Below are 474,701 nucleotides of genomic sequence, written 5' to 3' on the forward strand. Positions count from 1 at the left end.
TGAAGTCGCGGGCACAGCTATTACTTTATAAAGTAACATTTGTACACTATTATAACTAACAATACATAGTCTGAAATAATATACTACATCACAGAATTAATGCACTTAACTGGTTAAGTAGGTATGAGGTATCATAAATTATATCGAATACCTACCTACCTAATAAAAATACCAATGTCACTTAGTCGCACCCAATAGAAATACTACCAATGTTTGATATAAGAAAAAAACTGTTAATTAAAACAGTAATATAGGCATCAAATCATCATCGTTTTACAAATATACTCATGGGCTAGCTATCACCAAGCTTTATCTGTATCATCTTGAATAATTATTAATGGAAAGCTAAAAATAGACTCGGTTTAGTCTAGTCTATAACTTAAACATGAATTCATAACAATACGTACATAATAGCGGACGTGGATAAAGGCTTAGTTTCGATTCTGATGCTTCGATCATAATTATTAATACGGCTATAATATTATCGGTTCTACTATATTATAATCTATAATAATATTATAAAGCTGAAGAGTTTGTTTGTTTGTTTGAACGCGCTAAATCAACTATATTACAAGATTCGCCAGCGTGAAACTTTCAGTTCCGAAGCATCGCACCGCAGCCTTTAGAGGTGGATTCACTTAACGGGCCACTAAGTGCTGGAACGATCTCCCTCCACCTCTGTCTAAATTAACGTCAGTCAGTAGTTTTCGTTTTAAGTATCGAAACTACCTTCTAAGTTCTACGAATCAGCCTTAGTACCCGCGTTGTAGTGTCTGTCACCATATTTCTGATAATATTGTAAGTATAGTAAGTATTATAGTTAATATGTATTTATTTGTATTTTTAATTTCCTGTCCTATTGAATGCTATATAGTTCTCACTTATTTATATGTTTACGTTTATTTTTATTTTTGTTTCTTATATACCTACGCACCGACCCACCCACACACACCCACTCATACACACACTCACACTCACACACACACACATACACACTCACACACTCACTCACTCACGCACACACATCACACAGGCTGTAACTCCGACTGTCAATAGGGGTTTCTGAAAATCAGTGTTGCTAGTTGACTCAAGTCACTGCAGCTTTATACTGAGAAGCCCTTTTTGACAACAGACGTTGCCGCACAGTACTTGTCTAATTTTTAGGTTGTAAGTTTTTGATTGTGTAATAGGTACTTATATTGTTTTAGTTTTTAAGTTTGTTTTTTTTTTCACCATGTTTTTGTTCTTACTTTTTTTTCTGTTTCTGTGCGGCTTGTATACTTTGTTGTCAATAAATGTTTCATTCATTCATTCATTCATTCTAATCTCGGGAACTACTGGTCCGATTTGAAAAATTCTTTCGGTGCTAGCCCATTTATCGAGGAAGGTTATAGGCTATATATCTTCACGCTACGACCAACAGGAGAGGAGCCACGGGGGTGAAACCGCGCAGAGCAGCTATTCTCTAATAATCCCATAAGCAATGTACATTTTTTCGGTTCGTCACTTTTCCACAGTCAAAATAGTAGTCAAATTACTCCCTGTAGTGTAGGTAGGTATCTTTATTCCTATATATAAGCTTATGGATTTACAAAAACCAATAATTAAAAATTTGATTATGATGTATGTAGTGGAAGAAATAAAAAGCAGCAATATTTCTCAACTATTTAATATTTATAAATTCATGGCAAATAAAACGGACCTTTCATCGGGCAATATAATATACATCTAGCATAATAACATAAATTAAATTCAATATTTACATAACTCATATTTAAAACTTATAGGTACAAAAATACATGATTAAACTGCTGAAATATATAAAGGTACAAGTCCGAGACGGGCCGCAGACCGCAACCGCAGGCGACACTGTGGCTACCGGCTGCGGTTACCGCAATGCTGCCTGCGGTCGCTATTCCAACTGCGGCTGCATGCCGTGGCTGCACAATGCACAGAACGCAAAAGTCATAAGAATTCACCAATTAAAATATAAATAAACAAATAGTTGCCATGGCAATAATTGGCATTTGCATACTGCAGTCTGCGGTCGCTGCGCGCCGCGGCCGCACGTTGCGCGTTGCGTCTGCAGGCAGCAGTGTTGCCGCGCGCGCGAATCAATTTCATAGATGTTCATAGGAACAAGTGGTGTCGCTTGCAGTTTGCGGTTGCAGTTTGCGGTCTGCGGCCCGTCTCGGACTTGTACCTTTAAGCAGGGAAAAAATAATTATATCGATTAGCAAGTTCCAAAAATGTATACCATATTCTTAAATAAAAAACCAAGTATACAAGTATTGGAATACAATAAAATTATGTTTTACTCTTATACTCCTAGTCTTCAGAGATAAAATCATCCAGTCAGTAATTATATTGCTCGCAGGAACATGGTCGTTCACAATAAAACATATCTATCATAATTCTATTCATTATAATGTATAATCTACTATATACAGAAATAAAAATTTATCGAAATACGGCAACACTACTAACATACAATAATTGATTTTAACACTTTCCCTTGATTAGATTCTATCTTGAGCCAATTTATACACTATATATGTACTCTATTTGGTAACTATGGCGAGTTGATCCAATATTTATTCGTTGTCACAAAGTTCCGTTTTTACATACTTCAATTTAAATACATAGATGAAGTTAATTCCATAATTGACTTTATCCCTTTTACATAATTCGAGACAATTTTAAAAAGCCCTTTCACAACACCATTGAACCATTTTCCATTCTAACAGGCGCTCCAAACTGAAGTTACAGAAATATATAGATATTTAGAGAAGCTCAACAATCAAATTAACACCATATATACTTCGAAATAAGGCTCGAATTAATTCTCATACTACACTTGCTAAGAAACATTGTTGTATGCATTGCCTGTTTTAACTTATAATTTATTGAAACATCATGTAATATAATATATATGTTCACACATCAATAAACTATAAAAAATAAGGCCTTTCCATTTTAGCACCGCGCCACAATTCAGTCTCTAACTCTTACGATTTATTCTAATCACAATAATCCTGCCAGTATTCAATCGATTAAAATATATAAAATATAAAAACCAACGAAATCACTTCTAGATATCTGCATTTTAACCACAAAAACAGACGGTCAAAGTAGCCATAGAAAATAAACTTATATTATAATCATCTTGATCGGGAAATCTTCTTGAAAAATATATAAAATTTATCCAAAAATGCAGTTATTGCACTTACTTTCAAGTAGATAAGTAAAATATTTAACACAATTATGATCGTACGTAAATACTTATTCAAATATACATTCTCCAACATAAAAAGTAAAAAAATTGCAGCATACTAAAAATCAATATAATAACACAATATTAAAAATTACTTACATATTTAAAAAATACCTTAAAAATTATCTCTTCACTATAACAAACGATACTTTAATATCATCTTTGGTTCAAAACTTGGACATCGTATAACCATTCTGAAACTATTTACATAAAAAAAACTTGATTTAAAACAAGTTTGTTACATAAACTGTATTTTATATTACCTGTTTTATATAACAACTGTATCGTGGTCCATATTACGAAAGAGTTTAAGAATGATTAGACTAGCAATAAAACCTCTTACATTATCCTTAAAATTAAAACTTTAACTTACAATTGACATTAAAACTTCCATCGATCGGCAAGTAAACGTATAATAAAATTACGATATTAATCATCCACTATATTTATAAATTATTTTTAAACTATCGCCTTACAAGTTGAGGTAATTGTAACAGACTCGGGTCGTCTGATTGCACTAAACAAGAATCAAATAATATCTTACTGATATCTTAAGCAAATGCGTAGAGGAACAACAAAACTTCACACTTCGTACTTTTCCATTCGTGGCGCAACTATGAGTTTCTCACTAAATTCGAAAGACACATATTAGATTATAACATTAACACGTTTTATACATCTATTTCATATGTCACGTGATTACCAAAATAATTTCGGAAACTAAAAATAGAAGTTTTGTAAAGCTATGGTCAATATAAATATTTATTTTATATATATTGATGTTTTAGTGTCCCACATCACCGCTAGAGGCGTTGCACTAAGCATAAAAAAGCTATTTTCTAACGAATTTATGTGAAAAACTCATGTCATTTTCACATTACAATCAACAATAATATTAATGTCTTAAACAAAGTAGACATACGTCAATCTAAAAGTGACCATTTTTAGTTCGTTCAGTCAGGAACTTTAAGCACCCGTCGCGTCCAAAAATCGTTGTCACCGGATTATATTTCTTTTTGTTTTCTACATACAATCTATCTGAAAACTTTTAAAGATAAACACGATATAAGTCCAACTAGCTAATTAGAAAGAACTTACTGTTTAATAGAAATTCAAATTGAATTCAAATTCAAATTCAAATTCAATAGAGATAGATGGAATATAGAATTTCGATTGCTAAGTATTTAATTAATATATGCACCTCGTACTTAATAAACACGTCAGACATAACATTTAATGTGATTAAAATTTAAGATAAGCATATCTATCGTCAATTACTTTACTTGAGCTCGTCATGAATTTTAAAAACATTTGAGCATAAGAAAGTTCTGGACTTCTTTACACAAAATATGGTACATTAACTTTGAAGCGTTGTTTTATAAACACTTATAAAAATGTAAAACTGAGCATCTTCCAAAACATTTTCTTTACAGATTTAATTAGGCCAAAAAATAGTAAACGAAGCCCTCATAATTAAAATACTAAGTAGCAAAAAAATCTGTTACATATTGCACATAGCGTCGAATATTGTTGTACTATATTTTGAGATTACCAATGTTTATGAAGTTGACCCTGATTAATCTATAATTATATTAAATAGATTTATTGGCAAATTCTTGTTATAATTCATTTGTATTCATCCATGAATCGCTTGCACATGTGCACGAGGTCTATAAACTTAGGTCTCATGTTGGGATCCAACGCCCAGCAGTCTTTCATTAGGTGCCTGAAAATCTCTGAAGGACAGCCGTCTGGTATCTGAAAGCTGCAATAGAAAAGGAGATATGATATTGATGAACAAAACGTTTTATATTATGTATTTATTTTTAAATAGAGGCGCTATGAAGCGAAATAACAGTTACATAAACTATAGAAAAAAGGCGTACGATGGATGAGATCCAAAATATATAAGCTTATTTTCTTTCAACTTGCGGGTTCATACGCACTATGCGGGTAGCCGCGTTGCGGGTAGCCGTCCGGCTGACCGCAAGCACAATTATGTACGTAATATTCATTTCTATGCGCACTGCGATGCGGCTACCCGCAGACCGCTCCGGTTGCTCGGAGAGCTGCGGCCCGAGTGACGGCCAGCCGGACGGTTGCTATACGCACTGTGCGGTTCAGTCTGCGGCTGCCCTCCATTGAGTGAGTGTGTGCACGTGGTTGCAAAATGCTTGCTCTCATCTCGTGTTTGCAAATAAGGATGCACCCAGTACTTCTTTCTTTGCTTTTCTTCTATACGTAACGTGTGTAAATGTAGTAAATAGCTGAAACTTCTTCCATTTCCATCTTTGAAATGGATCGACATGACCGCAAATCGCAACGGTTCTTCAACCGCACTATGCGGGTAGCCGCATTGCGGGTAGCCGTCCGGCTGGCCGCATTCGCAACCGCATCCTGCGGTCAGCCGGACGGCTACCCGCAATGCGGCTACCCGCATAGTGCGTATGAACCCTAAAGATTGTTTCGAGTAACGACAACGAATGCATGACAAGCTGCTGTAGCGACGTTGCCGCTCCGCGTACTAAAGTTTTCATTGTTTCAACGCATGCAAGTATTTGCTTGTGCGCGTGATGTGCGTAATACGGGAACAATAAGTCTGAGCTGTCACATTCTACATGCTATAGCTGTAATCTATACTAATATTATAAAGCTAAAGAGTTTGTTTGTTTGTTTGAACGCGCTAATCTCGAGAACTACTGGTCCGATTTGAAAAAATCTTTTAGTGTTAGATAGTTCATTTATCGAGCAAGGCATGTAGCCTCATCACGCTATGACCTACAGGAGTGGAGCCACGGAACTGAAACCGCGCGGAGCAGCTTATAGTAAAACTGTTCTTGTGTTCAATTTCCAGGCATATTTTTCAATGTCCGCGACCACACTCGCTGTATAGCTTCGAAACGTCGATATAAATAACATAATATTAAGCATACATAGGGATCTAGGGACAGAGAAAGCGAGTTTGTTATAGTATGCAGTGATTTACCAAGAAGCCCGTTCGCGAGGGTGCTCGACGTCGAACTTGGGCACCTCGAGCTTGGCGCGCGTGAGTATCTCCCAGGCGGTGACGCCGAACGACCACACGTCGCTCTTCGTCGAGAAGTGCCACGGCTCCACCGCAGACTCCGGCGCGTACCTGACCGGTGCACATGCAGTGTTAAGCCTTGTATCCACTTGAGCATGCTCAGGCGAATGAGCGGCTCATTTGGCCGAGCCGCTCAAGTGGAGACGCCTGAGCGTGTTCGGGCCGCGCGTGCTCAGGCGTCTCCACTTGCAGCATGCTCAAGTGGATACAAGGCTTTAGTTATCTAGCGTTTTTAAGCTATTGCATAGCTTCTATTAGTATATATTATATAGTTCGACGACGCGGTTGGCGCAGTGGTAAAGTAACTGCCTACTGAGCCGACGGTCCCGGGTTCGATCCCCGGTCAGGGCAAATATTTGTGTGATGAACTCAATTATTTGTTCTTGGGTCTGGGTGTTATTATCTATATATGTATTTATTAAATATTATATTTATCGTCGCCTAGTACCCACAACACAAGCCTTAATTGAGCTTACTGTGGGACTAGGTCGATTTGTGTAATAATGTCCTATAATATTTATTTATTTATTTATTCTATCGCGGGCCTTGAGCGCGGGGACCGAATCGAGAAATTCCGTAACGAAAAAACCTTACGCTCCCCACTCCGACGGACTCGGAGATGTGGCTTGAAGGCATGCTATGCAATAGCTTTACCGCGGCAGTCCCCGAGTGCCACACGTCTTTTTTTTATTAAACTATCATTATTTGTTAATTGTATAACCATTTTCTTCTTCACATTTCTCCCTACGGGGTCACGGGAAGAGAATAAATGATTTAAAAGCCTTTGGGTGTTTACCATGATGTCTCAAAACAGTATTAATTCCAATGTGTGAATAAGATGACGCTAAACGGGTACACGGGTATTACTTTACTGTTTTAAAACATCGTAATTGCCCCAGCTCCTTATTATGTCAAAATCAAAATGCTTATTGCAGATATGAATTGTTTGCAGCCATGTTATGAAAACTACAAGAGATTCTGATTATTTCATACACTATCTGTATCCCATATTGTAATTCGTTATCCAATAATAAGTGTTGATATCGGTTCAGTAAATATATTTTCTAGTTAAAGAAACATAAAAATAAACATACCAATTAATAGGCAGCAATCGTTCAGTCTTAATTCTATACGCGTTCTCTTCTTTGGGAATGATCCTCGCGAGACCAAAGTCGGAAATCTTGACGTGATATTTGTTAACAACCAGAATATTTCTCGTCGCCAAGTCCCTGTGTACTACATTCTTGGCGGAAACGTGGTCCATACCCTGTGAATAAAAATTAATTTATTACTTATGTGCATTATTCGTTAAATATCGAAGGATAGATAGCCCAAAATACCAGAAAGAATATAAATATTTATCATTGTCCCTACGCAATATGCGTACAAACTACACGTCGAAGATTGTACTGATTTATCAATTTTGTTATTATTTGGCAAAATTCATATGTAATTGAAAGTAAAACGTACATAATTAATTACAAGTTCCAGAAATTACAACACACACGGTTAAAATTCCTCGAGAAGCACGCCTACTTATAATACTTACAGTGGCTATATCCTTGCAGTACTTGAGCAGGTGTGATAACCTGAGCTTATCACCTTGAAACTTCAGATAATAATTAAGGGAGCCTTCTTCCAAGTACTCCATAACTATGAGCACATCTGACCCATGGTCCCAGGAATAGCCAAGGATCTCCACTATATTAATGTGTTGTAGCGACTGTGCAAAGAAAACATAAATATAAAAAACTAAATGGTACCGGACCTTTGATATATTTTATACTTGCTACAGTATTTTATGGCATAATAATTTAAAGCAAGAATGATTTGATTTTACATGGTTAAATATATCACTTTTATTTAGAGGTGAAAAGCATGAAGTATCTTAACTGCTTTCAACAATGAAATGCAACGACGAAATAATTATTAAAACTACATAGATTCATTATAACTTCCTACCTTCATAATTTCGAGTTCATTCTTAAAGTCTTCATACAAACTGCCATTTCTTTCTGACTCTTGACGGGTAAGCTTCTTAACTGCCACTTCCTTTCTTTGAGATTCTTGGTTGTCGCGCTCCATCCAACCTTTGAATACGTGGCCGTAGTTACCCTAAAGCATTTTGCGGATGAGTTATAAAATATAAGTATAAGGTTGGACGTAAATCAATAGTGAAAGAAGAAAAAAAGAAGTAAAAGAAGTAGAATCGCACAAAGCCCGAGCGCTAGTGCGACTGGAAAATCTCCGCAAATTGCCGCAGTATTTGAATCCTCACATCTATATTCTGTAAGGATTACAATAATTATTGTATTCACGCTACCATTCCTCTTGGCGAGCATAAACAGGTAAAACTTGACCTGTATCTCCATAAACCATAGTGCGACCGGCAAACCTACGCACACTGCTACGACATTTCATCCTTTGGAACTACATATATTATATACAATAAGAACTATAATAATAACTACTCACGCTGCCGATCTTCTTGGTAAGCGTTACGAGATATGTCTTCCCCTGTGACACTATAGACTCTATAAGTCTTGGTGCAGCACAGAACTCATCAGCCTCTAGCGCTAGTGCAGCGGGTAAGCCCCCGCACACACTGCCGCGGCATTGTAACCTTTATATCTATACGCTATAAGGACTATAATTGTACTCACGCTGCCGATCTTCTTGGTAAGCGTTACGAGATACGTCTTCCCCTGTGACACTATAGACTCCATAAGTCTTGGTGCAGCACAGAACTCATCAGCCTCTAGCGCTAGTGCAGCGGGTAAGCCCCCGCACACACTATCGCGGAATTTAAACCTTTATATCTATACACTATACGGACTATAATTGTACTCACGCTGCCGATCTTCTTGGTAAGCGTGACGAGATACGTCTTCCCCTGTGACACTATAGACTCCATAAGTCTTGGCGCAGCACAGAACTCATCAGCCTCTATCGCTAACGCAGCGGGTAAGCCCCCGCACACACTGCCGCGGCATTTTAACCTTTATATCTATACGCTATAAGGACTATAATTGTACTCACGCTGCCGATCTTCTTGGTAAGCGTTACGAGATACGTCTTCCCCTGTGACACTATAGACTCCATAAGTCTTGGCGCAGCACAGAACTCATCAGCCTCTATCGCTAACGCAGCGGGTAAGCCCCCGCACACACTGCCGCGGCATTTTAACCTTTATATCTATACGCTATAAGGACTATAATTGTACTCACGCTGCCGATATTCTTGGTAATCGTGACGAGATACGTCTTCCCCTGTGACACTATAGACTCCATAAGTCTTGGCGCAGCACAGAACTCATCAGCCTCTATCGCTAACGCAGCGGGTAAGCCCCCGCACACACTGCCGCGGCATTGTAACCTTTATATCTATACGCTATAAGGACTATAATTGTACTCACGCTGCCGATCTTCTTGGTAAGCGTTACGAGATACGTCTTCCCCTGTGACACTATAGACTCCATAAGTCTTGGTGCAGCACAGAACTCATCAGCCTCTAGCGCTAGTGCAGCGGGTAAGCCCCCGCACACACTATCGCGGAATTTAAACCTTTATATCTATACACTATACGGACTATAATTGTACTCACGCTGCCGATCTTCTTGGTAAGCGTGACGAGATACGTCTTCCCCTGTGACACTATAGACTCCATAAGTCTTGGCGCAGCACAGAACTCATCAGCCTCTATCGCTAACGCAGCGGGTAAGCCCCCGCACACACTGCCGCGGCATTTTAACCTTTATATCTATACGCTATAAGGACTATAATTGTACTCACGCTGCCGATCTTCTTGGTAAGCGTTACGAGATACGTCTTCCCCTGTGACACTATAGACTCCATAAGTCTTGGCGCAGCACAGAACTCATCAGCCTCTATCGCTAACGCAGCGGGTAAGCCCCCGCACACACTGCCGCGGCATTTTAACCTTTATATCTATACGCTATAAGGACTATAATTGTACTCACGCTGCCGATCTTCTTGGTAAGCGTTACGAGATACGTCTTCCCCTGTGACACTATAGACTCCATAAGTCTTGGTGCAGCACAGAACTCATCAGCTTCTAGCGCTAACGCAGCGGGTAAGCCCCCGCACACACTGCCGCGGCTACTGCGGCCCATTGACTGCGTTTCGTGACGTAATGCGTATGCGAGCGCGTTCTCGAATGAATTTGAACTTTTGTTGTCGGCGAACTGTATAGTGTCATGATTGACAATTAATATTAAAAAAGTATTCGTTTTAAACTGCAAAATTACTTTCAACATTCACGAGTTGCTTTTTAAAGCAATGATGAAAGGGCGAGGAAATTAAATAATTAAAGAGTATTCATTAATGACAAGGAATTTCAATAAAAAAAAATGTTATGTCAATTTCATATGAAATGGCTCAATCACAGAACAGTAAAAACTAATAGAAGTGTGATGTGGGCGTGGCCCACGTGTCACTAGTAAGGTAAGATCACCTAACTTGCTCTCAGTTGTGCGCAGAAAAATATTCGAGTCGGGTGTCAGCTGTCAAACCTTTTTTCCATATTTATTCATTAATAAGGACGTGTTGTTTTGTATTAAATGATAGCAGACACAATAATATCAGCAATGGAGGCATTTCATACCATCGATAAGTCTTATTTTAATTTATTTTAAATATATTTTATGTTATAACTTCGCTTGTCGTAATTTGTCAAAAATTTATAAAAATATTAAGTCAAAATGAACCTTAATCCATAAGAAATTAGTACTAATATAGATTGAACAGCAAACAAGACTTTCTGGAATATTATTGAAATAAACATAAAGTAAACAAACGAATGTCGGATTAGTGATGCATGTGGCGCATATCGACAGTATCGATACTTTAGAAAAGACAAACATTTTAAATATTAAATTTTATTCTATTTTTCCTTAGCTTTCATTTGTCCTATTTATTTATAGATTTTCGAAAGAGGCTAATTTAAAAGAGAAATGGATAAATGCAACGTGACGAGTTAACTGGATGCCGTACAGCACTAAGCAGTCTAACAAAGGCCACCGATACATCAAACCTACGGCAGTTCCAAGATTTAAAATAATGCATAATTTCTGTTTGTATTTTGTAAATATAGATTTATACTATTCTATTCCGTTTTTTATTAAAATATAATAATATGAAAAGACGTACTTAGTAGTAATAAACATACTCCAAAATGTGACACATTATACTATACTCATATAATAGAAAGCAAAAAAAATGCACAAAAAAATATTTATTTGTGAATTATCGATAACAAGGCTGACATCCCTTAGAGCATAGCATCAAGTTAATGTCATTAATGTAGAGTGATACAAATTTCAACCTTATCTTTTATGTGTTGAGGTTCAAAGTTATATGTATCGAAAACTAACGCCCTCTGTTGTGGAGTAGCTGAATGTTTTCGAATTTGGAATTTCTGAGCAAAGAGAAACAAAACAGCTAATATGCCTAGAGATGTTATATTAAAATAAACCGTAACAGGGTGCGTTAGGGTACATATTGAAATGCTGAATTTATAACCTAAGTCAGTTTTTACTCAAATTAAGCTGTCCAATCAAAGGCATAGTTTACTTGTAGTGTACTGTATAACTATCGATTTAAATGTGTGGGTTTGGCGACACTGGTTTTCATACTAATTATGACATTATAGCACTTCTATTAGTTTTTACTGTTCTGTGGGCTCAATAATAGTAAGTCTTTTTGAACATTTATGCTACTTTTTTCTATAATTAAAATTTGCAATGTGAGGCATTGAAAAGAGAGCAAAGTCGTTATTGTACCAATAAATTGATAAAATTAAACTTACCGGGTTATCATATTGATCTGACATAGTTCCGTTCATAGAATGTACGCTACTGTCGACTGATATCAAAGACTTATTGCTTCCCGCGTCACTTAGCTCACTCGGTATGAACCTATCACCTGCAAACATAAATTACTTTAAGTTTCTGGAGCAAAATAAAATATTTCATAGAATTTGTACATAATATATTTTTTCCTGTGTTTATTAAGTTTCAAATAATTATATAGATAAATAAATTCTTACTTGAAACGGTATCCGCATGTTCCAAATGATCAAGTGAAATCTTTGGCTCCTCATACTCATGTATAGGTACATATTCTGAAATTAACAATTAAAAGTCAAAGTCAAAGTTTTATACAAAAGATAATTACCGTAGAATGCAAAAATAATCTGGCAATCAAATGCACTATATTAGTGAAGGAATTCGAACTATTATCATATATTGAGAATTTTACGCTTCACCTGGCCAACAATTTAAAACTAACCACCGCTTAAATTAAATTAAGAAAAAACACATTACCTCGATGCAACATATGGTTCATATCTCGCATGATTTCTTGCGGTCTCAGTGGTTCTGTCTGCCAACACTGCCGCATGAGAGCCCACACTTCACTAGGACATCGAGCCGGTCGTAGTAATCTATCGCCCATCTCGTAACTCTATCACAATTCATTATTACATTATTAAGAAGATATTATAATTAGAGGTACGAATGTGTAAGCTTAAAAATTGGAATGAAATACGATTTATTCCAGCATAATTCATATATTTCGAGAAGAATAATAAAGGTGATTGATAAGCCGAATTGTTAAAAAAACAGACTACAAAATGATATAAACTTATAGTATGTGATTGTGTATATGGAAAGGATTCGGAGCCAATTTTGCAGCTTCCTTTGGTATTTTGATGCCAGAGCGAATACATACAATGAGGCTACATTATAGATAATAGAAAACAGAGAATTTGTAATAACATAAATACCCTTGCAGTAAGTACGGGATTCGTCTCAGTCGGCGATTGTCCATACGAAAACACTTCCCATAGAGTCGTAGCAAATGCCCAAATATCACCAATTACTGATCGCTTCGCTAGACTCATGTCTGGGAAGAACTCTACTGGAATCCAGTGAACACTAAAATACATATAAATATGATTTACTTCACATAGTTTTCTTATTTCTATGGTAATGTGAGGTGCATAAAATTTTAATAAAGTGCGTTATTAATAATTTTGGCATAAAAAAACATTATGAAGTAGAGTCACAAACTACGAAGAATATCGTCCATTAACTGGTATAACCTATCTCTATCACTCCTTTGTAAATATTATGCATATCTTTTGCAAGGGACCAATGTCATTCCTATTTACTATGACAGAGTTTCAATAAAATACAGAGTATGTTAAACCAGAGACTAAGATATTTAAATATTAAATTTAACTTACTCTTGAGGCGTATACTGCCGTAACGTGGGTCCAGAGAGCTTTACAATAATCCTATCAGCCTGGTGAGAAGCGAGCAACAATCGCCTACAACGGATATCTCCATGCACCACTCCGGCTTCTGACAAATCCCATAGAGCTCGAGCTAGCCCAGCCGCTACTTTCTTAAGATGTAAGGGCTTCACTCTCTCTTCGTTTTCTCTGTTAAAATACATGATAATATTATATTTATTACTTAGGTTTGATTTCGATTTTAATAGGACTTTTTATCAGTACTCATATTTATGGAAAGAATATAAAAATAGTTTACGACTCAAGAATGTGTATATTCTCAGAAAACACTTAAGAATCTGTCAAACCATAAGAGGAATAATATTAACGAATGAAACAGTAGGTAATTGAAAAATGATTACCTTAAATAAACATCAAAAGGTCCATATGGTAGATATTCTAGTACGAGAGCCGTTGGCGAACTGAGCGTAACACCATATAACCGTACTATGGAACTTGATTGAACGCACGCCCATTTACTCGCTAATTCTATGAAATCCTGAAATCAAACACAATATTAGAAACGTTTTCTATCTCTTTCTCTTCTTAAAAGAAGGAAACTATATACATTTTTTTTTCTTAATATAATACCTTTAAATAATCATTCGCTCTTTCCCTCTGTAAAGTTTTAAACGCGACTAGAAGTTTCTTGGTTTCATCGAGCCTCCATAACGCCTTGTATGTGGCGGTTATATTTTCTGAACCCATTTTTTCTGATCCTGTAATATAAGATAATTATTACAGACCATAAAATATAAGAATTATAAGAAAATATAGAACTTTTATATACACATATAATTATATTTTTTTAACATACCTGTGTATAGTAAAATATCTTTATTAGGTAGACATCGGGGACTTTTGTTGTCTTTAAGAATATCTTGTAACTCAGCTTGATCGATCCTAACGCCCTTTTTGACAGGCTCGCCACAAAGAAGTAATTGTGACTTATCTGTAATGCAAAAAAATTGTATCATACCTCTAAATGAGAGCAAAATTAAAGACGAGATGTCATTTTAAAATTACATCGCCGTATGTGGGGTTGTGTGTGTTTAAGGGGGGGCTGGTGGGGTCCATAAAAAAAATTGATATTTTTTTTCATATTTAGACGTAACTTCTGCTTTTAAAATTACTTTCAGGGGTTTCAAACGAAGTCAGTGAGACCTTCAGTATCCACAAATTCAGGCAACGAATTTCTAAATTCAACCCGAAGTCATTTTGCAAGAACAAGTGAATAGAGCTAAATAAAATGATATCTCCCAAATTGATAATGCATGCTCATTATCGAATTACACTTAGATAATCATGTAAAATATTTATCACTATCTTATCTCTCATCATTTTTTAACAATTTAAAAAACGGAATCTTCCTTTTATTCTAAAGATGATCATTGATGATATCATAAAAATAAAATCTACAAAATTATAGTTTTTACTCACCATATTCAGAAGGTGGTATACATTCGTTTAAAAATATCCTGCCCTCAGGGTTCTGATGGCAGCCGACTAGTCTTTCGATGCTAAAGTACTTTTCTTTGTTAAACACATAACCATCACCTTTAAATTCCAACAAATATGTTTCAGTTGTGCTGCAAAATTAATAAAGGAATTAAAAAATATAGTGTTTGTAAAAAGAGTTGGATTTGGCTTCTGTATGTCGCCTTTTTTTTTCATTTTCATTTTTCATTTTTTTCATAAAAAGCATATTTATAAATTTAATTAGAACTAAAGTACAAACAATATGTTCCCTTAAATTTGATGAACATTAAAAGTAAGTTATCTACATAAATAATACACGACAAACAAATCAAATACAAAACTGCAACAAACATACCTATTTTTAGTACAGACGTCCAAATAATACACATTGTAGTCATCTTGACATTGCCGTAATATATAACAACCATGTTTTTTTCCACGTTTTTCCTCCAATTTGCGGTATGAAAATGCACCACTGAAACAAAAACAACAATGAAAGGACTGATTGTGTATTAATGTGATTCAATGTATGAGATACATACACACAAAAATTGAGAACAAAATTAGCATGTATTATGCTAATACTTACCCAACTGGCCCGTGGCATTTTATCCTATGCAATTCTTTCAGGGACGGTGTTTCGTCATCTTTGGAAAGATTGAATGTCCATTTCACCATCAACCTGAGTATATAAAATATTATAAGCTATTTTTTTTTCATACACAAGTACACTGGGAAATTTATTTCTAATTTAGAAAATATTGATATAATTATTAAGTTATTTTATCTAAAATAACTGACCTCGTTTATATATATAGTTAACAATTAACTGCTATTAATTTTATGCAAATTTTGCAATTAAAATTTTGGGATTATTTAAGAACCTACTACTGCCCTGACAATACATAATTATATTATTTTTAAGATTGAATGAAAATTTATTCTTATATTGTTTTATAATGAAACGGGTAAACCACAATCATGCTTTATTATGATTACAAATTGATCCTTGAATAAACATAATGTCATTATAGCTGCATTCAATGTTAATAGATGATTATCTGACCTCATGCAGCTTATAAATTATAAGTTATATTCTAAATGTATTATTAATAGTTTAATTATTTACAACTGTGTAACAATACAAATAATTATACAAAGAATATTATGATACTATAAAAACTTATTAATTTCAAACATGCTAGAAAATCTTATTTATACTAAAAAAAGCCCATTTAAAAACGCATGTCTATATAATATACCTGTAATAACCATCACAAACAGATATAAATGAGGTAAGTTGTTCTTCAGACTTGAATTTCAAAAAGAGTGGAGTCCCTCTTCTCGATACTTCCAAAGAATTGTCGCCATTCCTTGTCAAATATATTAATTCCTCAATAGTACAAGCATGAAACCACTGCAAAATAAATAAGTTTATAACTTTACATTAATTTAACAAATACATATACATATTTAATTATCATTAACATAAAAACATGACAATCTCATTTCCTCTATTTTTGTTTTTTTGTCAATGTTGCCCTATTTCAAAAATGTATAGGCCTCGATTCCACTTCAATAAGTTGTCTTATAATAATATTCAACATTTTTTAACTTGTATCCAAAAGCCGAAATCAGGTATCATAATATAATCAGTCTTTCCCTTACATCTCGTTTCAATGTGTTATATATTCGTATACCAGGCTGGTGCGGGTGAAATGGCGCCACCACGACCTTAACTGGTATACTCTCCGCACCATTCTGCCACATTGTGTCCTTGTATTCTTCCGCGAGATAGTTAGGAGCGAGGCCATATAATTGTTGCAGGTACAGATTCTTCACATAGCTGAAAAATTTATCGCAGGAATGTAAACTACGACTTGCTGTATTAATTAAGTAGAATGATAATAGTAATTGTTGTCATATCATACATCTTAATGAGCAACCTTTGCAACACTTTTTATTTATATTTATTTATTTATAGACTAATATTATTTTAAATGTTTCTCGATTTATTAAAAATAAATTATGTTTTTTTTTTTCAGTTATATTGAATGAAATGTAGAAAAAAAGTGTAAGCACAGGCACATTATTTCTATATTGCAACTGAATTAATCATAAATTAAAAAAATAAGTGAAGGCTTTACGTACTTAACATTATGGCCTGCTGAACATAATTGAGGCAGGCAATCATAGGCATGCTTCTTAGGAAATGGCCCATGTCTTCTCACTATCACTTTTGGTATATACTTCTTGTAATTTCTAACAACATCATTTAATTGTAATTTTTCTTCTAATATGGCACGCATCCTTGAAATAAACAATGTGTCTTTAAATGTGTATAAAAATAAGATATCTTAAAAAAAATAGATCAACACATGTACTTTATAAATATCATCTCACTTTAATTAACTCATTAAGTCAATAATAAAACAAACACACATAAATAACATAGCCATCTTAATTGTGATATCTAAATTGCACCATAATTGTAGCCCATTGTCTTACACTTGGACCAATTATTGTTATGCACAATTACTTGTATATCACAGTGTCATTTACTTAGACAACCATATAATTAATTACAAGATTATGTTATGTAACCTGTAAGGTTATTGTATGTACATCCATACTAATATTATAAATGCGAAAGTAACTCTGTCTGTCTGTCTGTTACTCAATCACGCCTAAACTACTGAACCAATTTGCATGAAATTTGGTATGGAGATATTTTGATACCCGAGAATGGACATAGGCTACCTTTTATTGCTAAATATGTACCACGGGCGAAGCAGGGGCGGACCACTAGTAAACAATAAGACATGTCTAATTTTTGACAATTGCTTCAAAATATTTCCATATAACTTGAAATACAAATAAGATAACTACTAGTTAAAAAAAAATAACCAAAAATGTTGTGTGGTTTTATGAAACCACGGTAAAAGTGAAACTTTTTTTCACACTATAGACATTTAACTAAAAATTATCGTATTTGTACGATAATTATCGTACGTATCGTGCGTCACGCGACATGCGCTACACAGACCAAAAAGTTTGAGACGATGTAATAAAAGTTTCACTTTAAAAACATGCTTAAACTCCTTAAACTCATGAAATTATTGTATTGTCACCATTCCTTGACACAAAGTGGGAACTAAATTGTTTAATGACGGTCAAAATCAACTCTAAATGAGTTGATTACTTACAAACATACAGATGAAGCTAATAAAATTGTGTTTAATATAAGATGGTATATAAATCAATGAAGAAATTTTCAGAATTACCATTTATTTATTTAAAACCAAAAGTAAAGTAAGCTACTTCTTCACCAAGTACTACAAGATATATTTGGTTTCTCTTTTCATGTATCAATCTGTTTTTATACTTTGTGATCAATAGTTTGTTTAATATGAAATGAGAATTTTGTTTGAAGCATAGTGGCTACCAGACTAATAGTTTTATTTTCATTATTTTAATAGACAAAAAGTTATAAAGTCTGCTTTCAGTTGCGAAAGCTATCTTGATTTTCCACATTCCACACAGAAATATTAATATATACACCTATCCATACTTTGTACTGATAATTATATTCACTCATATAGTCAAGTGATTGACTACTACTTACATATCAGCAATGCCCAGTCCAAGAAGTTCCTGTTTATGCTCAGGATATTTTATTTCAGGGATTCTATTCTCGTTTACATCATTTCTTGCTTGTTGAAAATAGTAGTCATATGTAGTCATGTCAAGAGTTATCAACAGACTCAGCTGAGGTACCTATCAGACAGAAATAAAGGATCAAGAAATCAGTAATCACAAATATGTCAAAACCAAAATCATATTCAAGGTTCTATGACAAAGTAATAAGTATGTTTCAATTATTCATGATCAATATCATCAGGCTTACTTTTAAAGGTATTTAACAATAATAATATCAAATGTATACATTAACTAGTATGGTCCCATGGACATAGCATTGATGTTAGGAGTAATAGATATAGGTATAAGTGACATGAATAATTTAAATGTGATAAACAGAAAATTAAATCATATATTGTATTTTAATAGAGTAACAGCAAATATTATCATTACATTTACCTTGAACCTTATTCTGAGTTCATAATCTCTTGAACTGGAGAGAACTTTGCTGTTATCTTTGAGGAAATAGTCTGTTCCTTTGATTCGTAAAGCAAATAGTGTACGCGTCAGTGGAGGAATGTTATATTTCTTGCACATAAGTATACACAATTCTTCAGCAGTCAATGTACTAGAACATGGAACTACATTCGGCAAAGGATCTATTACCACGGCTACTTTAACTGTCTCATGTGCAGCCATGGTTTATTTTGTAAACTTGAACCACAAAAAATTAGACGCTAACAATGATAAGATTCGATAGAAATTAACGCATATAAAATGTAGTAGACATATTTATCCGAGTCTCGATCATATTGTCTTAGGATCGCATCAAGTTATGCACAATAAATAAATCAATGAAATAACTAAAATGTTTATTTATAAACCAACTAAGGTCACCACTTGCCACTGCCACTCTATATTACTATACCTATACTATACTCTTTGCACTGCCAGTTGCCAGTTGCCACTATGTTTGTTTAGGGTTGTAGTCAAAAACTAATAGACAAACTATTGAATCGATAATAATTGATATTGTATACTGTCGTTTTTTAATTGATAAATTAAAATTGTATTCTAGTTATAACTTTAAAAATAAATTTTATCTTAAAAGTAACTGCTATAGGTTTTTATGTAATTCTATCGAAAGATTGATTCGAATAGTATTTAAGCATCTTTAGTTTGTCGTTTAAATTTAAAACAAGGCGCGTAAAATCCAATGGAAATGTGTTTAATAAATAATATTTTTATTTAGAATAATGTTATTTAGAAATAATGAATAAAAGCTTGATATCCAAAAGACTTGTATTTGATACAATTATAGTTTACATAAAAAAAACAATAACAAAGTGTCATGTCTTTGTCTTTGCTCTTTGTCCACAATTTTGCATTTGCAACGCTCGCGCCAACTGCCAAAAAGCAGTAATTTTACTTATCGTCGCCATTCTCCTTTTCTCAGGAAATTGTTGTAGTTTTTTTTAGTTTTAGGTATATAATTTCAAATTTAAGGTAAGGATAGAACAATGTTACGGCATGATTGATAGGATTGAACCTATTTAAAATGATTTTTTTGTCTTCCGCACGTGTGGCTTCCAAAGCCGGTACCTACTCTACCATTAAACAATTTGGAATTCTGGTGGATAATTCAAAAATACGTTTTATTGATAACCATACAAATCTGTTCATACGCTATTTATAAAATTAAATAGGTAAAGTTAAATAATTGCAATAATTTCAAATTTGTGGGTAGAGTTAAAATGTTGAATGTGCACAAAGGACCTACCTACCTACCTCTAATTTTTAATTTTTAACAAATTGGTTTAGTTTCAGATCATGGATGACGAATGGGACGATGCTTGTGATGTTGTAAGTATAAATATACACTTATTTTATGATATGTCATTAAATCAAAAATCTTATTGGACTTGTGCAAGTTAAAATCAAATTAAAAAACATATAGTGGCAAGTGAACACATAAATTTCTTAATTTTACTAGGTTGTGCCGCCTCCACCAACACGACAATACACAAAGTCTTATGATGATGTTGACGAAGGTCACAGCTTGTCGCAGGGAAGAGGTTTTACATCATTTATAGAAGATGAAGTAAACGGTAAATTCTTAGAGTCCATACAATTAATGTCTTCATATCAATATAATTTTTATAGTTATATATACATATACATACCTATTTGATAACAAATTTATTATCATCAGTACATAAATAATTAATTATTAGTTACCACACTATGTTATATCATTTTATTTAAAATTATGTACTTTGCCTGCTATTTTATTATTATGAATACATGACAAGCTTTTATAGAAAGTTATGAGTTTGTTCTTCGCTATGTTTGCAAGAATAACAGCTTGGTTTTAGCAACAGGATTAAAAAAATTAGAAGTTAAAGACTCCCAAATTTATATTTGTTTAAAAAATGATTAATTAGCTACTCTCTTAATATTATAGTTGTGTCCTTACAAAAGATGTTAAATGTATACTAATAAGAAACTTATTTTTTAAAGATTTTGACAAAGGCAGCAATGGTTTTGGTGAGCGACGAGGCCGTGGAGGCCGAGGTGGCGGCAGAGGGCGCGGGGGACGCGGAGGTCGGGGTGGCTTCAGGGAACGGGGAGACTATGAATCAAATGGTGAGTCATTGTATTAACAGCTTTCCAACAACGGCTTCACCAGCTTTGTTTAAAATATAAAAGAAATTATACTTCAGATTGAACCAATCTGTTAAAAAAAATACACAGAAAGATTAAACTCCATTGCATAGTTTTAAAGATGAGAGAGATGATGAAGAGAAGAGGTGGTGGGTAGCGATTTTGTTTTATACTTTGTATAAATAACACATTTACATATTCTTGCCTTTTGGTTAGCATCCAAGACAACATTTTTATTGAAATTGCATGGCAAATAGTGAGTGTAATGTTAATAAAATATGCATGATTATTATTTGCACAAAGAGATGAATGTAGTGCAGCAATACCACATGAACATAATGAAGTTGATTTTGCAACCTCATACATTTCAATCAAGTCTTGTAACATGATAAGATAACATAAACAATAATACAGATACAGTCTAAATATGGACTCATTTCTTGGTAGTACAGAAAGGCTTTACAGCTTTTTAGTGTTAAATCAATATGTGCACTTTTACTGAACCTTTCTACATTATAGTGAGTTTTCTTTATAAATAATAATTTTTTATAGAGTTTACACTGTAATCCACATGCATTTATAAATTATGTATTTAAATTTAAATGAGCACTTATTATATTTCTCATTTTGATAAGATCACTACTGACTCAATCAATCAATCAAATCAAGTACTTACTCAATCAGTATCTTAAAAAAATTCTAGCCAGCCAATATTATGCTTGTTATAATGTTTTGTGTATTAGTTTTATTTCTATTATAACAAAATCTCTCATACTTAATAAAAAATAATACAAAATTATGTATATAAAGTCCTTGTGTTTTGTATTGTAATATTTGAAGCACTTTTAATATAAATAGTTTCAAATTAACATTCATTGCAATGTAGAAAATTTTAATGTGTTGTGCTTGAAGTGTTTCAAGATGACAGGGTCCATAAATTACTCTTAAGTGAGTGTTGTTTGTTTAGAATTTATGGCACTTCACATGTTGTGCCTTAAAGAGCTTTTTTTATAAACAAATAAAGGAAGATCATGGGCTCAACTTTTTGTTACCAAAAATGGTTGTGTTTTTCATGCATACTGCATTAATGGGTAATTAATAATTAAAAGACCAAAGCAGTTATTTACTGCTTTTTTACTTGTATGAAAATCCTTCTGACAGAATTAATTTTTAACTAAAACATGTTACTTTCACTAAACATATAATTATTGATTCAAGTAGATAATAACAGTATATCTATAGTGTTATGACCAATTATTCATGTTCAGAACGCGTCAATAGTCGCGTGTTCGTTAATTTTTATTTTAAATTTTAAAATTTTCGTCACTCAATGAACATAATATTATATATATTTATATATATAGTATAATACCTATACAATACATATATCGGAATTATACAATGTATGTACATAATATTCTTTTTTTAAAAGTGCCCATACAAAGACAAGGCAGCTAATAATAAAATATCTTCATGTAAACACTTGCTGCTAAACAATAACAAATTGAAATATATGCTCAAATTACAAAGTGATATTTGATTACATTCAAAGAAACATACCTCCATGAATTTAGTGTTTTGTGTAACAAATTTTCAATATTTTAAACTTAATGTGTCTTAACTCAAACAGAAATAGAAGCAATTCTTTAATAACACCAAAAAAAAATACATAAATTTTCGTAACAAGTACAATTCTAAAACATAATAATATGTACATACAAACATAGCTATAGGTACCTATAATATGTTGACAGTATTCTTAGTGAACCTTCAATAAAATAAAGGTAGATAAATAAAATTACTGAATTAAGCTTTTTTTTTTTTTGTAAAATAGGTGATTACAACGATAGAGGCGATGGCGACAGAGGGGATCGCGAGGAACGCGGTGAGCGTGGGCGCGGTCGGGGCAGAGGCCGCGGGGGCGGAGGCCGAGGTGGTGGCCGTGGTAGTGGGGATGAAGCACCCGAAGGTGAAGAGGAGAAGAAAGCGCCAGTGACTTACGTGCCCCCAGAGCCGACGGAGAACGAGCAGGAGATCTTTGGCAGCACCATCAGCTCGGGCATAAACTTTGACAAGTTCGACTGTATTGCTGTTAAGGTACACACTTTCAACTTTCTAAACAAATTTGAAGTATTCAATAAAAAAGCAATGCCCTTCAATTTATTAAAAATCATGTCAATGCAATTTTTCTATACTTTTTGTTATGTTCAATGGGCGATTATGGTTGATTGATATTGAAAAAATTTTGATTGTTTGCGTTTCCTGGATTGCAAACATTTTATGCAAAATAAAACTGATTGCATTTCATAAATAAATAATGTTTGTTTGATACATAGGTAACTGGCGAAAACCCCCCAAGGCCTATTGATAGCTTTGAGACTGCCAACTTGAGGAAATATGTACTGGACAACATCCTCAAGTCGGGATACAGAAAGCCGACGCCAATTCAAAAGCACGCCATTCCTATTATCATGGATGGCAGAGATTTGATGGGATGTGCCCAAACTGGTTCTGGAAAAACGGTAATAAACTCATTTAATCATTTTATATTCATACTAGCGGTCCGCCCCGGCTTCGCCCGTGGTACATGTTTACGTTTTCTCTACATAAGATCCATCCTCGTACTTCAAGAAATATAATAAAAAAAGAATTATCGAAATCGGTTCAGCCGTTCTCGAGTTATGCGTTTACCAATACATTTTGCTATTCATTTTTATATAATATTCATATAACAAAGAAGCATGCTTCTTCAACTGGCACAAGAAAGCAAAAAAGTGGGACTATCGATTAACTATGAAAAAACCAAAATCATAGCAAATAGAGCGCGAACCCCAATTAAAATAGAAGATAAGTTAATCGAATATGTCAATTCTTATATTTATTTAGGTCAAATAATAGCTTTCAGCGACCAAATGGAACATGAAATTGAGAGACGGGTTGCCCATTCTTGGAAGAGATACTGGTCGCTGAAAGAAATATTTAAAAATACACAATACAATATCACAATCAAAAGAAGACTATTCAATACCTGCATTTTGCCAATACTCACCTATGGTTGCCAAACTTGGGCTAAAACAAAAAAACATGACACAAAATTGGTAACATGCCAACGAGCTATGGAGAGGAGCATACTAGGTTATACAAAAAAACATAGAAAAAGAGCTTTAGATATAAGAAAAATAACAAAAATAGAAGATGTTGTAAAAAAGACAAGGATTCTTAAATGGAGGTGGGTAGGGCATATGCTCAGAGAAAAGGGAAACCGATGGACAAGGGTCATTACTGAATGGACTCCCAGAGCAGATGCTAAAAGGAAAAGAGGAAGACAAAGAAAAAGGTGGTCCGATGAGATAAGGAGAGTGGCGGGGCCGCTATGGCTACGGAAGGCGAAAGAACGTGGCGAGTGGAAGAAGTTGGAAGAGGCCTTTGTGTCACAAGGACACGCCAGCACCCACATATAAATTTAATTTTAGTTTTAAGTAAAAATGTAACCTGTAATATTGGCAATAAAGGCTATAAATAAATAAAATTCATATAACAAAATTTATTAAAGATTCAATGTTTGAAGACTAAAATAATTCATGTATGTTTTGTTTTTCAGGCTGCTTTCCTGCTTCCCATTATAAACACATTGCTACAAGATAACCGTGAATTAGTTGTTGGAGAAGACAGATGTGCTCAACCACAGGTAATAAAACCTGATTTATATAAATATATCATTTTGATCTCTTTAATTAATACTGAGTTGTATATTTTTCTGTAAAACTTTACACAACAATTTTCGTTGAAAGTTTATAATGATGAACTAATTCTTGTCTGTGCAGGTTATAATAGTATCGCCAACACGAGAACTTACACTGCAAATATTCAATGAAGCTAGAAAGTTCTCATATGGGTCCATTATAAAAGTAGCCGTCGCATATGGTGGTACAGCAGTCCGCCATCAAGGTGACCAAATCTCTGTAAGTATTTGTGGTTATTTTTTTGTGTCTTTGAAATGTCAAATTTATATTCGATGTTTATAGTCTGTGTATGTGTGTGTGTGTGTGTAATTTTAAAATATTTTAATGTATTAATATGGAAAAATTGATGTACAAATTTAGCTGTACTATAGGTGTATACTGAAAACACATGTTCTTTTATATTATTTTTCAGTAGTATCTTATCCAAACCTTCTAATACATAGGTCATGAACTACTATGTTATCAAGTCGTCAATCCTCAATATTATAAACATTATTATTTAATAAACGATATATTAGATACAGCATGCTTCATTTTGGTATGAATTTAACCTTTTCCCCATTTCTTGTCACGACAGAAAGGCTGTCACATCCTAGTAGCGACGCCGGGCCGTTTACACGACTTCGTCGATCGCAACCGCATCTCCTTTGAGAGCGTTCGTTTCGTGGTGCTTGATGAAGCTGATCGTATGTTGGATATGGGTTTCATTCCGTCCATAGAGAAAATGATGGATCATGCCACTATGGTGCCTAGTGTGAGTAATTTTTTAATGTATAAGAAAAGATTTTATTCTTCTCCTCATAATACCTATAATTGTCTTCAAAATACTTGTATTATTTAGCGAAAATATATTTTTTCGTTTTTGGCATACTTTTAAAGCTATATGAAATTGGCAAAAGTCGCAAATTTAAATGTAAATTTTGATGCACCAAATCTGATGTAAACCAATATATTATAGTCCAAGATCCCAGAGCCGTAAGGGCGGCCGTACACGGACCGCTCGAGCAGTTAACGGCTGAGCGACGTACACGGACGGCTCGAGCGGTCGGTCGTTGACGGCTCGAGCCGTCGGTTCTTGACTGCTCGAGCCGTCGGTTCTTGACTGCTCGAGCCGTCGCTACCAACCGCTCGAGCCGTTGGTTTTTTGACTAGTCGCGTCATTGATTTTCAGGGGGAGAGGAAGCCGTCGACGGCTCTAGCGCAGTCAACGGCTCGAGCAGTCAGTGTATGCCTCACGACCGCTCGCGAGCCGTCAACGGCACGATGGAATTTCGTCATGCAGTTGACGGCTTGAAGCGGTCGCGACGGCTCGAGCCGTCACGTGTACGGCGGTGAATGAATGCCTATAGTTCACCGCGCGGTCGCGGCTTCAAGCGGTCGGTCTCAACTGCTTGAAGCGGTCCGTGTACGGTGTACGGCCGCCCTAAGACACATTATTCTAAATGTGAACAAATTCTATTTTAATGATTGAAAATGTTACATCCTTATAATTTTTATGTTTGTTCTTACCATAATAAAGTCATCACACAAACTTTAACAATACCTACATTGTATCTTAGAATATCAATGAACGAAGGTACATTTGCAGGATAAACGCCAAACTCTCATGTTCTCGGCGACATTCCCGGAAGACATACAACACTTGGCGGGGCGTTTCCTCAACAATTACCTGTTCGTGGCGGTCGGTGTAGTCGGCGGTGCTAGTACAGATGTCGAACAGATATTCCATCAAGTTGCTAAATACGAGAAACAGACTATGCTTAAGAAACTCGTGGAAGATAATGGTAAGATTAGTCATTTATCCTAGTATGGAATGGTTTCTTTATACACATGGATAGTTTGATTTAGGTGTGAGGATTTGAATGTATCAACACGATTATTTGTATTATGTCTTTAATTATTAAAGTATAGAATAAAGTAAATAATCTCATAAAAATGTGACTTTCGGATCCATTTTACATACAACTTTGGGTATATAAGTGCTCTCTTATATCATATACAGAAATCTCATTTATTTTTCTCCTTATTTTACCTATTGACAAAAGTATCAACATACAACAGTTAAAATCACACATTACTTTCAGATGGCAAGCGTATACTAGTGTTCGTAGAAACGAAACGCACGGCGGACTTCATCGCGTCACTAATGTCGGAACAACAGATGCTGACGTCATCGATTCACGGTGACCGCATGCAAAAGGAGCGGGAAGAGGCGTTGTACAACTTTAAGAGCGGCCGCCATTGTATATTGGTGGCTACCGCTGTTGCTGCTAGGGGATTGGGTAAAGTTATAAAAACTTATAGATGGCAAATGAAAATCTACTATATAAAAATAAGTCGGGTTTTCCTTCCTGACGCTATAACTCCAGAACGCACCAACCGATTTCCGAGGTTTTGCATTCGTTGGAAAGGTCTCAGGCTCCGTGAGGTTTATAGCAAAGAAAAGGTGTCTCTGGTGGCGAAACGGAGTTCGCCCGGTTTGCTAGTTTGTTTATATAGAATAGATGTTGTGTAGGACCTAGCTTACTGTATTGACTAATGTAGGAAAAACATGGTGATTTCGAAATTATCTTGATAACTTGAAAGTAGTATTGACAAATGTTTTGTTCCTTTTTTCCAATCCATATTTACTTGTAAAACAACAGATTAGGTACTCATTATCATTAAAAAATTTGCTAATATGCGCATACTTCTATGTGAAATACTTAATTAAAACCAAAAATTCATTAGAACTGCACACAGTTAATACCACACTTTGTCTCATTATTATTTGTCAACTTAATTTGTATTACTATGTTAAAGTAACATTCACTAAACAGTTTCCATTTATCCCCAACAGATATTAAGAACGTGGATATAGTTGTAAACTATGACCTACCAAAGAGCATCGACGAGTATGTGCATCGCATTGGCCGTACGGGACGTGTTGGTAACCGCGGCAAGGCTGTATCATTCTTTGATGCTGAGAAGGTAATTTATTATTTTACTAGCTGTGCCGCGCGGTTTCACCCGCGTGGCTCCGCTCCTGTTGGTCTTAACGTGATAATATTATAGCCTATATTACTCGTGGATAATGTAGCTTTCGAATGGTGAAAGAATTTTTTAAATCGGTCCAGTATGTTGTTAGTGAGCCTATGCATTACAATGAAACAAATAAACAAATTTTTCCTCTTTATAATATTAGTGTAGATTATTTAGAATTTAGATCAATACAATAACAGATAGATAATTATTCAACATATTGTATTGAATATTAAATGAGATGTGTACATATTTCTTGTACATACAACATAATGTAGTTTTAGAACAAAACACATTTTTGTCTAGCCTCAAGTAAAGAAGGTATCTTTGGAAAATATATTTTTTTATATTGTATTGCCAGTAAAAATCATTATCGTTGAATGAAATATAAGTATGAGACTTGGTAGCGACATTTTTTTGTACCTACTTGATTAACTTGATTTAATAATGAAAGAAACAAAGAACAAAAAAAAAATAAAAATTTAATAACACTATCGTGCACACAGGACGCGGCGCTCGTAGCAGACCTGTCAAAGATTCTGCGGCAAGCTGAACAACCGGTGCCCGATTTCCTGCAAGGCGGCGGCCCTGCCACCTACAAGAGCAATAAATACGGCGGCAGCGATATCCGAGTGAGTACACTAGTGTATATTTGTTGAAAACGCAATGAAATGTTCATAATTATTAAATTAGTATGACTCTGTATCTAAATCTGTTGTCAGTGGTGACCGTGACATATGTGTCTATAACATATTATAAAGTCAAATTAAACAAATAGTTACAGATACTTAAAAATGATTAGATTGAAGCATACATGTAGAATATACATATTCTATTAAACTATTGACAACAATGAACAAAAAACTTATAAGCACAATTTTGAATCAATCAAACAAATTACAAACAGTTTTCTTTTCTTAAATTGCACAAACTATAAAACTTAAAGAATAATGTAATATGTAACTGATAAATTATTATCTCATATAATATCCGCTTATAAGTCGTCATATGTAGGCGACATAATACATTTTATTACAAAGTTATCACTTTTTAATGTACTATTTGTTTTCAATGCAAACAATAGAGATCAACGGCCGATAATGAGGTACAAATATGTTTAAAATGATGTGAAAACTCCCATTCAAAGTTTATTTTCCCCTTTAATTTCTAATTTTTAATCATAATATCAATGTAGCCTTTTTTAAATCTAATGTTTGCTTTATATCTATGACAGATAGATATGATAGGCATGCTTGATTTTGATTTGATTATTGATTGCGTTGTTTTTTTATTTCGGGACTATTTTTGTATTATTATCTAGTGCATACTTTTATGAGTGTTTGTATTTTGCATGTCTTTAGAAGTGATATTCTTAATCATTTCCACTTAATATATTGTGATTTATGATTAAGATTTTTTTAATAAAACCATTTTTAATATAATTAGAATAGAAATTACTCAAAATTAAATCTTAATATATATAAATCTCGTGTCACAATGTTTGTCCTCAATGGACTCCTAAACCACTTAACCGATTATAATAAAATTCGCACACCATATGCAGTTCGATCCAACTTGAGAGATAGGATAGTTTAAATCTCAAATCGTTTTAGAGAAAGCGGGCGAAGCCGCGGGAGGTAAGCTTGTTCATATATAAAAATTGCATACAACACAACATGCAACAAAGCGTATAGAGCTTACGATTAACAGGCTTTAGACGTGAGTCATTTTATATTTTATTAATCGGTAAAATTAGAAGGACTTCTTAATCATAAACCTAATGCAGCATATTTATTTTATCTATTAAAATTAGTATGCATTATGCAAAAAGTTGCCATAATTGAATTATAAATGAGCTGAGGTTATGTTTATCAAAATTATCATTATAATAATCTGCATATTGTACACATCACAAAACCAGTCGGTAAATTAAAACATCGTGACTAAACCATGGCATGTCCATGAACCAAAAAGTATGACGGCATGTGATATTTGCGAACTCACACTAGTGTATTATGTACAAAACGGTCATTGTATATTATCCCTACTTTGAGAAAAATATGGGTTTATTAGCTTTCCGCCAACGATTACACCAGCATAGCGTAGTAAAGGAAATTCCTTAGAAATTAGTATTGGCGCGGTAAGAAGTAGACTGTATAGGCATTTAACCTCCTATAGTCTATCTCCAGATACAATAATCGTATCATTTAATAGGCCATCCACACGTCTGCCGAACAACGTGACAAACAACGAGCACATAGGGACGGCGCTATACAGAGAAGCGAGAAGGAAATAAGTACATCTCTTTTCTTCGTATAGTGCTGTCCCCAATGATATTTTATGTATAGATACGTTATATACTCACAATATATCCAAAAAAAATGCTTCATATGCAGTGTCAGGCACACACAAATACAAGTTTCATTTTACTTAATTTATTACATTGACAGACTGTATAAGAGAGATGGCTATAATAAAATGATATAAACAAAAAAGACAAAGATAGTTTGTCGCTTCCGCGCAGGTGTAAGCAAAAGTCATAAGAATTCACCAATTAAATATAAATAAACAAATAGTTGCCATGGCAATTGGCATAGACTAACGACACAGAAGGTTCAATGTTATAGATGTTTCGTTTCCTGCACACGTAAACAAATGTGACAATTTCATTTACTATTTAATTATTATTATGAAGTTTTATTAAAATGAAAAAAACTTTTTTGGAGATATAACTGTATTAAGCATTTATTACTAGCTGTGGTGTTCGTTTTCGGTCATCATCATTTCACCCGATAAACACCCACTGCTGAGCATAGTCCTCCTTATAGAACTCCATACGGACCGATCTTACGCTATTCGTTTCAAGGCAGTTCCCGGAACCCGTACAAGGTCATCACTCCAACTTGTAGGATATAATAATAGTGGTGCCTAGATGAAAAAAAGTATGAAATAAAAGAAAGGATGAAGTATAAGCCTTTTTTATCTAAAACACAAATAAAATTTATGTTCAATAGCTATTTACAGAAAAGCAAATAGCATTTTTCGTCAGTAGCGATAATCTTTTCTTTAATTTATACGTATATTCAACATCATTTTTGCAAACAAACATTTTTGCCATCACGATTTCATTGTATATAATAAATAGATATATTTGTTAATTACATGCACTGTGTGGATTTAAATATAAAAATAATCAAGTATTTACCCAAATCGAAATTAATAAAATAACCGTTCTATTTTCAATAATCGTATCTACATGATAATCTTTGAACACAGTGTGCGCTAGCTTTGTCACACTAGTGATTGAAGCAATGTTTTATCCCTTTCATTATTTCAATACAAGTGTCAAGCAAGTGTCATTCATTAATAATTGCAAATTGTTATTTTTGCTCTAAAATTATAATATTTTAATACATTTACCTGTGATATGATATCCCTCTATCTTTCTATATTTTATTATCGTAATTTGTGCACTTTCTGAACACACAAGAAGGCATTATTGATAATTTTAACGTTTATATCAGCATGTGCGTTCGCTGTCACAAGTCACAATCTGACTGATTCCACTGGTCCCAATTAGGACCAATTCACGGTTTACGTTTTGGTGCGTTGGTAACGTATCTACCTCTTGTTTCTATATATAATATCATTGGCTGTCCCTATGTGTTCGTTGTTTGTCACGTTGTTCGGCAGACGTGTGGATGGCCTATTACGTGAAAGAAACATCAAAACCACAATAAAAACACACACCTATGTCATGACTAAAGATAATTATGACATTCTGATTTGTAATAATTGTTTCCAGAACTTCAACAACGTGAGCGCGCCCGTAGAGACTGGTCAGGAACCAGACGAGGAGTGGTAATGGACGGCGCGTTATTGTTACACTATATACAGTGATTTTATCTGTGCAACGTGTGGTGCATGTACAAATGTGGTGCTTGAGCTACAAATTTGTCTAATTGTGAACATTCTACTCGATATTACTCAAGACTGTTACTGTGACAAGTATTCTTAGTTATAAGCTAATCGTTAAGTTAAAACCACCAACATCAAACTGCACAAGTCCATCGATTGTGATACACACCATATGTTGTACTTATTAGCATAGAAGACCTTTTTTTTTCTCGTTTTTGTTTATTTTTTACGTTTGTTAGGAGTGATTTTAAGTTTCCATTATAGGCATTAAAACTAATTGTTAAAATTACCAGAGCATGGCGATTATTGTATCTGTGATGTGTTGAAATTGCTCATTTTGAATTTATTGATATTTCAAAAATGTCATCATTGTGTTTGTTGCCGTGAATCTCATAGACACGCAAATAAAATACCTGCTTTTAATGTCCCGCAGCGAACTATTAGTGATTTGAAGCTGTTTTATTTTAAAAATATATATTTAGATTATCATTAAGCGTACGTAAACTTATCCTAACATCCTTAGAGTACAATGGGCCACACTTTCGCTTGTTAGCGATTTCTTCCATACAACCCACATATTTGTACAAATATAAACAAAATCATAGGTTTTATATAATATAGACTGTGATGATTACTATAAGTAGATTTGTCAAACGCCTAAAAGTTTGATTGACTTAGAAGACCCCAGTGTGTCTACATTAAAATAAAAACAAAATATAACATGCTTATATCGTCTTTTCGCATGTGCGCGTAACTTGATAATAATTATAGTAACAGTAAGAATATATTTTATAGTGATTACACTTCTTCTTTATAAGCGTACAAACCCAACCCACTATACAATATTGCACTAAGATATATTTTTAATTATTCATCTTTCACCATATGTACAAAGAATCGCGTAAAAATATTTTGTAATAAAATTTAAAATAAATAGGTTAACTAGTAATACATCAAGTTACTCACACATGCATGCACCTGGAAATGTCAAAAGTATAAGCCACGTCAATGGCAGGTATTACCTATGTAAAAGTCAGACCCTTTTCTGTTAGTACAAAATATTATATATGTGTACTTGTTATTACCAATAATTGACTAAGACACAAGTAAATACATATAATTAATAAGATATAGATTTAAGATATTTTTCTGTTTTGAGAGAATACTTTAATAAAAGTATGAATTATGAATTTTGTTTTTTATTAATTGTTATGCTAGAATCTAGATCCACCCAATTTCTATGACCCATAAATGAAAGGCGTTAGTTTATTTATAACAGTTTTATTGTAAAATAAATTATATCTATCACAGCGCAATAATAAGTACCTACAAAAATACTACATACTCAGTTCCTAAATAACGTTATACATTTATATTATTAATCTGAAGTTCCATTCAAGTCATCAGGTACATAACATTCGTCGAGACATACCTACTCCCGCTCCCTAAATTTTATGTGAATTTGCATTAATATTCTGAAACAGGCACACATTCAATCAAAATGAAACTTTAGTATATGATTTATTGGGTCTTTTTCTTTCGATGTACAAGACAGTTACGTAATTGTAACATTTTCGCTCGATACATTTTTTATTCAAAAATTATGCCTTTTTTAAGGATTATTACCTACATTTTTTTAAAGATTTACTTGGACTTTATGTCTAAAATAAATGTTACCAGTAAGAAAATAGAGTTAAGTAACTGGTCTCAGTGCCAGAAATGAGATATGTAATAGAAAAATAATATTACATAAAGTCAATTAAAAATAATCACTTGAATAAAATTAATTTACAATATCAATTGTTTGTTATAACACTAACTTTTCGTTTGTAATGCTTATTTATTTATTAGTCTACATCTCTCCTCAACACCTATGATATCGGTAGGACGAACTCGTCACTAAATATAATTTAGTTCTAGAGGTGCAATTCTCTATTGTCATAATTGCCGCTTGGTTAGGCATCTGTAAGAAATAATAATGAATATGAGTGATAATAAATTGGTAAAAAACAATAATTGTAGTTGTTGAGAATTGGTATAAAAGCATTCAATTTAGCATTAAACACCACAGTTAAACACTATACCTGGAGAATCGCAGTTGTTGTACGTAATTCGTGTCGCTCGCCAATGGAAGTATTGAACAAACCTAAAAAAAATAATAATTAATCATTTACAAAAAATAATCTTTCAATATCTTGAAATGAATCGGTCCAAAAGATAAAATGAAACTACATTTTATCTTTTTTTTAATTTAGTCTTAGACTTACCTTATTTTAATAAGAAAGGGAGGATTTCGTAAATGTTATAATTTTTTGGAACGCCAATAATACATTCATTTTGATAATAATGTTTTAAGTGACCTTAAAGTCAGCGTTCGATCTAAATCCATAATTATTTTAACTTAGATTAAGTATAATAGATTTTTATCAAAAATAAATATAACTTACCCTAACATGATGATACTTGCTGTCACAAAAACAATACTCAAAATGTATATAGCTCCAGGTAGCGTGGCCACAGTCATAGCATACACTGTATTGTATACTAATGGTACAGCTAACGGAGCAAAACTCTCAAAAGCGCATATTAATGCGAATATTTTCGCCACATCTGCTCTTGGAAACGTTTTGCTTATAAAAGATCTCAACAGCACACTTGATAGCCCTTTGAATATTGAAATCAAGGAACCTAAAACAAGGTATATTAAATAAATTAAGCTGTCGGAAACTAAAATGTATCCCCCTACCATACCCTCAAACTTCCTTACTTACCCAAGTACATAAACAACCAGTCGAAGGCTAGAATTTTCAAGATGTACTCAATTATGCAAGTCAATAAACCAAATATGGTGAAGCTAATATCGCCCAGTCGTAGTAACTTTTGTACAACCATTACTCCGAGAAATCCTCCCACAAAAGAAATGGATGTACTGACGGCTGAATATATCGTGTAGTCTTGCAAGGACCATTGCAATTGTTGCCTGGTGAACAGATATTCCAATGGCATTATCCCATACATAATGGACATCAGAAGAAACTGCGCCATCGCTATTAATATAATTTGCATCCTCCCGTTGTTTGGTCGTCGTTTGAAAGATTCTCTGAACATATCCTTAACATGTAAAAGATCTAACACCCTGGTGAATCCACCCTAAAACATTCACTTATTTAAACTCCAGGTAGCTGGAAGAAGTATCGGCTCAGCATGTAACATACGAAAATGAAATCAAGTTTATAGAAGTAGTGAATTATGTTCTGGAACACAAATTCAATTGGTTATGTTACTATTTCTAGATACAAAAAATTAAATAAAAATCTTATGATTTTACCTGTATTGAACCATTTAATGACTCCTTAATAAAAAATTTTGTAAATCCATAAGCGAATACATTCAACAAAGCTGCTAATAACAGGAGATACACATTTCCGATGGACAATATCAAGTAAGAACTTAATAATGATCCAATTACTGAACCCGATGTTGTCGCGGCGTCAATCATAGTCATTCTGAAAATTCATTTTGCAATAAGTAAAAAACCTGATATTAATGGAATGTTATTTCTAGACATCGGATTATATGCATTTGCATGTTTGCATATGCAAATGCATATAACTCTCTAATTACGCCGTTAGTGCATATTTTAGCCTTTTTCCTCCAATCGTGCATATTTCGTTAAGTAGCGGGAGTTTTAATTGGTTGACAAACCTTTATTAGCCAATCAGAACGCTCAGCGAGTAAACAAACACTACTTTGGCATGGTAAAATGGCAAAAAATTACGAAATGGGCTCCATTTAAGTAAATTTTGAGCCATTGAAAATAGGGCTAGATTACCCTTTTGGGGCTAAAAACTTAAAACACGGGTTGAATTCCAAAAAAGGCCTAGATTTACCCCGAAAGGTGGCAACACTGGGCTCGCGGGTGAAAAACGTCACAAATTTGCGCTCGAAAATTTGCTAAAAAAGCTTAATTGTATATTGCCACAAAAACTATACTTAATTTTAAGAAAACTTCACTGTTTTTTTATTTTGTATTGTGCATATTTTAGGCATATCGGCCGTTTTTAGTGCATATTTCGGCCTTTTTTAGTGCATATTTGCATGCATATTTTGGCATTTTGTTAGTGCATATAATCCGATGTCTAGTTATTTCATTCCATTCCGTAAGATTAGTTCTATCAATTCAATACATACTTTAATATTATAAATGCGAAAGTAGCTCTGTCTGTCTGTCTGTTACTCAATCACGCCTTAGCTAATGAACCAATTTGCATGAAATTTGGTAAGTATAGAGATATTTTGATACCCGAGAAAGGACATAGGATAGGTTTTATCCCAGAAATCCCACGGGAACGGGAACTATGCGGGTTTTTCTTTGACTGCGCGGTCGATGCCGCGGATGGAAAGCTAATTATTAATATTATGAATTATGAAAGCAATAACAAGTGTTTAACTAAGTACCTTAGCGATGTGTTTTCCTTAGAAGTTATATCGCTAACATAACAATACACTCCCGTAAGCAATACTCTGAAACCACCAGTAATGGAAAATGGTATTATTGTGACAATGTACCACCAAGGTCCCAGATTATCCAATAAACCGTATAGAACGAGTAGCATACTCGTTATTGATGAACCTAAAATAAAGAAGATCCTTAAATTGATTATACCTACATATATATTAATCTCTTACTTCATTCGGGAGTCACAGAGCAAGTAATATAACGGGAGTATTTAAACATTGGCGATGTCATTTGACATGTTTAATTAATGCGTCCTATAAACATTAATCCATACTAATATTATAAATGCGAAAGTAACTCTGTCTGTCTGTCTGTCTGTTACTCAATCACGCCTAAACTATTGAACCAATTTGCATGAAATTTGGTATGGAGATATTTTGATACCCGAGAAAGGCTACCTTTTATTGCGAAATATGTACCACGGGCGAAGCCGGGGCGGACCACTAGTATTCTCTATAAAAAATGTAATCAGGCGCGGATCCAAGAGGGGGGGGGGCACGACCTCCCCTTCCCCCACCATGACCACTAATTTAATATTAACTTTTTAAATTAACAAAGTAATATTATTCAACTTGTGGTTTTTATTAACTTTTGAAACATAAAAGTAATATAGAAAATCAATTATTACACGTAAGAGAATATAACAAAAGATTAGACGAAAATTTTTGTACGGTCGATCAGGGGTCGGGATTTAAGGACAAAAAATAGACTTTCTCCATTTTCGAAAAAAACTATAACTGCGGAATAAACTTTTAATGGTAAAGATGTAGGTACCTAGATACCTAATTAAAATATTTTTTACAACTTTTGCTGCATGCATTTTTCTCACAAAACCTCAAATATCGACATATATCCCAGTTCGTGGATCAGTTAGATATCAGGTCAATAAATGGTAAATAACGATAGAAAATACAGTAAAATAATTAGGACAAAAAAACGGCCCTGTGCAAGTCGGACTCGCGCACCGAGGGCTCCGAACAAACCTATTTTTTTATTATGTTGTAACTTTGTAAGTATTCTATCTGTGCTTTAAGAACTTGCTTTTAACCAAATTTCAAGACTCTGTGTTGAAGGGATTAGGGACCTCGTAGCCAGACGTGTAGGTTTTGATTCCCTTGCAAGCAATTTCGAGTTTCAGAATATGCGGTTTAGATTGCTACTTCTTCTACCGCCCCTGTATGTAATTATTTAAATTGTATAACTAAGTAAACCTATTTATAATAATTTACACGTGCAAAGGCAAACATGAACGAGATCATTTATTATGAAGAAATTGCTGATAATGATTCAAATGTTGGATACTAAATTGCTATAATGCGTTTGCCAACTTTTCGTTTACTTTTGCTTATGAAAAAACTACATTGTACATTGTGCGTGAGTATGTCGTATTTTCATAGGTAGGTACCTACCTAAAATAGTCCAAGCAATTAACGGTTTCCTTCCATACGTATCCGACCAGGCGCCAAGGAAAAATGATAGAAATGCAGGAACAACTGCTTCTAAAATCATCTTCACTGTGATTAAGAGTGTAGCGTATTTTTGGACCTCGGCCTCAAGGTGGCTTGTCTCGTTGTTTTTTATAGGGGATAGATATGGTCTGCATTCTGCCTCTGTGTAGTTGAGAGCGTGTACACATGTGCGGTAAAGAAATATATTACTTAATGCAGCATCTGTAATTATACAAAATTGATGGTGAAGCAATTGCATAGGTAGTTAAGTAGGTACTTAATTTTAAAAAAATATTCATATTTTCCTCATTTTTTCCGCTAGGTATGGTAGATATTATGTGTTTAGTCTTATCTATCGATCTATGGATTAATAAGGTCCAATATTCATTAGCAAAAGATAATTGCCGTTTACTATAAACACACAATAAGTACAACTGCAAATGTCACGAACATATTTTAAAATTATAAAAATAAATAAAAAAATGTAGGTATATTACTGGTAAGTGCAGTAGCCACTATGTACAGAAACAAAGGCAATTCAATAGTATTGCTTATAGATCTCTTCGCTGTTTTCACATTCACTTCCACAGTTCTTTCATCTTGACCCGGCATTTTAGCACCTCTACTCTTAACTTTCAATAAAAATTAACGTTGATTTATAAATTTCAATGCTTTTATGCTAATCGAATATATTATATATCTAATCGAATTACTCACGGGGGAAATTTGAAAATAAAAAACCCTATTTCTTTGATTATATACATAGCATCCACAGTCCACACTGTATCAGCGATAAGTTTTATCGTACAATGAGTAATAGTACAGGCCCCAATTAAAATAAAATTCATTACCGTGGGACTAACGGCTAACCTCCTCCGCCATACGGACTACTGATATCCACTTAAGGCTCCCTAAATTTATGTGAATTTGCATCTGCTACTTTCCTGCGTGTATGTGTGTGTACTCAAGTTAAAGTACGATAGACGCTGGTCATAGGAAGTTAAAACCATACATTTATGATCTGAGTAAATAAGATGGTACAAAAAATGTTTCTGAACTCTTTCAATTCTATCGGGACGGACTTGGTAACTAGGGCTCCAGACAGCTCAACAACGTACGAGGGTGCTATAAATTAAAATGGTAAGTTGAGGTTGTTTCAGAAATCTCATTTGTCTCGTGACGAAGCCGGATATTTGTGAAGCTTTTTTGAGAATATGATCATAATGGATTCTAAAACTTAGAACTATCCATGATCACGCCTAGGTCACGGATAAAGCTCACTTCCGTGAGTAGTAAATTATTTATAAGGTATAAGTAACAGGTGTCCTAATTTTCTTTCTAGAAAATGTAATGTGATAGCCTTTGTGAAAGCATTTATTAATATTTAAGCACATGTGATTATATTTTGTACACCTGCATTTTTGTATATTATGTAAGTCTCATTGAAGTATGTCAACGTCTGTTTTTATAAATGCTCGGTCTCGTTCTATAAACTTTTAAATCTTCAGCGTGCATTCTATAGTTGGATTGTACTACACGCGGGAGGTCGTTGATAAAGATTAGAAAGAAGAGAGGACCAAGATGGCCTTGCGATATTCCCGATGGAATAGTATACATTTTCATAAGGATCCGTGTATCCCCATATGTAAGAGCTTATCTAATAGAAGATCATGATTTACTAAGACGAACGCCTTTCCGAAATCGGTGTACACGGCATGAACCTCGAGATTCTTATCAAGTGCTTCAGCTATATCAAATATCAGATACATAACCTATAAGGTCTGTGTTTGTTGATTTACGGGGCAGAAACCCGTGCTGGTTTTGATCAATTTTACATTTAATGTGGGCCAAAAGTTTAGTATTTGCTATGTCTTCTAGAACTTTTCCAGGTGTACTTAGAATCGAGACAGGTTGGTACTGGGTAATCTCGTTTAATGAGCCTGCTTTGTGAATCGGAGTTAAGTGTGCGAGTTTCCACGTAGATGATAAGAAGCCTAACTTTAATGATTCGTTAAAGATTGGAGTACCTAAGTGGTAGGTACATATAGGCTTTTTTTATAGAATATCGGTGGTATGCCTTTATTGGCATCTAAAAGTTTAAAGCGATTTAACAGTTCTTTTTCTGGCCCAGTCATTTAAGGTTAAATTAGGTAAGAATCTCGGAATTCGAGATACCCAGATGTAAGTCTGTAAATACTTGATTATTCAGATATTACCAACGTGCTAAAAGGGGCGACACCAATGTCTGTATCTGCATCACGCAAAGTTTTGGATAAAGTCGTTGAATTCGATGAATAAAAATTTACTGATTGAAAAAAATCTGAGAAAGTCTAAGTTAACTACCGTATTATTAAAAACCATTACATGTGGTAAACTTGTGCAGTTGCTCATTTTATCTTTAAAGAATTTTCAAAAATGTTTAGGACGATGACGTAAATGATCAGCCGCGTGATTTTTAAACTCTGAGTAGCAGTGGCCTAGCATGTCCTTACATCGCCTTCGAAGTAAATCAAACTGGAGCTTGTCTCTGAGATTACAATATTTTATCAGCTTTCCGCCCGTGATTACATCAGCAAAGCGTAATGAAAGGAAATTCCCATTAGAATTATTAGTTTCGGCACGGTAAAAAGTAGACTGTATAATAGGCACTACGTCATAACTATCTCCAGACTCCAGACACAAAAGCATAAACACACGTCGCATATATGATATAAGTAAGGGTAATTATAATATTCTGATTTGTAATAATTGTTTCCAGAACTTCAACAACGTAAACGTGCCCGTAGAGACTGCCCAGACGAGGAGTGGTAGGTAATCAAATGGACGGCGCGTTATCTCGCGTTATTGACACTATACATTCTGTGATACAGTGATTTTATCTGTGCAACGTGTGGTGCTTGTACAAATGTGGTGCTTGAGCTACAAATTTGTCTAATAATTTGTCAACATTTCTACATTTCTTGTAGTTAATAATTATTCTTTTTTCTGTTCTCATCCCGCCAATTAGTGATTATTTTGCTTGTTTACCTTTTACCGTGGTTGCCTGGAAGAGATCACTATTAAGTGATAAGGCCGCCAAAATTGTTGTAGGTACTCTGTTCTATGTGTCAGTAGTTATAAAGTTTCTTAACTGTACAACTATTAAAGGGTTAAATAAATAAATAAATAATAAAATAAACATTCTACTCGGTATTACCTACTCAAGACTGTTACTGTGACCAGATTCTTTTATAACCACCAAGATCAAAGGGCGAAGCCGGGGCGGACCTCTAGTTACCTATATAGAGATTAGAGCTGCTATTACATAGGTACCCTTTTAGTTTTGTTTTTAAAGGTGAATTTTTCGATGAAATGATTAAGTATATTTACACAGGTTAGCAGTAGGGAAATTGAAAATGAAGAAGAGCATAATGAAAGTTTCTATGTATCTACAATGTCATAAATAAAGATAATCCCTTATTCTGATTGTTTTATTTTTAATTTTTTGTAATAATTGTAATAATATTGTGGAATGATCTGTACTGTAAATACTTTTGAACTGAGATTTTAGTGATTAGATTTCTACGATTTAAATATGTGTTTGAAAACCATATTTGGTATTTTATACAATACTAGCGGCCCGCCCCAGCTTCGCCCGTGGTACATATTTACGTTTTTCGGGATAAAATATAGCCTATACGGATTCGGAAGAATCCCTCTAAGTAATCAATCATCAATACATATAATAAAATTCTAGAAAAGTCGTGTCTGTACAATCAAAATATATTAAAAAAAATTAGCAGGTGCTATTATTAAATCGATCCCAAACCCAAAACTGTAGTTAAAAAATTTTTTGTCTGTTTGTCTGTTTGTCGGTTTGTCTGTTTGTCTGTATGTTCGTGCACGCTAATCTCAGAAACGGCTTATCCGATTAAGATGCGGTTTTCACTAATATATTGTGGTAATCTTCATTTAACATTTAGTGTTTATTTCATGTCAATCGGTTCGTAAATAAAAAAGTTATGACCATTTAAGTATTCACGGCGAACATTTGCTAAGGCATTCTATACACTGTACGATAAAACGTAAGTTATCTGTTACAATTATTATTCATGTAAATGTCCAAGTGATCATATCGAAAGTGCCCAAGGGTGGGGGGGGGGTTGGTCAAATTAGAATTATTCTTACTTCTAGGTAAATTTTATACATAAAATGTCCTTTAAATTATGTCGTATTATATTTTTAACCCCCGACGCATTGACCGCTATGTGTGTCTGTGTGTGTGTGTCTGTTTGTGCCACCGTAGCTCGCTAACAGGTAATCCGAATTAGATGCGGTTTTTTTAGTTAGGCAGCATATTTTCCGACGCTGGTTCTTTGATAAAGTGTATCAAAATCGGTTCATCCATTTATTATACCTAGGTATATTATTATAGGGGTAAATGTGGGAATGAAAAAAACGAAAGTTGTCAAATATAAGTACCTAAGTGATATATTAAATGAAAGTGAACGACCTATCAGTAACAAATCGGTTCATCCATTTATTTAATACTAGATTTCCGCCCGCGGCTTCGCCCGCGTTTGCAAAGGAAAACCCGCATAGTTCCCGTTCCCGTGGGATTTCCGGGATAAAAACTATCCTATGTGTTAATCCAAGTTACCCTCTATATGTGTGCTAAATTTCATTGTAATCGGTTCAGTAGTTTTTACGTGAAAGAGTAACAAACATCCATACATCCACACATCCATACATCCATACATCCATACAAACTTTCTCCTTTATAATATAATTTTTAATTTTAATTTTTAATTTTAATTTTTAATTTGAATTTTTAATATAGGTATAAAAGTGGTAATAAAAAAATGAATTTGTCAAAAATATACTCAAGTGACATATCATATGAAAGGGCATGACGTGTAAAGTTTAATTAGACACGTTTTATCAAAATCGGTTCATCCATTTATTATACCTTTTTATGGGTAAGAGTGGGAATGAAAAAAAACGAATGTTGTCAAATATACCCAAGTGACATATCAAATAAAAGTGCATAACGGGTGAAGTACACTTAGTTATATTTTTATCCAATTCGGTTTATCCATTTATTAGATTACAGCGGTAAAAGTGGGAATGAATAATGTGGTCAAATAATATACTCAAGCGGCATATCAAAATATGAAAGGGCAACGTGTGAATTACAATTAGTCATATTTTATCGAAATCGGTTCATCCGTTTATTACATTTAGGGCTTTTTAGGGGTGACAGTGGGGATAAATAAACCAAATGGAGCATCAAACTGCAGGATATGACGTGTACAATGTACATATAGGTACAATTAGATATGGTTTACATCAAAATCGGTTCTGCCATTTACTAGGGATGGAAAGGGAAGGGTTGAAAGTCTGTGAAAGAAGAGGGGATATGGGAGCGAGAGGATAGCCACACCCTGGAAATTTTGAACTCTACTCAAAGCTACATACTACATAGGCCTGGCCCTTGGCAATATTTTTTCCTAAGTATACCACTTCTTTTGCCACTGTGGTCCATTACAATTTGTGCACGGTTACGGCCCAACTTAAAAGATGTCAAGGAGCAACAAACTTATAGATATCAATATGATGTAGGAATGTAATATGGAGGTAGAGGTAGGTCTCGCTCACTTGAAAATATTACATGAAAATAAGAAACCGAAAGGAATAAATAATTATTTTACAAACTTCCCGACGATCTTTAAAATTAAGTACCATATATGTATTTTGATAATGAGGTATATTATGATGATGTTGGCATGGCAGCCCCGATGACTTTGTTTTTTTTTTATAAATATTTAAAATGGTATTTATTTTTAAAAATCTTCGGGAAGTTTGTGAAATTATTTATTCCTTTTTCTATGTATGCACTTTTCTTCGTAGCGCTGTTTTTTTTTATTTAATTTTTATTGCACGGTCTAAACGGTTTAGTTACTACCTACAGGCGTGAGACAGGATTCAGGAAAGATCTGATTTGGATTTTGTGCTGGATTTGATAAAAACTGAGTATCGATTAAGCTGATCAGTTGCTGCACGATACATAGTTAAAAACATCCATACAAGGAAGGAAGGAAAAGAAATTTGCTCCCCTCCCCCCTGGTGCCTAAAAATAATATGACATAATTTAAAAGAAATTTTACGTAGAAAATTAATAAGGCATTTTTTTGTATTGTTTAGCTCAGTTTAGTAATAAATTTTACTTACAGTTCTTTTAATTATTTATGGTAGTCTGTGTTTACTCAATAATTTAAGATAAGTAGTAACTACTATGCAGTCACTATTCCACGCGGACGAAGTCGCGGGCACAGCTAGTGGTAAAATAAATTTTGAAATCGGTCCAGTAGTTTTTGAGCCTATTCAATACAAACATACAAAGGTTTTCTCATTATAATATTAGTATAGATAAACCTTGTGTTATTTTAACCATATTTTCTAATTTCTACCATTACACCAGCTTCAGTAAAGTACTACAAAATTTTCCAACAAAGATATATTCGCAATCGTGGGGTTATCCTCGCTATTTACATACAAGATAGGTATTATCGAAACAAAATCGTTACTAACAAATCAATATTAATCTTTTTTAGCATAAAACACGTAATTTTACTAAATTAGGTATGCATGAAGAAAATGCATTTGACCACTCTATTGCTCTTTATACATATCGTCTTCGGAAGCTCCAGGAATATGACAGTTGCCGAACAGTGACGAAGATTTCTATGTGCATTATTACTTTTGGAGTAAGTACTGTATGTATGTGTAGATTATCAACTTATCCTAACAAGAGTACCTACAATGGGCCACACTTTCGCTTGTTAGCGATTTCTTCCATACAACCCACACATTTGTACAAAATATATAAACAAAATCATAGGTTTTATATAATACTAGAGGTCCGCCCCGGCTTCGCCCGTGGTACATATTTCGCAATAAAAGGTAGCCTATGTCCTTTCTTGGGTATCAAAATATCCCCATACCAAATTTCATGCAAACTGGTTCAGTAGTTTAGGCGTGATTGAGTAACAGACAGACTTTCGCATTTATAGGTAATACTAGCTTCCGCCCGCGACTCCGTCCGCGCGGATGTCGGTCTTCGCGTGGATGGTTATTTCTCCATTTTGAGTAGGTACCTCTGTCAATAACATCTTATAAATATCTATTGGACCCAATTCCCAAATACGGCTAGGCCTATAATAATACGCAACGTGTGTTCGCGGTTCTACGGAACAACGTCTATGGATAAAACTGAAAAATTAAGATTAATTTTTTTCTACTTATTTTTCCAGGATAAAAAGTATCCTATTTTACGCCCAGGATAATAAGGTATAATTATACCAAGTTTCATCGAAATCGAACCGCTAGTTTTCACGTGATGCCTTCACATACAGACAGACAGACAGAAAGACAAAAATTTTTTTAATCACATATTTGGGTTTGGTATCGATCCAGTAACACCCCCTGCTATTTATTTTTTCAATATTTTCAATGTACAGAATTGACCCTTCTACAGATTTATTATATGTATAGATTAGTATGGATAGGTACCTAGACTGTGACGGAAGATACGGACGTGTGCGGTGTGACGTGTGACGGAAGAGACGGACTATAATATAAGTAAAATAAAAACAAAATATAACATTTTTAAAACGTCTTTTCGCATGTGCGCGTAACTTGATAATAATTATAGTAACAGTAAGAATATAGTTTATAGTGATTACACTTCTTCTTTATAAGCGTACAAACCCAACCCACTTATACAATATTGCACTAAGATATATTTTTCACTATTCATCTTTCACCGTACAAAAAATCGCGTAAAAATATTTTGTAAGTAAGTACTAGCTTTCCAACCGCAGCTGCAGCTGCAGCTTCGCCCGCGCAGTCAAAGTTAAAAAAACCCGCATAGTTCCCCTTCCCGTGGGATTTCCGGGATAAAACCTATCCTATTTCCCGGGATAAAAAGTAGCCTATGTCCTTTCTCGGGTATCAAAATATCTCTATACCAAATTTCATGCAAATTGGTTCAGTAGCTATGGCGTGATTGAGTAGTTATACTTTCGCATTTATAATATTATTAAGTTTAGTATGGATTAAAATTTAAAATACATAAATAAACTAGCTTACCGCCCGCGGCTACGGCCTTCGCCCACTTTCTCTATTAAACGATTTGAGATTTAAACTATCCTATCTCTCAAGTTGGATCGAACTGCACATGGTGAGCGAATTTTATTATAATCGGTTAAGTGGTTTAGGAGTCCATTGAGGACAAACATTGTGACACGATATTTATAAATATTAAAATTAACTATTAAAGGTGGGTTCCCACGGCCTGATTGCTTCACAGACCTCGGCAGGCGACAAGCGCCTGTCACCATCCGTCGCGATCTGAACTGAGCGTTCCACGGCATGTGTGCGTCTGGCGAGGCCTGTGGACGGTTATTATTATTCCTACTAATACCTCTCTCATCTGTGGGTCATTACAAGATGTTAAGTGATACAGAGCGCATGGCTGCGTGTGCAGCCACCTTGACTAGTAATACTTACATCAAGTTACTCACACATGCATGCACCTGAAAAGTGAAAATGTCAAAGTATAAGCCTCTTCAACGGCAGGTATTAGTTATTACCTATACTTTTAGACATTGTTTATTATAATTATGTTTTCAACAACTTCACAGAAATTCAGCTTGTTGCATTCATGTTATTACCTACCAATAATTGACTGGCCGTTCCCAATAGGTATTCAAACTACGGTTATAGATATCAGCTATCTCCGATAGCTAGTAAGGTTCTATCTATCGTAAGATAGAAAAGATATTGGGAACGGCCATTACTGGCTATTATTGGGACGCCAAAGCAAAAGATAGATAGCATTTACTATCTTTAGTATGTCAAACCGAAGATAGATACGATATTGGGACCGGCCAGTATATAGGTATCTATTATTGATGTTTTTTTTTATTTTTATGCTAGATAATTTCTATGACCCATAAATGAAAGGCTTTAGTTTATTTATAACAGTTTTATTGTAAAATTAAATTATATCTATCAGTTATCACAGCGCAAGTAAGTAATGTACCTACAAAATACTACACATTTCCTAAATAACGTTATCCATTTAGTTATATCTACATTTATATTATCAATCTGAAGTTCCATTTAAGTTATCAGGTAAGTACATAACATTCGTCGAGACATACCTACTTATCAAATAGTAGCCCTTAATAAAAAGAGTGATAAATTCTTGATATATAATAGAAAAATAATATTACATAAAGTCAATTAAAAATAATCACTTGAATAAAATTAATTTACAATAGGTATCAATTGTTTGTTATAACACTAACTTTTCGTTTGTAATGCTTATTTATTTATTAGTCTACATCTCTCCTCAACACCTATGATATCGGTACGAACTCGTCACTAAATTTAATTTAGTTCTAGAGGTGCAATTCTCTATTGTCATAATTGCCGCTTGGTTAGGCATCTGTAAGAAATAATAATGAATATGAGTGATATAATAAATTAGTAAAAAACAATAATTCTTTTGAGAATTGGTATAAAAACATTCAATTTAGCATTAAACACTATACCTGGAGAATCGAACGTGTTGTACGTAATTCGTGTCGCTCGCCAATGGAAGTATTGAACGAACCTGAAATTTTTTTTATGTGAATATTTAAAAAAAATAAATAAATAAAGAGTTAGTATTTCAAAATCTTAAAATTAATCGGACCAAATATATATATCAAGTTAATAGTTTTAAAGATTTTATTGTGAATTATTTAAATGGATTCTAGTTCAATATGACTTGGTAATATATATATATCTTACAATTTTTTGGAACGCCAATAATGCAGTTATTTTAATAATAAAGTTTTAAGTGGCCTTAAATCTATTGATCGATCGTCGATCTAAATCCACACTTAATTGTTTCAACTTAGATTATAATAGATTTTATCAAAATTAATAATAAATATACTTAACTTACCCTAACATGATGGTACTTGCTGTCACAAGAACTATACTCAAAATGTATATAGCTCCAGGTAGCGTGGCCACAGTCATAGCATACACTGTATTGTATACTAATGGTACAGCTAACGGAGCAAAACTCTCAAAAGCGCATATTAATGCGAATATTTTCGCCACATCTTCTCTTGGAAGCGTTTTGCTTATAAAAGATGTCAACAGCGCACCTGATAGCCCTTTGAATATTGAAATAAAGGAACCTTAAACAAGAATATATTAAATAAATTAAGCTGTCTGAAACTAAAACGTATCCCCCTATCGCACCGTCAAACTTCCTTAACTTGGGTTTGGTATCGATCCAGTAACACCCCCTGCTATTTATTTTTTCAATATTTTCAATGTACAGAATTGACCCTTCTACAGATTTATATATTACTAGCTGCTCCGCGCGGTTTCACCCCCGTGGCTCCACCCCTGTTGGTCGTAGCGTGATGATATATAGCCTATAACCTTCCTCGATAAATGGGCTATCTAACACCGAAAGAATTTTTCAAATCGGACCAGTAGTTCCCGAGATTAGCGCGTTCAAACAAACAAACAAACAAACTCTTCAGCTTTATAATATTAGTATAGATATGTATAGATAATGCGTTTGCCAATCCATAACTTTTCATTTACTTAAATACTAAATTTGCTTATGCGAAGACTACATTGTGCGTGGGCGTGTCGCATTTTCATATAGGTAGTTACCTACCTAAAATGGCCCAAGCAATTAACGGTTTCCGTCCATACGTATCCGACCAGGCGCCAAGGAAAAATGACAGAAATGCAGGAACAACTGCTTCTAAAATCATCTTCACTGTGTTTACGATTGTAGTATATTTTTGGACCTCGGTCTCAAGGTGGCTTGTCTCGTTGTTTTTTATAGGAGATAGATATGGTCTGCATTCTGCCTCTGTGTAGTTGAGAGCGTGTACACATGTGCGGTAAAGTAATATATTACTTACTGCAGCACCTGTAATTATATAAAATTGATGGTGAATCAATTACATAGGTAGGTAGGTACTTAATTTTAAAAAAATATGCACATTTTCCTCATTTTTTCCGCTAGGTATGGTAGTTATTATGTGTTTAGTCTTAGAACCTATAACAGTTTATTCTCTTTATCAAATAAAGCTGTTTTCAAGTCATTATAAGTACATTCGGAACTTAAGAATATTTAGATTATACCTACCTACAAATTAACTACCTACTTACTTAACTTGATACACTATTTCCCGAAAATAATTTTCTTTGATTATTTATCTACACTTGAATAAAGGAATATGAATAGGTACAAGAACTCTTTCCTACTTAGTATATTTTATCGTAGATCAAGGGTAATAATAATTTGTTATTTCTAAAAATACTTAATATTTACAATATTTTAGCCGCACTCAGATCTATCTCAAAATCTACCCAAGAACACATAGATCATAGAAATTGTCTATCGATAAGAGATTATCTCTATCGATTTAATAAGGTCCAATATTCATTAGCAAAAGGTAATTGCCGTTCACTCACTGAGCTGACAATTCACAGAAAGATAAAAAAAGGCATTTTTAAAGAAACACACATGTACAACAAATGTCATGAATAAATTATTTTAAAATTATAAAAATAAATAAAAAATGTAGGTATATTACTGGTGAGAGAAGTAGCCACTATGTACAGAAACAACGACAATTCAATAGTGTTGCTTATAGATCTCTTCGCTGTATTCACTGTGGTATTCACATTCACTTCCACAGTTATATCTTCTTGACCCGGCATTTTAGCACTTCTTCTCTTAACTTTCAATAAAAATAAACGTTTTTTCTAAATTTCAATACTTTTATATCCAATAGAATTACTCACAGGGGAAAAACAAAACACTTCTACATCTTTTGATGATATACGTCGCATTCACACTGTATCAGCGATAAGTTTTATCGTACAATGAGTAACAGCTTGGTAACAGCCATCCATACTAAAAGCTGTGCCCATGACTCACTTGTCTATCTAATACATTATTAGGTACCTACAATGTTATGACGCGGGCAGCGGAACAATAATTTTCAACGCCATCTCGTGTTCGATAACTACATAATTCATAAATAAAACATAAATCTTTTGTTTGATCCACGGGTATTCATTGCAATGAAACATGCTAGGGTTGAGTACGGGACGGGCTCCCGTGGAGTGGTTATATTTTTTGCTTGGTTTACGCGCACTTTTTTGAACCTAACTATCAATTTGTTTGTTATATTCAAATATTCCACGGCGTGAGCCCTACTCCTAAGTCCTATCCGACTCACTACTGTGCATACTTAGCCTCTTAGGTATTGAACATTAATTTCCTATTTGATTTGATCGGCCAAAATCGTGCTAAATAAATAACATTGCAAAATTAAGGACCAAGAAATAATACGAACAAAATAAGCATAAAGTTGATTTATTATCACTATTATAATTTAAGTCTTACCTTAACAGTATTACTATTCAGATTATAGTTCAGTAGGTACCTTTGAAATGATATTGATATAGTAGTAAGGGTCTTCAAAATTTTTTACAAATTCATTATCTAAGTAGCCTGTAGCCCCATTCATTTGGTAGGTAAGTAGGTACAATAATAAAAATTACTTATATAATATACCTATTCATCCGTAAAAATAATTTAAAAAGTAACGTCGTTGGTAAAATAAATTGTAATTTCTAAATTCTCAGTACCAAATAGCACCGTTTGGTGTTTAGGCACACTACCTACGTCCTGTACCCTAATGGATTGTTATCAAGTCAAAACGCCAGCAAAACCTATTATGGAATAAGAATTGAGTAGGAGAATATAATACCTACCTACACGTCATATAATAGATATTGTCTGCTTAGAATAATAACGCAAAATACGTAGACGTCATAACTACGAATGCTTGTAATTAATTTAACTTTTAAATGATGTAAGTATTACGCAGGGTAGCAGTATCTACTTATATGTACTAACTAAGATTACGTATGGTATTAATACTTTATGACTTTATGAGTCTGTGGGCGGATGCTAGAGTACGGGTTTGTAATAGCTTATTGGTTTTTCTTTTTATAAAAATCTCTTCAATAAAAATACTTATGCCTTGCTACGTGATACGTCCTTTAAATAATCTTTGTCTATATGAAATGATAACACTATCCATACTTACTAATATTATAAATGCGAAAGTAACTCTGTCTGTCTGTCTGTTACTCAATCACGCCTTACTATTGAACCAATTTTCATGAATTTTGATATGGAGATATTTTGATACCCGAGAAAGGACATAGGCTACTTTTTATCCCGGGAAAATAACGCAGTTTTTCTTTGAGTGCGCGGGCGAAGCCGCGGGCGGAAACCCAGTTAATAAATAAATTTACAGTTGGTAATAAAAACTGCGTTTCAAGCTGTTACTCAATGTTATTTGCAAATGTTTCATATTAAAACGATTATCAATAATCAAATGTATGTATTCTTTGAAACTTTTTTAGCGCGTTGAGAGTAAAATTCGGTGTAAGGTGACGATTTTGGTATCTTTGAATCTTGCCAAAGAAATTTCAATTCTGACACTTGTGCTCGCCCCCCTTTTTTTAGATAGATAACTATAGACTAGAGATGTCCTCCAAAAATAATTAACTTAAATACATACTATATTCAGAAGTGTTGATAGGTACTAGTATAGATATACTATATCTGTAGTAGTAGTAGATAACAATTTAATCAGACTATAAAAATAAAACAAAGCATAATGTTTGCATATTTTATTGTGTATAAACTTATAATTACGTATCACAAAATGATTGAGTAAAAAAATTACAAAAAGCACCATTTTTATGTTAGTTTCTAAAAATATATAAGTACTTTATTTTCAGTAATAAGGCGTCCATTCATGTGGGCGATATGTAAGAACTTACCTATGTTATTATTTTCTATATTGTTATTCTTAATTGAACAACAATTAGGCGGCAAATGAAAAATATGGCATGGATTTCGGCTAACATGGATTTCTTTTCTTTTATTGTCCTATTACAAGAGACTAAATCAATCATAATTCATTCTTGGTCTAGATACTTCGTGACTGGTTTATAGAATTAGCACTGGTTTATAAATAATACAAAGACAATAGGTTTATCAGTCATTCACCCTTAGGTAATTACATATAGCTAAATATAGATATATAAAATATTCTAGGTACCTAGATTACAGACGTAAATCATTAAAAAAAACACATTTTATATTGTAGGGAAATAAGATTAACAAAATGTGATCATAATATAGGTAAGTAACTACATACATAAATAAAATAAAAATTCATGAATTTAAAATTCATTTACAATAAGTATCTTTATAATTTGTGATGTCATAGAGCCTAGCTACGTCTTTCTGCAGGTCAAGTTTATTGAGCATGAGCTAGAAAGTCGTAGTGAAACCTCTTAAATAGTAGGTACTACGTTATACGTCATTTTACTATTCTTAAATGAATGTAAATTAATTTTCATTCAAGGTTTTAGTCTTATTAGTTAAGCAGTACTTTGCTACGCACAAACGTTATTTTGAGACAAGTTTAACTTTTCCTATATCACAGAAAATAAACAACAATGATTGCATTAAACACAAAATAAAGTTTTTTTCTTGAAAGTAAATTCAAGAAGTAAATTATAAACTGAGAGATCATCACTATGTATTATCATTTGTGATTCTGGTTTAGGGGTAGCTGTAGTTAAAAATATACATTTAATTATGGTTAACCTACATGACAAATTCATAATTCATCACATTCACAGTGTTTTTACTTTTAATGTATACAAAAATAATGATAATTTTTTATTTATTATGTATCACGAAAATGCCAAGATTATAATATTATTAATAATGTGATATGTACTTCAATATCGCGAATGAGAATCACTTGGCGACAAAATTCCTCACTCGCTCGTCAAATTCTGATAAGCAACAGTGCTCGTCTTCCATCTGAAGTATTGCACAAACCTGTAAATAAATCATTTATGTATTAGTTATATAACATATAATTTTCAAATTTCTTTGACAGTGCATAACGCGTGGATTTTAAAACAGATTCAGATTTTCCCAAGATTTTGGTTATCAATTGTTTCGGAACGCATACAAAAATGAATTCAATAACTGTTTCATCCTTTGAATGCAATGAAACAAACGAACCTACTGTTTTCAATAAATATTATATCATTCAATTAGCAATGCTGATTTCTTCTATATATAGTCTAATTCGCGGTGTCAAGGTCAATACCACCTATCTGGAAAATGCTCATTTTAAGAGCCAAGGTAGTCTTGTTACTTGTTGGATATTATCTATATGTCTCGTGATTTTATAGTTTAACTCATGAGAAGATAAATGACTCATATACTATCAGTGATAGACAACCCAAAGACTGATCAGAATTCTGTTTTCTCCAATTTGTATTTTTATGCTATTAAATTGTGGTAAGTACTAAATTGGTTGCGTTTATAAACAATTTTCATGTCTCTCTGCATTACAAACCGATTCAATATCTTTTATGTTCGTTTGCAGCATAATTTTATTGTAATGATAAGTTCTGGTTAATAATATGCCTACATACTACACTTCATAGTTTTATTTCCATCCGGTCTGTTGTTACGATATTTTATCTCTAGGCAATATGCAGTTGCATTATGGATACAAATTACAATTAGGATGGAAATATGTAGGTTATTTGTATTGTAGATTATAAATCTGTAAACTTAATTTTGAAATGAATCGTGGACAAGTGATGACAAGTCTTGTTTATTGGCAAAACAGATATAAAGCAGGTAAAAATTACAATTTTTGGATAAAGCACTTAGTTTAAAATTTTGTATCAATGGGGTCACTCATACCGATAACTGATATATTTTTCGACATAATATATTCGATGTAAAACTATTTAAAACAATTAAATTATGTATATTTGTATTTACTTAAAACTTAAAAGCCTTGCTTTTCATCTTTAATTCATAAAAAATATTCTACTAACTTAACTAGTTAGTTGGGTAAATATTTTATTTGTTATGTTAAATAGATAGACTTAGGTATTTTTTATTGATAATAACGAAAGAGTGCAATATTTTTGTTTCGCCATAAGTTTATGAATACGCAATTAGTGTACATCTCAAAAAACTTTTTATCTTTCATAGTAGACTGATATATTATTATGGAGATATTCCCCGCTAATAAGAAGCTCAAATACCAACATGACAAAACATAAATTTGTGATTTAGTGAAGTGTGTGAAGTCTGAGATATCATCAATCATCATCAATACATATAATAAAATTCTAGAAAAGTCGTGTCTGTACAATCAAAATATATAAAAAAAAATTAGCAGGTGCTATTATTAAATCGATCCCAAACCCAAAACTGTAGTTAAAAAAATTTTTGTCTGTTTGTCTGTTTGTCTGTATGTTCGTGCACGCTAATCTCAGAAACGGCTTATCCGATAAGATGCGGTTTTCACTAATATATTGTGGTAATCTTCATTTAACATTTAGTGTTTATTTCATGTCAATCGGTTCGTAAATAAAAAAGTTATGACCATTTAAGTATTCACGGCGAACATTTGCTAAGGCATTCTATACACTGTACGATAAAACGTAAGTTATCTGTTACAATTATTATTCCTGTAAATGTCCAAGTGATCATATCGAAAGTGCCCAAGGGTGGGGGGGGGGTTGGTCAAATTAGAATTATTCTTACTTCTAGGTAAATTTTATACATAAAATGTCCTTTAAATTATGTCGTATTATATTTTTAACCCCCGACGCAAAAAGATGGGTGATAAGTGTTTGACCGCTTTGTGTGTCTGTGTGTGTGTGTCTGTTTGTGCCACCGTAGCTCGCTAACAGGTAATCCGAATTAGATGCGGTTTTTTTAGTTAGGCAGCATATTTTCCGACGCTGGTTCTTAGATAAAGTGTATCAAAATCGGTTCATCCATTTATTATACCTAGGTATATTATTATAGGGAAAAATGTGGGAATTAAAAAAACGAAAGTTGTCAAATATAAGTACCTAAGTGATATATTAAATGAAAGTGAACGACCTATCAGTAACAAATCGGTTCATCCATTTATTTAATAAAGGTATAAAAGTGGTAATAAAAAAATGAATTTGTCAAAAATATACTCAAGTGACATATCATATGAAAGGGCATGACGTGTAAAGTTTAATTAGACATGTTTTATCAAAATCGGTTCATCCATTTATTATACCTTTTTATGGGTAAAAGTGGGAATGAAAAAAAACGAATGTTGTCAAATATACCCAAGTGACATATCAAATAAAAGTGCATAACGGGTGAAGTACACTTAGTTATATTTTTATCCAATTCGGTTTATCCATTTATTAGATTACAGCGGTAAAAGTGGGAATGAATAATGTGGTCAAATAATATACTCAAGCGGCATATCAAAATATTAAAGGGCAACGTGTGAATTACAATTAGTCATATTTTATCGAAATCGGTTCATCCGTTTATTACATTTAGGGCTTTTTAGGGGTGACAGTGGGGATAAATAAACCAAATGGAGCATCATACTACAGGATATGACGTGTACATATAGGTACAATTAGATATGGTTTACATCAAAATCGGTTCTGCCGTTTACTAGGGATGGAAAGGGAAGGGTTGAAAGTCTGTGAAAGAAGAGGGGATATGGGAGCGAGAGGATAGCCACACCCTGGAAATTTTGAACTCTACTCAAAGCTACATAGGCCTGGCCCTTGGCAATATGTTGTCCTAAGTATACCACTTCTTTTGCCACTGTGGTCCATTACAATTTGTGCACGGTTACGGCCCAACTTAAAAGATGTCAAGGAGCAACAAACTTATAGATATCAATATGATGTACGAATGTAATATGGAGGTAGAGGTAGGTCTCGCTCAATTGAAAATATTACATGAAAATAAGAAACCGAAAGGAATAAATAATTATTTTACAAACTTCCCGACGATCTTTAAAATTAAGTAGGTACCATATATTTTGATAATGAGGTTATATTATGACTATGTTGGCATGGCAGCCCCGACGACTTTGTTTTTTTTTATAAATATTTAAAATGGTATTTATTTTTAAAAATCTTCGGGAAGTTTGTGAAATTATTTATTCCTTTTTCTATGCACTTTTCTTCGTAGCGCTGTTTTTTTTTTTAATTTAATTTTTTTTGCACGGTCTAAACGGTTTAGTTACTACAGGCGTGAGACAGGATTCAGGAAAGATCTGATTTGGATTTTGTGCTGGATTTGATAAAAACTGAGTGTCGATTAAGAGTGGGCATAAAGGCAGAGAATTTCTAAAGTTATGGGCCCCGCCCTAGCGCGCCATGCCGCGCGCAATCTTTCTTCCATCATACACTCCGCACCCGGCTCATCGTACTTACGTAAAGTTCATCGGACGCTAAATTAAACACAATATTCTTCGCTCGTTCTACGCGTATTTTCGGTAGTTAGTATATTAATGAAATAATTATATAAAACAGTGAAGTTGAAATCATGGCAAATTATGTAATATGATAATTTATTATTATTTTTATTTATAATTATTGATGATAATCTATACGTATACTTATAATAAAACAGTAAAAAAGTGTAAGTATGTATGCAATATATTCAAAAAAACAATATTAGGGAAACAGTATAGAGCACGAATCCGTAAAAAAATTCTGCCTGTGTGTTTATGTCTGTTTGTTTGTATGATTTGAATGAATGTTATATTGTTGTGTTTATATTATATTTATTATATACTAGCTTTCCGCCCGCGGCATCGCCCGCGCAGTCAAAGAAAAACCCGCATAATTCCCGTTCCCGTGGGATTTCCGGGATAAAACCTATCCTATGTCCTTTCTCGGGTATCAAAATATCTCTATACCAAATTACATGCAAATTGGTTCAGTAGGAGTGATTGAGTAACAGACAGACAGACAGAGTTACTTTCACATTTACAATATTAGTATAATATTAGTACAAGGTAAATTAGCTTGGAGAAATATTTGCATATCTAGTGGTGTGTATGTCGTGGTCATATTGTAGATTTGCTCATTTCATGAAATGGCCAACATAGTTTGGTCAGATCGTTAAATCGTCAACGTTTCACGATTTGGTCATCGACATTTGGCCAGAACGTATAAAATATAGGTTAGGTTAGACTTTAATAAACAACGCACGAGCCGAGCGAGCAAAGCGAGCGTGCCGCGGCAGCGGCCGGCGAGTGCCAGAAGCGAATCGCTTTAACAAAAATGGTCGAATTTCGTGAAATGGCCATCCACGTTTGGCCAGATCGACGATCTGGCCAAATGTGGATGACCAAATCGTGAAACGTTGGCAATTTAACGATCTGGCCAAACTAAATTGGCCATTTCATGAAATGAGCAAATCTACGATATGGCCACGACATGTATATTACTCAGATCTTAGAGCGCGTTTCCACTATAACGTTCAGGCCTATAGAAAAATGTTTCGATATCCTAACATTACTATTTAATGTTATACTTATTCCTAGCAACACTCTGATTTTTGTTTTCAATAAAAACAAGTTTTTATTTGAAAGAAAATGGTTTTGACTTTATAAAAAAAAAATAATTATCATTCAATTTCACGTTCTTGAGCAAACGACAAGACGACTACCGTGAAACAATAAAATATCGAGTCCATAATAATTTGTTTCGTTATTAATATTTGACCATAATAATTACGAAACAAAACAAATAAATAAATCGTCACTTGATAGTTGAAAGTGGAAACACGCACAAAACCAGAATTTGCATTCGCGAGTGTATTCATACTTAGGGTTGCCAAACAGTATTCTACTGTTTTTCACTAAATTATACTTTTTACTGTTTAACAAAAAAAAGTACTTATACAAAAGACTGTTTTCAGCATCAAAGTGCAGACACATTATTATGTGTTACATTTAGACGCTCACAATTTTTTTTATTTAGTCAGAGGGCACACACTACAATAAATAATGTTTGTTTTGCTAAAATACTGTTTAATAATCTTCATAGACCTGAATAATGAATTATGAATATACGTACTTTATTTCTTGTAAAAAAAGTTGGCAACCCTATTCATAGTGTTTGTCTACACTAATGTACACTAATATTATAAAGAGGAAAACTTTGTTTGTTTGTTTGTTTGATTGTAATGAATAGGCTCATAAACTACTAGACCGATTTTAAAAATTCTTTCACCATTCGAAAGCTACATTATCCACGAGTAACATAGGCTAGGTTTTATCCCGGAAATCCCACGGGAACGGGAACTATGCGGGTTTTTCTTTGAAAACGCGGGCGAAGCCGCAGGCGGAAAGCTAGTGAATGATATGTATTTTATTTGTAACTAGCGGTCCGCCCCGGCTTCGCCCGTACATATTTACGTTTTCTCTACATGAGAACCATCCTTGTACTTCAAGGGATACAATAAAAAAAGAATTGAAAAAACACGTGATAACGTGACAACGCGAAACACGAAATTTTATTGACACTAATTTTACGATAGATTTCAAATAATGAGCAGGTAGGTATAACTTTATAATTTACTAGAGGTCCGCCCCGGCTTCGCCCGTGGTACATATTTCGCAATAAAAGGTAGCCTATGTCCTTTCTCGGGTATCAAAATATCTCCATACCAAATTTCATGCAAATTGGTTCAGTAGTTTAGGCGTGATTGAGTAACAGACAGACAGACAGAGTTACTTTCGCATTTATAATATAAGTATGGATTATAATAATTATTTATGGGAGTTCACTCATCACTGCACCAGTGATTAGTAATACAGATTGTGAATATATTATATTATATATACCTACTATTCACAACCTATTTACGTTATTTACTGGAACAACCATAGGAATCTACAAATAGGTAGTAGGTAATCATAGTAGTAATGGTAATAAGTAATAATATAATAATTCATAAAAAAATATACCATAAATCTTTCTTGATTTTATTGATGTAACACTATGAATGAAATATTTGTATCCATATAATATACACCTATATATATGTTTGTATACCTAAGATCGTCGCGTCAATACTCAGCCCACGGAAACGAATTTATGCATAAATTCGTGTGAGTGTGATTAGATATTACATATTTATGTAATATCTAAACTCACCTGCATAAAGTTTCTGAAATGAATCGAAAGTCGTAATAATAATAATAATAACGGCGTAGGGATGTGACGACCCCATCGCCCACGGTTGGAATATCTATTGTCTACGTGACAGTAGATATTCCACCCGTGCAGTCAGTCAACCCGCAGGACACCTTGTGGCGGGGTGTCGGGGAGTAGCGACCCCGCGGGAACCGAGCGCTCCCGGGGGAGGCCCCTGTCTTCATCTCCGGCTTGCCTTCACCGGCCGGTCGGAGTGAAGCCTGACGAGGACAGGACCCCCACCTCTGGCTTGCCTTAACCGGCCGGCCAGAGTGGAGTCGCGAGAGCTTTTAGCTCGAAGGGTGGATGCGAAGTGTAAGTGGCGAGTGGGCACGTGATGCTGGACCCTCAGGGAGCGCGTGATCGTAGTTTAAAGTCCAAGGACGCCTCTCCACCCTTAGCTGCTCACAATATGTTGCCCCCTTGTCGCACTATTGCAGCGACTTATTTCGGGGGCCCATACAGTGAGAGGGCGAGTCACCACCTGCCAACATATTTTTACTTTCTTTTAGTAGAAAGGCAGGTGCCATAGTTTCCAATAGTCCCCAAATACCGGCCCATTTAACATCCCACTCCATAGCCCAGTTTATTTTGTTTTTCCATATCTCGAAATAGTCCTACATCGGCCGCAGACTGCCTAGGACTGTATCTCTATAGTGCAGTCATGGGCAGGCTGCGGCTGGTGTCCCACAACACAGTAAAGTTCTCTAAAGGGCCTCTGCGTGTTGGATCCGTGTCCCCACGTAAGCCTTCCAAAGGACCGGGTACCTTCCTTATGATGGTACCCGAGTATTATGGAATGAGATACACATAATAATAATAATAAATTATAAATAATAAATTTCTTTATTTGCATAATGTGTGTACAAAGATATTACTTATACTTAGGTAGAATCAACACATTAGCCATAAATGGCGTGCAAATTCCGCAACATTATTTTATATAAAAAGTACATTATTTCATTGTCACATGATAAAATTTACACATTTTATATTATATTCATAAACTAGCTTCCGCCCGCGACTCCGTCCGCGCGGATGTCGGTCTTCGCGTGGATGGTTTATTTCTCCATTTTGAGTAACTCTGACAATGACATCTTATAAATATCTATTGGACCCAAATACGGCTAGGCCTATAATAATACGCAACGTGTGTTCGCGGTTCTACAGAACAACGTCTATGGATAAAACTGAAAAATTAAGATTATTTTTTTTTCTACGTATTTTTCCAGGATAAAAAGTATCCTATTTTACGACCAGGATAATAAGGTATAATTATACCAAGTTTCATCGAAATCGAACCGTTAGTTTTCACGTGATGCCTTCACATACAGACAGACAGACAGACAGACAGACAGACAAACAGACAGACAGACAAAAAATTTTTTAATCACATATTTGGGTTTGGTATCGATCCAGTAACACCCCCTGGTATTTATTTTTTCAATATTTTCAATGTACAGAATTGACCCTTCTACAGATTTATTATATGTATAGATAAAATTAAACCTAATATGTTACAAATTTAAATATTCAGATACATTATAGAAATTTTTGTTATTTAGCCACTCATATAGTTTTGTCTTAAAAGGACCGATATTTAACATTTTTATAGTTTCGGGAAGTTTATTAAATATACGAATACACATAGCATGACAATTTTTGGTATACAAAGTGGTCCTGGGTGTTTTATTGTAAACAAGTCTATCTGGATGACGGTGGTCGTGGCTGTATATTTCTTGGGCTGTGTTAAAGAGATATTTATGTCTTTTTACAAAAATACAAACTTCGTAAATATATAAGCACGGCAAAGTTAACAACTTGAGTTTAATAAATAGCGGTTTACACGATTCGTACGGACCTACGCCACAAATCGCGCGTATACATTTTTTTTGTGAGATGAACGCTTTTCTGATGTTTACGCCATTACCCCAGATTATAAGACCGTATCTCAAGATAGATATTACATGAGCGTGATAAGTCGATAGAGTGGTTCTTAAATCCGTAATTTTTCGTAGGCGTCTCAGGGCATATACAAATTTATTAACTTTACTACATACCTTATTAATGTGTGATGACCATTTAAGTTCATTGTCTAAAACTATACCTAAAAACATTACCCTCCTTCTTTGGCAGTCGGGTAAAAATGAAGTTTCACTTTTTTCTTCCATTATAACATCATCATATTCTATTTTTAAATTATTGCGCAGAGGAGTTGAAAATGTCATGTAGTTAGATTTAGTAAGATTGATTTTAAGATTATTTGTGCTAAGCCATTTTATCATTTTGTCCAGATTATTTATAATGTCGTTGTTAAAATTCATAATGTTGTAGAGGGGTTGTGAACTCAAAGACGATACTGATCGTAATCATTTTATTTTGCACACAATATCCGTATTTATACAAAAATCGACCAAAAACAAAACCAATCAGAATTCTAATGTTGAAATTGAAATTTAGAATGCGCTCTGATTATGAAAAAGAATGCGCCGGCCTGTACACAATATGATATATATAAACTCTATGCATGTCTCCCATAGTGTCCCCCCTCAAGCGAAGCGAACATTTTTCTTGACGACGCGTCCACTTCTTGTAGTGTAGGAACGTGCCTTGTCCGTGTTGTAGTCTGTAGCAGGAACTGACGACGTAGCACTCGTAGATGTAGGTGTAGATGCTACTGCTGTGCTTGCCATACCTTCAACCTCTTCGTTTAATATGTATGCAGGCTTGAGTCTGTCAATTGATACTACTGTAGTCCGAAGTGGTAACTGTATTTGGTAGTACTTGTCGTAGCGCTTCAGTACTTCATAAGGGCCGTCATACGGCGGAGTGAGTGGTGCTCGAACTGTATCGTTCCGTATGAATACATGAGTACACGTAGACAAATCCTTGTAAATAAATGTTGCTCGATTTGCGGGGGATCGTTTAGTCGGTGTGAGTATAGCCATAGTTTCTGTCAGGCGTTTCACGTAGTCAGCGTCTTCAATTCCCGTCCGTGTAGGCACGAAGAAATCGGAGGGCATGCGCAGTGTAGTGCCGTAGGTCATCATAGCTGGACTCAAGTTGTTATCTTCTCTTATAGTTGTGCGTAAACCCAGCAGTACTGTCGGTAGTTCGTCTGTCCATTGACAAGTACTGCCGCGAGCTATGAGCGCGGCTTTCATAGTGCGATGCCATCGTTCGATTTGCCCATTTGCTTGAGGGTGAAATGCCGTCGTGCGTATTCTTGTAACCCCAAATCTTTTCATGAGTGCCTTAAATAAAGCAGATTCAAATTGTCGACCTTGATCGGTAGATATGCGTAGCGGACAGCCGAAGCGTGCAATCCAGTTCTCGTACAATGCTTTCGCGACGACTTCGGCAGTTATTTCTTGAATTGGAACTGCTTCAGGCCATTTTGTAAGACGATCAATGATGGTAACACAGTATCGGTAATCTCTTGAGAGTCGTAGTGGACCGACTATATCTATGTGTATGTGTTCGAAGCGTTGCGAAGGCGGGAACTCTGCTAATGGAGTGACGACGTGCCGGTGAACTTTTGCTCGTTGACAGCTGATACAAGACTTGGCCCATAACGTAGCGTCTTTATTCATAGCTGGCCAGAAAAACTTCGATGTTATTAGCTTCCGAGTAGCTCTAATACCAGGGTGGCATAGTCCGTGTTGAGCGTTAAATGCCATATAACGGTATGCCTTCGGTAGAAAGGGACGGGGCGATGCGCTTGATAGCTCGCACGTGATTGGTCGATCGAGTCCGGGTAGCGTGACTTCACCAAATGTTAAATTTGTTTGAGTTTTTAATTTTCTGAGCTCTTCGTCGTTACTTTGGTCGATGACTAACTGCTTGTAGTCGATTACATTAGGGCATTGGATCTCTTCGATGCGTGACAACGCGTCGGCGACTGTGTTCTCTTCTCCTTTGATATACTTGATACTCGAACAGAATTGACTTATGTAATGCAATTGGCGTTCGCGCCGTGGAGTATCGCTACCGCTTGCAGGTCTTGTTAGTGCGAAGGTGAGAGGCTTGTGGTCTGTATACAGAGTGACTTCGCATCCTTCAATTAATCTTCTAAAGCGTTTAACAGCCGCGTACATCGCTAATAATTCGCGATCATACACGCTGTAGCGACATTGCGTAGCACTCATTGCTTTAGAGAAAAAGGCTAGCGGTTTCCATCGGTTCTCAATCTTTTGTTGAAGTACAGCGCCGAGACTATGATCCGAGGCGTCAGTCATGATGGCAAGGGAACAGCCAGGAATGGGAAAACATAATGTTGTCGCTTCTGTGATGCTTTGACGGCACTTCTCAAAAGCTTCAATTGCTGCAGTAGTCCATTCGATAGGCGTTTTGTCGTTCTTCTTTTTATTATGTAGATACTTGTTTAATTCATTTTGTAGATGAGCTTGGTTCGGTAGGCAGTCTCTGTAAAAGTTCAACATTCCTAGGAAACGACGCAGTTCTATAATGGTCTTCGGTTGAGGATACTTGGATATTGTTTCTATTCGCTCTTGTGTAGGTTTAATGCCACTCGACGAGACTTCATAGCCCAGAAAATTGATCTTTTCTACTCCAAATATGCATTTTTCGATGCTCAATGTAACTCCGTAGTCGTCGAGGCGTTTCAGAACTTGATGTAGAAGCTTTTTATGCTGTTCTTCATCTTGTGAGTATAATAATATGTCGTCGACGAAACAAAAACAGTCATCAATGCCTCTAAGAACTTGATGCATGAATCTTTGGAATGTTTGACTGGCGTTGCGAAGTCCAAAGGCCACCAACTGTAGAGGGGTTGTGAACTCAAAGACGATACTGATCGTAATCATTTTATTTTGCACACAATATCCGTATTTATACAAAAATCGACCAAAAACAAAACCAATCAGAATTCTAATGTTGAAATTGAAATTTAGAATGCGCTCTGATTATGAAAAAGAATGCGCCGGCCTGTACACAATATGATATATATAAACTCTATGCATGTCTCCCATAGTGTCAAAGATTTTAATGTCAGATTCAAAAATTATCGATATGTCATCTGCGTATAGAATTATTTTACGATTTGTTATGTCTATAATGTCATTAATATAAAACAAAAATAAAATAGGCCCCAGGACACTTCCTTGAGGTACACCACACTGGTTAAATATATATTCTGATTGGTATTTTTCTTTCTCATTAGTCTTATTAGTCCGAGTAATAATAACACTTTGTTTTCTATCTTTTAGATATGATCGGAACCAATCTAACACAATCCCCCGAATTCCATATGCCTCTAATTTTTTTAATAATAATTCATGAGACACTCTATCGAACGCTTTTGACATGTCAAAGTATAATACAGTAGTCAATATTTTTGCGTCGATGTTTTGAAGAATTGAATGTGTTAAGGAATAAATTGCATCATTGGTAGATTTGTTTTTTTGAAAGGCGAATTGTTCATCTTTAATTATATGGAACTTATCGCTAAACTCTCTCAAGCGCAAAGACATACATTTCTCAAAAATTTTGGATATGATAGGTATAAGAGTAATGGGTCTATAGTTTTCTATGTTATTTTTATCTCCTTTCTTAAACAAGGGGGTAATAATAGATATTTTTAGTTCTTCAGGAAAAGAACCACAAGAAAAGGACAAATTAATTAAATGTGTCAGTACGGGTACCAATTCTGCTTGACATTGTTTAATAACTTTGGTACACACCTCGTCATATCCCTCTGCGGTGGTATTATTTAATGACATAATTTGTGTATAAACTTCCGTTTCAGACATTGGTCTCAGGTACATAGAGAAGGGGTTATTAGTAATATTGATTTGATTATGGTAGTTTTGATTTTGATTAACGCTACCAATATTATTGAAGTATTCATTGAAAGAATTAGCTATTTGAGATGGGTCTGTGATTGTTTGAGTATTTAGTGTAAGTGAATCAATTTCGGTATATCTGTTCTGAGAATTTAGCTCGTGTTTGATTATTTGCCAAGTTGATTTACACTTATTTTTACTTTTATTCAAATAATTAATATTGCAGTTTTTTTGTGCCTTATATATACAGCTACGCAATATTTTCGAGTATTTTAAATAAATAGATTTATTTAGATCCGATTTTATTTGGTAATAACGGTACCTTAAATTTCGTTTAGTGTTGCAACTAACTTTTAATCCCTTTGTTATCCACTTATTGCTGCTATTTCTTAATTTAATTTTGATCAACGGAAAACATAATTTATAGAAGAGGCAAAATGTGTCATAGAAGTTTTTGAATGCTACTTCAATATTTCGTTCCTTAAATATATCGAAAAATGTTAAATCTTGGAGATAATTTTTAAATTTAATAATGTACTCTTCACTGTAATCTCTTTTGTAAATTATTACAGCCTTTTTATTAGGTTTAGGTTTTATATCAGATATTTTGAATGTTATAAGTTGTGCTGTGTCATGGTCTGAGAGGTGTAAACGTAGTAATTCGGCTCTGACTCCATCTATATTGCTTAGTATTTGATCCAAACAAGATTGAACGCGAGTTGGACCGTCGATGTGAAATTTAAGATTATACGTTTTGGCTAAGTCTCTAAAATCATCCGAATATTTATTTTGTTTGAGTAGATCAATATTGAAGTCACCTGTAATAATAATTCTTTTCTTAAAATATTTTTCACATAATTTATGTAATAGTAAATTTAATTGGTCAAGGAAAAAGTTCACTTCTGAGTCAGGTGTCCGGTAAATGCAAACAACTATAATGTCGTATCCCATAACTTCTACTCCGCAGCATTCGAACTTTTTTTCAAATGCGTAGGTGGTGAGATCTATGTTTTTAAACAACAAATCATTTCTAAGAAGTATACAGACTCCGCCCCTTGGTTTTAATCTACTGAAACTCGATGTCAAATAGTAGTTTCTTAAATTAAGATAATGTTCCTGATCTCTAATTAAAAAAAAAATAAAAAAAAAAAAAATATATATATATATATATTATAATATAATTATTATTATGTTTCTCATTTCCATAATACTCGGGTACCACCAGAAGGACGGTACCCGGATCTTTGGAAGGCTTACGTGGGGACACGGATCCAACACGCAGAGGCCCTTTCGAGAATTTTAATGTGTTGTGGGACACCAGCCGCAGCCTGCCCATGACTGCACTATAGAGATACAGCCCTAGGCAGTCCGCGGCCGATGTAGGACTATTGCAGGTTATGGAAATTTAATAATTGGGCTATGGATTGGGATGCTAAATGGGCTGGTATTGGGGACTATGGGAGACTATGGCACCTGCCTTTCTACTAAAAGAAAGTAAAAATATGTTGGCAGGTGGTGACTCGCCCTCTCACTGTATGGGCCCCCGAAATAAGTCGCTGCAATAGTGCGACAAGGGGGCAACATATTGTGAGCAGCTAAGGGTGGAGAGGCGTCCCTGGACTTTAAACTACGATCACGCGCTCCCTGAGGGTCCAGCATCACGTGCCCACTCGCCACTTACGCTTCGCATCCACCCTTCGAGCTAAAAGCTCTCGCGACTCCACTCTGGCCGGCCGGTTAAGGCAAGCCAGAGGTGGGGGTCCTGTCCTCGTCAGGCTTCACTCCGACCGGCCGGTGAAGGCAAGCCGGAGATGAAGACAGGGGCCTCCCCCGGGAGCACTCGGTTCCCGCGGGGTCGCTACTCCCCGACACCCCGCCACAAGGTGTCCTGCGGGTTGACTGATTGCACGGGTGGAATATCTATTGTCACATAGAAAATAGATATTCCAACCGTGGGCGATGGGGTCGTCACATCCCTACGCCTTAATTATTATTATGTGTATCTCATTCCATAATACTCGGGTACCATCATAAGGAAGGTACCCGGTCCTTTGGAAGGCTTACGTGGGGACACGGATCCAACACGCAGAGGCCCTTTAGAGAACTTTACTGTGTTGTGGGACACCAGCCGCAGCCTGCCCATGACTGCACTATAGAGATACAGTCCTAGGCAGTCCGCGGCCGATGTAGGACTATTTCGAGATATGGAAAACAAAATAAACTGGGCTATGGAGAGGGATGTTAAATGGGCCGGTATTTGGGGACTATTGGAAACTATGGCACCTGCCTTTCTACTAAAAGAAAGTAAAAATATGTTGGCAGGTGGTGACTCGCCCTCTCACTGTATGGGCCCCCGAAATAAGCCGCTGCAATAGTGCGACAAGGGGGCAACATATTGTGAGCAGCTAAGGGTGGAGAGGCGTCCCTGGACTTTAAACGACGATCACGCGCTCCCTGAGGGTCCAGCATCACGTGCCCACTCGCCACTTACGCTTCGCATCCACCCTTCGAGCTAAAAGCTCTCGCGACTCCACTCTGGCCGGCCGGTTAAGGCAAGCCAGAGGTGGGGGTCCCGTCCTCGTCAGGCTTCACTCCGACCGGCCGGTGAAGGCAAGCCGGAGATGAAGACAGGGGCCTCCCCCGGGAGCACTCGGTTCCCGCGGGGTCGCTACTCCCCGACACCCCGCCACAAGGTGTCCTGCGGGTGACTGATTGCACGGGTGGAATATCTATTATCACGTAAACAATAGATATCCCAACCGTGGGCGATGGGGTCGTCACATCCCTACGCCCTTATTATTATTATTATTATAATATAATATAATACGTATTTTTTATTAATACATATTAATAAATAATAATTTATTATTTATTATAAATAACTAATAATTATTTATTAATAATACGATTACAATACTATATTAACTTATCTTCGAAAATTAGTTAGATATCATTTAAATATGAATCTCTTTTAGTTCTCGTTTCTGAAGTTTCAATGTTCTTTTGTTGTGTACCATTTTCAAAAAAACAATATTGAAACAATATTATTAAAAAATCGGCGCGCGGCACAGCAATTTGAGCATGGTCTACTCGTCTCAACGGAGCGATAGCGTCTGATGCATCGACCACACAACCACTAGACGCCTTATGTTAGCTTGTATGCATTAAGTTCAATCTGTCAACAACTTGAGGTATGGTGAAGTGGGGCGCTGCATTCTCATTGGCTAATTCAAGGTCACCAAATGTCCTAGAGATGAGACATAGTAAATTTGTATACAAATACTTTATCGATATATTTTGTATTCACATACTTTATCGATATAGGTATTTTGTACATATACACGTACTTTATCATTGGAAATTGAATACGATGTTAATACATATTAATGAAAACCAGTCCAGCGTGAGTCGGACTCGCGACACTGAGGGTTCCGTACAAACAGGCTAAAGAAAAACAAATCTGCAAAAAATCGGTCACCAATCTAAATTATGACCTTTGCTTAACGTCGATTTTCATTTTTAGTGATATAGTATTCATATTATTTTATTACAAAAACTTAACATTTTATATTATAATATAACTATATTATGCAACGTCATTCATGTCATTAATTTTGAAAACAACTAGTATAAAATCGCGAACCTAAATAGTTTTCGATAATTATTATCGATAAAATTTACAATCACAACTGGTATGTCACTAGTTACACGTGCCACACCATAGAGGAAAAGGGATGCGTAATCAGGTGCATACGAAAGAAAGAGATGCAAATATAATCGACGCGCTTTGTCACTTGACCAGTACCAGCGTAAAAAGAACTCCGATAAAATATTGTTCGTAATAGATAATATTTAAATTATACGCAAACAAACTACTTAAATATGAAAAGTAATCCCGTCCTTCTGCAAACTTGAGGTTTTACTCGTTTTACTACACTATTTAATACTACAAGGAGCCATTGTTTCTTTTTTTTAAAGGTTTTTTTCGGACGTGTTAACAGATCACGGAACTGGTCGCAACTGATAGTTGCGTTTCATATGGCTGCGGTTATAAGTCCTATTAGACACATGCGTTGACAGAAACAGTTCGTCTGTTATTAGGCGTCTAGTGGTTGTGTGGTCGATGGTCTGATGTATGAAATAGAATTATGTTTTTAGCTCCCGGAACGTGCGATGCAAGATGATTTCTTGCGTAATTAAAAATATAGTAAGCGCCAAAAGTGTTTTATCGTGATTAAACCAAAACTATAAGTAATTACAAAAAAGTGGTCGGACAAAGTTCTCACAAATGTTTCAATATAATTGTTTATGAAAAAAAGAACATAATAGGCATTACCATGTCAAGTAAAAAACGTAAAAGTGTGAAATTTAGAGGTAACTTCGTGAATTTTTTCTATCGAGTCAATTTCAATATTTTATGTTTTCGATCTGACAGTATAATTGAAAATATCATCAAGTTTATTACATATATTTTATTTTTTATATTTGGTCTTGAATATTACACGTATCAACTAAATGTTGATTGGTGATTTGACTTTATTCGCGTTCTTAAGCTGATCAGTTGCTGCACGATACAAGAAAGGAAGGAAAAGAAATTTGCTCCCCTCCCCCCTGGTGCCTAAAAATAATATGACATAATTTAAAAGAAATTTTACGTAGAAAATTAATAAGGCATTTTTTTTGTATTGTTTAGCTCAGTTTAGTAATAAATTTTACTTACAGTTCTTTTAATTATTTATGGTAGTCTGTGTTTACTCAATAATTTAAGATAAGTAGTAACTACTATGCAGTCACTATTCCACGCGGACGAAGTCGCGGGCACAGCTAGTAAATAATACGATTAAACAAATTGAAACTATGTATACCTTGTTGAAACAAGATACCAATTTTTTTATTAATAAATTCAGTCCGAAAAATTACGGAAGTAGGTACCTAGCTAATTTAGGTACCTCTTTATTATTGTTTCATGGACATTGGTTACTTAAGATGTTAAAAAACTACTTTATATCCTTTTGCATCCTTATTGCATTTTGCCGTTATTTATAGAAAAGTCAATGTTCGCACTTCGTCATTTGGCAAGGTTTTGTGAAATCCAAAAATAACTCTACAATCGAAAGAACTTCTTTGTATCGACAAAAAATCATTTTCTACATAATTTTAATAATAATTCTACTCATATGGTTAATGATAACATGATTTCTTATAGCAGTTATATTTCCAAGGTGGGAAAGTGATAGCGATAGACGACCTATACAGCGCTGTCATTTTTCCACATTAGAAATAATATTAAAGACATAATGGTACGAGGATCACTCAAAACTCTTCCATGTTTCACATCTGTTTAACTGGTGAATACTTCTAACTTTATTGACTGAGATCTCTGGAAGATTTCGTTTGACAGTAGAAGTCTACAGAAAAAGTATATTGTTAATTTAAGCTATTAGTACCTAATTAGAATTTATAAAAAAAAAACTTACCCGAGGAACGTCACACATATCCCTGTAATCCCAGCGCAAAGTAAATAGAAAGCTCCAGGGAACGTCGATATTGTATATGCGTATAAAGAATTATAAATGACAGGCGAGATCAGAGGCGCTATTCCTTCTATAGCGCACATCAGAGCAAATACTTTGGCTATATCTTGTGGCGGCAGGATTTTGGTTATCAGAGACCGAATTAGTGGAGAAGATAGATCTCTGAATAGGGATACTCCCGCAGCTGAAACAAATTAAGCTCTTAGATTTCTGTATAATATAGGCACATAGATGAATCGTAAATTAAACTTTGGATATATTATGCATCATTCTATCATTGATGCATACAAACATTTATGCCTATAGTGCTCAATCCTTAGGTACATGATATTTTAAATGCGAAAGTGTGTTTGATTGTTTGTTTGTATTTTTTTATAACGCAATGGTTTACGATTATGATATGCCATAGCATAGACACAAAAATTATCATACATATATGATAATTTTTGTGTCTGGAAAGGGCCTGAAAAATCTAAGTTTCGTTGTCCACGCAGGCAAGACCGAGGGCGGAAAGCTAGTGTTACAGAGTTACGCTTAATGGCATCTACACAAATATATTACATATATAAATATGGCATTGTGTTCGTGAATTTGATCCCTCCTGTAAAGTGATAGGGTCCCACGGCGGAAAGCCAATTTCTTAGCGAGGAAGACCTTGAGTGAGACCCTAGGTAGTGAATAAGGAAGGAGGGCGGCTCCTTCCTTATTCACTACCTACACTCTACAAAATATCGACTATTTTTATCTAAGAACTTTGTTTTATGTTATATTTTATCTCTAAACAAATATACATAGTATACATTCTCGTGTCACAATGTTAGTTACCATACCTACTCCTCCGAAAAGGCTGGAGCGATTGTCATTAAATTTTGTAGATCTGAGAATCAGTCAACATCTATTTTTGATGATAAGAGTAAGATAGAACAACGTTTGTCGGGACAGGCTCTAGTATAAATATAATTATCTATTGTTATCAAAACAGAAACTGATAATAACCATTTGTTCAGCGTTTTGTTAGTTTAACGATTAATCGTTATGAATATATTGAATTATATTATCTTATGTTACATAATATTAATGTTTAAACTTTAAACATAATGCAAGTAACTGACCTACAGTAGTACACCAATATTTTATAAATATGCAAAACAACTAATCGCAAACAATTGGTGTTTTACGTTATTTTCGCTGTTTTGATCAGTAGGTACGTAGGTAGGTACTTCAATTATTACAAGTTAGGTCCATAAGGACCTACATAATGACGAACATGATAAGAATAAATAACCAAAAATATCAGTAGGTACACTATTCATAGTAAGTTATTAATAAAAAAATATAACTAACTAACTAACTAAACAATTTATAATTAACAGATTAATAAGAAATTTTATTTGTCTGAGCAATACATCTACAACTTGTTTTACTATCTACCTATAAAAAAAATCTACTACTTTTTCGTTTTGATTTCACCTTTTCAAATTGAACTTTAGTATATTTATAAACACATTAAATCAGAAGTAACAGGTGGATTGCAGTTACAAAAAGCGGTACTCAATACCCATGACATTTAATTTTGAAAATTTACATGCATTTGACTTAAATTCAATCTTGTCGATGTAATAAATAAAATGTTAAATAGAAAATAAAATCTTTAAGTACCTAGTTAGGTAACCTCGTTAAAACATGAACAAGAGATTATTAATAAATAATTTTTTTTGTTTCATTTATCAATTCCTGATTAGTTATCTACTTAAGTTCTTATCATTCCATCCTTTGTTATTTACCACTGATTTTATGAAAGTAAACTCAAAGAGCTATAAAAATATCTCTATTTCTAATGCAGGTGAAATGTTTGTCTTTTGCATTATAGAAATTTACAAGTTTACAAGTTTATCGAACTTAAGAGGTAGCGTGCACGAGCAACTTTGTCTCCGCAACTATTTGTCTCACTGTAGCGACGCAACTCCCCATACAATTGATGGGAGAGACAAAATAGTTGCGGAGACAAAGTTGCTCGTGCGCGCCGGCTCTTACAAGCATTAGACAAGATTTCAAAGGAATTAGAACTCTAACGTCATAAAATACATAGGTACTTCACTGAACTTAGTTCTCCGTGAAAAGAGATCGGATTAAAATATAAAGACAATTATTGTTATTTAACCACATGTAACTTCTAGATATTTTTAGCTCGACTTAACAAGATATTAATAGCAATACACAGCACACCCGCAAGCATCTTTAAATAAGTGCATTTTACGGAAGTTGACTTGGTTCAAGGATTATTTTATTTACTAGATTTAACTTAATGAAACCGGTTAAACAAGTTTATTTAAAAGGGCTTCAATAATTATTTTTTAGAGCGAGCTCGTATTCATTTTGACTTTCAAAATTTCGTGGTCAATGTCAAAAAGCAAAAAGTAATATGAGATTTATGGGATACATGATACTTATTATGACTTAAATTTTTAATATCTTTTTTGGAATAATAAAATCTCGCAATTAAAGAAGTTCTATTTTAGAAAAGGACATCCTGTAATTATTGTAATCTCATAAATACGGATATTATCTATTTTCTTCATGTTTTAAAATAAAGATACAACTTTTTATATCTACTTCTGCATTTACTAGGGTAGAGAAGTGAGAAGTGAACTGTAGGGCGTATAACATATATTGCAAATCTAGTTTGCGTTGGAATTTTAGAAACACCTTTCTACAGAAACATAGAACTAGTTGAGAAACATTCAAGTTTCCAGCCCTTGGTTTCACAACTGATTTATATGTGCAACTGTTTATATTATTAAAACTACTGCAGCTGAACGAGCATTTGGAGAGTTAAGTAACAATTTGTAAAATTGTCCAGTAAAAGTCAATGATCAATCGATATTCAAAACATAACATGTTTGAGATAATAAGCTGACTTCATTAGCAATATTTAATGAAACCTGTTCACAATGTGCATATTTTAAGGATAATAATACCGGTTATATTAGTAAAAATTTCTTACCCAAATACATATGCCAGGACGTGACAGCGAACGCCTTGATCGCATATTCGACGCCAGACGACAAAAAGGCAATTATGGATAGCACCAAATCCGAAACTTTGAATATTCTCTGTACTAGCATGACACCAATGAACGAACCGAAGAAAGCTATCGTAGTATGAGCAGCTGAATACACTGTATACTGCTGTATTGCCCAGTGTAATTGCTTCCTAGTATACATGTACCCTATACTCAACGTCCCATACATAATGAATATGGATAAACTGTTAGCTACTGTGAGCAATAGTATTTGAGCTCTTCCATAATTTGGACGCCTTTTGAAACATTCAGCTATCATTTCCTTGATGAGTTTGAAGTCCAATACCGATTTAATTCCACCCTAAAAACAAGTAATATTTCAGTAATGTTGTTAATTTATATCAATAACATTACTTTATTATTAAGTGGTAATGGGTGAAGGAAAATATCGTAAGAAAATCGACATGTCGAAGAATCAAACAGTTCGACGACGTGTGACATCTGCCAACCATGGCCAACCACTTGGCCAGTGTGGTGAATTAAGGCCTGATCCTTATGTACTAACCGGGGCCGTATTATGACCTCTTATATCCAGACAGTTTACGCCGTGAATTGAACTGACTGGCAAATTCTTATTATGCCGATATAGTATGCTTATCGCAACAACCAGCCATGTCAATTGAGATCATAATATGAATTTGCCAGTCAGTTCAACTCACGGCGTAAACTGTTTGGAAATATGAGGTCATAATACGGCCCTTGTGGGTAGGCTTGCCAGGTGTCCGGCTTTAGCCGGACATGTTAGGCTTTTTGCAGTCGCGTCCGGCCAAATATGTACGTGTTTGGCCTGTCCGGCTTTTGTCAGGCTTTTTGTCAGAGTGGCGATTCGTACGACGATGGGCGGACGAGCGCCCGACCCGAACGGACAAGGGCGAGCGTAGAGCAAACTATCTTCCGGCCGGCAAATATAACTAGATTTTGTTATTTTTAGGGTTCCGTAGCCAAAATGGCAAAAACGGAACCCTTATAGTTTCGTCATGTCCGTCTGTCCGTCTGTCCGTCTGTCCGTCTGTCACAGCCGATTTACTCGGAAACTATAAGTACTACAGTGATGAAATTTGATGGGAATATGTGTTGTATGAACCGCTACAAAAATATGACACTAAATAGTAAAAAAAAGAATTGGGGGTGGGGCCCCCCATACATGTAACTGAGGGATGAAATTTTTTTTTTCGATGTACATACCCGTGTGGGGTATCAATGGAAAGGTCTTTTAAAATGATATAAAGTTTTCTAAAAAACATTTTTCTTAAAGTGAACGGTTTTTGAGATATCAGCTCTCAAAGTCGTAAAAAGTATGTCCCCCCCCCTCTATTTTTATAACTACGGGGTATAAAATTCTAAAAAAAATAGAGGTGATGCATGCTAATTAACTCTTTCAACGATTTTTGGTTTGATCAAAGTATCTCTTATAGTTTTTGAGATAGGTTGATTTAACTGTAATTTATTATATTTGCTGCTACGGAACCCTTTGTGCGCGAGCCCGACTCGCACTTGGCCGGTTTTATTTAAAGATTTTAAATTGTTCTATAAATACCTACTATAAAGTAAATTCTTACCTAGCCGTAAAATTAATATTATCTTTTTGTTACTTTCCAGAAGAATGATTATTTTTATTTGTTTTATTATATTTTTTAGTTTATAGTATTAAGAATGCCAAAAGAGAGCTATATTCATTTGTTTTTTAGTTTTAATAATATTTAATTATCTACAAAAGACTGATGATCCATTTGTAAGTAAAACTGTAATAGTGTAACTTAATAAACATTTCAAATTCGTAAACGAGTTTTTTTATTATAAATATTATGTCCATCTTTTAATAAATATCGAATATCCTCACTTTTCACCAAGTATAAATACTTTTTTCAACAGCCCAGCTGTAAAAACATTATGTTTGGCAATAAAAAAAACATGTCCGGCTTTTAGGCTAAAATGTCCGGCCTTATATAGTGCGCAGTCCGGCCTTTGCATTTTATGGCCTGGCAACCCTACTTGTGGGAACATAATACTATTTATGTAAGATGATGAATTAAAAGCGCTTCTAAAAGATATTCCTATTTATTTAGTGTACCTATATATTTTTGTGTTATAAATTACCTTCGTTACACCAGGTAAAGACTCCTCCAAACAGCAATTTGTGAACACATAAGCGATTACGCATAGTGATGTGGTTATCAACAATAAATAGACATTCCCAACCACTCTCAGTAAGTAAGAACTTGCCAGGGAGCCTATAACACTGCCAACTGATAAAGATGCCTCTACTATTGTCATCCTAAAAAACATATAAAATATTATAACTTGAGACACATACCTATCTGCTTTAAATAAGGATATCATGCAATGATTCAGCAATTTTATAGAATTTTGGACTTGTAAACATTCAAGGTAAAATCTACTGGACTACTGATGTTTCTATTTTCCAATCTTAATGTTTTTAGATTAAATTGTGATGAGGAATATATATTATAATCTTGAATATTTTATGTCACTGTAGTATTGAAAAATACCTAAAGTATTTATTTTTAAGATACCTATCAAATTGAAATAATTGTGACCTTACAAAATGATACCTCTTTATTGCATTTAATTAAAATTCATTGAAAAACAAAAACCTTGGCCTTATAAATAAACATTATAGTACAAGGGAGAACAAAGAATAATATCTTAATGATTCTTCATGATGACAAATAAATTACATTTGTATAAATGTAATGCTAATTGTAGTTACCGCTATCATTACAAGCATGTCTTATTGTTTTTACTGTACAAACAGTAATTCTTTTTTAAAACTAAATGAAAAAATTGATATATACACATATTTATGAATTTGCTTAATTCTTTCTTTTCCTGTGTTCAAATGTGTTATGCTTTTTTTGAAGTGAAACTTCTTTATCGGGGTTGAAAAAAATTTAGTGTAACGTTTTTTCGTTACCTACGCGTGACATTTTTCCGTTGCGCGCCATCTTTTTCTTATCCCTACCACGCTTTATTCGACGTATTTCTGTAAAGTTGAATACAGTAAATTATTTTTTGAAAAATAAGGTCATAAAGAAGTTTCACTTCTTACGTGTGTACACTAATACACGAACACATTTTTTTTTAATTACCTTAGAGATCGTGTTTCTTTCGTCGTTATGTCGCTTAAGTAACAAAATGCACCAGTAAATAATGCTGTGAAGCCTCCTGTTATTGACATTGGTATGACTGTCAATATAAACCACCAAGGTCCTAAGTTCTCCATCATACTATAAATTACAGTAAGGCCTAAACTGATTGACAATCCTAAAAATCATCCAAAAACATTATATTTTAGCTAGACTGTTATACATATAAATTAGCAAGTATAAAAATAGACTTTATCTGTGTTATTTGTATTGTGTATTGAATGTAATATAAATGTTATTCACATGATATTAATGTGTATAGGTTATAATATAATCTAATCACTTATGAAAAGCAATTGTAAAATTGTATTAATACAACAAAAGCCTGATAATTCAACTGTTGATCTATATAGTATACATAATGACATCAATTGGAATATTTACACTAAAAATTTTAGCGATATATTATAAATTTTATAGGTGTTGTTTTGAAATATCTAAATATTATCTAGACTTTAGACTATCTAGAGGTATACATTAAACTATAATCTTACCAAATAAAGGCCAAACAATGAGAGGCTTGCGTCCATGTTTATCAGACCAAACACCAAGAAACAAAGAGAGTACTGCAGGAGCCAACGATTCAAGTATTGTCCTAACTGTGGCCACAAATGCTGCATACTTTTGCACCTGCTCCTCTAATTCCTGGGATCCGTTATTCCTTGCAGGTGACAAAAATACCTGACACTCTTCCGTTGTATGGTTCAATGAATGAACACATGTACGGTACAGTAGAATATTACTTATTGCTGCACCTACAAAATAGATTTAATCGGGATGAAGAACTTTTTAAATTTTTTGAATGAATTTTGTTCTGGGAAGCTAATCATCAAAATATTTTATAATTCACATCAGGACTATAAATATTCTGGGAAACGCCAGAATATGTTTTTTGTACTCTAAAATTATGTTTGTTCTATTTAATTCAGTAATAAAAAGCAAGCTTAATAAATCAAGAGTTAAATGGATTTGTTTAAAAGATAATTAGTGATAATAAATAATAATATAAATTATTATAATGCAATAATTTATTGAAAGTATTAAGTATTTAAATTTTAAAGACAAAGATTAGGTACCTATGTAAACAAAGATAAAACAAAAAAACTTACCTGAGAGCGATACTGATAGAATCGTAAAAAATAATGGAAATTCCATTGTGACCCTGTATGGTCTGGTAGTAACTTCATTTGAATCATTATTAATATCCGGATTAGATTCCGAAACATATTCATTCTCTTGGGTCATTTTAGAAAACTTTTATGTGATATTATATATAGAAATCTAATAATTTACAAATATTAGATGAATTTGTAATAACATTGAGAGCACTGGTGTGGTAAAGGATCACAATTTTATAATTATGCACATAATATATTAAACACGAATCATAATTTACATTTGGTGCGGCACAATTTACTATGTACGGTGTGCGAACTACCATCACGCATTTCAATGTGCATTGTGCCGTGTGCGATAGCAATTTTCCGTCATTGTTATTGTTGTGTTTACCTGACATTTTCTAATTCAGGCATCTGTCAGTCCTACTGAATCTACAGGAATCTACCTTCTTGGAATCTACTAATATTTTGACGTTCTGGGCCTCGTTCTTAAATATCAATTTTATATGAAACAAAAAACTATTGGGTAGCGCAAATTTGACCAGTGCAAACTTAGCACCCCATCTATGGAATTTTGGGTCGAAAATGACCTTGATCGTTAGGTCCCCGTTAGGTCCTTTAAGGTCCCACAATTTTTTCGTTAGGTCCCCTTTAGTTTTTTTTTTAATAATTTTTTAAATTTTAGGTATAAAAAAATGCAACTTTAGCACCCCATCCATAGAATTTTGGGTCAAAAATGACCTTAATCGATAGGTCTCCGTTAGGTACTATAAGGTCCCACAATTTTTTCGTTAGGTCCCCTTTAGTTTTTTTTTTAATAATTTTTTTTTAATTTTAGGTATAAAAAAGTTACACTTTAGCACCCCATCCATAGCAAAATTGGCAAATTTTATCAAAATCGTATTCTTTACCGTTAGGTCCGTATAGGCTCATCATTGAAATTGTTGAATTATTTATTTTATTAAAATTATAAAATAATAAAAACCTGCGCATGCGCCTTAGAGCATTAAGGCATGCGCACATCATACATAAACTGCGCAAAATTTAAAATCGTATCGTTTCATTTATTAAATAAATCTATTGTTCTGAGAGTGCTTATTTATTAAAAACCTACTTTTCAACCTAGACTTAAAATAACTATTAGTGTATTAGTGTCAATCTATGGTGTATATATATTTTTTGTAGCGGCCACAGGGCCACACTATCTGGAATGTCATCGCGGCGTTTCTGCGTAGGGTCAATCATCATAATTATGGTAACTTAGGTTATAGTTGGAAATAAAGTTTTGATACTTTAATTTATTATTACGAGCTTTGTTTTTTTGAGAGATTAACAACCTCTTCATCTATATAATATTATATATATGTAATCTGGTACTGTTATCTGATACAGATAAAAAAAGAACAGCTAGTGAAAGTAAGAAAAAACATAATAAAATACAATTAAATTTTGTTTAATCAATATAATCATATTAAATCTAAAAGCCGCGTTCAGCCGCGTTCAGCCGCGAATAAAGAATAAGAATCACTATCATTATCTCTGACATCATTAACTCTTCCATGTCTGCAGTTATTCCATCTTGTTTTTTTTGTACTGCTCTTCAACATGAATAACATGGTTTGGTCAAAGAATAAATCTCGTCGAGATACTGATTTTGTGTCTTTAAACATTTTGAACGGACCAGATCGTTCAATTTTATATTGTTGCTTGAATAGTTTTTAACTTGATTACTGGTATCATCCATGCAAAATAATAATATTAAACAAATCATACCTACTTATAATAATGTGCAATGCAATCAAGATGAAAAGCATCAAAATATCAAGTCACACTTAACAATGCATTGAGATATTTCTCGTAAACACTCTTGTTTTTCCTTGAAAACTACATCTCTTTCAAATTGTTTCATTTTAAATTTATTAATCATAGTTTAAAGTTCTCGTCATGTTTTCAACTCAGTTTTCAAAAATATTTTTTTTAATTTTTTTTTTAGAAATCACTAAAATCCTAAGCTAAAATCGCCAAATAAATTTTCGAAATAAAAAGCCAGTTTCATCTTTCGGACGTGACTAGTATAGATTTATTTATTGAATTAAATTTAATAAATGAAACGATACCAATTTAAATTTCGCATTGTTTATGTATGATGTGCGCATGCCTTAATGCTCTAAGGCGCATGCGCAGGTTTTTATTATTTTATAATTTTAATAAAATAAATAATTCAACAATTTCAATGATGAGCCTATACGGACCTAACGGTAAAGAATACGATTTTGATAAAATTTGCCAATTTTGCTATGGATGGGGTGCTAAAGTGTAACTTTTTTATACCTAAAATTAAAAAAAAAAATTATTAAAAAAAAAAACTAAAGGGGACCTAACGAAAAAATTGTGGGACCTTATAGGACCTAACGGAGACCTATCGATTAAGGTCATTTTTGACCCAAAATTTTATGGATGGGGTGCTAAAGTTGCATTTTTTTATACCTAAAATTTAAAAAATTATTAAAAAAAAAACTAAAGGGGATCTAACGATCAAGGTCATTTTCGACCCAAAATTCCATAGATGGGGTGCTAAGTTTGCACTGGTGCAAATTTGTAGGATTATTTAATATTAAAATAATGGAAGTAATATTTTTTTCATGCATTTCTCAACATTGTGTGTTTACTCTTACGTAGTATGTGAATGACCTTAATCGATAGTTCTCCGTTAGGTCCTTTAAGGTCCCAAAATTTTTTTGTTAGGTCCCCTTTAGTTTTTATATAAATAATTTTTAAAATTTTGGGTAGAAAAAAAGCACACTTTTTTTAGCACCTCATCGATCGTACGTATTAACAATTGCACGTATTACTTTGACAGACACAATTCGTTAAATAAATATAACTATGTAAATTTTCAAATGATTGCGTTGATTGTTTTGATTGGGAGTGTGTTCTCACCTTTATAGCAATGCCTACGCCTAGAAATTTTTTGAAAATTCAAATTGTCTATGGTGATTTGTAATTGGTAAATCGCGAAGAGGACGGTGTCGGTCGGTGAGCTTTTTGGTTGAACATTGAACAAAAAATAACGTTTCCACGCATTGCTCAAATTATTGATGATAATTAAATATACAAGAAATTAGGAAATTATCAAATACAGGTAAGTGTCCTATATTATTTTTAAAAATTTAAGTTTTAAACAGTCTACTAGTCGAAGTTTCAGTAGAATATAATTTTGATGAGTCGTCTCCTGTCACATTACATCCGCCGTAAGATAAAATGATGCCAATTCTGAAAAATATGCATTGTATAACTTAATTCGTAAGATAAAGAAGTAAAAACATTCCTAAACACTAACTTAATTTATTTATATTGAGATCCTTCTAAATAAAAGCTTGTTGAGATCTAACTGACGACCTATTTTTAGATTGACTTTCTTTTTTGTGGGTAACTATTAGCCGGTCTCGTAAAGATATTGTTTTTTATACCGTTAACGCTGAATTTATATGGCTTTATTTTTATTTTAGACAAGAATATAACATATAACTCACGATGGCAGTGAATGTGTACTCTACCAATGTCACTTCGGAAAATCTATCACGACATGATATGTTAGCGTGGGTGAACGATGCACTACAGTCAAATTTCGCCAAAATTGAAGAATTATGTACAGGAGCTGCATATTGTCAATTTATGGACATGTTGTTCCCTGGTAGTGTACCAATGAAGCGTATTAAATTTAAGACAAACTTGGAACATGAATATATACAGAACTTCAAAATTTTACAGGCTGCATTTAAAAAAATGTCTGTGGACAAGGTAAGGATTTATAATCAAATATAGTATGAGTAAACAAAGTTCAATAATTGTTGCTCTGTAATGTAGAGAGTTTATTTTCTAATCTTTGTATTAAAAAAATCATTGTTTAATTCCATTTTTTTATTATTATTTTTTTTATTTTATATTAAATCTGATGTGAAGAAAAGTTCTGGCTGATTATACCTGATAAAAATAAAAATATCTTAAAGATTAGTATTCCATGCTTCATTTCTTTGTAATAATGATTGTTAAAGATTGAATGAGTCATAAATCAAACTACAAACTGGTGACTTTGAATTGAGTTTCAATGCTTTTACTTAATTATTATTTTTTAATTATAATTAAATGATAACAACAATGAAAAATCTTTCTGGAATTACCTAGTATGGATTTAAAATTTTATGGTGTGAAATGTATGAAATCCAATAGTGATGAATTTCATTTAAAGTTGTAATAATTGCATTTATAACATAATGACCTTAGTGCTCAAACTGGGTCACTTTATATTTCTTATGAGGAGTTCTAGGATATTAAGATTTCCCAATACATCAAATTTTATAGGTAATACCTGTGGACAAGCTGATAAAGGGGAGGTTTCAAGACAATTTTGAGTTTTTACAGTGGTTTAAAAAATTTTTTGATGCTAATTATGATGGAAGGGAATATGATGCATTCGAGGCCCGAGGCTGCATTACAATTGGATCAGGAGCCTGCGACAGTGGCGTACCGCTGTGTAGCGCTGCGCCCCCGCCGCGCGCTCGCCGGGCCGCTCCCCTACACCATTCCGGCAGTATGCATCCCCAACAACATTCTCAATTTATCACAATGACTCAAGATTATTGACCACTTATATTTACACACTGCGAGTCGTTATCATTGTTTTGTGCTCGTTTTCCTCGAACGTAAATGTCGGTGGTCAATAACGCCACATCATGTCATATCCCCCACTCATTCCACGGCCGGCGGGCACCCTCGATGTCGATACCTTTTATTTTACTTTCCATTTTTTTGTAGATAGTACCTATTGACAGACTGGTGAAGGGTCGATTCCAAGATAACTTTGAGTTCTTGCAATGGTTCAAGAAATTTTATGACGCAAACTACAGCGGCGTGCCGTATGATGCGATGGCGCAGCGCGAGGGCCTGCCCATGGGCCACGGCTCGGCGGGCGGGGTGCCCCGCTCAGCGCCCACCGTTAAGAAACCGGCCGCGCCCGTCGCTAAAGTCGCCGCTAGACCCCAAACCAGTACATTTCTTTTCTTTATTACTTTCAGTTTTACGATTGTGTTGCTATCGAGTTTATGTATTTATTGGTTATTATTATTATTTATGTACTGAAGAACCATTGCTTGATTTTGTATTGGGTGTCGAAGTATGTCTTCTATATGAACATATTATTTGAGTAATTTGTGTACATCCATGTTATATCGACATTGTCCGAATCCCGATCCTAACATTATAAGTAACATTTTCTCCTACTCACATCATTCATTTTACATCATTTTTATAGTGTTAAAAGTTAATAGATGTATGTATTTATAATGAGATAATTTATAGTATGTTAGGATAAAGTATTATGCTTTTTATATTAAAAAATAGTGCAAAACTAACAAGCTTCTATATTAATTGGCAATTATATTTTTATTGATACATATAAAATGTTTTATAATATATGCTAATGTTAGAATATTTTTTGTATTTATATCTTAGCATGTAAAATAATATTGGATTAACTCCTAAATACAGTAATAACATGGAAAATTTTGTGTATTGAATTAATTTAAATAATGAAATACATATTTAACAATTAATTTATTTATGTATGAATACTTCAAGTTTTACTAAAATAGTATAATATTTTTGACAGTTGGGAAAGCTAACAGCACAGTGAGATCTCCACCAGTTAATTTAAGATTGAATCAAAATGCGAAAGGAGATTCTAAGATTATTGAAGAGCTTAACCTTCAGGTAAGACATACTTACATTGCTGTGTTATTATGTCATGTTATAATCTTGATATATGGATTAAACTTATCTTTATGTACTACTACTTATCTATCTTATTTCTTAATATCTTGGAATAAAAATCATTGTATTTAATGGCTTCTGTTTACTTTTCTAGAAAGTATCGATTATAAAGCAAAATACAAAATTAAATAATAGGTAATTTGTGAATGTAGTCTATGGAATGATATTTCTTCCCAGATTAATGAATTGAAAGCAACCGTCGAAGGACTCGAGAAAGAGCGAGATTTCTATTTTGGTAAATTGCGGGACATAGAGGTTATCTGTCAGGAAATGGAAGAACAACACAATGGTCCGATCATCCAAAAGATTTTGGATATCTTATATGCAACTGAGGTATGTAATAACTAGTCATAAAAATAATTTTACAAAAGTTTATCTATATTTTTTTGTATGTAAATCCACGTTTGTAACAAGTTGTTCAAAAGACAGATTACTACTCTCATTGTGTTAGTCATCATAATATCTCAAAAAATGATCAAAGAGACACTTATCTTGACACCAATTCGAGATATTAAATTATTTTACTAGATTGTATACTCGTATTATCATAACTGGGTTTTATTATTTCATTTTTTTTAATTGAAAATTTGTTTCACCTGATTGATTCTTAAATGTATATGCATTATAAAATTACTATATTGGTAATGTGTTTAAATAAACTTACTAATAACTAATAAGTAATAAAACATTTCATAGGACGGATTCGCGCCCCCAGAGGACGTGGACGGTGACAACCCCCACCCCCCGGAGGAGGAAGAGTATTGAGACGTGACGCGTATCATAGTGCTCTTTGTATATTATCTCGAAATTATATCGCTTCAATCATCGACAGCATCGAGTGCTTGGTATTTCACAGCCATTGTATTTTAACCACTGTAAGGCCCTTCGCACACGGATCATGACATACTAAATATATTTCATAGCAATATTGATCAATTGTGTAATTCTAATACTTACTCAGCGACATAGATGTATAGAGCTCGATCAATGTGAATCCTTTTTTAGAATATTGCACGTAAAATATAGTTTTTGATGACAGATTTATAACTTTTTGATAAGGGATTATGTCTCTGAATCCTGTAATTGATTATACAACCTAATGTGTAAATGTGTATTGAGTTACGCAACTAACAAAGATGAGAAATATCCATTTTCTTAAAAAAGTTATAAGTGAAGACAAATGTAGATCTGTTCATATCCTGTGCGAGGGAACTAATTATATAATGTTATTTAAAGTAAATATGTATAGGAAGTCAGTGGCCCGAAAATGGCTTGCGAAGGTTCCTAAATTATATATACTTACACAAATCTCTACCTACAATTATATCTTTAGGTTCATTTTGAAATATTTATTAATGTATAATATTATGTGGCTGTGTCATACTTGAGTGCGGTACATTTATCATATCGGAGCATAATTTCTCGACTGATTTCTTTTAATCCCGTATGTTTTACCATTTGCCTTTTCTCGTAATATGTTTGGACTTAGATGGTTGTTATATGTGCAATGGTGCAAAAAGGAGTGTTCTATGTAATGTCTTGACTGGTTATCATTTTTGGGCCACTGGTGGCTGTTTAAACGTGCATTTAATAGGTTGTTATGATATGGAAGAGATTTAATGTTAATTGTTATAAGATCAGTTTGGCTGACGAATTATTGGTCCACAAGTAATAATTTTAATTTTTTGAAGTAAATTTCGGTGAAATTTTGGTAATAATTTGTTTGACATTATGTGTATGGGACTTGGGCGCGTCATTTTGATTATTTTTTTTTTATTAAATAAATTATTACTTTTATAACTTTATATAATTAATTATTAAACATAAAACTAATTTCTATGTCTATGTCTCCAATTGAATCTATTGATAAACCGAAAAGTTTTTATAAGTAATGGTATGCTTAAACCCATACACATCTTGACATAAGTTGTATTATTTTGAAAAAAAGTGATTTATCTAGATCTGATTTCTTGTGTAAACGACGATCACGATAAACGTTCGGAATGAGTATTAATTTTGAAATTATGAAATAAATATCGAGAATAGCGTTGAACAATAACGTTATGTAGGGCCTTATTATGTGACCACACATAGGATAATCAATTGTGAGACTTTACATTTTATTTGCACTTAGACTAACAATAGTAATACTTTATTTAATAAACAGGACACAGGACACTACATTTTAAGTTAGTTTCTTAGCTATGGAAACTATTAGATACATACTAACGACATGTCGGCGAAAACGTATTCGCTAAATAAACTGAATAGATTAATTTAAATATATACAACGTAATATATGCAAATTGCCTTACTGCAGATATTAAGCCACTGGATTTTAAATTGTAAAAATCTTATAAATAAAATAACTTCATTTAATATAATTTGTTTTATTTATTTATTCTACGTTATTTTTAACTAGCTGCGCTTCGCGGTTTCACCCGCGTGGCTCCGCTCCAGTTTTAGCGTAATGATATATAGCCTATAGCCTTCCTCGATAAATAGGCTATCAAACACCGAAAGAATTTTTCAAATCAGACCAGTAGTTCCTGAGATTAGAGCGTACAAACAAACTCTTCAGCTTTATAATATTAGTATGGATTAATCACACTTGGTCAGTTAACTGTACGCAGAGCACTGAATGATACAAAGTGACGGTCGATCAATGCGTATCGTCACTCGTCAGGGCCGATGGTACGCACTGACGGTCGGTGAAGCTCTGTAACCGGCCTTAGATATTAATGGCCAAAATGGGATCCTAAAACACGATAACTAGTTTCACATGTGAAATTTAGACTATATATATTCAGAATTGAAAGGCCACTTGGTCAACATAGCTATTTGTCGTAAAATGCAATGTAACGGTACCCGTATGATATTATAATAACGGTTAGATTTCGTTATGGTATTATTTAATACTATCTCCAAACAAAGGAAAAATCATGAATACTTAATAAATAATATTATAAAATTCTCTGTAGAAAATGGTTAACCGGTGGTGGTAAATACAATACCTATTAAATACCTATGTTTTTTACACCTACTTAGGTAAACGGATACCTTATACTTTATATTCTAAACGTTTCATGGAAAACGAGATTATAATGATATTATATACCTACGTATTACGTAGGCAGTGTTGGGTTCGAACTTCGATAAAACTAAAAATGGTCAAATGTGTCGACCAGTGGCACGATTTACGATCGATCACATGATTTCTAATAAACCTAGACCTACCATACTCGATCAATGTGCTTGTTAGTGCATATACGTAAGTTATTTAATAGATTTATGTATATTCTTAGAGTAAGTATGTACTTAAAATATACTTCCCAATATACAATACTATAAAGACAAAAAATTTTGTCTGCTCCAAATTAGCTCCTACACTATAGAAACCACGCGACTTTGAAAATATTTTCACGTGCAGTACACAAGACAGTATTCTAATGGCTATATACATATAAAAAATATTATTTTTTAGATGTGGTTCATAGCAATTTCCAAGTGCCCGGTTTTGATAAAATTTCAGTTGACTTGGTTTAGGTTTGCCATTTGGTTTATAAATAAAAGAAAAGTTCTTTTTAATTATTTAATATATTACAATTACATTATTTATAATTCCTTGCATTATAATAATTAAAGTGACAGTATTAACTTATGGTACGGGAGCTACCAACGTTAAAAAAAGTCATTTTAGTATAGTTGGGTTTTTGATATGCTGTTTCTCTTGCTATTTCGGTTACAGTCCGGGCTGTCTGGCTGGCGGTAGTGGTTGCGTTTATTAGTGCGCATTTTATCTGCACAGGAAGTTAAACTTAACTTTAGTCATTTTTTAACGCATAATTTTTAATCTTTTGCCTTTAGATAGATCCATCAGACATAATTTTTTTATTGCAAGACGTTTTATTCGTTGTTAAATGGGTGCCATACGCAATTTTTTATTTAAAATAATTAAAATGTCATCGAAATAAGTAAAATTAAGTACATCAACATGAGTCCGCTTAAAAGATAAGTAACTAATAACTTTATTACTTATATTCTATTATCCTTTTTTAATACTTATATTAAATAATTAGTACCTAAACTAATATTTTTAATAGATGCTTTCATATTTATTACACTTTTGGGTATTCATATGAATTGGATGATATATATGTATTTGGTTTTTATCAAGTTAACATTTAACGTCCTATTTGAGGTTCGTTGGGAAAAGGAGGCACCATGGTAGATTGTTGAAAAAAAATTGTAAATAGTAAAATGAATATTATATATAGTATAAGTAACACAGTGATTACTTATCCTTCACGGGGACTCATGTTGATGGAATTTCACTTATTTCGATGATATTTTAATTATTTTGAAATAAAAATTGCGTCTGGCACCTATTTAACAACGAAAAAAACGTCTTGCAATAAAAAATGTATGTCTAATGGATCTACCTAAAGGCAAAAGATTAAAAATTACGCGTTAAAAAATGACTTTAAATTAAGGATATTTTCCTGTGCAGATAAGATGCGCACTAATAAACGCAACCACTGCGGCCAGCCAGACAGCCCGGACTGTAACCGAAATAGCAAGAGGAACAGCATATCAAAGAACCAACTATACTAAAATGCTCACTTGTCAACGTTGCTACCTCCTAGAATATTATAAAAGAATGGTTTAATTAAATCTAAACACATAATTTACTATTTAAAAAGAATAATATAACAAATTAAATGTACCCACATAATTTGTGCATATAAGATTTTACTTATTAGGTATTTCACTGGAAATATCCAAAATCCATTTGAAAAGTATAAAATAATAAACTCTATTTCGGTCCTGCCTCTTAATCTAAAATCATGATGCTATTTAAATATAAAAGAAGGTCAAGCACACAAATACTATGTCACATATTTACACTATTTAAAGAGTCACTGCATATTTCCTATAAACTTACTGACATGTTTTTACTCCAACTTCTCGTTATTATTGGTTCAATATTTTCTTTCGAATTTTCTAGCCTTTTCATTGATCTTAAACTTCTACCAGAAATGTTAATACTACTGCCCGAATCATGCGTGGTATTTAAGACTGATTGTAATTCTTTGCTTCTTCTTGTTTGTATAGTTGTTTTTGGCACACATTTGGTGTCTTTTGGAGTGCATTTTTTGTTTGCTTTTGGTTTGACAGTCTTTGTTGGTTTAGCTGTATTTTTTTGTTTCATTTTTTTCGTTTGGGTATTACTGTCATTTGATACATCATCACTACAGAAACAATCTTGAAGCTTCTTTGAGTTACGTGTAGATCTTGTATTAAGAACACTTTCATTGGGTTTTGTTGTATCTTTTTTTGTTTGTCTTGCTGTCTTTTTATTTGTTGCAGCCTTAGGTTTTGCAGGTTCCATTTCTTTAGGCATATCTACTTTTTGGGGGCTAGCTGAAGGTTTCTTTACCTCATTTAGTATTGTTTTATTGTTTATTTTATTTTTTAAGCCTCTTACTGTTATCATGCTACCCTTAGCTTTTCTCTTTTCAGGTTGCAAGATAGTTACATTGGGTGTTTCTTTCAATGGTTCTTTCACTGCAAAGAAAATATTTATATTATCACATTGTGAGTTGATTGTGAAAAAAAAGGGTTTACTGTTCATTTTAAATTAGATATTTATCTGAAAAATTTAGATGAATTTCAAAAAGACATTTAATTGAGGAAGACGGAAGGAGGAGATTTCTGGGACATTCGGATTGCTATCAATTCACCACTGTTATTATGGTATTTGAATATTGCAGTGCTCTTTAGATTAATTTTCATTCACATTTTGTTAACAATCTATACATTTAAATAAAAATTTAAATAAAAAAAAAAATATTGTTTCCATTTTATATCCATACTAATATTATAAATTAGAAAGTAACTCTGTCTGTCTGTCTGTTACTCAATCACACCTTAACTACTAAACCAATTTGCATAAAATTTGGTATAGTGATATTTTGATACCCGAGAAAGGACATAGGCTATTTTTTACGCCGGGACATAGTGTTTTTCTTTAACTGAACGGGCGAAGCCGCGGGCGGAAATCTAGTATGATGAAACATGATTTGCAATCATACCTTGATTGATGGTAGTTTTTTTGTTTCCAGGCTGGTGTACTGTGACTCTCTATGTCACTCTCCATATCAGTTTCCCAAAATGATTTAACTGAATTCAACACTGCCCCTTTATTTATAGCTGAAATAAAAATAATAGTGTTTTAATTAAATACCACAATATAATATAATATAGTAACTCAAGCCGTGTAATTGTATTATCATGAATTCATGTGCCATTAAGAATTAATTTCATTTCTTTGAAACCAAAAACAATATTAAATATTACTCACTTTTTATATTAGTAGATGATGATTCTGTTGTACCATTAACGTTATGCTTACAAGCATTAGGCTTTATTACATTTTGCAGAACAACCTTACAATCTCCTATTGCAGTTTTGATAGCTTTAGTTTCTTGTTTTTTCTTGGTATCACCTTTCTTCTTAATAGTATTATGTAAATTGAATATTTCTTCATCTGTATATGTATCGCTACCATCAGCACTGTTACATTGAGACACAACAGAGGCCACATCCCAATTATCATCTGGTACTTTGTTACTTTTATTTGTCCTCTTATTACTTGCAGTAGTTAAATTCATTTGATCGGCTGGTACAATTTTGTGTATCAGATCCAAAACATTATTTTCATCATCTACAACATCTCTACTGAGACACGATTGGGATGTTACTAATTTCCTTGTTTTATTCTTCTCTTTACATACATTTGATTTCGTCTGAGGACTTGGTGCAGCTAAATCGCTATTGAGGTTTTTATTCTCAAGGAGGTCTAATTTTTGTGTTAAAAGTTTCCGTTTTATAAAGCTGGGTTTCATTGAAACATCGCTGCTGTTTTGAGAAATTACTGTTTGGTTGTTATTATCTGAATCTAAATCTTGTAAATTTTTGGTATGGCTGTCAGAGTCTTGGTTCATTTTCTGAGTAAGTTGTTGTGATGATTTAGAAATAAGTACTTCAGTAACATTATGCTTTTGGGTCTTATTTGATTTACGGACCGGCATAGATGGTTTCTTAAACATAAAATCATTATCATCAAAATCGGAATGCTGGTTATCATTTCGTTTATCAGATTGTACAAAATTATTATCAATTTTACTCCTTTTTCTTTCTGAAATACTTTCTTCCTCATCCAGCAGCCTTTTCTTTTGTAAGTCTAAATTTGAATTTCCATTCGCCCTAACAGATTTTTCAGGAAATATTTGTTCATCATCACTATGTGATTATTGCACATTTATATTTTTTACAAGCACACAAATACTATGTCACATATTTACACTATTTAAAGAGTCACTGCATATTTCCTATAAACTCACTGACATGTTTTTACTCCCACTTCTCGTTATTATTGGTTCAATATTTTCTTTCGAATTTTCTAGCCTTTTCATTGATCTTGAACTTCTACCAGAAATGTTAATACTACTGCCCGAATCATGCGTGGTATTTAAGACTGATTGTAATTCTTTGCTTCTTCTTGTTTGTATAGTTGTTTTTGGCACACATTTGGTGTCTTTTGGAGTGCTTTTTTTGTTTGCTTTTGGTTTGACAGTCTTTGTTGGTTTAGCTGTATTTTTTTGTTTCATTTTTTTCGTTTGGGTATTACTGTCATTTGATACATCATCACTACAGAAATAATCTTGAAGCTTCTTTGAGTTACGTGTAGATCTTGTATTAAGAACACTTTCATTGGGTTTTGTTGTAGCTTTTTTTGTTTGTCTTGCTGTCTTTTTATTTGTTGCAGCCTTAGGTTTTGCAGGTTCCATTTCTTTAGGCATATCTACTTTTTGGGGGCTAGCTGAAGGTTTCTTTACCTCATTTAGTATTGTTTTATTGTTTATTTTATTTTTTAAGCCTCTTACTGTTATCATGCTACCCTTAGCTTTTCTCTTTTCAGGTTGCAAGATAGTTACATTGGGTGTTTCTTTCAATGGTTCTTTCACTGCAAAGAAAATATTTATATTATCACATTGTGAGTTGATTGTGAAAAAAAAGGGTTTACTGTTCATTTTAAATTAGATATTTATCTGAAAAATTTAGATGAATTTCAAAAAGACATTTAATTGAGGAAGACGGAAGGAGGAGATTTCTGGGACATTCGGATTGCTATCAATTCACCACTGTCATTATGGTATTTGAATATTGCAGTGCTCTTTAGATTAATTTTCATTCACATTTTGTTAACAATCTATACATTTAAATAAAAATTTAAATAAAAAAAAAAAATATTGTTTCCATTTTATATCCATACTAATATTATAAATTAGAAAGTAACTCTGTCTGTCTGTCTGTCTGTCTGTTACTCAATCACACCTTAACTACTAAACCAATTTGCATAAAATTTGGTATAGTGATATTTTGATACCCGAGAAAGGACATAGGCTATTTTTTACGCCGGGACATAGTGTTTTTCTTTAACTGAACGGGCGAAGCCGCGGGCGGAAAACTAGTATTATATAAAATGATTTGCAATCATACCTTGATTGATGGTAGTTTTTTGTTTCCAGGCTGGTGTACTGTGACTCTCTATGTCACTCTTCATATCAGTTTCCCAAAATGATTTAACTGAATTCAACACTGCCCCTTTATTTATAGCTGAAATAAAAATAATAGTGTTTTAATTAAATACCACATAATATAATATAGTAACTCAAGCCGTGTAATTGTATTATCATGAATTCATGTGCAATTAAGAATTAATTTCATTTCTTTGAAACCAAAAACAATATTAAATATTACTCACTTTTTATATTAGTAGATGATGATTCTGTTGTACCATTAACGTTATGCTTACAAGCATTAGGCTTTATTACATTTTGCAGAACAACCTTACAATCTCCTATTGCAGTTTTGATAGCTTTAGTTTCTTGTTTTTTCTTGGTATCACCTTTCTTCTTAATAGTATTATGTACATTGAATATTTCTTCATCTGTATATGTATCGCTACCATCAGCACTGTTACATTGAGACACAACAGAGGCCACATCCCAATTATCATCTGGTACTTTGTTACTTTTATTCGTCCTCTTATTACTTGCAGTAGTTAAATTCATTTGATCGGCTGGTACAATTTTGTGTATCAGATCCAAAACATTATTTTCATCATCTACAACATCTCTACTGAGACACGATTGGGATGTTACTAATTTCCTTGTTTTATTCTTCTCTTTACATACATTTGATTTCGTCTGAGGACTTGGTGCAGCTAAATCGCTATTTAGGTTTTTATTCTCAAGGAGGTCTAATTTTTGTGTGAAAAGTTTCCGTTTTATAAAGCTGGGTTTCATTGAAACATCGCTGCTGTTTTGAGAATTTACTGTTTGGTTGTTATTATCTGAATCTAAATCTTGTAAATTTTTGGTATGGCTGTCAGAGTCTTGGTTCATTTTCTGAGTAAGTTGTTGTGATGATTTAGAAATAAGTACTTCAGTAACATTATGCTTTTGGGTCTTATTTGATTTACGGACCGGCATAGATGGTTTCTTAAACATAAAATCATTATCATCAAAATCGGAATGCTGGTTATCATTTCGTTTATCAGATTGTACAAAATTATTATCAATTTTACTCCTTTTTCTTTCTGAAATACTTTCTTCCTCATCCAGCAGCCTTTTCTTTTGTAAGTCTAAATTTGAATTTCCATTCGCCCTAACAGATTTTTCAGGAAATATTTGTTCATCATCACTATGTGATTGCACATTTATATTTTTTACAAGCACACAAATACTATGTCACATATTTACACTATTTAAAGAGTCACTTCATATTTCCTATAAACTCACTGACATGTTTTTACTCCCACTTCTCGTTATTATTGGTTCAATATTTTCTTTCGAATTTTCTAGCCTTTTCATTGATCTTGAACTTCTACCAGAAATGTTAATACTACTGCCCGAATCATGCGTGGTATTTAAGACTGATTGTAATTCTTTGCTTCTTCTTGTTTGTATAGTTGTTTTTGGCACACATTTGGTGTCTTTTGGAGTGCTTTTTTTGTTTGCTTTTGGTTTGACAGTCTTTGTTGGTTTAGCTGTATTTTTTTGTTTCATTTTTTTCGTTTGGGTATTACTGTCATTTGATACATCATCACTACAGAAACAATCTTGAAGCTTCTTTGAGTTACGTGTAGATCTTGTATTAAGAACACTTTCATTGGGTTTTGTTGTAGCTTTTTTTGTTTGTCTTGCTGTCTTTTTATTTGTTGCAGCCTTAGGTTTTGCAGGTTCCATTTCTTTAGGCATATCTACTTTTTGGGGGCTAGCTGAAGGTTTCTTTACCTCATTTAGTATTGTTTTATTGTTTATTTTATTTTTTAAGCCTCTTACTGTTATCATGCTACCCTTAGCTTTTCTCTTTTCAGGTTGCAAGATAGTTACATTAGGTGTTTCTTTCAATGGTTCTTTCACTGCAAAGAAAATATTTATATTATCACATTGTGAGTTGATTGTGAAAAAAAAGGGTTTACTGTTCATTTTAAATTAGATATTTATCTGAAAAATTTAGATGAATTTCAAAAAGACATTTAATTGAGGAAGACGGAAGGAGGAGATTTCTGGGACATTCGGATTGCTATCAATTCACCACTGTTATTATGGTATTTGAATATTGCAGTGCTCTTTAGATTAATTTTCATTCACATTTTGTTAACAATCTATACATTTAAATAAAAATTTAAATAAAAAAAAAATATTGTTTCCATTTTATATCCATACTAATATTATAAATTAGAAAGTAACTCTGTCTGTCTGTCTGTCTGTTACTCAATCACACCTTAACTACTAAACCAATTTGCATAAAATTTGGTATAGTGATATTTTGATACCCGAGAAAGGACATAGGCTATTTTTTACGCCGGGACATAGTGTTTTTCTTTAACTGAACGGGCGAAGCCGCGGGCGGAAAACTAGTATTATATAAAATGATTTGCAATCATACCTTGATTGATGGTAGTTTTTTGTTTCCAGGCTGGTGTACTGTGACTCTCTATGTCACTCTCCATATCAGTTTCCCAAAATGATTTAACTGAATTCAACACTGCCCCTTTATTTATAGCTGAAATAAAAATAATAGTGTTTTAATTAAATACCACATAATATAATATAGTAACTCAAGCCGTGTAATTGTATTATCATGAATTCATGTGCAATTAAGAATTAATTTCATTTCTTTGAAACCAAAAACAATATTAAATATTACTCACTTTTTATATTAGTAGATGATGATTCTGTTGTACCATTAACGTTATGCTTACAAGCATTAGGCTTTATTACATTTTGCAGAACAACCTTACAATCTCCTATTGCAGTTTTGATAGCTTTAGTTTCTTGTTTTTTCTTGGTATCACCTTTCTTCTTAATAGTATTATGTACATTGAATATTTCTTCATCTGTATATGTATCGCTACCATCAGCACTGTTACATTGAGACACAACAGAGGCCACATCCCAATTATCATCTGGTACTTTGTTACTTTTATTCGTCCTCTTATTACTTGCAGTAGTTAAATTCATTTGATCGGCTGGTACAATTTTGTGTATCAGATCCAAAACATTATTTTCATCATCTACAACATCTCTACTGAGACACGATTGGGATGTTACTAATTTCCTTGTTTTATTCTTCTCTTTACATACATTTGATTTCGTCTGAGGACTTGGTGCAGCTAAATCGCTATTTAGGTTTTTATTCTCAAGGAGGTCTAATTTTTGTGTGAAAAGTTTCCGTTTTATAAAGCTGGGTTTCATTGAAACATCGCTGCTGTTTTGAGAATTTACTGTTTGGTTGTTATTATCTGAATCTAAATCTTGTAAATTTTTGGTATGGCTGTCAGAGTCTTGGTTCATTTTCTGAGTAAGTTGTTGTGATGATTTAGAAATAAGTACTTCAGTAACATTATGCTTTTGGGTCTTATTTGATTTACGGACCGGCATAGATGGTTTCTTAAACATAAAATCATTATCATCAAAATCGGAATGCTGGTTATCATTTCGTTTATCAGATTGTACAAAATTATTATCAATTTTACTCCTTTTTCTTTCTGAAATACTTTCTTCCTCATCCAGCAGCCTTTTCTTTTGTAAGTCTAAATTTGAATTTCCATTCGCCCTAACAGATTTTTCAGGAAATATTTGTTCATCATCACTATGTGATTGCACATTTATATTTTTTACAAGCACACAAATACTATGTCACATATTTACACTATTTAAAGAGTCACTTCATATTTCCTATAAACTCACTGACATGTTTTTACTCCCACTTCTCGTTATTATTGGTTCAATATTTTCTTTCGAATTTTCTAGCCTTTTCATTGATCTTGAACTTCTACCAGAAATGTTAATACTACTGCCCGAATCATGCGTGGTATTTAAGACTGATTGTAATTCTTTGCTTCTTCTTGTTTGTATAGTTGTTTTTGGCACACATTTGGTGTCTTTTGGAGTGCTTTTTTTGTTTGCTTTTGGTTTGACAGTCTTTGTTGGTTTAGCTGTATTTTTTTGTTTCATTTTTTTCGTTTGGGTATTACTGTCATTTGATACATCATCACTACAGAAACAATCTTGAAGCTTCTTTGAGTTACGTGTAGATCTTGTATTAAGAACACTTTCATTGGGTTTTGTTGTATCTTTTTTTGTTTGTCTTGCTGTCTTTTTATTTGTTGCAGCCTTAGGTTTTGCAGGTTCCATTTCTTTAGGCATATCTACTTTTTGGGGGCTAGCTGAAGGTTTCTTTACCTCATTTAGTATTGTTTTATTGTTTATTTTATTTTTTAAGCCTCTTACTGTTATCATGCTACCCTTAGCTTTTCTCTTTTCAGGTTGCAAGATAGTTACATTAGGTGTTTCTTTCAATGGTTCTTTCACTGCAAAGAAAATATTTATATTATCACATTGTGAGTTGATTGTGAAAAAAAAGGGTTTACTGTTCATTTTAAATTAGATATTTATCTGAAAAATTTAGATGAATTTCAAAAAGACATTTAATTGAGGAAGACGGAAGGAGGAGATTTCTGGGACATTCGGATTGCTATCAATTCACCACTGTTATTATGGTATTTGAATATTGCAGTGCTCTTTAGATTAATTTTCATTCACATTTTGTTAACAATCTATACATTTAAATAAAAATTTAAATAAAAAAAAAATATTGTTTCCATTTTATATCCATACTAATATTATAAATTAGAAAGTAACTCTGTCTGTCTGTCTGTCTGTTACTCAATCACACCTTAACTACTAAACCAATTTGCATAAAATTTGGTATAGTGATATTTTGATACCCGAGAAAGGACATAGGCTATTTTTTACGCCGGGACATAGTGTTTTTCTTTAACTGAACGGGCGAAGCCGCGGGCGGAAAACTAGTATTATATAAAATGATTTGCAATCATACCTTGATTGATGGTAGTTTTTTGTTTCCAGGCTGGTGTACTGTGACTCTCTATGTCACTCTCCATATCAGTTTCCCAAAATGATTTAACTGAATTCAACACTGCCCCTTTATTTATAGCTGAAATAAAAATAATAGTGTTTTAATTAAATACCACATAATATAATATAGTAACTCAAGCCGTGTAATTGTATTATCATGAATTCATGTGCAATTAAGAATTAATTTCATTTCTTTGAAACCAAAAACAATATTAAATATTACTCACTTTTTATATTAGTAGATGATGATTCTGTTGTACCATTAACGTTATGCTTACAAGCATTAGGCTTTATTACATTTTGCAGAACAACCTTACAATCTCCTATTGCAGTTTTGATAGCTTTAGTTTCTTGTTTTTTCTTGGTATCACCTTTCTTCTTAATAGTATTATGTACATTGAATATTTCTTCATCTGTATATGTATCGCTACCATCAGCACTGTTACATTGAGACACAACAGAGGCCACATCCCAATTATCATCTGGTACTTTGTTACTTTTATTCGTCCTCTTATTACTTGCAGTAGTTAAATTCATTTGATCGGCTGGTACAATTTTGTGTATCAGATCCAAAACATTATTTTCATCATCTACAACATCTCTACTGAGACACGATTGGGATGTTACTAATTTCCTTGTTTTATTCTTCTCTTTACATACATTTGATTTCGTCTGAGGACTTGGTGCAGCTAAATCGCTATTTAGGTTTTTATTCTCAAGGAGGTCTAATTTTTGTGTGAAAAGTTTCCGTTTTATAAAGCTGGGTTTCATTGAAACATCGCTGCTGTTTTGAGAATTTACTGTTTGGTTGTTATTATCTGAATCTAAATCTTGTAAATTTTTGGTATGGCTGTCAGAGTCTTGGTTCATTTTCTGAGTAAGTTGTTGTGATGATTTAGAAATAAGTACTTCAGTAACATTATGCTTTTGGGTCTTATTTGATTTACGGACCGGCATAGATGGTTTCTTAAACATAAAATCATTATCATCAAAATCGGAATGCTGGTTATCATTTCGTTTATCAGATTGTACAAAATTATTATCAATTTTACTCCTTTTTCTTTCTGAAATACTTTCTTCCTCATCCAGCAGCCTTTTCTTTTGTAAGTCTAAATTTGAATTTCCATTCGCCCTAACAGATTTTTCAGGAAATATTTGTTCATCATCACTATGTGATTGCACATTTATATTTTTTACAAGCACACAAATACTATGTCACATATTTACACTATTTAAAGAGTCACTTCATATTTCCTATAAACTCACTGACATGTTTTTACTCCCACTTCTCGTTATTATTGGTTCAATATTTTCTTTCGAATTTTCTAGCCTTTTCATTGATCTTGAACTTCTACCAGAAATGTTAATACTACTGCCCGAATCATGCGTGGTATTTAAGACTGATTGTAATTCTTTGCTTCTTCTTGTTTGTATAGTTGTTTTTGGCACACATTTGGTGTCTTTTGGAGTGCTTTTTTTGTTTGCTTTTGGTTTGACAGTCTTTGTTGGTTTAGCTGTATTTTTTTGTTTCATTTTTTTCGTTTGGGTATTACTGTCATTTGATACATCATCACTACAGAAACAATCTTGAAGCTTCTTTGAGTTACGTGTAGATCTTGTATTAAGAACACTTTCATTGGGTTTTGTTGTATCTTTTTTTGTTTGTCTTGCTGTCTTTTTATTTGTTGCAGCCTTAGGTTTTGCAGGTTCCATTTCTTTAGGCATATCTACTTTTTGGGGGCTAGCTGAAGGTTTCTTTACCTCATTTAGTATTGTTTTATTGTTTATTTTATTTTTTAAGCCTCTTACTGTTATCATGCTACCCTTAGCTTTTCTCTTTTCAGGTTGCAAGATAGTTACATTAGGTGTTTCTTTCAATGGTTCTTTCACTGCAAAGAAAATATTTATATTATCACATTGTGAGTTGATTGTGAAAAAAAAGGGTTTACTGTTCATTTTAAATTAGATATTTATCTGAAAAATTTAGATGAATTTCAAAAAGACATTTAATTGAGGAAGACGGAAGGAGGAGATTTCTGGGACATTCGGATTGCTATCAATTCACCACTGTTATTATGGTATTTGAATATTGCAGTGCTCTTTAGATTAATTTTCATTCACATTTTGTTAACAATCTATACATTTAAATAAAAATTTAAATAAAAAAAAAATATTGTTTCCATTTTATATCCATACTAATATTATAAATTAGAAAGTAACTCTGTCTGTCTGTCTGTCTGTTACTCAATCACACCTTAACTACTAAACCAATTTGCATAAAATTTGGTATAGTGATATTTTGATACCCGAGAAAGGACATAGGCTATTTTTTACGCCGGGACATAGTGTTTTTCTTTAACTGAACGGGCGAAGCCGCGGGCGGAAAACTAGTATTATATAAAATGATTTGCAATCATACCTTGATTGATGGTAGTTTTTTGTTTCCAGGCTGGTGTACTGTGACTCTCTATGTCACTCTCCATATCAGTTTCCCAAAATGATTTAACTGAATTCAACACTGCCCCTTTATTTATAGCTGAAATAAAAATAATAGTGTTTTAATTAAATACCACATAATATAATATAGTAACTCAAGCCGTGTAATTGTATTATCATGAATTCATGTGCAATTAAGAATTAATTTCATTTCTTTGAAACCAAAAACAATATTAAATATTACTCACTTTTTATATTAGTAGATGATGATTCTGTTGTACCATTAACGTTATGCTTACAAGCATTAGGCTTTATTACATTTTGCAGAACAACCTTACAATCTCTTATTGCAGTTTTGATAGCTTTAGTTTCTTGTTTTTTCTTGGTATCACCTTTCTTCTTAATAGTATTATGTACATTGAATATTTCTTCATCTGTATATGTATCGCTACCATCAGCACTGTTACATTGAGACACAACAGAGGCCACATCCCAATTATCATCTGGTACTTTGTTACTTTTATTCGTCCTCTTATTACTTGCAGTAGTTAAATTCATTTGATCGGCTGGTACAATTTTGTGTATCAGATCCAAAACATTATTTTCATCATCTACAACATCTCTACTGAGACACGATTGGGATGTTACTAATTTCCTTGTTTTATTCTTCTCTTTACATACATTTGATTTCGTCTGAGGACTTGGTGCAGCTAAATCGCTATTGAGGTTTTTATTCTCAAGGAGGTCTAATTTTTGTGTGAAAAGTTTCCGTTTTATAAAGCTGGGTTTCATTGAAACATCGCTGCTGTTTTGAGAAATTACTGTTTGGTTGTTATTATCTGAATCTAAATCTTGTAAATTTTTGGTATGGCTGTCAGAGTCTTGGTTCATTTTCTGAGTAAGTTGTTGTGATGATTTAGAAATAAGTACTTCAGTAACATTATGCTTTTGGGTCTTATTTGATTTACGGACCGGCATAGATGGTTTCTTAAACATAAAATCATTATCATCAAAATCGGAATGCTGGTTATCATTTCGTTTATCAGATTGTACAAAATTATTATCAATTTTACTCCTTTTTCTTTCTGAAATACTTTCTTCCTCATCCAGCAGCCTTTTCTTTTGTAAGTCTAAATTTGAATTTCCATTCGCCCTAACAGATTTTTCAGGAAATATTTGTTCATCATCACTATGTGATTGCACATTTATATTTTTTACAAGCACACAAATACTATGTCACATATTTACACTATTTAAAGAGTCACTGCATATTTCCTATAAACTTACTGACATGTTTTTACTCCAACTTCTCGTTATTATTGGTTCAATATTTTCTTTCGAATTTTCTAGCCTTTTCATTGATCTTAAACTTCTACCAGAAATGTTAATACTACTGCCCGAATCATGCGTGGTATTTAAGACTGATTGTAATTCTTTGCTTCTTCTTGTTTGTATAGTTGTTTTTGGCACACATTTGGTGTCTTTTGGAGTGCATTTTTTGTTTGCTTTTGGTTTGACAGTCTTTGTTGGTTTAGCTGTATTTTTTTGTTTCATTTTTTTCGTTTGGGTATTACTGTCATTTGATACATCATCACTACAGAAACAATCTTGAAGCTTCTTTGAGTTACGTGTAGATCTTGTATTAAGAACACTTTCATTGGGTTTTGTTGTAGCTTTTTTTGTTTGTCTTGCTGTCTTTTTATTTGTTGCAGCCTTAGGTTTTGCAGGTTCCATTTCTTTAGGCATATCTACTTTTTGGGGGCTAGCTGAAGGTTTCTTTACCTCATTTAGTATTGTTTTATTGTTTATTTTATTTTTTAAGCCTCTTACTGTTATCATGCTACCCTTAGCTTTTCTCTTTTCAGGTTGCAAGATAGTTACATTAGGTGTTTCTTTCAATGGTTCTTTCACTGCAAAGAAAATATTTATATTATCACATTGTGAGTTGATTGTGAAAAAAAAGGGTTTACTGTTCATTTTAAATTAGATATTTATCTGAAAAATTTAGATGAATTTCAAAAAGACATTTAATTGAGGAAGACGGAAGGAGGAGATTTCTGGGACATTCGGATTGCTATCAATTCACCACTGTTATTATGGTATTTGAATATTGCAGTGCTCTTTAGATTAATTTTCATTCACATTTTGTTAACAATCTATACATTTAAATAAAAATTTAAATAAAAAAAAAATATTGTTTCCATTTTATATCCATACTAATATTATAAATTAGAAAGTAACTCTGTCTGTCTGTCTGTCTGTCTGTTACTCAATCACACCTTAACTACTAAACCAATTTGCATAAAATTTGGTATAGTGATATTTTGATACCCGAGAAAGGACATAGGCTATTTTTTACGCCGGGACATAGTGTTTTTCTTTAACTGAACGGGCGAAGCCGCGGGCGGAAAACTAGTATTATATAAAATGATTTGCAATCATACCTTGATTGATGGTAGTTTTTTGTTTCCAGGCTGGTGTACTGTGACTCTCTATGTCACTCTCCATATCAGTTTCCCAAAATGATTTAACTGAATTCAACACTGCCCTTTTATTTATAGCTGAAATAAAAATAATAGTGTTTTAATTAAATACCACATAATATAATATAGTAACTCAAGCCGTGTAATTGTATTATCATGAATTCATGTGCAATTAAGAATTAATTTCATTTCTTTGAAACCAAAAACAATATTAAATATTACTCACTTTTTATATTAGTAGATGATGATTCTGTTGTACCATTAACGTTATGCTTACAAGCATTAGGCTTTATTACATTTTGCAGAACAACCTTACAATCTCCTATTGCAGTTTTGATAGCTTTAGTTTCTTGTTTTTTCTTGGTATCACCTTTCTTCTTAATAGTATTATGTAAATTGAATATTTCTTCATCTGTATATGTATCGCTACCATCAGCACTGTTACATTGAGACACAACAGAGGCCACATCCCAATTATCATCTGGTACTTTGTTACTTTTATTTGTCCTCTTATTACTTGCAGTAGTTAAATTCATTTGATCGGCTGGTACAATTTTGTGTATCAGATCCAAAACATTATTTTCATCATCTACAACATCTCTACTGAGACACGATTGGGATGTTACTAATTTCCTTGTTTTATTCTTCTCTTTACATACATTTGATTTCGTCTGAGGACTTGGTGCAGCTAAATCGCTATTGAGGTTTTTATTCTCAAGGAGGTCTAATTTTTGTGTTAAAAGTTTCCGTTTTATAAAGCTGGGTTTCATTGAAACATCGCTGCTGTTTTGAGAAATTACTGTTTGGTTGTTATTATCTGAATCTAAATCTTGTAAATTTTTGGTATGGCTGTCAGAGTCTTGGTTCATTTTCTGAGTAAGTTGTTGTGATGATTTAGAAATAAGTACTTCAGTAACATTATGCTTTTGGGTCTTATTTGATTTACGGACCGGCATAGATGGTTTCTTAAACATAAAATCATTATCATCAAAATCGGAATGCTGGTTATCATTTCGTTTATCAGATTGTACAAAATTATTATCAATTTTACTCCTTTTTCTTTCTGAAATACTTTCTTCCTCATCCAGCAGCCTTTTCTTTTGTAAGTCTAAATTTGAATTTCCATTCGCCCTAACAGATTTTTCAGGAAATATTTGTTCATCATCACTATGTGATTGCACATTTATATTTTTTACAAGCACACAAATACTATGTCACATATTTACACTATTTAAAGAGTCACTGCATATTTCCTATAAACTCACTGACATGTTTTTACTCCCACTTCTCGTTATTATTGGTTCAATATTTTCTTTCGAATTTTCTAGCCTTTTCATTGATCTTGAACTTCTACCAGAAATGTTAATACTACTGCCCGAATCATGCGTGGTATTTAAGACTGATTGTAATTCTTTGCTTCTTCTTGTTTGTATAGTTGTTTTTGGCACACATTTGGTGTCTTTTGGAGTGCTTTTTTTGTTTGCTTTTGGTTTGACAGTCTTTGTTGGTTTAGCTGTATTTTTTTGTTTCATTTTTTTCGTTTGGGTATTACTGTCATTTGATACATCATCACTACAGAAACAATCTTGAAGCTTCTTTGAGTTACGTGTAGATCTTGTATTAAGAACACTTTCATTGGGTTTTGTTGTAGCTTTTTTTGTTTGTCTTGCTGTCTTTTTATTTGTTGCAGCCTTAGGTTTTGCAGGTTCCATTTCTTTAGGCATATCTACTTTTTGGGGGCTAGCTGAAGGTTTCTTTACCTCATTTAGTATTGTTTTATTGTTTATTTTATTTTTTAAGCCTCTTACTGTTATCATGCTACCCTTAGCTTTTCTCTTTTCAGGTTGCAAGATAGTTACATTAGGTGTTTCTTTCAATGGTTCTTTCACTGCAAAGAAAATATTTATATTATCACATTGTGAGTTGATTGTGAAAAAAAAGGGTTTACTGTTCATTTTAAATTAGATATTTATCTGAAAAATTTAGATGAATTTCAAAAAGACATTTAATTGAGGAAGACGGAAGGAGGAGATTTCTGGGACATTCGGATTGCTATCAATTCACCACTGTTATTATGGTATTTGAATATTGCAGTGCTCTTTAGATTAATTTTCATTCACATTTTGTTAACAATCTATACATTTAAATAAAAATTTAAATAAAAAAAAAATATTGTTTCCATTTTATATCCATACTAATATTATAAATTAGAAAGTAACTCTGTCTGTCTGTCTGTCTGTTACTCAATCACACCTTAACTACTAAACCAATTTGCATAAAATTTGGTATAGTGATATTTTGATACCCGAGAAAGGACATAGGCTATTTTTTACGCCGGGACATTGTGTTTTTCTTTAACTGAACGGGCGAAGCCGCGGGCGGAAAACTAGTATTATATAAAATGATTTGCAATCATACCTTGATTGATGGTAGTTTTTTGTTTCCAGGCTGGTGTACTGTGACTCTCTATGTCACTCTCCATATCAGTTTCCCAAAATGATTTAACTGAATTCAACACTGCCCCTTTATTTATAGCTGAAATAAAAATAATAGTGTTTTAATTAAATACCACATAATATAATATAGTAACTCAAGCCGTGTAATTGTATTATCATGAATTCATGTGCAATTAAGAATTAATTTCATTTCTTTGAAACCAAAAACAATATTAAATATTACTCACTTTTTATATTAGTAGATGATGATTCTGTTGTACCATTAACGTTATGCTTACAAGCATTAGGCTTTATTACATTTTGCAGAACAACCTTACAATCTCCTATTGCAGTTTTGATAGCTTTAGTTTCTTGTTTTTTCTTGGTATCACCTTTCTTCTTAATAGTATTATGTACATTGAATATTTCTTCATCTGTATATGTATCGCTACCATCAGCACTGTTACATTGAGACACAACAGAGGCCACATCCCAATTATCATCTGGTACTTTGTTACTTTTATTCGTCCTCTTATTACTTGCAGTAGTTAAATTCATTTGATCGGCTGGTACAATTTTGTGTATCAGATCCAAAACATTATTTTCATCATCTACAACATCTCTACTGAGACACGATTGGGATGTTACTAATTTCCTTGTTTTATTCTTCTCTTTACATACATTTGATTTCGTCTGAGGACTTGGTGCAGCTAAATCGCTATTTAGGTTTTTATTCTCAAGGAGGTCTAATTTTTGTGTGAAAAGTTTCCGTTTTATAAAGCTGGGTTTCATTGAAACATCGCTGCTGTTTTGAGAATTTACTGTTTGGTTGTTATTATCTGAATCTAAATCTTGTAAATTTTTGGTATGGCTGTCAGAGTCTTGGTTCATTTTCTGAGTAAGTTGTTGTGATGATTTAGAAATAAGTACTTCAGTAACATTATGCTTTTGGGTCTTATTTGATTTACGGACCGGCATAGATGGTTTCTTAAACATAAAATCATTATCATCAAAATCGGAATGCTGGTTATCATTTCGTTTATCAGATTGTACAAAATTATTATCAATTTTACTCCTTTTTCTTTCTGAAATACTTTCTTCCTCATCCAGCAGCCTTTTCTTTTGTAAGTCTAAATTTGAATTTCCATTCGCCCTAACAGATTTTTCAGGAAATATTTGTTCATCATCACTATGTGATTGCACATTTATATTTTTTACAAGCACACAAATACTATGTCACATATTTACACTATTTAAAGAGTCACTTCATATTTCCTATAAACTCACTGACATGTTTTTACTCCCACTTCTCGTTATTATTGGTTCAATATTTTCTTTCGAATTTTCTAGCCTTTTCATTGATCTTGAACTTCTACCAGAAATGTTAATACTACTGCCCGAATCATGCGTGGTATTTAAGACTGATTGTAATTCTTTGCTTCTTCTTGTTTGTATAGTTGTTTTTGGCACACATTTGGTGTCTTTTGGAGTGCTTTTTTTGTTTGACAGTCTTTGTTGGTTTAGCTGTATTTTTTTGTTTCATTTTTTTCGTTTGGGTATTACTGTCATTTGATACATCATCACTACAGAAATAATCTTGAAGCTTCTTTGAGTTACGTGTAGATCTTGTATTAAGAACACTTTCATTGGGTTTTGTTGTAGCTTTTTTTGTTTGTCTTGCTGTCTTTTTATTTGTTGCAGCCTTAGGTTTTGCAGGTTCCATTTCTTTAGGCATATCTACTTTTTGGGGGCTAGCTGAAGGTTTCTTTACCTCATTTAGTATTGTTTTATTGTTTATTTTATTTTTTAAGCCTCTTACTGTTATCATGCTACCCTTAGCTTTTCTCTTTTCAGGTTGCAAGATAGTTACATTAGGTGTTTCTTTCAATGGTTCTTTCACTGCAAAGAAAATATTTATATTATCACATTGTGAGTTGATTGTGAAAAAAAAGGGTTTACTGTTCATTTTAAATTAGATATTTATCTGAAAAATTTAGATGAATTTCAAAAAGACATTTAATTGAGGAAGACGGAAGGAGGAGATTTCTGGGACATTCGGATTGCTATCAATTCACCACTGTTATTATGGTATTTGAATATTGCAGTGCTCTTTAGATTAATTTTCATTCACATTTTGTTAACAATCTATACATTTAAATAAAAATTTAAATAAAAAAAAAATATTGTTTCCATTTTATATCCATACTAATATTATAAATTAGAAAGTAACTCTGTCTGTCTGTCTGTCTGTTACTCAATCACACCTTAACTACTAAACCAATTTGCATAAAATTTGGTATAGTGATATTTTGATACCCGAGAAAGGACATAGGCTATTTTTTACGCCGGGACATAGTGTTTTTCTTTAACTGAACGGGCGAAGCCGCGGGCGGAAAACTAGTATTATATAAAATGATTTGCAATCATACCTTGATTGATGGTAGTTTTTTGTTTCCAGGCTGGTGTACTGTGACTCTCTATGTCACTCTCCATATCAGTTTCCCAAAATGATTTAACTGAATTCAACACTGCCCCTTTATTTATAGCTGAAATAAAAATAATAGTGTTTTAATTAAATACCACATAATATAATATAGTAACTCAAGCCGTGTAATTGTATTATCATGAATTCATGTGCAATTAAGAATTAATTTCATTTCTTTGAAACCAAAAACAATATTAAATATTACTCACTTTTTATATTAGTAGATGATGATTCTGTTGTACCATTAACGTTATGCTTACAAGCATTAGGCTTTATTACATTTTGCAGAACAACCTTACAATCTCCTATTGCAGTTTTGATAGCTTTAGTTTCTTGTTTTTTCTTGGTATCACCTTTCTTCTTAATAGTATTATGTACATTGAATATTTCTTCATCTGTATATGTATCGCTACCATCAGCACTGTTACATTGAGACACAACAGAGGCCACATCCCAATTATCATCTGGTACTTTGTTACTTTTATTCGTCCTCTTATTACTTGCAGTAGTTAAATTCATTTGATCGGCTGGTACAATTTTGTGTATCAGATCCAAAACATTATTTTCATCATCTACAACATCTCTACTGAGACACGATTGGGATGTTACTAATTTCCTTGTTTTATTCTTCTCTTTACATACATTTGATTTCGTCTGAGGACTTGGTGCAGCTAAATCGCTATTTAGGTTTTTATTCTCAAGGAGGTCTAATTTTTGTGTGAAAAGTTTCCGTTTTATAAAGCTGGGTTTCATTGAAACATCGCTGCTGTTTTGAGAAATTACTGTTTGGTTGTTATTATCTGAATCTAAATCTTGTAAATTTTTGGTATGGCTGTCAGAGTCTTGGTTCATTTTCTGAGTAAGTTGTTGTGATGATTTAGAAATAAGTACTTCAGTAACATTATGCTTTTGGGTCTTATTTGATTTACGGACCGGCATAGATGGTTTCTTAAACATAAAATCATTATCATCAAAATCGGAATGCTGGTTATCATTTCGTTTATCAGATTGTACAAAATTATTATCAATTTTACTCCTTTTTCTTTCTGAAATACTTTCTTCCTCATCCAGCAGCCTTTTCTTTTGTAAGTCTAAATTTGAATTTCCATTCGCCCTAACAGATTTTTCAGGAAATATTTGTTCATCATCACTATGTGATTGCACATTTATATTTTTTACAAGCACACAAATACTATGTCACATATTTACACTCTTTAAAGAGTCACTTCATATTTCCTATAAACTCACTGACATGTTTTTACTCCCACTTCTCGTTATTATTGGTTCAATATTTTCTTTCGAATTTTCTAGCCTTTTCATTGATCTTGAACTTCTACCAGAAATGTTAATACTACTGCCCGAATCATGCGTGGTATTTAAGACTGATTGTAATTCTTTGCTTCTTCTTGTTTGTATAGTTGTTTTTGGCACACATTTGGTGTCTTTTGGAGTGCTTTTTTTGTTTGACAGTCTTTGTTGGTTTAGCTGTATTTTTTTGTTTCATTTTTTTCGTTTGGGTATTACTGTCATTTGATACATCATCACTACAGAAATAATCTTGAAGCTTCTTTGAGTTACGTGTAGATCTTGTATTAAGAACACTTTCATTGGGTTTTGTTGTAGCTTTTTTTGTTTGTCTTGCTGTCTTTTTATTTGTTGCAGCCTTAGGTTTTGCAGGTTCCATTTCTTTAGGCATATCTACTTTTTGGGGGCTAGCTGAAGGTTTCTTTACCTCATTTAGTATTGTTTTATTGTTTATTTTATTTTTTAAGCCTCTTACTGTTATCATGCTACCCTTAGCTTTTCTCTTTTCAGGTTGCAAGATAGTTACATTGGGTGTTTCTTTCAATGGTTCGTTCACTGCAAAGAAAATCTTTATATTATCACATTGTGAGTTGATTGTGAAAAAAAAGGGTTTACTGTTCATTTTAAATTAGATATTTATCTGAAAAATTTAGATGAATTTCAAAAAGACATTTAATTGAGGAAGACGGAAGGAGGAGATTTCTGGGACATTCGGATTGCTATCAATTCACCACTGTTATTATGGTATTTGAATATTGCAGTGCTCTTTAGATTAATTTTCATTCACATTTTGTTAACAATCTATACATTTAAATAAAAATTTAAATAAAAAAAAAATATTGTTTCCATTTTATATCCATACTAATATTATAAATTAGAAAGTAACTCTGTCTGTCTGTCTGTCTGTCTGTTACTCAATCACACCTTAACTACTAAACCAATTTGCATAAAATTTGGTATAGTGATATTTTGATACCCGAGAAAGGACATAGGCTATTTTTTACGCCGGGACATAGTGTTTTTCTTTAACTGAACGGGCGAAGCCGCGGGCGGAAAACTAGTATTATATAAAATGATTTGCAATCATACCTTGATTGATGGTAGTTTTTTGTTTCCAGGCTGGTGTACTGTGACTCTCTATGTCACTCTCCATATCAGTTTCCCAAAATGATTTAACTGAATTCAACACTGCCCCTTTATTTATAGCTGAAATAAAAATAATAGTGTTTTAATTAAATACCACATAATATAATATAGTAACTCAAGCCGTGTAATTGTATTATCATGAATTCATGTGCAATTAAGAATTAATTTCATTTCTTTGAAACCAAAAACAATATTAAATATTACTCACTTTTTATATTAGTAGATGATGATTCTGTTGTACCATTAACGTTATGCTTACAAGCATTAGGCTTTATTACATTTTGCAGAACAACCTTACAATCTCCTATTGCAGTTTTGATAGCTTTAGTTTCTTGTTTTTTCTTGGTATCACCTTTCTTCTTAATAGTATTATGTACATTGAATATTTCTTCATCTGTATATGTATCGCTACCATCAGCACTGTTACATTGAGACACAACAGAGGCCACATCCCAATTATCATCTGGTACTTTGTTACTTTTATTCGTCCTCTTATTACTTGCAGTAGTTAAATTCATTTGATCGGCTGGTACAATTTTGTGTATCAGATCCAAAACATTATTTTCATCATCTACAACATCTCTACTGAGACACGATTGGGATGTTACTAATTTCCTTGTTTTATTCTTCTCTTTACATACATTTGATTTCGTCTGAGGACTTGGTGCAGCTAAATCGCTATTTAGGTTTTTATTCTCAAGGAGGTCTAATTTTTGTGTGAAAAGTTTCCGTTTTATAAAGCTGGGTTTCATTGAAACATCGCTGCTGTTTTGAGAAATTACTGTTTGGTTGTTATTATCTGAATCTAAATCTTGTAAATTTTTGGTATGGCTGTCAGAGTCTTGGTTCATTTTCTGAGTAAGTTGTTGTGATGATTTAGAAATAAGTACTTCAGTAACATTATGCTTTTGGGTCTTATTTGATTTACGGACCGGCATAGATGGTTTCTTAAACATAAAATCATTATCATCAAAATCGGAATGCTGGTTATCATTTCGTTTATCAGATTGTACAAAATTATTATCAATTTTACTCCTTTTTCTTTCTGAAATACTTTCTTCCTCATCCAGCAGCCTTTTCTTTTGTAAGTCTAAATTTGAATTTCCATTCGCCCTAACAGATTTTTCAGGAAATATTTGTTCATCATCACTATGTGATTGCACATTTATATTTTTTACAAGCACACAAATACTATGTCACATATTTACACTATTTAAAGAGTCACTGCATATTTCCTATAAACTCACTGACATGTTTTTACTCCCACTTCTCGTTATTATTGGTTCAATATTTTCTTTCGAATTTTCTAGCCTTTTCATTGATCTTGAACTTCTACCAGAAATGTTAATACTACTGCCCGAATCATGCGTGGTATTTAAGACTGATTGTAATTCTTTGCTTCTTCTTGTTTGTATAGTTGTTTTTGGCACACATTTGGTGTCTTTTGGAGTGCTTTTTTTGTTTGCTTTTGGTTTGACAGTCTTTGTTGGTTTAGCTGTATTTTTTTGTTTCATTTTTTTCGTTTGGGTATTACTGTCATTTGATACATCATCACTACAGAAATAATCTTGAAGCTTCTTTGAGTTACGTGTAGATCTTGTATTAAGAACACTTTCATTGGGTTTTGTTGTAGCTTTTTTTGTTTGTCTTGCTGTCTTTTTATTTGTTGCAGCCTTAGGTTTTGCAGGTTCCATTTCTTTAGGCATATCTACTTTTTGGGGGCTAGCTGAAGGTTTCTTTACCTCATTTAGTATTGTTTTATTGTTTATTTTATTTTTTAAGCCTCTTACTGTTATCATGCTACCCTTAGCTTTTCTCTTTTCAGGTTGCAAGATAGTTACATTGGGTGTTTCTTTCAATGGTTCTTTCACTGCAAAGAAAATATTTATATTATCACATTGTGAGTTGATTGTGAAAAAAAAGGGTTTACTGTTCATTTTAAATTAGATATTTATCTGAAAAATTTAGATGAATTTCAAAAAGACATTTAATTGAGGAAGACGGAAGGAGGAGATTTCTGGGACATTCGGATTGCTATCAATTCACCACTGTTATTATGGTATTTGAATATTGCAGTGCTCTTTAGATTAATTTTCATTCACATTTTGTTAACAATCTATACATTTAAATAAAAATTTAAATAAAAAAAAAAATATTGTTTCCATTTTATATCCATACTAATATTATAAATTAGAAAGTAACTCTGTCTGTCTGTCTGTCTGTCTGTTACTCAATCACACCTTAACTACTAAACCAATTTGCATAAAATTTGGTATAGTGATATTTTGATACCCGAGAAAGGACATAGGCTATTTTTTACGCCGGGACATAGTGTTTTTCTTTAACTGAACGGGCGAAGCCGCGGGCGGAAAACTAGTATTATATAAAATGATTTGCAATCATACCTTGATTGATGGTAGTTTTTTGTTTCCAGGCTGGTGTACTGTGACTCTCTATGTCACTCTCCATATCAGTTTCCCAAAATGATTTAACTGAATTCAACACTGCCCCTTTATTTATAGCTGAAATAAAAATAATAGTGTTTTAATTAAATACCACATAATATAATATAGTAACTCAAGCCGTGTAATTGTATTATCATGAATTCATGTGCAATTAAGAATTAATTTCATTTCTTTGAAACCAAAAACAATATTAAATATTACTCACTTTTTATATTAGTAGATGATGATTCTGTTGTACCATTAACGTTATGCTTACAAGCATTAGGCTTTATTACATTTTGCAGAACAACCTTACAATCTCTTATTGCAGTTTTGATAGCTTTAGTTTCTTGTTTTTTCTTGGTATCACCTTTCTTCTTAATAGTATTATGTACATTGAATATTTCTTCATCTGTATATGTATCGCTACCATCAGCACTGTTACATTGAGACACAACAGAGGCCACATCCCAATTATCATCTGGTACTTTGTTACTTTTATTCGTCCTCTTATTACTTGCAGTAGTTAAATTCATTTGATCGGCTGGTACAATTTTGTGTATCAGATCCAAAACATTATTTTCATCATCTACAACATCTCTACTGAGACACGATTGGGATGTTACTAATTTCCTTGTTTTATTCTTCTCTTTACATACATTTGATTTCGTCTGAGGACTTGGTGCAGCTAAATCGCTATTGAGGTTTTTATTCTCAAGGAGGTCTAATTTTTGTGTGAAAAGTTTCCGTTTTATAAAGCTGGGTTTCATTGAAACATCGCTGCTGTTTTGAGAAATTACTGTTTGGTTGTTATTATCTGAATCTAAATCTTGTAAATTTTTGGTATGGCTGTCAGAGTCTTGGTTCATTTTCTGAGTAAGTTGTTGTGATGATTTAGAAATAAGTACTTCAGTAACATTATGCTTTTGGGTCTTATTTGATTTACGGACCGGCATAGATGGTTTCTTAAACATAAAATCATTATCATCAAAATCGGAATGCTGGTTATCATTTCGTTTATCAGATTGTACAAAATTATTATCAATTTTACTCCTTTTTCTTTCTGAAATACTTTCTTCCTCATCCAGCAGCCTTTTCTTTTGTAAGTCTAAATTTGAATTTCCATTCGCCCTAACAGATTTTTCAGGAAATATTTGTTCATCATCACTATGTGATTGCACATTTATATTTTTTACAAGCACACAAATACTATGTCACATATTTACACTATTTAAAGAGTCACTGCATATTTCCTATAAACTCACTGACATGTTTTTACTCCAACTTCTCGTTATTATTGGTTCAATATTTTCTTTCGAATTTTCTAGCCTTTTCATTGATCTTAAACTTCTACCAGAAATGTTAATACTACTGCCCGAATCATGCGTGGTATTTAAGACTGATTGTAATTCTTTGCTTCTTCTTGTTTGTATAGTTGTTTTTGGCACACATTTGGTGTCTTTTGGAGTGCATTTTTTGTTTGCTTTTGGTTTGACAGTCTTTGTTGGTTTAGCTGTATTTTTTTGTTTCATTTTTTTCGTTTGGGTATTACTGTCATTTGATACATCATCACTACAGAAACAATCTTGAAGCTTCTTTGAGTTACGTGTAGATCTTGTATTAAGAACACTTTCATTGGGTTTTGTTGTAGCTTTTTTTGTTTGTGTTGCTGTCTTTTTATTTGTTGCAGCCTTAGGTTTTGCAGGTTCCATTTCTTTAGGCATATCTACTTTTTGGGGGCTAGCTGAAGGTTTCTTTACCTCATTTAGTATTGTTTTATTGTTTATTTTATTTTTTAAGCCTCTTACTGTTATCATGCTACCCTTAGCTTTTCTCTTTTCAGGTTGCAAGATAGTTACATTGGGTGTTTCTTTCAATGGTTCTTTCACTGCAAAGAAAATATTTATATTATCACATTGTGAGTTGATTGTGAAAAAAAAGGGTTTACTGTTCATTTTAAATTAGATATTTATCTGAAAAATTTAGATGAATTTCAAAAAGACATTTAATTGAGGAAGACGGAAGGAGGAGATTTCTGGGACATTCGGATTGCTATCAATTCACCACTGTTATTATGGTATTTGAATATTGCAGTGCTCTTTAGATTAATTTTCATTCACATTTTGTTAACAATCTATACATTTAAATAAAAATTTAAATAAAAAAAAAAATATTGTTTCCATTTTATATCCATACTAATATTATAAATTAGAAAGTAACTCTGTCTGTCTGTCTGTCTGTCTGTTACTCAATCACACCTTAACTACTAAACCAATTTGCATAAAATTTGGTATAGTGATATTTTGATACCCGAGAAAGGACATAGGCTATTTTTTACGCCGGGACATAGTGTTTTTCTTTAACTGAACGGGCGAAGCCGCGGGCGGAAAACTAGTATTATATAAAATGATTTGCAATCATACCTTGATTGATGGTAGTTTTTTGTTTCCAGGCTGGTGTACTGTGACTCTCTATGTCACTCTCCATATCAGTTTCCCAAAATGATTTAACTGAATTCAACACTGCCCCTTTATTTATAGCTGAAATAAAAATAATAGTGTTTTAATTAAATACCACATAATATAATATAGTAACTCAAGCCGTGTAATTGTATTATCATGAATTCATGTGCAATTAAGAATTAATTTCATTTCTTTGAAACCAAAAACAATATTAAATATTACTCACTTTTTATATTAGTAGATGATGATTCTGTTGTACCATTAACGTTATGCTTACAAGCATTAGGCTTTATTACATTTTGCAGAACAACCTTACAATCTCCTATTGCAGTTTTGATAGCTTTAGTTTCTTGTTTTTTCTTGGTATCACATTTCTTCTTAATAGTATTATGTACATTGAATATTTCTTCATCTGTATATGTATCGCTACCATCAGCACTGTTACATTGAGACACAACAGAGGCCACATCCCAATTATCATCTGGTACTTTGTTACTTTTATTCGTCCTCTTATTACTTGCAGTAGTTAAATTCATTTGATCGGCTGGTACAATTTTGTGTATCAGATCCAAAACATTATTTTCATCATCTACAACATCTCTACTGAGACACGATTGGGATGTTACTAATTTCCTTGTTTTATTCTTCTCTTTACATACATTTGATTTCGTCTGAGGACTTGGTGCAGCTAAATCGCTATTTAGGTTTTTATTCTCAAGGAGGTCTAATTTTTGTGTGAAAAGTTTCCGTTTTATAAAGCTGGGTTTCATTGAAACATCGCTGCTGTTTTGAGAAATTACTGTTTGGTTGTTATTATCTGAATCTAAATCTTGTAAATTTTTGGTATGGCTGTCAGAGTCTTGGTTCATTTTCTGAGTAAGTTGTTGTGATGATTTAGAAATAAGTACTTCAGTAACATTATGCTTTTGGGTCTTATTTGATTTACGGACCGGCATAGATGGTTTCTTAAACATAAAATCATTATCATCAAAATCGGAATGCTGGTTATCATTTCGTTTATCAGATTGTACAAAATTATTATCAATTTTACTCCTTTTTCTTTCTGAAATACTTTCTTCCTCATCCAGCAGCCTTTTCTTTTGTAAGTCTAAATTTGAATTTCCATTCGCCCTAACAGATTTTTCAGGAAATATTTGTTCATCATCACTATGTGATTGCACATTTATATTTTTTACAAGCACACAAATACTATGTCACATATTTACACTATTTAAAGAGTCACTGCATATTTCCTATAAACTTACTGACATGTTTTTACTCCAACTTCTCGTTATTATTGGTTCAATATTTTCTTTCGAATTTTCTAGCCTTTTCATTGATCTTAAACTTCTACCAGAAATGTTAATACTACTGCCCGAATCATGCGTGGTATTTAAGACTGATTGTAATTCTTTGCTTCTTCTTGTTTGTATAGTTGTTTTTGGCACACATTTGGTGTCTTTTGGAGTGCATTTTTTGTTTGCTTTTGGTTTGACAGTCTTTGTTGGTTTAGCTGTATTTTTTTGTTTCATTTTTTTCGTTTGGGTATTACTGTCATTTGATACATCATCACTACAGAAACAATCTTGAAGCTTCTTTGAGTTACGTGTAGATCTTGTATTAAGAACACTTTCATTGGGTTTTGTTGTAGCTTTTTTTGTTTGTGTTGCTGTCTTTTTATTTGTTGCAGCCTTAGGTTTTGCAGGTTCCATTTCTTTAGGCATATCTACTTTTTGGGGGCTAGCTGAAGGTTTCTTTACCTCATTTAGTATTGTTTTATTGTTTATTTTATTTTTTAAGCCTCTTACTGTTATCATGCTACCCTTAGCTTTTCTCTTTTCAGGTTGCAAGATAGTTACATTGGGTGTTTCTTTCAATGGTTCTTTCACTGCAAAGAAAATATTTATATTATCACATTGTGAGTTGATTGTGAAAAAAAAGGGTTTACTGTTCATTTTAAATTAGATATTTATCTGAAAAATTTAGATGAATTTCAAAAAGACATTTAATTGAGGAAGACGGAAGGAGGAGATTTCTGGGACATTCGGATTGCTATCAATTCACCACTGTTATTATGGTATTTGAATATTGCAGTGCTCTTTAGATTAATTTTCATTCACATTTTGTTAACAATCTATACATTTAAATAAAAATTTAAATAAAAAAAAAATATTGTTTCCATTTTATATCCATACTAATATTATAAATTAGAAAGTAACTCTGTCTGTCTGTCTGTCTGTTACTCAATCACACCTTAACTACTAAACCAATTTGCATAAAATTTGGTATAGTGATATTTTGATACCCGAGAAAGGACATAGGCTATTTTTTACGCCGGGACATAGTGTTTTTCTTTAACTGAACGGGCGAAGCCGCGGGCGGAAAACTAGTATTATATAAAATGATTTGCAATCATACCTTGATTGATGGTAGTTTTTTGTTTCCAGGCTGGTGTACTGTGACTCTCTATGTCACTCTCCATATCAGTTTCCCAAAATGATTTAACTGAATTCAACACTGCCCCTTTATTTATAGCTGAAATAAAAATAATAGTGTTTTAATTAAATACCACATAATATAATATAGTAACTCAAGCCGTGTAATTGTATTATCATGAATTCATGTGCAATTAAGAATTAATTTCATTTCTTTGAAACCAAAAACAATATTAAATATTACTCACTTTTTATATTAGTAGATGATGATTCTGTTGTACCATTAACGTTATGCTTACAAGCATTAGGCTTTATTACATTTTGCAGAACAACCTTACAATCTCTTATTGCAGTTTTGATAGCTTTAGTTTCTTGTTTTTTCTTGGTATCACCTTTCTTCTTAATAGTATTATGTACATTGAATATTTCTTCATCTGTATATGTATCGCTACCATCAGCACTGTTACATTGAGACACAACAGAGGCCACATCCCAATTATCATCTGGTACTTTGTTACTTTTATTCGTCCTCTTATTACTTGCAGTAGTTAAATTCATTTGATCGGCTGGTACAATTTTGTGTATCAGATCCAAAACATTATTTTCATCATCTACAACATCTCTACTGAGACACGATTGGGATGTTACTAATTTCCTTGTTTTATTCTTCTCTTTACATACATTTGATTTCGTCTGAGGACTTGGTGCAGCTAAATCGCTATTGAGGTTTTTATTCTCAAGGAGGTCTAATTTTTGTGTGAAAAGTTTCCGTTTTATAAAGCTGGGTTTCATTGAAACATCGCTGCTGTTTTGAGAAATTACTGTTTGGTTGTTATTATCTGAATCTAAATCTTGTAAATTTTTGGTATGGCTGTCAGAGTCTTGGTTCATTTTCTGAGTAAGTTGTTGTGATGATTTAGAAATAAGTACTTCAGTAACATTATGCTTTTGGGTCTTATTTGATTTACGGACCGGCATAGATGGTTTCTTAAACATAAAATCATTATCATCAAAATCGGAATGCTGGTTATCATTTCGTTTATCAGATTGTACAAAATTATTATCAATTTTACTCCTTTTTCTTTCTGAAATACTTTCTTCCTCATCCAGCAGCCTTTTCTTTTGTAAGTCTAAATTTGAATTTCCATTCGCCCTAACAGATTTTTCAGGAAATATTTGTTCATCATCACTATGTGATTGCACATTTATATTTTTTACAAGCACACAAATACTATGTCACATATTTACACTATTTAAAGAGTCACTGCATATTTCCTATAAACTTACTGACATGTTTTTACTCCAACTTCTCGTTATTATTGGTTCAATATTTTCTTTCGAATTTTCTAGCCTTTTCATTGATCTTAAACTTCTACCAGAAATGTTAATACTACTGCCCGAATCATGCGTGGTATTTAAGACTGATTGTAATTCTTTGCTTCTTCTTGTTTGTATAGTTGTTTTTGGCACACATTTGGTGTCTTTTGGAGTGCATTTTTTGTTTGCTTTTGGTTTGACAGTCTTTGTTGGTTTAGCTGTATTTTTTTGTTTCATTTTTTTCGTTTGGGTATTACTGTCATTTGATACATCATCACTACAGAAACAATCTTGAAGCTTCTTTGAGTTACGTGTAGATCTTGTATTAAGAACACTTTCATTGGGTTTTGTTGTAGCTTTTTTTGTTTGTGTTGCTGTCTTTTTATTTGTTGCAGCCTTAGGTTTTGCAGGTTCCATTTCTTTAGGCATATCTACTTTTTGGGGGCTAGCTGAAGGTTTCTTTACCTCATTTAGTATTGTTTTATTGTTTATTTTATTTTTTAAGCCTCTTACTGTTATCATGCTACCCTTAGCTTTTCTCTTTTCAGGTTGCAAGATAGTTACATTAGGTGTTTCTTTCAATGGTTCTTTCACTGCAAAGAAAATATTTATATTATCACATTGTGAGTTGATTGTGAAAAAAAAGGGTTTACTGTTCATTTTAAATTAGATATTTATCTGAAAAATTTAGATGAATTTCAAAAAGACATTTAATTGAGGAAGACGGAAGGAGGAGATTTCTGGGACATTCGGATTGCTATCAATTCACCACTGTTATTATGGTATTTGAATATTGCAGTGCTCTTTAGATTAATTTTCATTCACATTTTGTTAACAATCTATACATTTAAATAAAAATTTAAATAAAAAAAAAATATTGTTTCCATTTTATATCCATACTAATATTATAAATTAGAAAGTAACTCTGTCTGTCTGTCTGTCTGTTACTCAATCACACCTTAACTACTAAACCAATTTGCATAAAATTTGGTATAGTGATATTTTGATACCCGAGAAAGGACATAGGCTATTTTTTACGCCGGGACATAGTGTTTTTCTTTAACTGAACGGGCGAAGCCGCGGGCGGAAAACTAGTATTATATAAAATGATTTGCAATCATACCTTGATTGATGGTAGTTTTTTGTTTCCAGGCTGGTGTACTGTGACTCTCTATGTCACTCTCCATATCAGTTTCCCAAAATGATTTAACTGAATTCAACACTGCCCCTTTATTTATAGCTGAAATAAAAATAATAGTGTTTTAATTAAATACCACATAATATAATATAGTAACTCAAGCCGTGTAATTGTATTATCATGAATTCATGTGCAATTAAGAATTAATTTCATTTCTTTGAAACCAAAAACAATATTAAATATTACTCACTTTTTATATTAGTAGATGATGATTCTGTTGTACCATTAACGTTATGCTTACAAGCATTAGGCTTTATTACATTTTGCAGAACAACCTTACAATCTCTTATTGCAGTTTTGATAGCTTTAGTTTCTTGTTTTTTCTTGGTATCACCTTTCTTCTTAATAGTATTATGTACATTGAATATTTCTTCATCTGTATATGTATCGCTACCATCAGCACTGTTACATTGAGACACAACAGAGGCCACATCCCAATTATCATCTGGTACTTTGTTACTTTTATTTGTCCTCTTATTACTTGCAGTAGTTAAATTCATTTGATCGGCTGGTACAATTTTGTGTATCAGATCCAAAACATTATTTTCATCATCTACAACATCTCTACTGAGACACGATTGGGATGTTACTAATTTCCTTGTTTTATTCTTCTCTTTACATACATTTGATTTCGTCTGAGGACTTGGTGCAGCTAAATCGCTATTGAGGTTTTTATTCTCAAGGAGGTCTAATTTTTGTGTGAAAAGTTTCCGTTTTATAAAGCTGGGTTTCATTGAAACATCGCTGCTGTTTTGAGAAATTACTGTTTGGTTGTTATTATCTGAATCTAAATCTTGTAAATTTTTGGTATGGCTGTCAGAGTCTTGGTTCATTTTCTGAGTAAGTTGTTGTGATGATTTAGAAATAAGTACTTCAGTAACATTATGCTTTTGGGTCTTATTTGATTTACGGACCGGCATAGATGGTTTCTTAAACATAAAATCATTATCATCAAAATCGGAATGCTGGTTATCATTTCGTTTATCAGATTGTACAAAATTATTATCAATTTTACTCCTTTTTCTTTCTGAAATACTTTCTTCCTCATCCAGCAGCCTTTTCTTTTGTAAGTCTAAATTTGAATTTCCATTCGCCCTAACAGATTTTTCAGGAAATATTTGTTCATCATCACTATGTGATTGCACATTTATATTTTTTACAAGCACACAAATACTATGTCACATATTTACACTATTTAAAGAGTCACTGCATATTTCCTATAAACTCACTGACATGTTTTTACTCCAACTTCTCGTTATTATTGGTTCAATATTTTCTTTCGAATTTTCTAGCCTTTTCATTGATCTTAAACTTCTACCAGAAATGTTAATACTACTGCCCGAATCATGCGTGGTATTTAAGACTGATTGTAATTCTTTGCTTCTTCTTGTTTGTATAGTTGTTTTTGGCACACATTTGGTGTCTTTTGGAGTGCATTTTTTGTTTGCTTTTGGTTTGACAGTCTTTGTTGGTTTAGCTGTATTTTTTTGTTTCATTTTTTTCGTTTGGGTATTACTGTCATTTGATACATCATCACTACAGAAACAATCTTGAAGCTTCTTTGAGTTACGTGTAGATCTTGTATTAAGAACACTTTCATTGGGTTTTGTTGTAGCTTTTTTTGTTTGTGTTGCTGTCTTTTTATTTGTTGCAGCCTTAGGTTTTGCAGGTTCCATTTCTTTAGGCATATCTACTTTTTGGGGGCTAGCTGAAGGTTTCTTTACCTCATTTAGTATTGTTTTATTGTTTATTTTATTTTTTAAGCCTCTTACTGTTATCATGCTACCCTTAGCTTTTCTCTTTTCAGGTTGCAAGATAGTTACATTGGGTGTTTCTTTCAATGGTTCTTTCACTGCAAAGAAAATATTTATATTATCACATTGTGAGTTGATTGTGAAAAAAAAGGGTTTACTGTTCATTTTAAATTAGATATTTATCTGAAAAATTTAGATGAATTTCAAAAAGACATTTAATTGAGGAAGACGGAAGGAGGAGATTTCTGGGACATTCGGATTGCTATCAATTCACCACTGTTATTATGGTATTTGAATATTGCAGTGCTCTTTAGATTAATTTTCATTCACATTTTGTTAACAATCTATACATTTAAATAAAAATTTAAATAAAAAAAAAAATATTGTTTCCATTTTATATCCATACTAATATTATAAATTAGAAAGTAACTCTGTCTGTCTGTCTGTCTGTCTGTTACTCAATCACACCTTAACTACTAAACCAATTTGCATAAAATTTGGTATAGTGATATTTTGATACCCGAGAAAGGACATAGGCTATTTTTTACGCCGGGACATAGTGTTTTTCTTTAACTGAACGGGCGAAGCCGCGGGCGGAAAACTAGTATTATATAAAATGATTTGCAATCATACCTTGATTGATGGTAGTTTTTTGTTTCCAGGCTGGTGTACTGTGACTCTCTATGTCACTCTCCATATCAGTTTCCCAAAATGATTTAACTGAATTCAACACTGCCCCTTGATTTATAGCTGAAATAAAAATAATAGTGTTTTAATTAAATACCACATAATATAATATAGTAACTCAAGCCGTGTAATTGTATTATCATGAATTCATGTGCAATTAAGAATTAATTTCATTTCTTTGAAACCAAAAACAATATTAAATATTACTCACTTTTTATATTAGTAGATGATGATTCTGTTGTACCATTAACGTTATGCTTACAAGCATTAGGCTTTATTACATTTTGCAGAACTACCTTACAATCTCCTATTGCAGTTTTGATAGCTTTAGTTTCTTGTTTTTTCTTGGTATCACCTTTCTTCTTAATAGTATTATGTACATTGAATATTTCTTCATCTGTATATGTATCGCTACCATCAGCACTGTTACATTGAGACACAACAGAGGCCACATCCCAATTATCATCTGGTACTTTGTTACTTTTATTCGTCCTCTTATTACTTGCAGTAGTTAAATTCATTTGATCGGCTGGTACAATTTTGTGTATCAGATCCAAAACATTATTTTCATCATCTACAACATCTCTACTGAGACACGATTGGGATGTTACTAATTTCCTTGTTTTATTCTTCTCTTTACATACATTTGATTTCGTCTGAGGACTTGGTGCAGCTAAATCGCTATTGAGGTTTTTATTCTCAAGGAGGTCTAATTTTTGTGTGAAAAGTTTCCGTTTTATAAAGCTGGGTTTCATTGAAACATCGCTGCTGTTTTGAGAAATTACTGTTTGGTTGTTATTATCTGAATCTAAATCTTGTAAATTTTTGGTATGGCTGTCAGAGTCTTGGTTCATTTTCTGAGTAAGTTGTTGTGATGATTTAGAAATAAGTACTTCAGTAACATTATGCTTTTGGGTCTTATTTGATTTACGGACCGGCATAGATGGTTTCTTAAACATAAAATCATTATCATCAAAATCGGAATGCTGGTTATCATTTCGTTTATCAGATTGTACAAAATTATTATCAATTTTACTCCTTTTTCTTTCTGAAATACTTTCTTCCTCATCCAGCAGCCTTTTCTTTTGTAAGTCTAAATTTGAATTTCCATTCGCCCTAACAGATTTTTCAGGAAATATTTGTTCATCATCACTATGTGATTGCACATTTATATTTTTTACAAGCACACAAATACTATGTCACATATTTACACTATTTAAAGAGTCACTGCATATTTCCTATAAACTTACTGACATGTTTTTACTCCAACTTCTCGTTATTATTGGTTCAATATTTTCTTTCGAATTTTCTAGCCTTTTCATTGATCTTAAACTTCTACCAGAAATGTTAATACTACTGCCCGAATCATGCGTGGTATTTAAGACTGATTGTAATTCTTTGCTTCTTCTTGTTTGTATAGTTGTTTTTGGCACACATTTGGTGTCTTTTGGAGTGCATTTTTTGTTTGCTTTTGGTTTGACAGTCTTTGTTGGTTTAGCTGTATTTTTTTGTTTCATTTTTTTCGTTTGGGTATTACTGTCATTTGATACATCATCACTACAGAAACAATCTTGAAGCTTCTTTGAGTTACGTGTAGATCTTGTATTAAGAACACTTTCATTGGGTTTTGTTGTAGCTTTTTTTGTTTGTGTTGCTGTCTTTTTATTTGTTGCAGCCTTAGGTTTTGCAGGTTCCATTTCTTTAGGCATATCTACTTTTTGGGGGCTAGCTGAAGGTTTCTTTACCTCATTTAGTATTGTTTTATTGTTTATTTTATTTTTTAAGCCTCTTACTGTTATCATGCTACCCTTAGCTTTTCTCTTTTCAGGTTGCAAGATAGTTACATTGGGTGTTTCTTTCAATGGTTCTTTCACTGCAAAGAAAATATTTATATTATCACATTGTGAGTTGATTGTGAAAAAAAAGGGTTTACTGTTCATTTTAAATTAGATATTTATCTGAAAAATTTAGATGAATTTCAAAAAGACATTTAATTGAGGAAGACGGAAGGAGGAGATTTCTGGGACATTCGGATTGCTATCAATTCACCACTGTTATTATGGTATTTGAATATTTCAGTGCTCTTTAGATTAATTTTCATTCACATTTTGTTAACAATCTATACATTTAAATAAAAATTTAAATAAAAAAAAAATATTGTTTCCATTTTATATCCATACTAATATTATAAATTAGAAAGTAACTCTGTCTGTCTGTCTGTCTGTCTGTTACTCAATCACACCTTAACTACTAAACCAATTTGCATAAAATTTGGTATAGTGATATTTTGATACCCGAGAAAGGACATAGGCTATTTTTTACGCCGGGACATAGTGTTTTTCTTTAACTGAACGGGCGAAGCCGCGGGCGGAAATCTAGTATTATATAACATGATTTGCAATCATACCTTGATTGATGGTAGTTTTTTTGTTTCCAGGCTGGTGTACTGTGACTCTCTATGTCACTCTCCATATCAGTTTCCCAAAATGATTTAACTGAATTCAACACTGCCCCTTTATTTATAGCTGAAATAAAAATAATAGTGTTTTAATTAAATACCACATAATATAATATAGTAACTCAAGCCGTGTAATTGTATTATCATGAATTCATGTGCAATTAAGAATTAATTTCATTTCTTTGAAACCAAAAACAATATTAAATATTACTCACTTTTTATATTAGTAGATGATGATTCTGTTGTACCATTAACGTTATGCTTACAAGCATTAGGCTTTATTACATTTTGCAGAACAACCTTACAATCTCTTATTGCAGTTTTGATAGCTTTAGTTTCTTGTTTTTTCTTGGTATCACCTTTCTTCTTAATAGTATTATGTACATTGAATATTTCTTCATCTGTATATGTATCGCTACCATCAGCACTGTTACATTGAGACACAACAGAGGCCACATCCCAATTATCATCTGGTACTTTGTTACTTTTATTCGTCCTCTTATTACTTGCAGTAGTTAAATTCATTTGATCGGCTGGTACAATTTTGTGTATCAGATCCAAAACATTATTTTCATCATCTACAACATCTCTACTGAGACACGATTGGGATGTTACTAATTTCCTTGTTTTATTCTTCTCTTTACATACATTTGATTTCGTCTGAGGACTTGGTGCAGCTAAATCGCTATTGAGGTTTTTATTCTCAAGGAGGTCTAATTTTTGTGTGAAAAGTTTCCGTTTTATAAAGCTGGGTTTCATTGAAACATCGCTGCTGTTTTGAGAAATTACTGTTTGGTTGTTATTATCTGAATCTAAATCTTGTAAATTTTTGGTATGGCTGTCAGAGTCTTGGTTCATTTTCTGAGTAAGTTGTTGTGATGATTTAGAAATAAGTACTTCAGTAACATTATGCTTTTGGGTCTTATTTGATTTACGGACCGGCATAGATGGTTTCTTAAACATAAAATCATTATCATCAAAATCGGAATGCTGGTTATCATTTCGTTTATCAGATTGTACAAAATTATTATCAATTTTACTCCTTTTTCTTTCTGAAATACTTTCTTCCTCATCCAGCAGCCTTTTCTTTTGTAAGTCTAAATTTGAATTTCCATTCGCCCTAACAGATTTTTCAGGAAATATTTGTTCATCATCACTATGTGATTGCACATTTATATTTTTTACAAGCACACAAATACTATGTCACATATTTACACTATTTAAAGAGTCACTTCATATTTCCTATAAACTCACTGACATGTTTTTACTCCCACTTCTCGTTATTATTGGTTCAATATTTTCTTTCGAATTTTCTAGCCTTTTCATTGATCTTGAACTTCTACCAGAAATGTTAATACTACTGCCCGAATCATGCGTGGTATTTAAGACTGATTGTAATTCTTTGCTTCTTCTTGTTTGTATAGTTGTTTTTGGCACACATTTGGTGTCTTTTGGAGTGCTTTTTTTGTTTGACAGTCTTTGTTGGTTTAGCTGTATTTTTTTGTTTCATTTTTTTCGTTTGGGTATTACTGTCATTTGATACATCATCACTACAGAAACAATCTTGAAGCTTCTTTGAGTTACGTGTAGATCTTGTATTAAGAACACTTTCATTGGGTTTTGTTGTAGCTTTTTTTGTTTGTCTTGCTGTCTTTTTATTTGTTGCAGCCTTAGGTTTTGCAGGTTCCATTTCTTTAGGCATATCTACTTTTTGGGGGCTAGCTGAAGGTTTCTTTACCTCATTTAGTATTGTTTTATTGTTTATTTTATTTTTTAAGCCTCTTACTGTTATCATGCTACCCTTAGCTTTTCTCTTTTCAGGTTGCAAGATAGTTACATTGGGTGTTTCTTTCAATGGTTCTTTCACTGCAAAGAAAATATTTATATTATCACATTGTGAGTTGATTGTGAAAAAAAAGGGTTTACTGTTCATTTTAAATTAGATATTTATCTGAAAAATTTAGATGAATTTCAAAAAGACATTTAATTGAGGAAGACGGAAGGAGGAGATTTCTGGGACATTCGGATTGCTATCAATTCACCACTGTTATTATGGTATTTGAATATTGCAGTGCTCTTTAGATTAATTTTCATTCACATTTTGTTAACAATCTATACATTTAAATAAAAATTTAAATAAAAAAAAAATATTGTTTCCATTTTATATCCATACTAATATTATAAATTAGAAAGTAACTCTGTCTGTCTGTCTATCTGTTACTCAATCACACCTTAACTACTAAACCAATTTGCATAAAATTTGGTATAGTGATATTTTGATACCCGAGAAAGGACATAGGCTATTTTTTACGCCGGGACATAGTGTTTTTCTTTAACTGAACGGGCGAAGCCGCGGGCGGAAAACTAGTATTATATAAAATGATTTGCAATCATACCTTGATTGATGGTAGTTTTTTGTTTCCAGGCTGGTGTACTGTGACTCTCTATGTCACTCTCCATATCAGTTTCCCAAAATGATTTAACTGAATTCAACACTGCCCCTTGATTTATAGCTGAAATAAAAATAATAGTGTTTTAATTAAATACCACATAATATAATATAGTAACTCAAGCCGTGTAATTGTATTATCATGAATTCATGTGCAATTAAGAATTAATTTCATTTCTTTGAAACCAAAAACAATATTAAATATTACTCACTTTTTATATTAGTAGATGATGATTCTGTTGTACCATTAACGTTATGCTTACAAGCATTAGGCTTTATTACATTTTGCAGAACAACCTTACAATCTCCTATTGCAGTTTTGATAGCTTTAGTTTCTTGTTTTTTCTTGGTATCACCTTTCTTCTTAATAGTATTATGTACATTGAATATTTCTTCATCTGTATATGTATCGCTACCATCAGCACTGTTACATTGAGACACAACAGAGGCCACATCCCAATTATCATCTGGTACTTTGTTACTTTTATTCGTCCTCTTATTACTTGCAGTAGTTAAATTCATTTGATCGGCTGGTACAATTTTGTGTATCAGATCCAAAACATTATTTTCATCATCTACAACATCTCTACTGAGACACGATTGGGATGTTACTAATTTCCTTGTTTTATTCTTCTCTTTACATACATTTGATTTCGTCTGAGGACTTGGTGCAGCTAAATCGCTATTTAGGTTTTTATTCTCAAGGAGGTCTAATTTTTGTGTGAAAAGTTTCCGTTTTATAAAGCTGGGTTTCATTGAAACATCGCTGCTGTTTTGAGAAATTACTGTTTGGTTGTTATTATCTGAATCTAAATCTTGTAAATTTTTGGTATGGCTGTCAGAGTCTTGGTTCATTTTCTGAGTAAGTTGTTGTGATGATTTAGAAATAAGTACTTCAGTAACATTATGCTTTTGGGTCTTATTTGATTTACGGACCGGCATAGATGGTTTCTTAAACATAAAATCATTATCATCAAAATCGGAATGCTGGTTATCATTTCGTTTATCAGATTGTACAAAATTATTATCAATTTTACTCCTTTTTCTTTCTGAAATACTTTCTTCCTCATCCAGCAGCCTTTTCTTTTGTAAGTCTAAATTTGAATTTCCATTCGCCCTAACAGATTTTTCAGGAAATATTTGTTCATCATCACTATGTGATTGCACATTTATATTTTTTACAAGCACACAAATACTATGTCACATATTTACACTATTTAAAGAGTCACTTCATATTTCCTATAAACTCACTGACATGTTTTTACTCCCACTTCTCGTTATTATTGGTTCAATATTTTCTTTCGAATTTTCTAGCCTTTTCATTGATCTTGAACTTCTACCAGAAATGTTAATACTACTGCCCGAATCATGCGTGGTATTTAAGACTGATTGTAATTCTTTGCTTCTTCTTGTTTGTATAGTTGTTTTTGGCACACATTTGGTGTCTTTTGGAGTGCTTTTTTTGTCTTTGTTGGTTTAGCTGTATTTTTTTGTTTCATTTTTTTCGTTTGGGTATTACTGTCATTTGATACATCATCACTACAGAAACAATCTTGAAGCTTCTTTGAGTTACGTGTAGACCTTGTATTAAGAACACTTTCATTGGGTTTTGTTGTAGCTTTTTTTGTTTGTCTTGCTGTCTTTTTATTTGTTGCAGCCTTAGGTTTTGCAGGCTCCATTTCTTTAGGCATATCTACTTTTTGGGGGCTAGCTGAAGGTTTCTTTACCTCATTTAGTATTGTTTTATTGTTTATTTTATTTTTTAAGCCTCTTACTGTTATCATGCTACCCTTAGCTTTTCTCTTTTCAGGTTGCAAGATAGTTACATTAGGTGTTTCTTTCAATGGTTCTTTCACTGCAAAGAAAATATTTATATTATCACATTGTGAGTTGATTGTGAAAAAAAAGGGTTTACTGTTCATTTTAAATTAGATATTTATCTGAAAAATTTAGATGAATTTCAAAAAGACATTTAATTGAGGAAGACGGAAGGAGGAGATTTCTGGGACATTCGGATTGCTATCAATTCACCACTGTTATTATGGTATTTGAATATTGCAGTGCTCTTTAGATTAATTTTCATTCACATTTTGTTAACAATCTATACATTTAAATAAAAATTTAAATAAAAAAAAAATATTGTTTCCATTTTATATCCATACTAATATTATAAATTAGAAAGTAACTCTGTCTGTCTGTCTATCTGTTACTCAATCACACCTTAACTACTAAACCAATTTGCATAAAATTTGGTATAGTGATATTTTGATACCCGAGAAAGGACATAGGCTATTTTTTACGCCGGGACATAGTGTTTTTCTTTAACTGAACGGGCGAAGCCGCGGGCGGAAAACTAGTATTATATAAAATGATTTGCAATCATACCTTGATTGATGGTAGTTTTTTGTTTCCAGGCTGGTGTACTGTGACTCTCTATGTCACTCTCCATATCAGTTTCCCAAAATGATTTAACTGAATTCAACACTGCCCCTTTATTTATAGCTGAAATAAAAATAATAGTGTTTTAATTAAATACCACATAATATAATATAGTAACTCAAGCCGTGTAATTGTATTATCATGAATTCATGTGCAATTAAGAATTAATTTCATTTCTTTGAAACCAAAAACAATATTAAATATTATAAATTTATAAAGGATAGAAAAAATTCGATCACGAGGCGGGACTTGAACCCGCATCCTTCGCGCCATTCCGGGGCGGATGCCTAACCAACTCAGCCACTCGTGACCCGCCTGAGCAATCGAATTTATTCTATCCTTTCAGTTTTATGTGTCTTAAGGGACACACCGCGCGCCATCTATTGAGATGATTTAACAACCATTTCAACCAATATGAAGCACTTTTCAGTGAATACAATATTGTAACGATGGAACACGACCTTTTCTTGAATTTATATTTTTTGGTTTTTATGGCATTCAAAATGCTTTATAAGAATTTTTTCTATCCTTTATAAATTTATATTTATAAAGCATTTTGAATGCCATAAAAACCAAAAAATATAAATTCAATATTAAATATTACTCACTTTTTATATTAGTAGATGATGATTCTGTTGTACCATTAACGTTATGCTTACAAGCATTAGGCTTTATTACATTTTGCAGAACAACCTTACAATCTCCTATTGCAGTTTTGATAGCTTTAGTTTCTTGTTTTTTCTTGGTATCACCTTTCTTCTTAATAGTATTATGTAAATTGAATATTTCTTCATCTGTATATGTATCGCTACCATCAGCACTGTTACATTGAGACACAACAGAGGCCACATCCCAATTATCATCTGGTACTTTGTTACTTTTATTCGTCCTCTTATTACTTGCAGTAGTTAAATTCATTTGATCGGCTGGTACAATTTTGTGTATCAGATCCAAAACATTATTTTCATCATCTACAACATCTCTACTGAGACACGATTGGGATGTTACTAATTTCCTTGTTTTATTCTTCTCTTTACATACATTTGATTTCGTCTGAGGACTTGGTGCAGCTAAATCGCTATTTAGGTTTTTATTCTCAAGGAGGTCTAATTTTTGTGTGAAAAGTTTCCGTTTTATAAAGCTGGGTTTCATTGAAACATCGCTGCTGTTTTGAGAAATTACTGTTTGGTTGTTATTATCTGAATCTAAATCTTGTAAATTTTTGGTATGGCTGTCAGAGTCTTGGTTCATTTTCTGAGTAAGTTGTTGTGATGATTTAGAAATAAGTACTTCAGTAACATTATGCTTTTGGGTCTTATTTGATTTACGGACCGGCATAGATGGTTTCTTAAACATAAAATCATTATCATCAAAATCGGAATGCTGGTTATCATTTCGTTTATCAGATTGTACAAAATTATTATCAATTTTACTCCTTTTTCTTTCTGAAATACTTTCTTCCTCATCCAGCAGCCTTTTCTTTTGTAAGTCTAAATTTGAATTTCCATTCGCCCTAACAGATTTTTCAGGAAATATTTGTTCATCATCACTATGTGATTGCACATTTATATTTTTTACAAGCACACAAATACTATGTCACATATTTACACTATTTAAAGAGTCACTGCATATTTCCTATAAACTTACTGACATGTTTTTACTCCAACTTCTCGTTATTATTGGTTCAATATTTTCTTTCGAATTTTCTAGCCTTTTCATTGATCTTAAACTTCTACCAGAAATGTTAATACTACTGCCCGAATCATGCGTGGTATTTAAGACTGATTGTAATTCTTTGCTTCTTCTTGTTTGTATAGTTGTTTTTGGCACACATTTGGTGTCTTTTGGAGTGCATTTTTTGTTTGCTTTTGGTTTGACAGTCTTTGTTGGTTTAGCTGTATTTTTTTGTTTCATTTTTTTCGTTTGGGTATTACTGTCATTTGATACATCATCACTACAGAAACAATCTTGAAGCTTCTTTGAGTTACGTGTAGATCTTGTATTAAGAACACTTTCATTGGGTTTTGTTGTAGCTTTTTTTGTTTGTGTTGCTGTCTTTTTATTTGTTGCAGCCTTAGGTTTTGCAGGTTCCATTTCTTTAGGCATATCTACTTTTTGGGGGCTAGCTGAAGGTTTCTTTACCTCATTTAGTATTGTTTTATTGTTTATTTTATTTTTTAAGCCTCTTACTGTTATCATGCTACCCTTAGCTTTTCTCTTTTCAGGTTGCAAGATAGTTACATTGGGTGTTTCTTTCAATGGTTCTTTCACTGCAAAGAAAATATTTATATTATCACATTGTGAGTTGATTGTGAAAAAAAAGGGTTTACTGTTCATTTTAAATTAGATATTTATCTGAAAAATTTAGATGAATTTCAAAAAGACATTTAATTGAGGAAGACGGAAGGAGGAGATTTCTGGGACATTCGGATTGCTATCAATTCACCACTGTTATTATGGTATTTGAATATTGCAGTGCTCTTTAGATTAATTTTCATTCACATTTTGTTAACAATCTATACATTTAAATAAAAATTTAAATAAAAAAAAAATATTGTTTCCATTTTATATCCATACTAATATTATAAATTAGAAAGTAACTCTGTCTGTCTGTCTGTCTGTTACTCAATCACACCTTAACTACTAAACCAATTTGCATAAAATTTGGTATAGTGATATTTTGATACCCGAGAAAGGACATAGGCTATTTTTTACGCCGGGACATTGTGTTTTTCTTTAACTGAACGGGCGAAGCCGCGGGCGGAAAACTAGTATTATATAAAATGATTTGCAATCATACCTTGATTGATGGTAGTTTTTTGTTTCCAGGCTGGTGTACTGTGACTCTCTATGTCACTCTCCATATCAGTTTCCCAAAATGATTTAACTGAATTCAACACTGCCCCTTTATTTATAGCTGAAATAAAAATAATAGTGTTTTAATTAAATACCACATAATATAATATAGTAACTCAAGCCGTGTAATTGTATTATCATGAATTCATGTGCAATTAAGAATTAATTTCATTTCTTTGAAACCAAAAACAATATTAAATATTACTCACTTTTTATATTAGTAGATGATGATTCTGTTGTACCATTAACATTATGCTTACAAGCATTAGGCTTTATTACATTTTGCAGAACAACCTTACAATCTCCTATTGCAGTTTTGATAGCTTTAGTTTCTTGTTTTTTCTTGGTATCACCTTTCTTCTTAATAGTATTATGTACATTGAATATTTCTTCATCTGTATATGTATCGCTACCATCAGCACTGTTACATTGAGACACAACAGAGGCCACATCCCAATTATCATCTGGTACTTTGTTACTTTTATTCGTCCTCTTATTACTTGCAGTAGTTAAATTCATTTGATCGGCTGGTACAATTTTGTGTATCAGATCCAAAACATTATTTTCATCATCTACAACATCTCTACTGAGACACGATTGGGATGTTACTAATTTCCTTGTTTTATTCTTCTCTTTACATACATTTGATTTCGTCTGAGGACTTGGTGCAGCTAAATCGCTATTTAGGTTTTTATTCTCAAGGAGGTCTAATTTTTGTGTGAAAAGTTTCCGTTTTATAAAGCTGGGTTTCATTGAAACATCGCTGCTGTTTTGAGAATTTACTGTTTGGTTGTTATTATCTGAATCTAAATCTTGTAAATTTTTGGTATGGCTGTCAGAGTCTTGGTTCATTTTCTGAGTAAGTTGTTGTGATGATTTAGAAATAAGTACTTCAGTAACATTATGCTTTTGGGTCTTATTTGATTTACGGACCGGCATAGATGGTTTCTTAAACATAAAATCATTATCATCAAAATCGGAATGCTGGTTATCATTTCGTTTATCAGATTGTACAAAATTATTATCAATTTTACTCCTTTTTCTTTCTGAAATACTTTCTTCCTCATCCAGCAGCCTTTTCTTTTGTAAGTCTAAATTTGAATTTCCATTCGCCCTAACAGATTTTTCAGGAAATATTTGTTCATCATCACTATGTGATTGCACATTTATATTTTTTACAAGCACACAAATACTATGTCACATATTTACACTATTTAAAGAGTCACTTCATATTTCCTATAAACTCACTGACATGTTTTTACTCCCACTTCTCGTTATTATTGGTTCAATATTTTCTTTCGAATTTTCTAGCCTTTTCATTGATCTTGAACTTCTACCAGAAATGTTAATACTACTGCCCGAATCATGCGTGGTATTTAAGACTGATTGTAATTCTTTGCTTCTTCTTGTTTGTATAGTTGTTTTTGGCACACATTTGGTGTCTTTTGGAGTGCTTTTTTTGTTTGACAGTCTTTGTTGGTTTAGCTGTATTTTTTTGTTTCATTTTTTTCGTTTGGGTATTACTGTCATTTGATACATCATCACTACAGAAACAATCTTGAAGCTTCTTTGAGTTACGTGTAGATCTTGTATTAAGAACACTTTCATTGGGTTTTGTTGTAGCTTTTTTTGTTTGTCTTGCTGTCTTTTTATTTGTTGCAGCCTTAGGTTTTGCAGGTTCCATTTCTTTAGGCATATCTACTTTTTGGGGGCTAGCTGAAGGTTTCTTTACCTCATTTAGTATTGTTTTATTGTTTATTTTATTTTTTAAGCCTCTTACTGTTATCATGCTACCCTTAGCTTTTCTCTTTTCAGGTTGCAAGATAGTTACATTAGGTGTTTCTTTCAATGGTTCTTTCACTGCAAAGAAAATATTTATATTATCACATTGTGAGTTGATTGTGAAAAAAAAGGGTTTACTGTTCATTTTAAATTAGATATTTATCTGAAAAATTTAGATGAATTTCAAAAAGACATTTAATTGAGGAAGACGGAAGGAGGAGATTTCTGGGACATTCGGATTGCTATCAATTCACCACTGTTATTATGGTATTTGAATATTGCAGTGCTCTTTAGATTAATTTTCATTCACATTTTGTTAACAATCTATACATTTAAATAAAAATTTAAATAAAAAAAAAATATTGTTTCCATTTTATATCCATACTAATATTATAAATTAGAAAGTAACTCTGTCTGTCTGTCTATCTGTTACTCAATCACACCTTAACTACTAAACCAATTTGCATAAAATTTGGTATAGTGATATTTTGATACCCGAGAAAGGACATAGGCTATTTTTTACGCCGGGACATAGTGTTTTTCTTTAACTGAACGGGCGAAGCCGCGGGCGGAAAACTAGTATTATATAAAATGATTTGCAATCATACCTTGATTGATGGTAGTTTTTTGTTTCCAGGCTGGTGTACTGTGACTCTCTATGTCACTCTCCATATCAGTTTCCCAAAATGATTTAACTGAATTCAACACTGCCCCTTGATTTATAGCTGAAATAAAAATAATAGTGTTTTAATTAAATACCACATAATATAATATAGTAACTCAAGCCGTGTAATTGTATTATCATGAATTCATGTGCAATTAAGAATTAATTTCATTTCTTTGAAACCAAAAACAATATTAAATATTACTCACTTTTTATATTAGTAGATGATGATTCTGTTGTACCATTAACGTTATGCTTACAAGCATTAGGCTTTATTACATTTTGCAGAACAACCTTACAATCTCCTATTGCAGTTTTGATAGCTTTAGTTTCTTGTTTTTTCTTGGTATCACCTTTCTTCTTAATAGTATTATGTACATTGAATATTTCTTCATCTGTATATGTATCGCTACCATCAGCACTGTTACATTGAGACACAACAGAGGCCACATCCCAATTATCATCTGGTACTTTGTTACTTTTATTCGTCCTCTTATTACTTGCAGTAGTTAAATTCATTTGATCGGCTGGTACAATTTTGTGTATCAGATCCAAAACATTATTTTCATCATCTACAACATCTCTACTGAGACACGATTGGGATGTTACTAATTTCCTTGTTTTATTCTTCTCTTTACATACATTTGATTTCGTCTGAGGACTTGGTGCAGCTAAATCGCTATTTAGGTTTTTATTCTCAAGGAGGTCTAATTTTTGTGTGAAAAGTTTCCGTTTTATAAAGCTGGGTTTCATTGAAACATCGCTGCTGTTTTGAGAAATTACTGTTTGGTTGTTATTATCTGAATCTAAATCTTGTAAATTTTTGGTATGGCTGTCAGAGTCTTGGTTCATTTTCTGAGTAAGTTGTTGTGATGATTTAGAAATAAGTACTTCAGTAACATTATGCTTTTGGGTCTTATTTGATTTACGGACCGGCATAGATGGTTTCTTAAACATAAAATCATTATCATCAAAATCGGAATGCTGGTTATCATTTCGTTTATCAGATTGTACAAAATTATTATCAATTTTACTCCTTTTTCTTTCTGAAATACTTTCTTCCTCATCCAGCAGCCTTTTCTTTTGTAAGTCTAAATTTGAATTTCCATTCGCCCTAACAGATTTTTCAGGAAATATTTGTTCATCATCACTATGTGATTGCACATTTATATTTTTTACAAGCACACAAATACTATGTCACATATTTACACTATTTAAAGAGTCACTTCATATTTCCTATAAACTCACTGACATGTTTTTACTCCCACTTCTCGTTATTATTGGTTCAATATTTTCTTTCGAATTTTCTAGCCTTTTCATTGATCTTGAACTTCTACCAGAAATGTTAATACTACTGCCCGAATCATGCGTGGTATTTAAGACTGATTGTAATTCTTTGCTTCTTCTTGTTTGTATAGTTGTTTTTGGCACACATTTGGTGTCTTTTGGAGTGCTTTTTTTGTCTTTGTTGGTTTAGCTGTATTTTTTTGTTTCATTTTTTTCGTTTGGGTATTACTGTCATTTGATACATCATCACTACAGAAACAATCTTGAAGCTTCTTTGAGTTACGTGTAGATCTTGTATTAAGAACACTTTCATTGGGTTTTGTTGTAGCTTTTTTTGTTTGTCTTGCTGTCTTTTTATTTGTTGCAGCCTTAGGTTTTGCAGGCTCCATTTCTTTAGGCATATCTACTTTTTGGGGGCTAGCTGAAGGTTTCTTTACCTCATTTAGTATTGTTTTATTGTTTATTTTATTTTTTAAGCCTCTTACTGTTATCATGCTACCCTTAGCTTTTCTCTTTTCAGGTTGCAAGATAGTTACATTAGGTGTTTCTTTCAATGGTTCTTTCACTGCAAAGAAAATATTTATATTATCACATTGTGAGTTGATTGTGAAAAAAAAGGGTTTACTGTTCATTTTAAATTAGATATTTATCTGAAAAATTTAGATGAATTTCAAAAAGACATTTAATTGAGGAAGACGGAAGGAGGAGATTTCTGGGACATTCGGATTGCTATCAATTCACCACTGTTATTATGGTATTTGAATATTGCAGTGCTCTTTAGATTAATTTTCATTCACATTTTGTTAACAATCTATACATTTAAATAAAAATTTAAATAAAAAAAAAATATTGTTTCCATTTTATATCCATACTAATATTATAAATTAGAAAGTAACTCTGTCTGTCTGTCTGTCTGTTACTCAATCACACCTTAACTACTAAACCAATTTGCATAAAATTTGGTATAGTGATATTTTGATACCCGAGAAAGGACATAGGCTATTTTTTACGCCGGGACATTGTGTTTTTCTTTAACTGAACGGGCGAAGCCGCGGGCGGAAAACTAGTATTATATAAAATGATTTGCAATCATACCTTGATTGATGGTTGTTTTTTGTTTCCAGGCTGGTGTACTGTGACTATCTATGTCACTCTCCATATCAGTTTCCCAAAATGATTTAACTGAATTCAACACTGCCCCTTTATTTATAGCTGAAATAAAAATAATAGTGTTTTAATTAAATACCACATAATATAATATAGTAACTCAAGCCGTGTAATTGTATTATCATGAATTCATGTGCAATTAAGAATTAATTTCATTTCTTTGAAACCAAAAACAATATTAAATATTACTCACTTTTTATATTAGTAGATGATGATTCTGTTGTACCATTAACGTTATGCTTACAAGCATTAGGCTTTATTACATTTTGCAGAACAACCTTACAATCTCCTATTGCAGTTTTGATAGCTTTAGTTTCTTGTTTTTTCTTGGTATCACCTTTCTTCTTAATAGTATTATGTAAATTGAATATTTCTTCATCTGTATATGTATCGCTACCATCAGCACTGTTACATTGAGACACAACAGAGGCCACATCCCAATTATCATCTGGTACTTTGTTACTTTTATTCGTCCTCTTATTACTTGCAGTAGTTAAATTCATTTGATCGGCTGGTACAATTTTGTGTATCAGATCCAAAACATTATTTTCATCATCTACAACATCTCTACTGAGACACGATTGGGATGTTACTAATTTCCTTGTTTTATTCTTCTCTTTACATACATTTGATTTCGTCTGAGGACTTGGTGCAGCTAAATCGCTATTTAGGTTTTTATTCTCAAGGAGGTCTAATTTTTGTGTGAAAAGTTTCCGTTTTATAAAGCTGGGTTTCATTGAAACATCGCTGCTGTTTTGAGAAATTACTGTTTGGTTGTTATTATCTGAATCTAAATCTTGTAAATTTTTGGTATGGCTGTCAGAGTCTTGGTTCATTTTCTGAGTAAGTTGTTGTGATGATTTAGAAATAAGTACTTCAGTAACATTATGCTTTTGGGTCTTATTTGATTTACGGACCGGCATAGATGGTTTCTTAAACATAAAATCATTATCATCAAAATCGGAATGCTGGTTATCATTTCGTTTATCAGATTGTACAAAATTATTATCAATTTTACTCCTTTTTCTTTCTGAAATACTTTCTTCCTCATCCAGCAGCCTTTTCTTTTGTAAGTCTAAATTTGAATTTCCATTCGCCCTAACAGATTTTTCAGGAAATATTTGTTCATCATCACTATGTGATTGCACATTTATATTTTTTACAAGCACACAAATACTATGTCACATATTTACACTATTTAAAGAGTCACTGCATATTTCCTATAAACTTACTGACATGTTTTTACTCCAACTTCTCGTTATTATTGGTTCAATATTTTCTTTCGAATTTTCTAGCCTTTTCATTGATCTTAAACTTCTACCAGAAATGTTAATACTACTGCCCGAATCATGCGTGGTATTTAAGACTGATTGTAATTCTTTGCTTCTTCTTGTTTGTATAGTTGTTTTTGGCACACATTTGGTGTCTTTTGGAGTGCATTTTTTGTTTGCTTTTGGTTTGACAGTCTTTGTTGGTTTAGCTGTATTTTTTTGTTTCATTTTTTTCGTTTGGGTATTACTGTCATTTGATACATCATCACTACAGAAACAATCTTGAAGCTTCTTTGAGTTACGTGTAGATCTTGTATTAAGAACACTTTCATTGGGTTTTGTTGTAGCTTTTTTTGTTTGTGTTGCTGTCTTTTTATTTGTTGCAGCCTTAGGTTTTGCAGGTTCCATTTCTTTAGGCATATCTACTTTTTGGGGGCTAGCTGAAGGTTTCTTTACCTCATTTAGTATTGTTTTATTGTTTATTTTATTTTTTAAGCCTCTTACTGTTATCATGCTACCCTTAGCTTTTCTCTTTTCAGGTTGCAAGATAGTTACATTGGGTGTTTCTTTCAATGGTTCTTTCACTGCAAAGAAAATATTTATATTATCACATTGTGAGTTGATTGTGAAAAAAAAGGGTTTACTGTTCATTTTAAATTAGATATTTATCTGAAAAATTTAGATGAATTTCAAAAAGACATTTAATTGAGGAAGACGGAAGGAGGAGATTTCTGGGACATTCGGATTGCTATCAATTCACCACTGTTATTATGGTATTTGAATATTGCAGTGCTCTTTAGATTAATTTTCATTCACATTTTGTTAACAATCTATACATTTAAATAAAAATTTAAATAAAAAAAAAATATTGTTTCCATTTTATATCCATACTAATATTATAAATTAGAAAGTAACTCTGTCTGTCTGTCTGTCTGTTACTCAATCACACCTTAACTACTAAACCAATTTGCATAAAATTTGGTATAGTGATATTTTGATACCCGAGAAAGGACATAGGCTATTTTTTACGCCGGGACATTGTGTTTTTCTTTAACTGAACGGGCGAAGCCGCGGGCGGAAAACTAGTATTATATAAAATGATTTGCAATCATACCTTGATTGATGGTAGTTTTTTGTTTCCAGGCTGGTGTACTGTGACTCTCTATGTCACTCTCCATATCAGTTTCCCAAAATGATTTAACTGAATTCAACACTGCCCCTTTATTTATAGCTGAAATAAAAATAATAGTGTTTTAATTAAATACCACATAATATAATATAGTAACTCAAGCCGTGTAATTGTATTATCATGAATTCATGTGCAATTAAGAATTAATTTCATTTCTTTGAAACCAAAAACAATATTAAATATTACTCACTTTTTATATTAGTAGATGATGATTCTGTTGTACCATTAACATTATGCTTACAAGCATTAGGCTTTATTACATTTTGCAGAACAACCTTACAATCTCCTATTGCAGTTTTGATAGCTTTAGTTTCTTGTTTTTTCTTGGTATCACCTTTCTTCTTAATAGTATTATGTAAATTGAATATTTCTTCATCTGTATATGTATCGCTACCATCAGCACTGTTACATTGAGACACAACAGAGGCCACATCCCAATTATCATCTGGTACTTTGTTACTTTTATTCGTCCTCTTATTACTTGCAGTAGTTAAATTCATTTGATCGGCTGGTACAATTTTGTGTATCAGATCCAAAACATTATTTTCATCATCTACAACATCTCTACTGAGACACGATTGGGATGTTACTAATTTCCTTGTTTTATTCTTCTCTTTACATACATTTGATTTCGTCTGAGGACTTGGTGCAGCTAAATCGCTATTTAGGTTTTTATTCTCAAGGAGGTCTAATTTTTGTGTGAAAAGTTTCCGTTTTATAAAGCTGGGTTTCATTGAAACATCGCTGCTGTTTTGAGAAATTACTGTTTGGTTGTTATTATCTGAATCTAAATCTTGTAAATTTTTGGTATGGCTGTCAGAGTCTTGGTTCATTTTCTGAGTAAGTTGTTGTGATGATTTAGAAATAAGTACTTCAGTAACATTATGCTTTTGGGTCTTATTTGATTTACGGACCGGCATAGATGGTTTCTTAAACATAAAATCATTATCATCAAAATCGGAATGCTGGTTATCATTTCGTTTATCAGATTGTACAAAATTATTATCAATTTTACTCCTTTTTCTTTCTGAAATACTTTCTTCCTCATCCATCAGCCTTTTCTTTTGTAAGTCTAAATTTGAATTTCCATTCGCCCTAACAGATTTTTCAGGAAATATTTGTTCATCATCACTATGTGATTGCACATTTATATTTTGTGTTTGCTTGTACATAATTTGTTCTGTTGTTTTTGGCAGTATAGTACCATTCTTTGATTTGTCTATTGTAACATTTGGTTTTGATTTATTAAACCTCTGAGAAGGTAAAAGAAATCCTGTTGTAAATCTATCTTTCAGTGTCATAGTTCCATTTGGATTATCAAGCCCTTTTTGCATCTCTATAGAATTTTCTATGTGACTTGGCTTCTTATTAACAGGTTTTGGATAAACAGGAAAGACATTCCTCAATGTGTTTTGTTTAATATTATCTGTACAATCATTATATATGTCAGTTTCTTTTAATGATGTCCGTAGCAAAGACTCATCAATTCTATTTAATTGTTGTATAGGAAATGCATTTCTATAAGACACGCTAGTTTTAACAGATCGACCATCATCACTGCTAAGTGATGAATCACTTCCCTGTTCTCCCGAATCATATCCAGATTTTCTTCTTACACCTCTGAGAAATAATTTCAAATTTCTTCGTTTTTCAATTCTTTTCCTTACTTTATTTCTCATTAATTTTTGGTAAGCATCTTTAATAATTCTTAATTCATGGTTATTAAATTTCATGTATTTAAATGCATTTGCAATATCCACAGCACTAACACTTGTAGTTGTATCTAAAAATATGAAAATGAATTAATGTTACAAAATGTAGGTACATAAATTGAATTTTATAATAAATATATTGTTATGTTGAATATAATGTGTTTACCTATACTTCTAACGGAAAGTGGTGATCCACTTCTTCCATTAATAAGGGACCTCTGTGAACTCATAGCTCGCGGATAATATGAGTTATGAAAATTTCGTGGTCCTAAATCGCTTCTCATGGACATTGGTGAAGTTTCTCTTCCATGGTACAAACTTCGTTGATCATATTGTGGATTGCCAAAACGGTGGCGGTGGGTATTCCCGCCCATATTTAACGTAGAAGTTAAAACGTTACTCCGAAAACTTAATCCTGTCATATTACTTTTGTTTATACCAGGCCCTCGCGCACTAATAGTCTGAAAATTATATGCAAATACATAAAACATTTGAAATTTTACATTTAACTGGACACTTTCTCAATTCATATTTACATTAAATGAATACTTACTGTGTTTCCATTCTGAAATGTAATAACATTGTTTGGGAATATATTATCATCTTCGCTGTCGGACATTTTTAGGAGTCAATAATAATTTATATACAAGTCACTGTAAATCTAGGTCACTCTTTAAAACAAAATTGTTTGTACAAAACCAAAAGTAATGCCTTAGCATCAAATTATTCATTTAAAACACTTTCAAGACAAGAGCGTCTATTTTCATGCTATTTTAATTCAAAATCAGACTTAACGGAATTTTTTTTTTTTTTTTTTTTTTCTGTTATGGCAAGAAGATAACCATTTGCCAGTGTCAAGTTAAAGGTAGGGAAACCATACACGGGAAAATATATAGGACGATAGCAAGGTGATCAAAAGAGTTTAGGAAAAAAATAATAATACTTACATTATATTAATACATATTTACATAAATTAAATAGATTATATGGAAATTAATGAACATTACAATTTGATATTATTGCTACATATAAAATTAGATATATTACTTAGATATTTTTTAGGGTACATAAATAGATAGGACATACGAGTAGGAAGAGGAACATTTGAGGATATTAAGGAATCAAAAAAGGAAGAATGGTCGTATAGAGAGCAAGAGAAAAATATGTGGTCTATATTTCCCTCGTCCTCTCCACACTCGCAAACTTCAGTATTTAACACACCAATTCTGGCTAAATGACTAGGAATACACATATGTCCAATTCTCATGCGACTTATTGAAGATATAACCAATTTATTTGCTTCAACACCAACAAACCAAGGCTTTATTGGAATTGTCGGTTGGATTCTATAAAAATTCCTTCCCTTACATTGCCCAGTATCTGCCCAGACTGTATTCCACGTTTCAAAGAGATATCGCTTCGGTAATGTTAGCAGATCATGAGAATAGTTCATGTATGGAAACATATCTCCACACTGCACCGCATCCTTGGCCAAGCTATCAGCCCTATCATTTCCTTGGATTCCACGATGGCTCGGGATCCAAGCAAAAGTTACCAAGTAACCTAGATTAATGCATTCATATAACTTATTTTTGATTTGAAAAATAACAGGGTAAAATGGTTTATTGTAAAAAGAATATTTATCTAAGCATTGCAGAGAACTCATTGAATCAGAAAAAATTACAGATTTAGGTAGCTTCATTAATTTAATATATTCTAATGCTTTTAGGAGCCCAAAGCACTCTCCAGTAAAGACTGAAGACTCCGGCGGTAGCTTAATCTTTTGTGTAATCTTATATTGAACGTGAAATATACCAACTCCAACACAACTATCAGTTGATGATTTAGACGCATCAGTAAAAATATGATGCCAATTACGCCACTCCTTATCAACATTAAATCTAAAGTTTACATTTGAATCTATATTATCATGCTTACTGATTCCTATATTGTACTTTATAATTGGTTTGATCAAAAGGCTCTGGTAGTTATAACCAAAAAGCGGTAAAACTGGGGACTGAAAAATATTGGTTGACATTGAAATGAATTTACGGTAACTTACAATTAAGCAAGGTATAGATTTATTTTTCCAGAATGAAGACGTACGTATTCGATCGTTTAACATTTTTAACTTGTTTATTAATGGATGGTTGGTGAATTGTACTATACGGAACAAAAATCTATCAGATAAATATTGCCTTCTGATCGTCAGTGGAGGATCTCCACATTCAACCTGAAGGGCGTTTATGGGACTCGATTTCATAGCACCTAAAACAATCCGGAGGGCTTTAGCTTGAATTTTATCCAACTTGTGAAGAGCAGTTATATTTCCACTTTCTAATAAAAACATTCCGTAGTCTAGGATACTACGAAGCAAGGCATTATATACCAATTTCATACAAGAAGGATGTGCACCCCACCAAACCCCAGAAAGACATCGTAACATATTTAAAATATTTTCACATTTTGTACAAATGTAGTCGATGTGAAAAGTACCTGTCATTTTACTATCTAAGATAATACCTAAAAATTTTGCATGATTTTGAATTGGAATTTGTTTATTATTATAAGTGACACAAACCCTAGGAACTATTCGTTTTTTTGTAAACACTACCGCAACGCTCTTATCAATAGAAATATCCAAACCATTTTGATCCATCCATCGATTAAGATCAGCAAGACCATTATTTAACAAAATACTGGCCGTCTCTAATTTTGAATCAACAGTGTACAATACCAAATCATCAGCATATTGAAGGACATTGACATAACTACTAAATACATTTTCTAGGTCATAACTATAAACATTATATAGAATAGGACTTAGAACTGACCCTTGTGGAAGACCTTTACTGATAGTACGGACAATACTAACTGTGTCGTCAACATTACAAACCACATGTCTTTCTTTTAATATATTTATAATGAAATTAACCAATAAAGCAGGGATGTTCATTTTATAAAGTTTATTCTGGAGTATTGAGATGACTACATTGTCATATGCCGAACGAATGTCTAGAAACGCGGCAATAACTTGTTGATCATTTGAAAAAGCTAAATTTATATCCGTAGTTAGGATGCTGATGTTGTCAATAGCACTTTTCGACTTACGAAAGCCGAATTGCGTCTTTGAAAGGATTTTGTTGTGTTCTAGGAACCACTCCAAACGGTTTTTTATTAAATGTTCTGAAATTTTGGTTAATACAGACGACAAAGCAACGGGTCTGTATGAAGACACTGCAGTTGGAGATTTATTTGGTTTTAAAATTGGAATGATTTCTTGAGATTTCCAAGACAGCGGAACATTCCCAGAAATCATGATGGAATTAATAAGATCAAGATAATAGTTTAAGCAATTTTCAGAAAGATGTGATATAAAAGAATACGGAATTCCATCCAACCCAGGAGCAGAATCTTTAACAGATGATAAAATACCTTTAAGTTCATCAAGTGTAAACAGTGAAGCTAATAGTGAGCCATAATTATGGTCCATAGGGCAGATTATAGGAGGCTTTAATTGAATAAACTCTCTTGCTGTAGACGGGGCTAAATTATCCATAAAATTACTCGCTAATTCCTTTGATATTATTGATGTCTGTTCTTTGAAAGCTGATCGGAAGCGTCTAATATTTTTCCATACTTCTCTGGAGCATGTTTCGGGTGCTAAAGATGAGCAAAAAGATTTCCAACCTTCTCGTTTCTTCTTTTTAAGCAGTAATCTGGTGGAATTGATAGCTTGAGAAAGAAATTCATAATTTATTTCGGACATGTCATTGGCATATATTTTTTCAATGCGCTTTCTTTCTTTAACAGCATTACTACATATTCTTCATCCCACCAAGGAGGACTTGGAATTTTCGAAGGATGCATAGATTTGTGGGGTAAAGTTTTATCAGCTGCATCAATCAAGATCTTGGCTAAATGTACAGAACAAGACTCTTCATTGCTTGCATTAATCTCAGGCAACTCTTTAACTTGGCGATCAACCTCTTCTTTAAACTTATGCCAGTCTGCATTATGGAGCTTATACCTCAAACGAGGCTTTATGCTTGTATTATGTATTTTGTTTCCTATAGGAACGGTTATTAATAGGGGAAAATGATCACTACCAAATGAAGTTGCTAGAGGACACCAAGAAATATATGATGCTAATCCTGGAGAGCAAAGAGAGAGATCTACCGCACTAAAAATTTCATTCGCTCGTGTACGTCTTGTTCGCTCACCTGTATTGAGCATGCATAAATTATACTTGTCAAAGATATTTAAAAGTTGTACGCCGCTACTATTCGTAATACTACTTCCCCAGTATTGATGATGGGCATTAAAATCACCCAGTATCAACAAAGGGGTAGAAATAGAGCTAATTAAATTTTGTATATAGGTAAACGTAGAAGCAGTGCTATATGATATATAAATTGAAATGATAGAGAGACTATTTTTTAGATTAATTCCAACATTATTTAAATATTTATTATTGTGAGCTGGTAATATTAATCGTTTAAATTGTATAGACTTTTTGATGAGTATGGCAGCACCACCATACCCATCAATTCTGTCATCACGAACACAAACATAACCTGGAATTCTAAAATTGAGATTTGGTTTTAGCCAAGTCTCATTAAGAGCGATTATAATAGGATCATGCTTATTTATAATATGAATTAAATCCGATTTCTTAGGAATTATGCTCCTGCAGTTCCACTGTATTATTTTGGAATCCATTATTATTACATATGCTATCAATTAACTTATACAAAGTGGCAACGTTGGACGGTTTTAATGTTTAATTTTTTAATAAAGTGTTTATCAAAGAAGTTATAATATCCATAATCTGAGATGTTTCGGTTTCATTATGGACCACTTGATATCCGCAGCCATTTTCAGGCGTAGGAATCTGAGCTTGTCTAATAATATCATTATGAGCAACTTTATCATAACCCTTTATAGACTTAGGAGGCAATTTAGGTTTTAAATGAAAAGTTTTTTTGTACGAAGAATTTGTATTATTAACACTTATTCTGTTTGGGGTTGAATTAGAAGAGGGTGCCATCAATACCTCGCCATATGATTTTGTAATTTGTGGGTAAAATTTACTTGCCTCACCATAAGAAATATTTTTTTGAGCCATACATATTTTGATATCTTTTTTGCCGTTTATACTCAGGACAGATTTTGTTAGAAGCATAATGGAAACCAGAACATAATAAACATGACGCACAGTCTTCTTCAACCGTACAAGAGTCGCCTGTGTGGTCTTGACCACATTTGTAACACCTAGGTTTCGAACGACAAATATTTTTAGTGTGACCATATCTACAACATTTATAACATTGGATGGTAGGGAAAATATATAAATTTACTGGCAAAGAGTTATAACAAACATAGACACGCTCAGGAAGAACTTGTCCATCAAATGTTATAACAACTGATTGTGTAGGTTTCCAAGATATAGTACCATTAATATTAACCTTATAATTTATCCTTCGGACCTTAATTATTTTACCACAACCTACTGGGGTGGACACATATTCTTTTACTTCCTCGGGGGACCACTCGGATGGAATGCCTTTAACAATACCAATTCTGGTAATATTGAATGATGGAATTTTTGCACTAAGATTATAACTACTCAAATTTTTATTTTTGATGAACTCATTAGCATCCTGCGCTGTTGTGAATGCAACAATGCAACGGTTTCTGCCTATTTTTTTAATGCTACCAGATACAATGTTTTTTATGTTATTGTTCTTTAAAAACCTTCCAAAAGTAATGGGATGCAGAGTAGAGCCATCGCCGGGTGATGTTTCAGTTCTCTGTACATGAACAATATAAGGGAAGGAATCTGAAGGTACATATTCACACCGACTATCTTGTAAAGCAACAGAGTCATGTAATTTAGTATTATCATTAGGTCTATTTAGTTTATCACCAACATCAATATTTTCAGTGATCATTGATTCATTTGAATCTTTTGCATGCTTTCTATAGCGACGTTTCTTTGGAGTACTCTCCAAATTCAGATCTAGGCATGTATTTGTAACATTTGGGATAGTAATGTAACTAGCTACCTCAGGACCGGGGGTAACCAGTCCTGGGGGAATAGGATCCGGAGGATCGTTCATAGAACAATCAGACCGAACCTTACCTCACGAAATTTAACTTTTTACATACTATAAATTAAATATATACAAAAACTTACCTAAATAAACACTAACTATACACAATTAATAAAATATATACAATTATAAACAATATATACAAAACCAAACTCCACTGATCATATAAAAATTAATTATTTTAACAGCCAAGAAAAATTACACCCGCTTCATTCGAAGTTTCCCGCGCTTTTCTAATGACAGTGTTCTTAACGGAATTCGTACCTATGATTCGTACCAATGTACCATAAACAAGCATACACATTATATTCTATGACAGCTGTCAATGCTTAATGCCATGTGCATTCTATTCAAGACACAGAGGAGACGCTGAATTGGCCTATTCAAGTATCGACAATGACGAGTTTACGACTTGAAATCATATCATAAAATATTATTACTTCAATAATATTTCACAGTCCCTTTTCCTTTGAACAAAAATAAAAAACAATATATGTAATATCATGATTTTACTATAATTTAAGGTTATTTCGTGGTGTGAAGGTTTTCCTTGGTTAAAGTACATATTCTCATAAAAGTTCAAAATATTCAATTGAAATCATGCTATAAATCATCTCATAAATAAATATAAAAGTTCCTTGATTAGTAAGATTAACAGAAGAAAACTAACTTAGAAGAGGCTCAATAAACATATTTTATAAGTCAATTTGAACCTTGATTTGAACTGAGAATTCCACAGACTAATTCTGATCAAATTTTGTTATATTATGCTCTCGAAATCTGTGCTAACTACCTGCTATACTAAAGAATGTAATTAATAGTTTATTTCTGTGGTATATTCATAAAGATTTCAAATTGACGAGACAGCTGGCTATTTTTTTCTCATATTATCTCACAGAACAGTAAAAACAAATAGAAGTGTGATGTGGGGGTGGCCCACGTGTCACTAGTAAGATACATGTCCGTATATACATAGTAGTCTTTGGTAAGATAATTAAGATCACCTTACTTGGTCTCAGTTGTGCGCAGAAAAATATTCGAGTCGGTTGCCAGCTGTCAAACCTTTTTTCCATATTAATTATTCATTAATTAGGGCGTGTTGTTCGGTATTAGAGTGGAAAAATGATAGCAGGCGAAATAATATCAGCAATGGAGGCATTTCATACCATCGGTAACACAGAACTATATCGAGATAGAAGGAAAGAGTGTATGTACCTCGCGTGGCGAAAAGACGATTAATCATCGTCTTTGCTCGCCACGATGCTCAGTCCGCTCTCGACCGCTCTCAGTGTGTGACGTACTAATGCAAACAGAAAATGACCCCATGCTCGATAATTAACTGTGCAAACACCACCAAAAAAGTTAAAGGTGTCAATAAAAATATTTCCTTTCACCTGTAAGTACTTTTTGCCCTAAAATATCTATTATTACTTATAAAACAATTTATTTTTGTGCTCCGTATTAATTTAATATAAATGGTTACGGAATGATGCAACTTTTCCATTACGGTTTTAATTTTACACGCCAGACTGGACATGCATTGAAAACCAGCAATGAAAATAAAACATTCCAAACTGTCGAAACGCGGTAAAGGTTGATTTCTCATTTTTCTGTCAAAAATAAGCTTATAGAGTTGTACTCCACGATTTTCAATGCCGATTTCTTAGTCGATTCAAATCGATGCCTATTGAAAACAGAAAAATGATAATTAATTTTTAATCCTATAATATTATTGTTAGGTATATCGATGGTTTAAAATATATTTACTATATTATACTTAGTGCAAATTTGTTTCAGTTTTCCGAAATATTCTCTTGTGAAAAAATAAATGGATTGAAGCAACGGGTCGTAAAACTGGTTTCCTACGAAACACAGGCTGATTTGTTCCATACATTTTCACGAAGATTCGTTTACTGGCCCATCAAAGTTTCGGCGAATAATGTTAAGTGGTTGAGGAGTTCCTTCCGTCTCCATCATTAGCTCAGCACCATGATACTAGAATTTTATATTGTCACCTGACTTGCACATGTATGCAAACTTTCAGCTCAATAAGTTGATTAAAACTACTTTAATATTCAATTACAAGATTTGATACATACATACATTCATATACACATGCATACTAATGAAGTTTAAGTTAATAAAAAGCTTGTAAAAATTAACATACATTTTTATTCTCATTATTCTGTCAAGGTCAAAATCGATTCCCAATTCAATTCTATAAAATGTTTTAACTGCCTACTTAGTTTCTATTTAATTATTTTGACGTTGTGAACATCACTAAAAGACTCGCGTGACGTCAAAATACCTACGCAAAATGTTACACGGTCGGTTCTCATATTAATCGACGAACTATTTCCTTCTATCTCGATATAGTTCTGTGATCGGTAAGTCTTATTTTAATTTATTTTAAATATATTTTGTTATAACTTCGCTTGTCGTAATTTGTCAAAAATTTATAAAAATATTAAGTCAAAATGAACCTTAATCCATAAGAAATTAGTACTTATATAGATTGAACAGCAAACAAGACTTTCTGGAATATTATTGCAATAAACAAACGAATGTCGGTTTAGTGATGGTTGTAGGGCATATCGACAGTATCGATACTTTAGAAAAGACAAACATTATAAACTTTAAATTTTATTTTATTTTTCCTTAGCTTTCATTTATCTAATTTATTTATAGATTTCCCAAAGAGGCTAATTTAAAAGAGAAATGGATAAATGCAACGTGACGAGTTAACTGGATGCCGAACAGCACTAAGAAGTCTAACAAAGGCCGCCGATACATCAAACCTACGGCAGTTCCAAGATTTAAAATAATGAATATTTTCTGTTTGTATTTTGTAAATATAGATTTATACTATTCTATTCCGTTTTTTATTTAAAGAAAGAAAGAGAAAAAAGAAAAGAAACATTTATTTATCAAGGACAGCACAACACACACACATAAAACATAAAATTAATAACATAAAAAAAAGCAAAACAATTTTATTGAAGATTTTATTGAAGTGTGTCATACGATCCTGACAAAAAGGAGACAGCTCAGCATATGCTGCAACGTTCAGGAACGTTGCCAGCGCTGTTTTTCAGTGCCCCCCTTTATTATGAAGGCTTCGAGTTGGGACGAAAGGAGTAATAATATGAAAAATAATAATATAGGCGTAGGGATGTGACGACCCCATCGCCCCCGGTTGGCATATCTACAATAGATATCCCAACCGTGCAGTCAGTCACCCCGCAGGGCACCTTGTGGCGAGGTGTTGGGGAGTAGCGACCCCGCGGGAACCGAGCGCTCCCGGGGGAGGTCCCTGTCCTCACCTCTGGGCTGTCCCGGTGGCAGTTCGGAGTGAACAATGACGAGGTTCAGGATCCCCCACCTCTGGCTTGCCTTTGTTGGCCGTCCAGAGTGGAGCCGCTAGAGCTATATGCTCGGGGGTGGAAGTGTCTAATGGCGTAATAGCGGGGAAACCCGCTCCGGGCCCGCGGGCTCGCGATGGTGAAACCGGTGCCGCACCTCTCTACACCCCCAGCCGTTCAGCTGATGTTGCCCCCTTGTTGCCATTATCGGTAACCTTTTTGGGAGCCCATCGACCGAACTGGCGAGTCACCGTCTGCCATAATTTTCAATTTTTAATATTGAAAAGGCAGACGTCCATAGCCCCCATAGACCCAATATACCAGTCCATCTAACACCCCCTTCCATAACCCAGTTTTATTCATTTCCATTTTTCTGCAATAGTCCTACATTGGCCGCGGACTGCCCAGGGCTGTATCTCTATAGTGCAGCCATGGGCAGGCTGCGGCTGGTGTCCCACAACACATTAAATTCTCTAAAGGGCCTCTGCGTGTTGGACCTGTGTCCCCACGTAAGCCTTCCAAAGGACCGGGTATCATCCTTACGGCGATACCCGTGTATTATGGAGAGAAACATAATAATATGAAAAGACATACTTATTATTAATAAACATACTCCAAAATGTGGCACATTGTACTATACTCATATAATAGAAAGAAAAAAAATGCACAAAAAATATTTATTTGTGAATTATCGATAACAAGGCTGACATCCCTTAGAGCATAGCATCAGATTAATATCAAGTTAATGTCATTAATGTAGAGTGACACAAATTTCAACCTTATTTCTATGTGTTGAGGTTCAAAGTTATATGTATCGAAAACTAACGCCCTCTGTTGTGGAGTAGCTGAATGTTTTTCGAATTTGGAATTTCGGAGCAAAGAGAAACAAAACAGCTAATATGCCTAGGGATGTTATATTAAAATAAACCGTAACAGGTTGCGTTAGGGTACATATTGAAATGCTGAATTTATAACCTAAGTCAGTTTTTACTCAAATTAAGCTGTCCAATCAAAGGCATAGTTTACTTGTAGTGTACTACATAACTATCGGTTTAAATGTGTGGGTTTGGCGACACTGGTTTTCATACTAATTATGACATTATAGCACTTCTATTTGTTTTTACTGTTCTGTGTATTATCTAATGTATTTTCCACAGGGTATTTTCACAGATAGTTTTCCAATTACAGAGCATAATGCGACTCAGTGGCGCATCAAATGCACCAGCAGGTTGCGCTAAGTTCAGTGTTGAAAAAAAAAATTAGCAATATCCTCATCAATGTGTAAATAAAGTGGTATGCACTAAGGGTATGCATAATAATTGGTTGAAAACTATTTACGGTTATTTTAAGTAATTTGGATTTTGATTATTTCATTAACATTTTTTTCAGTGTTTGTACCTTCATCCATACTTATATTTATTTTTTTAACACAATTTGACATTGATTATCCCTTATTAAAACGCTGGGAGCTATACTTCCCACGTCTCAGATTGAAGTAAATCGTGTTTTATTTTTATATGCTTAAACCTAATGCAGTGTAATATTTATCTACGCAATCTTAACATTTCAGACGTATTTCAGAGAACTTTTTTCATGGAAACACTTTTCAGAGAATTATTACATGTCATGGAAAACACACGTCAAAGTCAGGTGACGTGATTTTGCCACCGAAAACGACCGTTACTTTTTAGTTTTTTGTGTAGTGCTGAAAAAAAATTAGATAAGTAGATTTGAGTTTTAGCTATGTAAACTAGACTATATTACGGTTGCGTGAAACGTAAAAATATGCCCAGAATCTTTCGTTTATACCTTGGTAGAGTCGATTGAACTTAAGTCTATAAGTGGGAAGATATCATCCCAGTGTTCTTCACTGCACACGACATTTGGAAATTCTATATATAAAATCCGTGTGTCTAAATAATATTTTTTAGTTGGTTTAAGCAACTTATTTATTATTATTCATTATTTCCTGATCAGATAATTAGACATCTTAACTCAATACATTAGTATTTACCTATTGCTTTTATTTTGTTTTAGAAAAATGCCTTGTTTATGTTGAAGTCAATCATTTTTCAATACCCGAATTCTTCCCTTAGTAAAAGAAACTTGCATTGATGAGTATAAATATGATCTATATAATTTTTTACGATAATATTTAATTCACAAGTGGAGTCAGGGCAACTAGCTAGTGTTTGAAAATATTGGTGTCATACTAGGACACTGGGAGACTGGGAGCTATAGTTCCCACCTTTCCAACCTTTTTACAAGAGAGAACAGATGACGGGATATATACTTCCCACCAAAAAAAGGTTACTTCTCCCCCACTAACCCCTCTTTTGTGTGCATTTTTGAAATCTATGACCCAAAATTACCCAGGAACGTATCTTACTTTTTTGTTAACTCCTCCACAGGCTCGCGTTTGAATAAGGGTTATTTCGAAAAAACTACAATGAAACGATAGCTTTAAATTTTTTTCCAACATTTAATAATATTACCGATAAATCGATGTGATTCAACGATAAGCATTATGCCGCAATGCGCTCTATTGCTGTAATTGGAAGGGATAGTGTATTTTCCTCAGTATTTTCTAGATTTCAATATTTTATAGCGGCAATAATTATATATTATGTCAAGATTCAATTGACACTTGACATTATTGTCATTATTCACTAATCTACATTCTACACCAAAATCTCATGCCTTTTTTATTTGGATTTTTTGTGATAGGTTAAGATTTCAAAGTTATACAAATTAAATAGTCATGCTTTATTAAATGAAAGGTATTTACCGCGCATGCACACAAAATGACTTCAATAACTCGTTTATTTGTGGGCAATCTTCCGGAAAATGCAAATGAAAAACTTATACTGAATGCATTTTCTTCTTACGGAGATGTAACTAACATTGATATCAAGTGTAAGCCTGATCCAGAGAGTGATAAAAAACGATTTGCTTTCGTTACTCTTTCCACATCTGAAAATTATATTGAGTCATGTAAGTCCTTTGATATTAAGTATTGAGTAAAAATAAGAAATAGAATAAAAATTAACAAATAAAATTGTTCCCCAGGCTTAAAGCATTTTTCTAATGAAGATTTTCTTGGTAATAGACTATATGTGACAAGAGCTCGGGAAAGTTTTTTAGAAAGGTTACAAAGGGAAAGAGAACAAGCACAGGGAATTAAAAAGCCCTCTGCAGAGGTTGGTATATGATTAAAATTTAATGTTCACTTGTTCTTATACATTTACAAGAATAAATGTACACATCTGTATTATCATGATTATTGCATGTATATATTTATTTTTGTCAAAAGCTCTTGTTTGTGAATTACATATTTTTTTTTAAATAGTAAAATCCACTTGAATTAAAAATACCTGTGATTCAGTTTATGAATTAAATTGTATTATTTCAGCCTGCTCAAAATGATTTTAGCACAAGAAATGATCATGTCTTTGATCAAAACAGAAAAAATAAAAGAAAATTTTTAAATGATGATGATTTGCATAGTAATGATATAGTACATTTGCAAAGTAATAAAATAACAAAAACTGATAATTATGAAAAAAATATTAAGCAGACACCACAGATAAATAACGTAAATAATATAACAGATAAACCTGGAGATAAAAAGCAGGAGTCAGAAAAGAAAAGGTTAGAATCTATGAAAAGAAAAAGACAAGAATTTAAGGAAAAGAAATTGATCATTAAAACCGGTCTTACAGGAATTGTAAGTATAGACTATAGAGTATACACTGTTTCTATATATTTTAGTTACGCATATTGTAATTTTCTTTTACTTTCTATCGAGTATAAGAAGCAAATTTTTCTTACTTATATGGTACCTACACACAACAACAAAAAATAATACAATGTTACTATTCTATCATAGAGTTGATTGAGTTTCCTTGCCTTTCGTATTTTTATTCACATTGACCATTTTAAATTTTAATAAAGCATTTATACATAGGAGTTAAAGATAATAATTAAAATTCTATACAGGATAAAGTATCAAACAAAAAGATAATATTTACTGACACGGGAGAAGAAAATATTTCTGTAAATGGATCATCTAGTATAAGTAATGGACTCGAAAACAGAAATAACTTGTTTGACGATGAGGATAGTGATGATGGTATCAATTTTAATATAAAGGAACAATTTGAGGGCAAAAAAGGACAAAAGGTAATATATTTTGTATAACTTTTAAATTTCATCTTTAGACCATTACCATTGACTATTAACCTGATGTCTCTACAACTACGACATTGGGGCCTTCAAGAAAAGAGCTTATTTGTCCATTAAAGGCCGGCAAAGCACCTGTAGCACTCCTTGTGTTACAAGTGTCTATGGGCGGTGGTGACAACTTAACATCAGGTGGCCCACCTGCTCCTTTGCTTGCTCTGACATAAAAAAAAACCCCAATATATTGTATAAATGCTTGTAACAGTTTTATATGCATTACTTACGTTAATGGGTTTTACAGGTACTTGATTTACAATCCAGATATAAATCGGACAAACGGTTTGTACTAGATGAAAGATTTGCAGATGAATCAGATGAAGGTGATGCCGTAGCAAGTGAGAAACAACTTGAAGAAGATGAAACTGTTGAGTTAGAACGGGCTGACGAAAAGAGCAAACAAGTAAAAATATTACAAGATGTCTTGGGTGTTGCTATTCGATCTAACCACACGAAACCACAAGACTCTTCTAGTAAAACAAAGTGAGATAAAGCTAAAAAAATTATTGATAAAAAGATTTTTTGTTTTTTATTTTTTTTTCTAATGTTAAATTTATTATTCTAGGGCAAAGCTTGGGATGTTACGATTTGATCCCTTACAACCTGATCATGCAAAGTTCTTAGCACCAGTAGAACCAAAAGAAGAAGTTTCAAAGAAATCTAAAAAGAAGAAATCCAAAGACAAGGAAGAAATACCAGAATATCAACCAGTGGTGGAAGTGGAGAAGGTTGAAGTGTCGAAGGAACAGTTTTACGAAGTCAGCGATGTTTTAAAGGAAGCTATTGCACAACCAACATCATTTAGTTTACGTAGCTTGTTCTCTAAAAGGGAACCTACTGAAGAAGGTAAATACTAAATATTTCTTGCAAATCACAGGAAATTATATTACCAAGTTTTATTTACTTGTTCATATTGTTTTTGTCATTATATTATGTTTTGAAAAATAGTAATTTTTATGTGTATGACTTTATTTTGATAATTTGTACCATTTTTTTAGAAACACCAAATGACACAGAAGAAAGCATACCATTAGTGAAAACTAAAGATAAAAAAGTAAAACATCCCTTGGATCCTGGTGAAAAAAATCCCTTTGTGTATGATTCTTCGGAATCTGAAGATGAAGGTGAACCACTTCATAAAGATACACTTATAACAGAGAAAGTTGAACCAAAGGCTGTTTGGAGGGAAAATTTATTTTTGTCCCTGTCCTTTGATAACAGATTGAAAGGTAAAATTATTAGAATATTATTCTTCAGTAGTAAATGTAAAGCTTTATAGAGACTGTATTCATTAAGTATCCATAGTCTATAATCCCGTAACTTATCAAAATAATGTTACCTCAAGGTATCATCAGTACCAAAGTATAGTTATTATATTTTCTGTTTTAATTTCTAATAGTTATAATACCTGTCTGTGGACACAACAACTGCATTCAATGTTAGAAATTTAATTTTTAATATTTAACTTTTTCAGAGGGTTTAGAATTCTTTAACCAGCCTTTAGAAGGCGAAATCCCGAAAGAAAGGCGGCAATTGAAATCAGTTATGAAAAAGCGACTGTACAATAAAGAGCGTAAAAACAAGATGTTCCAGAAAAAGATTGGTGGGCGAAAGAAGACTATGAAAAAAAGTTATAATAAGAAAAGCTGATCTTGTAATATATTTGAAATAAAACAGTTGAATTCATTCTGTATTTTATTTATTAACTACAATTTCATAACCGGCATTACAAGTAATCTTAACGCCTCTTCCATGTAGGCTTCTTCCTAGCACCAGGCTGTCCAGGCTTCTTACGTTCCCTTCTTCTGTGATCCCTCGTAAGCAAACCTGCCACTTGCATTGATTCAAGCATTGGTTGATCAACAAAACTACGTAGACCCCATGCTATTCCCCAACGAATTGCACCAGCTTGGCCAGATGGTCCACCTCCTTCAATATTACATTCAACATCGACTCGATTTTCCATTCCAGTAAAAATTAATGGAAATATAACTTGTTCTCTACTTTGAGTATCTTCAAAGTAGGTGATATCTTTTCCATTGATAGTTATTTTGCCTGTACCTGGTGATCGAATGGTTACATCACCTCTAGCCTTTTTTCTCAAACATTCATAGGTGGTAATAAAAGAACGACCCTCTTCATCAAAACTAGGTTTAGGAATTTCCAGTGCAAATTTCTGAGTAGACAATGGTTTTCTAAATTTTTCAATAAAATCTATACATTTGTAGGCATATGGTAGTGATACAAGTCGTTCCATGACCAATTTGAAATTGTCATATTCCAAGTCAGTAATTTTCTCCACCAACATTACTTCTAATTGATCTTTAGTAACCCAAAGACTTGTAGCTAAGTCCAGTTTAGAATTTTGGTCAGGAACAGCTTTTTTTCTTATAACTTTATCTTCAAACTTGTTAAGGTTTTCAATATGCTCAGCAGCATCATACAATAATTTGAAAAAATTAGGCTTTCCTGTGTAAAACAGAAAGTGATGAGGTCTACCAGCTTCATCAAATTCCGCGGCTTTTCGGGCTGGAAATACTTCTTCAGGTGGTTTCATCAAAGGACGAGCAGCAGGATCGTATATGCCACTTGGGAATAAGTATTCAATGGCTCTGTCAACATCTTTCTGTGTAAATGTCTCTGGGTCTTCTCCCATCATATTAGCGAGATGTCTTTTACCAATTTTGTATTCGACTTCCTGTTTTTTCATAAATTCATCATGTTCTCTAGCCCGTTCTAAGTAGGCCTTCATAGCTTTGCTGATAGTTCTTTTTCTACTTAATGTTTCCCAATCCGTAAATTTACTGAAAATATCATCTGCATTTGTTGTCGCTTTACTACTGTAATTTCGTACATGTTTATAGATCGAGTTGGATAAAATTGGATAAGAACACTTTGTAACAGGTATAACCTGCTTAATGGTTAACTTTATAACATTGGACATCTTGTAGTCTATAAATTAATTAGACGGACATAATTATCCACGTAAAATACAATTATGTTCTCACTTAACAGATAATAAGTATTAATTTATTACAATTCAAATACAAATGTGCAAGGAAGCCTTTAATCCTAATCACAAAAATATCATCGACTTCATTTGTCATAAAATGTCATCATGACTTTGACTTAGGTACCTACTAAAAGTATCCCGATTCACGATTGCCGATTCACCTGTGGGCTGTGACACAGAACTATGGCTGTGAGCTAGGTACAGGCTGTGGACCTGTGGTCCCATAGTATCCGCCAGGGGCTACCATCGGCTTACATCTTTGATCTAAGCCTTAGATTCCTACATGGAAAGATAGGATCACATTTTCGGTTAAAATTAGAGATAAATTTTCTGATAGTATCTATTTCTGTTATAACCGTAAAATATCCCATGAACGTAATTGTACAATTGTACCTTTTATTTATAAACAAACCGAAATTTGGTGAATAAGGATGTCCTAAAAACAATACAATGCCATTTCATTAATAAAGTCACCAGTTGCAAGCAGTGGAAAAAAGTTCATGGGATTAGCAAGGGGTTAGCGCCTTTAATAATTATTATACTATATTATATCAAACATACGAACTCTTCAGTTTTATATTCTTAGTATTGATAACAATAACATAAAAATTCATAAACCAATTTCGTTAAAAGCCATTCGCAAGTTATGCGCGTAATTTATAATATAAGTAAACAGTCTTCATCATGTCATCAGTAGTGAACAATTTTGAGATTGAATGGCGTTTATTTCTTCAGAAACCCCCATAGAAGTGGGCGTGGCTGTTTACACAAAGAGGAATAGTTAAACTTAAGAGCATTTCGCATTGACGAACGCGTGCGGCCGGCGTTAATCGTTGTTTAGTTGTACCATAGTTAAAAACATGAGATAATAAACTTATGTAGGGAAGCTATAGAATTTATTCTGCAAAGTAGGTAGAGAATATTATGTACGTCACACAATGTGCGTTGGGGACTTGTTGAAAAAATTATGATTAGAAATTTAAAAAAAAAATGTATATATTTCAAGCTGTTCATTTATTACACATACAGAAATAAAGTTAGAAATTAATTACATATTTATTTTAAAACATTGTGCTCAATGCAAATGCACGGTAGTTAAAAATACATTTTAAAATTCTATCTAAGATCATTAATTATTGTATATTAATAATCTCACGATTTTATTATGTTACAAGAAAATTTTTAATATAGTAAAATCATTAAATGAGAGTTTAAATATACATATATATGTATTATACTATTATTCAGTTCAATAAAGAAACGAATCTTCGATGGCGGCCAAAGCTGACTTTGACAGATGGTAGGATCAGCAAAAAAGAAAATAAAAATAACGTAAATTGATAATTATTTTATTAATTATTTCAAATTGTTTGTTGACAAACTTTTTTGTTATTGTATTTGTGTATTTATATGAATTATCATATTTACGTATAAATAATGTAATAAAATCCCCATAATACTTGTAATAAGCCCATAAAACTAAACAACTTTTCCCAAAGAACATATTTTGTCAAATTCCAATAAAACATTATTTACTTTCGCAAATGCATAATTGTCATTGTAAATTTATGATAAAAACTATTATAGGGAAAATCAAATACATTTCAGTGATTTTATTTTTCCCTTATTTTTTTGCATACCGTACGGCCGTGTGTGAGCGAGAGGGAATGATAAGCGCCGCCATTGAAGATTCGTTTCTTAAAAGAACTGACTAATACCTATATACACAATTGAAAATCTACATAGCATAAATCAACAGAGAAGCAATACTGTTAATACAATGATGTTTGTGTAAAAAAACGCAATAGAAATATATAAATGAAAATATAAAATAAGTGAGAAATAAACAAAACAGTTACATTATTATCCTTCTATACAATACAAATATTATGGTAAACATTAATTTTAGCTCATCAAAAATAAACAGGATGTCACATTGTCGCGTCGGTGTACTAAACACAAAAGGACTTAAACATTGCATACGCTGAGTACGTAAGAAATATTCATATAGGTAATTCTAGACGCATTTTTTACTATCCATTAGGTGAATTCTAAACTCTTATGTGTACATGCCTAACTGGCATCGTTTTATTTTTTACGTAATCGTCGTGTGCAAAATTATTAGCGTTTGAAATATTCGGAAAATATAGTCTTTTCTAATTACTTAACAATAATTTTCTATATCTTCAGTTTGGGAATTTTTAGTTATATGCATTTGAGAGTCAATAAAATAAATGTTTAACACCAAATACGGTCGATATACATTAGTTATGTTTAGGGCTGATTTTTCAATCCTTGGTTAAAACTTATCATCAAATAACAAATTAAACTACCATATAAGAAATGTATTCCAATTGCCAGTATTTGACAGTTTACAGGTGACATTTTAATATTATTTTGTAATACTTTATTGGACGGGTAAGTTTTATCCAAGGATTGAAAAATCGGCCCACAAGCGAACAAACAATACAAATTATAGCAATTTATACAGAAGTAAAAAATATAAACTAAGTAACTATATCCATTGGAAAAATAATGTGATACATATGAAATATAATAATTTATAATAAAGAAAATATACATCGTCCCGTCATAATTTTTATTTATCCACAACAGTAAAGAAGAATAGGTACTATAAATTATTACTGATGGAATGATACAAAGGTCATGACTTATTTTTATATATTTATTTTTCACTAAACGATGATAAATGCTATACACCATAGACTAGGAGTTACGATTTGTTTCACTTAAATTAGCTGTTTTAGTCTAAATATTGTGTCGCAACTGAAATTAGGAGTTTGGAAACGTTTTTATTTGAGATATTGTAATTAAATATGAGATCATTACAAACATCAAACGTCGGCTTTATAAATTATAGCATTAGCACTTTGATAGCAAACAAAAAAGTAACAGTTTTGAAGGCATTGTCCATGTGATTTAAATTAAAATTTAAAAGCAATAATGCATATTAATTTTCACTAACATTATTGCTTTCTCTCAGAGAATTGATTACGAAAGACAATAAAAGTAGACTTCAACTAGTAGTCGATAAAACTTATAAATTTTAAAATGGATAACTTAAGTGATACAAGTCGACAAAACGCGGGTGTCACACAGCAAACCCGGTGCTTATAGTCACACTAACTTACAAATTATGTCTAAACAATATTGATGTGTTACGTAGGGTCATCCGATATTAGTGCTTCTGATTGCTCGTCCAAATCCGATATATTTCGTATCGTCCTGTAAAACAGATTTAGTTGAATATTTGAAATTCTACATTTCATATTGAGGTTTTTAAGTACCATTTTATTAACGCACTTTAATAACTTCTGTGTCGACTAGTGATAAGAGTCAAGAGTAAGCAAAGATGACTGTGGTTACAGCGCACAAGGGCTTTAGCTACCTTTTTTTATGTGTCAGCGCTGCCGATTTGAATTGCGGGTCGCCGGCGCAGGATATTTTGTGTGAACCAGTTAGTTGCTTGCCAGTGCACATTAAGCCGATGGGCGCGCGGTTGACTGCCGATGTTCTGAAGGTGCGTATGGATAGCGCGTTCCTATGTTACGCGTAGTGGAGAAACACTGTCCACGCGTACATTGGATACGCGTACAGCTCCTGTACGGACCGCCGCGAACCTGTACGCGAGGTCAATCGATCCAAAACGCTCCGCGAGCCCCTGCAGTCATTGCGTGTTTTTTTTGCCGTCCAAATACAGCGTAGCCGGCTGCGTGAGTTCTCTTTGACGCGCGACCAAAAACCGACTGACGATCGGCTCGCGCGGTACGCGTACACCAAGAGTGAACGCGTAGCTGCAGGTATGAAGTAGGCGTTCCGGATACGCGTAAATCGAGTACGCGTACCAGGGTACGCGCAATCCGTACGCACCTTCAGGCTGGTTGCAGAGCTTGACCGACCATCAGTGCGTACCGTCGGTCCTGACGATACGCATCAACAATTGTATGAATATGACACTAATGCGCATGACAATACGCGTGCGTATGGTCGGTCTAGCTATGAATGGTTTTATGAATTTCCATACATATGACGAGCGCGACTGACGTACGCACTGATGGTCGGTCAAGCTCTGCAACCAGCCTCACGATGCAGCCGCTTCGCGTGCCACACAATGCCCTACACTACTCACGCGAACCCGTCGGCGGCCCGCAGGCGCACGTTGAGCCAGCCGGCGGGCGCGGGCACGTCGGCGAGGTCGAGCGCGCCGGCCGCCCAGCCCGCGGCGGCCAGCGCTGCGGCGGCCGCGTGCCACGCGCTGGGCCCCGCGCGCCACGCCTCCACGCACGCCGCCAGCGGCACCGCGCTCGCGAGCACGCCGGTCGCCGTCTGCGATGACGTCAGAGATCTGCCCCTGAACGAGAATGTGTCAATGTAAATAAAAAATTTAATAGCATCGCTTTCTGTAACATATCATTATTGTTGATTATCATCAGTACATAGTATAAAACAAAGTCGCTTTCTCTGTCCCTATGTCCCTTTGTATGCTTAAATCTTTAAAACTACGCAACTGATTTTGATGCGGTTTTTTTATTAAGGTGAATGTTCCGACCCGTCCCTCCATACATTTTTGCACACGACTAAACACTTAACACAGACACTCTTTCTTTAAAACTAATCATTTTATCACTTCTATACAATGAAATGTGTCCGCGATCGACCTTTTTAATCAATAAATTACATTATTTACTTAGAAAAACAACAGTGAAATACCGGCAAAATTCCCGTCCGTTTAGTGTTGCCCAAATTCAGTCTTGGTCTTGCAGTCTTGGTCTTGCGTCTTGCGTTTTTGCAAGACCAAGACCAAGAACAAGACCGCGTATTTTTAGCAAGACCAAGACCAAGACTGACCGTGCAAGACTTGAGCAAGAACAAGACATAGCCTGCAAGACTCTTGCGTCTTGCAGCTAGGACTTAGCGCTATTTCACTGAGTAGTTAGGTGTAACAGTTCGGTGTATAACTAGGTAGGTACGCTTAGGAATTCTATGAGACGCAAAAAACTGTATCAAAGAATATGAAAAACTGGACCTATGCGCATTACTAGTTATTTATTAATCTGCGTGATCTTTACTATGGCTATGATAATTCAAGCTCACAATGTTCCAATTTTAGTTCCAACGTTTTTCTAAGATTTAAAGTAAACTTTAATAAATAGTAATAGACTAATAGGTAATTGCAAGACTTGCAAGACTTGCAAGACTCTTGCTGCAAGACCAAGACTGGGAGCGCAAGACCAAGACCAAGACCAAGACCAGGTGTATTGGCGCAAGACCAAGACCAAGACCAGATGTATTGGCGCAAGACCAAGACCAAGACTGGCTAAGTCTCGTCTTGTTCTTGCATTTGGGCAACACTACGTCCGATTAGGGCCCTTCTGGCCTCCTCCACTCAAGCGACAGCTCAAGCCGAGGTTCGTGGTCCCCGTCAAGGGGGGACGCCCTTGTGCATGTCGCTACCAGGGTGAACCTTCAGTTCACCCCCGCGTCCGCGTTAAAATGTAGAAGCCCTTCTGGCTAACATTGAGAGACACCACACAAAAAAAAAAAAAAAACCGACACAATTCGACACTTCTACAGTAGTGTGCGTGACTTTTGACAAGCAAACACTGACCTCTATAACTATACCAAGCAAACTAAAGGCGATGTTTAAACATTGACGCGCTAGATGTCGTTTGTCGTGTGCGCTCGTTATCATAAAATTCTAATAAATCAAAGTTCTAACTGCATTGAGTAATTTCATTTCCAATCTTTCAAAAAAATAATAATAAAATAAAACTATTGACCTTACAAATCTGTGTGTTTTTTTTTTGTAAACAATTTTATTACTCATTATTGTTGTGTGGCAACTCGTAGCGTGGTCAGGTCTGTATTGTACACTGTGTACACTGAAGGTCAATGGCAAGGTCAAAGGTATTGTAGGTACTTTTGTTCGGCTCTTTCGTCGTCGGCTTGTAAAATTACATTCTTGATTTCATTGTCACGCGCTATGATTTGCGCGCGGAATTTCTTGTGTTGTGAATTTATTTTTGTATGCTGTGCATTTTAATTGATTCAAATTGCAATAATTCTCTAGTAAGCATTTGAGACTACATTGTAATTTATCGTAGATTTAGTAATTAATTATTCTAATAACGCAATTATATTTTCGGTGCGATTAAAAACAACAAATTTTCTGAAATATCCACATTGCTAATCACATCAATCATACACATGTACCTATGACGAAAGTGATTAGTATAAATAAATAAATAAATCATTTAATTGCACCATTATATGTTACAAAAATATAATGACCCAGGCTCCTAATATTGTATTGTGGCTAACATTGACTCATCTCTGAAACCAGCGATAAATCAGTGTATCAACATTACGATATATTATACAATTATTATAAATCGGTAAACTACCAAAGTAGTCACAAACTTGCAAATATTGGCAAAATATGCTTTTCCGAATTTTCAGACAGACATACAATATTATTAGATTGTTTTATCAAGGTAGGTATACCTACCTACTTTACTATAATATATATTAGTTATTACTTGCTCAGTGGTATACCTACTCTCTACTCGTACTCCGTTCACGTCGCGCGTCGTCGAAAACTTATGGTGCGTTCGGAAACAAACATAATTCAGTTACTTACAATCCTTTTTTTTGTTCCGTAATCGCATAATCTAATACGATTTTTTTTATTCGTCGGCCATTTATACCAGGTACATAAAGATAACATTGAAATATAAAGGTAAGTAAATTTTACTGTAATATTTTATTTTTCTAGATCTTATTTCAGAACGCAACTCAATCATAAAGGATTCTGACTAGATATTTAGGTATCTTTCTTCAATTCACTTGCGAATTGCGATCTTTCAATACATGGTTGTGACATAAGATATTATTACATTTTATTCAAATACTGAGTTCTTCTTCATTTGTTTTTCATTTGTTTTCAGATTTAGATTACGTCTAAAATGTCTGTTCGAACAAGCCAGGCGTCGTACAGGCAACACGAATATTCGGGGTCGCGCAAATCTTTGAAACGAGTTCGAAGTGCAATGAAGAGATATTATGGTGAAGGGAGGTAAGTGAACCTGCTTATTACAACTAATTCTGTTTCTGGCTTCTTCGTAAACACGGCCAAGTTTGGATGTAGGTAGGGAGTTCGCGCTATTTCACGATGACACGAGGTATCTATTTATTTACCTACCTACATTTTCTGCATGCAAAAGATTCATTCATATATTGTATTACAGCCGTGTGAAAGTTTGGCGTACTGAAGAAACGAAGAAGAAGCCAGTGAATGAAGAAATCGTCATAGATAACTCTATAATGTATGTATCAATTATGCATGGTTTATTGTTGCTCATAAAAGGAACACTACATGTATAATTCCCGCAAATTGCTAATGCGCCTGGCCGCCATTTTGATGACGGGTCGGAGTGTAGCCTTGGGGGCGCTAGGGATCTGGACTTAGTCGAAATTTATAATTTTTTTTTAGTCTATATAATACCTATTTTTATGGTTTTATCGGCAAGAATAGCCTAAAATAAACCCTTTTTATTCTTTGTATTTTTTCTCTAAGGTTGATAGTTTTCGAGATAATCGAGTTATAATATACTCATTTACAATGGGATCTGGACTTAGTCGAAATTTAGAAATTTTTTTTTAGTCTATATAATACCTATTTTTTATGGTTTTATCGGCAAGAATAGCCTAATAATAAACCCTTTTTATTCTTTGTATTTTTTCTCTAAGGTTGATAGTTTTCGAGATAATCGAGTTATAATATACTCATTTACAGTGGGATCTGGACTTAGTCGAAATTTATAAATTTTTTTTAGTCTATATAATACCTATTTTTATGGTTTTATCGGCAAGAATAGCCTAAAATAAACCCTTTTTATTCTTTGTATTTTTTCTCTAAGGTTGATAGTTTTCGAGATAATCGAGTTATAATATACTCATTTACAAAGGGATCTGGACTTAGTCGAAATTTAGAAATTTTTTTTAGTCTATATATTACCTATTTTTTATGGTTTTATCGGCAAGAATAGCCTAAAATAAACCCTTTTTATTCTTTGTATTCTTTCTCTAAGGTTGATAGTTTTCGAGAAACTTACTTAAAAAGATCTGAATAAAAAATATTATATTTAGATATAATAAATTATATTATTATTCCAGTGAAAAATGCTCCTGCAACATCAATTGAAAATTCAAGCAAAGAATAGAAGGCGATTTTTATTTTGAGCAAATTTGGAGATTGATGGTACTACCATTTTGAAGTGAATGCCAAACAGTATTTGTCAAAAAGTAACAAATATATTTAGTATGTTTTCTTTGCAGCACCAGTGTAGCAGTGGTTTCAAGACAGGAAGTTTCAAGGCAGAGAGTGAAATCACAAGTCAAACTATTTTTGTTCTAATTGTATTTTGGTTGTAGTTTGTATAGAATCTACATAACCACTGTATATTTCTTTTTATTTTGTATTTACTGTAAAACCAGAAGGTGAAAAAAATACTTCATTAGGCATACATGCTTACTAGCAAAAAGCAAAATCATATTATGTTACTATGTTTCAGTAAAAGCTTTTGAGTGCGTCGAAATCGGAAATATGTTTTCACCTTCCTTCTTATTATCACATAATAAATAGTGTTTTAGATTTGTTGTTGTATCTTGTTTATGAGTGTTGGTTATGAAATGTTACTGAAATAATTTACTTATCATTAGTGTTATTAGTTTTGAGTGAATAGGCATGGATCGGTATATTCTTCTTCAAATACATGTTTTGATAAAAAAAACAATAGTGTCATGTAATAAAATAAAACTGCTTTTTATTGTAATCAATTTTGACATTATTTATTTCCCAAAATTACAATAAAATAGTTTACTTACCCCAACAAATATAACTTTTATTTTTATAACAATCCTACTTCCTACTAATGCGAAAGTTTGTGAGGGTGTGTATGTGTGTGTTTCACGCAAATACTACTGAACCGATTACAATGAAATTGAGCACACATATAGAACGTAACTTGGACACATTGAATAGGTTTTATCCCGGAAATCCCACGGGAACGGGAACTATGCGGTTTTTTTTAAATGCGGGCGGAAAGCTAATCGTTCATAATATAAACCGTAGCAGGTGGCGTTTTTAAGTTTGGTCTACCCATACAGAAAAATGGAAAACTTGTTTTAGATTCACGCCACCTAGAGTTAAATCTTTATCATTTTTGTATACGTCTGTGTTTCACGATTCACGCCACCTAGAGTTAAATCTTTATCATTTTTGTATACGTCTGTGTTTCACGATTCACGCCATCTAGAGTTAAATCTTTATCATTTTTGTATACGTCTGTGTGTGTAAACGACCCTGTATGCAATGACAGATGTTATAACGCAATTTTTTACCGAATTGGGTGGATTTTAAGGCAATGATATGACATATTTCAATAAAATATAATATTCAGTCCGCCCTGACTATTCCTACGACTTAAAGGTTTTCCAATTACGCAAAAACTCAAATAAACTAGAAATGTAGAATTCAGCGCCATCTAGCGGGACATTGGCTGGGAACAGACCGTAGCATCCACCTTAAATAAAGTGATTTAGGAAGGTTTTAGTTTATAATTTTTTAGGTTTTAGACAAAGCGGGCGAAGCCGCAGGCGATAAGCTACTTATGAATAAATAAAGAAATACGTAAGTATTTAGTATTAGTAGTTTAGTAGTAAGTATTTTTTTATTTTCATCAATTGAGAATCCTAAATTAATTTTTACATAAAGGGAACATATTATTAAGTGACAACAACTTACCAAAGCCATAAAGACTCCATAAGAAGGGGACTCAAGGCGGCATCTAGGAGTAACCAGCTCCATAATTTTGGAGATGGAAGCTCAGCTTTTTCAACTCCAGCTATCGCTAATACGCCTCCGAATGTCCATATTAGGCACCCACACGTGCATCCAACTATACCTAAAATAATGATAACATCTATATATTAATAAAATAATCGAATATGTTGAAAACGTTCAAAACCTCCCTTAGTCAAAATGAAAACGGACTTTTCATTGCCATTGTTAAAAATAGTAATAATTTTTCGCACGGATAATCCAAGGCAATCTATAATTACTCGTTCTATACTCAAGATCTCTACATCATTGCATTAATAAAATATCAGTTTGTATTTTGAAATTACCAACGAGCAAAAAGGAGTTAATCCCGTCCCCTTTTCTTAGCTCTCGTCGGAACATTAGCAGGTGCACTGCGTAGCACAAGGCGGAACCCAACGCCGCCAATACCGCCAACCAATTACTCTGGTGGCTCTCTGATACACCTAGAACTACCTGAAATAGGATGTTTTCATAAATAACAAAAAAAAGACGTGTGGCACTCGGGGACTGCCGCGGTAAAGCTATTGCATAGAATGCCTTCAAGCCACGCCTCCGAGCCCGTCGGAGTGGGGAGCGTGAGGTTTTTCGTTACGGAATTTCCTGATTCGGTCCCCGCGCTCAAGGCCCGCGATAGAAGCTATGCAATAGCTTAAGGGCCCATGGACCGAAATTCATGTTTCTAAATCATGTTATTTTCAGAGAAATCATCATATTTAAAATCCTAAAAAAATATATAGTACAGATAAACGTTTGATCTAGTGGAATTTTTGGATAGAAACACAATATTAAATATTTAACTCGATAAAAAAAAATCAGAAGTAGCATCGATTTTGAAAGCATTTTCAGTTTTATGCGAATTAGGGAAACGCTATTTTTATGAAAATTTTACATTTCATTTACTAATCAGGTTTTACAGTGAAATTTTTGGATAGATTTATAATTTAGCCCCTATTTTTTTTTCTATAAAATATAATACGTAATATGCGACTCGCGCGCACCACGCCAGTGCCGCCAAAGTCCAACCGGACGCCATCGAGGGAGGACCTGTGCTAGTTTTGCTCCCGACCACGTTGTAGTCGCCGCTCGTATAATTAGAACCGAGCGGCAAGTAGGTACAACGGCGAGCACGCCACAATATAAATAAATCAGTAGTTTGATTTTATTACCTATCCTAGGATTGTAGGTGTAAATAAATTAACTTCTTATTCTATACTATTAAACGAGCAATATTTGAATATTTATATATTTGTTTGTAAATACAGTGTGGAAATTTTCGATGGGCCCTGGGTGAAAGTACCAGAAATACTAGGAGATAGCAAATTTTGCTGAAAGGAAACATTCCTTTATTTTTAAAAAGAAATAGAACTGCATTCAAAGATTTTCAAAAATTCATTTTCTTCGACCGGGAATCGAAAGAACTAAAAATGTAAAAAAATAAAATTTTCTATTTTATTCTTCAAATCAACACAAGTTTCATATTACAATAATTATTTGTAAATTTAAAATTATGTTTTAAAAATTACCTTGCCTGAGATCCTCTTTTTTATAGGAATAGCGATTAGCGGCAAAGTTTTGAAGTACTAGTAGGAAGACTATTATGATGTTGGTTGATCTGTATGAGTATGACAAATATTATTTTTATGAAACAACAATCCAAGATGGCGCCGACGAAAATTTGACTTTTTTTCGTGATGGGTGTCATTTTTATGGTTTTTGGGGTAGCTATTAACGAATATGAGGTCAAAACTATAATCCAAGATGGCGCCGACGAAAATTTTACATCTTTTCGTCATGGATGTCATTTTCATGGTTTTTGGGGTAGCTATTAACCAATATGAGGTCAAAACTAAAATCCAAGATGGCGTCGACGAAAAATTTGACTTATTTTCGTGATGGGTGTCATTTTCATGGTTTTTGGGGTAGCTATTAACGAATATGAGGTCAAAACTATAATCCAAGATGGCGCCGACGAAAATTTTACATCTTTTCGTCATGGGTGTCATTTTCATGGTTTTTGGGGTAGCTATTAGCGAATATGAGGTCAAAACTATAATCCAAGATGGCGCCGACGAAAATTTTACATCTTTTCGTCATGGGTGTCATTTTCATGGTTTTTGGGGTAGCTATTAGCGAATATGAGGTCAAAACTATAATCCAAGATGGCGCCGACGAAAATTTTACATATTTTCGTCATGGGTGTCATTTTCATGGTTATTGGGGTACCTATTAACCAATATGAGGTCAAAACTAAAATCCAAGATGGCGCGGACGAAAACTTTACATCTTTTCGTCACGGGTGTCATTTTCATTGTTTTTGGGGTAGCTATTAACCAAAATGAGGTCAAAACTAAAATCCAAGATGGTGCTGACGAAAATTTTATATATTTTCGGCATGGGTGTCATTTTCAAGGTTTCTGAGACAGCTATTAACAAATCCCCAATATAACCGTCGATAATTTGGTATATTTTTCTTACAACCGTTTACATATTTTTCGAGCAGAATTCAAATTCTGTGGAACTGTACACAGATAATAGCCTTTTGAAGTGAAACTTCTTTAGACGCATTGAGAGTAAAATTTCAAGATCGCGTTATGGTAATACTGTCACGTTATGGAGCAAGGCTTGGTGATTTTGGTATCTATAAATCTCGCCAAAGAAGTTTCACTTCTGACACGTTATCTCGGCACACACGCTCTTTATTATTTTATTCTCTTCGTTTTAATGTTTTAGATGAACTTTATTTTAAAAAAAGTTTAGCGAATATTAACATGATTGCCACAGAGTTACGTTTTATTATATATTATATAATTACATTTCTAAATATGCATTTCAATGTTCTTTAAAATTGTTTTTAGAAAGACTGTCTACAAAACTGTAGTTGTAAACGTTTTTGTTATTTTATTTAAGTTTACTTTAAAGGAGTAAGAAAAATATACCAAATTATCGACGGTAACATTGGGGATTTGTAAATAGCTGTCTCAAAAACCTTGAAAATGACACTCATGTCGTAAAGATGTAAAATTTTCGTCGACACCATCTTGGATTTTTGTTTTGACCTCATATTGATAAATAGCTACCCCAAAAACCATGAAAAAGACACCCATCACGAAAAGATGTCAAATTTTCGTCAGCGCCATCTTGGATTTTGATTTTGACCTCATATTGGTTAATAGCTACCCCAAAAACCATGAAAATGACACCCGTGACGAAATGATGTCAAATTTTCGTCGGCGCCATTTTGGATTTTAGATTTGACCTCTTATTGATTAATAGTTACTCCAACTCTTTGAAAATGACACCCATGACGAAAACATTTCAAATTTTCGTCGGCGCCATCTTGGATTTTAGTTTTGACCTCATATTGGTTAATCGCTACCCCAAAAACCACCCACATTTGCTACTTAGGAAAAGTTCAGATTTAAAGATATCATAGGTAATTTGACGAATATAATTTATTTCATTCCGACCGTTTCTCGGAATAACATACATTTACTAAGAAGGGTTTAATATATTGCCGGTAACATAATATTATGATGTATGATAATAATTCATAATTCATAAAAAAGTATTTTATACATTTCTTAAAAAGCTTCGATATTGTATACAATAATACAAATCATTAATTGATTATTATTCAAATTGTTGTAAAATAGTCACACTTTTTTAAGTTGGTTGAATACACTAACATACTTATTACATACTTAAATATTCAATTATTATTTTGCCTTTTTTATTTGTTTTACTTTTAATTATTATTACCAATATTTTTAGAAGAAAATAAATTAATGTATCCAGAAAGAGAGTTTCATTTTAAACTTTAAATGTATTTATAAAATAGACCAATAAACCAGAAGCGTTCTTTATGTTTATGTTGATTCTACAATAAAAATGTTCGATTCCATGATATTTTTATTTCTAAGAGCAAATATTTTTACGAGAAATTAACAATAAATTATCTTTTATATTGTCCTTTCAGAAAAATTTGCTATCCCTAGTATTTCAAGAACTTTCCTTTCAGGGCACATCGAAAATTTCTACACTGTATATATACAAACAAATATATAAATATGCAAATATTGCTCGTTTAAACCCTCGTCTGTCGGAACACAGATCTGTGCCAAAAATTTTGTACCCGTAGTCTGTCGGGGCACAGATCTGTGCCAAATCACCGCAGGTTGGAAATTGGCTCATTGTAACGCAAATATAGTTCAAATCTGCTTATACGACTATTTAGTTGATAGCTTATGAATTACTGAATATTTAAAGTCCATCCAATAATAATTTGACCGATAAATATTCGAAATATAACAGTAATTATGTCATACTTTAGTCGAGTAACTTTTAACTTTTAAAGTTTTACAAAATGTAAAATTTTGCGGAAAGTTGAAAAACGGTAATTATTTATTGGTCTTTTTATTATTATTGACTATATAACCTAATGTTTATGTGCCGAAATAATGAAAATTACCAACAATTATACCATAAATAATGGTTTCAAATATGTATCTATCACTTAACTGTACGTTGCTTAGTTTTTGACCCCTGGTAAATCATATTTTTTTTTACATATTGTATTTGTTCTTTACATCATTTTACGATAAATTTTATGAAGATTTTAATGATATAATTCAAAATTTGATACTGTGTTCCATTTTAGAGATATTTCGTTTTCAAATCAAAACCGACAATAATTTCCCCGTAAAATCCGCATACAGGATGTTCACAAATTCAACGTCACTATTTTTTAAATTTCGTCTTCAATTAAATTTTTCATTTTCATACAAAATAAAATGTACATGATAATATGTTTTGTTTATATTGAAAGGTATCGTTTTTGTGGTATTTATAATTGTCCTCAGGTTAAAAACGATATACATAATCAATAATTAATCAACTACAAAAATTATAGTCCGTAACCTGCTTACGAAAAAATTCTAGAGACACATTTTCTTTCTTAATTCTTTTAGTTTTAGTATATTATGGTTAAAAGTGTATATATGCTGGAAAAATAGTAAAAAAACCTACAAACAACAATGAACAAGGGAACAATGGTTTTCACTATGACCTATATATAGGACAAAGTGATACTATGTAATTTGTGTAGGACAAACTCAAAAAGAAATTTAACATTTTAATTGTACAACATATTCTTACCTTCATACAAATACAACATATTATTATTTATTGGGGAACCTTAAGTTTCAGAAAAAATAAAAAGCCGGCCAAGTGCGAGTCGGACTCGCGCACCGAGGGCTTCGTACAAACTTATTTTTTTTATTATGCTGTAGGTATCTTTTAAATTGTAAATCTGAGTTTTAAATGTGAATATCAAGTTAATACACGTAGGCGTTCATATTAGTTGAAAGTTGAAATTATTAAGTACTTTTTTTATTTGTAAATGGCAATTAAAAAATCATGTTCTTTGCAATTATTCTTATATCTGTTTTTATAAAACATTGCTTTTTACCAAATTTAAAGATTTTATGTACTTGGGAAGTACCCTGTCGGTTTTGATTGCCTTGCAAATGTCAAAATTTGCTAAAAATTGCAGTATTAACGGCTGCATCCCAAAGGGTTTGGTTTTTAAGGGTCCAGAACCCTAATAAGATTACGTCTGTCCATCCCATCTGCCCATCTATCTGTCTGTCTGTCAAGACCCATTTTATAAGGAGCGCGTAATGTGACATTTAACTGAAATTTATATTGATTACTTGAGTCGATTGAAGCTGCGAAAAAATCAAACTTATAAACCAACGCAATCAAAAGATACAGCCGTTTATGCTGCAAATTTTCGCAAATTTCGACATTAGCAAGCGAATCGACACCTACAGGGTACTTCCCGTGTACGTAGAGTTTTGAAATTGGGGTAAAATAAGCTCTTATAGCGCAGATTGAGGAATAATTTCGAAAATCATAAAATTTTAGAGTTACAACATAATAAAAAATTGGTTTGTTCGGAGCCCTCGGTGTGCGAGTTTTTTATTCTTATGTACTATATGTAGTACATTCGTAGGCAGAACGTTATAGATGTAGATCGCTGTCTGAAGACGATTATTTTTTTTGCATTCGTGACTTTAAATAGCCTTGGAACATTACAGATTTAATAAAACGAATTAAATGCATCATTTGCAGTACGCCTGAAAATATAAATCTATCCTCTCATTTTGTAAACGACTAGCGATAACAATTATTGTATTTTTGGTGTCAAAACTGCTTCTATTACCCAGAAGAAGAATGCAATTTTTTTATTTGAAGATATCACATTGCTGTCTAAAACTACATAATCAATAATTACTTATTTGTTAGGTAACCCTAAATAAACTTCCACCTTGATATTTTAATTTTCATTTGAAGATAAAAATATCAAAGTAACTATTTGATAGGATTACCTTTTTCCGATTCGTAAGCATTTGAGTATCAATAAAAGAGAATTCAAATGGAACAACGATCCTTGTGGCAATGGAAGACAATACACTCCAAGGCTTACTTTAACAATAGGACGTAACAGTATTTGAAATCAAGAAAATATAACTCTGTATACTTTGTCAAATGAACAGATAATAATACTTACACGATCAGTGTCTGGGAATTTGCAGCTTTTAATTCCTGATACCAGGATTCTTCATGAAATTCTACACATTACGTTTTATTTTATTCCAATCAAAATATTTTTAAGTTCCATGCCGTTTGTGTACTACGGACTTAGTAGTTAGGACTAAACTACTGAACCGATTTTAATACAATTTTACCGATTAGTTTATATCTTAATTACAATATGCTTGGAAATACTGCATGTATTGAAGTAAAATAAAAACTAGATTGGATAGCTTTCATCACTTTCCTGATCAAATTCAAGTGGAACCTCGTGGTAATAAATCGTCGTCTCAAGGCGGTCGTTGTGTTCGATATATTACAAGAAATAATGAACAAGTTCGTTCTGTTCGACGTTATTTGTGCTAAGTTGCAAATATTCCTATTAATTGGCCAATGTTGGCGTCAACATCACACATTACAACCACATGAGTATATAAATAGTACAGACACAAAGCTTCATAACAATTTTTTATAGTGCTATCAGTTAAATAAAATTTATTTAAGTACTTACCTATTATTTCAATCCGTTAGATGATTGATATTTTTTTAAGAATCTCTGTACTATTTATTTACTCATAAGCTAATTTAGCCCAAGGACAAAATTATTTGAGTAACGCGTGGCTAAGTTATATATGCATAAATAGGATTGGGAGCGTTAATTTAATTAAGGCATAACGTTCATTTTTTTAATAAAACAATAATATGATACGATTCTTTCTTCTATACAACTAGGGACATAATATAATGATTTTCATTTAGTATGTTTTCTGATTCCTATTATTTGTTGATTTTTAGAATGATAAGTATAACATAGATGTATGATATCATTTATATGTAATTGTTTATTTAGTCTGAATCTTTAAGTTTATTGATTTTTATCCTTTACATAAGCTGTATTTTATAAAAAAATGTTTCAAACTCAAATTTCCGTAAATTTTTGATTTATAAATTAAATGTAACGGTTTATAATTAAGTTATGGTATAATTAAATGTAGATTTCACATTTGTACAGCTTAGACATTTTTCTGAATGGATACAGTGCCTTTCGATTTGTAGTTGGACAACATTTCATATTATACGATTACTAGCTTCCGCCCGCGACTCCGTCCGCACGGAAAAAATTAAGATTTTTTTCTACGTATTTTTCCGGGATAAAAAGTATCCTATTTTACGCCCAGGATAATAAGGTATAATTATACCAAGTTTCATCGAAACCGAAACCTTAGTTTTCACGTGATGCCTTCACATACAGACAGACAGACAGACAATAATTTTTTTAATCACATATTTGGGCTTGGTATCGATCCAGTAACACCCCCTGCTATTAATATTTTCAATATTTTCAATGTACAGAATTGACCCTTCTACAGATTTATTATATGTATAGATAATAATTAAGAGCATGAAAGAAAAAAAAGCATTTCTTCATAATGCTATTGTTACCACAAAAAATATTTTCTTAAATGCAAATTTAAGAGAAAATAAATTAGACATGTGGAGACGTTATACATACAGACGTTAGAACAAAGCCCACTATAAGAATAACGTCATTTAGGAATAAGACGATTTTTAAACATTAATAAAAACCTAAATATTTCCAAAAAGTAAAAATTACTGTTAGTTTATATCTAGTTTTGATTAAAATAAAAATAAAAACAAGTAGCAAAAATTTTTGAAATGTTGTAATTTTGGAGCACCCTGTAAAGTCTGTATTTGTATGAACATGATTGGGGATCGCGCCCGCTTATGTTCATGCGTAAACGATGATATTCATACTCAAGTTTCTCGAATTTTTATAAAATAAACCTATGTTTTTGTTATATTCACTCAAAAGATTGTCTATTCTAGTATGAAAATACAAAAATAAAAATCTAAAATACCTTGATATTATTTTTTTATGAGTATTTTTCTTTACAATGTAACATTTATTCAAAATGTGTGGGAAAAAATGCTTCTAATAAGTAAAATAAGCATGCCAGGGAGTAAGTAAGGTAACTAATATAAAGTTTGGTTATCTAGTTAGCATCAAAATTTACAAGAGTCTCACAGGTTAAAGTTTATATCACAAATTTTAATATCGAAAAAAATCGGCAAATCAGCGCCGAAAGCTCGAATTTGCCCGACAGACAGCACCTTTTTGAGGCGGCGCGCCGCGACAGCTGAGGGGTTAATGGTATAGGATAAGTAGTAAATTTATTTATTAACAACATTCCTACGATAGCAAATAAAATCGAACTACTGATTTATTTATACTGTGGCGTAATCGCCCGCCTTCATAGGTCACCGGAGTTCATGTCGCGCCGGCTCCTGCGCAACGCGGGCGCGAGAAGTCTCAGTGCCTAAAATGCCTAAACTTTCTCTATAAGGGCCCCTTAAAAAGTGCTGCTTTTAGTCATTGCCATTCGCTATTTCTCTAGTGCATGACTATAGTCTATTCCTTCATCTCATCTCTACCTAATTACAGCCTATCATTAATTTTATATCTACCTATATCAGATTGTTCTACACAATAAATTTCGTTTCTAATAATAAATATTTAATCGCAATACGTGGAAGTGAGAGTCGCTAGAATGACAAAAAGATAGAAGTCGATAATTTCTTTACAAAAACACATAGGTATTTAAATTTACTATTATAAGTTTATCAATTAATTTTACTTACAAGTCCACTCGCAGTAAGTAAAACAGCCACACATTTGGAGAAGTTAAATCTATCCGTGGGTACTTGTGCGAAAAGCGCGCCGAGCGTGAGGGCGAATGCGCTCGTTGTCGACGTGTATATTGTTGCTGAACAACTCGACGTGTGCAGTAAGCTCAAACGGTAAAGGTAGTTTGATATGAACCACTGAAATAAGAAAGTATGGAGATTAAATAAAATATTTGCATGATTAAATATAGTTTGAGATTTGAATAGTTTGGAAAATCCAAAAGTGCACGCCTCATAATCTCATCCTTTACAATAAAATTGATTATTTATAAAGAGTACCTACACTATAAATATAAAAAAGAAATAAAATAAAACAGTTGGAAAAGTAAAGAAAGCGGTACCGTAATAATTGAGCTATTTTTCTTGTGGCCCCACCTAGATGTGAAACTGCGCAGGTTTAAGGGACTGACTACCAACTTATTTTTTTAAACCTTGGCTTATAGTATAAAGAATCGAGTTTATAATGGTGAATTTTGAGTACACTATAAATATAAAAAAATAAAATAAAATAAAGAATATATATAGATATAATAAAATTATGGAGAACAGTCGATATTTTTTTTTTGTTTATTTAATAACAATTAAACCACATCGAATCAGACCCTGAAAAATGAAAGGGTTCTATTCCTGAGCATACTCAAGCGTAAGAGAAAAAAAAAGACTCGATTAGTAAAGTATTTCGGTCGCTATCGTGTTAACAAGAAAATCCTCCGCACATACAGACACACGGACGTCCAAGACAGAACTTTTTTAAACTGTTTTTTAACTAGTTTAAATAACAAAAATGACATCAAAAATATCATGAATGTTAAAAATAGTGTTTTTTCTTAATATGTGTGTGTATGTATTATCTTACAAGTGCAATGTATGATACATAAAGACATTTTAAGTTTGAAAAATCAGATGTTTTGCGCGAAGTGACAGTAGTACACCTCAACGCTTCGCTTATGAGGCGTGCAAAATTGTAATCACGTAAAATGTTATCAGTGTTGTATTTCTATATCATATACATTATACAATTAAAAATTGTTTTGTATAATAGACAATGAATTGTAAAATCAATTTACAGTTTTTATACTTCATCAGATTGCCTTCTGAATGTATTCCAATATAATATGTATTACTCAATAAGCAATTAGATATTTTTAGAAACACAGTCTAGGTTAAAATTGCTGTTTCCTTGCCAGGTTACATACGGCTGAAACCATTCACTTTATTTTTATTCGTAACTAGCTTCCGCCCGCGACTCCGTCCGCGCGGATGTCGGTCTTCGCGTGGATGGTTTATTTCTCCATTTTGAGTAACTCTGACAATGATATCTTATAAATATCTATTGGACCCAAATACGGCTAAAGTTTGGCTAACGAAAGATGAGACTGGCTTTTTATTTCGAAAATTTATATGGCAACACTTATAAAGTTATAATTACATAATTGTCAATAAAACCTGAGTTGTTGATGTGTCAAAGTGAAAATTATTTCCGCAATTTTAGTGATTTCTAATTGAAAACGAGACGAAAACATTGAAAAGCGACTTAAAAAAGGTTCTTTTTACTATGACTAGTAAATTTGAAAAGAAACAAGTTGAAAGAGATGTAGTTTTCAAGGAAAAACAAGAGTGTTTACGTGAAATATCTCAATGCATTGTTAAGTGTGACTTTGATATTTTGATACTATTCATTTTGATTGCATTGTTTAATATTTATTATTTTGCAGGTAACATGGATGATACCAATAGTCCAGTTATAAACTATTCAAGCAACAATAAAAAAAATTGAATGATCTGTTTCGTTCAAAATGTTTAAAGACACAAAATCAGTATCTTGACGAGATTTCTTCTATGACCGGACCATGTTATTCGTGTTGAAGATAGTATAAAAAACGAGATGGAATAACTGCAGAAATGGAAGAGTACATAATAAGAGTCAGAGATAATGATAGTGATTCTTACTATTCACTCACGGTTGAATTTTTAGATTTAATATGATTATATTGATTAAACAAACTTTAATTGTATTTTTATTGTGTTTTTTCTTGCTTTCATTCGGTGTTCTTTTTTGTCTGTCTGTATCACTTAACTACTATATTACTGTATAAATCAATATTAAAAAGATGAAGAGTTTGTTGTTTTTTTTTGCTCGTAAGAGAAAATAATAAATAAAAGTATTAAAACTATATTTCCAACTATAACCTAAGTTGCCATATGTTGATTTTTTGAATTTGCCGCCTTTTGCCTGTCTCATCTTTCGTTAGCCAGACAATAGGCGTATAATAATACACAACGTGTGTTCGCGGTTTTACAGAACGTCTATGGACGTCTATGGATAAAACTGAAAAATTAAGATTAATTTTTTTCTACGTATTTTTTCAGGATAAAAAGTATCCTATTTTACGCCCAGGATAATAAGGTATAATTATACCAAGTTTCATCGAAATCGAACCGTTAGTTTTCACGTGATGCCTGAACATACAGACAGACAGACAGACAGACAAAAACTTTTTTAAACACATATTTGGGTTTGGTATCGATCCAGTAACACCCCCTGGTATTTATTTTTTCAATATTTTCAATGTACAGAATTGACCCTTCTACAGATTTATTATATGTAAATAGATATAGGGGGCTGTCCATTAATCACGTGAGGCTCGAAAGGGGGGGAGGGGTCCATCAAAACATCACAAGGGGGAGGGGGGGGGGTAAAGTAATATATCACGTACGTATTTATTTTTCGACAAGCGCGCGATACTCAACCGAAAAGCGGCGTTACATGTATTTATTTTTAGTCAAACGCGTACAACTTTTTCGCATATCTTTCATTATTTTTATGTCATTCAACAAGTGACAACTGCGTTAAAAACAACCGACTTCAAACTTGCACTTGCAAAATTGACAAATACAGACAAAAATGCTCATAAAATAAAAACTACTGAGCCTATCCGAATAAAATTTTTATGGGACCAATTCGACATCATCCCGCATCGAACAAAAAAAGAATCACGTAAATCGGTTCAGAAACCTCCGAGTAATCGGTGTACATAGATAAAAAAAAACATACCGGCCGAATTGATAACCTCCTCCTTTTTTTGAAGTCGGTTAAAAACAAACTGCAATCTTTCTGTCTACCTCTGAACGTTTATCATAGTAGTCTTTAATTTACTATAATAAAATTAGATGATACTTATACCAGTTTAGAAAATTGATTCTTTGCAGGTACGAAAAAATACACGTGATATAGGGGGGAGGGGGGAGGGGTAGTCTTAAACCTCACCACGTATCACCAAGGGGGAGGGGGATCAAAAAATACCAAAAAAACAATACGTGATTAATGGATGGCCCCTAGTTTAACGTTTAAAACAACATAAACTCACAGGTATCGTAAACACAAGAGCTAATCGTATATGCCGCCTGGTGGCAGCTGCAGCCGCTCGCCGTTGCGCGTATTCTGTGGCGCGAATGGAAGCGGACCACGAGAGACGCGCCAATAGAGCCTCGCCCGCCATCGCCGCTGACATGACGCGGACCTGGCGAACGTTCCAGAATGTTCTAGAAATTCTTTCATGAATTTAAATCGTTATGCTTAATAGTGAACTTTGTCATGTTTTTGTAATATTATTATAAACTAGCTTTCCACCCGTGGCATAGCCCGCGCAGTCAAAGAAAAACCCGCATAGTTTACATTCCCGTGGGATTTCCGGGATAAAACCTATCCTATGTCCTTTCTCGGGTATCAAAATATCTCTATACCAAATTTCATGCAAATTGGTTCAGTAGTTAAGGCGTGATTGAGTAACAGACAGACAGAGTTACATTCGCATTTATAATATTAATTTAATAATAAGTATGGATTTTGATACTTAAATCAGTTTCTAAAAGTGTACTTTGGGACTTATATAATATATAATTATTATTATCTTCTTCATCGTTTATAAGTAAATAGAAGAAATAGTAATTATTCAGAGTGCTAGTGGTATATTGTGTTCAAGGAAGGAAAACGGCGATTTTTATTATCGATAACGACATAAGTTAATCGTAATTTAGCAGGTGTAAGTAGTATATTCCTTTACCTAAATAACATTTCTATGTACTATTAATCAATAGATTAAACATATTACATACTAATCGATTACACGAAAATTCAATTAACAAATACGATTTTTAAATACCTTCAGTCATTGAGAGGATAGTTATTTAGTTAATGATAAGATAAGATGATATGTTTCCGCTGTATAATCATGTTTTTCTGTGCATGTTATTTAAACTATGTTTATTTTTTATTGCACGTAAGTTACATACTGATTCATGGGCGTAGCTAGCCATGGGCTCAAAGTGGGGCAACAATAAAAAATATTATGTAACTAGCAACTGTATGTACCAAGTATGTACCCAAAGTTATATCCAGGTCTTCAAATGCCGGCGGCCGTACCGCCGGCATTCGCGAAGGCATTCGCGAAGGCATTTGCGATGGCATTCGCGAAGGCATTGGCGAAGGCATTCGCGAAGGCATTTGCGAAGGCATTCGCGAAGGCATTTGCGAAGGCATTTGCGAAGGCATTCGCGATGGCATTCGCAAAGGCATTTGCGAAGGCATTGGCGAAGTCATTCGCGAAGGCATTTGCGAAGGCATTCGCGAAGGCATTTGCGAAGGCATTCGCGAATGCATTTTTTCTAGTGTAGGCACTAGAAAAAAAAAGTGTAAAGTAAAAACTAAAAAGTATCAGTGAGTTGTAGAACGTGTAACACAACAAAAGTGAAATCGGATAAGTTAGTGGGGTAACTAATTGGGGTACTATACTCATTTTTCTTACAGTTCATGTAACATAGAAGCCTCAGCTATTTTCTTTTTTCGTGTGTAATTCGTTATTCGAATTATTCTTATTCAAAACACCTTATTGTTCACCTACCACACCACGAAATAGATCCAAAAATCTTCAGCCGTTTAGTCGCTGGGCGTATGACACTTGTTAGTTGTTAGTCAGTCAATTTAGAGGTAAATAATACTAATTATAAAGGTCGCATTTTCTGTGTCGCCTGTCGACTTTCGAGAATCGAGTGTGAAATTTCTTACGGATATTAAGCTTAGTAGTTAGTAGGTACTTCGATTTTTAATAGATTTGGTTAGGTATCTACCTACCTTCCAGGTCAAAGCTAGAGTGGGGCAAGCGCCCCACCCTGCCCCACCGTGGCTACGCCCATGTACTGATTATATTTATATGATTATAAAATCATTCCAGAATTATTGTACTCTTGACTTTCTCTTATTTATTGTCAAATTATTATTAGTATACACAATACATATAGATATAATGCAATATACTTAATTGATTAAGATTACTTTTTCTGTGTATAATAACATTACCTTCATACATTTAAAGCCACTATGCGTCAATGAGCGATTCTATCTAGTGCTTTGTGAGCACTCGATTGTACATTTTATCCGCTAGGATCAACGGTCGATTACCTTTGATGAGGGGAGGAATCCATATTATCGTAATGAAGACAGGTGCAACAATTTTTAATTTCCTCAATGAGTATTAAATAGCAAATAGTAAAAGTTAGAATGAGAATGAGAAAGATATTATTTCAAACAAACCTTTATAATTGTTTGGATCATTAAAATTACTTTCATGTAAATAAAGACCAATTGGACCTTACTAATATTATAAATGCAAAATATGTCCGTCTCTCTGTTAGCCTTAAAACCTTAAGTGGTGAATCAATTTAAATTACATTACGTATTAAGATATCTCTGGATCTTTTTCACACAAATTCTAACTTGAAAACCGAAATAGGGGATGGAAAATAGTAACATCTACAGTGCGGCAACATGAAATTCACCTAAGAATAGCCGCAAATTCAAACCGGGTATACAAAGTATCTATTAGTAATATCATATTCCTATTAGATTTTGTTTTATGCATATAATGCTGTAAATTATGCATATTATGTCTTGTAAAACAATATACTTATATTTTTTAGCTAAAAGCAGAAACTGCCGGCAATTAATTTAATGACACAGAAATAATATTAAATGAAATAGGATTTATTTTTATATTACTCATACTTCGGAAAAATTGATGTTTAGAGCAGTTCCTATAACAATATTGACAAAAATAAACATGAAGTTGTGCGTAGGTTGAGAGAAAAATAGTTATAAATAAAACAATGATATTATATTACCTCTGCAACTTTGTTAAAGCGTACAGCTCTTGGAGTTGCATCATCACTGTCTGTTGTTTCTCCCGGCCTTACTGGCACAAATGTAGAGTCACCCTGTATAAATAAACAAAAAAAAAGTAATACAAACTCAATAGGAAATATATTGAAAATTAACATAATATGAAGTTTGTTTTATGGCAGTAAAAAGGGAGGTAAAATTGTATGAAACTTAATCAGTTAAGTTAAATATGGGAAATATTGTTTAACACCCCGTGAGGTGGAAAGAGTCAGTTTGTGCATGAATATGCATTTAATCAGATTTTCATTTTGATAAGACAATTTTATTTAGATGACAATACTACACAGACTGACCATTTCAATAAGTTTTTCACAACAGATAGCAATAACAATATATTTATTTGTTTAGGTAACAGCACAGCATACAAAAAATAAATCAAATTAAAAAATAATAATACTCACTAAACTATTTGTTGCCTCATTATAGTAATTTTCATCATCTGTCTCAGTAGTTGGTTCCACAAGTTGCTGTTAAAATGAAAATACTTTTAAACTGCATATAATATAATTAAAAACCATTTTGTACCTACTTTAATTAAGTAGCATTTATATATATAAGACTATTATATATATAATAATTATTTATATATATAAGACTAGCGGTCCGCCCCGGCTTCGCCCGTGGTACCCACATGTTTAAACTATCCTATCTCTCAAGTTGGATCGAACTGCACATGGTGTGCGAATTTTATTATAATCGGTTAAGTGGTTTAGGAGTCCATTGAGGACAAACATTGTGACACGAGATTTATATATATAAGATAAAAAGATTTTTTCTATTCTTATATGAAAGGAAATACTCAAAGGGAAACAAGATACTAAAAATATTATTAGTTATGACTTATGGGTTATAACTCAAAGATAGGTAAGTATATACTATATAACATTATAACATATAATTTAGAACAACAAGCATTGGGATTAGATGACTTGAATAACAATTCTAGGAAAAGTTTAATAACAAAGAAGTTAGAAAGTGCTTACATTTTATCTTATTATTGTTCAAGTAAATTATAATATTATTGTATAAAAATCAACTATTTCATTGAAAAGAAATAATTTCCTTGAATAACTTATAAGGAAATATTCTTATTATCTCAAGGTAGGTTACAATTAAAATTATTTTTATAACTATACTTACAGTGTAATCAGCAGGCTGGCACGGATCCTTTGTAGGTGGTGTAAAGCATAATACTAAAAGGTATATAAACAATAATGAGCTTCGTATATACGTCACAAGGAATGGTCTCTCTAATTTCTTCTCTGTGTAAATATACTAGAAAAAAATACAGTTATATTAATAAATACACTATGCAGATATTAGGATTATCACAAACTTAAAGCTATGTTACCTTTGTGAGCTCTGAAGACACAACCCATAAAATAGCAACAAGGAATAAAATAAATATACCAAACGCATATTTTCTTCTACTAAAATCTTGTGCCTCATTTTTGCTATTTTTATTATTCGTCAACACGCGATAGTAGTTATGACATAGAGTCAACATTAAGATAAATTAAAAGAGTTAGAAATAGGTAAACAGTGGAAATATAATCGAAATACTGATCGGTTTATGAAAAACCTATAAAATTTATCAAAGAATAACTAGTATAGCTTTTGATCATTATTTGTGTCTCTATGAAAGTATATCACAGTTATTTTCCTAACAAACACTTCGCTTATAACACTTGACTTTTATTATTTCTATTAACTTAGATATTCACGGCTATCGTCGCGAATATTTAGCATTTAGCAATTAAATATTACCAAACAGAATTTCTATGAAACCATTTAACTGTCACTGTCAAAATATTTCCCTAATCCATCGACTGTCAATCACAAATATAAAAAAAATATAGTTCGAACTTCGAGGATAGCATTCACGCTAAGACACGAAATTCGTACTACGACTATTCAGCATCACGATACAAAAAATGTAGGTGACATAAAGGTATATAAATGGATAACAATATATCGTCATTTTCTCGTTCTTCCTGTATTTATATGACATTTATATTTTTTACACGTTTCTTTTCCTAGTAATCGATGTAGTCTAAAATTTTTAGGTTAATCCACAGGGTTAATCTTAAATTAAATATTCATATTTAAAGAGCGTGAATGGTGTAGTTAACACAGTAAACACAAATCATGCTTAAATAATTATTTATTTTGACTGCAACCACAAGCTGTGCGTGTGAGTGTGACTGTGACATAACATTTTACTTACTCTGTGGAGTAAGAATTGTGCCCTTGTGCCCAAGATTGTGCCCCAATCGCTAGTGTCAACTGTCATAATTTATAACCTAGAAAAATAAACAAGGAATCCAATAAAAATATCCTTTTAAAATTATTTTTTTACTATGGAAGCTATAAAGCTTGTTAGTAAATATTTGAATACTTCTGCGGGTTCACTGTGTTATAATACAGACAAGGTAATATATGTGATAACTGATAAATCAATGGCTCTGCTTTGCTATGTTACTCTTATACTTCAAATAATAAAAATAAATATTTATTATGTACATACCCTTTAGGTTTTAACAACAGTTATTGACAAGGAGAATGTGGAGGGATTCGTTAGTATAATATTACGATTGATATCAAAAAGTGGCATAAAAATGAGCCAGGAACAAATGCTACTAAGTTATCAGTGGCTAGAGCACATAGCAATGTATGCAAACCAAGCAAATTTGAATCCGGCATTTGCGAAAAATTTTCTTCAAGTGAGTTATGTATTAGTTGTACCCATGTAGTATTAAACTAGAAATGATTGTTTAAATTATTGTACCGTAAGACTTAAAACTATTGTTGTAGTGCTCATATTATAATTATTGTAAAGATAAAATATTAAAGAGTTGAAACCATTTTCATAGCGAAAGGTTTTAAATTTTAGGGTATGAATAGAGCATTACAGAAGAAGAGCTACCTCACTGGAAATCTTTTGACGGTGATTGATATAGCTGCATTTTATGTGGTTTACTCGCTAGTTGTAAGTATAGAGGATTATAAACAAAAAACCCTCTTTAAATTCCATATGACATTAAGTCCTTTTAAAGTGAAACTTTTATTACATCGTCTCAAACTTTTTGGCCTGTGTAGCGCATGTCGCGTGACGCACGATACGTACGATAATTATCGTACAAATACGATAATTTTTTGTTAAATGTCTATAGTGTGAAAAAAGTTTCACTTTTACCGTGGTTTCATAAAACCACACAACATTTTTTTTAAAGTATTTATAACCACAGCACTTAGTTAATAAGTCCATTGTAAAGTAGATGTTTGAATATTGTAACAAACTGTAGCCTTGTAATACATGCAAACTTTTAAATGTACAATGTAAATTCATTTTTCTTATTTTTTATATAATTTTACCCATAAGACTATTTAAATCTTTCTTTCTTTATTTTAATTAAATCTTAATTTCCATGCAATGTTTTTAAGGCTCAAATGTTGAAAAATTAAAAACACAATTTTTTTATTTTTCTAAACATTTTTACAGGAGCGGTTGACTGTACAAGAACAAGAATCACTTCTACACTTATGTAGGTGGTGTAAGAATATACAAGCACAACCAAGAGTGTGTGCAAGCCGAGCCCCTTTACCACTTAACACTTTGACGCTATCAATACTTGCACCTGCCGTGCATTAATACTATGTTTTATTGCTTATTATGATTGTAGTGCATACAATTTATTGCTGCAATAAAGTTTTACCAAATGGATCTCGTGACGAAATTTTTTAATGCTGTTGTTTTATTCTTTGTACTAGATTTGTTTTATGTAAGTTTTATTATTTAATATTATAACTGAGTCCTTTTTAACATTGATATATATAATTTGTAGTGTAAATATTCTGTTAGGTTGTACAAATTGACTGATTTTTATGAGGGATAACAATTGTTTTCTTTGTAGATACTGTTTTTAACAATTTTCAGCCTGAGAAATAAAAATAAAGCCAGTCCCACATATAAGAAGAATGAATATTTAATCCCATCATTTTTTTTTGTTAATTTTATTTCAGGCAGTAAATTCAAGGCCACCTTGGCATAAAATACCATTACCAAAACAGTTGTTACCACATGAATTGAAAAATGCAAGTTTAGACGGACCTATAGTGTACCATCCTCAGCCCTTTTCTTATCCAGGATATCCTATTATACTATACCTTTAAGTCTAAATATCAACTGTAGTTGCCTCAAGTACAGAATAATAACTAATAGCTAGCTATCTCAAGTAAGAAATATACATCACAAAGTCACATATGCATATGGAAGGATGTGGTAAGAGAAAGCAGCATAATTTTTATTGCTGTCAACTTTTGTAGACTTCTTTTTTATTAAATGAAATTATTTATCTAATAAAATATACAATTTTACCTGTCAAAATTCCCTAAAATTACATACGATACTCTATTACCTCATAACTTTTTGAAAAATTTATGTTGAAATTCATTGATTGCTAAAAACCTCGGCAGTGATTCTATAGCCGAATATTATAATAATACCATTAAAATGAAATAAACAGATTTATATGTTTAAAATATGTCTGATTTTTAGAAGTTGTATGTTAAGCTACAAAAAAGCCAAATTCGGCACACTGAAAATGATCTCCTAATGTTTTTATAATAGCAAATTTGCCGCATGCCACGTTACTTCTTTTCTACAGAATGTTCACTGTTCATCACATCTACACATATTCCAAGTTCCAACTTGAAAAAAAAAACATTTTATGAGCAATTGATTAACAGGATGGGTTTTTCACAATAGGTACTCTGAAGTATTTATTATGATCAATGAAAACACTAACAATAGGTACTATGTATGTCGGATAATAATAATTTATTTTGCCCCCCCAACATTAATTACTAGCTAATATTATTACTACGTTGATACATTTACATTTTCATTAGCTTTTTAAAGAAAGGCTAGCAAAAACTCCTCACATAGATATTGCTTTATGTTTTTGATGATTTTTGATATATTGATTGGTTGTTTTTGGATGCAATGAATGATTGACGATCTGTAAGACGTAGCATCAAACATCGGTCTAATTTGTTAGAGTAAGAACATCCATTTTCTTCAGATTCTGTAAAAAAATAAAAAAATAACAATTATTATCATAATGCACTTTTAGCCTAGTTCATTTTTGTGTTTAAAAGTATTACCTAAATGACTGCCTGCCACTTGCCAGTCGACATAGGTACTAGCTATAACATGACCTTAGGAAGATTGTTAATTCTAGTTCTAAGTATGATAATTTAAAATTTATTACCTTTGGAGTAAAACCTTTTGTTCCCACTACCTACATTTGTATCGGTAAATAACATTGTCAGTTAACAATTGTACTTTATAGTTTATAAAGCTTGCACACCTATAAGACTATTATGACGAAATCTACTATGTTACAACTTACAAGTTACAACTAACAACGAAAGGTAAACTATTTAGTAATCTGTGACATAGAAACAAAAGTTACAGGTAAGTACATCAAACAACAGCACTTAGAAGTAACAGCGATACTTTTGTCATAGGAAATGTATCTAAATAGGTATGTACATAGTATTGTGAAGTTGTATAGGATTTCAGGTAGGTATTATTAGTTAATTGCAACAATGCAATTGAATAAAAAAACTAGGTCAAAACGAAGACCTAGTTACTGTTTGTTCCTTTGTTCGTTGCCTGATACCAAAGTAATATCGGGGTGCGTTTTTTAGAGCAAGTAATATCTATTTATGAAGAAAAACATGTACATTTATTCTGAATACTTTATCCGTAATCCGTAACCTTCATCTTGAAACAATCAGAACTTTAGGAGATAAATTATTAATAATTAAATATTAGCATTTCAAGACTTGTAAAGTTTGTAGTGGTATAAATCCATACTAATATTATAAATGCGAAAGTAACTCTGTCTGTCTGTCTGTTACTCAATCACGCCTAAACTACTGAACCAATTTGCTTGAAATTTGGTATGGAGATATTTTGATATCCGAGAAAGGAAATAGGCTACCTTTTATTGCGAAATATGTACCACGGGCGAAGCCGGGGCGGACCGCTAGTTACATTATAAAGGTGAATTTTTAAATTGATGAAAATAATTTAAATCTAGTACAAATGGTACATACCAGTTTGCAACTCTTGAAAACAAGAGCGTAGTTGATCTCTCAGCAGGGTGCGCGATTGTTGTGAATTTACTGAAGTCTGTATTTTGTTCCACAATTCCGCTTCTCTGGGTATACCTTTGGAGTCGACCTGTCAATATTTTTATATTTTTTCCCCTTTGATTAAATATAGGTATATATAATAAGTTGGTAAGTTATTTTGAATAGACAATATTTCCAATTTATACTTACAGTTTGTAAGTTGGCGAACACGCATTGACTCAGGCACTAGAAGATAAAAATATTTACTTTGTAATGAAATCGAAAATAACAATTAAGTGTCAATATAGTATCAGGTAATATAAAGTAGCTAACATAATATTATTTCCTTAAATGAATATAAATTGTTGACAAACCATAAATAGCATTTGCGGTTTCTCATACCTACAGGTAAAGTAATTGCGTACCTACTACGAGTGGATTCTTGACTCTCATCACTTATCATTTGACAAATGAATCATGGTCAACATCAAAACATAGGTACCTACTTATTTTTATGATGCTTTTTATTCGAAAACTAATTGAATAACGACGCACTCATATCACAGTATTTGCTCTTTGTTAAAGCCTGGATTGTTATTATTAAAATTAAAATTTTGTTAGGTACGTATATTTATAAGTACCTATATAGGTAAGGGGCAGATGCACTTTTAATTTAGTTAACTGATCGATTTTGGCAAGTAGGTGTGATCACCGGGCAAATCCTTTCTGTGTTCGAAATTTTTTAGTCACCTGGATTTGAACCATGGTCCAATCAGTTCTGCGATCATACGTTTACCTCTAAACCCTGATGCTGTTTACTTATTTATTTATGTACCAATAAATAGTAATTATTATTAACAGTAGGTATAGAGATACTTATTGAATTGTCAATAATATAATAATTAATACAGTACAGGTTATGTACCTGCAACTTTTTGTTTGAAAATTCTGTGCGCTTAGTCATGAAGAGCTTAGTTTATAGTAGGAAAGGAATTTTCGCATTATATTTAAATTGGTAAATATGTACCTGATCAGAGTCATCTGTACCTAGAAAAGATTCGCTACGTTTATTTCTGTACGAACGAATATCGTTGCTGCTGTTATAGTTCTTGCCGAGTGCTGGACGTGGGATAGTCTTGATAAGCTTTTCACCTTTATCCCCAGCTCCGTATCCCAAATAATCATAATCCGTTCCATTTAAAACATGTATCTGATTTCGTTCAGTTGTATTACGACGTTCGTGGTCGTAAATATTTGATTCTTGTTTCATGTTACTATCGATTCGAGGGTACGACTCGTTGTTGCTTCGACGACTCCTCTTACCGTATTTATTATTTTTAAATCTCTCTGTATTGATGGAGCAAGAACGTATAGCTTCCTCTATATCCTCTTCCATGAGGTGGATGTTGCCCTCCCCAGTACATGATACAAGCGCTGTTAGTAATGGAACTAGAATAATCAATCTGTACATAGTAACTGATGTAGTGGGTCAAAATTGTGGGATTATAAGAGCTGTAGAGCGGAAATAACTCAATTATATGTGACAAATGATTGGCGTGAATAATGATAGTACAAGAGGTTTTGTTGCATTTTGACTACAATAGATATCCTGACAGAAACTTGTGTCTCGTATAAGCTTTATTATAGGTTATTCAATGCTTAAAGGAATATACAGGGTTACTTGTAAAACACCAGCAACCTCGCAGGACAAGATAGCTAACATCATAAGTAACAACATTTGTTCTACAACTATTGGCATAACGCAATAAATTATTTTTAAATGATTTTTTAAGCTAATACTGTACTCTCCTAACATTTGTAAGTCTATGTTCTATTCATTATCGAAAGGACGACGCGACGCCCGCGCACGCTTCTTCCCCCTCTCGTTCGCTTCTTGTTTACGTAATTTTTGGGATGCGCGTAGAGTTTATAATATTCAAACGGAAAAATAATGGATATTTATTTTTGTATGAAAATAAAATCTAACAAATTATCAAAAGTCGTAGAACAAATGTTGTTACTTATGATGTTAGCTATCTAGTCCTGCGAGGTTGCTGGTGTTTTACAAGTAACCCTGTATATAATAAATATTTGAAAAACTGAACGTTAATACAATAATAAGTGGATCATTATACTTATATGTGATTTATTAAATTGATCGATCAATCTGTCTTTAGTATTATGAGAAGAATGAATGATGACTATTATAACATTATCTTAATAAGTGTTTGTATTTATGCTAATATTTATGACATGATGTGTGTAGGCGAATATTAATAATCGTAGACGTTTAGATTTATTATGTTTAATTTAAAGTAAAATTTAATGCTAGTTAGCTCTTATTTTATTGATTTTTCGAAGGTTGTAAAAAAAATACAGAAACATTAGTGTACCTATATATATATTTTTTATATATTTCTCTATTACATTTATATTAATATGAGTTCCTATATTATCTGTAATAGAGATGCAATATGCTGGATTTCCCACACGTATAGATAAGTTAATGTTCGATTACTTATTACTTCACAAACCACAAGAGTTCAAAAAACTATTAACATCGCGGTTATTCTGATTTTATTGTATCAATTTTTTACTACCATCCAAGATGACTCTTATACCTAATTCTTATTTCTTACAACATTAATTTCACATTTGAGGCGTCAGTTCTTACAAATAATTATAATTGTGCCAATTTTATATTATATTTTATGCAAGGAAGGTAACATTCTACTAATATAATTATAAATGCGAAAGTTTGTGAGGATGTGTGTGTGTGTTTGTTACTCTTTCACGCAAATTCTACTGAACAGATTACAATGAAATTTAGCACACATATAGAGGGTAACTTGGATTAAAACGTAGGATATGTTTTATCCCGGAAATCCCACGGGAACGGGGACTGTGCGGGTTTTCTTTTGAAAACGCGGGCGAAGCCGCGGGCGGAAATCTAGTATTATATACATTTACGGATCTGGTGTTGAAAATAAAAATCAGTTTTAGTTAGATATTTTAATAAAGTTCTCATCGCAAAATCTATTTGTATTATAACTATGTGCCATAAATGATTAAACTAATTAAAATTATCTTCAGCGCATATTACGAAAAGGTATAAGAATTACAGTTAGGTTGTTTTCATTTCCCCTTTCCATAGTGACCCCACTTGCCGTTACCCCAGCCGCTCCAAACAGGACTGTTATTGGTACCAAATACTCTCACACTGTTGCCTCCATACGATCCGTAGTCGCTGCCAGCATAATATGGTTTTCCGAAGACATTTCTAGTACTAGGTATACTAGCGTAGCTACTGCCAATCACGCCTGTGCCTCCCAAACCTCCATAAGTACCAGTTAGGTGAAATTGTACGGGAATACTTTGTAGACCATAATTTGCTCCAAATCGTGGCCAAAATGTCTCTGCACTTTCCATAGACTCTTTTTCTAACGTAGTCGATGTATCCACTGGAAAAATGCAAAATTGATTAGTATATTATAAACTAGCTTACCGCCCGCGGCTTCGCCCGTTTTGTCTAAAATATAATAAATTATGTATATACTAAAAACCTTCCTATTGAATAACTCTATCTATTAAACATGCGTATGCGTAGTTTTAAAGATTTAAGCATACAAAGGGACATAGGGACAGAGAAAGCGACTTCGTATTATACATGTACCTAGTGACTTACAACAAGTAGTTGAGGTGTGATTGAAGTGAGTTTTCTATAGACCGCTGTCCAATACTAGTGCAACTCAAAACTTTGAAGGTACCTAATTAAGGTATGATAATATTAGGTATATAATTAGGTACTTGTAACAAAGTTTTGTTAGCATCCTAAGTATGTTGATTTGTAAACAATCTTCAAATATGTATGCCTATTTAATTAATAAAATGACGAACAATAAAAAAAGGTGACAGGTGTATTTTACGTGATTTCATACTTGTGTTACTGATTGACATTTCGATACGGATACGTATCAATTACAGTACCTACTAGTACTGTAATGGATGCGTATATAACATAACATTGTAGAGTTACTTCATCAAGGCATCGAATATGAAACTTACATTCGTTAATAGCGTCAGGGTTTCCAATAGGGTTTCGTTTGGGATCTTGCTTCGGTATTTGCGACCATAATATTCCCGGTATATCGCCCGTAATAGGTGTGAGAGGAGGGCTTGGAGCGAGGTATAGAGCTGGATCAAGCACTGTGCTCTCTGCTGGTCTTAAGCTGCTGCAGAACCACCACATGAACATCTGAAATAAATGATAATATAGTAATAAATGTACCTTTTACTCAATTGTGTGGCTGTCATTACCTTACAAAAATCTGTAATTGTACGGTTAATAAGGTTTTCTTTTTGCGTCACCGATGCTATATTTTTTTAGATAAATCAATGAACTCGCATGAATCTAATGTGTATTTTATTATGACGAAGTGAATAGTAGTCCAAAAATAAATATACGTATCAAAATTATGGAAAAAAATCACATAAGTATATGTCGTATCCTACCTACGCAAATTTCAATTTTCTATTTCATTGTTTTTGTGTTTTGAATTTTCAACATAACCCTACTGTGTTCCGTCGAGCCGCTTTAATGATGGGGCCACGGGTATTGATTAGAATTCTTCCTTACCTAACAATATGTTTTCATCCGTGGAGTACAATTCTACTATGAACTGGCGGATTTACATAATGTAACTATCTAGTGCTAAGTGTATAAATTAATGCCATTTTACAAACTACAATGTGTATCGCCACTACAAGAGATAATTAAGTGAAAAAGACGTTGTAGCCCGGTCAATTTAAACAAAAAAATGAGGGTACTACTACATAAAGTCCCAACAGGCTGAATTTCTGTGAAGTTGTTGAAAACATAATTATTAACAATGTCTAAAAGTTCCCCATCATTCCACTGTAAGCTAAAAATTTTATTCACGGTCAAAGGTCAAAAAAATGAGTTTTTCGCGATTTTCAGCAAAACAGTAAGTTTTATCATAAAGTACTTCAGGCAAAGATTGTAGATCATAAAATTGTCTATAAAAATGTATCAATACTTTTTTTCTTACGAGCCACCGTTTCTGAGATATAACGATTCAAAAAGTTATAAAAGTTGTTTTCAACAACTTCACAGAAATTCAGCCTGTTGGGACTTTATGTAGCACCGAATGTTTAAATTGACCGGGCTATTGAGTCTAATCGCAAATATTATTATATCTTCAAGATAAAAAATGCTGTTAGCAAAACTCAACCAGTTGGTAAATCGGCGCTTATTCTAACAGCAAATCACAACGTCTGTTGACTGAGAAAGTTCATTATTAACTACCTAGATGCAAATTGTAAATATTCTCAATATTATAACTACATACTTTATGTTATTTATTTCACTAGTTCCTATCTTATATTAATTTTAAAAGTGTACCTAAAAATAAATCACTAGATATTGTATGTGTTTGTTGTTAGGTACTTTACCTAGTAGAGATTAAAAAAAACGTTTTATATTTACCTACTGGCAAAGACATGTTAAAATGCCTATCAACTCAGGGATAAATAACAACGCAATTCTAAAAATACAAGTAGGAAATCTAGGTTCAAGTTTGCGATGAGTTAACAAGTTATAATATTATCATCACAACCGTATCCTTAAAACATAATTAATGTAATAATTGCATGTTATTTGCAGTTATCGACTATATTATATACATAACACTCATCAATCGTTCTTTATAATTATAATTTTATTCAAAGGACTTATGATGCATAAACACAAATTAAAAGTTAATACAATATTATTAATAGTCTAATTGTTTGTCAGATAGTGAGATAGGATTGTGTTTTTCTCATGAAGGATTTTGTATTTAATTTGAGTGATAAAAACCAATTAACAATTTATATAAAAAAAGTAATTAGTATTAAAAAATGCGTAATATAAACATTAACAATTATTATTTTATATTTGAAGACAAAATAATTATTAAATATATTCTTAACTACGTATGAATTAAAAAGGTACTCAATTTAAATAATTATTGTAAACCATAAAAAAATTACTGTAGAAATAAAAGTTAACTTACAAACATTTTTATAAGACGATATTAACAAACTTAGCAGGAAACGAAAAAATGCACTTTTCTGTGAGGAAGTAAAAATTCAACTGAGTTTCGAAATGGGACACGGCACAGACCTTTCTCTGGATTAGAAATTTTATGAGTTTAGGTTCAAGGACGGCGGTGAAAGTTTCCCTTTTTTAAAGCTTGAAACGTTTTAAAGCTACGTCTGTAATTTCTATTAGATTAACACACTAGACAGATATACTTTCATTAGTATAAAGTATTTTTATTATTCGATTAATATCAGCTATCGAAGCTATTACGGTGTATTTAGATCAAACGAACATAGAGCTAGAGCATTGCTAGAGCAAGAGCATTCTTTCGCGATATTTTAGAGTAAACGAAAACTCGTATTTATGTTGTTCAGTATTAGAACATTGCATAGAATATTTTCGAACACACTAAGAACTTCTCCTGTTTACACTAAAAGGATTCGGCATACTTGGGTTAGAATGAGCATTCGCTGTTTGATGTAAATGCACAGTTATAAGAAAACAGTAAAAATTCATACTATTTTCATACTGCGTAAAATGTATTAAAAAAAATAAAAGCTAATTACTAAGCTGTCTTGTTACCCTTATAAAATTATTATTAATTTGTCTTTGCGTCAAATAACTGTAAAAATCGTTGGTAGAGAAATTGTAGAGCCTACGATGAATTTTTATAAAATGAAATTACAATAAATACAAGTACATAATAATATTTTCTAGTTATTTTTTTCTTTACAATATTGCTATGGCATTGAACCTGTTGAACCTGTTTGGAAGCGTTGAAAATTTCATAAAATACAATAATTTCCATACATCTGTCCAAAAGCTTATAATATTGAAGATACTTAGAATTTGATTTATTTAAGTTTCTTAGAATTTCATTACGTATATCTAGTTATCTATATACCGAAAAGTACTTACTTTAGTAGTCGCAAAAAACAAGCCAAGTCATCTAACATTTCATCACTTACGTTTAAATTGTGTAATGTGTGTAACGTACAAGTAGAATAATGGGAAAACGTTTTGTTTCTGCGTGTGTTAAACATTTTCTAATTGAACATTGTGTACAGCGGAGTATTTCTTAGGTAGGTAGTAGTAGGTAGGTAAGTTTAAGCAGGTATATGCAATTTAACGACTGCGTCGCTAGATGCAGGTTTTTCATAATATACTTACACATAATATCAAATGAAATAAATAAACAAAATAAAATACATAAACGTAAAAAATCGGTTGTATTTAAGTAAAGCTTCATAGATATCTACAATATTAAATTTAAATGAAATTCAACAAGTTTTGAATCAAAATCACATGAAAAGGCTTTTGCTTCGGATACTCAACAGAGGTAACTAAGTAACTACTGTACTTTTATTTTTGTTTTTCTTTAATTGATTGTATTATTCAGATATTCAGTTACGAAATTCGAGTGAATTTCATATTTTGCCTCTGTAGCTTTTTTGGGGCATAATAGTACCTATATACACGAAATTATGAAATATCTATAATATCGTTGCAATATGAGATAATAGAAAAGTGTCTGTAGTAGAGAATAAAATAAAACAGTAGAGAAATAAAAGTATTTTTATTATTATTTACTGCATGTAAATTGAAGATCCTAAATTAAAGCGCGAGGTTCATTTTATGTAATTAATAATGTCAAATGTGAAAAATTGTATGTAATTATAAACACGTCCTTGTCAGGGGCAGCTATGTATCTTATACCACAAAAAAGATAAATAAAACAAGGTCGTTTTAAATGTATCCTCCTATCCTAAAGATCACTTGCAGAACACGTAGAAATGTTGGGATATACCAAGGTTAAGTGGGTTCATCGGATGTTTCCTCAAAGAAATCTCAAATATAAACTAGTTTAAGTGTAATTCCGAGACCTGTTCTGATTGCTTTTGTGTTGACATTATGTTGTTGACACAGCTAAATTTGCGTTGTTTTAAATGGTATTTTTGATTTTACAATGAGTCATTATTCACACAGTTAAGTATCCGTCCATGGTAAGGCCATGACACCTACTACCTAGCTGCGAGGATGCGATGAAATGACGAAAAATTATTTTATTTGTGAAATTATCCTCACACTCAACTATCAATAATAATTTTAAGGCATCGTTTATTTGGGAGAAACTTTTGTGATACATCATTTGTGCACAGAAAACGTCTCGAATTGGTTAAGGTGTGGGTAAGTATCATTATTATTGACAACGAATGCTTAAAAACATGCTTTGAAGTTTTTGAAAAGTATCATCACGATTGATTGATTACATACATTTTTATAGTTTAGGTATTATAAAACTTCTATGTAATTTTCTATGGGTTTTTATTAAAAAGACATATCAGAATGTACTTATAGATAAGCTTTTGTCTTTAATATTTTAGTATCCAAATGGCCATATCGCTTTACTTGTAGTGGTCGCTTAACTTTTTGAAATAACAGATAAATATTTATATTCCTTTAAAGGAAACCATAAAATAATGTACGTCAGTACTGTTATATATTATTAAGCCTTTGATTAAAAAATATATCATAAATAATATGAATTATGAACAATAATAATTGTGACTAATCATCTGTGATATTATAAGCTGTATATTTTAAATACTTACTTAAAAATCCGGTTGTATATAAGTAAAGCTTCATAGATATCTACAATATAATATTCAGTTAAATTGAAATTCAATCAAGTTTTAAATCAAAATTGACATGAAAAGGCTTTTGCTTCGGATACTCAATAGAGGAATTGTTTTTCTTTATAGGTACTATGGTATATTATAAAGCTGAAGAGTTTGTTTGTGTGTTTGAACGCGCTAATCTCAGCAACTACTGGTCCGATTTGAAAAACTTTTTCGGTGTTAGGTAGCCCATTTATCGAGGAAGGCTAGGCTATATTATATCATCACGCTAAGATCAACAAAAGCGGAGCAATGCGGGGAAATCGCGGGGCAGCCAGTTACATATAAGGTTAGCAGTGCAAGGCGCAACGAGAGAATCATGACGAATTAATTTTATAATATAAGTACAGCTATCGAAGAATGTATGTACAATAAACATACAATTTTTCGCAATGAGAAACGATAATATATAAAGTTTTATTATTATGTGTATATTATATCCTTGTGTGAAATGAACGAGTTCTATTATATTTAAGTATATTATTAAAGGCGTGGGTGAATATGAATACAGGAAATATAGTATCAAGATTAAAATGAACTGGTTTTATTATTTAAACCGAAAATGTAAATACCATAAAGGATCTAACTATTTAACGTTTGTTTGTAATATTTGCCAAAGTTATGATGTTTAAATTTAGCAACGCTGATTTTTCATACGAAGAAATGGAATGTGGATTGTGGGTATTTATATTATAATTATCCAATACACAATAATGTACTAGAGTTGTTTTTGATATGAACTTCGGTCAATATAATAATTTTTAACCATAGTTATTTTAATGGCTATTGATAGAATTATTAATTCATTAAAGAAATCGGTAATTACATTCAAGATTTTTTTATCGTACAAAATTAATATATGATTAAAATTAAACAAAGGGCAGCTTGATTGCTGTCTGATATCTCTGCCAGGCAACCTTAACGTTAAATAGGCAAGTACACAATTTTTAAAACATACTATTTAGGTATAATATGTATTTATGTACATCACAAATTTTAATTATCTGCCTATATATTAACCGTTGTTTTGCTTATAAATTGAGGTTAAAGACTTGTCGTAGAATTTTTATTTAAACCTAGGTTTACATATATGTATTATAAGGTACCTGTTAATGGAAGCTGACTCATAGCAACTATGTCATGGATGCATCCTTATCACACAAAATCATATGGGTATTATTTACTAGGTACACTTTGTGTAATATGAAAAGTAAAAATATATCTGTAAAAAAATATGAATATTGCACATTTTGTTGTCACTTTGTGCATCCTAGCTGCAGTAGGTGGTAAATATACCGGCCGAATTGATAACCTCGTATTTTTTTGAAGTCGGTTAAAAATATCCAAAACCAATAGAAATAAGTTTGAAAAGTAAGACAAAAGAATTGGAAAATGTGTGAATTTTGTACCTAGTTTCTTATAAATTACATATTGCGACTATAAATTTTCAGTCAATTTTGATCGATGTGAAAACTGTGGTAGGTAACACAGATTTTATTAATGTTTTAATCATTTTAATTGCATTTTATAATAATTTTAATAGGAGATAAGACGATGCTTTTAGTATTCGAATAGATTTTGCATGTGAATTTTGATGAATTTATATGTTATAAGTAATTTGAATATGTTGAATAATTGAGTAGCTTTATCCATTTTAAAACAGAAGGAAAAACAACATTTAAACTAGTTTTTTTTTTATAGGTAGATAAGTGGTCCACCAACATTCAGGAATGTAAAAAAATATAATAAGGAAAGATGTAAGATAAGTAGGTACCAAGATAAGTACGTTAAAATGTATTAATAAAATGCAAATTAAATTATTAACATAATAACAATTACGTTATATTTTGTGTTATTTAACAATTTATCTCATGTAGAGACACGCAACGGTGCAATAAAACAATGGATATTTTAAACGATATTTATTGTATATTCACATCACAGATCTAAGTAATACGTAAAGTTAAGGAAGGTACATTGGTGTGTGTTTAGCGTCCCCAGCCGTAGCCGCCGTGGCCGAAGCCCCTGCCGCCCCAGCCGCCGCCGTAGCCTCCTCCGTGTCCCCAGCCACCTCCATGTCCATAACCGCCTCCGTAGCCTCCGTAACCTCCATATCCTCCGTAACCTCCGTATCCTCCGTAACCGCCCCTCCAGCCGCCGCCGCCCCAATGCGACTCCTGGGGCTCTAACACCTCATCGGCGGCTTGAGCCTTAGCCTGGGATGGGCTTGGCAACGCAGATGCGTATGCCAGGCAAACGCACACCAGCAGAGCGATAGACAGAATCTGAAAAATAAAGAGTTAATTCAAAATAATTTCAAAATGAGGATAGTAAGATACTGTTTTTTTTGTTTCGGTTTTTAATTGGACATATTATTTTTATCTTAAGTCTCACGGTTCACAAAATTTATCTGATAAAATAAAAATAAAATTAAATATATAATTAAAAGTTTAATTCAACATTTTCGTACACTTCGTATATTACAATTTTACACTGTTTGCAAAATAATGATTAGTTGTAAAATAATATAAAATATTGGGTGGCTACTCACTGTTTTCATCTTGGCGAGTATCCGAGAATATGTTTGAGGTCCGATCTGCCGACCTATTTATACAACTTCGAACACACCTCCTCTTGTATAAGTTTGTGACTAATCTGCCAGGTAAATAACCCACAACTGGTATACATATATGACGTATATAATATACGCGTAATATGTGAGTTTTACTCATCTTATAATTTTAAAAAGATTGATGTTCATTAATGTCATTTATTATTTATGATATCAGTCATATATTTCCTAGTAAAGTGACATGCAGTTTGCAAATTCAAAATGCAAAATGCACGCCTAAGTAAATATTCCGTAATTATTGGGTTTCAGGTATTTGCCCTTATGTTTTGTGCTTACTTATATCCAAATTGACGTTTGATTTCAATTCACCAAATTAGTACCTACTAGGTAAGTACTTCGCTTGTAAATTAAATAAGTAAAAAATATACTATCTAATGAACATAATGTATCATATTATAGCCTCTATAATATATTTGGGCATCACGTTTTGATATTTAAAAATCCGGTTAAAAGACCGTAAGGTCTCGTTTTGAATATGTATTTACGTATATGTTATTTTAGATTTAAAAGCCCGTTACGTTATTATTATTTTAAATTCTCTTTATTTTTTAATCGACGACGTGACGTTCAAATACGTGTTCTTTTATTACCGACTAACCTACTTTTATATTGATAGGTACCTAAAAATTTTTTATGAAGCACTTCAAAATACTATCTCTAAAACAGTACTCTTTCTAAAATATCTCTAAAACATTTAGCGAGTATTTCAGGTTTAAATGGATTGTTGTGGGATTGCCCTTATAATCAACAAAACATACAAAATTAAAACGAATGAAGATCAAAATAAATAACGTGCTGCGTAAATATTTTCTCTATGCGAAATATTGAAAATATTGTTAAATTATAACAATACTAGCTTTCCGCCCGCGGCTTCACCTGCGTTTTCAAAGAAAAACCCGCATAGTTCCCGTTCCCGTGGGATTTCCGGGATAAAACCTACCCTATGTGTTAATCCAAGTTACCCTTTATATGTGTGCTAATGTAATCGGTTCAGTAGTATTTGCGTGAAAGAGTAACAAACACACACACATCCTCACAAACTTTCGCATTTATAGGTAATATTAGTAGGATTTTCAATATTTCGATATTTACAGTATTGAAAAAACTAAAGTGTGACTTGTATTATTTTAACTAAACGTTTTACTGCAGTAATAAAAAGTATTTATCGTAAATTAATCAAAAACAATAAAATAAATGTACGTTGCTCTTCTCCATTGAGTATATGATTAGGGATTAAAATATGGTTCGTTAGATTTGTAATTAAGATTCAGAACATAAATATTTTTTATTTATGATCTGTATCTCCTGGCTAAAAACTCTGGTTTTGTACCTCATGGTACCTCTTTTAAAACTGTTGCTCTTATAGGAACTTGTAATTCTAATCTTGCTATATAAATCGAATAATGGAAGAATATAAAAGACATCTAAAAAAAAATCTATCTGAAAACTGCACAAGAGCGAACTTTACTTCATATGCTTAGACTTTTAATTTTTTGTAAGTTCAATGGGAGGAGGTATGTTTTATGTTTTTGGATTTGTAAGCTTAGAACTTTCGCTTGGTGAATCAATTTTGAGGATTCATTTTTTATTTGAAAGTAAATGCTTTTGGGTCAGTTCCATTAAAATTGTTTGGCGGTGCTGACCATTTGAAGTTTTGATAAAAAAAATATTTTCATAATTATTAATTATTATTTCCTGAAAGGTACATACAGTAGACGATATTTTGTGCAGGTAATCTTTAAATTAAAATATCTGCCACTTTGCGAAAACTTTGTTAAATTATGTTATTATCTAGTCAGGAACATTTCCGAATTGCGTTTTATTAAAAATTTTCAAACTGGTTATTTTTGCGATTGAGGCATCAATTATAATATTTTATTTTTATAAATACATTTAAATAGATTAAAGTTAATTAGTCAAAACGAGGTGATCATTATCCTTATGTATAATGTATTCTATGTAGATACATTTTTTACCTTACTTGCTGATAAAACAGAATATGTGCGAATTTTTTAACAATTTAAGTATGAATGTTAAATTAGTTATAAATTAGTTTATTTTCCAGTGCTGTCTAATGTTTTATTTTATGTTATTTAAATATAGTTTTTGAAAATGAATATTTTGAAATTTGCAAATAAAATTTTGGTTTGTATGTTTGTGTAACTCCGGATTTTTTAATATGGAAACTGGGCATTCTCATGTCTTCTCATCGCTTCAGTGGTTCGACTAAACGTATAATGGGTCCTCTTCACAATGGCCAGCGTTGGCCCAACAAATTACGGCGATTATGAATAAGCATTAAGTATCTATAATTTATAATGACGGCCGATCATAAACATGGCCCTCTTCACTGTCGTGTTTGCCTCCACTCCCCAACGCTGCTCATTGTGAAGAGGGATCATTAAAACAGTTTGTTCAAATTGTGTTTGAATCGTTCAGTGCAAATCCATCCATATTTTAATTTCAAAATTTGAGCAAACCTTTTTTTTGCCTTTGTATGCCATTTGCCAGTGTATGCCAGTGTCAAGTAAAAATACTTTGGTTTATTTGTTCCAATTTATTTCAGAATTTCTATTTTTTAATATTATCCTACATTCTAAATCCTATGTTACTCGGTAAAAATGAAGCTTTCTGATCGTAAAATAATTTTTAAATTGGTCAAGTAGTTTTAAAGGTTCTGTAGAGAACAAATTAAACTGGTAGAGATTTGAGATCTTCTCGTTCGCTGTAAGCTTATATGAGTAACAAAATCTAACTATTTTTTTACACATTTTGTCACAGTTTGAAAAAGTTTTCATTACCATTTTATATAAATCAACATAATAAGTTGCAAATCATGATGACAATTAAAAGACGGACTTGACGGTGTTCGCATGTTGCTTGATAAGGACTAAGGGCGTATTCAGAAAGAAAGCTTGAAACTTATAAGCGCTTATCGGCGAATGTCAATGCTCAAACCAGCTTGTCAAAACCAGCATTGACAAGCTTGTCAAAACCAGCATTGACAAGCACCGATAAGCGCTTATAAGTTTCAAGCTTTCTTTCTGAATACACCCTAAGGCAAGATGTATGCCAGGAATTACGTTAGAGGAAAGTTTTAATCACATTTCAAATACTGCTTTCTTTGCATTCTAAAATGTGTTTCTGAGATAACTATACAATATAATGGTAGTTAATAAGTACCGCTGTGGATAGTTAGAAAGTTTCAAATTTTTATGCTAGACGCACTAATTTTTGAATTACCTGGTAATTGCTGTTTAGGTTGAATTAAGCATTTAAGAAAACTTCCAATTCATGTAACTTAGTTTCAGTGTTATTTTTTTATAAAGAGAAAGAGAGCAAGAGATTTTACTCAACCATAACTCATTTTTTTATTTGCTTTAAAATTCAGAATTTACTGTTTGTAATTAAGTGATAAATTAATTAAGTCACATTTTAACTGTTCAGCCATGCTTAATATTTTCTCAATTATAATACGACAATTATTTTTTGTCAAATCCTTCATATTCATTCGAAGTTTTTAATTTACTTCGCCTGTATCCTTATACCGTGGGTAATTTAAGATAATGTCTAATACAAATACTAATCAATGATAAAAATAAACGTAAATGCCAACTTCTATATTTTTTTTTCATAAAGTTATTTATACTACGCAGTTCGTGTGAGTAGACCAAATATGAAGATTTATTGTAACAATTACGTCGGTATTTAACTTAAAAAAATGTAAAACATGATTTACTATGTTGGTGTGCGTTGTAATTAAGTATAATAATATACTATAAAGCAGTTTGATATCTCGAAATCTTCAAGGTAAACAGAGAAACTTGAGGAAGATTTGCATATCACTATCGGGTTGAATTTAAAGGCGATTTTGCTTGAGTATAGTAGATGCATTGTTTTATTTTAATACTAGCTTCCGCCCGCGACTCCGTCCGCGCGGAAAAATTAAGATTTATTTTTTTCTACGTATTTTTCCGGGATAAAAAGTATCCTATTTTATGCCCAGGATAATAAGGTATAATTATACCAAGTTTCATCAAAATCGAACCGTTAGTTTTTACGTGATGCCTGAACATACAGACAGACAAAAATTTTTTTAATCACATATTTGGGTTTAGTATCGATCCAGTAACACCCCCTGCTATTTATTTTTTCAATATTCTCAATGTACAGAATTGACCATTCTACAGATTTATTATATGTATAGATAAAGAGATTATACTATGGTGAGTTAAGTTGTTATTAGAAAATGTAGCAGAATTGTCGTGAATTGGTCAAATTTGGTGAAAATTTAACAATATAGTACTGTCAGTGTTATAGAGTGAAAAAAGTGTTTTTTTATAAGTTTTACTTTGTTTCTTTATGATCGATTGAATCAAAAAATCAATGATAAAAAAAAACTGATAGGTTCCGTTAGGACTCTCATTATTTATTGATTTGATTTGGGAATAATATAATATACATTGGTAGAGTGGGTAGAGTATCGTTTATTTGAACAAGGTCTAATAAATGTTTTTCTGATTCTGGTGGTTTTCTCTAATAATAAATAAATATAATTATTTCTTTTTTTGTTGGCATTTGATTCATCTCGAATATTCTTCGGATTTAAAGTCGTAATATAAATATTCTCGATATCTACCTAGAAACGAAACAAATATAACGCTTTGAGAATCAAAAAGTAACAAAAAATACACATTTTTAAGAATAGAGTAATTTTCTTACTACTCAAACATAAAATACTCAGTGTCGTAGTCTATAAATTTTAATTAAATGGGTAATAAAATCGTCATATGTCTAAGTGTGACTCACAGATTATGGCTGTGGATAATATTCTCAAGATGACCTCGAAATAAGAACAAGAAGAGAAGACAATTATTATAATAATTTGTCACCAAATACTGCACGCTACGAGTTAAATTTTAAACATGAATGTTATTAGGTACATTGAGATTTTCATAAGTTAGATAGGTATTTACGATTGCATTGCAAGCTTCTATAAAACGAATAAAGTATGCAAGAAATGTTACATTTTATTGTGATTATTATGCGTAGCGGGTAAAATACTTTGCAAACAATAGGTATACATAGACTCTCGCCGAGAGTCTCTCGGGTCACTGTAGCTGCACAAGTTAAACACAGGCACACATAATTATAGCAAACGGCCGGGGGGAATCCCGAACATTATCCAAAGCTTTTAAACTCTTATAGAAAATGGAAGATAATATCTACATTCTACACAATTCACAGTGCGTGTACGTAGGGCATTGACCAACTCCTTATTTCTATAATTGCTCTAGCTCATAGCGAGACAGCAAGTTCTTCGAGAGGAGAATTTAGAGCATAATTATAAAATGTTGAACTGGAACTATACAGAACACTTATAATCTTTTTACATTTAAGTACTTATATCCTTTTAAATAATATAAAAAAAATTCTTTATTCTTTAAGACACGTAGGTACATCAAACATACATTACTTAGGTGGCTAGTGCTTAATACAAATACAGAAAATAAAATCATTGGTTCACGCACTAGGTAATGCCTGTCCTGCGGGACCAATTTTTTTTAAATTTTATCGAAATAAGTAGTTAAAATAGCTACTTCGCGGTTTTGTTTTATATTGGAAAAAATAACCACATTTCTTTTACTTGGTACCTATCAAAAGTTTTTTCTTCACAAAAAAGCTATAAATGGTTAAAGCAATATTGAACAATAATCACGCCTTATAGCACTCAGGAGGTCATTGTACCTTGGCGTTTTTTGGGTAATAAGTATGAACAGGATAAATAAACCACCATTTTAGCTTGATGTGGAATTGATTTTGATTTATAGATTTCTGATTCGAAATCAATCTAATATTTTTTTATGCGAAGTAAGGTTTACATATTTTTTTTGTTTTTATGGCATTCAAATGCTTTATAAATATAAATTTATAAAGGATAGAAAAAATTCGATCACGAGGCGGGACTTGAACCCGCATCCTTCGCGCCATTCCGGGGCGGATGCCTAACCAACTCAGCCACTCGTGACCCGCCTGAGCAATCGAATTTATTCTATCCTTTCAGTTTTATGTGTCTTAAGGGACACACCGCGCGCCATCTATTGAGATGATTCAACAACCATTTCAACCAATATGAAGCACTTTTCAGTGAATACAATATTGTAACGATGGAACACGACCTTTTCTTGAATTTATATTTTTTTTGTTTTTATGGCATTCAAATGCTTTATAAATATAAATTTATAAAGGATAGAAAAAATTCGATCACGAGGCGGGACTTGAACCCGCATCCTTCGCGCCATTCCGGGGCGGATGCCTAACCAACTCAGCCACTCGTGACCCGCCTGAGCAATCGAATTTATTCTATCCTTTCAGTTTTATGTGTCTTAAGGGACACACCGCGCGCCATCTATTGAGATGATTCAACAACCATTTCAACCAATATGAAGCACTTTTCAGTGAATACAATATTGTAACGATGGAACACGACCTTTTCTTGAATTTATATTTTTTTTGTTTTTATGGCATTCAAATGCTTTATAAATATAAATTTATAAAGGATAGAAAAAATTCGATCACGAGGCGGGACTTGAACCCGCATCCTTCGCGCCATTCCGGGGCGGATGCCTAACCAACTCAGCCACTCGTGACCCGCCTGAGCAATCGAATTTATTCTATCCTTTCAGTTTTATGTGTCTTAAGGGACACACCGCGCGCCATCTATTGAGATGATTCAACAACCATTTCAACCAATATGAAGCACTTTTCAGTGAATACAATATTGTAACGATGGAACACGACCTTTTCTTGAATTTATATTTTTTTTGTTTTTATGGCACTCAAATTCACGAGTGGCTGAGTTGGTTAGGCATCCGCCCCGGAATGGCGCGAAGGATGCGGGTTCAAGTCCCGCCTCGTGATCGAATTTTTTCTATCCTTTATAAATTTATATAAGGTTTACATAATTACAATTTTAAGTACATATTATTATAAAATGTTTTATTTTGAAATACATTACAGATACAGGAATAATAATAACACGCCCTGAGAAAACGCCATTGTAATTACAACAACACAACAGTACACCTACACAAAAAGCATTGTTCATATTTATAGGTATTTAACGATAGAGGCTGCTCATCAACATCAATGTAATACCTAAAATGATTATTATTTTTTTTCCCTGGCAGTGTAACAAAATATTCTGTCAATCTTGTCCACACAGATTTTTTTTAGCTGGTTCTTATTGTCCTGATCTACTTTTTTTTGAGTTGTTAAATCGTTTGACGTGGTGTCGATTGCATTTATATCAGTTGTTATTATTGTTGATTCAACTGTATCACGTTTTGTTCTCACTTCAATATCATCGATGTTTTCTAGGGTGATAGGGTTCTCAACAGCTGTAGGGCTACCAGCAGGTGCTTTTCCAATAGTCGTTGTTTTCTTATTGTCATTTAACTCTTTCTTGGACGTTTTAGGTGGAGATGATCTAAGTTTTGGAAAATCTGTTTTATCAGGTATATCTTCGTTAGCCGGAGGACGTCGGGGAGGATTAAACGGGCCCTCTAAATAACCGCATTCTAATCTATTGTTACGTATACGACAACCGTTCCCCATATCCTTAATTTCTTCGATTTCTGGTTCACCTTTGTTCTTGTTGTATCCACAAATCTTCCTATCATTAATGTATTTACATTGTGTAAGATCATAATCGTATCCTTGACATGTTTTTTTAGGTACTTCTTCAGTAGGTTTATCATTACTACGTAGAGCTGGAGCTGTTAGCCAATCATCAGATGTATTTTCTGTTGGATTGTCCTCAGATTTGAATGAATTTTGACTTTCATATACCAATGGATCATAAAGTACTGGACCTATTTTAGGGGCACACAAGATACTAACAATCATGTTAATAACTGTTATCAGTCTCTACAACAAATTTAGCTTAATTTAGTATATAGATATAATTAATGCTTTATAATAAAAGAGCTAAGTATGAAATAGCAAATTATTGAATTATGTTAATTGATGAAATGAAAATCATTGTATTATTTAAAAAAATTCGGAATGTATCGCGATGGAAATATTTATCTTGTCTTTGCCCTTACCGGCGTCAATTTAGACATTTTTTCCACTCATGCACTTGAATTTCATTAATCATGTGGTAAAAAGCAGCCATAAATCCTTTCTTTATGTTTAGGTAATCAAAATAAGTACACTCGCGTAAAAAATGCAGCATACCTAAATGTAAATTATTACTTGTCATCTTCGTTATTTCTTTATTCTTGCTGATAATAAATTTGGAAATACCAAAGTGAATGTTTATTTATCTTTTCAATGTTTTGTTACGGAGATAAATTACGTTCAAAGCAATGAAAAGGTTGGTATAGTGCAGTACATAGTTACCTAAAAATTAGAATTAGCTAGGCCTTGCAACTAATTTCCCTGTAACAAAGGAGTTTTTTTTCCTTGGGCAAACCTTATTTCATAACCACGAATGACAATCCCTAATAAAAGTCAAATATTTCAAGTGATAAAAGATCTTTGTAGCATTCAAGAGCTTCTTGCATTCAAGAGTAGCACAAGTAGTAGCACTTTAGCTACTATTAGGTATTCTGTGGTAGCACTATATTTATGTTTCATGACACCGTCAAATATTGTTCCCTGACATATCACTATACTGTGATAGTTATTTATAAACATCACTATGAATTTGCTATGAATTATTGTAAATGAACACTTGATTTAATTTTAACAATGTGTAAACGATTAAGAAGAAAATTGTTAGGAGCCGCCTTTAAGGATCAATAAATAAAATTGTTCATTAATGATATCACATTTTTGTGAGGTGTATATTGTAAACAACATATAAACATAAATGCTAAATAAAAATGCAACTTGCATGAAAAACATAAAAAATTACAAACAAGTTAAAACTAAGGTACTGCTTGTCTCATAACCACCAAGAAATTGATGACAGGAATCCAAAGGAAGAAAAAGGGTCAAAGGAAAACAAAAAAGAAGAAACTAACGTGGTGCCAAAGATGCAGGCGCAGGATTTGCAAATGGATTTATAGAAGGTTCAAACGATGCTTTAAGAAACAAATTTTCGGTGTTCCTGATCCACAACTAGAAGATTACGAAGTTGCGGGTATTAATTTGGGTGACGTTAGAGATAAATTCACTAAAACCAAAGACACGAAATCCATTAAATCGGAAACGAAATCCACGAAAAATATTTCTGTGAAGAAACCTTCAGTAATAACTATTTATAGAAATAGAAAGAAGTCAACAGCAAGTGTACCATTCAAAGAAAAGCTTATTAACGAATTCGATAATGTGTCCTTGATAAAACCGAATATCAGCAAATTAAAGTCTTACGTTGATGATTTAAAAGAAAGAAACTTATACATTGGCTTATCCAAAGATTCATTGCTTAATTTAAATAAAAGCAAAAGAGAATATTTTAGTAAAAAAGCAGAGGAATATGAAAAGAAACATGGATACAATTCGTACATAGATCTCAAATTACTTGAAAATTTGAATAAGAGTGAACTTATGAAAAGACTTTCAGTTACTTCATCAAAACATGATGTAGTAAGGGATATGCTTAGTGACTACAAAAAGAAAAAGTTTTCAATAACTGGATTGTTCAGTAAATCGAAAGTTGACATAAACAAATTAGATAAAAGAGATATTCAAAAATTGCTGCAAGAATATAAAAATCAAAAGAAACGTTACTCCTACGTAAAGCAATCAAAAATTAAGCAATTCAAATCAGATTTAAGGGCGAAGATTGCTCAAATTGATTGACAAACACATAACTACATTAAATATTTTATTTATAAAAAAATGATAAAAAGCAAATTTGTACCCAACAGTACAATAATTGATTTAATTTTAATTAAAAACTTGTATTTCTTTGATTCGTGATAAGAGCAATGTTCACACGATCAAGTGCATTCAAATACATAATGGTAAAATAAATTGCATTTTTTTATATTATCGGCCAATTAAGAAAGCAAATTCAATTTTCAGCTATTAACTAAAGTAATTGAAGTATTGAGTTGCACATGCCACGACCATCATCTTGAACCCGTAACGATTCCCGATGCACATTTAAAATTTAAAGACGAAGATATTACAGATACAACAATTAAAGTGCGACACAGAAAAAGATGTTGTCCCTATAATTTCGATGGCAAATTTTGCAGAGTTATCGGTGATAGGGTGCTATGTGGATACAACATAAATGTGGGAACACCTCGAAGCGTTGACAAGGTGGTGAATTTACAAAATGGATGTATAATCCGTGGCGGACGCTTAGAGTGTGGTTATTTAGAGCCCCCTTATACCAATTCAAGGAGACCACCAGGTTCGGACTATGTGGGTGCTGTTTATGATAACAATGATGCCAATTATGTAGCCGAAAACGAAGTTAAGCCTGTGAATGAGGTGAAAGAAGAAAAACAAAAATTATCCTTGAAAAAAACGACGCCAACTTATCGAGGCTCTACTCGGTGTATAGAAATAAAGGATCGAATAGTTTGTCGCAAAGTTTAACATCTACTTGGTAATTGTTTAATTCAAACAATACCTATGAAATAAAAATATCATATCTGTTGGAATTATAGTTTGCAACATTTATTTATCAGGTGCAATAAAATATCCTGTGCTATTATTACATAATATACCTATATTTATTTCTCTATCTTGAGAAAGAAAAAAGTTAAAGTTTCTCTATATTTTTTTTCTCTATCTATACAAAGCAAAGAGTAAATATTATTACTCCTATGGTTCATTATTGTTGATTACTCAGAAGAAAAGTTTGCGTCGCTAATATAACGAAATTATGAATATTTATAATATCAAATAAAATTATATTTATTAACCGACTTCAAAAAAAAGAAGGAGGTTATCAATTCGGCCGGTATATTTTTTTTTGTTTATATTATTTGGTTTGTTATGGGTTAGCGTTGTAACCCGTTTTACATATTAGCTTTTCTCTAGTTAGACATAATTACAACTACATGCCTTTGTTAGGACTAGAAGGGAAATTAAAACATAAATCGAATCGTAGATATAGTAAAAACGCAATCTATAAAGAATGGGTTCATGTATGTTAATTTAAATTTCCTTGAATTAGGAGTAGTTAAACATAGTTTTTTTTTAATAAACTTCTTAGCATCACTTTTTTATTGTAAGTCTTTCAGTACAAAACTATATCTGAGAAGGTAGGTTTAAGAAAACAAACATTTTCAATTGATATTAGCCTCTTTAGCCTTTCTTTTTTTATTACACTAATATAAATCTAAATATAAATATTTTTGGCATTATTTACTAATATTAAATCTAAACTTGTAAGATAGAAAATGGTAGTTCATACATCAATGACCTACTGACACTAATAACGATGTTTACTATAATTTGTTTTTGTTGGCGCAAGTGTAGGTACAATAATTTTCTTTACATAGGAATTAATGATATTTAGAAACACACAGGGTCCGTGGATAAAATGCATCATGGTATGAAATATCATCGTAAACTTTCAAGATATTGATTAACATGGTATTACAAGACCACGACTATCTCTATCTATATTTTCTTCTTGGCTCATAATATTGGCATAGTTTCCTTAATAGTTAGCTGTCCTTTATTTTCTATCAACTAAATAGTCCAATGCGTCTATCCCGCCCTCTAAACTGGGAGGTCCATCATCAGCTAGAAGACTAAATATCTCCTTCATGATCCTTGAATCTGCATCATCTTTTGGGTAAAGGTAGTCCAGAATGCGAGTTATGGACTCCGAAAAGCCTCTTTGCTGAGATTCCTCTCCTCCTAACATCCTTTGAACAAAAACATTCAAAATATTTCCCGAACTTGTTGCGAAGATTGTAAAGAGCACGAACAGAATTATGAATCTGGATTTCATTTTTCTGAAAATGAAAGAACATAATGAATAAATGAGTATGTATTATGTAGGTATACATTACATATTAACTATATCTAAACTCGGTTATTCTGGTCGTTGATGTAATTTGATTGTAGAAAGTAGATTCTGGTTTAAATTAAGAAACAAGATTTTTATCTTTAATGCGTCTACAAGTTATATAATAACACACAAAATATTCTTGTGTGATTTCCATAAAATTATAGGTCTATGTAGGTAATCGTGTTTAATTTGTATTGTATATGAAATGATTTAATTGAATTTCTATATTATTTAATACGTATATTATGTAGGTAACATAAAAATCCTTGTTTTAAGTAACATTTCTATCAACTTGTTACAAGTGAAAAGTAACTGGATATACTTGAGGTAAAAAACATAGTACCTATCTATCTGATAAATTCTAAAATCTGCTCCAATATGCAATTCATATCTATAAATAAGCTAACCTAACTGACTGCTACTTACATTCACTATTAATTACAATAAAACAAATTATTTCCATATCAATAGCCGATTAACGAACTCATGAAAAATATATATTCCTTAATGTCTTATAAATAAATAAAAAATATAATATACTTACTTTAAATTTAGTCCGCAGTCCGCACTATCACTTATAAATTTACTTCACTTGCGTGCATATTAAATACAACAGTTTGGCCATTCACATATTCACGATAATTGTAAAGAAGTGCTTGTATCCTTAATTCGCGACTGCAATAAGACATGCGACTACTCGAGTGCCGGACACCACCCCACTCTCCTACACAGTCCAAGTAATGAATTATGCAACTAAAGCAAACGCTCTTTCTTTCCATGATTATATTTTAATTATTGATTGTTATAACTGTGAAGGCAACGGTAGTTAATGATCTTGAATTCACGCAGGAAAATTATTTGATCCTAACCTTTCCTTCGTTTTTTTTTTAAATTTCCGTTCAGGTAATAATACCTTCCAAATGTGAGCGACACTTTTAATTGGAAGCACAAAATTTAATTCTCTTTTTAATTAATGAAATCTCAAATTTAAAGCATATTACTCCGTTTACCGTTGCCCAGACTATTTTCCAATTTTTAAGGAAATATATTATAAGAGTATTTCATTTTCGTTGTGCCCATTTAGAAGTACTACATAGAAGGCTTTCTTTTTACCTAAATAAATTTGTTTGATATATATTTTACAAGTTTCACTCTGTGTACACAACGGTTTTTAATATTCCAAGCGTGATTGCCGAACCAGTCATTTCACTTTCGTATAGGTATATTTTCTCTATGTATTCGTTGGCTTGTTACGAAATAAATGAAGCAATTATATCAATTAATGATTAAAACAAAAATAAATAGGTTTTATATTTTCTTACAATTTTCAATGAAAGTTAAAAAGCATTATTATATCTTAATATAGGTTGCAATCATTGAATACCTACAATCCAGAGTGGTAAATCTACACATGCAACTATTAGTGTTTTGTTATTAGATAAAAAATGTTCCATTGAATAAGAAGACATTGAATGCTGTAAACTATAATAAAGAATGCATGCTTTTAATATTAATGATTAAATTACATGTGGGTGGCTCACATAAAGTATGTAGGCGTATGTTATATTAAAATTTTTAGATCTAAAACCTGGAAAAGGTTATTGATCATTGTCATTTGCAAGGTAGGTGCTATTTGCGTGTTGTCGAGGACTGTTTATAATTAGAGTTAATCACGAAATAATGAGAAGGCACAGGGAGAAATTTTATTATTTAAACCAGCTGAATAGATCACTATCATTCATAGTTCACAACGTATCGGAATAAGGAGATCGTTAATAATGATTCAGCTTTTTAAAGTAAATACTTATAGATTTTTATATTTTTATACAATTCATTTAAATTAAGTAAAATATTATAATAATTTTGATAATTCATTGCATCATTCTTGTTTCAGGTTGTAGTGTTCTTCTTGGTTGTTTATCAGTGCCGCCTAGTCAACAGCAAAAAATATTTTAAGATACTGACACTTGAAAAGGAACCTGGACATGAACATGAAGTACTTCTGTACCATTATAAACCGATATCGTTTATCAAGGAAACAATAACACCTTTTGGGACATTTAGCTATAAACATTCAGTTGAGAAAAGAGATTTACACAAACGCAAAACAAGAGAAATTGAAGATTTAATAGAGATGCCAAATGTTGCCATCAAGGAGGAGTTAAAGCCTATTTTAGAAGAAAAAGTTGCTTTTTCAAGTATACCTACGGATATAATATTAACTCGTATGGAATTTTATAAAGGAAAGCCATTACTACACACCATTTCGATGCCTGCAAGCCTTGAACACGAGTTGCAAAATGATCAACACATAGAAGCATCTTTAATTGAAACTGAAGGCATAAATGAGAAGGCCATACCTGAGCCTGTGCCTTTGAGTACCCCAGAGCATTCCTCTGACATACCAGATAAAAGTAATGAGTTAATACGGGATCAAAATAGTGTGGCGACAAATATTGATTTAAACACCGAAGTTGAGAAAATTAGTTCAAAAACTGAAGAAAAGTCTAAATTTGAAAATTTAAAATCAACTAAAGATGAAAATGAAATAACTCTTGACGAGAAAACTGACAATACAAACACAGGAGACACAAAAGTAGATGATAAAGAAAGTTCTCAAGTGGAAGAAATCAGTCCCAAAGCAGAAATAAAGTCAGATTCAGAAGTAAAAAAAAATTTAGAAGAAAATCAAGACAAAGAAATATCTCCAGAAACCAATTTAGAAATAAAGGGAAAGTCAGAAGATTTAAAATTAAATACAGAAAATAATGAAGAAGAAAATTCAAAAGTAGATGATATCAGTTCATTAACAGATGTGAAACCAGAAGATGCAAAAGTATCTGAAGAACATCACGAAGTTGAGAAAGAAGCTGCTGAAGAAATGTCGCTAAATGAACATTCTGATTCAGGGATTATAGATAACAGAGACATAGAAACGGAAGCGACACAGGATATTAACAAAAATATAGTATTAGTTGCCCCTATTAAATCAGAAGACCTTAGTTCAAAGTCCACCGAAGAAGTTGCACATACCGTAAAACCTGTAGAAATTCCACCTCTTCCAGTCAGCCCCTTACCAGTACCGGTATATATTCCTTTCTATACAGAAATAAGAAACCCACAACCAATTATTGAGCCTGTGGTAAATATACCACCGGAAACTCCCGCAGAAGTGCATGAAGTAGTAAGTGTTGTTCCACCTGTAGTGGTAATAACGGAAAAAAAAGTTATATTGCCCCCACCACCGCCGCCGCCTGTTCAAACTATCGAAACTGTGATTGAAACTGAAGAAAGGCCAAGTTTGTTTTCGAGAGGATCACGTTTTATGCTCAATTTTAGTTCCCGTATTCTAAAAAAATTATTACGGTTCGTATCAAGTGCCCGTACTCGACTACATCTAGATCCAGCTGATGAATAATAAATTGTAAAGTTAGTTTTAAAATATGTTATGTAATCATTAGTTATTTATTAAATTATGAATAGTTATATTTATTCAAGTAAAATATTATTGCATATATGTGTGTTGTTTACAAAACTTTCACCTCAAAATGAAGTTTTTAAATATAAAAAGTTAATTATTTATTTTATTAAGCATGTATCTTGTATAAGATTATATTCTGTATACACTTTATATCCATGAAAGACGTCTACTTCAAAGAAAGGTGATTTATTTAAAGATTTTTAAAAATACACAGATCAGTTTCCGTGACATACCTAAATATGTTTTTATCACTTTTATTATGTATAATATTATCTAGAATTGATAGATTCTTGCAACGAGTATTTTGGTACAGACTACAGAATATTTGTAACTAATTGGACTTTTATTTTCACACGGCTATTTTATAAAAAACTAGCAAACCGGGCGAACTCCGTTTCGCCACCATAGACACCTTTACTTTGCTATAGACCTCACGGAGAACCGAGACCTTTCCAACGAATGCAAAAACGTGGAAATCGGTTCGTGCATTCTGGAGTTAAGGCGTCAGGAAGGAAAACCCGAATTATTTTTATAGTAGATATCAGGTTAATTAAAATAAATTTAGTTTGACTACTTACTTAGTCTTGTCAATCGAATGACGCTAGTACTAATATTGTTTATGGTATATATCATTTAAACAACACAATTGATATAAATATCTTTTATTGCAAAATATTAAAAAATATAACTTGTTCAAGAAACATTAACGTTGGTGAGGAATACTAGTTGAGTTAAAAATTAATATCCGCCAGATTTGTGGCCATATCCACCGGACCCATGACTGCCACCGGAACCACCACGGCCGCTGCCTCCACTGCCACTTCCTGAGCCTCCTGAACCGTAGCTCCCTCCACCTCCAGAACCACCTTGGCTTCCGCTTGACCCTCCTTGGCTTCCGCTTGACCCTCCTTGGCTCCCGCTCGACCCTCCTTGGTTCCCGCTAGAACTACCACCCTGACTCCCTCCGGATCCTCCCTGGCTCCCGCTAGAACCACTAGATCCTCCATAGCCACCTTGGCTTCCTCCGGATCCGCCTTGGCTACCACCAGATCCGCTTGATCCTCCATAGCCACCTTGGCTTCCACCAGAACTCCCTTGAGAACCACCAGATCCTCCTTGGCTACCTCCAGAGCCGCTTGAACCTCCTTGCGAACCACCAGAGCCACTAGAACCTTCAGAACCACCAGAATTACCACCGGAACTTGATCCACCAAGACCGCCTTCAGAACCGCCAGAACCTCCTTGGCTTCCAGAACCACCACCGCTGCTTAAACCACCTTGGGAGCCAGATCCAGATCCTCCTCCAAGGCCAAGACCGCCGCCTGAGCCGCGGCTCTTTCCAGCCGCCCCAGAGTCACTAGAACTTCCAAGTGATCCTGCCTTACTGCTGCCAAACGCTTTAGAGCTGCTACTACTACTATCCTTGTAACCATGAACTATGCTTGCTGCAAGAACAGCACATAATAGAATGGCCACCCCGTAACCCTGAAAAATAAATTCAATTATAAGTATTTTGATTCTGTGTTTTTTGAAACATTTATTAAATAGTACACAAAACATGTTTTTTTTTTTACAAAAATAAAAGCTCTATCGTTTACCTTTAATAAAGCCATGGTTGTAGAAGACTGCAGTGCAAATATAATATTCGTTGCAAAGAGCATGATCTTATATAGTTGTAGTAATATATTCTATAATGTAGCTCTGCATTCAATTATACTCTGAAATATTCTATGAATGTCTAATAAGTCCATAAATACCACCCTAGTTCTATGGAATAATTAGTGTTGAATTGCACATTACTTCTGTTTTAATGTGTAACTGGAAATGTATCGATGATTGATTGGTACTTACAAGCTGCACGGGATTATATCTTTATTTCCATAGTGACTAAAATTTTGCTTATTGATTTAAATATGATACTATATAATATATTATGCTAAAGTATAAAGCGCGTCACACACGGTGACAATGAACCGAAATTTTGTGGGTCATTTGTAACAGGATGGCGGTTCTACAGGGGTCTTTGTACGCAATGACAAAAAGAAAATTGATGGTCAGAACGCTGATACCGGATACCTTAAGATACTATAACGTTTTATATTAGAGTATCTTAACATAAAATATTATAGTGTCTTCACCGTGTGTGACGCGCTTAACTATCTTTAAATTGCTAGTGGAGTTATGTAGGTCCATGCGGGACGTGGTGAAGATGACTTTCATGTGATTAAAAATAAAACCTATAGTCCGACCTATAGTAGACTTTTCACTGTCACGATATCGCTATCTATGCGGGTGAAACCGCAGGGCATTGCTAGTTATTCAATAAATATGAATAGCAATAAATGTTTGGTGTTACTATTTCTTGTCTTGTTTATATAAATTCTCTTCATTTTTTTTCATTGAGAAACTTAATCGGGATCAGAATTTATATCGGCCATTTTGGAATTAGAAGGATTTTAGAGGTATAAGAACGTGGTATATGCATCTTACTTTCACTTAGGTATAATATTATTATATTAAGTAAATATATTCTTACTTGACAGGTACGTTCCACGTACGAAGTGATTCAGGAAATAATTATCATGTAAACCTGTTTGTGATTAATATTTGAGAAAATTATAAGTTATTTATTTATTTAATTAGGCAGTCCATAATTCATTTTCCTAAGCGTTTGAAATCCTTTTGCTATTATAAAAATGTTTTGACTTTGCAATAATGCTAAAATTGCACACATCTCGTATGTGGAATGATAATAATAATAATTGGTAATATTTACTGACGTATTTATCTTTCATTTTAATTACCCTCGTAAACATACATGTTGTTATTATATCATATAAACACATTATGTATTTTGATGTGTTATTATGTATTCTGTTACTAATGCCAGTAATTATGTGTTATATTTTTTTTATAAATTACAAGTATATGTAGTTAAATTGCATAAATTATAAGTAATTAAAGGACGGTGTTTTAAAAAGAACGAAGGTAATGTTTATTTATAAGGCTATTTCTGAGTTATCGTGTCTTATAGGAAAACTCCTTAAACGATTATAAAATATTTATTGTCAGTGACTTAATTGCAAACGTATAATTTAATTAACGGTTCCTCGTAAACAACGTCTTTTATAAAACATGGGTACATGTCAACTACTCATAATTATAATGATTTTTATTTCTATTACCAACCTACCCTAAAACATAGCACTTCAATTTCCTAAAGTAATTAATTTCCAATTAACATAGATTTACAGCTGTTTAAACATTTTGATATTTATTTTAAGAAATTAAGTAACAAAGAAGAATATGTTGCTCTATATTTAAGTTCGTATTAAGTTCGTTTTTTAAGTAACGCTCTCAATAAACATGATATGTACCTCAAGGTAATTAAAAAAGTAGGGTAGTGTTGTGCCATGGCGAATTATTAATGAGGGAAAGCACGCCATATACATATTTTACCTTTGCTCGCTGTTTTAACCTTAGTTATGTGAGCAATATAATATTTTAATATCGATATTGATTTTGTTGTTATAATAGTTGTGATAAACTTATATTTAATTATTTATTTATGCAACTAAACTTATTTTAGACTCGTGTTAGAATCGTCAAAATACATTGAAATAATTATTAAGCATTGGTTCGAGACTACCGCTTCAGAGAGGAACTTCCTATTTGCTTGTTTTAAATTATACTCATGACTATTATCGCAGCTATTATTTAGATACGAGAATTTTGTACAGAGATAAATATTTTATTAAAAATAAAATTATTTTATATCTATAATAAAGCATAAGGCAAGCAAACAGGTTTTAATGACACCTAAAAATCCTAGAAAACATTGTATTGTTCAAAGCAATTATAGGTTTTCATAAAGACGAAGGGCGAAGATAATTTTCCAATGGTTAGGTAAGTGTGTTCCGCTCAGTAATAGAGGATTCCTCAGGTTTATACTTATATAATATAATAAAAATTGCAGCAAACATAAAAAAAATGAAAAAGAAAAGTGGTTATAATTTTTACTTTGTACAATGTACGTCATGGCGGCTCTTCCAATCAGTACTTAATGACCGTAAATAAAACGAATATAAGATTAATGTGACGTTTATTCATATTTCGTGGTGAGTTTAGGGAAAGTTAAAAGTAACAGATATTTATAGCCTTTTGAATTCTTTGTGCCGAGTTAAAAAGAAGTTGATATCGTGTGTATCGTATCGGTTTTTAACCGACTTCAAAAAAAAGGAGGAGGTTATCAATTCGGCCGGTATATTTTTTTTTTTTTTTTTTTATGTATGTACACCGATTTCTCCGAGGTTTCTGAACCGATTAACGTGATTCTTTTTTTGTTCGATGCGGGATGGTGTCGAATTGGTCCCATAAAAATTTTATTCGGATAGGCCCAGTAGTTTTTATTTTATGAGCATTTTTGTCTGTAGGTATTTGTAAATTTTGCAAGTGCAAGTTTGAAGTCGGTTGTTTTTAACGCAGTTATCACTTGTTATTAATTTTATCATATAAATCTCGACCATTCCAACTACGAAACCCTTTGTGAGTTTTGATGTAGGAATCCTTGATCATTGTAACTTCTTATTCATTCTTATCTTTATCTTAATTTTTAATAAATTTCCATAAACTATAATTATATGGATTTAAAATACTATAATATACTTATATATACTGTATAATATACTTGCTTGGAAATACTTGAATTGATTGTAAAAATGCAGAAGTTTAGAAACAAAGACGTTCAAAAATTATCAAATTAATTATTTTTTGGTAACATTAGTTAAGCCTTCTTAACATATGTATACTTGAAGGGAATTCTAAACATATTTCATCTGGTAATTCCCAACAATGATAACTATAATTGAAAAATTTTCAGTAGCTCTTTAAATAGTCGTCTGTAGTCCGGATATGAATCCATTTACCAGGTAAACGCCACGAGTGATAGATAAGAAAATGTTTTCCATACTGGTCTTGCTTGTTTTGTTATCCAAATGCAATTGTTCAGAAGAATATTATAGCAAGGAAACACAAAATGATAAAGAGCCCTGGCGCTCTACAATGGACTCATATTGGGACAAGATTAAACCGACCAAATCGAAAGAGTCCGACGATAAGCTGTTCATTCATAATTATTATGGACGTCCATATTATACAGGATTATATACCCTACCATACTATATTTTTGGTGATTATTCAAATTACTATCATCGGCCCTATTATGGATACTCGGATATAAACTACTTTATGAAGAAACAAAATAAAGAGAAGACTTATGTTCCATCTTATAAACCATAGTGTGTTGGTTGTATTTTGTGTTATAAAATATTATATAATCGAAAGGAGAATATTTTATAAATGATGTCTGTGTACTTTGGATATTCTGATGTTACTTTTCCTTAGCTATAAAATCTTCTTCCCTTCTTGGTCTTGATCTAAGTGTCAATGCTTATGACAAAATATATTTTATTTTTGAAATGCTGCGTTACAATAAATACGTACCTACTGTTTTATATTATATTCATGGGCAAGCTTCATGATGACTGTTATAAAATGACATGTTTTGAATACAATGAATCGCATTTTAGTATGTTTAAATATTAAAGTATATGTTAAAATAATATCTTATCTTTAATGAAATGTTTTATCGACCTTAGCATGTATCAGCATCAGCCTATCAAATAACAAATTAAACGAGGTACATAGTCCTTCTTCATAATAATATCCAATATGTTGAATTTCCAACTGTAATACTGATGAATATTTAAGCTACTAATAATTAATAGAGACCGAGTTGCTGTTTACCCATTAAGAAGAATTTAAAAATTCAATAAAACAAAAATTAGTCATAAGTTAAAATCAAATTTTATTCATTATAATTGGATAAAGGATTGGATTTGTAAAAAAACATTTTTTATTGTTTCTGCACATTATTTCACGAAAGTTTAAGCTTATGAAACAGATTCTCCCTTCTTGAAATAGTTGGTCATGACGATGATTATGTCGCTGGGGTTCTTGGTGAACTTGGTGAAGTATTGGCTGAAGTTGTTATAAATGTTATCACCACCTGATGAGCTGCTTTCAGAACTTGCCCAGTCAATAAGGCCTCTTTCCACTCTTGGTGCTCCTTGCGCCTGGATGATGCAGACAACCAGGACAATAGCAAGAACGATGACCTGCAAGCCAAAAGAAAGGATGAGATTCAAATATTTCATATATACAATAATAATAAGTATATAAGCTTTTGAATTGTGCTACTTATAAGTTAACAATGTTTCAAAAGTCGTTATAATATACTTACCTTTGAAGAAACCATTTTGTTTGAATTCAGTGGAACTGATGATGAGAGTCAAATGTTGTAGACTATTTATAGGTAAAAGTTCTAGTATAGCTAGATTTTATGACTGGGGAATTTAGCATATAATCAGACGTATAAACTTTTTTATTGGTACAAATGTTCTAATGAAAATAGCAGAATGCGATTATCTAACAATTAAACGCTAAGTCAAGGATTAGCACTATTTGATAACAGTTAAAAAACTATAAAATTCTCTTGATGTACATAAATGTGAAATGGTTAGAAAATAATTCTAAATATGTAGTTAATATATTGTACAGTTTAAACAGAAAGAACATAACATTTTATATAAAATTTAACATTTTATATAAACTGGAAACATAAAATATTAATTAATCCTTGATTCGTCATATATTGTAGCCTATCTCCATTTTTATTTTGCTCTATAATATTGTATCTAGTCTATTTTAAATACCTTCAATATGTAATTTCAATTTGCATTGAAATGAAATGAAATGAAATGAAATGAAATGAAATGAAATGAAATGAAATGAAATGAAATGAAATGAAATGAAATGAAAATACGTTTATTATGGATACATACCAAAAATTTACCATTGATCTATAATAGTTAGAAAAAAAAAAATATTTTCTTACTATCATAGATATTTTACGTACAAATGTAGTAAGAGCAGTGATATGAATAACATCCTGTGATTGTACTTTTAAGTTAGAGAGTTTTAAAATATAATTACTTTTGAAAAGGAAAAGTTGTCGTGTCAGATCTTCTCTGTGATATTTTAAACGTTAGTCTTCAGTATAACAGTACCTGGATAACCTTTTAACACAGTGTTTTAGCTTTCGGTATTTAACGGAGAAAACTATATTTAAAAAAAATGACTTCTATTTAAATTTGTCGCCTCTCAAACACCATTCTTCCAGAAAATGTTTGAGTTTAGCTAAATAGATCAGATTACCTGATCCGTGCATACTAGTAGGTACTTATTTAGACATCACACATTAGTACAGAAAAACTGAAAATGAAAATGCGTTATATCCCGAACAATTCCGAACATAAAAGTTATTTAGAGAAAAATAATTCTGTCTGTATGTTGCGCTCAAACTACAAAATGGTTTCAAATAGAAGTAACTTGGCATTCATTGGGTTCATAATTTCAAATAGGATAAATATGAAAGTAAAAATGTGGACTGACTGTAATTCTATAACTCGCAGTCCGCTTTTATTTATCCTTTTATATTAAAAAAGAGAAACTTCAAAATATTCACGAGGATCCATTTCGTAGTAGATCAACAGCTGATAACTCTCATTATACAAGTACTTCTATTCATAAAAAATATCAAGCAATCTCTTCGGGGTATTTTTAGGTCAAGTGGTCAAGTACTAAAAAATATAAATTAGGACATATATACTGTGTTGAAACTACCTCCTCTGCCTCAAATAGTCTCAAGACAAATACTTTCGTTTTATTGAAATGCATATTTTAATACCACTAGCAAAAAATGACTAATGTAGGAATCGAGGCCTCGCATGACGGTTAACTTGCGATAAATTTCATTTTTTTCCCTCTCCACAGATTATCAAGTTGCATCATAGTAATTGTAGTCATTCAAATAAAAGATCAATCATGATCTGTACGTACTTGGTACGTACAATGTAGGTATATGCCACTGTAAGTTGACAGAATCTCTATTGGGATCGGGAAGGCCATAGACAAAAAAAGAAGAAGAATTTCAATCATAATATCTGCGACTATATTTTACGTTATATTATGTTAAGAACAACGTATCGAGTTTTGTATTTTCCACTCCTATCATTTATGGAGGAATTTTTAAAAACCACGAAATGCTATTTGCTTGCCTTTTATTAATAGGAGATACAACTGGTAAAATATTTTGAAAATGAGTTGGCAATTGAATTGTCTATTGGAAATACTTTAAACTTTCTATTAACTAAAAAAAAACGTTTTTAAGAAAACCGTAACCGTACAAATAGTGATGAAAATATTAAATAATAATACTCAACAATAGTTTCGGTTACTATACTGTTAAGATTTTATATAGACAAGTCTGATTGTCCAGAGATATACAAAAAAATAGATTGTGTTACTTTTAAGGGTAGATGGAGTCACGATGGAGTTCAGTATTTATAAGGAGTGAGATGGAACGACCTGTTAGATTTTAATTTTGTATAAATTAAAAGCATAGTTTTATTTTACTAAAACTTTTTAGACAGTTTTAACACATAACGCTGAATTAATTTAAGATCTACTTAGAGCTAGATAAATAAAACAACATAATATGTATTTTCATGATTCAAAACATTTATTCATGGATAAATTAAGACTTCTGAGCTTGCTGCTGGTTCATGTTCTTTACCATGTTGGCGAATATTGTGACGAAGTCATTAGGATTTTTAGGCATTGTTCCAAACATCTGGCTGATGTTGTTGATGAAAGAATCAGTACCAGAGGCTGCGTTAGCGTTGTTGGTTGTAGATCCTCCCGCAGGCTTGTCTTCAGCTTGTCTGGACACTCGTATAGTTGATGCAAAGGTGGCTTGCATCACGCATAGACAGACAGCAAAGATGATAATGACCTAGGAAGAATAATATTAAGAGAAATTTACAAAAATTAATAAGAACCACTTCTTCTCAGATAACAATCTTACAACTGAGATAATTTTGTTTAAAGAATAGAAATATTCGATCACGAGGCGGGATTCAAGCCCGCGTCTATCGACTAGGCGAAAATTAATATTACCTAGTCATTTATTTGAGCATGCCATGAAAAAAATAATAACAACATAATTATTAATTGAACAGAAAGCGAATCATTTTGATAGAGTAACAAAATGAAGTGCCTAAACTAGCTAAATAACCTGAAATCCCTCATGATTAAAAAAATTAGGAAAAAAAGTAAAAATATCTGTCACCTTAGAAACCATGTTGAAGAGAAATGTGTTTATTCTTTTTTCGAAAAGGTACAGTTTATATACCTTAAAAGAATCTTTGAAGATTGCAATTCGCATGTAAATAATGCATTTGCACATTTTACTTGCATTGCACTTCCTTTGCAATACAATAAAATACATTGGAGCATGGTAGTTAGCAATTTCCTTTACACATACATATATTAGGGACCTTTATTTTTAACATTTAATTTTGCTGAAAGGTTTGTTGTTTTTTTTTTTAAATTAGCTTACGATAAAAAATGTTTTTTTTTAATATGTATACATCTCTCATCATTTCTATGAAATATCGAAATATAGCTTGCGCGTAATTAATATCTTTATAATCTGACCAAATTAAAATATATTAGGTATGTCTTTCCGATGTGTTTTCAAATTGCAAATTAAAACTAAAAAAAGGAAATATTTTTTTTTAAACGTTGAATAAAAACATGTTACTTGACGAGGCACTGAATTATTTTAAGAGTAAACTTGGCGAGCTTTTTGTTATAACTAGGGGTCAGCCCCAGCTTCACCCCTGGTACATGCTGTTTACGTTTTCTCTCCTTATGAACCAACCTCATACTTCAAGGAATGTTATAAAAAAAGAATTAACGAAATCGGTTCAGCCGTTCTCGAGTTATGCGCTTACCAACACATTTTGCGCTTCATTTTTATATTATAGAGATATAATACAGGTAATATTATTATAATTAAAAACAAGTTCAGTATAATCAATATTTTTAATAATTAATACAAAAAAAATATTTCTTGAGTTCATATTAAGTCAGGTGTTTGGTTTTTAATGTATATAAATAGGCATGAAATTTCTAACCAGATACAGAATCTCCTTTCTTTAAGTAGTTGGTAATGACGATGATAATGTCGCTGGGGTTCTTGTTGAACTTGGTGAAGAATTGGCTGAAGTTGTTCATGATATTGTCACCTGAACCTCCTGAAGCGACTGATGAGGCAGCGCCAGCACCACGAACGTGTCTTCCTTGCACCTGGATGAGGCAGGCGACCAGGACTAGAGCAAGAACGATGACCTGGAAGGATTCAAATTTTTGAAATGTGGTAGAGAGAGAGTGTAATAGATTACGATAAAGTAAAATGACTAATAATAAAAAAGAGCGTGTGTACCGAGCACACGTGTCAGAGGTGAAGACTTCTTTGGCAAGATTCAAAGATACAAAAATCGTCGCTTTACTCCATGACGTGACGATATTGCTCTCAACGTGCCTGAAAATGTTTCACTTCAAAAGACAAACTTGTTAAATCTTATAATAAGATTATAAGAATGATTTCAAATATACCTTTGTAGAAACCATTTTGTTTGAGGTTATCAGAACTAATGATGAAAATTCCACCTGTTTTAGACTATTTATAGGTAAAAGTTTTATAGATAGACTTTACGACTCGGGAATTTTACATGTCATCGAACAAATAAACTTTTTTATTAGTACTAATCTTGTAATAAAAACAACAGAATGTGATTATCTAACAATTAAACACTAATTTACTTACCACTACCTTACTCAGCCTGTGCAAAAGATAGATTTATCTGTTTTATATAAGGTTTTACGTAATTAATAGAACGAACATCTTGACATCCTCTATCTTTCGGGGCTAGAATTAAGTAATTAAAGACGGTTCAATGAATTTCAAATGCGTTTTACTATTATATAAAACTTATTTGGCAAATTCGAAATATCGGCATATTTGAACATGTAAGAATGTGGAAATAACAAAATGTAAGTATTTTTGTACATTTTTCAAAATTTCATAGCTCTATGGTTGTAGAGTGATGTTATGCAGACTGTAGTCTATAGCTTTCCTTAGTATTTGGACAATCCCTATTCAGTTTTTTGAGATTAGTGCGAACCAATATAAAAGTTGATATGATAAAACATATAGTCCAAAGCATAAAACTTATTGAGAAAAAGTATTTAGTTTTGTTAGCGCTAGTAAAACTTTACACTGATAAGAAAACTAATTACTTTTAAAATAGTCTAATCTCTAACTCATCGGAAGTGTCTAGTACTAGACATAAAAGCTATGATAAAGTTTTTGTAGACTATATATATGTACTGTTGAATGTGTAACATTTAGTTTCTTGAAAACAGCAATCTATTCACAATGGTTTCCAAGGTAATATTTTAAACTTGATTTAATTTTATCGATCTATTTCTATGTAGTATGTAAATATTATCAAGCAATGCTGCTATAATAACTTAAAAAGATTTTATGTAGGCAACTTAAATGAGTAAAGCTGGCTAAGTATTAAAAACGATTTTTGTTCGATAGATTTACGGTACTAACTAAACAAGTTCTTCAAATATTCTGAATTTTTTAAATATTTTATGGGCTCTATATTATATACGATTTGGCCAAATTTGGAAGACCAAATCGAGAAACATTGACGATTTAACGATCTGATCAAACTATGTTGGCCATTTCATGAAATGCGACCATTTCGTGAAATGATCAATCATTTCATGAAATGAGCAAATCTACGATATGGCCACGACATATACATTTACATTTATTTTCGAGTCTCAACAACGGGCTTAATATACTGAAAGGGATTTGGTCTACAAACTGCAATCAGTTCTAGAATAAAATTAGTGCAAGCTTATGTTATACTGATATTAATTTAAATTTTTGTTATGTAGATTATCATGACAATCGTCTTCGCCGCCTGCATGCTTCATGTGCTCAGCATGCCGGTCGAGGAAGAGGGTATGGATACACCAATTGTGCTCATCAATTTTGATCCAGAAGATGCCGGAACAGATAATATTCCAAATATTGGAAATATTCCCAAAAAACCGGAAGATCTCTTGATAATATTTACTAACTTGTACAATAAGATGAAGCCCTCGAAGCCTTAATTTTGAATAGTTTAATAATAAATGTGTCATTATTGAAATTGTATGTGGTTTTTCTTTACAAAATATAAACTGTTTTGACGTAATTGTTGGCTTGGTAGCCTAAATACTAAGGATACAAAATTATAACTATTATGAAATTCATAAATGTTCCTATTTACATTTGCAAAACTTTTACATTTTAAATTAATTTTTGATTTACTTGTTACCCACAATTACTGAGTGTAAAGAAATAACAATTCATAATTTCATTTAGATATTTAATCAACACATTCTTACCATAAAACATATTTATACAATTAAAAAATCAAATGAAATTTAATTTGAAAACAGCAAAATTTTCTTGAATTAGGTATTACAATATATCAGTAATAATCGGGGAGGGTAGCGCGAGATCTCTCAACGAACGGTCGCGTTTGCACTAAGTTGTCTTAAATTTAATGTATTATATTTAATTTAAGTGTTTAAAGTCTATTTTCCTAGGCTAAAATGCCTAACGATTGTAGTTGCCGTGTGGTAATAAGTGAACTCTTATGCTATATTCAGTGTAAGATTGATGTAATTGACGAAGTCAGTTTGCTTCAAATTTGTGAGGGCCAGTTTACCGAAGAAGAAATTGACAGTGCAAGGGCGATTTTAACAGATAACTCGCTCACCCGTCGTGGAGTACGAAAAGGTGACAACAAAAATAAAAGAAACCTGCAAGATATTGTAAAAATCCTCAAAGAAACTGATCCAGCGACTCTGCCTGTTTTCGTTGCCCGCAACATTAATAGACTTCCACCCGTAACATTTGATCACGTGGATGTAACCAGCCTCCTAAAGGACATAGTCCTCCTAAAAAAGGAGATCATTCACATCAAAAGTGATTGTGCGAAACAATCGGACGTCGATTCACTACGTAAAGAGATAAATCAACACATTGAACGCTCGAAACTTCCAACTACCAACGTGAGCGGGGAGCGGCCTGAGGGGGACGAGGTGCATCACTTGCCGGTGGCGCAGGCGCAGCGCGCCGCGGCCGCCGCTGCCGTGCCCGCTCCACTCAGTCAGATAAGGAGTGCTACGAGTAACGACGTGTGTATGACTAGGAAGCGTTTAGCGGGACGAACAGCTGATTCGTTACGCGCGCCTAACTGTGTAACTAATAAGCAAGAGGGTTTAATAAAGGAAAGCTCTGATAGGGATTTTGTACCGGTCACATATAAAAAGAAAAAAAACAGGAACAGGGAGGGTCGTGCTGTAGTTCAGGAACAAGATTCTATTATCCAAGCCGCACCGAGAACCTTCTGTTTGTACGTTTCTCGCTTAGATATATCGTCAACTAACGATAAGCTCGCAGACTACATCAAATCAAAAGGTGAAAGCGCGGTGTCTATTGAACGTATTGAACCGTATAAAGAAACCTCTTTTGCTTCCTTTAAGGTAACAATTTTGTCTCATAAAAAGAATACGTTTTTAAATTCCGACTTTTGGCCGATTGGCATTGTATTTAGACCTTATTGGCTTAAGAATAATAGTACATAATTAGAATATAATTTTAAAGCTATATAAAACGTTATTCAAATCAAAATGAAATTTGTTAGTTTCAATTGTCAATCACTTAAAAGGAGCATTGATCAAGTAAGATCATTATGCGATGAATATGATGTAATAGCGTTACAAGAAACCTGGCTACTGCCCCACGAGCTTCCTTTGTTATCTAACATACATCCTGATTTTTCAGCGCACGGTACCTCCGCAGTAGATACGTCTGCGGGGATTTTAATCGGTAGACCTTATGGGGGCGTAGCCTTGCTTTGGAGAGCCTCTCTGTTTTATAATGTTGATGTTTTTACATGTAATGACTCACGAGTATGCGCCATTAAGTTTCAACATAATGGTTACTGTCATATGTATTTTTCGGTTTATATGCCTCAAAATAATATTGTAAATTTGCCTTATTTTACTGATATTTTAGGCTCAATACATAGTTTAATTGAAAGTAACTCTGTTAATGTGGCTGTTGTATTGGGAGATTACAATGCGAATTTAAATACTTTATTTAACAATGAATTAATTGATTTTTGTGCTGATCACAATCTTATATGTGCAGATATGTGTTTTCTAAAGAATTTGGATAATGTTTTTACTTATGTTAGTTACTCACACGGTTCATGTAGTTGGCTTGATCATTGCATCGTCACCCCGCTCGCGTGGACGGCTTTAACTAATGTTTACATAATTAAAGATGTATTTTGGTCGGATCACAGGCCCTTAGTACTAGAATTAGACTTCGATATAATTGCTGTAAAGAGGTGCTCTGTTCTCGCGAACGGGTCTTTGAACCGAGTTGTTTGGGGTAGGAGAAGCAGTTACGAGGTTGAGACCTATAGATCATTATGTAATAAGTATTTGTCTGCTCTTGACTGGAATCGTTTGCGTTCGCTCGCTAGGTGTAATCCATGTTCGTGTCATGTGCATAAGGATAGTTTGGAACTTATTTACAATGAATTCGTAATGTCGTTGCAATCGGCCGCTGTGGAGGCGCGTTCTCGACACAGGTATAAGGGGAATAAAGGGTGTCCTAAGAAAACACCTGGATGGAATCAATTTGTAAAATCGGCTCATGATGATGCTAGACGCTGTTTGATGAATTGATTTGAGGCTGGATCTCCTCATTCTGGTGCGCTTTATGATAGCATGAAAAAGAGTAGGTCGGTTTTTAAGGGACGGTTAAAATGGTGCCAGAACAATAAAGAAAAGATATTACTAGATAAAATAAGTAGTACTTGTAGAGAAAAACAGTTTTGTAAGTTCTGGGAGCAAGCGGGTAAATTAACGAATACTAAGATTGGAACACCATTTTCAATTGATGGTGAATCAGATAAACAAAAAATTACGGATATTTTTAAAAGTAAATTTATGCTTGGTTCTACTAGTCACACGCTTCTCAATGCGAATAGAAATAGCAATAGTATTGACGATTCCTTTTCTTATTTATCGGACCTATCTTCTATTCATATAGATGAAAAAACAGTTTACGACACGCTTAGAAAAATGCATTTGGGTAAATCTTGTGGTCATGATCACATTGCCGTAGAACATTTACGTTTCGGTGGTCCTTGGGTGGTAGTCTTTTTATCAGTTTTCATAAACGCTTGTATAAAACACGCATATTTGCCTTCTGCTTTAACAAAATGTGTTGTAACGCCCGTGATTAAAAGTAAAACTATGAGCGCAATGTCGAGTTCGAATTATAGGCCCATTTCTATCGCGACAACTTGCGCTAAACTAGTAGATTCGATTGTTCTAAATATTATTTCTAAATACATTTCGATAAACGATGCTCAATTTGGATTTAAAAAGCAAAGTTCAACTGATTTAGCTATTTACTCCTTGAAACAGACTGTAAATTACTACGTTACGCGACGGACTAAGGTTTATGCTTGTTTTTTGGACCTTAGTCGTGCTTTCGATCGTGTAAATTATGATATCCTATGGAGGAAGCTGGAAGAAGCGCGGGTGCCACCTGCTATCATTGGCTTGCTTAAAACGTGGTACACTACACAAAAAAATGTCGTTCGCTGGGGAAACTCTTGCTCAGATGAGTTTGTACTGTCATGTGGGCTTAGACAGGGAGGTCTGACCTCTCCTCTCTTATTTAATATGTATGTTAATCAGTTGATCGAGGAGCTCAGCCAGACCGGTGTCGGCTGCTACATCGATGGTATTTGTATGAATAACCTCAGCTATGCTGATGACGTGGTCTTGCTGAGCCCCTCGGTTGGCGCGCTCCGTAAGCTCCTCACCATCTGTGAAAATTATGCAGAAAGGCATCACCTTGTCTATAACGTAGATAAATCGGTTGCTATGCTTTTTGGCGCAACCTCTAGGGATATCCACCTGCCTGTTTATCTGTATAATCAGCCGCTCAAATTTGTTAATTCTTTCCGCTACCTGGGACATATAGTTTCGTTTGATCTGACAGATGACCTCGATATAGACAGAGAGAGGCGTTCTCTGGCTGCGCGTGCTAACATGATCGGTAGAAAATTTAATAAGTGCGAAAGAGATGCAAAAATATTACTGTTCAAAGCTTATTGCACCGCTCTATATACTCCACAACTGTGGACAAGGTATAAAAAAGAAAATTATCGAATTTTTAGGGTACAATACAATGATTCGTTCCGAATTTTATTCAAACTACCGCGTTGGTGTAGCGCGTCTAGCATGTTCGCGGAAGCCCGCGTGCCGGTTCTCGATGCATTGATCAGGCATCGGGTTGCTAGATTTAGGAATATTCTTTTTACTTCTAGTAACTCGATTATAAATGCTTTAACGAATTTTGGTAGCAGCATCTTGGCATTTTATGCCCGACTTCTGCGTTAATATTATGATTTTTAAATTGATTCTTTTTTGTATTATTTCAATAACTGTGTAATGTAATGTAACTCTTGTATTTTATTTTTGTCTAACGGATCTTAGTCGTCCATTAATGTACATAATAATTCAATAAAGGATATTTTATTTTATTTATTTTTATTTATTTATTTAAATCAACTCCTCCTAGGAGGTTTTACATCAATATCTGCGATTATTTGTCCAATATTGTTGACTGCAGAATCGGTTGCGGAAACAGCATTAGATGAAGTATTAGGACCAAGGTTACTCGAATCTCCCGGCTCGTTATTGTTTGATTGAGATCCATTAGGGTAATTTCCTCCACTGGTATTTCTTTTAGATCTTATAGATATCCCCGCATATGCAATTGAGATGCAACAGATGAGAACGAACAATCGGGTCATCTAGAAATAATAAAAATGATAGTTACACATGAGCTATCTATACTATAATATTATAAAGCTGAAGAGTTTGTTTGTTTGTTTGAATGCGCTAATCTCAGGAACTACTGGTCCTATTTGAAAAATTATTTCGGTTTTGGATAGCCCATTTATCGAGGAAGGCTATAGGCTATCTATCATCACGCTAAGACCAATAGGAGCGGAGCACTGCGGGTAAAACAGCTAATCTAGAACAATAATAGATGTAAAATAAAAAATTACACCACTACCGATAAAAATATAATGAAGTGTCTATTTATCTCACTAGGACCTCTGATTGACAGAAACGTGAAAGCAACTGTAAAGACAAAATTGGTGTTCGTAAGTAGAGACAATTTTAACACTAAAAAACTTATGCAAAATACTTCATAATTATATTAAATACCTATCAAGAATGTAACAAAAGAAAATAAATAAAAATGAAAATTAATAAGACTCACGTTGGGTGACATTTTGAAAGTGATATTAGGGTATCCGTATCACAAGAAGAGAATACTTAGGCAATTGAAACGAAAGACATCTTAAGGCTTTATATAGCTTGCAAGAATTATCATTACTAATAAATAAACTGAATAATATTCAATATACTTTATTTGATAAACAGATAAATATACCTGTATGTGATATTTTATCACTTGCTGTAGGTATACGATGACAGAAGGGTTTAAAAAATTGTGTCTTATTTATTTATACAGTCATTTTGTATTTTATATAATGTTAAACAGTTTGATTTGCACATGTTTTAAGTAGATAAGTACTCTTTGTACAATCTATGCTCAAGCTCTTATCTGTTATCAATTCAATTTATGGTAAAAATAATAAATATATTAAATGAAAAACAATATTCTTGAATTCTAATTTAATCTGTTGCATAATATAACAAAATAACATAGAGTTAGCTTGTGGAAGGCTTGTGGTATGTCAATATCGATTTAAGACATATTCAATTGCTGGGGTACATTTTTAAACAAATTAGAAAATGCCGACATAAATTCTGTGGGATTGGTAGGCATGGTTCCAAAGATTTGGCCGATGTTGCTCATGAAAGAATCGGATCCAGCGACCGCGTTGGTTGACTGTCCAGCATTATCCCCTTTTGACTCTTCGTCTCTGCGAAGACGGCCGCAGCTCGCACTGCCAATCTGTGCTACGATCAAAGTAGCTACGGTGATGAGAATGACCTGGAATATTAACGTTTAGATTTCATTAACCTTATAAGTTATTAGCCTATAGTTACGTTAGTAATATTAAGTACCTACGTATGGTAGTCTGCAGTTAATAGTTGAATGTCTATTTGCGAAGCTATTCACGTGAATACGTATTATATTATATTTTTAACTTTTTTTAAATTTTGTATTAATCGCAACATAAGATATCTATTGGAAAACACTTCTAAGAACTAGTTGGGAACAGTGTCCATTTTTTACGTTTAGTTGTCAGCACAAATAGATTCAAAGGATAATAATTTAAGTGCAAGACCTTGCTCTATTTTGCCTTAATAGGAAAATGTACGTTTGATAGCGTTGTTTACAAGCGTGTATACAAAGTATTTTTTACTTATTCCTTTGTACCTACGTGGTCTAGCTCTATATTATTTGAACTAGAAATGCGCGTAAAAATGTTTTTACTAAGGTTTTTAAATAGTGTGTTACTTACCTTGGTAGACATTGTTGATTTTCTGTTAGTACTGAGGAGTGTGATGGGTACTACAATATATACGGATTGCATATCTCATTTACAATAAACAGAACATTAGTAGAGCATATAAAGGAAAACAAAATTATTTAAAAATACCACTGAATGTGAGTATACAAAGTTATCAAGTCAATTACTTGACAAGATATCCTGTTTATTTTGGTGTCATTTGAATTTTTATCAATTAAGTCACTACAATAATAAGTAGGTTCAATAAAATTATAAGAATAATTCGTTTTTTTTACTTTTAAATCAGATCGTTACTATGTACGTAGTATATATCTGTCAACTGTGTCGTTACCCTTTTTTTGATACCTAATGCCTGTGATGATAATACTTATAAAATATTAGGATCTAGGCGGCAGCTAAGTACAATCTTAAATGAAACGTATAATATCATGGAATGAATACAAGGAGCAAAGTCTTTGATTCAATTTTTAATAAAATTGTTCAGACGACGACGATAATATTGATTATCAAGATAGAGTCCAAAATGTTCGTATTAAAAAAATGCATAAAACAATATATTAAAAACAACGACAACTACTCATATTTTATATTTTCATGGTTATTGTATGTTTCGAGTTTCGATCACAAAGCAAACCATTTGTATAACTGAATATAGTACAATCTACTAACTTCTGTGAACCTTTATTATTACGCTATCTTTGATTTTTATAATTAATGTAACATACATAGTTTAAATTTTAGACCAAACCCAAAATCATAATAAAGACGTAAGTATTTAAAACAAACGTAAAAGTATGTAAGGAATAAAACGAAAGTATTATTTCCTAATCAAAATTTGTATAATTCACCGTGTGATTGAAACAGCAATGATTTCATTTTACTGTTCAGAGATAGTGGTTTTAGAGGAGGTATGAAGAAACTTCTCGTGATTGTTTTATTATTGGCAAGTAATACATAATTTTTTAACTATTTATATCTACCTATAGATAGACTTTATTTACGCATACATTATCGTTTCACGTAAATAAAATAAAGACTCTCACTATTTAATCTATAATATAAAAATGAATCGCAAAATGTGTTGGTAAGCGCATAACTCGAGAACAACTGAACCGATTTCGTTAATTCTTTTTTAACGTAAGTAAACGTAAAAATGTATCACGGGCGAAGCCGGGGCGGACCACTAGTTCTTAATATATATAAATCTCGTGTCACAATGTTTGTCCTCAATGGAAGCCTAAAACACTAAACCGATTATAATAAAATTCGCACACCATGTGCAGTTCGATCCAACTTGAGAGATAGGATAGTTTAAATCTCGAATCGTTTTAGAGAAAGTGGGCGAAGTCGCGGGCGTTAAGCTAGTTCTTTAATAAATACGCTCCGTAAAATATAGTAGATACAGAGTCTAGACTTTTAACAAATATCGTAAAAATATGAAATCAGATCGACCCTCATCTTTACCGGATCTTATCATTACCTTCACCATCATTCATGTTTACTGAAGAGTACTAAAAAAGTTATGAATTTTTTTTAGGCAATAATGTCTGATGTTATAAACAGTAAAGCAGTGACGTCAAAGCCGAACAAAATATCAGTTACGAAGAAGAAGCCCACCAAAATACAAGTGAATATCCCCGTAAACCAATTAAACAAAATATGGAAAGATATAAAGAAATTTTTTGGCAAAACCTTTGGATGAACTTATTTGAACTTCAAACATTAATCATATAAATAGCACGTTTTTATTTATTAATAAAGAATGTTTTTTTATTAATTAGGTATAATACCTGAACGATTTTTTTAAATATCAATGCATTTATATAATATTCAAACCAAAAAATAACTTTTTTTTAAATACTACAACCGGCAAAGGCAAGAGAATAAATAAGGGAATAATGTAATAATAGGTAACTAAGAGGATTTGATGCTTAGATTTGATATTACGTAAAAATAATTGAGGTTATATAATTGTAATCTATTATTTCAGAACTTATAAATTGTCATACAAGATTACTTTTCAAATGCATTTTTTATGATAAGCTGTAAAACTATTTTTGCATCGCAACACGCTTATCTACCGTGTAGGTATGACGCTATTCACAAAAGTATAATAATATTTTCTTAAATAAATTTTCCATCGAATACAGATCGTTCTTTAATATGTTGATTACTTTTTTATTGTTATCATTGTTGAAGCAGTCTCATAAGTGTCACCTCCGGTAGGTACAGATTATTCAATTTAAAATTCCTGGGGATGGACATCTAGAAATTCTTATAAGGAAAATGTTATTTATGATTTCAGGGATATCTTCTTATGGTTTATAAATATTACATTTAGACTTGCCACAATTTAAGCAGGTGATATTTGTATTTCATTAATTACATAATTACATAATATTATATAGATATAAATGTTCCTGGAGAATATCTTCCTTGAATCTCTTCGCGCGCTATTTAAAAAAATACCTTGAGCTGCCAGAAAATGTAAGTTTATATTATATTACCAAAATAAATATCTACATAGTCCAGTAAAATGACGACGATTAATAAAACAATCGAGTTTATATTAAGATTTATATAGAACTATTGCTACTATGTACATAGTTACTGTTTGTCATTCAATACATTGGTTTCGCCTTCTGTGCTAACCGCGGCTTGTTGAATGAAACGTGAATAAGGTAATCGATATTGATGGAAATTATATTGTTAATTTTATTATAAATACACTAGGTTATTATATGTAAAGTATTATTATTATTATTTACCTAGTGCAGTACATGCCTTCGATAACCTATTAAAATCATCGGTTTAGAAACTAAAAAACTTATTTGATGTTTAAACCCTTCAAGCAGTGATGGAAAATATTATTGTCATGCAACCCCCATCTCATGTCTCAAAATATAAAGTTCAAAGACAAATATGAAGCACTTAGCCAGCATATTTTTTTCTTTCAAGTGGGGAAATCTAGCCTAAGATACCCACGGCTCCCGGGGAAGGAGCCGTGGCTTATGTCGAATTCCTACCGACTAAAACCCCACCGCGCACCAACGCGCTGCTTTAGACGGGATGCGGGAAAACTATTGCAATCTTCCATTTGGCCAGCATATGCTAATGCTTATGGGCTGATGATGACTTATTATAAAACAAAATAATAAAATTATCTATTTTCGAATGTTATAAATGTATAAATGACGAGCTTGAGTTTGACAAGGAACCAGTTATTATTACTATATACATATTGGACAATGAATAGTGAAATTCGCATTTATAACTGGTTTCTAATTTAGCTTTATGAACTATAGGACCTTCATGTCTTAGGTGACCAGTCTAGTCCTGACTTTACGTTATTAGAACATTATATCGCATTACGTTGATTTATCAGCACGACCGCTTCAAGAATTAAGATTTTAATGATAGCATACTTATTCTCTTGTGTTCCTGAAAACCTACATATATACCTTGGAGCTTTTTAAACGTTATGTAACGTAATAAAATTAGACTATAGACGGATAAAAAAAATCTTTATGCCAATAGATGAACTGCCACAAACAAAATATGTTAGAGATATCGAAGCGATAACCTAGAAATCTCGTATACATGGTACCTAAGCATGGTACATTGTAAGATTTGGGGCTAGGCTGTTTTAGTATCCATAAAATAATTAAATTATCATTCTGACCGAATTTTTTGTTCATATTTTTGTTTACTTGCATTGCTCAGTATGTTTCCATTTATATGTTTACAAAAATCGTAAAAAAATTCCAAAGATATATGTAGTTATATTATAATGTTTCATTTCGCACATCCCTTGACCTCATGATATTTGGTTGATACTATGATTACAACCACACACGTGCGTAGCCAAAGTAAATTTAAACCTTCCTGTTCATTCTTAACCCAGTGGGAGTCAGATCTCTGGATAGTAAACATCCTTTGTAATTCTACATTTCTGAACATCAAAACATTTATCCAGCAACATGAATTCGCAAGTTGCAATCTTCCTATGCCTTGTAAGTACCATTTTATGTAAATATAGACAATTTTGGTTTCGGTGTTAAATATAATTGGCGTTATATTTAGTGTATTCGATTATATGTAGGTATGTGTGTCCCCGATACCGTATTTCCCAATTCTACTATTTCTCAATGTGTAGCTTGCAACTGACCAAGAAATAATATAGAAGGCAAAGCTATAAGATGTAAAAAGTAAAACAAAAACGATTTTACAAATACATACAATCGTATTAAACTTTACTGTAGTGAGTGTTTCTTAATCTATATACATACATATATATTATATAATAAAATCGTAGGAAAGTCAAAAATGTTCATTGAATATTTTTTGAAAATACTTGGGTTGTGATCCACAATCGATGTCGAATCCTATATTCTAGGAGGTAGCAACGTTGACAAGTGAGCATTTTAGTATAGTTGGTTCTTTGATATGCTGTTCCTCTTGCTATTTCGGTTACAGTCCGGGCTGTCTGGCTGGCCGCAGTGGTTGCGTTTATTAGTGCGCATCTTATCTGCACAGGAAAATATCCTTAATTTAAAGTCATTTTTTAACGCGTAATTTTTAATCGTTTGCCTTTAGATAGATCCATTAGACATACATTTTTTATTGCAAGACGTTTTTTTCGTTGTTAAATAGGTGCCAGACGCAATTTTTATTTCAAAATAATTAAAATATCATCGAAATAAGTGAAATTCCATCAACATGAGTCCCAGTGAAGGATAAGTAATCACTGTGTTACTTATACTATATATAATATTCATTTTACTATTTACAGTTTTTTTGCAACAATCTACCATATCGCCTCCTTTTCCCAACGAACCTCAAATAGGACGTTAATGTAAACTTGATAAAAACCAAATATCATCAAGAAATTAAAGACTTTTTAACGGATTTTAAACGCGATTTATTCATTGTATTATTTTCCCAAGTCTTTAATTTCAAAATGTATAATACTCGCGTAAAATCAAACACTAGAAAATACAAATATCATCAAATTCATATTTATACCCAAAAGTGTAATAAATATGAAACCATCTATTAAAAATATTAGTTTACTAATTATTCAATATAAGTATTAAAAAAGGATAATATAATATAAATAATAAAGTTATTACTTACCTTTTAAGCGGACTCATGTTGATGTAATTTCACTTATTTCGATGACATTTTAGTTATTTTGAAATAAAAATTGCGTATGGCACCTATTTTACAACGAAAAAAACGTCTTGCAATAAAAAAATTATGTCTGATGGATCTATCTAAAGGCAAAAGATTAAAAATTACGCGTTAAAAAATGACTTTAAATTAAGGATATTTTCCTGTGCAGATAAGATGCGCACTAATAAACGCAACCACTGCGGCCAGCCAGACAGCCCGGACTCTAACCGAAATAGCAAGAGACACAGTATATCAAAAACCCAACTATACTAAAATGACTTTTTTTTAAACGTTGCTAGCTCCCGTACTACTAAATAAAGTTTTTAGAATTTTTGTCAGCTTGTCTGTATGTATGTTCGGGCTAATCTCAAAAAGTACTGCATGGATTTACATCAAATTTGGTACAGAGATAGCTTGAGACCTGAGGATGAACATATAATAGGTTTTATCCCGAAAATTCCACGGGAACGGGAACTATGCGGGTTTTTTGTCTTGACTACGCGGGCGAAACGAAGTAAAATAATTGTTGTGCTGCACTGTATGGTATAAATTGTTATTTAGGTGAATATGGTATAGTTTTTGTACGTGGGCATTCTGTCTATGTGTAAAGAATAATTCAAACCTCTTAGTTAATATTTTGTATAGTCGGTAAAAAGATAGAGAAATAAAAGTCGGTAAAATTATAGAGAAAGAAAGGTCGGTAAAAATAACCTATGAGTAGGTTTTTGAGTTTGATTTTTTACCTTTTAATAGTAAATTAACACGAAATAAATAACAATACCTACAGTTATTTACCTATAGGAATAGACCATGCTAAACAAATATCCTATATTCTATGTAACATTTTCCCCGCAGTTTGAATCAAATAGGTATGTTACTTGTTTCTTTCATTGAATACTTTTGACGTAACAACGTCTTATAATTCGATAGAGCCGGCTGCACGCCCGAAAAAACATGACTCATGCGGCGTTACCTCGCTCTGAGGCGTTCCAGTGAAAGCGAGAGCGCGGAATGAGCGACAAAGAAGGACAATCGTTGTCACGTTCAACTATCGTCAGTAAACCGACTTTACAGACAACCAATTTTTTTTATTCGACTTTGCATCATTGTTTGCTTTCAGATCATCGCATTTGCGTCAGCTCTGCCCTCAGAGCAAGAACATCGTGTCAAACGTGATGTAATGGATGGCGTGAAGAACGCCTGGGACGGAGCGGTCCAGAGCGCTGGCGAAGCCAGTGATGCTGTCGTCAACGCGGTCAAACCCACTGAGAAGAGCGTAGTCGACAAAGTAGCTGACGGAGTTAAAGACTTGGGTCAATAATGTCCGTTTAATTAACCTTGCAGACAAGTGACTATATTCAATTGTCTTTAAATTTTTGTCTTGTGTTTCTAATAGCGAGATTATAAATTTATGTATAAAATCGATGTTATTTACTTGTAAAATTTTAAAACAGTAAATCAAAATAAAATTATGTATATGAGAAAACAATGAAGTTTTGTGCTGAGCTCTACCTTGAAATTTGAACTTTGTTATTCCTATTTTTATACATTTAAATATTATGCATGTCATTGGGAGTGTAATCCATACTAATATTATAAATGCGAAAGTAACTCTGTCTGTCTGTCTGTTACTCAATCACGCCTTAACTACTGAACCAATTTGCATGAAATTTGGTATAGAGATATTTTGATACCCAAGAAAGAACATAGGCTACTTTTTATTGCGAAATATGTACCACGGGCGAAGCCGGGGTGGACCGCTAGTCTAAACATCTAAACTTAAATAATAAATCTGTAGAAGGGTCAATTCTGTACATTGAAAATATTGAAAAAATAAATAGCAGGGGGTGTTACTGGATCGATACCAAACCCAATGTGTTTAAAAAAATTTGTCTGTCTGTCTGTCTGTCTGTATATGCTGACATCACGTGAAAAGTAACGGTTCGATTTCGATGAAACTTGGTACAATTATACCTTATTATCCTGGGCATAAAATTAATTACATAATCTATACATATAATAAATCTGTAGAAGGGTCAATTCTGTACATTGAAAATATTGAAAAAATAAATAGCAGGGGGTGTTCCTGGATCGGTACCAAACCCAAATATTTGATTAAAAAATTTTTTGTCTGTCTGTCTGTCTGTCCGTCTGTCTGTCTGTCTGTCTGTCTGTATGTGAAGGCATCACGTGAAAACTAACGGTTAGATTTCGATGAAACTTGGTATAATTATACCTTATTATCCTGGGCATAAAATAGGATACTTTTTATCCCGGAAAAATACTTAGAAAAAAAATTAATCTTAATTTTTCCGCGCGGACGGAGTCGCGGGCGGAAGCTAGTATTAAATAATATAAAAATGAATCCCAAAATGTGTTGGTAAGCGCATAACTTGAGAACGGCTTAACCGATTTCGTTAATTCTTTTTTTATTATATTCCTTGAAGTTCGAGGATGGTTCTTATGTAGAGAAAACGCGAATATGTACCACGGGCGAAGCCGGGGCGGACCGCTAGTATTAAATAAATATAGAAATGTTCCTGGAGAATATCTTCCTTGAATCTCTATCTTCAGAAGTACCTTAACCAGAAAAATGTAAGTTTATATTAAAATGTTTTATATTACCAAAATAAATATCTACATAGTTCAGTAAAATGACGACGATTAATAGAACAATCGAGTTTATATTACGGTTTATATAGAACTATTGCTACTATGTACATAGTTACTGTTTGTCATTCAATACATTGGTTTCGCCTTCTGTGCTAAGCGCGGCTTGTTGAATGAATAAGGTAATCGATATTGTTGGAAATTATATTGTGAATGATCAATATGTATAATATAATGTACGACGTAAAGTATTATTCTTATTTACCTAGTGCAGTAGGTATATGATGATCTTAAAATCATCGGTGAAGAAACTTAAAAAATTATTTGATCTTTAAATGCTTCAAGCAGTGACGGAAAATTTTGTCATAGAACAACCATCTCATGTCCTAAAATATAAAGATCAATGACAAATATGAAGCACATGGCTAGCGTGTCACAAGCGTATGCTAGGTAACCGTTATGGGCTGATGATGACTTATTATCAAAAAAAAAATATTATAATTTTCTATTTACGAATGTTAAAATAGAATAAATGACGAATTTAAGAGTTTGACAAGGAACTAGTTATTATTACTACATACATATTGGACTGAAGAGTGAAATTCGCATTTATAACCGGTTCCTAATCTAGCTTTGTGAACTATAGGACCTTCATGTCTTAGGTGACCAGTCTAGTCTAACCTGACTATACGTTATTAGAACATTAGGTATATCGCATTACGTTGATTTATCAGCACGATTGCCTCAAGAATTAAGAATTTAATGGTAGCGTTCTTATTCTCTTGTGTTCCTGAAAACGATACCTTGGAGCTTTTTAAACGTCATGTCTATACATATAATAAATCTGTAGAAGGGTCAATTCTGTACATTGAAAATATTGAAAAAATAAATAGCAGGGGGTGTTACTGGATCGATACCAAACCCAAATATGTGATAAAAAAAATTTTTGTCTGTCTGTCTGTCTGTCTGTCTGTCTGTCTGTCTGTCTGTCTGTCTGTATGTGAAGGCATCACGTGAAAACTAGCGGTTCGATTTCAATGAAACTTGGTATAATTATACCTTATTATCCTGGGCGTAAAATAGGATACTTTTTATCCTGGAAAAATACGTAGAAAAAAATTAATCTTAATTTTTCAGTTTTATCCATAGACGTTGTTCCGTAGAACCGCGAACACACGTTGCGTATTATTATAGGCCTAGCCGTATTTGGGAATTGGGTCCAATAGATATTTATAAGATGTTATTGACAGAGGTACTCAAAATGGAGAAATAACCATCCACGCGAAGACCGACATCCGCGCGGACGGAGTCGCGGGCGGAAGCTAGTTACTTAATAAAATTAATAATATGAAGTAAATCGCCTAGTTGCCTAGAGGACATATAGATAAAAAAATCTTTAATTCTGATAGATGAACTGCCACATACAACTGTAGGTTAGAGATATCGAAGCGATAATTAAGAAATCTCGTATGAATGGTACAAATGCAATGCAATGCGTTGAAATTTTAAGATTTGGGGCTCGGCTGTTTCAGTACTGATAAGTAAAAGAATTAAATTATTATGCTAGCGGAATTTTTTGGTTCATATTTTTGTTTATTTGCATTGCTCAGTATGTTTCCATTTATATGTTTACAATTAATATCTTTAAAAAATTCCAAAGATATAGTTATATAATGTTTCATTTTGCACATCCCTTGACCTCATGATATTTGGTTGATGCAATGATTACAACCACACACGTGCGTAGCCAAAGTAAATTTAAACCTTCCTGTTCATTCTTAACCCAGTGGGAGTCAGATCTCTGGATAGTAAACATCCTTTGTAATACATACTACATTTCTGAACATCAAAACATTTATCCAGCATCATGAATTCGCAAGTCGCAATCTTCCTATGCCTTGTAAGTACCATTTTATGTAAATATCTATAGACAATTTTGGTTTCGGTGTTAAATAGAATTGACGTTATATTTAGTGTATGCGTTTATACGTAAGTATGTGTGTCCCCGAAACTGTAAGTATTTTCCAATTCTACTACATATTTCTCAATGTGTAGCTTGTAGCTGACCGAGAAATAATATCAAAAGCAAAGCTACAAGATGTGAAGAAGAAACAAAAATGATTATAAGTACAAATACATATCATCGTATTAAATTATACTGTAGTGAGTGTTTCATAATCTATACATATAATAAATCTGTAGAAGGGTCAATTTTGTACATTGAAAATATTGAAAAAATAAATACCCGGGGGGTGTTACTGGATCGATACCAAACCCAAATATGTGATTAAAAAATTTTTTGTCTGTCTGTCTGTCTGTCTGTCTGTCTGTCTGTATGTGAAGGCATCACGTGAAAACTAGCGGTTCGATTTCCATGAAACTTGTTATAATTATACCTTATTATCCTGGGCGTAAAATAGGATACTTTTTATCCTGGAAAAATACGTAGAACAAAATTAATCTTAATTTTTCAGTTTTATCCATAGACGTTGTTTCGTAGAACCGCGAACACACGTTGCGTATTATTATAGGCCTAACCGTATTTGGGAATTGGGTCCAATAGATATTTATAAGATGTTATTGTCAGAGGTCTCAAAATGGAGAAATAAACCATCCACGCGGACGGAGTCGCGGGCGGAAGCTAGTTAGTAATATGCGGGCAGTTAATAATTGGTAATGTACCTAAGTCGGTCATTTATCCCTTTTCCAATAGATAAAGTCGGAAGTTTGGAGAATTATCTTTATTAGAATATTTGTATTTATTATATTAATTGTCATTGAAATTATGTTAAACTAGCTTTGCCCTGCGGTTTTACCCGCAGTGCTCCGCTTCTTTTGGTCTTAGCGTGATGATAATATATAGCCTATAGCTTTCCTCGATAAATAGGCTTTCTGACTGAAATAATTTTTCAAATCGGACCAGTAGATCTTGAGATTAACGCGTTCAAACAAACAAACAAACCATCTCTTCACCTTTATAATATTAGTTTAGATAAATAATTGCTGTACTTCACTGTAAGGTGATATATATTGTTATTTATGTGAATATTGTATAGTTTTTTGTGTAAGGAATAATTCAAACCTCTTAGTAAATATTTTCTAAAGTCGGTAAAAAGATAGAGAAAGAAAAGACGGAAAAATAATTTTGAGTTGGTTTTTTTAGTATGTTTTTTTACCTTTTAATAGTACTTAACACGATATAAATAAACACTACACACAGTTATTTATAGGAATATACCGTGCTAAATAAATATTATATCCTACTAATATGATAAACGGGAAAGTTTGTGAGGATGGATGTAGATAGGTATGTGTTTGTGTATGTTTGTTAATCTTTCACGCAAATACTACTGGACGATTACAATGAAATGTAGCACATATATTGAGGGTAAATTAAATTAACACATAGGATAGGTTTTATCGCGGAAATCCCACGGGAACGGGAACTATGCGAGTTTTTCTATGAAAACGTGGGCGAAGCCGCGGGCGAAAAGCTAGTCCTTTGTAATGACATATAACATTTACCCGCAGTTTGAATCAAATATGTTACTTATTTCTTTCATTGATAATTTTTTATTGGACTTTGCATCTTTATAATATTTGCTTTCAGATCAAAGCTCTACATACATTTACATTACGTCACACCCCGGACACTCCATACAAAATTATAGTTTTGACAGTCACACTGTAGAGACTGCAAATGTGTGTGTAAACTCTTTATGGTTGGCACATTTGTGACTAGCGTAAAAAAAAATTCGCGTTTTTCTGATGAAATACATCCGTAAACAGCACAATATCTAACCATTTTCTACGAAAAACGATAATCACAAATCCAAAATAATAAAATTGCTTTAAGTCAATTTGATTAATGTTGTCAATCTTCGTTGCGTTTCGTCTAGAGACGTCGTTGGTATCGTCCTTGCGGGGAAATGGGTACCATAACATGTCTGATCGTGCGGGGTGAGGTAAGTGTTTAATTTTGGCGGGAGGCGGAGAGTGTCCGTTCTGTAGCGTTTAGCTACTATTATGTATTCTGTGATTACGTTTCAGTTTTGCAAGAATAGTGACAATAATAGGTAACAATCACTGCCAATAAAAGGTTTGACTATGCCAGCAACTGGTATTTTACGTTTTTCTTTTAAAGGTTCAATATATTAAATAAAGCGATTTAATTTAAAATTGACAAGTACTTTATAATATTCTCCATAGATTAGAATACCAGTACCTATAAATGTTTTTTTCTTAATTAAAACATAATTGTACATGCAAATTTCACTGGTTTTGTGAAGTAGATGCTTAAAGTGCCAATAATTGGGTGGTTTACCCCTATTATGACATGTTAACATTTTCCCCGCAGTTTGAATCAAATAGGTATGTTACTTGTTTCTTTCATTGAATATTTTTTTATTCGACTTTGCATCATTGTTTGCTTTCAGATCATCGCATTTGCGTCAGCTCTGCCCTCAGAGCAAGAACATCGTGTCAAACGTGATGTAATGGATAGCGTGAAGAACGCCTGGGACGGAGCGGTCCAGAGCGCTGGCGAAGCCAGTGATGCTGTCGTCAACGTCTTCAAACCCACTGAGAAGAGCGTAATCGACAAAGTTGCTGACGGAATTAAAGACTTGGGTCAATAATGTCCGTTTAATTAACCTTGCAGACAAGTGACTAGATTCAATTGTCTTTAAATTTTTGTCTTGTGTTCCTAATAGCGAGATATAAATTTATGTATAAAATCTGTATTATATATTTGTAACATTTTAAAACAGTAAATCAAAATAAAATTATGTATATGAGATAATTAGAAATTTTTGTGCTGAACTCTACCTTGAAATTTGAACTTTTGACATTTCTCTAGAACGTCATTCCTATTTTAATACATTTAAATATTCAATGCATGCCATTGGGAGTGTAATGGAAAATAAAATAATAAATTATTACAATGCATTACATCATTTAATGGAAAAAATCTTAACATACATCGGAATAACAAAGTGAGATATAAGGTAAATACGACAACAATGTAAACCTTGCTTATTGTAATTCAACAATACTGGTTACACAACAAACAGCTTCAAACGTCACTGTGGTACGGTACGTCTGGGTCGAGATCGAATTCAACGCATTTACGAGTCTCAGTTCCAGGAGAGTTCTCGTTTAATATATCAATCAGTTTATCAGTCTTTGGTTCGATTTTCGACACCGGTCCTTCAGGGTAATCCGGTCTTTTTTGATAGGTATAGTCCTCTTTATGTCTCTTTCGAGGCAGAATAAATATTCCCGCCGTGACCTCTTTAGTTTTGGTTTCTTGTTCCTGCTCTTGCGCTATTTCTATATTTTTCTGCCATATATCCGATATGTCGTATTGGAAACGTTCAGACTTATGTCTCTCTTTACAGAACATGCAATACGCAATAAATATTATCACGATAATGGCCTGAAAATAATGTCAATGTTAATGGTGTCGTAAGATTATAATTTATGGCGTACTAGAAATGACTCACCAGAACCAAGGCGGTTATGAAGCCTGCGAGAAAAGTGGACATTTTTATTTAGCGTTTAGTAGAACACGAGTGTTGCATACGAGAATGAAACAGCTGCTGGCGAGCGCTGTGCCATCGTTGGACTCAATTAAAGCCAGTTGTAACTCTTTTAGTGTGTTACGTCATTGGATTGATTGAGGTCTCATCGGTACAATGGGACCTAATTGAATTTATTGCTGATTTACTGATAATGTAGTTTTTATAAAACGGCAATACAGTCACAGTTAAGATAAAACGTAGAAATAAAACACGCTATCGCACGGTGGACAATGAGAACTGCGGTAACTAATCGACACTTTTCCTGCTCCTCATTAGTCATTATAATATTTCATAACAATGCAAAAAAATAAGTCAGCTTGATTTGCGATATTCCTTCCCAAGAAACCTAAGTAGGTACTATGTAGTAAATAATTACATATTACACTGATCACAATCATTGTAAACACGTAACTGAGTAGGTAATTTTTAAATTAAGTTTAGAGACAACGGGAGTATTGTGTGTGCACAAAATTATTGACAGCTTCTGTTAGTAAAGTGGAATAGTTCCACTGGCTTCGCTTCATACTCATGGTTTTTACTAAACGTGTGTCTGGCCCAGCAAATTCATTGTCCATGCGTAATCTGATCAACTACTTAATTAAGGCATTTGAGGAATAAAATATATATGAACTTACTATAAATCTTAACGTATAAAATACAGTGTTTGGATAACAAATAAAAAAATTAATCTATTTTCGAATCTGAGAACGCAGCCAGTCACATAAAGAAAGTAAAATCTACTTAGGTACTTAATCAAATCTTTTTAATATATATAAATCTCGTGTCACAATGTTTGTCCTCAATGGACTCCTAAAACACTTAACCGATTATAATAAAATTCACACACCATGTGCAGTTTGATCCAACTTGAGAGATAGGATAGGTTTTATCCCGGAAATCCCACGGGAAAGGGAACTATGCGGGGTCTTCTATGAAAACGCGGGCGAAGCCGCGGGCGGAAAGCTAGTAATTTTATAAGATATTCTTATTTTTGTTGTTTTCCTTTTAATTACCTACTCATTTAATATTATCTTACTCAAAGGCAACAAGTTCTATCATTTTTGGAGGGCATTTGTGGAATTGTAATAATGCATTGTAATTGTATTGGTATGTTTTGAACACAGGTTTTAAAATACTTAACATATAACATTAAATTTGTTAATTTTTCAATAAATCGTGTAGCAAAATACACTGTAATATAATTTTATATTCTTTTAACAGGCGCAAAACAAATCTAATGACTATATTGTTTCTACAGCAAATGATTGAAAATATAGAAAGTAAATTAATTAAAGTGGCAAATGGGAAGTTAAGTCGCTTTTTTATGCAAAAACTATTGAAATTATATCTTGGTTCAGTCTTATTTATAGTCTAGCTGTCGGCTGTCCCAGCAAACGTTATTCTGCCTTACTCTTATTACTAAGGGGTATGAAAAATAAATGTTGGCCGATTCTCAGGCCTACCCAATAATTTTATGAGAATTGGTTCAGCCGTTTCGGAGGAGTATGGTAACTAACATTGTGACACGAGTATTTTATATATAGAAAGAAGAAGCTAAACCTAATACTGATTGTGTGATGAGTCTGACGTCTGCACCAAGTCAGTGAACGGCAAGAGCTAAAGTAAAAATATTTTTTGCATGTATGGAATAGTAGGTATAATTAAAGGAATAAGTATAAATTTGGTTGAACATATCTAAATACTGTTTCCGATGAAGATAACCAATATAGAGTACCTATATCACTTTATTAAGCACCTCTACAAAACTGGTAAGTAATTGGCGATCACACAAAATGAACAAAATCTTTACGCCTGCATCTCCCTTGCATGCAGATCCCTTGATCTGAGTGAATTGCCTCTTCTTGTAAATAATATTTAAAATGATGTCTAGGGACTTTTTTTATAATCTGCCTCCTTTAGATAAGAACACAAAATAACTAAATTATGCTCTGAAAATTATAAATAATAAATATTTTTAGGGTATATATTATATAGATCGATGTAACAAAAACAATTATTTAATTTTTATAATTTTATTTCTTTTACAATTTGATGATTGATTCCATCATAAAAAAGAAACTTATAAAAATTTCACCCTATTATCACGCTATTTTGAAGATCTTGCCCAACTATCTGAAAAAAAAATATATCATCGTAATAACTATTAAAAGTAACAGTGGTAACAGTAAACATAAAGGCACAGTTTCTATTGTTTTTGAAAATATTTTACTCATATCGATTTTGTAATGTTTAAAGTTTAGACTATGCATAAATAAAAATACTTACGTAAGTAACTTTAATGTTGATTTTATTGTTCATACTTTTTATTTCCAAATCAGAGTATTAAATGAATATTATCAATGACAATATCTACTATTATAGGTAATAATATCTTTTATTATTGGTAAGATTCGAAACTTTACATGGGTTATGAATTTGAAAAAAACCCTATATTTTGTCAACTATTTTATAATTAAATAATAAGTACTCACCTTGCGACGGAGGAGTAGCCACTTGTACTTAAGAAAAAAATTAACTTAATCAATGTTCAAGGTGATCAATCAAAATATTAACTACTTATATTTGAATTGTGTTTGTTCATAGAGACTTTTTTATATTTATTGTTCACTTATGCATTTGTATACATTTAAGGTTTTTGAACCATCACAGCACAAAGACGATTATTTTGAATGTTAAACTAAACAAATCTTTCTGATAGAGTGCATCGTAATGATGATGATGATGAAATAAACTAAGTTGGATAATTTCATTTTATAAAAGATTAAGTAGGTTATAGGTAGGTAGTAGGTACCTATTTATGTTATAAAATTTTTATATAAAAAAGAAAAACTTACTTGAATCATCGTTGTCAACCACGCTCACTGAAATAAAAAAAATATGTTGTACAACAAAGTTTAACTGTTTGTTGGAAATATTGACGTTATTTTAATATGTTAATTTTGTTGCCGATATTTAGGTATACTTGGAATTCCACGGAATTCCAGCGGCGCCGCGGGCATCCGCGCGACTCGTTCGAGCTTCTCATGCGACAATAAGTATTATAGTAATGAAAATAAAGTTAAAATTCATATGACACGGAAACTGCGCTCCGCTTCGCCGCGCTTCGCCGATCTTTTGGTGTGAGTTGACCCTTACTATAATTTACATACCTACATAATTATATTATATCCAATTTATGACTGGACAACAAAGATTTAAAATTCAATTGACATATTTGTTTGTAAATAGCTTTATTTTAATTGATTTAATTGCCCATCAGATTTCCAATTAAATAATAGGTGCATTATTCATATCAAAAATTTACTTATGTTTAGCCAAGTGTAGTTATAACTAGATAGTTAATACATATAATTAATTATGAACATACCACCATTGCCGTTGTCTACCACCTTTACTGAAAAAAAAACAAAACATTTATTTTTAAATTGTACGCATGCATTAAAAAAAATTATGTTATCCAATATTTATATGAAATGAAAGAAAAAGGTAAGTAGTATTAGATAAATTATCTTTTAATAATTAATCTGTTTTTTATATATGTAAATAAGTATTTAATTATCGATTTTAATAAATGACAAAAATTTATGTAATATTTAAAAATACATTTCATACCTCCGTGACCAACTCCGTCACTTACAAGCACTGAAAAATAACAAATACATTATTAAAACAAAAAAAAATACTACTATTGTATTAAATAATGTGTAATTAACATACTATACTATTATAAAATACTATTGTATAATAGTAGGAATTAATATTATGGTAAATACTGAATACGATGGAAGTTGTATGATGTGAATTCAAATTTTTAAACAAATATATTATAATATACTCTATATTATAATATATTTGTTTATAAACAATTTTTATTTATATCATACAACTTCCATCGTATTCTGTATTTCAATGGTTTTTTAGACTTTCATTAAGCAATTATTGTGTAAAATAATATTAGAAACAATTTTTTAAGAACAAATTGATAATATAAATACCTTCACCGCCATCATTTGCTAGAAAAGAAAAAACACGATTAGTATATTGTACAGTACTTACTATATTATCTGTACACACTATACAATAAGTTAGATGCATAAAAAAGTAACAATTTAAAATGTGATTGTGGGGATTTAAATTATATTTTTTTAATATCAAGACCTGATTAAAATAAGTAAGGGCTACTTTGAGATAAATTAATTAATAATAAAAAATAGCTAGGTAACCGTAACGAGTTTCAGTGTACTGTCAGCTAACGCGTGATTTCGTTTCAGACGGGAGGCGATTTTCCGGCTCCTATCTGGTAGAAATTGCAGAATAAAAAGTGTAGTCTATATAATTTTCTGTGTACTATGAATCTTGTGAAGTATTTCATATATTTATAGATTAATAATAATTATAACGAATACTTACGTCTAGGTGCGGGTCGTGTCAAAGCACTCCCAATAAGGGCAACCAAAAACAGTGTGATCTGAAAAGGTTCGAGAAAAATGTAGGTAATCGAATATGTATTAACAAGGACGAATATAATTCTATTGACAAATCGTTCTTGTTCAAACAGTTAGGTGACTCCACTCACAGTACTATGTTAAGTGTCTAAGTGTGAGCAAATACCTAGTTGACAAGAAAACATACAGCTCTATGATCGTCATATTTAATCGAAAACGGATATCCCAACTTTATTCTTATACCACACATATGCAAATATTTTGTAAATCATAAAGTATTTAAAAATTTTGAGCTCATATAAAAGTTTGTGACCACACCCAATTCTAATTACTAAACTAGCTTACTAAAAAGCATGCAATTTTCTAATATAAGAATTAATTTGTGCCTATGTTATACGAAAAAAATTTGTCTTAAAAACGGTAAAAAATGAATACGTACAAGTAATTTGGACATTGTGTATTGTATTTCCTGCAAGCGAGACGACAATGATATAAACGAATAATCAATGTATGCTATTTTGGAGTTAACAAATAAGTCAGTGTTAAGATAACCTTTAGCACTTTTGTGACAAAAATGTTTAGAAATAATATTAACATTCATGAAAATATTATATACGTATGGGTATTCATTACCATCAGTTCTTCTATTAAGCTTTTTAAATTAATATCTATACATATAATAAATCTGTAGAAGGGTCAATTCTGTACATTGAAAATATTGAAAAAATAAATAGCAGGGGGTGTTACTGGATCGATACCAAACCCAAATATGTGATTAAAAAAATTTTTGTCTGTCTGTCTGTCTGTCTGTCTGTATGTGAAGGCATCACGTGAAAACTAGCGGTTCGATTTCGATGAAACTTGGTATAATTATACCTTATTATCCAGGGCGTAAAATAGGATACTTTTTATCCTGGAGAAATACGTAGAAAAAAATTAATCTTAATTTTTCAGTTTTATCCATAGACGTTGTTCCGTAGAACCGCGAACACACGTTGCGTATTATTACAGGCCTAGCCGTATTTGGGAATTGGGTCCAATAGATATTTATAAGATATTATTGACAGAGGTACTCAAAATGGAGAAATAACCATCCACGCGAAGACCGACATCCGCGCGGACGGAGTCGCGGGCGGAAGCTAGTATGTAATAAATTCAGGAACCTTTGTTTTTGATCGGTAAGCTAAATGAGGGTAAAAACATATATTTAGCGTTACTATTAACATCTTAAAGTAAAATAGTTATTATATTATTAAATAATAAATTTATACTTCTTAATGTTTATAGGTACGTGGACAACGAAACGGCACGAGCTAGTTCATTTCTTGGAAGAAGTCCAAACACAACATTTTATCTCCCATTATCGTATAAAGAGAGTGTATTGACTCGAAATTGGTCAACGCATACCGCATAAAAAACTGAATCCTAGTTCTATTATATTAACGACTAGCTGCGCCCCGTGGCGTTACCTGCATTGCTCCTCTCCTGTTGGTCTTAGCGTCATGATATATAGCCTATAATAGCCTTCCTTGAAAAATGAGCTATCTAACACCGAAATAATTTTTCAGTAGTTCCTGAGATTAGCGCGTTCAAACAAACAAATAAACAAACAAACTCTTCAGCTTCAGTAGTATAGAATATAGATCTACTCGTAGTTGATTATTCAGCCCTTATGGCTGCTGTACACGGGTAGAGCAAACGGTAGAGTGAACTACCATACTACTCTACTAGTTGACAGTACTCTGCCAGTTTTAGTGGAAATTTTAGTACTCTACTCTACCAATGTACTTACCAATGTAAGTAGGATAATTAGTATTCTACTGCACTACTCTACCCGTGTACAGCGGCCATTATTGGCCGCCGTAGTAACTCTTTAATTCTATAGAGTAATAGGTATGTGCTATAGTTTAGATTGCGATAAACATAGGCTTTTGAATTGATTATAAAAACAAATCAAATAGAGAATACTTTATGCGTCGATCACATCCTTTTAAACGTGATTAAATTTCCTACTAGGAATGTAAATCCCCGTTCTTTGTCTTTTGTGACGGATGAAAAGTTGTTGTTTTATCGCATAGGCCATAGGGAACAAGATGCATGGAATATAAATGTCATTATTATTGAAATTTGTTTCGTTATAAAAATATTTTGGGTGTAAATAATCCATGTATTGAGGAAATTATTTTAAAATTCGTTTTGTATCTAAATAGGTATTATTTGGACAAAGGTTTAAAACGGTAGAGTCTTCTCGATTTATATTTGCTTCGTACATAGGTATAAAAAGTAATCGAACACTGTCCAAGGTGAATATGTGTTATAATATGTTAGACGTTAGTTAGTTACAGGTAACAACGAAAGTGAAATGGAAAGCATTGCATTATTTCATATGTTGCTACTAGCTTTCCGCCCGCGGCTTCGCCCGCGTTTTCAAAGAAAAACCCGCATAGTTCCAGTTCCCGAGGGATTTCCGGGATAAAACCTATCCTATCTCTCAAGTTGGATCGAACTGCACATGGTGTGCGACTTTTATTATAATCGGTTAAGTAGTTTAGGAGTCCATTGAGGACAAACATTGTGACATGAGATTTATATATATTAAAAGAAGATTTGCTCTACTTTTAGTTTTGTTAAAAATCGAATGCGATTAGGTGTCAAGGGTTTTTTTATTGAAACAATTCTTAGAGAAGGGCAAGATACCGTATACAAAAAAACTTAAATAATAGCGATCATCCATTCATATTAATTATATTTGCCGATTTTATTTATCACACGCTTAGATTACAAAATCACACGTTAAAATGAATCAATTTTTACTCGTAATTTTTTATTTGTCTGTTTCTATTGACGTAACAGTCAGTGGAATCGATTTCAAAATAAAAAATATCTTGATAGTCTAGATTTCAGACGCAATATGTAAATAACGACTATAGTAGAGCCATTTTAATAGGCAACATTTGACAGTTCAACAAAATTCAACAACGTAACCTAGTAACGACGACATAGAATAATATGATATTTCGTTTTGTTAGAACTGCACATTTGCTTAACTTTTTTCAATTACAATTACATATTTATAATAATAATGACCGATACAAGTAATTTTAAGATTTCATTTTACTGATAAACCATTTTAAACATAATAAACAATTTCTGAATTGAAGAACTGACGTCGCTACAATTTTGTGTCAATAAACCTTTTTTCTTTTTAAATACTAGAGACGTTACTCTAAAAATCGAAATCTGACATCTAGAATCGAATGCATTGATTACTTGTGAATAAAAATCATCATAAATTAATAAATTCGATTGACAAATGTTTCAAATCCGTATCGATTAATACACTTCAATCGATGTTTTTAAGCAGGTTACCTCTCTTCGAAGATAAAATTGATAGACGTCAAATGTTGCCTATTAAATTGGCTCGACTATAAGTTAAAAACGTGGGGATATTTCGAATAACATAAATTAAAATTTTATATCAGCATTGACTACGTCACAAATGTTTGGTAAATAAGTTGCTTGTGCAACGGTTCACGCGTCTGGATAATCCAGCCAATATTATTGAATGGAAAAATTTGAATACTATGTTATAAATATTTTTGTTGCTATTTCCGACATCAAAGTAATGTCTTATGGTATTTGTACATATGAAGTTATAATTATTAAAACAAGTAGTTGTTGCTTGAGTTGTTGTATTGTAGATACGTTATGTCGGACTGAAAAAAGGGTTCAAAGTTCATTCTACAGATGTTGCTGTTAAGAAAAGATTTCTTCGAATTCACATTACATATTTTGAAAATGCATTAACTATTATGTAAATTATTAAGGAAGGCTTTTCAGTTTTTTTTTATATTATTTTAGTAAGTAGGTACCTATATCAAAAAGAAGCAAAATTGTATTTTCTAGAACATATGTAAGAAAATACTACTTATAAGAGGAGTGTTTAGTATTTAGTATGTGAATATTAAAACTTTTGAATCCGTCAGTTCTACTCGTAGTTAACATCCATATCAAATGACACAACTTTTTTACGAATATTATTTATTTAGTTCAAATTTAACGGATGCTAGGTAAAAGAAATCGATACATACTCTACAATTTAAGTAGTCTATTCTTCAGGTTTCTGGAAGTATGGATTCAAAACTATTCTTAACCAGTAAACTGTAAACGTAAAGTTTATACTACAATAGTAATATGAATAAGGAAAATGGCTTATTAGGACCTTTGCAATTTTACCGCTATATTTCTGCAGGGTGAAGGCTAGGTTAGCAAAATTAGGCAATATTTTCAAGCGAGGTTGTTTAATAACTTCTCTGTTTATAGTAAAGCATAAACTTCACAAATAAACAAAAAATTATGTAATATTTAAAAATACATTTCATACCTCCGTGACCAACTCCGTCACTTACAAGCACTGAAAAATAACAATACATTATTAAAACAAAAAAAATACTACTATTGTATTAAAAAAAATAAACAACAACAAATAAACAAACAAACTCTTCAGCTTCATAATATTACGAGTAGTATAGATCTACTCGTAGTTGATTATTCAGCCCTTATGGCTGCTGTACACGGGTAGAGCAAACGGTAGAGTGAACTACCATACTACTCTACTAGTTCACAGTACTCTGCCAGTTTTAGTGGAAATTTTAGTACTCTACTCTACCAATGGTATCTACATTAGTATAGTAAGTAGGATAATTAGTATTCTACTGCACTACTCTACCCGTGTACAGCGGCCATTATTGGCCGCCGTAGTAACTCTTTAATTCTATAGAGTAATAGGTATGTGCTATAGTTAAGACTTTAGATTGCGATAAACATAGGCTTTTGAATTGATTATAAAAACAAATCAAACAGTGAATACTTTATGCGTCGATCACATCCTTTCAGACGTGATTAAATTTCCTACTAGGAATGTAAATCCCCATTCTTTGTCTTTTGTGACGGATGAAAAGTTGTTGTTTTATCGCATAGGCCATAGGGAACAAGATGCATGGAATATAAATGTCATTATTATTGAAATTTGTTTCGTTATAAAAATATTTTGGGTGTAAATAATTTATATCAATCCATGTATTGAGGAAATTATTTTAAAATTCATTTTGTATCTAAGTAGGTATTATTTGGATAAATGTTTAAAACGGTAGAGTCTTCTCGATTTATATTTGCTTCGTACATAGGTATAAAAAGTAATCGAACACTGTCCAAGGTGAATATGTGTTATAATATTTTAGACGTTAGTTAGTTACAGATAACAACGAAAGTGAAATGGAAAGCATTGCATTATTTCATATGTTGCTATTTGCTCTACTTTTAGTTTTGTTAAAAATCGAATGCGATTAGGTGTCAAGGGTTTTTTTATTGAAACAATTCTTAGAGAAGGGCAAGATACCGTATACAAAAAAACTTAAGTAATAGCGATCATCCATTCATATTAATTATATTTGCCGATTTTATTTATCACACGTTAAAATGAATCAATTTTTACTCGTAATTTTTTATTTGTCTGCTTCTATTGACGTAACAGTCAGTGGAATCGATTTCAAAATAAAAAATATCTTGATAATCTAGATTTCAGACGCAATATGTAAATAACGACTAAGTTAAAAACGTGGGGATATTTCGAATAACATAAATTAAAATTTTATATCAGCATTGACTACGTCACAAATGTTTGATAAATAAGTTGCTTGAGCAACGGTTCACGCGTCTGGATAATCCAGCCAATATTATTGAATGGAAAAATTTGAATACTATGTTATAAATATTTTTGTTGCTATTTCCGACATCAAAGTAATGTCTTATGGTATTTGTACATATGAATTTATAATTAAAACAAGTAGTTGTTGCTTGAGTTGTTGTATTGTACGTTATGTCAGACTGAAAAAAGGGTTCAAAGTTCATTCTACAGATGTTGCTGTTAAGAAAAGATTTCTTCGAATTCACATTACATATTTTGAAAATGCATTAACTATTATGTAAATTATTAAGGAAGGCTTTTCAGTTTTTTTTTATATTATTTTAGTAAGTAGGTACCTATATCAAAAAGAAGCAAAATTGTATTTTCTAGAACATATGTAAGAAAATACTACTTATAAGAGGAGTGTTTAGTATTTAGTATGTGAATATTAAAACTTTTGAATCCGTCAGTTCTACTCGTAGTTAACATCCATATCAAATGACACAACTTTTTTACGAATATTATTTATTTAGTTCAAATTTAACGGATGCTAGGTAAAAGAAATCGATACATACTCTACAATTTAAGTAGTCTATTCTTCAGGTTTCTGGAAGTTTGGATTCAAAACTATTCTTAACCAGTAAACTGTAAACGTAAAGTTTATACTACAATAGTAATATGAATAAGGAAAATGGCTTATTAGGACCTTTGCAATTTTACCGCTATATTTCTGCAGGGTGAAGGCTAGGTTAGCAAAATTAGGCAATATTTTCAAGCGAGGTTGTTTAATAACTTCTCTGTTTATAGTAAAGCATAAACTTCACGGTATCATTCAACTGATCAGCAATAAGGTATATTATTTATGATTTTTATTTTATTACGTCTTTTCAAGATTCCTAATATGTAATGTGCCTGAAAACTTTCTCAGATCGTTAAAATAATTTTACAAATTCACTCCTAGAATTTTATTCAATTAAATGAAATTTAAAGAAATCTGTACTAAGTATGTAGTTATTGTAATGACCTTCATAAATGTTTAAAATGTTAAAATAGATGAAAGTTGACTAAAGACTATTCTCCACAACACAGGGAATCCTAGTGTGGAGTTAAGTGTATGGTGTTATTTTATGTATACTTTAGTACCTAACAAAAAATATTTTTTTTTATTTCGTATTTTTTGTATTTTTGTGCAACAATTCCAATCCCTTCCAATTTTGAACGTAATGTAGTGTTTCGATAAATCTTTATTTGACTGTATTGTTAATAGATTCTCGACCCTTCCACCTTTACTTTATAATAAAATTATTTAAAAAGAACATCGTGACACTTTTGTTATTGACTTCCAGTTACGAAAAATTCAGTGAATAATTTTTTGTTCGTTTAAAAATAAAAAGATTTATGCACCTGCACAAAAATAAGATAATTTTGTGTAACTTGAATAATAAGTTTATTTTTGTACCTATATATCTATAGATATCTAAATCTAATCCCCGGTCAAAACTTAAAATTAAATCTTAAAACATATAGTATCGATTTTCATTCTGTTTTCGACGATGGATAGCTTTAATCTGCTAGGTATTTTTTTCTTTTAACTTTGTCCATTTACAAAAATCATATCCTAAAATCGCTCCGTTGCGACGTGAATGAATGACAATCCAACAAACAATAATCACGCACATTTCTAATAATAGTTAGGATTCTCGATATTAATTTAGCATGAAAAATACTACACTACTACATGAGGATATGGATGGATATGGAAGTAGGTAGAATAGTATTTTTTTCAAATTATGTTTCATGGAATATTTTATATTCAATTAACGATTGTGATGCGTAACTTTTTAATCATAAATGTACTTATAGTTAACTATTTTTATAGCGGGTGTCTTACTACTAACAAGTGGGTGGGTTTTTTGTCACATAGGATAGATTATTCGATCACTGTAATTAATAAACGCACTTGTTAAATTTCACAGTTTTTATGACGCATATACCCTTAAGGATATAAGGTATCTCTTGGTGCAAAACTTATAACGAATTACAAACACTATAAAGAGAATAATATGAAAGGATTAATAAAATGGTAGGAATATTTGTTTGTTCTACATATATGTACATTTTATTACATTTTATTATTGAAAGATTTTACCAGTTTATGGGAAGCAAAAAATATTGGCGTAAATAGAAGTCACATGTTTTTTTTTTATGTTTTTATGGAATATATCATTAATGCACAACATTGATCATGTAAAATCAAATATAGAATGACGACGTCTATAGAAAATATGTAAATATTTGAATATCACTTACCGTAGTCTCGTTAACCATACATACCTATGCAATCTGGCATAACAAGAGACTAGGTACTGTTGCGATTATGTTCTGCTTTATCGCATTCTTTCTTAAAAATAATACCTACTATTGTATTATTTTTATAACAGTTATATACAAACCAAGGTACATTTGACTCAAGTAGTCCATTGGTTTATTTTTTTCTACATTGATTATTATAAAATATCTAGTATTTACATGTAAGTTTAACAACCGGAAATCCCATTTCTAGTGTAATCTACAAATTATTCAAAAAAGAGAGGAATTTTATCAAAGATCAGAAAATAGACTATCTATTAAATATCGATTATAAAATAATTAAGAGAATGAATTAGTCATTCATTGTTATTTTGTTGGAAAAATACTAAAATACTTCATTTTACTAAAAATGTCATAGATGATAATATAAACCATATTTTTTTTCTTATCTCGAACTTTAATTTATTGATATAAAAACCTATACCTAAAAAATTTCTATGAGTTTTTCTTTCAAATGAAGAACAATTATATAATCCTTTAACATAAACTCTATAATATTATGTTAGTACCGGGTTGAACTTCGTCAAAAAGTTCCCTAGATGTTATACCGGGTTACAAAAAATATTTCATATTTATCCAAACATTGGAATAATATAACTGTATTTTTAGAATAGTATTTCTACGATCAATTAATTGCAAGCGTAAAATGTTTTGGCCAAACATTATAAAATGTCATGTATTTTTTTTATAACAATACGTCAGCAATTCCTCGCTGTTGGCTCGTCTTTTCCACTCAATTTGCTGATCAAGATATAAGGTCGTTTCTGTAGAACCATATATAAGATTGCTTGCTAATAACTCAGCGCAGTACTGGACTGACAGGGAAACAAGCTAGTTACGTAAGTAATAAATAAATTCAAATAATATTTGGTTGCACATTTGTTGGCCTTTGTCGTGTGTTTATTTTTGTCATTAAGATTCAGTTATTACTTATAACTGAAATTCAGGAAATTATGAGATATTCTTGTAGCTAATATTATTAACGTTTGTTGTTATGTTACTGGGTTCAAAGTTTTACTTTCATTTATTTCAAAATTAAAATCTATAAAAACATTTTTATGATAAAATTTAAGTAATATACGGTGCACTTATTCATTCCTACTTATTATTTTTCAGAATGAAGACAATTTTGGTTTTGACAGCTCTAGTGGCAGTGGTAGTGTCCCTCCCCGCTGACACGTATAACCCAGAATACGACAACTTCAACGCTCAGGAATTGGTAGAAAACCTCCGCCTTCTGAAGAATTATGGAAAATGTTTCTTGGACGCTGGCCCTTGCACCCCTGAGGGAAATGACTTCAAAAGTAAGTTTGCTTCATATAAAAGTAATTCATTTTTTGAAAAAAATTGTCCCTGTTTAATTAAATAAATGAAAGCATTGATATATTGATATATGTAACATTAGTGTTTAATTAATTTAATTTATTAAAGTATTCAATGCAATTTATAAATTGTACAGACTAGAAAATTTTCGTTCATATCTCTGCTCTTATAGCATAATATTGTAGCACTTTAATATTATAATTTTATTTTCACAGAGGTAATACCAGAAGCTTTGAGAACCTCATGCGCGAAATGCACACCGAAACAACGTGAATTGGTTCGTACTGTGGTACGCGGATTCCAAACCAAGTTACCTGACATGTGGCAACAGCTTGTCAACAAGGAAGACCCCAAGGGCCAATACACCCAAGCCTTCAAAGAATTCCTGGAAGCCTCCAACTAAACGATACAACGTTAACTATGTTTAAGTTATAACATCACAATTAAATTTACGAATATTATTAAATTCCAAAAGTGGTTAGAGGATTTTTATCCTAACGTCATCGCAGTATTGCATGAGTATTGTGTTAATTTATTTTAGGCGACGCATTTTATTTGCTTATATGTTTAAATATTTAAATAAATTTTGTTAAAAATTTTATTGTTTTAATATAAACTTTAAAAAGATCTCCCGAAAATCCCCTTTCAAATCTCAATATCTATACATTTCGATAATCGATAGGAGAAGATAATATAAAACATGAAAAATATCACACTGCAGTATAAAATACATAATAGTATAGAATTAATTATTTTAAATTTTAGAGACATTCATATAATACGTACTTTTTTTTAATAAGTTTTATCGTCGTTAGTACCTAATAACTGTTTTATTGTATACTAGCTTCCGCCCGCGACTCCGTCCGCGCGGATGTCGGTCTTCGCGTGGATGGTTAATTTCTCCATTTTGAGTACCTAACTCTGACAATGACATCTTATAAATATCTATTGGACCCAAATACGGCTAGGCTTATAATAATACGCAACATGTGTTCGCGGTTCTACAGAACAACGTCTATGGATAAAACTGAAAAATTAAGATAAATTTTTTCTACGTATTTTTCCAGGATAAAAAGTATCCTATTTTACGCCCAGGATAATCTAATATATAAAAATCAATGCCACTTTTCGTTGTAATTCCATAACTCAAGAACGGCTGAACCGATTTCGATAATTCTTTTTTTATTATATTCCTTGAAGTACGAGGATGGTTCTTATGTAGAGAAAACGTTAATATGTACCACGGGCGAAGCCGGGGCGGACCGCTAGTAAGGTATAATTATACCAAGTTTCATCGAAATCGAACCGTTAGTTTTCACGTGATGCCTTCACATACAGACAGACAGACAGACAGACAGACAGACAGACAGACAAAAATTTTTTTAATCACATATTTGGGTTTGGTATCGATCCAGTAACACCCCCTGGTATTTATTTTTTCAATATTTTCAATGTACAGAATTGACCCTTCTACAGATTTATTATAATATGTATAGATTATGAAACACTCACTACAGTATAATTTAATACGATGATATGTATTTGTACTTATAATCATTTTTGTTTCTTCTTCACATCTTGTAGCTTTGCTTTTGATATTATTTCGCGGTCAGCTACAAGCTACACATTGAGAAATATGTAGTAGAATTGGAAAATACTTACAGTTTCGGGGACACACATACTTACGTATAAACGCATACATGCATTTATTATATGTATAGATTTAGAAACTAACTATTATCTTGATATCAGAATAGGACTAATTTTTTTTTTTTTTATTTATTTATTTATTTATTTATTTATTTTTTTTCTTTATTTCAGGCAACAAATGTAGTTACAGTTAAAGGTCTTAATATAACTTAAAAACTACGGCCCATATGAACTTAAAACTACTTAAATACTAAATTAATACACGCTATGCCTTCGGCGTGTGACGCGATTCCGGGGGGCCGGGTATCCGTCCGCGGAAGCGGCGAAACACAACTCCCTGCGGCCAAAACCCTTCGTCCATGTAGACGCTCAGCTTGGCGGTCGGTACTCTCACCACGAAGGAGTTGAAGCTCACTTTATGGCGAGACTCCAGACGTTCCACTCGCAGACTCAAACCTGTCTTCGCATGCAAGTACTCGACAACATCTTCAGTCTTGGTACAGTAGTGCACACGAGACACATAGAGCGGCGTCGTCGGCACCTCTGCGCGCATCCGCAAGTTTGGATCTTTCGCTGCGGTGCCGCACTTGTTCTGACGATTCAACTTCTTCTTCTTCTGGACTTTTGTGAAGCCATCCTCGTCAACGTCCTTCGTTTTTGAAGGTAAACTTTTCCGCACGGGTGCGTTTACTCCTTTTGATGATTTTGGGGTCGCAGTCATTTTTGAGGCTGCGGCGGCGTAGTCACATTGAGGAGCAGCTGGCAACGTGACATGCGATGTCTTCTCCGGGGGAGAGGTAACGGGAGCGGGGCGCGGGGCATCACTCGGGTCATCGGCGGTCGGCGACACATCAACATCAGCAGTTAAAATGCCGACGCATGCATTTTGAGCTCCGCGACGTGCATTCACATATGACGGCACGGGTGACCTACATATTGCATGCGCATCGCGATATGACGCTAACTCGACTCGTAAATCGGAGATGGTCTTCTCTGAAGCCTCCAACTTGGTGTGTACCTCGGCCAGACTCGCCTTAAGGAATGTGATGTCCTTAAGGAGCCTCGTAACATCGACGTGGTCAAATCCCACCGGAGGAAGTTTATGCAACTCCTTTGCGACGAAATCGGGCACGTCATCGGGATCAGTCACCTTCAATAGGCTGATGATATCCTGTATGCATTTTTCACCCCCGTTCCTGCGGCGGGACGGCATCGTGGCAATCTTGTCCAGCGTTTGGTAGAGTAGCACCTTGCCACTGCTAATTTCCTCCTCCTTAAAGTTAGTTTTGCAGATTTGCATGATGCTAACCTCGTCCATGGTATCGATGGCATTTTGAATGAACGCCAACAGCTCATTTACAATGAGTGTTTTACAACTCATTATAAAAAGTTCATGCAGCGGCAAAGCCGCGCGTGACGCGAATTGTTATTCCTTACTGTGCTAGCACTAATCACGTCCGATTCCGAACGCGTCTAGCGCACCACTGATTTACGAATCAGTCGGTGATAAAAGGATATTTCATGTTTATAATAACAAAATATTAAGCATGGAATATAATATTATGCTTATTATATTGACAATGCTAGTAGGTATATTAGTATGCAATAGGTAATTATTTAATAACTTTATTCTTAAATATTTTTATGTTTCTTAAATGAATTTACAACTATAGCTTATAATTAAATGTCATAAGTTTTCGTAATAGGTACGTGATTTAACTGAGCGTTATAGCATGTTGGAAAGTAAATAAACAACTACCTCACAAATATGCAAGTGTACACTATATGTTATGAATTCCTAAAACTCTTATGTACGTGATGCCTCTAGTTTGCACAAAACTGACCACAGAACGTGACATCATCTATAAACTTAATCAAAATGACAATGTTGGTAATTGTTATTTTATAGCGATATAATCGGATAATCGCATTAACTCTAAGCTATTTAAATTAATTATGTGCATAAATTTAAGTTGACAGGGACTAATGCGAGTCCTGACTTTATAGAGAAAGGTTATGTAGCTATTATAAAGAAATAGGTACGTACTATACTCCTCTTTCTTAGATAGCGATGATAATAATACCTACGCCCAATAATTATATCATCAATCAAAAAGTCCCTTAACTAGCTAATTAATTAGCAATGATAATTTCATAGTAATATTGCTTGACCAACCAACGCCGAAATAATGATTCATTATTTCTGTTATAACTACATAGTATAAAACCACAGATCACATAGATCTCTATGTATAAAACAAAGTCGCTTTCTCTGTCCCTATGTCCCTTTGTATGCTTAAATCTTTAAAACTACGCAACGGATTTTGATGCGGTTTTTTTAATAGATAGAGTGATCCAAGAGGAAGGTTTTAGTATATAATTTATTAGGTAAGCTAGTAATTTATATTTCAAATTCAATATGTGTGATCAATAAACGAAGCAAATTTATTATAACGAGATAACTTGTTGATAGTTTAGGAGGATTTATTTAATAATTATGATTGTCCTTAATCTTTGTGATTGCATGTGCACACATTGCGAAACGCGCCATTAACTCATTATACTTATTTTAAAGGTCTAGAAATAAAAAAATGTATTTGGTATTTTTTAATATAATTCGGGCTGTTCAAGTGTTATACTTAGAGAATGAGTTAGCGTCAAGTTTAGATATAAAAAAGGAGACTTGAATAAATATTGAATATTGATAGCGTATTGCACTGTTATAAAAGCGTTATTATTTTCATTTATTAGCCGCTTATTTACTAGAAGCCTACTGGGAGTAGGCATTTCATGTGAGTATAGATCAGTTTATTATCCTACTAGCTTTCCGCCAGCGTCAGCGGTATCGCCTGCGTTGTCAAAGTAAAACCCGCTTAGTTCCCGTTTCCTTGGGTTTTCGCGGATAAAACCTATCCTATCAAGCTATATCTGTACCAAATTTGAAGTTAATCCATGCAGTACTTTTCGAGTTTAGACCGGAAATATATAGAGACAAACAGACAAAAAATTCAAAAAAATAATAAATATATTTTTGGCTTCTACATCGATTTTGGACGCCCTAAGTAGTCTTAAACAGTTTTTACTCCCCTATGATTTTATTATATTATGTATAGACGTTCCAAAAAATATCTGCGCTAGCGCTAGCAATTTGCAATATTTTACTTAATGTACATACCTTGAACGTGGTCATTACCAGATTAACATTTGCCGCTTAGTTTATGTATAATATGTTCATGTGTTTAATGAAATGTAAAAATACAACGCATTTGTATCTCGAACACGTATTATAAACACGGTACGATTAAACCCTGAAGTATGTTTAGCGAAGGCACTTGCTTCCTTGTTGCCTGGGTACATATAGGTTTATACAACATGACAGTTGGAACTTAGGAAAAAAAGGAACCTAAATAGGAAGCCTAATACTCGGTGGTTTGCATAAAATTGTACTTGGTACTTTTAATTTAGCATTATTATTCGAGTTTATATTATTAATCATTTTTTCTTTTTCACCCCGATTGTATCTATAGTTGTGTAAAAGCTTTTTCCTGTTTTTTTTAACCTGTCGTGTTCTCTTCTTTAGATCATTCCTATGTTATTATTTCTATGGATGATCTCTCTTGATATTTTAAAGCTGCCCAATCTACTTTTTAACCGACTTCAAAAAAAAGGAGGAGGTTATCAATTCGGCCGGTATATTTTTTTATTTTATTTTATGTATGTACAGTGTACACCGATTACTCCGAGGTTTCTGAACCGATTTACGTGATTCTTTTTTTGTTCGATGCGGGATGGTGTCGAATTGGTCCCATAAAAATTTTATTCGGATAGGCCCATAGGCCCACAATAGTTTTTATTTTATGAGCATTTTTGTCTGTAGGTATTTGTAAATTTTGCAAGTGCAAGTTTGAAGTCGGTTGTTTTTAACGCAGTTATCACTTGTTTGATATTTGTTAACGTAATTGCTATATTGTGTGACAACGAAAATACGAAGACAAATGTTCAATCGCAATTTTTCACTATGGGATTTATAATATTTACTTCACTTTCACACAATTCCTTTATTTTTATTTTTCCTTTATATAAAATAGATTTAAATTTAGGGTAATAGATGTGTTTTTGCTTTTGCAAACATTGGAATAAACAGGTCTGCTACTATTAAACACACGTAATAATTTAAATAATTAAAGTAATTGATATATATATATATATATATATATATATATATATATATATATATATAGGTAATAATTAAGCTCGTAATTGTTTTAGGACTGATATATAAACGCAAAATATTACTCTTTTGCATCGTCGATTCACAAACAATTGGTAAGAAATATAACGATATTTTTAATAAAATTAAATCTAATTTTGCTATTAAATATATGTAGCTAAGTAATTGTATTTATAATAAGCTATAATATATTTTAAGCTCAAAAAATATAATATTACTTATCATACAAATTTTAAAATAACATAAAATACATACCTATATTAATACTATGTAGCTTTTTTTTGAATTGAGTTTTATTTTCAGGAACAGCGTAAAAATGAAGTACCTTATATTGATAGCCGTTTTGGTTGTCTTCGTATCTACAGATGAAGTGTACTATCATACAGCTGGTGATCAGATTGACGTGGATAAAGTGATGAACAACCCAGTGGAGCTGCAGGCTTTCATCGACTGCTTCCTTGATAGAAACCCATGTACTCCAATCTCTCAAAGCTATAAGGGTTCGTACATATTCTTTGTCATGATTTAAAGTGAATTATTGTGATAACGCAGCATAAATAAAGTTTTTTATACTTAGTAGAGACGTAAGTCCAAACAAACTCTATGGTATCAGATTTTAAACGTCGCAATGATCTTTTTTTTCAAGCTCAGTTCCATGTATCATGTATTAAGATTGTATTGTTTCACGTATTACCTATTTAAAATAGGTAAATATGAATAGGTTTCATTGATGTATTCGACAGATAAACAGTGAAACGAGTATGCATTTTAAATTTTTGCTATTTATTTTTTATCTGTATTTATTGTCAATATTTAATTACCAACAGATAATCTAGAAGATGCGGTTAAAACAGCCTGTTTAAAATGTACTACAGTGCAGAAGAAAAATTTCCTGAAATTTATTGTAGGAGTTCAAAAAACGGTGCCTCAAGAAATGGAAGCATTTAAAAGCAAATACGACCCAAAAGGAATTTACTTCAGTCCGCTTTTGAAAGCATTATCGGAAGTTGAATAATTGTTAATAAACAACGATTTGTTCAATAAAATATAAATGTTTTTTTTTTTCAAAACTATTGTATTTTATATATTTTGTTTAATGTATTATGAAACTAAGTTTCTAAACCTGAGAATTGCTGCATTATTTTCAACAGGAGATTAATTTTTACACGAGTGGGGGTGCGTATATCCATCACAATTCACAAACATGGACGTTTTATGTATTAAATTAATGAATGAAATCTGAAGTTTTACCAGTATAATATCCTGAAATTTACCCATATGAATTTATAAAAACGGGCTAACTTTTAGGAGTTTTTAGAATAACCTAGTCCTAATCATTGTTTACCATTAGAATTTAGTTGTAAACTTTCATATGGTGCATAATATTTTGCTGAGCGCACAGTTTTAATAAAGATAGAGCTGTGCCCCACGGTTTTATCCGCATTGCTCCGCTACTATTGGTCTTTACATAATGATATATAGCATAAAATATTATGACCCGACCTGTTAGTAATATTCGTGCAAAATTTGAAGTAAATCCATGCAGAACTTTTTGAGTTTAGCCTGGACATACCAAACAAACCTTTTTGTAATGATTCAGAACTGATCGAACTTTTTTCCACGCAGAGGTGGTAAATCTTAGGATTTACAGTATTTTTTGGGCTATTCTATTCCTGGTTTATAAGACCACTCTACATAGTCGCAATCGAACACATTTATAAATAGTTACTAATATTGGAGACTTTAGACTGTAGGTATGTTTTTGGATAGAAAAATAGTAATACAATATCAATCAATTTAGTCAAATGAAGGAATCAAAAATATAATTATCTTAAGTGACAATTTTATAACAATAGCCATTAAAATCCACTTTGATTGTATAACGCATTACCAAGAATGATATAAAGAAGTATATAAGGGCTATGGCTTATCCGAAATCCGTATAGTTTCAATTCAGGCTAACATTTGGTAAGTTAACAATTTTTTTTCTATACAATCTTATTGTTTTATAATAAATATTTACTATTAAGACTTTATAACGTAATTTTTATAAATCCTAAGTAGGCAGCTCTATAACAGCAGATATATTATTTTGGAACAACTGATTGACACACATTTACAGTTACAGAAACTTAAAAATGAAAGTCCTCATAGTTCTTTCGGCTATGGTCGCATTGAGCATGGGTATTGCCTTCTACAAAACTGGCAATGATCATTTGAACATAGATAAGTTGATGAAGGACCCGGTTATTGTTAAGGGCTATATGGACTGCTATTTGGGTCGCGCTCCCTGCTCCCCTCTCGCACAGAGCTACAAAAGTAAGTACACCGTCTATATTTTTAAAGATGTTGTGTTAGTGTCAACACTTGTAACTCAAGAGCAGAATTTGCAAAGAGATATATATGCTAGTATCATATATATCTCTTCCACTCGCGGCATCGCCCGCGCAGTTAAAGAAAAACCCGCATAGTTCCCGTTCCCGTGGGATTTCCGGGATAAAACCTATCCTATGTCCTTTCTCGGGTACAAAATATCTCAATACCGAATTTCATGCAAATTGGTTCAGTAGTTAAGGCGTGATTGAGTAACAGACAGACAGACAGTGTTACTTTCGCATTTATTTTTCGGATTTCTTGTCTGTTACCATTTATATAACTTATTTTTCCAATATCGGAAGACGGAAGGAAAAAGTCGATCAACATGGAATAAGGTTTTTTATTATTTTTGTTGGTACGTGTAGTGTAAACCTTATGAAATAAAGTTAATGTTTCTGATTGATTACGCTTGTATTTGTTTTTACTTGTATTTAATGTATTTAATTTGCTTGTATAATTTACATATAATAATTGTGAATTTTACAGACATCTTAGCAGATTCTTTGAGGACGTCATGCAAGAGATGCAGCAGCCTCCAAAAACATCTCTGGAGCAGATTCTTGTGGAACCTAAGAACTAGATACCCTAAGTATTATAGCTTGTTCCAGAAGAAATACGATCCCAGCAACCACTACATACCTGCTCTTCAGAAGATTATTGGCTCTTACTAAACATTGTAAGCATGAACAATTTTGACAAAATAAATTTTTAGATATAAATTTTCCTTTTTAATTTCTACAACCATACTCTTCCATAGATTATAATATATTAGTATAGAGTTATAATGAATGTAGCTATTTCAAACTTGATAATATTTGAATTTTTGGGATCAGAATGTTACTTTTTTTGGTAAAGGTGGTAACTTCACGTGTGAATATTATAATATGACAAAGCTTGTCTGATCATTTATTTCCTGCAAATTTATAATGTGATAATGAAAAGGATAATGTAATGAATAATGTCCCTTTGATTAATGTTAATTATAGTTTGCTGCAGGGTAAAAGTACGGAATAAAATTTCTTGTTAAGTTTAAGGCAATTGATCTTTAAATTTTTAATTTCACCTGTTTAAAGCCATAATAGAAAATAATTACTGGATTCTCTTTTAATTTCGATAGATAGAGTCTTTGATCCATTTTTTCCATTTCGTAATGATATTATTGCAGGGTGTTCCTGGAATGTGCTTGAACATTATGTTTTTTTTTTTCACTTAACTTGAATTAATAACTGGTTACTGGTCGATATAAATATAAAAATGAATCAATATTTACTACCACTATTAACTTGAGAGTGAAAAAAAAACACATTATAAATTATTAAAGTTATTTGGTATATAAATATTGTGATAATATCAATAGAATTTTTTTATCAAAACGAAAAATTATCCTTCTATTGCGAATTTATGAGTATCTATAGGTAAAATCACTAATCTTTAATGGGTACCATAGCAATCATTGACGTTGCATGTAATACGAAACACACTGTATATGTGCACTTGTACAGTTTTCTATATTATTGGGAAACTACACAAATTACTTAGAATGCCAACTGCACTTTGAGGACACCAACGTAGAAGCAACGTAGTCATGGATGGTTCGGATTCAATCAATTTTGAAATGGAAAATTCTTTTTACAACAACTACTCCGGTATATTATTTATTTTATAGCTATTTTATTCACTTAAAGTTAATTTTATATCTACTGGTTTTGGAATGGCTGCATCGATTTATGTTTTGTTGAAGATGATGCTGAAATAAATTTATTTTATAATATATTTCAGAGGATGAGAGAAAGTATACAAGCTTTAAAGAAACTTATCGGTATACGGCTTTTGCAATGGCGGCATCTCTTTCATATCCTAATCCTAAGTACTTTAAAAGACGCATCTTTATCTTTTGTGGGTCTCTTTATAATATATCCATTATTAAATTTCTTTAAGAATTTATATTATAATGATTTGATTGTATTTTAGGTTTAATTATTTTATCGGTTTTACCTATCTGTGCGCTTGCGTTTTACGATACTTATCGATATTGTATTGACTTCGATATAAATAACATAATTCAACAAACTAATTTAATTGGACCATTTCTTGCTATTTATTTTAAGGTGATGGTATTTAGTTTCCTAATTGACTATTCTTTAATGTGAATTTTTGTTTATTATTAACTAAAATTTTCAGGTAATATGTCAAAACTATAAGGAAGAATTGGCTCTACAAATAATAAACGAAATAGACCGGGATTATGCTTTATATAACAATTTGCCTGCGTCTTATCAACAGATAATTGATTTGAGCATTAGAAATAGTTTAGTATACAGCGAACGGGGATGGGTAATAACAGTACTATCTGTTGTATTAATTTTTCCTATAATGGCCGGGATAAAAACTGCATACAGTTATTTATTTACATCTGAGCCCCAAAGGTTTATGATACATGATATTCGAACTCCGTATGGCAGTTCTGAAGATAGATTCAAAAGTCCGTATTACGAAATAATGTTTGCCTATATGTTATACGCTGCTTCAACATATATATTCAGCTTTATTGGTTATGATGGTTTCTTTGGGTTATCCGTTAATCATGCATGTTTGAAAATGAAAATTTACTGCAAAATGTTCGAAGATGCTCTGAAGTCGAAAGATAATATTTATGCAAATATTAGGCAAGTCATTGCCGAACAGAATAGACTTTTCAGGTAATTTCCACTCGCCCAATTTCATATCTATAATAACATATATTAGTAATAACTAATAAGTATTATAGTCAATCCGTTATTTGTTTTAGATTGGTGAATTTGATACAAGACACGTTTAATATTTGGTTGGGTTTGATTCTGGTTGCTACTATGATACAACTTTGCAACTGCATGTACACTCTCACCACTGTAACTAAACATTGTATTATTTATTCCAAGTACCTACATGTAATATTATTATTGTCAAAATCTAATCTTTCTTGAATGTTTTAGGGTGGTGGGTTTGATTTGAAGTATATAATATTTGTAATAGGATCAGTCATTCATATATTTTTACCATGCCTTTATTCAGCTAAATTGAAGGAAACGGTAATTCATTAATTACATATTCACATAACAACATAATAGCCACAGCCAATGAGCCAGACCTGGCATACATAATATGTATTTTATTAGTATAATTCACTATGCTTTTGCTGCATTTCTGTGGAATGTTATTTCATCATTTCATAAAGTCATTCCCATTGTGAAATCTATGGATTTTGAGCTTATTGTATTATACTTTAGTAGAGTAATACTTCAATTTATTTATGTACACTTAATAATAGGTAATTATTATAATCTCATATATTGATTTTTAGTCTTTAGAAACGGCAACATTGATATATTGTGCTGGCTGGGAAGATATATACGAAACAAAAATACGCAAAGTAGTGCAGATTATGATCGCCAGATCACAGGTAATTTCTGTTACGTTATTATTTTATTAACAGATTATTATTGGAGTTAGATACACATGACTTAAATTTCTTTAAATGTATGATAGGTAGTCACTCCGGCTTGTTAATAAATTAAATACACAATGTGATAAAAAGTGGTTTAAATTATTATAGATATATTATCTATTAATAATTAGCCCATTATAAGCGGATTTGTAATTGTAATTATAACAAACAAAAATTAAATCATCTTTCATCATATCGTAATTTATACCAACCCCACTTTTTTGCTGTATGCTTTAATTCAGTAAAGTGTGATTTTCAGCGACCATTGGAGATCGTAGCCTTCAATATAAAGATATTTGATATGGATCTATTTGTTTCGGTAAGTAGGTACCTATAATGGAATTTTATTACAAAGTTTTTTGCCCCTTTTTATTAAAATTTCTAAAAATACGAACGATATCTATGCGTATACATTCTATACGTTATCGATTGTAATTATGAATGATTATAATATAGTCATATTTATTTCAACAATTTAACAAGAACTTTTCTATATTTCAGATTTTACAAACATCGTACTCAGTTTATACATTGTTGCGGTCATAATTTTTTCATAAAGATAAACTTTTTGTTTAATTTTTTTTCATGATGTAGTATGTAGAGCGAAAAGCTTTGATTTTGATTAATAAATACTTAAATAAATATGATATAAAATATATTAAATAAATAGTTTTCACTTAGTATACTCTCCTACAAAAGTCTTTTAAAGTAGGTAAAACTACGTAATTTTAGATTTGAATAAATTCAAACTCTATTTTCTCCATAAAATGGACAGAAAAACGAACCCGGATCCTATTCCTATATGTAGATAAGTTAAAATTAGCATAGATCTGCAATTTTTGCTAATTTACACAATAATTAATAATATAGACTTTACATTGTGGTAGGTTATGAATCATTATATTATAGTATGTATATCCTTCTAATTAAATAGTTGCTCATATAATATGTATTTTGAGTCAAACTTAGAATTCAGTTTGGTCATTCAGTTTTCTCAACAGGTTCAAGATATTCGCTTTTTTGTAAAATATTTAACAAATTTTACTAAAATTAGGAACGTTATTTTTGAGGTATGTATTTTGTAAACATATTTATCTTGTTAATTTTTCATAACTCAAAGAGATGGGAGTGGTATTACGTAGGTATTAAATATAATATATTATTTTACAAATGAATATCTATAACTAAATATTATCGCGCTAAAGAGAATTAATTGATATAAAATTATTATATTTTTTGCTCTTCGGATATTAAAGAGACAATATCATGTTTTCTGTTTTCTAATGCTGTTGCGGTTTTTAATTGTTAATAGGCTATACGTACCTAAGATTTACTTTTACGAATAGATAGGGTATTACCATTGTCTAGTATAATAATAATTAGAACTCTGTTGATTATAAATTAAAATATAAGCAAATAATTAGATTTCATTCATTGATTTCATAGATTGAGATACAAAATTTGTGGGGCCAATATTTTTGCCGTAGGCAATATTTTAATCTAAAACTCGATTTAATATTTTTCAATTGCGATCGAATTTTCCAGTTATATAACTGTATCTAATAGGTATATATAGTATACAACTATTTCCTATAGATATACTAACTAGTTACCATACGAATAATTGCACTTATCTTTACAGTTTATTACTTTATCACTAAGTATGTGTCCGGTAATAAAATAAATTACTCAGGTTTTAAACAAAAGTATTTACATGAACTTATTATTAGCTTTTTTATTTAAAAAGCATTATTTTAATATTATATACTTAGGTATCATCCTTAGAGCAATCAATCATCTAAAGTCCATTTTCATGCTTTTTGGTTTGTTGGGTCTCCAGTTTGGTTCAAGTTACGAATTATATAATTTACATGTAGTCTTATTTTTTACGTTTGTTACGTAGGTGTGGAGAATTTGTGATTGTAAAAATTTTTAATTTCATATTTGTATTCCGTAGGTCATTTCTACCATTTTTAGATCATTGAGCAGGTACGGCTTGACCATTTTGTTGGTGTTTATTTTTTAATCAGAGTTTTATGAGGCTATTTATCAATCATAATGTGATAGGATCCATCCAATTTATAGCAAGTAATTGGTGCTAAACGTTTGCATAGGAATTACTTTTAATTTTCTTGAGTATATGTGTGTGTCTACTCAAATGTAATATAAAAAGGATCGCAAATATGTCCCGATATCCAGTGTTTATACTTGTGGTGTCATAGACGTAAGTAATTTACCATTGATAAAAATAACTATTTTGATTGAAATAAAAAATATACCGGCCGAATTGATAACCTCCTCTTTATTTTTGAAGTCGGTTAAAAATAGAACGAATTGAAATTCTTGACTAGTTCTTATTTTATATAGAGCTAGTAGGTGCTTATAGTTCCCCCTATTGGAAAAATATTATATGGTTTGTAATCAAAACCGAATTTAAAAAAAAAAGTAAAAAGCTAACATTGAAAACTTTTTTTCGACGAAAATATAAGTAGGTATCGCTGTGAGAAACTATAGGTACCTACTCGTATAAAAAATTTGACTGAAACATGAATGTACTTTTTTGCCTAATTTATTTCCCCGATTTTATTTTATTGTTTTTTTTTTCTTAGTTTGAAATGAAGACCATAATACTTCTGTGTACTCTTTTTGGCGCTTCGATGGCCCAGCAAATAGAATATTATAGAACAGCCAATGACTATTTGGACATGAACGCCGTGGTTGAAGATCCGAAGAAACTACAGGAATTCGTCGACTGCTTCTTGGAAAGACAACCTTGTGATGAGGTGCCGGCTAGCTATTTGGGTGCGTCAATTTCATACTCTGTGATTTCATGCAATCTAATGCAACTGGATAAGAATATTACTAGTTTAAAATGTAACCAGAAAATTGATAGAAAGTTTAACTCATGATATATTATTATGCATTCTATTGTGAGTTGGATGCCTACGACTGAAAGTGATGTGATAAATATTGTTGTAATCTAAGGTGTTCAAAAATATATTAGTGTTTCCATATTAAGAAATAATATCTGTAAAAATAATACCTCATTAAAATAATGTTAGTCTTTCTTCCAGCCATAATTCCCGATTCTTTAGAAACGGCGTGCGTAAAATGTAACCCAGCTCAAAAACATTTGGCTAACACCTTCTTGACTGGCTTACGCAAGAAAATGCCCACGGAATATGATAACTTCGTCAAGAAGTTTGATCCTGAAGGAAAATACATGGACACCTTTTTGGAAATTGTTAAAGGATATTAAGGGACTTCGAATGATTGATTTACAGCAACTATAGACTCTAGAGATAAATATTTATCTAATAAAAATATTAAACATTATACTGGTGTTTGATTAAATCAATTTCTAAATATAATCGGTACATACTTATGAATTCGATACTTAAAAATGTGTAACCCGATCTTAAAATTAGTTGCGAGAAAATTTGTTAAATTAGCGGAAATAAATCTTATAGTTTTGAAAATCGCTACAGTTATTCCTTGGCATGTCCAGATGATCGTATCAAAAGTCCTCAAGGGTGGTGTGGGGGGTGAGCTGCTAATCAGCAAGCTGATGAGTAGCTGCACGATAAATCGCCAAAAAAACATCCACACAAGGAAGGAAGGAAAAGGAATTTGAATTAAATTATAATATAATAACTTCACCATATTTGTTTCACCTTAACCTTTAAAGGCTTAACATGTTCGTCAATTATTCTCTATTAAATCTAACAATTTTTATTGTATGCACTCTGCAACTGAAATATTATTAAAGTCAATTGATTAATAGACATTTTGTTAGATCCTGCATTGATAAAAAGTCATATTTTGCTAGTAAGCATTACTTGAAAATGAAGTTGAATGATGATGTTTAATTTTTTGATTCACAGTTTTTATAAGACTTTTTATTAATTATAACTTGATGGGATCGATTGGATTAATAGATGTTTGTATAGGAATCATTTTGAATATTCCTGAGTATGTGTGCGTGTCTGAATACCTATAAAAAGGATCGTGGTAATGTCTCGATATCTAGTGCTTATACTGGTGCTGTCCAAGAACAAAGTAAGTAGCCTTTGAACCAAAATTAACACCTTATTCGTTATTGTCATTGCATCATTGAATTTTTAAATTTATTGTTATTTTTTAAGTTTATAATAATTTCTACATACAATTTTAAGGTAAAAATGAAGACCTTAGTACTTGCGTGTGCTCTTATAGCCGCTACAGCTTTAGCTGAAGAAGATAAGTACAAAACAGTCACCGACCAGATCAACATGGAGGCCGTGGTCGAAGATCCGAAGAAAATGCAGGAAGTCATGGACTGTTTGTTGGATGTACAACCTTGCTCGAAGCTGCATGCTGACTTTTTAGGTAAGTGTATGATGTCACACTGTAAAGAGTATACTGTCTTAAAGCCGTCTGTTATGATGACCCGGTAGCGCATTTGTTAAATATCTTGTCTACTTCACTAGGTGTGGGCATAGACTATATTATATGTACTTTATAATGAGGATGTGATCCTCGTCATTGGAATAAGTGATGAAATTACGTTTTTTTTCTATTACTTAAACTACAATGTTAATATGCAAATACCGAATTCATGCATCTGCAAATCCCTCCGCGAAACGGCTCGGTCAATATGCATCCGTCTGATGATTGTATGAAAATTATTGTTTGTATTATTCCAGCTTTGGTTCCCGAAGTTATTAAAACAGCATGCGCAAAATGTGATTCGACTCAAAAACATTCGGCAAACATCTTCCTGAACGCTTTGCGTACCAAGATGCCCAAAGAATATGATAGCTTCGTCAAGAAATTTGATCCTGAAGGAAAATACTTGGATACCCTTTTGGAAAATGTTAAAGGCCATTGACTGACGTGATATGATTGATTTGTAAAAACTGTTTCAAATTCAACCAGATGTTTTATCTAATAAAAAATAGTCCATAAAATATTAGCGTGTTTAATTTCAGCCTTGTTCGGATTATCCGTTTATAAACTATGTAACTTGTAACTATGTAAGTGCCTGTAAATTTAACACGTATGAAGAAAGCTTTTGTAACCATTCGGAATAAGATAGATAATTTTTAAATAGATCTTCTATAACTCGAAATAAACTGTACTTACATATTTTATTATCTATATTTCCCCTTATCCTATCGGGATGTGAAATAACTCTGTTCAAGTCAACGGAGTAGTCCGCTCTCCGTGAAGAGTCATTTTAAAAGCAAAATAAAAAAAATATTTATTTTAGTAAGATATATTAGTGAACCATAATGGACTTAAATATTAGTATCTTCACATTAATAATTGCTGCTAATTCGTTTATAATTTCCCTAATTAACATTGCATAATATATATTTATAATTAAGTGTTTGTCATCCAATATAAGGAGGAACGTGTTTGTTTGTTAGACACTATACATGATTATAGTTAACAGGTGAGTTACTTTTATATTTTTTTTAAATAGTACATACTCCCTACAGTATTTTATGAATGTTTCTTTAGTTTATCTTTTGTCCTTTATCCACATTTTAACGAGTAAAATAAAACAGATTCCTTAGCCCTTAAGCAATCTAAAAAAAATACATGATATATTATTGCCTATAATAAATACTAACTGAAACCAGGAATTGGTCGGAATTTAACTAATTGTAACTGCGATTATTTTTATCCTCATAATTTCATTCAGAGAATCATACCTTTATTTACTATTTTTGCAGATATATCAAAATGAAATCCCTGGTAGTTCTATGTGTTTTGGTGGGCGCTTCGTATGCCGTGGACACTTCATTCTACAAAACAGCAGACGACGATCTGGATATGGTGAGCTTGATGAAGGATCATAAACGAGCTGAGGCGTATCTTGATTGCTTCCTGGGAAAGAAGCCGTGTGACGCGATCGCAGCTAGCTACTTGCGTAAGTACATAGGTAATTCCTTTTCTTGAATTCGTGAATAGAAACAATACAAATTCAAGTGTACTAGTATTATATTCTAATATCTATTATGGATAGCATTTAGCAATGATTACAGAGTTGAGATGCTTTTTTATACAATGTCTTGTAGCCTTCTGTTTCGACATTTATTGATAAACAAGATATGTTTAAAGAAGCAGTTGAAGATCGCCTATTTTACTTTATTATCTTATTAAACAAATAAAACAATTTTACATGTATTTTACAGTAATCATACCAGATTCGATCCGTACAAGTTGCAAGAGATGTAATCCAAAGCAAAAGCATTTGGCCAATACGTTCCTTAGCGGTCTTCGCGTATTGATGCCTGCTCAATATGAAGAATTTGTCAAGAAATTCGATCCTAAGGGCATATACATGGACAAATTATTGGCACAAATTAAAGGATATTAGTTTTGCATTTATGCTTTAAATACTTTGTTTTGTTTTAATAAACGAATCTGTTGAAAAGTAATGTGGTTTTAATTCAGTTTTAATAATTAACCTCTTCTGTAAGAATAACTAAGCATGTTCTCGTAGAAGCTATAGTCTAAATACACCTTAAAACTGTTTTCTAGAAATCATTTATTTTACGACAAAACATGCTTCCTTATTATCGTCTTGTTCCACTCTTAGTAACTTTTAATCTTCGGTGTATTTTCTGCGCAGATGCAAAAATTAGTATGTAAACACATTGCCAATTGCAAAATGACCATCGTCAATTTCTAACATTACAAAAAATTGCTATTTCTTACATCGTCCCAGAGGAATCACACTAAAACACATCTAGTGCCTAGTTAATTCCTTTAGCAAATAATATGTAGAACAACAAATTCGTCGATAACGTACCTACATCAATAATTCTAGTTCAACATGTAAAGTATGCATTTTTTGAAGTATTTTAATTTTTAAGATAATGTCGGTAGCCTACGTGTAACGTAGATTTGGGATACGGCAGAATAAACAGAAGGACGAATTTGTTTTATACCAGATAATGCATTATATTATGAAAGTCTACATGTACCTACCTAATCTCATTGCGATTAAATTTTATTTATTTCAATTTTAAATCAATAAATATTATGTTCTATAATACAGAAACTTGGCCAAGTTCAATAACATTGTTAGTTATAAAGTCAAAGAAGCAATTATCTTCTAATATATAAAAATCAATGCCACTTTTCGTTGTAATTCCATAACTCGAGAACGGCTGAACCGATTTCGATAATTCTTTTTTTATTATATTCCTTGAAGTACGAGGATGGTTCTTATGTAGAGAAAACGTTAATATGTACCACGGGCGAAGCCGGGGCGGACCGCTAGTATAATATAAAAATGAATCCCAAAATGTGTTGGTAAGCGCATAACTTGAGAACGGCTTAACCGATTTCGTTAATTCTTTTTTATAATATTCATTGAAGTTCGAGGATGGTTCTTATGTAGAGAAAACGTGAATATGTACCACGGGCGAAGCCGGGGCGGACCGCTGAATTTGATTATTATTAGTTTTTTTCCTAATTTAATTACATAACTTATACGTTTTTCAAATCAATCTTTACTTAGGTACCATGTCTAATCAAAACAATCCGTTAGGAAGAATCATTCGGATAACAAAATATTATTGATTAATTTTAATGTGATCTGTACATTTTATCAAATTATTTGTTTCTAAAATCTATATACTTAGACATATTTTACATTTGACCTCTGCAAATAAATTCGAGCTAGATACGAACTCGCTTTCGAATAACAATTGTTATGCAAACGACTTATTCAAGTGTTGATTATTATCTAAACAAAATAGGTAACTTCGATAAAAGATAACAAGGGACTTTTGTGTCATGTAAGTGTAAATTATGTTTCTTCAAGTCGACAGTATATTCAATAATATGCAATGAATCGACGTTTCAATGTGTTGGTGTTTAGTTTGAAGTTCCACGTTAGCCCCGCGTAATTTCATCTTTTGTCAAAAGGAATATCTTTCATCTTAGATTACCTTTTATTTTGTAATTTAGTCTTTCATATTTAGCAACTTTTCAAATCATGCCCCGGTCGTCTCTTCCTTGACAAAACTAAAAGACAAAGAATTATACAATTCAATGTACTTAAAGCTTCAAAATATTTGTTAATATTAAACAGTGGTAGAGAATCATAATTAGCGATAGTTATTCATCATTATAACTAGGTAGGTACACAATACAATCAGTAATAAACAAATTTCAAATTTCAAACTTCTAAAATTCGTAAACATTTATAAAATATTGATGTTTATTAAATAAATATAAATACATAAAGATTCTACAACCCGATTTATATTTCTTTAAAGCTTTTAGTGGAGGTACTGCAGTACATTTATAGAACAAATTTTTTGTAGTATGTGCGAGATAAACGACAAAATCTAAATTTTCAAAGCATCAATATTTCTCAGAAGTTAAAAATAGATGTCTCCGCAGATGAAGCGTGATTTTGTTAAAATTGCAATCACGTTCACCATATATGCGAAAAATATTTTAAAAGTATCGAAAGAGAATCTTCAATAGGAATAATAAACCACGATTGAATATAGATTTGTAGATTACAGTAATGGTTTTAAGCTAAGTAGGGCCCAACAGTTTTAATATATTTTTTAGTACTGCATTAATGTGGCCTCCGTATAATTTGGGGCCCGACAACACGGGATACATTTAGTGAATACGTGCCTGTTTGATTAACATCAACCTTGTCTGTACCCTGGGAAATATATATAAACACAGGTTTGCAAGCTCATGAAAACATTTATTTTGCATTTTTGATTTTGATCAGACTTACCTGAGTGGTAAGTAACTTTTATATTTTTTATCGAGATTTCGATTAACATAATTTGTTAAAGTTGAAGTTTTACTAGGTACCTAGGGTTAAATATCTTTTTATACGTCTGGGAAATAATCTAACAAAATATACCAAGATTAAAACATTGGTTGTTTGAAGAACGTTAGAAAAGTTCCTAATTCGACTGTGTGTATTATTTGTGTTGGACATTGTACATCTAAATTATCTAGTGTCAATAAAGGGGTACATTAGAGATTGATTGCTCCTGTTTCACTCAGTGTATTTCTAGAGTTGCTATTGATAACTGCTTTATTTTAGATAAACATGTTCAAGTACATCGTACTCTTTGCTTCGGTGGCCATGCTGGTCTCCAGTGAGACTTACAGCACTGAGAACGATGACATCGACATTGAGGGTCTGGTGAACGATGTGAACAATCTCAGAGCATTCATCAACTGTTTCAACGATAAGGGAGAGTGTAACGAGGCTGCTGCTGACTTTAAAAGTAAGTACAATTTGTATAAGGCATGAAATTAAATGCAATTTATAAACTAGTTTTAAGATCAATGTTGAAGTCTACTTAAAGCGAATCAGGTTGCATTTAGGTGAATCGAAATTGGTACCCGGTTATTTGAACGATAATATTTTTTATGAGAATTTAAATCAGTTATTATTAAGCTAGAGTATTTTTACTAAACAACTTATTTGTATAAAGGTCCATCATGTGAAAATTAAATGTGTTATTGCCATCAATAGGAAAGTTAATGAATTTATATAAATGTACCATTTTTCCAAACCAGCAGTAAAAATCATACAAGTCGTAATACCGTTTGTTACTAAAGTTTGTAAAAATATGTTTCATTATTTTCATAGGAATCAAGTCATAAAAATATCGTTACATTGTCTTATTGTCGAAATTTTTTGAGATATCAGCGTTTGTTTAAATATTTTAAGTGTAATTGGCTCAAGTATCATAGCTTGCATTGTTTACACACGTATAGGTCAGGGAAGGTTCAAACAAAAGCAAGATAACCTTGAAAATTATAAATATTTAACATTAAGGCGTTGCTAACCTGATGTACCTACCTATATAACGAATATTGTATAATATGATTACATTTTTGATGCTATTTTATAAAACAATCTATCGTGGATTACCTAGCGTGACAAAATAATTCATTACGGGAAAAAAACATTCACATTTCATACTATTATTTCTACTAATTAATTTTACATTTTAATTATACCTACATTTTAATTTTGCTTGTTTGTTTTTCATTTATAATCGCTAGCTTAACGTTATTATTAATTTAATCTCTCGATAATCTCGATCTCGTTCAATTAATAATATTAGATATTCACAGAAGTACGACGCCTTTTACTTTTAGAAAATGCTTTAAATATTAAAGTGGGAAAATTTTAGAAATACCTGACGGTTGAGTATGGCAAAGAACTACATTACATTATTTACATTTGAATTCATGCAATATTTTTTAGAAGGAGATTTGATTTATAATCTCGTAAATAGTATGCATATATACTTGCGTACTATCTTCGTTCGTATGGAATTTAGAATGGTGCGATTTCTAATTATATTCTCTTTGTTTTTGCCTTTATAAGTTGCATATCTATACAAATAAGTAAATTAAGATCTATTTCTATATCTTACCTTACAAAAATGCATCAAAATTGTTCTACCGCTTAAGAGTTTAAAATTAACATACATACTCAAAAACATACAAAGTCTTCGTGTTTTATAATATAAGAAGAGAATATAAAAGAAATTTAAACATTCCGGAAAAAATCTTTATATAATCAGGCATACGCGCTCTTTAACAAAATATTTCATAAACAAATAACGTAAATTGAATAAACAGACTTAAATTATACGACATATTAACCAGTATTTCTCAATTTGCAGAGGACCTCGGAGACGCATTCCAAACATCATGTTCGAAATGTACGGAAGCCCAAAAGCACATCTTCAAGAGATTCCTTGAGGAGGGCAAAGTGAAACTGCCCGAGGAATTCGCATACTTCCTCCAGAAATACGACTCAGAGGGCAAATACATTCAGCCTTTGGAACAGGCTATCGCCAAGTTTTAGACGACTATACGATTCATAGATGATAAAATAACTGTTTTTCTTTGCTCTGAGAATTATTAGATTCACCTGTGATTTTTAATAAAGTGCGATAATACCATAGTTATGTTTTTTTAACCGTTCATACCTGTTCAATGTTCACGATGTGTCCGATTGTTGTAGATGTCGTAATTCTTTCTTTATATTCTTCTTTGTATCATTATTTTCTACCGCCAATTAGGTTTCTTTTCTGCATTAGAAATATTTTTATAAACAAAATCAGCTTAGATGTTAGGTTACCAGATACACAAAAAATTTAAATGTTTATAGTTTAAACAGTTTACATATTAATATGTAATAGGTACATTTTATATTATTAATTTCCACAAACAAATATTTTAACTTTATTGATATTTGTCTATTCCAATATACTCAAAGTATAGTTGTTATCCTTGTAGGTACTAACTACTAAGTAGGTACACATGTGTGCTCGCAATACAAATATTTAATTTATGTAATAAAAGTTGTTAATGGTTGTAAAATCAATATTTACTCGATTATTAGAAGAATCAGGGCCAAAGATATGTTGATAATGTCTCTGATAGCTTATTGGAAATATTTCCTATCGTTTTAACTGATAGATAAACTAATTATCCAGAAAGCTTGAAACCAGCCATTGATCTACTTGAAACAGTTTAATATAAATAAATGAGAAAATGTTTGTAAATTTAACATTATACATACGTTAATAATTTAGTAGGTACCTAGTTAACTATTCTACACGCAGTAGGGTAAATCCACTTGATAAAAATATTCGTGACTTTTTGACCAAATATAAATAACGTTTTTGCTTGAAGAATACAAATGAAGCACGTTTTATAAAATGTGAAGTCAAATTCAATTAATTATGCATTTATTCGACTACTTACTTACTTATTTTTCAACATTTTTGGCATGAACAAGAGAGATCCGAATTCTATCTACATGTTTTACTTAGAAAAAGCAGAGAAGAGTAAAATGTGGTCAGATTTACCTTGTGAATCGTGGTAAAAGTGCGATTGCAAAAATCCACAAATTTACTGCTCGCATGCTCATTGCTCCTTTTCATCTGGTTTCTTTACCGCAAGTTTTGTCTTGATAACATTCAGCAATTTATTTTCAGGCATTTGTGAGAGCAAAATATGGAAGTTTACGGTAAACTATAATAATAACTACTCTACTCACAATGAAAAATTAAAATAAACCTGACATAAACACAAAAGAAAAATCTATTTGAAAAAAAAAATACCGCATTTGGCGCGTTCTTTTAAAATTCGAATGCGTTGATTCATAGTTGATAGCTTGAGAACCAGCTCGCTTTATTTATAACACAGATAATATTATAATGCTATAAGTACTTATTTATATTTAAAAAAAATGTTACTGGTAATTTTATGAATTTCAATTACATAAAATGCATAATATTTTTTTAAAAGTGATTTAAGGCGCGGAATAGAGTAAAACCCAGCTCTAGCCGTTTTTTGTACTGTTTTCTGGAGCTATCTCCTTCTTATCCAAAAGATATATCAACTAAATAAAAATACATTAAATTTCTACATATTCTTGGCTCAAAAATGGCAAAAGTATTTTTTTATTTTATTGACTTAAAGTGTTATTAATCTCCTCCCAAAGAAATCCCAGAAATTAGAAATAATTATGTATACCGTGTATCTCCTCTTAAACTAATGATTCTTTTGATTTGGTATTTACACTATTGGATAGGCAATTTAATTACGAAAATAATGGTAAGAATTTTTTTTGGATAGGACCTAAACTAGATTTTATAAACATTTTATTCAAAATTTTGGGCGTATTCGCAACTATATCTCTTGCGCTTGTATGGGAGATTCAGTCGGCCGCTAGGTCTCGAGGGTGAAGCTTGTGTCGTTTGTCGCCGTGAGCGTCACATGACAATCACGTGACCCATGTTTATTCGAATCTACGAATATCAAACAATGAGCGAGGAATAGACGCTACTACTATTAATTATTTATAGTGAGATTTTAGAAATCATCAATAATATAATAACTGGTCAATGTTATTATAATATATTATTATATAATTATGATATTTAGTTTTTAAAACATTCAAATGCTTTATAAATATAATTTTTTTAATAATCGAAAATATTTTATAAAAATTAAATTTAAATTATTATAAATTTATTAATTTATGCAATAAATCACATTTTACTTTTTAAATTTTTAGTGAGGTATTAGGATTAGACAAACAACATTTTAAGTTTTAAGTATACTACTTTTTGTCATGGGTGTCATTTTCATGGTTTTTGCGGTAGCTATTACCCAATATGAGGTCAAAACTAAAATCCAAGATGGCGCCGAAAAATTTTACATCTTTTTGTCATGGGTGTCATTTTCATGGTTTTTGGGGTACCTATTAACCAATATAAGGTCAAAATTAAAATTCAAGATGGCGCTGACGAAAACTTTACATCTTTTTGTCATGGGTGTCATTTTCATGGTTTTCGGGGTAGGTATAAACCAATATGAGGTCAAAACTAAAATTCAAGATGGCGCCGACGAAAATTTTACATCTCTTTGTCATGGGTGTCATTTTCATGGTTTTTGGGGTACCTATTAACCAATATGAGGTCAAAACTAAAATCCAAGATGGCGCCTAGAAAAATTTTACATCTTTTTGTCATGGGTGTCATTTTCATGGTTTTTGGGGTAGGTTTTAACCAATATGAGGTCAAAATTAAAATTCAAGATGGCGCCGACGAAAATTTTACATCTTTTTGTCCTGGTTGTCATTTTCATGGTATTCGGGGTAGGTATAAACCAATATGAGGTCAAAACTAAAATTCAAGATAGCGCCGACGAAAATTTTACATCTTTTTGTCATGGGTGTCATTTTCATGGTTTTTGGGTTAGCTATTAACCAATATGAGGTCAAAACTAAAATCCAAGATGTCGCCGACCAAAATTTTACATCTTTTTGCTATGGGTGTCATTTTCATGGTTTTTGGGGTACCTATTAACTAATATGAGGTCAAAACTAAAATCCAAGATAGCGCCGACGAAAATTTTACATCTCTTTGTCATGGGTGTCATTTTCATGGTTTTTGGGGTACCTATTAACCAATATGAGGTCAAAACTAAAATCCAAGATGGCGCCGAGAAAAATTTTACATCTTTTTGTCATGGGTGTCATTTTCATGGTTTTCGGGGTAGGTATAAACCAATATGAGGTCAAAACTAAAATTCAAGATGGCGCCGACGAAAATTTTACATCTTTTTGTCATGGGTGTCATTTTCATGGTTTTTGGGTTAGCTATTAACCAATATGAGGTCAAAACTAAAATCCAAGATGTCGCCGACCAAAATTTTAATTCTTTTTGCTATGGGTGTCATTTTCATTGTTTTTGTGGTAGCTTTTAAGAGGTCAAATCTAAAATACAACCAGGCGCTGACAAAATTTTGTAATTTTTTCGAAATGGATGTCATTTATGTGGTTTTTCTTACAATCGTTTATATATTAATCGAGCAGAATTCAAATTATGTGGTTAAGGTGTAGCTTTTTGATGTGAAAGTTCTATAGGCGCGTTGAGAGTAAAATTTCAAGGTCGCGTCATGGTAATACCGTCACGTCATGGAGTAAGGCGGCTATTTTCGTATCTATGAATCTTACCAAAGAAGTTTTACTTCTGACATGTGTTCTCGGCTCACGCGCTCTTTTTTATTTTATTCTCTTCGTTTTAGTATATTAGATGAACTCTATTTTAAACAAAGTTGAGCGAATACAGTGAAAAAGCGAATATCTGTCGGAATATTGACACAGATTTGCGTTTTAAATTACATTTTTAAATATGTATTTCAATAATAAATGCTCTTTAAAATTGATTTCTCCCGTAATATATAGGATTCGACTATATAGCAAATTTGAGTATAATTTACGCCGTGGCTCAAATAATATCACAAAATTCGCTTTCGTGATAGATCTTGTTTTTGATACATAAAACAAGGCCTTGGAAGCGAAATTTTCTCCTTTAAAGTAAACTAAAACAAATTAACAAATACAAGCTATATAGTCGAATTCTTGAAAATGACACCCATTACAAAAAGATGTAAAATTTTAGTCGGCGCCATCTTGAATTTTAGTTTTGACCTCATATTGGTTAATAGGTACCCCAAAAACCATGAAAATGACACCCATGACAAAAAGATGTAAAATTTTAGTCGGCGCCATCTTGAATTTTAATTTTGACCTCATATTGGTTAATAGGTACCCCAAAAACCATGAAAATGACACCCATGACAAAAAGATGTAAAATTTTTCTCGGCGCCATCTTGAATTTTAATTTTGACCTCATATTGGTTAATAGCTACCCCAAAAACCAAGAAAATGAGACCCATGACAAAAAGATGTAAAATTTTCGTCGGCGCCATCTTGAATTTTAGTTTTGACCTCATATTGGTTTATACCTACCCCGAATACCATGAAAATGACACCCATGACAAAAAGATGTAAAATTTTAGTCGGCGCCATCTTGAATTTTAATTTTGACCTCATATTGGTTAATAGGTACCCCAAAAACCATGAAAATGACACCCATGACAAAAAGATGTAAAATTTTTCTCGGCACCATCTTGAATTTTAATTTTGACCTCATATTGGTTAAAACCTACCCCGAAAACCATGAAAATGACACCCATGACAAAAAGATTTAAATTATCGTCGGCGCAATCTTGAATTTTAGTTTTGACCTCGTATTGGTTAAAACCTACCCCAATAACCATGAAAATGACACCCACGACAAAAAGATGTAAATTATCGTCGGCGCAATCTTGAATTTTAATTTTGACCTCATATTGGTTAATGGTACCCCAAAAACCATGAAAATGACACCAATGACAAAAAGATGTAAAATTTTTCTCGGCGCCATCTTGTAGGTAAGTAATTTGACGAATATAATAATATTTATTTCATTCCGACCGTTTCTCGGAATAACATACATTTTCTAAGAATTGTATACAATGCCGGATTTAATACATTGCCGGTAACATAATATGTATGAAAATTCTTAAAAAAGTATTTTATGCGTTTCTTAAAAAGCTTCGATATTGCATACAATTCCTAGGGGTTTTATAAAACACTCACACTTTTTTTAAGTTGGTTGAATATACTAACATACTTTACGCTATCGCACTAGACTATTAAAGGTTTATGTATTTGTGTATAAAAGTTGGTGTATTTAAGGTTTTGTTTACATTCATGTATATTTATTTCAACTAGAAGTCCTTCAAACTATTTGGCGACAGTTTTTGTAGAACATTTGAATGGGATTGTGTATCTAGTTTTAAAGAAATATAAAAATATCACCGAATGATGATCATTACAGAGTACCATCAATTTTGATTCATTTTAAAAATTTAATATAAAATTCATCCATATGACTATAATTTAACTCTGAATTGGTAAAGACCAAAATTATGTGTATGCACCATTATAATTTTTTTATATAAAAAAATATTTTAATTGTATGCGATGTCTGTTACTTCTGAGCTCTGTGAATTTTACTTGTATTTGAAACAGTTCACGCGGATGCGCGTTAGGTGGCGCAAGAATTATTTGCGAAGTATTGTAGAAGCGGCGGATAGCTGTGGTTCGGGAAAGAAGTGTGAATGCTCAAGGTCACTCGCTCAGGGAACGACCTTAATTCATTACTACAATTACTACACAAACAACCTCGTGTTCAAAGAATAGATAAATCTCTAAATGGTGAACAGACCGTGACCAGGAATAAATGTGTATATAATGGCTAGTCATGTAATTGCCATAATATTAATTATAATGATAGCCACGGCCTAATTTTGTTTACGGTTAATTTAATTTAAAAAAAATACTCAAAATATAGGTATTTAATAAATAAACGATTGGCTTGTAATTATAAAATGTTCACAATTTTAAGAATGATTTGAGCTTGGTTTTGAGCATATGAGTTAAAAGTACAATAATTACTCTTATCTTGTGATTAAAGTGTCATTCCTTTTTGTAAAAGCTTTATAATTATTACGTAGAACGTAGGTATATACGTCTTACCGTATACTTCATTTACCGTGCAGGCAATCAAATTGTGGAATGCTTTGCCTCTTCATATAAAGAATGCACAATCCTTATCGAGTTTTAAAGCATTGGTGCGTGATTATCATTTCTCTCGCTGTACTTAATATAAATTATTTATATTATATGTATTCGAATATTATACTATTATTACGTAACATATTCTTATTTGATTGTGAATATATTATATTGTATCTATTATATATTATATGGATATATCTTTACGCAGGTAATTTATTTAGTCTTATATTTATTTGATATTTCTTTTATAAATATATATTTATGCTCTACCCTTCACCTTTCCTCTAATTTAATTTCTCCTCGTACGTCCGGTTGTCTGGAAGATATCGCTGCATAGCGATAAGACCGCCAATTGTTGTAATGTATCCTTAGATTAAGTCTTTTTGTAATGATTCTAAGAGCAATAAAGTATTAATAAATAAATAAATAAATAAATATATAGACATACTAGTGGTCCGCCCCGGCTTCGCCCGTGGTACATATTTCGCAATAAAAGGTAGCCTATGTCCTTCCTTTCTCGGGTATCAAAATATCTCCATTCCAAATTTCATGAAAATTGGGTCAGTAGTTTAGGCGTGATTGAGTAACAGACAGACAGACAGAGTTACTTTCGCATTTATAATATTAATAAGAATTGAAGAGTTTTCATAACTTTTACAAACAAAACTTAAAAACATTCAATAACAATTATTACCGTATTACCTCAGTGCTTAAAAATATAAATTTCTTAGCAGGCCTAAAAATAGTACATAAAAGATCCGTACTTACATTATGTATAAAATCTGAAATTATTTATCGATAACACGTAAAACACGCGATTCAGTATCTGTTTCTAATTTGTTAGTTCCTTTTTAAAAGAAAATAGGTATATCGCGCATTACATTGTACCTAACAAACAAATATTATTGATTCTTAATCGCGTTTTTAGCTAGGTAACTGATCAATATGTGAGCATTAGGTATTTGTTTCAAGGATTACTTGTTATAAATTATGATCAAAACATTTTTTTTGTTCTTTTTTAATATTATAAGTAAAGCTTCTTAAAAACTAAAAAAATAGGTTACCTACCCACCATTTTAGATGGCTTTTGTCGTACAATGTAAATTTTGCATCCGTTCATTTGACATCTGCTGACATATAAAATGATTTTCCGTCTACACATGACACCTAAGTAATTATATTGGCCTTGGATTCTGGGTCGAGATACTAAGTAAACTGAAGTAAACTGACTGATTGTAAAATATATATTTTTTTTGTGTGGTGTCTCTCAATGTTAGCCAGAAGGGCTTCTACATTTTAACGCGGACGCGGGGGTGAACTGAAGGTTCACCCTGGTAGCGACATGCACAAGGGCGTCCCCCCTTGACGGGGATCTCGAACCTCGGCTTGGGCTGTCGCTTGAGTGGAGGAGGCCAGAAGGTCCCTAATCGGACGGGATTGTAAAATATAGTCCTCGAAGTTTTCAATGTAATTTTAATCGACATGAAAAAGACGGAGTTACTCAATTCGATTGCATCCTTTTTCATATGGTCCCATTTATTTTTTATTCGTTGACGATGAAAGAAAAGAAATTGGACTAAGAATACCTATACATCAGAAATATCATTACGTATATACTTCAGTCGCTTGCAAATAACCTACACTAACATTTTACACAAAACATGCGAAATAAAGTATTTGGAAACAAAGGGTTAAACCGCCTTTCAAAAATTAAGGCGAAGTCCGTTTAAATTTTTTTTAAATTGTTTATTGTGCGTTGTTTTTAAGTTTTAAAATCAAACATATGTTTTTTTCCACGTAATAAATTAATTAACAGAATATATTATTCAAGTTTAAAATAGACGTCATTCGAAGGTCATACGTGATTTGAATTCGATGTCCTTACCATGATTTTGTATATTTAAATTGAAAAAAATTTATCCACTTTTATGTATCCATAGAAATTCAATATGTATCCATAGAGAAAAAATAATGAAAAGGGATAGAAAATCTGAAAATGAGAGCATTAAATACCTACTCGTATATGACGAACCACCTTAAAAAAATATTATTTATATAGGTATAAAATCGATAGTATACAACAATATCTGAGAAAATGGTATATTAAAACTTTTATTCAAAATAGCTGTCTCGCATAGTGTGTAATTGCTATTTCCATGAAACTATGTACAGGCAATGGTATAATTATGTTTTACTTCTTACTTAGCTCACTTGTTATGGACGAAATTATAATAATTAATAACAAACAAATATAACCAATAACGATTGATATTATTAGCTAGTTGACGCCCTTGAGTGTGCTACAAAACAAACAAAAAATATTATGGAAGTTTAATTCATGATGTGTTTTATATAGAATCGATATATATTTATTCTACAGACACAATAAACAAAAATAAAGATAGGTCAGTTTTAAAAGGGCTGCTGGCTCTACGGGCTGGCTATTGATAAGTATTCCTCGTAAAATTCAATATGTGGTCATATAGTATACTCGATAGACATGCTAATTAATTATTTTAGCACATCCAAAGTGATAAAAATCACTCGCTCAAACAAATGGCAGCCAAAATCATTAGTCAGAAATAAAATTAAAGTTCTCTTGTATTTAGTGAAGAATGTTATTGACCGTACTGCTGCTGTAAGTCGTTAATTAACGGCTGAGAGGCGATGACAACAAATGAAAAATAATTTTCTAGTTCTAAGTGTAAGATCGGCTTGTTCACGATGTTCACCAACAAAGACACCAACAAGAGATTTGTCAAAAAAACATTCGAATACTTCGAGAAATATTGAAGAATGGCTGAATTTTATTGAAATAGACGAATAATTGTATTCTTCGTGATCAGAATTTGGGATATTTTATAAGAGCCTTACCTATCTACGGATTGACGGATTTTACAGAAATCATAAACGATAACATCGTTGCAGGTGTTTAAGTTAGCAATTAGCACACTTTTTTGTCTAGAAAAGATTGTCTAATAAATTAGTATTGACGTGCAAACATGCATTATTACTTTTATGTTAAAATGGAGGGTATATTTTCAGTAAATGTGGATTTAAATTATTTTTAACTTTTCCTTTTAAAATCAACTATGAAATCGGCTACGCACTTTAAACCGTTAACTATAAAATATAGCTTCCTACTTCCTAGTAGTTCGATATTATCCTTCTCTTACACATTTCAAAGGCATACACATTATAAAGGTCGGAGTTTGTTAGAATTTTTAATTGTTTGTTTGATGACAGAGTACAAGTATATATTCCCATATTGCTCAATCCATACTAATATTATAAATGCGAAAGTAACTCTGTCTGTCTGTTACTCAATCACGCCTAAACTACTGAACCAATTTGCATGAAATTTGGTATGGAGATATTTTGATACCCGAGAAAGCACATAGGCTACCTTTTATTGCGAAATATGTACCACGGGCGAAGCCGGGGCGGACCACTAGTATTTAATAAACTAACATATTTTTAATAATATTATTGACATTAATGCACCTTAATGTATTATAATAACACTTTGTTAAGGGTATCAATCAGCCTTTGACTTATAGGTAAGGTGAAAGGCTTTGACTAGATAGTCGTTATATGCATATTTCATATGAAGGTAAGGATGCAGAACAGGCCATAGATGTGAATCCAAAAGGTCGAGAAAAATAATTAAGACCTTTGTACATTTCAGTTAAAAAAAACAAAATTTTATCATCCCTAATGACCCACATATTAAATAATTTGAGGCAGTTGAGGAATAGATATCTAAATTAAAATATATTCTTATTTTATTTTATGAATAAAATCACGGCCTCAGAATGTTCTATATGTCATGCAGCAAACATGTACCACATTGTACAATAATATTGTAGTCTTCCTTAAAATTGACTTCGGGGAATTCTCATTGCTCAACAGCTTCCTGGCAATATTCAACTGCGTGTCCAAAGTCGACGGAGTTTCGGCAACAACGCAGTTCTAAATGATCTTGCCAGTCATGTTTCCAACGGCCATAAGGCACTGGCCAAAAGGTGCAGAATCGGTTGTACACCCACCACAACACTAGACCCACGTGTCACCGAAGGTGGTGGTTTTAACGTAGTCAATATAAAGCACTGTCGCTTTCTGAGACGTCTAGTTGTTTTGGTCCCTTAAACAGAGTAAAAGGTGGGTGAACGAACCGGTGCCAAGTGCCAATTATAACGTGATTTGTGTTATGCAATACAGCTCTTGTAACCCAGTGTAACCAATGAATTGTAAAATTTCAGCACTTATCTCAGATTATTGCAATTGTTACGTAAATTGATGTCACACTTCAGTTAAAACTTATTTTAAACAAACTTTTCAAATAGTCGCTAAGCGTTAGATTTTTATTCAATATAATATATTATATGATATATATGATAAATACGTGATTTAAATTCTGAACACGATTAAGTAACCCTACATGGCACTCAGTGCTGAGTAACTTCACTATGAATTGTGAAGGTTTTATTATTTAATATTCGGTACAATACTAAGAGCCCTTTGTATTCGGACACTAGTAATCAGATAGACTGATTGTAAACGCGTGTTTTCCTTGTGCATCTTCCTTAAATTTATTTCACTTCCTTGCAATAATACCAGTACGTCACTTTTCAGACAGAGCAAAATGAGGACCTTCGTAATTCTGGCTTGTTTGGTCTTGTCGGTATGTGCTGTTGAAAAATACAGTTCAAAATATGATAACTTCGACGTGGAAACATTAATTTCAAACGACAGGCTGTTAAAATCATACATCAACTGCTTCTTAGATAAGGGCAGATGTACTGCAGAGGGAGCAGACTTTAAGAGTGAGTACAATAATTCTAATGATTTAACTTTACGATGCTTACCATATTTATAATTGGATTTTTAATTTATTAGTGCTCTATCATTCTATGCAGATTGAAAATTTGTGGGATAAATCTTTTTCTGGGTCATAAATAAAATGATCATACAATGCCTTTTTATATTTGTCTATATTAAAAGTGATTTGTGATTGGTCTATTATTGAAATGAACTTAGTTTGTGTTGAGTTTGAAGAATAAAACTATAAAACATGCCAGTGACCCAGATAAACCTAAATCATAAGTTATTTGAATTAATTAGTCAGGCATGTATTTCAAGACAAATGATTAATTAACATTAAAATCTTAAGGTATCTCAAATATTATAATTTCCGAAATTATTATTGAACAACTTTTAATTTAATTAATAAAAATGTGAACAATTACGTAAAAAAAACACATACACATTTAAATCATAAATATTAACTATAATTATAAGCAAATTAAAAGTAAATATTTATCTGTAATCAAATGGTCAGAAGTAGGCGTCCTCGGACCATGCAATATTTTGTTATGTACTTAATCTTGCAAGACTGATCATGTGTCATTGCCCACTCACCACGCTATGTGCAGTGAGTACTAATCATCTACATACATATTTAACCAACGTCTTTTAGGGACGAGTTGCGTTTAAATGCACTTTACATAAAAGGTCGAGGTTTTGGACTCAAGGATAATTTGGTGTTAACCTTGGCTTACTAATATTATGGACAACTTATTTAAATTTCGTAAAATTGTTATTATGCTTAAATAGAAATTAAATCTGTTATAAGTTATTTATGATAAATATAATACGCACCCGTGAGTGAGCTTTATAAACTTGTGTTGATAATTTAAGAAATAATATGTAATATTAAATACTCGCGTTGATATTTTGCTTACATCATACCGGTTGTTTACAGTTTTGTGAAGGGATGATATGATAGGGATATGAGCTGGTTGCTGAAGTTGAAACATATAATATGTATATAAAAGATTTCTGTTAATAACCTCTTAATATTAAGATCAATATTTTTTCAGAATACCTCCCAGATGCAATTGAGACTACTTGCGCTAAATGCAGTGAAAAACAGAAGGTAAACATAAGGAAAGTAATCAAAGCCATCCAACAGAAACACGCCAAGCAATGGACCGAGCTCGTCGAAAAGAACGACCCATCAGGCAAACATCGTGAAGCTTTCGATAAATTCATCCAAGCCAGTTAAAAAACTCATAGCAATAGCATATAAATTACGTTAAGAATTAGCTATAGATACTCATCAATTTCCAAAATGTGATACTCCAGAAAGAGACCAGACAGGCCTGCATTTTTGTTAAATAAGATCAATTGGATTGAATGTTATTTATTTAAGCGGTGTAGACTGATATTGTAATAAATTGTTACGATTATATTTGTGTTTTTTTTTTGCCGTATCTGACTGTTCGTCAAGCAGTTATAATACAACAAGAAATGGTTAATTTTCCACAGTCATGACATCTACACATTAAACAAAACCACTCTTTGTTCCTTAAAGTGTTTTTCATGTTACGTCTGCATCGTGAGTTTTTCCTTAACCATTTCTATGAATTTACTCACTATAATAAAAAGTAAATATCACCTGAGAAATTGTGGAAATAAGTTGATTAGTTTTGCAGTAATCTTACTAAGTTTTAAGCGGATTTACTTACGATTTACATCTTTGTTCATAAAAATTATGTCAACCTCATTAAATCCATGGATGAAAGAACCAGTATTTATTGTTTACTTGACAGAGATGACATGATTGTTTAACTCAAACTCGCACATTAACTTATTTAACTTGACATCTTTTAAGTGTATAATATCACGGTTTATCTTTCCTCATCTTGTTGTGATGATTGTTGATGACATCATTTCTTATTCCATCTTAATATTATTTAGTTAATTTCAAATGTAGATAAAACAAAACTCTTTATGTATATAAATATAAATGATTCTTGTAACTGGGGGGCTACTATGATGTCTTAAAGCAGTGTGGAGAAACGACAGTCACAGGTCGTCTAGCGCAATCAGTTACCATATTGGAAATAATACTGCTTTAGGATATCATGGTAGCCCATATTCCATCGATATGATCGGAATATTTCTCCCTCAGAACAATGACAATACGTGATAGGTTTGTCGTAAATCTGCGATCGATTGATCCGGATTGAGAGCGTATATTGAGTAAGCTTGTGGTAGTTGCATGTGTGTTTGTGTGTCAGCCGGGGCCGGTTGCGCCAGCCACTGCACCGTGACGTAATCAGCATCAGTTGTATAATGCTTGCGTATAGTTTGCTGTGCGCAATCATTTCAACGTCTATGCTTGATTATCCATATTTCTTTGCAGATATTTAGATTTGGGGTTTCATTGGGATTTGATAAACCAGTATGTAACATTTGAATGATTCATTGCCATTATCTCGATGCTCGCACGTCGCAACTTAAATATCCTTACTCGTCTGTGATATTTAAGGTCAAGGAATAAGTTAAGTGAAGTTATGAAAAAATTAATAATTCTGGTTCCAGTGACATAAGTGGCTTCTGGCAACTCTAGATAAATTCTTTATTGAGTTTAATTATTATTATTAGCTTGGTTTTATTCCTACTGCTCAGTCCACGCTGACAAATTGCGTGATTGTAAATATCGTGCACTTTTTTACCTTTAATTCATCACTGATTGTAGTAGTGGTGATGTAATTAATTTGCAATAACAAATTATAATTTCATAAACACCTAATATCACACTTACTAATTCATTTAATAGGTGTCACATTTCCGCTTGAATTTAAGAATATACAGGTTGTCCCGTAAGTAGTGGACCAACAGGTTTTAAGGGGTAGAGATACTTATTATCTAACAAAAATACTAAAATTTACTGTCCTAGACCATACTTTTTTTACACCAGCTTTGTATAAACTTCAGTCCGTAAACTTTAAAACGTAAAAATATTACCTATTTTTTGGTCTAATTTTCTTTTTGTTGTTAATTATGCTTAAGTATCATTTTAATTAGGAAGACTTATGTATTCTTAACAACCTTGAACAATAAAATAAAAAACAGAAATGGTAAAAGTTTATATTTAGCTTATGTGGATGATATTTTATTACACATTTTGAAAATAAAGCACAAATCAAAAACTTTATGGTCTAGGACAATAAATTTTAGTATTTTTGTTACATGGGCGTAGAGAGACTTATTATCTACTCTCCATAACCCTTTGGTCCACTACTTATGTTACGGGACACCATGTATAAAAAAGTTTGGCTTTTATCAAATAGGCTTATATTGAATTTGATTAATACAGAAGATAGGTTAAAATTAACAAAAATTATAATATATTTTGCTAACATGTTTATTCTATTTTAATAAATTAACTAACTATTGTAATGCTCCACCGTTTCTTGTCAATTTAAAAATGCGTTGTCTCCGTTTATCATCCCTAAACATTTACATTTGCGTTTTAATGTCCTGTCAAAAATGCTGTAAAAGTTTTTTCATATTCGTGATTAGGATCATATTTGGCTTGAAGCGCCACGGCCATTTCTGGTTTCTTATCATGTACTGTTTTGACCAGTTTCCTCATTTTTTCCTTTTGATCATCGGTACATTTTGCACAACCTTCTTTGATCACCTCTGGTAGAATACCTGTAACATTGCATCAATCGTGTCATAAAAAAAATTATTAGTCGCAGGACAGTAAACAATTTCGGCGTTTATCAAGGGCTCGTCATTTTACAAACGCTCTTTGTAATATGCCGAAAACTTACTTATAATTACGAACCTAACCTAACCAAGCTTATGAAGTTATTCGTGGTAATATTAAATCAGTACAAGATTAATTTCTTCTCTTTTATATTATTTTCAATTAGTCATACAAGTTTTATTGCGGCTTTAAATTTTTTACAATAATTGTGTAGCATTTATAAAAAACTTCTGTTGTTGTTGGCAACTGTTTGCTAATCAAAAGCTCTATAGCAAAAAAAATATTGAGATAAACTGACGGGGAGTAGGTATGCCATTACAAGGAAGTTACTACTGAATTCAAAGTTTTAGTCTAAATTAATATAATAAAAGTATTGTATTTGGCTGATTTATTACGATTTAAATCAAAAACTGTTCGACAGATAGGCGATTTTTTTAATCCCGAATAAACCCGGTTTGCTAATTACTAATTAAACAACTGTAAATTGAAACATTACCTTTATAGTCTTCAGCGTATTTCGCGGTACATGGTCCTTTGTCCACAAAGCAGTTGAGATAGCTCATAAACAGCTCATCATCAGCTATAACACTGTCGACGTCAATTTCACTGTATTTTTCATCGTATCCAAGTATCGCCGTTGAAAATAGGAGTACAAGGGAAAGAGCCGCAAATGCCATTTTTACTAAAAAATCAATGGATTAATTTTCATTAATTGGAAAATTTCATTAATTGCAGAAATTAGTATCTGCAATCTGCATTAAGAATTGTTATTTTCTTTTATTATAATATTATGCATGATACATAACACAGGTTCGGCGTTGCAACATTATTATATTAAAATATATATGTTTGCTTCATATTATAATTACATTTAAGGAATGAAAAAATAATAACCTACCTCAATAAAAAAAATTCAATTCACAACTCAGTACTTTAAGCGAAGTGATGCAATCCTATAGAGTTCAGAAAATTTATAGAGTAAACAACGGAAACATGCAATTATCTTCCACAATATGGGTTATTAGCAAAATTTTTAAAACAATTATTAACTCATTTTTGTATTATATATGCAGGTGTCATTATTTTAAACAATCTAAAATTATTTTAAATCCCCTCCTCTTCCGTGCTTAGACACGGAAAAGCACTATTATAATTTTTATCAAAATCACGATAATAATATTAGAATTATATAATGCCAAATGGATTTTCAATTGCTGTTTTATAACGAGAGAAAATTATGTGAATAAATATATCGTCCTTCAGTGTAGTATGATTGAGGGGAAATACATTTTATTCTTACGTTTCTCTCTATACTGCTAGAATATCATATTACTGGAACTCTTATAATTCAATTTTTTTTACAAATGTAGTAAACATGCGAAAGAGAATTTTAATGTGCTTTTTATATTGATGATTTAGTTCATGCAATGATTATTGCCAAAATATTATAGCCTAATCAGCTGAATGACTGAAATTTGAAAGGAAAACATGGACTCGTCTTATCTACGTAAGTATTCAAAACTTGGGTTTTTATAAAAATTGTTGTTTGGTCATATTATAGTAGAGTAGCTGCTCCGCGCGGTTTCACCCCCGTGGCTCCACTCCTGTTGGTCGTAGCGTGATGATCTATAGCCTTCCTCGAAAAATAGGCTATCTAACACCGAAAGAATTTTTCAAATCGGACCAGTATATAATATTAGTATAGATAGGTACTTAACTTAAACAATTTTTTTTTGTGTAAATTGTTGAAGTTTAAACGTTTAAGAAAAGATTCGTGAATGTAGAATCCCAATTATGCGTGAGTCAAAGTTCTCAGAATGTTTTATTATTTTATATTTATGTATGTTATATAATAAAAAATTAAAATAAAATAATATTTATTAGCAAATTTTACATATTCAGTTCACAATTTTGCTCTGCCTTCTGAACTAGGTTATTACCTGTGTCTCAGAAAACAGTGCCTTCCCTTATGAGTTCATACAAGTATTATTAAATACGTAAACAGAATATTATATAAGGACAAGTACTGTAAAATTAATATTCAGAAAACATAAAAAAGAATGTAATAACAAAAGAAAATAATATTACCTGCTCTATTATTGTACATGATATTATGTAGTTTTATTGAAGTTAAACAATTGACATTATAATAATCGATTAATATGCAAAAGAGAATTTAATTAATTTATTCCATTATTACTAGTTGCATCACACTGTAGTACTCGCGGTGATCAATTTTAAAACAATAATTGTATTCGAAGTAAAAGGTCATTTTTATGGGGTACCTATTTTTATCCAGTCCATGACATAAAATTCGTTTTTATCGCATTATTGGTAGCATCAATTCAAAATTTCATAATCATTGAAATAATTACTATATTAAATATATTTTTAACCGACTTCAAAAAAAAGGAGGAGGTTATCAATTCGGCCGGTATGTTTTTTTTTTATTTTATGTATGTACACCGATTACTCCGAGGTTTCTGAACCGATTTACGTGATTCTTTTTTTGTTCGATGCGGGATTGTGTCGAATTGGTCCCATAAAATTTGGATTAGAATTTGGATATTTGGATAGGCCCAGTAGTTTTTATTTTATGAGCATTTTTGTCTGTATTTGTAAATGTTGCAAGTGCAAGTTTGAAGTCGGTTGTTTTTAACGCAGTTATCACTTGTTATAATCAAGTTTATTATTAAAGTAGTAAAATTAAAAATAGTTTGGAAAATCCAAAAGTGCACGCCTCATAATCTCATCCTTTACAATAAAATTGATTATTTATAAAGAGTACGTGACTATAAATATAAAAATGAAATAAAATAAAACATTTGGAAAAGTAAAGAAAGCGGTACCGTAATAATTGAGCTATTTTTCTTGTGGCCCCACCTAGATGTGAAACTGCGCAGGTTTAAGGGACTGACTACCAACTTATTTTTTTAAACCTTGGCTTATAGTATAAAGAATCGAGTTTATAATGGTGAATTTTGAGTACACTATAAAAAAAAAAAAAAGTCGATATTTTTTTTGTTTATTTAATAACAATTAAACCACATCGAATCAGACCCTGAAAAATGAAAGGGTTCTATTCCTGAGCATACTCAAGCGTAAGAGAAAAAAAAAGACTCGATTAGTAAAGTATTTCGGTCGCTATCGTGTTAACAAGAAAAAGGATCCGCACATACAGACACACGGACGTCCAAGACAGAACTTTTTTAAACTGTTTTTTAACTAGTTTAAATAACAAAAATGACATCAAAAATATCATGAACGTTAAAAATAGTGTTTTTTCTTAATATGTGTGTGTATGTATATCTTACAAGTGCAATGTATGATACATAAAGACATTTTAAGTTTGAAAAATCAGATGTTTTGCGCGAAGTGACAGTAGTACCCACCTCAACGCTTCGCTTATGAGGCGTGCAATAGTGCCTGTAAGTCCTATTAACGTTATCTCGAAGGAGTTGAACTTGTTCCAGTGCTCATTAGATGTTTTAGATTTCTTGCTTCTACCACAGAACATTAATAGTAGCTAACGCTACCTCTCCTTCTCCTTCTTAAGAGACTAGTAGATGATCAGTATTTTCACTCATCCGACCGTGACGAATTTTCTTTTCTACACATACTATTGTTGAAGTATTTGACACAGAGGGAGTGAAAGACGTTATTTTTTCACTCCCTCTGTCTCTGTGTCAATGTACTTTCCGAGTATGTTTCAATACTGAATTGCTATTTAATTCACATTTTGAAAAATTCCTCTTAATATAGTATTTACCTATCGATTCGAAGTTGAACTTGCCAAGGATCCTTGGGGCATAATTAGCCAAAATAATCAGTACCAAATATTATAATCCTTTGGACGAAGTTCAAAGGTGGATTTTATACTGTGACAACGGGGAAATTAAAACGCAACATTGTAATTACAGTTATCTGCGTAATTATTTACCCACACAACTAGATCTTTGAAAAGACTATAAACAAAGAATATCCTAGAGATAAATGCTAATTAATTAACCATTGTAACATCGCTTACGTAATAAGGGATGTATAAAGGATGGTCGATGTAAGATGTGGTTCTTAGAGATGTTAACAAGTTGAGATAACAACGACAATTCATTGTTTGTATCTATTCGCAATTATAAGCGATTTCAATAGTTTGTTGTGTTATTATTTTATTAAAACGAACTGTAGGTATACAATAACTTATAAAACATTGTACTTATTAAGTTATTAATGCTATTCAAGATTTAGGGCCGATTTTTCAATCCTTGGTTAAATCTTATTCGTCGAATATCGTATTAAACAACCATTTCAAAAATGTGTTATTTGCCTGTTTTTTTTACATTTTACAGTTGGCATCTATATATTTTTGTGTAATACTTTATTGGACGGATAAGAATTAACCAAGGATTAAAAAATCGGCACTTATAGAATAAAATTTATTCTATAAGTGCCGATTTATATTTATAAAGCATTTGAATGCCATAAAAACCAAAAAATATAAATTCAAAATTTATTCTACTGATAAACAATACCTGATGGTCTTTTCTAAAATTACCTGAAAAATTAATCTTCGTGATAGTTAGGATAGTAGTAATAACGATTGTTCGGATATTTATTTTATAATTTTAAATGTTATATTTTTTCCAGCTATTCAATATGACAAAAATCACAATTTTATTGATCGCCTGTGTCGTTGCTTTGGTGTTAGCAGAAAATGAAATAAGTGACATACAAGATTTAGATTTAGCAAAGCTCCTACAGAATGAGCGTGAGAGAAAAGATGTATTTGCTTGTCTTATGGAGCAGGCGCCTTGTGGAAAATACCAAAAGTTCAAAGGTAAGAATAAATTAGTAATTTTGTGTTTCATATGTTCTTTTTTATAAGTGAGTCTATTATTATTTATTTTATTCAAAACTAGCTGCTCGCCCCGAGCTGTGCCTGAATAGAATTTCTTATATTTTAACTATAATTATAGGTACTAATCTAGGCTTGCCAAAAATCATTAAAACCCTTCAGTTTATGTAGAAATAGAAGAGTAAAAATAGTAGTAAGCTTAAAAAGTTTTGTCAATATGTTATATGCTGTTCCTCGATAACTATAGTGGTCATTATTTTACTAGGAACTAATAAAATGTAGGTACTTTTTTCGCGTCCTCCATATTATTGTGTAAAAAATTACTTATTAATAATAATGAAGTATCTTGCAAGGAAAAATTATATTTCAAAATCAATAACTTTTTTCTTTTAATTTGAATTAACTTTTAGTTTTTTATTCGTACCCCTTGTAACAAGAATCTTTTTTATTACTTTAAATACCTTTTAAAATGTTTATTTCAGACTCAATAACTCAGAAGATAAAAACAAAGTGCAAGGATTGTACTCCAGCAGAAAACGAAAGATATAATATGTTTTCGCAGCTGCTCTCCATCACATATCCCGACAAATTGAACGCTTTGCGAGCTAAATATCGGCCTTAAATAAAGTAATTATTCTTGAACAATTTTGTTAATTCAAAAGATCTCACTATTTTTAATTAAAGTTAACGAAATACAAACAATTTGGCTTTCAAGAAAAAAGCCGTATGTGACTAAAAAAGGCCGACAATGCATTTGCTACAATGTCACAATCGATAGCATATATTATTTTTTGTAACTAAATTATTTTTTGTGCCTTATCAAGACGTTAAACAAGAGTAAGAAAACAAGAAGTTTTAAATGCCTTTTAGAATTTGAGAGCAATAACAACGTAGTGAACAATTGCGCGTATTAAGTGTAATATTATAGAAAATAATTCGAGTGACGTGATTTATTCCATAGCCAATATTATGTTTCCCACGCATCAATTTCTTTTTAATACACCTACAAAATTTAGTGTGCACTTTCCTCTGTAGAGACAGATTTCCGAACTGGTGGTAAATTTTCTATATCATGATCATTTTATAGGGCTTAAAATAAAGGAAGAACTTGAAATACGAATACCTTGTACTGTTTTTGTTTTTGAATATTGAAATTCAATTTTTTACATGGACTTTCATATTTAGATGAGCGATATATGTCACATTTTTTCACATAGAAAAGATTCAATGCCCAGTAAGATTTTTTAATAGAACATAATTATTGTAATCCATACCATTGTGACTACAATGTGGATTTTTAATAGACAATTCAAGGCCAGGTTAAAGGTTTCATGTCTTTAAATACTCTTAATATAAGGAAAAAACCTATTTTGAAATATATATTGTATGAACATGAAACTTTTAACGAATTTACTATCTAAACAAAAATAAAACAACTATTGTCAAAGGATTAACTTTTTTAAATCAGAAATTTAATAGAACCAGTCCCTTCTCGTTCTTTTTGTGACAGTGACCATTTTTAAACTGCAAAGAATACAAAAATTTGATAATTTACGACAAGGGTCTTTACGACTCTGGAAGATTTTTTAGGATGTCAAATTACCCAAGTTTCTTCAACAAACCTGTTTCAAAATAAACAACCATGCACACTCTGGATTACAAACTCTTAAGTTTCTGTTAGAGGGATGAAAAAAAAATTTAATTTATTGTTTTTTTTTTCAATATAAATAAGTAAATTCATAGTCATTAAATTATATCAATCATAGTAGTTATATATAAAAAAATTTAATATAATATATATATGTATCTTTTTTATTTTTTATATTACAATTTGAAGATGGTTAGATATATAGATAATACTAAACGGAATGTATTGCAATCTATTTAAGTAGAACAGAATAATTACAGAAATATCTACTATGTCAATGTCAGATTTATTTTCTATTTCACTGGAGAACGTTGACTTACTTTAAGTTCACGGCAGGAGTAACAGGCGACGTGTCTGCAATATTTACCTCTCTACTTTATATCCAAATCCTGTATCCATATACCTGTCCCTATATAATAATAATATAGAGATACATAATATAATCCAAATAATTATTCATTTATAACAATAATTATCTCCCTAATTATTTAACTGTTATTGTAAGCCTGCTAATCAAAGATATCAATAACAAAATATAACAAGCATTGTCTACTTTTGCTTTTAATATTATGACAATATAAAAGATAAATACTATTATTGCTCTACATAATTATGTAAAAACTATTGTACACTTCATGTTCTGGTATTAAATTATAACAAAATACGTATAAATGCATCAAAAAATAGATCCATGAAGAACGGGATCAATTTCTCAAACAACTCGTTTAACTTTACTCCGAAATGGGCATAAAAACGGCGCTGCATTTGATTAGTCAGCCTCTCATTCCGCTTTCTTTGATTCCGGGCATGTCATGTTTTGTATGCGGCCCGTTACATCGACCTCTTGGAGACTGGTTTAGAGAAATGTAAAATGTTTACACCCCACTGTTGGCGCCGAGATACAACCATAACCATTTGGAACGCCGAACCTTGAGGACTCCACTTTCACACTTTCTTCGGTGAGTAATTATATTGCTTAGAAAGTCACGGACCACTTACAATGTTACCGCTAAGTTCAATATCGTCAGTGTCAGTCAATAGTTCTTTAGGTGCGTTTTGAGCAATACTTAGTGTTTTTTCCCGTAATTCATTGAATAATGATGTGATTTATGTTCATTGTTTACGTATTCAATAGGTTTGTGTTTTGTATTACAAGTGTTTATAATATTATATTCCAATTGTTTTTACCGTATTACCGTATAAGGTTCGATTTATTGATTTATTTATAAACTTTGTAGATTGTATAGGTATAAAATACACAATCATTGCGACAAAACTTTCCCGAGAAACACTTTATCAAGACTCTATTTAAAATACAGCATCAAAATCCGTTGTGTAGTTTTAAAGATTTAATCCTACATAGGGATACAGCGACAGAGAAAACGACTTTGTATTACATTATATGTAGTATCACTATAGTGATAGTATAATAACATAAAAAATATACTTTAAAATGATTTTGATATATCTTCCAGGTCATCATGAGAACCTGGCTGCTAGTCGTGTGCGTGCTGACGGTGGTGGCCTCCTGCTACTCACAACAACAACAACTTTACAACCGCTATGATAATTTCAATGCTGACTCCATCATTCAAAACGAGAGGATTCTCCTCGCCTATTACAAGTGTGTCATGGAAAAGGGACCGTGCACTAAGGACGGCAAGAATTTTAAGCGTATGTATCTTTGAAATGTTTTTATTTTATTTAGTTGGCGGAAGTTATATGAGATACTATAAAAATTATGTTTTGCCATACTCTATGATCGTGAAAGTCGTATTAGAACCGATGTTCAGCTATTTTATATAAAAATCCTAAGTAAAAATCAAAGTCAAGCAATTAATGGACATATTTAATAACATGTAAACAACGTAATTATAACTTACAGTGTTTTTGTAGTTACAGCTGAATATAGTTTAAATGTATAGTTAAATAAGACCAATTTATAACAGGTAATTATTAAGTCCATAAGTAATAATGTCTCTGGGATCCAATATTACGTATGCGATAGAATGTATGGGACATAATACTTTAACATGAATATCACTGATCAATGTAACGGGCCTTATCATTAACTACTTCATTGTTCGTTTAGGAATAATTACTTATATGTATACCTTTCGATTAAGTAAATAACCAAGTGGAATTTTAAAATTAAATAAAATTAATATTACATTCTCTTCTTCAAGATTTTGATTTTGATTCAAAATTATTAAATCAATAATTGATAATTTAAACAAAAATTATATTAAAATACACAAAAATTGAATAAATCATAATTACATTTTATCTTAATTTCAGGTGTCTTGCCCGAAACTCTGCAAACAGCTTGTGGAAGGTGTTCTCCAAAACAAAAGTCTGTCGTGAGAAAAATGCTTTTAGGCATAAGATCGAAAAGTGAAGTCAGATTCACTGAACTTCTGGACAAATACGACCCCACCGCACTCAACAGAGATGCACTTTATAATTTCTTAGTGACTGGTAATTAATAAGCGAAGAACCAATTAAACCGTTTGCTCTGTTTTGATTTATTGTTAATTAATAATAAACTATCAATTATTAAAGTATTCATAGATCGCAATAAACAATTCTTGAAACAGAGCATAAATAGGCATTCTGCCTCGCATAGAACCTGTAATAGTAGGTAATAGTATTAAGTTATAAATAAATACTTGATAGCTAAACTGTGTTTTTCCATCATACCTACATTGTTGAACAAGATCAGATCAAGATCATTGCGGTTAATCATCGATTTATTTGCGTAAACCACAATGAATAAATAGTTAACAAGGACGATTGCAGCGGACTGTTATATACATAATTGACGCAACATGTTTGCATTACTGAGAATTTACTTGAATATAAAAAGCTTCCTACCTAGCATATATAAAACACATCTAATCATATATAGCGCCCATTAGAATTCTAGAATTCGTTAGAAGCGATACCATTAATCTAAGATGATGAAGGTTATTGCAATTCTTTGTTTGTTTATGTTTGCAAATGCTGAAGACCAATATGGCTCAATCGATGCTGACATCAATCTCTCCGAAGTGTTGAGCAATGATCGATTATTAGCATCGTATGGAAAGTGTTTAGTTAATAAAGGACCGTGCACTCCTGAAGTTAAAAAACTAAAGGGTAAGTAAAAGTCTATTTTAAAAACTATTCTAATACTTTATATAATATTCTAAATTAAAATAATAAATTATGATAAAAATGTTAGTTATTAAAGCTAAGTTTATAAACTTAAACAAGCCATCCAACTTTATAAATAATAAATCTACACAAAACTTAATGTTTAACATTAAAGTAACATAACTTAAAAATCACGTTTGCACTTCATTATAGACTAGACTATAAGAGATTCCTTTAATTATTCCTTTCTTTTATTTTTCACTTTTATTAGTGTATTCTCTGAGTGCCCGACGAAAAGTTTCATAGCTAACCCAACCTGAGGAATGATACTCTTTGGCCTTGTTCCAAACAGCATTAAACAAATCGTCAGTAAATATTTCACCAGCTTTTTCAAAAACTTGCCTTACTACTTTAGGGTCTCGTTTAGCATACATATGTATGACTTATTCCCATTACTGTGAATATGCTTGGGTTCAAACACGATTTGGCATCCGACTCTTCGGGAAGATAGGATCGATCTGCTTTGCAGCAACCTTCAGGCGTTACTGGGAAATCTTTGTCAAAATAGTTTCCTGATGGAACTCCCGCCATTAAACTAAAATTTGGTTGTATAATATCTTTTATCATTTCGCTATATGTCGTGCGAAAATCGAGACATTCTTCAGGAATACCTGTTATTTTGGGTAAGTCTGGAGTTGGTTCTCTGTAATTCAGTAAACCTATGAAGGACTTATACTTTATTTGAGAACTCTTCATCATATTCCAAATTGATAAAAGGGGCTCTATGAGGTCTGGATTGAAACGTATATATTTCAATTTGCATTCCTCATATAGAATGTTTTTTGGCAACCATCCGGTCTTAGATATATCTAAATATCTCAAATGTAATGTAAATTTTGGAAAAAATTTTCCATCAAAACGTTTTGACATGCATTTACGTAACGTGTTCAAATGCTCTAAACATTTTAAAATCAATTTTTTGTCAGGATTCACTTCACATGTTGTTAGACATTCCGGTACTCCGATGTCATCTAAAACTTCAACTTTACCAAAGGAAAATCCCTTCGGCACGCAATTAATGTTGTTATTAGGTGAAAGTGACAATCCAAGCAGTGAATTATTTTTTTCTAAGAAATCTGCATGTTTTGAACAAATTGGATGCTTCAAATTCAAACCTAGGGTAATACGATCATCAGTTAAACAACATTGTACTTGTCTACTTGAAGCGTCTACATTAGTTGGCTGGCCAAAAGTTTTATTAGGATTAAATGAACAATAATTTCGAGTAGTTCGATAACCACATTCTTTGGTTACAGGGGTTTGCCCACTTACAGGTTTCTTAGGGAAAGCTACATCATAAGCATTTGAAGAAGAGGGATACTTTTTGCCCATAGTTGTCGTATAAATATTGAGCCCCTCTGGCAAATTATTTGTCGAGTCTGGTACTTTTCCGACTTGTCTTTTCCAATATGAGCTATAAATTGTATCTTTGAAGTCACTCACTAACGTTTGGAATTTCGTTTTCATTGGTGGATTAATGAGTTCTGCTCCTTCAGTAAAAAATCCAGCATTTCTCATATCACGTTTTTCTTTACGTTTTGTAATTCGCATGTGGGCAAAGGTTGAATCAGGGTAAATTGTGTCACTCAATAAAGCATCAACTTGATCTTGAAGTGAGTAACAGGGAAGAATGTTTTTAACAGAATTCTGATCTAGGCAAGGCAGCCCAGCAGCGCAAATATTCGAATCACGCTCTATAAACATACCCATGTTGCCTTTGCCTCCAGTTGTACCCGCTTTTGAGTACCGCAACATTTTAAAATATGGATTAACTTCTAAAAAATATTTCTGTATATTTTGTTTATTCACAATGTCATCTAAAATGTCAATATTGATATAATTTTTTTTGCAATCGTTTGCGTCAATCTAAGGTTGATCTAAGGTCAATCGGTGGTCAATCTAGACTGTACCAATAAAATTTCAATATAAATCAAAACATAATAAATAAACGCTTATATAATACAACAATTTTAATAAAAATATACCATAGATATACACATTTTAAGTTCGTCTTATGAATCCTTATGAATCGTACGAATTACTATAGCATTTAAGAGTCAAAGCCTTATTAAAAAATTATAAATAATAATTAATTTTATTTTAATACATAATATATAACGCAACTAATTTTTTTTCTATGTTTCAGATAAGATTCCCGAGGTTTTAGAAACTCAATGTGCAAAATGTACTGACAAGCAAAAGAACATGGGTAAAACCTTAGTTAAGGAAATTAAAGCAAAACATCCAAACATTTGGTCAGACTTGGTTTCGTTTTATGACCCACAAGGAAAATACCAGAAATCATTTGAAGAATTTCTTAAAGATTAAAAAATAAAATAACCATAATAATTTATAAAATTACCGCGTGATTATAACGCTATCAAAATTTAATATGTATTATTATTGATATAACCAAATTAAACATTTTATTTTCATATGTAGTTGTTTCTTTATTAACATCAATTTTCCTTTGCATTATCCTTTTCAGTTATTATTTTCAAAGCACGATTGAATGTTTCATAACAAACCCAACCCTCCGAGTGGTACTTTTTAGCTTCCTCCCAAATTTCATTAAATCTTTCATCTGTAAATGATTCGCCTGCTGCTTCGAAAACTCGTTTAATTATTTTAGGGTCTCTCTTACCATATAAATCTCTATGATTGACATGAAATAATGTTAATACGCTAGGACATAAACAAGACTTCATATCAGATTCATGCGGTAGACAAGTCCTAGCAGCTCGACAACAACCTTCGGGTGTTATTGGATAGTCTAAATCTAAATATCTTCCAGAAGGTAAACCAGCCATTCTACTTTTGTCTTCGTCTTGGCCAGGTTTTACCATTTCCGTATAGGTTGTGTTATAATCAAGACAGTCATCTGGCACATCTGGTATTTTTGGAATTTCTGGTGAAGGTTCTCGATAATTTATTACACGTACAAATGTTTTGTATTCAATATTTGATCCATCAAAAGCTTGCCACATGGAGAGCAAGGGTTCGATTAATGATGAATCGAAACGAATAAGTCTTGACGCACACAGGTTATAAACAATGTTTTTTGGTAACCAGCCAGTTTTTTCTTTGTCATAGTATTTAAGATTCAAGTAGAATCCTCTGAAAAAAGTAGGAAGAAATCGTGATGACAAACATTTTCTCAATGAATTTAGATGACCTAAGCACTTTTTGAAAAAATAACGTTCTGGATTTAATTCACAACTGGCCAAACATTCCGGTAAATTATCAGGAGGTTTCAATTTACCAAATGCATAGCCTTTGGGCACATTTTCAATATTATTATTTGGCGCTAATACAGCTCCGATTCGAGGTTGATTTTGTTCTTGAAAATTTGATTGTATAGTATTAACTATAGTACGCGCTCCATTGCCGACAACAATTCTGTCATCCGATAAACAGCATCTGGCATACGTACCCCGTTTGTCCACAAAGGTTCTATGACCGTATGTCAGGTCTTCCTTGTACGGTGGTTCACAGTATGTGCGTTTTAACTGCGCACCTGGCTTATAAGAAGCTGGCGTTTTGTCGGGAAGTGGGTTCTTTGGCATGACAACATCATATAATCTTCCATGAAATGCAGTTTTTTTGCCAAATGTAGTGCCATAAACATCCATACCCTCTGGTAACATAGGAACGGAATCGTGAGTTTGTCCAAGTGGCTTCTTCCAATAAGAAGCAAATGAAGTATCTTTAAAGTCATCAACAAGTGTTCGGAATTTAGATTTTATTGGTGGGTTGATAATTTGTGCTACGTTACCAAAAGGGCCTGCAAAACGCATATCTAAAGGAATTGGTTTACGCAGTGGTGGTAACGGTTTAGGAGCTTTAGGTGGCATAATAGCATCACTCATAAGAGAATCTACTTCATCTTTTAATAAGTAATGTTGTAAGGAGTCAGATACTTTATCGTCTGGCTGAGCAGAAGGTAATCCAGCAGCACAAATCCTTGGATCTCTTTCTATAAACATACCTAAATTACCCTTGCCCCCAGAAGTAGATCTTTGGCAATCAACCGGCATGGTTATTAATATAAAATTATAAAACTAATAATTCGTATAAAAACAAACATATTGTATAACAGATATCAAGGTTATTATAAGACATTGCTATTTATTTGTTTACTATGTCATTGGTCATTGTGCATTTAAAAAGTTTTTATTGAGAATTTTAAAAACTTTTAATTATAAAATAAAATTAATCGACATAGGAAACGTAATTTGCTTTACTCTTTGCATTTATTTGTACGCAAAATATATGTTAAGTAGACAATAATTCTAAAACCTACCCAACATGCACACAAAATTTCATAAAAGTTAGTCCAGCCTTTCCGGATGATGATTTACACCGCGACGTGTAAATAGTGTTAGAATTTAATCCATACTAATATTATAAATGCGAAAGTAACTCTGTCTGTCTGTCACTCAATCACGCCTTAACTACTGAACCAATTTTTATGAAATTTGGTATGGAGATATTTTGATACCCGAGAAAGGACATGGCTACTTTTTATCCCGGGAAAATGACGCAATCCCGGAAATCCCACGGGAACGGGAACTATGCGGGTTTTTCTTTGACTGGGCGGGCGAAGCCGTGGGCGGAAATCTAGTAAAATATATTTCAACATTTTAACATTTTTAGCTGTTTGGTTGGAAAAAATTTTAGATGAAGTATTGCAGCTGGTTGAATAAACAGAAGATATTTGCTGAGCTTTTATGCGTGTAGTTGAAGGAAGTTACCATATTAAAATACATTATTGAATTATTTATATGCTGTTAGTATTGCGAACATAATAAATCATTATTAAGCTTGCTCGTTTATCTATTCCATCTGTAATTGCCTTATATTAATACATCGAGTATTTTGTTTTGATTCATGATTTTATTTCAACATAGAAATGCATGTTTGATATGAATTTACGTAGTTTATTATTTATTTAATATTTATATAGTGTTGTTGTTGTATCACGAGCTCTACAACCGAAGGCTCCAAAATGATAAACAAATTTTCACTACAACTAGTATCTGCACGATGCAGAGCAATATATCGGAATTCCTTATTATTTGGAAAACTTAAATAATTGAAAGATTGCTGTGAAGGTAGAGCCGCAACATCTTAATTATTATACTTATTGTAAATAAATACCAACAAAAATTGTGCCTGTTCATATTCAATTGAGCACATTTCCTTTCCTACACAGTTCTTAGCAAAATAATAGTTACTTGATTACTGTCTTCGTCTAATAACAGTGACATACAGTTTATAAATACGAATGAAGCAAACCATATATTGTAGTTATTTCGTTGTCTTGGCTTAATCAAACAGGTAATTATTTTATCACATTTTAATTTAAAACCAGTCTAGTAGTCCAGAAATATGTATGATATCCCTTTTCTGTACATTGTGCCATTATACATTTTAACTATAGAACTGCTGAAGGATTTTGGGTTTGATATATTTGTTTATGCCTATCTAAAAATTAAGTTGTCATAAATTAAAAAAGAAAAGATATTGAGTTAAATTTTCTTAGTTGTTCTGACTCATAAGAGATTACAAGAAACACAATATTTTCACACATATTGCAGCCTATAGTTAGAGTTGAGTGAATAGGGAAGTTACAAAAAATAACTAATCTCTCCCACTTTAACGTTATCAATTATTTTCAGCAATGGATGAATGTTATTTTTATTTGATCCTACTTCTATCTTCAACATTAGTGCTAGCAGACTTCTATAGTCCTAGATATGATGACTTCGATATTCAACCTTTGTTAGAAAATGATCGGATATTGATAGGCTACACGAAGTGTTTCCTTGATCAGGGGCCATGTACACCGGAGGCGAAAGATTTTAAGAGTAAGTTATGTTTTATATGCATTTCTGCTTTTTGTTCTTGATTCAAGCTATTAATCAACTATACGTAGTGAAATTGAAACCTTCTCATTCATTGAATTTGATTATTTGATGACTAGAATAAATAGGTGTTTAAAAACAACTCAGTTACGTTGTCTAGGATAGCCAACATACCTATTGGTTTCTAATAATTTCTCTTTAAGTTATATTATTTTGCAACACGAATTACCCAAATCTAAATTTATATTTAACTATGTGAAAGACAATACTTACGAATCGTTTTAAAAATTATTTTATGTTTTAATTTGAATGTAATAATAAACAATTATTTTTCAGAAGCTATACCTGAATCTTTAGAGACATCTTGTGGAAAATGTTCACCAAAACAGAGGAAATTAATCAGAACAGTGATAAGAGCTATAAGTGAAAGTCACCCCGATATCTGGGAACAACTCGTGCACAAATATGACAAAGACAAAAAATATAGAGATACTTTTAATAAATTTATTGAATCAAACGACTAATACAAATAATTTTTATTTGAATAAAAATATCAATATACAAACATTATACAAATTGTAAACTCACTTGCTATCGATTTTCTATTCATTCGATGAGCTTCCAGTTATTTTACAGAATATTATTAATTCTCATTAATTACTAGCGGTCCGCCCCGGCTTCGCCCGTGGTACATATTAACGTTTTCTCTACATAAGAACCATCCTCGTACTTCAAGGAATATAATAAAAAAAGAATTATCGAAATCGGTTCAGCCGTTCTCGAGTTATGGAATTACAACGAAAAGTGGCATTGATTTTTATATATTAGATACCTATCTATCACTTGGAAAAGTATGAATAATTAAATAATGTTTCATATACCTAGTAAATTATAATGGGATATTTTGATTTCATCTCCAATCAGTTAATAGTGCGATAGATTCCGAATCTATTAGAATCGAATCTATCTAATAATTAGATAGAGTTTTAAGTTTAACTACTCTTTTTAAAAATAAAAGCTATTTTAAATTTAAACACATAAGAGTAATAAAACACTTAGTAAGTAACAAAAGGAATATTTTTATTAAAATACTTTATTTGAAGAACATTTTACAATTTTGAACACACGTTTTTACCCAAATTTTAATTTTAACGTGGACACAAAATTTTATATATTTAACTCTTCTTAGCAGCATCAAGTTTGTCCTTGTATCTTTCTTGGTAGATGTTGTCAGGGTCATATTTAGTGGCCAATTCCTTCCACAATTCTGGTCGCTTATTAACTAAGTGTTTGATGACTTTGTCTGCGTTGGTCTTCTGTTTCGCAGTACACTTGTTACATTCATGTTCTAGGGCGTCAGGTAAGGTTTCCTTCAGTGTTTTTGCGTCGGGTGGACACCGGCTTCTGTCCATGAGACATTCCACATAGCCTTTTAAGAGCCGTTCTGATTGTAATACCTCATCTACGTTTATGTTGTCATATTTGTCGGTGTATGTGGATTTGGACCACACCACGGCCGCCATACATAACACGAGTAGTGCTGTGAGTTTCATTGTAAACCTGGAAGAAATTAATTAATAGTTGATTATTATTAATTTGGTAATATGATTATTTTGGAACATTGTGAAAGTTTAACTCTTCTTCTTCTCTCAAATCTTTAAAATTAGGTATATAGTAATTAAAATCTAAAAGGGAATAAAATATGCTTGTTTAAAAAATAAAGTAAAAATAAAAGATTACAAGTATATCATACGTGTGGATATAATATTTTCTTAAAAAATAACATTATTTTGCGGTCAGCAGATATTTCATTATATCCCAAAGAAAATTCAATCCCAATTGTTATTCTGTATTCAAAACATTTAACCACTAGTTTCCATTTACAGGTTATTTGTTAAAAGGAAAAAAGAGAATATAGTTTAAAAAACATACTTCTATTCACGATTAAGATTTTATCCTATGTTGTAATATGGTTGTAATAGATATTTTAACAATAGCTAGGTTTATATCAGCTTATATAAAACAATGATTTAATCACTTCCATTATCCATTGTTTGTTGTGGAAATAATTATCATCTTTCAGGCTTAACAATATATTGAAAATAGTTACCTAACTTTTTTTTTTGCAAACGTCATAGAATTTTTATAAGTATTAATAGTATTTTTCCTGTATATCTGTAGATCTGGAGATCTTTGATATTTATGTATTTCCTATTTATATTAACAGCTAAATTAAAGATTGTGCGATTTGAATAAAAAAATCTTAGATTAAAAAAAATAAACTAAACTGACTTAACAGAAAAGATATGTCAAAATTTTGCGAATTTCCTAAATTACTATATCATGAAACTACTTACTTACTAAAGACGCACAAGCTTACGATTAAAACCACTTCTAGAATGGAAATGATTTGTTATTCTACGCCATTTAATCTACACATTTGTAATAAACCTACGGAAATTTTAATAAAATCCGTTCATGACTTTTTGTTGAAAAAAGAAACATCTGCAGGATCATTATGACTTCCTCAATGATTCAACAGTACAGTTTTTATTGAAATAATTCACAATAATTTTATTGCTGAAAGTTCTACTAATTGTTTAAATTTTGCTTTACGTAAAATTAAATGATTTCTTATTTATTCATTCAAAGTAATATTATAATCCAAAGAAGATATCTTAATTCTATTTATTGTCTTGTATTTTAATATAAATATAATTATTCAAATACCTAATGAATTATAATAACAATTACGAACTATCGCACATTTTATGATTAGTTTAATTCGCTCTTCTTTAAATTAAAAAAAGGTAGGTTAATGGCTAAATGCATTAGCCCAATAAGTAATGATAATAATTAAAAATTTAAATTAGGATGTATTTTTACATAATACAAATAAAATTATAAAATTTTTGTTATAAAAAAATAATAATCTAATTACAGATATTAAAAAATAACGAAACGAAGTAAAAATCAGTAAATCTTTCCTAACGAAGTAGCCTAATTGTAATTAAATTTAATAATTTATTTATTTAATTAATTAATTAATATTTATTAAGAAAATGTGCATTAAACTTACCGTTAGATATCCTAAAGTGATGCCTGTGCAGTCACAACTGTGAGGATATCACGACCACCTAGGACATTTATACATTTATACTTGTGTTCATTCTTGCAATTAAAAATGCATTGCGTTGTTGATATTACAATCAAAGACGTAATTTATTCATAAAATATTAGACAATAGCAAATATGATCGGAAAATCGCCGTCGTACACAAAGAAAATTCTCATGGGTTTCGTAACTGAAATAAAAAAAAAATACGTTAGATGCATACAAAACTATTGGATATAATATGATAATCTTTATCGATTTTTTCGAATGAATACAGGATATATTCATTATAATAACACTATTTCATAGTAACTTTAAAATCCTACATGTAAAAATAAATAAGTAAATGTGTGCGAAATTTTTGATTTTATGTAGTAGATTACAAAAATAACTGCGTTAAAAACAACCGACTTCAAAAACACTAAAAAGGTTTGATGTCGTGTGGCTGGCACCGACTTCAAACCTATTTAACAATTCAATCATAATATGTAGGTATAAATATCAAATCCAATTTATTTTTTACTTTTGCGTTTTTGAAGTCGGTACTTTTTAGTGAATTTTTCAACACGAATCAAACTCGATAAAGTCAATATAATATTACTGAGTTCCTATGGCCACCTTCCGATTCCATCATCAAATCAGCTCCATGTCATGATAATGTTTTATAGCTATCCAATTTACATACGTATACGAAATTTCAGCTCAATCGGTTACCGGGAAGTGAATCAAAGTTACTTGCAACATTTACAAATACAGACAAAAATGCTCATAAAATAAAAACTACTGGGCCTATCCGAATAAAATTTTTATGGGACCAATTCGACACCATCCCGCATCGAACAAAAAAAGAATCACGTAAATCGGTTCAGAAACCTCGGAGTAATCGGTGTACATACATAAAAAAAACATACCGGCCGAATTGATAACCTCCTCCTTTTTTTTTGAAGTCGGTTAAATAATCCTTTGTTTTTGAAGTCGGTTAAATAATGGGGATAATTTATGGACTTATACTAGTTTTTTTTAAATAAATACACAATTTTTTACCGAAAAAATTACTTCGAATCCGTCTATTTTTTTTGTAGTCAATAATTTTTAGTAAAAATGTTAATTAACCTGTTAAAATAACTCAAGCTTTTGGAAATAATAAACAGAATCCAAATCGACCCATAAACTTCGGAGATGCGTCAAAAATAGAAAGCAAGTCTACAAAAAATTAAAAAATGAATAACATGAAAAATATTATAAATAGACCCCCATTTTGAAGTTTATTTTCGATATTTCTTCATGACTATTCAGAATATTACGGGCATTGTATAGGATTCGTACGTAAATCGTATAGGTATTCTAAATTGGCTATTAATTATAGGTACCTACATACAGCATTAATTGAACATTTGATTGAATTTAGTATTTAATCTAAATTATACACAGAAAAAAAATGTCAGAAATAAATACAGATAGAGCTTCTTGTGAACGTGCAAAATTATTCATTTTGGTAAGGCTACAAATTAAATAAAATTTATTTACCTCTCTATTGTACCTAATCCTTTTGATAATTGAATATATCAGGCACGAATAAAATCCAAATGTAAATAATTTAGCTTTTTGCGGTAAGAAAATGCGTCATACGTTTGAAAATTTTAAAATACATATATACAAAAAGTGGAATTAACATTAATTCACAAACTAATATATTATTATGTAGGTACATACATACAGATGTATAAAACTGATGTTCGTTATTGCGTGCGCGCGGAAGTTTTTATGCTCTAGTTACACACGCCATTATAAAAAGCGCCTTTTTCAATGACTTCTTATTCTATCTAGGTATACCTAAGGATAACTAAATATACTTAGGTTTATATAATTTCTAACAAAACGCTGGCTCATGGCTTCAAAAAATTGAGGTTTATATGAAAAAATCCCAACTTTAGATATCAAACAATTTTGTATTAATAAAACTTAAACGCTAACCTAACTGCTACTTTTGGAACTAACGAAAAATATATTTATATAAATATCGAAAACAAAAAAAACTGGATATATTATCATAAAAAGGAACAGTTTTATGCTAATCCAAATTAAGCAATAGTAACTTGCGTTACAATATTGCAATAATTATGATAAAAAAATCTAGATATGTAAATAGGTACTAGGACATGCAATTGCAATTAAAATTACTCAGGTCCTAGCCTGCTACCCCGTGACCTTAGAACTTGTTTCTAACTATGAGTCAGTATTGAACATTTGAATAGCTTGTCATGAGGTCAATACTTGTAGACATTAATCTTCAATTATACTTGTTTACACTAAAGGACTTTCAACAAACTTAAAATGATTCAATAACTAGGCTACTTGATAATTCTTTTAAGGTTATGGATGTGAAATTTGAATGTGTGGAAAAGGATTATTAATCCGTGACGAAATATATTCAGATATACCACAAACCAATCTACAAGAATAGAGCTAGCTAGCTTATATATGTATAGTAAAAATATTTAGTAAGGTCCTTTTCTTTAACCTCCAATCCTTTCCTTTGTTCCCTCGTCAAACATTTCCAGATCCCATACCTTTTATATAGGCGGTGGTAGCGCTTTTCATCATGGGTCTTTTGCCGACAATGAAAAATAATAATAAAAAAAGCCGCTGGTCATCGTCTGCGTTGCCTAATTTTTAAATGAACTTTGGAAAGGGATTAATATCGGGAATAAATAAATCTCGGGAACTACTGGACCGATTAGAAAAATTTTTTCGGTGTTAGATAGCCCATTTATCGAGGAAGGTTAACATTTATCGCTATATTTCATCACGCTACGGGCAACAGGAGTGGAGCCACGGGGGTGAAACCGCGCGGAACAGCTAGTAATAAATAATCGGTACGGTCTGGAAAGCGGAAGACATAGTAATATCAGTATTATATTGTCTGTTATGTGGTAGCATTTTAATAAATAAGTATAATATAATGAATAATTTACACTGATCTTCTATGACCCTACTAAGGACCGGGTCCTTGTTGTCACGATCCATGTGTAGAGTTTTTCAGGGAGAGAGCTTCAATTAGAATAATTATTCCACATTTAGATATACGAAGATAGAAAATTTATTTAAAACAGCATAATATTAAAATTTCCTATAATAGTTTAACTTACAAATAGTCTCAGACACGGAAAGTCATAGGGATATTACCAGAAATGGGTCTTTTTTTTTGTTAAATCTATGTGAAAATGTCAATATTTATCCACTCTGTCATTATAAGCTAAAAACCATACTCCTAAATTGGCTTCTGTCCCTCTCGTATGATGAAACTGAACTAATTATTAAAACCACCATCTAAACTTCTACATTTCTCACTCAACCTCACAAACTCACATAATCTCACTCTCGCATACTCACACACATAACATTCTCACACTCTCTCACAAACACATACCTGCACAATTTTGTCTTTTTAAATTTGTATAAATCGTCTTACTTACTTTTATCATTACTTTGTGTTTCTGTTTTAGAGATATGAATGTTAAAATTTGATTTGTGGAACTACTAATGTATGGAGGCGGGCGTTGGCACCTGTGCCGCAGCTTTTAAGCTTTTATGGGTGCCATCGTGCATAAAGTTTTTGTAATGTGTTGTTGTGTTCCAAATAAACAATTTTGATTTTTGATTTTTTTTGAAATCGGAAATGTGAGTTGGATAATGGATATGCATTATGCCGTATGCGTCTCAGAATCGAAAACATTGAATATTTCGGATTTCATTTCGACAAAATGCAATTTTCGGTTCGGAACCGATTATAAAGTGTTCCAAAATTTCATCAATCATTCAAAGTGCAGAATTTGATATGTGTTCGCACTGTGATATATTTTTTTCTCAAATCCAGCAAAAGAGCAGGCGACTCACCTTCTGCAAGGTTGTTGCCGCCCATGAGCGTTCGCAGTGTCAGGGACTCTACAAGCTTTTTGCTGGTTTTTGATAGTACTATTATGAAAAAAACCTATATTAAATCAAATAAATAGATCATTATAATAGGTTATTATTTGGTAAGTATCATTTTTATTAAATATATTTAAATAAATTTAAAATATATACAAAGCGGTTTATAAATACTATTTATGCCAATTCAATACGCCTGCTTTTTATTAAGAGTTAACTCGATAGATGTAGAACTGGCCTGTCATAATTCTACAGGAAAAAATAATTTCCTTTGTTAAAAAATTTAATAAAAGTAGGCATAACCCCTATAAAAATAACTATCATATCTGCAAATTCGCATAACTACCTAAAAGTGTAACAAATATGAAATAACCCACTAAAAACATTTCTTTGAACTTTCAACTTTCCTAAAATAAGGAATGTCTGTCCGTCGTGGGCTCTTGATCTATTAGATTTACTAAAAAAATTACATTTCTATTTTATACAGATGTATGAAAAAAGGTCAATCCACGTCATTCAATTCATACAGCGAGACGTCATTAGTCATTACCTTGACTATGGGAGAACAATATAATATTATCTTCAACTAAATATGTTTACAACAAATATCATATTCAATGGTCTAGTGAACATTACTAAAACAAAGTTTGAATAGATCTGATATACCTACTAGTACGTTACAAAAAATCAGTTATTGTAGTTAAGATATATGCCTTAATTAACTTCAGGATTTTCCCTCGATCTTTTATACAAAAAAATAAAAATAGAACGGAAGTCTAGAAAACATGCGTCATGATTTAATAGTGTTTTGTCTCCATTTTTGCGTCATTATGGTCGAGAACCATAAATAGTAATTACCTACTGCTTGAACTCGTATTACGAGTTCGTCTAACCACGTTTTGGCGACGGCGTCATTACGATTCTGATTGCTAATGTATAGGGGCACATAAAAAATGAGATTTGGCCTTTACTGTAAACTGTCCCATGACCACAAACGTATAAAAAAATTATATATGCCACTTAAAGCTTAATGCATCGTATTAAAACGGTCATTAACGTAATATAGATTGTTGAAATAACAATAGTAATCGATAACGTGAGCACATAAATTTATTTAATCATTTAATTATCTATTGATGAATTAGAATAATTTTATGAAATCACTATTCTGAACCTGGTTGGCAATATCTCAACGAAACATCTCGATTATTCAGCCCCATCTTAAATAATGAAATCTCTAAAAAGCACCTAATCTTATCCTTATAAGCTACTGTTTCAATAAACATTTTTAAAAGATAAAAAATTGTCACTGACCGCCTGACCCTGACCTACGACAATTTTGTCACAACACTAAGAGCTAACTAGATGTTGGATTGTTGGCTAGACCATGTCATCAAATAAACCGCATGCTGCATATTGTAAAGGCATAGAAATTTGATTTCCTTTTGATTGTTTTCTAAGTATCACGATTAGATGCTATAGGTAACCACATTGATTGAATAGTTGTCCTTGATAAAGGAGTCGCGGTATATTGTTTTTTTTCTATAAATTGTAAGTTATTATATATTTACAGTTATGTTAGAATAATTAATATTACAAATAATTTATTTTTAATTATTTTTATACATATAAAAAAACAAAAACATTAAACGTCTGCTTTAAATCTACAATTCTTGTAACACGTATTATTTCTAATAAAAACTTATTTTTGGCCACAATTATCAGACTTTTTTATATCTTATATATATGTTGTACATATACTTATATAAAAAATAGTGAGAAACAAGTTTAGCACATATCAACGTATGCTCACGACATAATATAACGATGTTACATTTTTTGCAGGAGGAATTTGCCTTTCGTCATATTTCAGAAGGACAAATCGTATAGTAAATACGTTTTTTTTTTACGGAAGGCCTCCTCAGTACTTTCTTACGATGTACCAGATACTTCATTTGGCAACAACTTGGATGGGAGGAACTCATTAATATTTTTCTGCCTATAAATTAACACCAGATAAGGTTATATTTCCTATCTGAGAGGTTGTTTATCATTCCGTACCACAGATCGCACGACACTTGACTCGACAACAAGCTTATATGCTCACGTGTGTACCATTTCCATCCGATGCAATCTTTACTGACTATTTAAATTAATTAATAACAATTAATGTACATCTTAAATAGAAACAAATGTTTATCCATGAATATACGTAACAGAATAAATAGCTGGAAAAAAACAAAGGCTCACACGACCTTTAAGCATCGGTGGCAACTAGATCTTATTAAGCGCTACACACTACATCGAAGGCCAATACGCCCATTATATTGTCCACTTGCATTTATTTTGCATTGGATACTATTAATTACAGAGCCTCTTTGAAGAACAATGGATTAGTAATCTGTTCCTCGTGTTATTAAAAAGGTATGCTCCTTTTTAGGTTGGACCCTGTACATATGCTTCGGATGTACATTGTACATAGTTTGTAATGTACGAAACATAAGCAAGAGTTGTGCCCCTTGGCTGCCTTTGGTTAATTATTTGGAGATACTTTTCTGTGACTTTTACAGTAAGTTACATATTAATAATAATTGTTCTTGTGAAGCTGCATTATGTATCAATATCCCAGTCATTACTTTCTTCGATTGCTAGATAAAATATTTTTTTATAAATAAGTTTAACAAATACCAAACTTATAAGATTTGATAGTTTTTAATAATTTTGTAATTTAAAAATAAATCATGATCATTAAAATATAAACGGGTTGAACCCTCGTGTCGGGTCTCGTGCAAAAATCCGATGTCTACGAGTAAAATATCTTTGTCACAGTATCAATAAAATCAGCAGCAATCAGCCAGTATTCAATCTATTTTTAATACACGAGATTTAGACGTTTCAATTATAACAGCACTTGATTGCAGTATCACTATCACTATAGTATAAAACAAAGTCGCTTTCTCTATCCCTATGTCCCTATGTCCGTTTGTTTGCTTAAATCTTTAAAACTATGCAAGGGATTTTGATGTGTCAAAAAATGAATGTATTTTTTAATTAGCGGGAGTTTCGGATGTTCGTATAAATTAGATCACTAATTAACCTCACTGAAATTACGAATAACATTTTATCGTAATTTTTTTTAATCAAAAACCTCAGTGTAAAATTAATTATTCTAGCAATTACATGGCCAATGGAATTTTTACACTATGAGGTAATTCCCACTTGTCATACGTTTGAAAATAAAGGTCTTTCATTAAATATAATGGGAAAACTTGTGAATTTTACGCATGGATTTAATTAAATTGTTTACTGGTCTTGTTTGGTAAACAACGAGTTTATTTTGTCATGGTTATAGAACAATTTTTTGTACCACTATATTTTATTATTTTCTCGCTCCTGTTATTGTAAAAAGTCCTACGTGAAGTGTCAAATAGAGCTTTTAAATTAAAGTTAAATATAAGACAAAATATCGGTGTATTTGCATGAAATTGGGCATGTAGATAGATCATATGACCCGTAGGCGTCCGGTAAGAAAAGATTTTCGAAAATTCATACCCTAGCTTTGCCCTGCGGTTTCAGTCAGTTATCTATATATATAAAACTCAAAGGTGACTGATATAGTGATCTATCAACGCACAGCCCAAACCACTGGACGTATCGGGCTGAAATTTGGCATGCAGATAGATGTATTGGGCATGTAGATAGATCTTATGACACGTAGGCGTCCGGTAAGAAAAGATTTTCGAAAATTCATACCCTAGCTTTGCCCTGCGGTTTCAGTCAGTAATCTATATATTATATAAAACTCAAAGGTGACTGATATAGTGATCTATCAACGCACAGCCCAAACCACTGGACGTATCGGGCTGAAATTTGGCATGCAGGTAGGTATCCCCTAAGAAAGGATTTGGATCAATTCTACCCCCAAGGGGATTAAATAAGGGATGAAAGTTTGTATGAAACTATGTCAATTTTATACCGATCGGGCTTAGAGTAAGTAAGGATTTTGTAAAATTCCACCTCTAAGGGGATAAAATATGTGATTAAAGTTTTGTAGTTTTGTAGGCCCTAAGTTTTTACATACGCTAAAAAAATGTACCAAAGCCGCATAAAATATACCTAATTAATATTAATACTTCTTAACGCGAGCGAAGCCGCGGGTAAAAGCTAGTATATTTATAAAATTGCCGTTTTAGGTACGTTTAAGAAAATAAGTACTGTGTATTATATTTTTATCTAATTTTGATTCAAAACATCTCCTTGTTATGTATTTGATCTTTCGATCACTATATTTCATTACGAAACCCTCAGCACGAAATGTTTTGGTTAAAACATCGATTAATTTTATAAGATATTTAAAAAATGTACTTTATATCCTTTTTATATCATACCTATAATCCTGTCACACACTATTTATATATTAGGATACTGCATCATATGTTGTACAATCTAGAAGGAATCAGCTAAATGGAGCCTTTAAATAGGTTTTTAATTCAGGGAGATTTTTAATTTTTGGATGTAGGTAAGGGCTTCTTTTTTACATCGGTGAAACATCTCATTTCAATGAGAATTTTATTTATGCCGCGGGTGCAGTCGCGGGTGGAAAGCTAGTATAATATAATATGTTATATACATTCTATTCTTAAGTAGTCAAATTGTAACCTTTCTAGATATAGCTAGGTCATTGTATATATTTTAATTATATTGAATTATCGTATGTAATTAATACACGGTAGTTCCTTTTATAATTAAAATTAAATTTTACAGTTTTTTATGGTTAGGAAAATACGTTGAAAACAGAAATATTCAGGATAATTTTCACCCAGTCATGTATAGATGACCGCCTCCTTGGTACAGTGGTTGACGCGTGAGCGTAGTACCGAGGTGTCCTGGGTTCGATTCCCGGTGGAGACGAAGAAAAAAAAATGTCTCGGTCTGGTAGGACACAGAAGGTCGATCACCTACTTGTCCCTAAAGAAAAATCGATCAGTGAAACAGATATATGCATATAATGCATCTGCCCCTTACCCCACTACGGGGACATGGGACTTCACTTTCACATGTATAGATAGTAATAGATAGCAGTAATCCATATCAAATTGAATTTATAATAACATGCTGTTTAATTACGCTAATAATAGGTTTACGTTGAAATGTGATCTATAAGATCAAAGGTTACGGTTCAAGCGACAATTTATTATAATATATAAAGCTACACTACCACTCACTGACTGACTCACTGACATCGGGTTTCTCGGAAACTACGTGGAAAGTTGGGGGGATTTTGACGTGGACGTGTAGAGGTGCTCCCAGTGACCACCGGAAAAATATAGCGAACTCCAACACCCTGGACAAGAGGGTGGACCCCTGGAGGTGCGCAAAAACGGTGATACCTGGAGGGGGGGTGTCTGAACAAAAAATGCTCGGAACTGGTGGCGATTACCAGGGGTGGTGGAAAAATGGGGATTTTCGCGAAAACAAGATGGCCGCCGTACTTTGCCAAAATCGCCGTTTATGAATCCTTACGTCTCAAATTTGGCACACGTGCTCTGTTCGAGCCGGCGAATCGATCGGTGCCCCGTTCGAGTGGCTCCGGGCCCCCGTTTCCGACTTTCATACATTGGAAAATCCAACGGCCCGCGGAAACGGTGCGAGTTGGGTGGGGGGTGTCGGAACTAAAAATGATCACCACCCTGGGACGCTACCAGGGAGCCATAGTGGGACGCTCGATTTTGGAATTTTTCCATTTTTGGCGCAAACATAAAAACGTAAATTTAGACGAGGTGGTGCAATGGAGAAATACACCAATGACGCATTCGTACTCGCCCAGCTCCCAGGATATCCAGAAAAATCCGAAATCTTAAACTTTCCCACATTTCGCGAAGACGGTCAACGGCCCGCGCAAACGGTAGCAGCTACATCTGGGGTGCTCAAACTAAACTTGTAGTAGACCTCGAGCAATTACCACAGATAGTGAAAAAAATTCAAAATGGCGGAAAAAATGGCCGCCGCCATACAAATGCTAAAATGGCCATCGCTGGTCCGATCGGGCTGAAACTTGGCACAGGGGCTTTAATCGAGCCGCACATTAAGTTGGCATACTCATAATTGAATTATCACTGCTGGTTTCCGAGTTTCATACAACGCAAAATTCGACAGCTCTCTGAAACGGCGCAAGATAGGTGGGGGGTGTAGAACTAAAAAATGATCAGAAAGATGGGGCGCTACCAGGGCAATCGAGAAATTTCAAATTGGACGCCATATTTTTTTTCAAAAATGGCCGATTTTTCGAGGCAAGATGGTGGCGCCGGTTACTTCACTATCGGTTTGAAAATTGACTTCTGTGCTCTAATCGGCCAGATTTACAAAACTGCATACTCAGAATCTCACTTCGACCGCTGGTTTCCATTTTCCATACATCACGAAATTCAACGGTTCTCTGAATCGGTGACAGGTAGGTCGGGGTCGCCGAAGTAAAAAATACTTCAAAACTTGGTCCGCTTCCAGACATATAAATTTTTTTGTTAAAAAGCGAAATTTTTTTTTTCGAAAATTTTGTATGGAAATTTCCATAGTAGGAAGGGTGATTGAATAGCAACGGCAAAGGACGGCGCCGCGGGCTGCTTGCTCTCTCGCTCTCGAAGGTCGACAGCCTCCCGGAGTAATAAATATTTATTAACTTTTGAACTACCGCATGAGCCAAGCGAGCGAAGCGAGCGAATCACGGCAGCGGCTGGCGTAAATATTTAAATAGGTAGCGAGGAGCGAAGCGACGAGCGTGTTAGGTTAACTTTTGAACTACTGCACTAGCCAAGCGAGCGAAGCGAGCAAGTCACGTCAGCGGCCGGCGTAAAAATTCAAAGAAGTAGCGAGGAGCGAAGCGACGAGCGAATTAGGTTAACTTTTGAACTACTGCACTAGCCAAGCGAGCGAAGCGAGCAAGTCAAAATATTGAAAGAAAGAGCGAGGAGCGAAGCGACGAGCGAGTTAGGTTAACTCTTGAACAGTTTATTATGAAAAGTCACTGCCCGCTATCGATAAGACGTTTCAAAAATTTTACCAATATTTGAATAAGTAATTTATAAGCAGTTTAGGTAGCGAGGAGCGAAGCGACGAGCGTGTAAGGTTAACTTTTGAACTACCACACGAGCCATGCGAGCGAAGCGAGCGAGTCACGGCAGCGGCCGGCCTAAATATTCAAATAGGTAGCGAGGAGCGAAGCGACGAGCGTGTTAGGTTAACTTTTGAACTACTTATCGCACGAGCCAAGCGAGCGAAGCGAGCGAGTCGCGGCAGCGGCCGGCCAAAATATTCAAATAGGTAGCGAGGAGCGAAGCGACGAGCGTGTTAGGTTAACTCTTGAACAGTTTATTATGAAAAGTCACTGCCCGCTATCGATAAGACGTTTCAAAAATTTAATAACATTTGAATAAGTAATTTATAAGCAGTTTCGACTGACTGTAGAATCGCTGTTAGCAGATGTTACAAATGGAAAGGAAATTCGAATGCATTTTCAAATGACTGAAGATTTCTGCCCTGGGATGAGCCGCGAGCTGCTTGCAGCTCGCGCACCACGCACCCTCGAAGGTGGACAGCCCCCCGGAATAGAAAATATTTGAATGGGGAATTTATAAGCATTACCGACTGACTGTAGAATCGCTGTTAGGAGATGTAACAAATGGATAGGAAATTCGAATGCATTTTCAAATGACTGAAGATTTCTGCCCTGGTATGCTTCGCGGGCTGCTTGCAGCCCGCGCACTACGCTCCCTCGAAAGTGGACAGCCTCCCGGAGTGGAAAATACTTGAATGGGGAATTTATAAGCATTAACGACTTACTGTAGAATCGCTGTTAGCAGATGTAACAAATGGACAGAAATTTGAATATACTTTCAAATGACTGCCCTATTGTTTCAACCCAGGGGCAAAAGGGGCTCGCGGGCTGCTTGCAGCCCGCGCACAACGCACCAGCTAGTCTTATTAATAACGATAAAACATTACATTAAGTATGCATTTTTACTGGAAGTGTCGATCTTTAATTTATTTTTTTATTAGATACGGATAAACCAGAAAGGTACCGACTGTAAACATATTTATTTAGAGCTTTCTTTTAATGCTAAGTGTTTAAAAGCGCAAGTAGAGACCGTATCAGCTTTAACTGGGAATTTTTATTTTTATTAAAAGTACCAAATGCAGATTAAAATATGAAATGACCTAGAAAATATTTGACATGTTTTACTTTCAACATACAGATATACACGCAAATATAGACAATATTAATATAACTTAGTAGGCAGAGGAATATATAACATATTCCTCGGAGATGCCTTTACTGCGGTCTGCACCTCGATGCAATCTTCAATTTTTGCTCCAGTTATCTATAACGAAATAGAGAACATACCTATAAGCTCTATTTACAAAGATAAACTCAAACTCAAACTCAAACATTTATTTATTCAATTAGACTTCTTCAAGAAGCACTTTTGAATCGTCAATACATATTTTTAACATTTACCACCGATTCGGAAAGAGTTAGGTATCTATGGAGAAGAATCGGCAAGAAACTCCATAGTTGCTCTTTTAAATCCTTTCAGTATTACAATTTAATTTTACAAAATATGTTAGTAACTGTACGTATATATTATCATAATATTATGCCAAAGAACTGTCCTGTGGTTTTACATAATTTTTAAATTTAGCACTACTAAACTCTTTAATACTATGAGGAATTCTGTTGTTAAAAAGTATACCTTGGCCCATAAATGAATTTTTAACTTTAGCTAACCGGTAAAATGGCATTTCAATTTTATTTCTGTTCCTTGTGCCATAACGGTGTCTATCTCCTACTCTTGTGTGTAAGTCTGCGTTTTTGTGTACATATAAAATATTATTAAATATATACTGTGATGGTACAGTGATATTATACACTATACAATTACTATTATAATTTGCACATAATTGTACAACCTAAAAAATTTTACGAAAGGGCTAACGCTATGGGTAATATTTTAAGAACAGAGCTTTATTGTGAAACTTTACAATATTTGTGTCATCATTTAAATTTTTATTCAACGTACAGTATACTAAGCCAAAGCCTCCCATGGTAACTCTTAGAATTAACATTCTTTTCGTTTATTACGTTGCTACCGCAAAAGATATCTTTGCTATTTTTCCGTAAGAATGTTTTAAACGTAGCAAATGTACGATTTTCACACGACTGCTTGTTTAATAAATATTAGGTAGTTAATGATTGGTATCAGATTCTGAACGTCAAAATTTTCCAAAACCACCTACGTCAGTATGAGAATTTCAAGGCTATAATCAAAACAAAACAAAGTAATTGTTACGGCTTGTTTGTAAACTTGCATAATAATTTATGTGCCTATCCTACTAAAAAATGTGAGTTCAACTCGAATTTAAAAAAAGAAACAATTATATAACCTTGATTATACCTATATGTTAATATACATTAAAAGGAGATTTATATAATATAACTTTTTAGTTTTTAGTCTGTGTTTTTAGTACTTACGTAAATCGACCCATATTATCAGTTTAATATTATAATTTTTAAGGAGCATGTACATTGTACTATGTTGAGCTTCCGTAAAAACTTAAATCTGCTGAAAACGCGTTTTCATCTAGATTTCAGGCCAAATATATTTAGTTCCTGAAGAAAAGGAAACATTTATTTCAGATTTTTAAACAAAATTATTTACGAAAGAACAATGCATAGCGTGCAAAAAAATTGTGGTTATTTGTGCAATAGAAAGTTTCACGAGTGCTTAAAAATAAATTATGTAAAATAATGTGAAAGGTCAAAATGTAACCTGAAAGATGGTAGTTAAATTTCATACAAACATGTACACTTTAATGGTTTATATAATAATTTGTAAAGACAACAGACTCAAAGAAAGGTCCTATTTGTTCTGAGAAAACAAATACCCAAAACTTTCTTTTTTATGTAGATTCTCCTGAGCCGGAGAGACAAATTTAAAATTGTTATCAATCAACTCCTTTTATAATTATATTATGACGTTATCTATGCGTAAGTATCACTACATAGTATAAAACAAAGTCGCTTTCTCTGTCCCTATGTCCCTATGTATGCTTAATTCTTTAAAACTACGCAACGGATTTTAATGCAGTTTTTTTTTAATAAATATAATGATTCAAGAGGAAGGTTTTAGTATATAATTTATTAGGTTTTCGACAAAGCGCGCGAAGCCGCGAGCGGTAAGCTAGTGTACAATAAAACAGTATCCAGACTGTTCCTGTGCATTAAATAATCAAAAAATCTAATACGGCTTTCCAGGCGGTAAAATCTATACCTACATATAATAAATCTGTAGAAGGGTCAATTCTGTACATTGAAAATATTGAAAAAATAACTAGCAGGGGGTGTTACTGGATCGATACCAAACCCAAATATGTGATTAAAAAAATTTTTGTCTGTCTGTCTGTCTGTCTGTCTGTCTGTCTGTCTGTCTGTATGTGAAGACATCACGTGAAAACTACCGGTTCGATTTCGATGAAACTTGGTATAATTATACCTTATTATCCTGGGCGTAAAATAGGATACTTTTTATCCTGGAAAAATACGTAGAAAAAAAATTAATCTCAATTTTTCAGTTATCCATAGACGTTGTTCTGTAGTAGGTACCGCGAACACACGTTGCGTATTATTATAGACCTAGCCGTATTTGGGTCCAATAGATATTTATAAGATATGTCATTGTCCGAGTTACTCAAAATGGAGAAATAAACCATCCACGCAAAGACCGACATCCGCGCGGACGGAGTCGCGGGCGGAAGCTAGTATTAAAATAAAATGTGACTTCGTCGTGAAAAAAGAGCATGCGTTTCTATCCTAAAATCATGCAATTTCACGTGATATCCTGTGTATAATATTTTACAATACGTTAATAATTTAGTTAATACTTTTTGTCTCAAAGCTAAAGGCATAAAAGTTTTCCAACCATAAAAGTTTTCCTTAATTGCTGTTATTCAAAACAAATTAGCTCTATTCTACATAATAAAATATAAAAAGACAGTATTATGATCACGACAATCAAATTACTGAAACCAATTATCGATGACAATAACATACCGAGATTAACATATTTCTATTGAACTAAACACTGTCGTCTGTAATCGTGGATTTATTTGAATAATTCCTGAGAAATACGATAATTATAGTAACGCCATGTATTAGTGCGAGTTTTTACGCACCAGCTAGCTAATGGAATAATGTTCTGAGGAACAAATTAGATGGTTTAAGCTTCACGCTAACTACTATAAATACTGCGGTACAACGTTAGCAGCATAAGTCACAATTGTGTCGTACAATTAGAACCACTGTAATGGTAGGTTTGAAATATTTAAAAATATAAATTCAAATTCATAGTGTTTCACAATAAAGAGTGTGTGATTTGTGATATTTTCAGATGGCTGGGAAACTTTTTGTATTGTGCTGCCTTCTGGTAGCGGTTTACGCCGACGAGAAGTACACAGACAAATATGATAACATCAACGTGCAAGAGATCTTGGATAACAAGAGGTTGCTGGTGGCTTACAGTAACTGCCTCTTGGACAAGGGCAAGTGCAGTCCTGAAGGAAAGGAATTAAAAGGTAAGCCTACATTCTCACGTTTTAAACAATGGTCACATTTTACAACTGGATTTTGGAAATAATTCCAGAGTTCTGAATGCTAAGGACTGATTAAAAAGTTATTAACACTTTTGTCATGATAGAATGATACAAATTTTAAATATATTCAGAAGAAGCACGGAGCATCTATGTTTATGATAATATTTATATTTTTTAATTATACCATTTTTATTAAAAAAAAGTAATAAGAAAAAACAAAACCGACCTTTTCAAAATAAATAAACAATACTTTTAAAAATATATATAAAAATTATAACTCAATGTTCAAGTTAAATATAAACAACGTAGCCTTGCTAGTTTTATTCATTACATTAAGGTATGCATTATGTATATATTTAATTAACGCCTAATTTATTCATTTCCTCTGTTTATTCCATAACCACAAAATAATAAAACATTAGAGGATATAATCCTTCATTTATAAAATATTAGATACTCTTCATCTACGAACCATTGTCTCATAAACTGAGAAGCGGTTATGAAATGCATAGTAATTATCACCCTAGATCCTATGATTTAACCAAGACGCAAGCAAGACGTATAATTTCATTCATAATCTCACAGATCACATGCAAGACGCTCTGGAGACGGGATGCTCTAAATGTACTGACACCCAGGAAAAAGGCAGCTACACCATTATCGAGCACTTGATCAACAAGGAGAAGGAAATCTGGAACGAGCTGACCGCCAAATACGATCCTGAGGGCAAATACAAGAAGAAGTACGAGGAACGTGCCCACGCTAAAGGTCTCAAGCTGTAAATGTAAATTTGTCTCGGATCTTGGATTTTTTGTTTACTTTTCTAATAAATTGTTAGAAATATATTTTCTTGTTTAAATTTCATCCTTGGAAATTGTGAAACAATGATTTGTTGGCTTTGGTTTTATCAATTAGTTAAAACTTTATAAATAACTTTAATTGTAATGTAAGCTACATTTTTGTTATAATTAGAATCTTGATTATATTATTCATACTTTTCCTTAACTTTATAAGATTTTAAATTATTATGGCTATAATTGCATGCAATACAAAAATATATGTACCTTATACATATATTAATTAAATATAATATTACTATATTGAAATGAAAAGAAATAATAATATAAATAGTATACATTAACCCAGAATTTTCCTCTTGTTTTTGTTGACTGTAAAGTAATATTTAATGATAATCGCTCCTCATTTTTTAAACAGAAAACACAAGTAGCTGAAATTCTACGCATAGATTAGAAACATAATTTACTTTTTTGTAACTTTAATGTAATTAAATTTACCATCGCGTGACTAAAACCCTGTTAAAAAAAAACATCGTATTATTACAAAAACAGTTAATGGTGGCTCAGTGGTGAGGACCTCGGCCTTCAGTTGAGTCGGGATTCGAGACAATGAGAAATAAATTGATTTTTCAATGTGAATGTGTTTTCAATTGATAACATCACTCGAAACGGCGAAAGGAAAACATCGTGAAGAAGTTTGTAATGCATGCGACATGCGCCAACCTGCATTAGGCATTAGACCATCGCCCGTGGTGGGTCATGGCCTGTACACTCATAGGAGGGCCGTATCCCAGCAGTGAGAATATACATATATTATGGGTAAATGATGAAAAAAGCAAAACACACTTAAAAATTCGATCGTTTCAATTGTCGAGACAAGAATAGACATTGTTGTTTTATACCTACTTTTACTTTTATTTACATTATAGGTCTTTTTTTATTGGGAATAGGGAAGCGCTTGACCACAATCTCGCCTGATGTGGTCTAAGATGGAACGCGCTTTCCTAGAAGGTACCTGTTCACTATACGCTTTACACTTTACGCTTACGCGTACGCTTGAATGTATTCACTTTGATCTATTGATATTAAAAAGAAAATATTCTGCATTGTTATAATTTATTTCTTTCATATTTGAGTATTCAATAAATAAGCGTAGATCTGATGAAAAGTTACAATATTAATGTTTCAAGTTTTGATTATATGCGACTGATTACGGTTGAAATAAAAAGTACCACAGAATACTCAAAAGTAAATAGAAAAGTAGAGCGAGGGCTCACTATTGAATTTAAACCAAAAACCGGGACTACAAGACTATAAAAAAGTAAAGAAATTTTGAAAATATTTCATGTGAATATTTTTGGATTGTTAACGTTGCAACTGCTCCATCGGTAAAGGAAACACGTCTTCGAGATCGACTGCACCCTACTATAGTCACCCATGTAATGCATTATGACTGGAAAATCATTATTTGTTGTTGGATCCCAATAAACAAATAATAAAGATATCAATCACCCTTATGTAGTAGAGCTTTTAAACGCCATAAAATTATGTACGCACACAACATTGTAAAAGACTTAAACCGCACTCTGATAAAAATTTCGCGGTTTTGCCAATATTCAAATTTACATTTGTCTTGAATTTCATGACATCCTAGTTTATAGTTGTAGTAGGTATATAAAAGGTAAAATAAATTTTCTGAAATATGAAATGAAAAAATACAATAATTATTATTATAGAGCAAGTTATAGAGTAAAAAGGTGAATAGTCAAATACCACAATAAATCCATAGGTACTAATATTATAAATGCGAAAGTTACTCTGTCTGTCTGTCTGTTTCTCTGAACCAATTTGCATGAAATTTTGTATAGTCATATTTTGATACCCGAGAAAGGAAATAGGATAGGTTTTATGCCGGAAATCCCACGGGAACGGGAACTATGCGGGTTTTTCTTTGACTGCGTGGGCGATGCCGCGGGTGGAAAGCTAGTGCTATATAAAATTGACGTTATATTGTACGTAGGTAGTTAACTAATGAACAGAACATTGTATATTGTTTGTTTTGAAGATTTCTAGAAGGTGTCACATAATATTAATTAATTGTCTTATTCTTTACGTTAGCTATGTATACTCATCCGTAATGATTAATGATTTGAACCATTATAATAGTCAATTATCCCGTTAATTACAACGTGATTACAATGCTAGTTCAATTTAATGCCCAGCATAATGCAAATAAAACAATTGCTGAAGAACGCGTTATATATAAGTGCATTTTACTCCAAAGGAATCATTGTGTAAAAAAGTAACTAAGCCTGTAACCGTTTTCAAGCCTTATATTAATTTTAAGATGAATTATATACTACTTATACTATTTGGTCTGACAGCATTTGCATATGCTGAACATTACACGGATAGATATGACGACATGGACGTTGATGAAATCCTACAAAATAGAAGATTAGTGACGTCATACATAAAATGTTTAATGAATAAAGGGCGGTGCACTCCGGAAGGTATCGAAATAAAAGGTAAGCTTTCTTCTGCATACTTGCGACAGCTCACTATAACTAATTTCATATGATGAGGATATTACTAAATAAAATATCATACTCGGTACACTATATTTTGTACTTTAAAATATCATTATCTCCACGGAGTTGTATTTCCACCTTCACATTCTAACGACTCATCCATGTTCCATACTCTACAATGCTCCTCCCTCTATCTTTACAATACATGAATGTATAGGTTCAACTTTAAACTCCTCATTAAAGTAAAAAATATAATACATTAAAGGTTATTTCCGTACCATACTCATAAAAAACCTTACATATCTTTATTTCCGACTTTTTAGGTACATACCTACATAAAATTTCATAGCGCCGATCCTCCAATTAACATAATTACTGTTAAAACAATAAGTACCTTCACTAAATTAAGCATCTGTACTTGAATGTTTTCTGCGAAGTGAACAAACATAATTAAATATACTCATATTAAAAGCACCAAGGCATAAACAATACAAGGTTTTTTGATTCGTAAGAATAATTTACATTTATTATCATTTTTATAAATAGTTTAACGTCATTTCCAATATGCTTTTATGCAATACTAGGTTTCCGCCCGCGGCTTCGCCCGCGCAGTCAAAGAAAAACCCGCATAGTTCCTGATCCCGTGGGATTTCCGGGATTGCGTCATTTTCCCGGGATAAAAAGTAGCCTATATCCTTTCTCGGGTATCAAAATATCTCCATACCAAATTTCATGAAAATTGGTTCAGTAGTTCAGGCGTGATTGAGTAACAGACAGACAGACAGAGTTACTTTCGCGTTTATAAAATTAGTATGGATTAAGAAGTATTATTTTCTTAAACATTTCGACACAAGCGTTCAGCTCTATATAGAGCTTAACTTTATATTCTTCACATGTTTGTTTTTAGCAGTAAATATATATTGAGTTTTATAGCATTCAAATTTATTATAAATAAGTTTATTTATAGTAAAAATTTAATTAATATAATCTGACAGACTTAAAAACTAAGAAAGAATTAACAAAATTTTTCTCCTTCAATTGCAGTTCACGTAAAAGATGCCATGCAAACGGGCTGTGAAAAGTGTACGGAAAAACAGAAGAAAGGCGCAAGAAAAGTGGTTAAATTCATTCGGGAAAATGAAAAAGATGCTTGGAAGGATCTGCTGAAAAAATACGACCCAAAGGACGAATACAAAGAAATTTACGAAGCATTCCTTGCTAAAGAAGATTGAGCTTTTCATTATTATCATGTTGAGAAAAAATCTCCATGACATGGTTTATCCTAAGCTTTGTACGTGATTATAATGTAATCCTGATTAAAAATAATAGCAATTGTACCAAAACTATAATTTAATTTTAAACGTAGGATTGAATAAATGCAGTTTTTAATGGGTCACCGAGTTTTAATTATTACTAGCTTACCGCCCTCGGCTTCGCCCGCTACTAAAACCTTCCTCTTGAATCACTCTATATTAAAAAAAATTGGTTGTCTGTAATGTCGGTTTACTGACGATAGTTGAACGTGACAACGATTATGTTTCTTTGTCGCTCGTTCCGCGCTCTCGCTTGCACTTCATGCCTTACATGGAACGCCTCAGAGCGAGGTAACGCCGCATGAGTCATGTTTTTTCGTGCGTGCAGCCGGATCTATCGAATTATAAGACGTTGTCACGTTAAAAAAATTGGTTGTCTGTAAAGTCGGTTTACTGACGATAGTTGAACGTGACAACGTCCGATTGTGCTTCTTTGTCGCTCGTTTCGTGCTCTCGCTTGCACTTCAAGCCTTACACGGAACGTCACGTCAAAAACCGCATCAAAATCCGTTGCGTAGTTTTAAAGATTTAAGCAAACAAAGGGACATAGGGACAGAGAAAGCGACTTTGTTTTATACCATGTAGTGATTATCAGTACCTATAATTAATTCATAATGGATATAACAAAGACCAATAGTAATAAGAAAAAATATGTTCCTGTTAAATTCAGTATGAAGTCCAATACTATACCAATGCTTAACTCAAAATAATCAAATATGTAGTTACAAATGGTACCTATATTAAACTTTTTGAAAATATGAGACTACGTATGTTAAATAGCCGTTGTCGTTTCGGCGGAAAACTAAAACACCTTATACATAAGATAAAGGTGAGAAAAAGTCAAGTAACGAATTCAACAGTATCTTTATTTGAAATTTATCACAGATTCTATGTTATAAAACATAAATAATAAATAAATTTATGACTGTGATACGATTAAGGCTATTTAACCCTTAAGCCTTAATCGACTTCAGTTCACTCTCATATTTCGTAACATACTTCTTGCTTGGGTCATATTTGTGCACGAGTTGGTTCCAGAAGTCCGATTCGTGGTTTATGAGATGTGTGATCACCAACCGAGTACCGTTTTTCTGTGCATCAGTACATTTACCGCAGTAGTTCTCAAGAGCTTCCTTAATATGAGCTGCAAAAGGAAATGTAAGGTCAGCATAATATCATTATGTACGTAAAAAACAATTTTCTTCAAGTAAGATAATAGGAAGCACCTTGAAGTTTATGATATTTGTCAGATTTAAAACAAAAACTTCAAATTTAGTCGCGTTTTTCCTGGTAGGAATGAATAGTGAAAAATCTTAGAGTTATGTGCTTGCTTGTATTGACAAGAAACGGTCAGGTATTTAAAGAATTACAATGCAAGCTTAAGGTTGTTATTTTTAATGTAAAAAATACTACGATTATTACGAGAGCGAGTGTTTGAATGGGAAGTTGTAAGCTACTAAACCGTTGCACATTTAATTTTGCTTCGAGAAAATATAAACTATGTTTTAACATGAAACACTTAAATTAAATAAGGTAAATTAAATATAACAACATCATAATTAATTTACTGTCATAGGTATAATAATTACTTTGTCTTGTCACAGAACATAATTGTATCGCATTACAGAAACAACTTATTCCTGAAATCCAGCATTATGCGAATATAAACCTTTGTTGTTCCTATTAAATTAAAGAAACAATTCCCTAGAATTATTGTATACTTACACCGCAATTCTTTTCCTTCGGGTGAGCATTTTCCCTGTTCCAAAGCACATTTCACATACGGTACCAGTAACCGCCGGTTATTCAGGATCTCTTTTAAATCAATACCATCATATTTGTTTGTGTAGGTGTCCGGCCGCGCGTTTGAAACAACCGCGAGAGCAATAACACAAAATGCAATAAGGTACTTCATCCTAGAAATAAAAATTTCATTATAAAATATTAAATAATACGATTATTTTAAAAATAAAAAAAATTGAGCAAGCGACATCGAAAAACAATAATATGTATTCGGGTCTAAAGAGGATAAAAAAAATTGACGAATTCTGAACACAATTTTTACACTTAAAATTTCAGCATTTAAGCTGTTCACTATTCAAAATAAAGATTTGCTATAGAAAATGAAAAAAAAAATCGCACTTTTAATACCTTTATAGATCACTTAATAAAAATTGCAAGCCCTTTCACACGTAAGTACTTAATGCACGTTCTTAACAAGATTGAGATCTTTATATAGAGAATAGTGACTACGAACTACAAAACGGGTTTGCCCTTTCCGAGAATAACCCTATAAACAGAAATAAATTCGACACAATATTTATATTTTTAAAGAGTTTCCAAGTTCACTTCCTCGTAGGGTTTCCCACAGATGCACTTTAAAAGTCAATTACCTATTTAGTAATCTGTTTTGTTTTGTGTGGAGTTCATTTTCGTGTATATTTGTGTTATATCATGAACATTATTTTTCTCAGCTATCTGACTGACCATCCCCACACTAGTTCATTTTTTTCTATGATAACTAAGAGGGAATTAGACTATTCAAGCATAGCCTAGGGGTTATGCTAACTTAATGGCTAACTTGGCCCTATCTATTATTAAGCTCTGCTTCTAGTTTCTCTCGTTTATTCATTATATTAGTGAGCATAATAAAACTGCTGTCATCCTACAAGTTTCAATCTATTTGTATGGAAATAATTTATGTAATTGTATTAAAATAAAAAATAGAACACTCTACATTTGTTAAAAACTAAGCTCCTATAAATAAATTGTTGGTATTATTTACTTCCACATATTCACAATTTATAAAGTCATAGGAAAACCCATAACTAGTTTATCTTCTACCTGAAAGTTCAATCACATTTGACATATTAGGCACCTACTAAACCACTTTGGCTGATTAAATTTTGCGTCAGAGCCTTCATCCCTGGAGCTCTAAAACCGGATTGTTCATTATAATTCATTTCTTTTTTTGATTTATGATATCTAAAATAATAACTAATGAAAAACTTTATCTAAGACTTTGCTCTTAATATTCAACAGGTAATATTTATTTATGAAAACAAAAAGAAAGTTATGTTCGTTAGATTTTTAACCGCGCCTGAATCGTAAAACGAAAATTAAGATACTACACAAAGATAGAATAGTATGTAGGCTACATTAGCTATTTTTATAATAGATATAAATCTCTAGAATCTAGATAATATAATTACATACTTCAAAAAAACTAAAAAACACTTAAGCTCATGATATTCTAGTATTGTCCCGGTCCTTGATAAGTGGTTTAAAATCGAGTCTAAAAAAGCCGGCTACATACAAACATACATACGTACAGGTGAAGCAATTATCAGCATGTTAACAATAATTTTATTATTAGAAAAACAAAAATTTATGTAGGCTATGGCACTACCATTATTCTGATGATTAGGTACCTACAACTAACAACTCTTATGTCCAAATCCGTCTAACGGTTAGGGCTGCCGGTTCGTGCAAAAGAAATATACAAACATACATCAGTATATCTACTCAAAAAACATAACACTCCTTCACAAATGGGGTAAAAAGTAGTTAGTTCTCTAATATAATACAACTAAATCTTTACGTCTCAACAGCATTTTTAGTTTTTTATGCCTTACTGTAGTTAATTTCGTTTCAAAATCAACAAAAGCAATTTCCATATTTTTTGTTTGCTACTTGTGAGTGAAATATGTTGCTTCATTTTTTGCTGGTCAGAAAAAGTCAACAGATCTTAATTATTAAAGAGATTTTGTGATTAAACATAGAATAATTTAATTTCATAAGAAATAATGCAACAATCACTTAAAATAAGTACCTGCAACAATCACTTAAAATAAGTACCTACCTATTATTATTATTATTGTATCTCACTTCCATAATACTCGGGTACCATCATAAGGAAGGTACCCGGTCCTTTGGAAGGCTTACGTGGGGACACGGATCCAACACGCAGAGGCCCTTTCGAGAACTTTACTGTGTTGTGGGACACCAGCCGCAGCCTGCCCATGACTGCACTATAGAGATACAGCCCTGGGCAGTCCGCGGCCGATGTAGGACTATTGCAAGATAAGGAAACAAAATAAACTGTGCTATGGAAAGGGATGTTAATGGACCGGAATTTAGGACTATTGAGGACTATGGCACCTGCCTTTCTACTAAAATATAGCAAAAAATTGTTGGCAGGTGGTGACTCGCCCTCTCACTGTATGGGCCCCCGAAATAAGTCGCTGCAATAGTGCGACAAGGGGGCAACATATTGTGAGCAGCTAAGGGTGGAGAGGCGTCCCTGGACTTTAAACGACGATCACGCGCTCCCTGAGGGTCCAGCATCACGTGCCCACTCGCCACTTACGCTTCGCATCCACCCTTCGAGCTAAAAGCTCTCGCGACTCCACTCTGGCCGGCCGGTTAAGGCAAGCCAGAGGTGGGGGTCCTGTCCTCGTCAGGCTTCACTCCGACCGGCCGGTGAAGGCAAGCCGGAGATGAAGACAGGGGCCTCCCCCGGGAGCACTCGGTTCCCGCGGGGTCGCTACTCCGGGGTGGCTACCCCGCCACAAGATGTCCTGCGGGTTGACTGATTGCACGGGTTGAATATCTATTGTCACATAGACAATAGATATTCCAACCGTGGGCGATGGGGTCGTCACATCCCTACGTTATATTATTTTTTCGCTTCTTACGTTTTATTAAAAGGATTGTCTTATTAAATTTTCTCTACATTTTCCAGCACATTACTTTAGTGGACGACCAGTGTGTTAATATTACTAAAAGTAAGACTACCTGTGTGTTGTTATTTTGCCGTGGTATGTGTAGCGTGATGGGTTTAGGGCGAAAAATAAAACAAAGCTGTGTTCAGTAAAAGCTCCCATTATATTCAAACTCAAACTCAAACAATACAATTTATATTTTATTCAATTAGACTTCTTTTAGAGGCACTTTCGACTCGTCATTACATATTTTTTACATTTACCACCGATTCGGAAAGCAGTAGGTATCTATGGAGAGGAACCGGCAAGGAACTCCATAGTTGCTCTTTTTTATTGACTTCATGACTTCGAGACTTGGTTATTGTATTTTAGAGCCTGATGATCATAATCTATCCCAAGTCAATTCAGTATAGTTCATATTCAGATACTATTTAATTTAAAAAACTCTTATTTTAAACTGTTTTTACATCGCAATTTGTAAATTACTTACAATTTATAAATTAAAAAATTACCTACATTTTTTTGTTATAATTAAATTTAAATAACATCTCTCATGCTTCAAGGCCTATGAATATTTTTATTCGCATAAGGCAAAATTATAAATATGATCGAGTTGAATTTACATCGAAATAATTTATTTTTAGTTATGTACACTTTTTGTTACAATTTCATGTCTATCAACCTGTATTTTATTAAAAATAATATATAGAGTGCGCAAGAGTCCAAGAAATAGTAAACTCTATAATTCTATATATAAAAATGAAACAATATTTCCCTAGGTCACGGCACCTCGCGTGAACGGCTGGACCGATTTTGTAGTACGAGGATGGTTTTTATCGAATGAAAATGTACCACGAGCGAAGCCGGGGCAGACCGCTATGCTAGTAGTAAGATGTATTAGAAACAATGAAATATAACCAAAATCATAGATACAATAAGATTTTCTAAGCTCTTCATTTCAATAACATAAATAATAATCAGGAGGTTGTATGGAAATAATTAAGTTAATAAATAAAGATCCAGGATCTTACTATGAATCGTAAATCATTTACATCAAAATGTTTATAAATATTCGATATTCGTAAACACAAAAAAATTAGGTTAGCTAAAAAAATGACTAAATTTTACTTGATACAATAATGCATTATATTATAGGATAGGGATAAAAACGACTCTTAAATTTGAACTAATAAATTTATTTTCGCGAAAATTTAGAAGAAATAATTGCAAACATCAAACTCTGTATACATTTAGTGCGCTGCAACGGTGCGGAGTTCCTGCTCGTATTTCAATACATATTTGTGCTCAGGGTCGTATTTGGCCTTCAGTTGTTCCCAGTATTCAGCCTTTTTGTTGATGAGGTGACCGATGACCTTTCTGGTACCAGCCTTTTGGGTGTCTGTGCACTTGCCGCAGTTATTTTCGAGAGATTCCTTGATGTGAGCTGTGGATGACAAACATAGATTTATTATACGTTTTAATACGATTACGATTCATTGTAATATATGTTTATGTACCTATATTTGTAAGAGAAGCAACCGATGATTGCGTAACAATATGTTATTTTAGAAAATAATCTATTTCAATGATACCAGTATTTTAATACATGGATCTGCTTCTTCTTAATAGATGTCACATTTATATGAATTTTAATTCAGGATAAAATCGTATATCTCTCAACTGCATATAAGAAAATAATTATACATACATAGTTATAAAAATACAGACTGCTATGATATACCTACTCTACATAATTGCTTAAAATTAGAGGTTATAAAAATATGTTTAATTTAATCTAAATCAAAGAAGGATAATAACTATACTAAAGTCTAATTGCTTTCAACTCTATGAACTTTTATACCTACATGTTCAGAATAAAGTCCGTATTTAGCATAAAATAATTTAAGACAATATGATAAACATGTAGACTCTACATGTTTATCATATCTACATTGTAGAACCTTGGTATATTATAGTTTCCTTGTATTTGCATTGACATCGCGGGGTTTACAGGCCAAGAACGAATCCTTACAATTTCATATATTATAAAATTCATGAAAATATAGTTATTATTTTATAAATTTTGATTTGATGCTCAATGTTTATAGATAAATAAATAAATAAATATTTCGGGACAATTTTCACACACGGCACGATCTGATCCCATACTAAGCTTGTGTTATGGAAACCAGATGCCTGATAAACATACATAATATATAATTTTAAATAAATACTTATATAGATAATTAACACCCAGACACAGAGCAAACATCTGATGTTCATCACACAAATATTTGCCCCGGGTGGGATTCGAACCCACGACCTCTGGCTTGGAAGGCTTTGCCACTACCAACCAAGCCAACCGGTCAGTCAAAATATAAAATAAAGTTTTAAATTATACTTTTTTTAGTAATTAGATATTCAAACTGAAAATTTTATCCACTAGACATCTTTCAGAAGCGTTTTTGAATAGTCAAAATGCATAATATATTTACTACCGGTTCGAAAAGCAGTTTCTTATGTGGTTGTGTTATTTAGAAATTGAGTTTTATTTTTTTGTATTTTTGCGTTTCAAAATGCACTTTTAATACGTACGGCTATATAAGTAAGTATAAATATTATTCGTTTTCCTAAAGTAACTTCTCTAAGGTGTGAAAATGAATCACCAAGACGTAGCAATCTGTATGACGTATCTTCTATAATATAAAAATGAATCCCAAAATGTGTTGGTAAGCGCATAACTTGAGAACGGCTGAACCGATTTCGTTAATTCTTTTTTTATTATATTCCTTGAAGTACGAGGATGGTTCTTATGTAGAGAAAACGTAAATATGTACCACGGGCGAAGCCGGGGCGGACTGCTAGTTCAGTATAAAACTATACCTAGTTAAGTGCAAAGGACAGACTTGTTTGTTTCCATGATCTATTTATGACCTATTATTAGTCTGCATAAATTCATAAATATTATAATTTATCATCATAAAACTGGTTTTGTCAGACAAGTGAATGATTGTTTCTTAGTAGTGTATAATTTTATCAATATTGAAAATAAACGTTGGCTATTGCACGTGGAATCTTGAGATTGGATGCAAAAACGACATAATTGCCTTTTAAATATCATTATTAAAATTTAATTAAACGACATAAATTTCCTTTAAATGTTATTATACAAATTATATTCGTAAAGATAGTTCTAACTTTTATAAATATTTATGTACTATAGAAGATATTGTAGCTAACTTTTGAAAGAGTTTTTCAACTTTACACACTTTGATTCTCTATATTTTAATATGGTTATTTCGTGATTTTTTATTCGATTTAATTTAATATTATACCAGTTATACCTACCCGAAATGATATTATAAAGGAGTGCATACTACTTTAATTTGAAATCTAACATGACAATGAAAACAGGGGTATTAACCAGTTTTAAACTAAAACATTGAAACAGCTACCAAACGAGTTGAAATTTTAACGCAGCATTTTGCTTTTGCAAAACAGGCATCTTTAGCTCCAGACTACACTAAGATACAACTTACATAGTAACTGTTTACTATGGTACAACTTCAACATTTGAACACGTCTTACATTTCATTTCCTTTCCGTCAGGGGAGCATTTGCCTTGGTCCAGCACACACTTGATGTAAGGGATTAAAAGGCGGTCGTTGGCCAGGATCTCGTCGAGGTCCACGTCGTCATAGCGGTCGGTGTAATGCTCAGGGCGGGCGGACGCGATGGCCGCGAGCGCGAAGATGCAGACAACTACGAAGGATTTCATCTTGGTTTCTGGAATAATTAAAATAAAAGAATAATGATATTGGTATCTGTAGTAAATTAATAATAATAAATGGTATGGGCTGCAACTGGCGTCCTGCAACACATTAAAATAAAGTAAAGAAAGTGTTAGAACTATAAACGAGAGCTTTCCAAACACCAAGAATATTCAGATATCTTTTATTTTCAACAAAACTTAAAAATATGCTTATTATACATAGTAACAACAAAAATATAAAAAAATGTGATTAATATTTTTAAAAGCTCTATGTGGAAATTTGTGTATTATTTATTATACCTAAAGGAAACGAAATAATAATAATGATGATATGTTTTAAGAATAGAAATAAGTTATTATGAAAAATATGAAAACATTGTTCAAACATGCAATTTAATTCATTTTAGTTCGCTGTATTAGTTTAGTTAAAAATATACTCTAGCCTATTTATATTAAACTCGCAAATTAAAAATATATTTTATAAATATTATATGGATTTGAAAATCGTAAACACAATATACCTTGTAGGTGTTTAAGCACTGATTGGTAACTAACAACTGATAATGGTGGCATGCATGATTAGTCTTTATATACAACTTGAAATCTGCTCACAAAAACCATAATATTTGAATTTCCTACACATTTTTTATTCTCTTATTGGTCGTTACTCATACGTGCTTATATTTTTTATTGTTAGGGTTAAGGCTTTGACAAATCATTAGTTAGTTTTTGTTACACAAATTTCGAGATTTATTTCTCAGATTAGCTTTTGCAAATGATTTATATTATTATATGACATAAAATCAAATGGATGTTACACCTATAAAGGTGAAAAAAAAATCATGTTGATACCTATAAAGGTATCAACATGAATTTTGTTTTTTTCCAAATATTATTTTGGTTAGTGATGGTGTTTTGATCAAACAAGTGTTTCGATAAATGGTATGTAATTTATTTAAAAGTGTTAAAAAATGCAATTCTGGTCTTACTGCTTTTTTAATTCAAAGGTTAAGTACCTACTGTGTACACTGTTCATGCAATTAATACTTACTTAAATACAATTTTCTGAACCAAAAGCTGCATTTATTTAGCCAGAAAGTCTTTTTCTTTTTAAATTTTTCAACTAATAATATTCTGTAATAGTCTAATATCCATTAAGTTGAAAGCAACTTTAACCTTAAGTGAAGTCCCATGTCCCATAGTCGGGTAAGGGGCAGATGCATTATACATCTGTTTCACTGATCAAATTTATTTAGAGACAAGTCAATCAGCCTTCTGTGTCCTGCCAGACCGAGACATTTTTTCTTCATCTCCACTGGGAATCGAACCCAGAACCCCTCAGTTCTTCGCTCACGCGTCAACCACCACCAATGTACCAATGTACCAATAAGGCAGTCAAAGCAACTAGACAGGTATAAATAACTTACAGAGCATTGTCTAATTTAAATTTTCACTTTTGTAGGAATCGACTTAACTTTTATTAAATCGATGTGTTTAGTACAAAAACTACAGTACAATTTTTTATGGATATCATATAAGCTGTATTTATCATGCCAACACTATATTTTTTGTTTTTAATACATAAACGTTAATTAGTCATAATTTTAATGAAAAATTCAATAGGCTGTTCTCACGTTTATTGTTAAGATTAACAACTAGTTTCGAGAACTATGGGAGCGCTTTGGGTAGCCTATGCCCAGCATTGGGAATTGAAACTCGACAGACAATTCTCTAGCATTGTTTACTTTAATAAAAAAAAAAAATCATTCACAAACTTTCTTACCGGTTCTTCTCTCTAGTAATTTGCTTTCGGAACCGGTGGTAATTAGTCATGTGGTATGTACATATTTTGAAGGTTTAAAATTGAATAAATACGTATAAATGTAATGTTTAAAAATACAAATCTTAAATTTTTGATAACATTGCCTTGTATTAAACTAAATTTTTATAAAAATAAACATCACTGCAAAATTGCAAATATATTTTACGATAAAAAAAACGTCATATCGTGGAACTTTTGCAGACTCAATACCGGTTTTTCATCAGGTTGTTGATTGTTTATTACTTGACAAATATCAAAACAGCGTCAGTTCTCGGATTTACCACTCAAACCGGGACTCGTTTGACGCAAAAGAGCCTGTCTATGGATAAAGAGTTCTTTAAATAAATCGGATATAAAAACCCACTGCAGAAAAACAAATATCCTCTCTTTTTGGTACATTATATTTTAATACTTTAGAGTTTAGTATCTATGCAATTTCTCAGTTAATTTAATTGGATCAGTTATTAATATAATCTTATTGTTTAAATGTTGAATAAATCGAACGAAAAGTATTCAAATTAATTTTCGAATAATTTTCGTTCGATTTATTCAACATTTAAACCATAAGATGTATTTTTGCAGTGTCTAAGCTATTGTAAATTAAAAATTAAGACTGTATCTACGAAGGTGAAATAATGAAAAGATAAATAACCAATAACGAACGAAAAACATTATATATATATTTTTTTTTTATTGGATGAAGTTAAATTAACAAATTGCTAATTACATTTAATTACCTAAAATAATACCTATATTTTATTTAAATACATAAAATTTTACATTGGAAAATTCTACTCAGTAAATATAATTTAATAAAAAGTATAGTTACTTAGTATATATAGTATATAATTATTTTCAATTATTCGTATATTATGCCAATAAATTCACGATACAATCGCCATATAAATAATGCTCGTGCTAAGTAATGTTAATTTTAAATAATGTTACTGACGCATTTTGTTTCCAAGTATTATTGACGACTATGAAATATTAGAAAAACATTAGGTTACTAACACTATTCGTTTCATATTAAAATTTACGTCATTCTTTATTCGCTATTCCGACATAAATCTTAGAGCAACAGCAATTATGAAAATAATAAAAAATGCACGCCTTGATCTGAGTTCAGGCATAATTATTGTTCCTATTATTCATTTAACCAGAAATCCATTTAAGAATATTTTTAACGTATTGTTTATTAATTATAGGTATGAGCTATATAGATGTAAACTAATTGGCAAACGCTTTTTAAAATATTACGTTTAAGTATAGATCAAATCGCCCCAATCAAGCTATCTATTTCCATGTTCCTTAAATCATAGTATTATTTATTCGGCAAAAATCACGATGAAGAAATAGGTGACTTTTTCTATTTCACAGGAGATCTATACAATGTACAAAACACTTTTAGGTAGGTACTAAAATCATACCGTGGATATATTGTAAAACATTAAGCTAAAAAAATTTAGTTTCTTTTAAATGTGATAACATTTACTTACATGTACATGGTTTTAATACCTGTAGCGTTGCATTTTCACATATTTCATTTTCACAAATGATAACAATTAGTTACCACAGTATTAAGCCCTATTTACATGATGCTATCTTCTTGTAGATACATTCAATAATTGAATGTGATACTTTAAGCCGTCTACTCACCTACCTGCAGCAGGGCAATATTGGAATTGGACCCTAAATTGGCTCCTTAATTGTGATGTGGCATGTAGGGGCAATTTAGAGAACATTTGAAATTGCTCCGACCGCCGTGCAACCGAGATTGTTCCAATATTGCCTCTGCAGCAGGTACGTGGGTAGCCGGCTTTAGGCGCAATAATCAACAATCAATAATTTAAAGCAAAATTAACACGCAAATATAAGTAAAAAAGTGGAATGAAAACACAATGAAAATTTAATGCAACAGGCAAGAAAATGGCGTCTTGTAAACGGGCTTTTTATATTATCAGTGCTTCTGCAGTATTGTGGTAAGAAAGGAATTAAACGAGCGAACATCACATTGGGTATACTTGAGTATGCTGTTTTTATTTGCATTTTTTATTACATTTGTTTTATTTTATTTAAAAAAGTTTATTAATAAAGTAGGTATGTTGACAATATTTACTTAACAAGTGATAACTGCGTTAAAAACAACCGACTTCAAACTTGCACTTGCAAAATTTACAAATACCTACAGACAAAAATGCTCATAAAATAAAAACTACTGGGCCTATCCGAATAAAATTTTTATGGGACCAATTCGACACCATCCCGCATCGAACAAAAAAAGAATCACGTAAATCGGTTCAGAAACCTCGGAGTAATCGGTGTACATACATAAAAAAAAAAAAAAATATACCGGCCGAATTGATAACCTCCTCCTTTTTTTTGAAGTGGTTAAAAATAACAATTATTTAAACTGAGTGAATTACTTTGCATCTTAACTCATATTATTATTTATTATAATATCTATGTGCAAATAGTAAATAAGAATAAAAGCTCAGGGAAAAAGAAAAATATAAGTATAATATTAGCTGTGTTTTTGTAAGCACATTTCAGTTTTTATTCAAGAGTAATATATACATTATAATAGATCTGTGTACATTATACATTTTATCCGTGTACTTATTAACCTTCGTGCTAATATTGATTAAATAGGTACGTACTTTTTTCTGACCATTATAATAATATTGTATGTACATAAAAATGTGTGTAGCTAAGTTTGCTCACCTTATCAAAAAACAACGATTCACACTATTTTCTAGTTGGTTTTATGCATAAGCAATAATATAGAGTTCATTCACTCAGAGCACAGAATTATTTATTTTGTATTTTATCAACCTAATTTTATATGAATATTCGTCTCCAATTAATTAGTCAATCAAAGTTTTAAGACTCGATTTTGACCCCACTTTTAAACGGACCTACTTTACTTAATTTAAACTTCGTATACAGTCATTTTATGAGTTCATCTTATTTGAGTGTTTAAGGTTTTTTTATCTTTATATTATTATAAACATAATATTCAAATTTTCACTTAGCAACCATCATAATTCCAATTCGACCTTAACCCGCATGAGGAGTCAAATGAAAACGAAATAAAAACGAGAAATAATATTTATTTAAATAATAACCTATACTTAAGACTTAAAAATGACGAGTTTACAAATACATGTAATGTACACATACATTAAACTTATCACTCCAATCCATGCAGTCTCATGTCTTTTTTTGTAATAAAATTAGGCGGCAATATTCCTCAATTCGTTTTCGTATTTGACGACATATCTTCTACTAGGATCATATTTGTCAACTAATTGGTTCCAAGATGTTGGGTCCTTGTTGATAAGATGTCCAATAACAGTACGTGTTCCCTTGCGTTGGGTTTCAGTGCATTTAGCGCAATGGTTCTCTAAAGCTTCACGAATGTGTGCTGTAAAAAAATCATAATTACCCAGTGAAGCTTAAAAGCATAGTGCAGTATGGTATTCAGCTGCTATATTTTCTAGACGGAATCTCGACTTAGTGGTAATCAAATAAAAAATAAATTAAAATCATAACATTTAAAGGTGTAAGACAAAATAATATTTAAGTTTCATAACCTTTAGCGTACTTTTAAGAAGAACATGACATCGTTAATGTTATTTACTTCTATTTTTATATACGTACTAGCTTTCCGCCCGCGGTTTCGCCCGCGTTTTCAGAAAAAAAACCCCGCATAGTTCCCTTTCCCGTGGGATTTCCGGGATTAAACCTATTCTATCTCTCAAGTTGGATCGAACCGCACATGGTGTGCGAATTTTATTATAATCGGTTAAGTGGTTTAGGAGTCCATTGAGAACAAACATTGTGACACGAGATTTATATATATATTAAAGATTAACGTCTATACAGGGGATTTTTTTTCACCATAATACCTACTTGTTATAACAACATTGTTAATTACACTCAATATTTGCATTTGCTTTACATACAAAATAAAAACAACCGCAGATTTAATTTATTCTGTTATAAACCACAAAATAGCCTCAGTACTCTGTCAGGGCTATAAGTTTAGTTATAAATAAAAATAAAACCAAGTCAACCACGAGATAAAATAAGCAAAGTAGGTATAATCTACATACATACTTAGTATATTTTATATTCACACAATTTTATTATTTAGTAGACTTTAAAATCTCGTCATAAGATATACATTAGTTAGGGCATCTGGCTTGGAAAAAAAGATTTCTTAAAAACAAAATTAACTTAATATTACTTAATAACATAAATTAAAGAAAATACTTACATTTCAACTCCCTGCCTTCGTTGGTACATTTTCCCTTATCCAATACACAGTTTATGTACGCTTTCAAGAGCCGAGGGTTGCCAAGGATTTCTTCGATATTGATGTTATCAAAACGATCCGTATATTGTGATTGTGGCAGAGCTGCAGCGACAGCTATCAGCCCCAAAACACATAATACTGCGCCTTTCATTCTAAAACAATAACGTTAAAAAATTAAGTACTTATTGATAACAGCATTGTCTTTACCTGATACATCATAACAAGAGCCTATCAACAATATACAGTATCGTTTAACATTTAAACAGAGCTTATTTTTTTTGCTATGAATCTACCTAGGTTTTTTAAAAATTATGAATCACTTTTAATAATCCAAAATGAAAAAAGCTAAGAGTAATGACAAAGAACACAAAGCTTTGCGTAGAACAATAATTCAACAGCGAAATATTATGTTCTACAAAAAATTCAAAAAAAGAATACCTCAAATATTTTTTTACACACACGACTCGACGAGCACAGATGACAACGAAATTGGGAGGCTACATGTCACGTCTGGTTTTTATAGGATAAAAAAATCAAGATCTTTTCGTCAATGTAAACTCGTTTTTTATCTAGTCATAGCGTTCGGGGAATATTTCGTCACAAAGTGCTAATTATATTTGGCTGTTACAAATCTGTTTTTGAGCTTTGCAAAGCCGCCTTAGAACTGGTTGGTGGGAATATTAATAGCTTTAAAAAAGTTTGTTTATCCGTCATCATACACTGTTGTGCGTCACACTTGACCCTATGGATACATTAGTTTGTGACTATAGATTGCAATAATACTTAATGATCCAATCAGCGATTTAAAAAAATATAAATATTAATTTTTTAATATACATAGTAAATAACCTTTAAAAGATCTTATAACGCATGTATCCATTCTCGATGATAAAACCATTTATGGAGCTTTAATGACGTCCAAAAATATGTTAGAATTGAGTAGGTAAAGCTTTATAAAACCGTCCAATTAAAGATTAAAACTGGTAACATGAATTATATATTTTAGCTAAACATACATATAACATTATCAAAATAAGTGATATTCATAATAATAATACACTTGGTTATATTCAAGGTGAGAAACCGGGCGCAGGATCAAGAACATTAACATAATTTCTGTGAAATGGTAATATGGTATCAATAATTAAATTGACATGGTAATTTTAAGAATCTTGTAGGTATGGGTTCTACTTAAGCCTGGAAATTCTCCTAGTTAGAGTTGTGTTTATAATAGAGAGTTTATAATAGGTACTCTGGAGAACATAGGTAAACAACATTTAAATGGGCCAGAAATATATTAAGTTAAGGCTAGCCGTGTAAACTAATAAAATATGTACAAGACCTTTGACAAATGCATTCAAACGTTATTGTAAAGTTACAATAATGTTCTATTTTCGTACTCAAACGCTTACAATGAATCAAACAAAATAGAACAAGAATATCGTATTGTAAACGATAAAGTATAAACACACAAGTACCTATAGAGTTCATACTTCATATTCATCTTGTGTTATTTTCCTTCAATTGAATGTAATTCGTAGAACGGGTATGACACTACTATAGCTAAGTAAATCTATACTGCAAATATGTACGAAGAACAAATATTTCCATGTTGACTTTTTCTCCGACATCACGCTAGAATTCATCTCAAAGACTCAAGACAGGATAAGCAGAAAATAGTCGAGATCAGTTGATAAATTATCATAACACGCAAATCTTCACCATAAATTTGAAGTTGAATAGACTATTTATATTTTGCTAGCAACTCAACTAGCTTGTGTTTTATACATTTATAGTAAACGTTGATTATTTAATCACAAAATTAACTTAGTAAATGGGTTTTCACAGGGTAGTGTGAATTAATTTAGCAGTGCTATTCATGTGGCTATTGAATACACGACAGCAATAAAATAAACCTATGTGTAGATTTAATGTTATTCGTTATGTGATATAAGTCTAATAATACTTCCATAATTTTAATCATAAAAGCACATTTCCATACCAATAGTTAGATTCTTTTTATATTTCGTGGATGGACATATTTGAGATCACAAGAACCACAAGATTTATCGGATTTTCGAGTTTCTCCAGGATTTCCCTCTATTCCTGTTAAAAAAAGCTGCGACAATAAATTTCTGACAAATTTTACAATCAGCTCAATTTCTGTGTATAAAAAATAATAACAAAACCTGTTTAAGGTCAATGACATCTACAAAATAATTACGGTAGCCAAGTTAATTCATCAGTCACATCAATCTTCTGAAAGGTTATAATCGAGAGTCAAGGGTAAAGGTGGACTTCCGACCAGCGCGGCTCTATCGCAACGGCCGCAGCGTCTAAGCCGCTGCGTCACTGTCGCAGCGGCTTAGACGCAGATTGGCTTCCGAGCAGCGCGACTCCGGCGTCAGTCACAGTTATTAGTCCATACCTGACGGTTGTGCGGTACAGTAGGAATGAACCGAAAAATTAAAAAAATATTATTAGAATCATATAGATAGAATAAATAACAAAACAAAAAAAAAACACATTTAAACATTACATTGATAATATTAAGATCATAACAGTAGGATTATTTTACAGAGTGCAGTGATATCCAAACTAGGCTATTGCCTGTATCTTGGATATCAGAAACGGTATACAGGTCCCTTTATATGGCGAATTATATTGTATAGTATAAAAATTATGATAACTAAAAAGGAGTGTGTTTGTGGAGTGAAAAGGTGTGTGGGTGAGAGTGTGTGTGGGAGCGTGTGTGTATGGGTGTGTGTGGGAGTGTGTGTATGGGTGAGTGTGTTAATGTGTAAGTACGTGCATAGGAACCAACATTAAAAATATTATTTAGTGTACATATTATAACTGTTCCAATTTTGTTTCTTACAAAGATTTCAGTTGAGGTTTACCTTTGTTTTAGTTTTAGTTAATCCTTATGTTTTAAACTAGATCTTCGGTATCGCTGTAAGAGAGTTCGTAAAGCCAAGATTTCGTTATTTTATTGCATTTATTCATATTACAGTACTTCAGAGATTTTATTTTACAAACATTATTGTAGGTGTGAATGAGTGAGTAAGCTGGGCTGCGTCTGGCTAGTTTTGTGTTGTATGCAGGAAGTGGGATACGGAATGTTCTTTTCTTTAGTAGATCTTTGTAATCAGGTCGCGAAACTATCGACTTGTGTGTTAAACTTACAGCTGATAAAACGTATAATTGTCGAACACGAAGTACTTTAAACTCCCGATACAGTTCGTTCGTAGGGAATCGGAAAGGCTTGTTCAGTGACACTTTGATTAGTGCACGTTGAGCTCTCTCCAACTGCATGAGGTGAGTTTTGGCAGCACTACCCCAGACTGAGATGCTATAATTTATTACAGATTGGCACAGAGACATGTATACTTGTCTTAGAATTTTTGGAGGGGTGCAGTTACGAAGTTTCTTCATTATGAAGATGAGTTTTCTTACTTTTGATGATACTTCTGTTATGTGTTGGTGAAAGTTTAGGTTGGTGTCTAGGGTAACTCCTAAATATTTTATTGAGGGAGTGGTTTCAATGTGATGACAATTACATGTTGAATGAATGAATTTGGGGCTGGTGCAGGAATGAAGTTGGAGAGACTGGTTGGGGAGAAGTCTGGGGTTCGCAGATTTTGAAAAGGGTAAATATTTGGTTTTATTGGAATTTAAAGTGAGTAGATTTTTGTTAAGGGCTTTTGTTATGGTTAATAATCCTGATTCTGCGAACCTGTACGTTTGTTCCCAGTCCGCGCCATGAAAAATTAGAGCAGTGTCATCGGCGTAAGCAATTATGTGGGAGTTTTCTAAAGTCATTTTAAGGATGTCGTTGATGTAAATGATAAAAAGGGTTGGACCGAGAACGCTTCCCTGTGGGACACCAAATTCTATTTTTAGTTCGGAGCTAAGTTTATTATCAATTTTTATGCGTTGCATGCGGTCAGTTAAATAGCTCCTAAACCAGTTTAATGACGTGCCTCTAACTCCATTTGCCTCCAGTTTCTTTATGAGTAATCCATGTGATATTGTGTCAAACGCTTTCGCCAGATCTAAAAAGACACTTAGACAGCAGTGTCCGTTTTCTGAGTGCAAGGATATGAGATTGGACAGTAGGGAAATTGCATGATCAGTGGATTTGTTTCTTCGAAAACCGAATTGATTGTTTGAAATTAGTTGATATTTCTCTAAGTAAGAGGTCAGTTTGTTGTTAACAATTTTTTCAAGTGCTTTACCAAGTATGCTTAAAAGAGCTATGGGTCTGTAGTTTTCTGGGAGGCTTTTTGTTCCATTTTTGTAAATTGGTATCACAACTGCGGTTTTCCAGCAATCTGGAAACACTCCGGATTCTATACTTAGATTGAATATGTGTGTAAGAGGAGTGATAATTTCAGGAAGAATGACCTTAATCGTACGGACTGTGAGCTTATCCAAACCGGGGGAGCCGTCATTATTCATGCTAATTATTGTTTTACGTACTTCTATTTCGTCGGTTGGGGAGAGAAAAAAGGATTGCGATGCTGAGCTATGTAATTCATAAGAATTTATTAGTGCTTCTTGCGATATATTTAGTTTATTCAGGATTCGATCAGCTAAAGTTTTCCCGACCGTGGTAAAATATTTATTACAGTTGTTAAGAGAAGCATTTATGTTATTACTAACTTGGAGTAGTTCCATCGGAGGGTTGGAGTGATTTGTGGTTTGACTTATATTTTTAATGGTTTTCCATAGTAATTTTGGGTTAGATTTGTTCTGTTCTATAAGTGTGCTGTTGTATTGTGTTTTGACATTTCGAAGTATTTTATTGCAGAAGTTTCTGTATCTTTTATAAATGAGTTGGCGTGTTAGATCACCAGGATGTAGTTTGGTATCTTTATGTAATTTATCTCTATGTGTTATGCATCGAATTAAACCCGGGGTGATCCAAGGCTTTAGGATTGTTCGTCTGCGGCTTACTTTAATTTTGACCGAGTGTTTTTCAATGGTGGTAGTTAATATATTATAAAAAGAGGAGGATGCATCATTGACTTGTGTATACGAAAGAGTTTCCTTCCAATTAGTATTTCTTAGTGAAGTTATGAGGGCGTCTGTGTCAATCTTCGTACGCCATCGTGGTAGTTTTTGTGGTTGCTTTGAGTTTCCTACATGAGCTATGACAATATCATGATCGGTGATACTCGATTTACATATTGCACCATAAAGTTTACCGGTTGCTTTGATGAAAATGTGATCGAGACACGTATTACCCCGTGTGGGTTTTGTGATAGAGGGAAGCAAACAATGTGACGACATGATACAAAGATAATCCATAGATTCTTGAGATGCTGAGTTACAAATATCAATGTTTAAATCGCCAGCCACTATCGCAGTAGGTTTGTTACTTAATGTATGAAGCAGAGTGTCTAAAGAAGAGAGAAACGATGTGTTAACCGGAATGGATGGGGTGCGATAGATTCCTAGTAGCGAGATCTTATGATTAATAATTATCTTTAGGCAATCTGCATTTGTGAGTGAGGAGTGTTCTACAACTGAATTGTGGCATTCTTTAATGAATATTACTACACCACCCGATTTATTTATCTGGTGAGAAGAACGAAACGAATTGTAGCCTGGTAAATTGTCAATTATAGTATTTTCACTTAACCAGCATTCTGTCAAAATTACAGCATCAAATTTATAATGGAACCTACTTAAGTTTAAAACAAAATCATCGAAATTTCGTTGTATGCTTCTAATATTCAAAGATAACACTAGAAATCCGCTTGCTTTAGGTTTCAAGTTAGAGTTATTGAATTTTTCTATAGACTGGTAGGGATGACATTCGATTGAAATGGATTCATCTAATTCATCAGTTACATTAATTAGTGACATGTTAAAGAGGTGAATTTATAACGACATGGTTTTTTTCTTATATATATTTTGTCATCCCTATAATGCGCTTGAGCATACTTATGGTGATTAATATTATGTGTGTGATTACGAATGCAACGTATTGATCGTAGTGGTAGAAGGTGAGTGTGTGTGTGAGTTATGTGATGTGTAATGTGTGTATTGTAAGTAGTGTGTTTACATATTTTTAATAATTGGAAAGTTACAGTAAGAATAAAAGTGAAAGAAATAATAAAATTAGAAATAAAAATAGTTACATTCTCATAATATAACAAAATTAAAAACAAAATAAATATTTTATATATCGTGCGTTTTGACTTTTGGTTCGCACAGATAAGTGAAGTTTTTAAACAAAGAGTATTAAAACTAAAAATAAAAACAATTGCATTGTCATATAGCGAAGTTAAAAACAAAATATACATTCTATTTAACATGCGTTTTGTCTTTTGGTTCGCACAGACATGTAAAGTCTTTAAACAAAGAGTAGTTGTAAAAATAGTTATCGTTCTTATTATATTAATTACATACAAGCTTATTGTCGAGTTTAACAAATTATTTACCTTAGAATTTATCTTAATTATATTAATAAAATTAATGAACTTACAATAAATTAAATAAAAAATACGTTTGTGATAGAATATTATACATAATGGGAAGGATAGTACTATTTCAAATGTTGTGCGAGTTTCTAGACAGAAAATATTATATTTAAAATTTTTATACCAATTAAAAAAGTATGATATGCGAGTGAGTTTACGAGATTGTTTGATTATTATTAAACGCGTTGTGCAGCTGGTGAAGATCTTCTTGTTTCTTGATGGCGATTGCTGGGTTGCCCTCTTGTTTACGTATGTAAACCACGCCGTTTTTAATCCAACAGTACTTGTAACCACATGCCTTTGTTTGTTGCCGAGCAGCACGAAATAAGTTTCTGTTTTCCTGCGTGAGCCGTTCATTGAAATAAATATCTGTATTTTTGTATGCTGCTGAACCAAGTCCCATGTCTTGAGCGTTAAAGGAGCGCTGCTTCATTTTACCAACTTTTAAAAATTCGTCCCGTTTATTACGACTCAAAAATCGGGCTATTAAAGGTCGAGGTGGCTGTTGTGAGTTGTCTTCGGCGTTGTCAATATTTTGTGAGTGCTTCCGCGGGGGGCCCACGCGGATGGTGAAATCTAAGTCATATTCTTCTATAGGAATACCTAGTTTTTGGGAGATAACGCGGAATGTATGTGCGGGGTTTTCATTCGGAGTTTCTGGAACGCCTACAATTTCTACTTCATTGCGGAGCTGAGATTGTGCGTTAGTATTCAAGCGGTCTTTAATTTCAGTGATTGCATATTCTAACGTAAGTATTCGTTTTTCTTGACGTTCCAACTTAGTGTCGTACTCATCAAGACGTAGGTTACATTTCTCAATATGGTCAGTAAGGGACATCATTTGGGATTTAATTTCTCCAACAGTTTCTCTGATTAACCTCATCTCGTGAACGATAGCACTGATTGACGCGTCTTTTGAGACATCAGATGAGCAAGTGAGGGGGGTGTTGATATTACGTGTATAGTTGGAGTCTTTCGTCAAGGTTGGAGTCTTGTTTGAATGTTTGGCATCACAAAGTGAGCATAACCAGTTCAGTTTAATGTCTTCGGATATTTTTTTAAAGTCTGTTATATTAGCACATATTGAGTGAAAGTTTTGTGAACATATAGAGCATTTAATATGATGTTGATTTATTCTTATTATTTTATTACACGCTCCGCAGTTACAAGCCATGTTTTTAAATAATATTTTGTTTCAATTCTATTAATAGAATAACAGTTACTCAAAATTCCTTACTTTTGTAGCGACGCTTCTAATCTGCGACGGATTATTTTCGAAAATAAGAGTCCGTCTCTTTCCCTCGAGGTGAAGTGTGGTGAGGTGGAGCCGCGCGCCGCGACAAATTCGAAGAATATAATTTTTAAATTATTTTAAAATGACATAAAACACTTCTGCACTTTTACGCAATTTTGATACTTATAACATGAATTTGTAAGACTGTTATGCTGTGAGACAATTTTTTAATAACAGGGACACAAAAAATACGTCCTATCCCTGGAGAGTCTAAAAACCGAATCCCAAAATAATATAGATATATAGAAATAAATAATATAGAATCCTTTTTAGGCTGGTTTTTGTAGCCCGTTTCACTTAAATCGTACAAAATTGCATGTAATGTGCGTAATGTGCGTAAGTATGTTACTAACGTCCATTTTTTAGATATTCTTTCGAAAATAACTCGATAATATCCTAAAAACAACGTGCTTTTGCAGCCTGCCACGCGACAGTGCTTGCGCGAGCATAGCACGGCCGCTACGGCCGCGCGACACTGACGCAGCGTTACTGTCGCTGCGACAGTGACGCTGCGCTCGAACGTTCCATCATACATTTCCGTACTGTATAATACTATCGCTCTGTCGCCGCGTCACTGTCGCTGCGTTAGTGACGCCGGAGCCGCGGTGGTCGGAAGTCCACCTATGCAAGATTTGTAAAATGGACTTAAATGTGGAAATTTCCGTATTTCATCGGAACAAAAGTGATATCACCTTTGTTATATATAATTATAACACACATAACGACTGAATACTTTTATTAAGCTCACAAAAGATTTTATTAGCCAGCTATCAATGGTGGAGTCGAGCCAGTCCAACATGTTTAATTTTTGATGAGACAAGAAAATATTGTAGCCGTTGTATTACATATTACCCACAAATTATGCCATAACAGACACTATAAAAAATACAGAACGTATATAGTGCATTACAAAAACTAGCAGTAAGTGAGAAACCTCCATAACTGGAACTCATCCTGAGGTCCCAACACTTTGGCACTGAATTACCTCTATTAGTGGGACGAGGTAAACCTCTATATCTGGGATTTGTTATTTCGATTTATCATCATAGTTACCTCTATAACTGAGACAGCGAGTAAATTTTATATGCATAAACCTCTGTAACTGAGATAAAATTGTTTGTTCAATCATTCTTATTTTACCCACAATTCCACACGTAATTCCAAGTACAAACTTTGAGCTTCAATTACTTTCAGTTTTAGTTTCGATTTACTATCATACAGATGTTTATTTGAAAAAACAAAAGTTCGTTTTGACATTTTTCAAATAGTTTGAGTGAAATCAATATACCTTTACTCATATTGTATTCTTACATTTCTTATAATACAGAATGTAGACCGTATTGAAGCGCTCTACGTACTGTAAAATCAAATGCTAAACTTTAATCATGACAATAAACCTATCGCATGCCATAAAGTAGTCACATGCTTGTAATAGTAACTAGTAACTACCATAATCTTATTTGAGAAATAATAAAAGCAATTTTGCTTGTACAGTTACCGAAAAAATCTAATCGAATTTTTTTATATAAACTCATAGGTAAAATTTTATCTACAAATATTTATTAACAATAAAAATTAAAAAGGAATGGAAATGCATAAGTATATATTATGTTTTGAATAATTATGACTTTAGTTAGTTCATATCCCACCTTTTTTTACGGGTTTACCGTGACTAACTATATGGTTAGATAACTCGAAAATTATAAAAATGAAACCAATTGAAAATGAATGAACACCAAAAATGAATGAAAGAATGGAAACAATGAGACGAGTATTTTTTTTTTGTTTTTTTATTATATATTAGAGTGGGCTGTACGGGCTAGTAGAGTGCCTGATCGTAAGCGAATGACGAATCCACCGCCCATATTCATCTACAGGGGTTTAAATAATATACTATGGATAATATGTATCTTTAAACAATATTTCATTTATTTAATATTTTCTTAGCCCATGTAACTTTTTTGTCCGTATAAAAATACTATAAAACCATTTCTGTATATACATGTTTACTTCTATTTCATATTTATTTATAAATAGGGAACAAAACGTGAAAAAATTATTATTCAGCCAGTATCCAGAACACAACAGGTAGATACAATTTTACTAATATCACAGGTAATATAATAATATAGCTAATTTATTACAAAAAAATTAAACTAAGTAGATTTTATTTATGCTGTTACAGGCGTCTGTATTTTTTTTTTTTGAAATTCGTGTTCAGGAATAAAATTAGCATTCATTTAAAAATTTTAACAAATTACTAGTATGTTCTTAAGTTAATATTGTGGTTATTTTTTAATAATTTTATAATTCACTAATAATTAATTACTGTATATTTTTATTTCATTTACAGATACTATGACTAAACATATAATAACACTATTTTTCCTCCTGTATGCTCAATGTTATTGTGAAAATTCAACATATACTACAAAATACGATAATGTCAACCTAGATGAGGTTTTATCCAGTGAGAGATTACTAAATGGCTATGTTAACTGTTTATTGGACCAGGGACCATGTACTCCCGACGGCAAGGAATTGAGACGTAATTATCATTGTTTTAAGTTAATTATACTTACTATATCGCTAAAATCTTTAAGGCGCCAAAAAATAGAGTTAAGTTACAGAGTTACAAAAAATACGCGCCTCGCCGATAACATAATATAACAAAACGCCAATCAAAAAATAGAACAATCAAATGATTAATTTGTACCCCTTTTTACAATTAATTTACTTTGACTTAATTATTACGCATCTTCATGTATGGAATAGTATAGTTTCAAACAATTTAGTAAATAAATGGAATCATTCAAATAAATGCACATAAACTACTTTACCCCAGGAAATATTAGATTTGTTTTCCTTTTGACCTTACTTCTGCTTCGTTGATCCTTCTGATTAATTACCTAACTATGTATTTAGGACTAAGCAATAAAACGTAAATAATTTTAGGTAACCTGCCAGATGCAATTCAAAATGATTGTAAGAAATGTACTGAGCGTCAAAAGAACGGTGCAGATAAAGTAATGCAGTTCATCATAGATAACAGACCCGAAGACTGGAAGAAGCTAGAGGAAAAGTAAATTAGTTCTTATTTCCTATAAGCCTTACAAAAATATCTTGGCAATTTTACCAAAACACGTTTTGCTTATGTTTTTGAATAGGATCAATAAAATTGGGCTTTTAATAATATTTCACTGCTATAAGCAAAATTAATAAAGATTGTTTATTTTTCAGGTTTAATCCAGATGGTAGTTACCGTTTGCAGTACATAACTCGTAAAAACCAAGTGAATTCAACAGTTTCTGATTAGTATGGAGGATGAACTTAAAAATCAGGCATGAATCTTTGTAATCCGCATTACGAAAGTCGCTAATAAAATTTGGGTATAGCAATGCATTTGCAGTTTTTCTTAAATTACAAATAATACACATTTCATTTAAGAAGACTTTATTTTTCGAATTCTTAATCTAGCATCGAAGCTACCCGTTAGACCTTTCCTGGATAAAATTATGATGTAAATATGGTAAATATAATGTATTTTGGTACTACTATTAGATATTTACAGCTTATACAATTTTATTTTGAATTAATTAATTTTAATTTAGGCTAGTAGTAAAACACATACAACACACTAGTATTTACTTGTTAGATTTTACATGAATTTAATTTAAATTTTGAAATGAAGCGTTTTAACGCATTTAATCCTACTTATATTATTTTATCCCGCCACAATTTAAAATTCACCAAAAATTCAACCTACAACTTATACTCTTGTATGCGTTCTTTAAAAACGATGTTATGGTAACTTAATCTCATAAAACCTATTATTCGAGAGACTTTTAACAGTACATAATAATTAAATAGAAACTTAAAACGTTCATCATATTATCACTAGCAAGTTATTTTAGTAGGCTCAGATTTAATTTATTTTCTCAACAGCATATCTTTTTACTCTTACTTTCACACCAGGCATTGTATATCGATTTCTCTTATTTTCTATGTATTCTGGTGATCCTATAATTTTGTATTTATGTTTTTCTTCTCTAGGCGGCTCCTTTTTTGGCAATATAATTAATGCTGACCTGAAATATAATATTCAAGCTTATGATTAAATATTAGGAAATTTAAAAGTAAGTACATAATATTGAAGTATAAGATATCGTTATAACTAGACACCTACATAAATTGTTAATATTAATATCTGCTGAGAAAATTTTGCCTTTTCAAAACTGGCAGTAGAGAAGCGTTTCTATATGTATTTTGAAAATAATTTTAGATACCTTGGTAGATACACGAAAAATATGTAAGTATACTTGCAAGACATGAAATTGTTTTTGTAAAATTATTTATAATATTTTGTAATGTTTCATTCATTTTAATCATGAACATAAAAGTATTTTTAAATTTACGTTATTCGATTATCATACTGATTGAAAGAGTTCTATAAAATATAAGCGAACCTTACATATTTATCCAACAATCCTTTGGATTTTGTGGAGGCTGTCGTACCTGGTGAGAAACAACTTCCACGCAACAGGATCGTGTGCCATCATGGACGCGACAACTTTTCCCGCGCTTTGTTTTTCATCGGCCGAACATTTAGCGCAGTCATCTTTTAATGCATCTATTAAAACGTCTGTAACATCGAAGGTAATAAATAAATTATAAGCTTTTTATCCTTGTTGATAAGTTTATAAGTTTATTTGCAATTAATGATACCTACTGAAATTAAAAAAAAAATAATAAAAAGCTAATAATTTTAAACTAGGTTGAAAGCCTGTATAACTTACTTTTTATAGCACGCATAGATTTTGAACAATATCGGTCAACAGACATCAAACATTTCACGTCTTCATATGGTAGCGGAGGCAGAGCCTCATTTAAATTAATTTTGCTTTTCAAAGCATCTATCTTCTCTTCATTGCTAACAACTTCGTTAATTACTTGCATATCTTCATCACCGTATACTATATTAAAACCAACACTTTTGACACCATCGCTTACAGTTCTATCTATTCCTGGAGCGGTTAATTCACATCTTATAATTGGAAATAAAACTGTTAGAACGGGAATAATTTTGGTCAACATTGTGTTAGCAACTAGCGCCTTAGGGTAAATCAAAAGTAGTAATGAGGACCACGATTAAGTTGATGGAATCACACGTGAACAAAGATGTATTGTTGACACATTGCCTTCAGTAACGAATGTTGAGGGTTGGCAGGTATCAACAACATTTTCAGTTTTATTATCAACTAGCTGTAACCCGAGGTTTTAGCCGCATTGCTCCTTCTATTGGTCTTAGCGTGATGATATATAGCCTATAGCTTTCCTCGATAAACGAACGGATCCGCGATTAGCGCGTTCAAGCAAGCAAACAAACAAACTCTTCAGATTTATAAAATTAGTAGGTACCTATCTATAGATGTTGTCGATGCATGTAATCTCTGCTGGTTGATACCTATTACATATAAGAAAAATATAATGCTATTATTTAAGTTAATATGTATTACCTTTTCTTACAAATATACATATTATATGGTCGTTTGAGAACACAAAAACCCATTTAATTTATTAATTAATTTTTTAACGTCACTTAATTTTTTTCTAAAGTAATAAAACGTCACTGTTTATGCGATCCAATTACTTCATATTTTGAACCATTTAAATATGATTGTAAATGAAAGTGAAAAATGGTTTACGATCCCTGATACTTCAATTATTCGGGGCGCGTAGTCTCTTAAACAATCAGCCTTCGAACATAAGCATACCAAGTACGCCGGTAAATACAAAATATTAACCATTCAACTGCATTCTCGACAATACTCTCACTCTATATTTTGTAAACACTGCCTAATTTGTAAACATACAAACAACCCAAAATAATATGACGTAACTTGTAAATACAACGTTTAACACCATTAATCAACAGTCAACGCATTTCGCTAGTACCTACAATAAAATAAATGGTGAAGAAAATGTAATGGTAGGTGTCTTCATCATCATCAGCCTATGGTTGTCCTACAAGCCATAGGCCTCTCCCATAGCACGCTACTGAAGCCCGGTCGTTTGTGTACTATTATCACACTATTATCTAAGTATACGTAGGTATACCTAATTACTATTACCTAATAAAAAATATATATCACTTTATAACATTTATTTGTATAATCCAGAACAAAAAGTAATTTTTAAATTGACTTGGATTTAAATGTAGAGACTTTTAAACATTTGCATTATGATCTAGAGGCTATGAGGTGCTATGAGGCAACAGTTTATAATTTATATACATGTAAATAATTTACGTTATACAGCTCTTTGATATAAAGCCAGCCTCAAGCTTCGGAGGTGACAAATACAACAATATAGATTACAAACAGTATTATTGTGAAAACTCTTATACACTATAATAATAACTCTTTTAAAGTTCAAACGCTTAAAGGCATAGAGAACATTATCAATAAGCAATCGATAATACACAGTTATAAGCAATAATTGATCTCGAATCTTCATCAGATATTTATATCATTAACCCTTCCTTAAAAATTCAAGTTTCACATACCGATGTGTAGAAATTAATTGTGCAATATTGAATGCCTCTGTTAATGATACAGACTGCAACTCTTGTTCATCAAGGTCGGGCATATACTGTTTAATTACTACGTTACGAAAATAAAACAAAGTGCAATTTAAATATATCTTTATTTTTTCAACAATTCCTCCATTCTCTTAGACGCTAAGGACATATCAAGTTTACTATCCGATGTTTTAACTAATATACCTAATAAAGCTTTTAACACCTTCACTTTTCCATCTCTATATTGTTTCACCAATTTAGGATTATTTTCGATTACTTTTAGACATTTATCTGTTATTTCATCTTCGTCAGTAACTAACATCCAACCCTTTTCTTTGACAATATCTTTTGGTGATTTTTGTGGACTTTCTACAATTTCATCTAAAACGTTACGGCAAACATCTAGATTAATCTTCGTTGATAATAGTAAATCTGTAACTTCGATTAGCTGTTTCACCGTTACTTTACAATCAGCTACGTTAATTTTACGTTTATTAAGGACAGTCAAGAGATCATTTAAGAGAAGATTGGCGACTTTTGTTGGATTTCTTCTTTTGTCAATCGTCAGTTCGTGGAAGAAATCCAGAAGAGTCGGTTCGTTGACAAGCTGTATTGATATTTCTGGACGGAGCTTGAAGTCATTTATAAGATTTGTTCTAGTTTCTTCTGGAAGTTCTGGTATCCTGTCCCTTATGAGCGGTACACTAATGACGTCTTGTGTATCGTGTCTCGATGTTAAATTTAGACGAAGAGGCGGTAAATTGGGCTCGGGCATATATCTGTAAAGAATATATTATAGGATATAAGTTTTTAATAAAGTATGAATATCTACCATTTCTCTAAAATACAGTTCGTTTGGCAATTTGGCAATGTTTCTGAAATGTTTTTGTTGACATCAAAATATAGATCATTTAAAAAAGCCTACATAAAGGGGTTTGAAACTTTTTGTATGGACGCTGGCATATCGACCCGCCGCCATTTTGATTTTTTTTCAAAATCGCGGCGCACGATTAAAGTGGTATGTATGGATAGAGGACACATAGACGAACAAAAAATGTCTCATAACATAGTACCCTAAAGCGTCACATTACCGAGATATTTGGAGGTAAATATTCACTTATGAGTACGACAAACACTAAAAATAGACATAATACGTGTCTATATGCATAATATTATCTCCAAATAATCAATCCCAGGTAGATTATTATTATTACAGGAAGAAAGTAGGTATTCATTACATTACTTTATTAACATTATGTTTATTACATTTTTATGTAATGTATGTATGTTTTTATGTAATGAATCTACCTACTATCTTCCAATAAACCGTTATTTACCTCCAAATATCTCGGTAATGTGACGCTTTAGGGTACTATGTTATAAGACATTTTTTGTTTGTCTATGTATCCTCTATCCATACATACCACTTTAATTTTGCGATACTTAAACCGCGATTTTGAAAAAAAATCAAAATGGCGGCGGGTTTGATATGCCAGAAAGTTTCAATGCCCTTTAAATATTGACAAAAGATACCTATCATAATGCTAGCAAATAACTATTGACTGTCCATTGAAATAACACAATTAATAAGACCGGAAAAATAGTCATCGAATCGTAAAAGAGCGAGTATCTTATAATAATAACGAATAATAATTACTAGTAAATACTCAGTGCTAGAAAAGATATAAATATAAACATCAAGGACGTACAAAGTAGTTTTATGACCATATCAAAACAGGATTAAAAGACGCTTCCTTATGTTTATTTATAATAGGTATATATTACGAAACAAAGAAAAATAGCTACTTATGGTTATGGCTGACACGTGCGTATACTATTTTCGCTTCTAAACAAACAACATGTTAAATCCTATTTACTGAATGAATACCTATGTAAAATGTTACGTAACATTTCATAACATTTTCCCCTGTAGGGTTAAGCTGATGTTATGTTAACCACATTCACATTTGCGCATATATATAAATTTGTAAGAACAGGCGAAACTATCGTTATAGTCTATAGGTTTAACAAAAATAGTGAATTTGCAAATTCGCATCGGCAAAAACACTGTAGATAGGTTGTACGTATTTGGGTTTCCATAATACCATAAAACACCTCATAAAACAAACCTGCATTAAAATCAATCATAATATTATAAGTGAAAATTATTAGCCACAATTTACTTTATTTGTATCGTTTTCGCTTCATGCCATCTTACTTTGAGATCGAATGTTGTGTTGGTAACCTATCTACACCATAATCATTGATTTTTAAAGTATTGCGTCTTTTTTGCTTCATTAGTAATTACGTGTAGACCATACAATATGATACAGTTGGATATTCAAATATATGAGTTAGATGTTCCAGATTATCTGATCTTTGCATGTCTATTGTTGCAATGTAAAAATGCTTTTACCTGTAATCTTGAACAACTTCTTTGTCTCGCATAGGCACTGTAACCTTGGCAACGGCATCCCACGCTCTAGTTTCGTTTATAATTTTCCCGCCATTTTCAAGTACGGATTGTTGGCGATCTATTTCATGTCGAACAGCACTTGCGACACCGCGGATGGAACCGATATTTTTAATCTGTAACAATAAATTTTGTTTGTTTCATTCAATGTCATAATATGTTAGGAAGACTTATCATGACACCTATACTGCTTGTACATCTATTTATTTTCGGGGTAATATTATAATTTATCATTACTCTGTAAGATAAAATGTATATTAAAACTGATACAAAACACCAATAATATTATATCAGTAAGTACCTAACTTCTAATAAAACAACACAAGTGTGTCATCAATATTTTTCAATCCTATCCAATTACCCCGGCTTCCTACTTCTTTGCCTATAAATGTAGATAAAGAATTTCTAAAATGGATTTATCTATTGACATAACATACAATAACAATCTTTCCTTTTAATAATAAAAGTAAATATAGACTAAAAAAATATAGAAATTCAATTACCATTGTTAGGAAAAGAGCACAAATTCAAACCCCGCCTCACAATCAAATTAAAATCAAGTAAAAATGATCTGTTTTAGAAGCTTATTATGCTACTTATATAGAATATAATATTGTTACCTCAGTTCGAGTAGACAGTGGTTCTCCCTCTTTATGCATAGAGACATTAGCGTCCACTCTTAAAGCACCCTCTTCCATGCGCCCAGTACATGCTCCGAGCCTTTGTACTATTAACACTAATTCCTTGACTAACGCAGCTGCTTCTTCACCATCCTGAAAATAATATCAGAATAACATATTAAAAGAAAATTGAGATTTCCCATTTTCAAAATAATATTGAAATGAGAAAAAAATACTTTCTACATCCTGGAAATCATGTTGAAGTCACACATTTATAAACAAAAATTTGCATTTTTTACATTGTAGGGATTGATTCAGTGAAATATAAAATGTTTATTAATTATATTTTGGTCTCAAAATGATCTTATTTTTATCAGATGTACATTCATAATTTGAAAGAAAAAGAGACTTGATTATCAAGCTGACTACTGATATACCAACTCATATTTATTTATTTGATGATTGCAGTTGCTATTTTAGTTTAAAAATAAACTGAAAAGAAACAACTGTAGAAAGTTGCCTGGCTAGAAAAAACATATCCATATGTATTTATACCACAACTAGCGGTCCGCCCCGGCTTCGCCCGTGGTACATATTAACGTTTTCTCTACATAAGAACCATCCTCGTACTTCAAGGAATATAATAAAAAAAGAATTATCGAAATCGGTTCAGCCGTTCTCGAGTTATGGAATTACAACGAAAAGTGGCATTGATTTTTATATATTAGATATGTCAGGATAACCCTGAACTTTATCAATACTCAATTACTAAATAAAAAATATACCAGTCAAATTCCTTAATAAAATAAATAAATTAAATAAACAAACCTCTAAATCAGGTTCAAAAACTATTTCAATAAGGGGTGCTCCAGCTCTGTTTAGATCCACAAGACTTCGCTTAAGTTCTGCATCATGAAGGGATTTACCGCTATCCTGTTCTAATTGTATCTGTTTGATCTTTGAACTTTTGTTGTAGGGCTTCTTATGTACCCCCGGAGTATAAACCTGCGGATAAAAAACATTAGTTTTTTTGTAGTATTACAATAACTATAAACAAAGGAATTAGTTTGTAGTATGTATGATATGATGATTTTCTGCTGATTTGCTGTGAATTTACAGTTGTCAATAAGATATTTAAAACTACACACACCGAATCGGTAGATAAAACGTAAAAAGGCATTTTTCATTCATACTTTTCCTATAATTACAACTGTAATAATACAATATGTTAATAAACATATAATAATCTATACCTGAAATTTTATAACACCGTCATTAGCTAAAGGAGCCCTTTGTTGCGTAATTTGATAGCCCGACGGTAAATCAGCATAAAAATAGTGTTTCCTATCAAAACTTGATACTTCGTTGACTTTACAACTAAAAGCTAATGCGGTTAAAACACCTAACTCGACACATTTCCTATTTAATACAGGTAACGTTCCGGGTATAGCAGCATCGAACAAAGACACACAGTTATTCACAACTCCACCAAATGTATTTTGTGCACCAGAAAACAATTTTGAGTTTGTATTAAGCTGCGCGTGAACTTCTAACCCTACAACACTTTTCCACTTTGTCACATTATGCGATGAATAACGTTTATGAATCTTCATATATTTACTAATTAATCTTGACCGCATTTTCACTCTATACAGTGTTTAAACCACAAAATACACAAAAACAGCTGATGAATCTAAACTCCTCACTTTTGACAAGGTTAGGTTAGGTATGACAATGACAGTGACATTGATAAGGATGTAGTAATCCAATTATTTTATTATGGATTATACCGATTTTTTGTATATAAACTGATATTAGTACACTGTATATTTTAACAAAGTTTCATCCAATATAATATGTTTATTTTAATGTTCACACATAATTAAGTTTATACTAGAGCATGAACTATTTTAAAAAAACTCACCTAATCAGTGCCGCAGTCTTTGTGGTGAAAGTACCATTGTATAATTTATATCGCGTTTTAATTATAAATAATAAGATTCTAAAAACATAATTACCTACTCATATCTTAATTATATTTTGCATTGATATTTGACTAATTATTTAAAAGCTAAATTAAAGTATTTGTCTTATTAGATATCACATCGTTTATTAAAATATATTTAAAAATTTATGAAACTAAACCCGTAACCACTTCAAAAAGGAAAGAGAATAAGTATAGAACCATGAAGGCCAGCGTAACCTCGGCAATGGAATACATTTTTTTAATTTATTAGGGAAAAGCGTATAATTAGATACAACTCGCGTGTCAACGCGCGGAAAATGCAATCGTTTGCGACGTGCGATCGATTTCAGTCACTGGTAACAAATGAGCGTGCTGGGTGTGCACAAAACCTTGACGATAACTAGCATTAGCCGAACAAATACAAAAATATGGTTCATAATTAACTAATATAACTGATAGGACGGTGTTTTAAACTTTGCCGCATTATACGAAACACACCCACGTTTTACCAATACGACAGAAATTGTAAAATTTTAATATTATGCTGTTCGCTGACGTCACAACACTGTTTACACACCTCTTTTGATGTTTAATCAGGTAGTTCAAGATGGTATTTATCAATTGATCGTTAGGCAGGTAGGTAATTACTAATTAATTATGGGAAAAAATATTAAAATTTTCCAATTCATATTTTATTTAACAGTACGGACAGTTTTATTTAAGACGTTTTTTTAAACAAGCTACTTCCTTCATCCGTTTTAAAAAAATATACAAAACAGTTTATAACTTTGTAAGCCCTACAAACATATCATTTAGCAAATTTTACAAACGGTTTTCCCTATACCTACACTTTGGTAATTGGTCAAATCATGAAAATTATTTATCTAACAAAAACATACTTACACAAAACTATTCAGGAGTAACAATATCATCATACATACCTAATATGCCGTTTTTTATCCTGACAAACCCGGGGCAAGTAGCACTATATGCCAGAAACTAGAAAGCGATTCTAGAAAAATAATTGAGGAAGTACCTATAATTTTAATAAGTTTATTAATAATATGATATTGATAAGTATCTCTAAGATATAATGCTGTAGGTACTATATACGTACTTATCAATTTGATCTAAAATGGTGATAACATCGAACCAAATTGACAACGAACAATATGATTATTTATCGAAATTAAATCATTTTTTTACGCATTCACATTTACGACCAACTGCTCAGAAATAAAATATACCTAAGATACGGTCTATTTTTTTTACCGCAATATAAATCCTCCTTACAATAAAAACATACAAAAAATATGCTAAATAATATCATAACTAACATAAAATACCTACACTGCATAATATGAGAGCTCCGGGTTAAACCAAACAACATAATGTGTACTTATTACTCACATAACACGTTGGTATGGATATGTATAATTAAAGCTAAAAAAAAACCAACATTTTTCCATCGTAAAATGTTTAGGTATTTACGCTTATTGTTTTTGAGCATAGAGAACAAAGATCACGTAACATATACCTACAATCACACCTACAATCTACATACGTTTACGGTTTACGGAATAAATCGATTATTCCTAAATTATTTATTCAATGCCTTAATAGGTCACGCGAGGTGCTTCACCCGACACTGTTAAAATCAGTGAATAATTACAATTTTAAATGTAGTGTAATTGTTTAGAAAAGAGATATACATAAGACGTAATACATTTGTTTATAACAAAAAAAAATATACCTAATAAGATAAATTATTATATCTACTTAACTATAGATATTCCTACTATGTATAATTATTTATAGTACGTATATGAAGGATAAAATGAGGATCCTATGTAAGGATAAATAGAATTAGGTAGGTATAAAGGAAATGCTATGTAAGGATAAATAGAATGTGTATTATAATCTTATATTATGTAGTTATATAAATATACCTACTAGGTATATTCATTAAGAACGATTTTCTTGAAAACTGGTTTATCGTGTTAATATGTGTTAATATGTCGCGGAACATTTTCCACAGAATTTTTATGTCGTAAAACATTTATGTAGTTATTTACTTTTCTCATCTTCTTAATTAAAGATAGCTATACGTAGTATAATTTTATTATATAGAAACCTGGAACTTATCTAAGTACCTAAATCTATATATATTTTTTTTATTTAAACATTTATCAACATGATATAAAAATCGGTTGTGTTTATATATAGGTATTTTTTTACTTAATTTTATCGTTTCATAATATCGCTTATAATTACTTAACAACATTAAAATATTATTAGCTTTGCATATTATCGTATTATCACTGTAATTATCAAAAAATAATGAGTAATGACCTATAAGATTATCCCCTAATATTTCATATGAGCAGGTAGGTATTATCTTTATTATTAGCGTTACCTGTGTACCTACTACATATTAAATATTCTGTGGTATTATCGAAAAAAAATGAAAAATAAAATAAAATACAAACCCATTGTACAAACCACAAATTATTTAGAACCACAAACAGTTTGTCGTCTGAAACTTAAACAAACTACCTGAATTTAGCGTGATTTAGCTAACATAAATTGATTATTGAATTTGCATTTTTTTTTACATTATCACTATAGTTTTATGGGTGACTATATATCTTAAAAATAATAATTATATAGGTATGACTATCCACTTCTGATTGTATGTTAATGATCAAGCACGTTAACCCTTAGCTGGTATCGCCTTTTTTGGCAACACTACCGGTATCGTGGGTCAAATTTTACCCATACCAAACAATCTGTTGTAGAACGTAGATTTTTTATTATTTGTATAAATATGGTTAGTTATGAAATAAAAAAAATATTTTTTTACAAAATTAACTTTGTTTAATTTTAGAATATAAAAAAAATATCATGTTTTACACGCATTTGTAACTAACCTTATTTTTTGACACTTTTTGGTTAGTGTGAACTTAAAGCATAAAAAAAATTGAAATGTGAGAAAAACTTTAACTAAAATATATTTATGGCACTTCTCATATCTTTATAATAACAAAAAAATAAATTGCTTCTGAAATCAGCATAAAATAAAAAAAATGACAACCAAAACCAAAATGACTTCTACCATCAACCATCATCCTCATCTTCTTCACTCTCATCTCTCCTATTTTCGTTCCTCGTATTTTCTATTATTCTCATATTCTCCTCTTTGTTTTCACTGTCATCAGAACTTACTCCAAATACACTGTCTTCAGAGCAACTAACAGGTTCGGGACCGTCTCGATCGCTGATGATTTCGTCGTCACAAAGTTAGTTTACATTTGGTGTCCTTTCATTTCCAATTCCAAATCACCACTTAAGTCGTCCTGATTTGTCTGTCTTTCAAAAAGACCTCCATTGTAGTACAAATAAACACTAAAACAAAAAATTTAAGTAATTACACTCAGTGAAAAAAGTTACTTATTTGGTATCGTGGGTCAAACGTGACCCAGAAGGCTACTTACCTCCGCTCCTAAGATAGTCACAGTGCTGCACATCCACCTCTCGCCGCAGCTAGCGAAGCACTAAGAATACGTAGAAGCGCACAGTCGTTGCATAAATATTTAAAGAATTATAACCGAAAATGTTCGCTTCTGGGTCAAATTTGACCCACGATACCTGCTAAGGGTTAATTTTAAATGTGCCGATTTTCTCTAGATTTGTTTGTTTTTGTTGTAAATAATAGTAGGTATATAGTCATATTTCAGATGAATATTCTTGCACGTGAGCATCGAATAGTTTTTTCAAGATTCTGTTAAATGTTTTTGTTAAGGTAATCTATAGACACGTGATGAAGTCACATTGCTACGCCATGTGTGGATAAATAAATCTAGTTTTGATTATTTTTTTAATAGGTAATCGCATTTTATATGAAAATTGAATTGATAAAAATTATAGCTGAGTTTTTCTTGCCAAAATAGAGAGCGGGTAACGTATCTAGCTTTTTTATATATCATAGGTGCATCGTGCATTTGTGCGCCCCCCTAGATTACATCAATAAAATCGTAATATTTTGGTATTTAGAACTGACGTTTGAATTTAGATTAGTTACAGTGTCAGGGACAAATATAGGTAATTTCTTTTAAATCCTTTTATTTTTAATATAATTATATTAAATAATTAACTAAGTAGCTATAAGTTCTTAAAATATATAAAAATTAATGGATGTGAGAATGTAGCTACTTTGTTGATTATTCGTGGTTAAAAATTAAAATAAAGAGATCTAAACCACAATTTCTTACTAAAGATAGATAGAACACGTAGGTACTGGGTACCTATTAGATAAATTATAAGTACAGCTAAGATAAAGTGAAATAAAGTTAATGTAACAAATTATAGATAACAAATTAAGGACTTTATACAATTATTTACATCTAAAACTATCACTCTGTCTAAAAAAATATAATATATTATATAATATATATTATGTTAAGCTGGAACAAACAGCTAGTCACCCTAGCCCTATGCCCTAGCCACAGTATTACTGTGCCCTAGCTTCGCCCATGTAGAAGAAGATTTTTTAGTTGTTTAGTTTGAGAAAGAACCATCCAAGCAGCGATAACACACTGATTTTCCTGTTTTTTATCGATCTGATAGTACAGAATTTTCATATACGTATTATAAAAGATTATAATTTGTTATTATTATACGTTTATCTGTCACGCTATGGCGCACAAATAATAAAATCCCAAATGATGTCTTTAGTCAGTAGTAATTAAGCCGATCTCTATTAAAAAAATTGTACGATTATTATTTCTACAAAATTGCAATAAAGAGCAGGAAAAATTCAATCTAAGTTCCTTCCAAGCAGCATAGTTTTGGAAGAATTTCTATTTTGAACAATAAACCAATCAGAAACCAAATTCGTCACAAAACCAGATAGGTAGGTACCTACTACCTAGTAGCTTCTAGAAAAATTAAACGTAAGTATACCTACTTATGACATAACGACTGTAAGTACTTATTTGCTGAGCCTATTTGTTGAACTTGATGCGTAAGGTTAAAAACTGGTGCAATTATCCGAGCATCTTTGTCTTCGTCGTACTAACTCTACATGCACGCAGTTGAATGACCTGTGTAGGTACGCATTCATGACCATTGAGCCTTATGCTTTGTTTTTCAGTAAAATAAAATCTCAACTAACTAATACAATGCGCTGTTTAGTTTGTATTTAATGGATTTCGTTTATCGTGGAATTAGGTCACGGTATTTATGCTGAGTGGACACAATTATTAATAGATTATTTATTTTGTAATAATACATTAAAAAAACCAATAGGTACCTAATTTAAAAATATAAAAATAATAAATCATTAATAATACAGTTAACTAGGTATAACTACCATAGTACTTAATCAGTATTACAAATTTACATTAGGAATTGTAATATTGTGGCTATATTCTGATGTTGTTTTGAGACGTTGAGACACATCCATCAGCTGAAATAGATTGTGGAAGTGGATTATAAGAATTTTAGTTGTCTGCCCTAAATAGATAGGCAAACACATTTTATCAAATCTTTAATCTGAATCGACATCAACTATCAATAGTTAGAATAGAACAACGATGAATTCTCAAAATAAATGCTAGGTGACTAACTAAATGATATTTTAATTGAACTTTATTCGTTACTCGATAAACCGGACAGATAATATTATATTCCTAAGTACTTCCTATTTGTACTACCTTCTATTAAACTAACAAAAATATGATGATGTATCCAAAATCGTTGTTCGATACTCTTCCCCGGGTAAACAGGTGATCGGGTCTTCATTAATTTTGCCAACAATTTTGGAGCTAAATGATAGATATTATGTACATGTGTCTAATAATAATTGTACTATTATTTAATAATTCGGAAAAAAAATTACATTTTTCTTTTCCTACTGGGTCCTTGCAAGGATCGGGTACAGAAACATAAAATTTTTCACAAACTTCCTAAAAGTGTGGGTACGGTTGGTGATCAAAATGTGGATCGAGAAAGGTTGGAGATAGGTATGGATCTGAATTTTTTTTGATAAAATTATAAAATAATAATTGAATGTATATTTTAATACTTATATATACTTTATATGGATTATATACTTTATATTATATACTTATATAATATATGGATTATATACTTTAGATTATATACTTTATATATACTTTATATGGATTATATTACTTTAAAAAACGATACACTTATTTGTTAAATTTAATGAATTGGACGTCATAACAAATTAATAAAAATAAAATACCCGTTAACCCATCCGTTTTCGCCGGAATCTTCATTTGTTGCAATTACTGTTCCGTATCCTTTTTGATCCTTCTACTCCTATTAATTTTTCCTTCCTGCACAATGAAAACTATACTCTTCGCTCGGCTGATAGACTCACCTTGAGTGTTCCTGTTCGACGTACTCACTTCTTTGCTAAATCGTTTGTTGCCATTGCTGTCAATCTCTGGAATTCTTTGCCACTACCTATTAGACAAGCTAAAAATGTATCTTCCTTTAAAAACCTTTTGCGACGACACTTTCTCACTACTGCTTTCAACTCGGCACATTTACCACATTAACTTTGTATTCACATATTATTATCTATACTCAGATATGTATCTATCTATGTATTTATAGTATGTATTTTATATTTGTTTTACGTAGTATGTATGTATTTAATATTATTACATGGTATCAACTATCATGTATATAAAAATTATAGTCATATAAGTATATTATTTTGTGTAAGTAATTTGTATGATGTATATATTATTATGAATAATATAATTGTATATATTCGAGTGCAGTATATTTATTCATATGTATCTTTATTTATATATCTATCTGTAAATAATATATTTTATTTATTAATTTTATTTTATTTATTTAACTATTATTTTTGTTTTTTTTTTCTATCCTTGCCTTTTTTCTACCACCTAGCATTGTAATTTAATAAGCTTGTTACCTTTTGCCCAGGTTGCCTGGAAGAGATCACTTCTAAGTGATAAGGCCGCCTAATAAACTATACTGTTTTTTTTTGTTCTGTATATTAGCAATAAGTTTTCTATGTATAGTTTTATCGAAGAGTAAATAAAATAAATAAATAAATAAAATACCCGTTTGAATCCAACAACAATAAACAAGAAGGAAAAACCGTTAGGATACCAAAGGAGACCTTCATTTCTAACGACTTTCTAAAGATCATCAGTTTCATTCAAATTCATGATCATTTTATAAATTAAGTATAACATAACTCGATACATTGACCTAAACTTAATCGACGACGAACTCATTTTTTTTATTACCTTCCAATTTTAATGTAGATATTCCTAATTCCTATACCGTATACGTTACCTATTCTTCAAGTCCAAACATCGTAACCAACGTCACATAGTGCGTTAAAATAATATGTGCATAAAATTAAAACGCAAACAAAATCAATACCTACAAAGTTCGAGAACATTTAGCAAAACATGCGAAAAAGTGCTGGCATTCGACATTTCCATAGCATTACAAAACGCGTTCGAGTTCAACCAAGGCCGGGCAAAGTCCAAATGAGATTTGCGTCGTTTAAGAGTCGGCAAGTGTGCTGTGTAATCAAACCGGTGGCTGGTGACGAAAACCACATATTTACATGCGGAATCTATGAATTTAATACATTGTAAAGGTACACGTGGTAGTCGGGCATGCTTAGTAGGAATATTAGGTCATAATTCCTATGCATGCTTTTCGTATAACCACGCTTTACGTAGGATAAGGATATAGGTCCCCACCATTTCTGCCCAATTTTAAATGCACAATATTATCTTCAACTGAATTTTAATACATAAAAGTTAAAAGCAGAAACGCGGTTCTTCATATTATACACATAGGTACAGGGTATAGGGGTCGTATACCTAGGTACCTGATGCTGAGGCATCTGCTTTTAACCTGCCTCTTCGGTAAAACTACAATTATTGTCTGGATTTTCCAAGCAGAAGTAACCAACCATATCATATTTACACAAAACAATTTAACTCAAAAAAGTACCGACAGAGATTTGATTATAGGAAACGTTATCAGATAATAATAATTATTATTACCAGAATTCAATTTGTACCCCACGTAGGTAATAGTAACGTACCAAATATGTTTTTATCAAGGTTTTAATTATTATCTGTTTAAGTTAACAGGCAAATGCATATTTGATTGGAAAATGCGCAATTATTTTTTATAGATAAGGAGTAGGTATACAATTTAAAAACAAGACAAAATCACATTTAGATATTTTTATTTACATAACTCTGTACACGGTACCAAACTTAAGTACGGACGTACTATATTGGGGGCATTCTTGTGCATTGATTTGATTAAGTTCAATGACATTAAATTTGAGACAATATTAAACATTTTAATTATTATTCTAGAATCTTGAATATCTCAATTTTATAACTAGGTTCTGAAGCCTTTCTCTGTTAGCATCAGCAGTTCATTGTTTAAATAAACCATTTAGGTATCGATCAAAATTACTGTGGCAAGTTGGTAGACATACGGATATGACGAGGCGTAAATAATAAGGAAGTGTGAGGATTTCTTCCTAACCATTTGCTTACGGGTCCCCCACTAGGTACCTAGTATTTAAAATTTAAATCATTATAATATTACAAGGTCACTATGTGGCAGGCTAAATGATAGGGAAAGTGAATTATAGATAAGAATCTAAGTACGCAGTAAATAAGAAAAACAAGTATACAATTATTAACACCTTGCGCATTACATCATATTATATTTGTCTCTATTTACGTATAACGTAAGTACATTAATTGTTTTATTTCGAATCATATTGTCCGTAATCAATCTCCTTTGTATTTCACACAATAATACATAGGTAAATAAATTAAAGAGTTGGTAAGTACTCGTATATCCTTTCGTAGTAACGTAAGTACATTGAAAACTAACCAATTAATAAACTTAGTGGCCTCGATTTATAACACCGAAGGGGGAAATCCGAATCGATATCGATAAAGAGTTTTATACCTTACCCTAGGAGGCCTAGGCAAGGACGAAGTGCAATGACTTCTCAGACAAAGTAAAATATATAAACAAATACTTTATATTATGTTTTGTATACATAGCAAAACACATTATGTACTAGAATATTGAAGAACTTGTATTATTTTATAGGTTGGCATTAGATATGTAAGTATGTTTTATATAGTACCTAGGTAAACATAATATTATTTTGCATGCATGTTGCATGGAAATATGTTTTATGCTCCGAACTAAGTATATTATAGCATTAATAGTATAATATAAGTTTGATACAAATGGAAAAGTAATATCTGTACTTACATTGTAAAAAATACAGTGCAAAATAAAATGTAAAATACACGTGTTTTGGGGGGGGGGAGGTCACGGAAAATGCTCCTCTTGAAATTTGCGGTAAATATAATAATTATGTACAATTGTACAATTTTCAAGTAGGCACTACTTAGATAGGTACCACCGAAAATACCATGTAGATCCATGTAATCCCAGATTTTAAAAGTTTTGAGGGTTTTGAGGGTACTTTTTAAAAAAAGTAGCTATGTTTACTAATTTACGGGTATCTATTTTCATATTCGTATTAAGTTCCATAAAATGTACTCCCCTAACTCCCTAGAATTGCTGGAAACCTTCATACCAAAATGTCAACTTTCTACGTTCAGTAGTCTCGGCTGTCCGTCAGTCAAACAGACAGTCAGTCACTCCGTAACGGAAACACAGAATAATGACTACTTAGTAACTACACAAAAGTTGAGTTTTATGCAGTTACCATGCATATTGCTTTACTTTTTGCTGATTTTATACTTGATAATAAATATGTTTAAGTACGTTTCCTCGTTTTAATTTTATGATTAAAATTTACAAAAACATTGTTCCGTTCTGATAAACAAGCACATTTGAAATAATTAATTAAGGATTCTGAGTTCTGACATACCAATTTTTTTGCAAACCCAAGTTTTGTCCTTGAAGCTTTTTCACCTCAAACGAGAACAATACGGACTGGGAGTGGGGAGGATGGCGGTGGGAAGCATGGGAGTGGGACGGATGAGAGTGGGGAGCATGGGAGTGTGGAGGATGAGAGTGGGGAGGATGACAGTGGTGAGAATGGGTGTGGGGAGGATGGGTGTGGGAAGGTTGAGAGTGGGGAGGTTGAGAGTGGGGAGGATGAGAGTGGAGAGGATAGGTGTGTCGAGGATGAGAGTGGGGAGGACGGGTGTGGGGAGGATGAGAGTGGGGAGGATGGGTGTCAATAAGAATCTATACTTATATTTTTAATATTCTACAGCTAAAGAAAAAGAAGAAGAATTTGTCTGTTTGAACGTGCTAATCTCAAGAACTGCTGGTCCGATTTGCAAAATTCTTTCAGTGCTACATAGCCCATTTATCGAGGAATTTTATAGGCTATAATATTATAATATCATCACCTTTAGGCTTTAAGACCAACAGGAGCGGAGCAATACGGGTGAAACCGCACAGCATAGCTAGTAATTTATAAGTTTTTCAATAGGTATCTACATTAATTCCGAATGCTTAATAAATTAAAAGAACTGTAAATACATAATTAATACGTGCCTACCTATTTATAATGTAGGTAGGCATACATTATAAATAAGGGTCCTAAGTAAGGGTTCCTTAGTTTAAGGGACCCTTCAAATCACTACCGAACCTAACGATTTAGGTGACACTTATCTGTCGGTGAAAGCAAATTTTACGTTAGATATCCCCTAAATTGACTTAGGTGACACTTAAATTTTACGGGTTGTTGGTGAAAACGGGCATAAGTTGCTTATAATGTAGAACATAATATTAATTTTGCATAATTTTGAATTCCCAGGCTAATTTTAAATTAAATCATTGGAGTAAGTGCTTATCATAATTAATAAGATGTTCATTTTGTGGTGAAAAGAAAAATGTCCATTTATAGCCCGTGAATGATGTTTAAATTTACGTTGTTATTGTAAACTGAACTTTGAAGCCCTCCAATTAAAAAGTAATTTATTCATCGTATTCATGTTCTAGATAACAATCGTAGGTATCTCGTATATCAATTCACCTAAGGCCTCCTAATTGCTTATAAAAACAATTATTTCAAGACGTCATAGAATACGATTTGGATTTACCTATACCACAGAATACATAATAGTAGCTAAACGCAGAACGGACACTCTCCGCCTCCCGCCAAAATTAAACACTTACATCACCCCGCACGATCAGCCTGAAAATGGTCCGCATTTGTCTGCAAGGACGATACGCAACGAAGATTGACAACATTAAGTAATCAAATTGACTTACAGTAATTTTATTATTTTGGATTTGTGATTATCGTTTTTCGAAGAAAATTTTTAGATATTGTGCTGTTTACGGATGAATTTCATCAGAAAAACGCGAATTTTTTTACGCTAGTCACAAATGTGCCAACCATAAAGCGTTAACACACACATTTGCAGTCTCAACAGTGTGACTGTCAAAACGATAATTTTGTATGGAGTGTCTGGGGTGTGCCTATACTTACCTACTCATTTACGTAAAACATACAAATCTCTTTCCGCGACCAAACCCGATTTCAGGAGAAACTAGCTTAGCCTAGGCTAAATTAGTTCATCCTAAGACCAATAGGATAAAGCAGTTTAGCATAGGCCATATACTGTTTTATCCTAACATAAGAACGCACACACCCAGGATAAACTGGTATGACCCAGGATAAATTGGTATTTTATTAAAATTTAATAATTAATGGTAAAATAAATAAAATACTCTCTATTTGGAAAATAATCTTATTTATTGAAATATAATAATTTGTGTTTAAAACTTAAAACTAATGGTTCTAACAATTATGGTACCCACAGAACTATACCTAATACAAATAATCACAGTATCTTCAACTTCACTTCGAGCTGTCAAAATCTGAATGTACTAATTTGAATCAAGTAGGTAAACTGAACAAGAAACAAATTCTACTGAACCGATTACAATGAAATTTAGCACACATATAGATGGTTACTTATGGATTAACACATAAGATAGGTTTTATCCCGGAAATCCCATGGGAACTACATATACAAATAAAATTCCCAGTGCTGTATTAGCTGTTTTGTGATCGATCAGACTGGAAAATTATTACACTCATGCTCAAATTACGAATAAACGACAGATTGGCGCGTTATATTTTCATTTGTTCATAATTATTGGAATTATAAATGCCTTAATTCTGTTTATGGTTAAAATATAAAGTTGTATACATATTTTTAGTATATAAAGTAATCAAATCTTCATAATTATATTCTTCCATCTGGATCCCGTGGCGTCACTGGCATGAACACGGCATGAACTAGGTAAAAAGTTGTGAATTGTGATGATCCAATCTATAGATAATCTTTTTTGTACTAAATAAAGTACGGTCTACAAATTCTTTTTTTTTTTTTTATAGTAACCCTAGCAATAGGGCAGGCGACTCACTTGATGGTAGGTGATAGACGCCGCCCATGACGACCACAACGTTGGGAACACTGCGATCGCATTGCCGGTTTTAAGGTGGAAGTTGGTGTTTTAGGAAGGTGTAGGCTCTTTGCTTGAAGGTTCCCATGTCGTATTGGTTGGGGAACACGGAAGGTGGTAAGGTGTTCCACAAGAGTGTAGCTCGGGGCAGGAAATGACGTGCGAAACGCACGGTTGTCGAGCGCCATGCATCCAGGTGGTGTGGATGATATTTTTGCTTGTGTCTGGCAGTGCGGTGGTGGAATTGTGCAGGTGGTATTAAGGCAAATAATTCCTCAGAACACTCCCCGTTGTATATGCGATAAAATACGCACAGAGACGCAACATCACGCCTCAAAGCCAGAGGATCCAGCCGATCGGTGAGCTCAGGTAGATCGACAATGCGGCAGGCACGACGCTGAAGGCGGTCAAAAGGAAATAACTGATACTGGGGTGCTCCAGCCCATAGGTGAGAGCAGTACTCCATGTGTGGCCGAATTTGGGCCTTGTAGAGTAGTAGGCGATGAGCTGGCGGGAAGTACTGTCTCGCTCTAGCGAGCACCCCAAGTTTCTTTGAGGCTAATTTAGCCTTGTCTTCCAGATGACCGCGAAATTGTATGTCACTCGCAATTCTCGCCGTTTATAATATTTAGTAGTAAGTAACTAGGATTTAAAAATCATTGTAACGGTTCAAAACTAGCAGACTATGTAACACAGAAGACTGATCACCTACCTACACCTCCCTAAAAAAAATCGATCAGTGAATAAGTGAAACAGTTAAGTCTTCTTTTGTGTATGCATAGTGAAAGAAAGAAAGAAAGAAAAGAAATTTATTGCCAAAAAAAAACACAGCCAAACACATTATAGAATTTATCTTACAATTAGGCAAACGGATACAGCCTCAGCAAAATGCTGCACAAAAGCAGCGCTGATTTTCAGGCTGTACCGGCGATTGCGGTTCGCCTTAATATTAAAAAATAATTAAGTCTAGGTACTTAAAATAAATATATAGATAAGGAAGTATATAAATATCAATAATAAATAAATAAATACATATAATTTATATTACGGCAGAAAAATATAAATAAGAATAATATAATACGGTCTAAAAATCAATCCTGCAAAGAGTCACGCGATTATCATGGGAAGTCCGTATCTCGTTTCTGAAATTGACTGGGGCGCCTTACCCAGTGTCTGCCTTGGTGGAGTCACAATTCCTTATTGTAAGGTGGTTAAAAATCTAGGTGTTCATCTCGACCAAACACTATCATGGTCTCACCACCTACAAGAGATCAGTCGTAAGGTGAATGCGGCATCGGGTTCTCTTCGGCGTCTACGTAACTTTTTGCCTATTCCAACAAAAATTATGTTAGCTCAATCCCTTCTCTTCCCTATCCTTGACTATGCGGATATGTGTTTTCCTGACCTTACGGTTGAGAATATGGAGAAACTTGAGCGTCTGCAAAATCTTTTTATTCGATTTGTTTTCGGCCTTCGCAAATTCGACCATGTCTCTATCTATCGCAGACGCCTCAAGTGGCTCCCTATTCGCCTCCGTCATCATCTCCACTGCCTTCAATTACTATACCGTATCCTTTTCGATCCTTCCTCTCCTTCCTACCTTAAGGATAAGTTCATTTTTCAACACTGCGAAAACTACTCTCTTCGATCAGCTGATAAACTTATTTTGTGTATTCCCTCTCATCGCACCAATTTCTATGCGGGTTCTTTTGCTGTCTCTGCCGTCAAGTTATGGAACTCCCTAGTTACTACTATATATGTAGTATGCATATGTGTATGTATGTGTATCTTAAGATATATTTGTATTTCATATATTTATTTAATTTAATTATTTTAATTTTTTTTTTGTTCATTTTTACGTATTTTTATCATGTACTGTATAACATGTGTATATATTTTATTGTATTCTTTTATTATTTCTACCCTATTCTAAAAATATGTTTTATTTTGTTTTATTTCGCTTCTTTGCCTTTCTCCCCGTGGTTGCCTGGCAGAGATCACTGCGTAGTGATAAGGCCGCCCTTTGTGCTTTTTAATCTTATTTTTTGTAACCTTTATGTATATTTTGTCTCTTGCACAATAAAGTGTTAAATAAATAAATAAATAAATAATATAGTGCATCTGCCCGTTACCCCACTAGGGGACATGGGACTTCACTTAATATGTAACAACGTCATATATTATGTACGATCTAGGTACTAATTGTACCTACCTTAGCTTTTGGTAAAACACCATTAATCTACATAATCTCCATATTATACCTAAATGGATATCCTGTACCTACTACCTTAAACGTCACAGAATATTATCATAATAATAATATAATAACAGTTAGGTATATAATAACTAAAAATACACCAGTTGTATAACATAAACTCTACTCTTGGAATGCGCAGTAATGGTAATATATATAAATATAATCCACTAGTGGTCCACCCCGGCTTCGCCCGTGGTACATATTTCGCAATAAAAAGTAGCCTATATCCTTTCTCGGGTATCAAAATATCTCTATACCAAATTTCATGCAAATTGGTTCAGTAGTTTAGGCGTGATTGAGTTATGGTGATGATTTATATATTCTCACTAGTCATATTATACATACATATTGTTAGACTGTGCATATACGCAGAAAAAAAGAAATAACATTATGTAACTAACTCGGTTATAATAACCAAAAAGACAAAGTGTCAACCAATGATTTTTTTATTTGGTGTCATCCGAATACGAACCGTGACTACGTGAAATGTATGAATTCACCATACCATTTAAATTATTCAGTCAAAAATTCAGTTTTATTATAAAAAAGAGTAAGTAACTATATACCTTACTTTTAAATAATTCAACAAAGAGTAGAAATAATTATCATCTCAAGTTAACATAATAATATAATTATTTAAATGAATTAATTTCGGATCCTAATTTTATATTGATGGCAAATTAAAAATTATTGTCCGTGACTTGATAAGTTTCTCAAGTGGTACATAATAAATACATAGTCGGACAATTTATCTGTTTTTGAGAAATTTTTTGCCATATCCATGGCCATATATGATTACATCTGGCCCGTGGTAAAGCTGTTCATTCAAAACTATTGACCTGTATCGTCCGGTTACGGAAGTGACTTGGTATGCACCTGTGTTTGCTTATGCCACGTTAATCCGTGGTAAAGGAGCATAGTATTATAATATTATCTGTGATAAATTTATGCTCTTTATGTCATATGTGGATTGTGTTTAGTCAGGTGGACAACACTATTGCTAAGCACTATTTATATTGAATTAGACTCTGTACTGTACAACGGAAAAAAGGTTGAACACTTTTATACAATGTATTATAAATCAATAGCGTTCTTTCATACATAATACGAATACATGTAACTCTAGCCATTATGAGATGTTACAACATTTCCAACACGTCGAAGCGATAAGCACGTTCCGTATTGTATTTTGATATTATGTCATGGTTAATCAGCGTGCTATCAGTAATAATCAAATTAAGTGTATTTGGGATAACGAACTATAACCCACATTTGATTAAAATTCTTAAATAAATAGGTATGATGAGTGTAATTAAATAGTGCAGGGGGCGGTATAGTGAAACCAAAATATGGGGGTATTTTTTATTATTTTTTTATGACTTCAATCTTCATATTATATCGTACCTATTTAGTCATTATCGTAAGTTGTAAGTCGTTTGTTAGGTTTTCAGGGAGTTGTTTATTCTTAGCTCTTTTATTATTTTATTTTAAACAATGTCTGTGTTTATTATTGTAACAACAAGCGCCATCTAGCAAGATAAATACAAAAAAGATACCTATCTTTCCATGAAATTCATTGAACTTTTTATCTATTTATTTTGTTATTTTTGTTGAGCAAAAGAGTTATTTTCGATCTCGTATCGATATAAAGTATGATTAAAAAGAGTAACAGATTTTAAATAGATTAAATAAAATTCATCGTAATTTATAGTGCCTGTGTAAATAAATTATAAGATAAAAATATGGGCATGTGCGTAAAAGCGCGTAATATTTTTATTACGAATTAAAAAAAATTATAAACCTTAAAATTGGTTTCTAGTTTATACCTGAGATAGACTAGTTTTTACTCTAGGGCAGCAAGCTAGTTTTTTTTATAGACTCCCCTGGTTTGCTTGTTTTGTTTATACGTAAACAATTGAGAACATAAACAAAGATTAAAATAAAAAATTAAATAAATATAATAGAAAATATAGAAAAAATATAATTTGTCAATATTAATTTGTTTTTAAAAAACAACTTTTAGGTAAATACTAACAAAAACTTTGTCTTTCAAATCGCCCAAAATCTATTGAATATCTGTAAAAAAAATTTCATTTCCATTTTGTATGCCGACTCTGCTGATATTATTCCACATTACGCTTACTGAAATAATTGGTCGACCCTCTAAAATATAATTCCAATTTAAGGTTTTTAAAATAAAACACTTTTTATTTTATCATTCGTTTTAATGTTTTATATTACGATGGGGGCTTTACGTCAGTTGCTTGATATAATGAATTTATCGCAATATCAGATGATACGAAAGCCATAGATTTAGCGAGTGTTGCTAATGACAATGTATCCATCACTACTCTATTTGCAACATGATTGAGTTTTGCTCCTTTCGATTGTGCTGTGTATTTAAGTGCTAATTTTATTACGCGTTCACATGCCAAAGACTTGGACGCAGCACTCTTAGCCTCTTTCCCAGCTTGTTGTGCCGCAGTTTTTGCTAAATTCATCATTAGATCTTGATGGTTAGACATTCCATTCTTAGCGTAATTTACAGACATTTGTACCTCAATCGATGCAGTTAAGGCGCGTCTCATAGCAACAACACTTGCTGCTGTTAAATATGCAACATCCCCGGCATATAGTATAGCTTTTTTAGCTTTAACTTCTAATTTTTCCAATTTCTGTTTCGCCCTTTTCTCGTTTGTGATTTCGTCCTCTACTACTTCAGGTTGTTCAATTTCCATTTCAGCAATAACATCAGGATTTAGTGCGTATATTTTTTCTTTGGGATCAACCCAATCATCTATCAGATTTGGAGCACTCATTTCTTGAGTATCAAGTGTTTGGCTATCTTGCATGACGACATGTGTAGCATTCAGTTTCTTTTCTAGTAAAATAGCTTCAGTTTCATTTACATCGTCATTCACTACTGTTTCTAAGACTGTTTGATTTAAAAATCCTTTCGATGGCATTGATAATACTCTTTTCTTACTTGGTGCAATTCGAACTGGTGTTTTAGCGTTTGATAAAATAACTGAGTATCGTGTTATGTTGGAAAGAATATTATTTTTGGGGGATTCAGTTGAAATATTGTTACGTATAAATGCGGGTGGCTTATTTAAAATAATATTATATACCGTTGATTGAATCGAGGGCTGTGTTGTCACACTATTATGGTCTACATTTATAGATCGCTTTTTTCGCAGAGATAAATCAACAGATTGTTTTTTCGATAATGCGGTTGAATATGTTATGTCTTTTAATGCGGACACTATAGATACTTCTGCTGCAATTTGTGCCAATCCATACACTAATCGATGTAACTCAGGCTCTGTAGAAGCTCTCGTTATAGACAAAATATGTCCAGACAAGGTTCTCGATATATAGTCCAAAATACGTCGAGTTTCTATGGCTGTCATTCCTTTACTTTTCCCTGGTGCATCTAAAGCCTCGCGAGTTATCCTAGTAATTTTATCCTGGATTTCAAGTTTAGATAGTATGGCAGATACTAGATCCTTCGACATTTGGTACAGCGTTTCCTCCATTTTTGGATTATTGGTTACATTTTTAGTTGCCTTCAGAATGGAGTTATCTAAGTGTTTGATTACGTTGTGTGGTGATGACATAATCAATTTTTCTCCAACTATTTGTGAATTTAATTGATTTCTAAAGTCATGAACTGGAGATATTCCTGCATTCACATTGAATACCTATGGAAAGAAAAACAAAAGAGCATAGCTTTCTTGGAACTTGTAACATTCAAATGATTATAAATAAAGAAAATGCATTTGTAGTCTATGTTAAACAAGATAAACCATCCCCTATTAAATGCCATAATTCCATAAGTATCAACGAGATTATATGCTTGATTTAGGAAAAAATATAGTTTTTACTTTACTGTAACGATATAGGTAGATAAAAGTCCCAACAACACGTCAACAAAATGTAAACAAATGAAATTACTCACAAATATCAGTCCAAAGACAAGGATAGTTAACATTTTTATTTCTAAGAATTTATTCATATAAATTTTTTATGCGCCTATCGTTTCAAATTAGTGTGCGTGTTAAGAAAAACTTGTAGAATAAAAAATATCAACATTTTTAAAAGTAACGAGCAATTAACTATAAATCCACTAACACGTTCAGTTTTTACTACACCATAAAAAATAATTGAGCATATATTATATACCTATCCAAGAAAAGCATTGTACATCATGAATTTTCGCTTGCTGTGTTCAATTTTTCTGTACACATACAATGGACGATACACATAATCACTTGCTGCTGTAACTATTGCTTCATTTGTGTCATTCCCAAAATCTTTGGAAATAGCAATATCACTATTCATTTTGTCTTTATCAGAATTCATATTGATAACACTTGAAGAACTTAAAACAATTAAAGAAAAAGCCACTATTGCAACGCATATTATTGATGACATGTTTATTCTATTAGACTAGAGGTCTATAAGAGAGTAAAAACAATTCTCATTACTATTTATTTAGAAATGATGTACGTTGTAAGCATCTGATAATTGATAAAGATTTACTATAATTAGATTAACATATTCACTTGCAATAATTAACGACCTACTATAATAACAAATAACGCGAACCCAGTAGCTACTGGTTTATTTTCATAAAATTAAAAATAGATTTTCAGCGAAGGTTTTGATTTGTGATTTGTTTCGTTGACGAAATATAAATAAATATTATAAGATAAGAGATCTATTGAAAACATAATTTCGTCAATAATTATAATCATAAAAGGTAAAACAATAAAAGTCATATGTAAAACATAATTAAAGATACATATTTTATTCAATAAAAACTTATATTTAACACTAGTTGTACAATATTATACATAAAACTTATTACCTCTTCCACTTATTTTAATATTTTGGCTTAACTTATGCAATGGCTCGTTGATTTAAAACTACGAATAACGAATCAAGTTCAGGTAGGCATTGTAGCGTTTAGTCTTTAGTGAGTTTCCAGAAAAAGATTAGCCAAGGAAAGCCGGCAACACCCTGATGCGGCCGCGCCCGTCGAGGGAGCTCTCACCAAAAGGCGACGCAACATTCTGGTCGGAGGGAAGAAGATCATTCTCGTCACCACCTAGGTCTCTACGCTCCCTAGCAAGTCCCAAAGGTTTAGAAGATCCAACATTTTCTACCGCAGCACCAGACACCGCAGCCTCTTTTTCTGTAGCTGACTGTGTTGCTTCGTGATTTGGCGGGATATGCTGGATCACATCTCCGCTTGGGGCGCAAACGCAGGCTGCGAGTAACGCTAGCGACACGACGACGAAAAACATTGAATGCATTACCGACAGTTTCAATCTTGAACAAGCGATGATCAGGAGGAACACTTCAAACTATTACTCGTATGCAAATCAGCTCGCTTATAAGTCGGACCATGATTGCAGAAGATATTAGACCAGTTATTATTGAATATTTATATGCGTCGATGATCTGTTTAGTGTTTGAAGAGTTGAAACTGACGCATTATAACCAAGATTTTCAGTAAACACGTCAAGTTCATAATTTTCTCGACACGAGCCTTGAGTCACGTTGCCGAGTTAACGCTACGCTAACTATATCGGTGCTTTGCGGTTATCACATGACACCACCGAGTATCTAAATACATCCATATTTTACTTTTTGATTAGTGTGATATAAATCATACACACAAAATAGTAAGTATTAAATGCTAGAAGGTATCTAAATCTAATCTGTGGCTTGAGTTATGAGTATGTACATAATACAGAAGCATGAAGACTTGTTAATGAAATTAGAGTTAAAGAAAGAGCCTAAGCCTTGTTCAAAAAGTCTAGTGTTTAGGCATAGTGATTAGTAATAATTATTGATATTATAACGGAATAGTTTCGATACAGATCAGTGACATCTCGCTCCGATGAGAATTAGGCTGTCTTTCCACCAGAGATGTGCTATGCTACGTAGCTGTGGATACGTTTGTTATCCACAAATCAAACGGTTTCGGCTAAGATATGTTTTTTATATAGAATCATAGAATGATGTGTGCTGTGGATATGTAAGGATGCGTATGGATCAATACATCGCATAGCTTGAGCTGTGCATCTTCCTCGCACATCACTTACACCGCACCACTACATAGCGTAGCATTGGTAGAAACGGACACAGTTTCATAGTGCATATCTCTAGTGGAAAAGTACCCTAGGTTGACAGCGGTAAAAACAAACTCGTTTGACTTCCCTCGAATTTGTTGTCGAAGTTTCATTAGCGTTAGCTACTATTAAGTATTCTGTGGTTTCGTCGTATGTTTTGTTTATTTATTTGTTAAATATTATTCGAAAAGATTTAAATATGTATATCATCAAATATGCAAGCAAATGAAAGAGAAAAAAGAAAGCTATCAATGTCTGGTGAACAGAAAATAAACGAACACCACCTCTGCTTTGAAATAGAGTAGCCAATAAAAATAAGGGCTGGAGTCATGTTTTTATTTAGAAAATCTATATTTTCTACGAAAGTTAATAATTTAGGTATATCATAGTGATAAGTTTAGAATTAAGTTTTATGTACAACTTATGTATGGTTTGGCGCATACCGTAAATGAATCATTATAAATATTTCCTGATTTCGTATGTTTTGATATTTCTTACAGAATTTTCTATTTCAATACTTAATGAAATTATTAATTTGCTCAACTTATTCTTCGCTTATTTCTCTCATTGCCATTATCTCAAAATATATAAGTAAGTAGGAAAATTGCTTTTAAAACTTCTAAAACACAACACAATAAACCAAAAGAATTGTTATGTCAGTGTATAGGTACTAGGGTGGCATCCGGAATAATGGAATGGCAACATGGAATTGCATTAGTATAGGTATCGTATACGTCTCAACTCTTATTACGACGTAATACTAACACAGTATTACAATATTATTTGTAATACATACTTACCTAGGGCCTTAGCCAAACGGCAAAACGCCAAGGAATAGAAAACGCTATCGATAGAAATTGACATAAGCGTACGATGTTTTGCATAAGGATTCGTTCACCCTACCAACGACAACGACGACCACGAACAAAATTTTCATCCAGTCGCAATTAAATAAAATTGTGCAAAACACAATTAAAAATGAAATTTAAGAATTTCCTGTCGTATTGGTGTTTGGAAAAAAAAATTTTGAGATCAATGGATAAACAAACAGGTTTTTCATAGAAACGGTGGCTCCTAGAAAAAAATGTATTTAACCTTTTTTATAGATAATTAGATTATATACAATTTTGGTTCAGGTGATTGTATGATAAACTTACCGTCTCGGCGAAAATCGCAAAAAACCCTATTTCTTTTTATTAATTGACCTCGAATTTTTTTATTCCTGAGTACCAGAATGACGGGAGATTTTAATATTGATTTTGAACAAATTTCGGCAAGATTGGAACTTTGGTCGTGGTCGTCTGCGTCGTTGGTAGTGTGATCGAACCATTACCAAAATGTCATGAGCTTATGTCAATAATTAGCGTTAGCAGTTTCTATTCCATGGCGTTACGTACGTTTGTCTAAGGCCCCTACTTGGTTAAATTTATTACGTGTTTATGTGTTTGTATAATTTTTCCTTATTCTTAGTTTATTCTTGTCATAAAATGTTACGACTCGTTTATTTGTACTGTTGCAGGTAGGTATGTACCTAGAGTGGAAATTTTCAATGGGCCCTCAAGGAAATGTACTAGGTATAAATACTGGTTATAAGGCAAATTTTAGTCAAAGTAAACATTCCTTTATTTTTAAGAAAATAGAACTGTATTTGAAAATTTTTGTAAATTAACTTGCCAAGAACATTGTTTGCATCCATTTGCATCGAACTGGCAGCTGGCTAAAAATTAGAAAATCAAAACTTGTTTTTTTCATTCTTCTCTTAAAAATATTTTTCTTTAAGATAAAAATATCATGGAATCGAACATTTTTAAAGGATCATCAACGTTATTTACTTAAAACATGATGAAGGTTACTAATTTTAACACTATTTAACTAATAAATTGTACCTACAAAATAAGATACATTTAAGTCGTAGCATTTTGATCAAAGACCAAAAAGGCTTTTGGTGAAATCCAGAAGATCCATTTATCCATTATAAATTTAATTTTATCATAAGCCTGAAGCAATCCAGATTTTAGATTTCATTTCTACATTTCCGTTAAAAGGGACTTAGAGCTTATCATAATAATATAGAAAATTATTATAATTGATTTTCATTTCATAATTGAATTGAAGAAGTAGTTAGAACTTTGACAGGATCATGAATGTAAAATTTTCATAAATCAATAATTGATTTTTTTTACTAAGTTTCAAATGATGATGGATAGTTTTCTTTATTTCATTTAATGAAAATGAATCCCTATTTGTGGACTACCTATGGCGCCTATGACTAAACACACTCAGTAATGACATACCTACAACGCCCAAATTGCAGCTCTATTAAGGTCATAATATAGACCTTGAATTGCTTGACCATAGCTTTTGAACATTATTCCTAAGCTTAGTTCCTAAGATTATTCCTATGATATCGAGATAATCTATAAATAATATAATAAAGATGAAGAGTTTGTTTGTTTGTTTGAACGCGCTTATCTCAGGAGCGATTGAAAAATTATTTTGGTGTTAAATAGCCCATTTATCGGTGAAGGCTATATATAGGCTATATAATATATATATATATAGATATCTCCATGGGCACTATGTTGATCAAACGTGCCATATAGTTAGTAATTATTTGATCCGTTTTCACTTGTTGATCCGGTTGGTATTTGTGGATCCATTGCCACACCACCGTCCGTATGTGGATCCGAACGGAGCCACAAGTGTCACCATCAGTAATAATAATAATTACGTGCTTTTTATACAAATCCACCTTTTTTGCGTTTTAGCTCTTGTTGATCCGATTCAAATGAGCCAATCAGAGCCCACCGAGCTCAGCCATTGGTCGCTTGCGGCCTTAGCCATTTGAAGGTTTCAAGACATTATATATTATTATTATTCCCGTTATAGAAACGTATGTTGCCGTTCGCCTTCCATAATTTGTTCGGATCTTCGGGAGGGCAAGATAGCTAGCTCGTCTATTAGGATAGTGGCGATTTGATGTTGAGATTATAATATTTGTATTTATGTTTTTATGTAGCGCTTTGCGGATGAAAATACACGTATTATAAAAGTATAATTGTTTTAAATTCATTATTTTAGTGTCGTCGTAGATTTTATTTGTAGAAGTTAAAAAAGGATAGTTAACGATAGTTTTAATGATTTTATTTTGTAAAATTTGGAGTGGCGCTAATTTATGTTTGTAAGCACTCCCCCATACTTCTATTAAATACATTAGGTGCGGCTTTACTAACGTGTTGTAGATGGTGTGGCGTAATTTATGAGGAATGCAAGAAGTAATATTACGCAGAGATCTAAGAAGTGCTGATAATTTATTTTTTAGGTGGTCGATGTGATGATTCCATTTTAGAGAGCTGTCGATTCGCAAACCTAGTAGATCGGGAGATATTGACACAAAATTTCGAGTCATTTGTAACAGGATGGCGATTCTACAGGGGTCTTAGTACGCAATGACAAAAAGAAAAATGATGGTGTGAACGCTGGTACCGGCGGCTTAGTCGCGTGGGCGTTAGTCGAACTCGTCGGAAAAATAGCGAAAGTCAAACGATTTGTAACACAAACATTTTAGAATTTACCGATAGCCCATAAAAAAAGATGTAGACGGTAGTGTCATGCCATACTTTTCCGGTGTGACATAAATCCCGCCATACCGACGCGAATGCGTTGATTTTAAAAAACAATTCAACCATTGGTACCAGGCTATCTTTTGCACAGGCAACCATCGTCGTGCAGCCATTTACGAAAATCGCCATGCCATACTTTTCACACGATTCTAAATGGTTGCCATACCGCCGAAATGATTTTGTTTAATTGAATGAAATGTTGAAATGAATGTTTAATTGAATGAATTTTGTTTACTATTTGTTCATTTGAGCATACATATTTTTCAAATAATGTACTAATACGGCACAACTCCGACCGAATATCCTTCATATCATCACTACATCTGCAATCTTGTTCTAGCGGTTGTTTCCGTTGTCTATAAGTAATTTGAGTATCAGTTGGCGTAGAACTCGTAGAAAACGAACTTAGCTTCGATAGATCGGGATGCGATCCACCGGCAGTACCCACTGCACCACTGCTGGTTAAACGTGTTGGCGACCTGCGTACACTCATATTTACTCCGCAATGGATAATTTGTGCAGGAATATGAGTCGTCATTTGTTTTTGACCTAAATCTAACATTTTAATTATTTTATCAGATTGATATCAGAATCAGGGCAAAGGCGAACGCTACACGTCAATAAATATTATGATAATTATCTTGATATTTACTGATGTATTTTGGGAGGGATCACAGCACACCCTACACCATAAATACATATCGCGTCAGTACTGAAACGTTCTTTGTACGAGCCAGAAGTGATGACGGCAAGATAAATATTGCGATGTAGGTCCTGGGATCAGATCACAAGGAGTTCCAGAAATCCAGCGATATACAGGGTTAGTTTTCAATGACCGGCCAAATTTTCAGTAATGGTTCAGAATCGATAACATTTTAGATCTAATGAAAAAAAATAACGTTTTTTTTTAAATTAGATTTCATTCCTGTCCACCACTAAAAAGCGAACGTGTGGACATTACAAAAGCACAATTCAGTTCAACAACCTAGATAGGTAGAAGTTAGCACACACATAAATTTGGCGATGCGCGCACGCACCCAAGTGCATTGATTCTGGCGGTGTTTACGATTTAGGCAATTTTTAAGACATTTTCAAATGAATGCTTTTATTTTTATTTTATTTTATTCGACAATAATGTTTCAAATGTACCTTTGGTTTAATATCTAGATCTTAATTTTAAATTTTGGCTGGTCAATGAAAACTAACCCTGTATTATGATCCGTCAATACACTACCCTACACGTCAATAAATATCGTAATCCGATAGTAAATATTGACGGATCACAATATGGATCTTACGTGTAGAGTTCGCCAAAGAGTTGCCCTGATTCAAGAGGTAGGTTGTTATTTGTAGGCTGCATACTACTTGAGAATTATCACCGTCACTGTATGACGAAAGGTTCCGTATTTTTAGTTTCACAACGTTTTCTATAAGTTTCAATTGAATTACGGTCGACTTCTTCAACTTCCATAAAACTCAGGAGATTTTTTGCTAGCCCTAATTTCATATCCGCATGTCAATGTTATGTAAGTGCATATAAATGGAACAGATCAACATACGACTTATGATTTGGTATATAAAACGGAGTCAAGAAGTATTTGAGCATTTCAAAATTTGAACCGTTACGAAGTCGAGTTCGTCTAGTCTAGGCGGATTTAGCAATGTATGGAACATTACCTATGTTTGTGTACGGAGCCAACAAATACTGCAGTGTTTACGAAAAATTAATCTACGTTACTTAATATACAGTTTCGTTTTGTCGGATCAAATAAAGCTTTAATTTTGATAATATAAATGGATCTGATCAACATACGACTTTGGATTTGGTATATAAAACGGAGCCAACAAGTGTTTATGGGTTTCTGAATTTCGGCCGTTACGGAATCGATTCAGTTCAAGATCTTAGCAATAAAAATGTTGAGTATATCAATTTCTCCATGAATACGATTGGCAACATCGCCCAAAACTTTGCGCCGTTGCCACTCCGGGCAAGATCTATGCAACCGGAGTCGAGTAATATCGGGGAAAAGGTGGAGTCAGGAATGCACGGCAGTCGGGCTGGATCAACTTAGTGCCCAAGTTGGTATTTATATATATATATATATAGATATCTCCATGGGCACTATGTTGATCAAACGTGCCATATAGTTAGTAATTATTTGATCCGTTTTCACTTGTTGATCCGGTTGGTATTTGTGGATCCATTGCCACACCACCGTCCGTATGTGGATCCGAACGGAGCCACAAGTGTAACCATCAGTAATAATAATAATTACGTGCTTTTTATACAAATCCACCTTTTTTGCGTTTAAGCTCTTGTTGATCCGATTCAAATGAGCCAATCAGAGCCCACCGAGCTCAGCCATTGGTCGCTTGCGGCTTTAGCCTTTTGAAGGTTTAAAGACATTTATTCCCGTTATAGAAATTAGAAACGTATGTTGCCGTTCGCCTTACATAATTTGTTCGGATCTTCGGGAGGGCAAGATAGCTAGCTCGTTTATTAGGATAGTGGCGATTTGATGTTGAGATTATAGTATATGTATTTATGTTTTTATGTAGCGCTTTGCGGATGAACATACACGTATTATAAAAGTATAATTGTTTTAAATTCATTATTTTAGTGTCGTCGTAGATTTTTTTTAGTTAAAAAGGGATAGTAAAAGATAGTTTTAACCTCCTCACTACAGGGACCACTTTTTATGTCAGATTCAATTCATATTCAGGATTTAAGCTGTTTAGGGGTTACTTTTTAACTGAAAAATTACTGAAAAAAATCTATTCCTGTAACAAAGAGTTTTTCCTTATGTCCTGCCACTAGGACAGATGCAGGCTACTTATATTTTCAGGACTATTTTATGTTCTGCATACAAGACAATTACAGCCAATGTGAGTATATTATTGTGTAATGAAATAAGATAAGCCTATAAAGTACTCAATTTTTTATTGAAAAAACATATTATTAAACTTTAAACTTAACTTTTTCGTTATTTATTTTGAACAGATAATATTTTTATAACATTACTTATTGATAATTGTACATAAAATCAGTCTCAATAAATCAGTCATCAACAGTTATAGAATCCTATCTAGCATACAATCAAAATTGACGCCATTTGCGTAGCTATATAATAATTATGGATTATGAAAAGCTTCAAAACAATTTCTCTGAGCCGTGAAACATAAATACACAGCACATTTTTTGCAGGTAACTGTAGTTTTTTTATAACAACCCTCATTTCTGCATCTATTTTGCTTTGAGCTGTGTTGTGGCATGTGATTAGCTTTTTTTTGACGAATAGCTTTGGTTGGTAAAGGAACTATAGTAGTCTTACGTTTCTTGTGCTTTGGTAAAAGTTCTTCGAACTCATCAGCAGGGTCATCTGTATCTGTAGAATCTAAGTTATCAGCAATCAACTTTTCACCAAGTTCCATCTTAAATTCACGAATGCCTATAACGTTTTTAACGCCTTTTTTCTTCTCTCTCTGTTTGAACTGAAGGTATGAGTTAGCAACAGCCAAGTCTATCATATGAGATATTACTCGTATTGTCCACTCTTTTGTTCTGTTACGTGAAGGGCATACAGCTAGCATTCTATCAACTAAATCTACACCCCCCATATTTTCGTTATATTCTTTGATAACTTCGGGGCGTCTTACACGTTCATACACTTTGTTTTTCTTCGACCATCTTTCACACTCATCTGCATGTGTATTAGATAAACGCGTTGACAACATCACGACGGGCTTATTGTCCATCCAACGTGTCACTGCCATCTTGCCATCTGCTCGTGTTTTTATTTCGCAATAACCACGTTGCTTTTTCATAAAAATCTTATCTTCTTCCATCATACAGTTTTTGGGCAATCGGTTTCTCATAATTGTTCCAGTCGCGTGAAAACCTTTATTCAATAATTCATCACACAATTTGATAGTGGTAAAATAGCGATCAAAAAAGATGTGGTGACCAGGGACAAGTGCTTCGGTCAGCCGAAGAATAGCTGCTTCTCCAAGACCAAAACCCATCTGTCTAATTTCTGGAAAAGTTGTGTCTCCTTGATATATCTCGAAATCTATAACCATTCCCTGAGGCGTTGCTAAAACAAATACTTTTAACCCTAAGGGATTAGGTTTGTTAGGGTTATATTGACGAATACAACATTGACCAGTAAACGGAATGATCATTTCATCAATAGACATTTTTGCTGTGCGAGGTTGAACTAAACATCCTTGTCGTACTTTCTCGAAAAGGGGACGCACTTTCCAAATCTTGTCTTTTTGACGCTCTTCGGCGGTAACATCAAGATCATAAACCACTTTTAACGACGTTCTAATTGCGTAAAAACGCAGACGTGTCATAGCTGAGGTAATGATAGGCTGTTTCCATTTAGACGACCAATACATGTCTATTTGAGGATATTGCAATGAAGCCATAATCATTGTCACTCCAATATAAACTTTTAATTCCTTAATTGTAAGACCAAGTGACCTGCCTTTTACATGAACTGCTGTTCTGTTTGTACAATCTACAATTTTTATAAGTATTTGTTCATCTATATAACGTTCAAAGAACTGTTCGTATGACCATCCATGGTCGAAATTTGGCACGTATGTTGGTTCGTATAGATTTATTTCGAGAGGTTCAAAATTTCCAGTCCATAAATCCACAACATCAGGTTGAGATTGAGACGGTATTTGTCTGTAGGTTGGCTGAGCTGACCTTCGAGGGCGACGAGAAGATCTTGCTCGGCGTAAACCAGAGCCAGTGGCCTGGCGTATTATAGATCCACTCGATAAAGCCGGCGATGGTGGCTCAACAACATCATGGGAGTCTGAATTTACAGAAGAATCACTAGAATCATACCTTCGACGCTCTTGTGTAGCCATTTCCGTGGGTTCATTATATGTGGGATCTTGGGTATCATCGTCGCTGCTAAAATCGACATCAGATTCTTCTAGTAATGCTAGCACGGTATCGTCAGAACAGGCTAAAACAAATATCAAATAAAATATTATTTACATAATTCCCTTACAGGTACCTATACACAGGACATAACAATATTATTTCAAAAGTAGCAGTCTGCATGATTCCTAAATACAGGACATATAATTTTTATCCCCAATGAAAAGAAAATCATGGCAGAATTCGCGTAAATATTGACAAATCAAACTAAATCTGCTATTCGAAAACGTAATTTGAATAAGTTTTGATAGAAATAGCAACATTTTTATAAGATTCAGAAAGATTGAACTTACCAATGCCCGAGCGCGGCTCGACACGTCTGGATCTCGAAGCCATTTTGGCAGAATTGACCTTCAGTTGAGCTGTCAAATATTTTTCTATACCTACAATAATCTTCAATAGATGTCGCTAGGGGTTTTTATTTGACGTGACGTGGATATTTAACTCGCAAGATTTTTTGTATTTTTATGTTCTATTATATAGGTAGTACAAGTTCAGTGAGGAGGTTAATGATTTTATTTTGTAAAATTTGGAGTGGCGCTAATTTATTATAGTAAGCACTCCCCCATACTTCTATTAAATACATTAGGTGCGGCTTTGCTAACGTGTTGTAGATGGTGTGGCGTAATTTATGGGGTATGCAAGAAGTAATATTACGCAGAGATCTAAGAAGTGCTGATAATTTATTTTTTAGATGGTCGATGTGATAATTCCATTTCAGAGAGCTGCCGATTCGCAAATCTAGGTTATTTCTCGTGGGTTTTATGTTCTAATACAACACCGTTCATTTTAAATGGAGCGTGTGGCGGAATAATTTTGTTATGAGCTTTGAATTTAGATATATTTATTTTTAGGAGATTGCATTGAAACCATTTATTTAATTCATTTTGTGCTTGCGCTATCATGTCATGTATAGAGGGAACAAAATAAAACAGACAAGTGTCATCCGCATAAAGTGTTAGGTGACCATTTAGCTTTAAATCTTGTAAATTATTAATGAAATCCCACCAAAACATTTTCATGTAAAATGTTGCCAAGACGAGCCCATATGACTCGCACTGTCAAAAAGTTATCAGATCTCATGTAGAGCCAAGCTTCTAACACTACACGCCCTAACTCTACAAGGCCTAACTTCACAAACTCTACACCTTAGTCAAAATATGTGGCTTGGCCATTTCGCTACATTCACATCGGCGTAAGGTGAAAAATTAATTCACTGTGCATTACTTTTGTGTTATACAATAGTTCTTGTAGTAACGAACGGCCAAGCCACATATTTTGACTAAGGTGTAGAGTTTGTGAAGTTAGGCCTTGTAGAGTTAGGGCGTGTAGTGTTAGAAGCTTGGCTCTACATGAGATCTGATAACTTTTTGACAGTGCGAGTCATATGGGCTCGTCTTGGCAACATTTTACATGAAAATGTTTTGGTGGGATTTCATTTCTTTTTGTAAGTTGTTTGTAACAAAATTTAAAATGTCGATTAATTTTTTTTTAACAAGGAGTACATATAAATATATATCTCTAGGGGAACCAAGTTTTAGATTATTAGATTAGACCTCTAGCGTCATCAAAATTTAATTTAAAATTACAGGTCTCATACAAACTCCCATCCCCTAGTTTAAGGGGTTGGGGGATGAAAGTTACAAGTTTTATAATTTTTTTGTTGTTTGTGTGCTAATACTAGCTTACATACAAAATTTCAGCTTTCTAGGACATTAGGAAATACCTTAAGAATTTTGATGATCATCAGTGAGTCAGTGACGAAATTAGCGTTTTTTAGATATAAATAAAATCTGAAGTATAAAAGCTAATGTAATTAAAACTTAATATGTTCAATAAGTCCGCTATTGAAAATATATCCCGAAAATTTTGTTGATCTAGCATAATCCAAACCCAAGTTATGAGGGTTCAAAAAAACGTCGAAGCGCTTCGAGAAAAGGTAGGTAGTGCCCGTGCTTGTTCGCTTGGCTCGTCTTGGCGGGGGCACTACCGTGCCCCCAGATATAAATTAAAAAAAGCAATGGGCCTAGAATCGAACCATGTATGCCACATGTAATTGGTAAGGGAATGCTATCGTGGTTATCTATTTTAACTATTTGTGAAATATTTATCGATTTTTTAAATATGATTTCAGCATATCTAGTGCTTTACCATTAATGTTAATGGATGCTAATTTCTTTATTAAAAGTTCGTGAGAAACGGTATCAAAGGCCTTTTGTAGTTCAATAAACACTCACAAAACTATATTGTTTGCGTCAATGTTCTGTTTTATTTTAATAGTTAGGTCCATAGTCGCTGACAGAGTGTTACTTTTTGGCTTAAATCCGTATTGACGCACTGAAATAAAATTAAATGAGTCTAATTTTTTCTAATCTCGTGTGTAAAATCTTCTCCAATATTTTTGACAATACTGGCAAAACCGAAATTGGCCTATAGTTACCAGGTTCAAATTTTGAGCCACTCTTATAGATAAGAGTTACCTTCGCTATTTTTAACGAGTCCGGAAAACGTCTTTGACTTATGGCTTGATTAAAACAGTCGCTTAAGGTATGATTTAATTTTTAACCGACTTCAAAAAAAGGAGGAGGTTATCAATTCGGCCGGTATGTTTTTTTTTATGTATGTACACCGATTACTCCGAGGTTTCTTAACCGATTTACGTGATTCTTTTTTGTTCGATGCGGGATGGTGTCGAATTGGTCCCATAAAAATTTTATTCGGATAGGCCCAGTAGTTTATATTTTATGGGCATTTTTGTCAGTATTTGTAAATGTTGCAAGTGCAAGTTTGAAGTCGGTTGTTTTTAACGCAGTTATCTACTTGTTCTTTGATGCATTTAATTGCTTTTGTAGTAATACCATCAAGACCTGTACTACAGTTTGAATTCAGGTTATTTATAATTAGGTATATATTTTTTTACTGGCTTCGGTAGGTCTGAACTTATTAGTGAGGTAATTTTTTAAAATTTCGTAGTTGTCTTTAGATTTCCTCTCCTTTGAGTTATAAAATGTCGATTCTGGGAAACCAGTAAAAATTACATTTTTTTCGCGGCTCTTTCTGTCCCGTAGTTCCTTGATTAAGTTTTAAATTATATGAAGTTTATTATGATCAAGATTTAATTCCAGTGATTTTATTTTACTCTCACCCTAGTTTATCTGGGATTCTAATTGAGAAATAGTACTCTTCAATATGTTTTGTTCAGTAATTATCATACATGCTGATGACTTAATTTCATTGATTTGATTCGTATTTTGGCGAATTAAATTCAAGGATTGTTCGTTGGACGATTTAATTTCGGTAATTTGTGTTTTTACCTCAGAAATGTTTTCATGAATTTTGTTTACTATTTGTTCATTTGAGCATACATATTTTTCAAGTAATGTACTAATACGGCTCAACTCCGACCGAATATCCTTCATATCATCACTAAATCTGCAATCTTGTTCTAGCGGTTGTTTCCGTTTTCTGTAAGTAATTTGAGTATCAGTTGGCGTAGAACTCGTAGAAAACGAACTTAGCCGATCCATGCGATCCACCGGCAGTACCCACTGCACCACTGCTGGTTAAACGTGTTGGCGATCTGCGTACACTCATATTTACACCGTAATGGATAATTTGTGCAGGAATATGAGTCGTCATTTGTTTGACCTAAATCTAACATTTTAATTATTTTATCAGATTGATATCAGAATCACGGCATAGGCGAACGCTACACGTCAATAAATATTATGATAATTATCTTGATATTTACTGATGATTCAAGAGGTAGGTTGTTATTTGTAGGATGCATACTACTTGAGAATTATCACCGTCACTGTATGACGAAAGGTTCGTCCAAATATCTATCTTTTTAGGGTTCCGAATTTTTAGTTTCACAACGTTTTCTATAAGTTTCAATTGAATTACGGTCGACTTCTTCAACTTCCATTAAACTCAGGAGATTTTTTGCTAGCCCTAATTTCATATCCGCATGTCAATGTCATGCAAGTGCATATAAATGGAACAGATCAACATACGACTTATGATTTGGTATATAAACGGCGTCAAGAAGTGTTTGAGCATTTCAAAATTTGAACCGTTACTGAGTCGAGTTTGTCTAGTCTAGGCGGATTTAGCAATGTATGGAACATTATACCTAACTATAATATGTTTGTGTACGGAGCCAACAAATACTGTAGTGATTACGAAAAATTAATCTACGTTACTTAATATACAGTTTCGTTTTGTCGGATCAAATAAAGCTGTAATTTTGATAATATAAATGGATCTGATCAACATACGACTTTGGATTTGGTATATAAAACGGAGCCAACAAGTGTTTATGGGTTTCTGAATTTCGGCCGTTACGGAGTCGATTCAGTTCGAGATCTTAGCAATAAAAATGTTGAGTATATCAATATCTCCATGAATACGTTTGGCAACGTCGCTCAAATATTTGCGCCGTTGCCACTCCGGGCAAGATCTATGCATCCGGAGTCGAGTAATATTGGGGTAAAGGTGGAGTCAGGAATGCACGGCAGTCGGGCTGGATCAACTTAGTGCCCAGGTTGGTATTTATATATATATATATCATCATGCTAAGACCAACAGGAGCGGAGCAATGCGGGTGTAACCGCGAAGCATAACAGCTAGTTAAACATGATATGTATAAAATAAAGCACCGATTCAAAAGTTATTGGACAAAATTTTCTCCTAATATTTTTTTTGCACATTTAATCTTTAATAGTCGGCATTGCTATTAGTTTTTCACTAGGAACTTCGAATCTTCATATAGTAGTTTTATTTTTTCCTTTTGATAGATTTGCTTGTAGATTTGGCATATAAATTTTTATATTGAACGGCATTTTATCATAAAAGAGGTTTTTCGAATAGAAAAACCACTTTGAAAAATACCATAACAGGCAGAGTAGACTGTAATAGACTAATAGTACAGTCTACTCTGTTACTGTACTGTGTACCTACTCTCTATGATAACTATTTGAAGATACACTATAAAATGCATCCTTAATCTTAGTATTTAGCTTTGGTAGCTCACATTGTAATTAAGTCGCTAATAACTTAGTCGCTCAGTTAGAATTTTAGTATTTCAAATGGATTAATCACAACCCACTTTTAGTACGCTCAATCAGTATTTTATTATCAATAAATATTCGTCGCTTGTTTAGTTTATTTGTCGTTTACTCAAATTCTTAAAACCGCCGCGGCGGCTTTTGCCGCTCAAGTAAAACAGAAGTAACACATCATTTTATTATCATTTTATTGTGTATCTCAATCCATAATACTCGGGTACCATCATAAAGAAGGTACCCGGTCCTTTGGAAGGCTTACGTGGGGACACGGATCCAACACGCAGAGGCCCTTTAGAGAACTTTACTGTGTTGTGGGACACCAGCCGCAGCCTGCCCATGACTGCACTGGCACTATAGAGATACAGTCCTAGGCAGTCCGCGGCCGATGTAGGACTATTTCGGAATATGGATAAACAAAATAAACTGGGCTATGGAAAGGGATGTTAATGGACCGGAATTTAGGACTATTGAGGACTATGGCACCTGCCTTTCTACTAAAATATAGCAAAAAATTGTTGGCAGGTGGTGACTCGCCCTCTCACTGTATGGACCCCCGAAATAAGTCGCTGCAATAGTGCGACAAGGGGGCAACATATTGTGAGCAGCTAAGGGTGGAGAGGCGTCCCTGGACTTTAAACGACGATCACGCGCTCCCTGAGGGTCCAGCATCACGTGCCCACTCGCCACTTACGCTTCGCATCCACCCTTCGAGCTAAAAGCTCTCGCGACTCCACTCTGGCCGGCCGGTTAAGGCAAGCCAGAGGTGGGGGTCCTGTCCTCGTCAGGCTTCACTCCGACCGGCCGGTGAAGGCAAGCCGGAGATGAAGACAGGGGCCTCCCCCGGGAACACTCGGTTCCCGCGGGGTCGCTACTCCCCGACACCCCGCCACAAGGTGTCCTGCGGGTGACTGATTGCACGGGTGGAATATCTATTGTCACGTAGACAATAGATATTCCAACCGTGGGCGATGGGGTCGTCACATCCCTACGCCCTCTCATTTTATTTATTATTATATTTATCGTCGCCTAGTACCCACAAAACAAGCCTTAATTGAGCTTACTGTGGGACTAGGTCGATTTGTGTAATAATGTCCTATAATATTTATTTATTTATTATTTATTTATTTATTTTTTAGTCGCTAGTTTTATTATACCCCAAAAATAAATCTATACCTACTAATATTATAAAGCTGATGAGTTTGTTTGTTTTAACGCGCTAATCTCAGGAACTACTGGTCCGATTTGAAAAATTATTTCGGTGTTAGATAGCCCATTTATCGAGGAAGGCTACCTATAGGCATGCTTAGACCAACACGAGCGGAGCAATGCGGGTGAAACCGCGGGAAACAGCTAGTTTTTTATAAAATTTTATATTGGTTAATAGGTAACTAACCAGTATGTGAATTTATAATTATGTTTAAAATCTAAAATTTAAAATTAAGAGACAAAGTACAGTACCTACTCCAAAATTAAAAATGCGCATGCAGATCTTCGCTAATTATCGTAGGTATTTCCAGAAACACCCGAATCACCCTGGATCATTGAATCGTAAGTGCCCTAAACAATGCACTTGCATCTTGCACCTTGTTGGGAAGAAATAGGAGTCAATTCAGAGTCATACACAATTGAAAACAATTCGGGCGATAGGTGACGGTAGCCTGTCAGTCAAAAAATTCAAAAATCCGTCAGTCGTCTTTATTTATTGTTGGTGACCGCACGTATTATCTCTGTATCGAATTATATAGAGCTGCTGTTACATACCCTTCTTAGTTTTGTTTCAAAGTTGAATTTTCCGGTAAAAAGATTATTTACACAGGTGGCAGATAGCAGTGGGGAAAGTGAAAATTAATAAGAGCATAATCAAAGTTCTGATCATTCTACGATAACAGAAATAGAGATAATCCCTGATTCTGTAAATCCTTTGGACTGAGGTTTTAATGATTAGATTGCACAATTTAAATGTAAACCAGTATTTGAAAATCATTTTTTTTATATAAACTTTGTCTTATTTTAACCTTCCATACCTACATCCATCATTACGCCAGCTTCAGAAAGACACTTTAATAGTTCTAACTTCTAAGTATAGAATTTTCCGAGTAAATCAATACAACAAATATATATTCGCAATCGTATGGCTTATCCTCGTTATTAACTTACATTGAATTATCGAAAAAAAATTCGTTACTTATCTCTTTTACCATAAAATCACAATAAAACTCATAATTCTAATAAACTATGCATGAAGAAAATACATTTAACCACTCTATATACATAATATCATCTTCGGAGGCTCGCGGAATATGACAGTTGCCGAACAGTGACGAATTTTTCTATGCACATTATTAGTTTGGGAGTACTGTATATTATATTGTGTACTCATTTTAGGTAATTGAGAATACAGAAACATTAGTAGGTACATAACTAATAATTAATAATAATCTATAATATTTGAAATCCGCTTTCAGCAAACGGCGTCATACTGCAGTCACACATAGGCCAATACTAATTACATGAGTACCCAGTAATTAGTATACATAATATGTATATTATCGAGAAATCACATTACCATTGTTAAACACGTATATGCACACAAAAAGATATTGGACAGATCCGTGTGAGAATTTCCTTGCATATCACCTCGAATCGGAACCAAGGAAGGTCGTTACTTAGATTGGCCTAACTATTGACCAAATAGTCAAATGGGTAAAACGGAATAAGGACTAAAATATAAACAAATCGATGTAAAGATCTTGATTTAAAAATAGATTTTTCTCATTATATGAATCACGGATTCACGTTATTCTTAGGAATATTTGTGCATTCATCGTTTTTAGAATAAATACTGCTCACTCATGGTCATTATGCCATTGAAAATATTTGTCCACTCTATTAACATGGTTCAAATAATGCGTCAATGCCTAAGTAAGTACATCGAATTCCGGATTAGTTAGCACAATTTATATGGTACCAATTTTAAAAGTATAAAATCAGGAGTATATGCAAGGGTCTATTATAACATATTCATCTTTCAAGAAGTGACTACTCGTGGAATAAACTGATAAATAAATCTATTATAGAAATGGAATACACGTTATTAATTTTGCTTCTGGCCGTGGCGAGTCTTCAGGCAGCTCCAGTGCCGGATGATGATGTGGAAGCGACAACAATTATACAAGATCCTCTGCAAGTTATAGAAATAATTAGATTCGTGCCGATCGTCGTTCCACTCAATGAGATTTCTACTACGGAAGGACCCGAAGAAATTAGTTCGCCGGTAGAACATACAATTCAAAAGAGATCAGCAGCTTTTCCCAGTGAATTCCTGAGCAACGATCTTCTAGAAAATTCGGAAATGTCAAAGTTTGAAAATAGCTTGGTCGGTTTTGATGGAAGAATTAAGACTCTGCCGTCGTGGGTTGGATAAAAATTATGGATAACTTCGCTCATGCAACATGTACATTCTACAATGCCAAAGTTTATTTTAATTGAACTCGTTAAAGTTGAAGCTTTAATTATGACACCTAGGATAATAAATAATTAATGTAAGATATTATATTGTATGTTATAATGTTTGATAGAAGCTAAGTTATGTCAGTAGGTAGTTTGCATATAAAACAAAAATATGTACAATTTTGTTATTTGAATGTGAAATTATTTTTTGTTAATAAAAAATTATACCAACAAATGTTAAAAATATTACCTACAAAATAAACCTTTTTATTTAATACTAGCTTTCCACCCGCAGCTTCGCCCGCGCAGTCAAAGAAAAACCCGCATAGTTCCCGTTCCCATAGGATTTCCGGAATAAAACCTATCCTGTTTCCCGGGGTAATAAGTAGCCTATGTCCTTTCTCGGGTATCAAAATATCTCTATACCAAATTTCATGCAAATTTGTTCAGTAGTTAGGTAAGGCGTGATTGAATTGACAGACAGACCGAGTTACTTTCGCATTTATAATATTATAGTATGGATTTAATTTTTAAAACGTACAGCTTAGGGGAAATACGTACAAAACGACATGTATGGACAAAATGACATAGTCCCCTTTTTTCAAAATTGGCGGGTTTTAGCTACGTCTCCGCAACTGTATCACGTGACGACAGCCATATTTACAATCCTGTCAGACGTTAAGCATCATTCTGACAGTTGCGCCGGAGTTACCAGTTCAAACTTGTATCTCGCCTTCAAAAGTTTATTTTACAGGTGTTTTTTTCCTATTTTCTGGTGAGTTATTTGTTGTTATTTGTAATTATTTGTATTTAAGTCGATAAACTACGCTAGTATCCAGTGATTTCGATTAAGTTTATTGAAATCATTAGTTATTTTATGGAATTATGATTTTTATTTGTTTTTCGGTGAATTGGGACAAAATGACATACATACAAATTGGACAAAACGACATAGTATGCCATTTTGTCCATAGTGTATCTGTTAACATAATTTTGATGATTTATTTTTTGGGTTGGAGTTTTTTAAAGAAGGTTGGCTTTTAACTTCTCCTAATATGCAAGAAATTATTGCTAAAAATAGACCAAAGGATCCACCGGCAGAAAAAAAGAGACAGGTTAAAAGAAAAATTTGTAATGAGGATGAAATAAATATTTCTGCTTCTAAAAACGCTCAGAGAAAAGAATCGGGGAAGAAATTGAGATCATCGAGGCAGCGTAGAACTGCTCCGAAATATGATAGCTCAGGAAGCGAAGATTTCTCATGCGAGGCCAATGACGAGGATAGTGACTGCGCTTGCATTTATTGCAATGACCTCTTTTCCAATTCCAAGCCCGGCGAAGGTTGGTTACGATGTATAACTTGTTACCTTTGGGCTCATGCGTCATGTGCTGGTGTCCCAAAGAAGACCAAAGGATTTATTTGTGAACTTTGCTCTTAAAAATTTGTATGTCATTATGTCCTTATCTTATATGTCATTTTGTCCATACTATATGGACAAAATGGTTTTTGTTATTAGTTATATTTTTTATTATTATATATTTTATTATAGATCCTACTTAATTAATAGACTGTGTTACTGATAGTCAATGAACCTAAGATGAGTATAAACGATTGAGACTGATTATAATGCCATTAAATAAATAAATATGATTGGAAAACAAAACACCCTGTCATTTTGTCCGTACTTCCCCTACATGCAATAAGAGTTAGTTAGAGACTGAATACCTAATTATTTATATAAATAACTAGCTTTCCGCCAGCGGTTTCGGCCGCGTTTTTAAATAAAGACCCGCATAATTCCCGACCCCATGTGATTTCCCGGATAAAACCTATCCTATGTGTTAATCCAAGTTACCCTCTAGTTATATGTGTGCTAAAATTCATTGTAATGGGTTCAAAGTATTTGCGTGAAAGAGTAACAAACATACATCTATCTGCACAAACTTTCGCAAATTTATAATATTAGTAGCAATAGTAGGATAGGATAGAAATTAGGCAAGAATAGTAGGACATTAGGTATATTTAAAGCTAAAGGAATAGCTAGATTTATTATTTTACTGTGAAAGGGAATACATATAGTTATTTTTAAACTTTGTTTTGATAAACAAGTACCCTCCAAGTAACAAAGGAGTTCTTTATTTTCAGTTATATAACGAAAATATTCATTACATGGCATTTCACAATAATTGCCCATGATTACCATAAATTAGAATAATGCGGTATAATTCAACCACAGATTACAAAATACAGTAGAATACGACTTCTTGCCTTAGCTTCTCGCATAATACGCCATTTTGCATCAGTTATCAGACCCTGCAACTTGAGACATGTTTTCATACATTTTTTAACGCATCGCCCAAACGGCCAACACATATTATTACCTCTTACCTCTGCGACGGCGGCCTGGATATTCTTCCATTGATGATAATGCTAAAGTCGTAAAAATTCAATCAATTGAAGATTTCATTCGTATCCCGGATATCCCAATACGAGACATAGTAACGGCAACTATACGGGTTTTTCTTTGAAAATGCGGGCGAAGCCGCTGGCGGAAAACTAGTAATATTATAAATCAGCTTTCAGCAAACGGCGTCATAAATGCCAATACGAATAACATAAACATAAGTAAGTAAGTACTCAGTAATCAGTATAATCTATACATATAATAAATCTGTAGAAGGGTCAATTCTGTACATAGAAAAAATTGAAAAAATAAATAGCAGGGGGTGTTACTGGATCGATACCAAACCCAAATATGTGATTAAAAAAAATTTTGTCTGTCTGTCTGTCTGTCTGTCTGTCTGTCTGTATGTGAAGGCATCACGTGAAAACTAGCGGTTCGATTTCGATGAAACTTGGTATAATTATACCTTATTATCCGGGGCGTAAAATAGGATACTTTTTATCCTGGAAAAATACGTAGAAAAAAATTAATCTTAATTTTTCAGTTTTATCCATAGACGTTGTTCCGTAGAACCGCGAACACACGTTGCGTATTATTATAGGCCTAGCCGTATTTGGGAATTGGGTCCAATAGATATTTATAAGATGTTATTGACAGAGGTACTCAAAATTGAGAAATAACCATCCACGCGAAGACCGACATCCGCGCGGACGGAGTCGCGGGCGGAAGCTAGTACATAATATGCATGATATCGAGAAATCACATTACCATTTTAATGACAACAGTTAAACGCGTTTATGCACACAAAAAGATATTGGACAATAGATTATTGGACATGATCAGTGTGAGAAATTCCTCGCATATCACGATCACCTCGAATCGGAACCAAGGAAGGTTAAGGAACTTAGATTACCCTAACTATTGACCAAATAGTCAAATGGATAAAACGGAATTAGGACTAAAATATCAATCAACAAATCGATGTATCGATCATAATCTTGATTTATAAATAGATTATTGTCATTATATGAATCACGGATTCACGTATAAGAATATTTTGTGCATTCATTGTTTTTAGAATATGCTCACTCATGGTCATTATGCCATTGATAATATTTGTCCAGACTATTAACATGTTTCAAATAAATTAGTTAGCACAATTTATATAAGTAGTACCAGTAAAGTATAAAATCAAGAGTAAGTACATGCAAGGGTATTACAACATATTCATCTTTGAAGAAGATAACTACTACTCGTTAACGAAAAGCCTGATATTTTAAGTGATAAATAAATCTATTATTGAAATGGAATACACGTTATTAATTTTGCTTCTGGCCGTGGCGAGTCTTCAGGCTGCTCCAGTGCCGGATGATGATGTGGAAGCGACAACAATTATACAAGATCCTCTGCAAGTTATAGAAATTATTAGATTCGTGCCGATCGTCGTTCCACTCAATGAGATTCCTACTACGGCAGGACCTGAAGAAATTAGTTCGCCAGTAGAACATACAATTCAAAAGAGATCAGCAGCTTTTCCCAGTGAATTCTTGAGCAACGATCTTCTAGAAAATTCGGAAATGTCAAAGTTTGAAAATAGCTTGGTCGGTTTTGATAGAAGAATTAAGACTCTGCCGTCGTGGGTTGGATAAAATATGGATAACTGCTCTTATGCAACATGCAACATGCATTGTACATTGTACAATGTCAAAGTTTATTTTAATTGAACTCGTTAAAGTTGAAGCTTTAATTATGACACCTAGGATAATAATATAATTAATGTTGGCGGCAGGCCCTCTCAAGTGGACTGTAGTGGCGGGGGGGTTTGTAAATAATACAAACAATTATTTCTTCATACGCAGAGGGCCAGGGTGCCAAGCCGGAGCGGAGTTATTTCCTTAGTTTCTTCTTGTAGCGCGGGAGCAACTGGAATGCCATGACGCAACGACGAGTGGGTCTTCACACACGCGGCCTCCGTTAGGAGGCTGCGTGGGGAATGCTGATCGGGGCGGGAAGCCCCCTGCAGCAGGTATATAGCGCCGCCCGCTAATACGGGCGGGTTACTGTGGGGGCGAACCGCCCTGTTTAGATATTTGGGGCACAGTATAGGAGACTGTGCCCGACTCGGAAGCTTTAAACCTTTTCGCATTTTGCGAAGACTCGACCGACCTGTGTTTGGTTTTACGAGCCCGGCCAGAACTTTTTAGGCCGGGGACGGACAAGGAACCCGGGAGCGACACAAAACCGATTGGTGAGGTAGGAAGCGCCAATTGCGCGTGGGGATAGGCGTGGGAGTGGCTGGGTACGTTGTGTACCGATTGTGTAGGAGTTATGCAGGGTGAGGCGACAGACGGCGCGGTAGGGTGCGCCGTCGCAGGCGGGGCTTGCGTGGGTGGGGGTATTATAAGGGATTGCGCTATTTGCGCGTGGGAGTGGATTTGGTAGGAGGGAATAGTAAGGGGCGCACAGAGTGCGTGGGCGGCAGGTGGCGCTGGAAGCGCTAGATTGGATACCGACGCTGTTTCCAACGTCGGCTGGTGGGAGGGCGCTGTGGACGCCTTAGGAGAGGGGGGTGGTAGTAGGTCGCGCGGATTTGGACGACGCGACCCGGGAATGGCGCGGTGCGGAGCAATCTCTCGGAGATGGTGATGAGAGGAAGCGTCCGCCCGCGAGAACATATTTTGGGAGAGACGAAGGATAAACTCATCCAGCGTTTCTACACCGAGATCGCTACGTATTAGCTCGTTTCTCACATACCTCGGCGCGCCGGCGATAGCGCGTAATGCGAGTGACTGCCGCGCGCGCATTCTGCGGCGCAGGCTTTCACACACATACACATACCAGGCGGGCGCAGCGTACGTGAGGAGCGGCCGTAGGTAGGTTTTATAAACGCTTACCTTTATACGCAGCGGGAGTTCAGAGTATAACACCGGACGAAGTATGGCGTGGGCGGCTTTGCACTTGTTGATTACCTGCTTCACGTGGCTGTTAAAGCGAAGCCTGCAATCAATAGTTACACCTAGGTAAAGGACAGTGTCGGACCATGGGATCTGCTCACCAGCCAAAGTGAGTTGGTGGGAGGGGGTCAAACCACCGAACCGAATCACCTGTGTCTTTCGCGCGTTGACAGATATCCGCCAACGCTCGAAATACGCAGGCAACTCATCGAGCCAGCGTTGCGCCTTAACCATCGCATGCGTTGTATTCAACGATGCGGCGATCAAAGCTACATCGTCGGCATATAGTGCGAGGATTTGATTAGAGTTTAGCGCGGGGGAAGGGAAGTCATCTGTGTAGGCGGAGTAAAGCGCGGGCGATAAACAGCTGCCCTGCGGGACACCCGCCTGCACAGAGTGGTTTCGGGAAATGGCGGGGGACACGGAAACGTGAAAGGAGCGGTCCGTGAGGAAGGAGTGCAATATCCTCACAAGCCGCGCGGGACACTGGGTAGTGGTAAGGATCTTATATATAAGACCCTCGTGCCAGACGCGGTCGAAAGCCTTTTCGATATCTAGAAATATTGCGACCGCTCTCTCATTCCTGTTCAAGGCGGAGCTAACATGGTGCAATACTCTAGATATCTGAAGGGTGGTACTATGTGCCGAGCGAAAGCCGAATTGCTCAGCGCGCGGCGACACGTACGGACGCAGCATAGGCAGCAGTAGTGACTCGAACACCTTGGAGACTGTGCTCAACAAGGTGATGGGTCGATAACTGCCCGCTAAGGAGGCATTCTTGCCGGGTTTCGGGATCATTATTACGCGACCGGTTTTCCACACTGAAGGGAAATGGCCGGTGCGTAATATACCGTTAAACAGCCGCGACAAAGCCGCGACTGTTTTACGGGGGAGGTGGCGGAGGGATTCGTTCGTCACGCCGTCCTCACCGGGCGCTTTGCGCAACTTTGTACGCGAAATCGCACGGCGGACGGCGGACGGGGAGGTGAAGAATACTTCCTCAGCGGGCGGTATCGGTGATGCTAGAAAACCTGACAGGTGTTCGTTCACCACTGCTGCGTGGGCGGCGCTCGACGGCGTCAGGGGGTTCGGCTGAAAAACTTGTGCCAGATGTTCGGCGAACAAGTCAGCGCGACCCTGAGGGGCGTATATATAATTACCCGCGGAATCGGTGAGTGGGCGCGCGGGGGCAGTTGAAGATTTAAGCCTGCGACAGAGGTTGTGGAGCGAGGGCCAGTCCTCGGCGGCCGAGTCGATCGCACGGTGCCAGCCCTCGATCCTGTTCGCCTCAAGCGCATCGCTAACTTGCTCTCGCAAGCGAGCAAGTTGCCGCTTGAGGGTGGGACAGCGCGAATGCTGCCACTGCCGTCGCAGAGCTCGCTTCTTCTGGATGAGGGCTTTGATGTGAGCGGGAATGGGGGGGAGTATGGAAGTGGACGGTTTAAGTGTCGTGGCTTGGGAAAGAGCGGACTTGAGTGCTTCATGCAAGCCATTCGCGAATATCTCCACGTCCTCGGCGCTTGAAACCGCGCGTGAGGGCGTAGAGCGCTCAAGCGTATTCGCAAATAACTCCCAATTAACACAACGGCGGGAGTAGGATGGGGCAAGCGCGGAACTGTTTGCAGTGATCTCGACCAATACCGGCAGGTGGTCTGAGCCGAGATCGTCCACAATAACAGTTTGCGACATCGACTGGCGGATCACATTGTGAATCGTAAAGTCGATGACGTCCGCTTGGTGGGAGTCTGTACGAGGATAGTGAGTGGGTTCGGAGGGGCCCTCTATAACAATGTCGTTATAATCGATAATGTTATAAAGGGCTTTGCCGTTGCAACAATCGAGGCGGGATAACCAGTGCGAATGCTTACTGTTCCAGTCGCCCGCGGCGATCGTCGGCACGCTCGAGGCGAAAAGTCGTTTCACCTCGTTCGTGTCAACTCTCCCCCCGGGCGGCCTGTATACAGCATACATACGCAGCCTGCCCACCGGAAACTCCGCCTCGATGCCGAGCGCGGAAAAGGATTGGGATGTGAAAGCGGGGAGTGGGGTGTGAGGGATGGACTTGCGGATAAGGATCGCAAGTCCGCGGTACTTACGCCCATGCGGGGAGCATTCGTCCTGTCTGTACGAGACGTAGCCAGACGCGCTGAGTTTGTCAGCCGCGCCCAAGTGCGTCTCGTTTAGGAGGACGACGTCTACTCGTTGTTCACGCATGAGGTGGCGCAGTAATGTCGCTCTCTCCTTGCTGAGCCCGCTCGCGTTCCAGTAAATGAAGCGGCTACTCACTGTTGAGCGAGAGTCAGCAGGCCCTGCATGATGATGGGGATCGGGTCGGCGCCTTCCTCCAGCGCGGCCAGCATGCTCTGGAGCACCTGGCACGCCACTCGCATCGCAGTCCGCTTGGCTGGGTCGAGCTGTGCCGATGCTGGGCCGAGCTGTGTCGAGGTTTGTACTCGGGCGGGTTCGGGTAAGTTCGGCTGCGATCGTTGCGCCGAAGTTACCCGAGCGGAGGTCGGCGGCTGCGCTCGTGTGCGCTCGGGCTGGCGCTGCTGCGCATGCGCCGGCGCCTGCGGAATGTGCGCGGGCGGGCCGGCAGGGAGCACGGAGGCGGTAGCGGTCCGAGGGGGCTGCGTGCGGGAACGTTTCTTACCGCTGCGCCCCCTTCGGTTTCTTCTTGCGGATGTGGTTGCGGGGGCGTTGTTCGCCGCCGCCATAAGACCGGTGGAGGGGGCCTCTCCACGAGGCACCGGCTCTACGGGCGCGGGTGGCGCCGCCGGCGCGCTAGGCCGCACATTCGGTGCGGCGCGCGGCTGCTGCGGCTGCTGCTGTGTGGTCGTGGTGCGCGCTATCGGGCCCGCCTTTTTATTGCGGGCCTCGCGCCGCAGCACCGGGCAAGAGGAGTGGTTGGCGGGGTGTGGTCCCGCGCAATTTGCGCAGATGGCGGGGGCGTCTCTTGGCCGCGGGCAGTCCGCGGTCGCGTGGCTCTCGCCGCAACGCACACAGGCAAGCGGCCTGTGGCAATTGTGCGACGAGTGTCGGAAGCCCTGGCACCTGTGGCATTGCGCGGGGCCCCGCTTGGAGCGCCACGCCTCTATGGTGACGCCGGGCATGTACAGCAGCTCTTTGACTGCATATATGCCCGGCGTGAGGTTCTCGGTCTTTCTTAGTATGACCAAGAATATGCATCCGGGGCGCCCTTTCCGGGCGCGGATGGGCCGCGCGAACTCGGGGTCATATCCCCGGTCGCGCAGCGCGGTCATGAGCTCCTCGGGCGTGGTGTTGACGGGAAGGCCACGGACGGCGACCTTCACACTGCGCTCCGATTCAGGGGAGTAGGAGAACCAGGATATCTCAACTCCCTCCTCCTGAATGCGGCGCAGGTACCTGTCCACCGCCCGGTATTCCACCTCGTCTTGAGGCGAGAAGCGCACGCCGGTCCCGTAGGCGCGCGCGCTTACCTGTCGCCCCAGCGAGGCGGTGATGTTACGTAGGTGAGTCGCCCAATTTGGGAGCGACTCAACCACGATAGGCGGGTAGCGGGGTGTTTTCGGCGCGCCGCTAGGTGGCGCCGTTGTAGCAGCGGTGGATGCGGGGGCGGCAGCGCTAGGTGGCGCTGCTGTCGCCCTCGGTGTGGGGGCGGTCGGCTGCGCAGGCGCACTGGCGCGCTGCATGCCGGACGGGCCCGGTTGCGGCTCCTCGGCGGCCTCCACGTTGATACGGCGGGGGCGGCGTGGATCGCGTGGGTGGAGTGGTGGCACGACGGCGCCTGCACTTACCGCCGCATAGGTGGGCGGAGCGGGTGTGGCTGCGGTCGTGTCCATGCTCTCGAAGTCCGTGATGGTGGTGGTGGTGGTAGCGGGAAGGAGGGCGGGAGTCTGGCAAGGCCGCTTGGCCTGTGCCGCCTCGACCTGCTCCTCCTCCTCGTCGCTGCTGAGGAGGCGACGGCGCCTCGCCCGTGGCTTGCCCGGAGGGATCGGGAGGGTGGCAAGTTTTGCCAACAAAACCTGTTCATCCTCCGGCGATGGCTCCTCCAAGCAGCCCAGCGGTATGCGCGCCAGGTCACCTCGTCTCATTTCGATGTAAGAGGCCAACCAGCCGCGCAGCTTGCGCGACAGGAGGCCCGACGACACGAACCGGTCGATCAGCACGGCATCCGACAGAAATGCGGTGCGTGGTGATACTTCCTGGTCCGGGTCAGGAACGTCCTCTGCGGCGGCGGCCTCAGGTAATCCCCATTGACGGGGTTGCGTCCAGAAGGGGCGGGAGGGGCGCCCGGGAGCCGAGCTCGACCGGGCTACTCCATCGCGGCCAGTGCGCGTGACTATGCGCGGGCGCGAACTGCGCGCGGGAGTCACATTTGTGTGGCCCTGAGAAGGGCCTTTGGGTCCGGCATGCTCCATCGGGGAGCACGTGGGCGTTTGCCTGCGCTGCTAAAACGTGTTAAACACACATCACCGCCCTCTCCACTTAACGGCTTTCGCCGAAAAACGGCAGGCGGTGCTGCGGGTTATAACCGGGTATAACAGGCAAAGGCGAACTCCACGTGGGGCGACTAGCAACCGAACTTTATACACAAAGTGGCGTAGTACGCTCTGAATTGCGTATTAGCGAAAGAGATAGCACGAGCGCGGAGCACGTGGTCGGGAGCAACGAGTGGACACGACCAGCGTACACGGCAAACGGACTATCCGCCATGACGCAATCGAGAGGTCTTCGCTCCCACTAATGTGGGGGGAAAGAGTACCGGGGCCAAGCCCCCCAACTCTGGTGTCTCTCGCCTCCCGCAACTACGGGAGGGTCCCTGGGGTAACCCCATTCTATGGGGTTATTATTTGCTCATTGTTCATTGCTCAACGCCGGCCCCCACCCAGGCAACCTGCCCACGGCGACTCGGGGTCTGCGTTTCCGCTAACTGGGCGATCCGCCCCACCGGGTGAGACCCTTACGGGAGGCCCAGCGAGTGCGGGTCAGCGACCAAGCGCGGTGGCGACGCGTCCCCCTCGTCCCGGGCCAAGTCGCGCGGGTAAGGCTTCGCGTCAATCGCGCTAGCTGTCCAAGGTGCAATGTTTCGGAGGTGTTCGTGGTTTGATCTATTGGTTTTTTCGAAGATCCTCTTTGCCTGCTCTTTGATAATCTTTTCGAGAGGTTCCACTCCCAAGTCTCTCTCGATAGTGGAGTTACGGACGTATCTGGGGGCGTCGACGATGACTCGCAGAGTGCGCGACTGAGCCGTCTTAATTTTCTTTTTACAGGCTTCAGAGATGTAGCCGTACCAGACTGGGGCAGCGTACAGTATTTTAGGTCTCACGTAAGTGTTATATAGTTTCAGCTTCAGTCTGGTAGGCAGGCTGGATGCGAAGATCGGTCTCAGTCGCACGGCTGCGATCTGCGCCTGGCGGGCGGCTTTCCTGGCTTGGTGATTGAAGCATAGACGCCTGTCTATCTCCACCCCCAGATATGTGATTTTGTTAGCCCACGGGATCTTGGTTTGCAGTACTTCAAGATTCGTAGGGTTTGGCGCGTGTCCCATACATATGGCCTGTGTCTTGGTCGGGTTCACTCTCAGCCTCCATTTGTCCAGCCACTCCGGTAGGCTGTCCAGAATCCTCTGCATCTTGATAGCTGCATGATCTCTGTTTAGAGATGTTGCTATGTACGCCGTGTCATCCGCGAACAGGGACAATTGGGAGTCCGCCCTGCTCGGGACGTCATCCGTGTACACGGCGTACAGGTGTGGAGATAGGCAGCTGCCCTGTGGGACCCCAGCTTCAATCCTCCTAGTGGTGGAGAAGGCGCCACCTATGCGGACCTGAAAGGCCCTGTCCTCCAGGAAGCTCCGTATGAAGTCGAGGACATAGTGTGGACAGCTTAGCTTGCTCAGCTTGAATAGGAGGCCCTCGTGCCACACTTTGTCAAAGGCCTTCTCCATGTCCAAGAACACCGCAACTGCCGCTTCCTTTTTGTTTCTGGCTGCTACGAGGGAATGGACGACTCTGGACAGTTGCAGTGTTGTGCTGTGTTCTGTACGGAACCCAAATTGCTCCTCTCTTGGTGTGAAGTGTGGTGAGAAACGTCGTAACACTAGTCGTTCAAGCACCTTGGACATGGAGGGCAAAAGAGATATGGGCCTGTACCCCTCAGGCCTTGTTTGGTCCTTTCCCTGCTTGGGGAGCATAACAACAACGGCAGTCTTCCACATCAGAGGGACATGGCCCAGCCTAAGGCACCCATTATATACGCGGCAGAGCGCCGCAACCGCTCTTCGGTGCAAGCTTCTTAGGGCCAGGTTGGGTATGGAGTCATTCCCCGGCGCTTTCTTTGGCTTCAAGTCTCTGATCGCTTTATTAAGCTCCCTTGGGGACACCGCCTTGATTTCCTCCTGGAGGCGTGGTCCGGCGAATACTTCTTGGAGCGTGACCTCCACCGCTCTGGCATGCGCTCTGTCCACTGCTGGAAATGGTCTAAAGGTGCTGGCGAGGTGGTCAGCCAGCAGCTCCGCCCTTTGTGTCGGATCGTAAATAAGACCACTCTCCGTCCTCAGCGGCAGGGTAGGGACGGCTTCGCTCGTGAGTGCCTTGCATATTCCATACAGGGCCTCATCATTGTCTACTGCTGCGTCAATCTTTTCCTCCCATTCAGCTGTCCTCTGCTTCCTAAGCAGTTCTTTCGTTTCTTCGTCCAGTCGGTTTAGTCGACTACGGAGCGTTGGGCATCTGGTTTTTTGCCATTCTTTCCTGAGTCTACGCTTCTCTTGTATCCTACTTTTCAGGTGTCTTGGCAATGGCTGTCGCTGTCGGTCTCGGAAGCTCGGTTCTGATGAGGTGTTTTTCAGAGCCTCTTGTATGTTCAAAGTAATGTCCCGGACATACTTGTCAATGTCCTCTCTACTTCTTATCGGTCCTGCTGTGATACCGGCTGTCTTTTCTGTGAAGGCCTCCCAGTTAGTTTTTCCCCTTCTGGGGGGTGGTGGGATGGTTGTCGGGGGAGCTGTGATGGTTACCACGACTGGATGATGATCCGACCCCAAATTGTCCTCCAGGACCTCTTGTGTGAGCCTACCAGTAAAGGCCCGGGTGACTGCGAAGTCTATAGTACTCGGCATGTGTGTACGCGTGTCCGGGTAATGTGTTGGAACACCCGGGCTGTGAACGGTGCCGCCTACGTGGTCTAGCACGGCACGGAGTCGTGTACCAGCGGAGTTGGTGTTTGGTCCGCCCCATTCTAGATTTTGGGCGTTCCAGTCGCCCATGGCCAGAGTGGCGATATCCTGCGGAGGAGAGAAAATCGCTTCAATGTCGCCTCTGGAGATAGTGTATCCTCCCGGCCGGTAGATGCCAAGAATTCTTGTTTGCGTGCCCCGTATGTCAATCTCAATTCCCAGGGCATCCATGGCTTCCAGCTGCGTATAGGTGGGCAGAGGTCTGTGGATTACTGCCCTCTTTACTAGAACAGCGATTCCCCGGTACGGATGTCCAGCTTGATTGGTTTTGTCCTCCCTATACACGTGGTACCCTGGGACTCTCAGCTTTTCCTTGGCCGATAGGAGGGTCTCGGAGATCAGGGCGATGTGGATTCTGTATTCGTGTAGGACCTGCTTGAGTAGAGCGGCTTTCTGTCGCAGGCCCCTGGCGTTCCAGTATAGGATCCGTATATTATCCATTGTGGAGCTCTAAGATCTTCGACAGTCCTTGGACAACCGCCGTCACTGGGCTTTCGTCCTTCAGGATCGCGTTTAGAACGTCGACTAGGATCTTGACCAGCACGGCCACCTCCTCCTTCTGCCGGGGCGAGTCCTGGCGCGCCTGGCGTGGAATTCTTCTTATATTTTCGGACGCTTGCTCGTCCTTGGCTGCTGTTGCCACTCGACTGTCCGGTTGAGCGGTTGGAGGCTCCTCATTGGGCGGCTGCGTCTCTTTTTTCTTCTTCTTTGTCTTCTTCTTTTTGCTTTGTGTGGCCGCCGCTGCCGCTTTAGGCATGTTGGCCACAGCCATCAATGAAGTACCCGTCTGTTCGCCCAGCGGGACGGGCTCTATGGTCGGCGGGGCGGGGGGGTCCTTGGGTTTCCCCTTCGGCGGTCTCGTTGCGGCCGTGGGACCGGCCTTCTTGTTCCTTGCCTCTCTTTTGAATACTGGGCAGGAGGCATTGTTGGCCGGGTGCGGCCCTCCGCAGTTCGCGCATGTCGCCGGTAAGTCTTTTGGGCGACTGCACTCACTTGCCGCGTGCGCCTCCCCGCATCTTACGCACGCGATTTTTCTGTGGCAATTGTGCGAGGAGTGGCGGAACTTCTGGCACCGGTGACATTGCGCCGGCCCCTTCTTCGCACGCCAGGCTTCTATTTTGACCCCCGGCATACACAGCATTTCATTAATGCTGTATATAGCCGGGGTGGTGTCTGCTTCTCGTTTTATTATTGCGAAAAATATGCAGCCGGGCCGGCCCTTCCTTGCCCTTATATGGCGCGCATATTCCGCCTTATGCCCCAGTTCATTGAATGCCTCTATTATCTCCTCCGGGGTCGTCTGGCTGGGAAGGCCGCGTATTGCGACCTTCAGGCTCCTCTCTTGTGGCGGCGTGTATGCGTGCCACGCAATGTTTTCGAGCCCCCCCAAATAATTTTGGACGGCCCTGAACTCGTCGCCGTCCTCCGGCACAAATCGAATGCCCTTCCCGTATGGGCGGGCGCTGGGATTTCTTCCTATAATTTGCTTCAGTTTTCGGAAGTGGGCTGCCCAGTCGGGGAGCTCATCCACGACAATTGGTGGATATTTTTCCTTTTTGGTGGCAGTGGCGGCGGTGCTCTGTGTTGCAGGCGGCTGGTCTCCCGCGGGGGGCGGGGAGGATCCCACGGCCATCGCGTATGATGGCGTTACAGGATTGAGCCGCTTTTTCGGCCTCTCATTTTCTGCTTCTAGTTCGTCGCTTGCGGAGCGGGGGCGCCGCAAGGGGGTGTCCATGGGAGGGAGGGGGGTGCTCCTCGCCTCCTCGATCGCAGCCTTCTCCTCCTCCGGTATCGGTTGTGCCATCAGTCTCTCGATTTGCTTTCTTCGCTCACTTAAACATGCTGCCATTGCGGCGTGCATCTCCTCGGAGAAAGCCCCCATCTCAAGGAGGCGGCTTGTAAGGACCATGTCCCTCTCCAAGCGGGAGCGCGGCGATAGGATCTCCCTGGTTGATTTGGCCGAACTCGGCGGCGGAATCTTGGGGGGCTCAGGTTGTTCCTCCTCGTCCTCCGAACTTCCATCGTCCTCCATTGGGGTGCTCTTTTGAGAGCGGCTCTCTGCTCGGTCAACCTCGGTTTCAGTGTCTCTGCGGCTCTCCGTACGGTCAACCTCCATTCCAGTATCCGTAACTCGAACGCTAGGTGGCGCTTCGGTGCCGCGGCTTTCTTGGCGGTATACCCGCGGGTTCGCCGGTTGTCCGCCAGGTGGCGCTTGGCTGGTGCTGGTGCTGGGCCTTGCCAGCCTGGGGTCGCGATTGCGAGGCTCCATTACAGCGATATGAAATTATATTTCGCACCGCTGGAATGTAGTTTGGCCCTGAAAAGGGCCTTTGATTTGGATACACTCTCCGAAGAAAGTAGGGAGCGACCACACGGTCCCAGGAGGGGGATCTACAGCCCCTCCTCCTCACGTTCCCCGGTGAGACCCGCTTGTGGGAGGCCGGGAAATGTGAGGAGGCGAGAATAAACCTTCCCTCCGGAATCAAATATGTTGGCTTCCTACTCCACGGCGGTTACTCGATGCAATTTTGCTAAGCAAAATTTCTTGTAACTCCTCAGTTGTGTTCGTGGACCCGGGTGTGCTAGTCGTCGCTCAGCGAATCCGCCATGACGCAACCGGTTTTGCGTCGATATTTATACTCTACGTGTTATCCCCTCCACTCCGGCTGGCCACGCCCCTTTCCTCACCCTTTATTTTCATTCTCTTTATTTTTACACAATTTTACATTTTCTACGTTTTCATTACATTCATTATTATATTACTAATTAATTCTACATCCATAACATATCCCGCCAACGCCCCGTTTAGACTGCACGCACGATTTTCCCGAAATTTACTTTTATACTACCCCGTCCCCCGCTTCAGGTGTATAAATATACTGCGGGGAACGGTTTGTGCGCGCAGTCGCGGACGTGATGCTGTCGGGAAAAGAAACATTAAATTTACATAATATCCTAATCATTACATAATCATTAAATATTAACATCTACAATAGTAAATTCAAAGAAAGACAAAACATTATCGTATACTTAAGGCAACACATAAACAAAGACATTTTCAATATTCAATAAACAAACATAAACATTTACTATCATTAAACAAGACATAAATATTTTAAATTCCAAGTAAATAAGTCTTCAGTCATAATCTTTCATGAATTTTCCTATCTAATTATGACTACGTAATAACAATTTAACAAACATCTTTACATATAAATTCGCTATTCTATTCTTAGTTATAAAATAATCCTTCAGGCATAAGCCTTCAGGAGCTTACTCTACGTTAATACTAGACAGATTAAATACTTTACTTTCCAAACATATAAAACTTTACATTTAAGAACTCAAATAAGACATACATTTATTCATACTAAAAATAAGCCTTCAGGCGTAAGCCTTCAGGAGTTTATACGTTATCTTATTCTATACTAATTAAATGAGTTGTGTACTTTACATTTACGTTTCGTCGTGCACATTTCTCCCGCCGTCGCACTCTGCGATTCGAACTGGTAGCACGACGATCTTCTTGGTGGGCCGCCGGAGGATTCTGCCGCCGCTGGTCTCCACGTCGACCACTCGTACCTCGCCGTCCTTGCCGGGATACGTGGCGATGACTCGTCCTCGGGGCCACGTGTTCCTCGGATGATTGGAGTCGCACACGATGACCAGGTCGCCGATCTTGGGGGCCGCGCCGCTTGCGTGGGGCTCCCGCCGCTGTTGGAGTACGGGCAGGTACTCTCGCACCCAGCGTCGCCAGAAGGTGTCGGCGAGCTGTTGCGCGCGCTTCCAGTGTGTGCGCGCTGTTGTTTGGTCTTCTTCGATGGTGCAGGGTGGCGGCACGTAACAGTTGGAGCCCAGCAGGATCATATTCGGTGTGATGGCGGGCGGCACGTCGGGGGTCACGGCCACATGAGTGAGTGGGCGTGAGTTTACGGTGGCTTCTACTTCGGCGAGGAGTGTGACGAGCGTCTCGTCACTGGGGTGCTGCTCGTGAAGCGTGTGGCGTAGGGCTTCTTTCACGGTGCGTACCATGCGCTCCCACGCGCCGGCCATGAATGGGGCGGCCGGCGGAAGGAAGCGCCAGCTGATGCGGCGGGCTGCTGCTTCTTCTTCAAGTGCGGCCCACGCGTCCGTGAGCTCTCGGTTGGCCGCGCGGAAGCACGTCGCGTTGTCACTCCATATTTCGGCCGGGCAGCCGCGCCGCGCTATGAAGCGGCGCAGCGCGTTGATCGCTGAGTCGGTGCTGAGCGAGGCGACGACTTCTAGATGTACTGCGCGCGATGTTAAGCACGTGAAGAGGGCCACGTAGCGCTTCTCTCGATGGCGGCCGACGGTTACTTCTTGCGGGCCGAAGTAGTCGAGTCCGGTGAATGTAAATGGGCGCGCGTGATGCGCGAGGCGTGCGGCAGGCAGGTCGCCGGTGGATGGGCGCGCGGGTTTGGCGCGCAGCAGGCGGCAGCGCGGGCAGCTCTTTAGCACCTCCTTTGTCGCGGGTCGTATTCTTGTTATCCACAGTCTTTGTCTTAGTTCATTTACTACAATTTCGACGCCGCCGTGATGTAACTTTTCGTGTACATGCTGTATGTAGAGCTGCGTATACTTGTGTTTTCCGTCGAGCACTGTCGGGTTTGCGGCCTCTGCCTCGATCGCGCTGGCTTCATTCACCCTTCCTCGTAGTTTCAGTATTCCTTCTTCGTTCAATGCGACACTTAATCCCGCTAGTGGACCTTGACATTTTTCAGTGAGCGGGTCTCCTCGCTGTAGTATCGCTATCTCTTTTCCGTACGTTGCTTGTTGTGCTAATTTCACAAGCACGTTTTCCGCGGCGCGTAGGTGGCGCGCACTCAGTATTATATATTTTCTTTCTTCGTTGTTCGGACGCGAGACGATTTTCTCTGTTCTTTTTCGTATTTCTTTTCCACGTCGCGTCCTTTTCTTCTATAATTTTTATCTGCATGAACATTTCCTTGATGTCGGCGGACACGGCGATTGGATGTTGACGGAACTTCATGATGACGGCGGGCAGAGATTGCAGTAGGTCGGGCCCGGGCAGCAGCATGTCGTTGAGAGAGCGGCCGTGTGACTTAGCGGCCGCGTCGTGCACCAGACGAATCTTCGCTTTGTCCGGGTTGATCACTGGAAAGTGTGGGAGGTACCACACTCTCCCGCCGGTGGGCGGAGTCTGCGCCTTCTCTGCATAGCCGGACGAGAGTAGATTTTCGATTCTTTCCTCATATTGTCTCTTCAGCTCTCCGTCTTTGTCCAATTTCTTTTCCAATGTCTTCAGTCTTTTCAGTGTGTCGCCGTAGTTGTTCGGTGTATCTGCGGACTCGTCTCTCCATAGGAGTCCGGTTTCATATCGGCCGGACGGCAGGCGTTGACTTTTCTTTTCCAGTATGTTGAGTGCCTGCTGCTCCGGGTCGCTGCGCTGTCGCTTAGGTTCGATGCCGATGGATTCTAATTCGAAGTATTTCTTCATCATATTTTCGAGTGTGTCGGGTGACTTCTCCGCTTCCGAGAGATGAGAACAGAACAAAACTGGGTGCTTGTTCGATGAACGGCAGCCGTGCAGTACCCATCCTAACAGTGTCTTCGATGCGACGGGCTGACTCCTCTTGCCGTGCCGTAGTTTACGTGTTATAATGAGCTCCCAGTTGTCTTGTCCGATCAGCAGCTTCGGTGTTGCATTCTCGTACAGCAGGTCGTCTTGCAGGTCGTGCAGATGGTTGCAGCGGGCGATGTCACTTTCGCGGATGGACTGCGTGAACGCGTGGAGTTGGTGCACGGTGCGGGCGTTGTCTAATACGTAATCTTTTTCTTCATGCCGTCCTCGTACTCGTGCCTTCACTCTCTTGCTGTACTCGTGCTCGTTCTCGTGTCCATTCACACCTTGAATTGTGATGGACTCGCGTGGCCCGTCGAGACCCAGCTGTTCTGCAAGCGCCGTTTCTATGATGGTCACCGTGCTTCCCTCGTCGAGCAGCGCGTACGTGTCGCATTTTCCTTTCGGCCCCGTGATGGTGATGGGGGCGATCTTCAGATACGCGCGGCGGCGCGTAGGTTGCTCCGACGTAGCGCTGTTGATGTTTATCGCCGACACGAGGACTTTTTCGTCGTTCTTCGTTTCGGCTTGCGGTTGAGTCGTTTCTTCATTTTTCTTTTCCGCTGTCTTTGTATGATGGAGCATCTTGTGGTGCTTCATGGTGCACCCGTTGAGGCCGCATGGACGAGCGCGGCATGTTGCTCGTTGATGTTTGCTTCGCAGACAGCGGAAGCACACTCGATGTTTCTTCGCTATTTCCCATCGTGTATTTACGTCGCTGTTCGTAAATTGTCGGCACTCGATAAGCTTGTGTTCTCGCTCGCACACCGGGCATCTTGTTTCTCGCTCGCTCGCGTTGCTTGCTGCGTAGGCGCGCTCCGTCCTTTTCCTTGTTATCCTCTCCGTCTCTGTGTCTAACGGAGCGTAACTGGAGCACTTGTCTGCTTCTTTATTCAGGAACTCTGCGAGCTTTTTCAGTAGCGGTGTCTTGTCTCGTTCGTCGGCGGCGAAGTCGTACCACTTATTCTTCATGATCGGTGTGAGCTTCTCGAGCACCTGCCGCAGCATTTCCGGGCTGTGCAGGTATTCTGGTTTTCCTAGTATTTCGACGGTGGCGACGATATTCGCTATTTTGTTTGCGAATATGCAAACATCCCGGGGGTTGTCCGACACTCGTGGTAGCGATTTAATTTTTTCCATTTCACCCAAAACGAGCGCGTCTGGGCGGCCGAACCTTCTCTGCAGGGCTTCGATGATCTTCTCGGGTCCGGTGTGTGATATGAGTAGGGCGGTGACGGCTTCTAGGGCTGCTCCTTTCAGCGCCTTCCTCAATCGTGCGACGTTTTCCCCGTCGGTGAATCCCTCTTCAGTTTCTTCATACGATGCCTTGAACGATAGCCACTCGTTGCTGGAGCCGGTGAACGTCGGTAGTTCACCGCCGTATCTTATTACTTTCCTTTGGCTTCTTGCGACTTCGTTGAAGGCGGTTACAATTGCCGCAACTTCTGGTGACCGCGTGGGCGGGTCTTTCTTCGGTTCCCGTTGCCCGTCGTCCTGTTCCTGGCGGGCCCCCCATCCTCGGTCTTCCTTGTTGTCGGTGTTCTTCGCTATGTAGCGTGGCGGTGAGAGCTCGCGAGTCGGGTTGGCGGCGGGTGGCAGTGGCTGGCTTGAATGCTGTTTCAACCACGACTCGACCCGTCGTTCCGGTTCGTAGTCCTCTTCTTCCTCTTCCGTTGTTGATTCTTCTTCAGCGCGGATTCTTTCTAACCGCGCCTTTTCTAGTTCTGCTGCGGCCTTCGCTTGTTCCAGCTTTAGTTCGGCTAGGCGTTCCTTCGCCTCCAACTCCGCGAGGAGTCTCTTGCGGGAGGCTACGGAGCGCCGCGACCGCACCTCTGATGCCTGGCGGAGCGTCTTCGAGCGGCGTGCTGGCGACCCGACGGCGACGTTCGATGGCGCCGCGAGAGCGGCGTTTGTATTTAAGTTGACGTTGCTTATTGGCGCCGCGAAAGCGGCGGTCGTCGGCGCGTCGGCGTTGTCGGCTGGCGCCGCGAAAGCGGCGTTTGTGTATCCTACGACGGGTGACGGCGCTGGCTGCAACTTGTCGGCGGGCATGGTGCTCGGCGTAGGTGGCGTCGAGCTGCTCTTTTCTTCTGTCCTCGTCGTTCTCGTCGCGGTCGTGCAGGTCTCCGATGTCTCCGTCGTGCCGCTCGTTTCTTCCGATGTGTTCGTTGATGACGTTCCTGTGGCGGTGGCGGTCGTCTCGGATACCGATGGCGTGGCTCCTCTTCCGCTCCGGCTTCTCGTGTTCATTTTTCTTCTGATCCGGTTCGAAGCTGACCAATGTTGGCGGCAGGCCCTCTCAAGTGGACTGTAGTGGCGGGGGGGTTTGTAAATAATACAAACAATTATTTCTTCATACGCAGAGGGCCAGGGTGCCAAGCCGGAGCGGAGTTATTTCCTTAGTTTCTTCTTGTAGCGCGGGAGCAACTGGAATGCCATGACGCAACCGGTTTTGCGTCGATATTTATACTCTACGTGTTATCCCCTCCACTCCGGCTGGCCACGCCCCTTTCCTCACCCTTTATTTTCATTCTCTTTATTTTTACACAATTTTACATTTTCTACGTTTTCATTACATTCATTATTATATTACTAATTAATTCTACATCCATAACATATCCCGCCAACGCCCCGTTTAGACTGCGCGCACGATTTTCCCGAAATTTACTTTTATACTACCCCGTCCCCCGCTTCAGGTGTATAAATATACTGCGGGGAACGGTTTGTGCGCGCAGTCGCGGACGTGATGCTGTCGGGAAAAGAAACATTAAATTTACATAATATCCTAATCATTACATAATCATTAAATATTAACATCTACAATAGTAAATTCAAAGAAAGACAAAACATTATCGTATACTTAAGGCAACACATAAACAAAGACATTTTCAATATTCAATAAACAAACATAAACATTTACTATCATTAAACAAGACATAAATATTTTAAATTCCAAGTAAATAAGTCTTCAGTCATAATCTTTCATGAATTTTCCTATCTAATTATGACTACGTAATAACAATTTAACAAACATCTTTACATATAAATTCGCTATTCTATTCTTAGTTATAAAATAATCCTTCAGGCATAAGCCTTCAGGAGCTTACTCTACGTTAATACTAGACAGATTAAATACTTTACTTTCCAAACATATAAAACTTTACATTTAAGAACTCAAATAAGACATACATTTATTCATACTAAAAATAAGCCTTCAGGCGTAAGCCTTCAGGAGTTTATACGTTATCTTATTCTATACTAATTAAATGAGTTGTGTACTTTACATTTACGTTTCGTCGTGCACAATTAATGTAAGATATGTAATTGTATGTTAAAATGTTTGATTTAGAAGCTAAGTTATGTAAGTAGGTAGTTTTTATATAAAATAAAAAATATACAAATGTTTAATTTATTGTTTGTTAATAAAAAATATTACAATGAATATATGCTTTTTATTTAATTTTTATTTTTTAAAACGAACAGCATACATGTAATAATAATTAAGAGTACCTACCTAAGAGACTGAATACGTACTGCTTATTTTTATAAACAAAATTAATTTTAGAGCTAAAGGCTACTAGCCTTATGTACTTTGAAAGGGAATAGTTATTTTTAAACTTTGTTTTAATAAACAAGTACGGTCTACTTACTTACCCTACATAGCATTTCTTTATTTTTAGTTTTATGACGAAATTATTTATTACATGATATTTCACAATAATTTGTCCCTGCTATACAACAAAAAGTTTAACGTGGTATAACTAAAGATTGCACAATAGTTACTACAGTAGGTATACCTTAAATTTTTGAATCCCAACAAGCCAACCGCGACACACACCATAGCAGAATGCATGTAGGTACCTACACCGTCTTCGCCGGTGAAGACGAGGTCCCTTGTTCCGCGTTCCCGCGCCCAATGCCCATCCGGGTGAGCGCCCGTCGCGTCCGACTATAGCCCTTCCGGCGTCCTCCACTCAAGCGACAGCCCAAGCCGAGGTTCGAGAATCCCCGTCAAGGGGGGACACCCGGGCCCTCGCGTATGTCGCTACCAGGATGAACCTTCCGTACAACCACGCGTTCGCGTAGATGTAGAAGCCCTTTTGGATAACATCAAAAGAACACAAAAAAAATATTTATAGTAGGTTCAGTTTTAAACACGTTATTAAAATTGAAAACAGAGGTGGGTTCGCATTCACAGGGTGACTCAAAAATATTTTTTTCAGTATGAATATGCCCCGACTACTTAGTTATTATTCCACTAACTTAGCGAAAAAAAATCGTCTTGTCCCTCTGGGTAGCAGACTTTGTTTTTTTTATACCTAATTCAGGGAAAATAAGTACGGATAAAAAAAATTGTTTTGACTAATATAAGTAAGTACCTATTATTAGTTAGCTACATATATTTATATTTTTTCCTTTACAATATTCATGTTATTTAAATTATATAAAAAATAAACAACCGGAACTGCATTATCTCACAATTAGTCTCTGCCAGAAAATCTATGAACATAATATAGTAACTATAAATATAACGTTATATTATTATTTTATAGTAAAGAAATTTATAAAAATAGATTTTTGGCATTATATGAATCACGGATTCACGTTATTCTTAAGAATATTTGCGCATTCACCGTTTTTACAATAAATAATGCTCACTCATGATCATTATGCCACTGAGAATAATATATGTCCACACTATTAAAATGGTTCAAATAATTCATCGTATTCCGGATTACTTAGCACAATTTATATTACAACCAATGATAAATGTATAAAATCAAGAGCACATGTAAGGGTCTATCAGAACATAATATTCATCTTTCAAGAAGAGACTACTCGTGGAAACCCAATATTTGAAATAAAGTGATAAATAAATCTATTATAGAAATGGAATACACGTTATTAATTTTGCTTCTGGCCGTGGCGAGTCTTCAGGCTGCTCCAGTACCGGATAATGATGTGGAAGCGACAAAAATTATACCAGAACCTCTGCAAGTAAAAGAAATTATTGCAGTCGTGCCGATCGACGTTCCACTCAATGAGATTCGTACTACGGAAAGACCCGAAGGAATTAGTTCGCCAGTAGAACATACAATTCAAAAGAGATCAGCAGCTTTTCTCAGTGAATTCTTGAGCAACGATCTTCTAGAAAATTCGGAAATGTCAAAGTATGAAAATAGCCTGGTCGGTTTTGATAGAAGAATTAAGATTCTGCCGTCGTGGGTTGGATAAAATATTATGTATTAATTCGCTAAAGCAACATGTAGGTACATTGTGCAATACCAAATTTTATTTTAATTGAACTCGTTAATGTTATGAAGTTTTAATGGTGACATTTAGAAGCTAAGTTATGTAAGTAGGAAAATAAAAATAAGCATACAGGGTGTAATCGTTAAGCGTGCACAGGCGATTATTCCGTAACTCGTGCAGATATCAAAAAAAATTAAACTGATATCGAAATTCGAAAGTACTAAGTAAACCTGGACATTATTAACTTTTTTAAATATAACGAGATATTTAAAAATTTTACTCATACATTTAGTGATATATGAATGTCCCATGTAGATTTAACTAATATGAAAGGTTTTAGTTTTTTATTCATTTTGCATCATTTAATTCGCCAAATTTAAGGAAAGTTCATTTAGAAACTGTAAATAGAGCTCCTCATTGTATTGTACAATGAGGACGTCACTTCGAAACTGCTTTGAATACAAAATGTAGGAATGTTTAAGAAAATTTATGGTTGTGTTTAAAGCTATTTTTTAATATATTATATCTCGTTTAATTTTTAGAAACTTATCATTGCCATTTTACTCATTAGGTATTTTTTTTTATATCTGCAATAGTTAAGGAATAATCGCCTGTGCACACTTAACGATAACACCCGGTTTATACAATTTTATTTAAATGTTAATTTTATTGTTTGTTCATAAAAATATTACAAATGAATATATGCTTTTTATTTAATATTTAAATTTTTAAATGTACAGTATACATGCAATAATTAATAGTAAGAGACTAATATCTGATTGTTTATTTACTTTATTTATAAGTATTATCATGTAATTAGATTTAAGTTTTTAAATGAGAATAAATGCTTCTTTAAAACTATACCTACTGCTTATTTATATGTATAAATAACATTATTTTTAGAAGTAATATTACTGGGAAAGGGAATAGTTATTTTTAAACTTGTCTTTCTTTATTTTTTAGTTAGGTAGGTACTTAAGACGATAACAATCATTGCATGATATTTCACAATAATTGCCCAAGATTTCCAATAATAATTAGTATAATGTGGTATAATATTATAGATTACTGAATGCTACGGTATAATTTGAACTTTATAATTCTGACCTAAATCTAATTAATTCGAACCACGTTCATGAATGCAGACTGTAGTATTTGTATACGTAGTATATTATTATTTAGTCTGTGGTAGTATGTTCATTGGCCATTGCTCAAAGTTCATAGTAATTAGTAAGTATAATTGTAAGCACATTGTTAAAACCGACTTCTAACCCACCTATTACGGTTATTTGAATATTCTTAGGTAGGTACATTATATTATTTTTTTTAAATAATACTTGGGGCGTTATCTACGACTTGTCTACAACAGATACTGAAGCCAAAAATATGTTACTTTAGAATTTTAGTTTGTTAGACAAACAAGACAAAAATTCTAAAGTAACGTATGTATGTCCGGGCTAAAGTCAAAAATTACTGCATGGATTTACTTCAAATTTGGTACAGAGATAGCTTAAGACCTGAAGAAGGACAATGGATAGGTTTTATCCCGGAAATCTCACAGGAACGGGATCTATACGGGTTTTTCTTCGACCAGGCGGGCGAAGTCGACGGCGGAAAGCTAGTACGGAATAAAAAAACATGGTTTCGACTGATATTATATATAAATTTTTATTCGTCTTCAATATTCATTTCATATAACAATTAATTTATACAATCGGAACTGTTCTACAACTGCATTATTTCACAATTAGTCTCCGTCAGAAAATCTATGAACAGTAACTATAAAATATCCTTCATTATTTATAGTAAAGAAATTTATAAAAAGATCAATCATCTAATAAATATAATTAAAGGCGATCAACAAAAGAAAATAAAAAAATGATAATCACATTCATAATATTTACAATAAAAATTTTCATAATTTGGCGGTAAAAAGTGACGATGAATGACGTACAAGTACAAGTACTTTTTCACATCAAATTTATTTATTAATAGTAATAATTAACAATTATTTTTGTTATATTATCTAAAAACGAATTTATAATAATTGAGTCGCGTTCCATGAACACTTAAAATTTAAATAAAGAACCATCACGTACAATACACTTGAGTCAAGACTAAATAAATTATTTTCAGAATACATTTCTTAAAGATATTAGGTACCTACGACATTTTCGAAGTTCTAATAGGCTTTTCAGCAATACAATTCTATTCAACAAATTAACCTTATCATAAAATAGGCACATTAATATATATTATAAATACATATTATATACGTTACATGCATTAATTATTATTAAACAATAAATTTTATAAATTCTAGTTTTATTTTTCAAAAACAGAACACTTAAAAAATTTACATTTTAGTAGCCATACCCATAAGAATCAAAATACATAGTACAACGAAAGGATAAAATTGTTTACAACACTTGATTAAAATATTCAATGATTTATGGTATTTAGGTAAGTATATTATATAATATGTTTTATTCATACTATTTATATATTATCGACGTTCTATTGGTGAATTTTCATATTGTTTTCGTATATTACAATAATAGGACCTAGTTATATACACTTTCAAACTTCTAAATTAATAATAGTTACGTACTTACGTCTATTGTCAATAATATTCCTTAAAATCTAACAAATTACAACATTATGCACCGATAATCTTTAAAATACAACAATTTGATCCCTGAATAAAGATTCATTTTATATGCTTTACCTATACGTAACTGCAAGTTTGACGAGTAAAGAATATCTTTGCAGTCTTGCTTGCGCAAGCGGCATGAGTAGCAATAGCTTCATATGAGTCCGTTCATACAGGCCGACTCAAAAGGCAGGCCTAAGGAATTGTTTTTCATTAAGATTGTTTGAACGCACTTGGTATGAAAAGAAAAATGCACGCCGATGCTCTCTGAGCCCGTCTATGTGAACGGACTCTAAGGCCCGGCGCAGATATGGCGAAGCGCAGCGCAGCGCATTTTTCATTATCAAACTATTTTCGACATTGTCTTCATTAAAATAAAATTCAAAATTAAATGACAACAATTTATTTCAGAAAGCATCGAAGCGTGACACGCGAAAGGTAGCGCGCTGCGCTTTTTTGAACGTTATTTTAACGAGATTAATGTCGATAATAGTTTGACATTGAAAAGTGCACTGCGCTGCGCTTCGTCATATCGGCGCCGCGGCCGGCCCTAACGCTTGAGCACAATGATTATTATTTACAAAGTTCACAGAGTACTTTTTTATATATATGAAAACAAAGTTCGTCAAGCCAATTATGCGTGTGGTCGTAACACGTGCGATGCTAAGTGAATTACGAGCTTCTAAATACTTTTATAATACATTTCCACTATGAAATGAAATGAAATGAAAATTTATTTGTTTGAATTGTGGTTACAAAGTCCTTACAATAAATTTCAACAATAAATTTCACACTAGAAACAACACCGTAGATATTTAAAGACGTAGGAACGCTATGTCAATGTTATTCAATCTCATCTATCAAAAATTTTAACGCCTAATAAAATAATAATACAATTTTTTAATTACATATATTCAAAGCTGAATATGTCACTTACGGTTTAAGGAAGAAGACAACATCTAAATATACTTACTACCAATTACTTACTCGATTTATATCACAACATGTCATTTCTGATTCATTGCAGTCTTTAAAAATAGTCACACGTCAATGCTTTTTTACTTGCATGAAAAAGCAAAAAAAGGACTCTAATACAGATAGTTTGCGCCCTAATAAAACCGTTTTTAAACCCTTCATTATATTATCTACCTTTTTTATTATAATATTATAATTTCTCTAGTAGAGCATTTATAATTTTAATTGATATTAATATGACAAGAAATAACAATAGTTTTTACATGATGAGCCTTAAAACTTAATTCATACTTAAACAATAATAAAAGTAAAATATTGATTATTTCACGTTGAAGTTAACTTTAAAAACTCTTCCTAGTTTTAGCGAAGGGCCGAGAGCAAGTTCACGCCTTCGCAAAAAATACTGATTCTGCTTAAAAAGCTAAAATCGTCTCTTTTTCGCTATTTCCTATTAAGGTTAATTGAATCCGGAACTTAGACAAGCAGATAAAGGTGTGAACTAAATCTAGTATTTCATGACATATTGAAATGACTTAAAAATAAATATCTATTACGTTTTTCATGGAATATTCAATATTATTGAAAGGCTTTTCAAGCAGTAGTCGATAAGAAAAGAGCACTTTACGTATTAGCATATAATATCATACTTAGAATATATAATCATCTCAGATATCATAAAGCTTAATTTTAAATAGCATTTACCGTAAAGCTAATGAATGTGGCACATTTTGTTTAAAAACTTCGTCACAAGTTAGTAAATAAAGAACAATTGAAAACAAAAATGTTTTTGGCAAGAAAATAATCACAGGGAGGGTAGACATCAAAAATTACCTATTCATAGCTAACACACAAATCCATAGTCACAACACAATTCCTATAAAAAACAATCCAACATGAGATTACACATCAATAAAAATCATTATCCATTAAAACTTCTTTACCTTAACCTAAGGGCGCATTTCCACCAATAATTTGCGAGCATGTGTAGCGACGAATGTGTTTGTAAATAACCAATAGTATCGCTTCGCTTCAAACTTCAAACTAAATGAATCGATATGATTTGTAAAAACAAACACATTCCTCGCTACACATCCTCGTACATTATTAGTGGAAAAGCACCCTAATCCTTAAACTATACAATATAAAATCAACAGTTCACCATCAGTTGTAAACTTATACTATAACGCATCTTACACCTACAGGGCGGGGCCTTATATCATCTAAGTATGGGAACGCACGCAATACAAAGCGGCAGGAGTAAAAACCACCGCTATTTAGACTTCCCATTTTTCTTCGGAGACACCTTGAAACTATTTTGAGGAGTAATAGAGTTACTACTTGAATCTGATACGCTATTTTGTGATATAGATGTTTTATTATCAACATACCACCCGCACATACGTTTGACGGCGTCTTCCCAACGTGATATTACGTTCTCATAGGACTTCTTAACTTGCGCTCTTGGTACGAACACGTTGCCTATTTTGCGGAGGGATATTAGCTCTTTTTTCGATTTGAATATACCTGAAATATTATGAACGGTTGTAATAAAGATAAAAACAATTTCTTATAGACATATTAAGGGTCACATTTCTGTACCAACAATATCAAAAAGTATGAAGAATTATTTTACTTTTAGGTGCATGCAAGAACGTCTGGACGAAAGGAGAAGAAAAAATATAAGAATAAATTTTGGGGAGCAATATTTTTTTCTTCAACCAGAGTAACTATTATAAGAGGTTTATGTTCTGTTTTACCAAATTAGCTTCGAAATTACTTTACCGATTTTGATGTAACGTTAACTTATTTTGAAACAAATTAAACACTAGTATAATAAACGAAAATTGACATATTACATACCTAATTGCAACCCCACTATATGCGCACAACCAAGGGAAGACATTTCGACCTGCACCGGTCTCTCTACACGCAGTCCTGTTAAATCTGCCACTAGTTGTACTACGAAATCATTGTTCGATACACCTCCATCCAACCTACAAATAAAAATGAAACAATTTTAAATGTAAGAAAAAAAATCTGGATTTAAAACAATTTTCCATAAAACTGATATTAGACTGATATTTTTAGAGACTCAACATAAAAAGTAAACTAATATAATATAATTCATGTTCTCCATATAGCCTTCCTCGATAAATGGGCTATCTAACACGGAAATAATTTTTCAAATCGGACCAGTAGGTGGTAGCGCGTTCAAACAAACAATCTCTTCAGCTTTATGATATTAAGTAAGTATAGTAAGTATAGATAATATTTTTACAAATTTAAAATTACCACTTACCGTATAGTAGTGAAAGTATAATTAGTCTCCTTTTTCACACAATCATATAATTGTGCGGTACGAAACGCGATAGCTTCGAGCACGGCTCTGACTAAGTGCGCTTTGGACGTTGTCGGCTTCATACCTACGAAGCCTGAAGCAGCTGTGCAATCGTTGTATGGCGGCTGGAAATGGAATTATTTATTTAAAATATTAATAAACTTCAAAATATTTTAATAGATTATTCAAGTAAAACTTCTTTATCGGGGTTGGAAAAAATTTAGTGGAACATTTTTTCGTTACGCGTGACATTTTTCCGTTACTCGCCATCTTTTTCTTATCCCTACCACGCGTGATTCGACTTATTTCTGTAAAGTTGCAAATAGTAAATTATTTTTTGAAAAATAAGGTCATTAAGAAGTTACACTTCTCACGTGTGTACACTAGTACACGCACACATTTTTTTTTTTATATTTAGGAACTTTTTTTGAACAAAGCTTTTAGTAAAGCTGGGACAATACAAAATTAATAATATATAATGCTGCAGCTATGGTATAAAGCTATAGTAATATTAAGACACAAAATTTGATTTGTTTGTAAACTTGTTAGTTGTAGATAAATACAAACAAAACATTATTTCGATGACTGTTCCTGAGTAACAAAGCTATATTTAATTTCTTTTTCCAACGCCGAACTTATGCTCGAGTAGTTCAATAAATTAATTAAGATACACTTACACCAAGTCCACTGAAAGCGGGAATAAAGAAAACTCCATCAGAATCAGGAACAGATAACGCTATTTCTGACGTATCTTCCGGCTTGTCAAATAAACCTGAAATATCGAACTGTTTATAGATTTAAATAAAAATTTATCAAGGCTTTTAACCAATTTATTTTGATAAAAAAACTACATAAATATTATGTAATATGCAATAATGCTTTTCATAAATATGCAAAAGAAATATTATAAATGAGAAAAGAATACCTTGAAAGTTTACATGAATTAAAGGTTTTTAAATTTGAGTTTGAAAGAAGGATGGATGGATATAAGTGAGTTAGTAAGTAAAAACTGTTTTTCTAAACCAAAATAAATTAATCTCACCTAAATTCTGCGCCCATTTAATAATACTAGCCGTATCATTATTAGCACCTTCCGCCGAGAACACTAGTTCAGAGCCCAGTCTCCAGCCCACCACTGGGTACAACCCCGAGACACTCGCGTGGGGGGAGTCCCCGGTATTTATATTGAAAAATGTCCCAGTTCCCATAGTTAGTTTCACATCACCTACGTCAAAACAGCAAGAACCCCACATGGAGGCCGTTTGATCAGCTATCTGGAAGAAACTACATAGTTGAGATATAGATAACACTAGATTTCCGACCGCGGCTTCGCCCGCGTCTTCCAAGGAAAACCCGCATAGTTCTCGTTCCCGTGAGATTTCCGGGATAAAACCTATGTGTTAATCCAAGTTACCCTCTATATGTGTGTGCTAAATTTCATTGTAATCGGTTCAGTAGTATTTCCGTGAAAGAGTAACAAACACACACACATCCTCACAATCTTTCGCTTTTATAATATTAGTAGGATATAATCTTTTTTAATAAAAAACTAAGCCGCCTTCTAATTGTGAGAACTTTTTACAACAAATTTTAATTGGGACTACATAGGAGACACCAGGTTACAAACAAAAAAATTATCCTAATCGGTTCACCTAGTAAAACATAAAATCAAATTAGAACCTCCTTCTTTTTTGAAGTTGGTTTACAAGTATACCAAAGTCTTTAGTTACAGCTATTGATTTATATTGTATCTCAATTGGAAGCATTAACGAACTTTGTTCGAGCGATAAACCCATTATATTAATATCAAACGTATTGCACCTACATAATCTTATACTGAAATATAACAATAACGTGTGTATAATTTCTCGTAATAATATAAAAAATATTATTTTATATTCCTCTTTGAAGACAAATTTAAAACGCTATGAACTGATACAAAAAGTTTAAAATATTTAAGTCATATTTTCTCAAGGCAACTCACATGTTTTCTAAATCTATTGTCGTAGTTAAAAACGGATGTAAATACATGTTTTTGTTTTGAATAAATATGAGTTTTGTCATTATGTGAATAGAAAAAAATTTTAAACACCAAAATACAAAGACAATTACTAAAATATTCCATTTCCTTTGTTTCGAAGATATTACGACACCCAAAATCCCGCTCTTCCTTGATAGTAATTTTACACTGTCAAGGGTGAGCAGGGTTCTAGGTATACGCAAATATAACAGCTTACATCTTCAACATTTTCTAGGATCCATCTAAAATCTTCAACATTTACTTGTATCTTCTTGATAGACTATGACTAAAATGAAGTACAAAGGAAATAAGGAAGACAAGTCATGTCTTTCTGTTTCTGTCGTCCGTGCTAATTTCTGGAATGGTTCTATCCATTTTATTGGGAGATTTCACCTACATATTCAAGTTCCAGTCGAAGAAAATTACATGCTCACTTTGATAAGTACCAAACTACATAAAACTTAATTATAATTTACAAATGTTATTTTCATTGTTATTATTGTTTGTAATAATTTAAATAAATAAATAAATATTTCGGGACAATTTTCACATACGGCACGATCTGATCACATACTAAGCTTTCGCTTGTGTTATTGAAAGTTGAAACCAGATGGCTGATAAACATACATATATAATTTTAAATAAATACTTATTTAAATAAATGAAACAAAAATAAACATAGAACACATTTTCGAAACTAAATCTACTTACACAACACCTTATAGGTATAGGGTGTCCCCAAATCTCCTTCGCAGTGCTGGTAAAATGTTCACCCGCTGTATCGACCACACTTGGCAACATGGCCATTCGTATACCAAATATGGACATGGCCCAGCCCGCCCATTGCATCGTGAACGGATCGAAGAAACCAGTGGCGGACGCTGATGATACATCGCTCATGTGCAACTTTCTATCTGAAAGAACTTTGATCGTCATATCAAGATATTTTTTTTTAAGTTTTTCATAGCTAGTAGTGAATTTCATTTCATTATATTAATTATAAGATATGGCCTATGATGTTAAAATAAAACGTTCCTAAGAGCTTGTTTTTATTTAAGTCGTACAAAGGCCCAAACTACATTTTGCTTTTCAGCCTGTTTATATTATCATTAGATTACTCCCAAAAATAGTTGAACTATTTTATAAAAGTTTAAAATATAATCTAAAAAATATACCTATCCGTAAAAAGGCTGAATCTATTTTGTTTCGATTTAAAGTGGTCAAAATAGTCGCGCTATGCACCAAATCCTGTCTAATGTGTGATCCTGTCTTATACAGATACCAAGTGATAAGGCTGACCAAGGACATTTCCGACCAAGGTACCACTCATCGTTAGTCATTCATAGGCTCACGGCCATCTGAATATTTATACAAAACTCAATTAATATAAAATACGCATACATTCAAAATACGGAAGTATAGGTTGTCGTGATATATTTATATTTTAAGGTGAAAAATTTACAAAGCAATTAAATGAATCAAGACCCTTGTAACTTTAACACTATTCCAAAATCATTTTAATGCTAAAATTAAATTTAAGTGTATTAAAATAAAGCATTGTTATTTTTTTCATTCAACGCGCGTTCGCAAAATAAAAACATTTTACGAGGCAAATAATATTTTTCCTTCAACATCTGAGCTAAGCAGTAAATAATAATAATAGCAGAACAGGTCTTAAGCAATTATTTTTTTCTTAATTACCTGTCATTTTGTACAACAGCCATGTGTCTAAAGTCCCAAACATAGCGTCATTTTTCTCCACTGCAGTTTTGAGTTCAAGTATGTTATGTAATGCCCAATAGAGCCTTAATGTTGTCTACAATTAAGAAAATATATAAAATAAATAGAGCTCATATGAATATACGCTACATTACAAACAATTTAATAATAAGCAATTATCATTAAGTATATAGCCAAATTGAAATATGTTTTTATTCTAGCAATTTGCTATCCCACAATAAAAATAAAGTTATGAAACAATAACAATTTGCTAATCAAATGGATGTGTTCAGACTATGCCATCTCAAACAAATTAAAAAAATATTATATTGGTCTGATGTCCCATGAACAGTATTCTATCAATTTTTAATAATGTAAGTAATTACAAAATATAAAATATTTTCAGAAAAATAAAAATAAATGAATAGGTACAAATAGCAATATTAGGAAATACCTAAACTCCAAGGCTACAAAGTTCACATATTATGTAAATTAGGATGTTTAATATTTGTTCATTATCTCTAAGTAAATTTCCGAGGCAAAAAAATCACGACAGATCTTTATATGTAACTAGCTTCCGCCCGCGACTCCGTCCGCGCGGATGTCCGTCTTCGCGTGGATGGTTTATTTCTCCATTTTGAGTACAGGTCAATTAAGCAAAGCTGGCATGTTCACAGTACTCACACTTATGCAATTTCACTTACAGTATGTTCAAAAATAAATGCGACTCTAGTTTCATTTTAGAAAATATTCAAGTTTTAGACTGGCTTGCATATTCGCTCGTCTTTTAATTCTATTGAATATGCTTAGGATATGTCACAACTAAGCGCTCTAAAAGATTTTCCGCAAAATTTAATTACGGATCAATTGCGGATCAACAACTTTACGAACACTTCCAAAGAACACATACCGCAATAAGACATTGGTATTCAATTTTAAGTAAGAACAACCGATATCGTTTGTAAATTAATGTAAATGGTGATAACTCAGATTATTATTAATTAGTAATTTGATTTTTGAAAAAAAAATGCCGATTTTAGTCAAAATTTATATTTTTCTAACAAGATCCTTATCATCCAAATTTCCACCTTGGTGAGAAAAATTGACATTTCTAATGAAAATGAACAAAAAATTAAATGATTTATTAAATACTGTAAAATAGTAAGTATATAATTCTTCCATTTACTGTATCACAAAATTCTTCATAGATTTTTAGATATTCGTACTACACCAATTACATCACCCTGTATTTATAAACAATTGCAAAATATGACACATACATAGGCCGGGAGATACCGACACAAAATTTCGGGTCATTTGTAACAGAATGGCGGTTCTACAGAGGTCTTATTACGCAATGACAAAAAGAAAAATGATGGTCAGAACGCTGGTACCGGCGGACTAGTCGCGTGGGCGTAAGTCACACTCGTCGGATAAGTAAGACCCCTCTAGACCGCCATCCTGTTACAAATGACCCGAAATTTTGTGTCAGTATCTCCCGGCCTAACATGTGCAATGTGTAAATGTGTTGACGTTCCAGCTCTTCTTAATATACTTATAACTCTGACAATGACATCTTACAAAAAAAGGTTGGACTAAAGCAAAGGGGGCGCAGGACTTAGAAAATTTTTGATGGAGTTGGTGTCATTATAACACCTATTTATTATTGTTTTATCGTAAAGATTACGCTAATATAAGCCTGTTTTATAGGAACAACTTTTCTCTAAAATCAAAAATGGCCGAGATATTCGCCCTCAAAGATTGATGGTTTTCAAGGGAGCTGCACGTAGGCAACTAATCAACACTTACGTTAGGTTAGGTTTAGGTTAGGTTAGCCGTTAGGTTAGGTTAGGTTAGGTTTCTTAAAAAAAAAAACTACACATTCGCGGGGCTCCGTCGACGCGCAAAATCAATCTTTGAGGGCGAATATCTCGGCCATTTTTGATTTTAGAGAAAAAGTTTTTTCTATAAAACATGCTTATATTAGCGTAATCTTTAGGATAAAACAATAATAAATAGGTGTTATATGACACCAACTCCATCAAAAATTTTCTAAGTCCTGCGCCCCCTTTGCTTTAGGCGGACCAAAAATTAAGATATTTTTTTTTCTACGTATTTTTCCAGGATAAAAAGTATCCTATTTTACGCCCAGGATAATAAGGTATAATTATACCAAGTTTCATCGAAATCGAACCGTTAGTTTTCACGTGATGTCTTCACATACAGACAGACAGACAGACAGACAGACAGACAGACAGACAGACAGACAGACAGACAGACAAAAATTTTTTTAATCACATATTTGGGTTTGGTATCGATCCAGTAACACCCCCTGCTATTTATTTTTTCAATATTTTCAATGTACAGAATTGACCCTTCTACAGATTTATTATATGTACATAGATAATGTAAATATAATTAATATATTTAAGAAATATATTTCAATAATATTTGTTTAATTATTATTATTGCTTTTATAAATACTGTTGAGAAAGGTTACTATTATAAAAATTTATTTTGCATGCTTAATTGCGTAAGTACCTGATTATTAGAAAATTTAAAAACGCTTCCAGCTTTAAATCTTTTACTCCTTGATACAATAAAAAGCATATATGCCCCAAACTTTATAAACTGTAATAAAAAATATATATTATAAGATCAATAATATAAGAAAAAATATCAAATGTAAACAAAATCTCTAAAATAGAATATTTTTCTTCAATAGTTAGAAGATATTTATGGAAATTTGCAATATTGTGAAAAACTTTTAAAATTAGGTATTTTGCAGCTAATGCAACTGACAAGTATCATCAAAATCAGTTCAGTGGTTTGCACATGAACAACCATGCATTCTTACGAGCTGTCATGTTGATAATATTAGTAGGACAATCTGGGATACAATCTTCATTTTGTAAAACTAGAATAATTTCTATCACAGATTTAAGTTAAATTAAATACCTTCCAAATATAAGAATCATTCCACTGTTTGACCAATTTGTCAGCTCTCAAATCCTTCCATGTCACAAATCGTTGAAAAGGTTTACCAGTTTCTTTTGACCATGTGATAAAAGTGCTGCGCTGGGTTGATATGCCCATAGCAGTAATTTGTCCTGCACTTAAACTTGCACCTGTTTGTTAAACAATATATTATTTACTAGCTGTGCCCTGCAATTTTACCCGCATTGAGCTCCTATTGGTCTGAACATGATGATATGCCTATAGCCTTCCTCAATAAATGGGCTATCTAATACTGAAAGAATTTTTCAAATCGGACCAGTAATTCCCCAGATTAGCATGTTCAAACAAACAAACTCTTCAGCTTTATAACATTAGTATAGATATAATACTTGGATTAAAATATGCATATTCATATTTTCTTTCATGACAAGAATGATAAGAACAATGTGCTTTGCAAACATTGCTTTTGATATATTTGTTAAGGGCGGCCGTACACGGACCGCTTCAAGCAGTTGAGACCGACCGCTTGAAGCCGCGACCGCACGGTGAACTATGAACATTCATTCACCGCCATACACATGACCGCTCGAGCCGTCGCGACCGCTTCAAGCCGTCAACTGCATGATGAAATTTCATCGTGACGTCGACTGCTCGCGAGCGGTCGTGAGGCATACACTGACTGCTCGAGCCGTTGACTGCGCTAGAGCCGTCGACGGCTCCCTCCCCCCCTGAAAATCAATGACGCGACTAGTCAAAAAATCAACGGCTCGAGCGGTTGGTAGCGACGGCTCGAACAGTCAAAAACCGACGGCTCGAGCCGTCAACGACCGACCGCTCAAGCCGTCCGTGTAAGGCGCTCAGCCGTTAACTGCTCGAGCGGTCCATGTACGGCCGCCCTAAGTTTCATTGAGATAGCATTGTTTTGTTTTTCAATTTAGCTTAAAATTCTGTAACATTCTGTACAGATATTTTCTTATCAAGGATATGTTTAATGGGAGGGAAGCTACACAGCAGATAATCACGAATATTAACTTTTAAAACTTTATGATCTATAGTGTTACCTTCATCGTAAATAATATATTAAAATTATATATCACATAACAATTAAATTTGTCCATGAAATATAACATTAAAAGTACATAAAAAACACATGCTTTTTTTAACATAAAGCCAAGCTGTACAAATAGCTCCTAAAATACATTGAACTTTTAGAATATTCCAAAAAATAACGTACTACTCAATGCTTTCTTTACAACATCCACAACAGAGCTCCACAATTCATCTGGATCTATTTCCACATAGCCAGGGTGTGGATAATGCAGTATTACCTGAAATTAAAATTGTATGATCTTACAATGTTTGAAGTTTCTTTGCTATTTTCTAAATCAGCTTTCCCCTTATAACTATAAGCATAAGGATGATTTGAGTATGGAATGTAATTCAGTTCAGCTCAGCTCACTATTTACAACCAGATGTAGTTATATAAACATGTACACGTAAATGGCTTCAAAATCTAATCTGTAATTCAATTATTGAAATTGAAAGTGATGACCTGCATACACCTAAATACAATGTAGATTAAATATTATTTTTTAAGATACTTACATTGTCTACAGCCTTGGCTACTGTCTCAGTACGAGTATTATAAATAACAGCACGTATTGTTGTTGTCCCTATGTCTAATGATAAAATATATTTTTCTTCCATTTTCACAATGTAAGTAAAGCTGGTTTAAATAAGGATTTCTTCCTTTTAATTCTATATAATACTTATTAATGTTAACACTTATTTAGGGCACACTTAACAATTTTATTCATTTTAACAAAAATAGCTTAGTTTTTACTAGAAAATTGAAAACACGAGATTCTTATTACCAAATTTCACTTTTATACGATTCCAACTTCGAGCGTTTTCCGAACCATTAATTCTATCATGTCTACATTAGGTACCTATCAACTGCCAAGTGCCAAGTGCCAACTGCCAAGTGTCATCAGTCAGATCCATTGACATTTCACACAAACACTGACATTGTCAAAAATAATATATTAACACTTGGAAAATGGAGCGATCCACGATCCACAGGAGCGATCCAATTTACAAACTACTTGGAAGCAACATAACCGGTTTTATTCGGTTTAGAGAATCCAAAATCAGTCACAAAAGGTCAAATTTTAAATTACAAAAATCACCTTTTATAATCCTACTTATAATAATATAGATGCGAATTTTCGTATGTTTGTTTGTGACTCTTTCACGCAAAAACTGCTGAACCGATAATGAAATATGGCACACACATGGAAGATAAACTTGAATAATTAACAGCTGATAGGATAGTTTTTATCTCGAACGTTTTTTGCGGGTTTTCCTTTGACTTCATGCTAGAATCAACAAATTACAGAAAAGTAGGTAATATCCAAAACGAAGTCATTCGCTAGAGAATGGAGGTCGCCGAACGGATAACCGTAAAGCGCAAAAGCGTTGTAGAGTGGAGACCGCGACTCGGCAAACGTAGTGTAGGGCGCCCTGTAGCAAGGTGGAGCGACGATATACGCAGGGTTGCTGGTACTCAATGGCGGCGAAAAGCTGAAGACCGAGCTCTATGGTGTGCCTTAGGAGAAGCCTATGTCCAACAGTGGACGGAAAAAGGCTGAAGAGAGAGAGAGAGAGAGACTTAATATTCTTTACCACAAAATTTTAGGAGATAATTCACGTAATTTGTTTTGATGTAGAACGTTATAGTATACTTACGCTGTGGTTGTTATGCTATTTATTAGATGTATGCAAGAAGCTTATATCTAATACACTGGAGATTGCACTATGACCATTGACTTGTCACAAGAAAATATAACCTTGAATGACGTCAGTGTTGTTTTTTGTCTCTTTCTGTGGGTGACCACACTGGTTTGTATATTCAGGATTTTTCGAAATAGAAAAAACTAAAAATCATGGTCTATAAATAATAACGACATATATTTTTAACAGTATTAATTATATTATAATATTACTGGCCATACTTTATAGGTACATATAATTTTAATTGGTATAGAATGATAATTTTAAATAACTCTTGGCTACAAAGCCTGGATATGAACCGATATATAGCATTAACATCCTTTGTAAATAGAGGAAAGTTGTGTTTTGCATCAGATGCTGTTTACCAAATTGTAAGCTACTCAGATCTTCTTTTTAAACGCGTTGCTTCGACGGGTCAATTTCAAGCCAAAATCATCAAAGAAAAACTGTTTATAATAAACGCCTTGCACAAATTTCAGCTAACTTTACAAAGTTTATTTTTCAAAAGGTATTTTTTTCTGGGTCGTAATCCTCAGTAATTTTACCCTTGATGGGCACATATATTTCTTTTTATTTTACTTTTTGGAAAGCTGAAATACCTAAAACAAAAAATATGAGGTAAGTTAAAAAAGTATAAATTTCAATGTAAAAACGAACAATCTTATAACTACATGTGAGTGCAATACCGATGTCGAGTGCTGTTTCATTACTAGTAAAAATCTTGAAAATGCTGTTCTAAATTTCATCATAATATTGTTATTACAATATATTCTCTTCACTATCCATAAAAACTCGTCATCATGGTTACCTTACTTGTTAATTTTGTTTATTGAAAACTTGTTGAAAAATGATAAAGTATTAGGAAAATAACAAATTTAACATGACTGCTTTCTAAAATGATGCAAAATTTTACAATTTTTGCCATTGAAATGATTCTAAACAGGTAAATGCAGGAGTATTGAGGAATATTGTAAATAACGTAAATATACACTTGCCTGTGAAATTCTATGCCAGAATTTGGTGTCCAAACACTTCTGCAATTTTTCACAATGCAATACATTATTTATATTCGGAAAATATTTATTAAATACGCAACAATATTAACTTAAATATTCGAAGCGACGCAATTTTTTTGACACTTATGCCATATTGTCAAAGTGAGAGTTGCTACAATTTTATTATGGTAACTACCCATAATCAGGGAGTATCGCTTTTTAATAATTGGTCCAGAAACTTATTTTATTTAGCATAAATAATAATTGTCTCATCCAACAATGCTTCTGAATGACGTTGTTGGCAATTTATCAACAAACTCATGTACAAAAACTAACCTTTTGCACAGAATATTACGGCATACATAGTAGCCTTGGGAAAACTTCGTATTAACAGTGGCAATACCAAGTTAGGTGTGAAAGTGATAAAACACAACAATTTTCTTGTTACACGTCAAATGTTCATACCGAAATCTCCAGTGTATAAGATATAAGCTTCTTGGATGTATGTAACCTCAGTTTGTAATTTCATATATAACAAGACTTACCAACCATTAGATCTCACAATTTAAACATATGTGATCATGGCTTATTGACTAGGTACATTAAAAGATGAATCCAGCTTCCTGCAAATTCATAAAATGCCTATTATATATATTATGTTGTATTTCATATCTGTTGCATTTTATATTATCTTTAGATGTCCTTTCGTTTTCAATTTTGCAATCTGGTAATTTTTGTCTGTCGTCTTTGACAGGCAAGCGCGTTTTGGTTCTAGGAGCGCAGAAAATTGTGATGTAAAAAGAGAAGATTAAATGTTTGTTGATCATCATGGCGAATCCTAGAAAATTTAGTGAAAAAATAGCCCTTCATAATCAAAAGCAGGCAGAGGAAACAGCTGCATTTGAAAAAATTATGCGTGAAGTTTCCGACGCAACCAATAAGGTATGTCGCGAATCGCCTATTTACTCAGGCAATCGCTTCCTGGCCGTCAAATGTGCTAGCCGACGTAAACAATAATCGCTAGAATAATTCACTTTTTGCGACTTAAAATATTTATGATATTTGATAAATACAAATTCAAAACAATAGATAATATATAGCAAGTTTTTATTTCGTACTGTATGCATCATATTAGCTAGAAATATTTTGTTATTTGATATTCTCACAAAAAACATAATAAATAAACTGGTATCTGAGAAATAGTTATTACGACAATTTCCTCACACATAGCTTTTCTAAACAGTGAATATTTCTGTTATTGTTTATTTATCAGTGGTATGGTGTTATTATTTATTCTCATCTTGGAATGTTTATCGATAATGTTCTCGTCATTTTTATATCGAATAAATGAAAATAACAGAATCCAAGCATTTAAATAAAAGCAAAAATTATTTAATATCTTTTTTTTTATTATTTTCATTAAATATTTCCCATAATTAGCTTTTGTGTAGTGATGTGATAATGAATACAGAGAAAGAAAAATCTTGAAGCTAAATGGTTGCAGGTAAATTCAAATAGTAGAAGAACGCGTGTAAAAGCAACTACAGAGTTGGTTGAAAATGTTGAGCCCCAGATTGTACAAAGCCAACAGACCATGGGTTCATTCCGAAGTGGTTCTCTTCCTAATGTTGCAGCACCGCAACCACCCTCTACTCAACCAGAGATCATAAAGGTTTCTCATTCCTCGAAACTGCATTTAAAATATGTAGTGTGTTGTCGACTTGCTGATTTCTATCTTTTTTTTTGTTTGAAGCCATCCCTTTTATTGTATGCTACTATTTTGTTAGTAGTTAAGGTTATATTTATTTTGATGTTTATTTTACATTAAACTTAAATATACTGTCTAGATACATTCACAAAGTTGCTAAAAGTTATTATTTATTTGTTTATTGTTGTTTCAACAATTTAATTAAAATTGATTGTCTATTGAATGTCCATAGTTTATCATAGTCATTCAATTATTTGTTGGAGCTGGATGCTCACGGTTTTTATTTGTTTTGTAACATGTGTTTTCCAGGTTTTATACATGGCCATGCCATCATCTGTTTGGCTTATAAACACTTTAGAAACATGTTCTGTACTGTACCTTATATGTATTGCTATAAAGTTTAAATTGTGTTGTTAGTTACCAATATTTTATTTTTTTAAATGAAAGTAGCTGTTTTTGAAGGTCTATGGGAATGTTCGTCATATTATTTACACTTCTTTTTTTATGTAGCATGTGTAGTTTGCCTTCGGCTTTTGAGTTGACCCTTCCATCGCTGTTAGTCCATATAGTATTAAATGGAGTACTATTTAAAGATGATTTTGAAAATAATTTGCTGTATTGTACGAAATTGGGTAGTTTGATGGTAAAATGTGATAAAATTTTTATTCTTGTATTAATGTGCTAGTTGATAGCAAATATGTGATCATTACTCTATACATTAATCATAATTAAATATAGTGTTTTTTTATTCAACAGCCAGAGGAATCAACAATACCAACACAATATGCAATGTCTGGTGGTAGGAGTGGGGGGATGTCGCCGTCGCCGAGGTCGCCGGGGCAACGGGGGCGAGCCTCCTCGTCCGTTGGGCCCATGCGGAGGCCGGCAGATAGAAAACATGACACAAGTCCGTATGGAAGTACAGTTTATCTCAGGTAAGCATGACAATTTATAATTTATATATAAAAGCTGTGCTGTGTGGTTTTGTCTGTGAGCAAAAGCGAGTATTTCTATAGTGTGTATTTTATGTATAAGTATTGTCAAAAATCCATTCATTGATTTTCATATGAAAGAGTACCAAACATACATCCATATTCCATATTCTTATAAAATTTTACATTTAAATGATATGTTGCTATTTATCATAATTTTGTTAAATTTATGATGAAGGAATAATAAATGAAGATTTGTTTCAAATATTGAATTGATTTTACATATAAAATTAAATCACATGCAAATATTCAAGCACAAATCCAAATTAATTATGTATTGTATACACCATACATTGTTAGTTTTTGCTACTGAAATTTGGTCTTTTAAAAACTTTATTTGTGAAGTCTTATTGAGTCTGGTTTTACTTTGGTACACTTAAAAACTTTTTCCCATTAGAAACTGATTTTGGGCATGTGTGCTATTACTTTTAGTAATCACGAATATAAGTTTGTTCAAGTTACTTCATTATTGACACAACTAATAAAACTACATCAAACTTATAAATACATTCTTAGCACACAAGCCAGTTAAACAAATTTAGGGAACAATTTTTATAAGAAATAATGTTATAATATCATCGAAAATTCGTCTTAAAGGTTTATGGTAAATAAATTAAATTCCTTTAATTTTGGACCTTCATACACTACTGAATTAGAGATGGTCAGGTTGTTGAAATAGATAGGATGGAAAATATTTTCTTGACACACAAGTACTATTTTCACGATTTAGTCCGCTTTTCTCCAGACTTTTATTTAGAACTCAGCAAGTTTTTGTCTTCTATAAATATATGTATACCAGAAAACATAAGAGACTGAATAAGAATTTAATAAACGACGCAGTAGGTTCATGTAATATTTTTTGCTTGGAACTTAAAATTAACCAAAATATATAACGCAGATTGTGGAATAATGTCCCTATGTATTATTAACTGAAAAGATCAAGCCACAATAATCGGTAACCTTTTTTAATTTCCTATATAATTGTTAATTTCGTACAACACGTAGTTAATTGTTTAAAAGTAAAAGGAACTTATTGCCAAGGATTTTTATTCGTGAGGTCAATGAAAGTAATGTTTTCCAGTCTTTATGCTATGAAAATTATACGAATCACACAGGTAATAAATGCTATAAATGTTTATAAATTTATTTTCCGGGTTGATTTAAAACCCGTTGTTTCGATTCGACAGGCAAAATTTAAATCTTCTTTCATGTACATAATATCAAGTACCTACTACTATTATATAGAATATTACGATTACAATGTATACTTTCTGTGCAACATTAAAACACATGCAAGTATGACCAAGTTCCAATTGTCATTCATTTGAGGAAACCTCATTCATAATTAATAAATTTATTGTTTGAGCTTATGACAAATATGAACAGGAAACAATTTGCATCGGCATTGGTCTGTACCTACTTGGAAGTGACTTGATCCTATAGCCAGAATATAGGGTCAACGGACTATATACTTCTTACCTATTTCAATAGAGGACGAAACCGCATAGCATGCAATCAATTACGTCAAACGAAACCAAATTATAATTTGAATGTGTACGCGCCACTCGCCATTTAATCTGTTTTGATAGTATGAGGCGCAAGTTGATTAAAAAATAAACGAGCTTCGATAGAATACATAAAAAACGAAGTATTTGAAAACTGGTAACTTAAAAATTTCATTAAAATTTGTAGAAACAAGCAAAATTTTATGACCATATAAGTTGGCGCCAAAAATCTATCATCATAATTTGTCATGTAAATGATTTGTCTCTATCACAATTATTGATTCGCGTCTAACAACAACTTCGAGACTAAAATCAATCGAGACGAAACGTGAAGCGTCCCTAAAGAAAATTATTATTTTTATGTACGTGTTTATAATACACCCATTAGTTTTAATTTATCTACTTAATAAGATACATAAATTAATAATCCCGAAAAACATAACTCCTTCTGTTACTATCGGATGATTTTTATATTTATTGAAACGCATAACTAAATAAATAATATAATAGTGAACAAGTTAATTCGGTTCAAATTGAAATAACGTCAGAGATTTACTACCTTAGAATCTTATATACAAGTTTATATCAAATAAATAAATTAACTTAGTACATGTTTGTAATTGTAGTGCAGATAACACAAATTCTTTTTATTTAAATATAATTCGTGTTTATATAAATAATATTGTATTATTGACGTCATTAGCCTTATAAAAGCCTATAGACAAAAACTTTTAAACAAAAAAGGTAATCGCCTTATTCACTTTCACTAAAAAGTAATGATATATTTAAAAAAAATGCAATATAATATATTTTCTAATAATAATTTTTATTATGTAAATTTTATGCTAATTGTCAATGAAACTTAATTGTATTGCTACATTACCTATTCTCTCAATATTATTTTACTTTCTACCGATGATAGCTAACATAATATTATTATATGTATAGTAGATCGATTATTATTTATTTATCGTCTGCAAAAGCCAAACTGCATATACACTGACCACCTAAATGCAACAACACAAATGCTCTCCCTATATTCTGTAACTTCATAGAGGTTATAATCATCAAAATCGCACTTTATCCATTTAACATGTACATTTTTTCCAATATGAACTTTAATACATAATAATATATTGTTTAGTTCTTTATCATTAAATCGCACTTTTAGTCCATTAAAAAGTTACATTTGGGGTTGCATTTTTTAGAGGACGCAATTTTATTTTTTTGATGTGTAGGGGGGTCAGTCTGAAGCTATCACCAAGTTTTTGGGGTCGCCACCCTTGCCCCACGGCCGCCATCTTGAAAATAGCGGTTGATATGGTTTTGCCGATATATCTCTTAAACTATTCATTTGATAAAAAAAAAATCTGAACATTATTTGTTGCAAATTAAATTTTCTACAACTTTGGTCCTGCAACTTTTTGTCGTAAAACTATAAATAAAAAAGTTATAAGCGAAAGTGTTCAGAAATTAGAGATACATATTTATATTTCTCAATAAAACTTTTTTTTTTATAATTTTACGAAGAAATGATATCAGACCATTTTTGCCGATTGTTTTTCGAGGAACAACTTTTATATACAACATTTTTACAACAAATTCTGAACATTTTCGCTTATAACTTTTTTATTTATAGTTCTACGACGAAAAGTTACTGTACCAAAGTTGTAGAGAATTAAATTTGCAACAAATAATGTTAACGATATTTTTTTATCAGATAAATAGTTTAAGAGATATATCTTAAAAACCATTGCAACAGCTATTTTTAAGATGGTGGCCGTGGGACAAGGGTGGCGACCCCACAAACTTGGTTTTAACTTCACACTGCCCCTTCACACTGCCCCTACATTCAAAAAACAAAATTGCGTCCTCTAAAAAACGCAGGGCTAGGCCTAAAAAATGTAACATTTCTTTACAATCCAATATGAACTTTCCTACACATATCGTATGGTTCATGATCATCAAAATCGCCCTTTCGCCATGTTACATGCATTTACAATCCAATATGAACTCTCAAGCATTAATCATAGAGTTTATTTTACACTTTATCCACGTTCCATGTATGTCCAATTCAATATGAACTCTCGCACATACACCATAGAGTATATTTCGTTCCAGCCCGCCGCCGGACAGCAACTGGCGCAGGACGAACTCGGACTCGGCGCTGCACCAGTCGTGCGGGGAGCAGCAGGTGACAGCGCCCCCGCTGTCCCCGCACCACCCGCTGCATTCCCACGCCCACCCACACCTGCACCCACACCAGAACCATAGGAGAGGTGAGATATGTACGGAAACGCTTTTTTATACCATTTTAATTAGTTTTAATGATAAAAACCGCTTGTGTGCCGAGCACACAGTGTTTGAAGTAAAACTTGTTTGGAAATATTCAAAGGTACCAAAATCGTCGCCTTACCCCATTACGTGATGGTATTGCCATGACGCGACCTTGAAATTTTATTCTCAACGCGCCTAAAGAAATTTCATACCACATCAGGGTTCACTATGTACATAAATCACTATGTGGTTCAAAACAAATATAAATGAATGTTTCTGATTAGACATTTAAGTTGATTTTCAAAATATAAAACGATTTTGGATAACTAGTATTTTTTAGATCATTATTTTCAAAAGTTGTTGTCCTCGAAATCAATGGTAGGCAAAAAATATTTACACGATATTGTGGTCTTAACTGCATGCTTGTTCATTTTATTACGCAAAATATTGTGATGAGGAAGAATGGCACACTGAGTTAAATATATTTTACATAAATAGGAGGCTAATTTAAGTTAATTGTATTAGTTAAATGACTGGTGGATTATGTAATTGGTTTAACAAAGCTGATCTTAATGTGTTATAATTCTTTACTTGTACTTAAATTGTATGAGGAAGAACAATAAATTATTTTTAAATAAAACTATGATACCAATTTTGACATCATATTGTATCAATATACAAAGATACAATATGCATTACAGGAAAACAATGACCCATATAACATTATCTATTGCAAGAAATACCATAATTATTGATGTTTAAATACACCACGTAAGAAATCACACTTGTTAAGATTTACCTGTATTAAATCTCCTAATAAAACTCAGTTTTATGCCCATTCTTCAGCAACAAAATTTTTTAATAGCTGGTAATGCGTTCGTTGAAATTATAGTAACTTTTAAACGATGCATGAATCAATGATGCTATATAGTATCAAGTGTATAGTGTTAGTTGTCCTATAAGATCCAGTGTTGCTATTTTGCAAGTGGTATTAATTAATATTAATAAATTTATAAACAACACATGTAATATATTATGGTCCGTTGTATGCCGACAATATGTATGACTCAATCTTTTGTTTCTTCAATAAGGCACACTGAATGATAATGAAAATTTGTCTCCATTTCAGCGGCAAATATGCACCTCGATGTATTGGCGACTCTGGGTATGAATCCAACGAATCGACCCCGATCGTCGTGTGAAATACCAAGAATACCAAACAATAATAAGTGAGTATATGATTCATTATTTAATATATTCATAGATTACTCATAATTATTTTGTTATGGTGTATTAACATGTTTCTAAGAAAAGCCGGGTCGCTTGTCTATTGTGCATTTAGGCCGGTTGCAGAGCTTGACTGACCATCAGTGCGTACGTCAGTCACGCTTGTCATATATATGGAAATTCATAAAACCGTTCATAGCTAGACCGACCATACGCACGCGTATTGTCATGCGCATTAGTGTCATAGTCATACACATTGTTGATGCGTATCGTCAGGTCCGACGGTACGCACTGATGGTCGGTCAAGATCTGCAACCAGCCTGACGGTCAGTGAAGCTCTGCAACTGACCTTATATGTTTGTTTAATAAGTGGGCGTATGATAAATTGATCGAGTTAACGAGAATGGCAACTTGTTGTTCTATTAATGGATTAATTTGATTATTTATGTGAATATTGATTTTAATGGGTGTTATGAAAATGAACTATTTCGTCTTATTGCTTTAAATAAGAGCGTGTGAGCCAAAAAAAGATTGGTAACTTATTAGGTATTTCTTTATATGATCTTAATTTTTTACAAGAAATATTTTCTATCTCCAATTGTTTATAGTACTTAAGTGTTTAAAAATAAGTTGTAAGTAGATAGTTTCACATCCGTTGTACTAACGAACGTCATTACAGAAAAATAAATATTGCAATTACCTGCCCACACCACCTTACAGCAAATGTTTAATAAGATTATTTGTCTGCATTGATTCTAATACTTCATTATTTCTATAACTCACGTATTATGTAGTAAAATAATTTGTTTACAACTGCATTAAGAGTGCAGGCACGTGTATGCAGCGAGTTCATTTATCCTATGTAGCGATCGCAATGTTTGTAATGTAGGTGAATAACATAGGGACCATTGCTTTTATGTAGGTTGTCTTATAATTTTCTATTGGGCTGATTTGTGTTTTATTTTCTTTATGTTTTCTATTGGGGATGTCTACCAAATTTACAGTAAATAATAATATTAATTTCTGAATTTAATTTGATATTATTGAAAAATTAAAAGACATGATTTATTCAGATAAATCAGTCTAGCTTTGACCACGACGGAACGCTGTATAGTTCGCTATACAGCGTTCTAATCTTCGCATTAAAAATTCGTCAAAAATCTTTAATTTCTTACGTTTTATCTTTATGTACAGCTAGCTTTCTACCCGCGGCGTCGCCCGCGCAGTCAAAAGAAAAACCCGCATAGTTTCCGTTCCCGTGGGATTTCCGGGATAAAACCTACCCTATGTCCTTTCTCGGGTATCAAAATATCTCTATACCAAATTTCATGCAAATTGGTTCATTAGTTAAGGCGTGATTAAGTAACAGATAGACAGACATTACATCCATAACCTCTATTATGGTCTATGGGCGACGCAACCTGCTTACCACCAGGCAGTGCGTCCGCTCGTTTGCCTCCCCATAACATTAAAAAAAAAAAAAAGACAGAGTTACTTTCGCATTTATAATATTAGTATGGATTTTATATCATCATCTCCTTTTTTAATTTGCATTTGATTTCTATATGAATTTGATTTGATTTGATTTCCACCCTATAGCGTGTACGAGAGCGGGGGGGACGGTGGGGGCGGCGGCGGCGGGGGCGGGGGCGGCAAGGGCGGCGGGCTGGCGTGCGAGCTGCAGGTGCCCGGCGGCTCGCTGCCCGACCTCACCTCGGTGCACTTCCCGCCGCCGCACCTGCCGCACTACCTGCCGCACCGCGCCTCGCCCGACTACCACCACCACCGATACGTACGTACATAATGAGTTCAAATAAAAAATAATTATTGGATATTTTTTTAAACTGTGCGGTTGCGTCTGTAACTTTGCGCAGCCTGCACAAACCCGCGCCCATAATAGAGTTTATGAAAACATTACCTTAAAAGGTAAGAACATATAAAGGGACATAAAGGAAATTTTGTATACTATCACGATACACTACATTTGTATATCCTGTGGTTTGAAGGTCACAACCATATACCCAGTCAAATTTAGTCTCGATGCAGAATACTTAATAGTAGCTAACGATTAACGATTTGATAGACCAGTGTGACATCATGAACTCGCAAGTCACAAATGTGCCAACCCTGAAGATTTGAACAGAGTGCAAATGTGTGTGTTTATTAACACACAAATGTCTAATGCTAGTGTGTCTGTCAAAACGATAATTTTGTATGGAGTGTCGGGGGTGTGGTCTTGATTAACATAATATCAAATGAACTTACTTGCAGTAACGGCGTTTTTCCATTACCCGGCCCGGCAAAATTGCATGTGTATTGCATATCTATATGAATTGTAGCCGTGTGAGTGTGTAACTGCGCGGGGCGGGTAGGAGGGCGCGGAGCGGAGGGACCGGGCGTAAACCGGCATCGACACCGGCGCAATGAAAAAACGAAGTCCCGGTGCCGAGTGCCGGTACCGGTCCCCGACCATGCCGTTGCCGTGCCGGTGCCGGGCCGTCTAATCGAAAAACGCCCATTCAAAGTTACCCACGTTCACTAACTAGTACACTCCCATTCTAGAGCCCCAGCTCGGCCGGCGCGTCGCCCGGCGGCGGCAGCGTGTCGCCGGCGACGGGCGGGCTGTCCCCCGCGTCCGGCTCGCCCGTCGGCGCCACCGTGCCGCTGCCCGTGCACGCGCCCGAACACAACATGTACGACACGCAAGTATGTACTAATCATTTATTTTAAATACCTTCAGTCAAGTGACATAATGAGAAAGCGCGTGTGTCGGAAGTGAAACTTCTTTGACAGTAATGAAATGAAATGAAATGAATTTATTCGCAAGAAAAGTGGTAATATATTGGTGTTATGAGAGAACATGTTCTACACAATTCGCCAGTCTCAGCTGGCATGCGAATGGTTACATTAACTAAATTTTACAGTGCTTGTTAAATTTTAAATTAATATAAATTATAAAAATTTATTAACGACGATGATGACAGAGATTCAAATCAAATTAAAATAAATTATTACATATTTGCCTCAAAAAATTCATTTAAATTATAATGGCATTTGTCAATTAACCAGTTTTTAAGTTTAAATTTAAAACTATTTAACGGTAGCTCTCTTATATTTTTAGGCTTACCTAAAGCCTTAGCGTTAAATATATTTATGGCCATGATATATGCATTTTTTTTTACATAACGTTGTTCTGTGCTTTGGTATTATCAACCTGGCCGGGTCTCTCTGGCAAGTTGACAGCACTTCCCTGCACTATTGAACATCTTGTAATGTTTTTTCACGAAAAGGGCAGCCTCCAATAGATAAATTCCAGTTAACGTCAATATTACTCCTAAACAACGGTCTGCAGTAAAGATACCTAAATCGTCGCCTTACTCCATTACGTGACGGTTTTGCCATGACGCGACCTTGAAGTACTACTCTCAACGCGCCTAAAGAAGTTTCACTTCAATATTTTTTTTAGTACACAAATGATGTTATGCATAGATCATTTTTGAAGCGATAACTTGATGGAGGCTATACCATTACGACGCCATTCTGTTTTGCTTCCCTTTCTCTCGCGCATATGGTTGCATAGGTTATCACTTCTGTGATACATAAGTGGTAGTTAAATAAAATCGGGTAATTGCCCGACTTGTGTTTGCGCATGAATGAAATGTAATCTGCCCCCCTAGCCAAGTGGATTTCTGTTAGCGTAGCGTTCAATAGAATAGACTACGAATGTATGAGATTGACGTAAGCTGTAGATAAACGTATCTACGGCTTACGTCAATCTCATACATTCGACGTATCTACGGCTTACGTCAATCTCATACATTCGTAGTCTATTCTATTGAACGCTACGCTAACAGAAAACCGCTTGGCTAGGGGGGCTGTTTTATGCGTGCCGTTGCCGTTCTAAAATAGAATATTGTTTAGGTATAAAATGTCTGTCTTTTTGTTAAGTCATTGGTTGAGGGTGCCTTACTTGGCAAGGTTTTTAGCGTAGTAGAGGAAGTTTGCGTATGTAGGTTTAGAACATTTTTACATGCGCAAGATTCTTTTCAAAAACTGTAGAAATATGTTTTAATTTAGATTACCAAGATTATTACAAATGCGAAAATATGTTTGTTTGTTTGTTAGGAGGCTAGAGAGTGACATAGGCACGAGGAAATATGTATCTCAATGCAATGGGAAATTACTTTCACAACATGAACGAAGCCGCGGGTGATGAGCTACAGTATATTCCAATGTGTATATTTTGTAATAGTGACAAAGCTTATTTACAGTCTACGCAAAATAACGTTTTGTTACTTTTAAAGCATATATGATACACAAAAAGTCAATGTATATTTAAGAAAAATATATGTATAAAATATAAATATATATATAAGACCAAAAAAACCCCTATAATTTAGTAGATGTACGTTAGGTACCTCTGGCTTTCTGGCTGTGGTTGTCTTTGCAAATAATAATGCTATGTGATGTCCAGTAGTGTTTTTGTGTGTATAGAATATAGATCATATCATTTTACTCTAAAATAAAAAAAATGTATTCATAAATAATATTTAATAGTGTGAAAATTTGAATACAGTTAAGAAATACCGTTAAAAGATTGACGCTATTAAATAGATAACCGTAGTTAAACTTCCCGTGCGTCAGAGATAAATTTAAATAACATGTTTAGTGAAAACAACTCTTAATTAGTTTTTTTTTATTAGATATTGCTTTTAGAAGTAGGTAAAAAAGTGTTATGGATTTCGTTTTACGTTTAACATTTTTGTTGTTATTTTCGTTGTGTTTATTTGCTTTCTACACAAGTCATTTTTTGTTTATTTCAGAATCACTTATCTGTACCAAACACAAATAATTATCTTCATCATAGTAAGGTTCGTTTTCTTTTGTAACAGTTAAATTTTTTTCATCCTCGCAAATAATCGCCTACGTGCTTATAAGCCACTAATTTCCTCATATCGATTTCATGGACTAATACCGACATTATTCATAAACTACGAAAATAATGCGAAAACTAAGCTTTTTTTTATGCATGCCTTACCCGATTTATATAATTTTTTTATATAAAATATCTTATTGATTAATATTTATTTATACTTTTTTGAAATCAAAGCACACGTCTGTTGAAATTTTATTCTAATTTTTTGATAGATTCGAAAATATTTTTTTATGTATCACAAAGCAATATGTACAGTGTACACTGTGTAGAAAAACGTTAATTTATTCATTCAGCAAATCTTAGTTTTGTAATAAGTATGTAAATAAAATTACACGTATATTTGTGTTTTGTTTCTATGACTCGCAATGTGTTACTGGTTTTCTGAATTAATTATAGCAATGGTTATTGTAGACAATGCCACGACGTAGTTTTTCCATACAGTGTACACTAAGTTTTGGGCTTTATTTTTTAGCAATTGTAACATTACAATCTTTGAAATTAAAATAAAATTATTATTAAATTTATACGCAATATAAAATGCTTTATCCAAATTATGCATATTAACTAAAGAACAAAATCCGGGGTCAGTTTTTACCCTCACAAATCATACGTAATACGACGTTTGACGTGCGAAAGGAATAAAGGTTGACTTTCAAAATTGGTCAAAATATCTACCAAAAAATAAACAAATATATTATAATTTAGACATAGACTAAATGTTAAGTGTTGGTCTCCTTTACATTCTTGTTTATTATAGCTTCACCCCTTAGCTAATGTAAAATAGACAACATAGACAATATTCGTATAATAATCAACTTAAAATAAAATAAAAATCTAAGACACCCTTATTAATTAGCCCTTACAGAGTTTTACTATAACTGTCGTCACTTTTAACTGCGAATAAAATGTATCATATTATTTCAAAATTACCTAGGCAATGTAATTTATAGAGTAGGTAGCATAAGATATCACCATTTAAATGTCCATTGTTTCTCATGTTAATTTTACTACTATTATGGTAATATCATGTTCAATTAAGCTAAGCGGTTTTTCTAACAATTCGCGAACATAAACGCTTTATATCTTATAGCGCGGTAAACCATCATAAAAATCGCATGAAAGCCTCATGTCATACGGATCATTATGCAAATAATAATTCATCAACACATTGGCAAAAGAAACATTTTTTTTATCTTGATTTTTTATTAATCTTTAAGGTTGTTTTTTAAGAGCTAAACTGCATGATTTGCTTAATTATTATAAGGTTAACGCCATCTTCTCAAATCAATAGCTTAAGTCAAAGAAACCCAAGTTAAAAAAGTAACTGATAAATTCGGGGATTGTTTCATTTTTAGGAATTTTTAACTCACTATTGATTTGAGAAATTCATGCAGCCTCTAACACAAACGCGCTTTTTCCATAATTCTGTCCACATTTTTATAAAATTCGATACGAATTATTTCAGAATATGTCCCCGTTAGACCACGGTTGGCTCGCATCGAGCTACCAGTCGCATTGTAGTCCGCCCTCACAATATTCGTCCGCATCAAATATTAATTTGCCTTCACCCACGGTGAGTTTTTTAAACATTTATTTACAGGTTTTTCAAAGCAAACACGAAAAAATGGAAACAAAAATATACAGGATGGAAATGAATATATTCGCCTTGGGCGAAAAGTACTTAAAATTCTGGAGCTAGCAAATATTGCTGAAAGGAAACATTCCTTTATTTTTAAAAAGAAATAAAACTGTATTTGTCGAAAATCACTTTTAATGATCGGAAACTTTGTCCGATACGCACAGAACAAGAATATAAAATAGGCCAACGTTTTCAGCTGGGTTTTAATTTTGTTGTATTTAAACTTTACAGTTTATACTATAACTTACAGTTTCTTACAGTCTGTAAGAAACATATCTAAAGTACACATTTCACTTTCCAGATGGCGCACAGTCCGGGCAGTCCTGTAGGTGAATCATCACAGACTGACTACAATAATCTACACACAGTGCTATTACAACCCTTCGAGCAAATAACAATGGTAGGTCTTCATTTTATATACAAGACGAACCTAAATACGTCATATTAATATCTATGTTATATCGTTAATTATATAAAAAAATATTAAACTAATTTCAATGCAGGAATTCTTAAGAATAATTCGAAATATGTTTAAATATTATATGCTAGATAAAAATCTTATTGAAAGATACATTCGTCGGATTATCTATAAATGTATGAACATTATAATTCATGGTGACAAACATAAAGTGACTTTAGTGTAAGTGTGGATGAGAGTAAACATTTTTTGGTGAACATTGAACCATCAAACAAAATTTTATTTGATTATTGCATAAAAAAACATCCTATGGTCAAATAATGACCTTTAAGTAAGATTACTAAGTTAATTTGTATCTGTTTGTTTTGTACTGAAATGAAAAAAAAATAAATAAAATAATAATTCTAAGCAGTTTTGGGCGAATATGAAATTTACATGGATTAAAGCAACACAGGTTAAAGAGTAACGGGAAATGCGTGAATTATTTATAAGAATTTAAAATTTCTATGCATCAATGGATTAGCAGGGAGTTGTGAGTAAATTTAGAAACTAACTAAGCAATGTGAAGCTTCTAAAACAATATTAATTTATAGAAGTAAAGTCAAGATAAATATATAATGATCACTCACAGTTGAGATACAAAACACGAAAGCATAGAATTGCAGCACAAAATATATGCACGTATAGATATTATGAGAAATAATGATCTGTTAATGTTTAATTATATGAATAAACGTATTTACATTTATTGTGACTAACCTACTGCCGATCACCTGCGTGTTACTATTTGTTTTTACAAAACAACTTTCTTATGAATGATCAATTACAAAACGGCGAACAAGTCTATAGATGAGAATATTGAACAAAACTGACCTCATATAAATATAGAAAATAGCGCTATTTTATATAAAAAAAAACTGTCACACTAGTGTCACCGTCACAATTATGAGGAAACATGGAGGAAACGAACGTCACCTAACGAAATTCTCAAGTCGTTCTTAACCTAAAGAGCGTTCCAAAGAATATACTTTGTTTCAAAAGAAAATACCATGAAGACTATTGTTATTAATTAACAAACTCTAATAATAATTATTCTTTTGAAATTCGAATAACAATTTATGAAGCTCATTATATAATTCGGTTTATCAATCCAAACATCGTTTTGAATTCTAAACGCTATAAAAAACAAATAGTATCACACTCGGTGTTTGTATGTGGCATATGTAAATGTGTGTAACATTGGTGTAACGTTGGCCAAGGACTGGGCGCAGTTGGTGCAGAGTCTCGTCGAGTCCGGGTGGACCGCGCACGTTCAGGTCGCGGAAAATGTACGACACATTACACACAATATTCCAATTCTATATATATTTTTATTATTTTTTTGGAAAACATTGTTTTCTTTTTATAGTATTTATCTATTATTCTAGTGTCGGATTGCGAGCGAAATGTTTTGTTGCGTGTGTTCAGACATTAGGTGTACCGTTACATTCGTAGTGTTGTCTATGGCCCACTGTTAAAATGTTAAACATATTCTGACAACGTACGTAAAACTCAACGACAAAAATATAAGGATATTTACAGCTACACTATTTTAATAATTCTGTCGTAAAAATATATTATGCAAAATTCGCTCAATTCGCTCGTGGTCCGAACAAAGCGTACATTAAGACGCGTACGTCTCACCCGTAAAGTTGAATAGATATTCACGGAAACGTATTTATAGATATAATTAGTTTGAGAAAATGGACAAAATGCTTTGCTTCTAACTGTCCTTTTCTTTAACTACACTTTATACAGTGCTGCAGTAAAAGTAATTAAAAAAACTCAAAACGAAAAATAATAATTTATTTTTTACTTATTTTCTGTAGCACTGTTTTGCGTAGGAAAACACATGTACTAAACGCGTTCTGATTTTGTTATGTTCAAGTTCCTTGGCATGCCTTTCGTTACATTCAATACATGTTATTTCTGTCTAGATATTTTTTGTTACGTACTTATTTAGAGCAATATTTGTCTGGAATGACTTATATCTATGGCACAGGCATGGTCGATATCTAGATGGTTAGTGGAGTAAGCACATTGTTAGCTGCTTCTTTTCTTTGTACCCGCCCGCTGCAACGCTTTCACAGAAGCTTCGTTATTTGTTTGTCACGTGTTTTATTTTACAGGTTTCTTTTTATTATTATTTCATCACTTTGAGCCATCTTTAATTTTTTGATAAGTTTATTTATGATACGTTTCGTTATTAACAGCTAGATCCACCGACGTCGAATTACAACACGACATATGTAAATCACAGTTCACCGCACTCACCACAGACAACGAATTCACAACACACATATTCAAGGGTAAGTTGTCAATTTTTATTTTCAATAATATATATACACATTTATATTTGTTTATTTGAATACAGTAACAATTATTCTTATTTATTTTTTTTAAGCAAGAATTTTAAAATAATTTAAATAGACAAGTCATCAACTCTTATGTCATCATTTCACAGAATTTATTAAAAAATATTAATACTTTTATCTACCTTTTAGATTCTACATGAGTACTCATATACATAGTTTCAAAATAATAATGCATCTAATGTTACACAGCTGTATTAGGCAATATTGAAAATATGCGGTCAAGCTATAAATAATATTAAATTACTTATAGCTTGACCGCAACCGCTGTACCGCTGTATAGGTACATGTGCGCGGTGAGCCGGGGAAGAATACCGACCGTTCCGTTTCTTTCTAACTCATGCTCTTTCTTACCCGGTCCCCGCCTCACCGCACATACCTAGGGCGCGGTACAGCGGTTGCGGTCAATCTGTAGTACTATAATTAACCTAACAAACGTCAATTTGCAGGCGACGGGCGCTCAGCCGACGGGCAGCATGCACATGGCGCACGGGTCGCTCACGCACTCGCAGTCGCACTCGCACCCGCACCCGCACCAACAGCACCAACACCAACACCCGCACCAACAGCACCAACAACACCAACACCAGCACCAACACCAACACGTGGAGGAAACGCGGCGAGCACGTGACCCAGTGGCGGGTGGCGGGTACCCGCTGCAACCGCTTGCGTCGCCCTCGCAACCGGCCACGCCCGCCTCGATACCGGATATCATACTTACGGGTTAGTGGGAGACTATTTCGTTTGAACTTAAAGTTAGGGAGGCGTTAAAGCAATCCGGCGTCATTTTTTACAAAGATTTTCTTTCAAAGTATTATGTTAGATTAGACTTAGTATCGATAGTTTCGATCACGGGATTTAACATGTTGCTTGTTTGTGTATTTAAATGTGAGAATCAATATAATGTGAATAATATACATGATGTTGTTTTATTGCTACATATACATAACGATAAGGTTGAATTTTATATTTTTGGTTTTATAGCATTCAAATGCTTTTATAAATAAATATTTTTAAAGGATAGAAAAGTTGCTTCTTGATCGATTTTTTTCTATTATTTAAAAATTTATAACGATTTGCAAACGGTTGTACAGCATACTTATAGTAAATGTTATAAGCACATTATATTATAATATGTGAAATTAAGTTATTAATTATTACATACAATATTAATCATAATTGATTAGTGATATAACTATAATCTATCGACAGATTACTCGGGCGAGCTGGACGCGGGCATATTCGGCGGCGAGGAGGCACAGCTGCGCGCGGGGCTCGACCTGGACGACCTCACGCTGCTGGAGGAGCCCAGCGCGCTGCTGCCCGACTCCGCCGTCGAGCACGAGTTCCGCCTCGACCGCCTCGACCGCTTGTAGCGCAGCCCCGACGCGCTCGACGACCTGTGGGCGTGAGCGGCGTTGCCGGACCGCCGGGGCGTGGGCGACGTTGCCGCCCCGCTACACGGTGGCGATGTTGCCGTGCTGCGCCTCAACTGTGCAACGATGTCGCATGTCTCGTGGCCTGATCTATGTGATGCTCGCGTTGGATGTTCAGAAAAGTTACCGTGGTTCACCTATAGTGGGACATTACATTGTGATAATGTGTATCAGTTCTCAGTGCTTATGTGAGTGCAGCATCATATAAAATGGACTCTCGCAAGATGACTGTCCAGTACGAGAAAGTGTACGTTACTTGATTTTGACACTTTAACGACGCTTCGTGCAGCTCTTGTGAGACGACCGGCCATGTACGCTAGGAGCGAGACGCGTGACGTCACGGGGCGGCGGGCGGCGGGCGACGGGCGCAGAGGGACTCCCTATACTTCATGACAATTCTCTCTTCAAGTCTGAGTTAGTGAATATAGGATGCGGCGGCCGACTGCGGCGCGACTCATCACACATTCCGCGTGTGCGTGTGCGTGTACGCGCATCTGTTGCGCACTTACGTTTCGATGGTGCAAGTGTTCATTATGATTTTGAATATTTTACTCATGTTTTAATTCAGTGGGTTAGGTTTAATTAAGATTTTTTAACGCTCATTAAGCGATCGGTGTACATTAGGACTCTTAAGTATTGTGAATATGTACTCGAATATCATTAATGAATTTACTTCAGATTCCAAATATTTTTTCATTAACGCTATCTATACACGACTGGTCGGTCTTTCTCTGTAAATACAAACGAAGGTGTTCACTTTACGAAATTGCATTTAAATCGCTAACGTTGCATGCTAGTGTAAACTGTCGTTTAAATAATCGTTTACACGATTTTATTTACAAACGATCTTTATATTTTTTTATGTAATTCGTCATTCAGCGATTGCTCAAGCATTGACTAGATCTTAATCCGACTTTGTTTACATCTGTGTAAATTTTTTACATTACAATTGAATTCTGTCTCATGCTTCCCGAGTATTGTTTGAGATGACGCTTCGAATTTCCCGAATGCGTATTGAACGTTGTATCGTATATTGTAAATATGTGAGTTGTTGAGGTTTTAATAAGCTTTTGTCGCAAACATATCTATCCATGTACGTATGAGAGGCTGCGTGAACCCTTGAGGTCAATTTTCAATGCGGTTCTATTTGACAGTGTACAAATTGTTCTGTTTATACGAATTACAGTGCGAATATAAAGTTTTATTGTTAAATTTGAACGAAAATATGTAGATTAAGTTTTTAAGGTTCTCTATGCAAGGAGCTGGCTACACGATTTGTTAAGTCAACGACTACGGAATGGTAAAATTGGTGCCAAAATGTTATGATTTATAGTTGAATTGTTTTATTACCTGGTGTTGGGTATGACTTATTTTTTTAATATCGATTTTATGTAGACTTAAAATAGTTATTCATGCTCGAAGATGGAATATATTATATTATGTTTTAATAAAAAATTGTAGTCGATGATGTAAGAAATCAGTTTGCCGGTTCGCAATTTCGCTGCATTCGCCATAACTAATGTAAGGTTACCCATAGTAGTTACATGTTGTACAAATTATTGTCATAGTTGCGGATGCAGTGTTCCAGTTAGATATATGTTTTGTTTTGTTAATGCTCATCTTATTACGTTTTAAGAGTCTAGTCATCAGTTACGAGTTTCAAAGGAAATAGAACATATATTTGCACATATCTTTACTGAAAATTAATCTTCGTTGATTTTCTCAGTGGTTTTATTCATTGTAATGATTCCTATTGTCTTATCCTATTATTGCGACGCAAACTTAATACATTATAATATATATATATATTTTAAGGCAGATTATAATATGTTTATGATATAGTTCATGTAATGCATATTTACATTATTGTATGTGGTTATTGTATGAAATTCCAAAGATATTTTCTTGTTTTCACAATTTTTAAACAGTCAAGAGACAAAATATTATCCCAAATATGAAGATTTTTATTGCCTCGTTTATTTGTGTAATGCAAATTATTCATTTACATTATATTGTTGACATTTTTTCTGTATTTCCTCAAAGGGGATAACTGTATGACAGATGATAGAATGTATAAATAACTGTAAAATATTTGTGATAAAGGAAATAAATAAGCACAATTTAAAAGCCTAATCAGATGTTATTGTAAGGTTTTCCTTTAAAATTTTATAAGGACCTGTGATTTACTATGTGATAAAGTAATTTGAAATCGGATCAATTTTATTAAAGCTCACAAATGATTACAAATATAAGCATTATTGAGATATATTTTTCAAAATTAAATTTTAACTGTGATACTTTTTTATTTTGCATTCTCTTCAAATTGTTCTTTCGCGCACCAAATTATAACTGGGATGAATGACAAAAAGATAACTTCAAATCTCATTTCGATTTAAATTAATGTATTGTATAGTAAAACATGGGTCCATAGTTTCATAATGTAGACATATTAGAGAATATTATATTTCGTTAGCTTCGATAGCTTGGCGATAATCACTGGAGATTGATTAAATATATTAAAATTAAATCGAATTTTAAAATTTTTTACATTAAATAAATTTATAAAGTATCAAAAACAAAGTTACAAGTCAAATTATGTTTTTTTATGGCATGAAATTTACAATTTTCCTATTGCCTTATAGATATTGACAATTTTATATTATTATATTTCTTGTTTGAAAATGAGTAAGAATGGTGATGTTGTTTATAGGGAAAATACATATTATTACGTCACAGGAAACGGTATTACAAAATGGTAATTTGATTTTAATTGATATTGACAATTATTTCAAAAGTATATTATATTGGGTTATGTAATAATCACAGATTTATTATAGAATTTTATTTATAAAATTAACGCAAACCTATATTATGTGCAATACAAGTTTTAAATAACGTTACAAATTCTATTGCTGAGCAGTAAACGAATCTTTTATAAATAAGTAGTTACGACATTCAATAAGCTGTTATTTGTTGATTTATGTATAAATTCGCGTTGCTATACTTTATATATTGGAGTAATGTGCTTTTCACCTTTATCCACCGCCTACACTAGTACTATCAAAGTATCATACATTTATAAGGTTGTGAAATCTTCAAGACTTACTTTTTTACGCCGTATATGGTCGCGGGATACGCGTGGAATGCACCTTCCTTCAAACAATTTTATTATAAACGCCACTATTAAATACGATTATTATATCATTTTTATTCGTACCTTAACCTTTTGCATTTGGATATAAGTGTATAGTTAAAAAGCGATGCAGGATTATCTAGCTTTGGACTCGGTTCGACGAGACACCAAATTGTGGAATGGAGTGACTCTACAACCTCCTTAGCTGTATTTGATCGATTTATATGACATTAAATGTAAGACATAAATGTTTTTTCTCAAATATGCACAAACTTATTGAGGATTTTTGCAGTAAAACGTTTCAGTGGTTTGTTTTATTTAAACCAAATGTACATATTAAGTGTGATAGAGATGAAACGGTCTCATTTAAGAATAAAATTGTTGTAAGTATTTATGTCTTTTAATTTCCGATGATCCTTTTAAATCCACGTTTAAATGATACCTAGATACCTAGAAATGTATCACTATAATAACTTTAATCTCTATAACTATATATTATTATAACATTCTCGTGTGACAATGTTAGTTGCCGTACTCCTCTAACCGGCTGGACCGATTCTCGTGAAATTTTGTGTGCCTTTTGCCTAGAGGCTAGATCTGAGAATCGGTAACATCTATTTTTCATATTCCTAAGTGATAAGAGTAAGGTAGAACAACACTTGCCGGGACAGCTATTAAATATATAATATTTACTGCTTACTATATAAAACAACTTTACATCTTAGGAATCATAAATTTCAAATATTTTAAATGCAAAATTTTTTTTGGATCTCATGTTAAATATACTTAAAATTAAATAGTTTGGAAAATCCAAAAGTGCACGCCTCATAATCTCATCCTTTACAATAAAATTGATTATTTATAAAGAGTACACTATAAATATAAAAAAGAAATAAAATAAAACAGTTGGAAAAGTAAAGAAAGCGGTACCGTAATAATTGAGCTATTTTTCTTGTGGCCCCACCTAGATGTGAAACTGCGCAGGTTTAAGGGACTGACTACCAACTTATTTTTTTAAACCTTGGCTTATAGTATAAAGAATCGAGTTTATAATGGTGAATTTTGAGTACACTATAAATATAAAAAAAAAATAAAATAAAGAATATAATATATAGATATATTAAAATTATGGAGAACAGTCGATATTTTTTTTTTGTTTATTTAATAACAATTAAACCACATCGAATCAGACCCTGAAAAATGAGAATGAAATTCTATTCCTGAGCATACTGAAGCGTAAGAGAAAAAAAAGACTCGATTAGTAAAGTATTTCGGTCGCTATCGTGTTAACAAGAAAATCCTCCGCACATACAGACACACGGACGTCCAAGACAGAACTTTTTTAAACTGTTTTTTAACTAGTTTAAATAACAAAAATGACATCAAAAATATCATGAATGTTAAAAATAGTGTTTTTTCTTAATATGTGTGTGTATGTATTATCCAAGGTATTATCTTACAAGTGCAATGTATGATACACACAGATAAAGACATTTTAAGTTTGGAAAATCAGATGTTTTGCGCGAAGTGACAGTAGTATCCACCTCAACGCTTCGCATAAGAGGCGTGCAATATCCGTTAATATCTTTACTAATATTATAAAGCTGAAGAGTTTGTTTGTTTGAATTTGAAAAATTCTTTTATCGAGGAAGGCTCTAAGGCTCTATATCATCACGCTAAGACCAACAGAAACGGAGCCACGCGGGTGAAACCGAGTAGCGCACCTAGTATATAAATAATACCTACAAAAATTTGTAAAATTACTTACTAATTACATAAAAAAAAATCTTCAATAATTACTCTGGATCACAGTATCTGGATCAATTCAAATCACAAATCAGCACAAATACAGGTTACAAAATAGGTATAGGGTTTTTCAATCAGCACGAGTAGATTTTGGCGACTTAATAAGTGTGACCACTGACCACACTTGTGACGAACATTTCGTCTTGCCATTTTTCATCTGTAAAAATATATTTTATTATTCAGTTACATAAACCAATAACCATAAACCAATAACACGAATAATCAATACGTAAGTACAAAACTACAAAATAAAACTCTATTGTCACAATAGGAATCATGGGTGGCGCGTCACCACTGTCCGGCGAAAGATGCAGGATCGGAACTCGATTGTATTCTGTTTCTAATTTGTCTATGTTTGTAAGTTTTCCAGAATTTAAATGTAAAAAAAAATCTTTAAATTGATTGAAAATCGCGTTCCATCGATAGAGTATTGTGATAATTGAATAAGATTGAAATAGTCCAAACCTTGTCCAAACTATATTAGAAATAATATATAGATGGCCCAGGGGGTGTCCTTACTACTTAGGCACATAAACCGAAAGAATAGAAAAAAATCGATTCCTGAGGAGAGATCATGGAAGGCTGATCTTCAAGTGAGTTCCTAGCTAAGAAATGAAAATGAAATAGCAAATGAAATTAAAAGATCCGTGAAACAGATATGTATTATTGAGATTTCTTATTTTTATATTAGATTCATATTATATGCATCGGAGGTTTGCAGTGGTGGAATGTTCATCATATACAAAATACACAGTAACCAGTATGTTGAGTTTT

The 474,701-nt window shown here is 33.4% G+C and overlaps 51 protein-coding genes and 4 long non-coding RNA genes across 68 annotated transcripts; 23 read left to right on the forward strand and 32 right to left on the reverse strand.

Moving 5' to 3' along the window:
- Nucleotides 1-2,213: 2,213 nt before the first annotated feature.
- On the reverse strand, nucleotides 2,214-19,697 carry LOC123698980 (tyrosine-protein kinase hopscotch). The gene is made up of 22 exons (XM_045645820.1): nucleotides 19,251-19,697; nucleotides 18,778-18,929; nucleotides 17,304-17,462; nucleotides 16,821-16,998; nucleotides 16,415-16,569; nucleotides 15,742-15,834; nucleotides 15,508-15,627; nucleotides 15,114-15,262; nucleotides 14,491-14,625; nucleotides 14,265-14,392; nucleotides 14,036-14,172; nucleotides 13,626-13,823; nucleotides 13,164-13,314; nucleotides 12,703-12,841; nucleotides 12,426-12,500; nucleotides 12,186-12,301; nucleotides 10,339-10,563; nucleotides 8,322-8,474; nucleotides 7,909-8,082; nucleotides 7,454-7,626; nucleotides 6,261-6,410; nucleotides 2,214-5,039 (listed from the first exon to the last, which is right to left on the reverse strand). The coding sequence occupies exons 1-22, from the start codon at nucleotides 19,488-19,490 to the stop codon at nucleotides 4,901-4,903; spliced, it is 3,339 nt and encodes a 1,112-aa protein (XP_045501776.1). The 5' UTR covers nucleotides 19,491-19,697; the 3' UTR covers nucleotides 2,214-4,900.
- A 461-nt stretch (nucleotides 19,698-20,158) lies between these two features.
- Nucleotides 20,159-33,327, forward strand: LOC123698987 (ATP-dependent RNA helicase vasa). The gene is made up of 14 exons (XM_045645832.1): nucleotides 20,159-20,297; nucleotides 20,613-20,654; nucleotides 20,785-20,899; nucleotides 21,312-21,437; nucleotides 23,290-23,552; nucleotides 23,792-23,977; nucleotides 25,057-25,143; nucleotides 25,280-25,417; nucleotides 25,776-25,952; nucleotides 26,787-26,982; nucleotides 27,283-27,480; nucleotides 28,038-28,168; nucleotides 28,726-28,851; nucleotides 32,025-33,327. Exons 2-14 carry the CDS (start codon nucleotides 20,622-20,624, stop codon nucleotides 32,082-32,084), a joined length of 1,836 nt encoding a protein of 611 aa, XP_045501788.1. The 5' UTR covers nucleotides 20,159-20,297; nucleotides 20,613-20,621; the 3' UTR covers nucleotides 32,085-33,327.
- A 75-nt stretch (nucleotides 33,328-33,402) lies between these two features.
- LOC123698992 (proton-coupled folate transporter-like) lies at nucleotides 33,403-50,766 on the reverse strand. 5 transcript variants are annotated; one of them, XM_045645839.1, is made up of 8 exons: nucleotides 49,979-50,766; nucleotides 48,837-49,097; nucleotides 36,596-36,770; nucleotides 35,466-35,643; nucleotides 34,909-35,287; nucleotides 34,585-34,825; nucleotides 34,222-34,283; nucleotides 33,403-34,100 (listed from the first exon to the last, which is right to left on the reverse strand). In XM_045645839.1, exons 2-8 carry the CDS (start codon nucleotides 48,934-48,936, stop codon nucleotides 34,093-34,095), a joined length of 1,143 nt encoding a protein of 380 aa, XP_045501795.1. In that variant the 5' UTR covers nucleotides 48,937-49,097; nucleotides 49,979-50,766; the 3' UTR covers nucleotides 33,403-34,092. The 5 variants fall into 5 exon arrangements, with proteins under 5 accessions (XP_045501795.1, XP_045501792.1, XP_045501797.1 ...); XM_045645836.1 differs by having other exon boundaries at nucleotides 49,768-50,766; XM_045645841.1 differs by lacking the exons at nucleotides 48,837-49,097; nucleotides 49,979-50,766 and adding exons at nucleotides 38,066-38,326; nucleotides 46,457-46,479.
- Nucleotides 47,118-48,361, reverse strand: LOC123699016. The gene is made up of 3 exons (XR_006752479.1): nucleotides 48,102-48,361; nucleotides 47,704-47,765; nucleotides 47,118-47,597 (listed from the first exon to the last, which is right to left on the reverse strand). It is a non-coding gene; the product is annotated as an uncharacterized LOC123699016 (long non-coding RNA).
- Nucleotides 50,767-51,871: 1,105 nt separating the features above from the next.
- On the reverse strand, nucleotides 51,872-78,374 carry LOC123698991 (proton-coupled folate transporter-like). Its single transcript, XM_045645835.1, has 7 exons — nucleotides 78,008-78,374; nucleotides 77,393-77,653; nucleotides 76,842-77,016; nucleotides 75,829-76,006; nucleotides 73,654-74,032; nucleotides 70,593-70,833; nucleotides 51,872-53,114 (listed from the first exon to the last, which is right to left on the reverse strand). The coding sequence occupies exons 1-7, from the start codon at nucleotides 78,141-78,143 to the stop codon at nucleotides 53,051-53,053; spliced, it is 1,434 nt and encodes a 477-aa protein (XP_045501791.1). The 5' UTR covers nucleotides 78,144-78,374; the 3' UTR covers nucleotides 51,872-53,050.
- A 2,623-nt stretch (nucleotides 78,375-80,997) lies between these two features.
- On the forward strand, nucleotides 80,998-86,224 carry LOC123699001 (microtubule-associated protein RP/EB family member 1). Of its 2 annotated transcripts, none has more exons than XM_045645860.1 (6): nucleotides 80,998-81,158; nucleotides 81,526-81,817; nucleotides 82,379-82,607; nucleotides 83,685-83,785; nucleotides 84,023-84,178; nucleotides 84,542-86,224. In XM_045645860.1, exons 2-6 carry the CDS (start codon nucleotides 81,551-81,553, stop codon nucleotides 84,608-84,610), a joined length of 822 nt encoding a protein of 273 aa, XP_045501816.1. In that variant the 5' UTR covers nucleotides 80,998-81,158; nucleotides 81,526-81,550; the 3' UTR covers nucleotides 84,611-86,224. The 2 variants fall into 2 exon arrangements, with proteins under 2 accessions (XP_045501816.1, XP_045501815.1); XM_045645859.1 differs by lacking the exon at nucleotides 82,379-82,607 and adding an exon at nucleotides 82,832-83,063.
- Nucleotides 86,225-88,558: 2,334 nt separating this feature from the next.
- Nucleotides 88,559-91,518, reverse strand: LOC123699286 (putative uncharacterized protein DDB_G0287265). Its single transcript, XM_045646211.1, has 4 exons — nucleotides 91,256-91,518; nucleotides 90,210-91,150; nucleotides 89,941-90,058; nucleotides 88,559-89,413 (listed from the first exon to the last, which is right to left on the reverse strand). Exons 1-4 carry the CDS (start codon nucleotides 91,516-91,518, stop codon nucleotides 89,365-89,367), a joined length of 1,371 nt encoding a protein of 456 aa, XP_045502167.1. The 3' UTR covers nucleotides 88,559-89,364.
- Nucleotides 91,519-92,771: 1,253 nt separating this feature from the next.
- On the reverse strand, nucleotides 92,772-101,033 carry LOC123699287. Its single transcript, XM_045646212.1, has 11 exons — nucleotides 100,047-101,033; nucleotides 99,782-99,898; nucleotides 98,633-99,251; nucleotides 97,590-98,530; nucleotides 97,325-97,441; nucleotides 96,176-96,794; nucleotides 95,133-96,073; nucleotides 94,868-94,984; nucleotides 93,719-94,337; nucleotides 92,845-93,658; nucleotides 92,772-92,789 (listed from the first exon to the last, which is right to left on the reverse strand). The coding sequence occupies exons 1-11, from the start codon at nucleotides 100,792-100,794 to the stop codon at nucleotides 92,772-92,774; spliced, it is 5,670 nt and encodes a 1,889-aa protein (XP_045502168.1). The 5' UTR covers nucleotides 100,795-101,033.
- An 8,967-nt stretch (nucleotides 101,034-110,000) lies between these two features.
- Nucleotides 110,001-113,580, reverse strand: LOC123699288 (uncharacterized protein DDB_G0284459-like). The gene is made up of 5 exons (XM_045646213.1): nucleotides 112,323-113,580; nucleotides 112,058-112,174; nucleotides 110,904-111,522; nucleotides 110,065-110,801; nucleotides 110,001-110,011 (listed from the first exon to the last, which is right to left on the reverse strand). Exons 1-5 carry the CDS (start codon nucleotides 113,068-113,070, stop codon nucleotides 110,001-110,003), a joined length of 2,232 nt encoding a protein of 743 aa, XP_045502169.1. The 5' UTR covers nucleotides 113,071-113,580.
- A 10,027-nt stretch (nucleotides 113,581-123,607) lies between these two features.
- Nucleotides 123,608-133,847, reverse strand: LOC123699289 (repetitive organellar protein-like). Its single transcript, XM_045646214.1, has 13 exons — nucleotides 133,585-133,847; nucleotides 132,361-133,301; nucleotides 132,096-132,212; nucleotides 130,947-131,565; nucleotides 129,904-130,844; nucleotides 129,242-129,358; nucleotides 128,438-128,711; nucleotides 127,069-128,009; nucleotides 126,804-126,920; nucleotides 125,847-126,273; nucleotides 124,623-125,605; nucleotides 124,357-124,474; nucleotides 123,608-123,822 (listed from the first exon to the last, which is right to left on the reverse strand). Exons 1-13 carry the CDS (start codon nucleotides 133,845-133,847, stop codon nucleotides 123,774-123,776), a joined length of 5,907 nt encoding a protein of 1,968 aa, XP_045502170.1. The 3' UTR covers nucleotides 123,608-123,773.
- A 951-nt stretch (nucleotides 133,848-134,798) lies between these two features.
- On the reverse strand, nucleotides 134,799-142,018 carry LOC123699290. The gene is made up of 9 exons (XM_045646215.1): nucleotides 141,777-142,018; nucleotides 141,390-141,684; nucleotides 139,702-141,294; nucleotides 139,437-139,553; nucleotides 138,288-138,906; nucleotides 137,245-138,185; nucleotides 136,980-137,096; nucleotides 136,168-136,449; nucleotides 134,799-135,688 (listed from the first exon to the last, which is right to left on the reverse strand). Exons 1-9 carry the CDS (start codon nucleotides 141,840-141,842, stop codon nucleotides 134,799-134,801), a joined length of 4,920 nt encoding a protein of 1,639 aa, XP_045502171.1. The 5' UTR covers nucleotides 141,843-142,018.
- Nucleotides 142,019-153,380: 11,362 nt separating this feature from the next.
- Nucleotides 153,381-156,626, forward strand: LOC123699118 (probable RNA-binding protein CG14230). Its single transcript, XM_045645993.1, has 8 exons — nucleotides 153,381-153,695; nucleotides 153,771-153,901; nucleotides 154,114-154,428; nucleotides 154,701-154,883; nucleotides 155,185-155,423; nucleotides 155,506-155,786; nucleotides 155,939-156,169; nucleotides 156,415-156,626. Exons 1-8 carry the CDS (start codon nucleotides 153,506-153,508, stop codon nucleotides 156,588-156,590), a joined length of 1,746 nt encoding a protein of 581 aa, XP_045501949.1. The 5' UTR covers nucleotides 153,381-153,505; the 3' UTR covers nucleotides 156,591-156,626.
- LOC123699119 (28S ribosomal protein S9, mitochondrial) lies at nucleotides 156,623-158,045 on the reverse strand. The gene has a single exon (XM_045645995.1). It carries the CDS (start codon nucleotides 157,882-157,884, stop codon nucleotides 156,679-156,681), a length of 1,206 nt encoding a protein of 401 aa, XP_045501951.1. The 5' UTR covers nucleotides 157,885-158,045; the 3' UTR covers nucleotides 156,623-156,678.
- Nucleotides 158,046-159,488: 1,443 nt separating this feature from the next.
- LOC123698842 (solute carrier family 35 member F5) lies at nucleotides 159,489-185,159 on the reverse strand. The gene is made up of 10 exons (XM_045645622.1): nucleotides 184,744-185,159; nucleotides 184,533-184,667; nucleotides 183,794-183,859; nucleotides 183,335-183,427; nucleotides 180,526-180,678; nucleotides 177,113-177,295; nucleotides 168,163-168,310; nucleotides 167,780-167,939; nucleotides 162,104-162,325; nucleotides 159,489-161,199 (listed from the first exon to the last, which is right to left on the reverse strand). The coding sequence occupies exons 1-10, from the start codon at nucleotides 184,897-184,899 to the stop codon at nucleotides 161,133-161,135; spliced, it is 1,383 nt and encodes a 460-aa protein (XP_045501578.1). The 5' UTR covers nucleotides 184,900-185,159; the 3' UTR covers nucleotides 159,489-161,132.
- On the forward strand, nucleotides 178,598-179,278 carry LOC123698843. The gene is made up of 2 exons (XR_006752468.1): nucleotides 178,598-178,700; nucleotides 178,873-179,278. It is a non-coding gene; the product is annotated as an uncharacterized LOC123698843 (long non-coding RNA).
- A 489-nt stretch (nucleotides 185,160-185,648) lies between the features above and the next one.
- LOC123698844 (eukaryotic translation elongation factor 1 epsilon-1) lies at nucleotides 185,649-187,137 on the forward strand. Its single transcript, XM_045645624.1, has 4 exons — nucleotides 185,649-185,824; nucleotides 185,927-186,115; nucleotides 186,286-186,381; nucleotides 186,895-187,137. The coding sequence occupies exons 1-4, from the start codon at nucleotides 185,753-185,755 to the stop codon at nucleotides 187,042-187,044; spliced, it is 507 nt and encodes a 168-aa protein (XP_045501580.1). The 5' UTR covers nucleotides 185,649-185,752; the 3' UTR covers nucleotides 187,045-187,137.
- Nucleotides 187,138-188,147: 1,010 nt separating this feature from the next.
- Nucleotides 188,148-191,034, reverse strand: LOC123698845. Its single transcript, XM_045645625.1, has 4 exons — nucleotides 190,564-191,034; nucleotides 189,747-189,782; nucleotides 189,519-189,645; nucleotides 188,148-188,479 (listed from the first exon to the last, which is right to left on the reverse strand). The coding sequence occupies exons 1-4, from the start codon at nucleotides 191,005-191,007 to the stop codon at nucleotides 188,349-188,351; spliced, it is 738 nt and encodes a 245-aa protein (XP_045501581.1). The 5' UTR covers nucleotides 191,008-191,034; the 3' UTR covers nucleotides 188,148-188,348.
- Nucleotides 191,035-192,539: 1,505 nt separating this feature from the next.
- Nucleotides 192,540-196,660, reverse strand: LOC123699191. Of its 2 annotated transcripts, none has more exons than XM_045646087.1 (3): nucleotides 196,558-196,660; nucleotides 193,602-193,791; nucleotides 192,540-192,997 (listed from the first exon to the last, which is right to left on the reverse strand). In XM_045646087.1, the coding sequence occupies exons 2-3, from the start codon at nucleotides 193,789-193,791 to the stop codon at nucleotides 192,672-192,674; spliced, it is 516 nt and encodes a 171-aa protein (XP_045502043.1). In that variant the 5' UTR covers nucleotides 196,558-196,660; the 3' UTR covers nucleotides 192,540-192,671. The 2 variants fall into 2 exon arrangements, with proteins under 2 accessions (XP_045502043.1, XP_045502042.1); XM_045646086.1 differs by lacking the exon at nucleotides 196,558-196,660 and adding an exon at nucleotides 195,611-195,721.
- A 3,564-nt stretch (nucleotides 196,661-200,224) lies between these two features.
- On the reverse strand, nucleotides 200,225-201,004 carry LOC123699083 (neuropeptide-like protein 31). The gene is made up of 2 exons (XM_045645951.1): nucleotides 200,869-201,004; nucleotides 200,225-200,602 (listed from the first exon to the last, which is right to left on the reverse strand). The coding sequence occupies exons 1-2, from the start codon at nucleotides 200,875-200,877 to the stop codon at nucleotides 200,306-200,308; spliced, it is 306 nt and encodes a 101-aa protein (XP_045501907.1). The 5' UTR covers nucleotides 200,878-201,004; the 3' UTR covers nucleotides 200,225-200,305.
- A 6,990-nt stretch (nucleotides 201,005-207,994) lies between these two features.
- On the reverse strand, nucleotides 207,995-209,122 carry LOC123699081. Its single transcript, XM_045645949.1, has 2 exons — nucleotides 209,058-209,122; nucleotides 207,995-208,878 (listed from the first exon to the last, which is right to left on the reverse strand). Exons 1-2 carry the CDS (start codon nucleotides 209,073-209,075, stop codon nucleotides 208,120-208,122), a joined length of 777 nt encoding a protein of 258 aa, XP_045501905.1. The 5' UTR covers nucleotides 209,076-209,122; the 3' UTR covers nucleotides 207,995-208,119.
- A 667-nt stretch (nucleotides 209,123-209,789) lies between these two features.
- On the forward strand, nucleotides 209,790-210,762 carry LOC123699291. Its single transcript, XM_045646216.1, has one exon. It carries the CDS (start codon nucleotides 209,923-209,925, stop codon nucleotides 210,760-210,762), a length of 840 nt encoding a protein of 279 aa, XP_045502172.1. The 5' UTR covers nucleotides 209,790-209,922.
- Nucleotides 210,763-210,891: 129 nt separating this feature from the next.
- On the forward strand, nucleotides 210,892-211,582 carry LOC123699082. Its single transcript, XM_045645950.1, has 2 exons — nucleotides 210,892-210,926; nucleotides 210,988-211,582. Exons 1-2 carry the CDS (start codon nucleotides 210,924-210,926, stop codon nucleotides 211,510-211,512), a joined length of 528 nt encoding a protein of 175 aa, XP_045501906.1. The 5' UTR covers nucleotides 210,892-210,923; the 3' UTR covers nucleotides 211,513-211,582.
- Nucleotides 211,583-214,649: 3,067 nt separating this feature from the next.
- LOC123699079 (histone-lysine N-methyltransferase SETD1B-like) lies at nucleotides 214,650-216,650 on the forward strand. Its single transcript, XM_045645945.1, has 2 exons — nucleotides 214,650-214,737; nucleotides 214,836-216,650. Exons 1-2 carry the CDS (start codon nucleotides 214,720-214,722, stop codon nucleotides 216,357-216,359), a joined length of 1,542 nt encoding a protein of 513 aa, XP_045501901.1. The 5' UTR covers nucleotides 214,650-214,719; the 3' UTR covers nucleotides 216,360-216,650.
- A 417-nt stretch (nucleotides 216,651-217,067) lies between these two features.
- LOC123699080 (keratin, type I cytoskeletal 9-like) lies at nucleotides 217,068-218,127 on the reverse strand. 2 transcript variants are annotated; one of them, XM_045645947.1, is made up of 3 exons: nucleotides 218,021-218,127; nucleotides 217,348-217,907; nucleotides 217,068-217,305 (listed from the first exon to the last, which is right to left on the reverse strand). In XM_045645947.1, the coding sequence occupies exons 1-3, from the start codon at nucleotides 218,081-218,083 to the stop codon at nucleotides 217,161-217,163; spliced, it is 768 nt and encodes a 255-aa protein (XP_045501903.1). In that variant the 5' UTR covers nucleotides 218,084-218,127; the 3' UTR covers nucleotides 217,068-217,160. The 2 variants fall into 2 exon arrangements, with proteins under 2 accessions (XP_045501903.1, XP_045501902.1); XM_045645946.1 differs by having other exon boundaries at nucleotides 217,068-217,907.
- Nucleotides 218,128-229,067: 10,940 nt separating this feature from the next.
- LOC123699293 lies at nucleotides 229,068-230,105 on the forward strand. The gene has a single exon (XM_045646217.1). It carries the CDS (start codon nucleotides 229,068-229,070, stop codon nucleotides 230,103-230,105), a length of 1,038 nt encoding a protein of 345 aa, XP_045502173.1.
- Nucleotides 230,106-234,316: 4,211 nt separating this feature from the next.
- On the reverse strand, nucleotides 234,317-235,248 carry LOC123699132. Of its 3 annotated transcripts, none has more exons than XR_006752488.1 (2): nucleotides 234,661-234,977; nucleotides 234,317-234,582 (listed from the first exon to the last, which is right to left on the reverse strand). XR_006752488.1 is itself a non-coding variant. In XM_045646009.1 (2 exons), exons 1-2 carry the CDS (start codon nucleotides 235,127-235,129, stop codon nucleotides 234,334-234,336), a joined length of 321 nt encoding a protein of 106 aa, XP_045501965.1. In that variant the 5' UTR covers nucleotides 235,130-235,248; the 3' UTR covers nucleotides 234,317-234,333. The 3 variants fall into 3 exon arrangements, 1 of the variants encoding a protein (XP_045501965.1); XR_006752489.1 differs by having other exon boundaries at nucleotides 234,657-234,977; XM_045646009.1 differs by lacking the exon at nucleotides 234,661-234,977 and adding an exon at nucleotides 235,058-235,248.
- Nucleotides 235,249-235,921: 673 nt separating this feature from the next.
- LOC123699134 lies at nucleotides 235,922-236,843 on the forward strand. Its single transcript, XR_006752490.1, has 2 exons — nucleotides 235,922-236,013; nucleotides 236,604-236,843. It is a non-coding gene; the product is annotated as an uncharacterized LOC123699134 (long non-coding RNA).
- Nucleotides 236,844-247,785: 10,942 nt separating this feature from the next.
- Nucleotides 247,786-248,665, reverse strand: LOC123699249. The gene is made up of 2 exons (XM_045646160.1): nucleotides 248,356-248,665; nucleotides 247,786-248,288 (listed from the first exon to the last, which is right to left on the reverse strand). Exons 1-2 carry the CDS (start codon nucleotides 248,395-248,397, stop codon nucleotides 247,926-247,928), a joined length of 405 nt encoding a protein of 134 aa, XP_045502116.1. The 5' UTR covers nucleotides 248,398-248,665; the 3' UTR covers nucleotides 247,786-247,925.
- Nucleotides 248,666-252,055: 3,390 nt separating this feature from the next.
- LOC123699201 lies at nucleotides 252,056-253,428 on the reverse strand. The gene is made up of 4 exons (XR_006752498.1): nucleotides 253,339-253,428; nucleotides 252,865-252,922; nucleotides 252,450-252,467; nucleotides 252,056-252,096 (listed from the first exon to the last, which is right to left on the reverse strand). It is a non-coding gene; the product is annotated as an uncharacterized LOC123699201 (long non-coding RNA).
- An 8,249-nt stretch (nucleotides 253,429-261,677) lies between these two features.
- On the forward strand, nucleotides 261,678-262,874 carry LOC123699036 (allergen Tha p 1-like). The gene is made up of 3 exons (XM_045645891.1): nucleotides 261,678-261,794; nucleotides 262,072-262,259; nucleotides 262,494-262,874. The coding sequence occupies exons 2-3, from the start codon at nucleotides 262,073-262,075 to the stop codon at nucleotides 262,679-262,681; spliced, it is 375 nt and encodes a 124-aa protein (XP_045501847.1). The 5' UTR covers nucleotides 261,678-261,794; nucleotide 262,072; the 3' UTR covers nucleotides 262,682-262,874.
- A 1,319-nt stretch (nucleotides 262,875-264,193) lies between these two features.
- LOC123699294 lies at nucleotides 264,194-265,309 on the reverse strand. The gene has a single exon (XM_045646218.1). It carries the CDS (start codon nucleotides 265,307-265,309, stop codon nucleotides 264,194-264,196), a length of 1,116 nt encoding a protein of 371 aa, XP_045502174.1.
- A 2,930-nt stretch (nucleotides 265,310-268,239) lies between these two features.
- LOC123699295 lies at nucleotides 268,240-277,355 on the forward strand. The gene is made up of 10 exons (XM_045646220.1): nucleotides 268,240-268,254; nucleotides 268,463-268,659; nucleotides 268,987-269,173; nucleotides 270,282-270,478; nucleotides 271,144-271,211; nucleotides 272,717-272,869; nucleotides 273,876-273,974; nucleotides 274,279-274,338; nucleotides 276,629-276,821; nucleotides 277,094-277,355. Exons 2-10 carry the CDS (start codon nucleotides 268,476-268,478, stop codon nucleotides 277,276-277,278), a joined length of 1,326 nt encoding a protein of 441 aa, XP_045502176.1. The 5' UTR covers nucleotides 268,240-268,254; nucleotides 268,463-268,475; the 3' UTR covers nucleotides 277,279-277,355.
- LOC123699038 (ejaculatory bulb-specific protein 3-like) lies at nucleotides 270,092-271,224 on the forward strand. The gene is made up of 3 exons (XM_045645893.1): nucleotides 270,092-270,127; nucleotides 270,282-270,478; nucleotides 271,022-271,224. Exons 2-3 carry the CDS (start codon nucleotides 270,298-270,300, stop codon nucleotides 271,204-271,206), a joined length of 366 nt encoding a protein of 121 aa, XP_045501849.1. The 5' UTR covers nucleotides 270,092-270,127; nucleotides 270,282-270,297; the 3' UTR covers nucleotides 271,207-271,224.
- Nucleotides 277,356-278,200: 845 nt separating the features above from the next.
- On the forward strand, nucleotides 278,201-278,970 carry LOC123699037 (ejaculatory bulb-specific protein 3-like). The gene is made up of 2 exons (XM_045645892.1): nucleotides 278,201-278,387; nucleotides 278,705-278,970. Exons 1-2 carry the CDS (start codon nucleotides 278,201-278,203, stop codon nucleotides 278,887-278,889), a joined length of 372 nt encoding a protein of 123 aa, XP_045501848.1. The 3' UTR covers nucleotides 278,890-278,970.
- A 353-nt stretch (nucleotides 278,971-279,323) lies between these two features.
- On the forward strand, nucleotides 279,324-280,447 carry LOC123699035 (allergen Tha p 1-like). Its single transcript, XM_045645889.1, has 3 exons — nucleotides 279,324-279,456; nucleotides 279,740-279,936; nucleotides 280,202-280,447. Exons 1-3 carry the CDS (start codon nucleotides 279,440-279,442, stop codon nucleotides 280,384-280,386), a joined length of 399 nt encoding a protein of 132 aa, XP_045501845.1. The 5' UTR covers nucleotides 279,324-279,439; the 3' UTR covers nucleotides 280,387-280,447.
- Nucleotides 280,448-282,661: 2,214 nt separating this feature from the next.
- Nucleotides 282,662-284,985, forward strand: LOC123698889 (allergen Tha p 1-like). The gene is made up of 3 exons (XM_045645703.1): nucleotides 282,662-282,787; nucleotides 283,099-283,285; nucleotides 284,702-284,985. The coding sequence occupies exons 2-3, from the start codon at nucleotides 283,105-283,107 to the stop codon at nucleotides 284,884-284,886; spliced, it is 366 nt and encodes a 121-aa protein (XP_045501659.1). The 5' UTR covers nucleotides 282,662-282,787; nucleotides 283,099-283,104; the 3' UTR covers nucleotides 284,887-284,985.
- A 10,052-nt stretch (nucleotides 284,986-295,037) lies between these two features.
- Nucleotides 295,038-297,257, forward strand: LOC123698888 (ejaculatory bulb-specific protein 3-like). Its single transcript, XM_045645702.1, has 3 exons — nucleotides 295,038-295,167; nucleotides 295,642-295,832; nucleotides 296,889-297,257. Exons 2-3 carry the CDS (start codon nucleotides 295,652-295,654, stop codon nucleotides 297,071-297,073), a joined length of 366 nt encoding a protein of 121 aa, XP_045501658.1. The 5' UTR covers nucleotides 295,038-295,167; nucleotides 295,642-295,651; the 3' UTR covers nucleotides 297,074-297,257.
- A 1,940-nt stretch (nucleotides 297,258-299,197) lies between these two features.
- On the reverse strand, nucleotides 299,198-300,588 carry LOC123698890 (ejaculatory bulb-specific protein 3-like). Its single transcript, XM_045645704.1, has 3 exons — nucleotides 300,471-300,588; nucleotides 300,069-300,254; nucleotides 299,198-299,514 (listed from the first exon to the last, which is right to left on the reverse strand). Exons 2-3 carry the CDS (start codon nucleotides 300,247-300,249, stop codon nucleotides 299,330-299,332), a joined length of 366 nt encoding a protein of 121 aa, XP_045501660.1. The 5' UTR covers nucleotides 300,250-300,254; nucleotides 300,471-300,588; the 3' UTR covers nucleotides 299,198-299,329.
- A 3,044-nt stretch (nucleotides 300,589-303,632) lies between these two features.
- Nucleotides 303,633-308,753, forward strand: LOC123699296. The gene is made up of 6 exons (XM_045646221.1): nucleotides 303,633-303,753; nucleotides 304,217-304,406; nucleotides 304,907-305,039; nucleotides 307,053-307,101; nucleotides 307,548-307,746; nucleotides 308,371-308,753. The coding sequence occupies exons 2-6, from the start codon at nucleotides 304,226-304,228 to the stop codon at nucleotides 308,556-308,558; spliced, it is 750 nt and encodes a 249-aa protein (XP_045502177.1). The 5' UTR covers nucleotides 303,633-303,753; nucleotides 304,217-304,225; the 3' UTR covers nucleotides 308,559-308,753.
- A 193-nt stretch (nucleotides 308,754-308,946) lies between these two features.
- Nucleotides 308,947-311,704, forward strand: LOC123698891 (allergen Tha p 1-like). Its single transcript, XM_045645705.1, has 2 exons — nucleotides 308,947-309,210; nucleotides 311,414-311,704. The coding sequence occupies exons 1-2, from the start codon at nucleotides 309,030-309,032 to the stop codon at nucleotides 311,593-311,595; spliced, it is 363 nt and encodes a 120-aa protein (XP_045501661.1). The 5' UTR covers nucleotides 308,947-309,029; the 3' UTR covers nucleotides 311,596-311,704.
- On the reverse strand, nucleotides 309,209-311,133 carry LOC123698881. Its single transcript, XM_045645693.1, has one exon. It carries the CDS (start codon nucleotides 311,020-311,022, stop codon nucleotides 309,631-309,633), a length of 1,392 nt encoding a protein of 463 aa, XP_045501649.1. The 5' UTR covers nucleotides 311,023-311,133; the 3' UTR covers nucleotides 309,209-309,630.
- A 22-nt stretch (nucleotides 311,705-311,726) lies between the features above and the next one.
- Nucleotides 311,727-313,323, reverse strand: LOC123699297 (EF-hand domain-containing family member B-like). The gene has a single exon (XM_045646222.1). The coding sequence runs from the start codon at nucleotides 313,302-313,304 to the stop codon at nucleotides 311,727-311,729; it is 1,578 nt and encodes a 525-aa protein (XP_045502178.1). The 5' UTR covers nucleotides 313,305-313,323.
- Nucleotides 313,324-314,541: 1,218 nt separating this feature from the next.
- LOC123698887 (ejaculatory bulb-specific protein 3-like) lies at nucleotides 314,542-315,664 on the forward strand. 2 transcript variants are annotated; one of them, XM_045645701.1, is made up of 3 exons: nucleotides 314,542-314,607; nucleotides 314,949-315,137; nucleotides 315,471-315,664. In XM_045645701.1, the coding sequence occupies exons 2-3, from the start codon at nucleotides 314,951-314,953 to the stop codon at nucleotides 315,656-315,658; spliced, it is 375 nt and encodes a 124-aa protein (XP_045501657.1). In that variant the 5' UTR covers nucleotides 314,542-314,607; nucleotides 314,949-314,950; the 3' UTR covers nucleotides 315,659-315,664. The 2 variants fall into 2 exon arrangements, with proteins under 2 accessions (XP_045501657.1, XP_045501656.1); XM_045645700.1 differs by lacking the exon at nucleotides 314,542-314,607 and having other exon boundaries at nucleotides 314,729-315,137.
- A 529-nt stretch (nucleotides 315,665-316,193) lies between these two features.
- On the reverse strand, nucleotides 316,194-318,341 carry LOC123698886 (allergen Tha p 1-like). The gene is made up of 2 exons (XM_045645699.1): nucleotides 318,214-318,341; nucleotides 316,194-316,694 (listed from the first exon to the last, which is right to left on the reverse strand). Exon 2 carries the CDS (start codon nucleotides 316,685-316,687, stop codon nucleotides 316,310-316,312), a length of 378 nt encoding a protein of 125 aa, XP_045501655.1. The 5' UTR covers nucleotides 316,688-316,694; nucleotides 318,214-318,341; the 3' UTR covers nucleotides 316,194-316,309.
- Nucleotides 318,342-333,394: 15,053 nt separating this feature from the next.
- LOC123699298 lies at nucleotides 333,395-338,542 on the forward strand. The gene is made up of 6 exons (XM_045646223.1): nucleotides 333,395-333,538; nucleotides 333,620-333,803; nucleotides 334,407-334,599; nucleotides 336,737-336,795; nucleotides 336,886-337,146; nucleotides 338,194-338,542. The coding sequence occupies exons 1-6, from the start codon at nucleotides 333,536-333,538 to the stop codon at nucleotides 338,379-338,381; spliced, it is 888 nt and encodes a 295-aa protein (XP_045502179.1). The 5' UTR covers nucleotides 333,395-333,535; the 3' UTR covers nucleotides 338,382-338,542.
- Nucleotides 338,543-339,309: 767 nt separating this feature from the next.
- LOC123698885 (allergen Tha p 1-like) lies at nucleotides 339,310-340,680 on the reverse strand. Its single transcript, XM_045645697.1, has 3 exons — nucleotides 340,614-340,680; nucleotides 340,188-340,378; nucleotides 339,310-339,606 (listed from the first exon to the last, which is right to left on the reverse strand). The coding sequence occupies exons 2-3, from the start codon at nucleotides 340,375-340,377 to the stop codon at nucleotides 339,416-339,418; spliced, it is 381 nt and encodes a 126-aa protein (XP_045501653.1). The 5' UTR covers nucleotide 340,378; nucleotides 340,614-340,680; the 3' UTR covers nucleotides 339,310-339,415.
- A 3,681-nt stretch (nucleotides 340,681-344,361) lies between these two features.
- On the reverse strand, nucleotides 344,362-353,595 carry LOC123699299. Its single transcript, XM_045646224.1, has 7 exons — nucleotides 353,540-353,595; nucleotides 353,063-353,253; nucleotides 352,026-352,207; nucleotides 350,280-350,298; nucleotides 347,480-347,515; nucleotides 346,775-346,972; nucleotides 344,362-344,630 (listed from the first exon to the last, which is right to left on the reverse strand). The coding sequence occupies exons 2-7, from the start codon at nucleotides 353,250-353,252 to the stop codon at nucleotides 344,437-344,439; spliced, it is 819 nt and encodes a 272-aa protein (XP_045502180.1). The 5' UTR covers nucleotide 353,253; nucleotides 353,540-353,595; the 3' UTR covers nucleotides 344,362-344,436.
- Nucleotides 353,596-359,746: 6,151 nt separating this feature from the next.
- LOC123699300 lies at nucleotides 359,747-360,475 on the reverse strand. Its single transcript, XM_045646225.1, has one exon. It carries the CDS (start codon nucleotides 360,473-360,475, stop codon nucleotides 359,747-359,749), a length of 729 nt encoding a protein of 242 aa, XP_045502181.1.
- Nucleotides 360,476-362,919: 2,444 nt separating this feature from the next.
- On the forward strand, nucleotides 362,920-364,286 carry LOC123698884 (ejaculatory bulb-specific protein 3-like). Of its 2 annotated transcripts, none has more exons than XM_045645696.1 (4): nucleotides 362,920-362,974; nucleotides 363,240-363,434; nucleotides 363,842-363,968; nucleotides 364,127-364,286. In XM_045645696.1, exons 2-4 carry the CDS (start codon nucleotides 363,245-363,247, stop codon nucleotides 364,200-364,202), a joined length of 393 nt encoding a protein of 130 aa, XP_045501652.1. In that variant the 5' UTR covers nucleotides 362,920-362,974; nucleotides 363,240-363,244; the 3' UTR covers nucleotides 364,203-364,286. The 2 variants fall into 2 exon arrangements, with proteins under 2 accessions (XP_045501652.1, XP_045501651.1); XM_045645695.1 differs by having other exon boundaries at nucleotides 362,967-363,001.
- A 36-nt stretch (nucleotides 364,287-364,322) lies between these two features.
- Nucleotides 364,323-366,060, reverse strand: LOC123698882. The gene is made up of 3 exons (XM_045645694.1): nucleotides 365,683-366,060; nucleotides 365,402-365,528; nucleotides 364,323-364,974 (listed from the first exon to the last, which is right to left on the reverse strand). The coding sequence occupies exons 1-3, from the start codon at nucleotides 365,978-365,980 to the stop codon at nucleotides 364,812-364,814; spliced, it is 588 nt and encodes a 195-aa protein (XP_045501650.1). The 5' UTR covers nucleotides 365,981-366,060; the 3' UTR covers nucleotides 364,323-364,811.
- Nucleotides 366,061-367,574: 1,514 nt separating this feature from the next.
- On the reverse strand, nucleotides 367,575-372,904 carry LOC123698892 (glutamyl-tRNA(Gln) amidotransferase subunit B, mitochondrial). The gene is made up of 6 exons (XM_045645706.1): nucleotides 372,484-372,904; nucleotides 371,813-372,264; nucleotides 371,388-371,564; nucleotides 370,560-370,712; nucleotides 369,883-370,055; nucleotides 367,575-368,245 (listed from the first exon to the last, which is right to left on the reverse strand). The coding sequence occupies exons 2-6, from the start codon at nucleotides 372,197-372,199 to the stop codon at nucleotides 367,591-367,593; spliced, it is 1,545 nt and encodes a 514-aa protein (XP_045501662.1). The 5' UTR covers nucleotides 372,200-372,264; nucleotides 372,484-372,904; the 3' UTR covers nucleotides 367,575-367,590.
- Nucleotides 372,905-389,514: 16,610 nt separating this feature from the next.
- LOC123699235 lies at nucleotides 389,515-392,101 on the reverse strand. The gene is made up of 2 exons (XM_045646141.1): nucleotides 391,496-392,101; nucleotides 389,515-391,014 (listed from the first exon to the last, which is right to left on the reverse strand). Exon 2 carries the CDS (start codon nucleotides 390,928-390,930, stop codon nucleotides 389,548-389,550), a length of 1,383 nt encoding a protein of 460 aa, XP_045502097.1. The 5' UTR covers nucleotides 390,931-391,014; nucleotides 391,496-392,101; the 3' UTR covers nucleotides 389,515-389,547.
- Nucleotides 392,102-392,310: 209 nt separating this feature from the next.
- Nucleotides 392,311-402,461, reverse strand: LOC123699301 (piggyBac transposable element-derived protein 3-like). Its single transcript, XM_045646226.1, has 3 exons — nucleotides 402,330-402,461; nucleotides 400,409-402,061; nucleotides 392,311-392,597 (listed from the first exon to the last, which is right to left on the reverse strand). The coding sequence occupies exons 1-3, from the start codon at nucleotides 402,370-402,372 to the stop codon at nucleotides 392,311-392,313; spliced, it is 1,983 nt and encodes a 660-aa protein (XP_045502182.1). The 5' UTR covers nucleotides 402,373-402,461.
- A 34,909-nt stretch (nucleotides 402,462-437,370) lies between these two features.
- LOC123699159 (putative glycerol kinase 5) lies at nucleotides 437,371-448,568 on the reverse strand. The gene is made up of 11 exons (XM_045646051.1): nucleotides 448,257-448,568; nucleotides 447,886-447,979; nucleotides 446,652-446,821; nucleotides 446,235-446,324; nucleotides 443,676-443,790; nucleotides 442,686-442,888; nucleotides 440,997-441,228; nucleotides 440,632-440,726; nucleotides 439,916-440,079; nucleotides 439,477-439,610; nucleotides 437,371-439,140 (listed from the first exon to the last, which is right to left on the reverse strand). The coding sequence occupies exons 1-11, from the start codon at nucleotides 448,356-448,358 to the stop codon at nucleotides 438,887-438,889; spliced, it is 1,653 nt and encodes a 550-aa protein (XP_045502007.1). The 5' UTR covers nucleotides 448,359-448,568; the 3' UTR covers nucleotides 437,371-438,886.
- A 2,626-nt stretch (nucleotides 448,569-451,194) lies between these two features.
- On the forward strand, nucleotides 451,195-472,511 carry LOC123699076 (CREB-regulated transcription coactivator 3-like). Of its 3 annotated transcripts, XM_045645941.1 has the most exons (13): nucleotides 451,195-451,381; nucleotides 451,944-452,111; nucleotides 452,904-453,082; nucleotides 456,766-456,923; nucleotides 458,051-458,150; nucleotides 459,748-459,940; nucleotides 460,711-460,854; nucleotides 462,972-463,019; nucleotides 464,550-464,657; nucleotides 465,025-465,123; nucleotides 467,394-467,489; nucleotides 468,002-468,275; nucleotides 468,765-472,511. In XM_045645941.1, exons 1-13 carry the CDS (start codon nucleotides 451,268-451,270, stop codon nucleotides 468,926-468,928), a joined length of 1,845 nt encoding a protein of 614 aa, XP_045501897.1. In that variant the 5' UTR covers nucleotides 451,195-451,267; the 3' UTR covers nucleotides 468,929-472,511. The 3 variants fall into 3 exon arrangements, with proteins under 3 accessions (XP_045501897.1, XP_045501898.1, XP_045501899.1); XM_045645942.1 differs by lacking the exon at nucleotides 462,972-463,019; XM_045645943.1 differs by lacking the exon at nucleotides 451,944-452,111.
- Nucleotides 472,512-474,701: the final 2,190 nt, after the last annotated feature.

This window comes from Colias croceus, chromosome 17, assembly GCF_905220415.1.
Source record: "Colias croceus chromosome 17, ilColCroc2.1".
NCBI lineage: Eukaryota > Metazoa > Arthropoda > Insecta > Lepidoptera > Pieridae > Colias > Colias croceus.

Excerpts from the sequence above, each read along its gene's own strand:
- LOC123698980 (XM_045645820.1), bottom strand. The coding sequence starts at position 19,490 with ATGGCTGCACATGAGACAGTTAAAGTAGCCGTGGTAATAGATCCTTTG. Across the intron at positions 14,173-14,264 it reads GAGCGAATGATTATTTAAAG|GATTTCATAGAATTAGCGAG; the intron begins GTATTATATTAA and ends GTTTGATTTCAG. Across the intron at positions 7,627-7,908 it reads ACTGCAAGGATATAGCCACT|GGTATGGACCACGTTTCCGC; the intron begins GTAAGTATTATA and ends TTTTATTCACAG.
- LOC123698987 (XM_045645832.1), top strand. The coding sequence starts at position 20,622 with ATGGATGACGAATGGGACGATGCTTGTGATGTT. Across the intron at positions 20,655-20,784 it reads GGGACGATGCTTGTGATGTT|GTTGTGCCGCCTCCACCAAC; the intron begins GTAAGTATAAAT and ends TAATTTTACTAG. Across the intron at positions 27,481-28,037 it reads TGTTGCTGCTAGGGGATTGG|ATATTAAGAACGTGGATATA; the intron begins GTAAAGTTATAA and ends TATCCCCAACAG.
- LOC123698992 (XM_045645836.1), bottom strand. The coding sequence starts at position 49,894 with ATGCCGGGTCAAGAAGATATAACTGTGGAAGTGAATGTGAATACCACA. Across the intron at positions 35,644-36,595 it reads AAGGAAAACACATCGCTAAG|AATGACTATGATTGACGCCG; the intron begins GTACTTAGTTAA and ends ATGAATTTTCAG. Across the intron at positions 35,288-35,465 it reads CATTAAATGGTTCAATACAG|GGTGGATTCACCAGGGTGTT; the intron begins GTAAAATCATAA and ends TGAATGTTTTAG.
- LOC123698991 (XM_045645835.1), bottom strand. The coding sequence starts at position 78,143 with ATGACCCAAGAGAATGAATATGTTTCGGAATCTAATCCGGATATTAAT. Across the intron at positions 77,654-78,007 it reads TCTATCAGTATCGCTCTCAG|GTGCAGCAATAAGTAATATT; the intron begins GTAAGTTTTTTT and ends TCTATTTTGTAG. Across the intron at positions 76,007-76,841 it reads AAAGAAACACGATCTCTAAG|GATGACAATAGTAGAGGCAT; the intron begins GTAATTAAAAAA and ends TATGTTTTTTAG.
- LOC123699001 (XM_045645859.1), top strand. The coding sequence starts at position 81,551 with ATGGCAGTGAATGTGTACTCTACCAATGTCACTTCGGAAAATCTATCA. Across the intron at positions 83,064-83,684 it reads CGCCGCTAGACCCCAAACCA|TTGGGAAAGCTAACAGCACA; the intron begins GTACATTTCTTT and ends TATTTTTGACAG. Across the intron at positions 83,786-84,022 it reads TTGAAGAGCTTAACCTTCAG|ATTAATGAATTGAAAGCAAC; the intron begins GTAAGACATACT and ends ATTTCTTCCCAG.
- LOC123699286 (XM_045646211.1), bottom strand. The coding sequence starts at position 91,518 with ATGAAACAAAAAAATACAGCTAAACCAACAAAGACTGTCAAACCAAAA. Across the intron at positions 90,059-90,209 it reads ATCATCTACTAATATAAAAA|CTATAAATAAAGGGGCAGTG; the intron begins GTGAGTAATATT and ends TTTTTATTTCAG. Across the intron at positions 89,414-89,940 it reads AAAAACTACCATCAATCAAG|TGAAAGAACCATTGAAAGAA; the intron begins GTATGATTGCAA and ends TTTTCTTTGCAG.
- LOC123699287 (XM_045646212.1), bottom strand. The coding sequence starts at position 100,794 with ATGTTTAAGAAACCATCTATGCCGGTCCGTAAATCAAATAAGACCCAA. Across the intron at positions 96,795-97,324 it reads AAAAACTACCATCAATCAAG|TGAAAGAACCATTGAAAGAA; the intron begins GTATGATTGCAA and ends TTTTCTTTGCAG. Across the intron at positions 93,659-93,718 it reads AGAAGTGGGAGTAAAAACAT|TATTTGTGTGCTTGTAAAAA; the intron begins GTCAGTGAGTTT and ends TATGTGACATAG.
- LOC123699288 (XM_045646213.1), bottom strand. The coding sequence starts at position 113,070 with ATGTTTAAGAAACCATCTATGCCGGTCCGTAAATCAAATAAGACCCAA. Across the intron at positions 112,175-112,322 it reads ATCATCTACTAATATAAAAA|CTATAAATAAAGGGGCAGTG; the intron begins GTGAGTAATATT and ends TTTTTATTTCAG. Across the intron at positions 111,523-112,057 it reads AAAAACTACCATCAATCAAG|TGAAAGAACCATTGAAAGAA; the intron begins GTATGATTGCAA and ends TTTTCTTTGCAG.
- LOC123699289 (XM_045646214.1), bottom strand. The coding sequence starts at position 133,847 with ATGCCTAAAGAAATGGAACCTGCAAAACCTAAGGCTGCAACAAATAAA. Across the intron at positions 130,845-130,946 it reads AGAAGTTGGAGTAAAAACAT|TGATGATGAACAAATATTTC; the intron begins GTCAGTAAGTTT and ends GCAATCACATAG. Across the intron at positions 125,606-125,846 it reads CACTCCAAAAGACACCAAAT|TATTTGTGTGCTTGTAAAAA; the intron begins GTGTGCCAAAAA and ends TATGTGACATAG.
- LOC123699290 (XM_045646215.1), bottom strand. The coding sequence starts at position 141,842 with ATGTCCGACAGCGAAGATGATAATATATTCCCAAACAATGTTATTACA. Across the intron at positions 141,685-141,776 it reads CATTTCAGAATGGAAACACA|ACTATTAGTGCGCGAGGGCC; the intron begins GTAAGTATTCAT and ends TATAATTTTCAG. Across the intron at positions 138,186-138,287 it reads AGAAGTTGGAGTAAAAACAT|TGATGATGAACAAATATTTC; the intron begins GTCAGTAAGTTT and ends GCAATCACATAG.
- LOC123699118 (XM_045645993.1), top strand. The coding sequence starts at position 153,506 with ATGACTTCAATAACTCGTTTATTTGTGGGCAATCTTCCGGAAAATGCA. Across the intron at positions 153,902-154,113 it reads TTAAAAAGCCCTCTGCAGAG|CCTGCTCAAAATGATTTTAG; the intron begins GTTGGTATATGA and ends GTATTATTTCAG. Across the intron at positions 155,424-155,505 it reads GACTCTTCTAGTAAAACAAA|GGCAAAGCTTGGGATGTTAC; the intron begins GTGAGATAAAGC and ends TTATTATTCTAG.
- LOC123699119 (XM_045645995.1), bottom strand. The coding sequence starts at position 157,884 with ATGTCCAATGTTATAAAGTTAACCATTAAGCAGGTTATACCTGTTACA.
- LOC123698842 (XM_045645622.1), bottom strand. The coding sequence starts at position 184,899 with ATGTTGACTCTATGTCATAACTACTATCGCGTGTTGACGAATAATAAA. Across the intron at positions 177,296-180,525 it reads CTCTTGTGTTTACGATACCT|TGGTTCATATCAAACTACCT; the intron begins GTGAGTTTATGT and ends TTCTTATTTCAG. Across the intron at positions 167,940-168,162 it reads TAACTCCTTTTTGCTCGTTG|GTATAGTTGGATGCACGTGT; the intron begins GTAATTTCAAAA and ends TCATTATTTTAG.
- LOC123698844 (XM_045645624.1), top strand. The coding sequence starts at position 185,753 with ATGGAAGCTATAAAGCTTGTTAGTAAATATTTGAATACTTCTGCGGGT. Across the intron at positions 185,825-185,926 it reads TGTGTTATAATACAGACAAG|GTTTTAACAACAGTTATTGA; the intron begins GTAATATATGTG and ends CATACCCTTTAG. Across the intron at positions 186,382-186,894 it reads ATGTGGTTTACTCGCTAGTT|GAGCGGTTGACTGTACAAGA; the intron begins GTAAGTATAGAG and ends ACATTTTTACAG.
- LOC123698845 (XM_045645625.1), bottom strand. The coding sequence starts at position 191,007 with ATGTACAGATTGATTATTCTAGTTCCATTACTAACAGCGCTTGTATCA. Across the intron at positions 189,783-190,563 it reads GTACAGATGACTCTGATCAG|TGCCTGAGTCAATGCGTGTT; the intron begins GTACATATTTAC and ends TTTATCTTCTAG. Across the intron at positions 188,480-189,518 it reads TTTTCAAGAGTTGCAAACTG|AATCTGAAGAAAATGGATGT; the intron begins GTATGTACCATT and ends ATTTTTTTACAG.
- LOC123699191 (XM_045646086.1), bottom strand. Across the intron at positions 192,998-193,601 it reads CCCTGACGCTATTAACGAAT|TGGATACATCGACTACGTTA; the intron begins GTAAGTTTCATA and ends GCATTTTTCCAG.
- LOC123699291 (XM_045646216.1), top strand. The coding sequence starts at position 209,923 with ATGACAGGAATCCAAAGGAAGAAAAAGGGTCAAAGGAAAACAAAAAAG.
- LOC123699080 (XM_045645946.1), bottom strand. The coding sequence starts at position 218,083 with ATGCTCTTTGCAACGAATATTATATTTGCACTGCAGTCTTCTACAACC. Across the intron at positions 217,908-218,020 it reads CAACCATGGCTTTATTAAAG|GGTTACGGGGTGGCCATTCT; the intron begins GTAAACGATAGA and ends TTTATTTTTCAG.
- LOC123699293 (XM_045646217.1), top strand. The coding sequence starts at position 229,068 with ATGCCTAACGATTGTAGTTGCCGTGTGGTAATAAGTGAACTCTTATGC.
- LOC123699132 (XM_045646009.1), bottom strand. The coding sequence starts at position 235,129 with ATGCAATCCGTATATATTGTAGTACCCATCACACTCCTCAGTACTAAC. Across the intron at positions 234,583-235,057 it reads AATCAACAATGTCTACCAAG|GTCATTCTCATCACCGTAGC; the intron begins GTAAGTAACACA and ends TTAATATTCCAG.
- LOC123699249 (XM_045646160.1), bottom strand. The coding sequence starts at position 248,397 with ATGTCCACTTTTCTCGCAGGCTTCATAACCGCCTTGGTTCTG. Across the intron at positions 248,289-248,355 it reads TCATAACCGCCTTGGTTCTG|GCCATTATCGTGATAATATT; the intron begins GTGAGTCATTTC and ends CATTATTTTCAG.
- LOC123699036 (XM_045645891.1), top strand. The coding sequence starts at position 262,073 with ATGAAGACAATTTTGGTTTTGACAGCTCTAGTGGCAGTGGTAGTGTCC. Across the intron at positions 262,260-262,493 it reads TGAGGGAAATGACTTCAAAA|AGGTAATACCAGAAGCTTTG; the intron begins GTAAGTTTGCTT and ends TTATTTTCACAG.
- LOC123699294 (XM_045646218.1), bottom strand. The coding sequence starts at position 265,309 with ATGAGTTGTAAAACACTCATTGTAAATGAGCTGTTGGCGTTCATTCAA.
- LOC123699295 (XM_045646220.1), top strand. The coding sequence starts at position 268,476 with ATGAAGTACCTTATATTGATAGCCGTTTTGGTTGTCTTCGTATCTACA. Across the intron at positions 272,870-273,875 it reads TATACAGCGAACGGGGATGG|TCTTTAGAAACGGCAACATT; the intron begins GTAATAACAGTA and ends ATTGATTTTTAG. Across the intron at positions 274,339-276,628 it reads ATATGGATCTATTTGTTTCG|TTTGAAATGAAGACCATAAT; the intron begins GTAAGTAGGTAC and ends TTTTTTTCTTAG.
- LOC123699038 (XM_045645893.1), top strand. The coding sequence starts at position 270,298 with ATGAAAGTCCTCATAGTTCTTTCGGCTATGGTCGCATTGAGCATGGGT. Across the intron at positions 270,479-271,021 it reads TCTCGCACAGAGCTACAAAA|ACATCTTAGCAGATTCTTTG; the intron begins GTAAGTACACCG and ends TGAATTTTACAG.
- LOC123699037 (XM_045645892.1), top strand. The coding sequence starts at position 278,201 with ATGAAGACCTTAGTACTTGCGTGTGCTCTTATAGCCGCTACAGCTTTA. Across the intron at positions 278,388-278,704 it reads GCTGCATGCTGACTTTTTAG|CTTTGGTTCCCGAAGTTATT; the intron begins GTAAGTGTATGA and ends GTATTATTCCAG.
- LOC123699035 (XM_045645889.1), top strand. Across the intron at positions 279,937-280,201 it reads GATCGCAGCTAGCTACTTGC|TAATCATACCAGATTCGATC; the intron begins GTAAGTACATAG and ends TGTATTTTACAG.
- LOC123698889 (XM_045645703.1), top strand. The coding sequence starts at position 283,105 with ATGTTCAAGTACATCGTACTCTTTGCTTCGGTGGCCATGCTGGTCTCC. Across the intron at positions 283,286-284,701 it reads GGCTGCTGCTGACTTTAAAA|AGGACCTCGGAGACGCATTC; the intron begins GTAAGTACAATT and ends CTCAATTTGCAG.
- LOC123698888 (XM_045645702.1), top strand. The coding sequence starts at position 295,652 with ATGAGGACCTTCGTAATTCTGGCTTGTTTGGTCTTGTCGGTATGTGCT. Across the intron at positions 295,833-296,888 it reads AGAGGGAGCAGACTTTAAGA|AATACCTCCCAGATGCAATT; the intron begins GTGAGTACAATA and ends ATATTTTTTCAG.
- LOC123698890 (XM_045645704.1), bottom strand. The coding sequence starts at position 300,249 with ATGGCATTTGCGGCTCTTTCCCTTGTACTCCTATTTTCAACGGCGATA. Across the intron at positions 299,515-300,068 it reads ATACGCTGAAGACTATAAAG|GTATTCTACCAGAGGTGATC; the intron begins GTAATGTTTCAA and ends GCAATGTTACAG.
- LOC123699296 (XM_045646221.1), top strand. The coding sequence starts at position 304,226 with ATGACAAAAATCACAATTTTATTGATCGCCTGTGTCGTTGCTTTGGTG. Across the intron at positions 304,407-304,906 it reads AAAATACCAAAAGTTCAAAG|ACTCAATAACTCAGAAGATA; the intron begins GTAAGAATAAAT and ends TGTTTATTTCAG. Across the intron at positions 307,102-307,547 it reads CTAAGTTCAATATCGTCAGT|GTCATCATGAGAACCTGGCT; the intron begins GTCAGTCAATAG and ends TATATCTTCCAG.
- LOC123698891 (XM_045645705.1), top strand. The coding sequence starts at position 309,030 with ATGATGAAGGTTATTGCAATTCTTTGTTTGTTTATGTTTGCAAATGCT. Across the intron at positions 309,211-311,413 it reads TGAAGTTAAAAAACTAAAGG|ATAAGATTCCCGAGGTTTTA; the intron begins GTAAGTAAAAGT and ends TCTATGTTTCAG.
- LOC123698881 (XM_045645693.1), bottom strand. The coding sequence starts at position 311,022 with ATGTTGCGGTACTCAAAAGCGGGTACAACTGGAGGCAAAGGCAACATG.
- LOC123699297 (XM_045646222.1), bottom strand. The coding sequence starts at position 313,304 with ATGCCGGTTGATTGCCAAAGATCTACTTCTGGGGGCAAGGGTAATTTA.
- LOC123698887 (XM_045645701.1), top strand. The coding sequence starts at position 314,951 with ATGGATGAATGTTATTTTTATTTGATCCTACTTCTATCTTCAACATTA. Across the intron at positions 315,138-315,470 it reads GGAGGCGAAAGATTTTAAGA|AAGCTATACCTGAATCTTTA; the intron begins GTAAGTTATGTT and ends ATTATTTTTCAG.
- LOC123698886 (XM_045645699.1), bottom strand. The coding sequence starts at position 316,687 with ATGAAACTCACAGCACTACTCGTGTTATGTATGGCGGCCGTGGTGTGG.
- LOC123699298 (XM_045646223.1), top strand. Across the intron at positions 336,796-336,885 it reads TTATAATAGTCAATTATCCC|TGCATTTTACTCCAAAGGAA; the intron begins GTTAATTACAAC and ends GTTATATATAAG. Across the intron at positions 337,147-338,193 it reads GGAAGGTATCGAAATAAAAG|TTCACGTAAAAGATGCCATG; the intron begins GTAAGCTTTCTT and ends CTTCAATTGCAG.
- LOC123698885 (XM_045645697.1), bottom strand. The coding sequence starts at position 340,377 with ATGAAGTACCTTATTGCATTTTGTGTTATTGCTCTCGCGGTTGTTTCA. Across the intron at positions 339,607-340,187 it reads CGAAGGAAAAGAATTGCGGT|CTCATATTAAGGAAGCTCTT; the intron begins GTAAGTATACAA and ends TTCCTTTTGCAG.
- LOC123699299 (XM_045646224.1), bottom strand. The coding sequence starts at position 353,252 with ATGAAAGGCGCAGTATTATGTGTTTTGGGGCTGATAGCTGTCGCTGCA. Across the intron at positions 352,208-353,062 it reads CGAAGGCAGGGAGTTGAAAT|CACACATTCGTGAAGCTTTA; the intron begins GTAAGTATTTTC and ends ATTTTTTTACAG. Across the intron at positions 346,973-347,479 it reads AGTGCTTAAACACCTACAAG|AAACCAAGATGAAATCCTTC; the intron begins GTATATTGTGTT and ends TAATTATTCCAG.
- LOC123699300 (XM_045646225.1), bottom strand. The coding sequence starts at position 360,475 with ATGAGGTTAATCAGAGAAACTGTTGGAGAAATTAAATCCCAAATGATG.
- LOC123698884 (XM_045645696.1), top strand. The coding sequence starts at position 363,245 with ATGACTAAACATATAATAACACTATTTTTCCTCCTGTATGCTCAATGT. Across the intron at positions 363,435-363,841 it reads CGACGGCAAGGAATTGAGAC|GTAACCTGCCAGATGCAATT; the intron begins GTAATTATCATT and ends AAATAATTTTAG. Across the intron at positions 363,969-364,126 it reads TGGAAGAAGCTAGAGGAAAA|GTTTAATCCAGATGGTAGTT; the intron begins GTAAATTAGTTC and ends TTTATTTTTCAG.
- LOC123698882 (XM_045645694.1), bottom strand. The coding sequence starts at position 365,980 with ATGTTGACCAAAATTATTCCCGTTCTAACAGTTTTATTTCCAATTATA. Across the intron at positions 365,529-365,682 it reads ATCTATGCGTGCTATAAAAA|ACGTTTTAATAGATGCATTA; the intron begins GTAAGTTATACA and ends TCGATGTTACAG. Across the intron at positions 364,975-365,401 it reads TGGAAGTTGTTTCTCACCAG|GTCAGCATTAATTATATTGC; the intron begins GTACGACAGCCT and ends ATTATATTTCAG.
- LOC123698892 (XM_045645706.1), bottom strand. The coding sequence starts at position 372,199 with ATGCGGTCAAGATTAATTAGTAAATATATGAAGATTCATAAACGTTAT. Across the intron at positions 371,565-371,812 it reads ACGGTGTTATAAAATTTCAG|GTTTATACTCCGGGGGTACA; the intron begins GTATAGATTATT and ends TTTTATCCGCAG. Across the intron at positions 370,056-370,559 it reads CACTGTCTACTCGAACTGAG|ATTAAAAATATCGGTTCCAT; the intron begins GTAACAATATTA and ends TTATTGTTACAG.
- LOC123699235 (XM_045646141.1), bottom strand. The coding sequence starts at position 390,930 with ATGTCATCACCACACAACGTAATCAAACACTTAGATAACTCCATTCTG.
- LOC123699301 (XM_045646226.1), bottom strand. The coding sequence starts at position 402,372 with ATGGCTTCGAGATCCAGACGTGTCGAGCCGCGCTCGGGCATTG. Across the intron at positions 402,062-402,329 it reads CGAGCCGCGCTCGGGCATTG|CCTGTTCTGACGATACCGTG; the intron begins GTAAGTTCAATC and ends TATTTGTTTTAG. Across the intron at positions 392,598-400,408 it reads TTTACCAAAGCACAAGAAAC|CGTTACTCGCAGCCTGCGTT; the intron begins GTAAGACTACTA and ends TCGTGTCGCTAG.
- LOC123699159 (XM_045646051.1), bottom strand. The coding sequence starts at position 448,358 with ATGGAAGAAAAATATATTTTATCATTAGACATAGGGACAACAACAATA. Across the intron at positions 446,822-447,885 it reads TGTAAAGAAAGCATTGAGTA|GTGCAAGTTTAAGTGCAGGA; the intron begins GTACGTTATTTT and ends TTTAACAAACAG. Across the intron at positions 440,727-440,996 it reads TAAATGGGCGCAGAATTTAG|GTTTATTTGACAAGCCGGAA; the intron begins GTGAGATTAATT and ends TCGATATTTCAG.
- LOC123699076 (XM_045645941.1), top strand. The coding sequence starts at position 451,268 with ATGGCGAATCCTAGAAAATTTAGTGAAAAAATAGCCCTTCATAATCAA. Across the intron at positions 456,924-458,050 it reads ACACCAGAACCATAGGAGAG|CGGCAAATATGCACCTCGAT; the intron begins GTGAGATATGTA and ends TCTCCATTTCAG. Across the intron at positions 465,124-467,393 it reads CCTTCGAGCAAATAACAATG|CTAGATCCACCGACGTCGAA; the intron begins GTAGGTCTTCAT and ends CGTTATTAACAG.